The sequence below is a fragment of the Saccopteryx leptura genome, chromosome 8 (assembly GCF_036850995.1).
Source record: "Saccopteryx leptura isolate mSacLep1 chromosome 8, mSacLep1_pri_phased_curated, whole genome shotgun sequence".
Classification (NCBI taxonomy): Eukaryota; Metazoa; Chordata; class Mammalia; order Chiroptera; family Emballonuridae; genus Saccopteryx; species Saccopteryx leptura.
In genome coordinates, this window is record NC_089510.1 from 97,133,455 (window position 1) to 97,710,170 (window position 576,716).

The window sequence follows — 576,716 nt, forward strand, 5'->3', positions numbered from 1 at the left end:
AAAAAAAAAAAGTGTTAGCCTGTTTTTAAACTTAGGGAACCTACACTCAAAGTAGCTTAGAATCAGGATTTGCATTTGACAAATAGCCACGGAGAACATACAATGTGCCATGTATTACTAGGTGCAGGGTGTAAAGAGAACAAAACAAATACGGTCCTTGACTCCAGAGAGCTTATTGTCTAGAGAGGAAGACAGACCTTAGATATTAAACAAATAACTGAAATCACACATTGTTGTTATTTCCTGTTTGTATTGCTATTGTATCTTCCTAAGTGAATAACTGTGATCATACCCTTCTACATATTAGGAGTATTCTGCACAGACCCTCCAGTTGTTGTTTAATCATTAGAGACAGTTGTAGCTGGGAGACATGAAAACGTATAATGGTAGATAATTTCATAACCTTTATCATGAGTTATCACAGAATTTATTCCAAAAAGTACGAAATATTTGTCTATACACACATTAACAAGATAACTTCTATTGATAGGTCAAGGCACATATGGAGTTGATGCTTCTTGTTACTCCCATCTTTTCTCTCTCCCTCTCTTTTCTATAAAATGAGTAAACAAAGCCTTTAAAAAAATAATGCTCCAGTATGCAATGCTACTTCAATTAAATGATTCTTTGGGTTATTAAGATCTATAACGAACATTTAAATTTTAAAAATCGGCACTGAATTTACACTCAAGTTAATTTTCAATGTGAGTTATTTCCAGGAACATGTTTGCCTAGGCAGCTCCAAGTATACAAAATATTGAGGACTTTCGAGGCATTACTCTCGTTTTCAACGTTTTATCTCTGTACGTTGTTCTACTTAAAAAAACAAAAAAAACAAAAACAAGTCCTGGGAGGAACGGGGACAAGGAGTAAAATTTCCCAAAGGAGACTGAATCAAGATCGTTTTCTCCTCCCTACCTCGCCAAATTTAAACACATCCAAAGACTCTGCCCCCGCAACACAGGCCTTCCAAACTCAGTTGCTATTGTCTTCATGTTATCCTACACATTTGAAGTGCAATTAGCGGGTATTTAAAGATATATTTTAAGCCATTTCTCCCCCCCCCCCCCCGCCCTTTCTAAAATATCTCAGTAGGTTCTTGTGTAGTTTGTTATTTCTGTTTCTGGCAATAATATTCCTGGTAAACATGTATATCATTGGAATATACTTGCTTTACCAAAAGTTAAAAATATTTCATTACTGTGTCAGCTGCCACCGTCCTGCCTTATAGAACTTAGTATTCGGTGGCCAAATAGCTACTTTAACTTCCTAAGGCGAAATACGGTCCTAGGCGGTGGTTTCACCAGCGCTTCCCAAGTACCTGTTGCGGGGACTTCGTCACAGGTGATGAATCAAATTCGCCTAATGCGTCCTTTTCCACCCACCATTCCTCCACCATACCGCTGCGCCTCTGGAACGCGTCTCCCCTGCCGGTGCAAGGCCCGGCCCTCGGACGGCAGGGACTCCCTGCCTGGGAACCCGGACAAGGGGGTGTTCCCACCCGGCCTGAAGCGGAGGCGCAGCTCCCCTTCCTGCAAAGCCGGCGGAGCGCATAAGAAACACCCTGGAAGAAAGAGCGCAACGCAGAAAAAAAACGTGTTTTAACTCGGCTTCTCTCTTACAACTGGAGCAAAGCAAGTCGTCCCCCCCCCCCCCCCCTCAGTCTAATTCTCTCCGCCTCCTCCCCCAGCTCCCGAAGCACGTGGTCCCGCCCCGCCGCGCCATTCCCCGCCCCTCCCCTCCCCTCCCCTCCCCTCCCCTCCGGGCCGCAAGCCCCTTCCTCCCACCGCCGACGCTCGCTTCCCCTTTTCGTTCATTCTTCCGCCCCCGCGCCCCATCGTCCTTTCTGACTGGCTGAGCGCACCGAAGCCTCGTTGGCCAATCGGCGAGCTGGGCTGGCGGCGATGGGCGTGGCCGCGGCGACGGGGCCTTCTGATCGCGGCTGTCTCCCTTTCTCAGCCGGTAGCACATTCCGCCGCGGTCGCTGCCGCCGGGCCCCCGGTGGTCTCTGCTGGAGCTGCCGCGGCGCCGGGCTAGGGCGGGGTGGGCCGGGCAGGTAGAGGGGTAGAGAGCGGGGCGAGCAGGAAGGAGCGGCGGCGCTGGCGCACGGCGGCGCAGGCGGCGGCCCGGTTCCTGGGAGTGGCGGCGCGGCTTGGTGGTTGGGGCGGATCCCGCGGGGCTCGGGCGGGGGAAGCAGTCACCGGCCCGGCCATGGCGGACGAGAAACTGGACAACCAACGGCTGAAGAATTTCAAAAACAAAGGCCGCGACTTGGAGGTAAACCCGGGCGCCGGCAGGTGGGGGCCGAGGACCTGGGACCGGTCTCCTCCGGGACGTGGAGTTTGGGAAGCGGGGCGGGAGCGCCGCCCGGCCGCGGAGGAATGGCGCTGGGGGCTGGCCCGGCCGTGACGCCTCTGCTGGCGCGCCGGGAAGTTTGTGTCGGGCCTGGGCCGCCCGCGCCGGGAGCGAGGTGCCGGGTCCGGGCGGCGCGGCCTAGGCCTGCCGGGCGGAGCCGGGCCGGCGCGGGTTCGAGCGCCCGGACCGCGCCGTGGGGACGCTGTGCCGGCCGAGCGCGGAGGCGGCGTGCGGGAGCCGGGCTGTTGCGGCCCCGGGGCGGCCCCCACGCCGGCGGCGGCGGCGGAGCCCGGCTCTCGCTCCGGCACCTGTGCTTGTCGCCGCGGGGAGGGGCGAGCGTGTTCCAACCGAGTGGGGCTTGGGACTTCCTCAGCGAGGCCCCTGGCGTCTCCACTTAAAGGCATTTTTTTCTGGACTTCCCGACTCCCACTTTACCCCTGCCTTCCCCCCAAATCCAAACTACAGGAATCAACTTCTCCGTTGAAAAAAGCACCCCCGGCGTGAGAGGCCATCCCGGTAATGCTAACAGAGCCTTCCTGCGGCCTCTGTTTTACTGTGGTTGTAGCTGATTGAAAATGTGCTTACGGTGTGCCCTCTTCCAGGCAAAGGATGCCCCTTATTTCAGCATATTCACAAATCTGTTTCCCCTCCAGAGAGACCACGAGCTGCATTCTTACATATAAAGTCCAAAGGATTACACAAAGCTTTCATCCTCTGCAATATCCTTTCCTTCACCTGCTGGTGGTGTTAGTGGGGGATGGGGTGGGCTATGGAATGGCACCATCGCGTTTTATTATTTGAAAGGGTGGAAAAGACCTTCATTACCTTATACACAGGTGCTTCCCGAGGTCCGTTAGCTGCTCCATAAGGTGCCTGGGTTAACCACACAGACAACACACAGATTTTTGACAGGACTTCTTCCCTTCAGTTTTAAAAGTTAAGATAAATAGGATTTGTTTGTTTTAAAATCCATTCTGCATTTGGCTTTTAAGAGAAAGTGCTAAAGTAGTTTTTTTTTTATTTTTTATGTTATCTCTACTTTTTCACGCTGAGATTTTCAAATTCCTGTCACCTGTTTCTGAACTTTGAGCAGTTGCTTGTCTGAGATAGTGACTATTTTTTTGGGCTTTCGTCAGAGCCATTTGATCTCTAAGGTAGTTTGTGCCATCTTAAGGGTTTCATGGCTTGAGGACTATTAAGTGGTTTGGGCTGGGCTATTCTCTGATTATTTTAGGTTAAAATGAGAAAATCACAAATGACAAAACTTAAAAACAAATACACTTCATAAAATCCAGAAAAATAGAAATTAGGTGCTTAAATCCTTCCAATCCTTTTTCTTCCTCCATTTTGGGCTACTTTTTTTTTAACAGATTCTTTGAGACAATTCTCATACCTTACACTTCATCCATTTAAAGTGGCTTTTAATGTTTTCACATAGTTGTAGAGTCATCAGTTCATTCACTCTTAAAAATTTTTCATCACCCCCAAAAAAGAAACTCAAATTCATTTTTCATTTTCCAGTCACTCTTGTCTTTTAAGATTTGTCTATTCTGGACATTTTATATAAATGGAATTATACAATATGTGGTCTTTTGTGGCTGGCTTCTTTCAGGTAGCATCATGTTTTTTAAGATTCTCACATGTAAGAAGAATGTATCAGTGCTTCTTTCCTTTTTGTGGCTGGATAATAGTCCACTGTATTGGATATATATACCACATATTGTTTATCCATCGTTAGTTGGGAGACATTTGCATTGTTAACACTTTTTACCTGTTAGCTATAATGCTGCTATAAACGTTCATGTACACATTTTTGTGTGGACCTGTGTTTTAATTTCTTTTTGGTCATGTATCTAGGAATGGAATTACTGGGTCACATGGTAACTTTATGTGTAACATTTTGTGGGATTATCAAACTGTTCTTCTAAGTGATTCTTAGATTTTAAATTAATGTTCCCCTTTTCTGCGCATTTCTTATTACTGTAGTTAAAATAAGTGCTGACTCTGTAATAGAACAAAATAACTATAATGCATACTAGGTAGATTTTTTTTTTTAGATCTATAATGCCTATGGGCATCTCTGATGACTTTGATGAATGACCCTGTGTGTACAATGAAATAGGGATATTTTCACTTTTCCACCTAAGGAAATGACAAATGACTAATGGAAAGTCATACGTTCTCCTCACTTGTGACTTATTCAAAGTCTTCACATGTCATTACTGAGATAGAAATATTTTTTATTATCTTTAGAGCGCACTAGAATGGTCTATTTTATGTATTTATTACATATGTGTTTGTGTCTCTTAAAACACTTATTAAGCACATTTACTCCCCTCCCCCCAAATATGGTTCTGTGTTGCACTTCAAGAAATTTGAAGACAGTACAGCTTTTTGATTTGGTTGTAATGACAGGTTTCATTGAGAGGTCTTCAGAAAGAAGTATGGATATGTGCTGTCCGATGAATTTTAGTTACCATAATCCAGTATTTCCAAAATACCATTGCTATGTGTAAAAAAATTAATGAAATATTTTATGTCCTTTTTATACTACAGTTTCAACATTAGTTTGTATTTCACATATACAGTTATCTCAGTTTGGACTAGCTACATATCAGGTGCTTAATAACTGCATGTGGCTAGTGCCTACTTTTTTTTTTCTCCCAGAGACAGAGAGTAAGAGAGAGGGATAGATAGGATAGACAGACAGGAACAGAGAGATGAGAAGCATCAATCATCAGTTTTTTTTTCATTGTGACACCTTAGTTGTTCATTGATTGCTTTTTTTCATATGTGCCTTGACTGTGGGCCTTCAGCAGACCAAGTAACCCCTTCCTCAAGCCAGCAACCTTGGGTCCAAGCTGATGAGCTTTTGCTCAAACCAGATGAACCAGTGCTCAAGCTGGCGACCTCGGGGTCTTGAACCTGGGTCTTCTGCATCCCAGTCCAACACTCTACTGCACCACTGCCCAGTTAGGCTAGTGCCTACCTTATAGAACAGCATACATATAGAGCAGGGGTCGGGAATTTTTTTGGCTGAGAGAGCCATGAACGCCACATATTTTAAAATATATTTCCATGAAAGCTATACAACGACCCGTGTACGTTACACATTAATCAATAAAAATTTGGTGTTGTCCCAGAGGACAGCTGTGATTGGCTCCAGCTACCCGCAACCATGAACGTGAGCGGTAGGAAATGAATGGAATGTAATACATGAGAATGTTTTATATTTTTAACGTTATTATTTTTTTTATTAAAGATTTGTCGCAAGCCAGATGCAGCCATCAGAAGAGCCACATCTGGCTCGCAAGCCATAGGTTCCAGACCCTTAGGATAGCAGATAGAGTGAGGCAGTTGTAGCATTTTTTGGTTTGATCTAACATTTAATTTTTTAAAAGTTAATTTTAGAGAGGGGTGGTGAGAGAAAGAGACAGACAGTTCTGTTATTCCATTTATCCATGCATTCATCGTCTGGCTCCTGTATGTTCCCTGACTGGGGACCAAACCCATAACCCTGGCATGATGGGATGACAACCCTGGCATGATGGGACAACACTCAAACCAACTGAACCACCCAACTTGGGTGGATCTAACATTCTTTTGAAAGTATGAAGAATACAGAGTCCTAGAGTTTATTTTATAATCTGATCTAACTTTTTGACTGGGAGAATCAGCCTTACACTTCTTTTTTCTCTAAAACTAGAGACACTTTACATGTTTCGTGGATGTTGTATAGTTTAATAGCTCAGTGTTAGAAAGATGCCAGCAATTCTGAGTATTTTATCACCTTCAGCTTTTCTGTTTCTGAGAAGGAAGGGGATTTAATAGGATTCAGTGTAATTTTTTCTTTTACTCCTTCATTTACAATTGGCTCTTTATCTTCTTTTTGTGTTCATATATAATTTAAATTGAACTTACAGTTAATGGCAAAGTTTTTAATGTAGAAATATGTTATTGTTCATTATAGGGCAATTTGGGCACAGAGAATCAGTGACTTTTGTGAAGTCATGATTGCTAAGTGTTAGTTAAAACTGGTTTATAGTCTCCAGTCTGATATTTGTTCCTATCTTTCATTCAACCATTCTGGCTCCTCCAAAATGTAGTCATGCTAACTTCTTGAAAGACAAAAGCACCAAAGAAGGCATATGTCAGTATCCATTTAAAATAATTGACAGGAACTGTGAGATGGTATCCAGTGCTTGACTTTTTTCTTTCAGTAGTGTGGTAGAGGACCATCATTACTGGTTTGAGAATAAGTAACTGTAGGGAGGATATTCATAGTGCAACACAGGAAATGGGTAGTAACCAAACTTCAAATAAAAATTTTGTCAGAATAAAGCAAATAAAGCTCATCTAGTTTATATTTTAAAAGAAGAGGGGGAATTTTCTAGTTGACTTTCTAATAAACCTACATAAGTTTTATAGAAGTTCCAAGAATGTCCATATTTGAATAGAACATACGTTATATTAGAAGAATAATGAGATCTTATAAACACAATTTTAAGAAGAAGAAAAAAAACTTAACCTAAAAACAAAAGAATATTAAATTACGACATAAGTGGGAACATGATTGTCCAGACAACATAAAATATGAAGTCAGCTTGAACTTTAAAAAAAGAGTTTTTTGGTTGGCAGGAGTTTGATAAATGGATCAGCTATTTAGTTGTTTAGACATGGCCTTGGTGATTTGTTAAATGGTACAGAGTGAAAAAGCATTGTTAAGTTATTAAGTCTTGTTAACTTTTAGAGATTGACTTCTCAAATCTTGGAACATATTTACTATACTTAAAATAACTACTGTCTAATTTTTCATATAATAGTCCAAGCATGTGACAATATGAAATACCTGATAGAAATATAATTGGGAATTACATAATTGTTTTTTGTACTTGCTACCAGCTTTCCTGATTTACAAGACAAAAATTTCAGAATTTTTTATTGATAATTTTCTTAGAGATACCAAGATGTTTTTGTTTTTCATAGTCACTAGTATGTCAAGTGAACATACAAAATTAGAAGAGTTGTAGGAGTGAATTAGCTTTAAAAGAATGAAACTAGGCCTGACCAGGTGGTTGTGCAGTGGATAGAGTGTCAGACTGGGACACAGAGGACCCAGGTAGGAAACCCCAAGGTCACTGGCTTGAGCGCCAGCTCCCTGGCTTGAGCACAGGGTCTCTGGCTTGAGTATGGGATCGTAGAGATGACCCCATGGTGGATGGCTTGAGCCCAAAGGTCACTGGCTTGAAGCCCAAGGTCGCTGGTTTGAGCAAGGGATCATTCACTTTGCTTGAGCCCAGAGGTCGCTGGCTTGAAGCCCAAGGTCGCTGGTTTGAGCAAGGGATCATTCACTCTGCTGTATAGCCCTGCCCACACCCCACCCTGTCAAAGCACAGAAGAGAAAGCAATCAATGAACAGCTAAGGAGACTAAGAAGCCACAACAAAGAATTGATGCTTCTCATCTATCTCCCTTCCTTTCTTCCTGTCTGTCTGTCCCTTTCTCTTGTCTCGGTCACAAAAAAATAAAAGTGAAACTACATACTTTAGAAAAAAATGTGTTAAGTAGTTTTTAAATATTGATCCTTACTAATACCTGATGGTGATTGCAGATCCTTAAAATATTTTTAATTGTTTACTGAAGCAGCATTCGTCTACTTTAGGCCTATAATAACACAATGAGAGCTTGTCAGATCTAACCTTGTATGATGATTTTGATACTCACTGGTTTTGTTTTGGGGCAGTAGAGAAGTAGGATTGAAGGGAACTAATTTTAATTCCTTTTTAATTGTATTTCTCTCAATCTTATAAGTAGAAATGATTACTTAGAGAAAAAAAACTATAGGTTAAGAGACTTAATAGCATAGCATTCAAAGGAATGATTTTGACTCACGTGTCAAAAGTAGAGTCTGTACTGTTTATACTGTGCCACATTACCTCTCTCTACTTCCTCAGCTTTAATACAGCTCTCAAAGTTGATTAAAATATTATAGGTAAAAGCATCTAGCATATAGCCCATGGGATGTAATAGGTATTCAGTGGATTGTTTTCCCTCAGAGAGATTTTTAGAAATTGTGTATCATGTGCACACTTTAAACCAGGGGTCCCCAAACTACAGCCCGCGGGCCACATGCGGCCCCCTGAGGCCATTTATCCGGCCCCCGCTGCACTTCCGGAAGGGGCACCTCTTTCATTGGTGGTCAATGAAAGGAGCACATTGACCATCTCATTAGCCAAAAGCAGGCCCATAGTTCCCATTGAAATACTGGTCAGTTTCTTGATTTAAATTTACTTGTTTTTTATTTTAAATATTGTATTTGTTCCCGTTTTGTTTTTTTACTTTAAAATAAGATATGTGCAGTGTGCATAGGGATTTGTTCATAGTTTTTTTTATAGTCCGGCCCTCCAGCGGTCTGAGGGACAGTGAACTGGCCCCCTGTGTAAAAAGTTTGAGGACCCCTGCTTTAAACGCTAGAGAACACCATCCATGTTGTTATGCGTTCCATTTAAGTTTCCTAAAAGACAGGGCTGAGGAAGACTCCCTTCTTGTACAGTTAATGTGAAACAACATTTATATTAATTAGCACATACTAAGTAAGGACAACATATACTAGCTTAAAATGGTCTTACTCAGAAGTTTTCAAAGCTTTGGGGCTCAAGACCAGTTCATGCTGTTAAAAATTAAGGATCCTCAAAGCGTTTTGCGGGTTCTGCCAATGTTTACCATTTTCAAAATTAAAACTTTAGAATTTAATGAATAAACTTGTATAAACAAAGTAATAAAGCTATTTTATATAAACATAAGTTTTTAATGAAAAATGACTTATTTTCCAAAACCCAAAATATTTGGTGGGAAGAATGGCCATGTTTACCATTTCTTTTTAGGTTTCATCAATATTTGACGCAAAAATAGCTAGCTAGCTGATTTCCCTACCTATGTCGGAAATAATTCTTTTGTGGAATGCTGTTTTGGTTGAAGTTTATGAAGAGTATCCAAGTTGAAAACGGAGGCAGCCCTGGCCGGTTGGCTCAGCGGTAGAGCGTCGGCCTAGCGTGCGGAGGACCCGGGTTCGATTCCCGGCCAGGGCACACAGGAGAAGCACCCATTTGCTTCTCCACCCCTCCGCCGCGCTTTCCTCTCTGTCTCTCTCTTCCCCTCCCGCAGCCAGGGCTCCATTGGAGCAAAGATGGCCCGGGCGCTGGGGATGGCTCTGTGGCCTCTGCCTCAGGCGCTAGAGTGGCTCTGGTCGCAACATGGCGATGCCCAGGATGGGCAGAGCATCGCCCCCTGGTGGGCAGAGCGTCGCCCCATGGTGGGCGTGCCGGGTGGATCCCGGCCGGGCGCATGCGGGAGTCTGTCTGACTGTCTCTCCCCGTTTCCAGCTTCAGAAAAATGAAAAAAAAAAAACAAAAAAAAAAAAAGAAAACGGAGGCAGTTGAACAATCAATGTTTTAATAACCCTTTTATTTATTTTTATTTTTTTTTTATTTTTTTTACTGTTAATTTTCTTTTTTTTTTTTTTAATTTTTTTTTTTTTATTCATTTTAGAGAGGAGAGGGAGAGACAGAGAGGAGAGACAGAGAGAGAGAAGGGGGGGAGGAGCTGGAAGCATCAACTCCCATATGTGCCTTGACCAGGCAAGCCCAGGGTTTTGAACCGGCGACCTCAGCATTTCCAGGTCGACGCTTTATCCACTGCGCCACCACAGGTCAGGCTAATAACCCTTTTAGATAACTGTGGGAATTATTGTTTGATACCCAGTGGTGGGATTCAAATACTTTAATAAATGGTTCTCTGCCTTAATGACAGTTTTAAGTATAAAAAAAAGATATATGACCCTGGCCGGTTGGCTCAGTGGTAGAGCGTCGGCCTGGCGTGCAGAAGTCCTGGGTTTGATTCCCGGCCAGGGCACACAGGAGAAGCACCCATCTGCTTCTCCACCCCTCCCCCTCTCCTTCCTCTCTGTCTCTCTCTTCCCCTCCCGCAGCCGCAGCCGAGGCTTCACTGGAGCAAAGATGACCCGGGCGCTGGGGATGGCTCCTCGGCCTCTGCCCCAGGCGCTAGAGTGGCTCTGGTCGCAACAGAGCTACGCCCTGGAGAAGCAGAGCATCACCCCCTGGTGGGCAGAGCGTTGCCCCCTGGTGGGCGTGCCAGGTGGATCCGGGTCGGGCGCATGCGGGAGTCAGTCTGTCTCTCCCCGTTTCCGGCTTCAGAAAAATACAGAAAAAAAGAAAAAAAAAAGATATATATGTAGTTTATTATTTCATGCATTTAATACTTAAATAAGAACAATAAAAGAGATGTACAAAACTAGATTGTTATAAGGAAGGTTTAAAATAGTAATGAAAAAATATTAATACCTGACAAAAAAACAATAAAACTGTTATTTAAGATATTTCCATATTGCTTCTTGATTGGCATCCTCGCTTGCAATTATTTTCGCCTATGGACAGAATGAACATTACTATGGGTGCTTAGAATACGCTGTTGCTCAGATGAACGTTAAAAAAGAGTAAGGAATGTAAATTTGTGATTTCCACATTGGGCAGCTGCCAGATGCTCCCCTTAGAGGGAACCCTGATTACAAGTGCCATTTTAACAACCAGTTCACCGAACTCAACCATTAGGTATTGGTTCTACAGAACTGGTGCAAACCCCACCACTGTTGATACTCTACCATGATTTTACAAGTAGTAGTTTCTTAAAAGTTAGTTGCAATTTGGAATCTGAAGCCACATCAGAGAACTTTTCTTATTCTGTTACATTGAAATCCATCGGTCTGTCTTGCATTTGGTTTGTATCTTCTGCCCATGACTAATTTCATAACATCATGTATTGGTCATTTGGAAAATATTAGTTCACTGAATTATGCTGATCTTCCAAATGCTGACACATTTCTTAATACAGTGAAAATCCACAATTATTAATGTCAACACATAGTTCATCAGAAAAATGTTACATATTGGGACTCTGTCAAGCTCACAGTGGTGGTAGATACAAGTTTTCTAAAAGTCTTATTTTTACTTGAAAGCTCAAATTTTATCATTAACAATAAATACACTAAGTTGTTTTTCTTGAAGCCATAAAAGCTCACTGCTTATTTTTGTGAAAGCATCTGCCAGATACTGTCTGAATAACTGTAATTTGTTAATCTTTCAAATAAAAATGATGTTCCATGAAAAAATAGCCAGTTCAATTCACAACTCAGAATTGCACAAATACTTTTTCCTTGAGATAGTCATTCTACATTTTTTTTATCACAAAATTTTAGAAAGAAAAGGTTGTGCTTAACTGGTAGTGGCGCAGTGGAGAGAGCTTTGACCTGACCTTGGTCACTGAGGTCCCAGGTTTGAAACCTAGAGGTCGCTGGTTTGAATGTAGGCTCGCCAGCTTGAGTGGGATTATCGACATGATCTCAAGGTTGCTTGTTTGAGCAAGGGGTTGCTGGCTCAACTAGAGCCCCTTGGTCAAGGCACATATGAGAAGCAGTGAATGAACAACTAGAAGTGATGGTAACTATGTACGAGTTGATACTTACCATCTTGATACTTGTCATCTCTCCTTTCCTCCACACCACCACCCTCTAAAAAAAAGAAAGAAAAGAATAGAAAGAAAAGGTTGGTTTCATTAAGGACATTCTTAAGTGAACTCATTTTGCTTTTTTTAAAACCTGAAATACAATGACTACTAATACAACTTGGTGACATTGCCTTATAATACGTGCTAAAGGACCAGACGTTTTACCCACTGCATTTCATTGCAATGCAAATGTTAACACTGTAAGAAAGGATTAGTAGTGATATTATGAAATAGCTTTGACCTTATTGATCCTCTAAAAAGGTCTTAGTTCCCATAGGGGCCTATTGATCATTGTCTTTTTTTAAATTATTATTTTTGCTTCTGTTACCTAGTAACTAGGTTAATTAATGATGGCTCTTATAAAGGCTTTATATTATTACAGTTAAAGTATATGGATTATATCTGAATTATATATAATAATACTTATATCTGGATCTGAACCCTGGTTCTTTCATTTAATAGTTATGGAAGTTACTCTGATCTCCAAGTTATCTAAATGCTTAACAGTTTCTGGCACATAGTACATACAAAGTGAAAGGAGGCTCTTTTTATTTCTGCCAACTTGCTTCATCATATAGTACATCCAAATACTTCTACCCCCATATTCCCTGTTAGAATAACATTTTGTTTACAGTTCATTTTGTACTGGTGTGCAGCATAATTCAGATCACATCACATGCATTGGGGAAGGCTTTCTTTTCCCTTTATTAGCCCTCAAGTGGAAGCCTACTTTCTCCTCTGTGCTTTAATGAAATTGTTTCAAATTACTAGTTTCTGGTTTCATTTTCCTAATCCTGCGATATTTAGAAATACTTTATGTATTATAGATTTTGTAGCTTTTCCTACAATATTATAGGTTTAACCAGAATGTAGCTCTAATTCACGCTATTTTAGTACCCATAGTGAACAGTGATCTAAGGTTGTAGACATGTGCTGGTAATACAGTTTGCTCAATTATTTAAAATGCTAAATGTTTGGGGTTTTTTTTAATTTACTTGATTCTATTATTTCAGGAATTAAGCATCTTCCTAAATTAGGCATTTAAAATAGGCTTTCTGTTTCTTAACAAAGACTCTAGATTTATTCTTTTGATATGCTTCTACTAATCTTTTTTCTATTACTGTTTATTGACAGAACAAATTTGATTAGCTTTCACTTTTACCTTTAATTCACATTCAACTTAAAAATTACATTTTCAGTAATGGTTGTATTTTGGCAAATCTGAAATTGCATTAAATTTTTATTAACAAAAGTCATAATCCTAAAATAATGTGTTATTTCATAATTTAGTGATAGACTATGATTTTCTTTCTGATACTTAAAAAATGTCTATTTCCTGTTCTTCAGTGTAATGTTTAGTTTCCCAATATCTACTCTTAATACTTTTATTTTGTTTTTATGGCATTTCTTTTCGGTTTCTGAAAGTAGGTATTGCCCTGGCCAGTTAGCTCAGTCAGTTTAGAGCACTGTCCCGCCTAACCAGGCAGTGGTGCAGTGGATAGAGCGTCAACCTAGGACGCACAGGACCCAGGTTCGGAACCCCAAGATTGCTGGCTTGAGTATGAGCTCATAGACATGACCCCATGGTTGCTGGCTTAAAGGTCAAGGTCGCTGGCTCGGCTGTAGCCCCCTGGTCAAGGCACATATGAGAAAACAATCAGTGAACAACTAAAGTGCTGCAACAAAGAATTGGTTCTTCTCATCTCTCCCTTCCTTTCTGTCCCTATCTGTCCCTCCCTTTGCCTTCTCTCTATCTTGCTAAAAAAAAAAGAGAGACTCGTCTCTAAACAACAAGGTTGCTGGTTCGATTCCCTGGTCAGGGGACATAAAGGAGCAACTCATGTTTCTGGCTCTCTTTCTTTCTGCCTCTCTCAAAAATAAAGTAAAATAAAGAAAGTAGGTGTTTCTTAAATTTAGTTATAATACTTATATCCTGAAAGACCTATAGGTAGTCTCTACTGGGTTTTATTAAATAAATCTGTCCTGTTTGCCACCCATCCTATTTACCCTGTGCCTGTTTATCCACTTTCCACAGCAGTCCCAGCTCCAGAAAACAAGGAAATATTTTTTAAGATTTTCAAATAATTGTTACTTTATTTTTGTTTCTTTAAAGTATGAAAGCCAGTGTTTTTGTCTGGGTTTAGAATAGTTGCTTTTTTTTTTTTTTAATATATATATTTTTTCTTTTCTTTATTTATTTATTCATTTTAGAGAGGAGAGAGAGAGAGAGAAAGGGAAGGGGGGAGGAGCAGGAAGCATCAACTCCCATATGTGCCTTGACCAGGCAGGTCCAGGGTTTCGAACCGGCAACCTCAGTGTTTCCAGGTCGATGCTTTATCCACTGCGCCACCACAGGTCAGGCTAGAATAGTTGCTTTAAAGATACAAAAAACTTTTTTCCATAATGTTGATATTGAAAGTTAGGTCTGATGGTTTTAGGCTGAAAGAGCTGACTTTTTAATATTATATAGTTATATTTTAGGGAACAGAATCCTATCTCATTAAGTTTAAGCATAATGAGGGAGTCTGGTTTTCATAACCTGGTGAGTACAGGGCCACAGCTGGCATTAAGTATAATTGGCCCAGAAAAATTAGGGGATATTTTATAGATTCGTGATCATTTTTAAATATCCCCTAATTTTTGTGAGCAGTGTAGTGCTAGTCTTAAGTCTAGGGTTGACTCTGATTGAACAAGATTTGATTGCATACTTCAACCTGAATTAATTACTGGGGGCAGAAGAATATGGTTCTGAGATTGGCTAGCGTACGGTCATATGCCGTGTGTCTGAGATAGTGTACGGTCAGATGCTGTGTGTCCAGCTGTGCACGCACATGTGTGTTAATACCTCTACCTAAATCAGGTTTCCCAGAAGAATGGGGAGGCTTAGAGTAAGAAGAAAGGGGAGATAAAAGCGTATTGAAGGCAAAGTTATAAAGCACTACCATTGAGTACAGATGTAAAATGATTCCTTGTTTTGCTTTTGAATATTATGTGAAGATGTTTACTGTATTACAAGAATATCTGTAGAAATGAGTTCATTGTTAACTTTTCCCTTAAAGATTTTTTTTTTTTTTAGAGACATAGAGTCAGAGAGAGGGTTAGACAGGGACAGACAGACAGGAACTGAGAGATGAGAAGCATCAATCATTAGTTTTTCGTTGCCTATTGCAACACCTTAATTGTTCATTGATTGCCTTCTCATACATGCTTGACCACAGGCCTTCAGCAGACCGAGTAACTCCTTGCTCAAGCCAGTGACCTTGGGCTCAAGCTGGTGAGCTTTTGCTCAAACCAGATGAGCCCTCGCTCAAGCTGGCTACCTCGGGGTCTCAAACCTGGGTCTTCCACATCCCAGTACGATGCTATATCCACTGCACCATCGCCTGGTCAGTCCTTAAACATTTTTTTTTTTTAATATACCATATTCTACTTCTTCCTACTCTTTTGACACTTGTCCCATGTGGCCTTACATTGTAAGATTTTTGTTTTTCTCAAAGAAAACATGTTCAGGTTATCTGTCAATCAATTATGTTGCATACCCATCACCCAAAGTCAGATTGTCCTCCATCACCTTCTATCTAGTTTTCTTTGTGCCCCTCCCCCTCCCCATTTTTCTCCCCCCCCCCCCTAACCACCACACTCTTATCAATGTCTCTTAGTCTCGCTTTTATATCCCACCTATGTATGGAATAATGCAGTTCTTGGTTTTTTCTGATTTACTTATTTCACTTCGTATAATGTTATCAAGATCCCACCATTTTGTTGTAAATGATCCGATGTCATCATTTCTTATGGCTGAGTAGTATTCCATAGTGTATATCTGCCACATCTTCTTTATCCAGTCTTCTATTGAAGGGCTTTTTGGTTGTTTCCATCTCTTAGCTACTGTGAACAATGCTGCAATGAACATGGGGCTGCATGTGTCTTTACGTATCAGTGTTTCTGAGTTTTTGGGGTATATACCCAGTAGAGGGATTGCTGGGTTATAAGGTAGTTCTGTTTTCAGTTTTTTGAGGAACCACCATACTTTCTTCCGTAATGGTTGTACTACTTTACATTCCCACCAACAGTGTATGAGGGTTCCTTTTTCTCCACAGCCTCTCCAACATTTGCTATTACCTGTCTTGTTAATAATAGCTAATCTAACAGGTGTGAGGTATCTCATTGCAGTTTTGATTTGCATTTCTCTAATAGCTAATGAAGATGAGCATCTTTTCATATATCTGTTGGCCATTTGTATTTCTTCCTGGGAGAAGTGTCTGTTCATGTCCTCTTCCCATTTTTTTATTGGATCGTTTGTTTGTTTGTTGTTGAGTTTTATGAGTTCTTTGTATATTTTGGATATAAGGCCCTTATCTGAGCTGTTTGAAAATATCATTTCCCATTTAGTTGGCTGTTTATTTTGTTGTTGTTTTCTCTTGCTGAGCAAAAACTTCTTAGTCTGATGTAGTCCCATTCATTTATTTTTGCCTTCACTTCTCTTGCCTTGGGAGTCAAATTCATAAAATGCTCTTTAAAACCAAGGTCCATGAGTTTAGAACCTATGTCTTCTTCTATGTACTTTATTGTTTCAGGTCTTATATTTAGGTCTTTGATCCATTTTGAATTAATTTTAGTACAAGGGGACAAGCTGTAGTCCATCCAGTTTCATTCTTTTACATGTGGCTTTCAAGTTTTCCCAGCACCATTGGTTGAAGAGGATTTCTTTTCTCCATTGTGTGTTGTTGGCCCCTTTAGCAAAAATTATTTGACCATATATATGTGGTTTTATTTCTGGACTTTCTATTCTGGTCCATTGGTCTGAATGTCTGTCTATTTTTCTGCCAATACCATACTGTTTTGATTGTCGTGGCTCTATAATATAGTTTGAAGTCAGGTATTGTAATGCCCCCAGCTTTGTTCTTTTTCTTTAGGATTGCTTTGGCTATTCGGGGTTTTTTATAGTTCCATATAAATCTGATGGTTTTTTGTTCCATTTCTTTAAAAAATGTCATTGGAATTTTGATGGGAATTGCATTAAATTTGTATAGTGCTTTGGGTAATATGGCCATCTTGATTATATTTATTCTCCTATCCAAGAGCAAGGAATATTCTTCCATCTCATTGTATGTTTTTCGATTTCCCTTAACAATGGTTTGTAGTTTTCATTATATAAATCCTTTACATTCTTTGTTATGTTTATTCCTAGGTATTTTATTTTATTTTTTTTGCAGTCGTGAAGGGGATTATGTTTTTGAATTCGTTCTCAAATGTTTCGTTGTTGGCATATAGAAACGCTATGGACTTTTGTATGTTATTTTTGTATCCTGCGACCTTATTGTATTGGCTTATTGTTTCTAGTAGTCTTTTTGTAGATTTTTTGGGGTTGTCGATGTATAGGATCATATCATCTGCAAAAAGTGATACCTTTACTTCTTCTTTTCCGAAATGGATACCTTTTATTTCTTTGTCTTGTCTCATTGCTCTGGCTAGAACCTCTAGCACCACATTAAATAAGAGTGGAGAGAGTGGACAACCCTGTCTTGTTCCTGATTTAAGGGGGAAAGCCTTCAGTTTTATGCCATTTAATATGATGTTGGGTGATGGTTTATCATATATGGCCTTTATCATGTTGAGATATTTTCCTTCTATACCTATTTTGTTGAGAGTCTTAAACATAAAATTGTGTTGTATTTTTTCGAATGCCTTTTCTGCATCTATTGATAAGATCATGTGGTTTTTGTTCTTTGTTTTGTGGATATGGTGTATTACGTTAACCGTTTTACGTATGTTGAACTATCCTTGAGATTCTGGGATGAATCCCACTTGATCATGATGTATTATTTTTTAATATGTTGTTGTATTCGATTTGCTAGTATTTTGTTTAGTATTTTGGCATCTCTATTCATTAGAGATATTGGTCTGTAGTTTTCTTTTTTTGTGCTGTCCTTGCCCAGTTTTGGTATGAGGGTTATATTGGCCTCATAAAATGTGTTTGGAAGTATTGCTTCTTCAATTTTTTGGAAGACTTTGAGTAGAATAGGAACCAAGTCTTCTTTGAATGTTTGATAGAATTCGCTAGTATAACCGTCTGAGCCTGGACTTTTATTTTGGGGGAGGTTTTTAATAGTTTTTTCTATTTCTTCCCTACTAATTGGTCTGTTTAGGCTTTCTGCTTCTTCTTGACTCAGTCTAGGAAGGTTGTATTGTTCTAGGAATTTATCCATTTCTTCTAGATTGTTTAATTTGGTGGCATATAGTTTTTCATAGTATTCTACAATAATTCTTTGTATATCTATGATGTCTGTGGTGATTTCTCCTCTTTCATTTTGGATTTTGTTTATATGAGTTCTTTCTCTTTTTTCCTTGGTAAATCTTGCCAGGAGTTTGTCAATTTTGTTGATCTTTTCAAAGAACCAGCTCCTTGTTCTATTAATTTTTTCTATAGTTTTTCTGTTATCTATTTCATTTATTTCTGCTATGATTTGTATTATCTCCTTTCTTCGGCTGCTTTTGGGTTGTCTTTGTTCTTCTTTTTCCAGTTCCTCAAGGTGGGAAGTTAAGTGGTTCACTTGGGCTCTCTCTTGTTTGTTCATAGGACCTTCACTCTTATCACAGCTTTTGCTGCATCCCATAGATTCTGATATGTCGTATTGTCATTTTCATTTGTCTGTATATATCTTTTGATCTCTGCGCTTATTTCTTCTTTGACCCATTCATTTTTTAAAAGAATGTTGTTTAGTTTCCCCTTTTTGGTGCGTTTTTTTTCTCTTTTTTTGCAGTTGAATTCTTGTTTCAAGGCTTTATGATCAGAAAATATGCTTGGTACAACTTCAGTTTTTCTGAATTTGCTGATGTTGTTTTTGTGGCCCAACATATGGTCAATTCTTGAGAATGATCCATGTACACTGGAGAAAAATGTATACTCTGTCACTATGGGATGAAATGTCCTGTAGATGTCTATCATATCCAGCTGCTCTAGTGTTATATTATCTTTGTTGATTCTCTGTTTGGATGACCGATCTAGAGCCGTCAGCGGTGTATTGAGGTCTCCAAGTATGATTGTATTTTTGTCAGTTTTTGTTTTAAGGTCAATAAGTAGCTGTCTTATATATTTTGGTGCTCCTTGGTTTGGTGCATATATATTAAGAAGTGTTATGTCTTCTTGATTCAGCGTCCCCTTAATCATTATGAAATTACCGTTTTTTTCTTTGAGTAGTTTTGCTGTCTTGTAGTCAGCATTATCAGATATGAGTATTGCTATGCCTGCTTTTTTTTGGATGTTATATGCTTGGAGTATTGTTTTCCAGCCTTTCACTTTGAATTTGTTTTTATCCTTGTTGCTTAGATAAATTTCTTGTAGGCAGCATACAGTTGGATTTTCTTTTTTAATCCATTCTGCTACTCTACGCCTTTTTATTGGTGAGTTTAATCCGTTTACATTTAGTGTAATTATTGACACCTGTGAGTTCCCTGTTGCCATTTTATAGATTTCTTTCTGTTAGTTTTGTGTCTTGTTTGATTCTTCTCTTTCGTTTTTCTGTCTTTTGTTTTTGTTTGGTTGTATTCCATACATCTTTCCTCTGGTGCTATCGTTTTTAAGTCATGTGCTTCTGTGGTGGTTTTTCCATGGTGGTTACCATTAAGTAATGAAAAGGGTTCCTACCCTGTTCATTGTAGTGCACTATCTTATGAGTATTTTTGCACTCCATCGTCCTTTGCTACTGTTAATCTCCGTCCTCTCCCCCTTTTTTTTTGTTTTTCTTGTCACAGTTTAAATTTGGTTTTATTGTGTTCTTTTTGGAGCTTTTACTTGTGGTTTTGTTTTGTTTTGTTCTATTTATCTTGTTGGAAAACCCCCTTTAGTAATTCTTGGAGTGGGGGTTGTCTGATAATAAGTTCCCTCATCTTTTCTGTATCTGTGAATGTTTTTATTTCTCCTTCGTATTTGAAGGATAGCTTTGATGGGTATAGTATTTGTGGCTGAAAGTTCCTCTCTTTCAGGACTTTAAATATTGGGGCCCACTCTCCTCTAGCTTGTAGAGTTTCTGTTGAGAAATCTGATGATAATCTAATGGGCCTTCCTTTTTATGTTGTATTCTTTTCCCTGGCTGCCTTGAGAATTTTTCTTTGTGATTGGTTTGTGCCAATTGCATTATGATGTGCCTTTGAGTAGGTTTGTTGGGGTTAAGAAAACTCGGAGTTCTGTTTGCTTCTTGAATTTGAGGCTTTAGTTCTTTCCACAAGCTTGGGAAGTTCTCATCTATTATTTGTTTGAATATGTTCTCCATTCCATTTTCTCTCTCTTCTCCCTCTGATATACCTATTATTCTTATGTTATTCTTTTTGATGGAGTCAGACAATTCCTATAGGGCTTCTCATTTTTTTTAAATTTTTGAGTCTCTTTCTTCTTCTCTCTGCTGTGCCTCAAGTTGCTTGTCTTCTATTTCACTAATCTTACCTTCTATCTGGCCTGTTTTATTAGCTAAGTTTGTTACCTTGTTTTTCAGCTCGTGAATTGAGTTTTTCATCTCTGTTTGTTTTTATAGTTTCAATTTCCTTAGTAATATATTCTTTTTGTTCATTGAGTTGTTTTCTGAGCTCCCTAAATTGACTTTCTGTGTTTTCTTGTATATCTCTTGAGTATTTTTAGGATTTCTATTTTAAATTCTCTGTCATTTAGCTCCAAGGTTTTCAATATATTAAATTTTTTCTCCATAGATTTTTCCTCATGTATCTATGCTACCTCTGTCTTTTGTATCCATGATACTCGATTTCCTTTTCCTTAATGGCATCTGAGGGTGGTTTTTTTTTATAGTATTAATGATAATTAATAAACAATAAAAAGTTTAAAAAATAAAAAAGAATAAAATAAAAAAATGTATTCCCCCCTTTTTTTCCCTCTCCTCTCCTCCTCCCTCCTTCCTGAGAAAAATCTTGTGAACTGTGAATTATATTGTGCTAAATAGATCAAAAACTATGTATAATGGAGGGCCTGAGTTGGGGAAAAGTGATAAAGGGGCAGAAAAGGGGGTATGGACCCACAAAATGCAAAACAGTAAAAAATTTTGGTCAAGAATAAAATGATTTGCTTTAGATGATGGTTGACTGAGAGATGTGATGAGAGGAATAAGAGGGAAACAGGAAAAGGGGGGGGGAATTAAAAAATTACTATTGTATTTAGTGGAGCAAGAACTAAATAAAATGGAGAAGCAGGGTTGGAAGCACTGCTAGTGAGTTAAAAAAGCAAAATTAAAAACCCCCAAAGCATCACAAAGAAAAATTTGAGTCCCAGAGATCAAATAATTTGTTCGTGATTGAAGATTGAATGAGAGGAAAAGTAAAGGAGAAAAGAAGAAACTAATATAGAGGGAGAAAAAAAAAGAGGAAAACTCAAAAAGAAGAAAAAATAATAAAAGGAAAGAGAGAGTTAAAGGTTTTGAAGTAAAACCCTCATAGAGAGAAAGGAAGAAGAAATAAAAGATAATGGGAGTTGTAACACTTATGGGTAGTGTAGTTCAAGGAGAGGAGAGAGTAAGACCGGCAGAGAATTAAACGACCAAATTGGAAGAGGAAGAAAATAATCAGGACAAGAAGATAAGAGAAACAAACGAACAAATATAATAAAATGGGATAGGTTATAAAGTCTGTGGATTATTCTTGATTTTGAGAGGTTATCTTCTTGCTTTTTCTTTTCTCTCCCTCTTCCTGGTCGGTGACTCTGTACCCTGTCCGTGTTCTGCCCCTGTGGCACGCTTAGGTAGAGGTTTGCAGTTGATAAGTCTCTATGGTGATGTCATATATTCGGCTTCAGTCTTGTTGGCAGTTGAGGCTCATTAGCGCAGGCTCCGCTAATGAGAGAGTCCGTGTTCCTGGAGCCTCTCTCCTAGTCTCCCCTTCCTGAATTAGCAGCCTGATGATCCAGCTATGGGGTTGCTGCTGCCTCTGCCTGGAGAGTTAGAGGCTCAAAGAGCTGGCAAATCCCCACTCTATTCCCACTCAGCACAGGGCTCTAGGTAAGGCTTAATCAGTCAGAGCCGCTAGTATAATCAGGCGGGGCTTTGGCCCACACAAAGACCTCTGACTCTGCCCCTCTGTCCGGTAATACACGCGCCCACCCCCGGGGCTCTAGGAGGAATCTCTCGCCCAATATCTGCGCGTGCTGACCAGGAGATCGGGACAAATGGCTGTCCCAAGTGCCTTTCTTTGTCTGGATTTGTTGCGAGCATTAGTTTGTGTTGACTGGGTTGCCACAAGCACAGTTTTTCCTCGGCTTGGATGTCCGTGCCACAGCCTGGTTTGGACATTTGTGCCGCAGTCTGGTTCTATTCACACCCTATGCCCGCCTTAGTTCCTATACTCTCAGTTCCCAGTGAAAGCAGCCCTTATTTAGGTTAGTGAGGAAGGCAGAGTGTTTCTTTCTCCTTATTTCCTTCGGGGTTGATTATATATTTAGTCAATTTTTCACTCGATCATACCTTCGCGTTTAGTGTGGAAGTTCTGGAAGCTCCAAGGATAGGTTTTTCTGTCTCTGGTTGAAGATCTTGTTGAATTTTTGAGGAGGTTTATCAGTATCACTCCTTACGGCGCCATTTCTCTGACGTCATCCCCTTAAACATCTTAATAAAAGTATTCACATTTTTTCCTCTTAATGTCTTGAATAGTTTCTTCCCATTTCCTTTTGTTCTCAAGCTTTTAAAACAATAATAATATCTTGAAATGATAGAAAAACAGTATCATTGAACAAATAAAAAATATCAATATCACTTAGTCATTAGAGAAATGTAGGTTAAATCCATAATGAAATAGTACTTCACACCTACTAGGATAGTTGTAAACAGAAAAATAAACGGTAACAAGTGTTTGTGAGGATGTGGAATTGGTCCACATGGCTAATGGGTATGTAAAATGGTGGAGCCACTTTGGAATTCAGTTTGACATAAACTCACAAAGTTTAACTCTTAGCAGTTCCACTCCTGAGTATGAACCCAAGAGAACTGAAAACAAGTATCTGCACAGAAACCTGTATATGAATGTTCATAGTAACCTTATGCATTGTAACTAAAATATGGGAACAACCCAAGTGTCTATCAACTGATGAATGAATAAACAAAATGGTACATCTATACAATGGCATGTTATTCTGCCATAAAAAGGAGACACTGCTACATACAACAACCTGGATGGATCTTGAAAACATTTTCCTTCCTTAAAGAAGCCAATCATCTCAAAATACCACATACCGTATAATTTCATTTATATGAAATATCCAGGGTGGGCAAATCCATACAGAAAGTTGATTCGTGGTTGTCCATTCCTAGGACAAGGGAGATGGGGAATGACTGCTAAAGGCATAGGGCTTTTTATGTTGAAGATTGATATACATTTTTTTGAATGTACTGAAAACCACAGGTGAACTGTATGGTTGTAAAGTTGTATGTTTAAAAAAACCCCATGAAACTTAAGAGAGAATAAAGTAGAGACTGAGACAACTTTGTACCTAGGGGTGTAAGGTGAACTCTTTGCAGCTCTTTTTTACTGACTTGTCCATCTGCTCCTTCCTGTGTTGACTTTATTTGTTCAGCTTCTATGTTCGAGGTTCTGTTGTAGGCCATCAGAATAGAGCAATGAATAACATGGGCTAAATTGCTGTTCACATGGAATTCACATTCTCGCAGGTTAAGGTTTCTCAGGCTCCTACTGTCCCTTGTAGCCACTGTGAGCTAGTGTTACAGTAGATCTCTTATCTTTTCCTTAATTTAGATTTACAATCAATACGCACCTCAAATTTGAAAAGAAGGACATCCTAAATGTTTGGTGTTCGATAACTCTTCCTTTGAGATTTGTGGAAAAGCCTGATTTTTAGAATGGGAAGAAGACCTAGAATTGCATCTCATTAGCTATATGTCATTAGGAAAGCTTAATAATAATTTTTTTTAACTTCAGTTTTTGTAAAACTAAAATTCCACCATAGTTGGTACTTGTTTTGATGAAGCTTTTGAGAATGCCAGAAACACCCTTATTCAGACTAGGTCAAATAAGGATGGGGTTTTAGGAAAATAAAGGAACCAATTTTCACATTATTTAAGTTGTGTACTGCTCACAAAAATTAGGGGCTATTTTATAGCTTTATATTCATTTTTAAATGTCCCTTAATTTTTGTGAGCAGTATACTACAGATAGGAGTGTCTTGGTGATAGGAATTCACATACCTTCACTGTACTGCTCTGTCAGCCACTAACTTAGATACTGTTTTATTTTCCCAAATACTATCTTAGTCTTTATATTTGTGTTGTTACTAAGACAATCTGATTGAGCTAACAAGCTCAGACCAAGCTGAAGCCGGTTTTTGTGTTTTTTTGTTTGTTTGTTTGTTTTTTACAGGGACAGAGAGTCAGAGAGAGGGATAGATAGGGACAAATAGGAACGGAGAGAGATGAGAAGCATCAATCATCAGTTTTTCGTTGTGACACCGTAGTTGTTCATTGATTGCTTTCTCATATGTGCCATGACCATGGGCCGTCAGCAGACTGAGTCGTCGTCCGTCCCCCCCCCCCCCCCCCCCCCCCCCCGCTCAAGCCAGTGACCTTGGGTCCATGCTAGTAAGCTTTTTGCTCAAGCTGGCAACCTCGGGGTCTCGAACCTAGGTCCTTCTGCATCCCAGTCTGACGCTCTATCCACTGTGCCGCTGCCTGGTCAGGCTGAAGCCGGTATTTTTTACTTCTGGCTTTCCCCCTTCATGGTCATTACCAGTCAGATGTGGATTGGGGCAGGGTTGGGGGCATGGCTGTTATGACAAGGCATATTGTAGCCTGCTTCTACAGCAGCTTCCCTGGAAAGAGGTTTCTCTTACACAAGGTTGTAAATATTATATTATTTAATGTCACCCATTCTTTTCTGTTAACTTTTTATTCACTGTTAAAATCTGGGGCAAATCGTTATTGCTTCAATATAATCTCTTTTCCACCGTGGTTGCCTTGTTTCTGCTATTGCCTTTTCTAATTCATAAAATAACCAGCATGATTCTTTTAAAAACAAATCACATCCCTCCTCTGCTTCATTAGCTTCCCACCACATTTAGCTTTCACACTTTTTACTGAGACCTTCAAGGCCTTGCAAATGTGGTTCTTGCCTACTTACACCTCTTTCTCTAAATGTATTACGTTCCTTAATTACTATACTCTCATTCATCTTCTCTTAAATTCTCTTATTCTAACACATCAGTAGCCCTCTTCACTTCTGGCCCTTCACTATGTCAGAATGCCCACCAACCTCTTTATCTTTACCCTTTCTTTCACATGTCTGTTTATTTCTCATCCTTTGAAACTTCAATTTCATTTACTTCAGTCATCCTGGAACAAGCTAGTTGAAAATGCCCTGGTGTTTACTTAAAAACACTGATCATAATTTGTTAGTGTATTTATTCAATGTTATTTCCTCCCATCAGACTATTAAGTTCCCAGAGAGAGTGGATCTTGTCTATTTTATATACCATTCTACTCTTAATTCTTACCAGAATCTGGCATATAAGTGGAACTTAAGAACTTGAAAGTATTAAATGATACTTTTTTTTAGAGAGAGAGAGAAAGAAAGGGAGTAAATGAAACTTTTTTATAAAATGACCTCTACTAAGACTTAGTGACTAAATAAAAAAAAGTAAAGATTTTATTGATTTTACAGTTTGGGAGAGTGGCAAGTATCAACTTATAGTTGCTTCACTTTAGTTGTTCATTGGTTGGTTGTTGTATGTGCCTTGACCAGGCAAGCCCAGGTTTCGAACCAATGACTTCAGCATTCCAGATTGACACTTTATCCGCTGTACCACCACAGGTCAGGCAATCAAATTTTCTTTTTTGTGTATGACAGAGAGAGAGAGAGAGAGATAGGGACAGACAGGCAGGAAGGGAGAGAGATGAGAACCATCAATTCTTTATTGAGGCTCCTTAGACCCCTTAGTTCATTGATTGCTTTCTCATATGTATCTTGGGGGGGGGGTTAGCCTCCAGCAGAGTGAGTGACCCTTTGCTCAAGCCAGTGACCTTGGGCCCAAGCCAGCAACCTCAGGGCTTCGAACCTGGGTCCTCTGCGTCCCAGTCCAATGCTCTATCCACTGCGCCACCGCCTGGTCAGGCGCAATCAAATTTTCTAAGTCTAATTTTCTTTACTCTTGAACTGGTAATGGCATGGTAATTGTAAAAGTTTTTTGTTTTTGTTTTTTTTAGAGACAGAGCGAGAGTCAGAGAGAGAGAGAGATAGGGACAGACAGGAACGGAGAGAGATGAGAAGCATCAATCATCAGTTTTTCGTTGCGACACCTTAGTTGTTCATTGATTGCTTTCTTATATGTGCCTTGACCATGGGCCTTCAGCAGACCAAGTAACCCCTTGCTTGAGCCAGCGACGTTGGGCTCAAGCTGGTGAGCTTTTGCTCAAACCAAATGAGCCCTCGCTCAAGCTGGCTACCTCGGGGTCTCGAACCTGGGTCTTCCGCATCCCAGTCCGACGCTCTATCCACTGCGCCACCGCCTGGTCAGGCGTAAAAGTTTTTTTGAAAAATGGAAAAATAAAATAATCCTTCATAGTCTTATTACTATTAATTTTTGAAATGTCTGTGTATTTTTTTCTAATATGTTTGAACTTAATTTGGGTTCTTGTGAGAATAGCTCATAGTTGAATATAGCTGAGTTTCTCAACCTTGGCATTCTTGACATTTTGAGTCAGATGATTCTTTGGGGACTTGGCTATACATTGTAGAATATTTAACAGCACCACCTGCCTCTGCTTACTAGATACAAGTAGCACTGTTTCCCCCAGTTGTAATAACCAAAGTTATCTTGAAATTGTCAAATGTCCTCTGGGTGACAAAATCACCCCAGGTGACACACACTGGGATTCAGTATTTCAGTAAACTTCCCAGAACACCATTGCTGTTACTACTTTTAAATTCATAAATCTTTAATGGATTTCTATAATCTATAAGAGTCAGTTAAATTTTCATAATCTAGCTATTTCAGGCTCAGTTCAGTTTAGCAGCTGTTTGAGGTTTTGCTGCATAAATGCTAGTGAAAGAGCATACATTAAAGTATAGGCATACCCCAGAGATACTTCACTTTTGTTTCAGACCAGCACAGTAAAGTGAATATCACAGTAAAGTAAGTCACATGATTTTGGTTTCTCAGTGATTTACACTATACTGTCTATGTAGTATATTAAATATGCAGTGACATTATGTCTTTAAAAAAAAACCCAGTATGCCTGACCAGTGGTGATGCAGTGGATAAAGCGTCAACCTGGAAACACTGAGGTTGCCGGTTCAAAATCCTGGGCTTGCCTGGTCAAGGCACATATGGGAGTTGATGCTTCCTGCTTCTCCCTCCTTCTCTCTCTCTCTCTCTCTCCCCTCTCTATAATGAATAAATACAATCTTTAAAAAAAATTTTTTTTTTAAATTAAAACTCAGTGTACATGTTTAATTAAAGAAATACTTTATATTAAGAAATACTAGCCATCATCTGAGCCTTCAGCTATACTCATTTTGCTGGTGGAGGGTCTTGCCTTGGTGATGAGAAGGGGGTACCTACAGCATCTGCAAAGTGCAGTAAAATGAGGTATGCCTTATGCGACCAGATTAATTCTTACCTTTTTAATTTATAATTCCCTCATCTATATAACTTCAATTCAGACTGCTCCTACTTCAGACAGGTGAACACACCTCACCATTAATGTTAAGTTCTGCTTTCCTTTCCTTGCTTTTATTGGGCCCTTACCGGAAACACCTAGTTTTTCCCTTTATTTTACTATCTTATTTATATTTTCAGTTGAACTTAAGTGTCTAGAATTCAGTTAAGTTTTCCTCATCACACCAATTCATATTGATTATTCCTTTTGTTGAGTTCTTAGTTATTTTTGTACTTATATTTTGGTGTTTCCTCCTGTAAGATATTTTTACTTGTGTGTTTTATAGAGAAAAAAGTATTGCATAAAGATATATATGACTTATACACCAACAGATCAAATAACCTGGATGAAATGGATGAATTTCTAGAAACACATCACCTACCAAGACTGAATCATGAGGAAATAGAAAATCTGAACAGGCCTATAACTAGTAAGGAGATTAAATCAGTAATCAAAAATCTCGCAAAGAAAAAGCCCAGGAGTAGATGCCCCTACTGGTCAATGCTACCAAACGTTTAAGGAGAATTAACACTTATCCCCTTCAAACTTTTCCAAAAAAACTGAAGACAAGGGAACACTGCCAAACTCATTCTATGAGGCCAGCATTACCCTGGTACTAAAGTCAAGCAAAGACACTAGATGAGAAAACTGCAGACCAATTTTTTTTTTTTTTTTCGTTTTTAGACAGGAGATAGAGAAGGGGAGGGGGAGCACTAAGCATCAACTCTCATATGTGCCTTGACCAGGCAAGTCTGGGGTTTCGAACCAGCGACCTCAGTGTTCCAGGTTGACACTTTATCCATTGTAACACCACAGGTCAGGCTATGTCTGATGAATACTGTTGCAGAAATTCTCAACAAAACACTAGCAAGTAATTCAACAGCATATTGATAGAATTAAACACCACGACCAAGTGGGGTTTATTCCTTCAATGCATGGACAGTTTTAATATATGAAATCAATCAATGTAATATGCCATAAATGAACAGAATGAAACACAAAAGCCACATGATCTCAATTGAGACAAAATTCTTTTCATGATAAAAAACACTCAGCAAACTCAAAAGAAAACTACCTCAACCTAATATAGACCAAATAGGAAAACTCCAGCAGACATCACACTCAGTAGTGAAACACTGAAAGCTATTAATGTAAGATCAGGAACAAGACAAGGATGCTAGCTTTCACCTGGTCTATTGAACATAGTTTTGAAAGCCCTAGCCCAGTGGTCAGCAAACTCATTAGTCAGCAGAGCCAAATATCAACAGTACAATTGAAATTTCTTTTGAGAGCCAAAATTTTAAAACTTAAACTATATAGGTAGGTACATTTCTTATCGAGGTAGCACCCACATGTGGTGTTTTGTGGAAGAGCCACACTCAAGGGGCCAAAGAGCCGCATGTGGCTTGCGAGCCTCAATTTGTTGACCTAGACCCTAGCCAGAACAGTTAGGCAAGAAAAAGAAATAAATAAAAGGCATTTAAATTAGAATGAAACAAGGAAAAGTACCTCTTTGCAGGTGCCATGATCTTACATGTAGAAAACCCTAAAGAGCCCCACAAAAAAAGTTAGACATAAGTGATTGAGTCAAGTTACAGAACATAAAACCAGCATAAACTAATAAGGTACAGCCTGAAGAAAAAAATTGAGAAACAAGTCCATTTACAATAATATCAAAAGAAATAAAATACTTAGGAATAAACCTAACCAAGGAGGTGAAAGACTTTTACGCAGAAAACTAAAATATTGCTGAAAGAACCAGTGAATGAAAAGACATCCTGTGTTAATGAATTGGAAGACGTGTAAGTGTCCATACTACCCAAGGTGATCTACAGATTTAATGCAATCCTTGTCAAATACCCAAAGATATTATTTGCAGAAATAAAAAGTTTTATCCTAAAGCTAATATGGAATATCAAGGGATCCTGAGTAGTCAAAATAATCTTAAAGAAGAGACAATTAGAGATCTCACACATCTCAATTTTAAAACTTACTATAGCACAACTAAGTGGAAAAACAAATGAATACTTTTGTCACTACCTCTTTCCCCTCCCCCTCTCCCTTTACCTTCCTCTGTCTCTCTAAAAGCAATCAAATGAAAAAAAACACCTTAATTACAAAGCTGTGGTATTCAAAACTGTACTATTGGCATAAAGTCAGACTTATAGACTGATGGAATAGAGTAGGGAGCCCAGAATTAAACCGTAGCACCTAATGGTTGCTTTCCTTTATGTGCCCTGACTGGGGATCGAACTTGCAATCTTGTTGCCTTGTGACGATGCTCTAACCCAGTGGTAGTCAACCTGGTCCCTACCGCCCACTAGTGGGTGTTCCAGCTTTCATGGTGGGCGGTAGCAGATCAACCAAAGTATAAATAAAATGGTAGATTTAACTATAGTAAGTTGTTTTTAAAGATTTATTCTGCCAAACTTAGTGAAAATCCGATATAAAGTACTTGGTAAGTAATTATTATTATATGCTTTAACTTGCTGTAACTGCTTTATAAATTTTATAAAGTAAAGTTACTTCCCTACTTTATAAATCACCATTACTGTGGAACTGGTGGGCGGTTAGAAAATTTTACTACTAACGGAGATAACAAAAGTGGGCGGTAGGGATAAAAGGGTTGACTTACCCTGCTCTAACCTGTTGAGCTAACCAGCCAGGGCCTATCATTAATTAAATGATTTTTGACAAGGTCGTTGCTATCATTCATTCAATGGGAAAAGGACAGTCTTTTCAACAGATGGTGCTGGGAAAATTTGATATTCACAATCAGTGGAAATAAAGCTGGACCTGTACCTAACACCATATACAATAATTAATTTGAAATGGATTAAGGATCTAAATGTAAGACCTAAAACAAACTCTTAGAAGAAAAGATAGGACAGAAACATCACAGCATTGGATTTGGCAGTGATTTCTTAGATATGACACCAAAGGAATAGGTAACAAAAAATATCCCTAGCTGGTTTGTTCAGTTGATTAGAGCATTATCCTGAAACACCAAGATTGTGGGTTAGATAACAAGTCGGTTACATAGGGAAAGTGACCAATGAATGTACAACTAAGTAGAGCAACAAGTGAGTGCTCCCCCCTTCTTCCCTCTTTCTCTTTTCTCCCTCCCTCTATCCTTCCCTTTCTCTTTCCCCCCTTCCTCTCTCTGTCTCTAAAAATCAGTCAGTTAAAAAAGTAAATATATGCATCAAGCTTTGAAACTTCTGTGCACATCTAGGACCCAGTCAACAAGGTGAGAAAGACACCCAATGAAATGGAAAAAAATTTTTGCAAATCTGATTTTTATTTGATTTGGGGGGGGGGGGTAAAATTTTCTTTTATTGGAAAACAAATACACAACTTGGAATGGATTTGAGACAAATTGTGCCATAAGAAGATTTTCTTTCAGTAGCTAAACAAAGTTTAAAAAGCAAATAACAATGAAAGAAATGTTTCTGGTACAGTACCAGCAGTACAAAAAAATAGTGTACGAGTACCTGGATAATACACCTGTTTTGCAGTAGTGCAACTTTTAAGTACATATTGTTGACTGTCCATAGTCCATGCAGAGTTTCAACTCCACACTTCGACAACAACATGCTGACAGTTCCTAAAGAAAACTACTTAAAAAAAGGCATAACCCAGATGTTCCCTCATTTGACCAAGTCCATCTAAGTTTGGATGTGCAGAAGGGCTTAGATGTATCCAGAGTAAGCCACATGCAACATGTTACTTGATCAGTTTTCTAAAATAAGGTTTTAGGACAATGACAATAAGATAAGGGAAGAAAACATGGAGGAATGAAGTCCTAATTACTATACATGCATATTTTTTTTGACAGTAGCAGAAACCTTTTACAGATAAGTTACAAACAAAGAAAAGGCAAATAAACTATTTTGTACAAGAAATTTAACACATTCTGTACAAAGTCTTCACTTTGCTGTCATCATTTGTACAAACTCTTCATAGTTTACTTGACCATCACCATCAATATCTGCTTCCCTGATCATTTCATCAACCTCTTCATCTGTTAACTTCTCTCCAAGGTTTGTCATCACATGGCGAAGCTCTGCTGCACTAATATAGCCATTGCCATCCTTGTCAAACACACGGAATGCTTCTCTAATTTCTTCTTCACTGTCTGTATCTTTCATTTTCCTTGCCATCGTCAGAAATTCTGGGAAGTCAATTGTGCCATTACCATCAGCGTCCGCTTCATTAATCATGTCCTGTAACTCTGCTTCTGTGAGATTCTGTCCAAGAGACCTCATTACAGTTCCCAATTCCTTTGTTATAGTTCCATCACCATCCTTGTCAAATAGTGAAAAAGCTTCTTTGAATTCTGCAATCTGCTCTTCAGTCAGTTGGTCGGCCATGCTGCAAGCGCTACCGGTTTCCGAGACACCACCGCACACTCAGCTCGCTCGCTCCACTCGGACTAATTCTCGCAAATCTGATATTTGGTTAATAATCCAGAATATATAAAGAACTCCTACAATTCAATAGCAAATAAACAACCCTATTTAAAAATGGGCAAAGGATTTGAATAAACATTTCTCCAAAGAAAATATACAAATAGCCAACAAGCATATGAAAAGATCACAAATAATTAAGGAAATGCGGGTCAAACCCACTTTGGATTAAAAAAAAAGGTAAAATAACAAGGGTTGGTGAACATGTGGAAAAATTGGTGCACTGTACTTATTGTTGGTGAACATGTAGTATAGACATAAAATGGAATATTCTGATTTAAAAAGAAGAGGGTTCTGGCACATACTACAATGTGGGTGAACCTTAAGACATTATGCTAAGCCACAAAACGCAAATACTGTATGATTCTACTTATGTTAGATACCTAGAATAGTGAAATTCATAGAAACAAAGTAATTTAATGATTGCTGAGGGAAGAGGAGCGTAGGGAGTTGGATATAGGTATAGATTTCAGTTTTTCCAAGATGAAGAGTTTTGAAGATTGGATACACAGCAGTATGAATGTACTTGGCACTAAAGTGTACACTTCAAAATGGTTAAAATGGTAAATTTTACAGTTTTTTTCTACCTAAAGGTTTTTTCATTTTTAGAAATGATTTTGTTATTCATATTTTACCACAGTTTAAAAGAAAGGAAAAAAACTGACAATACCATATGCTGGTGAGAATTTGTAGCAATAAGAACTCTACTTTATGGTGGGTTGGAATACAAAGTCATATAGCCACTGTGGAAGACAGTTTGGCAGTTTCTTATAAAACAACACATTCTTACCATATAATCCATTAATCACACTCTTTGGTTTTTGTGCAAATGAATTAAAAGCTTATGCCCACACAGAGCAGCTTTATTCGTAATAGCCAAAACTTGGAAGCATCCAAGATGCTCTTCAGGAAACTGGTAAACTATGATACAGTCAGACCATGGAATATTATTCAGGCCAAGAAGAAATGAGCTATCAAGCCATAAAATGACATGAGAGAATCCTAAATATATTTTTAAGTGAAAGAAGCTAATCAAAAAGGCTACTTCATGCCTGACCAGGTGGTGGCTCAATGGATAAAGTGTCAACCTGGGACGCTGAAGACTCAGGTTGGAAACCCTGAGGTCACCAGTTTGAGCTCAGGCTCATCCAGCTGGAGTGTGGAATCGTAGACATAATCCGTGGTCACTGGTTTGAGCCCAAAGGTATCTAGCTTGAAGCCCAAGGTTGCTGACCATGAGCAAGGGGTCACCTCATCAAGGTACTTATGAGAAAGCAACCACTGAACAATTAAAGTGCTACAACTATGAGATGCTGCTTCTCATCTTTCTCCCTTCCTGTCTGTCTTGCTAAAAGGAAAAAAGAAAAAAAAAAATCTACTTTATGAATCTGACTAACATTCTGGAAAAGGCAATACTATATTAATAGTAAAAGATCAGTGGTTCCTGTAGGTTATAGGCAGAGTACAGAGGATTTTTAGGACAGTGAAACTAATCTGTATGATACTAATGGTGGGTACATTTGTCAAAACCCATAAAAGGTACCCTAATGGATAATGAAATGTCAACATAAGTTCATCAGTTATAACAAATGTATCACCCCTGGTGTGGGATTTGATGGTTCTCTAGAGGAGAACTCAATTTTCTGTTCAGTTCAGCTGTAAACTTAAAACTGCTTTTAAAAAGTTCATCTTAAAAAAGGATATGTATGACATGCTATTCATGTAAAAATCTTAAATATATAAAACTATTATAAGTGTTGATATACAGTGAAAACACCCATAAGAATTAAACAAATTTTTAAAAAGTTACTTCTAGGGAGGATATAGAGGGAAAGAGGGGGAGAGAGTTAAGATTGGAGTGAAATTTTAGCAGTATCTGTAACACTTTGAATTTTTAATTTCTTTAAAAAGTAAAGCAAAGCCCTAGCCAGTTAGTTGACTTAGTGGTAGAGCATCCGCCCCACATGTGGAAGTTCTGGGTTTGATTCCCAGTCAGGGCACACAGGAGAAGCATCCATCTGCTTCTCTATCCCTCCCTCTGTTGCTTCTCTCTCCCCCCCCCCCCCCTTCTGCAGCCATGGCTCGGTAGGGATGAATTGGCCCCAGGCGCTGAGGATGGCTCTCTGGCCTCTGCCTCAGGCACTAAGAAGAGCTCAGTTGGAGGAACTGAGCAGTGCCTGGTAGATCCCTGTCAGGGCACATGTGGGAGTCTGTCTCTCCCTCCCTTCTTCTCACTGAATGATAAAGTAAATATGTCAAAATAGTGACAGTAATACGCGCATGGGGATCTATTCTTATATTCCTTGCTTTTTCATGTATTTAAGATACGTATTTTGTGATTGAAAGATTTTTTTAATTTAAATTCAGTCTTGTAACCTGACCAGGCAGTGTCACAGTAGATAGACCGTCAGCCTGAGATTCTGAGGACTCACGTTTGAAATCCCAAGATCGCTGGCTTGAGCCCAAAGGTTTCTGGCTTCAGCAAGGGCTCACTGGCTTTTCTGGAGCCCTACCCCCATCCCCACTCCTGCATGTATGAGAAAGCAATCAATAAACAACTGAAGTGCTGCAACTACCTTCCTCATCTACCTTCCTGTCCCTGTCTCTTATCTCCCTTGCTAAAAAAATTGAAAAAAATAATTTTTAAATAAATTCATTCTTGTAAAAGTGGTTAATTTGGGAATATACATGTTAAAATGCAATCTACTTCATTAACTGCATTACTAGAGGGAATCCTTTGTAGCCAGTTCACGCAAATTTAGAATGTTGTCCCAGTAATGATATGACCTAGGCAGAAATGGGACTCTGGTTAAGAAAACAAGGAAGGACTAGAGGGTGGGTTTTGTTTTTGTTTTTTTTTTAATTTTAGCCATTCTTTTTTTTTTAGATTTTACTTATTTATTTTAGAGAGAATAGAGAGGGAGAGAGTGGAGTGGGGAGGAGCAGAAAGCATCAACTCCCATATGTGCCTTGACCAGGCAAGCCCAAGGTTTCGAACTGACGACCTCAGTGTTTAGGTCAACAGTTTATCCACTGCGCCACCACAAGTCAGGCAGGTTTTGTTTTTATTTGGAGAAATCTTACACATTTTACAAATAACCAGAGTTCACTTTTAGGTTTGTAATTTATTCAGGTACAGTACTAAGCACAGTAAATGAGATGTGGGCTAGAAGCTTTTAAGTAGTATTTTTCAGGGATGTGAATAAATGGTAATGGAAACAGACAAGAATTTATAGTAGCTAAGGAAGAAATATTGGAACCTTTATTTCTATGATAATGATTAGCCATATTAAAATACTTTATAAAGTAAATGTATATTCAGTAATTTAATGGTTCTCAGTCCTAATCTCATTTAACCTATGAGCACCACTTGACATAATTATGCTTCCCTAGAAAATAAATTTTTACTTGGTCCCAAATTTGCATAGATTTCTATAGCCTTCTATCTCGCTGATTGTTTCTTCTTAGTTTTCTTTCTGCCTTTTAATTTTGGAGTGCCTAAATTTATGCTCAGTCCATAGGTAATCTCATTAATCACCTGGTTTTCAATATTATATATAAATTGCCAGCTTTCTAAGTTAGCATTTTTAGTCCTTACCTCTTCCTTGAACTCCAAACTTAGTTGACTACTTGACATCTCATTTTAATTCATTATAAGCATATAAGATTTAGCAGGTTCAGAAATGATGTCATCCCCCAAATCTGCATCATTCAATTTGCCCCATCTCAGTAAATGGTAGTTGTGTCTTCCTGTTGCTTGGGCCAAATCCTGCAAGTCATTGTCTCCTCTCTTTCACGGTCCAGTCCATTCATAAATTTTGTAGATTCAGTCTTCAAAATACATCCAGAATCCACATCTCTTGCTCTCTATTGCCACCACTCTGGTCCAATCTATTATCTCAACCTGAATTACTACAGTTACCGTAATCTGTATTCCCAACACAGCATCTGGAATGATACTATCTTAAATCAGAGTGTGTATCCTTTCCTCAAAACCCTCCAGTGGCTTTCTATCTCACTAAGAGTAAATACTAGAATCTTTATAGTGGTCAGCTATTTTCTTCTCATGGTTCACTGTATGTCAGCCACCCTGGACTCCTTGCCTTTCCCTTTTCCTCCCATGTCTGGGCTTTTTTTTTTTTTTTTTTTTTCCTGCTTGCTAATCCCTCTACCTTGAATAGTTTCTGTCTGCCAAATTTCCACATGGCTTCTTTGCTCATCTTCTTAGAGGTAATCTTGAAAATATTCCCCTTCTGGACTTCATATTTTTTTCCTGGTATTTGTCGCTGTCAGGCATACTATATATTTTAGTTTTATTTATTGTCTCTCCGCACACTAAAATGTAGGTGCCATGAAGGCAGGAATTTTAGTCCTTTTGTTCTCTGATGTATCCTTAGCACTGAGAACAGTTTATGGCACATACATAGTAGGTGGTCAGTAAATATTTGTTGAGTGAAAAAATGTCTTTCTATGTATGAAGATGTATACATACCTGTTCAGTATATAAAAAAACTATAGAGTTATGCTTTTTATTTTTTAATTTTATTTAGAAAATTAAATTTAACCAGATGACACTGATCAATAAGAGTACATAGGTTTCAGGTAAACATTTCTATAGCATTTGAACTGTTGTTTATGTTGTATTCCCATCACCCAAAGTCAAATCATTTTCTGCCACCATATATTTGTCCCCTTTTACTCCCTTTCCCCCATCTTTCCCCACATCCCCCTTCTTCTGGTAACCATTTTTATCTGTGTCCATGAGTCTCAGTTTCATATCCCACCTATGTGTGATGCATAGTTCTTATTAGTTTTTTCTGATTTACTTTTCACTCAGTATAATGTTCTGAGTTATATTTTTTAAATGGTGCTTTAGTAAGAGTAATTCAGTAATTTCTCTTTCAATGAAGATTTTTCTATTACCAATGATGAAGTCTTTGAATATATATTCACAAAGAAAAGTTAAAGAATATTTTTAAAAAGAAGAAAAAGTAGCTTATTTGAGGAGATAGGTAACAGCATGAAAAGGTTAGGTATAGTGTAGTTTATAAAGATCATTGAACTGGGGTCAGCATAATCTGAACCTTGCTAATTGGGAAGTCACTGGACCTCAGTTTCTCTATAAAATGAGATAATTTAAAACGATTCCTATTCTTTCCAGTCAAAAATCTTATAACACTATTTGTGTAGATTTTTCTGTAACAAAACCATGAATTTGAATTATGTTCATATAACATAGAAGAAAAACATTCCTTAAACTGTCTTTTCATATTTCATTGTAATCTATTATTGTTTTACAAATGAAACAAAATAATTGTTTTCTTATCTGAGAATACACCAAATAAGCAAGGAAATCTTCAGCAGTGGTATACAAAGCTTGAGTTCATCAACTTCCCTAATTGGTTGAATCTCATTTTGTTTCTTATTCTCTATAATTTTTCCAGTCTTTCCCATATGTTGAATTTTTTCAACATGCCATTCAATCAGTTCATGAAAAATTTTATTTAACAGATTTCTTTTTGTGTGGTCCTTCATGCTTTCTGTAAGTGATTCTGAAAGTTGGGAGCCTTTCCCATCTCTATGCTGTCTCACCAAACCTATGTATGGTCATTTCTTAACCACTTGGTTTTCCTGCCGGTCACCTCCTGGCCAATAACACATGCAACACACACACACACACACACACACACACACAGCTCATTTGTTACAATTTAAAGCAAAAAAAACCCAAAACAATGTATAATGTGAAAACACTTAGCAACTGTCCCAGCCCACAAAATTTTGAGCTTACAATTTTGAGCTATGGCTTCCTCAAGATTCATAGCATAGAAATTATTGCTATGCATAGTAACTTGTACAAATGTCAGTGAACTATTTTTGACATTGTTTTTGGAGTTGATAAAATTGATACATTTTTTGAGACATAAAAGATCTTAGAGATCTGTTGAATTCCCTTACTTTACAGATTAGGGAATTAATGTTTATCATAAACCTGGTAATTTGCCTAAGAGTGTGCTAAGATAAAGGTAGAACTGGGACTAGAAGCCATATAGTAATAAAGCAGTGTAGTCACATAGTAGTAACTCATCTTGGGAGGAAGCAATTATGTATGCAAATACTTTCTCTTGATCTATTCCTCCCCCCAAGATACACACCACTCCTCTTGTATAAGATAGGTGAATAGAAAATGCTAGAAATTCTTTTTCTTGTTCTTTCATACCTTTATTTTCTAACTTTTCCAAATAGATATGTATAACTTTCTAATTTAACACCTGTTGTTTGAAACTGGTATAATCCCAGTCCTTGAAATTAACAACTGTTAACAGCTGCTTATATTTTTTGTGATTTTTAAATTATATTCATGTAATTAAGTTTCAGCACATATAATTTAGATTTGAATCATTTGAAAGCATGATGACTCTAAACTAGAATTATTGATTAAAACTGCTCCAGCCCTGGCCGGTTGGCTCCATGGTAGAGCGTCGACTGCTGTGTGAATGTCCTGGGTTGATTCCTGGCCAGGACACACAGGAGAAGCGCCGTTCTGCTTCTCCACCTTTTCCCTTCTCCACCCTTCCCCTTCTCCTTTCTCTCTATCTCTTCCTATCCCGCAGCCAAGGCTCCATTGGAGCAAAGTTGGCCGGGGCGCTGAGGATGGCTTCATGGCCTCTGCCTCTGGCTCTAGGATGGTTCCAGTTGCAATGTAGCAACATCCCAGATGGGCAGAGCATCTCCCCCTGGTGGGCTTACCAGGTGGATCCTGGTCTGGCCGCATCCAGGAGTCTGTCTCTGCCTCACCTCCTCTCATTAAAAACAAAAACAAAACAAAACCCAAAAAACTGCTCCAATAGCCTTGCCAAGGTTAAATCTGACCTCGTACTCTGAATTTACTTTCAGACTCCTCTTATACTCAGTTATCATTAGTCTTTTACTTGTTAGAGATAAGAACTTGATTCTGTCAATGAAGACTTGCCTGTCAGTAGCAGTGCTTATTAGAACTTTTCTCTCTTACTACTATTAACAAATATTATATCTGAGAAATAAATCCACAGTTTGAGTAAGCATATAAAATTTTTGTTTTATTGTCATATTGTGAAGTTGGGATTTATTTGGTTAGTCATATGCAATTTAACAACATATATACTATTTGGTGAAGGCATGAATAAGCACTGTGATAGATGCTGCTGGACAGATCAAGTAGAGATGAAGGAATGGAAAAATAGGAAAGGAATAGAAAAACAGACTGTGTGGTTATATTTTTAGCATTTGGTTTACCATATCAGTTCAACAACTGTTTTACTTATCAAGTATGTTTAGGATGTGGTGACCATTTGGGTTGAAAACATCAGTAACTGACTTTTCTCTGAAAATGTTTAGTTTAGCTTTTTATGACATTGATTTGGCTCCTTGCCTTTCCATTTCTGGCTTCTGACACTCTTTAACAGATTCTGCATGTGCCATCTTTTGTAATTTTTTCTTTTTGTATGTGCTATATTTTCTACCTGGAATGCTGGTCTCTAAATAAATTTCCATTTTTATTAGTGAGAGGAGGGGATGCAGAGAGACAGACTCCCACATGCCCCCAGACCCAGATCCACCCAGCAAGTCCCCTGTGGGGTGATGCTCTGCCCAGCCCATCTTGGGTCATTGCTCAGCAACTGAGCTATTTTAGCACCTGAGGTGAGGCCAGGGAGCCATCCTCAGCACCAGGGCCAACTCCAGTCGCGCCATGACTGCCAAAGGAGAGGAGAAAAAAGAGAAGGAGGAAGGGAGGGGTGGAGGAGCAGGTGGTCGCTTCTACTGTGTGCCCTGACCAGGAATTGAACCCAGGACATCTATATGCCAGGGGGACTCTATCCACTGAGCCTCTGGCCAGGGCTGAATAATCTTTTAACTAGTATATTTTCTATATTTTCTGTGTGAAACATGGTTTTTTGTAATTGTTAACTAGAGTTGTTTATTGTTTTTAGATTGTAATACAATGCAAATCCCTTTGTCTGAATATAGTACTTTTACTTTAGTATGAACCTTAGGCTCTAAAATTGCTTGGACTCCATTTACTTTAAGACTTGTGGGAAACAATATGGCTTAGTAGTTAATTGGCATGTATGAAATCATGTGAATTCTAGTCCTGGCTGTCCTACTTCTAATCTATGTGACCTTGGCCAAGTAATTTAACTTATCTAAAGTTTCCTTATTTGTAAAAAGATATATTTTTACCTCTTAAGATTATAATGATTAAGCTATAATGAATATTGAAACTCTTATTGTAATACTTGTTTAATTATTTTTATTCATTTTGCAGCCTACCTTATTAGTATTTTTATGTAAATTTATTTTTTTTAAAGATTTATTCATTTTAGAAAGGAGAGAGAGAGAGAGAGAAAGAGAGAGCGAGAAAGGAGGAGGAGCAGGAACAATCAACTCCCATGTGTGCCTTGACCAGGGAACCCTGGGGTTTTGAACCGGTAACCTCAGCATTTTGGGTTGACGCTTTGCCCACTGTGCCACCACAGGTCAGGCTTAGTATATTTTTAATTGAGTCTTGGAATTTTAAAAATCTTTGTACCAAAGCTCAAATGATCACCAAAGTGTCACTTAATGATAGAATAAATTGGTTGGTCAAAAATTGAGGTGAAGATTTCTGTACATTAAAAATTAACCAATACATTTTGAGAAGGAATAGTAAGTATTTCTTATGTTATTCCTTATATAGAGAACTTATATTCTAATGGGGGAGAGACCAATAACCTAGGTGCACAGAAACAGTTTTTGCTCAAGGCAAAGGTAAACCTTTTAATAAAAAAGTTACATGCGGCCCTGGCCGGTTGGCTCAGTGGTAGAGTGTCGGCCTGGTGTGCGGGGGACCCGGGTTCTATTCCCGGCCAGGGCACACAGGAGAAGCCCTCATTTGCTTCTCCACCCCCACCCCCTCCTTCCTCTCTGTCTCTCTCTTCCCCTCCTGCAGCCAAGGCTCCATTGGAGCGAGGATGGCCCGGGCGCTGGGGATGGCTCCTTGGCCTATGCCCCAGGCGCTAGAGTGGCTCTGGTCGCAGCAGAGCGTCGCCCCTGGTGGGTGTGCCGGGTGGATCCCGGTCGGGCACATGCGGGAGTCTGTCTGACTGTCTCTTCCCGTTTCCAGCTTAAGAAAAATACAAACAAACAAACAAACAAACAAAAAAAAAGTTACATGCCTCGGATGTGACAACCCACCATAACCTGCCTAGTTAGGAATTTATGATGAGCTCATCTTTTGAGATTACTTTTTGTAGAACGCCTTTTTTGTCCACACATCAGTTAATAATGTGACCAATTAATGTCAAAAGTAAGTAAAGTTACCTGTAACTTTTTCCACCACAAATAAAAGTCACATTATTAGTGTTGCAAGATATTCTGAAATACCACTTATGGTCATCATTACTTTGGAATTATAGTAGTTATTAGACCCACTGCTGCATTTATTTAATATGATAATGAAGCACATATAATTTTTTCATATTTATATATTTCTAACAATTATATACCCATATAATTTGTTTTCTTTTTAAAATTAATACATTTTTTTTCTGTATTTAAGAACACTGTCTGAGAAAGGTTTTCATTAATTTCACTAGGCTCCCAAAAGAATCTGTAGCACACAAAAACTAAGATTCCCTGTGATGATTTTTTTGGTTGCTATAAGAATGTACTAGGGGAGAGGATAGAAAAAAAGGATGTATATAAGTTAGAAAATTTCTGCAATAATCTAGAGGAGGAAGAATGGTGAGTTGGACCAGAGTCTTGGCAGAGGAGATACTGATGTCTAGTTGAATTTCAGATAACTTTTGAAAGTAACCAATAGCATTTGTTAAAAGATTTAATGTGTGAAAGAAAAAGAAGAATAGACAATGGCTCCAGGAATTTTGGTCTGTGTATCTATCTGGCAGAATGGAGTTGCCATTTACTGAAATTTTCTTTGAAATTATCAGTAGAACTGTAACACTGAATATATAATAAGTTTTTTAAACAGTAACAAGCCCTGACCAGGCAGTGGCAGTGGATAGAGTGTCAGACTAGGATGCAGAGGACCCAGGTTTAAAATCCCGAGGTCGCCAGCTTCAGCGTTAGCTCATCTGGCTTGAGTGTGGGATCATAGACATGACCCCATGGTTGCTGGCTTGAGCGCAGAGTCACTGGCTTGAACAAGGGATCACTCGCTCTGCTTAGCTCCAACCCCAAATCCCCACCTCGCGTCAAAGCACATATGAGAAAGCAATCAATGAACAACTAAGGTGCTTCAACAAAGAATTGATGCTTCTCATCTCCCTCCTTTCCTGCCTGTCTGTCCCTATATCTTTCCCTCTCTCTGTCTCTCAGTCTCTATCACAATAAAAAACAAAAAAAAAACCAGTGACTTAAGACTTTTAAAAATACAAAAAATAAAAGAACCCATAATCTTATTTCACATATAAACTATATGTGATGGAATAGAGTATATATTTTTGTTAAAGATTAGTTCACTTTTGGACATACGTTGGAGATACTTATTGGATACCTAAGTGTTACTTTGTGACTTGCTCTTTCCACTTAATATGTCTTGGCATATGCAGTCATTATAAAGAATGAGGTGAGCCCTGGACGGTTGGCTCAGTGCAGACTGAGCGTGCAGCCTGGCGAGCATCAGCCTGGCGTGCAGAAGTCCTGGGTTCGATTCCCGGCCAGGGCACACAGGAGAAGCGCCCATCTGCTTCTCTACCCCTCCCCCTCTCCTTCCTCTCTGTCTCTCTCTTCCCTTCCCTCAGCGAGGCTCCATTGGAGCAAAGATGGCACGGACACTGGGGATGGCTCCTTGGCCTCTGCCCCAGGCGCTAGAGTGGCTCTGGTCGCAACAGAGCGACGCCCCGGAGGGGCAGAGCATCACTCCCTAGTGGGCAGAGCGTTGCCCCTGGTGGGCGTGCCAGGTGGATCCCAGTCGGGCGCATGCGGGAGTCTGTCTGACTGTCTCTCCCCGTTTCCAGCTTCAGAAAAAAAAAGAAAAAGAAAAAATCAAGAATGAGGTGAACCTATACATAGAAAAAGCTTGAGCTTGTATTGTTTCTGAACATGTGAATGTTTTATAGTGAGCATATATCCATGTGGTAGGTGACTTTAAAATGAGAAAAACATGTTAAAAAATATGAGAATGATTATAGTGCATGATAGAATAATTGTATGGTCATTAGGAAGAATGAAATTGATCTCTATTTATATACTACCATGGAAGATCTTTAAAATCTACAAATGAAGTAAAAATGAGGTGAAGAACAGAATAAATAGATAAGTGTGTCAGAATTACAGTAATTTTGTTTACATTTAGAGAGAGAGACTAGATGGGCAGGAAGGCTCCCAACCTTTTTTCTAAGGCAGTTGAATTTACTAACTTTGTACATGTATTTTAACTTGTCATGATTCATAAGGGACAATGAGATCATGGGTTCTTTGATTCTTTGTATCTTTGTATTTTTGTAATTTTATAGTTTTTAAATTTTATGCTAATATAGATCTATTAATTTCAAAGAGATCATCAATATTTGAGAATATTATGAGTGTGAAATGAAGATAGAAAATTTTTTATGTAATATGATCTTTATTATGAGTAAAATATTACAAATACATATATGACTAGGAGAACAAAATGAGAATATGTACATCAAATGTTAATAGTGGTTTTCTCTGGGTGGTGGAAATTGAGGTGATTTTTTAAAAATATTTTTCTTTAATTTTTTGTAGACTATGAGAAGACAACGAAATGAAGTTGTAGTTGAATTAAGGAAGGTAAGTCTGATTAATACTGGGTACTTCTAAGCTTCATTCTAATAACATTGCAGCATATATACAAGATATGAAATGTATATAAATCTCAAGTGCTTAACATCTCTTTTTCTTTTTTTTTAATGAATGTTTTTATTTGTTTATTTTTTTATTTTTTTATTTACAGGGACAGAGAGAGAGAGTCAGAGAGAGGGATAGATAGGGACAGACAGACAGGAACGGAGAGAGATGAGAAGCATCAATCATCAGTTTTTTGTTGCGACACCTTAGTTGTTCATTGATTGCTTTCTTATATGTGCCATGACTGTGGGCCTTCAGCAGACCAAGTAACCCCTTGCTTGAGCCAGCGACCTTAGGTCTAAGCTGGTGAGCATTTTTTTATTTTATTTTGCTCAAACCAGATGAGCCTGCGCTCAAGCTGGCAAGCTCAGGGTCTCGAACCTGGGTTCTTGGCATCCCAGCCCAACGCTCTATCCACTGCGCCACCGCCTGGTCAGGCACATCTCTTTTTCTTTTGAAAACTGAAAGATTTTTACTAAATTTGACAACCTTTTGAACTTGGCAAAATACAACTTGAACCCTATAAAAAACAAAGCAAAACAGAGTAATGGCTCTGGCCTGTTGGCTCAATGGTAGAGCATTGGCCGGGCATGTGAAAGTCCTGGGTTCAATTCCCGGTCAGGACACACAGGAGAAGTGACCATCTGCTCCCACTTCCTCTCCCCCTCCTATCCCCAGCCATGGCTCAAATGACTGAGTCCTGGGCACTGAGGTTGGCTCCGCGGAGCTTCTGCCTCAGGTGCTAAACATAACTAGATTGCGAGTATGGACCCCAGATGGGCAAAGTATAAGCCCCAGACAGGGGTCGCTGGGTGAATCCCAGTTGGGGCTCATGCAGAAGTCTAGCTCCCCCTCCTCTCACTTAAATAAAAAAAAGAAAGAAAAAAATAAGCAGTTTATCAGATGGATTTTTCTTCTGTAATTTTTAATGATTTATATAAATTGTAAGTCATAAATATAGTTATACTAAATAGTTCTAACTACATTAGTAGTTACACCATGAAAGGATCTTATTATAAATTTCATCAATTTTTCAAGTATTAAAGTAGTTGAGAATATATTTTTAAATTTGTCCCATTTTAAATGAAATTCAAATGGCCCTTGAATTTTGTAAGGCAATGTTGATTTTTGTCTATTTTCTGAACTAACTTTTGCTTTGACTTTTTTCTTAAGTGATAAAGAGAAGCTTTTAGATAATGAATAAAATGTTTTATTGTTTTAAATAAATATGTATGTTTGACTCAGGCTTAAACTACACTCTGTTTTCTGTTTTTTTAAGAATAAAAGAGATGAACATCTCTTAAAGAGAAGGAATGTACCGCATGAAGATATCTGTGAGGACTCGGATATAGATGGTGATTATAGGGTGGTAAGTTATTGTTATTCTAGTGACTGAAAACTAACAGTGAAAGATTTTACATAAATATAGAATTTTAATGTCACTTTTTAACTTAGTTTTCTCTTTCACTTTTTTTTCCAGCAAAATACTTCTCTAGAAGCTATTGTTCAAGTAAGTTATTTTTTTCTCTCTTTGTTATATTTTTTGGACTTGACTAATTATTGTGTATTTACATCAAAAGTTTTATTTTTTATAGAATGCTTCAAGTGATAACCAAGGAATTCAACTAAGTGCAGTTCAAGCTGCTAGGTAAGTAAAGTTTTAAGGATATATTTAAATTTTATAACTTACACAGGAGTTCTCTTTTGGGGTTCACTATATAGTAGCCTTCACACTCATTTAAGTATAGAACAGTCATAAACCAGATGAGTTTATTTTTAAAATTAGTCTTGGGTTTAGAGTATTAAAATTGGTATCAGTGTTCTAAACTCACAAGTAAACTGAAACCTTAGTGTACTTAATACATATAGATGCTATCAAAAAGTTGATTTGGCAGGCTATTGCTATAGACTAATAGGAAAACATTATTTAAAAGTTTTACCTTTTACATATTAATAGGTTTAATTTAATAAAAACTTAGATTGTTTAGATCAGGGGTCCCCAAACTACGGCCCCCTGGGGCCATTTATTCAGTCCTGCCGCACTTCCGGAAGGGGCACCTCTTTCATTGGTGGTCAGTGAGAGGAGCACATTGACCATCTCATTAGCCAAAAGCAGGCCCATAGTTCCATTGAAATCTGGTCAGTTTGTTGATGTAAATTTACTTGTTCTTTATTTTAAATATTATATTTGTTCCCATTTTATTTTTTTACTTTAAAATAAGATACGTGCAGTGTACATAAAGATTTGTTCAGTTTTTTTTATAGTCAGCCCACCAACAGTTGAGGAACAGTGAACTGGCCCCTTGTGTAAAAAGTTTGGGGACCCCTGGTTTAGATCCTGCCCAGGTAGCTAATTTTTCTCACAATCCTTGTATTGATCAAATAATCAAGTCAAGTTACAAGCTTAAAAATAGGCAAAACCCCTCTAAGGACCATAGCTTTCTGTTTTTGAGATTTTATTCAATTTAGAGAGAGAGAGAGAGAAGGGGGGAGGAGCAGGAAGCATCAACTCCCATATGTACCTTGACCAGGCAAGCCCGGGATTTTGAACTGGTGACCTCAGCGTTCCAGGTCAATGCTTTATCCACTGAGCCACCACAGGTCAGGCAGGACAGTAGCATTTTTAAAAATAAATTTTAAATAAGGTCTTGGGGTGGGGGGCAGAGAATGATTTAGGACAACAAAGACTCCCAGTCTTTTTCTAAGTAGAAACACTAAGTTATTTTGTCTATTTCTGTTGTAAAATCTATATTCTCACATTTTAAGAGAAGAACCATAAAAACTTACTACTGAAACCTTTGTGTTAATAAATAGTGTGGAGAAGATATGGCTGTATCATAGTACAATGTAGTGGATGCTTTGTATATTTATAAATATCTATAAGAGTAACACCCGCCTGACCAGGCGGTGGCGCAGTGGATAGAGCGTCGAACTGAGATGCAGAGGATCCAGGTTCAAGACCCCAAGTTCACCAGTTTGAGCGCGGGCTCATCTGGCTTGAGCAAAAGCTCACTAGTTTGGACCCAAGGTCGCTGGCTTGAGCGAGGGGTTCCTCGGTCTGCTGAAGGCCCATAGTCAAGGCACATATGAGAAAGCAATCAATGAACAACTAACGTGTCGCAACAAAAAACTGATGATTGATGCTTCTGATCTCTCCCCGTTCCTGTCTGTGTGTCCCTATCTATCCCTCTCTCTGACTCTGTTAAATAAATTAATTAAATAAATAAATAAATAAAGTAATGCCATTGTGAATAACGGTAGGAAAGATGCAAGACATTGATCCTACTTAGAGAATTTCAAAGTGGAACAAGTTTTTACAGGTCCATGCAATATCTTATTCTGTGCATAAATTCCTTTGTGTTTATCGACTTTTCCTACTTTTGTATATTCCTTTTAAATCAGGGTTTTTCGACCACCAGTCCGTGGACTGCTGCTGGTCTGCCAGAAATTTCATGCCAGTCTATGAAAGAGATAACCACCTGGATGTTGTATTGAAGATTATAGTCTGTCATCACTGGGTCTGTAACCTTCATTCAACATCCATGTGATTTAACTCTTTTCCAGCGGTTGAAAAACATTGCTTTAGATAACCTAGACTAGATAGGGAAATTATAGAATTACACTGTTTAGCCCACTACAGGTAACAGAACTTCTTAGAAAGGATTTTGTTTTGTAGGAAAAAAATCATAAAAGTTTTCACATCTCAAAATGGCAAATTAATGTTTATAGGAATAATTATTAAGAAATTGACATATTATGCTCATCACCTGTGTTAGTCAGTATTCATTTTATAGTTTTGGAGCAAATTTTCTCAGTATGGGTTCTGCAAGATAATTAAATCCTTAAGGCCAGGGTTCTCAGTCTTCCTAGGAGATCTGGAGACAGCTTCAGGGGTTACACAAGATCAAACTTAATTTCACAATAATTCTAAGACTTCATTTGCCCCCTTTTTACTGTGTTAAGATTTACATTGAGGCTGACCTGTGGTGGTGCAGTGGATAAAGCATTGACCTGGAACGCTGAGGTCCGGTTTGAAACCCTGGGCTTGCCTGGTCAAGGCACATGTGGGAGTTGATGCTTCCTGCTCCTCTCCTTCTTTTCTCCCTCTTTCTCCTTCTCTTTCTCTCTCTCTCTCTCTCTCTCTCTCCCCTCTTTAAAATGAATAAATAAAAATCTAAATAAAATAAGGATTTACATTGATGTTGAAGAGACAACTTAGTTGTTCATTGATTGCTTTCTCATATGTGCCTTGCCAGTGGTTAAAACTGCTGACACCTTAGCATAAAGACTGTGGCACACACCTAATTTTATATGTATTTTGTGGACATTGTTTTTACTATTTTGCACTCAAAGAAAAAAAGGGAGTTTACCTTTAAGAATGTCTTCAATGAAGTAGTAAAAAATTAAATATATTAAATCTGGTACTTCAATTATTAATTAAATATATTATTATTAATTAAATCTGGTACTTTCCTATGTTTTGCTTAAAATTGTGTTGGGTGTCATGAAAAATACTGTGAAAAAGCATGTGGTTTAATTCTTGCCCTGTGAGAAGTTTAGAGCCTAATTAGGAAGGCAAAATTATATAAAAATAGTGATACTCAGCAACAAATTAAAGTGTATGTTCTGTAAATATTCTTTTAGGAATTCAGAGAATTTAGAATTCAGAGAGGGTACTGTGAAAACATTGAATTTAAAATGGACTTTGAATATGTAGAGTCTAAATAGACAGAAAAGAGGCATTCCAAGTGCAGAGAATAGGATGTGAATGAAGGGCCTGAAAATGCAATTGAAATGGTGGGACAGGGAATGGACCTTAGGGGTTTACATTGATATGGTAGTAAATAAGCAGCCATCACTTGGTTTATATAGGGCAGGGGTTGGGAACCTATGGCTTGCAAGCCAGATGTGGCTCTTTTGATGGCTGCATCTGGCTCGAAGACAAATCTTTAATAAAAATAATGTTAAAAATATAAAACATTCTCATGTATTATAATCCCTTCATTTCCTACCGCTCATGTTCATGGTCGCGGGTGGCTGGAGCCAGTCACAGCTGTCCTCTGGGACAACACCAAATTTTTATTGGATAATGAGTAACGTACACAGTATGTTGTATGGCTCTCACAGAATTACATTTTAAAATATGTGGCGTTCATGGCTCTCTCAGCCAAAAAGGTTCCCGACCCCTGATATAGGGGAATGATCTTATTAAGCTTTTCTAAACATTGCATTTATATAGTCGTGCACAGGATCCCAGTGGGCGAAGATTTGGGTTAGGCCACATTGAGGGCTTTTCAGCTAAACTTACAGTCTTACAACATGTGTAAATAGACATCAAGTTTGGTTTTATCCTCTAAGCTCCATGATGAAAGGATGAATGTGTCTGTCTTTGTTTACCTTAATAGTTCCAATATCTCATTGAATATTTTTCTATGTATTGCTGTGCTTATTTCATTTTGCTTTAGTTACTTTGATAAGAACGTTATTGAGCTTATACGACCTTTTATTCAGTGTGTACAGTAGGATGAAATATTGGACACTAGTATCAGCTGTAAATTTTTACCAGCAGCCTACGGTTTTTGTCCTTCATCTTTCTCTGTGATGACCTGGTATGAATAATTTTGGATATTTTGGTGACCAGTTAATTTCTTTCTTAGCAAGGTAGATAACATGTTGAAGGAGTCTGCCCACTTTTTTTCTCTGACCTCAAAATTAAGTCCAGAGGTAACACATATGAAACATTTAGTTGTCTTTTTATGTTATATGGGACTTCACTGAAGGAGTAATATTTCTGTACTAACAAAAAAGCAGTAAAGTGGTCATGCGTACCATTTTTCCTAATTATTAATAATCTATAAATTTACAAATTAATTTTTAATGGAAAAAAGGTTGCATTATATAAGTTTAGAGAGTAACTTTCAGAGATAGTATTTGTGCCAAATATTCAGATTTACTGCAATCTCTCTATATATATGAGCTTGAATTTAATTAAATGTGATTAAGTTTCACAAGGGGTATGTATATCTCTTACAGGAAGCTTTTGTCCAGTGATCGAAATCCACCAATTGATGACTTAATAAAATCTGGAATATTGCCTATTTTAGTTCATTGTCTTGAAAGAGATGATAAGTAAGTACATTATTTTAAGAAATAATTAAGGATGTATGCTTTACATAGTAAAAATACTGTATTTCCCCATGTATAATAAGCCGCACCTTTTTTTTTTTTTTAATTTTAAGGGAGTGACATTAATAAATCAGTGTACATATGTTCAGAGAAAATATCTCCAGGTTATTTTGACATTTGATTATGCTTCATTCCCATCACCCAAAGTAAGGCGCACTTTACAAAAAAATTGGGGTCTAAAAACTGGGTTTGTCTTATACAGTGGCTGTAGATTTTTTTACTTTAATTTTTCGCTTTTTTGCACTTGTTTTTGCACTCATTGTTGAAGACAGTGATTCGTCATCAGACGCAGATGATGACAAGCTAATGGATGGGAATTTTGACAGTGATGAGGAGTTGTATGAGTTTTATAAGGAATAAAACTTGAGTTCAGTAACTTTATGTAATACTTTTTTTCCCCCCAAATTTCGGACCCCAAAATTAAGGCGTGTCTTATACATAGGGAAATACGGTAGTTTGATCTTTAAATAAAAAAGAAAAGGACTAGGAGATGGAGTTGAAAAGCCAAAGTGAAAAATAAAAGCTTGTATTTATATCAAGAGATGAAGGTAAAGGCAAAGAGGAACTTGAGAATAATACATGTAACTTTTTTTTTTTTTTTTTTTTGGTATTTTTCTGAAGCTGGAAACCGGGAGAGACAGTCAGACTCCCGCATGCGCCCCGACCGGGATCCACCCGGCACGCCCACCAGGGGGCAACGCTCTGCCCCTCCGGGCGTCGCTCTGTTGCGACCAGAGCCACTCCAGCGCCTGGGGCAGAGGCCAAGGAGCCATCCCCAGAGCCCGGGCCATCTTTGCTCCAATGGAGCCTCGCTGCGGGAGGGAAGAGAGAGATAGAGAGTAAGGAGGGGGAGGGGTGGAGAAGCAGATGGATGCTTCTCCTGTGTGCCCTGGCCGGGAATCGAACCCGGGACTTATGCACGCCAGGCCGACGCTCTACCACTAAGCCAACCGGCCAGGGCAATACATGTAACTTTTAAGATTTGAAAATTAGCAAGAAATAGTTTGGCCAGACAGGTGCTTGGGAAAACTGTTTGGGTAATAAAGTGCAGGTATCTTAATAAAGAGTTCTTTAAAAGTAAGGAAACCTGAGTAAATTTTATGCCTTTATACTGAGAAAAAATTTAAATAATCATTGAAAGTTTAAGGAAGTTCTGAATGTATATAGATACCTTTTGAAATAAAATAGTAATGCTTTTATAATGCTATGGAGGGGAAGAATAGTTGTTAGATATTTAGGCCAATGTAAAAATCCCTACTGTTTAAAATTATGTTTTTTGTAGTCCCTCTTTACAGTTTGAAGCTGCATGGGCTTTGACAAACATTGCATCTGGAACCTCTGAACAAACTCAAGCAGTAGTTCAGTCCAGTAAGTTGGTTATTAATAGACGAAATTGTGATTTTTTAAAAAAGTTTAGTAAAAATAAAGTGATTCAACTAAAAAGAATAGAGCTACATTTATACTATAATAGGCCTTCGGTAACACCTTAGATAGTTAAAATAGGCCATCTTAAGTTTATTACTTTAATCATCTTATACAGTGACTGACATTGTCTATTTCCAAAAATTCATTTGATTCAAAATCTGACATTTCTTATTCAGATTATATTACTGTGATTATATATACTTTATTTATTGGCCATCATAGAAATAAAGATGTTTTTCCCATTGCCATACTGCCTCTGGGCCACTTTTAATGAGATTTCTATCATGTTTTATAGAAATCTTTTTTTGTAAGGTGGTCCTATCAAAAGAATGGCTTGACATTTTTTTCATTGTTTTATAATAAGATTGTTTTTCTTTTATGTTCCAAGAGATATAATGGGAAATTATTATTGGAAGTAATAACTGAGCATGTTTTTTTCATAAATAGTATTTGATACTTCTACCAAAGAAATTCTTTTTACACAACTGCCAGAAATTTATTTTAAAGAAGGAACTTTTAAAATCCTTTTCAAGTTATAAGCTTGTACACTTGTCTGAACTTGTTAAAATGTTAGACACTAACATGATTTTGAAGGGGAACAAAAATATTATCAGAGTAAAGCATTTTATTATGTAGACACTTGTGTTATAATATTTGTCAGAATTTGTTCTGACACTCAGAGGCAGATTTAATGACGGGCGCACTGGGCACGCACCCTGGGCCCCGACTTCTGAAGGGCCCCGCAAAACCCCAACTTTATACTTTTTTCTAATGACACCAAGTTTAGTTTCATATGTGCAATTTTAACATTAATAGTACATAATACTTTATTTAACAAAATGGTTAACATGTATTTTTACTTTTCCTGTCTCTTTTTTAAGGGGCCCAATATTTTCTTCTGCACCCGGGTTCTCAACTGACCTTAATCTCTGCCTCTGCTGACACTGCTAGTCTGTCTTAATATACAAAAAAATGGACAAATTAATTAGTTTTTATTATAAGTAAGGATGATTGAAATACATGCACTTAAGTAGCGTTCTTAGAAGGAAGAAAGGAAATAGAGGAATCATTTGTTGAGCGCAGTATTCTTTTTCAGATACAAACCATTCTGTTTCTCATCCTTGCTGTGAAGCAACAAAATCATTTTTTGACTCAGTAAGTCTTACATGGCACAGGAATCACTGGCCTTCCAAAGACTCGTGTGATATTCATGTGATAGAACTCAAAAGTTACTTTAACAATTGGACTTTATTTTTTAAAATTTGAAGATAGTGCTTCATCTATAAGTAATTAATCTTAAAGTTGGCATTAAATCCTAGTCGGTAAATGAAATCTTACCAGCTTAATTTGACATTTTTCTGTATGTTAAAACTGTAATTTTGATGCCAAGTGTTCTACTAGTCAGAAATTTCCACTGCTGTTATTCTAATAAATCATATAATGACAATATATTTCAAATGTATTTTTTATAGGTTTTTCTCTTAAGATTTCAGCAAAAATCAAGATTGATTTTGATTTAGATGGTAGTATGTATCTTCATCCTTATTTTCAATTTTACTGAGACATAATTGACATAATAACTGTTAAATGATCTGCTTTTCTCCCTCAGATGCTGTGCCACTTTTCCTAAGGCTTCTCCACTCACCCCATCAAAATGTCTGTGAGCAGGCAGTGTGGGCATTGGGAAATATCATAGGTTTGTCTTAAACTTGTGATAGTAGTTTAGCAATTGTTGTTACCATATAATATGTAATAAAAATGTCTTCTATTAGTTGAAAATGAAAAATAATTTGTTTCTCCTCCTTTATTATATATATGATATATATATCATAGAAAGTATGTTAAAAAAAAAAAAGGAGTGGTGCCAGATTTAAACAAAATTTGTTTTCCATAATAGCAGTTTTGGGAAGAGTCTGAATTAAAATGTTGATATCTCTTGTTGATTTTAGTACATTAAAATATGTTCTCTACTATCGTCATGAAGTCATCATCATACAGGAGGTATCTGTAGCTTGTGGACAGTCTCATTAATAAATGTTGAACATCATGATTACCGTATTTGATAAACTTCAGGTTTATTCTGCTAAATAATTGTAGGAAAAATAAAGACAATTCTATATTTCAAGGATTGTATTTTAACTTGAGCCTACACTTCACTCAAACTCAAAAATTAAAGTATTCTCTAGGGGAGAATGGAAAAAATTGGGAGTTCCTTCATAACTTCCTTAAAGTTTATTTTTTGCCACAGGGTTGTTATTGTTTTTGAATGGAAATAATCAGTATTGCTTTGATATACCTGCTTTTTATTACTCTTTGGGGGGCCGATTTGGAAGGCAAAGGGATTGTTAGTGTCCATGATTATGAATTTGAAGAAGGTAGGATTTCTCTGTAAAGTTTGCTTGGCTAACAATATACAGGGTGGGGCAAAAATAGGCTTGTATAATGAGTACATGAAACAGAGTTTATTCTTGTATTATTTATTATTGAATCGTTTTCTATCAGAACAACTGTATCCTACTTTTGCCGCACTCTGTATTGCTGTTAGAAATGCTCTCATTTGTGAATACAGGGTTCCTCTTGCTTTTAATACCAAATTTTAGATTTACAACTATTAATGTAGCATCTTGGTCTTTGGATATTAGTTCCAGTAACATTATAAAGTTAATTATACACTGTATGGATGCAAAATGGACAAGCTTTTTATTTACAAATATTGTAGTGCAAGGAAAAGTTTTTTTACTTGTGATATGTAATACTTCAACATGGTTTTCATACCAGAAATTACAGTGACATTCTAGATCAGGTGTCGAGAGCCTATGGCTTGCGAGCCAGATGTGGCTCTTTTGATGGCTGCATCTGGCTCGCAGACAAATCTTTAATAAAAAAAATGATAACGTTAAAAATATAAAACATTCTCATGTATTACAATCCCTTCATTTCCTACCGTTCATGTTCATGGTTGCGGGTGGCTAGAGCCAATCACAGCTGTCCTCTGGGACAACACCCAATTTTTATTGGGTAATGCATAACATACACGAGTCGTTGTATGGCTCTCACAGAATTACATTTTAGAATATGTGGCGTTCATGGCTCTCTCAGCAAAAAAGGTTCCCGACCCCTGCTCTAGATCAGGGCTCCCAAACTTTTTACACAGGGGTCCTGTTCATTGTCCCTCAGTCCGTTGGAGGGCCAGACTATAAAAAAAAAAAACTATGAACAAATCCCTATGTACACTGCACATATCTTATTTTAAAGTAATAAAACAAAATAGAAGTAGTACTGTACATGAGAAATGCCGCACTTTGTGTCGACACCACATACTGTGCTCCTCTCACTGACCACCAATGAAAGAGGTGCCCCTTCCTGAAGTGCGGTGGGGGCTGGATAAATGGCCTCAGGGGGCCGCATGTGGCCCGTGGGCCATAGTTTGGGGAGCCCTGCTCTAGATAGATCAAACATTAGCTTTTTTTTTTTTTTTTTTTTTTACAGAGACAGAATCAGAAAGCGGGATAGATAGGAACAGAGAGAAATGAGACGCATCAATCATCAGTTTCTCCTTGCGACACCTTAGTTGTTCATTGATTGCTTTCTTATATGTGCCTTGACTGTGGGCCTTCAGCAGACTGAATAACCCCTTGCTCGAGCCAGCAACCTTGAGTCCAAGCTGGTGAGCTTTGCTCAAACCAGATGAGCTCGTGCTAAAGCTGGCAACCTCAGGGTCTCGAACCTGGGTCCTCCACATCCCAATCCGACACTCTTATCCACTGCACCACCGTCTGGTCAGGCCAAACATTAGCCTTTTATCAGAATCGTATTTATTAAAAAAATAGAATAAAAAACACAGTTTGGCTTGTTAAAACATAGTTCTTGACCTGCACATTTTTTTTAATAGATCTGAGATAGAGCTCAATAGGGTATTGGTTCTCCCCACTCCCACCCCCTTTTTTTTACTTAGTTTTGTACATATATAGAATAACTTATAGTTAGTACTTTTTTGTGTGTGTGTGTGTATTTTTCTGAAGCTGGAAACGGGGAGAGACAGTCAGACAGACTCCCGCATGCACCCGACCGGGATCCACCCGGCACGCCCACCAGGGGGCGAAGCTCTGCCCACCAGGGGGTGATGCTCTGCCCCTCCGGGGCGTCGCTCTGTTGCGACCAGAGCCACTCTAGCGCCTGGGGCAGAGGCCAAGGAGCCATCCCCAGCGCCCGGGCCATCTTTGCTCCAGTGGAGCCTTGGCTGCAGGAGGGGAAGAGAGACAGAGAGGAAGGAGAAGGGGAGGGGTGGGGAAGCAGATGGACGCTTCTCCTGTGTGCCCTGGCCAGGAATCGAACCCGGGACTTCTGCACACCAGGCCAACGCTCTACCACTGAGCCAAACGGCCAGGGCCTATAGTTAGTACTCTTAATGCTCTAATATTGTATCATCGATATAAATTTCACAAAAATTTTCTCTCATAGTATTTTGATGCATCTTTTTGTTACATGAAAGTTTGTTAAACTGAAATTGCTATTGAAAGAGAAGATTAAAGCAACAATTCTCTGTTTGCAGAGTGTTTTAAAGAACTTAGTTTTTTATTGTTTAGATGGCTTAAAAACATTTTATAAGTGGAATAGGCTATAACCCTGAATATGTGAATAATGTTCAAAAAGACCCTTAATTAGTACCTTACGTTGCTTCTTTTGGCTCCAGCCTAAAATGTGAATTTGGTTATCATCTAAAACTTTTATATAGCCTGACCAGGCGGTGGCGCAGTGGATAGAGCGTTGAACTGGGATGCGGAAGGCCCAGGTTCAAGACCCCGAGGTCGCCAGCTTTCGCGCGGGCTCATCTGGTTTGAGCAAAGCTCACCAGCTTGGACCCAAGGTCACTGGTTCGAGGAACGGGTTCCTCGGTCTGCTGAAGGCCCGCAGTCAAGGCACATATGAGAAAGCAATCAATTAACTACTAAGGTGTCACAACGAAAAACTGATGATTGATGCTTCTCATCTCTCTGCGTTCCTGTTTGTCCCTATCTATCCCTCTCTGTCTCTAAATAAATAAATAAATAAAATCTTTAAAAAAACAACTAAGTTTTAAAACTTTTATATAAAACTAAATTGAATAACTGGTTAAAATACAGAAAGCAGCATGTTGAACCCAGTGCTTTGTTTTTTTAATTGCTTATTGTCAACATACTTTATTGAATGAATATATTTTTCTTCCTATAGGTGATGGGCCACAGTGTAGAGATTATGTCATAAGTCTTGGAGTTGTGAAACCTTTACTTTCCTTCATAAGTCCATCTATTCCTATAACATTCTTAAGAAATGTTACTTGGGTTATGGTCAACTTATGTCGGCATAAAGACCCACCACCCCCAATGGAAACCATTCAGGAGGTAAACAAGTGGGATTTTTTGTATGTGTTTTTTTATTTTTAAACTAAAGTAGATATCATTATGTGTACGTTTTTATCTATGTGTATATTTCTCTCTTTAGATTCTTCCAGCTCTTTGTGTTTTAATTCATCACACAGATGTAAACGTGAGTAAACGCTTCATATGTTTTTATGTGTGTTTAGGGCTCCCTGTGACATAGGGGAGAAAATGTTATATTGGACATTATGTTAGCATACTCTAAACAGACACATAATTTGGCATTTTTATATTTACTCTGTGTTTACTTACATCACTAAATGTAATTTGAGTAAAGAAATCAAGCCGAGGCCCTGGCCAGATAGCTTGGTTGGTTAGCACATGGTCCTGATACACCAAGGTTGTAGGCTCGATTCCTGGTCAAGCACATACAAGAATCAACCAATGAATGTTCTCTCTTTCTCTCCCTCTCTTTCTCTCTTTAAAATCAATAAATAAAAATTTTAAAAGAAATTTTTTAAAGAAGAAATCAAGCCTGTTTAAACAATAAAGTATGTACACACACACACACACAGACATATATATTTGTGTTGTAAAACTTAAATTGGAAGTTCTTTGATCATGAGCTTTTTATGGAAGCTCATTTTGATAGCCTGGCCAATTAGAGAACACAAACACCAGGTATTTTTGTTTTTTGAAAGATAAAAAAGAGAAATATTTGTGCCATTATGCTTAACTTTACATTAATATACATACACCAAACCATGGACATTATTTGCTCTTTAATTTTATTTTTACCTTACTTGCCATTTATAGTGACCTTGGTAGTCACTTCACTTAGTATAGAGATAACTCTTGAAATCCAGACAATAAGGGGAAAAAATCGGTGCAGACTAAAGTTTAAACATAACAAATATATTTTACTTACCTTCATTCTTACTAACACAGATGGCAAAGGAAAAAGCAACTCAGGAAGCGCGAAGGAGGGTGGAAGACTGTCCTGACTGCTTATAAAGCCAGTACAGCTATAACTGTTAGAAAAAGCTAGGAATATGTGTAATTGGTAAAGGAAATCACATGAATGAAATTCATAGTAATAATCAAGAACTTGTAGTTCTTTAAAAACGCAGTATGGTATGATGACCAGTGTTTGATAAGCTGCTCCATTCCTTTAAAATTTCTAGAATAATACCATTTTACTAGGATCTCTCTAAAGCGTATGGAACAAATTAAAGTTAAAATTATACTGTATCAGGAGTGACATAATATACAGAGTTCATTAGACAAATATGATCTTTTTCTAAAAATATTTTTTAAGCTCCAGATTATTTAGGATCTTAGAAGAACATGTAGCAAATTTTGGTTTTGGCTCCTTATAGCCAATGTCTTGGATAAAATTATAAATGTTAATATTTTACTTTTCCAAGGATTTTAATAAAGATCCATTAATCTCACAGTTTAACCTTTATTAGAAAACCAGACATTTGGTTGACCTTATTTCGAGATTTAGTATGTTCTTTCTACCTGTTTACACCAATCGTGTTAAGATTGTAATTTTTTTCTGCTTTTGATATATCTTTAATTTCTCAAGCCAGTTGATACTGTTCTTTATTTGTAGCATGTTTACTAAGTAGTATTTACTAAAAATAGTCTTCTCAGATAAACACTTAGCAGCAAGTTCTTAAATCAGACCATCAAAGAAGTGAAAACTAGGCCCTGGCTAATTGGCTCAGTGGTAGTGGTCGGACTGGCGTTTGGATGTCTTGGGTTTGATTCCCCATCAGAGCACACAGGAGAAGAGACCATCTGCTTCTCCACCTCTCTCCTTCCCCTTCCCCCCCCCCCCTCTCTGTTCTTTCCCTCCCACAGCCATGGCTCGGTTAGAGCAGATTGCCCCCGGGTGCTGAGGATGGCTCCATGGCCTTGCCTCAGATGCTAAAATAGCTCTGTTGCCAAAAAGTGCCCCCAGGTGGGCAGAGCATCATCCAGTAGGGGGCTTCCCAGGTAGATCCCAGTCAAGGCACATGAGGGAATTTGTCTCTGCCTCCCTGCCTCTCACTTTGTAAAAGAAGAAGTAAAAAAATAAAAACAAAACTGCTTTCACAAACCACAAGTGACATTGAAGTTGTATGTAGTTTGTAAACGTATTATGGAATATTAAATTTATTTTAAAAAGTGTATATGGGATTGTGTCTGATTTAAATTGTGATTTTGATATGAGCATATTAATGACTTCATTTTTGGTCCTTTAAAAAAATACCTATCTGGGCCTGACCTGTGGTGGCGCAGTGGATAAAGCGTCGACCTGGAAATGCTGAAGTCACCGGTTCAAAACCCTGGGCTTGCCTGGTCAGGCACATATGGGAGTTGATGCTTCCAGCTCCTCCCCCCTCTCTCTCTCCTCTCTAAAATGAATAAATAAAGAAAAAAAAAATACCTATCTGTGTTTAAGGTCTACCGGGAAGTTCTGTCCATTTTTGGAATAAAACAAAATACAAATTTTTCTTACCATCAGTAAACTTTATTAAGTAATATAATTGCCATTATTATTAGTGATTGCTTGCCAGTGTGAGGGCAATTTGTATATCCCATTTTTGAAAAATGTTTTATCTTTTGATGCGAAAAATTGAACCAGTGCTTGTTTGGTATCTTCTTCATTTTTGAATTTTTTGCCCTTCAAAAAATTTTGTAAGGACAAAAACAAGTGATAGTTAGAGGGTGCTAAGTCTGGGGAATATGGTGGATGCGACAGACATGCTTCTGTAGCATTTCTTCCTTGTTGAAATTCGTAAAAAGTACAGTGCCATAAATGAACTTGATCAGTAGCCATGGGTACACTATGGCTTCACACATAAGACTAACATGAATCAACTTTGTTTTAGTTAATTTGCTACGTCGGTATGTATACGTTAAGTGATAAAATAGAGAGGCACACATGCGCCAAATAAACGTGCTTACGTGTCGAAACTTGTGATAGAAACGGACAGAACTTTCCGGTAGACCTGCACAGGTAACTTGAAATTTTTGCTCGTAATCAATAGATTTTGGCATATGTTTTGGTTCTCCAGGAAAAAAATAGTTATCGTTTTTAAGAAATTTTGTTACTTCACATATTTTGTTAACTACATTGTGTGTGTGTTTTCTCATTTGGTGTCTTCTTTTAACATTAAAAATATCCATAGAGCTTTCTTAAATTTCTGAAAGGAGAAATGGCAAAGTGATGTTTCCTTTTCTCCTAGGAGCTTCTTGAATGTTTTAAGCATAACATTGGTTTAGAGTTTTAAGTTTCAAACTTCTCTGGCTTGTCTTTTGACACAGAGTCCATATTTCAGAAAGGCTGTGAAAGTACAGTTCCAGGCAGTTTTTATTCCTGTGTCTTAGTTCAATAATTGTATTATTTATGTAGTAGTTGAACAGTTGTTTGTCATACTTCCTTCTTGCCATAACTTCTGATCTGGTCTTAAATACAAAGAAAGATGAAATAATGTACAGGTGTAATTAAAAATACAATTTAAAATTACAGGTAATTATTTAATGTAAGTTAGAGGGGCTATCTTTTGTATGTTTTTTTAATGCCTTGATCTGCAGCTGTGAGAGACTTCCACTATTTGAGAAGTTGCCTCCGTTTTTATAAGGCAAAGCAAACAGGTTGGAAAAGATGAAATTGCTAATCCTAATACTGGAGCATTAGCTTCAGACATACCTACCCATATGGTAGTAATGCTACTAGACCACACCTTGAATGTATCCATCTAGCCCAGATGTTTGGAACCACTCCTATTCTGGATACATATACTCTTTTCAACTTTGTACATTTACTAGAATGTCCTTGGACCTATATCCCTCAGTCTAAATATTTGGGAAAGACAGTGTCTTCTTCCTTCTACTTCATGTGCTATGTAGCATGTTTGTATCTTAATGAATTAAGATCAATTACTAATCTGTTACAGGGTCATAATTACTCAAAACATTCTTAATATGGCTTAAAGCTGTATATACTTGATACAAACATTCATAGGTGATGATATTTAGTATTAAAAAGATTAAGATTCCAGTGAATTGAGGTGAGAGAAAAAGACAGAACAATTATAGATTAATTTGTATAGTTAAGTATTATTAAAATGAGAAGATATTTAAAAGCTATTTGAATTTTCATTTTATTCATTAGATATTGGTAGATACGGTCTGGGCCCTCTCTTACCTTACTGATGCTGGCAATGAACAGATACAGATGGTAATAGACTCTGGAATAGTCCCTCATTTGGTTCCTCTGCTCAGCCACCAGGAAGTTAAAGTTCAGGTGAGTTTGTTGTTGATAAAAATTTTCTTACTAATTGCTTTAAGTATGACTTTAAAAAATAGATGGCCTGACCAGGTGGTGGCGCAGTGGATAGAGCATTGGACTGGGATGCTGAGGACCCAGGTGTGAGACCTCAAGGTCGCCAGCTTGAGCGTGGGTTCATCTGGCTTGAGCAAAATGCTCACCAGCTTGGACCCAAGGTTGCTGGCTTGAGCAAGGGGTTACTTGGTTTGCTGAAGGCCCACAGTCAAAGCACACATGAGAAAGCAATCAATGAACAACTAAGGTGTCGCAACGAAAAACTGATGATTGATGCTTCTCATCTTTCTCTGTTTCTGTCTGTCCCTATCTATCCCTTTCTCTGACTCTCTGTCCCTGTAAAAAAAAAAAAAAAAAAAGACAATGAAATAGAATCAGGAATCCAAAAACAAGCCCATACATTTACAGTCAATTGATTTTCAACAAAGGGTACCAAGAAAATTTAATGAGCAAAAAAAAGGTCAGTTTAACAAATGATGCTGAGACTGCTGGAAATCCACACGTAAAAAAAGGAAGTTGAGTCTGACCAGGCAATGGTGCAGTGGATAGTGTGTTATTGGGATGCAGAAGATCAAGTTTCAAAACTTCGAGGTCGCTGGTTTGAGCGTGGGATCATGTCTGTGGTCACTGACTTGAAACCCAAGGTTGCTGGCTTGAGCTAGGGGTCACTCAATCTGCTGTAGCTCCCCAATCAAGGCATATATGAGAAAGCAATCAATGAATAACTAAGGTGCTGCAACAAAGAATTGATGCTTCTCATCTCACTCTCTTCCTGTCTGTCCCTGTCAATCTCTCTGTCTTTGTCAAAAAAAAAAAAAAAAAAAAAGCTGAACCCCTATTTCACACCATATTAGAAAACAAAGAGCCTGACCAGTGGTGGCACAGAGGATTGAGGGTCAGCTCAGGACACTGAAACCACAAAGTCACTAGCTTGAGCAGGAATTCACTGGCTCAGCTTGAGGCCCCCCCCCCCAATCAAGGCACATATGAGAAGGTGATGCAACTACAAGTTGATGCTTCTTATGTCTCTTTACCCTTCTCTTTCTCTTTTTGCCTTTCTCAAAAAGAAAAAAATAACTTAAATGGATCAAATGCCTAAATATAAGATCTGGGAGTATAGGTTTCTTAGAAGAAAAACATAGCTGTAAATCTTTTTGACCTTGGATTAGGCAACCAAGGAGAAAATTAGATAATTGGACTTTACCAAAATTTAAGACTTGTGCTTCTAAGGACACCATAAAGAAAGTGAAAAGAGACCCTGGCCGGTTGGCTCAGCGGTAGAGCGTCTGCCTGGCGTGCAGGATTCCCGGGTTCGATTTCCGGCCAGGGCACACAGGAGAAGCGCCCATCTGCTTCTCCACCCCTCCCCCTCTCCTTCCTCTCTGTCTCTTTATTCCCCTCCCGCAGCCAAGGCTCCATTGGAGCAAAGATGGCCCGGGTGCTGGGGATGGCTCTGTGGCCTCTGCCTCAGGCGCTAGAATGGCTCTGGATGCAACAGAGCGACGCCCCAGAGGGGCAGAACATCGCCCCCTGGTGGGTATGCCGGGTGGATCCTGGTCGGGCGCATGCGGGAGTCTGTCTGACTGCCTCCCCGTTTCCAGCTTCGGAAAAATGGAAAAAAAAAAAAAAAAAGAAAGTGAAAAGAGGCCCTGGCTAGTAGCTCAATTGTTTCAAGTGTGGTCCCAATACATGAAGGTTGCAGGTTCAATTCCCAGTCAGGGAACATACAAAAATCAACCAGTGAAGGCATAAATAAATGGTAACAACAAAATGATGATTTGCTCTCTCTCTCTCTCAAACTAGTAAATAAAAAAATTTTGAAAGGAAAGAGAAGGCATCCTACAGAATAGAATTTTGCAAATCATATCTGAAAAGGGACTTGTATCAAAAATAAATAACTTCAGAGATTCCAAGATGGCAGCAGAGTAGGCAGATGCACAGACTGCCACCTCCCATGACCAAACTGGATTACAAATTAAGAACATTCATTGTGAAAAACCAACTTTGGACTAAAAGAACAAGACTTGAAAACCAAGGAGCACAGAATAATCCACACTGATCTTGTAAGGAATGCGGGGGCATGATAGGGGCTCCCCCATTCCCAGGAGCAAGGAGAGGCTTGAGGCTGAGGGTACAAAAGGGCTCCCATTGCAAGGAGAGAAACCCTGAGAGGCAGGGGTCCTCATACCTAGGACTGGAGCTTTAGCCTAGAAACCCAGGGACTGGGGGAGACAGCCTGAAAGCATTGAGTAGGGATAAGAGCGAGAGTTCTGTTTGTGGTAAGCAGCTGCCAAAAGAAAGTGAAACCTTAAAGGGCCAGCGCAGAAAATATCGCTCACAGCCCTTTGCTTGGGGCTCTGGAGACGTGGAGGGCAGAGAGGACTGGTCTTGCATGAGGAGAGTGGAAAGATCAAGACATGGAGACACAAATGGTGACAGGGAGAAGAGAGCATGAGTTGACCAAAATCATTCTCCAGTGCCGAGGCGGCCATAGCTGGGGGAGGGGTTGCTCCCTCCAGCCAGCACAAGACAAGTGTGGAACCAGTTGACCCACCTCCATAAAGCCCTCCAGCTGCAATCAGCGCAAAAGGTCTTTCAGAAAGGAGGAAGTAAAAGGGAGGGGCAGTGACTCAGGTTTCCAGGGAGACCCGAGCTACACCTCCTCCTTCATACTGAGAACACACCCTGCCCCCGCAGTGGCACTGGGAAGAACACACTTTCAGAATCTCAGGTCACACCCACTGCATTCCTAGACACAGTTTAAACAACCACCAAAAAAAATACGTGGACTTCCCCCCTCCTAAAGACAGAAGCCCTCTGCTAGGATCAGCAAACATAGAAGCTCCTTTCTGGGATCAGCAAACACAGACACTTCCTGCTGGACTCAGCAAAAAAAAAAAACAGCAGAGAAATTAAGACTTTTAAGTGGCTCTACTAGTTAAGGAGAATTAAAATCCAAGCAACTGAGGAATAAAGTCCTGGAGGAGAAGCCACATTCCATAAACCAACCTCAGACCCACAACTCTAACAAGCTTGTAAACCACACACAAAGAATGGGAAGACAGGAACATAAACCATATGAATCAATAATAAAAATGAACAGAAAAAGAACTGAAAGAGATGGAAGTACAGTGGTACCTTGAGATATGAACAGACCAACATACGAATTTTTTCAGATACGAGCTGCGACTCAGTCCGTATTTTTGTTCGAGATCCGAGTAAAATTCTAAGATAAAAGTCGTGATTTGGGAAGCTGCCACTAGTTGACTTGTTGACGCACGGTTCCAGTATAGGCAGTTTGATATATGAGTTGACTGAATGACGAGCTCAGTTATAGAACGAATTAAATCTATATCTCAAGATACCACTATAGCCTGACCTGTGGTGGCACAGTAGATAAAGCGTCGACCTGGAAATGCTGAGGTTGCCGGTTCGAAACCCTGGGCTTGCCTGGTCAAGGCACATATGGGAGTTGATGCTTCCAGCTCCTCCCCCCTGTCTCTCTCTCTCTCTGACTCCCTCTCTCTCCTCTCTAAAATGAATAAATAATAAAAAAAAAAAAAAAAATTAAAAGATACCACTATAATCAAATTACCAGATGCAGAGTTTAAAATAATGATTGTTTTGATGCTTAAGGATCTCAAAGCTACAATGGATGGACTTAATGAGCACCTAAATAAAGAAATTGCAAGCGTCAGAAAGGACACTGAAATCATAAAAAAGAATCAGAAATGGCAATTATCAGAAATGAAGACTACACTAGAAGGAATCAACAACAGGCTGGAAGAAGCAGAAGACTGTGACAATATGAAGAGAAGTAACATCTTCATCATAGGCGTTCCTGAAGGAGAAGAGAAAGAACCTGGGATAGAGAACCTGTTTGAAGAAATCATAGCTGAAACTTTCCTAAATTGATTAAAGAAAAAGTCACTCAAGTTCTAGAAGCATAAAGAATTCCAATAAAAAGAAACACAATGAGGCCTACATCAAGACACATCATAATTAAAATACCAAAGTTAAGAGGTAAAAAAAAAAATACTGAAAACAACAAGGGAAAAGAAGTCAATTACCTGTAGAGGAGCCCCCATAAGGATGACATCCATTTTTCAACAGAAACACTTGAGGCCAGAAGGGAATGGCAAGAAATATTTAAAGTAATGCAAAAGAAGAGCTTATGACCAAGTCTTTTTTATCCAACAGGATTATCGTTTAAAATGGAAGGAGAAATAAAAATCTTCCAAGACAAAAAAACAAATAAAACCCAAGGAATTCATTACAACCAAACCAGAACTGCAGGAAATGTTAAGGGGTTTGCTGTATGTAGAAAGAGCAGAGGTTAAAGACCTGTACTTAGAAAATTATAAGACGTTGATAAAAGAAATCAAGGAAGATAGAAACAAGTGGAAGAATATACCATGGATAGGAAGAATAAACATCATTAAAATGTCTGTACTTACCAAAGCAATCTGTAAATTCAATGCAGTTCCTATTAAAACACAAATGTCACACTTCAAAGATACGGAACGCATATTTCAAAAATTTATATGGAACCAAAAAAAAACATAAATAGCCTCAGCAATCTTGAAAAATAAATAAAGCGGGGGTATCACACTTGCTGATATCAGGTTATACAACAAGGCCATTGTACTCAAAACAGCTTGGTTCTGGCATAAGAGCAGGTGTACAGATCAATGGAACAGAATAGAGAACCCAGAAATAAACTCACCTTTATGGTCAACTGATATTCGACAAAGGAGTAAAGAGCATACAATGGACTAAAGACAGTCTCTTTAACAAATGGTGCTGGGAAAATTGTAAAAAAATGAAACTAGACCACCAACTTACACCATTTACAAAAATAAACTCAAAATGAATAAAAGACTTGAATGTAAGTTGTGAAACAATGATCATCTTGGAAGAAAACATAGGCAGTAAGCTCTCCGACATCTCTCGCAACAATATATTTGCCGATTTTACTCCTCAGGTAAGTGAAATAAAGGACAGGATAAACAAGTGGGACCATATCAAACTAAAAAGCTTTTGCACAGCAAAAGACAACATGAACAAAATGAAAAGACAACTCACACAATGGGAGAACATATTCACCAACACGTCCAATAACCAAAATCTACAAAGAACTTGTAAAACTCAACACTAGGAAAGTAATCCAATCAAAAATGGGCAAAAGAAATGAATAGACACGTCTCTAAAGAGGACATACAGGTGGCCAATGGACATTTGAAAAAATGTTCAACATCACTAATTATTATAGAAATGCAAATTAAAACCACAATTAACAAAACAGCACATAAGAAGTGCTGCCGAGGGTCCGGAGAAAAGGTACCCCTCCTGCACTGCTGGTGGGAATGCAAACTGGAGCCGCCACTGGAAAACAGTATGGAGATTCCTCAAAAAATTTAAAAAATAGAACTGCCTTTTGACCCAGCTGTCTTACTTCAGGAATATATCCTAAGAATAACAGATCACCAAATTGAAAGAAGAAATACACCCCTGTGTTTATGGCAGCACTCTTTACAATAGCCAAGATCTGGAAACAACCCAAATGTCCATCAGTGGATGAGTGGATTAAAAAGCCATGGTACAGCCTGACCTGTGGTGGTGCAGTGGATAAAGCGTCGACTTGGAAATGCTGAGGTCGCCAGTTTGAAACCCTGGGCTTGCCTGGTCAAGGCACATATGGGAGTTGATGCTTCCAGCTCCTCCCCCCCTTCTCTCTGTCTCTCCTCTCTCTCTCTCTCTCTCTCTGTCTCTCTCTGTCTCTCCCTCTCCTCTCTAAAATGAATAAATAAAAAATTTTTTTAAAAAAAGCCATGGTACATATACACGATGGAATACTACATGGCTATGAAAAAGACTAAATCTTACCCTTTTGCACGAACATGGATGAACCTGGAGTCTATTATGCTAAGCGAAATAAGCTAGATAAAGAAAGAAAAATATCATATGACTTCACTCAGATGTGGAATCCAATGAACAATGAGAACTGATGAACAGAAGAGAGGCAGAGAAAGGGTCAGAGTCCAGAGGGAAAGAGGAAGAGAGCAGGGGATCAAGTAAGTGAAAGACATTGGTCAAAGTATATAAACATGATACAGAGCTAGAGGGTGGGATAGTAAATTATGGATGAAAGGAGGGAGTGTGATAGGGGGAAGGGCCAAGGGGGGTATCAAGGAGAACAAGGGGAGGGAGTGAGATATATTCAGGGGTACACTTGTAACTATGTAAACACAACAAAATTTTTTAAAAAAATAAACAACTTCAACTCAACACTAAAAAGACAACCGAACTTAAAAACAGACAAAGATTTAAGTACACTCTTCCCAAGAAGACATAGAAATAAATGGTCAATAAGCACATGAGAAGATATTTAACATTATTAGTCATTAAAGAAATACAAATTAAATCCACAAGGAAATACCACTTCATATCCACCAGGATGACTATAATAAAAAAGACAGTAAGAGGTGTTGGCAAGGATGTAAAGAAAGTGGAATCCTTATACACTTCTGGTGGGATTGTAAAATGGCACAGCCTCTTTGGAATATAATTTAACAGAACTTCAAGTTAGATTTTATATGACCCAATGATTTCATTCTCAGGTATATGCTCAATAAGTGAACACATTATCTTCACATAAAAATTTGACAACAGGCCCTGGCCGGTTGGTTCAGTGGTAGAGCGTCAGCCTGGCATGCAGAAGTCCTGGGTTCGATTCCCGGCCAGGGCACACAGGAGAAGCGTCCATCTGCTTCTCCACCCCTCCCCCTCTCCTTCCTCTCTGTCTCTCTTCCCCTCCCGCAGCGAGGCTCCATTGGAGCAAAGATGGCCCGGGCGCTGGGGATGGCTCCTTGGCCTCTGCCCCAGGCGCTAGAGTGGCTCTGGTTGCGACAGAGCGACACCCCGGAGGGGCAGAGCATCGCCCCCTGGTGGGCGGAGCGTTGCCCCCTGGTGGGCATGCCCTGTGGATCCCAGTCGGGCACATACGGGAGTCTGTCTGTCTGTCTCTTCCCATTTCTAGCTTCAGAAAAATGCAAAAAGAAAAGAAAAAATTTTTTTGACAACAAATGTTCATAGTAGTACATTTTCTAATTGTTAAAACAAAAGAATGTGAGTAGTGAACAAAAGATTTCATCTCAAAGTGGAGAAGTATATGGCTAGTTTGGGGAGTTGAAAGGACCTAGGTTTTGAAGGACCTAAGCCTTACCACTTCATTGTCTGACTTTGAGCCAAACATCTGACCTATTTGAATCTCACATTTGTGGTATATATTAAATAGAAAAGACTCGGTAAGCTAAAAAGCACTGTATATATGTTTACCCATGTTTAGTCTTTGTGAAAACATAGTCTGAACCTTGTTCATCTATCTCATTCTTGACATTTAACATACTTTAGGCATTTATGAATAGTTGTTGAATTAAACCAAATTCATTTTGTCCTGAAAAAAGAAAAGAACACTCCCACAGTTATTTCTTCCTCCAAAATCAAATATCTAGCTAAAAATGTTAAAATTATTTTGCATATATTTATAAAGTAAAACTTGAAAGTTAAATCCTTCGGTATATGTTAGTTAAAACATTTAGAAATGTGAGTGTAATAGAGAACCAAATGACCTCTTTCTAAAAGGTTAAAGCGCTCATGTTTGCAGCTCTTCCCTTGAGTTTGTGGCCACAAATCTTATGATGGTCTGCAATGACACTTCATTTGAAATTGGAAATCTATTTTTAAAAGGCATAAAGTCACATTCAGTAATGGAATCTATGTTGAAAAGTTATTAATCAACTTCTAATAGTAAGAGCTTAATTACCTATTGTAGAAAGGTCAATTAACCTGAAATGCATTTGTTGCACTCTGTAGTTGGGAAAGTTGGGCAAGTTACAGAAAAAGGTGGTAATGATAATGACTTAACAGCAAAAGCAACTTCTGGAGGAAAATTTTTCTTTAAAAAAAAAATAGGGCCCTGGCCGGTTGGCTCAGTGGTAGAACGTCGGCCTGGCGTGCGGGGGACCCGGGTTCGATTCCCGGCCAGGACACATAGGAGAAGCGCCCATTTGCTTCTCCACCCCCCCCTCCTTCCTCTCTGTCTCTTTCTTCCCCTCCCACAGCCAAGGCTCCATTGGAGCAAATATGGCCCGGGCACTGGGGATGGCTCCTTGGCCTCTGCCCCAGGCGCTAGAGTGGCTCTGGTCGCGGCAGAGCAACACCCCGGAGGGGCAGAGCATCGCCCCCTGGTGGGCGGAGCGTTGCCCCCTGGTGGGCATGCCCTGTGGATCCCAGTCGGGAGCATGCGGGAGTCTGTCTGTCTGTCTCTTCCCGTTTCTAGCTTCAGAAAAATGCAAAAAGAAAAGGAAAAAATTTTTTGACAACAAATGTTTATAGTAGTATTATTCCTAATAGCCAAAAAGGGGAAACAATACAAATATCCATCAACTAATGAATGGTTAAATAAAATGAGCTATGTCCATACAGTGCAATATTATTAGGCCTCAAAAAGGAATGAAATACTGATACATGGTACAACATGGATAGATCTTAAAAGCATTATGTTAAGTAAAAGCAGCTGAGTGCAAAAGGCCATCTGCTGTTTTATTCCAGTTATATGAGATGTCCAGAATAGGCAGATCCAATACAGTGTATCTCAATTTTTTAAAATAACCTGCGTTACTTGTCTTGTGGGAGGAAAAACTAGCCCCCCCCCCCCCAAAAAAAAAAAAAACAAATCTAATCTTTAACAGAAAATAACCTGCCTGACCTGTGGGAGCACAGTGGATAAAGCATTGACCTGGAATGCTGAGGTCACAAGTTCAAAATCCTGGGCTTGCCCTGACAAAGCACATACAGAAAGCAAAAAATTTTGGGGGGGAGAGAGGGAGGGGAGAAAGCATAGCAGTTTTTTTTATGTATATGCAGAAAATAACCTAATACAGTGGTACCATGAGATATGAACAGACCAACATACGAATTTTTTAAGATATGAGCTGCTACTTGGTCTGTATTTTTGTTCGAGATTCGAGCGAAAATCCGAGATACCAGTCGTGATTTGGGAAGCTGCCGCTAGTTGGCGCATTGACGCACAGGTCCAGTATCTGCAGTTTGATATATGAGTTGACTGACCTACGAGCTAAGTTACAGAACGAATTAAATTCTTATCTCAAGGTACCACTGTACAACTAAAGAAAAATAATTGATAATTAGAATTCATATGACTAGTGCAATCTCATTTATTAAGCAGATTTCCACTTTTATTCTGAAAGGCAGTGTGTTTTATTAACTTACTGAAACACTAAACCTACCATATTTTCTTTTTTATTTTTTACAGAGACAGAGAGTCAGAGAGAAGGATAGATAGGGACAGACAGATATGGACGGAGAGAGATGAGAAGCATCAATCATCAATTTTTCGTTGCGACACCTTAGTTGTTTATTGATTGCTTTCTCATGTGTGCCTTGACCGTGGGGCTATAGCAGACCGAGTAACCCCTTGCTCAGGCCAGCGACCTTGAGTCCAAGCTGGTGAGCTTTTGCTCAAACCAGATGAGCCCATGCTCAAGCTGACGACCTTGGGGTCTCAAACCTGGGTCCTTCACATCCCAGTTCGATGCTCTATCCACTGTGCCACCGCCTGGTCAGGCACATTTTCTTTATGGCCCTAATTACTATCTAAAATTATCTTATTTGTTTATTGACTGACTTCTACAATAATGTAAGCATCCTAAAAGATGGAATTTGTGTCCTACTCATCATTCTTCAAAGTCAGTGTCTGACACTTGTTCAAAAGGATAGTTTGGCATGAATGAATGAATGACTCTTTCATAATTTGCCTAATATAACCTCTATGGTAACAAGCAATATTTCACATACAACACAGCATCTCATTAAATCTTGTTATATTTCAGACTGCTGCACTTCGAGCTGTGGGCAACATTGTTACTGGAACTGATGAGCAAACACAAGTAGTTTTGAACTGTGATGCTCTGTCACATTTCCCGGCACTTCTGACACATCCCAAAGAGAAAATTAATAAAGTAAGCATTTAAAAATACTGTTTAATAAATAACATAAAATAGTAGTTTTCATTTGTAAAGTTAGGGGCTCAGATCTGTTTATAATGTTATTAATATACACTCATTTAGACATCAAGAGAAGAGATTTTACTCTGTAACGTGGATTAGTATATGATTTTTCATAAATAAACCAAATATAAACAGTGCAAATTTGGCTCTCTTGGAAATGATGAAATAAAGATAATTGGGTGTTGAATGTTGTATGATTGAAAATTTTTAATATATAAGTTAAGTAATCTAGGTGTAATATTTTAGAAAGATTGTGTGTGTGTGTGTGTGTGTGTGTGTGTGTGTGTGTGTGTGCACTTGAGGCTATGGAAGGGGGCACTGACTGGTGATGCTGATATTGGAGTGCATCTGAGGCTGTTGTAGAAATATATGGGTTGTTGATTACAACATTGCCAATGATTATAACCCAAGAACAGCTCGCCTAAGTAGCCTAGCACCCTAAAATCTTTAACAGGTTCATTAAATGGTCCTGTGATCTGATCCAAAAGAGCCTCCTGCACACTAGCTAATACTAATAGTTTTGGAGTAAAACTGTCAGGGATAATTGAGATTTATTTTCTTTGGCTAGGATTCTTTTTTTTCTTTTTAATCATTTTTTATTTTTCAGTTAGAGTTGACAGGACTTTTGATCAGAATAGAACAGAGAGTAAAGCACATTATATGAGGGTGGTTCTGAACTGTGTTTACAATAGTTTTAGGATTTTTATTAGTGTTAAAGCCCATAGATTCCTTAGTATTTGTCCAGCCAAGCTTCTTTTGAGTCTTAGTGTTTGGGAAATTGCTTTCTAGAAATCTCCAGAGGGTTAGTTCATTATGACTTGGATATAGAACTATTAGCAATTTCTCCAAAGAAAATATGAAAAGAGAGAAGTTGAGATTCCTAAAATCTTTATTATGGAATTCATTCCATAGTAAAATTATATGGACTTTGCAGTGAACATGTTTTTTCTTAGTTCAGATTCAGATTTTATTTTTTAATGAGAAATATTAAAGAGGTCTTGTTCTACAGGAAGCAGTGTGGTTCCTCTCTAACATCACTGCAGGAAATCAGCAGCAGGTTCAGGCAGTAATTGATGCCAATCTTGTCCCCATGATAATACACCTTTTGGATAAGGTAAGAAAAGCACCTTGTATGTATCTGAGTAAGAGTAAAGGGACTTAAATTTAACAAATTATATGAATATATACTTTTCTGTTCATTTAATTAGAACCTAGATAATTGGCATGAATACTACTAAAAGTGCTATTAATATTAAAACCTTCAAACCCAGCGGTTTTTATATATAAGAAACATTTCTTTTCAGGAACCTTCCTTCTGTATCATTCTTTTACTAAAATTACTATTATCTTGGGATTTAGTAAACATTCATATTATTACTACTGACTGTACATATTTATGTATTGTGCTAAGCACTTTAAATGTATTACCTCATTTAATACTGTAGCTCTGTGAGGTTAAGAATTATCTCCATTGACAGATGAAGAAACTATGGTACAAATAAATTTCCCAAGATCATACTGCAAGTAAGTGTTCTATTCATTTATATCAGGGGTAGTCAACCTTTTTATACCTACTGCCCACTTTTGTGTCTCTGTTAGTAGTAAAATTTTCTAACCGCCCACCGGTTCCACAGTAATGGTGATTTATAAAGTAGGGAAGTAACTTACTTTATAAAATTTATAAAGCAAAGTTACAGCAAGTTAAAGCATATAATAATAATTACTTGCCAAGTACTTTATGTCGGATTTTTGCTGCGTTTGGCAGAATAAATCTTTTTTTTTTTTTTTTAAAGATTTTATTTATTCATTATAGAGAGGGAAGAGAGAAAGAGAGAGAGAGAAGGGGGGAGGAGCAGGAAGCATCAACTCCCATATGTGCCTTGACCAGGCAAACCCAGGGTTTTGAACCAGCAACCTCAGCATTTCCAGGTTGATGCTTTATCCACTGTGCCACCACAGGTCAGGCTTTTTTTTTTTTTTTTTTTTTTTTTTTAGAATAAATCTTTATAAAACAACTTAATATAGTTAAATCTACCATTTTATTTATACTTTGGTTGCTCCACTGCCACCCACCATGAGAGCTGGAACGCCCACTAGTGGGCGGTAGGGACCAGGTTGACTACCACTGGTTTATATGCTATATCATATCTCATGATTATAGTAATGTTTGAGAAAGAGACAGTTAAAATGTCACAATCACAGCCTGAGAGTTTTTCTGAACATGGATCTAAAATAAAAGAGACTACGTCTATTGTATTTTTCTCCATGTTTTGTTTAACCTGGTAGTAGAAGCTACTTTCCTATAAACTTGTAGATTAAGCTTAGCTTGTTAGGTACTTCTGCACTGCTTTGTACTTCCTAATGATTCACATCAGGAGACACATTCTATCTGTCTTACTTCTAGTGATACTAAGATTGATGAGTGAGCTCAGATGTTCTCAGCATACACCAGGTGATTATTATAAAGTTAGACATCAATCCTTCAAGTAATAGTTTTTAGGCATTCATCGATGGTCATTGCATTGACCCCTTATTTTACTAGCAGTTGCAAAATGCTGACTTAATAATTTTGTCATTCTTTATAACCATTGTTCTTTAATAAAGAGCTTTTCCTTGTCAACTATTGGTTTACACAGGAACGTATTTTTATAGGAAAGGCAAGATAAATGCCTGATTCTTGCTTGTTACCACTCAAGTTTTAGAATGACCTAGTTTCTTAATCTCAAAGGGAGACTGAGGTGGAATTTTTAGTGTTATTAGAAAATATCAGCCCTGGCTGGTTAGCTCAGTAGTAGAACGTTGCCCGGCATGTGGAAGTACCAGGTTCAATTCCTGGTCATGGCACACAGGAGAAGCGACCATCTGCTTCTCTCCCTATCTATCTACCCTCCTCTCTCTCTCTCTTTTTTTCTCTCTCTCTCTTCCTCTTCTCTTCTCTTAGCCATGGCTCAAATGGTTCAAGCAAAGTTGGCCCCAAGTGCTGAGGCTGGCTTCATGGCCTCCACCTTAGGTGCTAAAATAGCACAGTTGCTGAGCAGTGGAGCAGTGGCCCAGAAAGGCAGAGCATTAACTGGTATGGGACTTGCGGGATGGATCCTTTTGGGAAACGTGCAGAAGTCTCTCTGCCTCCCCATCTCTCACTTAATAAAGTAAAAAGAAAATTATGGATATATATATATTCATATAGTAAGTTTTAGTCCATTATTTTTTCTGACACTCAGGTTGTTGCCTGACCAATGGGAGCCCCTTAAATTGTGGGGTTTTTTTACATCACCTTGTAGCTTTTTAGAGCTTACTTCCTTTTGGGTATGACATGATTCCCAGGTTTATCTTACATATTTTCTGACCTAGACCTTGAAAGAACTATTAATATTTCTCCAGGGTGTCCTGATTCCTTTTTGTACATAATGGTATTTAAGGATCATAGTTTAGGTACGAAGTATGATCTTTGCACATAGTTGTCGTTTCTAGGTCTGACTGAATAAAATAGGTGATAATGCACTTTTTTAGAAAGTAAAAAATATATTGTAATGTTGTAAACATGAGACTTTATAAAAAACAAATCATGAATGAAAGGAATGAATTGGATGTTATTGGCTATTTAAGATAAGTGTTTTTATTTTCACTTCTTTGATTTTATTTCTTATGTCTCTTCTCTTATTCTGGACATCTTCCTGAAATTATTGAGATATATAATATAAAATCTATCTAAATAACAAGACCACATTGCCAGTAAAAACAAATTTTGGTTTTGGTTATATAAAGAATTTATGTGATTTCCAAATAAACATATACCTTGTTTCAGTTATATACACAAAGGATTTACATTTCTGTACATTTCTCCTTATTCTCTCCCTTTCCTTATGGATAATAATTTTTATGATGCCTAGATTTATTCCTCCATTGTTTCTTCCTTAAATATAAACAAATGCCTATGTATATGCGCATTTCCACCCCTATCATATAGTCATCTTGCATTGCTTTTCCTTTATTAAAATATTTTAAAATTTTAATTATATTTTTGTTTACTTAAAAAGTAGGTGGGTTTTTTTATTATTGATTTTAATTTATTGTGTTTATATAGATTCTAGTGTCTCCCCAAATGCATCCCCCCATCTCTGTATTTTCCTCAACATCTCCCTTATCCTCCTCCCTGCAACACCCTCCCCCCTTCCCTTCACGATTATCTCATCCTATCATCCCCTTTCCCTCTGTCCTCATTTCCTCTGGACCCTCTGATCTCTCCTCTGTCTCAATTCTGTTCCTCAGTTCACATTGTTCATTGTATTCTTCAAATGAGTGAGATCATATGATAATTTTCTTACTTTGCCTGGCTTATTTCACTCAACATAATACTTTCCAGATCCATCCATATTGTTGCAAAAGGTAAGATTTCCTTCTTTTTCATGGCCCCATAGTATTTCATTTTATATATATACCATCGCTTTTTAATCCACTTGTCCACTGACAGACACTTGGGCTGTTTCCAGATCTTGGCTGTTGTAAACAATGCTGCCATAAACATGGGGGTGCATTTCTTCTTTTGAACCATTGAAATGGTGTTCTTGGGATATAGTCTTAAAAGTAGGATGGCTGAGTCAAAAGGCAGTTCCATTTTTAATTTTTTGAGAAATCTCCATACTGTTTTTTTCCACAGTGGCTGCACCAGTCTGCATTCCCACCAGCTGTGCAGGAGGGTTCCCTTTTCTCCACATCCTCACCAGCACTTATGATAGGTGGTTTTGTTGATGAGCGCCATTCTGACTGGTGTGAGGTGGTATCTCATTATGATTTTAATTTGCATTTCTCTAATGATTAGTGACGTTGAGCACTTTTTCATCTGCCTGTTGGCAGATGTCCTCTTTGGAGAAGTATCCATTCTTTTTTTTTTTTTTTTTTCCCCCAGTTTTTGATTGGATTGTTTATCTTCCTGGTATTGAGTTTTACCAGTTCTTTATAAATTTTGGTTATTAATCCCTTATCAGATGTATTGTCGATTATTTTCTCCCATTGTGTGGTTTGTCTTTTTATTCTATTCATATTGTCTGTAGTTGTGCAAAAGCTTTTTAGTTTCATATAATCCCATTTGTTTATCCTGTCTTTTATTTCACTTGCTTGTAGAAATAAATCAGTAAACATATTACTGTGAGAGATATTGGAGAGCTTACTGCCTATGTTTTCTTTAAGATGCTATGGTTTCACAACTTACATTTAAGTCTTTTATCCATTCTGAGTTTATTTTTGTGAATGGTATAAGTTGGTGATCTAGTTTTATTTTTTTATAGATAGCTTTCCAATTTTGTCAACATGATTTGTTAAAGAGGCTGTCTTTGCTCCATTGTATGCTCTTACCTTCTTTGTCAAATATCAATTGTCCATAAAGGTGTGGGTTTATTTCTGGATTCTCTGTTCTATTCCATTGATCTATATGCTTGTTCTTATGCCAGTACCAAGCTGTTTTGAGTACAGTGGCCTTGTAGTATAACTTGATATCAGCAAGTGTGATACCCCCCACTTTATTCTTTTTCTTTTTTTTTTTTTTTTTTTAAACTTTATTTTTATTTTATTATTATTATTTTTTTACAGAGACAGAGTCAGAGTGAGGGATAGACAGACAGGAACGGAGAGATAAGAAGCATCAATCATTAGTTTTTCGTTGTGCATTGCGACACCTTAGTTGTTCATTGATTGCTTTCTCACATGTGCCTTGACCGTGGGCCTTCAGCAGACCGAAGAACCCCTCGCTCAAGCCAGCGACCTTGCGTTCAAGCTGGTGAGCTTTTTGCTGAAGCCAGATGAGCCCGCGCTCAAACTGTCAACCTCGGGGTCTCGAACCTGGGTCCTCCGCATCCCAGTCCGACGCTCTATCCACTGCGCCATCGCCTGGTCAGGCTATTCTTCTTTTTCAAGATTGTTGAGGCTATTTGTGTTCTCTTTCGGTTTCATATAAATTTTTGGAATATGTTTGCTATATCTTTGAAGTATGTCATTGGTATTTTAATAAGAATTTCATTAAATTTATAAATTGCTTTGGGTAGTATAGACGTTTTGATGATGTTTATTCTTTCTAACCATGAGCACGGTATATGCTTCCACTTGTTTGTATCTTCCTTGATTTCTTTTATCAGTGTTTTGTAATTTTCTGTATACAAGTCCTTAACCTCCTTGGTTAAATTTACTCCTAGGCATTTTATTTATTTTTGTTGTTGTTGTTATTGCAATAGTGAAGGGGATTGTTTTCTTAATTTCTCTTTCTGACAGTTCATTTTTGGTGTATAAAAATGACTTCTGGTTTCTGTGTATTAATTTTATATCCTGCCACCTTGCTGAATTTATTTATTAGGTTTAATCATTTTTTGACTGTGACTTATAGTGTTTTCTATATACAGTATCATATCATCAGCAAATAATGATAGTTTTACTTCTTTTCCAATTTGGATGCCTTTTCTTCTTCTTCTTTTTTTTTTTTTTTTTTTTTTTTTTTACACACCCTGGCCTTTGTACTGGGTCCTGGCTTCCGCAGCCCCACCCTGCTGCCTCCCACCTGCCTGCCCCCAGCGAGCACTCAGCAGTGGGGGTGATGATGTAGCTTAGACCTCTGCACTCCCTATTTGTGTCCTTAACAGGCTTCTTGCCTCTAAGTGCCTTTTTGTTCTAACTGGGGCAAGTGAGCCTCCAGTGGACGGGGTAATTTCTTCCCTTTGCTGGTGATGCTGTTCCCAGGAAAAATGTTCACTTTAGATTTGGGGAGTGACTCAACCCAGGGGTTAGGGTGTCCATCCCTCAAAGTGTATCCCCCTGTGCCTCTGAGACCACTCTCTCCCCTGGCAACGCCAGTCCTCCCAGTGCTCTCTGCTCTTGGAGCTCGGGGAAAATGGCTGTGAGCGAGGCTCTTCATGCAGTCTCTTTAATACGGAGCCTGGGTCCAAGAGTTCTGCCTCCTGTCAAACAGTATCTAGGCTCTTTTCTCAGCCAAATATAGTTTGTAAGCTCCATTCAGGCTCTAGGGCTCTAGGCTGGGATTCCGGTTTTGGGGCTGAGGACCCACATCTCGCTGGGCAACCCTCCCCATCGCAAGAGTCCCTCCCAGCTGGTGCTCGCTGCCAGGAATGGGGCATTCGTGTCTCTGCCTTTCCTACAAGTCTCAGTGTGGGTTCTTTGGTGGTCCTTGGCTGTAGAATCCTCTGATTTTAGTCCAAAGTTGGTCTTTCAAGATAACTTCTCAAAATTAAGTTGTAATCCACCTTGCTTCTGGGAAGTGGGAGTTGGAGCATCTGCCTACTCTGTGGCCATCTTGTCTCCCCTTGCATTGCTTTTTTAAAAAAAGTTTTTTAAATATATCCTGGTGCTCACTCCCATAACACTATATAGAGAGCTTCTTTCTTTCTTTCTTTCTTTCTTTCTTTCTTTCTTTCTTTATTTATTTATTTATTTATTTATTTTAATTCAGTGAGAGGAAGGGAGGCAGAGACAAGATTCCTGCATGTACTCCAACTGGGATCCATGCTGCAAGCTCACCAGTGGGCAACGCTCTTCCCATCTGGGGTGTTGCACCATTGCTCAGGAGCTACCAAGCCCTTCCTAGCACCTGAGGTGGGAGGCCATGGAACCATCCTCAGTGCCTGGGGCCAGCTCCAATTGAGCCATGGCTGCAGGAGGGGAAAGAGAGAGAGAGAGAGAGAGAGAGAGAGAGAGAAGCAAGAGGAGGAGGGGTGGAGAATCAGATGGGCACTTCTCCTGTGTGCCCTGACCGGAAATTAAACCTGGGACATCCACATGCCAGGCCTACACTTTACCATTGAGTCAACTGGCCAGGGCCTCTTATTCTTATTGTAGTAACATAGTTCTCCACTATATAGATATGCTGTAATGTATTCAGTTTGTTATTCTATGATCTTGGAGATATTTCTAGTGTTTTGCTGTTAAAATAGTACTTTAAGTTTTTTGTGTATGTGTGTTTTACCAGTTTATATTTAGTATTACTAGATCTACAGATAGTTTTTTTGTCTCTCTCTTTTCCCAAGTGAGAGGAGGGAAGATAGGCAGACAGACTCCCACATGCTCCCGACTGGGATCCACCCAGCAACCCCCATCTTGGGCCATGCTTGCAACCCAGCCATTTTTACCTGAGGCGAAGGCTCCAGGAAGCCGTCCTCAGCACCCGGGGTCAGTGCACTAGAACAAATTGAACCATGGTTTTGGGAAGAGGAAAGAGAGAGAGAGAGAGAGAAGGGTGGATGGGGTAGAAAAGTAAATGGTCGCTGCTTCTTTGTGCCCTGACAGGGAATTGAACCTAACACATCCACACGCCGGGCCTCGTTCTACCACTGAGCCAGCCGGCCAGGGGCGACAGATAGTTCTATATGTAAATTTTGCTGTGTTGTACCCCCCTCAATATGGGCTGTACAATATGCACTTCTGTTGTGACATATGTTTGGAATTGATCAACCTGATAAGAGTAGATAGCACACCACAGTTTTAATTTTATTCCTCTTATTTATATACATTTTTTTCTTAGTATATTATAAGCATTATTCCAGGTTGCTAGCCTTCTTGAAATTTAATAACTAATTTTTATTTCATTCAGTAGATTTACTGTAATTAGTCAATTATTCCCCTTTTGAAAATTTGAGTTGCTTTTACTTTTTAACTATTATGTACTGCTGAAACAGTATACAGATACATATATCATATTATCTTGTCTTAAACTATTTTCTTGGTAAATTCTTAAAAGTGAAATTACTGGATCATATTATGACTTTTCAAATACTTAACTACATTTTTCAGTTTGTATTATAAATGTAGATGGGTACTGTTTTCATCATAGTCTTATTAATGATGGACATTACCATTTTTAAAACTCTATTATATGTTTAAAAGGATATTTTATTTTAATTGGATATTTGTTTGATTTTTACATTTTTCTATTTTTTGACTTATTTTATCCTTGATTTTATTTAATTTGATATTATTGAACAATAATACATATTAAAGCATTTTGTTGCCGCAGAGTTTACAAAAAGCAGTGTCTTATATATTTAGGGTAATTGGGTTCAGGCCAATTTTAAGTAACAATGTGTACCTATAGAAAGTCTAGCAACAAACTTGAGGAAATATTAATAGTTAACAGTTGAAAAATCATTTCAGCTTGAGGGGGTGGGGATGATGTAGAGGAATTGAGCAAAAAAGAAAAATTCATGGACACAAAATAATGTGGTGATTGCTGGGAGAAAGGGGTGGGGGTATGGAGGAGGAGGGAGGGTATAGGTAGGATGGTGATAGATGAAGACTTGACTTGGGGTGGTGAACACACAATACAGTATACAGTTGATGAGTTATAGAATTGTGCACCTGAAACCTATATAATTTTATTAACTATGCCACCTCAATAAATTCAATAAATAGGGGAAAAAAAGAAAAATTATTTCAGAAAACATGTTTTCAGTTTTACTTTATATGCAGTTTATATCTTTTGCTTTGCTTTTGCAGGGGGATTTTGGCACCCAGAAAGAAGCTGCTTGGGCCATAAGTAACTTAACAATTAGTGGAAGGAAAGATCAGGTAAACTCAACTCTAATTTATTTCTCAAAACTACTTATATAACCACAGATAATTTAAGTTTTGATTCCAGTAAACCATAATTTATAATAATAGATAATAGTCATTCTCTGATTTTTTTTTACATGTAAAAGTGTCACCTTGACTTTCTTCAGTTATCATAGATGAGAAGTGTTCTCTTTTCAACTTCTTGGCCTACAAGAATTTTCTGATTCATGGTAAAATCAAAGTATTTATAGTCACCAGTGGGTTTTTTTGCTTTTTAACAGTATTAAGAAAAAAGAGGATATTTTAGGTGATTTGGACAAAATGAAACTGCTTCACATATTCTCCTAACAAATGAATAACAATTTATGAGCCACTTAGTAGGAACAAAACTCAACCAAAAGGCTAGGATTAGGAACTAGAGTGAGGAATGTGAGGTGCCTAGGGCATATAATTCAGGAAGGCACTCACTCTCAGAGTATACAGGTGACATTGTGCCAACTGGAAAAAGAAAATGGGTTTTAAAGGTCCCAAATATGTTTCACAGATAGTTAAAAGGATGATTTGGAGCTGATAAGTAATAAACTGATAATTATCACAAATAAGCTATAGACTGGTGGTGAGCAGTGAGTCCACTTAGGTAAGAATACAGAGCAGAATATAAATATACTTAGAAATAATAACTCTTACAATATAAAAAAGATAGAGGAATATTATGAAAATATTACAGAACCAATAGAATAGTGAACCAAAGGTGGCCAGGTACATGAGGATGCTAAATGTAACAGTAAAGAGCCAGTGGAGCCTGACCAGGCGGTGGCGCAGTGGATAGAGCATCCGACTGGGATGCCAAGGACCTAGGTTTGAGACCCTGAGGTCACCAGCTGGAGCATAGGCTCATCTGGTTTGAGCAAAAGCTCACCAGCTTGGACCCAAGGTTGCTGGCTTGAGCAAGGGGTCACTCGGTGTGCTGAAGGCCCGCGGTCAAGGCACATATGAGAAAGCAATCATTGAACAACTAAGGCAGGGGTCCCAAAACTTTTTACTCAGGGGGTCAGTTCACTGTCCCTCAGACCGTTGGAGGGCTGGACTATAAAAAAAACTGAACAAATTCCTATGCACACTGCACATATTTTAAAGTAAAAAAACAAAACAGGAACAAATACAATATTTAAAATAAAGAACAAGTAAATTTAAATCAACAAACTGACCAGTATTTCAGTGGGAACTATGCTCCTTTCACTGACCACCAATGAAAGAGGTGCCCCTTCCGGAAGTGCGGCAGGGGCTGAATAAATGGCCTCAGGGGGCCGCAGTTTGGGGACCCCTGAACTAAGGTGTCAAAACAAAAAATAATTGATGCTTCTCATCTCTCTGTTCCTTTCTGTCTGTCCCTGTCTATCCCTCTCTCTGAGCCTCTCTCTGTCTCTGTAAAAAAAAAAAAAAAAAAAAAAAAGCCAGTGGATGCTCTCACGTTGAATAGTTGTTTTTTTTTTAAATATTCAACCTGTTATCTGATGTTCTAATTTCTTAATCTAAAAGGGGAAAGGATCTTTGAAAGAAGTATTCCTTATAGCAAAGAAATGTATCATATGAAGTTGAGTGACTCATTTACTTTCATTTAATTTTTTTTCTAAGTTCAAAAAAGATAAACTTACTATATGAAAAATAAATTCTTGTAGTCAAGCTTAACATGTGAGAGATGATATGTTTTTATACTCAGAATTTAAAGTCAAAATTATTCCAATGAGATAATGTACATAAACACAGTTCACTTAGGTTTATTTATATCATGGTTTTTATTTTTCAGGTGGCCTGCCTAATTCAACAAAATGTTATTCCACCTTTTTGCAACTTGCTCACTGTAAAAGATGCACAAGTTGTACAAGTAGTACTCGATGGACTAAGTAATATATTAAAAATGGCTGAAGATGAGGCAGAAACCATAGCCAATCTTATAGAAGAATGTGGAGGTTAGCTTCTTAAAAGCTGTTTATATTACATATTTTAATGGGATTTTTTTTTGTAACTACGTTTATTTTCTAACTATCTTAGATAATGGAGTAAAAAAATAAATACTGTGATATATATATATATATACACACACACACACACACACAGTCCTCAGCGTTTTGCATATTCTTAGATAACTGAATTGTTGCTATATATTGAATAGGTACTTATTAAGGTATTTGGAAGACAGTGGTAAACAGGACACAGTTCTTGCTCTCAAGGCATGTAGTCTAGTGATGGAAATAAATATGAATTGATTTAATGTGCTAATTACCTTAGTAGAAATGTACAGCGAAATGAAATATCTAATCCATTCTGGAAGACACAGGAAGCCATACCTGAGCTGGATTTTGAGAAATGAATAAGGATTAATAAAGTAAAAAGGGATGAAAGGTGTTCCAGGCAGAAATAACACCATGAGCAAAGTATGTGGTGAGAAATAGCATTCAGCAAATTATAAGTAGTTCAGTGTTGCTGAATCACAAAGTAGAAACTGCCAAAAGATGAGGCTGAGACATGTCTCGTAAGCAGTCCCTGTGGTCTTACAAGCTGTGCACCACAGATACTTAATTCTAACTCCACAGGGCAGTAGTTCGCAAGTCTGAGTATCAGAGCCACCAGATGTAAACAGCATGTCATAGCTTTCAACTCAGAATTAACAAGTACGTAGAACGTTGACGTCTCAAATGTGGTTGTGGACCAAATTGTAAATTTTAACCCGAGTCATCATAAAAGTAAAAGGTATTTCTGGCAGAGCTTAAGTAAATAAAGGGAAAGGTAATGATAAGAGTTAAGAGTATCATACCTTCAACTTTGTAGTGCAGAGGCTCGAAAATTTAAGTTACTAAAATGACAAATAGAATAACAAAAGAAATAATGGATAACTATCAAGTTAGGAAGAGAAGACGAGGACTAGTGTTAGGGAACTAACTGGGAACCAGAAAAATTAAAAACGGGCATAGTTAGCCCTGGCCAGATAGCTCAGTTGGTTGGAGCATCGACCCGGAGTGCAAAGGTTACTGGTTTGATCCCTGGTCAGGGTACATACTGGAACAGATGTTCCTGTCTCTCTTTCCTGATCTCTCCCTTCCTTTCTCTTAAAAAAAAATTTTTTAATAAAATTAAAACAGGCATAGTTAAAAATATTTTACTACTTTTCCCCACATGTAAATATTTTAATTATTAAACATTTATTTTTATGTATTAAAATTAAAATATAAATCTTGAGCATTGCCTACATCACTGGAGGTGAGGTCCAAGAATCTGTATCTTATGAGCTCCCCAAAGAATTCTGCCGTAGCATATGACAAGCCATTAGAAGGTTTTATTTGGAAAGCCATTAGTATATTTAGATGGATAATAGTTATCAGGGAAGGAGAACCATTGGAGACAGGAAACTAGTTAGGAAAGTATATAGTAGTTGGGCCACAATAAATAAATACAATGATAACAGAGACAAAGGGGAGATCATAGGGTTCAAGAAATGGATAAACTTTGAGGCTTATAAGATTTGATTGTAGAGTATTGAGGTAATGGGAACATAGCTTTTTGTCTTAGATTTTAAACTGTTATCACCAAGTAAGAATATAGTATAACAGAGTTTAAGTGAGGAAAGTCAAATAACAAATTGTGTTGGACAGTTTAGGTTTCAAATTGCTGTGAAATGTACTGGTGGGATTATGCAGGCATGTGATTTTTAAGCATCTGAAGCTCAGAAAAGAAATGAAGCTGTAGATTTACAGGCCTTCAGCTTATATTCCTAGTGAAAATTTTTAACGAAAGGGCCCCATAAAGGAAAGTGTGTAGACTGAGAAATGAGCATAAACAACTCTCACCATTTAAAGAATCGAGAAAGAACACTTGTAAAAAGAACAATTTCATTAGTTTTCAGAAACCTGAAAATTACTAAAAAGCTAAACAAATTCTAATTTGCATGTCAACAAGTTAAGTTTTTTGCTTATGATTTAACAAACATTAATATTTACAGATAAAATTCCATTTTCTCCTGAAATACTATGGTTGATCTTGATTATAATTAATAGATGTCTTAGTATTTATGTTTATAATCACTGATATATTAAATTTTTAACAAAAGCAATTTTACATGTTATTACTTCTTATAAACAATGTTTATATGATATTCTTCTGAATAAGTAGATGTCCCATTTCTTATTTAATCATTTATATGCATTTAAACACTTAGGTTGTTAATTTTTAAAGACAAACATGCTGTATCTTTCTGCATAAAATCCTTTTATTTTTATAAGATTTACCTTTAGAATAGAGTCCCAATATGATTGTAACGTTTTTGTCATTACTTTTTAGATATTACTCTGTTTCACTTTATAAAAAATATCTTTCAGGACTGGAGAAAATTGAACAACTGCAAAATCATGAAAATGAAGACATCTACAAATTGGCCTATGAGATCATTGATCAGTTCTTCTCTACAGATGATGTATTTAATAGCTTTACATATATCTTTTTTTTTTTTTTGACAGGTACAGACAGGAAGGGAGAGAGGTGAAAAGCATCAGTTCTTTGTTGCAGCACCTTAGTTGTTCATTGATTGCTTTCTCATATGTTCCTTGGGGAAGGGGGTTGGCTCTAACAGAGCGAGTGACCTCTTGCTCAAGCCAGCAAACTTGGACTCAAGCCAGTGACCATGGGGTCGTGTCTATGATGCCACATTCAAGCCAGCAACCTCGGGGTTTCAAACCTGGGTCCTCAGCATCCCAGGCTGATGCTCTATCCACTGCACCACCACCTAGTCAAGCTATAGTTTTCTTAATAAATATAAGTCTGGAATGAGATAATATAATAAGGTAGGACAAACATGTATGTTTTTTTGGAGACTGGATTGAAAATAGATATATGACAGTAATGTCACTTATTTCAGAAACATAATTACAGTATTTTTTGCTCCATAAGACGCACCTGACCATAAGACACACCTAGAGTTCTAAGGAGGAAAATAAGAAAAAATACTCTGAACCAAATGGTGTGTTAAAATATTTAATAAAATACCGTATTTCAGTTCTTTAGGGCATTAAAAATAGTACTAGCTTAGCTCTAATGACAAAAAAGTTAAAGTTTTTTTTGTTTTGTTTTTGACACTGGACAAGTCAAGCTTTATTTTTCACTTGATGTTTTTATAGTTTTCATCTTAAATTGTTATAGCATAATGAGTTTATAAACAAAACAGTGATACTAGTATATCCTATAATAAATTCTTTATGGCAATAATTAGTTAATTCACTTTTGACTGTATTCTCCCTGTTATTTTTAGTTGGTGACCAAAAACAAATAGGAAAGATAGCCTGACCAGTTGGTAGCACAGTGGATAGAGCATCAGCCTGGGATGTTGAGGACCCAGGTTTGAAACCCTGAGGTCGCAGGCTTGAGCGTGGGCTCACCAGCTAAAGTGTGGGTCGCTAGCCTTGAGCTCAAGGTCACTGGCTTAAGCAAGGGGATACTGGCTTGGCTAGAGCCCCCAGTCTTGACACATAGGAGAAAGCAATTAATGAACAACTAAGGTGCCACAATGAATTGATGCTTCTCATCTCTCTTCCTGTCTCACTAAAATAAAATAAAATAAAATAAAATAAATTGAAAATAATAAATCATAAAAAAGATAAGTTTCTATATAATGTAAGGTGTAGTATATGAAAGTATCTTCAGACTGTCAGTATGTGGTAATGGAAATTAAAATATTAACGTATTTTTCTTTGGAAAAGTCAGTCTAAAATTAAAGTAGATTCTTAGAAAATTGTAATGGTTAGATATAGCCACCAGTGAATTTTTTAAATGAGTTTTCTCAATGTTTTAATTAACAAATCTAACACAGCAAACTCTTCTACGTTATCAAAAAGGAGTAATATGCATTGTTTGAACAGTGACCTGACAAAAACAACAATACCAATCATGGGCTCCATAATTGCATTTTGGTCAACAATGGACTGCATAAATGACAGTTGTCCCATACAGTTATAATGATGGAGCTGAAAACTTCCTATTGCATAGTGATGTCATAGATAACATAATGGCAATACCCCAAAGCATTACTCACGTGAAGCTGGTGTAAAAGAAAAGCCTGCTGAACTGCCAGTCTTATAACAGTTTAGCACAATCAGTTAAGTAGTATGCTGTACCATCCAGGTTTGTATAAGTGCACTCTATGATATTCTCACAATGCCAAAATCACCTAATAACGCATTTTCCAGAATGTATCCCCATTGTTAACACAGTGCATGACTATACTAGAAAAGAAAATTGTGCTCTATTTATAGATATTAAACTATTTAGATACCAAGTCTTTTAGATGATCAAGTCCTATTTAGAATATAATGTCAGTTAAATAAATCAGAAATAAAATTCAGAAAAAGCATACTCTTAAGGGTAGTTTTTATCATGTATCTGTAAAGTTGGATTTTTGGAAGCCCTAATTTGCAATTAGATATACACAAAGCCTTATGATTTCTAATACTTCAACATGCAGTTCTTTGTTATTGTCTTACATTATGAAAATAACTGAGGTGATGTGCACAATTATATGAACTTCACTATAGTCTCATAATTTTGTGGTGTTTTAAAAAAGAACCTTTAAGTAAAAAGCATATAGAATATTATTTATGTATTATTAGCTATTATTTTACTATTTTAAGCCCAAATATTATTTGTCTACAAATGCTATTAAAAATTAACCAGAGATTACACTTATTCCAAAAGTGATGTCATAAATTTTTTAATGTCATCAATTTCTATTTGCCCAGGTACAAGGGAAAGTATAATGAATATCCTCTCAATTTGAGGTTTGAAGTTATATAAATCTCCAATTTATTATTTATATTTTATTCCCTTGGAAGAGACTGGTCTTGCATATTCTCAAGTTTCTTCTCATTTTGGCATTCTTAAAATGTCTTTACAAAATGTTTCATCTTTCTAAAGGGATGGTAGGACAGTGTTGACACTCATCATCTCATACTTTTTTAGGGGAAATGGGAATATAACCATGATTTTTTTTTTATTTTTCCCTTAGATTGATGAAGATGCTAGCCTTGTTCCAGAGGCAATACAAGGTGGAACATTTGGTTTCAATTCATCTGCCAATGTACCAACAGAAGGGTTTCAGTTTTAGAAAGATGTTGTGGAATTTAGATACAATGCAGCACTGATACATATATATATATATGTGTGTGTGTGTGTATATGTATCATACATATATATATCTGTGTGTGTGTATATTTGTGTGTGTATGTATATATACATACACATATATATATATAAAAAGGTTGGATCCATCAAGCTTGGCTCATGGGATCTGCTGCTGCATTAAATCGGGAAAGAAAATGTGAAGATTTCATTTGGAATCACAGAAAATCCCCAAATGAGGTCAAGATGGCGAGTGGGTGTGAGTGAGAATGAGTGGCAAAATGTAATGAAAACTTTACATGAATGCTTATTTAGGTTGATCAAAGTGAAAAGGGCTACAGGTCACAAATCTTCAGTGCCTGAGAAGGAACATTGACTTACTCTGTATCAACTAAGAAGGAAGTGCAGTATTGTCATCTTTAAGCCTAGTAAGCATAAGTGAGAATAGATGCCCATATAAGTCAAAGGAAAATGAGCCCAGGCCTTGCTACAAAGCAGTGTATGAATGGACAATGTTAAATGAATATCTGGCTCAGTGACAGAGAGCCAGGTTCATCTTTCAAATCTAGGGCTCTTCACTCATGAAGCAGACACCTAGGCCTGGAGTGACTGTGTATGAGAGTATGGTTGTGGTGCTGTCCATGAACACATGCAAGCGTGATTTGCCTTCAGGGGGCTGATAACAAACCTAGTAAATCATCAAAATGAGACCATAAGTGTTAATGTACACTGGATATGAAAACAAAGACCGGTTTAGCAGCAGACATTGGTTTACTCTGCAGCCTGTATTTTCTATTCCCCTCCTTCCTTCTCTTACCCCCATATATATATATATATATATATATATATATATATATATATATATATATATATATATATATATATATATATATATTTACTTTACATAGTATGGCTTTTTATTTGCTTCTCAAGTCAGAAAACTTTTTTGGAAAGTTTCCCTGTGCATTTGCACCAGATGAATGTTTGATGCTATGAAAAGCTTTCCATATCATCAAAACTAATTTGTGTAGATTTTTGCATGGAAAAAAATCATAAAGTTCCCACAAAATAGACTGTTGCAGTACACAAGTTGTCATAATAGTATAAAATAGTAAAATGTGCTTTAAAAAGCCATCCTTTTCATTTTCAGAGATAACATAAAGATCTTTGCATGAGGTAAATCTACAACATAGTTCATTTTTAGATTTTGTTGAGTCCTGTAAAAAAGAAAAAAGTTTAAGTTGTGGTAGAATACCGTGCTGTCTTTAAATGTTATTTGTTTTCAAACTTTGTTTTCTATGAAAATGATATGGAAACTTCTAAAATGGAATTTGGTGCATTTGTACTGCTGAATAAAGACTGATGAAGAGGTTTGAATAGATGTATAAATCAAGTAATGGTTTGAACCTTTAATAATATGCCTAATCTGTTCAATTGTTTTAGAATCTTTTTACCTTAGATGTAGGCAGCCATGAACAATCTATTTTGAGCCACTTTAGGGAGAAAACTTTGTATTTTTAAAACTTGCATAAAAGTTATGCAAGTGGTTTTTATAAATTGGAATAATACCTCAGTTTTGAGGTTATGCACACTAAATTAAATGTGACATAAATTAATTTGTACAAAAAGAACTCTTTATAAGGTGGCTCATTGTAGGAAATCCTGTGCCTTCCCCTTTGAGCACAAGTGTTGCATGAACAACAGTTTGCTATAAGAAACATACCAGATTAGCCACCATTAGCATCTATATCTACTTTGTGTTTAAAAATCAACTGGTAAATCTGAAACACTGTAGAATGGATAAAAATTATTTTGTGATCATAACTCTTTGTTGAACTAGAGTATTTTTGCAGCATTCCTTGTCATCAGAAACATGGTTAAAGTTTAAAACTAGAAGCAGCAGAAAACTAGCTTGTAAAATTTATCCAAGTAGAATGCAGGCTAGGCTGTCTTGGGGAAATAAACATTAAACTTAAGCAATGTTTTACATGGGGTGCGTGTGTGCTGTGTGAATTTTTTATATATATTAATGTTAAGTGAGAGTATATATAACTCAATGGATTATATTAGCTTGTCTTTCTAAGCTTTTGACCCAGAATCAACATGAATTTCTTCAGTTCTATAACTTCAATATAAACATCTATTATTCTAGCCCACTGAATTTGGTAGGTGACACCATCAATGCTCTGCTTTCTCCCTGTTCAAACCAAAGTTTTGACCTTTCTTCATTCTTCCAGAAAAATGTACCAAGAGACAACTTGAGCTATATTTTAAGTATTATTATAACTTGAACAAACAGTTCCAAAAGATAGACTGCATAGAAAGCATAGGTTTTTATAGAAGATTTAAGTTACCACAATTGAACATAACAATATTTTACATGATTTATGTTTCTTAGTAAACAAAATTTGGTTCACAGTAAGTGGTGAGGGTATAGTAGGCCTGTAATTTTATAGACTGCTTATTATATACATATTATAGATGACAATAATATCTGAGTACAAGGGCTACCTGATGGTCTACACATTTCATTTCTACCCATGGTCTCATACAGGACATTGATATTCTAATAGAATGCTGGGAAAGACTTTCATGTCTTAAATTTGTTTCAGCCCAGCTAACAGTTCACCACAGCTAGTGATCTAGGAAACTGATTCATTTTTAACAGCATTATTTGTGATGAGGGGGAAAATGAGATAATAAGCATCTAGTAAGTTTAATGTTCTTGGCTTCTCATGTCTTAACTGCCCTTTTGGAGTATTTTTTTAATTGATTTTAATTTATTGTGTTTACACCTCCCCACCCCGTTCTCAACATTCCCCTGCCCCTCTTCCCTGCAGAATTTGCTTTCCTGCTCTCTATCATGCTGTGTTATGTATATGTAATTTCACCAATCTCTTTTCCTTCTCTGATCCCATCCTCTCATCCCCTTTCCCTTTGGTCCCTTTGATCCCACCTCTGCCTCTATTCTCCTCAGTTCACATTGTCCACTGGGTTCCTCAAATGACTGAGGTCTTATATATTTTTCTTTCTCTGCCTGGCTTATTTCCAGGTCCATCCATGTTGTCGCAAAAGGTAAGATTTCCTTTTTTGCGGCCACGTAGTATTCCATTATGTATATGTACACTCATCCACTGATGGACACTTGGGCTGTTTCCAGATCTTGGCTATTGTAAACAATACTGCAATAAGCATGGGGGTTCATTTCCTCTTTTGAGTCAGTGATTTTAGCATTAGGATATATTCCTAAAAGTGGGATGGCTGGATCAAAAGGCAGTTCGATTTTTAATTTTTTGAGGAATCTCCATACTGTTTTCCACAGCGGCTGCACCAGTCTGCATTCCACCAGCAGTGCAAGAGGGTTCCCTTTTCTCCACATCCTCGCCAGTACTTATGTGTTATTTTGTTAATGAGCGCCATTCTGACAGATGTGAGGTGGTATCTCATTGTGGTTTTAATTTGCATTTCTCTAATAATTAGTGATGTTGAACATTTCCTCATCTGCCTATTGGCAATCTGTGTGTCCTCTTTGGAAAGGTGTCTTACTTCTTTTGCCCACCCTATTTGGATTCTCCATTGCCTTGGTTCTCACAAGAAATCAAGCTAAGCTTTGACTTTAAAGAGTGACGTGTTACTGTTGTATAACAAATTAGCACAACTTTTATTTTAAGACAACATACTGTATTCCCTCATGTATAAGACATCTTAATTTGGGGGCCTGAAATTTGAAAAAAATATATATTACATAAAGTTATGGAACTCATTTTATTCATCATAAAATTCATACAACTTATCACTCAAAACTCCCATCCATGATCTTGTCCTCATCTGTGTCTGATGACAAATCACTGTCTTCATATATTGCCTCATCCTCAGTTCCATCTATGGCATTTGAAATGCCACACTTAAATGACGACAATCTCAAACTTGATATTATCCGAGGATCTTTTCACCCAAGTACAAACTTCTATAGTTGGTTTCTTCACTCTTCCTGCTGGTGTCAAATTGTCCCTGAAAGACATCATCCACTGGTCCTATTTGTCTCTCATGGCAGCTTTGAAAGGTATTTTATTTATTTATTTTACTTTTCTGAAGCTGGAAACAGGGAGGCAGTCAGACTCCCACATGCGCCCTACCAGGACCCACCCGGCACGCCCACCAAGGGGCAATGCTCTGCCCCAATCTGGGGCGTTGCTCTGTCTCGACCAGAGCCACTCTAGCACCTGGGGCAGAGGCCAAGGAGCCATCCCCAGCGCCCGGCCATCTTTGCTCCAATGGAGCCTTGGCTGCGGGAGGGGAAGAGAGACAGAGAGGAAGGAGAGGGGGAGGGGTGGAGAAGCAGATGGGCGCCTCTCCCGTGTGCCCTGGCTGGGAATCGAACCCGGGACTTTGCACGCCAGGCTGACGCTCTACCACTGAGCCAACCGGCCAGGGGCTTGAAAGGTATTTTAATGCTGTTATCAAGTGGTTAGAGCTGGGATGTCAAGCCTCCAGGTATGAGAGCAGGTTTTGTTTTTTGCTCTGCAGCAATCTTTGTGTGTTTTTTTTGTTCCTGTGTCAGCTGAACTAATCAAGCACTAATAGAGCAGATTTGCGTAAGAGCCCACCTGGCCCCCAAACTCTCAAACCAGATCTTCATCCCATCCTGATCCATGCAACCCTTGTCATGAACATGGACAATCACTCCTCGAGGAATGTCTTTTGGCATTGTTATGCATTTGAAAATTAGCGTAAGAGGCAGCTTGGTTCTGTTGGCACAACAAGCTAGAACAACTATATAATGGCTCTTGTCCATTTGTCTTCACAGTTTTCACCCTCTTATCAACAGTTCTGTTACCTGGGACATCAAATTGAAGGGGGAACCTTGTTCATATTTGCAATCTGTCCCAATTCAAACTACTGTATCTTCCAACATTAAATAACAGAACGATGAAATTCAAGCACCTGCTCATAGCTTTCAGGCATCATTTGGGCAAGTCGGGTGCGTGTACGCATGCTTAGTCCATTTCATTTCATGAACCTGAAGCATCAGTTGTGTCCTTTGAAATCTTAACTTTTTCATCAGCAATTCTTGCCTCATGCTGAACTATCTCTGTGGACACAGGAATTCTAACTGCCCCTTGCTTTTTAATCAATATCTTCAATTCCCTCTCCAAATCAGGCCAGTTTGTGACTTGCCTGTTATGGCTTTCTGTTGTGGCGTTTTCAGTAGGGTTTCTTCCCATAACCAGTCTCTGATTTCTCAGTTGGAGGAGAACCAAACATTCAGAAGCACAATTTTCATTCACTTTTGCAAACTGGATCACTTTTAACTTGAATTCAGCACTATGAAAATCTTTTCTGAGCCATTTCTGGGCAGAGTGGCAAAACGTAACATACCGTAATATACCAATAACGTGTGGAACGGTGAGCGCAAAGACAAGCAGGAAATACAAAAAAAAAAACTTTAACCGCAAAAATAAGCACGAGAAAGCGGGAAATGCAAGTTAAAAAACCCTACAGCCGCGGCATAAGACACACCCAGTTTTTAGACACCACATTTTTCAAAAACGGCTATGTCTTATATACATGGGCAAATATGTTATTTGTGCAGCTTTGCTAGATCCTGTGCTCAAACCTCACAAGGCTGCAGTCAAGGTTAGAGCCAGAGCCAGAACCTCATCTGCAGCCGGGGTCCTCTTCCAGGTGCACAGGGTGGAATGTTTTCCTGGCAGCATGCTTCAAAGCCTCCAGGAGCAGGTGTGATTTGGAGAAGGCCCCAAACCTGCTTTTTAGGGACTCGTGTGATTAAATCAGGCCCACTAGGGGTGATCTTCCTTTTGATTAATTCAAAGCCAAACTAATATTTTTTGTTTGTATTTTTTTGTTTTGTTTTGGGTTTTTTTTTTGTATTTTTCTGAAGCTGGAAACAGGGAGAGACAGACTCCCACATGCGCCCGACCGGGATCCATCCGGCACGCCCATCGGGGGGCGACGCTCTGCCCACCAGGGGGCGATGCTCTGTTGCAACCAGAGCCACTCTAGCGCCTGGGGCAGAGACCAAGGAGCCATCCCCAGCACCCGGACCATCTTTGCTCCAATGGAGCCTTGGCTGCGGGAGGGGAAGAGAGAGACAGAGAGGAAGGAGAAGGGGAGGGATGGAGAAGCAGATGGGCGCTTCTGTGTGCCCTGGCCGGCAATCGAACCTGGGACTTCTGCACGCCAGGCCGACGCTCTACCACTGAGCCAACTGGCCAGGGCCAAACTGACTAATATTTTGATGGCACCTACAAAATTTGTTCCCCTTTACGTTGCATTGTATCCTAATCACAGGGCAATGCTCATTATATTCACAGATCCTTCCCACACTTGAGGGAAGGGGATAAAAACGTTATAAACACCAGGGAATCTTGGGGGTCATCTTAAGAGTTCTGCCTAATACAAGGAAATAGAGTATTTAGATCTGGAGCAATTTACAAAGTGATCAGCTAATTACAAGTTTATATTTAGATCAAGATCACCTGTAAAAATCTAATGAGCACTGGACCAGCTCCACCCCCCCATGCATATACAGTTTAAGGCAGGGGTCCCCAAACTACGGCCCGCGGGCTGCATGCGGTCCCCCGAGGCCATTTATCCGGCCCCCGCCGCACTTCTGGAAGGGGCACCTCTTTCATTGGTGGTCAGTGAGAGGAGCATAGTTCCCATTGAAATACTGGTCAGTTTGTTGTTTTAAATTTACTTGTTTTTTATTTTAAATATTGTATTTGTTCCTGTTTTGTTTTTTTACTTTAAAATAAGATATGTGCAGTGTACGTAGGGATTTGTTCATAGTTTTTTTTATAGTCCGGCCCTCCAACGGTCTGAGGGACAGTGAACTGGCCCCCTGTGTAAAAAGTTTGGGGATCCCTGGTTTAAGGGGATCTAGAGGAGTCCGTGAATTTCAGAGCATGAATAATCTGTACCAACCTTCCCAATCATGATAGAGTGGTTAAGTGATGACAACTACCAAGGCCACATAACTACTAGCCATCGGATAAGACTATCTCTACTCCCATATCATTGGAAGCTGTGCTGGTCTAAATGAAATTACTGGTCTAAAATGAAATTCACTTAAATTTTTGAACCAATGCAAAATACTGTTTACACAGCTTTTCCTGTCTGTATTTTGAGGAATGGTTAACATTAATTTTTACAGAAACATATAGAAGTTTTGCTGATACAGGCATACCTTGTAGATAATGCAGGGTTTGGCTCTAGACTACTGCAATAAAGTGAGTCACTTTTTAGGGGGGGGGGATTACCAATGGATATAAAAGTTATGTTTCACACTACACTATAGTTTGTTAAGTGTACAATAGCATCGTCTAAACAATCTACATATTTAATTTTTAAAATATTTGTTAATTTCTCAGGTTTGGTGGATTACTTATCTTGTAAATATAAAAATCCAATTAGAATCCATTGAATATTTTGAAAGTCAAGGTATCTGATATGTTTTTGTCATCTTGATTATCTTACTCATTGGCTAAATTCATTAAATATTAGCCAGTAAGTTATGACTAGGAGAGAAAATTTTGCCCAGATGTTTGTTCCAATATTTCCAAACACTGTACTAGCAAACTCATGTCTAACAACTTGATATTTTGAACATTTAAAACAAAAATGATTTTAATAAGCACATTAATAAAGTATATCTTTTAAGTGCCATGAAAATACAATAAAAAAGTTATGCATAGATGCCTTTAAATGAAGTCAAGATGCTTATTGGTATTCTTGTAACCTGAATTCCTAAATTAAAGAAAGATGAAAATTTGTAAAGCCAGTGTGATTAGAAGCAACTGTGAACTGAAGTGTCATATTGTATGTTAGCTAGCACGTCAGTAATGTACAGGAGTCTTAGAGTAAATATTTTCCCCTAAGATTTAACCTAGAAGTTCCATTAATTTTGAATACTCTTAAATTTAGGCCCTTCAAGTGGCAAATTTGGTTCAGGATGTCCATTTTGAGCTCTACTGTTTATAAAATCGACAGCTGCTACTCTGTGTACAGAGCTGGGTGTGAAGAAAAATACTGCACTACTTTATCACTTATTATTTTTCCCCTATTTCTCCTTTTCTTCACAAATTTTGTATCTTTTGTAGCTCTAAATATTCTTTACTCCAGGTTACTTAGCTTTTCCAGATGGTCAATTTTTCCATTTTCATTTTTTCTGAAAAAATTTTATAACCTTTTCCACTTAACAGTTATGTTTTCATTCAAGCATGAATTCTGCTTCCCCTGACCATATTCTACCTCTGATTTGTATAGCTGACGTGTTCCATGTTACTCCCTAACTTTACCCAAGATTTCTTCATCTATTTTTATTCTTACTTAAAACAACAATTTAAAATGTCTGATAATCTGCTTAAATCTACTTGTATTTTTGTGGTGCTGTCAATCCCCAGTTACCTGACTTTCATTCAATGCCCTGTTCCCTCCATTCCCTATCCTTTGTATATACTTTTTTTTTTTAAGGTACTATCAGTGCTAGTATCCAATTTTTTAACTTGGTTTAGGAGGTTATTTATCTTTTTAAAAATCTCCATCTTTTGGCTAATTGTGGAGTTAGGCAGGAATCAACCTAGCCTTATTTTCTCCTCTCTTATTACCATACTTTTCATTTCGTATGGATTGTCCCCCTGCTCAATGCACTAACATAAAATGTGTATTTCCTATTTGGGGTTTCTACCTCCAACCATTGCCCTTTGTATGGGCTACTGTGCTCCCTCCATAAAGTTACTTTTCTGTCTCAAGTCGAGTAGCTCCCAGTGTAGTCTTTAAGGTGCCTCACCTATGTGACTATATATTTAGTGCGGAGAAACTGGGTTATATCTCTTTCTTTGAACCTGTCTAGGGTGGTTATAGGACAGTTGTTCAGATACCTAAGTAGTAACTTTGTTCCAGTCTGGTGGTCAGAAGTGCTAGAGTTCTGAAAAGTATTTCCCTGTTACCTCTATCCCCATATTCCCTGTTCTGCAGTTCTCACCAGCTGCAGAATAAGGGAAGAGGCAGCAGGTATGAAGTCTTGTTTGCATCCTGATTTTCTCAGCTCCACTCTGTCCCTTGCATATTTCAGGTATCTGTCTCCTTCAGGAAGTTGGATATATCCAGTGCTGTCTACTACCCTTACCATCCCCATTAACTCTCATTTTGCAGTTAATGGGTATGGCATTATGTGTTTTACAGTGATTTTGCAGTATGTTTTTTGCATTTATGGTAATTTTTCAATTTGTGAAGTCGGTTCAAGTCATTGCTCTGTCACATCTCTGTGTTTCTTCATCTTTCCACTAGATTGTAAGCTCGTTAAGGGCAAGGTCAGCATATAAGCAAAACTCTGTAAACCTCATGCAGGTGCCGTGAGTTCTATGGGCACTCAATAAAATTGGCAATAATAATGATGCAAATTCTCAGGTGAACTGATTGTAGTGACTTTCTAAAAAATATTTCTTTGATTTAGAATTTTATATTTCCCTCATTGATTTAGAATGATTCCTATAGCAAGGGAAGAGGTTTCCTCCCTTGACAGATGAATGCTTGTCATTTCCTTTACTTCAGTTTTGCTATTCTGACACCCCATTAGATATGGAAATGGGTCCTCATTTGTTTTTTCAACATCAGCAGAGGTAACCTAATAATTGATGTAATTTTTGAAATGTCACTTACTGAAATAATTGTATCCTATTAGTAGGTATATTTACAAAGTTTCCAAATCTTAAAGGTAAGTGATTGCTGTTTTAGTCAGTCTATAGTATGAAATTATTAGAATTTTTATTATTGATGTGACAGTCAATGTTCATTATTTTTCATTATTAAATAAGTTTTCTTCTGCATAAGTAGCAATTTATACAAATTTTTAGTGCTAAAAATGATTAGGAGCAGGCACAGGACCTCTCAGTTTTAACTAGTCCCAGTCTAAACAGTTCTGTTGGTGTTTACTCATTCTTTTGCTGTTGTTACAGAGGCAATAGGTACAAATTCTTTCTATATTGGACACTAACATTATCAGGCTTCAATGCCATGTTCTGCCAGTTCACTCCTGTGGGATCTTAAAAAGTTTCTTGTGCTTCTGTTTGCTTCATCTGGAAAATTATCTACCCCGGTGGCTTATTTTATGGCTTAAATGAGTTCATTTATATAGCAAATTTAGACCAATCTTAGTCTAATCCTGAATTAATAAGCACAGCAGCTAAGGAAAATTCCTTTTTATTTTTGCTACAAATCAAGGCAAAAGCTTTATTTGTTTTACAATTGACAAATGTCAGAACTCAGATTGAGTGAAGCATTAAATCTGGAGCAAGGGATAGAAAGCCAGGTGAAATGTAACAGTTGCTCTCCACTTAGTTTACAGGAAAAGACACAGTCAGAAATGGATAAATAAAGAGCAAGAAGTACAACCACAGATACGGGTGATACCTTTGGAGACCCCACTGTTTGGAACTACAGCACACTTTGGAGCACACGAAAACTCGAAAACTCGAGTCGTCTCCAACATCAGGCTTTATTATTCAGACGAGTATTTTTCAGGCTGCCAGTTCTGGACTGCCTTCTCATTCTTAGTAGATTCTGATTTTAATGGGGGGAAGTGATAAAGAGAAACTAGTTTAGTTTAGGAGTCCACTTAGGTATTACCTTGTAAGGCAGTCCTATTATCTTTAGTACATACTGTCTACTCTTGTTTTCTCACCTTTATAGTCAGCTATTCCCCTTCAATATGATTCTTCCAATTAACTTTTAAAGATGCTCAAATATTTTCTATCTTAAAAATGAAAGTGCAGCCCTCCCTCCCCTTCCACTGCCCCAACTTCCCCTTAGCCACCACAGCCAAAGTTCTTATAAGAAGTACGTTTCCACCTGACCAGGCAGTGGTACAGATAGAGCATCGGACTGGGATGTAGAGGACCCAGGTTTGAGCTCCGAGGTTGCTGGCTTGAATGCAGGGTCACTGACTTGAGCATGGAATCATAGACATGACCCTATGGTTGCTGGCTTGAATTCCAAGGTTGCTGGCTTGAGCAAGGAGTCACTCACTTTGCTGGAGCCCCCAAGTCAAGGCACGTATGAGAAAACAATGAATAACTAAGGTGACACAACAAAGAATTGATGCTTCTCATCTCTGTTCTTTCCTGTCTCTCTATCCCTATCTCCCTCTCTCTGTCTCTCTTTCTCTATCTCTATCTCACTAAAAAATAACAAATGTGTTTCCTTCAGTTGGTCACATCTCATTCAGTTGTCAATCCATTACAATCTCATTGCCCCTATTACACCATAAAAGTCCTTATCACTAATGCCTATATGTTACTACATGGTGATTTTTGCCTTTATATTGACTGTCAAATATTAGACACTTGACCACTACCTTAGATTTTCATAACATTACATTGTTTTTTTCACCTTTCTGACCATTGCTACCTTCTTCCCATCCTCCACCTCCTCTTCTCCCTACACACACACTCACTCACACTCACCTATCCAACTAATTGTCTCTTCTAACACATCCTTCACCCTGATCATTAAATGTTTAAGGGGTTACTCAATCCAAGGTTCTCTTCTCACACTAAACTTTTTATCTGTACAAAGATTACAATGATCATACTTCCATGATCACCTATGACATGCCATTGATCCCCAATTTAGTATCAGCTTTTTCTAAAATCGCCATACTGCTTCTTTGAAATTTCCACTTAGGTGTCTGAATGGCCACCATAGCTTGTCCAAGACAGCCTATGATCTTCCTCTTCTACCCCCAAACATGTCTTCTTGCATTGTTCCCTAACTGTGAATGTCAGCTCTGCTCCTTTTAAAGTTCCCCAAAACTGTTCTTGCATCCTTCCACTTATTTCCATATCTATTCCTTAGTCAAACCACCATCTCCTTTTATGAATCATTGCAAAAGTATGGAAATGGTTTCCCTCAGCCTCTCTGTCCCCCTTCCAATCTGGTCTCTGCATTGAAGCCAGAATGAGGTTTCTTTCTTTCTTCTTTCTTTCTTTCTTTCTTTCTTTCTTTCTTTCTTTCTTTCTTTCTTTCTTTCTTTCTTTCTTTCTTTCTTTTTTTGTATTTTTCTGAAGTTGGAAACGGGGAAGCAGTCAGACAGACTCCTGCATGCGCCCAACAGTGATCCACCCGGCACGCCAACCAGGGGGCGATGCTCTGCCCATCTGGGGCGTTGCTCTGTTGCAACCAGAGCCATTCTAGTACCTGAGGCAAGGCCATGGAGCCATCCCCAGCGCCCGGGCCATCTTTTCCTCCAATGGAGCCTCAGCTGCAGGAGGGGAAGAGAGACAGAGAGGAAGGAGGGGGGGTGGAGAAGCAGATGGGCGCTTCTCCTGGGTGCCCGGCCAGGAATCGAACCCAGGACTCCTGCACGCCAAGCCAATGCTCTACCACTGAGCCAACCGGCCAGGGCCCCTGAAGCCAGAATGAGGTTTCTAAAAGGCAAATCTGTGTACCATTGTTATTACTTAGAACAGTGGTCCCCAACCCCCAGGCTGCAGACCAGTACCGGTCCGTGGGTCATTTGGTACCAATCCGCAGAGAAAAAATAAATATTCTTTTCGTTTTATTTATATTTAAGTCTGAATGATGTTTTTTTGTTTGTTTTGTTTTTGTATTTTTCTGAAGTTGGAAATGGGGAGGCAGTCAAACAGACTCCCGCATGTGCCCGACCGGGATCCACCCGGCATGCCCACTAGGGGGCGATGCTCTGCCCATCTGGGGGGTCACTCTGTTGCAACCAGAGACACTCTAGTCTAGTGCCTGAGGCAGAGGCTACAGAGCCATCCTCAGCACCTGGGCCAACTTTGCTCCAATGGAGCCTTGGCTGCGGGAGGGGAATAGAGAGACAGAGAGGAAGGAGGGGGGGAGGGGTGGAGAAGCAGATGGGCGCTTCTCCTGTGTGCCCTGGCCGGGAATCGAACCCGAGACTCCTGCACGCCAGGCCGACACTCTACCACTGAGCAATCCGGCCAGGGCCGATGTTTTATTTTTTTTAAAATGACCAGATTCCCTCTGTTACATCTGTCTAAGACTCTCTCTTGATGCTTGTCTCGGTCACGTGATACATTTATCTGTCCTATCCTAAAGGCCAGTCTGTGAAAATATTTTTGGGCATTAAACCAGTCCGTGGCCCAAAAAAGGTTGGGGACCACTAACTTAGAACACATCATATCTTCTCACTACTCTTAGAATAAAAACCAACATCCTTTTTTCTTTTAAATTATCAGGAATTTCAAGCACATGCAAAATTAGAATAAAATAATGAATTCTCATGTCCTAATCACCCATTTTCAACCATCATCAACACATGGTCAGTATTGCTTCATCTCTGGCTCACCCACATTTCCTATTTCCCTGGGATTATTTAGAAGCAAATCCTAGAGATTTTATTATGTAGCTCTAAAATTTACTTGAAATTTTTTTAATTAATTGATTTTAATGAGAGAAAAGGAGACAGAGAGAGGGAGAAAGACAGGAACATTGAGCTGTTTCTGTATGTGCCCTGATCAGGAAATGAACCAGCAACCTCTGTGCTTTGGGACAATGCTCTAACCAACTGAACTATCTGGCCAGGACTATAGTTTTTTTTTTTTTAGCATAACCGCAGTTCTATTATCACCATGTCACCATACACACACACACACACACACACACAGTATATATATACACACTACACATATATATATATATATATGCAGTTTAAAAAAATAATTTTATTGATTTGAGAGAGGAAGCTTCAGTTTGTTCCCTTGGTTATTTCATCTAGCTATGCACTCACGAATTGCTTCTCATGCCTGGACTTGGGATAGAACCTGTGACCTTGGCGCACTGGGAGGATGCTTCATCCACTGAGCCATGTGGTCAAGGCAATTATCACCTCTTTTAAAAAATTATCAATTATTTTATATAAGTATCTAGTTTGTGTTTAAATGTCCTTAATTTTAAGTCAAAATCATTAGCAGGGCAATGACTTTTTATTTTCTGGCTCATGCTACTTCTCTAGCTATTTTTCACATACACTCTTCTCTGTGGTATGACTTCACTGACTTTTTAACTTCTTCTCTCAAGAGGCCTTTGACTTTGTTCTTTCTGCTACAATCTCCTCTTCCCTCTTTATTCCTCAGTTTATGCATAACTTTTTAAAGGAAGCCTGCACTATCTGCCCAAATTAAATCAAATTCCTTTATTAAAAGCTCTCATAGCCTGACCAGGTGGTGGCGCAGTGGATAGAGCGTCGGACTAGGATGCGGAAGGACCCAGGTTCGAGACCCCGAGGTCGCCAGCTTGAGCACAGGCTCACCTGGCTTGATGAAAGAGCTCACCAGCTGGGACCCAAGGTTGCTGGCTCCAGCAGGGGGTTACTCGGTCTGCTGAAGGCCCACGGTCAAGGCACATGTGAGAAAGCAATCAATGAACAACTAAGAAGTCGCAACCGCAACGAGAAACTGATGATTGATGCTTCTCATCTCTCTCCATTCCTGTCTGTCTGTCCCTGTCTATCTCTGCCTCTGTAAAAAAAAAAAAAAAAAAAGCTCTCATAAATCTCCATTCCTTTAGAGCAGTGATTTTCAACCTTTTTCATCTCATGGCACAAATAAACTAAAATTCTGTGGTACACCAAAAAATATATATTTTGCTGATCTGATCAAAAAATACCACTACACACCTATATTAGAATGGCTAAAAACAGTTTTTAACCTGACAGTACCAAATGCTGATAAGGATGCAAAGCAACTGAAACTCAGACACTCCTGGAAACAACCTGGCAGTTTCTCATCAAGTTCAACATATACTTTGTCCTGTAGCCAGAAATCTCACTCCTAGGTAATTACTCTCAAGTAAAATAAAAACTTCATTCACAGAAAAATCTGTATGTAAATGTTTATAGCTGCATTATTCATAATTGCCAAATATTGGAAACAACCTCAAAGTTCCTTCAACTGGTGAATGAAATAAACTAGAACATTCATATAAATGGATCATTAGTGGTTAATAAAAAGAAACTGATAAACAAAGACAATATGAACTTCAAATGCACTATGCCTAGTGAAAGCTAGAATCAAATGCTTTATACTATCTTCATAGTTTTTTTAAAATTTATTTTAGAGAGGGAGACAGAAACATCGATCTGTTCCTACATGTGCCCTGACCAAGGATCGAACCAGCAATGTTTGTGTATCAGGACAATGCTCTAACCAACCGAGCTATCTGGCCAGGGCTTTGCTTTATACTCTGATTCCTATTATATGACAATCTAGAATAGACAAAACTATAAGGATGAGTCCCAGATCAAAATGGTCAGCAGGCCTGCTGTTGCAGAAGCAAACTGATAGCTGGAGTCTGTTCAAAAAATGGTAGAATAGCCCTGGCAGGTTGCCTCAGTGGATAAAGCGTTGGCCTAGGGTGCGGATGTCCCAGGTTCAATTCCCAGTCAGCATACACATGAGAAGTGGCCATCTGCTTCTCTTCCTCTCCCTCTCCCCCTTTTCTCTCCCTCTTCTCTCTCTCCTCCTTTTATAGCGAGTGGCTTGATTGGTTTGAGCATAGGCTGGAAAGTTGAGGATAGCTCAGTTGGCCCGGCCTGAGCATGGACCCCATATGGGGTTGCCAGGTGGATCCCTATAGGAATGTATGCAGGAGTCTGTCTATTTCCCCTCCTCTCACTTAAAAAAAAAAAGTTTAGGCCAGAGTGTGGCCTACCAGAACAGTCCTCCCAGAGTACTGAGGTCACCGGTTCCACCCCATGATTGCTGGCTAGATACTGAGGTTGCCAGTTCAAGCCCAGGCATGTATAAGAAGCAGTCAGTGGGCGCACAACTAAGTGAAACGAGTTGATGCTTTTTTCCTCCCTCTCTCTTCTCCCCTCCTTTTCTTTTTCTTTCTCCTCCACCCCTTCCTCTCTCAAATCAATGGAAGAGAAAATGGTATTATAGTGCTATAGTATTCAATCAACTGGGGTTAATATGAGACATAGCCCCCAAAATGTGAGAAGCGGCCTACATATATATTTATTCATTTGAAAAATCAAAAGACTGGAATTAACTATCAATAAGAGGCTAGTTAAATAAATCAACATTCACCTAATGGAGTATTTTACATCTAATAAGATTAAGGAAGACACTTTGTGTATTGATATAGAAAAACATGCAAAATCTTAAAAGATTGAGAGAGTAAAATTATACTTGTGTGTAATATTTGTGTAAAATATATATACATGTTCACATTTGCTTGAATATGCTTAAAATACTTTTGGGAGAATATACACAAGAAACTATTAACATTGGGTTCTCCACAGAGAGGAACAGAGTTTCTGAACTATAGGGTTGGAGAGGCACTTTTTAATTACATGATATTTTAAAAAAATTTTAATTTTTTAACCATGTTAATTATATAAATAAGTACAGTGTGTCTGTAAAGTTATGGTGCACTTTTGACTGGTCACAGGAAAGCAACAAAAGATGATAGAAATGTGAAATCTGCACCAAATAAAAGGAAAACCCTCCCAGTTTCTGTAGGATGATGTGGCAGCATGTGCGCATGCGCAGATGATGTAACACCGTGTATACAGTGGAGCAGCCCACGGCTATGCCAGTCGAGATGTAGGATGGTACAGAGGAAAGTTCAGTGTGTTCTGTGGCTCGCTAAATTCGAATCCGTGACCAAAGTGCAATGTGAATATTGGCACGTTTCTAACGAAGCGCCACCACATAGGAATAACATTACTCGGTGGGATAAGCAGTTGAAGGAAACTGGCAGTTTGGTGGAGAAACCCCGTTCTGGTAGGCCATCAGTCAGTGACAAGTCTGTAGAGGCTATATGGGATAGTTTCCTAAGGAGCCCTAAATAATCTGTGCATGAGCCCACATCGAACTGCACTGAATAGATATGAAACTGGGAGAGTTTTCCTTTTATTTGATGCAGATTTCACATTTCTATCATCTTTTGTTGCTTTCCTGTGACCGGTCAAAAATGCACCATGACTTTATGAACACACTGTATTTTTATTGTTTCAAGTCACCAAATTTATGGTAATTTGTTACTGCAACCCTAAGAAACTAATACAGAAGGTGAAGAAGAAAATGAGAACACACAGCCCACCAGTAAAGAGCACCTGCTTTGGAATTGAAGAACCACATTGGGTAGCCTGAGGGAGTTACTGAACCTTGCTAGGGTTTAGTTTCCTTCTTTTGAAATAAGGATAAAAATACATTGTTTTTCATAGTTCATTTAAAAGTTTGAAAGGGAAACTATTTTATAGGGTGGTTGTGTAACTGAAATAATGAGTGTCAGCACAGTGCCTGGTTCATAGTAAGTGCTCAATAAATGTTAGCCATTGTATTTAAGGTTATTATATAGGTAAAATGGTAATATCTTCCTTTTCTGAATGCTGTCTCTAAAACTGATTTGCTTTTTACTCATATATTGCTAGGATAATCTCAAAAACGAGGCAGAAGACAGAACAAATCACACCAAATGCTCTGTCTCAAAATCTGCCTAAACTTAAAATGAAAAAGGTAAATTCTGGTTATTATGAGCATTAAAGGCATCTCAAAAGGAAAGAAAAGGAACCATATGTTATCATCCACATGAACTATTCCAAAGCCTTATTAGCACACGTTTGGCATTTGTCACTCAGAATATGCAGGCTGACATGTGTATACTGCCATGTGCTTGAATAACAGAGCTTTGTAACTAGAAAAGTCCTAATCCTTTTCCTTTAAAAGAAAATGGGACAGTGTCTTAACTAAGGATTTAGACAACAAAAGTGTTTCAGTTCCATGTCTCCAAATTTAAAAGATGAATGTTTCTTGATTTTTTCAGTTGTGATGTCAGCCAGAGTTGGGAGTTAGCCAGTCTTGCTTGCTGCAAATCCAAACATTATGAGTAAAAGAGACAGTCACCAGCAATCTGGGGATCTCCATGACTTCATATCTGGGCTACTTGTCTTAGTTTGCTGTACAAACATTCTAGTAAACTACAGTTGATCTGATATCACCATTTAACTATACTATATCTCTGTGTTAGCTCACTTAGATAGGAACTTGAGCACAGAGACTGTATTCTTTGTATTTTTCATGCTGTGCAAATAATATTGGCTTGATGAAATGAATTAGAGAATCATGTAAGACTGTATCAAAGTTAAAATTCTATGACAGATTTATAAGAAAAAAATTCTTGAAGTTCAAAATGTTTGGGTAATTAAAATAAATGTGATGATGACATAACAATTACAAAAGAATGTCCTAAAAAATTGGTTGTGTCTAAATTAAGAGATACCCAAATTTATTTAAGGTACAGCCACCCATAAAACTGAGTATTAAGAAAAATCTAATGGCATATGATACAGCAATTCTACTTTTGGGGTTTTACCCAAAGGAAATAAAAACACTAGCTTGAAAAGATATCTGCACTCCCATGTTCGTTGCAGCATTATTTACAATGTCTAAGACATGGAAGCAACCTACGTGGCCACTGATAGATAAATGGAAAAGGAAGTCATGGCATATGTATATATGAAATATTATTCAGCCAAAAAGATGCCGGAAATCTTGCCATTTGTGACGTCATGGATGGACCTTAAAGGCATTATGCTACATGCGATAAGTCAGATAGAGAAAGACAAATACTGTATGATCCCATTTATGTGTGGAATCTAAATAAAAAATACACTGAACTCATAGATACAGAAAATAGAGCCTGACCAGGCGGTGACGCAGTGGATAAAGCGTCAGACTGAGATGCGGAAGACCCAGGTTCAAGACCCGGAGGTCGCCAGCTTGAGCGCGGGCTCATCTGCTTTGAGCAAAAAACGCTCACCGGCTTGATTGAGCCCAAGGTCGCTGGCTCCAGCAAGGGGTTACTCGGTCTGCTGAAGGCCTGCGGTCAAGGCACATAGGAGAAAGCAATCAATGAACAACTAAGGTGTTGCAACACGCAATGAAAACTAATGATTGATGCTTCTCATCTCTCCATTCCTGTCTATCTGTCCTCGTCTATCCCTCTCTCTCTGACTCTCTCTCTCTCTGTCTCTAAAAAAAAAAAAAAAAAAAATAGATTGGTGGTTGCCAGAGGAGGGGGGAGGGGAGGGGTAAAATGGGTGAAGGTGATCAAAGGTATAAACTTCTAGTTATAAAATATAAATCAGCCCTGGCCGGTTGGCTCAGCGGTAGAGCGTCGGCCTAGCGTGCGGAGGACCCGGGTTCGATTCCCGGCCAGGGCACATAGGAGAAGTGCCCATTTGCTTCTCCACCCCTCCGCCGCGCTTTCCTCTCTGTCTCTCTCTTCCCCTCCCGCAGCCAAGGCTCCATTGGAGCAAAGATGGCCCGGGCGCTGGGCATGGCTCTGTGGCCTCTGCCTCAGGCGCTAGAGTGGCTCTGGTCGCAATATGGCGACGCCCAGGATGGGCAGAGCATCGCCCCCTGGGGGGCAGAGCACCGCCCCTGGTGGGCGTGCCGGGTGGATCCCGGTCGGGCGCATGTGGGAGTCTGTCTGACTGTCTCTCCCTGTTTCCAGCTTCAGAAAAATGAAAAAAATAAAATAAAATAAAATAAAATAAAATAAAATAAAATATAAATCACAGGGATGTAATATACAGCATAATGATAATACTATATTGTATATTTGGAAGTTGCTGAGAGATCTTAAAATTTCTCATAAGAAAAAATTTGTATGTGTGGTGATGGATATTAACTAAACTTATTGTGGTGGTCATATTGCGATATATACAAATATCAAATTATTATGTTGTATACCTGCAACTAATATAATGTTATATATCAATTACATTTCAATTAAAAAATAAAGCTAGTGGCCAAAAAGAAAAGTCTGTGGCATTTGGAATAAAATGATTTTAATGATGGACAACAAATGAAAGGGAAACTAATTAACTAGTTAGGAGGTAAACTACTATTGGACAGAGGTTATCCTTTTAGTGTTCCAAGTCATATTCTGAGAAACAGCTGAAAAGCACTGTGGGAAAATAAATTTTATATAATATTTTATAGTGCTTAAAGTTGTGTAGTTTATATATTTTTAGGTAGTAATATCAAATTTGGGTTCAAACTCAGTTTAAGGCAACAACAATATAGTTAGGAGATTTTCCTCTAAAAATGAGGTTTTTCTCTAAGACCTCTTGTAGTTAGTTCTAAGTCTTTGAATCTGTGAACTCGACTGCATCATATAGCTAGGTGCTTTTTTTTCCCCCTCCCCAGATTAAAGGACCTTCTATAAATTGCGGGGCAAATTTTCTTAGCTCACTGTCCTTGATTCTCTACCACTGTAATTATGACTCCACTTGTGGCTGTGTTTTCTTTGAAGTCCTAGAAAAGAACCACAGACACCTTCAAACTTTGGAAAATCACATTTTCTCTTTATTATAATTCTGTTGAGGCTACTGTGATGGAAGATAACAGAGGGTTTTAAACTCTTGTAGCTAGTACAACTCCAGATCAGTGTGTTAGTCTGTCTACAGGGCACTTCTCTGTCACTGAGGCCTCTTGTTTTGGTACTTGAGACAGAGAATGAAAGTCTAAGCAGAAAGTCTGACCTGAGCACCAGTTTGTCATAAAGTTTATGTTTTTTATTGCCTCTTCACATTAACCAGTTATGAACTGCAAAAAATTATAATCTTTTATCTTTTTCCTATAATCTATTGAAAGATTAGTGCAAGTATATTGGAGACCCACTTTTTTGGGTAGCTGAGCACCTTAGCACCTCATATTTTTAAGCTTAAGGATTTTGAGCATGTACTTCTGCATCTGAATGTTGTTTCTTCTGTTTAATCTTTCCAGGCCAGTATTATGTTTGGTAGAATGCATGAATCACAGTTCACAAACCTAAGTATGTCAAGGTGACTGTCACTGTTGAGGCTCTTTGTGTAGGCTCCTGTAGCTAGCTCTCTGGCACTTCAGGATCATGCTGGGTTACAGAAATCTTTGGCAAATTTTGGAACCCATGGGCCTCTAAAACCAGTATCCCTGTAGGAATAGATGTAGCCTTTTCTTTTGTTGTTATTGCTTCCTCCATTAGGATCTGAATAATCTCCATTTTGGAGCTATCAGACTTCTTTCTGCTTTGCCTGAACATTCAGCCTCTTCTTCCCTTAAACATTATTTTCCTCAATGGGCTGAGGCTTTTTGGAAAACAAAAGTCAGCTAAGTCCAATGAAAGCTATTTCTGTTTTCTTGCTACACACAGACTGTTATAGTAATATAATGTTATAGTAATTAAATATATAGAAACATAAAAAATATGAAAATATATAAAAGTAATTAAGATATAATATTAAAATTAATTAAGGAAATTAAATAAAGTTATGCCATTTGGATAGTAATTAATATAATGTGTGCAGATGTGATAAACAGACTCTGACTTTCGAGCAGGGCCCAGTTAGTGTGTGTGAAGTTATACATACATAAGAAGTGGTTTGATGTCGTAACTCTGTAAATTAACATAAACAAGAAGCTTTCCAAGGAACATCTTAAAAGTAGCTTGATGTGACATTTCAGTAGATTAACATAAAAAGAGCTCCCTTCCAGGAACTCCCAAAAAGGTGGTTTGAGGTGATAAACCTGTAGATTGACACCTGTTAGAAGGCATTGGCCAGAAAAGGTACTAAAGCTGAGGGCCCCCTGCTGAGGAAGTTGCTCAGACTCCAACGTGAATGTGGACTATCTCCGTGCTGCTATGAGCTCTGACCAAAGACAGGCAAGAGAAGCTCACCGACGCCCCCTCCCCCCCCATAAGCTGTACCCAGGCACGCCAGAAGGAATTGTGAGTAATAAACTGCCTGTGTGATTCTTGCAACTAACTTTGTGTCAGTTGTGTTTTTCCTCTGGTGGCAGTTAGTATCAGCACTGATTAGTAACATCCTCATAGCGGCCTCAAGAGTAGTTTTGAAGAGGCTGCCAGCCCTGCTGATAAGCAGGAGTGTCCCACTGCACTGGGAAGTCAAATTAGGGACCCCTGATTGACTTAGAGCTAGGGCTCTACTGGGACACAGACTTTTTTTTTTTTTTAGGCAAGAAAGCACAGGGGAAAATGGGTAGGAAAAAGTTAGTTCAAAGCATTATTCAGCCATCTTAATTCATTCTAGAGTCAATTACACTTAAAAATTAAGTACAATTACATTTAATTTTTTTAATTTTTTAATTCATTTTAGAGAGGAGAGGGAGAGACAGAGAGAGAGAGAGAGAGAGGAGAGACAGAGAGAGAGAAGGGGGGAGGAGCTGGAAGCATCAACTCCCATATGTGCCTTGACCAGGCAAGCCCAGGGTTTTGAACCGGCAACCTCAGCATTTCCAGGTTGATGCTTTATCCACTGGACCACCACAGGTCAGGCCAAAAAAATTTTTAAACATTTTAATTAAGAACTTATACTTCTGCCTGACCTGTGGTGGCGCAGTGGATGAAGCGTCGACTTGGAAATGCTGAGGTTGCCGGTTCAAAACCCTGGGCTTGCCTGGTCAAGGCACATATGGGAGTTGATGCTTCCAGCTCCTCCCCCCTTCTCTCTCTCTGTCTCTCCCTCTCCTCTCTAAAATGAATAAATTAAAAAAATTAAAAAAAAAAAAAAAAAAAAGAACTTATACTTCTTTTTTTATAGCAGTTTAAGGTTCACAGCAAAGTTGAATGAAATGTACAGAGATTTCTCATATATTTCCTGCTTCCCCCAAATGCATAGCCTCTCCCACTATCAATATTCTCCACCAGAGTGCTACATTTGTTACATGTGATGAAGCTACAGTGACACCATAATCTCCCAAAGTCCAGTTACCATCACAGTTATGTTTAAAAAAAAAAGTTTACAGAAGCATACTACTAATTGGTATGGAAAGATATTCACAACACATTGACAAGTTAAAAAACTATTGGGGGCCTGACCTGTGGTGGTGTTGTAAAGTACTCAATCCACAATTCCAAAAGTTTTCATAGAGACACCAAGTCCAGATGAGTTTTGAAGAGTTTTATTAAAGGAAGAAATTTATTAAATATGCTGGCCACAAATAGTTTACATGAGGCAGCAGTCCCAAATTGTGTGTCTGATTAATATTCTAGGGGCTGGTTATATACCCTTAATTATACATGGGTGGGGAAAAAAGCCTGATATCATGGCATAAGCTTATAACCTTTGTTCAGAGATATATATATATACATTAACTACACACTTTCAGGAGGGGAGGGGTAGTTTCCATGGGGACAAATGCCTGTAAATGGCCTATCAGTATAAGAAAAGGTTTAATTTAATCTTTTCTCTTCCTGCACCTGGCTAGCTATTCACTCGCTTCCTCACAGGTGTGAGGGGAGGCAGAGAATCCAAATCTCCTTCCCCTCTGCATTTACAATACAATGCTATTGGCCATCCTGGTTTGATGCTAATCACACAAGTAAAAAGATCATTTTCTTTTTTTAAATTTAATTTAATTTATTTATTTATTTTTATTTTTTATTTTTAGAGGGGAGGAGAGATAGAGAGAGAGAGAAAGGGGAGGAGCAGGAAGCATCAACTCCCATATGTGTCTTGACCAGGCAAGCCCAGGTTTTCGAACCGGCAACCTCAGCTTTCTAGGTCGACACTTTATCCCACTGCACCATCACAGGTCAGGCTAAAAAAGATCATTTTCAAAATCTCTCTGCATGTTTAGCCATTATTAATAAAATGTTCTTTAAGCTTTCTAAAATATTATTAATATTAATTCTTTAACTTTTGACACCTTACAACAATCCCAACTGTTTTTATTTCCTAAGTCAAATCCTTGACTTAATTTACTGAAGAGTATGAGACTGTTGTGTAGGGATATTAACTTATAACATGTAACAGATATTTAACAGACAGCATTAATAGCAATACAGTTCACTAAAAAAACAAATATTACTGATTAATTTTCTATAAACTTTTTGGAACTTACATAAAACTAATTGGATTTTATATCAATTTACTTTTAGTCAGAACTCTTCATTTTAAAACTTTTAACCTTTAGTGACAATTAAGTTGGCTTTCTTTTTACTCTAGTTTTCCCCTTCCTCAAAGTCAGATTAAAAGGGAGTCCTTAGTAAGTTTCTTCATATATTTGCTGTACGTAGACCAACCAGCTTCTGGTTTGTGGTTGGAGTAAGGCACGCCATTTTTCTACCTTCTCAGCAGTGGGAGTTGTCAGGATCATGGTGTGTGGACCCATCCATGTGAGAGTTAGTCCTTGGGTGATGTACTTGATCTTCTGGTAATGCTGGAAGTGCCTCTCAGACAGTCTTTGAACAGTTTGCTGAGTAACCTGTAAATCCTGCAAGTACTTAGGGAAGGGGTGGTTACATTTCTTTTACTATTTTATTCATGCATTTTACTTGCCCTGAACCTTTGGGGTCTGTGGGCACAATGTAACTTTAAATTAGTTTTTAATTAATGTTGGGTTCCTTTCCTACTAGCTTGGAGACTGTGGACACAAATGCACATCTAATACTAGAATGGGCAAGCTAAACCTGGAAAGAACCTTATATAGCAATTTCCTAACAATTATCAATTATTTTATTAAAGTCTCCTTAAATGTTTACTTGGGAAAATTCTTTTTCTGTTGGTAAAATATTTTTCTAATTGGTTTTGAATAAACCTTTGGCAATAAGGATCCTTAAACCCCACTGTTTTGGGATGGCATTTTTCGTTCTATTTGAATTCCTATGTCCTGATTTTGAGGGAGACTGGAAAAATATAAAATAAACAATAAAGTTCAAATAGCTAATGTTAACAAATACTACAACAAGCATCTTAATACAATAAAATGACTAAAGCTTACTCAATTATGAAACAAAAATAAAATTCTAACTAATATAACAGGATCCAAAATAAAATTCTTACAGTTACAAATGTTTTTAATGTTAACGTAATTTCACCAAGTCTATGTTGACACTATTACTGATTTATATCATTTGCAAATGTAATTCAATCTTACTTTAGCCTGAGAAATGTCCTAAAGAGTAGGAGTCACATATATTCAGGAAAAGTCTATAAGGCACTGAAGTTGTAGTTACATTCCACATTCTGTAGCTAGAGTCTAAGTCTTAATGACCACTGCTTCTAACTGGAATTAGGAGCAGGTCCCAGCCTAAAATAGGCATGGGGCATTAAGACAAAAAGAATAAAGGAGACACTATACATTAAATAAAGCAACAAAAATCAGACTGTCATTACCCCCAGTAGAGATCTTTGAGAGATTAAAAAAACTCAAATATTAAGCAAGACATAGTAAGTGGCCCTCGTGTTTACAAGAAATGAGATCAGTTTTACCTTCTACTTGGAAGAAATACCTTAGGCTCGTAAATAGTGTCATGAGATGGGGCCAACGGCCTTGGGCACCTTTTAGCCTTCAGTGGCAAGTCCCAGCAGGCTGGGCAAGGTCTGGTCACAGGTAGCTGGATTAGGGTTGGAAGAGACTGAACCCTCCCTCTGTGGAGCAAGGGGGCAGCTTTCCTTCTCATGTCCCTTTTTCTCACAGCAAAGGCATGTCACCTGGTGGGGCTGAGAAGCCTGGCAGGCCTCAGCTCAATGACCTTTCTTTCCACTCTTGAAGCCAGGCACTGAAGGATTCTTATGAAGCCCCTTCAGGGTGCTGGAGCCTTTAAGGGTATATGCCAAAAGCTGGTAGTTTTCTGATCTCTTTTGGGCTCCATTTGCCTTTTCTGCCTCCTTTCTTGGTCATTATAGACCTTAAAAGCCATGCTCAGAAGATCTCGCTGAGGGGCTTGAGAGTCCTTTTCTCCCTATAAAAACTTTTGTACAAAGACAAAAGCATTGTTATTAGCTGGATCAAATCAAGAAAAACAGGTTTTGATGTCTCCTTTAGGATTCTAGAGTCTCTTGCTGCTGAGTGACTCAGTACATTAGCATTCAAAAGAAATTTAAACAAAGAGCATGAAAAAATAGATTTTCAGGAGTTCCAGGATATGGCTCCTTTTCTTATATTACCTAGCATTGAACAATATTGTTGCAAAATTATAATAAACTAAACATTACATAAAAAGATATTATTAATAATTCCTAATATTTAAACTAAGATTTCCATACCACAAGGCTATAATACAGTTAATAAAAGAATTAACAAAAGGCCTTTGAAATAACGTATACATTTTAACATGGAAAATACTTTTTACACAATAGTGGGGGGGGACAATAAGTCACCATTCCTAATCCAGTGGTTAGAAAACCTATTAATTAATAGAACCAATTATTAACAGTACAGTAACTGAAATTTCTTATAAGAGCCAAATTTTAAATTTGAACTATATATATAGGCACCTTCCCTATTGAGGCAGTACCCACACTTGGCACTCCAATGAACAGCCATACCTAAGAGGGAAAAAAGGCCTATGTGGCCTGTGAGCTGTTTGCTCTGGTAGTTTGCTGACCAGAGTTCTTAGGAGAGGGGAAAAGGAAGAGGTATCCGATGTGCCTGTCCCTCTTTGCACACCCCAAGGGCTGACTGAACCCTAGCCTGGCCAAGCGCGGGATGGCAGCAAGCAGCGAGGCTCCGGGCTCAGTCCCAAAGCAGCGCCCATCTTTTCAGGGATCCCATTTCCTTCTCCTTCGCTGCTGGATTAGGGACACGGTTGCCATGAGAGAGGTGGCGCAGACGGGCAGGAGTTCGGAGCCAGCATTTCCAAAAACTAAGCTGACTTTTATTCCCTCCCCCCAGCAGCTGTTTAGCTTTATTTTTTACAATAAAAGCAGCAAATAAAAACACAATTTCTATAAATTTACCTTCCTAACAGTAGGCTGCTATAGCCTATATGAGGTTTCCAATTTTTCCCACAATTCCTTGAAAATTACTTTTTACAATTTTTACTACTATGGCTAATGCAGTAGGTCTCCCTTATGAACTCCATGCCTTCTACATAACTGAGAGGGTTATAGGGGACCCTCTCAGCCTGTGGGAGAGTGTTGGAACCTTTTTCTTTAATTTTTATACTAGTGGAGGTCAATAAGCCTCTATTCCCAACCCACAGAGGACTTATTTCTAATAATTCTATTCCCTATAATCCTATTACTCATGATTCCATTACACCTTCTGGAGCTGCAATTTAATTTAAGAAACTGTCAATTAACTAACTAGGTCCACACCTATGGTTTGTTCATTTCTAAATTCTTTTTCTTTCCTTTAAGATTTTTCTAAAGCAAGGTTCTAATTTTTAATACTACTCCTACCCTGTATTTTCTAAATGGGCAAAACTTCTTTGGTCAATAGGTCGATATTTTAAACTAGTTTCTATTCTATATTTTTAGTAACCTCACCGTTACTTTATCGTGTTTCCCCTGTCACTCTGCACACAGCAGGCTGAATCCTATCCTAGCTGTGCACAGGGAGGTGGTGGGGCTTGTCTTTTGGTTCTTGGTTTGCTGTTTATTGTTTACCTTTTGCTGGGGTGTAGCACAATGGTGGAGACTGGAGGAATGGTGGGGGGGAGGAACCATGCCTACGTTTGCCTCTCCTTGGTCGCGGCCCCACTCCCTCGGTCCGGTCCACACACCACACGTCCAGGTTCAGTTTTTCTCTTTTCTTTCATTTAAATCTCTTGCTTGTCAGCCCTTTTTGTATTGAGCAAGCTTTTGGCCATTGTGGCAGATCTAATGTTAAATTTAGCCATTGATCAATGTATGGAAACTGATTGGGACAGCCTGGATTCCCAGTTACTATATTTCAGACTGCCCTTACTAGCTGGAGATTAAAAGTCCCAGTTGCTGTTACCTATTACAAAACTAAAACTTGTTCCAGGAGAATCTAAGAATTAGTGCACTAACAAGAAAGGTAAGACAGATAATTAACTAGCACCCAGAATAAAAGGGTGTTTGACTATAGAGATATTAATTATTACACTAAACCAGAGGAAGAAGCCAACAGAAGAGAATAATTTCCTTCAGAGGAGAAACCAAACAGGGTGCCCGAAGCTAGAATTTGAGAACAAAGAGAATAATAGTTCACCACTTAAGATTGCTTTTACGTTGACCTGGAACGCTGAGGTCACCGGTTCAAAACCCTGGGCTTGCCTGGTCAAGGCACATATGGTAATTGATGCTTCCTGCTCCTCCCCCCTTCTCTCTCTCTCTCTCTTCTCTAAAATGAATAAATAAAAATAATTAAAAAAAAAAAAAAGATTGCTTTTAGTCAGAAGCTTCCAATTTTGACAGAAAAGATTCAAGCTAGGCCTTAAAAGACACATTTAGACATTAAACAAAGACTTATACACACAAATCAAGAAGTTTAAATGAGTGTGCTTTACTTATCCTAATTTTTCTGGCAAACAAAGACAAAGTTCAGTAGACAAGGGAGGAGTTTCCCCCAGTGGAGAGCACTGCACTCCAGATGCTGAAAAGTGCTGTGCCTCACTGACGAGAAAAGGGCTCCCCTTCATGGCCTTTCAGGTGCACACAGGGGGCACTAGAGATTCCTTTCCTAATTTTTCTAAGCAAACACTTAAAAACAAAGACTGAGATCTTGACAATACAAAGAAGTTTCTGGAAGTCCGAGGTGAGAATAATCAATCCAAGTTAGCTCGGTCTCCACTAATCCTGGACCGATCCAATCCCCATTAATGTCCTCCCACATTAGAAAACAATTGTCCCCACTAAATGGCATTTTACTGAGAGCCCAACTGGATACCTCCAGAAGTCCTGGGCAGGATGAAGTTCGTACTAATACCTCTCTTAGAGAAACTGACATCTCTGAAGGCCTGTGGCAGAACTGGCGGACCTGTCCACTCAGTTCCCACTAATGTCCTTCTAAAGTATGAGCAGATATTCCCGAGAGCCTGAAGCAGGACCCAAACCCTACCAATCATCCCTCCAGAGCATACCAGACGTTCCCCAGCAAAACCCAAGGCAGGACCACTAAAACTCCCCACTGACATCTCGGCCTTGGAGAGTGTACTGCGAACATATGACCACATCTGATCTATTTTGCAATACCCACTGCAGAACAGAAAAGCAAGCATACAGAGGAAAGCTAGCATTCAGTAAAGCAAAGAGTTCCTTTACCTACCTCCTCGAGTTCTCTGCCGAATAGCACAAATTGTCGAATTTGGGAACCAGGGGTGTCTACCGGAGAACTGCCCGGACCCCACAGGAAGATGGGGAGCTCTGAAAACATGTCAGGTGGCGCGCCTCTCCTGGACATTCAAGCGGGGCCAGGTAGCTCAGCAGAGATTCCATCCAATTTGGGGTGCCTCTACCCGGTGACGTGAAACACCATAGGCCCTGCATTGGGCACCAAATGTTGTAAAGTACCCAATCCATAATTCCACGGATTTTCGTAGAGACACTGTAAAGCCAGTATCCATGGCCACCATCACAGCCGCCTGGCCCATGCAGGTTCACAGTGGATTCGGACAGTCAGTAAAGAAACAACAGAGCCAAAAACTGGTGGGCCCCCCTGGCCGGTTGGCCCAGTAGTAGAGCATCAGCCTGGTGTGCAGGAGTCCCAGGTTCGATTCCTGGCCAGGGCACACAGGAGAAGCACCCATCTGCTTCTCCACCCCTCCCCCTCTCCTTCCTCTCTGTCTCTCTCTTCCCCTCCCGCAGCCAAGGCTCCATTGGAGCAAAGTTGGCCCGGGCACTGAGGATGGCTCCGTGGCCTCTGCCTCAGACGCTAGAATGGCTCTGGTCGCAACAGAGCGACGCCCCAGATGGGCAGAGCATCGCCCCCTGGTGGGCATGCCGGGTGGATCCCGGTCGGGCGCATGCAGGAGTCTGTCTGACTGCCTCCCCATTTTCAACTTCAGAAAAATACAAAAACAAAACAACAACAAAAAAACACACACAAAAACAGGTGGGCCATCATCTTTAATCCTAGCTTGCACCCGGTGGGCAAGTAAAAATACACACTGGGCTCCAAAACCTGTTAATCCTAATCTGGAGGGACCTGAAACATTAAAGACACAAAGAAAGTTCATCGATTACACATCAAAGCTTTATTGTCTAGCTTGGCCAAGCGGCGGCAACTCCGACAAATGTCTAAGGGAGCGCGTGCCGGCCCTTTGTTCTACTTAGTTTTTATAGTTTTGTAAGTGGGAAGTACAGAAGCAAAAATTGTAATTAGGAGCCTCCTACCACTATTGGTTATAGTCATATGTCCTTTAACATGTTAGGACCACGTTCAATTTGCAAGCCATACATTATTTTGGAGAAAACAAAATTTACAAGTCAACACAATGGCAGAAAGATATCTTTTACATATTAAAAAGCATTCCTATATTATCTAGTGTTTATCTGCTATCTCTCTGTCCAGAGTCACACATGTTAACTACACGCATTTACATAGGAGAGGTAGTTTCAGTGGGGACAAATACCCGCAAATGGTTTATTGCTATAAGAAAAGATTTATTTATTTATTTTTAAGATTTTATTTATTCATTATAGAGAGGGGAGAGAGAGAGAGAGGGAAGGGGGGAGGAGCAGGAAGCATCAACTCCTATATGTGCCTTGACCAGGTAAGCCCAGGGTTTTGAACTGGCAACCTCAGCGTTTCCAGGTTGATGCTTTATCCACTGCGCCACCACAGGTCAGGGAGAAAAGGTTTATTTTGGCTTTTCTCTCCCTGCACCTGGCTAGCCATTCACCCCTTTCTCCACAGGTGTGGTGGAATGTCTGGGGATCCATGTTTTCCTCCCCTTTGCATTTACAATACAATGCCAAGGGCCATCCTGGTTATGCCAATCACACAGTACAGAGACTATTCTCACAATTTCTCTGCACACCTTAACCCAAATTAATAAAATGTTCTCCAAGCCCCTTAAAATATTAATATTAATTCTGTAGGGTTTTTTTATTAAAAAAATTTTTTTATTCATTCATTTTAGAGAGGAGAGGGAGAGACAGAGAGAGAGAGAGAGAGAGGAGAGACAGAGAGAGAGAAGGGGGGGAGGAGCTGGAAGCATCAACTCCCATATGTGCCTTGACCAGGCAAGCCCAGGGTTTTGAACCGGCGACCTCAGCATTTCCATGTCGACGCTTTATCCACTGCGCCACCACAGGTCAGGCAATTCTGTACTTTTTGGTACCTTACAACACCTGTGGGTGAAGTGGCTCAATGGCTCCTCAAACCCACTCACATTCAGTGCTCACAAAGCTCCTGACTTATCCGACTTTCCTAGAATCAAAGGTTTCTAGCTCACCAGACTTATTCACCTCTGTTTCCCATCTCCTTCCTTCTCCCTGCACAAACTCTGCACTAACTGGCTTCTCACTCAACATTCCGCCATCTTGGCTGCTTCTCCTGGCCTCCTCCACATGTCCTCTTTCTGCTCTCCTCTCTGCTCTCTCCTCTCTAATGCTAATCTCAGGAACTAAGAGCGCAAGCTCCCATTCTGCCCCCATTTTATAGTGTAGAAGTCAAAACCTTTAATCCAATATACAAAATAGGGAAGTCTCTAATACAAAGTCACTTATCTGGGGCACGAGGGGATTGCACCACCCCACATTAAAACAGGGTGGGAAAGGCTTAGTCCTAAAACCAAGCCCCAGGCTACAAGGATCCTGCTTGCCCACAGCCCGCCCCAACACACATTAGTATCACCTGGGTGACAGGCTTCCATGTGGGCAGTGCCATCTTTAACAAAGTGAGCATAATATATTTTATCTGCCCCAACAGACACCAAGTCCAAATGAGTTTTGAAGAATGTTATTAAAGGAGGAAATTTAAATATGCCAGCCACATATGACTGACACGGGGCATCTGCAGGCCCAAATCATGCAGTCCCCAAAATAGTTCAGGGGCTGTTTATATATTCTTATACATGAGTGGGGGAAAAGCCTGACATCACAGCATAAGCTTATAACCTTTGTTCAGAAATATATATACACGCTTTCAGGAGGGGAGGGGTAGTTTCCATGGGGACAAATGCCTATAAATGGCCCATCAATATAAGAAAAATGTTTAATTTAATCTTTTCTCTTCTTGCACCTGGCTAGCTATTCACTCTCTTCTTTTTAGGTGTAGTGGGAGGTCAGAGAATCCAAATCTCCTTCCCCTCTGCATTTACAATACAATGCCATTGGCCATCCTGGTTTGATGCTAATCACACAAGTACAAAGATCATTTTCAAAATCTCTCTGCATGCCTAGCCCAAATTAATAAAATGTTCTTTAAGCTTCCTAAAATAGTAATTCTGTAACTTTTGATACCTTACAACAGTGGCATAGTGGATAAAGCATCCACCTGGAATGCTGAGTTCGCTGTTTGAAACCCTGGGTTTACCTGGTCAAAATACAAATGGGAGTTGATACTTCCTGCTCCCTCCCCCCACAATATGAATAATAATAAAAGCAAGCTATTGGGGAAAACTCTAACATTTAAATGATAAATATATGTGCATAATGAAGTCAAAATGTGTATATACCACCATGTAATAACAGGTATTGTAAGGTATTTTCCCCCACCGAGAAAAAAGGAAGGAGGCCGGAGTCACAAAGTGTGGATAAGTAAAAGCTTTATTGAGTACTGAGCTGCCCAGATGATGTTCTCTGGTCTCGGTGGGCAGGGGTCAGAGAAGTCTCATGGGATGACCCACGTGGGAGGTATTTAAAGGGTCTGTAGGATGAGCGAGCTAATATGATGCAGAGAAATCTCACTGGCTGATGGAGAGTCGCTCTTTCCCAAGGACTCCTGGGAAGTTTCTTTTTTGTGTGCATGGTTGTGGGCGGCCCTAGCCAAAGTTTCTGGGTCTTAGTTTCTCATGTGGCCTTCCCCATTATCCACTGATTTTACATTATGATCTTTTTGTGTTAATTAGGGGCGCTGCTTATTCTTCTGGCTACTTCCTGCTGATTAGGGGCATTGTGGGGAGGGTGAGATCAACAGGTGGTGGCTTTGAGGGGTGTCAGGAGGAACATCTGTTTGACCATGAATCGAGAAACCTCGCGGATGCAGTTCTGTAAGAATTAAAAAAAAAGAGGAGTAATAGGAGGATTTGCAGAGTCCAGCCTTTTGATGAGTGTAAAGCCAGTTTCCAAGGCCACCATCATCACAGCAGCCTGGCCCATGCAGGTTCGCATTGGATTCGGACAGTCGATAAAGAAACAAAAACTGGTGGGCCATCATCTTTAATCCTAGCTTGCACCCAGCAGGCAAGTAAAAACACACACTGGGCTCCAAAACCCACTCATTCAGTGCTCACAAAGCTATTGATTTATCCGAGTTTCCTAGAATCAAAGGTTTCTAGCTCACCAGACTTATTCACCTATGTTCCCCATCTCCTTCCTTTCTCCCTGCACAAACTCTGCACAAACTGGCCTCTCACTCAACACTCCGCCATCTTGGGTGCTTTTCCTGGCCTCCTCCATGTGGCCTTTCTCTGCTCTCCTCTGCTCTCTCCTCTAATATTAATCTCAGGAACCAAGAGAGCAAGCTTCCGTTCTGCCTCCATTTTATAGTGTAGAAATCAAAACCTTTAATCCAATATACAAAATAAAGAAGTCTCTGATACAAAGTCACTTATCTGAGGCATAATTGGATTGTACCACCCCACATCAAAAAGGGTGGGGTGGTACAAAAAGGTCTTAAAACCAAGCCCCAGGCTACAAGGATCCTGCCTGCCCACAGCCCGCCCCCAACACACATTAATATCACCTGGGCGACAGGCTTCCATGTGGGCAGTGCCATCTTTAACAAAGTGATCATAATATATTTTATCTGCCCAACAGTGTGTTGGAGATGGGTAGGGCCCAGTGGTTCCAAACTGCCAGCGATCCTTCATGGGAGCAAGCTTGAGGCAAGAGACATGGTTATAAATGAGGGTAGTATTGATTATTGGGGAGCCCTTGGTATTGAGGAATGGTAGGAGTAAGTGGGAAGATGCTGTCAGCTGGATAATGACTCTGAGACTGTGTAGAATGTCTTCACCCAGAAGGGGTACAGGGCACGATGGCAATGACTAAGAAGGAGTGAAAAAAAAAAGGATTCCGTCCAAACTGCATGTCAGGGGAGGTGTGCGAAGGGGAGAAGAAGAGGTCCCATCCATTCCCATAATCGAGACCCGTGAGGGAATTAAGAGGTCTAGAGTGTGTGGCAAAACAGAGAAGGTAGCTCCCTTGTCCACAAGAAATGAGATGGACTTACCTGTTTTTGCAGTATTACCCAGGGGTTTGGTGAGGCTGATGGGGGTCTCTGAGTCCAGGGCATCAGTCCTAGGAGTTTGAGTGATGGACCCACCTGTCTGGATTGGCCTCCCATTTGGGCAGCTTGTCCTCCATGTAGAGATGCTGAGGAAAAGCCTGTTGCCCAAAGAGGCAATTGCTCTGCCAGTGACCAGGCTGCTTGCAGTCAGGGCAGGGCTCAGTGGGCAGCCGTGGGCAGGGTCACGTCGGGCACAGTGGTCCTGCTTGCCACACTTAAAGCAAGCTCCTGGTAGGGATTCTCTTTGCGGTCCGGACTTGGATCGGGCACTTCCTGTGCCTTGCCCCTGTTGCTCTGCTGGCCTCAGGGTTGCCACAAGAGCCTGGGTTTGGATTGTTACCTTCTGCTGCCTGCAGGCCTGCTGAACAGTCTTGGCCTGTTTCTACTTGTTGGGACCATTAAAAACTTCAAATGCCATCCATGTTCACAGGTCTCGGATAAGGGTTTGGGGGCTGAGAATAAGAGGAGGGGGGCTCGTGGGGAGCCCAACACACAGGTCCTGCCAGAAACGCTGGAGCTAGAGGCAGGACAGGGACAGAACTTCCTGCAAGAAAATTGGGGTTTGGCGTCCTGCAAACCGGTGTAAGGGCCAATGCCAGGCTGAGAATGGCCTGATGGAGAAGGGGCTTAAGAACACAGTGGAGAAGGGAAGGGCTCCTGGCCGGCAAGGGTGGAGAAACAGAATTTGCAGGTGAATAAGAAACAGGATTCTGCGAAGGGAGGGGGCTCTTGGAGGGAAGAGACCCGAGTGAAAGAGGTCCGCAGAGGGACCAGAGAGGGGTCCCAAGAGAGGGGTGCCCCTGGGAGTCAGGCGGGAGGGGGAGAGAGTTGGGGGTCGGTGGGGAAGGAAAGATTAGGAGTGAAGGTTTTAGGTGAGGTTTCTCTAGCCATAAAAGGGCCCGCATATAGAACAGGTAGCACAGAGATCAGGATGGGAGTGTGAATAACTAGAAGCCCTGGATATAAGGGATCTCCAACCAGTTCTTAGCTTTTTTGGTGATAGTTAAATTGGTGAGGGTTTTAAAACCGAAAGTCCCTTCAGAAGGCTACCTGGTCTGATTATCCAGGGGGTTCTATGGCCTGGCCATAGCAGAGAAGAACAGTCTCTTCTTCTTTAGGGAGGGAGAGATTTCGGATAAGACTACTCCAAGAGTGTTTTTGGATTAGGTTTAGATTCCTGTGCTCCCATGCTGCCCTCAGTCCTCGGAGTCGTCAGAGTTGAGAACTGGCATCCCAAAACTCAAGCTCTGGCCACGGATGGATAGGGAAAGTGGATGTGCTTGGGACGTCTCCACGGGCACACACACACTTGGAATGGAAAGAGGTCCCTGATGTAGCTATGGTTTCAGACAGGGAGTCTCGGAGGAAAGAAGTGAGGGGAGTTTGGAGGCAGGGGACTTACTGCACCGTGCGCCGAAGTGGGTGGAAGGTCAGAGATTCTGGTTCTTTTTTTTCCTGAAGCTGGAAACGGGGAGAGACAGTCAGACAGACTCCCGCATGCGCCCGACCGGGATCCACCCGGCGTGCCCACCAGGGGGCGATGCTCTGCCCACCAGGGGGCGTTGCTCTGCCGCGACCAGAGCCACTCTAGTGCCTGGGGCAGAGGCCAAGGAGCCATCCCCAGCGCCCGGGCCATCTTTGCTCCAATGAAGCCTCGCTGCGGGAGGGGAAGAGAGAGACAGAGAGGAAGGAGAGGGGGAGGGGTGGAGAAGCAGATGGGCGCTTCTCCTGTGTGCCCTGGCCGGGAATCGAACCCAGGACTTCTGCACGCCAGGCTGACGCTCTACCACTGAGCCAACCAGCCAGGGCGAGATTCTGGTTCTTTCTCCGAGGGGACGGGGAGAGGAGCAGCCCCAGCGGGCTTCTAACTCCTTCTGGGTTTTCTGCACCAAATGTTCCCCCGCCGAGAAAGAAGGAAGGGGGCTGGAGTCACAAAGTGTGGATAAGCAAAAGCTTTATTGAGTACCACGCTGCCAGGACGATGTTCTCTGGTCCCGGTGGGCAGGGGTCAGAGAAGTCTCATGGGATGATCCACGTGGGAGATATTTAAAGGGTCTGTAGGATGAGCGAGCTAATATGATGCAGAGAAATCTCACTGGCTGATGGAGAGTTGCTCTTTCCCAAGGACTCCTGGGAAGCTTCTTTTTTGTGTGCTTGGTTGTGGGCGGCCCTAGCCAAAGTTCCCTGGTCTGAGTTCCTCACCTGGCCTTCCCCCATTATCCACCGATCTTATGGGTATCTTTGGATATCACCTCAATCCACACATCATGGTTTTTTCAATAACTGAATTCGGGAAGAAACTGAAATCGACTCAAAACTGAGATATTACTATCTATGCTTTATACTGTGTTTGTTTTCATGTAATTTTGTGTAAAAGCTTAAGACATCAATGTACTGGCAATACAGAGTATATAGCAATACTCAATATTAGTTAGCATTATGACTTTTTTAGTTGAGAGGGAAGCTATAAGTGTATCTTGGATAAACTGTCTCAACAAAAAAGGGCAAAGGATGCCGGACGCATATGTTTTCTGGTTCTAGGGGTTTCATAAGATGAAATTGGAGGTTGGTGGAGAAACTGAATTGGAAGTCAAGAATTCTGTGCAACCGTCATCACCTCTAAGCAATAATTTCATCAAGTGCAGAAACGCAGGGGTGGTGGTGTTACGGGTTGGGAGTGAGGCAGGGACCTCGTCTAAAGAGTCCCAGGGCGCCATCAGCTCTCACAGGGCTAGTTCTCTTGAAGGACAAAAGAACTCGAACCAAGGAGAGGCCCCTGTTCCCACGCTCAGCCGAGTCCTCGGGCAGGGCCAGGTATCCGCATTCCGCAAACAAAAGTAACCGAGCGCAGGCCCGGACTTGCCCGCTGGGGCGCGTGTAACATCAAGGCGGGTGGAGACTTCTCCAAACAGAGAAATCCATGGCTCCACCTAAAAAAACAGTTCTACGAGTCGCTTTGGTATGAATCCTTGCCCTACCCTTGGCCACTGGGGCCAACCAGTTTCCCAACCACGGACCGCGCCCCACCTCCGCCGTCACCAGAGACCCCAAGGCCAGAAGCATCCAGCACAGCGCGGCTGAGATTCCAAGAGGCGGTACGCAGCGAGTGCTCAGGCGCAGAGAGGATCCAGCCCGGGCAGCCCGGCGGCCACGCCCCCGCCTGGGCACGCCGGCGGCCACGCCCCCGCCTGGGCACGCCGGCGGCCACGCCCCCGCCTGGGCACGCCGCCGGCCGTTTACTTTCAAACGCGGCCCCGCGCTCTTCCCCATTGGCGGGTGTCGCGCGGTGGAGTGTTGCCGGGGGAGCGCACCTGCGTCACAGCGCTGCGCGCCACCCCGCCCCGCCGGGGCACGGGCACGCCCTCCGGGCGGAGGAGAGCAGGACGCTGTGCGGCTCTCGGCGTCGGGCCGGGGCTGGTGGTCGCGGTGAGTTAGAGCCCCCGTCAGGATGGAGGGGCGGCAGCTCCGGGCCGCTGTGCTTGCAGCAGGCGCTGGCGTGCGGGGGCGTTCGCAGGGCAGAGGACGTGGGCTGTCTCAGCTTGCTCTCTTCCCACGTGGGAGTTCGGGGAGCCTCGTTTTCTTCTCTGTGAGGGAGGGGCACCCGTGGAGTGGGGCTGAGGGCAAAGGCAGTGGGCTTGCGCGCCGGCGCCTCGTGGGTCGGGTCTCGGTTCGGGTTCGGCGGAGGGCCCGGCGTGCGGGCGTCCAGGAGCGAGGCCGGGGAGCGCTTCCTGCGGACCTGGGAGAAAGGTGGAGGGGGGGGGGGCACTGCTGCTTTGTGAGAAGTTCTTTCGGGACCTAGCCGGGGTGGGCTGGGGTCGCTGTATTTGTGCCCATTTTGCAGATGTGAGGCCGCGGTTTTCAGATATATTAGGAAACACCAACCCAGGTCTCAGTATTTTACGAGCAGAGCTGGAAGATCAACAGACGTGTTGGTGGGAATAACCTCAATCAATAAAGTTTTCAGCTGGCAATCTTTCAGTGCCTTGGATGCTTCTTGTCTTGTGCTTAATTGAAACAATCCAAAATGACCGCGAATGTTTGCCGTGTAAACACCGTGTTGGCTAATTTTTTTTTTTTTTTTTTTTGCATTTTTCTGAAGCTGGAAACAGGGAGAGACAGTCAGACAGACTCCCGCTTGTGCCCGACCGGGATCCACCCGGCACGCCCACCAGGGGCGACGCTCTGCCCACCAGGGGGCGATGCTCTGCCCATCCTGGGCGTCGCAATGTTGCGACCAGAGCCACTCTAGCGCCTGAGGCAGAGGCCACAGAGCCATCCCCAGCGCCCGGGCCATCTTTGCTCCACTGGAGCCTTGGCTGCCGGGAGGGGAAGAGAGAGACAGAGAGGAGGGCACGGCGGAGGGGTGGAGAAGCAAATGGGCGCTTCTCCTATGTGCCCTGGCCGGGAATCGAACCCGGGTCCTCCGCACGCTAGGCCGACGCTCTACCGCTGAGCCAACCAGCCAGGGCCCGTGTTGGCTAATGTTTTTAAGAGCTGGTATGATACTTGATGGCATAAAAGAGGTCCTTTGTGTATTTGGTTGCAGAATTGTTGGGACTTTCAAAGTACAAGTGATACAAATGACACTCCTGCTGCTGCAACGCCTGTTGATATTTGTCACTACTTTTTTAAAAACACAGGTATAGGGAAGGTAAACATCAAGGATACTGAAATAACCATCTCTGTGGTATCCAATCATTAGGGTTTGTTTTTTTTTTTTGAAAATGTAAGTTCTTAAACATTAAAATAAAATTATTTTAATTTTAGAATAAGAAAAAAAGAATCTGGAAATATTGGAGAAGATAAAGTATATTCAGTCTACAAACCAGAAGCTCAACAAAACAAGTAAGCTCTAGGAGATCAAGCAAGTGAATACAAAATAAAATTTCAGAAAATTTTTACTCCCTGGTTAAATTGCACTAATAGTTTTTAGTTTGTTTTTAGTTTGAGGAAACAGGTTGATGTCAAAATGCAGGAAAACAGTACAAATAGATAGAATTAAAATTATATCTGACCATAGGATTTTTTTTTAATTTGAAAGAGTTATTATGGTGATCCTTCATTATTTTATACAATTTGTACATAAAAAAGTGTTTTTAAAACTTACTGTGTATGTATAGAATGCACAGTTGTAATGTTTCCATAGTAAGTTTATAATAGCATGAAATGTGCTTTTTATCAGAACCTCAATGATGTGAGCCCCAATCTGGGTGGCGTTACGTCTTGAGTTTTTCCAGACATGTAGTTGACTCACTGTTAAATCCTACAGCAAGTCATCTAACACTATACTAGTGGTAGTCAACCTGGTCCCTACCGCCCACTAGTGGGTGTGCCAGCTTTCCTGGTGGGCGGTAGCGGAGCAACCAAAGTATAAATAAAAAGATAGATTTAACTATAGTAAGTTGTTTCATAAAGATTTATTCTGCTAAACTTAGTGAAAATCCAACATAAAGTACTTGGTAAGTAATTATTATTATATGCTTTAACTCTGCTTTATAAATTTTATAAAGTAAAGTTACTTCCCTACTTTATAAATCACCATTACTGTGGAACTCGTGGGCGGTTAGAAAATTTTACTACCAACAGAGATACAAAAGTGGGCGGTAGGTATAAAAAGGTTGACTACTCCTGCTCTATACCATGGCAAATATAATTTCTTGTTAGTGGTTGTAAAATGTAATGAATGTTTTATAACCATTTATGTTTAGAGATGAAAGGCAAGAACACATTAGTGAATTAAAACTTTAAAAATTGTTCCCACAGTAGAATGGGCAGTGATATTTTTGGTACTGCTTAATTTTTCATCATTCGTTATATGTGCTGACCCATCCATAATAGGCTGGTAAAATATTTTGGAGACTCCATAGGAAATCAGCCCTCTGGAAAAGACTGCATAAAAGGTTTAGAAGTTCAGAAATATATTTTTGATACTTAAACACAAGAAATTTTTGAAATAATTTGTAAGTAGATAATTTAGCCTCGGGTTTCTTTCCGAAAATATATTTTTTTTATATTCATATTTCTTCGTGACTTAAGAGAGAGGCAGGAAACCTTGAACTCAGGCTTTTCGTATTCATTGGAGGAAAATAACATTTTGTACTGGTTAATGAAAGTACATGCATGGCTTCAGCTCTGCTCTACATGTTTTTTATACCTATAGATTTCCCTTAGAGTTATTTTTATTGTTTCATATCAATAAATTACGTCTTGGCAGGGTACAGAATTCTTAGGTCATGTCCTGTTCCAGACCCTGTGGATGTTGCTGCATTGTCTTTTAGCAGTCCTTGTTGGAGATGTTTTTGTTATCTACTGCCATGTAACCAACATCTAAAGGCTTGACTGGCTGCAAGTTCAAGATGGCTTTTCACTTACATGTCTGGCACCTCATTGCTTCTTTACTTGGCCTCTCAGCACAGTAGCCTTGACATTTTACTTATCAGTTTGTGACACTTAAGAGGTGGCAACTTGCCATACCCACAACTATCAGTTCACATGTATCACATGTGACAGTATCACATGTTCTGTTGGTCAGAGCAGTCACATGTCCTGTCCAGATTTTTTGGGGGGACGGGGTATGGCGAATAGATTTTATTTCTTGATGGGGGAGTACCAGCAAAGTCACATTGCAGGAATGTATGTGGGTGATCATTGTGACCATCTTTGGAAGTTAGTCTCTCAAGAGAAATTGGAGACCATTATGTTTTTGTTTTTCTCTTTAGGTATCTTACTTTTCTGCCAGGATGTTTGTAGGCTTGTCTTTATTTCTTTCTTTAAAATTTTATTGCCTGACCTGTGGTGGTGCAGTGGGTAGGGTGTCGGCCTAGAATGCTAAGGTCGCCAGTTTGAGACCCTGGCCTTGCTTGGTCAAGGCACATATGAGATTCAATTGCTGTCAGTTGATGCTACCTGCTTCACCCCCCCCCCCCTTATTCTCTCTCTTTTTCCTCTAAAATTAGAAAAAAAATTACTATCTTTTAAAAAATAGCATTTAAGTTTATAATGAAAAAAAAGCAGCTTTCTCTTTTTGCTCTTCCTACACCTGACATCAGCACTACAGAAGTAATCACTTTCATTTCTTTTAATGATTTCCTTTGATATTTGCTTCTGTACTTCTTTCCTTATTTCTTATTTTTATTTTATTTCTTTAGCAAGAGAGAGGCAAAGACAGGAAGGGAGATGAGAAGCATCAACTCACAGTTGCGGCACTATAGGTCATTGATTGCTTTCTCATGTGTGCCTTGACTGGGGGCTCCAGCCAAGCTAGTGACCCCTTGCTCAAGCCAGCTACCTTAGGCTCAGGTCAGCAACGTTTGGGCTCAAGCCAGCAACCATGGGATCCTGTCTGTGATCCCACACTCAAGCCACCGACACTGTGCTCAAGCTGATGAGGCTGCACTCAAGCCAGCAACCTCGGGGTTTCGAACCTGGGTCCACTGTGCCACTGCCTGGTCAGGCTCTGTATTTCTAAATAATATGCTTTTTATGTGATTTTTTATTTATTTTTTATTTTTTGGTATATATTGACTTATTATAAGGGAAGATTTAGGTTTTTAAAAAAAATATGGATTTTAGGGAGAGGAGGGCGGAGAGAGAGGGAGAGAGACATCAATTTGTCGTTCCACTTATTTATGCATTCTTGTATGTGGTTGATTCAAGCTGTGACTGGGGATTGAACCCTACCTAACCTTGGTGTTTCGGGACGATGCTTTAACCAACTGAGCTACTTGGCCAGGGAAGATTTAGTTCTTAAGCAGTTTCCTTCCCATACCCCTTCCCCCCATTATAATTATGGTATACTATTTTCTTAGTTTGGGCTGTTATAATAAAATATCATAGACTGGTGCCTTAAACAATGAACATTTATTTCTTACAGTTCTGGAGGCTAGAAAGTCTAAGACTAAAATGTCAGCATAGTTCGGTTCTGGTGAGGGTGCTTTTCTGGTTTGCAGATGGGCATTTTCTTGCTTGGTCCTCATATGGGGAGAGAGAGGAGCAAGCCCTGGTGTTTCTTCACATAAGGACACTAATCCCATTCATGAGACCTCCTAAAGGCTACACTTGTAATATCACATAGAGTCAGGATTTCAACATATGAATTTTAGGGGGACACAAACACGATAGTCTATTAACAGTCACGCTTTTTGTTAAGATCAGTGTTTACCTTATTTTCCCATGTATAAATTGCAGCTTTTTTTGAAAAATTTGGGGTCTAAAACTGGGTGCATCTTATACAGTGGTTGTAGATTTTTTTACTTGCATTTCCTGCTTTATAGTGCTTGTTGTCTTTGTGCTCATTGTTTTGCACTTGTTACCAGTATATTACGTAGGTTATGTTTTGCCACATTCTGCCCAGAAATGGCTCAGAAAAGATTTTCGTACAGTGCTGAATTCAAGTTAAAAGTGATCCAGTTTGCAAAAGTGAATGGAAATCGTGCTGCTGAATGTAAGTTTGGTCCTCCAGCTGAGAAGTCAATCCGAGACTGGTTACAGGCAGAAGAAACTCTACTGAAAACAGCATGACAGAAGAAAGTCACAACAGGCAAGTCAGCAAAATGGCCTCCTTTAGAGAGGGAACTGAAGATATGGATTGAAGAGCAAAGGGCAATTGGAATTCCTGTATCCACAAAGATGGTTTGGCATGAGGCAAGACGAATTGCTGATGGAAAAGAAGTTACTGATTTCAAAGGAGGACACAATTGGTGCTTCAGGTTCATGAAACGGAATGGACTAAGCATGCACTAGACTTGCCCAAAAGATGCCTGAAAGCTATGAGCAGAAGGTCCTTGAATTTCATCATTTTGTCATTCAGTGTTGGAAGACACATCAGTTTGAGTTGGGACAGATTGCAAATATGGAAGAAGTCCCCCCTTCAATTTGATGTCCCAAGTAACAAAACTGTTGATGACAAGGGGGTGAAAACTGTAATTGTAAAGACAAGTGGACATGAAATGAGCCATTATACAGTTGTTCTAGCTTGTTGTGCTAACAGAACCAAGCTGCCTCTTATGCTGATTATCAAATGCAAAACAATGCCAAAAGAAGACATTCCTCGAAGAGTAATTGTCCACGTTCATGACAAGGGTTGGATAGATCAGGATGGGATGAAGATCTGTTTTGAGAAAATTTGTAGAAAGAGACCAGGTGGGCTCTTATCAAACCTGCCCTATTGGTGCTTGATCAATTCAGGGCACACAGAACAAAAAACACAAAGAAGATTGCTGAAGAGCAAAATACAAAACCTGCCGCCATACCTGGAGGCTTGACATCCCAGCTCCAACCATTTGATATCAGCATTAAACTTTCAAAGCTGCCATGAGAGACAAATGGAACCAATGGATTAAGTCTTCTGGGGACAATTTGACACCAGCAGGAAGAGTGAAGAAACTAACTATAGAAGTTTGTACTTGGATGAAAAGATCCTGGGATAATATCAAGATTGAGATTGTTGTCATTTAAGAAGCGTGGCATTTCAAACGCCATAGATGGAACTGAGAATGAGGCAATATATGAAGACACTGATTCATCATCAGACACAGATGAGGACAAGCTAATGGATGGGAGTTTTGACAGTGATGAGTCGTATGACTTTTATGATGAATAAAATGAGTTCAATAACTTTATATAATAATTTTTTTTTTTCAAATTTTGGGCCCTAAAATTAAGGTGTGTCTTTTACATGGGTAAACATGGTAATATTTATAATATTGTGATTAATATGACAGTTGAGCCATAAAGTTTACTATGTGTTTCTTCTCTTTTATGATTCTGTCACTTTTCTTTAAATTTAGTTTTCTCATCACTTCTCAGTATGTTCAGACACATGAACTATTCTGTTGGTTCCATTTATTTACTTAAAGATAGGCCTTCTGGATCTCTGTCTTCTTCTTAGATTACTTGTTCTCTAGCCTTGCTGCAATGTTTTCTTGGATTTCATTTCACCATTATCCTGGTGAGAATTTTTGCTTTTCTTTTCATACTGCAGTATTCTTTAGAAAATGGAGAGGGGGGCGTTTTTATTGAGAACTCTTGTGTTGTCAAAATATCTTTAGTCTACCCTGAAAAGTTATTTATTTTTGTTTTAGAATTTTAGGTTGGAAGCCATTTTTTTCCTGAGAATACAGATTGGGGCAAAAGTAGGTTTACAGTTATGATTACACAAGAATTTATTCTTGTAATACTTATTCATTAATTATTGAATTATTTATTATTAACTTACTTTTGCCCACCCCTGTATTGAACACATTGCTTCATTGTCTTACAGGGTCCAGTGTTTATATACATATAGCATCGCTAAATCTAACATACTCATCCTAGAAAATATACATAGCTAATGTTTTTTGTTCTTTTTTCTCCTCATCAAGAGTTTAGGCTGGTGTCCTAGATGGGTAGCTTATTTAGTTAGTGTTGTTCTGATATGCAAATCTTGCAGGTTCAAAACCTCATCAGGTCACATATAAGAATCAACCAGTGAGTACATAAATAAGTGGAACAACAAATTGATGTATCTCTTCTTCTCTAAAAAAAAAAAAAAAATCTAAAAGAACAGTTTAGGCCTGACCAAGTGGTGACACAGTGGATATAGCATTGGACTGGGAATGGAGGACCCACGTTTGTTGGCTTGAGCACGGGGTTATTGGATGAGTGTGGGATCATAGACATGACCCCATGGTCACTGGCTTGAGTAAGGTGTCACTGGCTCTGCTGGACCCCCCTCCCCAGGCAAGGCACATATGAAAAAGCAATCAGTGAACAACTAAGGTGCCACAATGAAGATGTGATGCTTCTCATCTCTCTCCTTTCTGTCTGTCCCTATCTCTGACTTTCTGGCAAAAAAAAAAAAAAAAGTAGGCTGTTTTTGACCCATGGGCAATCTTCTGTTTCAGCCCCAAATCAATCTTACTGCAAAAGCCTAAGCTTCTCAAAACAAAACAACAACAACAAAAAAACTAAGAAATTTATAAGTTACTAGAGAAATTTTATAACTTGAGCCAACGGGGAGCATGAATTCTTTTGAATTAAAGAATTTAGTTTTGCTAAGCCTAACTTATTTTAGCATTTTTTTTAATTCAGTGAGAGGAGGAGAGACAGAGACCTACTCCCACATGTGCCCGGTCTGGAATCCACCTGGCAAGCCCACTAGGGGTCTATGCCCTGCTCATTTGGGGCATTGCTCCGTTGCTCAGCAACAACTGAGCTCTTCTTAGCACCTGAGGTGGAGGCCATGGAGCCATCCTCAGTGCCTGGAGCCAACTTGCTCCAGTTGAGCCACGGCTGCAGTAGGGGAAGAGAGAGAGAGAGAGAGAAGTGAAGAGAGGGGTAGGGGTGGAGAAGCAGATGGGTGCTTGTGTGTCCTGGCTGGGAATTGAACCTGGGACATCTACATTTCGGACCAATGCTCTAACACTGAGCCAACCGGCCAGGGCAGTATTTTAGAATATAAAAAGTTGCACAAAATAGTTAAGTTCATTAAGTAGACTTCAGCAGAACACTTTGAATTTAAATCTGCATTATGTAGGAACTTAATACTTTCTATTTGAAGCAATACAAATTAGAATTGTTTTGTTTAGCACAGCTTTCATCCCAAGTAAGCTTTTTTAAAAATAAATTCTATTAAGCTACCACTTTTTCACTAACAGATTTTTTTTTTTCAGAGAGAGTGTGTCAGAGAGAGGGATAGACAGGAACGGAGAGAGATGAGAAGCATCAATCATCAGTTTTTCGTTGGGACACCTTAGTTGTTCATTGATTGCTTTCTCATATGTGCCTTGACCGTGGGCCTTCAGCAGACTGAGTAACCCCTTGCTTGTGCCAGAGACCTTGGGTCCAAGCTCAAACCAGATGAGCCCGCACTCAAGCTGGCAACCTCGGGGTCTCGAACCTGGGTCTTCTGCATCCCAGTCCGACGCTCTATCCACTGCGCCACCTCCTGGTCAGGCCCAAGTAAGCTCTTAAAGATGATCACTTATTCAGTATTTATATCATATAATAAGAATTGCATTACTAAGAATGCTACATTTAAGAAATCTTAGTTACAGTCTTTCAAATAAGCACAGTATATTAATTTAGAGCAGTGGTTCTCAACCTTTCTAATGCTGTGACCCTGCAATACAGTTCCTCATGTTGCGGTGACCCCAAACCAAAAAATAATTTTGGTGGCTACTTCATAACTGTAATTTTGCTAGTTATGATTCGGAATGTAAATACCTTATATGCATTATGTATTTTCCGATGGCTTTAGGCGACCCCGCCGAGGTTGCGACCCACAGGTTGAAAACCGCTGATTTAGAGGTTAGCATCTAAAACTTTACATATGTAGTTATCTTTGATATATGTAAGCTTAAAATGCTTTCTTCTCTTGACAGGGTATGTACAATTTTGAGGACGTGTTAACATGTCCCATTTGTTACAGTATTTTTGAAGATCCTCGTGTACTGCCATGCTCTCATACATTCTGTAGAAATTGCTTGGAAAACATTCTTCAGGCATCTAGTGACTTTTATATATGGAGACCTTTACGAATTCCACTCAAGTGCCCTAACTGCAGAAGTATTACTGAAATGGCTCCAACTGGTATTGAATCTTTACCTGTTAATTTTGCATTAAGGGCTATAATTGAAAAGTACCAACAAGAAGATCATCCAGATATTGTCACTTGTCCTGAACATTACAGGCAACCGTTAAATGTTTACTGTCTACTAGATAAAAAATTAGTTTGTGGTCATTGCCTTACAATAGGCCAACATCATGGTCATCCTATAGATGATCTTCAAAGTGCCTATGTAAAAGAAAAGGACGCACCTCAAAAATTGCTTGAACAATTAACTGACACACACTGGACAGGTCTTACTTGTCATATTGAAAAGCTGGAGGAACAAAAATCTCATTCAGAGAAAGTGGTCCAAGGTGAGAAAGAAGTTGTCCTCCAGTATTTTAAGGAGCTTAGTGATACATTAGAAGAGAAAAAAAATTTTTTTCTAACTGCTCTCTGTGATGTTGACAATCTGATTAATCAAGAATATACTCCACAAATTGAAAGAATAAAAGAAATGAGAGAGCAGCAGCTTGAATTAATGACATTGACAACATCTTTACGAGAAGAGTCTCCACTTAAATTTCTTGAAAAAGTTGATGATGTTCGCCAGCGTGTGCAGATCTTGAAACAAAGAGCACTTCCTGAGGTCCAGTGTGTTGAAATTTATCCTCGAGTAAGCCAAGTATTGAAAGAAGATTGGAGCAGAACAGAAATTGGACAAATTAAGAAACTTCCCATTCCTGAAATGAAAATTTCTTTAAAAAGTATGTCATGTTCCTGTTCCGATGATGAAAAGGTTGAAATTTTTAAGATTCTAAACATTGTTATAGTTACTCTAATTTCAGTGATACTGATGTTGATCTTTTTTAACCAACATGTAATAACCTTTCTAAATGAAATCACTTCAGTATGTTTTTTTGAAGTCTCTCTATCTGTTTATCAAAATTTATCTAACAGTCTGCATGATTTAAAGACTATACTGTGTCACAGTTTATATTTACTGAAGGAATTCACGGGGAAAGTTTTTTGGTGATCATTCAAATATAAATTGTTTAAATAGACTTACTCTGTACTAGGACTAACAACCATTTCTAAATAGATAGTGGCAGACTAAACTTTATTAGGGTTGCAACATACGTATTTTAAGCATTCCATATTTGTTGGATAGAAATGTCAGAAATGTTTCGTTTTTAGTCTGACACTAGAATAAAATGTAATTATTTGATTTCTTTTTTTTTTTTATTGGTTTGAGGTTGACTTAATATTGCTGTGGCATTTAAACATTCTTGTACCAATATTGTCTTTTAGCATTATTATAATGTAGTGATTGGCTTTGCAGTTCTTCATATGTAGTGGCTTTTTGATTAAAAGGGGCAAAATCCTGAAAGTGCCTATGCCTTTACTTTTGATGTGGCTTGAAGCTTTTGAATAGGAAAATAAGGATCATGAAGAGGTTTTCAAATCAAGCAGAGAAGTAAAAAATAAGGGGTTGCTTAAAGATGTTTTTGTGATCCATTGTGTTTTAGATAGATTTAATAGCCCTAAAATGTTTATTGACATTTACTTCTAATAAAGCTATTACTTTTGTTAGGGAACACACAGCAACATTTTCTAATATCTAACATATTCTATGGTTTCTGTTAATTTATCTTAGTATTTAACTTTTGTATAGTGCTTTAGTTAAATAGGTTCCTGGATAAAAACTCAGGTTACTAGAATGTATATTCCATCCTCCTCAGACTTAAGATAGCAGTGTTAACTGTATGTGTCTTAGTTTTTTTTGCTAAACATTCCTTTATGCCATTGCCCAAGTACCAATAGTTTTATTTTCTTTTTTTAAAGTGAGAGGAATGAAGATGATAGTGAGACAGACTCCTACATGTGCCACGACCAGGGTGATGCTTGGACAATTTGAGCCACTGGCTGTTAGAGGAGAGAGAAGGGGAAGAGGGAGGGGGGAAAGCAGCAGATGGTTGTTTCTCCTGTGTGCACTGACTGGGAAACTAATCTGAGATGTTCATGTTAGGTTGGTGCTATATCCACTGAACCAGCTGGCCAGGGCCTACTTTAACTGTTTAAAACTTAGTAGTACTAAGTTCTACTCCATTGGTTATTTATTTATTTATTTGTATTTTTCTGAAGTTGGAAATGGGGAGGCAGTCAGACAGACTCCCGCAGGCGCCCCACCAGGGGGCAATGCTCCGCCCATCTGGGGTGTTGCTGTTGCAACCAGGGCCATTCTCTAGTCTGAGGCAGAGGCCACAGAGCCATCCTCAGCGCCCGGGCCTACTTTGCTCCAATGGAGCCTTGGCTGCGGGAGGGGAAGAGAGAGACAGAGAGGAAGGAGAGGGGGAGGGGTGGAGAAGCAGATGGGCGCTTCTCCAGTGTGCCCTGGCCAGGAATCGAACCCAGACTCCTGCACGCCAGGCCGATGCTCTACCACTGAGCCAACTGGCCAGGGTCTTCTCCATTGGTTATTAAAATGTAATAAAATATTCAATTCCATTTATTTCTACTCTCACCAATGAAAAAGCACTTGATTTTAATTATAGCCTCTTCTATTTACTCTTCCCTTATATACTTTCTTTTTTTTTGACAAGAGTCAGAGAGGACAGATAGGAAGGGAGATGAGAAGCATTAATTCTTCATTGCAGCATATGTGCTTTGACTGGGGGGCTCCAGCAGAGTGAGTGGCCCCTTGCTCAAGCCAGTAACCTTTAGGCTTGAGCCAGCAACCATGCAATCATGTCCCTGATTCCATGCTCAAGCCCTCAGGGTTTCAAACCTGTGTCTTCCATGTCCCAGTCTGGTGCTAGTCAGGCTTCCCTTTCATGTTCTTGATTGAAAAAAAATGACCAGGATGTCTATGTGGGTATCCCTTTCCTCCCTGAGCACTCCATGTGTGTCTCTCCTGAAGCTGAAGCTGCATATGTGCTTGGTCAAAGAGGATGGTTTTTCAGTCAAGGATATACAAGTAGCTGTACTCCCATGCTAGAACCTCCAAACAAGCTCTCAAGGTCCATTTGTAGGAGACTGTAGGGTAGTCAAAGCTTCTAAGACTAGACACATCCAAATGAGCTCCTGCATGGGGCAGTCTGCCTTTCTTTTCACAATGCAATTATAATTAAAAAAAACCAAACAAATGAGCATACTTGAGTTTCAGATGTTTAAATCCACACTAATATATTTACATTTTAAGTCTCTGGGTCAATTATCTAATGACTGATATAAAAAATGTTCCCAGCATTTGGGTAATAAATACTGATTGTTTAGTAAATTAGGTGGCATACACTTTAGGAATTTATAAACTAGTAGTTGGCAGGTTTTTCCACTGCAGATGGAAAATGAAAGTATGTAGATATCCATGAAAGTATGCTGCATTTTAACATGGACTATATAGTTTAGAACAGTGGTAGTCAGCCTGGTCCGTACCACCCACTAATGGGCATTCCAGCTTTCATGGTGGGCAGCAGCGGAGCAACCAAAGTATGTATAAAACGATAGATTTAGCTACAGTAAGTTGTTTTATAAAGATTTATTCTGCCAAACAGCAAAAATCCAACATAAAGGACTTGGTAAGTAGTATTATATGCTTTAACTTGCTGTAACTCTGCTTTATAAGTTTTATAAAATGTAAAGTTACTTCCTACTTTATAAATCACCCATTACTGTAGAACCAGTGGGCGGTAAGAAAATTTTACTACTAACAGATACAAAAGTGGGCTGTAGGTAGAAAAAATGACCACTAGTAGCAATTTGGGACAAAGGGCAGTAACTTCACCCTCCAGGCATCTTAATTTCTTCATAGTCTGTTGCTCACAAAATTATCAGATTCTTACAATCTCCTATAAAGTAGGTAGAATATTTTATTAGACTTGAAACATCATAAACTAGGAGCCAGTTTACACGTTTAGGTTTAGGAATATGAAGTTTTAAGACAAATAGAAAAATTAGTAGTAATTCGATGCACTGAATTTATGCTGATTTAATTGGATGAATCTTCAGTATAAACAAATTTAACCAAGTCATTTAGATGCAATTTCTTTTGGATTTATGGCAACGCTTTTTGTTATATTGTATGTCTTGTAAATTCCAATAAGTCTATCTGAAATTTCAAACATATTATTTCGAAGAGAAATAATTATGAACTGGGCGTTTTTTGTTTGTTCCTAAAGAGAAAGAAAGAATAACTTAGAAACACTCGAATATTGACAAGTACATCATGTAATAAACATTTAAACTTGACTCTTTCCCACAATCTATTTTAGGCAATAAATTTAACATTACACTGATAAAAATGATGGGATGGATAGTTTGTGAAACTATTTATTTGGGTTTGAGAGGAACGAGTAATTCTGGAAGCATGATTGCTTAGTGAAAAAAAGATCAAGGCAGGAGACAAGATTTTAGCTGTGTATCTGCTACTAATTTACACGATCAGTTTATGTTTTACTCGCCCAAATGGAAATATTTGGTTCAAGTAAAGCAGTGGTCCTAAACTTTTTTTGGGCCACGGACCAGTTTAATGTCAGAAAATATTTTCATGGACCAGCCTTTAGGGTGGGATGGATATATGTATCATGTGACCGAGACAAGCGTCAAGAGTAAGTCTTAGACGGATGTAACAGAGGGAATCTGGTCATTTAAAAAAAATAAAACATCATTCAGACTTAAATATAAATAAAACGGAAATAATGTAAGTTATTTATTCTTTCTCTGCGGACCGGTACCGGTCCGGGGGTTGGGGACCACTGAAGTAAAGGACTTTGTCTCCTTTGACACCACAGGATATGGAGTTAGTGAACAGTTTGGAAAAAGCTTAAAAGAAATTAAGTCAAAGCATTCATGTGCAATGTTTGGGGAACCCAGAAAATTTTTTGGGTAAAAACTTCTAAAAGATTACTCACATATATATAAAATGCAACAATGGACACATTTTTAAAATCAAGGGCTGCATCAATCTCATCCATGAAGTACAGGGGAGTAGGTTTGTAGTGATGAAGAGCAAACACTAAAGCCAATGAACTAAGTGTTTTCTCTCCTCCTGAAAGGTTGAAGATCTTCTTCCAACTTTTCTTAGGTGGTCGAACACTGAAATAAGAAAATCTCATTAGTCAAATTACTTGTAAAGCTTAAATTAAGGTTTTGTGGTTTGTTTTCCTAACCACCTTCCTCCGGGATTTCTAACTTGCTTTTCACAATTCTAAGCTTTTGGGGTTTATTTTGTAAAAACATTATTGAAGGATGTACACATAAGGACAGCTACTAAAATTTTAAGACTTAAACATCAGGCTAGCCAGTACTTCTTGCTATTCTTCCCCCATTTCCAATGCAATTTTTACTCTGCAAGTTTTAAATCCAGATGTTAAGTTAAAATGACTTGAAGATTTAAGAAAAAGATGAACTAGCCTGTCCTGTGCTGGAGCAGTGGATAAAGCATCGACCTGGAATACTGAGGTCCCCAGTTTGAAACCCTGGGCTTGCCTTGTCAAGGCACATAGGAGGAGCAACTACAAGTAGTTACTTTCCCTGCTTTTCTCTTCTCTCTAAAATCCATAAACAAAATCTTAAAAAAAAACCAAAACAAAACACCAAAAAACCCTAGAGAAATGTTATGTAAAATTACCTGGAATTTATGCTCTAAACTGGCAATATGTAAATAATTTAGTATTTGTAATTAAAACAAATCATGTATCTTCTAACCTTCACATCCCACCCCTAAAAGTTTTTGAGAGTTTGGAGAAAATACAGATATGAAACAGGAGGATCCGAAACTCAGTATTTAATTACAAACCTGAACATGATTCCTTCAGAGAAAGGATCCAAGCTGTCTACAAGCTCCAGTTCAGCATCTCCTCCCAAAGTAAGCATCTGGTAATTTTCCTTTAATTTATTTGTTATTATATAAAAACCTGCCATGAATTCATTAAGCCTTTGTTTCCGAAGATCTTCATATGCCTGTCGAAAGTTATCTCTTTCATGAGTAATTCTGTCCAATTCTGATACTCGTTGTAAATATAATTCTTCCTATAAAAAGAATGAGAACAAACACCTATTCAGTTATAAATTTGGTATGAGAATTTCTAATTGTATAAAATTAAGGCCACAATTTAGGCTGAGGACTATAAGGAATTTGATTTGGACACATTAATAATAGTTTTTTCATACCTTCTTCTTATACTCTACAATGGCACCAAGATTTGGTTTCATTTCATGACACTGGGCTTCCAGAAGTGCAATTTGGTTTGTTATAGAATCTGGATTCTTGATTGCTTCAAGATCCTCTGGGCTCAGAACTGAAATCTCTTCAACAGGATTATCTTCTATGGCATGAAGTGATATTTTTGAAATCTGAAAGTTCAGTTAAATGAAGAGTTAGGGAAGGGCATGGTACTTCCATTTATTGTTTAGAAGAAGAATGCAATCAATATGACAACTTATCTATCTACTAAAACAACATACCAAGGTTTTGTGACTGATCTGTGTGCCAACTATTTTTTTTTTTCCTTTTTCTGAAGCTGGAAATGGGGAGAGACAGTCAGACAGACTCCTGCATGCGCCCGACCGGGATCCACCCGGCACACCCACCAGGGGCGATGCTCTGCCGTGACCAGAGCCACTCTAGCGCCTGGGGCAGAGGCCAAGGAGCCATCCCCAGCGCCCGGGCCATCTTTGCTCCAATGGAGCCTTGGCTGCGGGAGGGGAAGAGAGAGACAGAGAGGAAGGAGTGGGGGCGGTGGAGAAGCAAATGGGCGCTTCTCCTATGTGCCCTGGCCGGGAATCGAACCCCCGCACGCCAGGCCGACGCTCTACCGCTGAGCCAACCGGCCAGGGCCCAACTATTTTTAATTTAAAGAAAAATAGTGTAGTGGTCCAATATGTTCATGTAGCCTGTAAAAATCTCCAAATCGGCCCTTGGATGAATATGTTGACTACTTCTAACGAAAACGTACCCATATTTTTCTATACAGAATCTTACTACACTTGGTTCCTTATGTTCCCTATAAACCTGAGAAGTGATTACATGGAATTAAGAATCATTACATACCTCAAACACACCCACATAAAAACCCAAAATACCCAACCATTTTCATAAAGGATATTTTAAAGTTACTCTCACCTCTTTTTGCCAGTATCTTATTTTAGAATTATGTTCTGCAATGTGACCATCTATTTGTTCAAGTTTCAATTTAATACTAAGTGCATCTTTTTGAAGAGCATGTTCATTTTCTTGAATTACTTTCAGTTCTTGAAGTAGATTACGATGTTCTTTCTGGATCTCTGGTAACGTCTCCTAAAAACCAAGAAGAACTACAGATACGACCGACCTGGTGTTTTGGCATCACAAAACTGAAGATGGCAATCTCTTCCCACGTTCCTTCTATTTTAAATTAAAACTTATTTACTCAAAAGTTATAATACAGTACTCATTTTTATAGTGTAAGTTAATACAGTTACAAGCTTTAACCTGACTGTTTATTATACAAGGCACTGATGTTATATATCCAACTCCTTAAACTACTTCAAATACCACTGTCACCCTTTTCTGAGTCTTACCTCTGCAGCATTTGTATTTTTTATCACCTCTGTTGCTTTTTCCTCAAGATTTTTCAGCTCTGCTGTTAAGTCACCTACTTCTTTTGCAGTATCTTTTATTTCTTTTTCTGTGCGAGAGACAGAGTCTTGTGCTTTTTTAAGATTTCTAAACAAGCAAAATAATATATTAAAAATGTGATATGTGACTTGTTAATCTGCTTCTGAAACCTAATAAAGAATTCTTCATGACATCTTAATGTAGCATTTTTCCTATAATTTTAAAATTTATGATTTACAAAGCCATCCCTAAATTGGTATTTATGTTTATATATACATACACACACTACTTGTGAGATGTATATTTTATTAAACTCAGTACAAATTAATAAAAATGCCCTTTATAAACTTCTGGTATCATCCAATCTTACATTATGAAGCAAAGTTAGATTATATTGTTCTGTCACTGTCAGATTGAAGATTCTTAAGTCTCTATATCCATGAAACTATACATTAAAATAAAAATTATCTTTCTGTTCAAGTTAGGGAAACAAGTGCTTCCAAAGGGATACAGGGGTGGGGGTGGAGGGTACACCTGGAGGAACAGCTGTTTTCTCCCTTAATAAAGTTAATTCCACATTGCCAGATACATTTAGGCAAACTTCTAATAAACGGCTTATTAGTACCTTTGAGCAAAAGGCTCTAGAATAAACTTAATAACCAGATAATCAACATGCAATTAATTTCTTTTAATTTTAAGGTAAGAGAGAACTGTTTATGGTTCAACACTTTTATATACATAATTTTAATGACTTTAGAAACACTTCAATAAGTAATCTAAAATTAATTTTAAAACAAGATTATGGGCTAAAAAACTTTTTGTGATTTGGGACAATGGAATAATATAGTAAACTAAGAATAAGTTACTAAGACAGTTCTCATTCCCGTATCTTTTTCTTCTAAGACCTAGGTCTATTTAATTACCAACTCTAAGTCAGAGAAACAAAACCAATTTCTATGTCCTCAGGACATCTGGGGAGTTACAGAACTATACTTTGCCAGTTTGCCTGTTTGTCAGTTAAAAAAAACAAAAACTGGTCCTATAATATGTCAGATAGGCTTAATAAGTAAATAATAACAATTAATGGATACTAAGTATTAACCCCCTTTCCAATGTTGATAGGGAAAAGGAAGACAGGTTAGGGTAGTACGTGTACTCTACCTGTCCGCAGTCTTGATTGCTACTTGGGCTTTAGTAACAGCAGAAGCGCATTCATCTAACTGCTTATTTATTTTATCAAGTTTGTCTTGTTGGGCCTTGAGTTTATGGTTATTAATTTCTACAATGATATTGTGTAACCTTTTAACCTCAGCTTCTATTTTGCCAGCTTTCTCAGCCACATCGTCATATTCTGTAATAAAAAAATCAGAAAAAAATGCATGTTTCTAGGTTAACAAGCGCCAAGTTGTTAGGTGTGAATTCTTCAGTCACCGACACTGAATGTCAACACAGATGGTATTATAACAATGCATGGTATATTCTCTGGCTCAGCTCGGAACATAAATCCATTTCTTTTTGTGTGTGTGTGACAGAGAGGGACATACAGGAAGGGATGAGAAGCATCAATTCTTTGTTGCGGCTCTTAGTTGTTCATTGATTACTTACTCATATGCCTTGACTGGGGGGCTACAGCAGAGCGAGTGACCCCTTGCTAAACCCAGCGACCTTGGGTTTCAAGCCAGTGACCATGATCCCACACTGAAGCCAGCAACCCCGTACTCAAGCTGGATGAGCCCACTCTCAAGCTGGTGACTTTGGAGGTTTTGAACCTGAGTCCTGAGTCCCAGTATAATGCTCTGTCCACTGCGCCTCTGCCTGGTCAAGCTATCCATTTATCCATTATTTATATCCATGATGGCTTCATGCCATTAACCTCTTTTTTTTTTTTCCTGAAGCTGGAAACGGGGAGACAGTCAGACTCCCGCATGCGCCCGACAGGGATCCACCCGGCTCGCCCACCAGGGGGTGATGCTCTGCCCCTCCGGGGCGTCGCTATGCCGCGACCAGAGCCACTCTAGCAGAGTGGGGCAGAGGCCAAGGAGCCATCCCCAGCGCCCAGGCCATCTTTGCTCCAATGGAGCCTTGGCTGCGGGAGGGGAAGAGAGAGACAGGGAGGAAGGAGGGGGTGGGGTGGAGAAGCAAATGGGCACTTCTCCTATTTGCCCTGGCCGGGAATCGAACCCGGGTCCCCCACACGCCAGGCTGACGCTCTACCGCTGAGCAACCGGCCAGGGCCACATCAAAACTCTTTTCAAACAACTTTTCAATGTTTTCTTGGGGTACTTTCTTGACTATTGGTCTCATGATTTTTACCCTTAAAATAGGTGTTCATTAACTTGCCAGTAGTGAAGAACTTGTAGTTATTTTATTTTGTTAGCCTAACTTATCTAGTTCTCTACATATTATAACAAGAAAGTGGGGGAGACAGGGTACAACTGGCACTCTTTTGTGTGGCACAGAAAGCTAAGTTACATGTTTTTAGATTTTATTTATTAATATTTAGAGGGGGGAGAGAGAAGGAAGGTGGGGGATGGAGAAATGGGAGGGAAGCATCGACTCATAGTAGTTGCTTCTCATGTGCCTTGACCGGGCAAGCCCAGGGTTTTGAATGAATGACCTCAGCATTCCAGGCTGGTAACCTATCCACTGTACCATCACAAGTCAGGCAAGCTAAGTTAAATTATTTAGATTCTCTTGTTCAGACATCACTCAAAAGAAATTGCATAATTTGGGAGGCAAAAGTGATGAATCAAACAAGCAAGCAAGCAGTCACAGAGAAGTTCTTGGTAGAGTTAGAGGTTCTGGTATCTAGTCAAAAGCTTTATGAATACAGGCAGTGGCATTAGCTTTGATGGTAGATCATCGTAAATGTAATATGCTTTTGTTCATAACTGTAGTATTAACTTCCCAATTTCAGATTTGACTTTCCAACCATATAAGAGGCAGTATAGTTCCTTTGATCATTCTGCAGAGTAGCTCTGGAAATCATTGATGAATGTTCAGTCTAGAATTGTTCTTTAGCCATTCTAACGATTCTGTAAATAATCTATTACTCTGTTAAGAATGCATGGACACATACACCCTCTACACAAATCCTATTTATACTAGCCAGAGTTTCCTACTTGAATCTTAATCACTATACAGTATCAGAAGGATAAAAGGTGACAAAAAGGTGAGGAGTTCAAGCAATCAAGAATACCTATGTCTAGAAAGCTAAACAAAAAACTAAGTTAACTTATGTAAAGAGATTCCCATAAAGTTCCTATAGGAGCTGTCTGGGCATTTGGTACAGATGGAGGCAGGTAGGATTTGCTGAGTGAAAAAGACTGAATAAGGAATTATGATCGCTTCCTTTCTGTCTGTTAGGGTAGAGTATCAACCTTCCCTAAATCTTGCAAATAACCATTTCTCTCTTTTTGTTTTACATTATCAGAGAGTTGTTTAGTCCAATCTTTCAGCCCATCTACTGAGTTAATTTGAACTGTTTTTTACATTTCTAAGATCACCACCCAGCTCTTAAAACCAACCTCTTTTTGGTCTTCCGGATTCCCCCTTTCCCCTAAGAATATTAAAACTAGTTAATGTATGTATGTATATGTATGTATGAGAGGAGGGGAGATAAGACTCTTACATGGACCCTGACTGGGATTCACCGGGCAACCTGTCTGGGGCTGATGCTCAAACCAATCTAGCCACTCATGCCGCAGGAGGAAGAGGGATAGAAGAGGGAGAGAAAAAGAAGAAGAAAAGAGGGAGAGAAGAAGGAGTGGGAGGGAAGCAGGTGGTCATTTCTCTTGTGCGCCCTGACCAGGAATTGAACCCAGGGCATCCATATACCAGGCCAATGCTCTATCCACTGAGACAACTAGCGAGAGCCTAAGTATACACATTTAAAAGCTCTACATTGCAGCCTGACCTGTGGTGGCGCAGAGGATAAAGTGTCAACCTGGAAATGCTGCGGCTGCCGGTTCGAAACCCTGGGCTTGCCTGGTCAAGGCACATATGGGAGTTGATGCTCCCAGCTCCTCCCCACCTTCTCACTCTCTGTCTCTCTCTCCTCTCCCTGTCTCTCTCTCTCCCTTTCTCTCTCCTCTCTAAAATGAATAAATAAAAAAAAAAATGCAAAAATCTACATTAAAATAAAATAAAAGCTCTACATTGCCAATACCAGCTGCAGTGGGGGCACCACAACTTACACTGGGGTAGGGGCCAGGGATACACCTAGAAAAGGTTCCAAACCTTTAGATCATCTTCCTTAACTTTGAAGTATATACAATGTATTTCTCTTTTTAAAACACCTATAGTCTATTGTAGGAGAAGACTGGCACACAAAGTCTGTAATTTTGAAGTCACTATTCTATACCACTTTGCTCCCCACCATTCTATTCTTTGCACCTTAGCCAGGGAGAAATTTTTAAGACCTAAACTAATATAAAACAATATATCAGGTCTACCGTAAAGTTCTGTCCGTTTCTATCACAAGTTTCGACACGTATGCACGTTTATTTGGTGCATGTGTGCCTCTCTATTTTTATCACTTAACGTATACATACTGACGTAGCAAATTAACTAAAAGTTGATTCATGTTAGTCTTATGTGTGAAGCCATAGTGTACCCACGGCTACTGATAAAAGTTCATTTACGCCACTGTAATTTTTACGAATTTCAACAAGGAAGAAATGCACAGAAGCATGTCTATCGCATCCACCATATTCCCTGGACTTAGCACCCTCTGATTATCACTTGTTTTTGTCCTTACAAAATTTCTTGAATGGCAAAAAATTCAAAAATGAAGAAGATATCAAACAAGCACTGGTTCAATTTTTCGCATCAAAAGATAAAAACATTTTTCAGAAATGGGATATACAAATTGCCCTCACTCTGCCAAGAAATCATTAATAATAATGGCAATTATATTATTTAATAAAGTTTATTGACAGTAAGAAAAATTTGTATTTTGGCCTGACCTGTGGTGGCACAGTGGGTAAAGCGTCAACCTGGAAACACTGAGGTTGCCGGTTCAAAGCCCTGGGCTTGCCTGGTCAAGGCACATATGGGAGTTGATGCTTCCAGCTCCTCCCCTCTTTTCTCTCTCTCTCCTCTCTAAAAATGAATAAAAAAAAAAAATTTGTATTTTGTTTTATTCCAAAAATGGACAGAACTTTTCCAGTAGACCTTATATTTAATCTTAAAGATATGCTGGCAGACGGGCTCTGAGGATGGCTCTGTGGCCTCTGCCTCAGGTGCTAGAATGGCTCTGATTGCGGCAGAGCAATGCCCCAAGATGGGCAGAGCATCGCCCCTGGTGGGCATGCCGGGTGGATCCCAGTTGGGCACATGCGGGAGTCTGTCTGACTGCCTCCCCGTTTCCAACTCCGGAAAAATACAAAAAAAAAAAAAAATATGGTGGCAGAAACGGGTCCTTCATACATATTAGGAATTAACAGTCTACTGATAATAGCCAGCTTTTCCATGAGAGGAGAGATGGAGTTCCTAATAAAGTCAAGGCTTTCTTTTCAAACAAAAATAAAAGATTCCTGCAGTCTCCCTGTAAAAGTGTTGGTATAAATGACAAATATAACATTTTTGGCCTTTCAATCGACTACTAGGTACCATCAAAACAGTCACAACAACAACAAAAACAACAACAAAAAAACCCAGTCACAACAAATATTGTGAGAATGTGTGAGGAAAAAGTGAGTGTACGTGAAGTCATTGTGTCTGAAAGAACAAAATATAGATCCAAAATTAAACGCAGGGGGGAAAAAAAGCCTGTCAATTCACACCACTTCCCTGTACACCACCCTCCAGTGGCTTCTCATCTCACTTGAAAATACGGCCTATAAGACCCTACATTATCTGGACTCTTCATCCTTTAACTTGGTCTCCTTATCTGTCAGATATAATTCTCAATTTAATAATACTTATTTAACCTTAATTGTACTTACCTTTGGGGAATGAAATAATAGAAATCATAAAACAGAGCAGTGACTTGCTATTTTAGCCTACAAATAGCTATCTGAAACATTTCAAATATTAAAAACCTACTTTTAACAATCTCAAAAAATAGGGCCTGCATCCATAAACATACCTTTTCTGAAAGCACTAACATTTTCTTCTAGCAATTTCTGCTTTTTTTTGTCAGGAGCAGTAGCAAGTACATTAGCTTCAAGTTCCTTAACTTGGACATTCAAATATTCTTCTTGCTCTGATAAACGCTACAGAAAAGTTTTAACAATCAAGGTCAATATTTTAACTCAGTAACATTTCCTTTAAACATTTTGAATAAAAAAAATATACTTAAAATCTTTAAGGACAAATATAAACAGGAAAACAGAAAACATGAACAATGTATATAAATAAATGAAACGGCCAACAAACACACAGAATGATGGGTAAACTCATGACAAAGAAAGTTAAAAATAGCATTTTTAGTATATTACAGTAGCAAATATACAATACTAAAGACTACCAAGCATATTAAGACTTGGAAAAATTACTTGTATATCCTGTTAATAGCACACAAAATTTTCATTGGCTTAGAAAGAAAACCATAATTTGTTAAGTGAAGAAAAATTAGTATGACTCATTAAAATTCCATATTTGTACTTAATACATATTTGCCATATACATAAACATGAATGCAAACTAGCTATGTGTATTAAAAAGCTAAAGAATATACATAAAAATTGAGGGTGATTATCTCGAGTATTTTCTGAATACTTTCTTTTTAAGACAGCATGCATTTCTTTTTCATAATTAAAAAAACATTCCACTTTAATGCTTGACCAGGCAGTGATGCAATGGATAGAGCGTCGGACTGGGACGCAGAGGACCCAGGTTTGAAACCCTGAGGTCGCCAGCTTGAACAAAGGGGTCACTCGTTCTGCTGTAGCCCCTTGGAAAAGGCACATATGAGAAAGCAACTGTTGAACAACTAATATAACACAATGAAGAATTGATGCTTCTCATCTCTCTCCCTGTCTGTCCCTATCTGTCCTCTCTCTCAAAAAAACCAAACCATCCCCCAAAACCCCAAAAAACATTCCATTTTGAAAAGAGAATGAAAATCAAGTCTCAAAATTGTTAAGGAAGACATATTTCTATGGAGAACAAATGGAAACAAGGACCAGCTGTGGCCAGAGCAACACTATGACAGGACTTTTACCCATTAGTACTCAGGGAAACAAAATCATGAAGAGACAGACCTTCCTACCTTGTATTTTAAAATTGCAAGCAAACTGCAAAATGCTTCTGTCAAGTTACTACTGAATTCCAACACTTTCAGCTAACATTGATAAAAGAGTACCTGGATGCTTGCAGTAAACTTTTCTAGTGTATTCCTCATTTCTCGTTGACTAAGCTTTAACTTAACTACTGCTTCTTCCAGTAGTACTTTCTGTTCCTGGATTTGTACTGCTTTTTGAGAGTCTCTCTGCAACTGCAATTCCATTTTATTTACCTACAAAGAGTAGAAGTGAAATAAGTTTTCTATAGGAGTCATTTCAGATTAACAGCAAAGTCAACTGTAGGTACCCTATACAAACAGCTAAGTGAAAGAACAGAAACTATTTCAAAATATGGGGGTGAGGGAAATGAAGGCATAACTCTTTACAAAATGTCATGTATCCAGGACATCCAAGTATGTTTTTAAGGAAGAAAAAATAAATATAGTGTTGTGAGGGTGATAGTAGAACACAGAAGTCTCTACTATACTAACAACTTAGAATTATTTTGAAATAGAAAAACTAATTACATAGTTAAGGTGTATGTAGTACTAATTACGTGAAAATAAGGTGCCAAACACTAAATGAATGGTTAAATTATGGAACAGCCATATGATCCAAATGTAATAGGAAAAATATTTATGCTCAGTATATATTTTCTAAATAATGTTTAGAACTTTAAAGTTTTACATAAAATCCCACATTTTATCGATTAGTCATTTATAGAAAACTCAGTATTTAAATTATATTAAAAACAGTATATTTAAAATAGCTGAATTTTATAGTATGTATATTATAAATCAATAGCTATTTAAAAAAAAAGTATGACTACAATTTCAAATGTGCCAACCTCTTCTTCAGAGATTTCTACAACTGATGAACCCATTCTTCCTTTCATTACTTTGCTTCCACCACCAGTCATTGTACCTGGAGACAGAGAAGTAACACTCAAATGTCTTCTCCAACAAGATGAAATAAAACACACCCAGTAACAGAAATAAAACCATTATTACCTGATTGTTCTATAATTTGTCCCTGTAATGTTACCACTCTCCATCTTCTATCTTTTTGATATGCTACTCTTGTGGCTTGATCTAAGTTGTCAGCTACTAAGGTATCCCGTAAAGCAAAGTAAAAAGCTTGGCGAATTTCCTCATCTTTTACTTTTACTAAATCAAATAACCGAGGAGTATGTTCAGGAGTTTGAATTTTGTTCATTTTTTTGGCCCATACTGCCATCTAAAAGTAAAATAGTAATTATATATTAAAATAAAGAATATATAATTTTAAGATAAGTAACATACATGTATAAAATGTGAGGGTATGTATACAAGGTTCTCAGTATCTGCAAAATTGAGTACAGTAGTCCTCTATCTGCTGGGGACGTGGTCTAAGACCCCACAGTAGATACCTGAAACTGCGGATAGTACTGAAACCTATACATAAAAGTTTTCCCCCATACACGCATACCTCTAATGAAGATGAATTTATAAATTAGGCATAGTAAGAGATGAACAACTGATCACATAGAACGATTATAATTACACTAAAATAAAAGTTATGTGAATGTGGTCTCTCTGCTAACAGATCTGGCTACTAAGTGACTAACAGGTGAACAGCATGGATCCTCTGCACACAGGGATGATCTATGTCTGGAACGACAGTGCAAGATTTCATTACACTATTCAAAATACTGTAAAATTTAAAACATCAGTTTGTTTACTTCTAGAATTTTCCATTTAATATTTTCAGAATGTGGTCTACAGCAGGTAGCTGAAATCACAAAGTGAAACTGCAGATAAAGGGGACTATTGTATTACTTCATTGATATTTTAAAAAAGTTATTTATTATAAAACTATCTCTATTCAAAAACATGATCTTATATACATAAAATCCTAAAGAATCCCTGACAAAACTATTAAAACTGATTATGAATTCAGCCAAGTTGTAGGATATAAGATCAACACACAAAAATTAATTGTACTTCTATACACTAGTATTAAAAATGAAATTAAGAAAACTGTTTATAAAACATCAACATCGCCTGACCAGGTGGTGGCGCAGTGGATAGAGCGTCGGACTGGGATACTGAGGACCCAGGTTCGAGACCCTGAGGTCGCCAGCTTGAGCACGAGGTCATCTGATTTGAGCAAAAAGCTCACCAGCTTGGACCCAAGGTTGCTGGCTCAAGCAAGGGGTTACTCGGTCTGCTGAAGGCCCGTGGTCAAGGCACGTAAGAGAAAGCAATCAATGAACAACTAAGGTGTCGCAATGCGCAATGAAAAACTAATGATTGATGCTTCTCATCTCTCCGTTCCTGTCTGTCCCTGTTTATCCCTCACTCTGACTCTCTGTCTCTGTAAAAAAAAAAAAAACACCAAAAAACTAAAAAACATCAACATCCCCAAAATCTACAAATAAGTTTAATAAAAGAAACACAAGACCTAATTACTGAAAGCAATGAAACATTACTGTATGAATTTAGACCTAAATAAATGGAAGACATTATAGGTTCATGAACTATAAGATTTAACATTATTAAGATGGCAATATTATCCAAATTGATCTAAAGATTCAATGCAACCTGTATCAAAATTCCAGCTGCCTATCAAAGTGAGTTATATAAATCCAATCATGTTGTACACCTGAAATTAATATATTGTATGTCAACTGTAATTGAAAAATAAAAAATATTCCAATTGTCTGGGTTTTGGGGCCAGAAACTGACCAGCTAGTTTTAAAACTGGTATGAGAATTACAGAGACTCAGAAAAGCTAAAACAATCTTGGTATAAAAGAACAAAATTAGAGGGCTCTTGATTTCAAAACATACTACACAAAGCTATAGTAATCAAGACAGTGTAGTACCAGTGCAAGGACAGACATATAAGTAAATGTTGGGTCCAGAAACAAACCTTACATTTAGGGTCAGTTGATTTTGACAAGGATGCTAGGAAAATTCAATGGGGAAAAAATAATCTTTCCAAGAAATGGTGGTGAAACAACTGAACATCCACATGCAAAGCAGAATTGGACCCCTACTTTATACTACCTTATAAAATTAACTCCACATGGATTAAAAATCTGAATGTAAGACTATGCTAAAGCTATGAGACTCTTGGTAGAAAACAGAGGAAGTAAATTATTGTGAACCTGGATTACGAAGTAGTTTCTCACTCAGACACATACAAACAAATTAAAAATTGGGCCTGACTGGACAGAGTGTTGACCTGGGACACTGAGGACCCAGGTCTAAGCCCCGAGGTTGCCAGCTTGAGATCATAGGCATGATCTCATGCTTGCTGGCTTTAAGACCAAGGCTGCTGGCGGAGGCCCAAGTTCACTGGCTTGGCTGGAGTCCCCCAGGTCAAGGCACATATGAGAAAGAAATCAATGAACTGAAGCAACACAAATACGAGTTGATGCTTCTCATCTCTCTTCCTTCCTGTCTTTGTCTCTGCCTCTCTCTCAAAAAAGAAAAAATAAATTGGACTTCAAAATTTAAAAACTTTTGTGCTTCATAGGACACCACCAAGAAAGGGAAAAGACAACTCACAGATTAGAAAATATATCTGACAAGAGATTTGTATCCAGACTATATAAAGAACTCTTACAACTCATAAAGACAAATCAATTAACAAATGGGCAAAGGTTTGAATAGACATTTCTCCAAAGAAGGTAACAAATGGCCAATAAGCACAGGAAACGATGTAGATACATCACTAGTCATCAGGAAATGAAAAGCCAAAGCACAATGAGATACCACTTCATACTATCTAAAATGAGTATGGTGCATACTACAACATGGATGAATTGTGAAAATGTGCTCAAAGCCATACACAAAAGGCTCCATATTATATGATTTCATTTATATGAAATGTCCAGAATAGGTAAATCTATAGAGAGACAAAAAAAACAAAACAAAACAAAACAAAAAACAGATAAGAGGTTGTTTGGGGGAGAGGGAGGAGAATATGGATAATGACCCCTAATAGGCATGAGGTTTCTTTTCGAGGTGATGAAAATAATCTGGAATTACAGAGGTCACAGTTAAACAACCTTGTCAATACACAAAAACTCAATGAACTCTATTATGTTAAAATGGTAAATTTTATGGTATGTGAATTATATCTCAATAAAGGTTTTATTTTTTTTAAGTAGTTATTGATGATGGAGGTTCAGAAATGCAAACTACCAGTCACTCCAACAATGGAATGTATAATCCTTTGGGGAGGCAGGCATTATAAGATGCTTTTTTCACAACCATGTGACCCCAAAGCCTAAAATAATCCTCAAAACCTATGGAGTATTCAATGAATAACCATGAAGAAAAAGCTAGAATTCAAAACAAAAGAAAGTAAAAACACAAAACACTTGGCACTTAATTATATGTATCTTTTTATGAGTACCTACCTTATCCAAACCTATAAAGGTTGCAACTCCAATATTTTGTCTTTTAAGGAAGTTTACACATTCTTGGGCTGTATCAATAGAATCAACAACAATGTAGTCTAATGCACGACAACAGGATGAGATAGCAATGTCATATTTTTCATCAATTGCTCCTAAATCCCCCTAATATAAAAGGATTGGAGAAAAATGAAGGTACTGTCAGCAAGAAATTAGGAACAGGATTATCCAATAACTATTCATATAGATTTTGCAAATTCCTCTTAATTGAGAAAGTATATTTATACATGGTTTTAAAAAATACAAAAAGGGCCCTGGCTGGCTGGTTCAGTGGCAGTGTCAGCCCAGGGTATGGATGTCCCAAGTATGATTCCCAATCAGGGCACAGAGAAGTGACCAACTGATTCTTCACCCCTTGCCCTCCTTTCCCTCTCTTCTTCTGCAGCCATGGGTCAATTGGAGGGAGGTGGTCCCACGGGCTGAAAATGGCTGGCTGGCCTTGCCTCAGGTGCTAAGAATAGCTTGGTTGCTGAGCAATGGAGCAATGCCCCAGATGAATAGAGCATCAGACTGTGAGGGGCTTGCCAGGTGGATCCAGGTTGGGGCGTATGCGAGAGTCTGTCTCTGCCTCCCCTCCTCTCATGACAAAAAAAAAATGAACAACAACAACAAAAAAAAGTACAAAAAGTATGCAATGAAAATATAAGCATTCCTGTCATTCAACCAAAGTTTTTAATATACCTTTTAGAAGTTCTGAGTATTCAGTTTAAATTTTTAATGAAAGCTCAAGTTGAAAAAACTGTTCACTGAATTAAAATATGAAAATTTGAAACCTAAAGGTATTATGACCATTAATTATTAACTATTAACTCATTAATCTCTGAATTATTAAAAGTTATCTAAGATTATCTAAGTCTTAAAATACATTTGCCTGCTTATCAACCTGTTAATAAATTAGCTATCAAGTAGTATTTATTCACTGACGAGCTTGATTATTCCTTGAGAGCAAATGAATAGGACCAAATTGTTTATCTTTGAGAAAATAAGATGGAAGTCACTTAAAATTTAGACAGGAAGCAACTATGCTGTGTAATTTTCATTTGCCCTTGTGAATCACTCTCTTCTGCATCCTTCTCTGGAATGCAGATTCAGGAACTGCATCAATTGGCTTTTTGGCTCTCTAGCTTTAGCTAATGTTAGGCTAGGCACCAGCAAGAGTAATGGGTACGGTAGGAGATGAATGGGATCAAAATATGTATTTTCCCCATTTCCTCCAAGCTACCTTCTAGGCATGGCCACAGCTTCCTTCCCTTTTCAGTCTCAGGAGAGGGAATGGTCCCCACTATTGCTAGCCTTGGGTCTCTAAACATCCCTTATTGATACACCTAAACTCCAGTCATATCTGTTGGTATAATGGTATAAAACCCAAAATAAAATTTATCAAACTCTTTTTGAGTAGTTTTGTCAAGTTTATCACTACTCAAAATTTTCCCTCTTGGAATTAATGAATATAATTTTATTACAGTGACATTTAATATACAGTTCTTTAAATCAAGGTAAGAAAATTATTTACAGTGGTTTTATTGAAAAAAATTATATACTTTCCAAATAAATCTACATTACCAATCTTCCATATATTCCTGGAATCCTGCCCGATTTTTTTTCTCTAATTATTGCATCAAGGACTTTCCCCCTACTTTGATTCATTGCTAAGGAACTTTTTGCCTCTTCAACTTTTTGGAAAAGATCATGAACCAAACTTCTGCAATTTATTTCTTCTTGTGTAAGTTTTTGAAGTTCTTTTTCTTTCTAAAAGTGAAAAGTAATAAATAAATAAATCAAATAAGTCTACACTCAATCACTGCATAGAATTAGTTTACTGCTTCAAAAAAGGAAAAGACCAACAATAAACATTTGAACCAGAACTAAGTGACCATACTCCAACTGCTGTTTTGGTTTTGAAAAATGCGGATGGATTTTCTATTATTAAAAAGGCACAAATTATTTGGGTCAATAATAAAGAACATAAATGCAGTATGGTTCTAAGAGCAGTACATTAATTGATAGAACAAGTAGAGCTGGGGCTGTGGAAATTCCAGTTTGCAACCACACAGTTAGGCGTAAGCGTGTCCTAATTCTTAAATACTGCACTAATAGTAAAATAAATTCTGATACAGGATCCTAGATATGGGTGGCCAGATAGAACTATGGTTATACTGTGCTTTGCTTTCTAACTGATACAGAAAATGTATTATATATTTAATTCAAGAAAAAAACCCATATAAGCACAGCTCTGAATGAAGGGGCACACAATGAGTGACTAGAACTACTGCTATACAAAAATGCTAGCTGCGAAAAGGAGAGGAACCACATGCATATACACAAACATTCAAGTTTTCAGTTGCTTAATCTTCAACCTAAAGCAGCCATTTTTTCTGAGATTTTTCCTCAACTCCTGGCTTTAAATTACCACCTCTATTACTAGTTACACTGGTATAAAGTAAAAGCTCAAGTTATACTGTAGTTACAATTTATCTAAAACTAAACTGAATTACTAGGAAGATAGAAGTGGTCACTGGATATAACAAATTTACATTTAAATTCTACACAGTCAAATTCCCTGGTGACCAAATAATGTACATTTACTAAAATGGAGAAACAAACAAACAAAAGTACTACTTCCAAAATTACAATTCCTCTTCAGATAGCATTTTCTACTGCCATCATGCCTAATAAGCTTTGGAGATTAAAGTTACAAAATTCCTTAGATATATAATCTACTGAAGGATAGGGGAGGGGCACCAATGGGCTAACCCAGTGGTCAGCAAACTCATTAGTCAACAGAGCCAAATATCAACAGTACAATGATTGAAATTTCTTTTGAGAGCCAAAATTTTTAAACTTAAACTATATAGGTAGGTATACTATTATTAACTTAATTAGGGTACTCCTAAACTGGCCAAAGAGCCGCACTCATGGGGCCAAAGAGCCTCATGTGGCTAGTGAGCTGCGGTTAGCCAACCAAGGAGCTAAGCTAAACTAAATATCTTAATTAGTTTAAAAGTTTGCAGCCCTAATAAAAAAACTACATCAATATATTCAAAAACAGAATACATTAAGACAGCTAAGTTTGCATATTCATCCATAAATATTATTTATGGTTTTCATTTGTTTTTGCATAAATTATCTATACTTAGATTTAAGGAAACACAATCTTTCTTTTGTTTAAATTATTTCTATGGGAAACAATGGTGGTGGTAGTAGTGTTTTTTTGTTGTTCGATGCTCTTGGGGAGAATACAGCTAGTTTCCAGATAGTCTCAGTTCAGATCAGTTGGAATACTGAAATACTAACCCTGTTGTTTTGGGGAAAATTAATGCTAAATGAAAAAAAAGTCTATACAGATGCTCCTTGATTTAGGATGGGGTTACATACCAACAACCCATTGTAAGTTGAAATTATCATTAAGTCAAAAATGCTTTTAATACACCTAACCTACTGAACATTATAGCGTAACCTACTTAAAAGTGTTCAGAAATTTACATCATCCTATAGTTCAGCAAATTATCAAATACAAAGCCTACTTTATTATAAAGTGTTGAATAGCTCATGTAAACTATTATATATACTGCTCACAAAAATTAGGGGATATTTCTTAAAATGAATGCAAAGCTACAAAATACTACTTCACTGTCATACATAAGTTTAAAAAACCGTAAATTGGGGACCACCTGTATACACCAGTCACTTCAGATGTTGAGATTTAAAAAATAATAATAAAAAGAAATATATATAAAAACTTAGCTGATAAACAGTGTTCAGATGAAATACAAAAGCAAAGATTTACCTCCTTTAATTCATGTTCAGTTTGAGGGAGATTTGCTTCTATAGTTCCGATTGCAGCTTTCCTTTCTTTGAGAGTCTCAGAAGCTGCAGAGAGAGCTTCTTTGGTCTTACTTAACTGAGACACGGCAGTATTATACCGACTAAGATAGATATCGAGTTCTGACTGGGCCACATCCATCTTTGAACGCGCTTCATTTACCAATTTGCTGAAACTCATAAGTTCTTTCTCTTGATTCTGTTAAAATGATAGACTTCATTAACTTTTCAAGCCTAAACTAAAAGAGAAACCATGTATTTTGAATTCAACTTAAGAAGATTCTACAAGTATATATAGAAGTAAATAATTCTTACAAATGGACTAATAGTTTTTGCTTATTCACTGTATATAGTCTCCTCAACTGACTTCACAAGAGCCTTAACGAGATATATATTAGTATGCCCTTTTTAGAAAAATAGTGGTTAAGAGAACAAAAATTTGGGTCTGGATTCCATTGGTCTTTCTACACTACCTTAATTGAAATGGTAAGGTCTATTCAGCAGAAAGTTCCCTTAAGTATATTTGTGTTAAGTTTTAGAGCAGGGGTTGGGAACCTTTTTGGCTGAGAGACCCATGAACGCTACATATTTTAAAATGTAATTCCGTGAGAGCCATACAATGACCCGTGTACATTACACATTATCCAACAAAAATCTGGTGGTGTCCACAACCATGAACATGAGCGGTAGGAAATGAATGGATTGTAATCTTTTTTTTTTCTTCATTTTTCCGAAGCTGGAAACGGGGAGGCAGTCAGACAGACTCCCGCATGCGCCCGACCGGGATCCACCTGGCATGCCCTTCTGGGGCATCACTCTGTTGCATCCAGAGCCACTCTAGTGCCTGGGGCAGAGGCCATGGAGCCATCCTCAGCGCCCGGGCAATCTTTGCTCCAATGGAGCCTCGGCTGTGGGAGGGGAAGAGAGAGACAGAGAGAAAGGAGAGGGGGAGGGGTGGAGAAGCAGATGGGCACTTCTCCTGTGTGCCCTGGCCGGGAATCAAACCCAGGACTCCTGCACGCCAGGCCGACGCTCTACCACTGAGCCAACTGGCCAGGGCCGGAAATGAATGGATTGTAATACATGAGAATGTTTTATATTTTTAATGTTATCATTTTCTTTATTAAAGATTTGTCTGCGAGCCAGATGCAGCCATCAAAAGAGCCACACCTGGCTCGCGAGCCATAGGTTCCTGACCCGTTTTAGAGATAAGGCCAGGTAATCCCCAACACTAGTCATTTATTTGATGAGTAAGTAGAAATTTGGGGCTACTATAATAAACTTTGTAGAAAAGATCTATTTAATAGAATGGCATAAGATAGGCCCTTACAAAAGCCTAACTCCTATATTTCACACAAAAAGGAAAAGGACCAGAAACATGAGCTTCTGTCCAAGTTCATTAACACTAACACATACACATTACTCACTCACTATATTCTAGACACTGTTATGGATGTTTTGTATGTGTTAATTCCTTAACATAAAAATTATTACATCCACTTTGAGGAAACTGAGATCAGAGATTAACATTCACTCCTAAGTAGAGAGACCCCCCCATTTTAGCTACTAGTTTATGCTGAGGAATGAGACACCTGGATGTGAGCCCTGGCCTTTTCACCAATAAAAGGCACAAAAAGGCACAGAGGCATATTCAGTATATGGTACATTACATGAACAAATGTGAAACTACATATCCATAATGAAAGCTACTGCATTAACCAATGACACTTTACCACACTGGCATCCTACTTATAAAGTTTTGTAGTGTGACATTAGAACATGTTCATATTGCAAAACAATGTATTATTGTCTGTAATTGAAAAATATAAAAACAAATAAAAAAAACCCGTACCACTTTACTGAGGCATAATTTACAAAGGCTGTATACAGTCTATAACTTATGTACATAAGTCAGTTTAACTCAATTACTATTATCTATTAAAATATCTATTTAATATGCTCAGTAATGTCAAAAAGGCTGTGATGGATATAAACAAAGCCAAGTTTTGAATTTATAATACTCATAGATAAGTCATAGCAATGTGACAACTGCATACTCTGTCACATTAATCAAGTGCTAAAAGAATGTAGCAGCTAACATTAATTTCTTAATTTCAAGGCATTTATATGAATAAATGTGTGTATGTGTACACACATACATTCTATTTCCACAAAGATTCATAAGATTGGTATTTTCTCGCTATTTTGAGGAATATGACCTGGAGACATAACCTGCACGAGATCAGAGATAATAAATTATTGACTTAGGACCTAGGATTTGAACCAGGAACTGACACAAGGGCTGTAGTTTTAAACTATTATATAAGAGCTATAGAAGCCAAGGAAGTGCCTGACTTGTGGTGGCGCAGTGGTTAAAGTGTCAACCTGGAAATGCTGGGGTTCCCGGTTCAAAACCCTGGGCTTGCTTGGTCGGGGCACATGTGGGAGTTGATGCTTTCTGCTCCTCCCCCCTTCTCTCTCTCTCTCCCCTCTCTATAATGAATGAATAAATAAATAAATAAATAAAAATCTTTAAAAAAAAAAAAAAAAAAAAAAAGAAGCCAAGGAAGGAGATGTCAACCAGGGGTTAGTGTGGTCCTAGGTTTTTATAGGCAATAATAAATTAAGCTATGAAGAAAATAAGTTGAGAAGATGAAAAAGAAAAATTTGATGAAATCAACAGGCTCAATAAAGAATGGCACATATAACAGTATTTGACATGTTAATTTCTGTGACCACTACAAATCCTCAGTTAATTTTTAAAATGGGAAAGAAGAGACAGAGTGTAGGCTATTTTTTGGAATGTTAGATTAGATATTACAAGTCCAAACCTTTTCTTTTAACAGGTCAGTTTTTGCCATTACTACAAAAACAAGAGTTAAAGCCACCAAAAAGAAACACTGAGTGATGAAGAAATCTTACCTCTTTTTCTTTCTGAAGCCCATGTGTTTCCTGTTTAAGACTATCCATAACTTCCTTTAGTTTTTTTTCTTCTTTCTCTTTTTCCTTCTCAAGGGCATTCTTTCTAGTTATTGTCTCAGTTATGATCTTCTCACTCTTGGCAGGTATACTTTCAAATTCTTCTACCTAAGATTATAAAACAAGTTTAAGTTGTAGTAGCACGTGCCTTTAGGCTGTCCAACACTGTCAACATTTGACTTTCTTAAACAACATTTCTCAGAGTCTTCCACATCTTTGTGGTTTTCTTTGTAATCAGATTTGAATTAGATGGTTTTAGCAAGTACTTTTTCTTTTTTATGTCTCTTGATAGAATTTATTTGCAAAGGGGTATGAGCAAGTACATGGTTAACCATGCACTGAAATTTCTGTATATTCTCAGTCTAATCCTATGAATTCGATTCCTTATAAAAAAAAGTCCTCCCTTCTGAGCATTAGGTCTTTCTTCCTTCTGTTCTAATTTCAGGCGAGTATTATACTTTCCCTGTTAAAATGCTCTGGCTACATAAGATTTCTTAAACTGTATGTCATGGTATATTAGAACTGACCACAAATTACCTTTACACGACCCCCCCCCCCCCCCCGCATCCCTCAAATCCTAAGTTCTTTTTTTACAACTTTACTCCTCCAGAGTCATCAGGCAGGACTAATACTTAATTCCATTACTATTTTCTGGTAATAACCACTTGCCTACACTTGATGCCCTTTGTAATAGTTACATAAGGCTATCTGTCCAATTTAGGCATTACTCTAAAATCCATATGGTATTTTAATTTGGTTATCCAGTATTGGAGAAGTTCAGTATTTCCCTAAATGGTGCTCCTCAAACACTGATTCATGTTAGATTATACCAAGCAGAAAGTACATTATTTTGTGAACAAATGCATTTAGAGAAGATTTATAAGGTAAAAGCAAAGCCTAAAATTATTGTATTAATTACATGGTCCAAAGCTTTTCTTGGGGAAGTGGGTGTAGATATCATATCTGTTAGTAACTGAAAAAGCTAAGAATGTAGTTTGAAAGACCTCAAATTAATTGATTAGTCTGGCTCCTAATGATGTAGTTTCAAAGTTTATCTTTTTCTTAAACCTTCTAAATTACCAGGTTCCCCTTCCTTCCTTTTTCAGGGGAAATTCACTTTAATTTTTGTAGGAGTCAGGTAATACTTTTAAGTCTTTAACATATAACCAAAAATATCTTCTTAAACCACTATGTGAGGAAAAAGAAAATGATTTTATCACCAAAATAGATTTGATAAGTATTTTACAAACAATGTACATCATAGAAAAATCAGAAGATTTTTCTTTGTGGATAAAATAATCAGGTCCAGAGATAAATCTTAAACACTTAATCAGAATCCCAACACACTGTCTTAGGTAATAAGGGGCAAGCAGATCTATGAAAAAAATAGTAAAAACTAGATCTGTTATGTAGACATTTTATTTTACATAATTTTTTTCTAAAACCTACCTTTTCTGCCCTGGCCGGTTGGCTCAGTGGTAGAGTGCCGGCCTGGCGTGCAGGAGTCCCAGGTTTGATTTCCGGCCAGAGAGGCGCCCATCTGCTTCTCCACCCCTCCCCCTCTCCTTCCTCTCTGTCTCTCTTTTCCCCTCCCACAGCCAAGGCTCCATTGGAGCAAAGTTGGCCCAGGTGCTGAGGATGGCTCTGTGGCCTCTGCCTCAGGTGCTAGAATGGCTCCATTGCAACAGAGCGACGCCCCAGATGGGCAGAGCATCATCCCCTGGTGGGCATGCCGGGTGGATCCTGGTCGGGCACATGCAGGAGTGTGTCTGACTGCCTCCCCTTTTCCAACTTCAGAAAAATACAAAAAAAACAAAAACAAAAAAACCCCCTACCTTTTCTTTATCTTTTTGAAGTTGTTTCTCCAGTTTTTTTGCCTTACTTGAAGCATGTTTTAATTTCTCCCTAACCTGAACATCTTCCAAATCTAGTTGTGTAAATTTCTCTTTGTTCTCCTCAATATATTTTGTAATTTTATTCAGTTTCCTAGCAAAGCAAAAAAATTATTAGTCATTACTTTTAATATTCAGATACTGAAAGCCATATTATACACTCTGCCTGGGACATTTCCTCTGCACATATGTCTAAGCTCTTATAATGTAGGATCCTAAAATGACCTATTTTCAAGTTAATCATACCTTCCCTCCATATTTGATGAAGCCATTAAGTGATTATGGGGGTATTTTGACCTTCTAAGCTAGATGGGAAATACTACATTTTCTAGGGACTATGATGTCTAGGCATAGAAAAATTTTGATAAAAGTAAAATTTTAAAGAATAAAAATTGCCCTGGCTGGCTCAGTGTCCAGTTGGTGTGTGTGGAAGTCCCAGGTTTGATTCCCGGTCAGGGCATGCAGGAGAAGCGACCATCTGCTTCTCTACCCCTCCACCCCACTTTCTCTTCCTCTCCCACGGCCATGGCTCAGTTTGAGCAAGTTGGTCCTGGGTGCTGAGGATGGCTCCGTGGCCTCACCTCAGGAGCTAAAATAGCTCAGTTGCTGCAAGTAACAGAGCATCACACTTGCCAGGTGGATCCCAGTGGGGATGCATGCGGGAGTCTGTCTCTGCCTCCTCGCCTTTCACTTAATAATAAAAAGAAAAAAAAAATCACATAGGTAAGAGATATTGGTTTCATTAAATATTGGCACAGAGGCCCTGGCCGGTTGGCTCAGTGGTAGAGCTTTGGCCTGGCGTGCGGGAGTCCCAGGTTCGATTCCCGGCCAGGGCACACAGGAGAAGCGCCCATCTGCTTCTCCACCCCTCCCCCTCTCCTTCCTTTTTGTCTCTCTCTTCCCCTCCCGCAGCCAAGGCTCCATTGGAGCAAAGTTGGCCTGGGCACTGAGGATGGCTGTATGGCCTCTGCCTCAGGCACTAGAATGGCTCTGGTCGCAACAGAGCAACGCCCCCTGGTGGGCATGCCGGGTGGATCCTGGTCGGGCGCATGTGGGAGTCTAACTGCCTCCCCATTTCCAACTTCAGAGGAAATACAGGGAAAAAAAAATATTGGCACAGATAGAGTCACGAACAAAACTTTAAAAACTCTATCTAACATAACCCCATTCTACCTCAATTAGATTTGTGGACTCATATTAACAATCTGTCAGGCTGCTTATTTTGCTGTTTTGTGTTATGGAGTTCTGCCACAAGGGGTAGCATCCTCCATTATTTTAAGACCAGCACTGAGCACTCAAAAATCTGTAATGATGTACCAGATGTAGGGCAATTATTTCGTTTTTGTCTGCAAAAGGAGACCACTTTATATGATAGCAAATGTATTATACTCATGTGCTGCCAAGTTTATACATAGACACACATACACATACAGGTAATAAAATTGAATTTAAATACTTATAGTACTTTAAAAAAATCATTACTTTTCTACATCTTTTACAGCTTTATTCTTAGCTTTCATTTCATTTGACAGTATACTGCTCTTCTCATTAATTTCTTTGGTATCTTCATTAATTTTTTCCTTTTGAGTTTCCATTTCAGCAACTCGTTTCTGCAGATCATGACTAGAGGGGAAAAAAAGGAAAAATCAAAGATCCTAACATGTCACTTCTAAAATTATGTAACTATTTTAGTAAAACCAGCTGTTTCTAAAATACAGTACTTTTAATTATAGTAATTTTACAATTACGTGGGGCTATTGGAGGATGCGTGTGGAGAAGAAAGGGCAGGAACACAACCAACCCAGGGTCAAGACTAGAATTAGGAACAAAATAGCTTCCATACAAACAAAATTAGATCAGTTACATGAATTAAAAAATATATGTAAAACTATTATGTATAGTAACACATAATGTGAACCCACTTCCCAATGTAAAGTAGGATATTTACAAGTCAACTTCAACACTCTGGTAAAGAATTTAATGAATTCATTACACAAAACAGTTTTTAGAATTTTTTTTTTACTTCAGTCTTCACATCTCTATAATATAGGAAAAGAGAAGGGAATTTGACTAAAGTTTAGAAACTAATATAAAAATTGATAAATTAAAGTACTTACATATAATATTGACAAACATGATTTTTTTTTTTAAATATTTCATTTTCCAAGGTAAGGAATTCAATTGCTATGTTTTTCTCTCCTTCTAAGGCATCTTTTTCCTTTTCCACCATCTTCACTCTGTTTAACTATAAAAATTAATAGTGTATAGATTAAAATATACTTCAAATGTATACTGAATTTAAAATATGCCAATATTAGATAAAATATAAACTATATTAATAAAAATATAAAACTATATAAAATAGTAAACATTTTCCAATTGTATGTACTATAACTTGAATATTTGATTCAGTAAACTTTGTTAATAAACAGAACATTCCGGTTTACAACAAAAGTCTACAAAAGATTCACCTTCTCTCCTCTGTGTTCATTTAATAGCTCAACTCTCCGACACAAGACTTTAATAGGTTCATTTAGCCGTCCACAACCAATGATATCTTCTAAATATTCAAGCATACCCTCGTCATGTTCAGTCTGGCCTTTCGGTTTCATCATAGCAATTTGTTCAACTTCACCCTTTAAAAAAAGTCACATTTCACACTCACTATGTATGTTTAGCTATTATACATCAATCTTAAACTGAGAATAAGGAACAATTAAGAAATCCAATAGTAATAAACAAATAAATGTTGCAAAACAGTAGGTTCAGAGTTAATAAGATACAAATAGGCCCTGGCTGGTTGGCTCAGCGATAGAGCGTCGGCCTGGTGTGAGGGGGACCTGGGTTCGATTGCCGGCCAGGGCACATAGGAGAGGCGCCCATTTGCTTCTCCACCCCCCCCTCCTTCCTCTCTGTCTCTCTCTTCCCCTCCCGCAGCCAAGGCTCCACTGGAGCAAAGATGGCCCGGGCGCTGGGGATTGCTCCTTGGCCTCTGCCCCAGGCGCTAGAGTGGCTCTGGTCGCGGCAGAGAGACGCCCGGGAGGGGCCCCCCCACAATCAGTAACCTTCAAGGCTGATAGTTTGATAGTGGAGAAAATTTTATCTAAACATGCTCAGGCAAAATACTTTACAGAAGAACTCTGCTTGTTTTCTATACTATTGCAAGAGAATAAAAAGAACAGGCAAGTAAGAAAAAAAATAAAAGCAAATCAAACCAAAACAAAAACCCCTTTATTTCTGAAAAAAAAAGAGCAAAGACTAAATAAAGAAAAAAACCCCACACATTAAAAAGAACATATTACTCTTTCCCAATTTAAAGCATTTATTTATGAATGAACACCCAAATCTGTGGGTAAAACTAAAACTGTCATGTCAAAGTGTCATGTTTACTAAAGCTTCAACATAATTATGAAAAGTAAAAATTTTTAAAAGATAAAATATCTCATTTATAATCTCATTGGAAGACATCAGTTTTAATATTTACACATCATCACTTTTCCCACTTAGACAATACAGCAGCACATTACCAAATACAAAGTGAAATGTTATACAAAAATCCCGTTTAGATTTTCTAAAATCTTCAGTATGAGTGAATTAGTTTTAAATAAAATATATAGATATTTATTTTATATATCTTATTCTGCTTTCAATGATCAGTTCTTTACAAATATTTGCAGGAACAGAGTAAGTCTTAGATAAGATTTAATTCTGTGAAAATGTCCAAAGCTTCGGCTTATAACAGGGTGAGTGAATTCCAACACTGAAGAAGCCAAGTCTTACTCAAAAAATTTTTTTGTTTGTTTGTTTTTGTTTTTTTTGAGAGGAGAGAGAGAGACAGAGGGAGAGAGAGAGAGGAGAGACGGAGAGAGAGAAGGGGGAGGAGCTGGAAGCATCAACTCCCATATGTGCCTTGACCAGGCAAGCCCAGGGTTTCGAACCGGCGACCTCAGCATTTCCAGGTCGATGCTTTATCCACTGCACCACCACAGGTCAGGCATACTCAAAATTTTTAACTAGGCAGGGCTTATGAATAGCTACACACTGACATTTTGTGCTAGTTACTTTTTGTTGTGGGGAGCTATGCTGGGCATCTTTGGATTATTTAATAGCACCTCTGACTTCTAGCCACTCCAGCTGTAATAACCTACCAGGGGTCCCCAAACTTTTTACACAGGCAGCCAGTTCACTGTCCCTGACTGTTGGAGGGCCGCCACATACAGTGCTCCTCTCACTGACCACCAATGAAAGAGGTGCCCCTTCTGAAAGTGCCGTGGGGCTGGATAAATGGCCTCAGGGGGCCGCATGAAGCCCGCGGGCTGTAGTTTGGGACGCCTGAAACTGTCTTCATGCAAAACTACCCTCAACCAAGAACCATGGATCGAGTTGTTTAAATCCTTCAGGTTAGTATTTATAATCCAAGTAACAATATTAGGAGACTGCCTAGGTTTAGGCATAGTGGTTACTTTTTGTTGTTGTTCCTCCGCCTTCCAACCCCAATTGAAACGAAGGATATACAGCTGTAATTTCTTCTCATTCTAACAAGGCTGCCCAGTGGAAAATAAATATTCAAGTGAAAGGCAGACATTTATGAATCAAAAGTTTCATCTCAAGTCCCATATAACATCCAGTTTTATTTTATTATATGACATCAAAAAAAATTTTTTAAACAATTACCAGACTAGCACTACTGAATCAATAAGCTATTAGAATATTTAGGTTTCTACTTGTCACTTGTTGTTAGGACTACTGTGGTATTCCAGTGACAACCTGAGACCTTTCTTGTAGTTGTTTCTTTTTTTGTGTGTGTGACAGAGAGTCAGAGAGAGGGACAGATAGGGATAGACAGAAAGGGAGAGAGATGAAAAGCTTCAATTCTTTGTTGCAGGCAGCTCCTTAGTTCTTCATTGATTGCTTTCTCATATGTGCCTTGCCGGGTATGGGCTGCAGCAGAGCAAGTGACCCCTTGCTCAAGCCAGCGACCTTGGGCTCAAGCTGGTGACCTTGGGGTTTCGAACCTGGGTCCTCTACATCCCAGTCTGACGCTCTATCCACTGTGCCACCGCCTGGTCAGGCTTGTGGTGGTTTCTTGCTACCCTTTGCCTGCCTCTATCACCTGCTACTGTTGGTGTTTTTGCTTCTTTTTTCATTTTGTGACATTTTACATATTATCTGTGAGTTGACAATTTGTGCCAAGAGAGATCTTTATTTTCCAGAAATCTTACCTATCCTATGGTAAGTTTTAAAAAGTAGTTTCAATTTAGGACAATACGTTTAATACATTTCAGGGAATTTGAAAGCATCAACCTGAATTTAAAGTCACTCTTCCAGATCAAGGCTCACAAATAGTGGTAACATGATGACAAAAAATGTTTCAAGATGCTATTAATTTTAGCATCTGAAGCTGGCAAAATTTTATAGGCCTCTATACTGTTATCCCTAGTTTCTACAGCACATATATATATATATATATATAAACCTTTTTTCACTTTTACTTACTACAGACTATGTTTAAAATTATGTTTGAACTATATCAGACATTAAGTAACTGTGGAAAATATCAATTATGGTTTTTGAGAGTAACACAGAAACAGCAAAAACACTTCAAAAGAATAAATTTATAATACAAAGGCTTAAATCTTAACTTATTAGGGTGGGTGGCAAACCAAGATATTGTGATACAGCTATAGCATTCTTTGGTAATATAATTTACAGGAATACAACTTAAAAATTTAAGATGAATGTATAGATATGATGCTCTGCATACTTCCTCAGTGAAATACAAATTTTAGCAAAAACAAGAACCACGGGAACTCAAGTATATATTTATAATAAAACTTCCCCCCCCTTTTAATAAGGCCTATCTTAAGACTCTTTGTCTTAAGATAAATATGGGTGTTTGTATCAAAATTAAATGGCCCACAATTACCAAAGTTTGAGTTTTTATTGTCTTAATTTAAAAATTTTCCCCATTCACACTGTAAATTATTGTGCTTTATCTTATTCTAATAAATTTTAGTCTAATTTCCTTTTTGTGAGCTATCAGAGGCCAAAAAAACAAAATCACCGTTGTTAGTATTTGTCTAAAATAAGTACACAAGCCTGACCTGTGGTGGCGCAGTGGATAAAGAGCCAACCTGAGCCCTGGCCAGTTGGCTCAGCGGTAGAGCGTCAGCCTGGCGTGCGGGGGACCCGGGTTCGATTCCCGGTCAGGGCACATAGGAGAGGCGCCCATTTGCTTCTCCACCCCCCCCCCCCTTCCTCTCTGTCTCTCTCTTCCCCTCCCGCAGCCAAGGCTCCATTGGAGCAAAGATGGCCCGGGCGCTGGTGATGGCTCTGTGGCCTCTGCCTCAGGCGCTAGAGTGGCTCTGGTCGCAACATGGCGACGCCCAGGATGGGCAGAGCATCGCCCCCTGGTGGGCAGAGCGTCGCCCCATGGTGGGCGTGCCGGGTGGATCCCGGTCGGGCGCATGCGGGAGTCTGCCTGACTGTCTCTCCCTGTTTCCAGCTTCAGAAAAACGTAAAAAAAAAAAACAAAAAACAAAAACAAAAAAAAAAAACCCTGGGCTTGCCTGGTCAAGGCACATATGGGAGTTGATCCTTCCTGATCCTCCCCCCCCCCTCTCTCCCCCCTCTCTATAATGAATAAATAAAATCTGAAAAAAAAAAGTTCTTGAAATAAGTACATAAATAGAAGGAATAATGCTTTAGTGGATGGGTTGCTTGGTATCTCTTCTGTTTGCTTATTGGTAGCCTACTATATTCTTTCCTAGTTGAGGCTGCTGAACAAGATACTTTTGGATTACTAAGGTATTACTGATAAAGTTAAAAAAATTTCTTTGACCCAGCACAGACTTATTTTTACAGGTTAAATGACTAGAACCTGTATACAAGACTGGTTTGCATGTCATGCCAGGCTTAGAACTACATTGGAAAAAAAGAGATGGATAGGCAATAACTCAGACCTAATTTAATCTAATCTTCAAATTATTAAACAGCAAGGAAAAAAGTATATATTGATTCTTGTTTTAAATTTAAACTTTAGCTTTACAGGAATTTAAAAAATCATTCCTGAGACAGCAGTGCAGCTCTGAACTATAATAAAAGCATTAAGGGTTATCAGACTTCTAACCCTGAATGGAGCAAATGCATTTAAACCAATTAAACGTAATTTATAAGTCATTTTCACAATGAAATGCTTTCCAGAGCTAATAAAACCTTACTTGTTTGCATCAATAGTTATTACAATGAGACAAAGACTCCCAAATCAGGCATAGATAAATGAATAAATGTATAAACATGAAAAGTACAATGATGAATTATGATCTAACACTTTTTGAAGGCATGTATAACTGCCTCTAAGGACAAGAACAGGATTTAACCATCTTTGTCTCATTAACAGTATTTTAGTATATAGTACCTTATTAGGTACTCATTTGAGTGGTCAACTAATAAAATTTAAAATGCATCCAAAAACTAGAAATGTCTACTTGAAGAACCTACTAAAACAACATAAACACTTAAAAGAATTTACAGTTATAAACTTCTGCTGTTGATCACAACCACTGGCCAATCTACATATTTTATTCAAAGTAATTGCTTATGTCTTGGATGGTGATGATATAATGTCTCCATGTTTCCAGCTTCCCAAACCACAGCTAGTCTTTCAGACATTATTCCGTGCGATGGGAAGCAATGAAAACCACATTCTTCTTCTTCTTTTTTTTTTTGGTATTTTTTCTGAAGCTGGAAACGGGGAGAGACAGTCAGACAGACTCCCGCATGCGCCCGACCTGGATCCACCCGGCACGCCCACCAGGGGCGATGCTCTGCCCACCAGGGGGCGATGCTCTGCCCATCCTGGGTGTCGCCATATTGCCACCAGAGCCACTCTAGCGCCTGAGGCAGAGGCCACAGAGCCATCCCCAGCGCCCGGGCCATCTTTGCTCCAATGGAGCCTTGGCTGCGGGAGGGGAAGAGAGAGACAGAGAGGAAGGAGGGGGGGGGGGGTGGAGAAGCAAATGGGCGCTTCTCCTATGTGCCCTGGCCGGGAATCGAACCCGGGTCCCCCGCACGCCAGGCCGACGCTCTACCGCTGAGCCAACCGGCCAGGGCCGAAAACCACATTCTTAACTGCAAATGCTTTAAATCTCTATCGTAGGAATCTAAGATTTTGATAAGGAACTAAATAAAAATCCACAGTAACCACTGCAGCTTTCCCTCAAACTTTTAAATGGGACATTTGTTCTACCCTAGTCAAACCCTCCTTCTTCTTCTTAACAGGTGAGCTCCTAAGGTTCTTAACTGTGAATTTAATCAAATGGAATTTAATCTGTTAACTTGGAAAGTTTACCTAGATATTAAAAATGTTTAAAATAATTTGTTAAGACAACATAAAAAGACTGAGATTATCACAAGGACAAATGGCTTTAAGTATCTTGGGCACTTCAAAAGGACATATTTAAAAGAAAGTTGACAATTTAAAAATTATTCTTATTTACTTTTTTGGGAAGCTGTTACTTTTTAAAGTTTCCTTTATTCTTGAATTGGGAAGAGAAGCTGCACCAAGGAAAAAAATTGCCCTTAAAATGGTTAAAATGCAGCTCATTTTATTTTGATGTCTTTACACATGTGTAAAACTTTGATTATCCCAGGATAATAAATTATAAACAAAAGATAAGCACAAGTACAGGTTCCTACAAAATGGTATCATTATCAAATTTAGTATTATAAAGGAACATAACTTTTTATCCAGAATTAACCTAACTAAATCCCAGAACATAAAAGCCCACAAAAGTTAAAAAAAAAAAAAAAAAAAAAAGCCCACAAAGCTTTAGTTTCATATTTGAATTCATTAAAATCCTGTTTAAAAATATATCTAGAGCTGATTTCCCAATGTTCTTTTTAAAAAATAAGTTAGGGTGATAGAAGTACTACAAACATACCATGCCTGGTAACAAAAGGTATTATTAATATAAGTCATTTCAGAATGATACTGATTTACCTCATACATACACTATTGCATGTCTGAAAGTAATGTTTTCTTTCAAAGACAAAAATAAAAAGGGGTTAACTAAAAAATATCAGTGACTATTTCTACATTACAATATAGTTTTGCTTTTATTACTCTTGGAAAGTCTGAACAGGGCACAGGAAAAGATAGCTTCAAATAAAAGTAATTTTAATGTCTGACAAAGCCATGTTTTACACTAAATTTTTTAAAAAAGGTAACACATAAAGAAAAGGGGTCTTTCTTACCAAGCAATGCTGGTAGACCATGTCCTTACTCAAATAAAGAATATAGGGTTTCTAATAATAATCTGCTTAATCCTAAGTACTTAATTTTATATTTGGTGAAGAAAAACCCCCCAAAACAAAAAAAAACTTTAGGAGTTGTGATATTTTAGAATGAAGTATCAGTTATTCTCTGATCTTCCAACAGTGGTCAAGTAGGCGATTCTAACCAAAACAAAAACCAATTTGAGTAATCTTTTAGTTAACCATTCTAACTGTAAAAAAAGAGACATTAAGTTAGCTAGGTGCTTAGGTAAATTTGGCAAACACCACGTATACAGTTTCTTTCTCTCTCTCCCTTTCTTTCTTTCTTTTTCTTTCTCTCTTTCTATATATTAGAGAAGAATAAGAATGAAAGGAAAAGAACTATTAGGAGATAATGAATCTCATTTAAAATGTTATCTTAAAGGGAAATACAAACAAAAATGATAAAATAGTTGTTATATCCCTGTCACACTGAAGCAGCACAATAATATTGGTGTTTAATATTTATTTCACTACGCCAATATTTACGTGCTGCTACAGCGGAACAAGTATGTTAGTTCATCCAAACATGAGCTTCTGATGATGAAAATACAGTTTTGAATGCATTTCCTTAAATTTCTAGAGCAGCAAATAATGATTCGCATCTTGACTGTAGTATGTAAACCATGATGTGCTGCTACAGTACTTTAAGGCTTCAAAAATACAGGATTCATCCAACAGGGGAAACCTCCCTAAATTTTATTGGGGGAAAAAAAGTAACAGGAATAAGAAAACTTCTGAAATCTTTAATAAACTTACCTGCAAAATTAAAAATCTATTATGGTCCAAGTCAATTCCATGACTTCGAAGAAGATTTCCAACATCCTTAAATGTCTTCTTCTTCCCACTAATGTGATAGACAGAAGTATTATCTCTGTAGGCCGTTCTGGATACATAGAAGTTACTGTTAGGAATGACTTCATACTCATTCCCTTCCTGTTTTGAGGAAAAACAAAACCAGAAAATAACTGGTATTAAGTTACAGGTCTATTCCAAATTTTACTCACTTTATACTGAAACTAATTCTATAGATTAAAAATTTCAAAGAACATGCACAAAACCTGGCAATAGTTTTCAGAAACAATAGATACTTTTCAAAATTGTTTGATTCCTTCCTCATAGATCACAAAAACCAAAAAGCCAAACCAAATAAACAAAAACAAGAGAACTCCCTCACCTCCAAACAAGCCTAAAAACATTTGACTGAGAAAAGAGTTGATGGAAGGGGAGAAGAATCTGACCATATCCAAAACAAACTCAAATTATTAAATCATGTTGACAGATTAAATTACTAGTCCATTAAAAAAAGAAAAAAACAACAACAAGCAAAACACTGCAGAGGATGATTCAAGGAAAAAAGAGGGCAGTAATGAGGTGATACGGGTTAGTTTTTTTGGGGGGTAAGGGATATTTAATTGAAGGTAAAAACAATTGTAAAAAGTTGACAAATACATTCCCCACATTAAAAAAATCAGATTAAATAAGTACAAAGTCTACTTTATTAAAACTCACTTCCCCTTAAAAGCTACATCATTTTGAAATATGACTTAAAATTTACACGAATCAAATGTAAATAGGCAATGGAATCAAATCTGATTTACTAGCAATCTACTTTCCAATTCAAATTGTACAGCAGGACTTAATGAACAAAAAATATATGCCATCATATAGGTTTAAAGTCTTTTATATTAAAAAAAAATTGTAACAAAACAAAGCCTACAAGCCAAGTCACATCCCCTTTTCATTATGTAATTAGCTTTCTGTATTTTTAGGTTCCATTTTTTTATTTGGTTGAAGCCATTTTTGAACCATGAATTTCCAGTTAATTATTAATCAGAAGAGGAAAAAACCCTTTACCAACAAAACAGAAAATAATCTAAATAGACATTTTAAACAAACCAAAAATTTACAGTAAAAGAATGCATTCAGAAATCTAAAACTGCTTAGTATTTTATTCCAAAAAGGTAAGCACCTAACTACTATTAAGTACTTAAAATTAATTTCCCTGGCTAAAAATTTTAATATTTTAAGTTTAACATCCACCACCACTACTCCTCAAAAAGAAAATATGGACATGGAGGTAAATAAATCAATAATTTTTTCTCCTTTAACCTTACACTAATTTTTAAAAGCCAAATTCAAGCCAAAAATAATAAAATGTGAAAAGTATCAAAACTCTCTGAATTCTTTACATGAAGTTGCAAAGAAATAGTCCGAGTCCCTTACCTTATCAATTATCTTTTGAAAATGAACTTCTACAGTACAACTCTGAATATCCTTGTGTTCATCAGAATTGTGTATTAGTACCGAGAGTTTTTTAGATCTTATTTTTTGTGCTCGATAGCCAAACACAAAAAGCATAGAATCAATAACATTGGATTTGCCACTGCCATTTGGCCCAATAATACAGGAAAAGCGCTGCATAAAAAGAACAGGAAAAGAAAATTAAAATGAAGTTTAAAAGGTCATACTACTGATTTTAAACGGCTTGTCTTTTTAACTTGCAGCAAATCTATAAGTATTCTAAAGTTTTCATTGCTACAAGTTAACACAACTTAAGTTTTCTTACCCATCACAAACTCCAACACCTTAAAAAAGACCACTAACTTTTTTCAAAATCCATTCTAATAGTCAAGACAAAATTCTCCCTTCAAACAAATAATTCACCAATTCTATTCAGTGAGAAAAACCTTTTAATAGGTACAGAGGTGCCAAAGATAATAAGATAAAACAAAAGCTAAATTTATTATCAAAAGCCATACGATACATGTGTATCCTATCAATCGGAATAAATATAGGAGTTACAAAACTGAAACACCTTGTAATAAAGACTCGTTATCTTTCAATAGTTCTTTAAAACGGTCAAATACCTTATGAAAAGGTCCCAGAATTTTTTCCCCAGCATAGGATTTGAAGTTCTGGTTTACAATATGAGTTATCATAAGTCGAGGAGCTCCAGCTTCGTTGGTCATTGCTGGAGGCGGGGGAGGCGGGATGCTATTCAAAATCTCTTCTAAACTTCTATCATCAATTTCCTCACTTGGAGTCTCTAAGTCAGTCAAGGGAAAGGAAAGGAAAGGCAAGAGGGGAAAAAGTCTGCTTTAGTGTAATTCGTTCTGAGGACTAGTGCCTGCTAATGTCTGGAGAGATGTTATACTTTGGACACCTCCTAGCTCCACTGAAACTGTCACTGGGGTTTCATAATGTCATCCAATTACTGGACTCAGAAAAGCTAAGGTGGTTTCAAGTAGGGTTTCATCTTTTTCAAGTCAATTACCATCTTCTCCTTAACCGCACTTTAAGACCACGGAAGTGTAGTTAGGGTGACGCGACTTTTCATCATATTAACCTACAGCCATGAAGATAAGGCCTGAAAAAGAGTCCACTGGCTACTGGCTGACCGTGCCAATTTCCGCGGAAATAACAAGGCCACAGAACTTCACAAGGAATCTAACTCGCCCCCATCCCCTCCAGCACCGTTATACTGAAATTGCACGTAGTCTCTAACCTCTGAAAATTGCCAAATCGCTTTCTTGAGCTGACCTAACTGGACCCACCCACGATCTTCAGATGTCAATCCTGCAGGTCTCTTCGCCCACGCCAAATAAAAAGAGCCAGTTGCCGACCCACTAGGGTCCTCCAGCGTGCTTTCCTGCTGCGTCTCGGCGGACTACTCACCTGCCGTAGCAGAGGCACGGCCTCCGGTGCGGCTGGGCGGCGGCTCGGACTCCGCGTTGCTGCTGGTGCCGTCCGGGGACCGCGGAGGCCCTCCGTCTCCGCGCCGGGCGGTGGAGGACTGGGCGCCTTTACGGGGCATGGTCGCTGGGCCGCGGAAGAACCGAGAGCGCGCTCGCCAGCCGCGGGCTCTGCGGGAACAGACGGCTCAGCGCCCGCCCCGCCCCGCCCGGCAGAAACTTCCAACTACTTGTTTCCAGGAGCGGTCTCTAGAACCCCGCTCAGCGCCAGGAGTCTTCAGGAGAGAGGGCACAAAAAATCCAAGTCCTAAGGAGGCGGGATTCATACTCTTAAACAAGTCCTAAGCAAATGGGGACACCTACACTCGAATCAAGCAACGACGGGAACTGCTAGGGTTCCTGTATTCTTAGTGCCGCACCGCCATCGGCCATAGTATGCGCGTATAAGCGCATCTGAATGTAATTTCTAAACGAGGTAATTCCTACACTCGGGCACTTTCTAACACGCCCACGCTCACGGGCTAGGGGTGCACGTGCACACAGACTGGGAGGGAGTCGGATCACTCCAGGTCTGAGGGACTATTAACCTCCTAGAGCAGAAGACGGGACGCGCCTCGCCTCACTGCCCGCTCCCGCCATTCAGCTCCCGGCGCCGCGGACGGCCGGAGCCTGGGGTCCACCGCTCGCACTTCCAGACTGGACGCCGTGGCGCCGGCTCCGATTCAACCATCTTGGGGTAACCGGGGTTTGTCCCTCCAGGACCCGCGGCGGAGGCTCGGTCACCCGGCCGGGCTAAGACCCGGTGACGAGTTCCGTGGGGGAAGGGAAGCGGGCAGGGGGGACGCCCTCCCCCGACAGCAGAGCACCCGCGGTCCTCCGGGCTCGGAAGCACGACCCCCGCCCCAGCGACGCTGAAGTAGTTCCGAGAAGGGCGCCGGGGGAGCGCGGGAGCCCGGGGCCGGGAGCGGCCAGGGGGGAGGGGTGACACGAGAGCGTCAGCGCCGGGCCTCCACTCGTCGCGCGCGGCCGGGCCGGAGCTGAGAGCGCGACAACCCGAGCAGGAACAGACGCACGTTACCTGCGGGACGGTCCACTCAGACCACGGCTGGGAGCGGCTGGACAAACCCCGCTCCTACTGCTCTTTCGGCTCCGGGCCCTTCACTCGAAAATGGCGCCTAAAATACAAACTCGAACGGAAATTCGTTACACATCTGCGCAATGCTTTCTGGGAACCACTAATTTGAAAAAAAGTGCGGCGATTGTCACCGCCATCTCCTGCTCGCTTCCACACATGCGCCGACTACTGGAGGGGAAACCCTGGTGACGTGCAGCCTTTTTATTTAGTGGAAAGGAAGAGCGAAACGTTTTTTCTAGAACCTACGGAAACAGCACTTTTATAAGAATATTGCAAAATACAAAACAAAACCAACCTAGCGAGTTTTGAAAGAGAAAACCAGAAAAGAGGGCACCGCCCACAGCTGGAAGCGGGGCTCAGTAATCCAATAACGCCACTTAAAAGGAGGCGGGCTCTGAGGGGCGGGTTGTGAGGCCCGCGTGGGTAACGCGCGACGGAAGAGTATCGCGGGAAGACGGACTGCGCGTAGCTTTTCAGAAGTCACTATGGTGACAGGGAGGTCGGGAAGCTTCGTGGTAACTGGTCTCAGCTCTGTTACATCAGCCACCACTTTCCTGGAATTTAAGGTAAATCTCCACTTTAGGACGTGGTGAAGAAAGGGTTTGTTAGCTGTGGCTATCACTGGATCCCACCTTTTCTGCTTTGAGGGTGTCTGCGACGTGGAGCATCAGTTGTTTTCCATTTCCCTGGGGACAGTGGGTTTCTGCAGAGACTTAGCTTTTGGGATGCGACGGCGGAAACCTTGAATTTGGGGGCAATTGAGGGACAACAAAGAGAAGAAAAGACCTGGCTTGGTGAATGATCGTGTAGTTCTCATGTGAATAGCGAAATAATGATTTCAAATTACTGATGTCAGGTCGTTAGTGTTACCAGTGAAGGGCGGAGTGGTGGGCTTTTGAAATCATTTGGAAAATTTAGATGAAACGACTTGCCGATGTCATCTGGTTATCTTTATGAGAAAATGATGGATCAGCAAATATTTCTAATGTAGCTTTTATGCAAGGCTTAATAAGGGTTTAGAAAGTATTTATTTCTGTTCCCAAAGAATTTCCCTATGTTCGTGAGTTCCTTTTATTAAATTTCATCTAGACAATTAATTTTAATGGGGTGACATTGATCAATTAGAGTACATACATTCAGAGAAAATGTCTCCAGATAATTTGAACATTTGATTATGTTGTATACTCATCACCCAAAGTCAAATTGTCCTCCCTCACTTTTTATTTGGTTTTCTTTATGTCCCTCCCCTACCTCCACACTCTCCCTCTCTACCCTTCCCCTCCCCCTGGTAACAACTGCACCTTCTCCATGTCCATGAGTCTCAATTTTGTGTCCCACCTATGTATGGAACCATACAGTTTTTAGTTTTTTCTGATTTACTTATTTCACTCAGTATAATGTTATCAAGGTCCATCCAGGTTGTTGTAAATGATACTATATCATCATTTCTTATGGCTGAGTAGTATTCCGTGGTATATATGTGCCACTTCTTCTTTATCCAGTCATCTATTGAAGGGCTTTTTGGTTGTTTCCATGTCTTGGCTACTGTGAGCAATACTATGTTGAACATGTCTTATGCACCAATGTTTTTGAGTTATGGGGGTATATTCCCAGTAGAGCAGGGGTCTCAAACTCGCGGCCCGCCCACCAATTTTGTGCGGCCCGCAGACTGGCCCGCAGACTAATCCACGAAGTTTGATTAGTCTGTGGGCCACACAAAATTGGTGGGCGGGCCGCACGGCCGCGAGTTTGAGACCCCTGCAGTAGAGGGATTGCTGGGTCATATGGTAGTTCTATTCTTTTTTTTTTTCCCCTGAAGTTGGAAACGGGGCGGCAGTCAGACTCCCGCATGCGCCCAACCGGGAACTACCTGGCATGCCCACCAAGGGGCGATGCTCTGCCCATCTGGGCCGCTGTTCTGTTGAACCGGAGCCATTCTAGCGCCTGAGGCAGAGGCCATGGAGCCATCCTCAGCACCCGGCCAACTTTGCTCCAATGGAGCCTTGGCTGTGGGAGAGGAAGAGAGAGACAGAGAGGAAGGAGAGGGGGTGGGGTGGAGAAGCAGATGGGCGCTTCTCCTATGTGCCCTGGTTGGAAATTGAACCCGGGACTCCTGCACGCCATGCCGATGCTCTACCACTGAGTCAACCGGCCAGGGCCTGGTAGTTCTATTCTTAATTTTTTGAGGACCACCATACTTTCTTCCATAATGGTTTTACTACTTTACATTCCCACCAACAGTGGATGAGGGTTCCTTTTTCTCCACAGCCTCTCCAACACTTGTTATTACTTGTCTTGTTGATAATATAGCTAGTCTAACAGGTATGAGGTGGTAACTCATTGTAGTTTTGATTTGCATTTCTCTAATAGCTAGTGAAAATGAGCATCTTTTCATGTATCTATTGGCTATTTGTATTTCTTCCTGGGAGAAGTGTCTGTTCATGTCATCTTCCAGATTTTTTTATTGCATTGTTTGCTTGTTGAGTTTTGTGAGTTCTTTGTATATTTTGGATATTAGGCCCTTATCTGAGCTGTTGTTTGAAAATATCATCTCCCATTTAGTTGGCTGTTTTGTTGTCAGTATCTTTTGCTGACAACAAAACAGCCTACTAAGAAGCATCAACAAACTAAGAAGCATCAAAAAGCTTCTTAGTTTGATGTAGTCCCATTTATTTACCTTTGCCTTTACTTGCCTTTGGAGTCAAATGCATAAAATGTTCTTTATGGCCAAGGTCCATGAGTTTAGTACCTATGTTTTCTTCTATGTAATTTATTGTTTCATATCTTATATTTAGTTCTTTGATCCATTTTGAATTAATTTTGGTACAAGGCAACAAACTGTAGTTGAGTTTCATTCTTTTGCACATGGCTTTACAGTTTTCCCAGCACCGTTTATTGAAGAGGCTTTCTTTTCTCCATTGTGTATTTTTGGCTCCTTTATCAAAGATGATTTGACCATATATTTGTGGTTTTATTTATGGGCTTTCTGTTCCATTGGTCTGAGTGTCTTTTTCTACCAATACCATGCTGTTTTGATTATCGTGGCTCTCTAATATAATAAGAAGTCAGGTATTGTAATGGCCCCAGCTTCGTTCTTTTTCCTTAGGATTACTTTGGCTATTCGGAGTTTTTTATATTTTCATATAAACCTGATGAGTTTTTGTTCCATTTCTTTAAAAAATGATATTGGAATTTTGATGAGAATTGCATTAAATATGTATATTACTTTGGGTAATTGGTCATTTTAACTATATTCTTCCTATCCAAGAACAAGGAATATTTTTCCATTTCATTGTATCTTTTTTGATTTCCCTTAACCATGCTTTGTGGTTTTCATTATATAGGTCCTTTACATTCTTTTTTATAGTTATTCCTAGGTATTTTATTTTTTTTGTTGCAACCATAAAAGGGATTATTTTTTTGAGTTCATTTTCTGAAGTTTCATTGTTGGCATATAAGAAGGCAGTAGACTTCTGTATATTAATTTTGTATCCTGCGGACTTACTGTATTGGTTTATTGTTTCTAATAGTCTTTTTGTGGAGTCTTTGGGGTTTCGATGTACAGGATCGTATCATCTGCAAAAAGTGAAACCTTTACTTCTTCTTTCTCAATATGAATGCCTTTTATTTCTTTCCCTTGTCTGATTGTTCTGGCTAGAACTTCCAGCACTAGGTTAAATAAAAGTGGAGAGAGTGGGCAGCCGTGTCTTGTTCCTGATTTTAAACGAAAAGTTTTCAGGTTTTTGCCATTTAATATGATGTTAGTTAATGGTTTGTTATAAATAGTCTTTATTATGTCATTTTCCTTCTATACCCATTTCATTGAATGTTTTAAACATAAAATGATGTTGTATTTTATCGAATGCCTTTTCTGCGTCTACTGATAGGATCATACTGGTTTTCTTTGTTTTGTTGATATGGTGTATTACGTTAACTGTTTTACGAATGTTGAACCATCCTTGTGATTGTGGGATGAATTCCACTTGATCATGGTGAATTATTTTTTTAATGTGTCATTGTATTTACTTTGCTAGTATTTTGTGTAGTATTTTAGCATCTGTATTTATTAGAGATGTTGGTATGTAGTTTTCTTTTTTTGTGTTGTCCTTGCCAGGTTTTGGTATGAGAGTTAATGTTGATGTCATAAAATGTGTTTGGAAGTATTGCTTCTTCTTCAATTTTTGGGAAGACTTTGAGTAGGATAGAAACCAAATCTTCTTTGATTGATGGATAGAATTCACTAGGATAGCCGTCTGGCCCTGAACTTTTATTTTTTGGGAGGTTTTTGATAGTTGTTTCTATTTCCTCCTGCTTATGGGTCTGTTTAGGCTATCTACTTCTTCATGACTCAGTCTAGGAAGATTGTATTGTTCTAGGAATTTATCCATTTCTTCTAGATTGTTAAATTTGGTGGCATATAGTTTTTTATAGTATTCTATGATAATTCTTTGTATATCTATGATGTCTGTGGTGATTTCTCCTCTTTCATTTTGGATTTTGTTTATGAGTCCTTTCTCTTTTTTCCTTAGTGAGTCTTTTCAAAGGTTTGTCAATTTTGTTGATCTTTTCAAAGAACCAGCTCCTTGTTTTATTGATTGTTTTTTATAGTTTTTCTGTTCTCTATTTTCTGCTCTGATATTTATTATTTCCCTTCTTCTGCTGGTTTTGGGTTACCTTTGTTCTTCTTTTTTAGTTACTTAAAATGTGATGTTTAGGCCCTGGCCGGTTGGCTCAGTGGTAGAGCGTCGGCCTGGCGTACAGGAGTCCTGGGTTGATTCCCGGCCAGGGCACACAGAAGCGCCCATCTGCTTCTCCACCCCTCCCCCTCTCCTTCCTCTCTGTCTCTCTCTTCCCCTCCCGCAGCCAAGGCTCCATTGGAGCAAAGTTGGCCCCGGGTGCTGGTGACGGCTCCATGGCCTCTGCCTTAGGCGCTAGAATGGCTCTGGTTGCAACAGAGCAATGCCCCAGATGGGCAGAGCATCGCCCCCTGGTGGGCATGCCGGTTGGATCCCGGTCGGGCGCATGTGGGGGTCTGTCTGACTGCCTCCCCGTTTCCAACTTCAGAAAAATACAAAAAAAAAAAAAAAAAAAGAAAATGTGATGTTTAGTTGTTTATTCGGGCTCTCCCTTGTTTGTTCATATAAGCCTGTAGTGATATGAACTTCCCTCTTATTACTGATTTTGTTCATCCCAGAGATTCTGATATGTTGTATTGTCATTTTCGTTTGTCTTTATGTATCTTTTGATCTCTGCTTTTATTTCTTTCTTGACCCACTCATGTTTTAGAAGTATGTTGTTTAATTACCAAAGTTTGTGTGTTTGTTTACTTCTTTTTTGCAATTGAATTCTAGTTTCAAAGCTTTGTTGTTTACTTCTTTTTTGCAGTTGAATTCTAGTTTCAAAGCTTTGTTGTCACAGAATATGTTTGGTGTATTATCAGTCTTTCTGAATTTGTTGATGTTAGTTTTGTGGCCCAACATGTGGTCAATTACTGAGAATGTTCCATGTACACTGGATAAAAATGTATACTTTGGCATTTTGGGATGAAATAAATGTCCTGTAGATGTCTATCATATCCAATTGTTCTAGTGTTTTATTTAAGGCCAGTATTTCTGTTTGGACAAACGATCTAGAGCGGTCAGCGGTGTATTGAGGTCTGTAAGTATGATTGTATTTTTGTCAGTTTTTATTTTTACATCAGTAGTAGATATCTTATATACTTTGGTGCTCCTTGGTTTGGTGCATATATATTAAGAAGTATTTTGTTTTCTTGATTCAATGTCCCCGTTATCATTATGAAATGACCATCGTTATCTGATTACCTTTGTTGTCTTGTAGTGAGCATTGTTAGATATGAGAATGGCTACACCTGCTTTTATTTGGATGTTATTTGCATGGAGAATTGTTTTCTAACCTTGCACTTTGAATTTGTTTTTATCCTTGTAGCTTAGATGTGTTTCTTGAAGGCAGCATACAGTTGGATTTTCTTATTTGATCGACTCTGCTACTCTGTGTCTTTTTATTGGTGAGTTCAATCTACTTACATTTAATGTAATTATGGACACTTGAGGGTTTCCTACTGCCATTTTATATATTGCTTTCTGATAGGTCTGTATCCTGTTTGGTTCTTCTCTTTTCTTTTTCTGTCATTTGTATTTGGTTGTATTCCATACTTCTTTTTTAAAAATTATTTATTTATTTTAAAATGAGACAGAGAGTGAGTCAGAGAGAGGGATAGACAGGGACAGACAGACAGGAACGGAGAGAGATGAGAAGCATCAATCATTAGTTTTTCATTATGCGTTGCAACACCTTAGTTGTTTATTGATGCTTTCTCATATGTGCCTTGACCGTGGGTCTTCAGCAGACCAAGAAACCCCTTGCTGGAGCCAGCGACCTTGTGACCTTGGGTTCAAGCTGGTGGGATTTTGCTCAAACCAGATGAGCCCACGCTCAAGCTGGCGACCTCGGGGTCTTGAACCTGGGTGCTCTGCATCCCAGTCCGAGGCTCTATCTACTGCACCACTGCCTGGTCAGGCTGTTTCTTCTTTTTTTAAGTCATGTGTTTCTGTATTGGTTTTTTTAGGGGTGGTTACCGTTAGGTAATAAAAAGGATATATATCATATTCAGTGTAGTACATTATCTTATGAGTGCTCCTGGACTCCATCCTCCTTTGCTACTGTTAACCTTTGTCCTCTCCCCTTTTTTGTTTCTGTTGTCACAGATTAATCTTGTTTTTATTGTGATCTTGTTGGAGCTTTTACTTGTGATTTTGTTGTGTTTTGTTCTTTGTATCTGGTGGGATAACCCCCTATAGTATTTCCTGAAGTGTGGGTTCTCTGGTGATAAATGCCCTAATCTTTTATATATCTGTGAATGTTTTTATTTCCCCTTTGTATTGAAGGATAGATTTGATGGATATAGTATTCTTGGCTGGAAGTTCCTCTCTTTCAGTACTTTAAATATTGGGATCCACTCTCTTCTTGCTTGTAGCATTTCTGCTGAGAAATCTGATGATAATCTAATGGGTCTTCCTTTATATATTGTATTCTTCTTTTCCCTGGCTGACTTCAGGATTTTTTCTTTGTCATTGGTTTGTGATAATTTTATTATGATATGCCTTGGACTATGTCTGTTTGGGTTAAGGTAACTCAGTATTCTGTTTTTTTCTTGGATTCAAGGCTTTAGTTTTTTCCACAGGCTTGGCAAGTTCTCATCGATTATTTGTTTGAATATGTTCCCCATTCCATTTTCTCTCCCTTCTCTTTCTGATATACCCATTATTCTTATGTTGCTTTTTCTGATGGAGTCAGAAAATTCCTGTAGGACTTTCTCATTTTTTTAAAATTCGTCTCCTCTTCTCTCTGTAGTGTCTCTAGTTGCCTGTCTTCTATGTCTCTAATTTTCTCCTCTATCTGTCCTGTTGTATTAGCTAAGCTTGTTACCTCGTTTTTCATTTCATGTATTGAGTTTTTCATCTCTGTTTTGTTCCTTTTTATCGTTTCAATTTCCTTGGTGAAGTACTCTTTTTGTTCATTGAATTGTTTTTTGAGCTCTCTAAATTGCCTTTCTGTGCTTTCTGTTATTTCCATGAGTATTTTTAGGACTGCAGTTTTTAATTCTCTGTCATTTAACTCCAAGGTTTCTAAGCTATTGAAATATTTTTCTAGAGGATTTTTATAGTCTGTCTGAGCTACATCTCTGTCTTTTGAATCCATGGTATTTGATGTCTTTTTCCTTAATGGCATTTGAGAGTGGTATTGTTAATAACACTAATAAGAGATAATTAAAAAAATAAAAATTGAAAATGTGAAAAAATTAAAATTCTATAATGATAAGTGGTACAAAAACTACAGAGAACAAGGAGCAGGAACTGAGGAAAGATGACAAAAGAGATAAAAAATGAAGTAAAAAACACAGAATGCCACAAAAAAAAATATGAATCAAAAATTTAATAATTTGTTGATAAATGACGATTGAATGAGAGAAAAAGGAAAAGAAAAAAAAAGGAAAGGTTTTTGAAATGAAACCCTCATATAAAACAAGAATTAACACTGTAACAACTATAGGTAATGAAGTTCAAAAGGAAAAAGAAAGAATAAAAAGGAAAGAAGATAAAATGACCAAAATAGAAAAAGAAAGTTATAAAAATGTAATTTTTTCCTGGTTTTGAGAGGTAGCTTCTTCCCTTTTTTTCGACAGGTGGCGCTGTACTACAGGTTTTTCCCCTGTGGGGCTCTTGTGCAGTGGTTTTCTGTTGTGCCACTGTGGTGGTGACGTAGGTGGGGCCTCAGTCCCGTTGATAGGCGGGGCTTGTTAGGGCTTGGAGGCTCTGACAATGGGAGTCTCAGTTTTCCAGGTGCCTCTCCCCACGTCTCTCCCACCTGAGCTAGCAACCTGGTGACATAGCTGTGAGGTTCGCCCTAGCCACTGCTTGTAGAGCAAGAGGCTCTAAGAGCAGCAAGGTCCTTCCTCCAGTACCGTTTTGCTCAAAGCACAGTTCTGGGTAAGGCTGTGCCAACCAGAGCCACCAGCGAGAGCAGGCAAGGTTGGGAGCCCATTGCAGATCTAGTGCCTTTCTAAGGGCTGGCGGACAGGTCTAGCACATCTCAGCGTGCCACGGGCTGGGAACCGATAGCAGATCAAGCACCTTTCTAAGGGCCCCCGGGCATGTCTAGTACGCCTCAGTGCTCCACAGGCTTCTCCCTTGTGCACTATTTGGTAGCCCGCAGCAAGCCATGTGCGTGCCCAGCCCCCGTGACTTCAGCAGTGCACACTAGCCTGCACCCGCCCATTTGAGTGCACAGTGCCTGTGATCTCAGTGGAGCCGGGAATGCAGGAATACGCTTTGAAGCTTGTATGGGCCCCGCGGAGTCTCCGCCCAGGCTGTCGCAGGCCCAGGGATTCTGCCTTTGCGCACGTTTTGTGCTGGTGGTCGTGGAACTGGGAATACACAAAGATGCTGGCAACAGCCCACGCAGATGTCCACCGCTGATAATCTGGGGCTAAGCTCTCCAGCCTGTGTGCGTGCCCACACCAGTGGTGTCAAGTGGAGCCACTCGCACACTGCCTGCGATCGGAAGCTGGGAGCGCACGAAGCTGTGGCGCTGGTGCCGGCTCCTGTGGGCACCCCGCCCTGGTAAGCTTTGTCAGAGTCTGCCGTCTGTGCATCCCCGCGTCCGCGATGTCAAGCAGAGCTGGCATGTTCTTTCTTCTGCTTGATCATCCACCCAGCCCTGCTCCTTCCGTCTGCCTCCGACTCTAGTCTTGCTCGGCTTCAGACGAAAGCACGCCTTCCTCAAATCAGCGAGGAAAGCAAAATACCCTGTTTTGTTCTCCGTTTTATTACCTTCAGAGTGGATTATATGTATATATTCAGCCACCTTTCACCCAATTGTACCTTTGTCTGGTGTGTGTATATTTCAGGTGCTGCTGAGATTTTTTCTCTCTCTTTAGTTGTTGAAATTGTTGAAATTTCAAGGGAAGATATTGGGTTTACCCACACGGCGCCATTTCTCTGACCATGTGAGTGAGTTTTTAACCTAAAGTATGTAGGTCTGGTAGTTAGTATTTTGGCATAAGTGGAATTCATAGCCCCCCACCCCCAAAATTGTATACTGAATTCTGTCTTTGTGTATTTTTCTGGAGAATTGTTTTTTCCAGAACTCTGATCAGATTCTCAAATGTGGTCTTAATCTCCCAGAAAGTACTTGTTCAGCAACTCTTACATACTTGACATTGAGAACTAGGAGCCTCATTTTTTTCCTTTAAATTTTGCACACATATGGTCTTGCATACTTGAATATCAATAAATCTGCTTTATGAATGAATTTATATTGTCATTCTAAGTAAGTATTATGATTATTATCATGAGGAGTATTAAATCAGGTCCAATAAGTCTCAAAATAGGGTGTGGGCACTCACCACAAGTGTGTGAATCTAGTGAGATTGGGAGACTGGTATAGTTTGAATAAGGATTGATTTGATATTATAACTTTATATTTATTGTTTCTGTAGTGCACACTACAGACAAAGCTGAAGGGAAAATTTTTGGCTGCTAGGCATACGAGAAGAGATAGGGATTCTTTTTCAGAGCTACTGAAATCTTTTGGAGTTTTGAACTTTGTAAAACACTGCTGAACCTGAGTTGGAGAGATATCAACCAGGAAAAAGCAACAACTTGAACAAATTGAGTGGTGTATATGAGAGATGGCACAATGGGAGAAAGATGTAACATTTAACAGAATCCCATCATTATTTTTTTGCTATATGCTTGGAGAATTTACTTACCAGTGTCTCTGGGAGTATTTATTTATAAAACCAGCATATAATATCTATCTTATAGGATTATTTATGATTTTTCATCTAGCATACATACTATAGGCATTTGATATTGTGATAAGGATGTATAATGGGATGTCAAGTTAGATGAAGGTTAGCTTTTGAAGGGTCTTGAAAGCCAGATCAAGAACTCTAGATATGATATACAGGAAGCGTCTCTTAGAAAAATTTTGGGCTAAGTAATGACTTGGTTAAAAAAAACAGAAAACAGTAATCATGTGGGATGTGTTAAGGTAAAAGAGGCTGAGATCAGGCATGACTTAGATTATTGTACAGTTTTCTATGTGAGAATTGAGAAATCCCTACATAGTGGAATGGAAAATATCCTGACACATTTTGAAAGAAATAAAAATCTATAGCTTTTATAGATTTTAATTTACAAAGTTAAGAGTAAAACTCTTAAAGTCAGATACCATTCTTTGTTTGAATCTGTGAATTCATGATGAAGGGATAGGAAGAATGGTAAATCACAAACAAATCCTAGTTTACCTGTCTTTGATGAGTGTTGTAAATAATGGTAGCTTTTAGTGACTGATAATAAAGGAATGTAATTTCAATAAATCAATAGAGTAACTGATTTAGTTGAAACTAACTATGCCCACTCAGAACAAATATTTTCAAAACAGGCTTAAACCAAGTTGTATAATGAACAAAAGAAATTCATAATGAACAGCTACAGAGTAGATTTAAATCTAGAATGGAAATAGGATACTTAGAATTCTAAGTGATTTGAGAAGAGATTACAGTCACAAGAAATAAAGACTTGATTGATACTGACAATACTTCAGATATTTCTCATGACATTAACACTATCTAATTATAAAAAAAAAGACTGGTCCAAAAAAAAAAAAAAAAAAAGACTGGTCCAATTGAAATGGACTATGTTATAATCATTTCGGAAAGTATAACTGTCTCATCTTTCTGGTCTAAAATAATCTATTAACAACCATTATCTGTAATTTCAGGCAGACCGGGAAGAGAATCCTTACTTTTCACATTTTAAATGTAAAAAAAAAGTTGGAATTAGAATTAAAACCCACATTTGCAATTTTTTTATTTTTTTTTATTTTTCTGAAGTTGGAAACGGGGAGGCAGAGTGCCTGACTGGGATCCACCTGGCATGCCCACCAGGGGGCGATGCTCTGCCCATCTGGGGTGTTGCTCTGTTGCAATGAGAGCTATTCTAGTGCCTGAGGCAGAGACCACAGAGCCATCCTCAGTGCCCAGGCCAACTTTGCTCCAATGGAGCCTTGGCCGCGGGAGGGGAAGAGAGAGACAGAGAGGAAGGAGCGGGGGTGGGGTGGAGAAGCAGATGGGCGCTTCTCCTGTGTGTCCTGGCCGGGAATCGAACCCGGGACTCCTGCACACCAGGCCGATGCTCTACCACTGAGCCAACCGGCCAGGGCCTTGCAATTTTTTTTTAAAGCACGCACAAGAGAGATGGTGGTGGTGGGGACAGACAGGGATAGACAGACAGGGAGAGAGATGAGAAGCATCAACTCAGAGTTGTGGCACCTTAGTTGGTCATTGATTACTTTCTCGTATGTGCCTTGATGGGGGGCAGGAAACACAACTCCAGCAGAGCCAGTGACCATGGGGTCATGTCTTTGATCACATGCTTAAACTGGTGACCCCTTGCTCACTCATGCTGGGGAGCCTGCAGTCAAGTTGGCGACCTTGGGGCTTTGAACCTGTATCCTCAGCATCCCAGACTGATGCTCTATTCACTGTGCCACCGCCTGGTCAGGCAACATTTGCAATTCTTTAAGAGCATGATTTTGTCATTAATATAATATAAGTTTGTCTGCCTTCTAATATGGTCACAAGATTTTATAAAGTGAAATTAGATTTGTGGGAAAATGTTTAAAAATATTGTTTGTAATTGTAAATATTTGAGTTAATTAGATATTAACTAATAAACCAAAATGAATAAATAAACATGAACTCATGTAAGTGATGTATAAGTACCTAGAAAATATTGTTTAGGATTAATAAATTGGATATAGAAGGACAGATAGTAATGGATATACCTCTTGATAATGTAAACACCCAAGTAAGTTAACCTTGTTGAAACTCTCACTTAATGCAGAGAAAATAGGAAGTGAGAAAGTGGAACAGTTTTTTTGGGAAGGACCCTTTTGAAAGATGATTTTATTGTTATTCATATTTATTGAGATTATGGGAAGATACATCCGATGTGCAGTAGGTAGAGAATATAGCTCAAGAGAGAAAATAGGAAGAGTTCGTGTTATAAGAATAGTTGGAACACTAAAAATAGATTAGGTTTTTAAGGTTGTAAGAATACAGAAAATGTTCATTCTTAGAATCTAGGGCAAAGAAATAATTATAGTAATTATTGTCTCTGGTAGGACTCTAGATTACATGTGACAAAAAGCTCAATTCAGTTTGTCTTAAGAAAAAAATATTGGCTCCTATAACCAAAAAATTAGGTGAGTATAACTGGATTCAGTGTTCAAACAGAGAGAGCAGGATTTGGTTTCTTTGTTTGCTCTGCTTTGCATATCGCTGTCTTGGCATTATTCTTAGGTTCCAGTAGTGGCTTTTGGCAACTTCAGCCTGTCTCCCTGCTGTGGTAAAATAGCTACAGTAACTCCAGCCTCAAGTCTTCTAAAATTAAAGACTGGGGGTAAAGAGAGTTTTTCTTCCCCTTCATTTGCTTCAATAAAAGTTCTGGGCCATCTGTGAAACAGTCTCTGTGCGAAGGGAATGGAATGCTCTAATTGGCTTAAGTCTGGATCTCATCCTGGCCCCATTCAAGACACATGAGCCAAGAGTGAGGAAGTCTGTTCCAAGGAGAAATTTTTTGTACCTAGGACAAGAGTGAATATATGCGGAGTGATGAAGACACCAACTTGCACTACAAATAGGTAACAATTATTAAATTCCTACTTTGTTTCACCACTCTACTGGACATTTACATACTTAATCTCATTTAACCATCATAATCAACTTGTGAAATAGATATTGTTGGCCCCATTTTAAAAGATTTTATTTATTGATCTTTTTTTTGAGAGAGGAGGGTGGGGGAAGAGTGGGAAGCACCAACCCTTAGTAGTTGCTTCTCTAAATGTGCCTTGACTAGGCAAGCCCAGGGTTTCAAACCAGGAACTTCAGTATTCCGGGTCGATGTTTTATCCTCGGCACCACTACAGGTCAGGCAAGCCCCATTTTAAGTAAGGAAGAAAACAATGTACAGTATGTCTGAAGATCACTAGGAAGGGGTCACTATAAGAAGCAGGTCAAGTGTAATAGAGACTGCAAAGAGAATGAGAATGATGATCTTATGATGCAGAAATACATAAAGAAGAAAATACAACAGGCCCTAATCTAATCACTCAGTTAATTCTATAATATATACATAGATAAATAAAATACTATGAACATGGTAAAAAACTTAAAATAGTACAAAAACATTTAAAATGAGAATGAAAAGCTTTGCTTCTCATCCCAGTGCTCCTATCCTCACAGAGGTCTCCGTTAAGTGCCCTGTATATCTTCCTAGAAAAAAATGTTAGTATCCCATAGCTTGAATATATATCCCTTTTTATTTAAACAAAAGGGACTGAGTTATATAATATTTCTGTATACCAGTTGTTATTTAATGTATTGTAAACATCATTCTATATCAACACATACAGATTCATCTCATTTTTTAAATAGTTGCACAGTACTCTAGTATATCAGTTGAGTGTGATTCTTTTGTGCCAGTTGATGAATTAAAAGGATGAATTAAAGATGACTAGTTATTTATTTTTTTATATTTTTCTGAAGTGAGAAGTGGGGAGGCAGAGAGACAGACTCCCGCATGCATCCTACCAGGGTCCACCTAGGTTGCCCACTGGGAGGCAATGCTCGGCCTATCTGAGGTGTTGCTCTGTTGCAACTGGAGCCATTCTAGTGCCTGAGGTGGAAGCCATGGAGTCATCCTCAGTGCCCAGGCCAACATTGCTCCAGTGGAGCCTTGGCTGTGGGAGGGGAAGAGAGAGACAAAGAGAGGAGAGGGGGAAGGGTGGAGAAGCAGATGGGTGCCTCCTCTCCTGTGTGCCCGGCTGAGAATCGAGCCTGGGACTTCCACACGCTGGGCTGACACTCTACCACTTAGCCAACCGACTAGGGCAAAGATGACTTCTTATTTTTAAATTTGTGAATCACATGGTTTATTGGCTAGAATAGTAATAAACACCCTGCATTTATTAGGACACCCTGTAAAAAGATTATAAATATAGGTAATAAAAATAACATTAAAGTATGGTTGGCAGGATCTAGCTATAATGATAACTAGAGTTGCAAGGAAATGTATATCCCAGCATATATCCACGCTTTAGCAAATGCACATGGTTAATTCGAGTGGGGTGGGGCTGGGGGTCTTTTGTAGTTGAAGTATACTACGTTTGAAAACCAGTGTGCTTGTTGTGTCTTTGAATCTGTTCCTGGAAATGGTGAACCTACCTCTCTCTCCCCTGTCATACAAGAGAGCTCTTGTGTAGTTCTATGATGGGACCAATTTGAATAAAAGATTTGCCTCTTTCCTTCTTCTGGGAACCAGTCACAGGAATCTGACGAGAGCTATCAGTTTAGAAGAGTTGATAAAAATTGAACTTTTTAAAATAAGACCTTTAGTAGTCATAAAGCAAACCATTAATTTCAACTATTAATATTAACACCCAGCTGTTAGCCAATATGTAAATGACCTAAAAAGAACTTGGTATTAATGTACTGATGATCTAGCTCTTGCATTTCTTATCTATTCTTCACATTTTTGTTCACTACTGATGCTTTTCAACCTCTTATCTGTAGGTACATTCCTGTAGACAAATCATGCCTTCTCTCTTTCCTGGCTGAAATTTTTCTGCTTTTGGTATTGGTTTTGTCTGTTTTATTTCCTAAATGTAATTCTTTTATTTTTGTAAACCATTTTTAAATGTACAGTTCAGTGGCATTAAGTATGTACTTAATCATGTTGTGTTACTATCATCTCCATATCTCCATAGAACTCATCTCGTCTTGCAGAGCTGAAACTCTAAACCCCTTGAACAATAACTCCCTAATCCCCCCCGCTCCCCCCCCCCCACTCCAGCTCTGGCAACCATCACTTTACTTTCTGTCTGTATGACTACTGTAGATACTTCATACAAATGGAATCATATAGTATTTGTGCTTTGTGACTGGCTTATTTCACTTAGTATAATGTTGTTTAATTCTTTTTTTTTTATATAAATAAATTTTTATTTTAATGGGGTGACATCAATAAATCAGGGTACATATACTCAAAGAAAACATTTCCAGCCCTGGCCGGTTGGCTCAGCGGTAGAGCGTCGGCCTAGCGTGCGGAGGACCCGGGTTCGATTCCCGGCCAGGGCACATAGGAGAAGCGCCCATTTGCTTCTCCACCCCTCCGCCGCGCCTTCCTCTCTGTCTCTCTCTTCCCCTCCCGCAGCCAAGGCTCCATTGGAGCAAAGATGGCCAGGGCGCTGGGGATGGCTCTGTGGTCTCTGCCTCAGGCGCTAGAGTGGCTCTGGTCGCAATATGGCGACACCCAGGATGGGCAGAGCATCGCCCCCTGGTGGGCGTGCCGGGTGGATCCAGGTCGGGCGCATGCGGGAGTCTGTCTGACTGTCTCTCCCCGTTTCCAGCTCCAGAAAAAAGAAAAAAAAAAAGAAAAAAAAAAAAAAAGAAAACATTTCCAGGTTATCTAGTCATTCAGTTCTGCTGCATACCCATCACCAAAAGAGAGATCGTCCTCCGTCACCCTCTATCCAGTTTTTTTTTGTACCCCTCCCCCTCCCCTTCCCCCTCTCCCACCTTCCCTCCCCCCATCCCCCGTAACCACCACACTCCTGTCCATGTCTCTTAGTCTCGCTTTTATGTCCCACCACTGTATGGAATCCTGCAGTTCTTATTTTTTTCTGATTTGCTTATTTCACTCTGCATAATGTTATCAGGTTTCCACCATTCTGCTGTAAGTGATCTGATGTCATCATTTCTTCTAGCTGAATAGTATACCATGGTGTATATGTGCCCCATCTTCTTTATCCAGTCTTCTATTTTTTTTTACAGTGATTAAAAGCCTTTAAGCAAACTCTTGGCCAATACAGCAAGAATCCATAAAAGAGTAGTGTCCTTAACATGTTCACCAAGTCCAAGTTGGCCCCATCACCATGCCAAATCCCCGAAAAATGCAACCCAACCACAGTTCAGTCTGTTAGGAGCTGTCACAGGGAGCCCGAGTCCAGGAAAAGTCCACACAGGAAAAGTCCGCATGGCGCTGGAACTGTTGTCACAATTCTATACTTTGCAGCTCATGTCCAAGTCCCCATGACAGCTGCTTCTAGCTGGTAATGATTCAGGTAGACTAGAAAAGCCATTTGCAGCATGCGTGGATATGGAGCTTCTGTTCTCCTCTGCCTGGAGAGTTGAGACCAGGTTGCTTTTCCCTGGAGCTCTGCGACTTTGGCATGGTAAAGAGAACCTTGGGATACCCTAAGCTGGGTGGCAAAGGTAAATTCATAATACAAGTTGGCAAAAGGGGGAAGGAGAGCTCTACATTAGGAGTATGTCCCAGCCTGAAATATGAGTGGGGCATTGAGGTAGGAGGGATAAAGGAAACACTATATACTAAGCAAAGCAGCAGAAAATAGGACTATCAACACCCACAACAGAGATCTTTGAGAGAAGAATAAAAAACCTGACTATTCAGGCAAAACATAGTTAAGTGGCCCTTGTGCAAATGAGATCAGTTTACCTGCTTCTTGGAAGAAATACCCTAGGCTCGTCCACAGTGTTGTAGATGGGGCCGATGGCCCTGGGCACCTTCAGCCTTTAGTGGCAAACCACAGCTTTCTGGGCAAGGTTAGGTCATAGGTGGCTGGAGCAGGGCTGGAAGAGACTGAACCCTCCCTTAGAGGAGTGAGGGGAAAGCCCACCTTCCAGTGTCCCTGTTTCCTCACAGCAGAGGCGTGTAAGCCTGGGAGACTTTAGCTCAATGACCTTCCTTTCCACTATTGAAGCAGGACCCAGATGGCATCCTATGAGACCCCTTTGGGGCGTTGGAGCCTTTAAGGGTGTATCCTAAAAGCTGGTAGTTCCCCTGATCTCTGTTGGGCTTTTTCTGCCTCTAGGTATCTTAAAAGCCATGCTCAGAAGATCTCGCTGAGGGATTTGAGGATCCCCAACCGCCTATATAAATATTTTCCATATATCTGGAGCTATTTGGAAAAAGACAAAACAGTGTTATTAGCTGGATCTAATGAAGAAGGTAGTAGTTTGCAGGCAAAAAAGATTTGGTGTCTCCTGTTCATCAGCCTTCAAAACAAATGTAAATTTTTTTTTTTTTAAGTAAAAAGCATGATATGGTAGACCCGTAGGAGTCATTGGCCTGGTGTGCAGGATTCCCGGGTTTGATTCCTGGCCAGATCACACAGGAGAAGCGCCCATCCGCCCCTCCCCCTCTCCATCCCCTCTCTCCTCTCCGTCTCTCACTTCCCCTCCTGCAGCCAAGGCTCCACCGGAGCAAAGCCACCCCGGGCACTAAGGATGGCCCCATGGCCTCTGCCCCAGTCGCTAGAATGGCTCTGGTTGTAACAGAGCTACACCCCAGATGGGCATAGCATCCCCCCCGGTAGGCATGCCAGGTGGATCCCGGTCAGGCGCATGCGGGAGTCTGCCTGACTGCCTCCCCATTTCCATCCTCAGAAAAATATAAAAAATAAATAAAGAAAAAATACAAAAAAAAAAAAAAAAGGGGGGCATTCCCTTGTGTTAAAGCTCCAGGGAGCTTGGAGTGAGCTTGAGTATGTCCTATGAAACATGGAGCTCTATGTTGACATATAGGTCTTTGAAGAAGGAGGAACTGCTGAAATAGTTCATCAGCATTTGTCCCTAAGACAGCAGTCTTTATAGTGGAAACACCATAAGTAAATATTTGCTGTCTGTCTATAGATTAAAGGGGGAATATGGCAAATGCTGAAAAGCCATGATCTTTGTGCCCCTCTCCTCCCCCCACCCTGTACCCCCAACACTGTTGTCCATGTCTCTGAGTCTCATCTTTATGTCCCACCTATGTATGGAATCATATAGTTCTTAGTTTTTTCTGATTTACTTTTTCGCTCAGTATAATGTTATCAAGGCCCATCCATGTTGTTGTAAAAGATCCTATGTCATCATTTCTTATGGCTGAGTAGTATTCCATAGTATATATATACCAAAGCTTTTTAATCCACTCGTCCTCTGATGGACACTTGGGCTGTTTCCAGATCTTTGCTATTGGGAACAATGCTGCCAGAAACATGGGGGTGCATTTCTTCTTTTCAAACAGTGCTATGGTGTTCTTGGGGTATATTGCTAGCAGTGGTATAGCTGGGTCAAAAGGCAGTTCGATTTTTATTTTCTTGAGGAATCTCCATACTGTTTTCCACAGTGGCTGCACCAGTCTGCATTCCCACCAGCAGTGCAGGAGGGTTCCCTTTTCTCCACATCCTCGCCAGCACTTATTCTGTGTTGTTTTATTGATAAGCGCCATTCTGACCGGTGTGAGGTGATATCTCATTGTGGTTTTAACTTGCTTTTCTCTAATCATTAGTGAAGTTGAACATTTTTTCATATGCCTATTGGCCATCTGTGTGTCCTCTTTGGAGAAGTGTCTATTCATTTCTTTTGCCCATTTTTGGATTGGATTGTTTGCCTTCCTGGTATTAAGTTTTACAAGTTCTTTATAAATTTTGGTTATTAACCCCTTATCAGACGCAACGTCAAATATATTCTCCCATTGTGTAGTTTGTCTTTTTATTCTGTTCTTATTGTCTTTAGCTGTGCAGAAGCTTTTTAATTTGATAAAGTCCCATTTGTTTATCCTGCCTTTTATTTCACTTGCCTGTGGAGACAAATCAGCAAATATATTGCTGCGAGAGATGTCAGAGAGCTTACTGCCTATGTTTTCTTCTAAGATGCTTATGGTTTCACGGCTTACATTTAAGTCTTTTAACCATTTTGAGTTTATTTTTGTGAGTGGTGTAAGTTGGTGGTCTAGTTTCATTTTTTTGCAGGTAGCTGTCCAATTTTCCCAACACCATTTGTTGAAGAGGCTGTCTTTACTCCATTGTATTTCTTTACCTCCTTTGTCAAATATTAGTTGTCCATAGAGCTGTGGGTTTATTTCTGGGTTCTCTGTTCTGTTCCATTGATCTATGTGCCTGTTCTTATGCCAGTACCATGCTGTTTTGAGTACAATGGCCTCATAATATAACTTGATATCCGGAAGTGTGATATCCCGCTTTATTCTTCCTTTTCAAGATTGCTGAGGCTATTCATGTTCTCTTTTAGTTCCATATAAATTTTTGGAATATGTGTTCTAAATCTTTGAAGTAAGTCATCGGTATTGCATTGAATTTATAAATTGCTTTGTGTAATATAGACATTTTAATGATGTTTATTCTTCCTAACCATGAGCACGGTATATGCCTCCACTTATTTGAATCTTCCCTGATTTATTTTATCAATGTTTTATAATTTTCCGAGTACAAGTCTTTAATCTCCTTGGTTAGATTTATTCCTAGGTACTTTATTTTTTTTGTTGCAATGGTAAAGGGGATTGAGTCCTTGATTTCTCTTTCTGACAGTTCATTATTAGTGTATAAAAATGCCTCTGATTTCTGAGTATTAATTTTATATCCTGCCACCTTGCCGAATTCATTTATCAGGTCTAGTAGTTTTTTGACTGAGACTTTAGGGTTTTCTACATACAATATCATATCATCTGCAACTAATGATAATTTTACTTCTTCTTTTCCAATTCAGATGGCTTTTATTTCTTTTTGTTGTCTGATTGCTGTGGCTAGGACTTCCAGAACTATGTTAAATAAGAGTGGTGACAGGGGGCACCCCTGCCTTGTTCCTGATCTTAAGGGGATTGCTTTTAATTTTTGCCCATTGAGTATGATGTTGGCTGTGGGTTTGTGATAGATGGCCTTTATCATGTTGAGGTATGTTCCCTGTATTCCCACTTTGATGAGAGTTTTGATCATGAATGGGTGCTGGACTTTATCAAATGCTTTTTCTGCATCTATTGAAATTATCATGTGGTTTTTCTCCTTCCTTTTGTTTATGTGATGAATCACATTGATTGATTTGCGAATATTGTACCAGCCTTGCCTCCCAAGAATAAATCCCACTTGATCATGGTGTATGATTTTTTTCATATATTGCTGGATCTGGTTTGCTAATATTTTGTTGAGGATTTTTGCATCTAAGTTCATCAGGGATATTGGCCTATAATTTTCTTTTTTTGTGTTGTCTTTGCCTGGTTTTGGAATCAGAATTATGCTCACCTCATAAAAGGAGTTTGGAAGTCTTCCTTCCTCTTGAATTTTTTGAAATAGCTTGAGAAGGATAGGAGTTAGTTCTTCTTTGAATATTTGGTAGAATTCACTTGTGAAGCCATCAGGCCCAGGACTTTTCTTTTTTGGGAGTTTTTTGATAGCTGTTTCAATCTCATTTGTTGTAATTGGTCTGTTTAGGTTTTCTGATTCTTCCAGATTGATTTTTGGAAGATTATATGATTCAAGGAATTTGTCCATTTCATCTAGGTCAGGGGTCTCAAACTCAACTCAGCATGTGGGCCGCAGAGCAAGATCCCAGCCGTTTGGCGGGCCGCACTAGGTCTACAAAAGGTAACTGTTATGCAACACTTTTCAGTGTCACAAAACGACCAGAAACTGTAGTTCGTGGATTAGTCTGCTGGCCGCACAAAATTGTTCGGCGGGCCGCATGCGGCCAGCGGCCCGCGAGTTTGAGACCTCTGAGATTGTCTAGTTTTTTGGTGTACAGTTCTTCATAGTATTTTCTTACAATATTTTGTATTTCTGTTGTGTCAATTGTTATTTCTCCACTCTCGTTTCTAATTTTATTTATTTGAGTCCTCTCTCTTTTTTTCTTGGTGAGTCTGGTTAAAGGTTCATCGATCTTGTTTACCTTTTCAAAGAACCAGCTCCTGGTTTCATTGATCCTCTGTATTGTTTCTTTAGCCTCTGTGTCTTTTATTTCTGCTCTGATCTTTATTATTTCCTTCCTTCTATTAGCTCTGGGCTTGCTGTTGTTTTTCTAGTTCTTTTAGATGCAGGGTTAAGTTGTTTATTTGAGCTTTTTCTAGCTTCTTGAGGTATGTCTGTAATGCTATAAACTTCCCTCTCAGGACTGCTTTTGCTGTCTCCCATAAATTTTGAGTTGTTGTATGCTCATTATCGTTTGTTTCTAGGAATTTTTTAATTTCTTCTTTGATCTCAATGTTAACCCATTCGTTATTTAATAATGTGCTATTTAGTTTCTAACTGTTTGAATGTTTTTCAATTTTTCTATTGTGGTTGATTTCTAGTTTAATGCCATTGTGATCAGAGAAAGTGCTCGATATGATTTCAATCTTCTTAAATTTGTTGAGACCACTTTTGTGCCCTAACATGTGGTCTATTCTAGAGAATGTACCATGAGCGCTTGAAAAGAATGTATATTCTGCTGTTTTATGGTGAAAGGTTCTGAAGATATCTATTAAATCGAGTTGATCTTATATGTCCTTTAAGTCTGCTGTTTCTTTGTTGATTTTCTTTCTTGAGGATCTATCTAATGATGTTAATGGGGTATTGAAATTCCCTACTATTACAGTATTGCTGTTGATCTCGCCCTTTAAGTCCATCAAAGTATGCTTTATATATTTAGGTGCTCCTATATTAAGTGCATAGATATTTATAATGGTTATATCTTCCTTTTGGATTGCTGCCTTTATCATTATGTAGTGACCTTCTTTTTCTCTAACTATGGTCTTTGTTTTAAAGTCCATTTTGTCTGATATAATTATTGCTACTCCAGCTTTTTTTTCATTTCCATTTGTGTGAAATATTTTTTTCCATCCTTTTATCTTCAGTCTGTGTGCATCTTTTGATTTAAGGTGTGTCTCTTGTAGACAGCATATGTATGGGTCCTGTTTTCTTATCCACGCAGCTACCCTATGTCTCTTGATGGGATCATTTAATCCATTAACATTTAAGGTTATTACTGATATGTAATTGTTTATTTCCATTTTTTTTCTTTGAAACTGTATTCCTCTTTTGCTATATTCTTTTTTTCCTTTGATCTGTTTACAACAGGTCCCTTAGCATTTCTTGCAGCCTTGGTTTGGTTGCAGTGAATTCCTTGAGTTTTTTTTGTTAGTAAAGCTTGTTATTTCTCCTTCAATTTTAAATGATAGCCTTGCTGGATAAAGTAGTCTTGGTTGTAGGTTCTTGTTCTGCATTACTTTGAATATTTCTTGCCATTCCCTTCTGGCCTCAAGTGTTTCTTTTGAGAAGTCATAAGTCATCCTTATGGGGGCTCCTTTGTAGGTGATAGTCTTTTTTTCTCTAGTAGCTTTTAATATTTTCTCTTTATCATTTAGCTTTGGTATTTTAATTATGATGTGTCTTGGTGTTGGTTTCTTTGGGTTTCTCCTTAATGGAGTTCTCTGTGCTTCCTGAACATGTGTAATGTTTTTCTGCCTTAATTGGGGGAAATTTTCCGCTATAATATGTTTGAACAAAGTCTCTATCCCTTGTTCTTTCTCTTCTTCTTCAGGAACCCCTATGATGCGGATGTTATTTCTCTTCATGTTGTCACAGAGCTCGCAGTTTCCTCAGACTTTTTGAGTCTCTTTTCTTTTTTCTGCTTTGCTTCCGTGCCTTTATTTATTGTGTCCTCTAACTCACTGATTCAATTCTCTGCTTCATCTATCCTGCTTTTAATTCCTTCCATTGTATTTTTTATTTCAGATATTGTATTTGTCATTTCTGACTGATTCCTTTTTATTATTTCAATGTCCTTTTTTATATTTGTTATCTCTTTATTTAGGTTTTCGTAATGGCCATCTATGGTTGTTCTGATATCTTTGAGCATCCTAACAATCGTTATTTTAAACTCTGCATCTGGTAATTTGGTTATATCTGATTCACTTAGGTCCTTTTCTGGGGATTTCTCTTGGTTTATTTGTGTTGTATTTCTCTGCCTTTGCATTTTCTCTTCATGGGAGTGGCTGTGATCACGTGCTTGGGTGCACAAGCATTGGTGGCCTTGGCCTTTGCCCCGCCCCTGTGTGTGACGTTATGCTTGGTCCTGAGGGCACTGGCGAGCACCTTTGCTCAGCTGCGGGTCTCCGCCTGTTTCCGGGCTTTCACCCTGCCCTTGCAGGAGGAGCCCACTCAAGGAACGGCTGCTAGCCTTAGCTCTACCGCCGTGCACGACTGCGTTCCCAAGCTCAGCTCAGTAGCGGAACTCCGCCTCTATTGGGCTTTTGGCTCCACCCCCGCGGGAGGAGCCGGCTACCAAGTGAGACCGCAAGCCTGGGTTGCACGGGCGGGGCAAGGCTGTGCTCCTCTGCCCTTGCTCAGGGGCTGGTCTCCACCTTTTCCAGCGCCAGGGCCCTTCTACTACCTCAGTAACTTTCTAAATAAACTTTCCATTATAATTTGGAACAAAAAAGAACATGCCCTGGCTTCCCGCCCTTTTCCCCCACAGGCTGGATTACAGGCTGCCGTCACCTAAGCTTGACCGCTTTTGCACGCCCTCTTCTCCCCAGCCGGGGAAGATTGAGCTCACACCTGAGCCCAGTGGTGGCCAGCTGGCTTCCACCCCTGCCAGCAGAACCGCGCTTTTGTCTCCCGCTGCTGCCCACCTTCCGGGGCTCCGCGTGGGTGGGGGCGTTGCAGCTCGGACCCTAAGACTCACTACTGTAGACCCAAAAGCTCCCTCCTTCTATGCAACTCTGTTCTGCGTGCCGCGGAGGAGCTTGTTTGGCTGCTCTCCTGCTTCCCTTTGCTGGTATTGCTGTTTCCGGGGGAAATATTCACTTCAGCTTTGGGGGGGTGACTCATCCCAGGGGTTAGGGTGGCTATTTCCCAAAATGCTTCTCCCTTTGCCTCCTAGATTACACTCTCTTCCTCTTACTCTAGTCCTCTCCTCTCTCCCCCCCGTCCCCAGGAGTCCCGGGTGGGTGGTTATGAGAGATGTTCTGCGCGGTCCCTTTAAGAAGGATCCTGGGTCTGAGAAGTCAGACTCTTTCTCAAAAACAGTATCCTGACTTGTTTCCAGCTAAATACTATCCTTACGCCTCTTCTGGGCTCTCGGGCTACAGGCTGGGGCTTTGTTCCTGGGGCTCAGGACCCTCCCCCCTCTGCTAAACTCACTTCCCGCCACGCGAGTCTCTCCCTGCTGCCGTTCGCTCCGGGGAGCTGGGCAGCCCTCTCCACGTTTCCCCGTTTCCGCTTTTCCTACCAGTCTCTGTGTGGCTACCTCAGTGTTCCTTGGTTGAAGAGTCCTCTTAGTTTCTGTAGTCTGCCTTTTAAATACAGAAGATTCTTTGCCAAGGTCTTACCCTCTCTCTGTGCCAGTTTCTCCAGAAGATCCTATTTGATAGCAACGTGGTTGCTGATGGGTTAAACTCGGGAGCTCTCCTTTCTTAAACAAACTTTCCTCTGGCGTTAGCACTGCTGTCACACCTGTTGTTTAATTCTTAACATTAATGCTTTATTCTATTTTCCTCTATTTTCTTAGTTCTAACTGTTCCACATTATAAATACATATCCACAACATGAGCCCTAATAAGGCTCTCCAGAAAAAATTTGATGTTGTAGTCTTGAATTTAATGACTGAAAACTCAGGCAAAATTTCTGTGTTTTATTCCAGAAGAAGAATTCCTCTTTTTTGGGAAACCTTGGTCTTTGCTCTACGTCAACACTACATACTACCGAAGAGACCAGTTCCAGGAAGAAGGCTACAATATATATTGATAATCCACCTTCCCTTAAGAGACCACTGGGACTATTCCATCATCTCTTTCATCCCTGTTTTCCTCAGTTTCCACATTCAGGACCCTTAATTCCTTGCATTAGTTCATTAGTAGGTTTAACTATTGATGACAGTAACTTAAACATGATAAAACTGTATTATCTATCACTTAAAATTCTGAATAGGAGGTACAGGACCGATATGACTCTCCACAAGGCCAGGAGCCTTTTGGAATTGTTAATGCTCTCTGTGATCACACCTACTTTCCAGGGCAGATGGGGAAATATGTAGTCTTTGTTTTAAGTGGCCAGGTATGTAGCAAAAATTCACATTCTTCTACATAAGTAGGGATGATGAATGAATATTGGAGGACAGTCAGCTGTTGAGACCATTTCCTACTATCTGTCCAAACTCTTAGCTCTTTCTAGTGTAAATTCTATCCCTCTACCTTTTGGAACTCAAGAGTGTGTCAGTGGCCCAATCTGTGTCCTCAACCCTTACTTCTGAATGATTTATTTATTTACCTTTGTAGTCCAACTTAAATCTGGTTGTTTCTGCCTGACCAGGCAGTGGTGCAGTGGATAGAGCATTAGCCTGGGATGCTGAGGACCCAGGTTTGAAACCCCAAGGTCGCCTGTTTGAGCTTGGGTTCACCAGCTTGAGTGTGGGGTTGCTGGCATGAGCGTGGGTTCATAGACATGATCTAGTGGTTGCTGGCTTGAAGCCCAAGGTCATTGGCTTGAGCCCAAGCTCACTGGTTTGAGCAAGGGGTCACTGGGTCAGTTGGATCCCCCCACCCCCATCAAGGCACATATGAGAAAGCAACCATTGAACAACTAAAGTGATGCAACAGTGAGTTGATGCTTCTCGTCTTGCTCCCTTCCTGTCCCGTGGAAACTGCTTTCTTGAAGTCCCTGTCAAGTGGAAGCTTTTAGCTTCCCAGACTCCTATGTGTCAGACGGCCTTGTTTCTCATTAAAGTATCTGGACAATCGATCTCATCCCTCTTTCTCTCTCTAAAATTTCCTACTGTCTTGGAAATAAATCCTACCAGATTAAACCATTCTCTACCCTGCCTTTTTGAAGCTATCAGCAGATCTCTGATATTTTTCCTTATTCAGTGAATATACTAGCACTGGCTGTTTCTATCTCCACCATGACTGTTCTCATTAGTCTCAGTGATTTAATATCTACCAATCAATCCATCCCATTCCCTGGCCTCTCAGTTCTTGACCCTGGCCACCCACTTTCCTACTTCATCATTACCAATGTCTACGTTCTCTTCCAAAATCTGTTTTAAGCATCTGTTTGTTTGTATAGTTCCACTTGTTTTTCTCTAGTTTATTTCCTATAGAATACTTCTTAAACTGAATTTATTGGGGTACAGTTTTTAGTTGTGCAACTCAAGAAAACATCATCTGTACAATGTAGTGTGTGCCCATCACTCCAAGAAAAATCTCTTTAGTCCCCATTTCCTCATCTTTGCCCACCTTCACCTACCCCTCACCCCCCTTTTCCTTTAGCTATCACCACACCGTTGTCTGTGTGTGTTATTTATATGTATGTGTGTGTATGTGTGTTTTGCTTAATCCTTTATCTTTTGCCATCCATCCCCGAACCCCCTCCTCTCTGACAGCTATCCTGTCAGTCTGTTCCATGTATCCATGTCTCTATTTTTTTCATCAGTTTAATTTGTTCATTAGATTCCGCATATAAGTAAGATCGTATGGTATTTGTCTTTCTTTGACTGGCTTATTTCGCTTAGCATAAGAATCTCCAAGTCCATTCATGCTGTTGAAAAGGTAAATTTCCTTTTCTTATGGCCACATAGTATTCCATTGTATAAATGTAACACAGCTTTTTAATCCACTCATCTACTGAGGGCACATGGGCTACTTCCAAATCTTGGCTATTGTAAATAATGCTTCAATGAACATAGGGGTGCATATATTCTTCCAACTTAGTGTTTCAATATTCTTAGGATATAGTTTCAGAAGTGGGATTTCTGGGTCAAAAGATAGTTTCATTTTTAAGATTTTGAGAAAACTATTTTCCATAGTGGCTGCACTAGTTTGCATTTCCACTAACAGTGTATGGGTGTTATCTTTTCTCCACATTCTTGCCAGCACTTGTTTTTTTGCTTTACTGTATTGATGAGCGCCATTCTGACAGACGTGAGATGATATCTCATTGTGGTTTTAATTTGCATTTCTCAGATGATTAGTGGGACATTTTTTCATAGGTCTATTGGCCATCTATATGTCCTCTTTGGAGGAGTGTCTATTCAGGTCTTTTGCCCATTTTTTTAAATTTTATTTTATTCCCCCATTCAATCTTAGCTGCCACAGTCAGATAGACAGCGCGAGGACCCTTTTTCTTGCATCTATACTGGAACCCTAGCAGCAGACAATAACTGCTCCAGGTCTGTCAACTAGATGCATCTTTTGCCCATTTTTTAATTGGATTGTTTGTCTTTCTGGTGTTGAGTTATATAAGTTCTAAATATATTTTAGAAATTAACCCCTTATCAGGTGTATCACTGGCAAATATGTTATCCCATTCAGTGGGTTTCCTCTTTATTTTGTTGGTGGTTTCTTTTGCTGTGCAAAAGCTTTTTAGTTTGATGTCCCATTTGTTTATTTTTTTCCTGTTTCCTTTGCCTGATGAGATATACTGGTAAAAATATTGCTGCGAGAGATGTCCAAGATTTTACTGCCTATGTTTTCTTCTAGGGTTTTTATGGTTTCACGACTTACATTTAAGTCTTTTATTCATTTTCAATTTATTCTTGTGTATGGTGTAAGTTGGTGGTCTAGTTTCATTTTTTTTGCATATACCTACCTAACTTTCCCAGCACCGTTAATTGAAGAGACTGCCTTAACTCCATTGTATGGTCTCGCCTCCTTTGTCAAATATTAATTGATCATAAAGATGTAAGTTTATTTCTGGGTACTCTGTTCTGTTCCATTGATCTATATCCCTGTACCTGTGCCAGTACAGTAAGTCCTTGAGTTAATAAACATCCTACTTCAGTACAACTCATACTATGAATGGAGCACCATGAAGGCTATTGGTAATCAATTGCAGTTGGACATCAGTGAAAATATCATAGAGTTACTCAACTCTCATGGCAAAGAACTAACCAATGAAGACCTTATTGAACTAGGGCAGCAGATGATAGATAGCATTTAGGAAAGAAAACAGGGACCTAAAAACTCCAGAACTGAAAAAGCTTTCTATAGGAGAGTTAGCTGATGCTTTTCATGTCATTGAAGCAGGAATGGCAAAGTTAGAGGAACAAGATCCTGATACAGAGAGAACTCACCAAAGTTTACTGTATAGTTACCAAAGGCTCGAGATGCGAAAGGGCCATTTATGATGAGAAAAACGAAAGCTCTGTTGATGCAAGAGATGCAGGATTGGCAAAAAACCAACCTCTTTTGATGCCTACTTCAAAACAACTGACTCCACCAGCAGAATTAAACCCTCTCTAACACCAGTCCCATACTCTCCAACAAGTCCATAATCTTCTGCATCATCCAAGATTGTTTAATGTTATATTTGAAAATGTCTGAGTATTTATATTCACAGAAAGTAAAAATAAATACTATGTTAAGACAAACAGCTGTCTAAGTTGCATTTAATAGGTAAATGTACCTGTTCCAACTTACATACAAACTCACCTTAAGAACAAACACTCAGAACTTCTCTTGTTTGTAACCTGGGGACTGTCTTACCAAGCTGTTTTGATTACAATGGCCTTGTAATATCAATATATAATAGTTTGATATCAAGTCTTGTGACAACTTTGTTCTTCTTTCTCAAGATTGCTGAAGCTATATGGTTTTTTGTTTTTGTTGTTCCATATAAATTTTTGGAATATTTTTTCTAGATCTATGAAATCTGTTATTGATATTTTAATAGGCATTGCATTGAATGTGTAGATTGGTTTGGGTGGTATGGCCATTTTAATGATGCTAATTATTCCAGTCCATGAACATGGTATATACTTCCACTTATTTGTTGTATCTTTCTCGATTTGTTTCTTCAATGTCCTATAATTTTCTGAGTACAGGTCTTTTATCTTCTTGGCTAAATTTATTTCTAGGTACCTTATCTTTTTGTTGCAGTAGTAAATGGGGGTTGTTTTCTTAATTTCTCTTTCTGATAGTTCATTATTGGTGTATTAAAATGCTACTGATTTCTGAATATTAATTTTATATGCTGCTACTTTGCCTAATTTATTTATGTCACCTGTGAATAATGACAATTTTACTTCCTCCTTTCCAATTTGTGTGCCTTTTATTTTTTTCACCTTATCTTATTGTTGTGGCTAGAACTTTCAGTACTATGTTGAATAAGAGTGGTGAGAGTGGATATCCTTGTCTTGTTCTTCATTTTAGGGAAAATGCTTTTAGTTTTTTTCCCATTGAGTATGATATTGGCTGTATGTTTGTCATACGTGGCCATTGTTATATTGAGGAATGATCCCTCTGGTCCCATTTTTTGAGAGTTTTGATCATAAATAGGTCAAATGCTTTTTTGAATCTATTGGTATGATCATGTGATCATACCACAGATTATCAAATGCTTTTTTGAATCTATTGGTATGATCATGTGATTTTTATCCTTTATTTTATGTGATGTGTCATATTTATTGGTCTGTGAATATTATTTCAACCTTGTATCTCCAGAATAAATCCCACTTGATCATGGTATGTGATCTTTTTAATGTATTTCTGGATTTGGTTTGCTAATATTTTGTTGAGGATTTTTGCATCATACTCATCCATATTATTGGCCTGTAGTTTTCTTCTTTTGTATTGTTTTTGTCTGGTTTGGGGATTAGGATCATGCTTCATACAAAGAGTTTGGTGATCTCCCCTTTTGAGTATTTTGGAATAGTTTGAGAAGGATAGATGTTAGTTCTTCTTTGAATGTTTTGTAAAATTCACCTGTGAATCCATTTGGTCCTGGACTTCTGTTTGCTGGGAGTTTTTTGATTACTGCTTCACCTTTATTAGTTGTAATTGGTCTATTCAGGTTTTCTGATTCTTCCTGATTCAGTTTTGGAAGATTTGCATGTTTTTAGGAATGTATCCATTTTTCCCAGGTTGTCCAATTTTTGGGCATATATTTGTGGTTGTTCATAGTATTCTCTTGCAATCCTGTGTATTTCTTTAATTTTTTTTTTATTTCTTGATTGATTTTAGAGAGAGAGGAAGGGACAGAGAGAGACAGAAACATTGATCTGTTCCTATATGTGCCCTGACCTGGGATTGAATCCACAACCCTGGTGTATTGAGATGATGTTCTAACCAAGCAAGCTATCCAGTCAGGGCATAATCCTTTGTATTTCTTTTGTGTCCTATAGAATCTTAATGCAGACAATACTTCAGACTTCAGCAGGACTTCTAGGCCATTAAAGCTACCCCCTTTTCTTCAAGCTGGGTAGTTTTCTCATATCTATGGCTTGGAACATGATCTTTGTGTTGACAACCCTTAAACTGGTCTCATTGATATCTCCTGCTCCGTCTTTCTCCTTGACTCCAGACTTGAATATCTCTTGAATTCTTTGTTTGAATGTCTATAGGCACCTTAACCTTAACCTATTTAAAACAGAATTTTTGATATCATCTCTTCCAGCATGTTCCTCCCTCAATTTTCCTTATCTTAGTAAATGGCAACCCTGTTCTACCTTTTGAAGCTTCAAAGTCATTTCCTCTTTCTGTTTAACCCAATTCATCAACAAATGTTTTAGGATCTTATTTCAAAATATATTCAGAATATGACCACTTCAAATCAGTTATACCACTATTGCCTTTCTCATCCAAGCTACTTTCATCTATTTTCCAGACTTCTAGATTATTGATATTCTAACTGGCCTCCCTGTTTTCAGTCTTGTTCATCTTTGCTCTCTTTAAAAAAATATATTATCCAGCCTGACCAGGCAGTGGCACAGTGGATAGAGCATCAGACTGGGACGCGAAGGACCCAGGTTTGAGGCCCCAAGGTAGCTGGCTTGAGCGCAGGCTCATCCAGCTTGATTGCAGCCTCATCAGCTTGAGCATGGGGTCGCTGGCTTTAGGGTGGGATCATAGACATGACGCCATGGTTGCTGGCTTGAACCTAAAGGTCACTGGCTTGAGCAAGGGGTCATTCGCTCTGCTGTGTTCTCCTGCTCAAGGCACATATGAGAAAGCAGTCAATGAACTGCTAAGGTGCCCAGTGAAGAATTGAAGAATGAAGAATATATATTATCCATACTGATACTTTAAAAATGTAAGTCAGATCATATCACTCCATTGCTCATAACCCTCCACTGGCTTCTCTGTTCATTCAGAAGAAAATCTGAAGCTTTTATTGTGGTTTTTCAAGCCCTCCTACATGATCTGTATCCCTTCTCTTCTCCCCCAATTTCTTGCCACTCCCTTCACTCAGTCTGTGTTAGCCATACTGGCCTTCACGATCTGACTTAGTCTTAAAAGCATTACTGGCTGCTGTATTTAGAAGAGTTTGAAGTAGGTAAGTGTAGGAGTAGGAACATCAGTTCTGGGCTTATTGCAATAATCAAGGCAAGGGATGATGGATTGGCTTTGGACTATGATGGACATGCTGAGAAGTAGTCAGATTTGGAGTATAATTTGGTAGTTGAACTGTCAAGGTTTGCTAAACACATTTTTACGTAAGCCCCATGAATGTTGATCCATACCAGACCAGAGACAACTTATAAATGTACATGATTTTGGTAGCAAAGGCATAGTTGTTCCCATGTGCTTCCTATACAAAGTTGTGAAATAGGTCAAGTTATCTATACTCAAGAAATTTCCTTTTTATTATCTCTTCCCCCTGTTACCCAGTACCACTGACTAGTCAGATCCTTGGTAACCAATGCCTTTGGACAGGTAAAAAAATGCTTCAATGCAGCCCTCAAGCAGCGCTGCACTTCCCTGAATTAGCCATGTTCTAATACGACTTTTTTGTTATTCCTCTATTTAGTCTCAGATCAGAGTGCACAGATCCTTCATGCAAATGATCTCAACTAAATTTGATGTTTGGGGAAGATCTTTCTAAGCAAGGGAGAATCTTCCCAGTGTTAGAATACAACATCCTCTTTTTGTAATCCTTTGGTACTTTGTTTTTGAATGGTTGCAGATTCCTTTTTCATAAAAAAACATAAACGCTTTTACTATTTAGAGATTATGAGTGCTTTTGGTGAAAAATTATTCCTAATTGTTACAGATTTCATGTTTGAGGTATTTGATCTAGATTATATCATGCCTTTGTCAAAGACCTTTTAAGTGCCCTGACCAGGTAGCTCAGTTGGTTAAGAGCATTGTCCTGATATGCCAAGATTGTGGGTTCAGTCCCCCGTCAGGGCACATGTAAGAATCAACCAATGAGTGCATACAAAAGTGGAACAACAGGCTGATGTTTTTCTTTCTCTCACTCTCAAAAAAAAAGAAAGAGAAGAAAAGAAAAAGTATAGTTATTATGACCTGAAATTTGAAAACAAAAGGATATTTTAAATTTCTGGTTATAATTGTCTATTCAGATTTTATAAATATTTTCTTCTGTGTTGTCATTTCCAGAAGCAACAATTATATGCTTTATTCTTTTCAAATTCTTATAAGCTAGGTGGATTTGGATTATTGTGAAAATGCAGAATTTTATAAATATTCTTCTTTTCCCTTCTCTTATTGGAAGAGGTCTGATAGAAGGGAGAAAGTAGTTTTCAGAAAAATGTTGAACTCCTAGGGACTAAAAGTGTGCCTGTGAAATGTGCTGGTGAGAGATACATTCTTTTCCAGGCTGCTATACGTAGTCTCATGTTTTTGAAGTTGAACAGAAATCTTTCTGAGTGACCTGGAAGAGAGAGAAGGCTTCTTACCCTAGTTGCATTGTTGTAAAGTATTGTACTTTAATCCATGGGTTACATAGAAACACAAGGGCAGGATACAGAAGAAATTTTTGAGGAGTTTATTAATTAGCCAGCTAGCTACACGGGGCACAATCCCAAATCATGTAGGGCCTCATACAGTTCTGAACCTGCTTTTCTACAAAATAAAGTACTGGTTGGGGAGGGTAAGGAGGAGCTTGTGATCCCTTTGTCCAGAGATATAAGTCACTCTTTTTTTTTTTTTTTTTTGCATTTTTCTGAAGCTGGAAACAGGGAGAGACAGTCAGACAGACTCCCGCATGCGCCCGACCGGGATCCACCCGGCACGCCCACCAGGGGACAATGCTCTGCCCATCCTGGGCGTCGCCATGTTGCGACCAGAGCCACTCTAGCGCCTGAGGTAGAGGCCACAGAGCCATCCCCAGCGCCCGGGCCATCTTTGCTCCAATGGAGCCTTGGCTGCGGGAGGGGAAGAGAGAGACAGAGAGGAAGGCGTGGCGGAGGGGTGGAGAAGCAAATGTGCGCTTCTCCTGTGTGCCCTGGCCGGGAATCGAACCCGGGTCCTCCGCACGCTAGGCCGACGCTCTACCGCTGAGCCATAAGTCACTCTTATGACTTTAGGATGGGAGGGTGAGTCCCAGTATAGGAATTCTTGATTAAGATACATAAACATTGTTTTCTAAGGTTTTCAGATAAGTTCTATCCTCTTTGCTCTCTGTGTCAAGTGGCCCCAGGCACCCTTTCAGAGAATTCTAGGAATTAGCTGAACTATGACTAGATGACCCAGTTGTCCTTGTAAGCCAGGAAGCTCCTGCATTCGTCCATTCTCTACAGAAATGAGGGGTAAGGGGGCCTGACTTTTCCTTTTTAAAATACTAATTTTAACAATTTTTGCAATTCCTTGGCACCTTATCACAGCATAGTGGCTGACCATAAAACTTCAGATTTGTTTCTGTAGTTTTAACAACTTTTTGCTCTCAGTCTAACAAATGTATAAGAAGAGTAAGTAGAAAAGGTACCAGCTGTAAATCTCCCTGCATTAGGGGGAATGAGCAGCTGTCTAAGGGTGGACTGCTGAATTCTTATGCACACTTAGCGCATCCTTTGATATACAGTAGTTAGCAGCAGTTGTCTTCTTGTTGAAGAGCATTTTGTTTCATGAATTACACTTTTATTTATTTTCTTTTTAGGTTAATGATAATACTCAGAACTATAAATTGGACTCACACAATTGAGCATTTTCTTGATTTGTATTTTCTGATGACCTGTTTATTTGGGAGAGAGTTACCCTTCTTTTTCCAAATTTTATTTGTCAATTATATTGTGATTTTTATATAACTTTTACAAGGGATTTATTACCTATGCCTTAAATAACTCATATATTTTTACATTCCCATAATGGCAACTTTAACTGTTGGGACAGTTTATCTTCCTCCAATAGAATGTAAATCCCAGATTGGACCACTAGCTTGGTGATGTCATAATATTCCTATGTGGGTTCCAGAATTAAGGCCCTTAATATCTTGGCTGTCAAGTAGACCTTGGGAATTTATTCTAATGTATACAACAGAATCAACATTGCTTTGCCATTGAACGGCTCCTAATTTACAGAATCTTTTGATTTCACCTCAGGAAAGCTTTTAGAAATTATTTCTTTGACCAGATTTGGTGGTGTTCTGCCCTGGTAGGACTGTTTCAGACAGGGTATAGAGGACCTATGAAGTCTAGCCCAAAGGCTGCCTGCCTATCACCACTTTGAAAGATTAGCACACTGACTAGTTTTCTTCCTTTTTCCATGTCTTTGATACCAGCAAGATTGAAGGTGTCTTTCAGTGTCCTTGGGGTGCTAAGATGTTTTGCTTGTTTTTAATTTTTATTTTTTGTGTACATTTATTTAGTTTTAATTTAGATTTTATATTTTCCTCTAACTTTTATTTTTACAGTGAATACAATCAAGTAGCCTTTAAAAACTGTGCTGGAAAGTGGAAACATGAGACTGAAGATATCTCTTTTAAAAGAACCAAAGCATATCCTTTTAACACTTACAGATCTTATTATGATCATCTTACTAGAGCATTGTTAAAAGTTTTGTTCTATTTTGTATTCTACTTAAATAATGTTTTTTTTTTTTTTAATTCCTTTAATGGTAGTTAGCGAAATTGTTTTTGAAATATTTGAGATCATATATTGGCGGTAATTCTCCAAAGCAAACTACAGTATTTGCTCTAAATCTTACTTTCAAATTCTTATTGACATTTTTCTTACTTAAGTACTATACTTAAGTACATTAAAAAAAGTTTTGTTTGGTCTAATAAGATCTTAAAGAGAACCTTTTTTTTAACCAAATAATTTCTTTGCTAGTATGATCTAGTATGTTTTGAAATGAGTTCTGCTCTATTTCTTCATATTTATGATAAAGTGGAGAACAAACTGGGGAGAACTGAGCACTCAGACCTTTATTATTTCATGTAGGACGATGGCAATTACAAATATTTGCTTAAATGCATGAACCCTATATTTTTTCATCAAGAATTCCTAATTATGTGTCAGGAAGAAATGATAGGCCTTCTACCTTCGTTCTTATTTATGCCAGTGTTTCTAAAACTATTATCTACAGACTTTTTTTTTTTTTTTTTTCTGAAGCTGGAAACGGGGAGAGACAGACAGACTCCCGCATGCGCCTGACCGGGATCCACCCGGCACGCCCACCAGGGGCAAAGCTCTGCCCACCAGGGGGCGATGCTCTTCCCCTCCGGGGCGTCGCTCTGCCGCGACCAGAGCCATTCTAGCGCCTGGGGCAGAGGCCAAGGAGCCATCCCCAGCGCCCGGGCCATCTTTGCTCCAATGGAGCCTTGGCTGAGGGAGGGGAAGAGAGAGACAGAGAGGAAGGAGGGGGGGGTGGAGAAGCAAATGGGCGCTTCTCCTATGTGCCCTGGCCGGGAATCAAACCCGGGTCCCCCGCATGCCAGGCCGACGCTCTACCACTGAGCCAACCAGCCAGGGCCATACAGACTTTATTAAAGGTGAGGAGCCCTGGCCGGTTGGCTCAGTGGTAGAGCATCTGCCAGTGTGTGGATGTCCCAGGTTCAATTTCCCGGTCAGAGCACATAGGAGAAGTGCTTATCTGCTTCTCCACTCTTCCCCCTCTCACTTCTCTCTCTCTCTCTCTTTCTCTTTTCTCCCCTCCTGAAGCCATGGCTCAATTGGAGTGAGTTGGCCCTGAGCAATGAGGATGGCTCCATGGCCTCTGCCTCAGGTGCTAAAAAATGGCTCCAGTTACAATGAAGCAACAGAGGAATGCTCCAGGTGGGCAGAGCATCGCCCCCTTGGTGGTCTTGCTGGGTGGATTCCAGTTCAGACGCATGTGGGAGTCTGTCGCTGTTTCCACTCCTCTCACTAAAAAACAAACAAACAAACAAATTGATGTGGAAAGGGATAAGTTCAGAAATTGAAAGTAAGAGGTAAAAAAAATTTTGTAGCAATTGGACATGACACCATCCAAATATATTCATTTTTATAGTAATTTTATTTTATTTTACGAAATGTTCATCCATGACAGATTTGAAATCAAGAAAAATATGCTCCTTCATCAAAGATAGAAAAGCACTGATTTAGACATTTGATAAAATCTTTTGAGTTTATATTATTTTATTTTAACATTTGAAGATATAATTCCTCTTTTTTCTACTTAAATAATTTTTACTTTTTTTCAAAGTGTTCCCTAGATGTTCATGCTATATACAATAATACCATATTTAAGATTCATGCCATTTATAAGATTTTGACTATGTGCATTGTCTGCTTTGATCTTTCTTTTCAGGCTTGAAGAATAATCGTCTAATAGGAGTCTTTTTGACTTTCTTAATCTGACAGTCTTCTCATTTCTCTCATAATTTTAGACCTATTAGTTTGAAGTCACATCACGTACATCTGATGTGTATTTACAACAATTTATATAACGATAATCTTAATTGTTTTATGTTTTGGGGTATGATTTTGAATTTTCTCCCTTCCTATGTTTTACCTAACATTCTGCCTTTCTATTTATTTTATTTTTTTATATTAAAGAATGAGCCCATTGTTCTTTATTTATTCAGAAACCTTTTTTTTTTTTTTGTATTTTTCTGAAGTTGGAAACGGGGAGGCAGTCAGACAGACTCCCGCATGCGCCCTACTGGGATCCACCCGGCACTCCCACCAGGGGGCGATGCTCTGCCCATCTGGGGCCTCGCTCTGTTGCAACCAGAGCCATTCTAGCACCTGAGGCAGAGGCCACAGAGCCATCCTCAGTGCCCGGGCCAACTTTGCTCTAATGGAGCCTTGACTGCAGGAGGGGAAGAGAAAGAGAGGAAGGAGAGGGGGAGGGGTGGAGAAGCAGATGGGCGCTTCTCCTGTGTGCCCTGGCTGGGAATCAAACCTGGGACTCCGGTACGCCAGGCCGATGCTCTACCACTGAGCCAACCGACCAGGGCGCATTCTCTCTTTCTAAAGGTTTTACTTACCATTCTTTAGTCTGCAGAAATTACATTGGAATAATATTTTAGGAATGGTCTAGTGATATCCTTTTGTTTAGATTATATTTTGAGTTCCGGGTATTCCAGTGCCATTTTATTACCCATTTATCTTAAAACTCTTGAATAATTTTTTTTGCCTTTTTGGTTATTTGTTTAATCTGTCATATTTTGAAGTAATAGAAAATCTTAAAGCATCCTAGAATAATTATGGCACATAAAGTTCTTTGAAGTGTATTGAATGCTCAGATAAGCCAATAGAAGGCACTGATGAGAACAAGAGGAAGTAAAAGGATTATACAGTATCAACAACAGAACAAACAGCCCACCTAGGGATGATCTGGTATCATAGAAATCCCTATGTCAGCAGAAAAAAGCATCCCTTGTAAACGACAAACTGAAATGCCTTCTCTAGATTGACAGCTCTCCTAGCAAGCAGCTTGTTCTGATGGAGGAAGTGAAGGCTATTTGAGGACCTCAGTTTGTAGAAGTCCTCCTGATAAACCAGAGACCAAAAAAATGCGTTAAATAAACTAAGAATTTTAGGGTTCATCTCTCATCCAGCGCTATGCACTTTGTAGGCACGTAAATTATAATTGAATTCTTTCCTGTATTTAATGTCAATAAGTTTGGTAAAATTTTAGTTTCAGCTGTTAAGCTGTAAGTTTTTACCTAGGCAAATTGTTATTAATAATGTGTAATTTAAGCAGATATTTTACTGTTAGATTTCAATCTTCTTTTGAGACTTGATTTTTAAAAACTTATTAAAATAATACAGGCTTATTCTAGTAACTTAAATTATACTGAAATATGTAAACAAAACAAAAAAAAGGATAGTTTCCTTTACTCTCCACTTATCCCCTAGTGTATATCCTTTCATACCTTTTGATTTATTAGATGTCTTTGAGTATTTTTTGGCCTTGTTTATGGAGTATTTTATGACACAATTTAAAAGTTTTCATATAGTCAGAGCTTTCATTTTTCTCTTTTGGCATCTGGTTTGCTTATCTTGCTTTTTATTCTTACAACTGTTTTGATTAGTTGCTTATTTTTCTTTAAATAAAATAAATATATGAACATCATAAAATTAAAACTACATTTAGAGGCTTTAAATGTTCAATCCTATTTTATACTCATTTTATAATTTGCATCTGAAAATTTATTTATTATTTAAAGTTTAAGACTTTTGTGTGTTTTATGTCTCCTTAACATGGTGACACATCAAGAATTAGTCAGCTGTGTGGGCTGGACTAGTGCTGAAGAACTGTATTCCTGCAGTGATGACCACCAGATAGTGAAGTGGAACTTGTTAACCAGCGAAACAAGTCAAATAGTCAAGCTTCCTGATGATATTTACCCAATAGATCTTCACTGGTTTCCAAAAAGTTTAGGCACAAAGAAACAAACTCAAGCAGAAAGCTTTGTCCTCACAAGTTCTGATGGTAAGTTTTTAATGCTGTATGTTCATCTTTTTACTAAAAGACGTAATATATTAATTAATATGACTTATGCTTTGAAGTGTTTTTACATAACTGGTATTTGTGGATCTGCATACCTTCAGCCACACATTCTGTTAGTTGGTTTATTTATCAACTATAAAACTATTGTTATGGAAGAAAGTAAATTAAACTGGTGTGTCGTAGGATTGAATCTGAACCTTTGGCTTTACTTTTTCTGTGCTCTTACTAGTTGTTAAACTGTCAACATTTTTGGTTTCTAATTTCTTCAAATGTAACTTTATGACATAACTACACTAAAAACATGGACTCAACACTTACTCATTTAGTAAGCTACCTTTATTTTCTAGTACATGTTAATTTCTACTTACAGAGTTGGAGATTTATTTAATTTGACCATAACTTTATTATTGGTGAGTAAAAAGCATGATTTTCAACTTTTTAAGGGAATGTTTTAATTTTCTTAGAAATAATTTGAATTGTTTTCATCTGTATGACACTTTACAATGTCAATTAAGTGCATTCATCAGAAGTAAAAGAAACTTACTCAGCTAACACTAGGCATAGATGGAGTGTTTTGGCTCACTTAGCACCTGGGTAGATCTTTAAGCAGAGGTGCATCAGGGCCCATCCCATGTCTTGGATAGGCTCTCCCTATAAGGTATGCATGATGGCAGCCCACAGCCCAAGTCTCAGCCTACTAGGAAAGAAATATTAGTACAGAGAGTGCTTCTTTTTAAATATCTCTTGCAGACAAGTAGCAGAGAGTTCTAGGAAATTGTGGGTCACTTGCCTATCACTGAATAAATCACTTTGTCAAGAGGATGGGAGACTGAGCACAGCAGGCCACTGTGGAAGGGAAACCAAAGGAAGAGGGCCTTTGTAACCAGAATGGGGAAGGAATGTGTGCTGAGCAAGCACATCAACATTCCACCACTTTCACAGGAAGAACTTACAGTCATTTTTTAAATCTTACATTTCTTGACTAAAGGAGATATTGTGTGAAAGTACTTGTTATAGTGCCTGGTGCTTAGAAGATTGACTTTGGACCACAGCTAGAATTTAGGTTACCTCAGATAATAAAATGAAGCACTGACTTAAAAAAAAAAAGGCTTTTAATTTTGATTTAATTTCACATTTATAGAAACATTGTAGGAGTAGTGCAGGGAACTCTTACCTATTTATCTAAATTCACTAATTGTTAACGTTTTGTTTGATATTCTTTATCATTGGCTCCCCCCCCATTTTTTTCTGAAACGTTTGATAGTAGTTTACAGTTTACTTTAACCGTTAATATTTCAATGTATTTCTTAAGAATAAGGATTTTCTGTTAAACAACCACGATACATTGATTAAAATCAGGAAATTTAACATTGATGTAATACTATTATCTAATCTACAGTTCATGTTAAAATTTTAACAATTGTCCTAATAATGTCTTTTAAAAAAATTTGTTTTTTTTCTGGTACTGAATAACACTGCTCTTATTATATCTCTCCATCTTCCTTTAATCTGGAGCAACTCCTCAGTCTTTCTTTTCTAATCCTGACAGTTTTGAAGACCACAAGCCTGTTATTATTATGAGGTCTTTTAATTTCTGTCTGTTGACTGTTTTCCTCTTGATTAGATTTAGTTTATACTTTTTTAGCACCACTACTTAGGGTATCAGATTGAGAGATTTATAATGCTGGTTTGACCCATTATTAGTAATGTTAACTTTGATTACTTCAAAAGGCGTGTTCATTAAATAAATCTACTGTAAAGTTCTTCTTTTCTCTTTTAATAAATAATTTGTGAAAGAATACTTTCAGACTATGTAAAATTATTCTCTTCCTCCTCAGATTTCCTCCCCCTATCTTAGCATTTATTTAGGAGTCTTGGCTGAATCATTTATTACTAAGATGGTTGCCAAATTAAATTTTTAAAAATCCCATAATTCCTTCCATATTGATTAGTTGGTATTCTACTGAAAGGGAGAAAGAGTTTCCTGTCTTCTGCCTATTTATTTATTTGTTTGCTTATGTCAGTTTGATTCATAGATTCTTATTTTATTTCTTCCTTTTTTTTTTTTTTCCGTATTTTTCCAAAGCTGGAGACGGGGAGGCAGTCAGACAGACTCCCGCATGCGCCCGACCGGGATCCACCCGGCATGCCCACCAGGGGGTGATGCTCTGTCCATCTTGGGGCGTCGCTCTGCCGCAATCAGAGCCATTCTAGCGTCTGAGGCAGAGGCCACAGAGCCATCCTGAGCGCCCGGGCAAACTTTGCTCCAGTGGAGCCTTGGCTGCGGGAGGGGAAGAGAGAGACAGAGAGGAAGGAGAGAGGGAGGGGTGGAGAAGCAGATGGGCGCTTCTCCTGTGTGCCTGGCCAGGAATTGAACCCTGTACTCCTGCACGCCAAGCCGACACTCTACCACTGAGCCAACCGGCCAGGGCCTTATTTTATTTCTTTTTTTTTTTTTTTAATTTTTTATTTATTCATTTTAGAGAGGAGAGGGAGAGACAGAGAGAGAGGAGAGACAGAAGGGGGGGGGGAGGAGCTGGAAGCATCAACTCCCATATGTGCCTTGACCAGGCAAGCCCAGGGCTTCGAACCGGCGACCTCAGCATTTCGAAGTTGATGCTTTATCCACTGCGCCACCACAGGCCAGGCTATTTCTTGAATATCCTGTTAACATTTATTTTTAAATTTTGATGTTAAAATTTTCCCAGATTTGGCCAGGTTAAAAGTTCCCCATTAAGACAGCTCAAATGATATTTGTGTTTTGTTTGTTTGTTTGTTTTTTTGCAGGGGGGTGTCTTCATCATTTTTTGAGCACTTCTTTGCTGGTATAAGATGTGGGCTCATCTTGTACTTTCCCAGTCCCAGCCCCCCAATCAGCCATTTCTCCTGTTCTTATTTTGGTGCTTAATGGTATTTAGTAACTAAGATAAGGGTGCTAGATGTGCTCATTTCAAAGGGGTGTGTTTACTTCAAGGACCTTTTAGAGGATTGAGCTAACAATTATGAATATAAATGTATATTTTAAAGTATGTGTATTAGCCATGGCTGGTTTTCTCAGCAGTAGTGTGTCAGCCCAGTGTGTGGAAGTCCCAGTTTTGATTCAAGGCACACAGGAGAAGCGACCATCTGCTTCTTCCCCCCTCCCCTGCCCTCTTTTCACCTCCTGCAGCTATGGCTTGAATGAGCAAGTTGGCCCTGGGCTCTTGAGGATGGCCCCATGGCCTTAGCTGAAGTGCTAAAATAGCTTGGTTGCTGAGCAACAAAGCAGCAGCACCAGATGAGGGTTGCTGGGTGGATCCCAGTCAAGGCCTATGTAGGAGTCCGTCTCTCTCCCTCCCTGCCTCTCACTTTTTAAACAAAACAAACAAACAAACAAATCATAAACATCTACAGCTATTTCTCTCTCTTCCTTTCTCCCTCTCTTTCTCTGTTCTTTTTCTTTTTTTCTTTTCATACTTATAAGTTAATTCTGATATCACCAGTTCCAATTCAAGACCATAAGGTTAATTTTAATCTTTTTCTCCATACTTGAAAATAGTGAGAAAGCCTGGCTCTTATTATTCTCAATATATTTACTCATTGGCTCAATTCTACAATGCATAGTAGGTTGTTTCAGAGTTGCTCACTGATAGTACTACTAAAAAATGAATTTTCCCCCCTAGGTAACAATCTCTTTAGTTCTGGTTTATCCTTTTGTGCTTCTTTGGGCAAAAACAAACAGATACATCTATATTTTCTCATTTCAACCTTTTTTTATTACACAGAAGGTGGCATATCATATATATTCATTTATCTTTTTTTTTACAGAGACAGAGAGAGTCAGAGAGAGGGACAGATAGGGACAGACAGACAGGAAGGGAGAGAGATGAGAAGCATCAGTTTTTCGTTGAGGCACCTTAGTTGTTCATTGATTGCTTTCTCATATGTGCCTTGACCAGGGGGGCCAGCAGAGCAAGTGACCCTTGCTTAAGCCAGCGACTTTGGCTCAAGCCAGCAACCTTGAGATCATGTCTATGATCCCACACTCAAGCCAGTGACCCCGAGCTCAAGCCAGATGAGCCAGAGCTCAAGCCAACGACCTTGGTCTTTTGAACCTGGGTCTTCCATGTCCCAATTCTACACTCTATCCACTGCGCCACCATCTGGTCAGGATCATTTTTTTAAAAACTCAACAATATATGAGGACTGACTTTTATCTGGTGAATATGAATAATAAGTAATCAGTCTTGATATTTTCTGCTGTTTCCCTGAATTATTAACATGAGTTAATTGCACTTAACTAAAGAATAATTGCTTGGGTCTAGATTTCACATTGACATTATGATAGGGAAAAAATCTACAGTAAAACAAATGTAATTTAAAAGAAAAACTTGCAAGATTAAATAAGGGAAAGCATATTTTGACTCTCAAGAAACATGAATGTTTTATTTTATTTTGGGATGTACTATAGAAGAAAACAAGTAAGATAACATGCCATAGCTAGAGTTGGGCGGAAGAGAGAACCACAGCAGAGTAGCTGAGTATTTTCTCCTACATTAGGGTGAGGAGCATCTGAGATCTTGTGGAAGAGAGGAAAAAGATATGGACTAAAGAACAGAAGTGGAAGGAAGGGTAAGACAGAAATCAGCATCCAGAAATGATAAAGAAATGTTCAGAAGAAGAAGAGAGTGGATGCCATCCAGAGGTGGTCAAGGCGTTGCCTGCCAGTTAAAGGTCTGAGGTCATTTTATATATCAGTACTGTATTCTTTGTTAACCCAATACTTAAAAAAAAAAAGAACAATTATTCTGTTTAAACAGTCCCAAATAACATGAGATCTGTCTTCTTAACAAATTTTTAATTGTGCAGTGCAATACCATTAACCATAAATACAGTGTGGTATATAGCAGGTCTCTAGGGCTTTTTCATTTTGTGTGATGTTAACCCCGAACTTAAAAAAAATTTCCTTCAAGATTTAATTTATTGTTCTCAAGGTTTTCTAGTTGCCATCAATGCTCTCCTCTTAATTTTTCTCCCTCAACCCTGGCAGAAAAGGTGACTGTTTTTGAGTTCGTTCATCACTCATCCAAGTCTTTAGTTTGTCCAACCTCCTCCCTCTTCTGTGGTGTTATTGGTAATATTCAGAAAACATCCCTGGGTTCAGGGCAGATCCTGACCATAAAGCTGACTTTTACCAAGTATTTTGTCTTAGCAGTAATTCTCTCTTTATATTATTACCTCCCTTAAAAAAAAGAATTATTTTTTAAAATTTCCCTTGCATTCTTTGTAAGGGAGCCTAGTTTTCAGAAGCACTGACTAACTAAATTGAGAGAACAAACTACTGCAAGCTCAATATACAGCAGTCAACAATCCTAATTCAGTTGCATTTAGGTCAGTTTTTTTTTAAAGATTTTATTCATTGATTTTAGAGAGAGGAGAGAGAGAGAGAGAGAGAAAGGCAGGTGGCAGGAAGGAATGGGAAGCATCATCTTGTAGTTGCCTCTGGTATGTGCTTTGACCAGGCAAGCCTAGGATCTTGAACCAGTGACCTCAGCGTTCCAGGTTGATGCCTTATGTGCTGCACCAGCACAGGTCTTATTACCTCTTTTTGAACACTCATGCAGTTGTGTCCCACTTTTCTTTTTAAAGGAGATATTTCTTAAACAATGTGTTAAAATATTTACATTTTAAAAATAATTGAATTATTTAAAATGCATTAGGGGAGCTGCTCTGTATGGGAATTCTGGTATAAAATCTTTTGTAAAGCCAATAAAGACTCCTTAAATTATACTTATGAAAGCTGATACTTTTATATATTATGTTAGATATCCTAAAATAACCTCAATATTCTCTTTTTAGTTAATATATTCATTTTGTAATCCTACTTTAAAAAGAATTTGTGTGATCATTTCTTTTTATCAGAAGTTAGCAGTTACTGATCTTTTGTGGCTTTTTGCAACCATCTGCCAAAAACATTTCTGCTATTAAGAAGTCTGCAAAAGAGCTCATGTGCCCTTTTCTCCTAACATCCTATTGCAAGCCTTATCATGTTTCCATGGACATTTCCAAGACATTTCTAACTTGAAAAAATGTGTTTCATATAACTTTAATCTAGTTCCTGTTCTTTTTATACATTTTCCTCTTTTTAGTTTATCTTTAATAACAAAAGATTAATTAAAATATTTATGTATTTTATAATCCAAATTATAATCCAAATTAATAAATTAACACATGAATCATATTGATTATATTCTCTTCCAAGCCCCACCCCTAGCAAATAATTAGAAATAAGTTAATTGATCTCTGGTTTTGATCTTGGACTTTAAAACAGTTAAAAAAAACTTGGAGAGAAGATGAACCAAAAGTTAAATGAATAATTATTGGTTTTTAGATATTTGATGTATGTTATTTTATATTTGTGCTTTACTCTGGATGTGCTATTCAAGCAATTTATAATAATCAGCCAATATGCAAAGGCCAAAGCTATTTAGGCCAAATTTATTAAATGCCAAATCTATGTAAAGAGCTGACCTTAGTTGTCCTAGTGTATGTCTTCTGTGAGGTCATAGGAAACAAGAATAATTTTAGCACTTGTTAAAAAGTTAGTATTTGGAGTTTTATGATAAGAAATATCACTGACCAAAATACATAAAATATCTGAAATAGGGAATAGGTTGAAAGACAATTTCTGGATGCTTCCTTTCTAATTCAAAAGTTATTTGGTTTAATAATGAATTTATTCATTATATCCAACAATTGTTTACCATGTGGCTACTCTGTGCTATATAATATGCTAACCTTTAGTGAAACAGATCTGAATAAAGTAAGTAACGGCCACAATATAAGCTTTCCACTTACTTACTATATGTCATCTTTACAGTTTCCTTGCTTGAGATTTTTTTCCCCTCTTGTATTTTCTCTGTAATGTTAAGCTAGTCTCGTATAGAGGATAATAGTGCGGTTGAATCCAAAGTAATTATTACATTGAAAAATGATCCAGAGGTAATTATACAGTTAAAAGGAAGGTATGGGAAAAAGTAGATGGTGCTAATGATTCTAGTGGTGGTAGTGGGTGGTTGGATGAAGGAACAGGGTCGATTATTTTTGAAGTGTTAGAAAGTGAATGAGAAAGAAAAGAGTATCAAAGTAGACCATCTTATTTATTTATTTTTAGTTACTGAGTATGGTTACTGAATTGGTTAAATGTAACAAATACTGATTATATAAAAACATATCGCAAATAACAATATGATTAAGACATGGCCCCTGTGCTGGAACAAATCATAGCTCAATAAAAAATGCTGCCACAGAGCTAAAATAATATACACTGTGTGTAAGAAAGAGGGAAGGAATTTGTTGGTGGGAGTGGGTAGGTGCTCAGTGAAAGAACACAGGGTGCTAGATGTTAAATGTTTAAATGTGAAAGCCATGTGTATTAGAGTTCTCCAGAGAAATATTTTAAAGCCATCTTAAGCTTCTGATTTAAATATATTTGTAATGAATTGTTAATATTAGGCCAGATCTTGAAAGCCTTAGTTAAAAGTGAATTGAAACAAAATAAATCCTCGGAGGCAAAATTTGGTTAAGCAGCCACATTATTCTTTTTCTGAAAAAAAGAAAGCAAGAATGATATATACAGGGGGACCTTGGGTTATGACATATTTACATTTCTATGATAGTGATGTAACCTGAATTTTGGTGTAAGTTGAAACACACCCTAGCTAAGTCACTTACCCGTCCCAACACAGTTTGAGAACCATGACAAAGGCCAAAAGTTGCCAAACAAAGCAACACAAATGGACCACTTGTGCTTTTTTAAAAATTATTTTTATTTATTTATTCAATTTTTAGAGGAGAGAGAGAGAGAGAGAGAGAGAGAGAGAGAGAAGAGAGAGAGAAGGGGGGAGGAGCAGGAAGCATTAACTCCCATATGTGCCTTGACCAGGCAAACCCAGGGTTTTGAACCGGCGACCTCAGCATTCTAGGTCGACGCTTGATATCCACTGCGCCACCACACCACAGGTCAGGCACCACTTTCGCTTTTAACAGTCCACTGTGGTGTAGGTGAGCTTGCTGGAGGACGCCAACTCCCTCCCTCATAGGCCATGTTACTGCATATTCTTCTGCTGCATACAACCAAACTAGTTTGCCCACGTAGTCCGTAAGTATGACATTAACGGCATAAGCTGAAACACCCATATCTCAATTTTTTTTAAAGTTTTTGTGGGAGTGAGCATCGTAAACTCAAAATGTCATATGTTGAGACTGTCGTAATCCGAGGACCCCATATACACACATATTTATATACATATATATATATTCATTTGGGGTAAGTTTCTGATTTCACTGTACTTAATTTATTACAATCTATATATTAGTAGACTTCATGATCTTTTTTTTAAGTGAGAGGAGGGGAGATAGCGAGATAGACTTGCTCATGCCCCCTGACCAGGATCTACTGCAGGGGTCCCCAAACTTTTTACACAGGGGGCCAGTTCACTGTCCCTCAGACCGTTGGAGGGCCGGACTATAAAAAAAAACTATGAACAAATCCCTATGCACACTGCACATATCTTATTTTAAAGTAAAAAAAAACACAACAGGAACAAATACAATATTTAAAATAAAGAACAAGTAAATTTAAATCAACAAACTGACCAGTATTTCAGTGGGAACTATGCTCCTCTCACTGACCACCAATGAAAGAGGTGCTCCTTCTGGAAGTGCAGCGGGGGCCGGATAAATGGCCTCAGGGGGCCGCATGCGGCCCGCGGGCCGTAGTTTGGGGACCCCTGATCTACTGTATTTCCCCATGTATAAGACACACCCTTTTACGAAAACTTTGGGGTCTAAAAAATGGGTGCATCTTATACAGTGATTATAGTTTTTTTAATTTGCATTTCCCGCTTTTTCATGCTTGTTTTTGTGATCAGTGTTGAAGACAGTGATTCGTCATCAGACACAGATGAGGACAAGCTAATGGATAGGAGTTTTGACAGTGATGAGGAGTTATGTGAATTTTATATGAATAAAGCTTGAGTTCAATAACTTTATATAATACTTTTTTTTTCTTTCAAGTTTCGGGCCCCAAAGTTAAGGTGTGTCTTACACATGGGAGCATCTAATACAGGGGGAAATATGGTACTTGGCAACCCCCATCTGGGGCTGATGCTCGAATTAACTGTGCTATCCTCAGTGCCTGGGGCTGATGCTCAAACCAGTCGAGCCACTGGTGCAGGAGGGGAAGAGGGAGAGAAGAACAAGAAGGAGGCGAAGAGATGCAGATGGTCATGTCTCCTTTGTGCCCTGACCAGGAATTGAATCCTGGATGTTTGTATACTGGGCTGACACACTGTACCCTGAGCCATGAACCAGGGTTCATTTCATGATTATTTAAAACTATACTGATCTTTTCTCAGATTCTACAGTTGGTTTGTCCCCTTGACATCTCTTACATACTTTGTTTATGTACTTTATGAGTCCGACACACTGCCTACTGCACTAAGGAACTACTTGTTTATGTGCTTTAAAGTTGTTACTTTAAAACTTTTTCCTATATACATATGTGTGAACTTTAAAAAAAAAAAATTATTTATTTATTTTAGAGAGGAGAGAGAGAGAGAAGGGGGGAGGAGCAGGAAACAACTCCCATATGTGCCTTAACCAGGCAGCTCCACGGTTTCGAACTGGCGACCTCAGTGTTTCCAGGTCGACACTTGATCCACTACGCCACCACAGGTCAGGCCATATGTGTGAACTTTTTAAGGTCAGCAAGCAAGTAGCCTGCGTTTTTTTTTGTGTATGAACCTAGTACCTGGTATAGTATAAAATCATATAAGGCAAGCATTTTAAAATTTGGGATTATCAATTGTTAAATTAACTAAACAAAGAGGCCATTAGACTGAGGTGACTCTAAATGTCCTTGGCCCATGTATACAGTATAAAACCTAAGCCTGCAAATGCCTCAAATTTATGTAATTGAAAATTAAGAACAAATCACCAACTAAGCTGTAGTCAGTAATTTCCTTAGTTTGCTCCTTCCTTTGTGTGTGTGTGTGCGTGTGTGCGTGTGTGCGTGACAGAGAGAGACAGGGACAGACAGACAGGAAGGGAGAGAGACAGACAGGAAGGGAGAGAGATGAGAAGCATCAATTCTTCGTTGTGGCACCTTAGTTGTTCGATGATTGATTTCTCATGTGCCTTGATTGGGGGGGGGGGCTATAGCAGAGTGAGTGACCCCTTGCTCGAGCAGCGACCTTTGGGCTCAAGCCAGCGACCATGGGATCATGTCTATGGCCACATGCTCAAGCCAGCGACCCCCTACTCAACCCGGCGACCTCAGGGTTTCAAACCCTAGATCCTTTGCATCCCAGACCAACACTACCTCCTGCACCACTGCCTGGTCAGGCTGCTCCTTCCTTTATTCTATAAAAATCTCTGAGCTCCTGTTGGTCAAGTGCTCCTAATGCTTCTGATTTGGTGCTGACTAGAATTTGTTTTTGCTCAAATAAACTCTTAAGTTTTAAAATAACATTTTATCTGTTAAAACTATTTCACTATCTTGGTTCCTCTCCTCTACACCTTTTTTCAGCTTTTCTAAAGCCTGTGGGAAAAAAAATGAATGACTCCAAAACTGCTTAAATAGAAGACTTTCTTGACATTTTTTTTTATAAATAAATTTTTATTTTAATGGGGTGACATCAATAAATCAGGGTACATATATTCAAAGAAAACATGCCCAGGTTATCTTGTCATTCAATTCTGTTGCATACCCATCACCCAAAGTCAGATTGTCCTCTGTCACCTTCTATCTAGTTTTCTTTGTGCCCCTCCCCCACCCCACCCCCTTTCTCTCCTTCCCTCCCCCCGCCCCCCGTAACCACCACACTCTTGTCCATGTCTCTTAGTCTCGTTTTTATGTCCCACCAATATATAGAATCCTGCAGTTCTTTTTTTTTTTTTTTCTGATTATTTCACTCCATATAATGTTAACAAGATCCCACCATTTTGTTGTAAGTGATCCGATGTCATCATTTCTTATGGCTGAATAGTATACCATGGTGTATATGTGCCCCATCTTCTTTATCCAGTCTTCTATTTTTATTTTTTTTACAGTGATTAAAGTCTTTAAGCAAACTCTTGGCCAATACAGCAAGAATCCATAAAAGAGTAGTGTCCTTAACATGTTCACCAAGTCCAAATTGGCCCAAACACCATGCCAAATCCCTGAAAAATGCAACCCAACCCCAAGTCAGTCTGTTAGGAGCTGTCACAAGGAGCAGGAGTCCAGGAAAAGTCCACATCCAGGAAAAGTCCGCCTAGCACTGGAATTGTTGTCACAATTCTATACTTTGCAGCTCACGTCCAAGTCCCAATGACAGCTGCTTCTAGCTGGTAATGATTCAGGTAGACTGGAAAAGCCATCTGCAGCATGTGTGGAGATGGAGCTTCTGTTCTCCTCTGCCTGGAGAGATGAGACCAGGTTGCTTTTCCCTGGAGCTCTGTGACGGTGGCTTGGTAAAGAGAACCTTGGAATACACTAAGCTGGGTGGCAAAGGTAGATTCATAATAGAAGTTGGCGAAAGGGGGAAAGAGAGCTCTAAATTAGGAGTAGGTCCCAGCCTGAAATATGAGTGGAGCATTGAGGTAGGAGGAATAAAGGAAACACTATATATTAAAGCAGCAGAAAATAGGACTATCAACACCCACAACAGAGATCTTTGAGAGAAGAATAAAAAACCTGACTATTCAGGCAAAACATAGTTAAGTGGCCCTTATGCAAGTGAGATCAATTTACCTGCTTCTTGGAAGAAATACCCTAGGCTCGTCCACAGTGTTGTAGATGGGGCCGATGGCCCTGGGCACCTTCAGCCTTTAGTGGCAAACCACAGCTTTCTGGGCAAGGTTAGGTCATAGGTGGCTGGAGCAGGGCTAGAAGAGACTGAACCCTCCCTTAGAGGAGCGAGGGGGAAGCCCACCTTCCAGTGTCCCTGTTTCCTCACAGCAGAGGCATGTAAGCCTGACAGGCTTTAGCTCAATGACCTTTCCACTATTGAAGCAGGACCCAGATGGCATCCTATGAGACCCCTTTGGGGCGTTGGAGCCTTTAAGGGTGTATCCTAAAAGCTGGTAGTTCCCCTGATCTCTGTTGGGCTTTTTCTGCCTCTAGGTATCTTAAAAGCCATACTCAGAAGATCTCGCTGAGGGGTTTGAGGATCCCCATCCGCCTATATAAATATTTTCCATATATCTGGAGCTATTTGGAAAAAGACAAAACAGTGTTATTAGCTGGATCAAATAAAGAAGGTAGTAGTTTGCAGGAGAAAAAGATTTGGCGTCACCTGTTCATCAGCACTCAAAAGAAATTTAAAACTTTTTAAGTAAAAAGCATGATATGGTAGACCTGTAGGAGTTCCAGGATATGACTCCCCCTTTTAAATTTTTTTTTAAATTGACCTTAAAATATTTGCTGGGTACACTTTAATAATACCTTGACTTTAAAGATTGTAAGCATGACAAAAAACAGTAAGTGCTTTTGCTCCATATGCAGGAGCATTGTCAGTTTAACCAGTTTAGGAAATCTAATAATAGAACAGTGCATACAGACAATGAGCTATAACATGCTTAGCAGCCTCTCCTTTTCTGATAGAGGTTACTAGGTATATAAATCCAGAATATGTATCCACTGTAATGTGTACAAAGGACTGTTTGCCAAATGAAGGTATATGAGAAACATCCAGTTGCCAAAGTTGTCCTGGTATGGGTCCTCGAGGGTTAACTCCAAATGAAGGGGCAGATTGTAGTATAGGACCCCTTGGACAGGATTTCCCAATCTGCCGTGCTGCTTCCCGAGAAAGTTGAAACTGTTTACACAGGGCTGCAGCGTTCTGGTGATGAATAGTATGAGACTGAATTGTTCGATCTGTCATGGTTGCTCCAAATAATTTTCTTTTGGCTAGCTTGATCAACAAGGGCATTCCTAGGCCCTGGCCGGTTGGCTCAGTGGTAGAGCATCGGCCTGGTGTGCAGGAGTCCCGGGTTTGATTCCCAGCCAGGGCACACAGGAGAAGCACCCATCTGCTTCTCCACCCCTCTTCCTCTCCTTCCTCTCTGTGTCTCACCTCCCCTCCCACAGCCAAGGCTCCATTGGAGCAAAGTTTGCCCAGGCACTGAGGATGGCTCTGTGGCCTCTGCCCCAGGCGCTAGAATGGCTCTGGTTGCAACGGAGCAACACCCCAGATGGACAGAGCATCCCTCTCTGGTAGGCGTGCCGGGTGGATCCCCGTCGGGCGCATGCAGGGAGTCTGTCTGACTGCCTCCCCGTTTCCAACTTCAGAAAAATACAAAATAATAATAATAATAAATTTTTTAAAAAAAGGGCATTCCCTTGTGCTAAAGCTCCAGGGAGCATGGAGTGAGCTCGAGTATGTCCTATAAAACATGGAGCTCTATGTTGATATACAAGTCTTTGAAGAAGGAGGAACTGCTGAAATAGTTCATCAGCATTTGTTCCTAAGACAGCAGTCTTTATAGTGGAAACACCATAAGTAAATATTTGCTGTCTGTCTATAGATTAAAGGGGGAATATGGCAAATGCTGAAAAGCCATGATCATGGCATATAATTCTAGACTTTGAGCTAATTTTAAGTTGACAGTTTCAGTATAAAGTTGTCCATTGATTTGCAAGAGTGATTTGCCATTTAGTGGAAGTTTCCCAGAGCCATTGTTGTTGATCCTTTGAAAAAAGGAACCACAATAGTTTTGAGACTCAAAACCTATAAGCTGTAAGGGTCGCCTATGCCCCTTGATAATCCAGGAGGCAACAAGATCAAAATATGGAAGTGTATTCCATGGGCTATTAGATGGTTCAATGTGCCCAAGCTGTAGGTGCTCTTGTACCAATTGAGCAGCTGCCCTACGTTTCTCCTGAGAAAGGGGCCTTTGGACTACCCATACAGGATTATCTGATTTCTAAGTAATTGGGTCTGCACAATGCATTATTGGGGTAGCAGGAGCTACCAAGGCCCCTATGCTAAATTTTGATATCCTAATCCACACCTTCTGGTATTGGGTGCCATTTCTATGGGGGTGAGAATTCCTCATTGTTCTTTCCCTAGTCCCTTGGTGGGCAAAAATCCCCAATCAAGCATCTGAGTACTGACTAAACCATTAGGACTGACAAGCAACGCTCCCATAATTTTCAAAACATCTCTACCCCACAAATTAACTGGCCATCCAGGGAGTGCATTAGGCTTAAAAAATCCAGAATGACCTTCTTAATCTTCCCGATGTAGAAAACTAGAACTTTGTTGAGCAGATTTACTCTGCCCTATACCTTGTAATTCTGTGGCTGCTGCATGAGTGGGCCAGGAAGGAGGCCAATGTAGCTTAGCAATAACAGATACATCAGCTCCAGTATCTAAAGTCCTTTAAATTTATGCTCATGTATTGTTAGTTCCATTTCAGGACGTTCCTGACCTATTTTTTTAAAATCCAGTTGGCAAAATCAGAGGAGCCAAATCACCAATTTGCTTGGGGCCCCTTTGCAGGATGTGGCCTGAGAAGCAGAATTAGCATCCTTATACCATTATTCTAACTCGGAATTAGCCGTGAGACACATTTTTTTTTGATTAATTTTGATGGGATGACATTGATAAAATTGTCTTCCGTCACCTTCTAACTGGTTTTCTTTGTGCCCCTCCCCTTCCCAACCCCCTCTCTCTCCTCCCCCCACCCTGTAACCCCAACACTGTTGTACATGTCTCTGAGTCTCATTTTTATGTCCCACCTATGTATGGAATCATATAGTTCTTAGTTTTTTCTGATTTACTTATTTCACTCAGTATAATGTTATCAAGGTCCATCCATGTTGTTGTAAAGGATCCGATGTCATCATTTCTTATGGCTGAGTAGTATTCCATAGTATATATATACCAAAGCTTTTTAATCCACTCGTCCTCTGATGGACACTTGGGCTGTTTCCAGATCTTTGCTATTGGGAACAATGCTGCCAGAAACATGGGGGTGCATTTCTTCTTTTCAAACAGTGCTATGGTGTTCTTGGGGTATATTGCTAGCAGTGGTATAGCTGGGTCAAAAGGCAGTTCGAATTTTAATTTTTTGAGGAATCTCCATACTGTTTTCCACAGTGACTGCACCAGTCTGCATTCCCACCAGCAGTGCAGGAGGGTTCCCTTTTCTCCACATCCTCGCCAGCACTTATTCTGTGTTGTTTTATTGATGAGTGCCATTTTGACTGGTGTGAAGTGATATCTCATTGTGGTTTTAATTTGCATTTCTCTAATCATTAGTGATGTGGAGCATTTTTTCATATGCCTATTGGCCATCTGTGTGTCCTCTTTGGAGAAGTATCTATTCATTTCTTTTGCCCATTTTTGGATTGGATTGTTTGTCTTCCTGGTATTAAGTTTTACAAGTTCTTTATAAATTATGGTTATTAACCCCTTATCAGACGTATTGTCAAATATATTTTCCCATTGTGTAGTTTGTCTCTTTATTCTGTTTTTATTGTCTTTAGCTGTGCAGAAGCTTTTTAGTTTGATAAAGTCCCATTTGTTTATCCTGTCTTTTATTTCACTTGCCTGTGGAGACAAATCAGCAAATATATTGCTGTGAGAGATGTCAGAGAGCTTACTGCCTATGTTTTCTTCTAAGATGCTTATGGTTTTATGGCTTACATTTAAGTCTTTTATCCATTTTGAGTTTATTTTTGTGAGTGGTGTAAGTTGGTGGTCTAGTTTCATTTTTTTGCAGGTAGCTGTCCAATTTTCCCAACACCATTTGTTGAAGAGGCTGTCTTTACTCCATTGTATTTCCTTACCTCCTTTGTCAAATATCAGTTGTCCATAGAACTGTGGGTTTATTTCTGGGTTCTCAGTTCTGTTCCATTGATCTGTATGCGTGTTCTTATGCCAGTACCAGGCTGTTTTGAGTACAATGGCTTTATAATATAACTTGATATCCAGAAGTGTGATACCTCCCGCTTTTCAAGATTCCTTTTCAAGATTGCTGAGGCTCTTCGTGTTCTCTTTTGGTTCCATATAAATTTTTGGAATATGTGTTCTATATCTTTGAAGTAAGTCATTGGTATTTTAATCGGTATTGCATTGAATTCATAAATTGCTTTGGGTGATATAGACATTTTAATGATGTTTATTCTTCCTAACCATGAGCACGGTATATGACTCCACTTGTTTGTATCTTCCGTGATTTCTTTTATCAATGTTTTATAATTTTCTGAGTACAAGTCTTTAATCTCCCTGGTTAATTTATTCCTAGGTACTTTATTTTTTTTGTTGCAATGGTAAAGGGGATTGATTCCTTAATTTCTCTTCTGAGAGTTCATTGTTAGTATATAAAAATGCCTCTGATTTCTGAGTATTGATTTTATATCCTGCCACCTTGCTGAGTTCATTTATCAGGTCTAGTAGTTTTTTGACTGCGACTTTACGGTTTTCTACATACAATATTATATCATCTGCAAATAATAATAGTTTTACTTCTTCTTTTCCAACTTGAATGCCTTTTATTTCTTCTTGTCTGATTGCTGTGGCGAGGACTTCCAGGACTATGTTAAATAAGAGTGGTGAAAGGGGGCACCCCTGCCTTGTTCCTGATCTTAAGGGGATCGCTTTTAATTTTTGCCCATTGAGTATGATATTGGCTGTGGGTTTGTGATAGATGGCCTTTATCATGTTGAGGTATGTTCCCTGTATTCCCACTTTGCTGAGAGTTTTGATCATGAATGGGTGTTGGATTTTATCAAATGCTTTTTCTGCATCTATTGACATTATCATGTGGTTTTTCTCCTTCCTTTTGTTTATGTGATGAATCACATTGATTGATTTGCGAATATTGTACCAGCCTTGCCTCCCAAGAATAAATCCCACTTGATCATGGTGTATGTTTTTTTCATATATTGCTGGATCTGGTTTGCTAATATTTTGTTGAGGATTTTTGCATCTAAATTCATCAGGGAAGGCCCTGGCCGGTTGGCTCAGTGGTAGAGCATCGGCCTGGCTTGCAGGAGTCTCGAGTTTGATTCCCGGCCAGGGCACACAGGAGAAGTGCCCATCTGCTTCTCCACCGCCCCTCCTTCTTCTTTGTCTCTCTCTTCCCCTCCTGCAGCTGAGGCTCCATTGGAGCAAAGATGGCCCGGGCGCTGAGGATGGCTCTGTGGCCTCTGCCTCAGGCGCTAGAATGGCTCTGGATACAACAGAGCAATGCCCCAGATGGGCAGTGCATCGCCCCCTGGTGGGCGTGCCGGGTGGATCCCGGTCGGGCGCATGCGGGAGTCTGTCTGACTGCCTCCCTGTTTCCAGCTTCGGAAAAATGCAAAAACGAAAAAGAAAAAAAAAGAAAGATAAATTCATCAGGGATATTGGCCTATAATTTTCTTTTTTTGTGTGTCTTTGCCTGGTTTTGGAATCCGAATTATGCTAGCCTCATAAAAGGAGTTTGGAAGCCTGCCTTCCTCTTGAATTTTTTGAAATAGCTTGGATAGGAGTTAGTTTTTCTTTGAATATTTGGTAGAATTCAGTTGTGAAGCCATCAGGCCCAGGACTTTTCTTTTTTGGGAGTTTTTTGATAGCTGTTTCAATCTCATTTGTTGTAATTGGTCTGTTTAGGTTTTCTGATTCTTCTAGATTAATTTTTGGAAGATTATATGTTTCAATGAATTTGTCCATTTCATCTAGGTTGTCTAGTGTTTTAGCATACAGTTCTTCATAGTATTTTCTTACAATATTTTGTATTTCTGTTGTGTCAGTTGTTATTTCTCCTCTCTCATTTCTAATTTTATTTATATGAGTCCTCTTTTTTTCTTGGTGAGTCTGGTTAAAGGTTCATCGATCTTGTTTACCTTTTCAAAGAACCAGCTCCTGGTTTCATTGATCCTCTGTATTGTTTCTTTAGCCTCTATGTTATTTATTTCTTCTCTGATCTTTATTATTTCCTTCCTTATACTACCTCTGGGCTTTACTTGCTGTTCTTTTTCTAGTTCTTTTAGATGTAGGGTCAAGTTGTTTATTTGAGCTTTTTCTAGCTTCTTGAGGTGTGCTTGTAATGCTATAAACTTCTTTCTCAGGACTGCTTTTGCTGTGTCCCATAAATTTTGAGTTGATGTATGTTCATTATCGTTTGTTTCTAGGAATATTTGAATTTCTTCTTTGATCTCATTGTTTACCCATTCGTTATTTAATAACATGCTATTTAGTTTCCAAGTGTATGAGTGTTTTTCAGTTTTTCTGTTGTGGTTGATTTCTAGTTTAATGCCATTGTGATCAGAGAAAGTGCTCGATATGATTTCAATCTTCTTAAATTTGTTGAGACCGCTTTTGTGCCCTATAATGTAGTCTATTCTATAGAATGTACCATTAGCACTTGAAAAGAATGTATATTCCGCTGTTTTAGGGTGAAAGGTTCTGAAGATATCTATTAAATCGAGTTGATCTAATATGTCCTTTAAGTCTGCTGTTTCCTTGTTAATTTTCTTTCTTGAGGATCTATCTAATGATGTTAATGGGGTATTGAAATCCCCTACTATTAGAGTATTGCTGTTGATTTCGCCCTTTAAATCCATCAAAGTCTGCTTTATATATTTCAGTGCTCCTTTATTAGGTGCGTAGATATTTATAATGGTTATATCTTCCTTTTGGATTGCTGCCTTTATCATTATGTAGTGACCTTCTTTATCTCTAACTATGGTCTTTGTTTTAAAGTCCATTTTGTCTGATATAATTATTGCTACCCCAGCATTTTTTTCATTTCCATTTGCGTAAAATATTTTTTTCCATCCTTTTATCTTCAGACTATGTGCGTCTTTTGATTTAAGTTGTGTCTCTTGTAGACGGCATATGTATGGGTCCTGTTTTCTTATCCAAGCAGTTACCCTATGTCTTTTGATCAGATCATTTAATCCATTTACATTTAAGGTTGTTATTGATATCTAATTGTTTATTGCCATTTTATTCTTTAAAACTGTATTCTTCTTGTGCTATAATCTTTTTCTCCTTTGATCTGTTTACAACAGGTCCCTTAGCATTTCTTTCAGTCTTGGTTTGGTTGTAGTGAATTCCTTGAGTTTTTTTTTGTTTGTAAAGCTTTTTATTTCTTCTTCAATTTTAAATGATAGCCTTGCTGGATAAAGTAGTCTTGGTTGTAGGCTCTTGTTCTGCATTACTTTGAATATTTCTTGCCGTTCCCTTCTGGCCTCAAGTGTTTCTGTTGAGGAGTCAGAAGTCATCCTTATGCGGGCTCCTTTGTAGGTGATAGTCTTTTTTTCTCTAGCAGCTTTTATATTTTCTTTTTATCACTTAGCTTTGGTATTTTAATTATGATGTGTCTTGGTGTTGATTTCTTTGGGTTTCTCCTTAATGGAGTTCTCTGTGCTTCCTGTACGTGTGAGATGTTTTCCTGCCTTAATTGAGGGAAGTTTTCAGCTATGATATGCATGAACAAAGTCTCTATCCCTTGTTCTTTTCTTCTTCAGGTACCCCTATGATGCGGATGTTATTTCTCTTCATGTTGTCACAGAGCTCGCAGTTTCCTCAGACTTTTTGAGTCTCTTTTCTTTTTTCTGCTCTGCTTCTGTGCCTTTATTTATCGTGTCATGTAACTTGCTGATTCGATTCTCCGCTTCATCCATCCTGCTTTTTATTCCTTCATTTGTATTCTTTATTTCAGATATTGTATTTGTCATTTCTGATTCTTTTTTATTATTTCAGTGTCCTTTTTTTATATTTGCTATCTCTTTATTTAGGTTTTTGTAATGACCATCTATTGTTCTAATATCTTCGAGCATCCTAACAATTGTTATTTTAAACTCTGCGTCTGGTAATTTGGTTTTATCTGATTCATTTAGGTTCTTTTCTGGGGATTTCTTTTTGTTCATTTGTGTTGCATTTTTCTGCCTCCGCATTTTCTTTGTGTAAAGGAAGGTATTGGCCCCTGGAGTACACTGGGTATGGCATCCATTCCCTAGGTATGGTCTGTGTGGTAGCCCGCCACCCCCTCTTCTGTTGCTGCTTAGGCTTTTGGGTTTGTGCATTGCCGGTGCCTTGATAGTGGGGCTGTTGCTGTGGTTTCTGTCTCTCCTTCACAGGAATGGCTGTGATCACGTGCTCGGGTGCACAAGCCTTGGTGGCCTTCGCCTTTGCTCCGCCCCCATGGGTGGCGTTATGCTCGGTCCTGAGGGCTTTGGCAGCACCTTTGCTCAGCTGTGGGTCTCCGCCTGTTTCCGTGCTTACTCCCTGCCCTTGCAGGAGGAGCCCGCTCAGGGAATGGCTGCTAGCCTTGGCTCTACAGGCCGGGCAGGACTGCATGCCCATGTTCAGCTCAGTAGCAGAACTCTGCCTGCTCTAGGCTTTTGGCTCCACCCTCGCGGGAGGAGCCAGCTCCCAAGTCAGGCCACAAGCCTTGGTTCCACGGGCAGTGCAAGGCTGTGCTCCTGCGCCCTTGCTCAGGGGCTGGTCTCCTCCCCTTCCTGGGTTCCCGCCCTTCTCCCGCAGGCTGGATTATAGGCTGCCGGCAGCTGGGCTTGACTGCTTTTGCACGCCTACTCCTCCCCAGCCGGGCAAGACTGAGCTCACACGTGAGCCCAGTGGTGGCCAGCAGGCTTCCGCCCCTGCCAACAGCACCACCCCTCTGCGTCCCGCTGCCGCCTGCCCTCCAGCGAGCCCTCAGCCGTGTGGGGTGAGTACGCTGCTGCTCAGAACCTAACACTCATTACTGTAGACCCGAAAGCTCCCTCCTTCTAACCAACTCTGCTCTCAGTGCTGTGGGGGAGCTTGTTTGTCTGCTCTCCTGCTTCCCTTTGCTGGTATTGCTATTTCTGGGAGAAATATTCACTTCAGATTTGGGGAGTGACTCGTCCCAGGGGTTAGGGTGGCTGTTTCCCAAAATGTTTCTCCCTGTGACTCCTAGATTACACTCTCTTCCTGCTACTCCGGTCCTCTCTTCCTGTCCCCCAGAGCCCCGGGTGAGTGGTTGTGAGATTGGTGTTCTGTGTGGTCCCTTTAAGAAGAATCCTGGGTCTGAGAAGTCAGTCTCTTTCTCACAAACAATATCCTGTCTTGTTTCCAGCTAAAAACTGTCCTTACGCCTCTTCTGGGCTCCGGGGCTGCAGGCTGGGGATTTGTTCCTGGGACTCAGGACCCTCCCCTCTTTGCTAAACTCACTTCCCGGCATGCGAGTCTCTCCCGGCTGCTGTTTGCTCTGGGGAGCTGGGCAGCCCTCTCCGCCTTTCCGCTTTTCCTACCAGTCTCAGTGTGGCTTCTTCAGTGTTCCTTGGTTGAAGAGTCTGCTTAGTTTAGTCCAAAGTTGGTTTTTCAGATGATAGTTCTTAAAATTAGTTTATAATCCACTTTGGTTCTGAGTGGTGGATGTTGGTACGTCTGCCTACTCCAGCGCCATCTTGTCTTCTCTTTCTTACATTTCTTTTGTCCTCTTTGGCCATATTCCAGAAGTTTTATTGTCCCTCTGAATTACCATAGCATCATATACATATTTTCTCTTACACCACTTGTTTCAAGGTTTTGTAATTTTATTATTGTGCCTGTTTTCCAACAGATTTGTAGACTTCTTGAGAGTATGAATAATTATATTATTTGCTCTTTTTTCTTTAGTGCCTAGCACCATGCTAACTAGTCTAATAGTAGGTAGTCAACAGATGTTTGATTGAATAACTTATTTCAATAAAATAGATTTCTGAAATATAATTTCTTTTAGGTAAATTTCATCTGATTTCTAAATTAGGAAGAGTGGATAAAAGTGTAGAAGCTCACAATGGAGCAGTACTTGCAGGAAGATGGAATTATGAAGGAACAGCATTGGTTACAGGTAAGTTGTCTGGAAAAATGAATTTTTTTATTTTAAGTGAATGTCTTAAAAAATTAAAACAAATTTATTTATTGATTTTTAGAGAGAAAGAGAAGAGAAACATCAATTTGATGTTAAACTTATTTATGCATTCGTTGGTTAATTTTTGTATGTGCCCTGACTGGGAATCGAACTACAACCTTGGCATATTGGGATAATATTCTTACCAACTGAGCCAGGGCTTAACTGAAATTTTAAAAAAAGTTTCCAAAGGAACATAATATTTTCTTAGCCATAGTATTTCATTGTCTAATAGTGAATAATTGGCACAGTATTAATCTACACTGCTATATAATATTATAATTTAGAATATCACATTAATTACTAGTTTTCTCACCCTGGCCGGTTGGCTCAGCGGTAGAGTGTCGGCCTGGTGTGCAGGAGTCCCGGGTTTGATTCCCGGCCAGGGCACACAGGAGGGGCGCCCATTTGCTTCTCCACCCCTCCCCCTCTCCTTCTTCTCTGTCTCTCTCTTCCCCTCTTGCAGCGACGCTCCATTGGAGCAAAGATGGCCCGGGCGCTGGGGATGGCTCTGTGGCCTCTGCCTCAGGCGCTAGAATGGCTCTGGACGCAACAGAGCGATGCCCCAAAGGGGCAAAGCATCGCCCCCTGGTGGGCATGCCGGGTGGATCCTGGTCAGGCGCATGTGGGAGTCTGTCTGACTGCCTCCCCGTTTCCAGCTTCGGAAAAATGAAAAAAAAAAAATTACTAGTTTTCTCATATGATTTGTGGAGAATATTCTATCAAAAAATGCTTTTGCCTTGCTCAAGTAGAGAGTAAATAAAAGGTCTAATTTGAAAATATTTACATTTATTTAACTGACCTCTTTCCTCTCACTTCCATCTTCTGTCCTACTGCAGGGATTCTCCTCTTCACCTATTATATTACCTATTGTTTTCTAACAAATTACCCCAAAAGTTAGATTATAAAAGGTAAGATAATAAATGTGTATTTTCACACAGTTTCTGTGAACTGTGGGGACAGGGAACATTATTACTAGGTGGTTCTGTCCCAGACTCAAGAAGTTGGATGCAGCTGTATCATATGAAAGCTTGATTAAGGCTGAAGGATTTGCCTCCAAGATAGCTTACTCACTTGGCGGTTGGCACAAGGTCTTCGTTCCTCTCTGACTGTTGGCAGAGGCCTTAGTTCCTCACCATTGGGCCTCTTCATAGGGCTGCTTGCTTGTTCCAACACATGACAGCTGGCTTCTCACCAAGTGAGTGATCCATGAGAGAACAAGATGGAAGCCACAACATGTCATATGACCCACTCTCAGAAGTTATACTCCATCGTTTCCACCACATATTAGGAGCAAGTCACTAAGTATAGTCCACACTGAAGTGAGAGAAATTAAGCACCCTTCTTATTATAAGGAGGATTAACAAAGAATTTGTGAATGTTTTAAAATCACCACACCTATCCCATTGGTCTCTGTAGGACTTTTCTCTATGAATGGCTCCTTCTCTTGCATGTTTCTTCAACTTCTCCTTTTCCAGTGGTTTCTTTTTTATAGCATAAGAGTGTTCATATGCCAGTCATCTGGGAAGCCATTGGGAAGAAGTAAAAATCTCTCTGTTTACCAGTAACTCTAATGACAACTTTCTCTTTTTTTTTACCCCTTTCAGGCAAACTGTTTATAAAAGTAGTCACTGCCTCATCCATTCAGTCCTCAATTCATTGAAATTTGGCTGCAACTCTTCTTATTACAGTGAAAACACTTTTCTTTCAATTCTAGGATGAAGATTTCAGTGAAAATGAAAGCATTATTTGAATAATATACTCATAAGTCTTCTAATATTGAACAAATATTTTTTGTCATGGAAGTTAGGCTACTTCTATAAAATTATTTTAAAGTAATTTCAATTAAATCTTACATTTACAAAGCACTTTCATTTAATAATTAGAGTAAATTTTGTCTGAATTTAAAATATGTATTAATATAGATACTGCTGATTTTTATATGTAAATTTAATGTTTAAATTTATTTCTTATAGCTAAAAGTATCATTATTTTCTCTTTACAGTTGGAGAAGATGGACAAATAAAAATCTGGTCAAAGACTGGAATGCTAAGATCAACTTTAGCTCAGCAAGGTATATATTATAATCAATAAAAATGTCTTAACATTTTCCTTTAAAAACAGTTTAACACTGTTTCTAAGACTCATTTTGGTCTGGTTCAATACCGGAAATCTCTAATTTCTATTTACACTTTTTCCTCTTACTTTCCACGTTGCCTGGTCGTGGTACTTTTGTTATTTAGACCAACAAATGCAGTTAGTTATAGGCTAATGATTCTTTTAAAAATAATTCTGAAGCATTATGAACTAGATATTCTGTCTAGAATAGGATTTGGTATCTAAAGTAAAGAATAGTAATAGAAAATACTGAGAATCTCCTGTCATAAAACGTCCTAATAACTTTATAATATTAGCAAGCTTTCTAAATTATGTTGCACATTTGATTTCTATACTAATGGAGGGGAGCAGCTACCCTGATGATCCAAAACCTGGTGAGCTACCAAGTAGCTCTAAGTAGCTACAACTATGTACTTAGAGCAAATCTCAGTGTTCCATGTTGATTGGGAAGGACCCATAAAGTCAGTCTATAAAGTGGCCATTTCTGTTGGGATTTAGATTACATATGATTTTTTTTCTGTGTAGTAGATTTATTTTCCTGATTATATTTACCTAGGAACAATCAAGTAGTTTTAATGAGGACCTGAGAATTTATCAGCTGATATTCAGAAACAGGTTGCCAAAAAGCTGCTTGCAGACTACTGTTCAGATTATATGTTAAATTCATGTTGTGAAGCATCTCCAATAATTGACTTCCACATATTTCTAGCTTTCATTTTTTAAGTTGCTTACTCTTAAGATAATTTTAAAAGTTATATTTCTTTAGCTACACATTAACCAAATGTTAACAAAGGGACCAGAAGTACTTATTAGTACTTATCTCCTGAGGTTCAGTCTTTGCTACAGATAATCTCCAAGAAGAATATTTATCCATGAGTAGAAAATTTAGTTTTATAGAAGCCTTCATGGGTGAATTTTAGTTAGAAAAGACAGCTAATTTATTGTTACTTTAGTAATAAAGCGTACCTTTAGAAAATAAATTTTATTTTAGTTTCTAGTGGGCTTGGAGATTTGCTTTTGGTTTTATAATTTCTGTTAGGGCTATTTGCATTCTCACTTTATGATGTCTGACTTATGAGCAACTGACAGAATTTTTCTAGAGATCATTGTTCTTCAGAGAAATTCTGAAAGCTTCTATCACTACCCTCTATATTTGAATTCTTGCTTAAGATCGTTCATCAGTGTCCCCTAAGTCTTCTTGTATTTCCTGAAATTCTTCCTAAACATCACCATTGGACCCACCATTTTGGAATTTCCAAAGTCTAAAGCTGAAACCTAGAATAAGTTGTTTAATATAAACATTGTTAATCATAGAAGGTAGGTGACAGTACTATACTTGACCTGTGTAATGGGTCTGGAAACCAATTGCTACCTTTTTTATTTTCACTGAGAAAATGAATGTAGAGTTTTCAAATTTGCGAGGGCAGTTTGTTCATAAATTAAAGACTTAGTAAATCAGAGGTCACAAATGTAGCCTTTGGGCTGAATCTGGCCCACTAGCATGGTTTAGAACTTATATTAAAAGTTAGGATAGGCCCTGTCCGGTTGGCTCAGTGGTAGAGCGTCGGCCTGGCGTGCAGGAGTCCCGGGTTCGATTGCCGGCCAGGGCACACAGGAGAGGCGCCCATCTGCTTCTCCACCCCTCCCCCTCTCCTTACTCTCTGTCTCTCTCTTCCCCTCCTGCAGCCAAGGCTCCATTGGAGCAAAGTTGGCCTGGGCGCTGAGGATGGCTCTGGGGCCTCTGCCTCAGGCGCTAGAATGGCCCTAGTTGCAACAGAGCAATGCCCCAGATGGGCAGAGCATCGCCCCCTGGTGGGCATGCCGGGTGGATCCCGGTCAGGTGCATGCGGGAGTCTGACTGCCTCCCTGTTTCCAGCTTTGGAAAAATAAAAAAAAAAAAAAAAAAGTTATGATATTCTAGCCTGACCAGGCGGTGGCACAGTGGATAGAGCATCAGACTGGGACGCGGAGGACCCGGGTTCGAGACCCCAAGGTCACCAGCTTGAGCGCAGGCTCATCTGGTTTGAGCAAAGCTCACCTGCTTGAGCCCAAGGTTGCTGGCTCGAGCAAGGCGTTACTCAGTCTGCTGAAGGCCCACGGTCAAGGAACATATGAGAAAGCAATCAATGAACAACTAAGGTGTTGCAATGAAAACTGATGGTTCTCATCTCTCTCCCTTCCTGTCTGTCTGTCCCTCTCTTTGACTCTCTCTGTCTCTGTCACAAAAAAAAAGGATATTCCACACATAAATTTGGATTTTTGGTGTCTTGAAAATTGGAAGGTGGAGCAACATTAGGCCTTTTTTTCAGAATGAATATAATCAGTTGGAGTTCAGTAGTGGCTGCTCCATTTCTAGTTGGATTTTAAACTTCTCTTCTTATTTTTCTTACACTCTATTCACTTCACTAATTTATGTTAAATCAGAGAACACAACATAAATCTGAAGGTATTTGAATTTGCAACGCCTGCTTTCACTAATAGTGATCATAAAATCTTGATTGTTAGTATGTACTTTGCAGGAAGCACTTAAATCTGTTATTTTTAAGTATTAATTTTTAATAGATAATATTCACATGATTCAGAATTTAAAGCATATAAAAAGCTATAGTTTTGTTTTAAATACTATTTCTGTCATTCATATTACCCCTATTGTCCAGCTACCCACATTCCCAGCAACTGGCATAACTTTTTCTTGTGTAGCAAATATGTTTTTCTCTTTTCCTATTTGCTTTTATAAACAAGTGATTGAATACTATATCTACTACAATATGCTCTTTGCTTTTTTTTACTTGAGTCCTGAATTATCTTGGAGATAATGCTACATAGTTCTCTATCAGTAAATAAAAACCTTCAAGTTGTTTTCCAAAATGAATGTATCATTTCATATTCCTGCTAGAAACACATGAAAGTTCCAATTTTTCCACACTTGTTATTGGTTGTCTTTTTTTAAAAATTTATTTATTAAATTTAATGCAGTGACATTGATAAATCAGGGTACATATGTTGAAAGAAAACATCTCTAGATTATTTTGACATTTGATTGTGCTGTGTACCCCTCCCCCAAAGTTAAATTGTCTTCTGTCACCTTCTATCTGATTTTCTTGTGCCCCAACCCTCCCCCAACCCCTCTCTCCTTCCACCCTCCCCCCACCCCCCACCCCTATTGCCATCACATTCTTGTTCATGTCTCTGAGTCTCTTTTTATGTCCCTTCTATGTATGGATTCATATAGTTCTTAGTTTTTTTCTGATTTACTTATTTCACTCCGTATAATGTTATCAAGGTCCATCCATGTTATTGTAAATGATCCGATGTCACCATTTCATATGGCTGAGTAGTATTCCATAGTATATATGTACCAATGCTTTTTAATCCATTCGTCCTCTGACAGACACTTGGGCTGTTTCCAGATCTTTGCTATTGTGAACAATGCTGCCACAAACATGGGGGTGCATTTCTCCTTTTGGAGCCGTTCTATGGTGTTCTTGGGGTATATTGCTAGCAGTGGTATAGCTGGGTCAAAAGGCAGTTCAATTTTCAGTTTTTTGAGGAATCTCCATAATGTTTTCCACAGCGGCTGCACCAGTCTGCATTCCCACCAGCAGTGTAGGAGGGTTCCCTTTTCTCCACATCCTCTCCAGCACTTATTCTGTGTTGTTTTGTTGATGAGCGCCATTCTGGCTGGTGTGAGGTGATATCTCATTGTGGTTTTAATTTGCATTTCTCTAATGATTAGTGATGTTGAGCATTTTTTCATATGCCTATTGGCCATCTGTATGTCCTCTTTGGAGAAGTGTCTATTCATCTCTTTTGCCCATTTTTGGATTGGATTGTTTGTCTTCCTGGTGTTGAGATGTACAAGTTCTTTATAAATTTTGGTTATTAACTCCTTATCAGACGTATTGTCAAATATGTTCTCCCATTGTGTAGTTTGTCTTTTTATTCTGTTCTTGTTGGCTTTAGCTGTGCAAAAGCTTTTTTAGTTTGATATAGTCCCATTTGTTTATCCTGTCTTTTATTTCACTTCCCTGTGGAGATAAATCAGCAAATATATTGCTCCGAGAGATGTCGGAGAGCTTACTGCCTATGTTTTCTTCTAAGATGCTTATGGTTTCATGGCCTACATTTAAGTCTTTTATCCATTTTGAGTTTATTTTTGTGAGTGGTGTAAGCTGGTGATCTAGTTTTATTTTTTTGCAGGTAGCTGTCCAATTTTCCCAACACCATTTGTTAAAGAGGCTGTCTTTACTCCATTGTATTTCCTTGCCTCCTTTGTCAAAAATCAGTTGTCCATAGAACTGTGGGTTTATTTTGGGTTCTCTGTTCTGTTCCATTGATCTATATGCCTGTTCTTATGCCAGTACCAGGCTGTTTTGAGTACAATGGCCTTGAGGTATAAGTTGATATCAGGAGGTGTGATACCTCCCACTTTATTCTTCTTTTTTAAGATTGCTGAGGCTATTCGTGTGCTCTTTTGGTTCCATATAAATTTTTGGAATATGTGGTCTATATCTTTGAAGTATGTCATTGGTATTTTAATTGGTATTGCATTGAATTTATACAATAGATTGCTTTGGGTAAAATAGACATTTTAATGATGTTTATTCTTCCTAACCATGAGCACGGTATATGCTTCCACTTGTTTGTATCTTCCTTGATTTCTTTTATCAATGCTTTGTAATTTTCTGAGTACAAGTCTTCAGTCTCCTTGGTTAAGTTTACTCCTAGGTACGTTATTTTTTTGGTTGTAATTGTGAAGGGGATTGTTTCCTTAATTTCTCTTTCTGACTGTTCATTGTTGGTGTATAAATATGCCTCTGATTTCTGAGTATTAATTTTATATCCTGCCACTTTGCTGAATTCATTGATCAGGTCCAGTAACTTTTTGACTGAGACTTTAGGGTTTTCTATATACAATATCATATTATCTGCAAATAATGATAGTTTTACTTCTTCTTTTCCAACTTGAATGCCTTTTATTTCTTCTTCTTGTCTGATTGCTGTGGCTAGGACTTCCAGGACTATGTTAAATAAGAGTGGTGACGGGGGGCACACCTGCCTTGTTCCTGATATTAAGGGGATTGCTTTTAATTTTTGCCCATTGAGTATGATGTTGGCTGTGGGTTTCTCATAGATGGCTTTTATCATGTTGAGGTATGTTTCCTGTATTCCCACTTTGCCGAGAGTTTTGATCATGAATGGGTGCTGGATTTTATCAAATGCTTTTTCTGCATCTATTGAAATTATCATGTGGTTTTTCTCCTTTCTTTTGTTTATGTGATGAATCACATTGATTGATTTACGAATATTGTACCATCCTTGCCTCCCCAGAATAAATCCCACTTGATCATGGTGTATGATTTTTTCCATATATTGTTGGATCCGGTTTGCTAATATTTTGTTGAGGATTTTAGCATCTATATTCATCAGAGATATTGGCCTATAATTTTCTTTCTTTGTGTTGTCTTTGCCTGGTTTTGGAATCAGAATTATGCTTGCCTCATAAAAGGAGCTTGGAAGTCTTCCTTCCTCTTGAATTTTTTGAAATAGTTTGAGAAGGATAGGAGTTAGTTCTTCTTTGAATATTTGATAGAATTCCGTTGTGAATCCATCGGGCCCCGGACTTTTCTTTGTTGAGAGTTTTTTGAGAACTGTTTCGATCTCATTTGGTGTAATCGGTCTGTTTAGGTTTTCTGATTCTTCCAGGTTGATTTTTGGAAGATTGTATGTTTCAAGGAATTTTTTCCATTTCATCTAGTTTGTCTAGTTTTTTGGCATACAGTTCTTCATAGTATTTTCTTACAATATTTTGTATTTCTGTTGTGTCAGTTGTTATTTCTCCTCTCTCATTTCTAATTTTATTTATTTGAGTCCTCTCTCTCTTTTTCTTGGTGAGTCTAGTTAAAGGTTCATCAATCTTGTATACCTTTTCAAAGAACCAGCTCCAGGTTTCATTGATCCTCTGTATTGTTTCTTTAGCCTCTATGTCATTTATTTCTTCTCTGATCTTTATTATTTCCTTCCTTCTACTACATTTGGGCTTTACTTGCTGTTTTTTTTCTAATTCTTTTAGATGCAGGGTTAAGTTGTTTATCTGAGCTTTTTCTAGCTTCTGAAAGTATGCCTGTAGTGCTATGAACTTCCCTCTCAGTACTGCTTTTGCTGTGTCCCATAAATTTTGAGTTGTTGTATGCTCATTGTCATTCGTTTCTAGGAATTTTTAAATTTCTTCTTTGATCTCGTTCTTAATCCATTCATTATTTAACAACCTGCTATTTAGTTTCCATGTGTTTGAGTATTTTTGAGCTTTTCTGTTGTGGTTCATTTCTAGTTTCATGCCGTTGTGATCGGAGAAAGTGCTTGATATGATTTCAGTCTTCTTAAATTTGTTGAGAGCACTTTTGTGACCTAACGTGTGGTGTATCCTAGAGAATGTACCATGAGCGCTTGAAAAGAATGTATATTCTGATGCTTTAGGGTGAAAGGTTCTGAAGATATCTATTAAATCGAGTTGATCTAGTATTTCCAATAAGTCTGCTGTTTCTTTGTTAATTTTCTTTCTTGAGGATCTATCTAGTGATGTTAGTGGGGTATTGAAATCCCCTACTATTATAGTATTGCTGTTGATCTCGCCCTTTAAATCCATCAAAGTCTGCTTTATATATTTGGGTGCTCCTATATTAGGTGCATAGATATTTATAATAGTTATATCTTCCTGTTGGATTACTCCGTTTATCATTATGTAGTGGCCTTCTTTATCTCTTACTATATCCTTTGTTTTAAAGTCCAATTTGTCTGATATAAGTATTGTTCCCCCAGCTTTTTTTTCATTTCCATTTGCATGAAATGTTTTTTTCCATCCTTTTACCTTCAATCTATGTGTATCTTTTATTCTAAGGTGTGTCTCTTGTAGACAGCATATGTATGGGTCCTGTTTTCTTATCACGCAGCTACCCTATGTCTTTTGTTTGGATCATTTAATCCATTTACGTTTAAGGTTATTATTGATATGAAGTTGTTTATTGCCATTTTCTTCTTTAAAGGTGTATTCCTTTTTTACTATATTCTTTTCCCACTTTGATCTGTTTACAACAGGCCCCTTAACATTTCCTGCAGCATTGGTTTGGTTGTAATGAATTCCTTGAGTTGTTTTTTGTCTGGGAAGCTTTATATTTCTCCTTCGATTTTAAACGATAGCCTTGCTGGATAAAGTAGTCTTGGTTGTACGTTCTTGTTCTGCATTACTTTGAATATTTCTTGCCATTCCCTTCTGGCCTCAAGTGTTTCTGTTGATAAGTCGATGTCATCCTTATGGTGGCTCCTTTGTAGGTGATAACTTTTTTTTCTCTTGCAGCTTTTAATATTTTCTCTTTATCACTTAGCTTTGGTATTTTAATTATGATGTGTCTTGGTGTAGGTTTTTTTGGGTTTCTCTTTAATGGAGTCCTCTGTGCTTCTTGGACTTGTGAGAGTTTCTCTTGCATTAATTTAGGGGAGTTTTCAGCTATGATGTGATGGAACAAAGTCTCTATCCCTTGTTCTTTTTCTTCTTCTTCAGGAACCCCTATGATGCGGATATTATTTCTCTTCATGTTGTCACAGAGTTCTCTAAGGGTTTCCTCTGACTTTTTGAGTCTCTTTTCTTTTTTCTTCTCTGCTTTCATGCCTTCTTTCCAGTTGTCCTTCAACTCGCTGTTTTGATACTCAGCTCTATCTATCTTGTTTTTAATTCCTTCCATTGTGGTCTTTATTTCTGATATTGTATTTGACATCTCCGACTGATTCTTTTTAATACTTGATATTTCTTTATTTAGGTGTTCATAATGACCATCCATTGTTGTTCTAAGATCCCTAAGCATCCTTACAATCATTATTTTGAACTCTGCATGTGGAAGTTTGATTATTTCCATATCACTCAGTTCATCTTTTGATGATTTCTCTTGTGGTTTCATTTGGATTGCACTTCTTTGTCTTCTCATTGTCTGTTTTTGGGTGTTTTATTTGTAGAGTTGGTTGAGTCTAGGTTTGGTGTTGTCTGCCTCCAGTTTTCAGTTGTGTTATTTCTAGGTCTTCTTGGGTTGGTATCAGCTGTTATGTGTAATCCACTTTCGGATTTGGGCAGCTTTGAAGTCTTGATTTGTTTGTTTTCTTAACAGGTGATAGTCTTTTTACTGATTTCAGCATGGGGCTTTCTTGAAATTGTATCCAGGAATGCGATGGGTGTAACCTGAGACTCTGAAGGCCTCTTTAGCCAATTAATCTCTCTGTGGGCAGGGTGTTTTCTCAGCTTCAGTAGGGGGAGGTGTATCTCAGGTCTCCATTGAGACCTGAGTTACTGCCCCTCCTCCCCAGTTCTTGTTTTCAGCTGTGTCTTGTTGCACTGATTGGAGCTGGATAGATGTCCGGAGATCTCTGATCCGGAAGCAGTTCAGCTCTGTTTTGTGAAAGGTTCAGTCCCTCCCCCAGCTATGGCTGCCTCCAGCATGGATGAGTCAGCTTTTTTAGTTCGTCTCCTGCATTCCTAGCCCCTCACAGTCTGTCCCTCTCTTTTTCCTTTCCACTTGGGAGATAAGCTGGTCTTTTCAACACACCTTGCTCTCTGGTCACCAGGCAAGTGGCTGTGAGCAGTAGTTTCTGCCCTTTTCCCTTGTGTGAGATCCTGTCTGGGCTCTCAGCCTCACCCCCCACTCCATTCCTGTAAGCAGGGGAGATTCCGGAGCTCCCTACCAGGTTTTTTGTGGCTTCTTCTTTGCTCCTTGGTTTTTGAGAGCTGTTCTTGTAGTTCAGAGTTGTTTTTTCATGCTGATTTTTCCTAAATTGATTTGTATTCCAGTTTGGTGGTGAGAGCTGGGTGGCTGTGCATCTGCCTACTCCGCTGCCATCCCCCAGGTCCTGGTTGTCTCTTTTATTATAGTCATCCCAGTAAGTGTAAATTGGTATCTCATTTTAATGTTTAATTTGCATTTGCCTGATGGATATTGATATTGAGCGTCATTTTATGTCTTATTGGCCATTTGTATATCTTCTTTAAAGAAAAAGCTATTGAAATCTTTTGCATACTTTTGTTTTCTTTATTTCTTCTTTTTTTTTGGTAAATGAGAGGAGGGGAGACAGAGAGACAGACTCTCACATGTGCCCCGACTGGGATCCACCCAGCAACCCCCATCTGGGGCCAGTGCTCTGCGCATCTGGCACACTTTTTAATGCCGTTGTCTTTTTATTGTTGAGTTGTAATATTTCTTTATCCTAGTTAATAGATTTGTTAGATATGATTTGCAACTCTTTTTTTTTAATCCATTCTATATCCTTTTTCCTTTCTTGGTGTGTTTTAAAACACAAATTTTGAATAAGTTTGATTTATCTAATTTCTAAAAATATTTTATTTATTGGCCCTGGCCAGTTGGCTCAGTGGTAGAGCGTTGTCCTGGGTGTGAAAGTCCTGGGTTCAATTTCTGGTCAGGGCACACAGGAGAATCAACCATCTACTTCTCTACCCCTTCTCCTTCTCTCTCTTTTTTTTTGTCTCTCTTTCCCTCCTGCATCTATGGCTTGAATGGCCTGGGTGCTGAGGATGGCTTCATGGCCTTGCCTCAGGCGCTAAAATAGCTTGGTTGCTGAGCAATGGAGCAGTGGCTCAGAAGGGCTGAGCATCCCTTGGTAGGGGGCTTTCCAGGTAGATCCCTTTTGGGGCACATGAGGGAGTCTATCTCTGCCTCTCACTTAAAAAAAAATTTATTTATTGATTTAGAGAAAGAGAAAGGGGGGGAAGGAGCAGGAAGCATCAACTCATAGTAGTTGTTTCTTGTATAAGCCTTGATGGGGCAAGCCTGGGGTTTCAAACACAGCATTCCAGGTTGACACTTTACTGCACCACGACAGGCCAGGCCCAATTTTTTATTTAATTGCTTCTGCTTTTGGTGTCATACCTATGAAACCATTGCCTAAAAACAAACTAAATTAAGTATATAAAGATTTGTACTTATCTTTTTTCTAAAAGTTTTAGAGTTTTAGTGCTTGCATTTAGATCTAAAATCCTTTTGAGTTAGTGTTTGTATGTAGTGTTTATTTTGGAGCAGGATGAATGGTGCTGTTTTTTTCTTCTTCCTCTTAACTACACGGGCCAATAGGATTTTCTTAAAAGCTAAAATAGAGATTATGTCATATAATATAGGTAATTTTATTATATATTTATAGCACGTAATGATATTTTCCATGAACTTCCAAATAGCTATAATTTTTTTAACATCAAGAGACTGTAAAAGGGCCCATCCTTTTTATCCTATTTGAATTCTATGTATTCTTTTCAACTTTAAAGTTTATCTTAATTATAAGATTAATTGCAAAATTAAACTAGATAGATTTTTCTTATTTTAGTTAACCTACTGGTATTTCAACTGAGTAATCTGATATTTTTCCTAGATTAAGGATTACAAAGTTACCACAGGACTATGCATTTAATATTTGAGTTTTTGACTATTGATGCCACCCACACACTTTCCTAATAAGGCAGAGACTTTTCCTGCTTTATCTCTGGGAAAAATTATTAGAGACATTAAGTTATAATGATATTAACATCAAAGGAAGCATTCCTGGTTATTTATAAGGTCTGTTTGCTAAATTAGAAAATGCAAGTTTTGAGGGTGATTATAAATCTGAACTACTGCAAGCTGGATGCTGAAGTCTCAAGTAAGAAGGTCAAGTTAAGTGGGGGTGGGAAACTCCTGCCTCCTTTGAGGAGAAAAGATGTAAATCTTGGCAGAAAAATGAAATAAGCCTAAATTATTGTAAAACTTGAAATTCAGTAAACAATGATGAAAGCATCCTTGTGATTTTTGCTACTTTTCTGTTAATTATACTTATTCCTTGATGAATAGAAACTAATTCCTGAATTTCTTTCTTTTTTAATTTTAGTGGGGTTTATTTTGTTTGTTTTCTTTTGAGAGAGACAGACAGACAGGAAGGGCAAGAGAAAAGAAGCATCAACTCGTAGTTGTGTCACTTTAGTTGTTCAGTGATTGCCTCTTATATGTGCTTTACTAAGGGGCTCAGGCTGAGCCAGTGACCCCTTGCTCAAGCCAGTGACTTCGGGCTCAAGCCAGTGACCATGGGGTCATGTCTGTGATCCCATGCTCAAGCCAGTAAACCTGTACTCAAACTGGTAACCTTAGGGTTTCAAACCTCGGTCCTCAGTGTCCTAGGTTGATGCTCTATCCACCAGTCAGTCTAATTTTAGTGTTTTTTAAATGAATTTTTGGGGTGACATTGATTAATAAAATTATATAGGTTTCACTAGATTCATTTCTTAATGATTGGACTAGATATACAAAAAGAAAAAGTCAGAGTCATTACCTTCTCCTCTGATACAGAAGAAGGATTAATCCCAAGTTTTTTTGGGGAAACTTTGACTTAGGTTAAAAATGATTGGGGGGCTGGGTGAAAAGGTGAAGGTATTCCTGCTCCGTGGGCAATAAGCTCACCATGTTTCCCAAGTTCATGGGCTCCAGAGGAAGCTTGTTTTTATTTAAATCATGACTTACAAAGGACATTTTTTTTTCTTTTAAGATTTTATTTGTTGATTTTAGCAAGAGGAGAGAGAGAAATGGGGGCAAGAAGCATCAACTCATAGTTGTTGTTTCTGGGCAGCTACTTGACCAGACAAGCCCAAGGTTTTGAACCAGTAGCCTCAGTGTTCCAGGTTGATGTTTTATCCACTGTGCCACCACAGGTCAGGTCATTATTTTTTCAACTGAGAAAAAGAGCACAGCTCTGTTCATCAGGAGCACCTGCATCACCGTCCCTGTTTTCTTCTTTGCTGCTGCTAGTGGCAATATGATGACTTACTCTACTGTTTGAAACTATTTAATTAAGGTATGCGTTCTTGTTTATAAATGCCTGATTTAAAAAGAAAAAAAGGTAAGGAATTAAGTGAAGAAGAAAACTCCGATACAATAATATGGTGATTACAAGAGGAAAAGAGGGTGGAGGGAGGTAGAAGAGGGCAGAGGGGGACAAATGGTGATGGGAAGAGACTTGACTTGGAGTGGTGAACACACAATACCATATACAGATAATATATTATAAATAAAAATAACTCTTACTGTTACCTCTGAGATTTTTCCTTATTAGATAAAGAAGTGTGTAGCCTGGGGATAATTATGTTTAAACCCTATCTTGGGTTACATTATATATTTTAATTATAGATTAAAATTGGAATAGAGTATTGCAAACTTTTTCACATTATATTCATATGGAAGAATGGAATGACAAAACACGGAACCTTTTCAAAATAAGTTTAATAAAAGAAATAAACTGGAGATATAAATAACTATAATTAAGGCAGAAAGCTCATTGCTATAAGGCAGGGGTCCCCAAACTTTTTTCACAGGGGGCCAGTTCACTGTCCCTCAGACCGTTGGAGGGCCAGACTATAAAAAAAACTATGAACAAATCTCTATGCACACTGCACATATCTTATTTTAAAGTAAAAAAACAAAACGGGAACAAATACAATATTTAAAATAAAGAACAAGTAAATTTAAATCAACAAACTGACCAGTATTTCAATGGGAACTATGCTCCTCTCGCTGACCACCAATGAAAGAGGTGCTCCTTCCAGAAGTGCGGCGGGGGCCGAATAAATAACCTCAGGGGGCCGCAGTTTGGGGACCCCTGCTATAAGGTGCTGTTGGGGTCAAGGAAGGCAGAGGTTAATACTTGTGGGGGAGAAAGTATCAGCAAAGCTTCCCGGCAAATATTGCAGTATCTTTTGACTGAGCTTTGAAGCATGAAGAAATTAGGTAAGGAAGTAGGCTCATTGGCAATGGATTCTTGCTGCAGAGGAAGTTAGATGATCAGAAGTTTAAAGATGGACCAGCCTAAGATGTGGAAGTCAGGAGAGTGAGAGCACTCCCTCTGGGCCAAGGTGGAGGTTGTGAGAGGGACTGCCACGGTACCAAGACACTGATGGTTTCAGAGCTAAATGGAGGGGTTTGGAGTGTATTCCGTAAGTCTTTTATTCTAAAGCCTTCAAAAAAATTGAGCAGGAGAGTAAGAGATAAAGGATGTCTTTTAGGAAGATGACTTTAGCTGTAATCTGTAGGGTAAAAGTAGAGGAGATAGAGGTGAAATGGTTGTGGCCTGTAAGGAGGTTGCTGAACTCTTCCGTGTTAGTGTGGATTAAAGCTTGTGGACAAAGGCAGTGGTGATAGTAGTTGAAAAAAAACCAAATAGTTCTTCTGGCAGAGTGGAATGGCTAAGATAAAGAATTCAGAGAGAAGAATAAATGAGGGCATATGTGTGGAGCGATGATCGTGTGGAACACGTAGAGTTTAAAGTTCTGACGTGTCTTTAGGGCAAGTGGAAAAGTTAGGGCTTCAGGTAGAAGCTGAAATATTAATGTGAGAGTCATTTACAGAAAGGTGAAAGGTGAAGCAATGGAGGAAGTTGAGGTCCCCAAGGGAGAGGTGGCTGATGAAAAACTAAAGAAACAAATGCCTTCATTTAAACTTTTTCTCTGTCTGAGGACATACATAACCAAAGTTTTTTTTTAATGTAGTAAATCATACTTGATTACATTAGTACATGTCCCTACAAATAAAATGAAGGGAAATAATTCTTGCTTTTTGAATTTTTAATGATTTGGTAACAAAAAAAATTGAGTACTTACTACCATGAACAACACAACAAACAAATGTTTCTTATTGCATTACAAAGTAATTTCTAGTAGTAGTCACTGGATAGTGCCCCAAGCACTCTCCTTATATTCATTCAATGTAGACCTATATTGCATTCAGGGCAAAGAGAGCTAATGCTTCATTATAACAGTGAAGCGTTTATTTCAAAAGCATTCTTAAAAACATTCAAAAACAACATTTTTAGGGGATACCTTTTAGTATGAATGTGAAAAACATGGTATATTTGACCATGTACTTCCTTAAAACAATTGAAATACATTTTTGTCTCCTCTTCTGTGGTTTAAAATGCCTTCAACAGGTTGAAAGAATTTAGATAATTTGTTTTACAGAGAGATAAGGGTCTGACATTTAACACAACCCCAGGTGCATGTGGTTTCTTAAAAAATGTCAAAAAGGTCACATGATCTTATTGTACAAAGTTAGAAAAACAAGATCATTTTGAGTGTCTTAACTGCAACGGAACATAGATAAAAATCCCGATATAAAAGGCAAGAAATTACTTATAAAACTATTTCTGCCTATTTTTTTGTTAATGATGAAATTAAAAATATTTTACTACATAGTTGCTAAGCTTTTTTGTTTCAAAGTTATTTAATCTGAAAGGCTGAATTTGTTTCCATACTGACTTTGCAAAGTGAAGCATAGCAACTGGGAATAATTCAGTGCTTTAATAACTGTTTTTTAAAGCATTTGAAATATAGATTTGTTTCAAATGCTAATGGATGGATTTCATCATAATAGAAATCATTATTTTCTTTTTGAAGCTAATTCATCCACTTGCAATAATGACCTTTATTGGAACCACCCAAATTGTGAGTTTACAGTGATACATTCATATATACAGTAGTTTCACACTTAATATTTTATTGTAAATATAAAGGATGAATATAAAATTAAGACTTTTCTTAGTTGTTGATATTTTATCTATTTTAAATATTGATGGTTAGGAAGATTGAATTAATAAGATGTAGCTATTGGTCTTATTTAAGGTTTTGAACATAAATAGCTTCATATTTGTTTTTTGATTGAAGGAATATGGTTAAAAATCACGTGCTATAACAAAGGAATTACTTAAGTTTTTCTGCATTAGTTTATTTTGTTTTAAACCATAATTATTATACCTGTTTCTTAAACATAATTAATGTTTAAAATATTGTTTTCTAAACAGGGAATGAATAATCTTCATGTCCCAAAAGGGAAAATAAGTATTCTGAAGACCTATAAGTTTTATAAACAAGGAAATGGTGACACAACTGACTTAATGGGGCCACAAATTCTATATTAAAAGAGGATAAAAGCGTCCCTAGCTCCTCATCCTATATCCCAACCATGCCTTTCACCACAGCTGAAGGGACGAGTCACATCCTGTATAAAGCAATGGGAGTTGTGTTTACTGAATTATTTCTTTGGAGTTAGATGTTTGTCCTTGTTTAGTATACACTCCATGAAAGTATAATTTTACTGAGCGTAGTCATGAAGACTTGATAATCTATAATTAAAATATGTAAATTTAATTTTTTGCACAATAATTACAACTTTAAATGGGATAACTATAATTATAGCTCCTTATCAAATAAGCTTTCCTTTCTTATTCCCTTCCAGTCCTCATCCAAGAACCATATTTGAGATATGTGAAATTTTTATTTACATTTCTTGGGGAGTTTATGAGAATTGAATTCTGTTCATTTGGAGATTTACTTTTGAAACCCAGGTCAACTCCTGACAATTCCCAGAGAATATCAAGAAAAGTACAGAAAAAGGAGGACTATCTTCTCAGGTTGGCCATCTCACTGGCCATCCATTAGGTCCCTCTGATAACAGAACAATCCTAGATGTCATTAACTGGACAGGATATTTTGACCCAATATAACATGTTTAACTGAAACTGTAGAATGCATGTATCAGGATTTTTTTGGACTGTATCTCAATTAGACTTTCTAAGTTTTGCATACCACTGAGACTTGCTCCCAGTTGTGTTCTGGTTGGGAAGAAAATGGCACAAAAAGAGTAGGGTGCATTGAACACAAGTTTTTATCTTACTGAAATTTATTCCCTATTGATGACTGATTACCTCCTGTTGATTAGCATCAGTTGGATTTGCCATTTATTTTTATTTTTATTTTTTTTGGATTAATTTTGATGGGGTGACATTGATAAAATTGTCTTCTGTCACCTTCTAACTGGTTTTCTTTGTGCCCTTCCCCTCTCCCAACTGCCTCCCTCTCCTCCCCCCCACCCAGTAACCCCAACACTGTTGTCCGTGTCTCTGAGTCTCATTTTTATATCCCACCTATGTGTGGAATCATATAGTTCTTAGTTCTTTCTGATTTACTTATTTCGCTCAGTATAATGTTATCAAGGCGCATCCATGTTGTTGTAAAAGATCCGATGTCATCATTTCTTATGCCTGAGTAGTATTCCATAGTATATATATACAAAAGCTTTTTAATCCATTTATCCTCTGATGGACACTTGGGCTGTTTCCAGATCTTTGCTATTGTGAACAATTCTGCCAGAAACATGGGGGTGCATTTCTTCTTTTCAAACAGTGCTATGGTGTTCTTGGGGTATATTCCTAACAGTGGTATAGCTGGGTCAAAAGGCAGTTCGATTTTTAATTTCTTGAGGAATCTCCATACTGTTTTCCACAGTGGCTGCACCAGTCTGCATTCCCACCAGCAGTGCAGGAGGGTTCCCTTTTCTCCACATCCTCCCAGCACTTATTCTGTGTTGTTTTGTTGATGAGCGCCATTCTGACCGGTGTGAGGTGATATCTCATTGTGGTTTTAATTTGCATTTCTCTAATAATTAGTGATGTGGAGCATTTTTTCATATGCCTATTGGCCATCTGTGTGTCCTCTTTGGGAAAGTATCTATTCATTTCTTTTGCCCATTTTTGGATTGGATTGTTTGTCTTCCTGGTATTAAGTTTTACAAGTTCTTTATAAATTTTGGTTATTAACCCCTTATCAGACGTATTGTCAAATATATTCTCCCATTGTGTAGTTTGTCTCTTTATTCTGTTCTTATTGTCTTTAGCTGTGCAGAAGCTTTTTAGTTTGATAAAGTCCCATTTGTTTATCCTGTCTTTTATTTCACTTGCCTGTGGAGACAAATCAGCAAATATATTGCTGTGAGAGATGTCAGAGAGCTTACTGCCTATGTTTTCTTCTAAGATGCTTACGGTTTTACGGCTTACATTTAAGTCTTTTATCCATTTTGAGTTTACTTTTGTGAGTGGTGTAAGTTGGTGGTCTAGTTTCATTTTTTTGCAGGTAGCTGTCCAATTTTCCCAACACCATTTGTTGAAGAGGCTGTCTTTACTCCAATGTATGCTCTTATCTCCTTTGTCAAATATCAGTTGTTGATAAAAGTGTGGGTTTATTTCTGGGTTCTCAGTTCTGTTCCATTGATCTATATGCCTGTTCTTATGCCAGTACAAGGCTGTTTTGAATACAATGGCCTTATAATATAACTTGATATCTGGAAGTGTGATACCTCCCACTTTATTCTTCCTTTTCAAGATTGCTGAGGCTCTTCGTGTTCTCTTTTGGTTCCATATAAATTTTTGGAATATGTGTTCTATATCTGTGCAGTAAGTCATTGGTATTTTAATCGGTATTGCATTGAATTTATAAATTACTTTGGGTAATATAGACATTTTAATGATGTTTATTCTTCCTAACCATGAGCACGGTATATGACTCCACTTGTTTGTATCTTCCCTGATTTCTTTTATCAATGTTTTATAATTTTCTGAGTACAAGTCTTTAATCTCCCTTGTTAAATTTATTCCTAGGTAATTTTTTTTTTTGGTTGCAATGGTAAAGGGGATTGATTCCTTGATTTCTCTTTCTGACAGTTCATGTATAAAAATGCCTCTGATTTCTGAGTATTGATTTTATATCCTGCCACCTTGCCGAATTCATTTATCAGGTCTAGTAGTTTTTTGACTGAAACTTTAGGGTTTTCTATATACAATATCATATCATCTGCAACTAATGATAGTTTTACTCCTTCTTTTCCAATTTGGATGCCTTTTATTTCTTTTTTTTTTTGTCTGATTGCTGTGGCTAGATCTTCCAGAACTATGTTGAATAAGAGTTATGAAAGGGGGCACCCCTGCCTTGATCCTGATCTTAAAGGGATCGCTTTTAATTTTTGCCCATTGAGTATGATGTTGGCTGTGGGTTTGTGATACATGGCCTTTATCATGTTGAGGTATGCTCCCTGTATTCCCACTTTGCTGAGAGTTTTGATCATGAATGGGTGTTGGATTTTATCAAGTGCTTTTTCTGCATCTATTGAAATTATCATGTGGTTTTTCTCCTTCCTTTTGTTTATGTGATGAATCACATTGATTGATTTGCGAATATTGTACCAGCCTTGCCTTCCAAGAATAAATCCCACTTGATCATGGTGTATGATTTTTTTCATATATTGCTGGATCTGGTTTGCTAATATTTTGTTGAGGAATTTTGCATCTAAATTCATCAGAGATATTGGCCTATAATTTTCTTTTTTTGTGTTGTCTTTGCCTGGTTTTGGAATCCAAATTATGCTAGCCTCATGAAAGAAGTTTGGAAGTCTTCCTTTTTCTTAAATTTTTTGAAATAGTTTGAGAAGGATAGGAGTTAGTTCTTCTTTGAATATTTGGTCGAATTCAGTTGTGAAGCCATCAGGCCCAGGATTATTCTTTTTTGGGAGTTTTTTGATAGCTGTTTCAATCTCATTTGTTGTAATTGGTCTGTTTAGGTTTTCTGATTCTTCCAGATTGATTTTTTAAAATTTATTTATTAAATTTAATGCAGTGACATTGATAAATCAGGGTACTTATGTTGAGAGAAAACATCTCTAGATTATTTTGACATTTGATTGTGCTGTATACCCCTCCCCCAAAGTTAAATTGTCTTCTGTCACCTTCTATCTGGTTTTCTTTATGCCTCTCCCCTCTCCCAACCCCTCTCTCCTTCTTCGCCCCATCCTCCCTCCCCCCACCCCCCACCCCGGTTGCCATCACATTCTTGATCATGTCTCTGAGTCTCATTTTTATGTCCCTTCTATGTATGGTTTTATGTAGTTCTTAGGTTTTTTTTTTCTGATTTACTTATTTCACTCCGTATAATGTTATCAAGGTCCATCCATGTTATTGTAAATGATCCGATGTCATCATTTCTTATGGCTGAGTAGTATTCCATAGTATATATGTACCAAAGCTTTTTAATGCATTCATTCTCTGACGGACAATTGGGCTGTTTCCAGATCTTCGCTATTGTGAACAATGCTGCCACAAACATGGGGGTGCATTTCTCCTTTTGGAACCATTCTATGGTGTTCTTGGGGTATATTTCTAACAGTGGGATAGCTGGGTCAAAAGGCAGTTCGATTTTCAGTTTTTTGAGGAATCTCCATACTGTTTTCCACAGCGGCTGCACCAGTCTGCATTCCCACCAGCAGTGCAGGAGGATTCCCTTTTCTCCACATCCTCTCCAGCACTTATTCTGTGTTGTTTTGTTGATGAGCGCCATTCTGGCTGGTGTGAGGTGATATCTCATTGTGGTTTTAATTTGCATTTCTCTAATGATTAGTGATGTTGAGCATTTTTTCATATGCCTATTGGCCATCTGTGTGTCCTCTTTGGAGAAGTGTCTATTCATCTCTTTTGCCCATTTTTGGATTGGATTGTTTGTCTTCCTGGTGTGGAGATGTACAAGTTCTTTATAAATTTTGGTTATTAACCCCTTATCAGACATATTGTCAAATATGTTCTCCCATTGTGTAGTTTGTCTTTTTATTCTGTTCTTGTTGGCTTTAGCTGTGCAAAAGCTTTTTTAGTTTGATATAGTCCCATTTGTTTATCCTGTCTTTTTTTTTTTTAATAATTTTATTTTTTTAATGGGGTGACATCAATAAATCAGGATACATATATTCAAAGATAACAAGTCCAGGTTATCTTGTCGTTCAATTATGTTGCATACCCACCACCCAAAGTCAGATTGTCCTCTGTCACCTTCTATCTTGTTTTCTTTGTGCCCCTCCCCAACCCCTTTCCCTCTCCCATTCCCCCCTCCCCCCCATAACCACCACACTCTTATCAATGTCTCTTAGTTTCACTATTATGTCCCACCTACGTATGGAATAATACAGTTCCTGGTTTTTTCTGATTTACTTATTTCGCTTCGTATCATGTTATCAAGATCCCACCATTTTGCTGTAAATGTTCCGATGTCATCATTTCTTATGGCTGAGTAGTATTCCATAGTGTATATGTGCCACATCTTCTTTATCCAGTCATCTATTGATGGGATCCTGTCTTTTATTTCGCTTCTCCGTGGAGATAAATCAGCAAATATATCGCTGCGAGAGATGTCGGAGAGCTTACTGCCTATGTTTTCTTCTAAGATGCTTATGGTTTCACGGCCTACATTTAAGTCTTTTATCCATTTTGAGTTTATTTTTGTGAGTAGTGTAAGCTGGTGATGTAGTTTCATTTTATTGCAGGTAGCTGTCCAATTTTTTCCAACACCATTTGTTAAAGAGGCTGTCTTTACTCCATTGTATTTCCTTGCCTCCTTTGTCAAATATCAGTTGTCCATAGAACTGTGGGTTTATTTCTGGGTTCTCTGTTCTGTTCCATTGATCTATGTGCCTATTCTTATGCCAGTACCAGGCTGTTTTGAATACAATGGCCTTGTAGTATAAGTTGATATCAGGAAGTGTGATACCTCCCACTTTATTCTTCTTTTTTAAGATTGCTGAGGCTATTCGTGTGCTCTTTTGGTTCCATATAAATTTTTGGAATATGTGGTCTATATCTTTGAAGTATGTCATTGGTATTTTAATTGGTATTGCATTGAATTTATACAATAGATTGCTTTGGGTAAAATAGACATTTTAATGATGTTTATTCTTCCTAACCATGAGCATGGTATATGCTTCCACTTGTTTGTATCTTCCTTGATTTCTTTTATCAATGCTTTGTAATTTTCTGAGTACAAGTCTTTAGTCTCCTCGGTAAATGTACTCCTTGGTACTTTATTTTTTTGGTTGTAATTGTGAAGAGGATTGTTTCCTTAATTCTCTTTCTGACTGTTCATTGTTGGTGTATAAAAATGCCTCTGATTTCTGAGTATTGATTTTATACCCTGCCACTTTGCTGAATTCATTTATCTGGTCCAGTAGTTTTTTGACTGAGACTTTAGGATTTTCTATATACCATATCATATCATCTGCAAATAATGATAGTTTTACTTCTTCTTTTCCAACTTGAATGCCTTTTATTTCTTCTTCTTGTCTGATTGCTGTGGCTAGGACTTCCAGGACTATGTTAAATAAGAGTGGTGATAGGGGGCACCCCTGCCTTGTTCCTGATATTAAGGGGATTGCTTTTAATTTTTGCCCATTGAGTATGAAGTTGGCTGTGCGTTTGTCATAGATGGCTTTTATCATGTTGCGGTATGTTCCCTGTATTCCCACTTTGCTGAGAGTTTTGATCATGAATGGGTGCTGGATTTTATCAAATGCTTTTTCTGCATCTACTAAAATTATTGTATGTTTTTTTTCCTTCTTTTTGTTTATGTGATTAATCACATTGATTGATATATGAATATTGTACCAGCCTTGCCTCCCAAGAATAAATCCCACTTGATCATGGTGTATGATTTTTTTCATATATTTTTGGATCCGGTTTGCTAATATTTTGTTGAGGATTTTAGCATCTATATTCATCAGAGATATTGGCCTATAATTTTCTTTCTTTGAGTTGTCTTTGCCTGGTTTTTTAATCAGAATTATGCTAGCCTCATAAAAGGAGCTTGGAAGTCTTCCTTCCTCTTGAATTTTTTGAAATAGTTTGAGAAGGATAGGAGTTAGTTCTTCTTTGAATATTTGATAGAATTCCGTTGTGAATCCATCGGGCCCCGGACTTTTCTTTGTTGGGAGTTTTTTGAGAACTGTTTCGATCTCATTTGGTGTAATCGGTCTGTTTAGGTTTTCTGATTCTTCCAGGTTGATTTTTGGAAGATTGTACGTTTCAAGGAATTTTTTCCATTTCATCTAGGTTGTCTAGTTTTTTGGCATACAGTTCTTCATAGTATTTTCTTACAATATTTTGTATTTCTGTTGTGTCAGTTGTTATTTCTCCTCTCTCATTTATAATTTCATTTATTTGAGTCTTCTCTCTCTTTTTCTTGGTGAGTCTAGTTAAAGGTTCATCAATCTTGTTTACCTTTTCAAAGAACCAGCTCCTGGTTTCATTGATCCTCTGTATTGTTTCTTTAGCATCTATGTCATTTATTTCTGCTCTGATCTTTATTATTTCCTTCTTTCTACTACATTTGGGCTTTACTTGCTGTTCTTTTTCTAATTCTTTTAGATGCAGGGTTAAGTTGTTTATCTGAGATTTTTCTAGCTTCTTAAAGTGTGCCTGTACTGCTATGAACTTCCCTCTCAGTACTGCTTTTGCTGTGTCCCATAAATTTTGAGTTGTTGTATGCTCATTGTCATTCGTTTCTAGGAATTTTTAAATTTCTTCTTTGATCTCGTTCTTAATCCATTCATTATTTAACAACCTGCTATTTAGTTTCCATGTGTTTGAGTATTTTTGAGCTTTTCTGTTGTGGTTCATTTCTAGTTTCATGCCGTTGTGATCGGAGAAAGTGCTTGATATGATTTCAGTCTTCTTAAATTTGTTGAGAGCACTTTTGTGACCTAACGTGTGGTGTATCCTAGAGAATGTACCATGAGCGCTTGAAAAGAATGTATATTCTGATGCTTTATGGTGAAAGGTTCTGAAGATATCTATTAAATCGAGTTGATCTAGTATTTCCAATAAGTCTGCTGTTTCTTTGTTAATTTTCTTTCTTGAGGATCTATCTAGTGATGTTAGTGGGGTATTGAAATCCCCTACTATTATAGTATTGCTGTTGATCTCGCCCTTTAAATCCATCAAAGTCTGCTTTATATATTTGGGTGCTCCTATATTAGGTGCATAGATATTTATAATAGTTATATCTTCCTGTTGGATTACTCCGTTTATCATTATGTAGTGGCCTTCTTTATCTCTTACTATATCCTTTGTTTTAAAGTCCAATTTGTCTGATATAAGTATTGCTCCCCCAGCTTTTTATTTCATTTCCATTTGCATGAAATGTTTTTTTCCATTCTTTTACCTTCAATCTATGTGTATCTTCTAAGGTGTGTCTCTTGTAGACAGAATATGTATGGGTCCTGTTTTTTATCATGCAGCTACCCTATGTCTTTTGATTGGATCATTTAATCCATTTACATTTAAGGTTACTATTGATATGTAGTTGTTTATTGCCATTTTCTTCTCTAAGGTGTATTCCTTTTTTGTATATTCTTTTCCCACTTTGCTCTGTTTACACCATGCCCCTTAACATTTCCTGCAGCATTGGTTTGGTTGTAATGAATTCCTTGAGTTGTTTTTGTCTGGGAAGCTTTTTATTTCTCCTTCGATTTTAAATGATTGCCTTGCTGGATAAAGTAGTCTTGGTTGTACATTCTTGTTGTGCATTACTTTGAATATTTCTTGCCATTCCCTTCTGGCCTCAAGTGTTTCTGTTAAGTCAGATGTCATCTTTATTGGGGCTCCTTTGTAGGTGATACTTTTTTTTTTTTTAATTTTTATTTATTTCATTTTATTTATTTATTTTAGCTTTAATTTATTCATTTTAGAGATTGGGAGAAAGAGAGAAAGAGGGAGAAGGGGGGCAGGAGCAAATAGCATCAACTCCCATATGTGCCTTGACCAGGCAAGCCCAGCGTTTTGAACCAGCGACCTCAGCATTCCAGGGTGATGCTTTACCCACTGTGCCACCACAGGTCAGGCGGTGATAACTCTTTTTTCTCTTGCAGCTTTTAACATTTTCTCTTTATCGCTTAGCTTTGGTCTTTTAATTATGATGTTTTTTGGTGTAAGTTTCTTTGGGTTTCTCTTTAATGGAGTCCTCTGTGCTTCTTGGACTTGTGAGAGTTTCTCTTGCATTAATTTAGGGAAGTTTTCAGCTATGATATGATTGAACAAAGTCTCTATCCCTTGTTCTTTTTCTTCTTCTTCAGGAACCCCTATGGTGCGGATGTTATTTCTCTTCATGTTGTCACAGAGCTCTCTAAGAGTTTCCTTCGACTTTTTGAGTCCCTTTTCTCTTTTCTGTTTTCATGGCTTCATTCCAGTTGTCCTCCAACTCGCTGATTCGATCCTCAGTTCTATCTATCCTGTTTTTAATTCCTTCCATTGTGGTCTTTATTTCTGATATTGTATTTGCATTTGACTGATTCTTTTTTATACTTGCTATTTCTTTATTTAGGTGTTCATAATGATCATCCATTGTTGTTCTAAGATCCCTAAGCGTCCTTACAATCATTATTTTGAACTCTGCATGTGGAAGTTTGATTATTTCCATATCACTCAGTTCATCTTTTGAAGGTGTGTCTTGTGCTTTTATTTGGATTGCACTTCTTTGTCTTCTCATTGTCTGTTTTTGGGTGTTTTATTTGTAGAGTTGGTTGAGTCTAGGCTTGGTGTTGTCTGCCTCCAGTTTTTAGTTGTGTTATTTCTAGGTCGTCTTGAGTTGGTATTAGCTGTTATGTGTAATCCACTTTCGGATTTGGGCAGCTTTGGAGTCTTGATTTGTTTGTTTTCTTAACAGGTGATAGTCTTGTTTACTGATCTCAGCAGGGTGCTTCCTTGAAACTGTATCCAGGAATGCGATGGGTGTAACCTGAGACTCTGAAGGTCTCTTTAGCTAAATAATCTTTCTGGGGGCAGGTTGTTTTCTCAGCTTCAGTAGGGGGAGGTGTATCTCAGGTCTCCATTGAGACCTGAGTTACTGCCCCTCCTCCCCAGTTCTTGTTTTCAGCTGTGTCTTGTTGCGCTGATTGGAGCTGGATAGATGTCTGGAGATCTCTATTCCAGAAGCATTTCAGCTCTGTTTTGTGAAAGGTTCAGTCCCTCCCCCAGCTATGGCTGCCTCCAGCATGGATGAGTCAGCTTTTTTGGGTCGTCTCCTTCATTCCTTAGCCCCTCACGGTCTGTCCCTCTCTTTTTCCTTTCCACTTGGGAGATAAGCTGGTCTTTTCAACGCACCTCACTCCTTGGTCGCCAGCAGGTGGCTGTGAGAAGTAGTTCCTGCTCTTTTCCCTTGTGTGAGTTCACGTCTGGGCTCTCAGCCTCACCCCCGCCTCCGTTCCTGTAAGCAGGGGACATTCAGGCGCTCCTTACCAGGTTTGTTGTGGCTTCTTCTTCGCTTCTTGGTTTTTGAGAGCTGTTCTTGTAGTTCAGTTGTTTTTTCATGCTGATTTTTCCTAAATTGATTTGTATTCCAGTTTTGTGGAGAGAGCTGGGTGTGTCTGCGTTCGCCTATTCCGCTGCCATCTTTTTCTTTTCTGATTGATTTTTGGAAGATTATATGTTTCAATGAATTTGTCCATTTCATCTAGGTTGTCTAGTTTTTTTGGCATACAGTTCTTCATAGTATTTTCTTACAATATTTTGTATTGCTGTTGTGTCAGTTGTTATTTCTCCACTCTCGTTTCTAATTTTATTTATATGAGTCCTCTCTCTTTTTTTCTTGGTGAGTCTGGTTAAAGGTACATTGATCTTGTTTACCTTTTCAAAGAACCAGCTCCTGGTTTCATTGATCCTCTGTATTGTTTCTTTAGCCTCTATGTCATTTATTTCTTCTCCGATCTTTATTATTTCCTTTCTTCTACTAGCTCTGGGCTTTACTTGCTGTTCTTTTTCTAGTTCTTTTAGATGTAGGGTCAAGTTGTTTATTTGAGCTTTTTCTAGCTTCTTGAGGTGTGCCTGTAATGCTATAAAGTTCTTTCTCAGGACTGCTCTTGTGCTTTTACTGTGTCCCATAAATTTGAGTTGATGTATGCTCATTATCGTTTGTTTCTAGGAATTTTTAAATTTCTTCTTTGATATCATTGTTAACCCATTTGTTATTTAATAACATGCTATTTAGTTTCCAAGTGTTTGAGTATTTTTCAGTTTTTCTGTTGTGCTTGATTTCTAGTTTAATGCCATTGTGATCAGAGAAAGTGCTCGATATGATTTCAATCTTCTTAAATTAGTTGAGACCGCTTTTGTGCCCTAACATGTGGTCTATTCTAGAGAATGTACCATGAGCGCTTGAAAAGAATGTATATTCTGCTGTTTTATGGTGAAAGGTTCTGAAGATATCTATTAAATCGAGTTGATCTAATATGTCCTTTAAGTCTGCTGTTTCCTTGTTAATTTTCTTTCTTGAGGATCTGTCTAATGATGTTAATGGGGTATTGAAATCCCCTACTATTAGAGTATTGCTGTTGATCTCACCCTTTAAGTCCATCAAAGTCTGCTTTATATATTTAGGTGCTCCTATATTAGGTGCGTAGATATTTATAATGGTTATATCTTCCTTTTGGATTGCTCCCTTTATCATTATGTAGTGACCTTCTTTCTTTTCTTTTCTTTCTTTTTTTTTTTTTCTGAAGCTGGAAACGGGGAGAGACAGTCAGACAGACTCCCGCATGCGCCCGACCGGGATTCACCCGGCACGCCCATCAGGGGGCGATGCTCTGCCGCGACCAGAGCCACTCTAGCGCCTGGGGCAGAGGCCAAGGGGCCATCCCCAGCGCCCGGGCCATCTTTGCTCCAATGGAGCCTTGGCTGCGGGAGGGGAAGAGAGAGACAGAGAGGAAGGAGGGGGTGGGGGTGGAGAAGCAAATGAGCGCTTCTGCTATGTGCCCTAGCCGGGAATCGAACCCTGGTTCCCTGCATGCCAGGTCGACGCTCTACCGCTGAGCCAATCGGCCAGGGCCATGTAGTGACCTTCTTTATCTATAACTATGGTCTTTGTTGTAAAGTTCATTTTGTCTGATATGTTTTGCTACCTGAGCTTTATTTTCATTTCCATTTGCGTAAAATATTTTTTTCCATCCTTTTATCTTCAGTCTGTGTGCATCTTTTGATTTAAGGTGTGTCTCTTGCAGACAGCATATGTATGGGTCCTGTTTTCTTATCCACGCCGCTACCCTATATCTTTTCATCGGATCATTTAAACCATTTACATTTAAGGTTGTTATTGATATCTAATTGTTTATTGCCATTTTATTCTTTAATACTGTATTCCTCTTGTGCTATATTCTTTTTCTCCTTTGATCTGTTTACAACAGGTCCCTTAGCATTTCTTGCAGCCTTGGTTTGTTTGTAGTGAATTCCTTGAGTTTTTTTTTTGTCTGTAGAGCTTTTTTATTTCTCCTTCAATTTCAAATGATAGCCTTGCTGGATAAAGTAGTCTTGGTTGTAGGCTCTTGTACTGCATTACTTTGAATATTTCTTGCCATTCCCTTCTGGCCTCAAGTGTTTCTGTTGAGAAGTCAGAAGTCATCCTTATGGGGGCTCCTTTGTAGGTGATAGTCTTTTTTTCCTCTAGCAGCTTTTATATTTTCTCTTTATCACTTAGCTTTGGTATTTTAGTTATGATGTGTCTTGGTGTTGATTTTTTTGGATTTCTCCTTAATAGAATTCTCTGTGCTTCTTGAACATGTGAGATGTTTTCTTGCCCCAATTGAGGGAAGTTTTCAGCTACGATTATGTTTGAACAAAGTCTCTATCCCTGTTCTTTCTCTTCTTATTCTGGAACCCCTATGATGTGGATATTATTTCTCTTCATGTTGTCACAGAGTTCTCTAAGGGTTTCCTCAGACTTTTTGAGTCTCTTTTTTTTTTCTGCTCTGCTTCCGTTCCTTTATTTGTCGTGTTCTCTAACTCGCTGATTTCATTCTCTGCTTCATCCATCCTGCTTTTATTTCCTTCCATTGTATTCTTTATTTTTGATATTGTATTTGTCATTTCTGACTCATTCCTTTTTATTATTTCAATGTCTTTTTTTTGTATTTGCTATCTCTTTATTTAGGTTTTTGTAATGACCATCTATTGTAGTTCTAATATATTTGTGCATCCTAACAATCATTATTTTTGACTCTGCATCTGGTAAATTGGTTATATCTGATTCATTTAGGTCCTTTTCTGGGGATTTCTCTTGGTTCATTTGTGTTGCATTTCTCTGCCTCTGCATTTTCTCTTCACAGGAGTGGCTGTGATCACGCGCTCGGGTCCACAAGCCTTGGTGGCCTTCGCCTTTGCCCCGCCCCTGTGGATGACGTTATGCTCGGTCCTTAGGGCACTGGCAGCACCTTTGCTCAGCTGCGGGTCTCTGCCTGTTTCCGGGCTTTCGCCCCGCTCTTGCAGGACGAGCCCGCTCGTGGAATGGCTGCTAGCCTTGGCTCTACCGGCCGGGCAGGACTGCGTGCCCACGCTCAGCTCTGTAGCGAAACTCTGCCTGTTCTGGGCTTTTGGCTCCACTGCCACTGGAGTAGCCAGTTCCGAAGTGAGACCAGAAGCCTGGGTTGCCCGGGTAGGTCAAGGCCGTGCTCCTGCGCCGTTGCTCAGGGGCTGGTCTCCACCCTTTCTAGGGTTCCCGCCCTTTTCCCGCAGGCTGGATTACAGGCTGCCAGCAGCTGGGCTTGACTGCTTTTGCATGCCCCCTCCTCCCCAGCCAGGCAAGACTGAGCTCACACCTGAGCCTAGTGGTGGCCAGCCGGCCTCCACCCCTGCCAATAGAACCGCACTTCCGTCTCCTGCTGCCGCCTGCCCTCCGGCGAGCCCTCAGCCGCGTGGGTGTGGGCACTGCAGCTCAGTCCCTAACACTCACTACCGTAGCCCCGAAAGCTCCCACCCTCTAAGCGACTCTGCTCTGAGTGCCACGGGGGTTAGCTTGTTTGGCTGCTCTCCTGCTTCCCTTTGCTGGTATTGCTATTTCTGGGAGAAATATTCACTTCAGATTTGGGGAGTGACTTGTCCCAGGTGTTAGAGTGGCTGTCTCCCAAAATGTTTCTCCCTGTGCCTCCTAGATTACACTCTCTTCCTCCTACTTTGGTATTCTCCTCTCTCCTCATCCCCCGGAGCCCCGGGTGATTGGTTGTGAGATAGGTGTTCTGTGTGGTCCCTTTAAGAAGAATCCTGGGTCTGAGAAATCAGACTCTTTCTCACAAATAGTATCCTGACTTGTTTCCAGCTAAATAGTGTCCTTACGCCTCTTCTGTGCTCTGGGACTGCGGGCTGGGGCTTTGGTCCTGGGGCTCAGGACCCTCCCCTCTCTGCTAAACTCAATTCCTGCCACGCGAGTCTCTCCCAGCTGCGGTTCGCTCTGGGGAGCTGGGCAGCCCTCTCCGCGTTTCTGCTTTTTCTACCAGTCTTGGTGTGGCTTCTTCAATGTTCCTTGGTTGAAGAGTCGTCTTAGTTTAGTCCAAAGTTGGTTTTTCCAGATTATAGTTCTTAAAATTAGTTTGTAATCTACTTTGGTTCTGGGAGGTGGATGTTGGTATGTCCGCCTACTCTAGATCCATCTTGTTTTCCTGGATTTGCCATTTAAATAAATAATTAAATCATATTGGTTGACCATAAATCCTCAGATTCACATTTTATTTTTACTGAGAATATAAATTCCTCAAAGATTTATTCATTGACTCTCAGAAAGTCAACTGCTACAATAGTCTGACTTAGATGTCCTAGACAACTTTTTTTTTTTTTTACATGAACAGAGAGAGTGATAGATAGGGACAGACAGGGCTGGAGAGAGATGAGAAGCATCAATCATCAGTTTTTCGTTGTGACACCTTAGTTGTTCATTGATTGTTTTCTCATATGTGCCTTGACCGTGGGCCTTCAGCAGACCGAGTAAGCCCTTGCTCGAGCCAGTGACCTTGGGTCAAGCTGGTGAGCTTTTTGCTCAAACCAGATGAGCCTGCGCTCAAGCTGGCGACCTCTGAGTCTTGTACCTGGATCTTCTGCATCCCAGTCTGACGCTCTATCCACTGCGCCACCGCCTGGTCAGGCAGATGTCCTAGACAACTTTTAAAGCTTATTTTTATATATGTATTGCTGGGTTAATATTTCTTAGATTAATTTTATAAACTTGGTCAGACAGTATAGATATTTAATGCTTTCAGTAAATATCAAATATTTTTTTTAAAGCTAGGCTCACATAAAGTATAGCCTTTTGGAAGATATTAGGTCATCTAAAAAGTAATTGAGTTGAACAATACCATCCCTAAATTCCTATTCTAGGCCACTGAAAACAATATGAAATTCAATGTAGTTTATAGTATGATAGGTAACTCACACTTGTACCTTTTCCCTGGAAGTGGAGCCAGCTTTGTCCTGGTGATAGGATATTTGAGTCAGTCTTAACCTAGCTTTCAGACTAAAGCCACACTTGATTGATAACAACACTTTTCCTAATCTGATAGTTAACTTGTCATTTGTGAATCCATAGATGGTAGAGATAGGTAATTTTTGGGTTGGGTGATTTCTGTTAATTAGACTATTTCTTAAGTAGCACATGAGGTATTAATTACCTATAAGGTAAGTATACCATGTGTAATTTTGTGTGAAAATTTAAGTCAATATATGCACTGAGTCAGTTTAAAATGATGGGTTTGATGATGGGAAATGATACCTCTTTATATTTTAAAATAATATAGTATATTTATTTTATGTATTTCAATAGCACAATATCTTGAATTCCTAAACACACTATCTTTTCTCAGCAAGATCAAAATTAATTAAAAATATAGTTTGGCGGCCCTGGCTGGTTCCGCTCAGTGGTAGTGCATCAGCCCAGCATGTGGAAGTCCCGGGTTTGATTCCTGGCCAGGGCACACAGGAGAAGCGCCCCTCTGCTTCTTCCCCTTCCCCCCCTCTCCTTCTCCACTCTCCCCCCTCTTCTTCCTCTCTATCTCTCTCTTCTCCTCCCACAGCCAAGGCTCCATTGGAGCAGAGTTGGCCCCAGACACTGAGGATGGCTCCATGGCCTCCACCTCAGGTGCCAGAATGGCACCGGTTACAATGGAGCAATGCCCCAGATGGGCAGAGCATCACCCCCTAGTGGGCATGCCGGGTGGATCCTGGTCCGGCACATGTGGGAGTCTGTCTCTCTGCCTCCCTGCTTCTCCCTTAGAAAAATACATATATATATATATTCATCAAAGTATTTATTTATTTTTGTAACGGTGACAGAGAGAGGAACAGATAGGAAGGGAGAGAGATGAGAAGCATCAATTTTTTGTTGTGGCACCTTAGTTGTTCATTGATGGCTTCCTTATATGTACCTTGACCGGGGTGGAGAGGGAGCTCCAGCTGAGCCAGTGATCTCTTGCTCAAGCCAGTGACCTTGAGGTCAAGCTGGTGAGGCTTGCCCAAACCAGATGAGCCTGCTCTCAAGTTAGCCACTTCAGGGTTTCAAACCTGGGTCCTCTGTGTCTCAGTTTGATGCTCTATCCACTGCACCACTGCCTGGTCAGGCCAAAGTAGATTTTCAGTGGTCAGTATTAACCCAGTATGTTTTTCAATATGAGGCTATATTCCACTTTGAAGGGGCTTTTGAACTGGGAGGAAATGAAATGACACCCATATTACTTTTTTGATCCTTTAAAAAAATCTATCTTTTTGTAAGACATGATAATTAAAGTTTATCAGGTTTTTTTCCTCACTTTTTCTTTCTACAGGAACACCAGTGTATTCAGTAGCTTGGGGTCCTGATTCAGAAAAGGTGCTCTACACAGCAGGCAAGCAGCTGATCATTAAACCTCTTCAACCAAATGCTAAAGTTTTACAGGTACTTCTCAGGCCTTTATAAATTGTTACCAGGATTTGCCAGACTGTTAAGTGAGAGGTCACTTTCTTAGGAGTCCCTTTCTTCTGGATCAGCGGTTCTCAACCTGTGGGTCGTGACCCCGGCGGGGGTCGAATGACCAAAACACAGAGGTCGCCTAGCCTTCGAAAAATACATATTTTATTTAAAAATGTATTGTATAATAAATATGTATTTTCCGATGGCTTTAGGTGACACCTGTGTTTTGGTTGTTCGACCCCCGCCAGGGTCACGACCCACAGGTTGAGAACCGCTGTTCTGGATGGTCTTTTATAGTCTGAGGCTTTAAAGTGTGTGATTTTCATCAGCCTTTATTATAGAACAGGGAATATCTAGTTGTGTTTCCAATAAGGTTCACTTCCTCCTTATTCCAACTCACACTATATCCAGTAAATCATAAGTGTATTTTGAGTTATTTATTGTCACATTATTTGGCATAGTTGGCATCCTTAACTTGAGCAGAGGCAGCCTCAAATGTATAGATTTGAAATAAAGCAGGATGAAGTTATCTCTGTCTTTTAGTCCCTGACTAAATAAGTTAGAGCCAGGGAAAACAGAAAAAAGATGTATGCCTGACCAGGTGGTGGTGCAGTGGATAGAACGTTGGACTGGGACACGGAGGACCTGGGTTTGAGACCTCGAGGTCGCCAACTTGAGTGCAGGATCATCGGGTTTGAGCAAGGCTCACCAGCTTGAGCCTAGGGTCGCTGGCTTGAGCAAGGGGTCACTCAGTCTGCTGTAGCCCCCTGGTCAAGGCACATATGGGAAATCAATCAATGGACAACTAAGGAACCGCAACGAAGAATTGATGGTTCTCATCTCTCTTCCTTCCTGTCTGTCTGTCTCTATCTGTTCCTCTCTCTGACTCTCTCTATCTCTGCCAAAAAAATAAAAAAAAGAATGCCCTGGCCGGTTGGCTCAGTGGTAGAGCGTCGGCTTGGCGTGCGGGAGTCTCAGGTTCGATTCCCGGCCAGGGCACACAGGAGAAGCACCCATCTGCTTCTCCACCCCTCCCCCTCTCCTTCTTCTCTGTCTCTCTCTTCCCCTCCCACAGCCAAGGCTCCACTGGAGCAAAGTTGGCCCGGGCACTGAAGATGGCTCTGTGGCCTCTGCCTCAGGCACTAGAATGGCTCTGGTTGCACCAGAGCAACACCCTAGATGGGCAGAGCATCGCCCCCTTGGTGGGCATGCCGTGTGGATCCTGGTCAGGTGGATGCGGGAGTCTGTCTGACTGCCTCCTTGTTTCCAACTTCAGAAAAATACAAAAAACAACAACAACAACAACAACAACAAAAAAAGACAAAAGAAGATGTAGAATGACTAGGTCATGGTCATTCTATTAAGCAGGTATAAAGGTTTTTTAAGAAGAAGCATCATATTTAACACTTGAATAGGTATAGATTTGGGGGAGTAAGGAGATAGAAATAACCTGAGGTTTCTTACTAATTGTATATAGATTATGCTATATATATCATATAGTCAGCATGCATTTACATTTTTACTCATGGAGAACAGTCTGCCAAGAACTGTGAGACAAACAGGAAATAGAAAATACAAGTTCTTGCTCTTGGGCAATTTAAAAAAAAGAATTTCAGTAAAGGGAAGAAGCTGGAAAAGAGTACTAGTTCTGAATGCTTTTAGTCAAAGTTCTTCCTACCACTTATACTCAGAAAATGCTATGAAATTGTATAGCAAAACAGGTGAGATGAATTCTTTAGTTTATAATTATGTGATTTGTTTAGATATCTGTAATTAGGCTTATGTGAATGAAACTCAGGAAGATGCTTGTATCACTATTCCTAAATTATAATTTAGTGGTTCGGTAGAACCTTTGAGCTAGGAGGTAGTGGAGAGAAGTAAAAGTATCTAGTGCCAAAGTACAGCTAGAGTAGAAGAAGAGTTAAAGTATGATTAATAACTTAGTGCAAATTTTCTGTGCCTTTGGAAAACTAAGGCTGCAACATTTATCCTTAGGCATAAATATATACTCAAAATATATGATCAAATTTAGATTGTCTACAAAAAAGAATGCTTAATTCTTGGTTGTAGAATACAATTTGAAAGTAGATATCTCATTTCCCTTAGAGCTCTAGGGATTCTTCTAGAGACCCAGAATTTGGTTTTATAGTGAGGAGACATTTTTTTTTTTTCTGTGAGAAGCTGGGAGGCAGACAGACAGACTCCTGCATGCGCCTGACCGGGATCCACCTAGCATGCCCACTAGGGGGCAATGCTCTGCCCATCTGGGGCATTGCTCCATTGCAACCAGAGCCATTCTGGCACCTGAGGCAGAAGCCATGCAGTCATCCTCAGCGCCCAGTCAAACTTTGTTCCAGCAGAGCCTTGGCTGTGGGAGGGGAAAAGAGAGAGAGAAAGGAGAGGAGGCAAGGGTAGAGAAGCAGATGGCGCCTCTCCTATGTGCCCTGGACGAGAATCAAACCTGGGACTTCCACACGCCAGGCTGATGCTCTACCGCTGAGCCAACAGGCCAGGGCCAGTGAGGAGACATTTTAAAATTTATTGTATATAATAGTAAATATACATAGTATACAGTGTGTCCGTAAAGTCATGGTGCAATTTTGACCGGTCACAGGAAAGCAACAAAAGATGATAGAAATGTGAAATCAGCACCAAATTAAAGGAAAACCCTCCCAGTTTCTGTAGGATGATGTGGCAGCATGTGCGCATGCACAGATGATGACGTAACACCGTGTATACAGCGGAGCAGCCCTGACCATGCCAGTCAAGATGTGGACGGTGCAGAGGAAAGTCCAGTGTGTTCTGTGGCTCACTAAATTAGAATTCGTGGCCAAAGTGCAACGTGAATATCAGCACGTTTATAACGAAGGGCCACCACATAGGAATAACATTACTCGGTGGGATAAGCAGTTGAAGGAAACTGGCAGTTTGGTGGAGATACCCCGTTCTGGTAGGCCATCAGTCAAAGACAAGTCTGTAGAGGCTATATGGGATAGCTACCTGAGGAGCCCTAAAAAATTTGTGCGTGAGCCCACATCAAACTGCACTGAATAGGTATGAAACTGGGAGAGTTTTCCTTTTATTTGGTGCAGATTTCACATTTCTGTCGTCTTTTGTTGCTTTCCTGTGACTGGCCAAAAGTGCACCATGACTTTACAGACACACTGTATAAATTGGTATCCTAAAACATAGCACAGTTGATCTTGAACAACAGGGGTTAGGGGAACTGACCTTTACATAGTTGACAATTGAACTATAACTTTAGATGTCCCAAAACTTAACTACTAATAGCCTACTGTTGATCTGTTGACTAGAAGCCTTACCAATAATATAAACAGTCCATTAACACATATTTTGTATATGTATTATATACTATATTCTTACAATAGAGAAAATGTTAATAAAATTATAGGAAGAGAAAATGCATTTACAGTATTTATTAAAAAACAATTTACATTTGAGTGGACCCATGCAGTTCAACCTCATTGGTCAGCTCTATAAGGGAACTTTAAGTCATATTTTGTTCCTAACTTTTGAATGTGCAAAATTAATTTTTGTAGCTTTAAAATGAAACTCTCAAGAACTTCTTTGTGTATATCTAGCTATATATACACACACACATATATGTCTACATATTGTTATTTTCATCCTTGTAGTTTATTTTGGGAGATTGGGTTCATTTGGCAGTAAATTGTGAGAATTACTGCTTTTTAACAGTTATTATCAAAACATTTGTTTTTGAGAGTATATAATTTTATATATCTTGATAAAACAAGTTATGACCCTAATATAATATTTTATTCTGTATATATTAAAAATAATAGATTGGGAAGGGTCTATAGAGAGAGCCCTTAAAAGTGGTCACTCTTTAATATACAGTTAATTGGTTCAGCCATTAATATGTACCTTATAGGCTTCAAGGAAAATTAATTCTTTTTCAGTTTTATTATTATGCCTAAACATGGTAAAAGATGGCCTTTAATTACATGAGTGGTAATAGCTAAATGGGCAAATGAATTATATTTAAGAATAAAAAGACATTTATGCTTACTTTCTGGATAGCCAATTTCTGGGTCACTTATGTATACCCATATACAGGTGGTCCTTGGATTACAACACAGTTTTGTTCCTACAAAGGTGACGTAACCTGAATTTTGGTATAAGTTGAAACACACTCTAGCCTAAGTCACTTACCTATACTAACACAGTTGTAAAATCATAATCTAGAACATAAAAACATTAAGCCACAGAAAAAGGAAAAGGACATAAATGTACTGTACACTGTACTGCATATTCTTCCACAGCGCAACCAAACTAGTTCGTCCACTTAGTCCGTAAGTATGACGCTAACGGCATAAGCTGAAGCACTCACATCTCATATTTTTAAAGTTTTTATGGGAGTGAGCATTGTAAACTCGAAGCATCATAACCCAAAGACCCCCTGTATGTGTATAGAATATATAACTATCTGTGGAATATATCCTTTTGTTATATGGTAAATGCAGCAGAAGATTCTCACAGTTGTTTAATGACTACATGAAGATAAAGAGAATGAAACTTAGGAGATCGCAGAAGGAAATGAAGAAAGCACTAAAGAAGGTTCATATAGTAAAAGTTTTTGAAAAAGAAAAAGAATTAGTAAACAAGAATGAAGGCAGTGTCAGTAATGGGATCAGGATATATAGATGTACAAAGGAGAGCAAGATTTTGGTTTAACTAAGTGTTGGAGTATATAACATTTATTCCAGGGTTATCACATAAATGTCAAGCTTGCAATGTTCAGCTGCAAGTGATTTTCCATCAGGCAGCTGAGGAAATTTATACAAATGGAAGCTATATAGATGTCATAGTACTTGGTGCTTTCATTAGTGTAAATTAGAAATGAAACAAGCAAATGAAATTATGCATAATGGCTATGAAAAGAGATGGGAATCTCCAAAGAGAGCACAAGAGAATGATTAGAAAGAAGCAAAGTATCTTTTCCTATAAATCAACTCTTCAGTACTCTTGAAGCTATAATTAATATCTTTTTTTTCATAGTGGAAAGCTCATGATGGTATTATTTTAAAAGTAGATTGGAACTCAGTCAATGACTTAATTTTATCTGCTGCTGAAGACTGTAAATATAAGGTATGTATGTTTGAACTTATCACCTGGTTGAAAAAATCAAATTTAGGTGAAAAATTTGTATTTAGTATCTAAGAATATTTTTTTAATCCTATACTTTAGTTATGTCATTGAACTCTAATAACTTATCAAATTATTATTTTATCATTCTTAGTGGTATTTTAAATTGCTGACTATCTCACTGACCTATTTCATTGACCTGTAGCATTTGATTTATTAGTAGCAATATAAATACTATTTCTAGCTAGACCTATGGTGGCACAGTGGAGACGGTCAACCCAGAATGCTGAGGTCACCAGTTTGAAATTAAGACTCGCAGGTCGAGGCACATACAAGAAGCAATCAATGAACAAATAAAGTGAAGCAACTATGAGTTGAGATTCTTCACTCTTTCCTCACTCTCTCTTCTCCCCCCATAAAAATCAATAAGTAAACATTAAAAAAAAGAATTCTTCTAGTTTTAGTGACTCAATTTAAATCAACTCAATTTAAGTTTTTAAAAAAAATTTAATGTATTGCACTTTATTTCCTAGAAGCACTCTTCGACACTTTTTAATCTGTTTTTTTACTCATCCTTTTAAAAATTTTTTTACTTATTTTTTAATTTTATTTAGATAATTAATTTTAACAGGTGACATTGATCGATTAGAGTACATAAATTCAGAGAAAACATCTCCAGATCATTTTGACATGTGATTATATTGTATACCCATCACCCAAAGTCAAATTGTCCTCTCTCACCTTTTATTTGGCCCCTCCCCTCCCCCACCTCCTCCCTCTCCTACCTTCCATTCCTCCTGGTAATCAACACACTCTTATCCATGTCCATGAGTCTCAATTTTGTGTTCCACCTATGTATGGAACCATAAAGTTCTTAGCTTTTTCTGATTTACTTATTTCACTTAGTATAAAGTTATCAATGTCCATCCATGTTGTTGTAAATGATCCTATGTCATCATTTCTTATGGCTGAGTAGTATTCCATAGTATATATGTACCACATCCTCTTTATCCAATCATCTATTGAAGGGCTTTTTGGTTGTTTCCATGTCTTGGCCACTGTGAACAATGCTGCAATGAACATGGGGCTGCATATGTCTTTACGTACCAATGTTTTTGAGCTTTGAAGGTATATACCTAGTAGAGGGATTGCTGGGTCATATGATAGTTCTATTCTTAATTTTTTGAGGAACCACCATACTTTCTTCCATAATGATTGTACTACTTTACATTCCACCAACAGTAAATGAGGGTTCCTTTTCTCCACAGCCTCTCCAACACTTGTTATTACCTGTCTTGTTGATAATAGCTCATCTAACAGGCATGAGGTGGTATCTCATTGTAGTTTTGATTTGCATTTCTCTAATAGTTAGTGAAGATGAGCATCTTTTCATGTATCTATTGGCCATTTGTATTTCTTCCTGCGAGAAGTGTCTGTTCATGTCCTCTTTCCATTTTTTTTTTTTTTTCCCTGAAGCTGGAAACATGGAGAGACAGTCAGACAGACTCCCGCATGCGCCCGACCGGGATCCACCAGGCACGCCCACCAGGGGCGACGCTCTGCCCACCAGGGGCGACGCTCTGCCCACCAGGGGGCGATGCTCTGCCCCTCCGGGGTGTCGCTCTGCCGGGACCAGAGCCACTCTAGCGCCTGGGGCAGAGGCCAAGAAGCCATCCCCAGCGCCCGGGCCATCTTTGCTCCAATGGAGCCTTGGCTGCGGGAGGGGAAGAGAGAGACAGAGAGGAAGGAAGGGGTGGGGGTGGAGAAGCAAATGGGCGCTTCTCCTATGTGCCCTGGCCGGGAATCGAACCCGGGTCCCCCGCATGCCAGGCCGACGCTCTACCACTGAGCCAACCGGCCAGGGCCCTCTTTCCATTTTTTTATTGGATTGTTTGCTTTTCTGTTGTTGAGTTTTGTGAATTCTTTGTATATTTTGGATATTAGGCCCTTAGCTGTTGTTTGAAAATATCATCTCCTATTTACTTGGCTGTCTGTTTTGTTGTCAGTTTATATTTTTAAAATTAATTAATTAATTTATTTTTACAGAGACAGAGAGAGGGACAGATAGGGACAGACAGACAGGAAGGGAGAGAGATGAGAAGCATCAACCATCGTTTTTCATTGCGACACCTTAGTTTTTCATTGATTGCTTTCTCATATGTGCCGTGACCGCGGGCCTTTAGCAGACTGAGGAACCCCTTGCTCGAGCCAGTGACCTTAGGTCCAAGCTGGTGAACTTTTTGCTCAAGCCAGATGAGCCCACGCTCAAGCTGGAAACCTTGGGGTCTCGAACCTGGGTCATTTCGCATCCCAGTCTGACGCTCTTATCTACTGCGCCACTGCCTGGTCAGGCTCGTTGATTGCTTTCTGATATGTGCCTTGACCAGGGGGCTACAGCAGAGCAAGTGACCCCTTACTCAAGCCAGTGACCTCAGGCTCAAGCCAGCCATATTGGGCTTTAAGCCAGCTACCTCAGGGTTTCAAACCTGGGTCCTCTGCGTCCCAGTCCAATGCTCTCTCCTTGGTCAGGCTGTTGTCAGTTTCTCTTGCTGTGCAAAAAGCTTCTTAGTCTGATGTAGTCCCATTTATTTATCTTTGCCTTCACTTCCCTTGCCTTTGGAGTTAAATTCATAAAATCATCTTTATGGCCAAGGTCCATGAGTTTAGTACCTATGTTTTCTTTTATCAGATTTATTGATCCAGATCTTATATTTAGGTCTTTGATCTATTTTGAATTCATTTTGGTACAAGGAGACAAACTATAGTCTCCTAAAACTCCAAAAGAGTTTTTGCACATGGCTCTCCAGTTTTCCCAGCACCGTTTATTGAAGAGGGTTTCTTTTCTCCATTGTGTGTTTTTGGCTCTTTTATCAAAGACTATTTGACGATATATATGTGGATTTATTTCTGAGTTTTCTATTCCGTTCCATTGGTCTGAGTGTCTGTTTTTCTGCCAACACCATACTGTTTTGATTATCGTGGCTCTGTAATATAATTTGAAGTCAGGTATTGTAATGCCCCCAGCTTTATTCCTTTACATTAGGATTACGTTGGCTATTCGGGCTTTTTCATAGTTTCATATAAACCTGATGTTTTTTGTTCCATTTCTTTAAAAAATGACATTGGAATTTTGATGGGAATTACATTAAATTTGTATATTGCTTTGGGTAATATGGTCATTTTAACTATATTCTTCCTATCCAAGAACAGGGAATATTTTTCCATTTCATTGTATCTTTTTTTATTCCTCTTAACCATGCGTGTGGTTTTCATTATATAGATTCTTTACATTCTTTGTTATGGTTATTCCTAGGTATTTTATTTTTTTGTTGCAACCATAAAAGGGATTATTTTTTTGAGTTCATTTTCTGAAGTTTCATTGTTGTCATATAAAGACAATAGACTTCTGTATATTAATTTTGTATCCTGTGACCTTACTGTATTGGTTTATTGTTTCTAATAGTCTTACTTTGGAGTCTTTGTGAGTTTTTTTTTTTTTTTTTTTTTGTATTTTTCTTAAGTTGGAAACGGGGAGGCAGTCAGACAGACTCCCGCATCCACCCGACCGGGATCCACCCAGCACCCTCACCAGGGGGCAATGCTCTGCCCATCTGGGGCGTCGCTCTGTTGCAACCAGAGCCATTCTAGTACCTGAGGCAGAGACCACAGAGCCATCCTCAGTGGCCGGGCCAACTTTGCTCCAATTGAGCCTTGGCTGCAGGAGGGAAAGAGAGAGACACAGAGGAAGGAGAGAGGGAGGGGTGGAGAAGCAGATGGGCGCTAATCCTGTGTATCCTGGCCAGGAATCGAACCTGGGACTCCTGCACCCCAGGCCAATGCTCTACCACTGAACCAGCTGGCCAGGGCCTATGGCTTTCGATGTACAGGATCATGTCATCCGCAAAAGTGAAACCTTTACCTCTTCTTTCTTTATATGATTGCCTTTTATTTCTTTCTCTTGTCTGATTGCTCTGGCTAGAACTTTTAGCAGTATGTTGAATAAGAGTGGAGAGAGTGGACAACCTTGTCTTGTTCATGATTTTAGAGGAAAAGTTTTCAGTTTTTTGCCATTTAATATGATGTTAGCTGATGGTTTGTCATAAATGGCCTTTATTATGTTATTTTCCTGCTATACTCATTATGTTGAGTGTTTTGAACATAAAATGATGTGGTATTTTATCGAATGTCTTTTCTGCATCTATTGATAGGATCATATGGTTTTTGTTCTTTGTTTTGTTGATATGGTGTATTATGTTAACTGTTTTATTTTTTATTTTTATTTTTATTTTTTTCATTTTATCGAAGCTGGAAACAGGGAGGCAGTCAGACAGACTCCCGCATGCGCCCGACCGGGATTCACCCGGCATGCCCACCAGGGGGCAATGTTCAGCCCCTCTGAGGCATCGCTCTGCCTCAATCAGAGCCATTGTAGCGCCTGAGGCAGAGGCCACAGAGCCATCCCCAGCGCCCGGGCCATCTTTGCTCCAATGGAGCCTCGGCTGCGGGAAGGGAAGAGAGAGACAGAGAAGAAGGAGAGGGGGAGGGGTGGAGATGCAGATGGGCGCTTCTCCTGTGTGCCCTGGCCGGGAATCGAACCCAGGACTCCTGCACACCAGGCCGACGCTCTACCGCTGAGCCAACCGGCCAGGGCTATTATGTTAACTGTTTTAAATATGTTGAACCATCCTTGTGATTCTGGGATGAATCCCACTTGATCATGGTGAATTATTTTTTTAATGTGTTGTTGTATTCGATTTGCTAGTATTTTGTTTAGGATTTTAGCATCTGTGTTCCTTGGAGATGTTGGTCTGTAGTTTTCTTATTTTATTTGTCCTTGCCAGGTTTTGGTATGAGGGTTATGCTTGTCTCATAAAATGTGTTTGGAAGTATTGCTTCTTCTTCAATTTTTTGGAAGACTTTGAGTAGGATAGGAATCAAATCTTCTTTGATTGATTGATAGAATTCACTAGTCTGACTCTGGACTTTTATTTTTTGGGAGGTTTTTGATAGTTGTTTCTATTTTCTTCCTGCTTATGGGACTGTTTAGGCTATCTACTTCTTCATGACTCAGTCTAGGAAGATTGTATTGTTCTAGGAATTTATCCATTTCTTCTAGATTGTTAAATTTGGTGGCATATAGTTTTTCATAGTATTCTATGATAATTCTTTGTATATCTATGATATCTGTGGTGATTCTCCTCTTTCATTTTTGATTTTGTTTATATGAGTCTTTTCTCTTTTTTCCTTAGTGAGTCTTGCCAAAGGTTTGTCAATTTTCTTTATCTTTTCAAAGAACCAGTTTCTGGTTTTATTGATTGTTTTTTTATAGTTTTTCTGTTCTCTATTTTATTCATTTCTGCTCTGATTTTTATTATTTTTTTCTTCTGATTTTGGGTTGCCTTTGTTCTTTTTTTTTCTAGTTTCTTATGATGTGATGTTAAGTTGTTTACTCAGACTCTCTCTTGTTTGTTCATATAAACCTGTAGTGATATGAACTTCCCTCTTATTACTGCTTTTGCTGCATCCCTGAGATTCTGATATGTTGTATTGTCATTTTCGGTTGTCTGTATTTATCATTTGATCTCTGCTCTCATTTCTTCCTTGACCCACTCAAGTTTTAGAAGTATGTTGTTTAATTTCCAAATTTTTGTGTTTGTTTACTTCTTTTTTGCAGTTAAATTCTAGTTTCAAAGCTTTGTGGTCAGAAAATATGTTTGGTGTAGTATCAATCTTTCTGAATTTGTTGAAGTTAGTTTTGTGGCCCAACATATGGTCAATTATTGAGAATGTTCCATGTACACTGGAGAAAAATGTATACTCTGGTGTTTTGGGATGAAATGTTATGTAAATGTCTATCATATCCAATTGTTCTAGTGTTTTATTTAAGGCCAGTATTTCTTTATTGATTTTCTGTTTGGATGAATGACCTAGAGCCGTCAGTGGTGTTGAGGTCTGGAAGTATTAATGTATTTTTGTCGGTTTTTATTTTTAGATCAGTTAGTAGATGTCTTATATATATACTTCGGTGCTCCTTGGTTTGGTGCATATATATTAAGAATTGTTTTGTCTTGATTCAATGTCCCCTTTATCATTACAAAATGACAATCTTTGTCTCTGATTACCTTTGCTGTCTTGTAGTGAGCATTGTTAGATATGAGTATGGCTACACCTGCTTTTCTTTGGATGTTATTTACATGGAAAATTTTTTCCCAACCTTTCACTTTGAATTTGTTTTTATCCTTGTAGCTTAGATGTGTTTCTTGAAGGTAGCATAGTTGGATTTTCTTATTTGATCTCTGCTACTCTGTGTCTTTTTATTGGTGAGTTCAGTCCACTTACATTTAATGTAATTATTGACACTTGAGGGTTTCCTATTGCCATTTTATATATTGCTTTCTGATAGGTCTGTATCCTGTTTGGTTCTTCTCTTTTCTTTTTCTGTCATTTGTATTTGGTTGTATTCTATACTTCTTTCCCTTGTTTCTTCTTTTTTTATGCCATGTGTTTCTGTCGTGGTTCTTTCAGCGGTGGTTACCGTTAAGTAATAAAAAGGATATATATCATATTCAGTGTAGTACATTATCTTATGAGTGCTTCTGCATTCCATCCTCCTTTGCTACTGTTAACCTTTGTCCTCTCCCCGTTTTTGTTTCTGTTGTCACAGATTAATCTTGTTTTTATTGTGATCTTGTTGGAGCTTTTACTTGTGATTTTGTTGTGTTTTGTTCTTTGTATCTGTTTGGAAAACCCCCTTTAGTATTTCCTGAAGTGTGGGGTTTCTGATGATAAATTTCCTCATCTTTTCTATAACTGTGAATGTTTTTATTTCTCCTTCATATTTGAAGGATAGCTTTGGTGGGTATAGTATTCTTGGCTTGCAGGTCCTCTCTTTAAATATTGGGATCCACTCTTTTTTTTTTTTTTGCTTTCTTTTTTTTTATTTTTTTATTTTTATTTTTTTAATCTTATTTTTATTAATTTTAATGCAGTGACATTGATAAATCAGGGTACATATGTTCCGAGAAAACATCTCCAGATTATTTTGACCTTTGATTATGCTGCATACCCCTCACTCAAAGTCAAATCGTCCTTCGTCACCTTCTATCTGGTTTTCTTTGTGCCAATACACTCCCCCCACTCCCTCCCTCTCCTTCCTCGCCCCTTCTCCACCCCTCCACCCCACTCCCTGTTACCATCACATTCTTGTCCATGTCTCTGAGTCTCATTTTTATGTCCTATCTATGCATTGGTTCATATAGTTCTTAGTTTTTTTCTGATTTACTTATTTCACTTCGTATAATGTTATCAAGGTCCATCCATTTTATTGTAAATGATCCGATGTCATCATTTCTTATGGCTGAGTAGTATTCCATAGTATATATGTACCCAAGCTTTTTAATCCACTCATCCTCTGATGGACACTTGGGCTGTTTCCAGATCTATGCTATTGTGAACAATGATGCTATAACCATGGGGGTGCATTTCTCCCTCTGGAACCGTTCTATGGTGTCCTTGGGGTATATTCCTAAAAGTGGGATGGCTGGGTCAAAAGGCAGTTCAATTTTCAATTTTTTGAGGAATCTCCATACTGTTTTCCACAGAGGCTGCACCAGTCTGCATTCCCACCAGCAGTGCAGGAGGGTTCCCTTTTCTGTACATCCTCGCCAGCACTTATTCTGTGTTGTTTTCTTGATGAGCGCCATTCTGGCTGGTGTGAGGTGATATCTCATTGTGGTTTTAATTTGCATTTCTCTAATGATTAATGATGTTGAGCATTTTTTCATATGCCTACTGGCCATCTGTATATCCTCTTTGGAGAAGTGTCTATTCTTTTCTTTTGCCCATTTTTGGATTGGATTGTTTGTCTTTCTGGTGTTGAGATTTACAAGTTCTTTATAAATTTTGGTTATTAACCCCTTATCAGACGTACTGTCAAATATGTTCTCCCATTGTGTAGTTTGTCTTTTTATTCTGTTCTTATTGTCTTTGGCCGTGTAAAAGCTTTTTACTTTGATATAGTCCCATTTGTTTATCCTGTCTTTTATTTCCCTTGCCCATGGAGATAAATCAGCAAATATATCGTTGCGAGAGATGTCAGAGAGCTAAGCCTATGTTTTCGTCTAAGATGCTTATGGTTTCACGCCTTAAATTTAAGTCTTTTATCCATTTTAAGTTTATTTTTGTGAGTGGTGTAAGCTGGTGATCTAGTTTCATTTTTTTGCAGATTGCTGTCCAATTTTTCCAACACCATTTGCTGAAGAGGCTGTCTTTACTCCATTGTATTTCCTTACCTCCTTTGTCAAATATCAGTTGTCCATAGAGCTATGGGTTTATTTCTGGGTTCTCTGTTCTGTTCCGTTGATCTATGTGCCTGTTCTTATGACAGTACCATGCTGTTTTGAGTACAATGGCCTTGTAGGATAGCTTGATATGACGAAGTGTGATACCTCCCCCTTTATTCTTCTTTTTTAAGATTGCTGAGGCTATTCATGTTCTCTTTTGATTCCATATAAATTTTTGGAATATGTGATCTATATCTTTAAAGTATGTCACTGGTATTTTAATTGGTATTGCATTGAATTTATAAATTACTTTGGGTGATATAGACATTTTAATGATGTTTATTCTTCCTAACCATGAGCATGGTATATGCTTCCACTTGTTTGTATCTTCCTTGATTTCTTTTATCAATGTTTTATAATTTTCCGAGTACAAGTCTTTAGTCTCCTTGGTTAAATGTACTCCTAGGTACTTTATTTTTTTGGTTGTAATAGTGAAGGGGATTGTTTCCTTAATTTCTCTTTCTGATTGTTCATTGTTGGTGTATAAAAATGCCTCTGATTTCTGAGTATTAATTTTATATCCTGCCACCTTGCTGAATTCATTTATTAGGTCTAGTAGTTTTTTGACTACGACTTTAGGATTTTCTATATACAATATCATATCATCTGCAAATAATGATAGTTTTACTTCTTCTTTTCCAACTTGAATGCCTTTTATTTCTTCTTCTTGTCTGATTGCTGTGGCTAGGACTTCCAGGACTATGTTGAATAAGAGTGGTGAAAGGGGGCGCCCCTGCTTTGTTCCTGATATTAAGGGGATTGCTTTTAATTTTTGCCCATTGAGTATGATGTTGGCTGTGGGTTTGTCATAGATAGCTTTTATCATGTTGAGGTATGTTCCCTGTATTCCCACTTTGCTGAGAGTTTTGATCATGAATGGGTGTTGGATTTTATCAAATGCTTTTTCTGCATCTTTTGAAATTATCATGTGATTTTTCTCTTTCCTTTCATTTATTTGATGAATAACATTGATAGATTTGCTAATATTGCCTCCCCACAATAAATCCCACTTGATCATGATGTTTGATTTTTTCCATATATTGTTGGATCCGGTTTCCTAATATTTTGTTGAGGATTTTAGCATCTATATTCATCAGGGATATTGGCCTGTAATTTTTTTCTTTGTGTTTTCTTTGCCTGGTTTTGGAATCAGAATTATGCTCGCCTCATAAAAGGAGCTTGGAAGTCTTCCTTCCTCTTGAATTTTTGAAATAGCTTGAGAAGGATAGGAGTTAGTTCTTCTTTGAATATTTGGTAGAATTCACTTGTGAAGCCTGATGGCCCAGGACTTTTCTTTGTTGGGAGTTTTTTTGATAGCTGTTTCAATCTCATTTGGTGTAATCGGTCTGTTTAGGTTTTCTGATTCTTCCAGACTGATTTTTGGAAGATTGTATGTTTCAAGGAATTTGTCCATTTCATGTAGGCTGTCTAGTTTTTTGGCATACAGTTCTTCATAGTATTTTCTTACAATCCTTTGTATTTCTCTTCTGTCAGTTGTTATTTCTCCCCTCTCATTTCTAATTTTATTTATTTGAGTCCTCTCTTTTTCTTGTTGAGTCTAGTTAAAGGTTCATCAATCTTGTTTACCTTTTCAAAAAACCAGCTCCTAGTTTTATTGATCCTCTGTATTGTTTCTGTAGTGTCTATGTCATTTATTTCTGCTCTGATCTTTATTATTTCCTTCCTTCTACTACATTTAGGCTTTATTTGATGTTCTTTTTCTAGTTCTTTTAGATGCAGTGTTGTTTATCTGAGGTTTTTCTAGCTTTTTAAAATATGCCTGTAGTGCTATGAACTTCCCTCTCAGTACTGCTTTTGCTGTGTCCCATAAATTTGGAGTTGTTGTATGCTCATTGTCATTAGTTTCTAGGAATTTTTTTATTTCTTCTTTGATCTCATTCTTAATCCATTCATTATTTAACAACCTGCTATTTAGTTTCCATGTGTTTGAGAATTTTTGAGCTTTTCTGTTGTGGTTGATTTCTATTTTCATGCCATTGTGATCAGAGACTGTGTTTGATATGATTTCAATCTTCTTAAATTTGTTGAGACCACTTTTGTGCCCTAACATGTGGTCTATCCTAGAGAATGTACCATGACCACTTGAAAATAATGTATATTCTGCTGCTTTAGGGTGAAAGGTTCTGTAGATATCTATTAAATGGCGTTGATTTAGTGCGTCCTTTAAGTCTGCTGTTTCTTTGTTAATTTTCTTTCTTGAGGATCTATCTAGTGATGTTAGTAGGGTATTAAAATCCCCTACTATTATAGTGTTGCTGTTGATCTCGCTCTTTATATCCATCAAAGTCTACTTTATATATTTAGGTGCTCCTATATTAGGTGCGTAGATATTTATAATAGTTATATCTTCCTGTTGGATTATTCCCTTTATCATTATGTAGTGGCCTTCTTTATCTCTTACTATATTCTTTGTTTTAAAGTCCATTTTGTCTGATATAAGTATTGCTACGCCAGCTTTTTTTTTCATTTCCATTTGCATGAAATGTTTTTTTTAATCCTTTTACCTTGAACCTATGTGCATCTTTTGTTTTAAGGTATGTCTCTTGTAGACAGCATATGTATGGGTCCTGTTTTCTTATCCATGCAGCTACTCTATCTTTTGATTGGATCATTTAATCCATTTACATTTAGGGTTATTATTGACATATAGTTGTTGATTGCCATTTTATTCTTTAAAGCTGTAGTCCTCTTTTGCTATATTCTTTTCCCACTTTGATCTGTTTACACCATGCCCCTTAACATTTCCTGCAGCATAGGTTTGGTTGTAATGAATTTCTTGAGTGTTTTTTTGTCTGGGAAACTTTTTATTTCTCCTTCAATTTTAAATGATAGCCTTTCTGGATAAAGTATTCTTGGTCGTAGGTTCTTGTTGTGAATTACTTTGAATATCTCTTGCCATTCCCTTCTGGCTTCAAGTTTTTCTGTTGAGAAGTCTGATGTCATCGTTATGGGACTCCTTTGTAGGTGATAGCCGTTTTTTCTCTCACAGCTTTTAATATTTTCTCTTTATCACTTATCTTTGTTATTTCAATTACGATGTGTCTTGGTGTAGGTTTCTTTGGGTTTCTTTTTAGTGGAGTTCTCTGTGCTTCTTGAATTTGTGAGAGTTTCTCCTGCATTAATTTAGGGAAATTTTCAGCTATGATATGATTGAACAAAGCCTCTATCCCTTGTTCTTTCTCTTCTTCTTCAAGAACCCCTATGATGCGGATGTTATTTCTCTTTATGTTGTCACAGAGCTCTCTAAGAGTTTCTCAGATTTTTTGAGTCTTTTTTTCTTTTTTCTTCTCTGCTTTCATGCCTTGTTGTCCTCCAACTCACTGATTCGATCCTCAGCTGTATCCATTCTGTTTTTAATTCCTTTCATTGTGGTCTTCATTTTTGATATTGTATTTGTCATCTCCGACTGATTCTTTTGTATTTTTCTGAAGCTGGTAACGGGGAGAGACAGTCAGACAGACTCCCCCTTGCGCCCGACCGGGATTCATCCGGCACGCCCACCAGGGGGTGACAGTCTGTCCACAAGGGGCGATGCTCTGCCCCTCCGGGGCGTCGCTCTGTTGCGACCAGAGCCACTCTAGTGCCTGGGGCAGAGGCCAAGGAGCCATTCCCAGCGCCCGGGCCATCTTTGCTCCAGTGGAGCCTCGCTGTGGGAGGGGAAGAAAGAGACAGAGAGGAAGGAGAGGGGGAGGGGTGGAGAAGCAGATGGGTTCTCCTCCTGTGTGCCCTGGCCAGGAATCGAACCCGGGACTTCTGCACGCCAGGCCGACGCTCTACCACTGAGCCAGCTGGCCAGGGCCCCGACTGATTCTATTTTAATATTTTAATATCTTTTTTTATACTTGCTATTTCTTTATTTAGGTGTTCATGATGACCATCCATTGTTCTCAGATCCCTTCGCATCCTTACAATCATTATTTAAACTCCGCATCCAGAAGTTTGATTATTTCCATATCACTCTGTTCATCTCCTGAAGGTCTCTCTTGTGGTTTCATTTGGATTGCACTTCTTTGTCTTCTCATTGTGCCTACCCAGGGTGTTTTCTTTGTAGAGCTGGTTGAGTCCAGGCTTGGTGTTGTCTGCGTCTAGTTTTTACTTGTGTTGTTTCTAAGTCTTCTTGGGTTGGCATCAGCTATTATTTGTAATCCACTTTAGGATTTGGGCCGCTTTGAAGTCTTGATTTGTTTTTTTTCTTTTTTTTTTTTTTTTTGTTGTTGTTTTTTTTTTTTCATTTTTCCGAAGCTGGAAATGGGGAGGCAATCAGACAGAGTCCCGCATGCGCCCGACCGGGACCCACCCGGCATGCCCACCAGGTGGCGATGATTTGCCCCTCTGGGGCGTCACTCTGCTGCATCCAGAGCCATTCTAGCGCCTGAGGCAGAGGCCACAGAGCCATCCCCAGCGCCCGGGCCATCTTTGTTCCAATGGAGCCTCGGCTGAGAGAGACAGAGAGGAAGGAGAGGGGGAGGGGTGGAGATGCAGATGGTCACTTCTCCTGTGTGCCCTGGCTGGGAATCGAACCCGGGATTCCTGCACACCAGGCCGACGCTCTACCACTGAGCCAACCGGCCAGGACCAATTTGTTTATTTTCTTAACAGATGATTGTCTTGTTTGCTGATCTCAGCAGGGGGCTTATTTGAAACTGTATCCAGGAATGCTGTGGGTGTGACCTGAGGCTCTGAAGTCCTGTTCTGCCAGTTAATCTCTCTGTGGGCGGGTGCTTTCTCAGCTTCAGTAGGGGTAGGTGTATCTCAGTCAGATCTCCAAGGAGACCTGAATTACTGCCTCTCCTCCCCACTTCTTGTTTTCAGCTGTGTCTTGTTGCACTGATTGGAGCTGGAGAGATGTCTGTATCTCTGTGACCTGGAAGTACTTTTGTATTTTGCTTTGTGGAAGGATCAGCCCCTCCCCCAGTTATGGCCGCCTCCAGCACTGAATGAGTCAGCTTTTTATGTCGTCACCTATATTCCTCTCCCACTCACCATCCGTCTCTCTCTTTCTCCTTTGTTTTTGGAAGACAAGCAGGCCCTTTCAACACTCTTCGTTCCCTGGTCACCAGGTAAGTGGCTGTCAGCAGTATTTACTGCTCTTTTCCTTGTAATTGAGAGCTCAGCCTCACCCCCCCTCTCGTTCCTGTAAGCAGGGGAGATTTAGGCGCTCACTACCAGGTTTGTTGTGGCTTCTTCTTTTCTCCTTGATTTTTGAAAGCTGTTCTTGTAGTCCAGATTTGGTTTTTCACGCTGATTGTTCATAAATTAGTTTATAATCCAGTTCGGTGGTGTGAGCTGGGAGTCTGTGCGTCTGCCTACCAATGCTATGCTTTCTGATGGTTTTATTAGAGACTATGACTGCAGGTTCAACCAAAACTAACAGAAACTAAAAAGTTTAAAAAAGTTATAGCATTTTAAGCCCTTGAAGTAACAGATGAGAAGAACTTCTAGACTGGGAGGCCCTGACCTGTCAATTATAATTTAATGCTTTTTTTGGGAGTCACTCCACACACCGACTCTTCTAAAGAAGTTCTAGTATCCCTGAAGCCCTAACAACCAGGGATATGGACATTTTATTTTTTTTAAGTGAGAGGAGGGGAGATAGTGAGGCAGACTCCCACATGTGCCCCAACCAGGATCTACCCAGAAACCCCCTCTGGGGCCAGTGTTCTGGTACTTAGCTATTTTTAGCAACTGAGGCTGATGTACTCCTACAGAGCTATCATCAGTATCTGGGGCCATGCTTGAACCAGTTGAGCCACTGGCTGTGGGAGGGAATGAGAGCCACTCTTTTCTTGCTTGTAGTGTTTCTGCTGAGAAATCTGAAGATAGTCTAATGGATCTTCCTTTATATGTTGTATTCTTCTTTTTTCTGGCTGCCATCAGGATTTTTTCTTTGTCATTGGTTTGTGTTAATTTTATTATGATGTGCCTTGGACTAGATCTGTTTGGGTTAAGGTAACTCAGTGTTCTGTTTTTTCTTGGATTCAAGGCTTTAGTTCTTTCCATAGGCTTGGGAAGTTCTCGATTATTTGTTTGAATATGTTCTCCATTCCATTTTCTCTCTCTTCTCCTTCTGCGATACCCATTATTTTTATGTTGCTCTTTTTGATGGAGTCAGACAATTCCTCTAGGACTTTCTCATTTTTTAAAATTTGTGAGTTTTTCTCCTCTTCTCTCTGTAGTGTCTCTAGTTGCCTGTCTTCTATGTCTCTAATTTTCTCCTCTATCTGTCCTGTTGTATTAGCTAAGCTTGTTACCTCCTTTTTCAGTTCATGTATTGAGTTTTTCATCTCTGTTTTGTTCCTTTTTATCGTTTCAATTTCCTTGGTGAAGTACTCTTTTTGTTCATTGAATTGTTTTTTGAGCTCTCTAAATGGCCTTTCTGTGCTTTCTTTTATTTCCATGAGTATTTTTAGGACTGCAGTTTTTAATTCTCTGTCATTTAACTCCAAGGTTTCCAAGCTATTGAAATATTTTTCTAGAGGTTTTTTATAGTCTGTCTGAGCTACATCTCTGTCTTTTGAATCCATGGTATTTGAAGTCTTTTTCCTTAATGGCATTTGAGAGTGGTATTGTTAATAACACTAATAAGAGATACTTTAAAAAAATAAAAATTGAAAAGATACAGTAAAAAAATTAAAATTCTATAATGATAAGTGGTACAAAAACTACAGAGAACAAGGAGCAGGAACTGAGGAAAGATGACAAAAGAGATAAAAAATGAAGTAAAAAACACACAAAATGCCACAAAGTAAAATATGAATCGAAAATATAATAATTTGTTGATAAATGACGATTGAATGAGAGAAAAAGGAAAAGAAAAAAAAAGGAAAAGTTTTTGAAATGAAACCCTCATATAAAACAAGAATTAACACTGTAACAACTATAGGTAATGAAGTTCAAAAGGAAAAAGAAAGAATAAAAAGGAAAGAAGATAAAATGACCAAAATAGAAAAAGAAAGTTATAAAAATGTAATTTTTTCCTGGTTTTGAGAGGTAGCTTCTTCCCTTTTTTTCGACAGGTGGCGCTGTACTACAGGTTTTCCCCCTGGGGGCTCTTGTGCAGTGGTTTTCTGTTGTGCCACTGTGGTGGTGACGTAGGTGGGGCCTCAGTCCCGTTGATAGGCGGGGCTTGTTAGGGCTTGGAGGCTCTGACAATGGGAGTCTCAGTTTTCCAGGTGCCTCTCCCCACGTCTCTCCCACCTGAGCTAGCAACCTGGTGACATAGCTGTGAGGTTCGCCCTAGCCACTGCTTGTAGAGCAAGAGGCTCTAAGAGCAGCAAGGTCCTTCCTCCAGTACCGCTTTGCTCAAAGCACAGTTCTGGGTAAGGTTGTGCCAACCAGAGCCACCAGCGAGAGCAGGCAAGGTTGGGAGCCCATTGCAGATCTAGTGCCTTTCTAAGGGCTGGCGGACAGGTCTAGCACGTCTCAGCGTGCCACGGGCTGGGAACCTATAGCAGATCAAGCACCTTTCTAAGGGCCCCCGGGCATGTCTAGTACGCCTCAGTGCTCCACAGGCTTCTCCCTTGTGCACTATTTGGTAGCCCGCAGCAAGCCATGTGCGTGCCCAGCCCCCGTGACTTCAGCAGTGCACACTAGCCTGCACCCGCCCATTTGAGTGCACAGTGCCTGTGATCTCAGTGGAGCCGGGAATGCAGGAATACGCTTTGAAGCTTGTATGGGCCCCGCGGAGTCTCCGCCCAGGCTGTCGCAGGCCCAGGGATTCTGCCTTTGCGCACGTTTTGTGCTGGTGGTCGTGGAACTGGGAATACACAAAGATGCTGGCAACAGCCCACGCAGATGTCCACCGCTGATAATCTGGGGCTAAGCTCTCCAGCCTGTGTGCGTGCCCACACCAGTGGTGTCAAGTGGAGCCACTCGCACACTGCCTGCGATCGGAAGCTGGGAGCGCACGAAGCTGTGGCGCTGGTGCCGGCTCCTGTGGGCACCCCGCCCTGGTAAGCTTTGTCAGAGTCTGCCGTCTGTGCATCCCCGCGTCCGCGATGTCAAGCAGAGCTGGCATGTTCTTTCTTCTGCTTGATCATCCACCCAGCCCTGCTCCTTCCGTCTGCCTCCGACTCTAGTCTTGCTCGGCTTCAGACGAAAGCGCGCCTTCCTCAAATCAGCGAGGAAAGCAAAATACCCTGTTTTGTTCTCCGTCTTATTACCTTCAGAGTGGATTATATGTATATATTCAGCCACCTTTCACCCAGTCGTACCTTTGTCTGGTGTGTGTATATTTCAAGTGCTGCTGAGATTTTTTTTCTCTCTTTAGTTGTTGAAATTGTTGAAATTTCAAGGGAAGATACTGGGTTTACCCTCACGGCGCCATTTCTTTGACGTCACCTTAAATTAAGTTAAAAAAGATCGTATGTATTGTTTATTAAACATTTGGGGGAAGAATAAGATTTTTAAATTTTATTTTGTGTTAACATGGGTTCAAGTATTTACTCAATATAACTCCCTCACCCCCACTCCGTGTCCCCCATTATATACCTTCTTTGCTCTCTTCCCCCTAATTCCCCCTCCCTGTTCCCTCTGGTGTTTTCTTTCCTGTTATCTGTACCTATGTGTTATGTATATATAATTTCACTAATCCCTTCACCTTCTCTGATCCCATCTCTCATTCCCCTTCCCTTATGACATCTGTTTCTCTGCTCCTGTGACCCTGCCTCTGCCTCTAAGAATAAGATTTAATGTAACTATAATAAGAGGAAATTTATTTTTTAAAAAACTTTTATTTATTTATTTTAGAGAAAGAAAAACAACAATTTGTTCCACTTATTTATGCATTCACTGGTTGATTCTTGTCTGTGCCCTGAATGGGGATTGAACCTGCAACCTTGGCATGTGAACCTTGGAGACACTATTGAACTGAGCTACTCAGCCAGGATGATATACAGTTGAAATAAATGCTTTTAGACAGAGTTGATAGATCACTTGTTGGACAAAAAGAATTTAAGCAAAAGATTTAACATCTTAACGCTTTATTTATTAAACTTAAAAGGACTTAAAATGAATAGGTTTTTTAACTAATCAGAGATTTAGTAACTTCTGAAAATTATCACATTATCATAATATATTTTTTGAGATATTTAGCTTTCAAGAAATACAGTTTTTCCCTTTGTATAATAGTATAGACATCCAATTGTTAACATTGTAAAGTGATAAAAAATATATATTGTAAAGCAATGATTTCTAAATCTGTACTTGATACCTCACTGGAGGATAAACATGTTTGTAATAATATGGTGGTAACTGCTATAAAAATTTTTTTTTGAATTTGCTTTTGTAGGTATGGGATAGTTATGGCTGCCTCCTGTACAGTTCACAACCTCATGAGCATCCGATCACCTCAGTTGCCTGGGCTCCCAATGGAGAATTATTTGCAGTTGGATCATTTCATACTTTACGCTTGTGTGATAAAACTGGGGTAAGTTATAGTGGTGGAGCAATCATAGATGTGCTGTCATAAATATGGAAAGGCACAACACACCTGGTTCTCAATCTTGAAGAAACATTTTCAATGAATGCATTTGACTGAATCTTTCTGATTTATCTTCTTAATATACTGGTTCAAACAATTGCACACTTATGGGACCAAACTCTAAGTTTCAAGAGTAGGTATGTTTCTACTATTTGTCTTTCTGGAAATATTTTTATCATGTTTGTAAAAGATGGTAAAGTAGTTAAAGTATTAAAATTTATGCCTTATCAATATAGGAGTTCAGTTTTAAACTTTTTGTAATTTTCAAATATGTTTTATACAAAAACTTTGGTACATATTTTGGGTAAGAAATTGATAGTAAATTTAAAAAATGATCATTTTAAAACCAAACAACTTTGGGTTTTTTTGTTAAAAATTATATGTTTAAATATGGGTGAGACTTTTTCTTCACAAGATAATATGCCTTCCATTCCACAAATTCTGATTAGAACTTTAAACAAACAACCAAGCTCAAGAGCATTTATTGATTATACTTAAAGAATAAGTCGTTTCATCAAAGTGCTCCAGAAGCAGCAGTATTATATGAGTGGGGCTAATCCATACTATTTCTAACTATGAGGAAATCACGTACAGTAATTGTTCTGTGGCTTATTTTCCTTAGTTGAAAAATAAGACAGTTAACTTAGAATTTTGAGCACTTTATAAATGATTTGGTTTCTGGTTACTTGTTTTCTATTACATACAGCAGGGGTAGTCAACTGTTTTATACCTACCGCCCACTTCTGTATCTCTGTTAGTAGTAAAATTTTCTAACCACCCACCGGTTCCACAGTAATGGTGATTTATAAAGTAGGAAGTAACTTTACTTTATAAAATTTATAAAGCAGAGTTACAGCATATAATAATAATTACTTACGAAGTACTTTATGTTGGATTTTCACTAAGTTTGGCCGAATAAATCTTTATAAAACAACTTACTGTAGTTAAATCTATCTTTTTATTTATACTTTGGTTGCTCCGCTACCACCCACCATAAAAGCTGGAACGCCCACTAGTGGGTGGTAGGGACCAGGTTGACTACCACTGACATACAGTATAAAATCCTCTACCTGGTTTACAAGTTTTCTGAAACTTTGTGCCATAAAACCCATTTGGCCTTTTCCTCCCACAAGCCCTTATTTCTATCTAGGCTCAAGTCAGGTGGAATACTGACTTGTGTGACTTGTGAACCTCCTCAGGCCTCAGTAACGTCCTCGGTCACCTTTTTTCACAGAATGTTCTCACCTCTGTCCTACATGTACTGAGTTCTTTAAGGCCCATCTTATGTCTACTTCCTTTCATGGTACCTTCCATAGATGATCTAAGTTTTTATATTTTTCTAACTTCTCTCACGTAGGTCTCTTTTCTCTTAGTTATAACATCAGGATAATAATAGAGGAGGTGATCTCATTTGCATCTGATTTTCTATCAATGATTCTAAGTCTATAGAATATGTACTCTCATTTTCATAATGTAATGTTTTCTTATATCAGGGGTTGGGAACCTATGGCTCGCGAGTCAGATGTGGCTCTTTTGATGGCTGCATCTGGCTTGCAGACAGATCTTTAATAAAAATAATAATAACGTTAAAAATATAAAACATTCTCATGTATTACAATCCATTCATTTCCTACTGCTCATGTTCATGGTTGCGGGTGGCTGGAGCCAATCACAGCTGTCCTCCGGGACAACACCAAATTTTTATTGGATAATGCGTAATGTACACAGGTCATTGTATGGCTCTCACGGAATTACATTTTAAAATATGTAGCGTTCATGGCTCTCTCAGCCAAAAAAGTTCCCGACCCCTGTCTTATATTGTCCATTTTAGCTTTATGTATATTATTTTTGACTCCCTAGATAGTTTATAAGATTCCATAGCTTAAGGATTTTGTATTATCTATATGATACAGTAGATACTCAATAATTTACTAAATCAGTTTAATCAAAATACTTCTAATTTGTCATTTCGATGAAAATAGTTAAAAATTTTTAAAAGCTTGGGACATTGAATGGATCTGAATATATGAATTAAGGATTTACTTTATTAAACATCAAATCTATTTTTAGAATGTTAATAATCTAGGAAACTGAACTTTCTGAAAGGATTTTTCTTTATTCAATAAACATTAAATATATACTACTGAACAGTGTGGTGATTGCTGGGGAAGAGGGCCTGTGGGAGAAGGTGGAGAAGGATATAGGAAGACTTGATTTGGAATGGTGAACACACAATCCAGTGTACAGATGATGTTTTGTAGAATTATGCACCTGAAGCCTGAGTATTTTGTTAATCAGTGTCACCCCAATAAATTCAATAAAATAAAAATAAAACAAATATATACTAGTCATCAGAGTATTTTAGAAAGTGGAGATGGAAAGCTTTTAAGATTTTCAGTCAAGTTGTTGACTGTCTAGCGGAGAGTCAGATTATAGGACTTAAAGTGCAGTGTGAGAAGTGCTACGCAGTAGGTTTGTTTTGTGTAAGCACTGTGAAGGTATGGCAGAGCCTAACTTCTCTTGTGGGACATTGATGGGAAAGCTGAGGCTTAAAGAGTTAGTAGGTCTCCAAGCAGTTGCTGACAGAAAGAACCTCTTGTGCATCAAAGTATAAAAGAATATGGTGCTTTTTGTGTTATCTCAGTAAGATTTTGTATGGGGTTGTACCAGGACATAACACAGGAAAAACATTCTTAAACCAGATTTTGTTTGTCATGTAAAAGAGTTTAGATTTTTATAATTTTAAATCTATTTTCTGTGGAATCCCCTAAAGAGTGGAGTGGAAAACAGATGAGGGCGTTGAGTCCTGGTCTTCCTCTCCGTCTTCAACCAGAGAAGCTAAACATTAATCGGCTTTACTATTAGCATCCAGTACTGTATAAGATTTCCTTTGAACAGCTAAAACAATGAAGTTGGAAAACTGGTATGTCTGTCAGTAGAGAACTATGGATGGTGGGCAGTAATATGATAATAGTCACACATTGGAAATACTATTTTGGTATCAAAGAAACAGTGGTACAGGTACCAAGTAGGGCCTGCTCTCAGGTAAAAGGTTGTAAGAAAAAAAAAGGAAATTCACTCAATACTGTTGTTTTTTTATTTTTACAGGGACAGAGAGTGAGTCAGAGAGAGGGATAGATAGGGATAGACAGGCAGGAATGGAGAGAGATGAGAAGCATCAATCATCAGTTTTTCGTTGCGACACCTTAGTTGTTCATTGATTGCTTTCTCATATGTGCCTTGACCGCGGGCCTTTAGCAGACTGAGTAACCCCCCGCTCGAGCCAGCGACCTTGGGTCCAAGCTGGTGAGCTTTTTGCTCATCAGCCCACGCTCAAGCTGGCGACCTCGGGGTCTAGAACCTGAGTCCTTCCACATCCCAGTTCGACGCTCTCCAGAGGTCCCCAAACTTTTTACACAGGGGGCCAGTTCCCTGTCCCTCAGACCGTTGGAGGGCCACTACATCCTGTGCTCCTCTCACTGACCACCAATGAAAGAGGTACCCCTTCTGTAAGTGTGATGGGGGCCAGATAAATGGCCTAAGGGGGCCGCATGTGGCCCACAGGCTGTAGTTTGGGGATGCCTGCATCCACTGCGCCACTGCCTGGTCAGGCTACTGTTGCTTTTTTAAACCATTGACTCCCCTCAAGTTTCTGCCTGCTTTTTAAAAAATGTTTCTTTCTTTTTTTTAAACATTTTATTTATTGATTTTTAAAGAGAGAGGGGAGTGGGCGAGTGGGAAGCATCAACTCATAGTTTGCTTCACCTTAGTTGTTCATTGATTGCTTCTCTCACATGCTCTTGAGTGGCATGCTTGGGGTTTCGAACCCGTGACCTCAGCATTCCAGGTTACGATGCTCTATCCACTGCACCACCACAGGTCAGGCCTCTGCTTTCTTTTTAAAAAAATCATCTTTATTGAGATATAGTTCACATATTATACATTTATTCATTTAAAGTGTACAGCTTACTGTTTTTTAAGTATAGACATAGGATTGTGCAACCATTACCACACTATATTTTAGAACGTTTCCTCCCCTCGAAAAGGAATCACATTCTCATTGTTAGTCTCTATTTCTTGCTATTTCACCCCCAATCACTGGCAACTACTAACCTACTTTCTCTTATATGAATTTGTCTATTCTGGCCATTTTATATAAATAGAATAATATATTAATTATGTAGTCTTTTGTGGCTGGCTTTCACTTAGCATAATATTTTTAGGGTTCATCCATGTTGTAGCATATATCAATACATTATTCCTTTTTATGGACAAATAATATTCCACTATATGGATATGGTACATTTTATTTATTTATCAGTTGATAGACATTTGGATTGTTTTAATTTTTTATTATGAATAATGCTGCTATGGATGTGTATAAGTTTTTGTGTGGACTTATGTTTTCATTTTTTTTTTGAGTATATACTTAAGAGTATAATTACTGGGTTAAATAGTAACTCTATGTTTAACTTTTTGAGTAATGGTCAGACTTTTCCAGAGTGGCTGTCTGCTTTTGGTTGCTCTCCAGTCTTCAAGTAGTTGCTTTTGTATTTTGTCCTGAGTGTGTAAGTGTTATCTGTGAGAAGGCTGGTCTGGTAACCACAGCTGTTCTGCTATTATCATTCTTTACATATCAAAATTGTATTTAAAATAATTGATTCTGACTTTTTAAAAATCAGCTCTGCACATTTGAGAGCTATGCTAATTACTATAGTATTCTCAAGGTGAAATAGAGAGGGAGAACTACCTGTTTGAGATCCACTGTTCAAGGACTTGTCCAGGAGAATAGCCAGATGACATGTCTAATTGTTTTGTCAATTCACAAAAACAAATGTAAATGGCCAATATAAACATGAAAGGCTATTCAATTTAATAAGTAAATATAAAGTAAATAATAATTATTTTACCTAATAGATTGAAAAGATTAACAATGACTTGAAAACCTTGGGTTTACTCAAGGAGGAGGAAGTGAGCTATCTCATTAACACACTGTTGATGGCAATGTGAATTGATTGAATCTTTTAAATTAGAGTAGTTTGATAGTACATATCCAAGTGTCAGATGTACATGTACATTTGACCTAGAAATCTCACTTCTGGGAATTTTCTCTAAAGAGATCATTGCACAAAGATTGTATGCACAACAATTCCATCATATTATTGTTTTAATAGTGAAAATTAAAAATAAATTAAGTGTCCCATGTAGATTATTATTCTATATACTTAAAATTCACTATCCTCAACTCTTTTTTTTTTTCTTTTCCAAGTAAGAATAGGGGTGATAGACAGACAGACTCCCGCATGTGCCCCAACCAGGACCCACCTGGCAACCCCCGTCTGGGGTTTATGCTTTGCCCATCTGAGGCCATGTTTGCAACTGAGCTATTTTTAGCACCTGAGGTAGAGGCTCTATGGAGCCATCCTTAGCACATAGGGCTGATGTGCTTGAGCCAGTCGAGCCATGGCTATGGGAGGAGAAGAGAAAGAAAGAAGGGGAGGGGGAGGGGTAGAGAAGCAGGTGGTTGTTTCTCCTGTGTGCCCTGACCAGAAATTGAACCCAGGACATCTACATGCCAGGCCAATGCTCTACCACTGAGCCAACTAACCAGGGCCTGACTATCCTGAACTCTTGAAAATTTGGACAAAGGGTTATGTTTAAAAACCTGGAAAGCTATCCATGGTAAGTTATTTAGTAAAAGGACAGATTTAGGAGAGCATTTTATTCTCTGATCCCATTGAAATAAAATAGTATAGGCATATCTCTAACTACATGTCTAAAGTTATACCCATAGTTGCTGTATACTATGTTTTCCTTCTTTTATGATTTTATATAGCACAAACCTTTCTAAATGAAAGGTACCAATTGTACAGATGCAGTAAAGATCTTTAAAAAATTCTTCAATAAAACTGAGCAAAAATGAAGTGATGTTATAGAAAGTGGTGAGTTCAGAAATTGGTCTCTCTTCTCAAGCAACCATTAAACTGACAAAATGTCAGATTCAACTTTTTCATAGGTCTGGAGTCTAATCTAAAACTTATAGCAACCAGGGGGAATGTTTAGTGAAGAAAAAAACTGTTAAATTTTGGTAAGAAAGCATTGTGCCATGTTTCACCTACCTGCCTACCATCCCTTAGTCCTAGCTTGGCATGGCCATGGGGTTGATAGACTGAGTTCTGATATCGCTTTCTGGTGCCAGAAGGAACAACATAAACCATATTCTCAGAAAATTATGACTGTATTTTTTAACCTGTATGGTGGTTTTCAGAAGGATGGCACAGAGGCTTGTCTTTGTTTTGCCTCCTTTGGGTATCTTCCAGAGCTGGAGTGGCTTCCCAGGTGGCATCTGGATGGGACAAACAGCAGACAGACCAAACAGCCTAGGAAGGAGGAGGCTGAAAAGGAAGATACATGGCAGAATAAAAGCTCTGGAGGCTCTCACATGTATGAGGAATCCAGAGTGCAGTGCACATGCCCAGGGCCAGACAGAGACTCAGAAGAGACTAGAGAGGGCTCTAGGCTTATATCACTAGCAGAGCTTGGGAAGCACTTTGTATCACAAGCAGTAGATAAAGGCTAAGGCAGTATTATCGGTAGTCTGGCTAAATGTTGACGGAGTGCCTGAGCTCATAGCCAATTGGCAAAGAGTGGGAGAATATTCTTTTTCTTTTTTCTTTTTGGCTTGTCAGGTCACAAACTGGTGTGAGATAACGGAATGGAGACTTCAGTGACGGCACATGAAAGAAATAGCTTGGCAAATACAGTTTGGAAAAGTCATTAAATAAACAAGGGAATGCAGCCCTCAAAAAGCAACAGTGGCAAACCTGGGGAGGGGGCGGAATCTGATTTCCAGAGTCACCACAGTATAATATCCCAAATGTCCATTTTCAACAAAAAATTATAAAGCATACAAAGAGGCAGGAAAGTGTGGCCCATTTACAGGAAAACAAAAATATTGTATAGAAACCATCCCTAAGGAGGCCCAGCATTGGACTTGAAACCTTTACAGACAAAGACTTTAAGTCAGTGGTCTTAAATATGCCCAAATTGCTAAAGGGCACCAAGAGAACAAGAGCTGAACAAATAGAAAAGATCATTAAAGAGATAGAAATTATAAAAGGAACCCAATAGAAAATCTGGGACTGAAGAAAACGAGCAAAGGATAAAGGAAGTGTATTGTTAATATCCCCAGAACCCCAAAATATGTCCAGTCTCTTTTTTTTTTTCCTCTGGCAGAGACAGAGAGTCAGAGATAGGGACAGACAGACAGGAAGGGAGAGAGATGAGAAGCATCAAGTCTTCGTTGCGCTTCCTTAGTTGTTCATTGATTGATTTCTCATTTGTGCATATGTCTCATTGATTGACAGGGGGTGGGGGTGTGCTACAGCAGACTGAATGACTCTTTGCTCGAGCCAGTGACCTTGGGCTCAAGCTGGTGAGCCTTGCTGAAACCAGATAAGCCCGCTCTCAAGCTGGCGACCTCGGGGTCTTGAACCTGGGTCCTCCACATCCTAGTCCGATGCTCTATCCACTGCGCCACCGCCTGGTCAGGCTCCAGTCTCTTTAATAATGAGTTTTATGCAAATAAAAATCACAGTGTAATGTCATTTCCCACTTACCAGAAAATGGAAAAATGGGCCTCTTTTTTTTTTTTTAAGAGATTTTATTTATTTTAGAAAGAAGAGAGAGATAGAAAGGGGGGAGACAAGGAAAGGGGAGAAGAGGAGCGGGGAGCATCAATTTATGATTGCTTCTCATATGTGTCTTGACCAGGCAAGTCTGGGGTTTTGAACCTGCGACCTCAGTATTCCAGGTTGATGTTTTATCCTCTGTGCTACTACAGGTCAGGCAAATGGGCCTCCGTATAAAGCACTGAAGGGAGCATCTATTGGTACAGCTTTTCTGGAGTATAATTTGGCAAAATCTATCAAGATCCTTGAAACTTTTGACATTGCTGTTATGCTTTCAAGGAAGTTTAAAAAGGTACTGGATGTTCATAGCTCATTTTCATATTCACTAATTCCTTCACAAATATCTGAGTCTGTTATTTGTCAGGCACTTGTTGTAGGTGTTAAACAGCAGTAAATAAAATACATTTCCTGCTCTGAGTTTTTATTCCAGCAGATGAAAGACTAGACACAAACGTACAAAATGAATATGAAATATGTTAAATGGTAATAAATGCTATAAAAAATAAGGCTGGATATGGGAGATGGCATTGTTTTAGGTGAGGTGGTCAGAGAATATCAAACACAAACTAAATGTACATTATTGAGTGGTTAGTAAAGTAAATAATAGTGTAAGTGAATTACTTATGGAAGAAACATTAAAAGCCATAGTACCATAGATTTTTTCTAGATTTCATAATAAATTTTATTTTTTTATCTTTGAGTTTTAAGAAAGACAGGATTCAAATATGCAAGGTAAAATTTTCAAATTAACATAGTTATGCAAAATATATTAATGAATTGCATTGTATTACATGTAATAGAGGTCAAGGGAAAAGATTTGAATATGTAAGGTAACTTTTAGCACAATTTAAATTAAATGACATTATTGCTTTTATTTATCAGCAGGGGGTGCTATTGGTTGTGCAAGAGAGAACTTATTGCCATTCTTAGCAGTAACGGTAGGAATTGCTGCTCAGGGCCAGGTCCTGAAAAATGGATGAGGGAGGCAGCCAGCACAGTAGGTTACCATTTGTGTTCTGAAGCCACCTTAGCCTAATTTGCCAAAAATTTTCAGTTTAATTCTCTGAGAGCTTTTCTTTTCACATGAATACATTTCTGCCTTTATACTGAAAATTAGAATTGTATTTTCACATATAGCATAAAAGCAACTTTGCTAGAAGCCAGAAGCCATAAAATATATATAAACTGTAAATTAAGGGAACTGTGCTTTGTAACAATGAGACCCTGCTGTCTAGACTAGGCTGTGGGAAAGTAGGAAAGCATACAAAATCAGAGTTCTATTACAGAATTTACTTTCAATCTTTGAAAAATTATCTAGCACATAGTAGGTGTTCTATAAATGTTGTATTTTAATGGATTATTGTACAGACAAAGATTTTGTTTTGGTTTTTAACTGAATTAATGTAACTCGATGACTTACAGTGCAACATTTTGACTAGTTCCTTAGTTTATTACTAAAAATGATCCATTAGTTTGATTGATGTTTTTGAGAAGACTAGTTTAAAATTTCTAAATGTTTGCTTTTAATTTGTTACTTGGATTTTTAATTTTAAAAGTGTAGTTTAAAGTCTTGGTTGAGCTCTGGGAATAAAAACATGCCTGAAGACGTAGGCACATTTATTCATTCAACAAATATTCATGTGTGCTAAGTTCTGTGTGATGCTCTGGCTATTCAAAGAATAGCACCATGCCTGTCCTCTAGGAGTAGCTTCCTCTTTGTTGTGAGTACTGATATGTGAAATGATAATTAAGTAACACAGTTATGTAATGGCAGAGGTTATAATTGTTGTGGTAGGATATAAAAAGAATAGAAAAATGGTAAAGTTTTAGATATATCTGTACTTATTTTAACTCTATTTTTTTTTAAGGTGAGAGGAGGGGAGATAGTGAGACCGACTCTTGCATGTGCCCAGATCAGCAGGATCCATCCAGCAACCCCGTCTGGGGCTGATGCTCTAGTACCAAGCTGTTTTTAAAATCTGAGGCAATGTACTCCAATGGAGCAATTCTCAGTGACTGGGGCCATGCTTGAACCAATTGAGCCACTGGCTATTGGACAGGAAGAGGGAGAGAAGGGGGTGTGTGAAGCAGATGGTTGCTTCTCCTGTGTGCCCTGATCCACGATTGAACCTGGGACATCTGCCCACTGGGCTGATGCTCTATCCAATGTACTAGCCAGCCAAGGCCATAAAACCATTTTTTTAAATGACCAGAGAGATCATGGTGGTTTTGTTTGTTTTTAACAAGAAGCATATATTTGAATTTGATTATTTTTTCTGATTTTGGTACTGAATAAATCTAAATTTAATTCTCTGTGTGTAGAAGCAAAGGATTTTTACCTCTGTCTGAGAAATGTTCTTTAGATGTACATATGCTAAAATTATGCAAAAGCTTCTGTTTCACTTCGGCAATCTAGCTATGTCTCCTTATATAGTGTGTCATTGTTCCCCTGTCCTCCTTTTGGGAGTGAAGTGATAGCTTCCTCTTCCAAAAGCTCTCTCTTATTTTCTTTAACTTGTAAATATCTTGTAAATCAAACTTGCAACATTCACATATTTTGATTAGTCATTGCCAGAGATACTAATCATGTAAATAATTTTAAATCCTTTAGTTTAAGAAAATATATTCTTTCATGTCACTGTCTTTAGTTAAATTACTTTTTCCTTCCTCACAATCAAGCTTTTAAAGAATTCTATAGATTTTTTAGACCATTACTCCTATAACCCCTGGCCTGACCAGGCAGTGGTGCAGTGGATAGAGCATCAAACTGGGACGCGGAAGACCCAGGTTCGAAACCCCGAAGTCGCTGGCTTGAGCAAAGAGTCACTCAATCTGCTGTATCCCCCAGGTCAAGGGATGTATGAGAAAGCAGTCAATCAACAACTAAGGTGCCGCAATGAGGAATTGATGCTCTCATCTCTCTCCCTGTCTGTCCTATCTGTCTCTCTCTCTGTCACTAAATAAATAAATAAAATTGCTCAGTATTCCAAGATGTCCATATTTTCTCTGAGGAAGGTTTTTATCTCAGTCTAGTTTTTCATACTATCAAGAAGTAGTGATAAAAAATGATAGCTTTCTTTTTCTTAATATAATCTTGATGCTTTTTGTACAATTCACGTAATAGAATAATAAATGCATATTTTGCTGATGTCATGAACCTATTTTGGTTTTTTCTTGCTAAAAGAAAAAGTTTGTTCATTGAGTTTTAAATGTTTTACATATTCTTGATTATTTAAGTACCACATGAAAAAGCTAAGATCCTAATACTACTTGTACCACATGAAAAAGCTAAGATCCTAATGCTACTTGCTGACAACATCATCAAATTATAGTTTAGTTTCTTTTTTTTTAAATTGATGGAATATTATTTATTCTGTTAGCTCCCTGTGCCCCACCAAACTTTTCCTACCTTATCTCCTGCCACTCTCCATTTATTTGAATCACAAATGATTTGTATAGGCTTATCCAAATGTTTCTACTCATCCTATTTTTTTTGTCTCTTCACTTTCTTATTCCTTATTTTTAAAGATTTATTGCCTTCATTAAGTGCTATAGCAAATTCTAGCTCTTCCACTAAAACAATATCTCTTATCACACATGCTTAAGGTAGTGGTGCTTCCATTTAGCGAATGTAACAGGTCTGTACTTTTTTTTTTAAATTTTAATGGAGTAACATTGGTCAATCAGGGTACATAGGTTTAGAGAAAACATCTCCAGGTTATTTTGACATTTGATTATGTTGCATGCCCCTCACCCAAAGTCATATAGTCTTTCGTTACCCCTTCTATCTGGTTTTCTTTGTGCCTCTCCCCTCCCCTACCCCCCACTCCTCCCTCTCCTTCCTTCCTCCACCCCAGTAGTTTCTTTTTAATTGTGAAAATAAGCTTTTTGAAAGCCAAAACCACAAGTCCCAAACTATTTTAAAAGATTGTTTTATGTATTTATGGTTATAACTGAATCTAAATCTTTTTAAAATATGAATTTCCTTTTTAAAAATCCCCAAATTGCTGTAATTTACTGGTATGCCAAATAATGGGCTCCCAAGGATGCCTGTGACCTAATCCCCAGAACCTGAATATATAACCTTAAATGGCAAAAAGGACTTTGCAGATGTGGCTTTAGGAATGAACGTTAGATGGTGAGACTATCCTGGATCATCCAGGCTGCCCCAATCTAATCATATGAGTCCTTAAGAGAAGAGAATTTTTCCCAGATGGGTTACAGTGAAGGAGGAAGAGAGATTCAAAGTAAGAACAACTCAACGTTCAGTTGCTGCCTTTAAAAATGGAGGAAGGAGACCACAGGCAAGGAATGCAGTGGCCTTTAGAAGTCATGAATGACCAAAAAGGAAATGGGGACCTCAGTCTATACCTCTGAAAAACTGAATTCTGCTAACACCCAAAATGATCAAGGAAATGGATGCTCCCCCAGAGCCTCCAGACAGCCTGCTGGCACCTTGCTTTTAGCTTAATGACATCTGTGTTGTATTTATGATCTATAGAACTATAAATTTGTGTTGTTTTAAGCCTCTAAGTTTGTGGTAATTTCTTACAGCAGTATGTAATAGAAAACTGTGTCTCTGTTACTGTAGGTGAGGGCCAATCTTAGCAATGAGTTATGTTGGTGCAATATCCTGGGGAAGGCTTTCACTACCTTCTTATTGATAACAAAATTTCTTCTATTAGCTTTATTGCTTTGATTTCAGGAATTATTTCTTAGACTAATAGTATCATGGGGGTAACACATTAAACTGTTCTTATCAGACCCTTTCTCGATAATTTGGCTCGCCAAGAGCAGGTATTGGATGAGAAAGTGAAGAAAGAAGCACAGATAACTATTACCCAGGGACATGGCCCTTTTTGGGGACCATCAAGGTCCTAGGTATTTGGAGAGATACCAGTGATATTTACTCAGAGCCAAAACCAAAGTGACAAGCCTCACAATTATTTGAGACTGCCTTTAGACCAAAATATTGATATATTGCTAAGCCACTCAAAAGCATAAGAGCAATTTGCTGTGTTCCTGTTCAGTGGTACAGTGCTCCTTCCTGGGCAGCTCAGAATAACTTGGCTATCTATCATATTATGAATACAGATATATTTGTGTTCTATAAACTTCTTTTATAATTACTGATTTTTCTCTTGTTTTTCTTCTATTTCTTGCTTATTCATCCTGGGTTCTTAGAAATTAATTGCACTCCACCAAGCCAAAAGCAATTTTTGTTCACTTTTTTATACTCTGTATCCTAAGAAAACTTTTACCTACAATTTATTTTTTGGAATTAGGGAAAAAAATAGAAAACCTCATCAGTATTGTGTAAGCACAAATTGTGATTAATATGAAATAGTTTAATTAGATATAAGGTTTATATTTTGAAGAAATTTATGCCAAAATAAGTAAAAGAAAAATAATGAAAGCAAAAAAATAGGAAAAAAGTAGCCATATCATACCAAAAATGTAGGTATTTTTATTTTTTATGTACCTTACAAGTCCTTGAGCAGGTTTTTACATGGTTATGATTAGTATAAACATAATTTTATATATTCATTTAGTATTGATAATTAATGCTTATTTTATCTCAATATTAAATTACAGTCTAAAAATGCTCTTCAACTATGAAAGCAAAGCATGAGTATAATTTTAATAAAAATAGGATGCAGGGCCTGACCTGTGGTGGCGCAGTGGATAAAGCGTCAACCTGGAAATGCTGAGGTTGCCGGTTCGAAACCCTGGGCTTGCCTGGTCAAGGCACATATGGGAGTTGATGCTTCCAGCTCCTCCCCCCTTCTGTCTGTCTCTCTCTCCTCTCTCTCTGTCTCTCTCACTCTCCTCTCTAAAAAATGAAAAAAAAAAAAAGACTAGATCTACAAATTAAAAAAAAAATAGGATGCAGGGAAAAGATAGTGATAGAGGTAGCATTATTTCTTTAAAAGTTGAGATATATATAGTATCTTATGTGTAGAACTTAATAAATTTTTATGTATGTAAATACTTGAGAAACCACCACTGATACTGATATAGAACATTATTTACATCACAGAAAGTTATGTTAAGTGAAATAAGCTGTCAGAGAAAGACAAGTATCATATGATTTCACTCATTTGTGGAATCTAATGAACAAAATAAACTAATGAACAAAATATAAACAGACTCATAGAAGAGACTAACAGCTGTCAGAGGGGAGGGGTCTTGCATGACTGAGTTGAAAAGATAAAGAGATTAATCTAAAAATAATACAGACTCATAGACATATGTGATTACCAGAGGGAAAGTGAGGTGGGAGGTAGAATAGAGTAAAGGGGGATAAATGGTGATGGAAGGAGACTTGATTTGGGGTTGTGAACACATAATACAATATACTGATGATGTGTTATAGAATTATATACCTGAAACCCATATATATATATATATATATATATATATATATATATATAATATGATTTTATTAACCAATGTCACCCCAATAAAGTCAATAAAAAATAAAAAGAAATAAATAGGGAAGATGCAATTAAACAAAACAAAACAAACTGAAGGATATTAAGAATATGACAGCCTGACCAGGCAGTGGTACAATGACCTGGGACACTGAGGACCCAGGTTCAAAACCCCAGGATCATGTGCTTGAGCCACAGGCTCATCAGGCTTGAGCACAGGCTCACCAGCTTGAGCACAGGGTTGCCGGCTTGAGTGTGGGATTATAGACATGACCCCATGGTTGTGGCTTGAAGCCCAAAGTTTAAGCAGGGGGGCATTGGTTCAGCTAGAGCTCCTTGGTCAAGGCACATATGATAAAGCAATCAATGAACAACTCACGTGCCAAAACAAGTTAATACTTCTCATCTCTCTCCTTTCCTGTCTGTCTGTCTCATTTAAAAAAATGTGACTAAAGCTATGAACTGAACATATAAATCAGAACTAAGAAAATTAAGAACCCAGGTGACTAGAGAGAAAATATATGTATTTTTTAATTTAGACAATTAATTTTAATGGAGTGAAATTGATTAATTAGTGTACATAGATTCAGAGAAAACATTTCCAGGTCATTTTGACATTTGATTAAGTTGCATACCCATCACCCAAAGTCATATAGTCTTTCATTACCTTCTATTTCATTTTTTTTGTGCCTCTCCCCTCCCCCCCTCCCTCTCTTTCCTTCTTCCTCTCCCTCTGGTAACCGCCACACTCTTGTCCATGTCCATGAGTCTCAATTTTGTGTCCCATCGATGTATGGAACTATACAGTTCTTAGTTTCTTTCTGATTTACTTATTTCACTCAATATAATGTTATCAAGATCCATCCATGTTGTCATAAATGATCTGATGTCATCATTTCTTATGGCAGAGTAGTATTCCATAGTATATATGTACTACATCCTCTTTATCCAATCTTCTATTCAAGGGTTTTTTGGTTGTTCCCATGTCTTGGCCACTCTGAACAATGCTGCAATGAACATGTGTCTTTACGTACCAGTGTTTTTGAGCTTAGGGGGTATATTCCCAGTAGAGGGATTGCTGAGTCATATGGTAGTTCTATTTTTAGTTTTTTGAGGAACCACCATACTTTCTTCCATAATGGTTGTACTAATTTACATTCCCACCAATAGTGAATGAGGATTCCTTTTTCTCCACAGCCTCTCCAACACTTGTTATTACCTGTCTTGTTGATAATAGCTAATCTAACAGGCGTCAGGTGGTATCTCATTGTAGTTTTGATTTGCATTTCTCTAGTAACTAATGAAAATGAGCATCTTTTCATGTATCTATTGGCCATTTGTATTTCTTCCTGGGAGAAGTGTCTGTTCATGTCCTCTTCCAATTTTTTTATTGGATTGTTTGCTTGTTGTTGAGTTTTGTGAGTTCTTTGTATATTTTGGATATTAGGCCCTTATCTGAGCTGTTGTTTGAAAATATCATCTTCCATTTAGTTGGCTGTTTTGTTGTCAGTCTCTCTTGCTGAGCAAAAGTTTCTTAGTCTGATGTGGTCCCATTAATTTATCTTTGCCTTCATTTCCCCTTGCCTTTGGAGTCAAATTCATAAAATGCTCTTTATAGCCAAGGTCCATGAGTTTAGTACCTATGTTTTCTTCTAGGTAATTTGTTTCAGATCTTATATTTAGGTCTTTCATCCATTTTGAATTAATTTTAGTACAAGGGGACAAACTGTAGTCGAGTTTCATTCTTTTCTCCATTGTTGGCCCCTTTATCAAAGATGATTTGACCATATATATGTGGTTTTATTTATGGGCTCTCTATTCTGTTCCATAGGTCTGAGTGTCAATTTTCTGCCAATACCATGCTGATTTGATTATTGTGGTTCTATAGTATAATGTGAAGTCAGGTATTGTAATGCTCCAGCTTTGTTCTTTTTCCTTAGGCTTACTTTGGCTATTTGGAGTTTTTTATACTTTCATATAAACCTGATGATTTTTTGTTCTATTTCTTTAAAAAATGACATTGGAATTTTAATGGGAATTGCATTAAACTTGTATATCACTTTGGGTAATATGGTCATTTCGACTATATATATATAGTGAAATGAATATATATATTCATTTTGACTATATTTATTCTTCCTATCCAAGAACAAGGAATATTTTTCTACTTCATTGTATCTTTTTCAATTTCCCTTAACAATGCTTTCTAGTTTTCATTATATAGTTCCTTTATATTCTTTATGTTTATTCCTAGGTATTTTATTTTTTTTGTTGCAACCATAAAAGGGATTATTTTTTTGAGTTCGTTTTCTAATATTTCATTGTTGGCATATAGGAAGGCAATAGACTTCTGTATATTAGTTTTGTATCCTGTGACCTTACTGTATTGCTTTATTGTTTCTAATAGTTTTTTTGTGGAGTCTTTGAGGTTTTTGATGTATAGGGTCATATCATCTGCAAAAAGTGAAACTTTTACTTCTTTTTTTTCAATATGAATGCCTTTTATTTCTTTCTCTTGTCTGATTGCTCTGGCTAGAACTTCCAGCACTATATTGAATAAGAGTGGAGAGAGTAGACAACCTTGTATTGTTCCTGATTTTAGAGGAAAAGTCCTCAGTTTTATGCCATTTAATATGATATCAGCTGATGGTTTGTCATAAATGGCTTTTATTATGTTGAAGATATTTTCCTTCTTTACCCATTTTGTTGAATGTTTTAAATATAAGATGATGTTGTATTTTATCGAATGCCTTTTCTGCATCTATTGATAGGATCATATGGTTTTTGTTCTTTGTTTGGTTGATATGGTGTATTCTGTTTACTGTTTCATGAATGTTGAACCATCCTTGTGATTCTGGGATGAATCCCACTTGATCATGGTGAATTATTTTTTTAATGTGTTGTTGTATTCGATTTGCTAGTATTTTGTTTAGGATTTTAGCATCTATATTCATTAAAGATGTTGGTCTGGAGTTTTCTTTTTTTGTGTGTTGTCCTTGCCTGGTTTTGGTATGCGAGTTTGGCTTCATAAAATGTGTTTGGAAGTATTGCTTCTTCTTCAATTTTTGGGAAGACTTTGAGTAGAATAGGAACCAAGTCTTCTTTGAATGTTTGATAGAATTCACTAGTATAGCTGTCTGGCCCTAGACTTTTATTTTTTGGGAGGTTTTTGATAGTTGTTTCTATTTCCTCCTGCTTATGGGTCTGTTTAAGCTATCTACTTCCTATGACTCAGTCTAGGAAGATTGTATTGTTCTAGGAATTTATCCATTTCTCCTAGATTATTAAATTTGGTGGCATATAGTTTTTCATAGTATTCTACAATAATTCTTTGTATATCTATGATATCTGTGGTGATTTCTTCTCTTTCATTTTTGATTTTGTTTATATGAGTCCTTTCTCTTTTTTCTTCAGTGAGTCTTTCCAAGGGTTTGTCAATTTTGTTGATCTTTTCAAAGAACCAGCTCCTTTTTTTATTGATTGTTTTTTATAGTTTTTCTGTTCTCTATTTCATTTATTTCTTCTCTGTTTTTTATCATTTCCCTTTTTTCTGCTGGTTTTGGATTGCCTTTGTTCTTCTTTTTCTAGTTCCTTAAGATGTGAAGTTAAGTTGTTTACTTTGGCTCTCTCTTGTTTGTTCATATTGGCCTGTAGTGATATGCACTTTCCTTCTATTACTGCTTTTGCTTCATTTCAAAGATTTTGATATGTCGTATTCTCTTTTTCGTTCGTCTGTATGTATCTTTTGATCTCTCCTTTTATTTCTTCTTTGACCCACTCATGTTTTAGAAGTATGTTGTTTAATATTCACATTTTTGTGTGTTTGTTTACTTCTTTTTTGCAGTTGAATTCTAGTTTCAAAGCTTTATGTTCAGAAAATATGCTTGGTATAATTTCAGTCTTTCTGAATTTGTTGATGTTAGTTTTGTGGCCCAACATATGGTCAATTCTTAAGAATATTCCATGTGCACTGGAGAAAAATGTATACTCTGGTGCTTTTGGATGAAGTATCCTGTAGATGTCTATCATATTCAGTTGTTCTAGTGTTTCATTTAAGGCCGATATTTCTTTATTGATTTTCTATTTGGATGAACGATCTAGAGCCGTCAGTGGTGTATTGAGGTCTCCAAGTATGACTCTTTTTGTCGGTTTTTATTTTTAGGTCAGTTAATAAGTGTCATATATTTTGGTGCTTCTTGGTTTGGTGCATATATATTAAGAAGTGTTATATCTTCTTGATTTAATATCTCCTTTATCATTATGAAATGATCATCTTTGTCTCTGATTACCTTTGCTGTCGTGTAGTGAGCACTGTTAGCTATGAGTATGGCTACACATGCTTTTCTTTGGATGTTATTTGCATGGAGAATCATTTTCCAACCTTTCAAGTTGAATTTGTTTTTATCCTTGTAGCTTAGATGTGTTTCTTGAAGGCAGCATACAGTTGAATTTTCTTTTTTAATCCATTCTGTGTCTTTTTATTGGTGAGTTCAATCCATTTACATTTAATGTAATTATTGACTCTTGAGGGTTTCCTACTGCCATTTCATATATTGTTTTCTGATAGCTCTGTATCTTGTTTGGTTCTTCTCTCTTTTTTTTTTTTATCATTTTTTGTTGTTGTTGTTGTATTCCATACTTTCCTCTATTTTTTCTTTTTATAAGCCATGTGTTTCTCTGGTGATTTTTTTCAGGGGTGGTTACCATTGAGTAATAGAAAGGATACATATTATATTCATTTTAGCACATTATCTCATGAGTGCTTCTGCACTCCATACTTCTTTGCTACTGTTAATCTTTGTCCTCTCCCTTTTTCTGTTTTTGTTGTCACAGGTTAGTCTTGTTTTTATTTTGATCTTGATTGAGCTTTTACTTGTAGTTTTGTTTTGTTTTGTTCTTTGTATCTGGTCAGATAACAACACACTTTAGTATTTTCTGAAGTGGTGGTTTTCTGGTGATAAATTCCTTCATCTTTTCTATATCTGTGAATGTTTTTATTTCTCCTTCTTATTTGAAGGATAGCTTTGATGGATATAGTATTTTTTGCTGGAAGTTTCTCTCTTTCAGAACTTTAAATATTGGAGCCTACTCTCTTCTGGCTTGTAGAGTTTCTGCTGAGAAATCTGATGATAACCTAATGGACCTTTATATGTTGTATTCTTCTTTTCCCTGGCTGCCTGGAGGATTTTTTTTCTCATTGTTTTGTGATAATTTCATTATGATATGCCTTTGAATAGGTTTGTTTGGATTAAGATAACTCAGTGTTCTGTTTGTTTCTTTTTCTTTCTTTATTTTTTTTTTTGTATTTTTCTGAAGCTGGAAATGGGGAGAGACAGACTCCCGCATGCGCCCGACCGGGATCCACCCGGCATGCCCACCAAGGGGCGACGCTCTGCCCACCAGGGGGCGATACTCTGCCCCTCCAGGGCGTCGCTCTGTTGTGACCAGAGCCACTCTAGTGCCTGGGGCAGAGGCCAAGGAGCCATCCCCAGCGCCCGGGCCATCTTTGCTCCAATAGAGCCTCGCTGCGGGAGGGGAAGAGAAAGACAGAGAGGAAGGAGAGGGGGAGGGGTGGAGAAGCAGATGGACGCCTCTCCTGTGTGCCCTGGCCGGGAATCGAACCTGGGACTTCTGCACGCCAGGCCGACACTCTACCACTGAGCCAACCGGCCAGGGCCTCTGTTTGTTTCTTGAATTCGAGGCTCTAGTTCTTTCCACAGGCTTGGGAAGTTTTCGTCTATTATTAGTTTGAATATTTTCTCCATTCCATTTTCTCTCTCTTCTCCTTCTTATATACCCATTATTCTTATGTTGCTCTTTCTGATGGAGTCAGACTATTACTGTATGGCTTTCTCATTTTTTTCAATTCATGAGTCTCTCTCTCTTTTCTCTGTAGTGTCTCTAGTTGCCTGTTCTCTATGTCACTAATTTTTTCCTCTATCTGGCCTGTTCTATTAGCTAAGCTTGTTACCTCATTTTTCAGTCATGAATTGAGTTTTCATCTCTGTTTGATTCATTTTCATAGTTCAGTTTTCTTGGTGATGTAATCCTTTTGTTCATTGAATTGTTTTTTGAGCTCCCTAAATTGCCTTTCCGTGCTTTCTTTTTTTCCCTGAGTATTTTTAGGACTTCAATTTTTAATTCTCTGTCATTTAACTCCAAGTTTTTCAAGCAATTGAAATTGTTTTCTATAGATTTTATCTCATCTATCTGAGCTACATCTCTGTCTTTTGTATCCATGATATTTGATTCCTTTTTTCTCAATGGCATTTGAGAGTGGTTCTGTTAATAACACTAAGAAGAGATGATTTAAAAAAAATGAAAAAATACTGTGAAAAAATGAAAATTCTATTGTGCTAAGTGGAACAAAAACTACATAGAGCAGAGAGCCAGAGTTGGGGGAAATGAGAAAGAGACAAAAAACAAAGTAAAAAGCATACAAAATGCCACAAAGAAAAAAAATTGAATCCAGAATAAAATAATTTGTTTGTAAATGATGTAGAATGAGAGAAAATGAAAGAGAAAAGAAGAAAAAAGGAAAAACAATGAGTTAATGTTTTTGAAATTTAACCTTCATAAAAAAAAGAATGGAAAATGTAACACCTTTGGGTAATGAAGTTCAAAATGAAAAGGGAAGAACAAGACAGACAGAGGATGAAACCAAAGTTGAAAAAAAAAAGATGAAAAATACAAGATAAAAATGGTAAAAAGTTATAAAAAAGGTAATTTTTCCCCAGTTTTATGAGGTGTCTTTTTTTTTTTTCTTTTTGTCAGGAGGTGCTCTATCACAGGTTTTGCCCCTGTGGCACTCTTGAGTAGAGATTTGCAGTTGATGTGTTGTTATGGCAATGACATAAGCTAGGCCTCAGTCCCTTTGGTAGGCAGGTCTTGTTAGGGTTTGTAGGTTCCGACAATGGGAGAGTCAGTTTTCCCAGTGCTTCTCCCTCCGTCTCTTTTTCCTGGGCTAGCAGCCTGAGGTCCCAGCTGTGAAGTTGCCTCAGCCACTGCTTGCAGAGCAAGAGGCTCTAAGACAGGTGTCCCCAAACTATGGCCTACGGGCCGCATGTGGCCCCGAGGCCATTTATCCAGCCCCCGCCACACTTCCGGGAGGGGCACCTTTTTCATTGGTGGTCAGTGAGAGGAGTACTATATGTGGCATCCCTCCAACAGTCTGAGGGACAGTGAACTGGCCCCCTGTGTAAAAAGTTTGGGGACCCCTGTAATGCCAAGTCCCCCCTCCTGCCCTGCTTAAAGCACAGTTCTGGGTAAGGCTTTGCCAACCAGAGCTGCCATTGTAAGCAGGCAGGGCAGGAAGCTGATTGCTTTTCAGGTGCTTTTCTAAGGGCCCCCAGGCGTGTCTAGTATGCCTCAGCACTCCGTGGGTTTTTTTCTCTTGTGCCCTGTTTGGAAGCCCGCAGCCCAGCCCCTACAACTTCCGCAGTGCTCTCTGAGGTCTGCTCTGCAGGAATACACTTTTTAACCTGTATCGGCCGGTGGGAACTTGCCTCAGCCACTGCTTGCAGAGCAAGAGGCCCTAAAAGCTGCAAGTCCCTCCTCCAGGTCCACTCAAAGCACAGTTCTGGGTAAGGCTTTGTCAACCAGAGCCACCAGCATAAGCAGGCAGGTCAGGGAGCCGATTGCTGGTCAGGTTCTTTTCTAAGGGCCCCCAGGAATGTCTAGTACACCTCAGTGCTCCACGGATCTGATCTCCATAGGCTTTTTCCTTGTGCCCTGTTTGGAAGCCCGCAGCCTACCCCACACCATTTCTGCAGTGCTCTTTGAGGTCTGCTCCATGGGAATGTGCTTTGTAACTTGTATCAGCTGGCGGAGGTGCTTTGCCCTGACATGTTCAGGCCTAGGGATCCTGGCCCTTGTGCACTTCCCGTGCTGTTGGTCCGGGAGCCAGGATCACACAGAAAGTCTCGTTACAGCCCATGCAGAAGTCCACTGCTGACAGTCTCTGGCCCAACCCCTCTGTCTGCAAACGTGCGCGCCCATGCCAGATGCGCCAGGTGGAGCCACTCACACACCTCCGGTGATTGAAGACCAGGAGTGATCAAAACCCAAAGCTGCTCTGGTGCCGGCCTCCACAGGCAACCCACTCGCCCGCCTCTGCCGGAGTCTGCTGCTGGCGCTAGCTCTGCGTCCAGGATCTCAGGCTGAGCCGCGGGCATGCATTCTCCTCGGCTTGGTCGTCTGCCCTAGCCCAGCTTCTTCCCTTGTCCCCAGCCCTTTTCCCTCTCAGTTCCAAAGGAAAGCAGCCCTTCCTCAGATCAGTAAGGAAAGAGGAACACTCCATTATCTGTCTTATTTTCTTCAGAGTGGATTATATATTCAGCCACCTTTTTGCCCAATCGTACCTTTGTTTGGTATATGTGTATTTCAGATGTTTCTGTGATTGTTTTTCTGTCTCTCATTGTTAAATTTGTTGAAATTTCAGTGGGAGATATTGGGAGCACCCATCTCGGTGCCATTTCTCACCACCATCACTCCTGGAAAAAGAGATTTTTAAGGAGAGTTGACAGAACTCAGGAGAGAATTATGAAAAGGAAAGAAAACCCAACCAGAAAGACTATAAGAGCAAATAAACGTAATGGATAATGCCTTAAGATGAATAGACTATGAAGTGGGAAGGAAGTAAATGGCAGAAGACATCTAAGGTTTTGATAGAATGTTGCATGTAGAGAAGATCCAAAGTATGTATAATAAGAGTCTTTGAAGGAAAAGCGGAAAGCAACAAACAACAGATACTAAAAGCTACTGTTCAAGAAAGATTTCCTCAAACATAAGAGATTTGAAATTGTTATTGAAAAGGCATACCACTTACCTAGGAAACTGACCCAGATAGCCAACACCCAGAAATATGCTAATAAAACAAAGAGTTTGCCTGACCAGGCGGTGGTGCAGTGGATAGAGCATCTGACTGGGATGCGGAGGACCCAGGTTCGAGACCCAGAGGTCACCAGCTTGAGCACGGGCTTATCTGGCTTGAGAAAAAAATCTCACCAGCTTAAACCCAAGGTCGCTGGCTCGAGCAAGGGGTTACTGGTCTGCAGAAGGACCGTGGTCAAGGCACATATGAGAAAGCAATCAATGAACAACTAAGCTGTTGCAACGAAAAACTGATGATTGATGCTTCTCATCTCTCTCCATTCCTGTCTGTCTGTCCCTATCTATTCCTCTCTCTGACTCTCTCTCTGTCCCTGTAAAAAACAAACAAACAAAAAAACTAAAGGAGTTTAAAGAGAAAAATTGTTCAGTTGGCAGTAAGGAAAAGACCAAGTCATTCATAAAGGGAAGCAAATTAGAATATCATCAGACTCCAATAGCAACAGTTTATATGAAAAGACGATAGGTGTAGCATAAGGTACTCAAAAAATAGGTGGCCTGACTGGCCTGTGGCACAGTGGATAAAGCCTTGACCTGGAGCACTGAGATTGTCAGTTCAAAATCTCAGGCTTGCCTAGTCAAGGCACATATGCGAAGCAATTACATTGAGTTGATGCTTCCTGCTACTCCCCCTCTTCTTTCTTTCTCTCTCTATCTCCTCTCTCTAAAAATCAATAAATAAAATTCTAAAAAAATAAAAAAGAATAGGTGAGCCAAAGATTTTACATCCAGCCACTCTGATCGTTAAATATAAAGGTCATAAGTGAACTGGAATAAGCTGTTATGTAGGAACTCTAGGAACGTTGTCCCCAAGAGTGTTTAAGGGAATCTACCGGAGAATTAGCTTCAGATTAACAATTGACTAGGGATATAGTAAAATAAGGACTGATCGTGAGGACTAGATACATACTGACTTGTAGAACTAAGGCAAAATAATGTCTATGAAGAATACAACTTAGTATGCATTGGCTATCGGCACCAACTTTGCAAAAATGGGAGAATGAGGAAGTATGTGAAAAGTATAATAAATTTACTGATTATCTTATAAGTATTAATTTGGGGAATAAAAGGATATTACTTGCAGTAAGATATGAGGGAAAGGAGAGGGGGAGGATATCTCCTAATTTTCATATTGTATATAGTGGACAGACAAAAAAATGTCCCAAAAGATTGGCATGGAGGTAAGGGTATTTTTATAAAAATAATTAGTATAAAGTTAATCATTAGACTAAAGAAAGAGGAAGAGCAAATAAAATAGACCAAATATAAAAGGCTCATGAAAACCACACATATATGCACAGGCATATAAAAATGTATTGGTCATACTGTTGATGGCTATAAAAGAATGTATGTATTTATATACTACAACACATACTATCTGGTATATTGCTACACATATTTGTAGCACTACTCTTGCCCCTTTCTTAGGTTAATGCTGGTGCCTACACACACAACACACACACACTTTTATATATTTAAGAAAGATATAAGGATAAAACAAAATAAAAGATAGTTTATAGGGAAAGAGAATGGGGGGGGAAAGGATAGAAGTCTTTTTTGATTGTACCTTTTCTATATATAGTTTCTTGTAAATTTAACTTTGGAAATGTAAATATTTACATGATTATAAAAAAAATTACATTTTTGGAAAGCAATTCCTAAAACTCAAAAGTAAATGAAGTAAATGAGCCTAATTTTATTTAGTTTTGTATGACTACCCAGAGAGGAGATATTCCAGATGACTAAATGATTTGATTGTTTGCTCCTTGTGCTCACAGTAGAGACTCAATATAAAATCACATTGCCACTTTTGCAGGGTAGTTCAGTATTTCCTCAAAATGTCAAACGTAGAGTTACCATAGACCCAGCAATTCCACTCCTAGCCATTTACCCAGAGAAATGAAAACATAAGTGGTATAGCATTATTCATTATAACCAAAAAGCTGAAAAATCCAAATACTGAGGAATGTAGAAACAAAAATATGTTATATTTATACAATACAATATTATTTGGTTATCAAAAGGGATGAAGTACTGACACATGCTACAACATGGATGAACCTTGAAAACTATGTGAAGTGAAAAGAGACAGTCACAAAAGCCACATAATGTATTATTGCATTTATATTAAATGGCCAGAATAGAGAAGGAAAATAGATTAGTGGTTGCCACGAGCTGGAGGACAGGAGGAATGGGAGTGATTGCTAATAGGTGTGGGCTTCATTTTGTGGTGATAAAAGTGTTCTGAAATTACATAATGGTGATAGTTGTACAACTCTGACTATACCAAAAACCACTGAATTCTGTGCTTTAAAAGGGTTAATTTTATAATATGTGAGATGTATCTCCATTTTTTTTTTTTTTTAAAAAAGGAAACAGGCATAGGGGCAAAGAATAAAAAATAAAATTTAAAACTTGTAATCGTTTGATGTTGATGTTGCTATTTTGAGTATTTATATTGGTCTCTAAAGAACTGGGATTTTTGGCTAGGTGAAAGGAGTTCCTGAGGTAAATAAAAATTCTGTAGTTCCCGGGCAAGAATTGGAATTGTCAGTTTGAGTTTGTGAAAAAAATGTCCTAGGCTCTGGCCAGCTGGCTCAGTGGTAGAGCATCAACCTGGCATGCAGATGTCTCGGGTTCGATACCCGGTCAGGGCACACATAAGAAGTGACCTGCTTCTTTTCCGCTCCCTCTTTCCCCATCCCTCTCTTTTCGTCTCTTGCAGCCAGTGGCTTGGTTGGTCCAAGCATCAGCCCCAGATGGGGGTTGCCAGGTGGATCCTGGTAGGTGTGCATGGAGGAGTCTGTCTATCTCCCCTCCTCTCACTTAAAATGAAAGAGTCTTAGTTCTGTTCATTAAAAAGTCCTAGAAAAGCAATGATTAACTCAGTAATAGTAAGTACCTCTAGCACTTGTGGGTGTTCTCTTGAAACCAGTTTCTACATTTCCATAAAATGAAATAGGCTCATTGAAGAAAGCTGGTTTCAAATGTGGGTCAGGAAATATAAAATATGAACCTGGAACATTTGTAACACTAGAAAATAAGGGAAGTGATCAAAGACTGCAAGATTCTGTCAAAAAGACTAAATATTAACTTGAAGGGATTCCACTGCTTAAAACTGGGTTAATTGGAACATTATATTTAAATATGTTAAAATTAATGAGTTCATGGTACTGAACAATAACATGTATTGGTTACATTTGGAAGTTACAAGGGAATCGACTGGTGTAATGAATTCCTATTTACCAATTACCCAGCTTCCAACAATTGTCAACTAATTCTTACCTCATCTGTACCACCACTTACTTCTCTATGGCCCAGATTATTCTGGGCAAATTCCTGACATTGTATCATTTGATCACTAAATATTTCTACACATACTAAAACAGAGATTGATAGAAATCTAACCTCTATACCATTTTTTTGTTTTGTATTTTTCTGAAGCTGGAAACGGGGAGAGACAGTCAGACAGACTCCTGCATGCGCCCGACCAGGATCCACCCAGCACGCCCACCAGGGGCGATGCTCTGCCCACCAGGGGGCGATGCTCTGCCCCTCCGGGGCGTCGCTCTGCCAAGACCAGAGCCACTCTAGCGCCTGAGGCAGAGGCCAAGGAGCCATCCCCAGCGCCCGGGCCATCTTTGCTCCAATGAAGCCTTGGCTGCGGGAGGGGAAGAGAGAGACAGAGAGGAAGGGGGGGGGGGTGGAGAAGCAAATGGGCGCCTCTCCTATGTGCCCTGTCCGGGAATCGAACCCGGGTCCCCCACACGCCAGGCCAACGCTCGACCGCTGAGCCAACCGGCCAGGGCCTCCATTATTAAGTCTATAAACAATTAACAATAATTCCTTAATTATTCAATCACTGTTCAGATTTTTCCAATTGTCTTTTGTTTTTCAGTTTGTCAGAATTGAGGTGCAAATAAGGTACAAACATCGTGATTTTTTAACAAATCTCTTAGATATCTTTTGATCTATAAGTTCCCCTTACACATCCTTTTTCCCCTTGCATTTGTGTGTGTGTGTGTGTGTGTGTGTGAGAGAGAGAGAGAGAGAGACAGTGACAGAGAGAGACAGGGACAGACAGGAAGGGAGAGAGATGAGAAGCATCAATTCTTTGTTGGGGCTCCTTAGTTGTTCAGTGATTGCTTTCTCATATGTGCCTTGACCAGGGAGCCACGGCAAACCGAGTGACCCTTTGCTCAAGCCAGCGACCTTGGGCTCAAGCTGGTGAGCCTTGCTTAAACCAGATGAGCCCACGCTCAAGCTGGAGACTTTGGGGTTTCAAACCTGAGTCCTCTGTGTCCCAGTCCAACACTATCCACTGCACCACCACCTGATCAGGCTCCCCTTAGCATTTTTCTGTAGTTGAAGAAACTGGATCATGTTCTGTAGTTTCCCACAGTCTGGATTTTGGTTGTTTGAAACAAACAAAAATTAGCTTGATGAATGTAAGAAACCAAGTTTACACATAGCTTTGAGGAGCTGGTTTAGAGGCTAAGAAGGGGTCATGGAGTTTTCTTTAGCATTAGCAGATGAATTGGTAAGGTGTTAAAAGTGAGCCAGCTGCTCATGAGAGTCTTAAACCAAATCACAGATTTCGCTTTTCTTTTAAACAGTGACCCCTTGCTTTTAAAAACTTATTTTAGACTCTCCTGTAAGAGATTCTGGATTTAATTGGTCAGATTCGTGGGCTTAGGTATTTTTTTAAACCTTCCCAAATGATTCTAGTGTGCAGCCAGAGTTGAGAATCATTATCCTAACCTTATACACCAGCAGTTCTCAACCTGTGGGTCGCGACCCCAGCGGGGGTCCAACGACCAAAACACAAGGATTGCCTAAAGCCATCGGAAAATACATATTTATTATACAATACACTTAAGTATCTCCTGCAGAGCTCATGCCCAGAGGATCAGATACAATAGAATTGATTGAGACTAGTTAATTTGCAGTTCTAACAAGATCCTAGAGAGAAAGATACTGCTGGCCAAGCACTCTATGAGTAACATTATTGTAAAGTACTGTATTTCTCCAGGTATAAGATGCTCTTAATTTTGGGGCCCGAAATTTGGAAAAAAAGAAATTACATAAAGTTATTGAACTCAAGTTTTATTCATCATAAAATTTATATATCTCCTCATCACTGTCAAAACTCCCATCCATTAGCTTGTCCTCATCTGTGTCTGATGACAAATCACTGTCTTCATATATTGCCTCATTCTCAGTTCCATCTATGGCGTTTGAAATGAACACTTTTTAAAAAATCTAAAACCACCTGTTGGGCAGATAAAATATATTATGCTCACTTTGTTAAAGACGGCGCTGCCCACGAGGAGGCCGTCGCCCAGGTGATATTAATGTGTGTCTCTGTGGGCAGGTAGAATCCTTGTAGCCTGGGGCTTGGTTTTGGGATTAGGCCTTTCCCACCCGTTTTGAAGTAGGGTGGTACAATCCAATCATGCCTCAGAGAAGTGTCTTTGTATTAGAGACTTCCCTGTTTTGTATATTGGATTAAAGGTTTGGATTTCTACACTGTAAAATGAGGGCAGACGAGGGCTTTCCCTCTTGGTTCCTGGGATGATTAGCATGAGAGAGCAGAGGGAGCAGAGCAGAGAGCAGAAAGAGGTCATGTGGCCAGGAGAAGCAGCCAAGATGGCGGAGTGCTGAGTGAGATGCCAGTTTGTGTAGAGAGAAGGAAGGAGATGGGGAACTGAGGAGAATAAGGCTGGTGAGCTAGAAACCTTTGATTCTAGGAAACTCGGATAAGTCAGTGGCTTTGTGAGCACTGAATGTGAGTGGGTTTTGGAGCCCAGTGTGTGTTTTTACTTGCCCGCCGAGTGCAAGCTAGAATTAAAGACTATGGCCTACCAGTTTGTGGCTCCGTTGTTTCTTTACCGACTGTCCGAATCCAATGTGAACCTGCATAGGCCAGGCAGCTCTGATGTTGGCCCTGGCCCTGGCTGCTGGCTTTACACCACCTTATAAGACATACCCAGTTTTTAGAAAAACGTGCATCTTATGCATAGGGAAATACGGTAACATCTTAAAGTAAAGGATACTTTGGTTAGAGAAAGTAACTTTAATTCTAAGTAATCAATATGCCATTGTGGGGTATTTTGAGGTGGGTTGTTCTGGGTCCTGACATAGCTAATACATTATATATTTGTATTTTTCTGAAGCTGGAAACAGGGAGAGACAGTCAGGCAGACTCCCGCATGCGCCCGACCGGGATCCACCCGGCACGCCCACCAAGGGGGCGACGCTGCAGGAGGGGAAGAGAGAGAGAGGAAGGAGAGGAGGAGGGGTGGAGAAGCAAATGGGCGCTATTCCTGTGTGCCCTGGCCGGCAATCGAACCCGAACCCGGGACTTCTGCATGCCAGGCCGACGCTCTACCACTGAGCCAACCGGCCAGGGCCTGTTTTGTTTCAATTTTTAATGACATTCATGAAATATCAAAATTTTAGATATAGGGACTATAGATATCCTTGAGAATTAATAATGTCTTTTTTTTCTACAGAATCTTTGTATATACCCATTCAGTATTATTAGTTCAAACTAATAATGTGATTTGAAATGATATGATGAGTGTTTTACAGTTCTTGAGTGAGTTCATACATGTTACATGTTTCATATACTATATTCTATTATGCACTTTAAAAATTACATCTTCTGGGTTAGGAGAATGTGGAGAAAGGTAGAGAGGGAATGACTGGTGATGGAGAGAGAATTGACTTGGGTTGGCGAACACATAATGCAGATGATGTGTTACAGAATTGTGTACCTGAAATCTATAATTTTATTAACCAATGTCACCCCAATAAATTCAATAAAAGTATTTAAAAATTATATCTGTTGTTTAGTGCACTATAATTTAAGAAAAATATTTCTAAATTCTAGAATGAAAACATGTTTTAAATTTTTTTATCTTAATATACTAACATGCTCAATTTAAAATGAATTTAAATATATTTTTTGAACAAAGAGATTTTTCCTTGTGTTTCCTTCCCCAGTGGTCATATGCTTTAGAAAAGCCCAACACTGGCAGCATATTTAATATCGCATGGTCGATTGATGGCACTCAGATTGCTGGGGCCTGCGGAAATGGGCATGTTGTTTTTGCACATGTGGTGGAGCAACGTTGGGAATGGAAACATTTTCAAGTGACATTAACCAAAAGAAGGACTATGCAGGTATGGTTTTGGACTCTGGTCGATTAAACCTAATTCTTTTAAGTTTATACTTTGGGTGATAGGTATGCAACATAATTGAATGACAAGATAACCTGGAGATGTTTTCTTTGAACATATGTACCCTGATTTATTGATGTCGCCCGATTAAAATTAATAAAAAAATTATAAAAAAAATTCAGTCACATTAGCTATATTTTAATAATACACCATTGGTAATTTTCTTTTTTCATGACGGAAGGTAAGAACCTTTCACTAATATAGAGCCTGAGTGCCCATAGCTACTGTGGTTATGGGGCTGAGTCAGGGACAGTGAAACTTGAAGCATTTAGGAAATGTATGAATTCAGCTAAGAATGGAGGAAGAAAGCTATGACAAGCTAGATTTAATTTCTGGACCTGACCCCAACGTGGGTCTAACCATCTCGTCATAGTCAGGGTTACATTATTTTATTTATACTTGTATGAGTTTATTTAACCTCATTAAAATATTTTTTCCTATTAAGGACTACCTAAGGCAAGCCAAAGTGGGAAGATAATAGGAAGTTCTTACTGGGAATTAGGAAGAAAAACATAATTCTGGAGTGAAATGCTTTGTAGATTAAGACAGAAATGTTGGGACATGGAAATGGGAGGCAAAGGGACCTGTTTTGCAGGTAGAGAACATCAGAGGGAGGGGCTCTCTATTCACTCGTACCCTTTTAAACAATATTGTATTTCACTTGTCTTAACCTCCCCTGTAGGGCCCAGAGCAGTGCCTTGCATATAATAAGCACTTTACAAATATTTTAAAAGTTAATTGATGAAAGGTTCCAGGAAGAGACTGAAGACAATGTGTCAATGGCAAACCCTCGGCCAAAGAAAGGGGGACTCTCCCTTCTTCCTGCTTTTTCTCCTGACTGTATCAGTTACCTCTACCTTCAGTATTCAGAATTCAGATTGTGATAAACACTGTACAAATTTGGAAGCATGTATTTTGTGATTTCTTGGACAGATCTATTCAAATATTATTTATCCTAAGTATCTAGATTTTTATTTATTTTTATATTTATCTTTTTTCACCTTTAAATATATATAATTTTTATTTGTAAATTACACCTCTATAAAGCTGGGAGAAAAGTTATTTATTTATTTATTTACTTAAATTTATTGTGTTAACATGGATTCAAGTGTCCTACTGAACATAACACCCTCACCCCCAACCCGTGTCCCTATTTACACCCCTTTTGGCCCCTCCCCCTAACTCCCTCTTCCTTTCCCTCTGGCATTAGCTGTCCTGTTATCTGTATCTATGTGTTATGTATATATAATTTCACTAATCCCTTCACCTTCTCTGATCCCATCCCCTCATCCCCCTTCCCTCTGACAGCTGTCCCTCTGCTCCCTGTGATTCATCTCAGCCTCTATTCCATTCCTCACTTCATTTTGTTCATTCGATTCCACATATAAATGAGATCATATGATATTTGTCTTTGTCTGGCTGGCTTATTTAATTTAGCATAATAATCTCCAGGTCCATTCATGCTGTTGCAAAAGGTAAGATTTTCTTCTTTTTCATGACTCCATAGTATTCCATTGTGTATATGTACCACAGGTTTTTAATCCACTTATCCACTGATGGGCATTTGGGCTGTTTCCAGATCTTGGCTATTGTAAACACTGCTACAGTAAACATGGGGGTGCATATCTTTTCTTGAATCAGTAATTTGGTATTTTTATGATATATTCCTAAAAGTGGGATAGCTAGGTCAAAAGGCTGTTTTATTTTTATTTTTATGAGGAAACTCGATACTGTTTTTACAGTGGCTGCACCAGTCTACATTCCCACCAGCAGTTCAGAAGGGTTTTCATTTCTCCACAACCTTGCCAGCACTTACTGTGTGTTGTTTTGTTAATGAGTGCCATTCTGACAGGTGTGAGGTGCTATCTCATTGTGGTTTTCATTTGCATTTCTCTAACGATTAGTGATGTTGAACAGTTTTTTCATATGTCTATTGGCCATCTGTATGTCCTCTTTGGAGAAGTGTCCATTCAGTTCTTTTGCCCGTTTTTAAGTTGGATTGTTTACCTTCCTGGTATTGAATTTTAGAAGTTCCTTGTAAATTTTGGTTATTAACCCCTTATTGACAAATATATTGATGAATATATTCTCCCACTGTGTGCATTCTGTTTTTAATTTTGCTAATGGTGTCTTTTGCTGTGCAAAAGCTTTTGTGCAAATATCATAGCCCATTTGTTTATTTTGTCCTTTATTTCACCGGCCCATGAAGATAAATTGGCAACAATATTGCTATAAGAGATGTTGGAGAGTTTACTGCCTATGTTTTCTTCCAAGATGTTTATGGTTTCATAACTTAAATTTAAGTCTTTATCTATTTCAAGTTTAATTTTGTGAATGGTGTAAGTTGGTGGTCTAGTTTCATTTTTTTTCATGTACCTGTCCAATTTTTCCAACACCATTTATAAAAGAGACTGTCTTTGCTCCATTGCATGCTTTTACATTCTTTGTCAAATACCAATTGATCATAAAGGTGTGGGTTTATTTGTGGGTTCTCTGTTCTGTTCCCTTGATCTGTATGCCTGTTCTTATGCCAGTACCATACTGTTTTGATTACAATGGCTTTGTAGTATAACTTAATATCAGGAAGTGTGATACCTCCCACTTTATTCTTCATTTTCAAGATTGGTGAGGCTATTTGTGTTCTTTTTTGGTTTCATATAAATTTTTGAAATATTTGTTTTATATCTTTGAAGTATGCCGTTGGTATTTTAATAGGAACTGCATTAAATTTAAGATTGCTTTGGGTAATATAGACATTTTAATGATGTTTATTTTTCCTAACCATGAGCACAGTATATGCTTCCACTTGTTTGTATCTTCCTTGATTTCTTCTATCAATGTTTTATAATTTTTCGAGTACAAGTCTTTTACCTCCTTAGTTAAATTTACTCCTAGGTACTTTATTTTTATTTGTTGCAATAGTGAAGGGGATTGTTTCTTAATTTATCTTTATTATTGGTGTATAAAAATGCCACTGATTTCTGAATATTAATTTTATATCCTGCCACCTTGCTGAATTTATTTAGTAGCTTTTTGACTGAGACTTTAGGGTTTTCTATGTACAGTATCATATCAGCAGCAAATAATGATAGTTTTACTTCTTCTTTTCCAATTTGGATGCCTTTTATTTCTTCTTCTCTAACTACTGTGGCCAGGACTTCCAGAACTATGTTGAATAAGAGTGGTGACAGGGGGCACCCCTGCCTTGTTCCTGATCTTAAGGGGATTTCTTTTCATTTTTGCCCATTGATTATGATGTTGGCTTTGGGTTTGTCATAGATGGCCTTTGTCATGTTGTTATGATCTCTGTATCTCCACTTTGCTGAGAGTTTTGATCATAAAAGGGTTCTTTAGACACCACAGTCCAGGTGCTAGTTGTGCTATTTGTTACTGGTTTAATTACTACTTCTAAGATAAAATGTATTTGTTTTTGACAGATAAAAATGTGTCATGAGTATATGCTAAGGTTTTAAATTCAAATTCAAGATTACAGAGTTTTAGTCTTGATTTTTTATTTGAAGTTCTTCTTTTATAAGACTATATGAGTTCCTGAAGATATTAATGGTGATTTTATATATATATATTCTAAAATATAATCTCAAATAATAAATTAATATTATTCTAATAATATATTACTGAACATTGTTTAGATTTCTTTGTTTCTTTTGTAAAAGTATCACCATACTATATATACTGTTTTGCATCTTGCATTTTTTACTTTATAATATATCCTGGAGATCTTCCCTATTCCTTTTTACAGCTATATAGTATTCCACTTTGTGAGTGTACCATGATTTGTTCAACCTATCCTGTATTGATAGACAGTCGGGCTGTTTCTAGTCTTTTGCTGTTATCATTAGTGATGTGTGTAGTAATAGCCTTGTGTGTATGTTATTTCATAGTTTTGCTTGTTTATCTTTGGGATAGAATTTTAGAGGTAAGATTTCTGAGTCAAAGAATATACATGTATATAATTTTGCTATGTCTTGTCATGGTGATAGTTGTTTCGTGGGTGTAGGAGTTGAGAAACAGAAAACTAAAATGTAATAATACACATCATAGGTAGAAGTACTTCAAAGAAATATTTATTTGACTTTATGTTTATTTTTTTCCTTCCCCTCATTCCCTATTATTCTTTTTTTTTTTTTTTGACAGAGACAGAGTGAGTCAGAGAGAGGGACAGATAGGGACATACATACAGGAAGGGAGAGAGTTGAGAAGCATCAATTCTTTGTTGCAGCTCCTTAGTTGTTCAGTGATTGTTTTCTCATATGTGCCTTGACCAGAGTGGGGGGGATTATAACAGAGCGAGTGACCTCTTGATCAAGCTAGCAACCTTGTGCTTCAAGCCAGCGACCTTTGGGCTCAAGCCAGTGACCATGGGATCATAATTATGATCCCATGCTCAAGCCAGTGACCCCTCAATCAAGCTGGTGAGCCCATGTTCAAGCCGGGTGAGCCTGCGCTCAAGCCAGCGACCTTGGAGTTCTGAACCTGGGTCCTTTGCATCCCAGTCCGACACTCTATCCACTGTACCACCACCTGGTCAGGCCCTTTTATTCTTCATTAATACTGTAATTGTCACATTATACTGTATTTAGAAAGATGGGTGCACAATGCAGTGTGCAGATGATATTTTGTTGAGTTGTATACTTGAAGCCTGTATGGTTTTGCAAACCAGTGTCACCCCCAATAAATTCAATAAAAATAAAAAATTTTAAAAAGTCAGACAAAAAAGAAGATGATAGCATTTTGAGGGGAATTTAAAGAAATAGTAGTTACAATTAATCTCTTTTTCTCTATTTTTCAGCTCTTACTCTATCTTACCCAGTCTGATACTGACAAGAGATTAGATAAATTTAACTTGGCCAACATTTTTCCTAATTTTTTGCAGATTGTCTGTCAATATTGGGATTTTGGCTGATACTACCAACTGTTAAAATCCTTTCAAACTTCATTCTGTAACAGACAGTTACAACAATTTTGGCTGTCAGAGGGAAATCTCCTTTTGTTAGTTGATTCTTAACTTTCTTACATATTATCTCTGTGTTTTTACATACAGAAATATTGTACATCTGTGCAGCCTGGTGCTTTTACTCTGAAATTGGTTTCTTTACTAATACCTCCTACAGTACTTTTGATTTTTGAAGTTATTATACATTTTCTTTTAAAATTTAAAATTTAAAGTAAACCTTAACCCTAAAAAGATACATTTTAAGCCCTGCCGGTTGGCTCAGCGGTAGAGCGTCAGCCTAGCTTGCGGAGGACCCGGGTTCAATTCCCGGCCAGGGCACACAGGAGAAGCACCCATTTGCTTCTCCACCCCTCCGCCGCGCTTTCCTCTCTATCTCTCTCTTCCCCTCCCGCAGCCAAGGCTCCATTGGAGCAAAGATGGCCCGGGCGCTGGGGATGGCTCTGTGGCCTCTGCCTCAGGCGCTAGAGTGGCTCTGGTCGCAACATGGCGATGCCCAGGATGGGCAGAGCATCGCCCCCTGGTGGGCAGAGCGTGGCCCCCTGGTGGGCGTGCCAGGTGGATCCCGGTTGGGTGCATGCGGGAGTCTGTCTGACTGTCTCTCCCTGTTTCCAGCTTCAGAAAAATGAAAAAAAAAAAAAAAAAGATACATTTTACTGTTTGGGGCAGAAATTATAATTGAGTAGTCTCTTTCCAGCTCTTCTCTGCCGTATCCTTTGACTATATATCTCAATGTTGTAGCATCTTTCACCTTACTGCTCATTGCTACGTCATTCAGATTGGTTTGCAGGTTAGAGATCTCTATATGTTTTTCTCTGTTTATTGCTAAGAAGTTTTCTGTGTTTCTACGTTTGTTGGTTGATTTTTATGCCCAAATACGTCATCTTATGTCAAGTTCTGTTTGAATTTTTTTTTATATGATTGAGGAATCAGGAGAGCATTGAATTTTTTTGTTTTTTAAAATCTTGCTAACTTACTTAATAAAAGTTTGATGTGCCTTAATGTTGTTTGTTGGTATTTCATTTTTCCTTGTTTAGGTTCGTAATGTTCTTAGTGATGCAGTGGATTTACTGGAATTCCGTGATAGAGTCATTAAAGCATCTTTGAACTATGCACACTTGGTTGTTTCAACGTCTCTTCAATGTTATGTGTTCTCGTAAGCATCTTGCATTTCTTAAAAATCCAGAGTTTTATCTATGATAAGGAATTTATTTTTAGTCTTTCACATCAACATGGTTTGAACTTATCTTTCTCAAAATTTCACCTATACTGAACTTAATTCCAAACAAGAGTGAGAAAAAGTGAGCTGTGAGCAGTGAAAATAGATCGACTAGAGTTGTGAATCAAAGGTTAATAATCACTTTTCAAATACTTCTCTGAAACAGTGTTTGCTCTTGCTTTAATCACAGTTATAAGAAATTTAGTATAATATGATTTCAAAGCCCAGAGATTAGGAGCAGCCGATAAATGAAGCAAAAAAGGAACTTTCTAAGCATTGGAATAGGGGACACCTAGCAGCCTGACAGTAGGCTGAAATATATTCAGTAAGGACACAAGGAGGTATTTAGGCTTAACATCATAGCTCAGGGTAATCATGGTTGTTTGTACTGATGATCCAGAGTTTCCCAGAAATAATGAAAGAAAATATATTTAGTATGCTTTGTATTAGAAAGCAGAGAATGACTTAACACATCTAAAACTTGCATCTAAAACATTAATAACACATTTGGTATATTTTAAATGGTATAACACAGTATGTGTTAATAAGTGTTGAACAACTGACTTTCTGGAAACAGATTTGATTGCATTGTTTGCTGATTTCTATAATGTAAATACTTCTGCTATGGTTGATTTCAAACTACCAATGTGGTGTCTGAAAGCAGAGTTGAGGAGAGGTGCACAGCAGCAAACCATTATATACTATTGCCACTGTATAGAAACATAGATGTAAGTAATCTCAAGTGCATAGATAATAGTAAACTGTTGCCTGACCAGTGGTAGCACATTGGATACAGTGTCACCCTGGGACGCTGAGGTCCCCAGTTTGAAACCCCTGGCACGAGAGCTTGTCAGCTTGACCACGGGGGGTTCCTGGCTTCAGTGTCGGATCATTGACATGAGCTCAAGGCTACTGGCTTGAAGCCCAAGGTCACTGACATGAACTCAAAGGTCACTGGCTTTAGTAAGGAGTTGAGCCTCTCCCCCCGCCCCCCCATCAAGGCACATGTGAGAAGCAATCAATGAACAACTAAAGTGAAGCAACTACAGGTTGATGCTTCTCACTCTCCTCTCTCCCTCTCTCTAAAAAAACAACAACAACATAAAATAATCTGGAAGTGATGTTTTAAGATGATCTTTAAGTATAATTTATTTAATTATAAGTTTAAATAATTTTAAGTGATAGGTTTTTTAACATGTGGCTTACAAAATATCTAAAAATAAAAACAGTTGGAAAAAGTGGCTCTAGCATACCACCAGTTGACTTTTTTTTTTTTTTTTTTTTTTTTTACAGAGACAGAGAGAGAGTCAGAAAGAGGGATAGATAGGGACAGACAGACAGGAACGAAGAGATGAGAAGCATCAATCATCAGTTTCTCCTTGCGATACCTTAGTTCATTGATTGCTTTTTCATATGTGCCTTGACCGTGGGGCTACAGCAGACTGAGTAACCCCTTGCTCAAGCCAGTGACCTTGAGTCCAAGCTGGTGAGCTTTGCTCAAACCAGATGAGCCCGCACTCAAGCTGGCGTCCTCGGGGTCTCAAACCTGGGTCCTAGCATCTCAGTTCGACACTCTATCTACTGCGCCACCGCCTGGTCAGGCAGTTGACTTCTTAACTGTCTAGAAGACTCAACTAACCACTATGACACTTTGAAGAGTTGTGAATAGTTAAGGAGAAATACAAACATACACATTTTGTGCTTGCATTTATAACATGGTAATAGTTTAATCATTTAATATAAAATCAAGGATAGAGACTATATGTGTCTTATTTACCACTTATATCTTGTTACCTAGTACAGTGCCCAACCTGTAGTAGGTACTTAATAAATAAAGTGTTTTTGGATGAATAAATTAATTGAAAAACATAAAAAATAGTGTTTTCTTGGTATCCTAATGCCCAGCAATACAGCACATATTTAATTAACAATTAATTCCATTTAATTAACAATTGTTACAACTATGTGTAAATTTGCTACTAATCAGAATCTGCAACTTGGTATACTAGCTGAGGCTGGAATAATGAAATGACAGAAGTAAAGGAAAGAGAATTAAGAAACAAGCAGCTCAGTTTTACATGAAAATTTTTTCTTACATGGAGGAGAAGGAAGAAGACAAAGGGAAGAATTTGAGAAAAGACAAGAAAGATATTAAGTTAAACAGTTGAGATCTGGGGGAGGAATCTGAGAAATTCTTATAATCACTTAGTGCTCATGGGTATTTGAATAATTAGTGTTCATGTGGCTGAGGGAATACAGAATATATCTTCAGCTGAGGGTCTGTTTGAAAAAGGTAAGACTTTTAATGGCTCTAAATGAGGGATTTATTCTACTCTTTATAGTGGCAAGGATATAATGTTTGAATCTGTAGGATTAGTATTATTAGGTGTTACTCATAGTAGAAAGGTTGCTTTTAAAAATAATTACCAAAAGTTTAGCATGATTTTCTTGTCACTCTACTTTTTACATTAAGAACTTTTGCCAGTGGCTCTGGCTGGTTGGCTCAAGTAGAGCATCGGCCCAGCATGTGGATATCCCAGGTTCGATTCCTGGTCAGGATATACAGGAGAAGCACCCATCTGCTTCTTTACCCCTCCCCTTCTTGTTTCTCTCTCTCTCTCTCTCTCTCTTTTCCTCTTTTTCTCTCCTGCAGCCATGGCTTAATTGGAGTGAATTGGCCCTGGGCACTGAGGATGGCTCCATGGCCTCTGTGTCAGGTGCTAAGAAGAACTCAGTTGCTGAGCAATGGAGCAACACCCCAGATGGACAGAGCATCGCCCCTTAATGGGCTTTCCAGGTGGATCCTGGTGGAGTGCATGTAGGAATCTGTCTCTCTGCCTCCCTTGCTCTCCCTGAATTAAAAAAGCAAACAAGAAAACCTTTTTACCAGTTAATATTTAGCAAAATATAACTTTTCTTCTCTTTTCTGATTTAACCATGACTCTCCTCTCTTGTTGTCAAGACATTTATTAAGGGACAAAATACTTATTGAAGTGGAATACCAGGGAACAGTAGTGGGAATGAGTAGTACTGGCACCTATCATTATTAATATTTCATTAAATTTTAGGCTCTGGTTGGTTGGCTCAGTGGTAGAGCATTGGCCTAACTTGTGGAAGTCCCAGGTTTGATTCTCAACCAGGGCACATAGGAGAAGTGCCCATCTGCTTCTCCACCTCCTCCCTCTCCTTTCTCTTTATCTCTCCTTCCCTTCCCGCAGCCAAGGCTCCACTGGAGCAAAGTTGGCCTGAGTGCTGAGGAGGGCTCCATGGCCTCTGCCTCAGGCGCTAGAATGGCTCCGGTTGCAACAGAGCAACACCTCAGATGGGCAGAGCATCGCCCCCTAGTGGACTTGCTGGGTATATCCTGGTCCATTGCAGGCGAGAGTCTGTCTCTCTGCCTCCCTGCTTCTCACTTCAGAAGAATACAAAAAAAAAATTTTTTTTAAACCCTGCTAGTGTTCTATATATAACTATTATTTCTTGATCACTGTTATACTGTTTTTTATGTTCATGACCTAAGTTACCCTGTGTATTGGATACTATTATTTATTTCTTTTTATGAGATGAAGAAACTAAAGGTCACAGAGAGTAATTAAATGACTGGCCCTAGGTCCAATTACTTAACTTCTTTACTAAAGGAAGAGCTGGGGTTTGAATGCAAGTTTTTAATAACTGTTGCCTCTTTTTTAGTAATAAAATATAATTTTTAAGATGAACTTGAAAACAATATACTAGTTTTCTTTTTCTTTTCTTTTTTGTTTTGTTTTTCTTTACAGAAAGAGACAGGAACAGAAACGGAGAGAGATGAGAAGCATCAATCATCAGTTTTTTGTTGCGACACCTTAGTTGTTCATTGATTGCTTTCTTATATGTGCCTTGACTGTGGGGCTACAGCAGACCGAGTAACCCTTTGCTCGAGCCAGCGACCTTGGGTCCAAGCTAGTGAGCTTTGCTCAAACCAGATGAGCCCGCGCTCAAGCTGGTGACCTCGGGGTCTAGAACCTGGGTCCTTCATATCCCAGTCCATCTCTCTATCCACTGCGCCACCTCCTGGTCAGGCAGCAATATACTAGTTTATATGAGAAGTTTTGTAAAAGAAAAATTTTATGAAAAGAAATTAATATATAGGCAACTCTAGTGTTAAATTTTCATCTGATTTCACCAATAATTATATAGAAAATACTCTTGATTATTCAACATCATGGTTTTGGAAGTTTATATTTCCATGGTGTGTATATTTCAGTTGTCAGAAATCTCAGATGTCTGTGAGGGGACATTAAAATACTTCACATAATGATTATTCTTACCAGCTCTCTTGACAAAGAATGAAGGTTAATTCTAATAACTTCATAAATGAAGCATGCCATATTTTTTTCTAAAATACAGAAGCACATTTTTTCAATTTTGTTTTTTATTGATTTTAGAGAGTGAGGAAGGGAGAGAGAGACAGAGATAGGAACATCCATCTGTTCCTGTATGTGTCCTGATTAGGGATCGAATCAGCAACCTGTGCTTAGGGACAATGCTCTAACCAACTGAGCTATCCAGTCAGAGCCAAAAACACATCTTTACCATACTAATTTATCTTTGTCATACCAGGTTCACTAATTATTAGTAGCAATTTATTTGTTATTTTACTTTATACATGCATTTACTTATTGAAATGGTTATCAAACTGCATTAGCCAAGATTAATTTCCCACCAGTGTGTCTACTTACTGCACCCTTCCCTATCCCCCACCTTCTGGATCTGAATATGAAATTTAAAGCATTGCTTCTTTGAAAGTAATTGAGATAGATTCAAAATATATAGGAATAATAAAACATTGAAGACTGTGAAACAACTGATCATGGAAATATGTTTTCAGGTTGTAAATGTTCTCTCCACCCATCCCTATATTTAAATCGTATTGCACTATAAAAACCAAAGGAGTTATTTGTTCATTTATTCATCCACTTATTTAATAAGTAGTATGTAATGTTTTAGTTTACACAATGCTTCACAAACATCTGCTTGGGAGAACTGAAGGAAAAATAACCATGTTTATCATGTTATTATATTTTCTGTTTGTTCAGTATCTGCTATACAATAGGCAGTTAGTTAAATACTTAGATAAGTTGGCATCATTTTCATATTAATGCTTAGGGAATTAAGCTTATTAAGACCAAATAGCCAACAGGTGGAGAAACTAGATTTCCAATCCTCTTCTGTTTAGCCAAAAACCCATCCTTTTTTCACTGCACCACTCTGCTATTACTTTTCTCATGAGAAATTTTAGATAGGTTGCCCAGATCACAGAGCCAATAAATGACAGAACTCAGACTTACACTTAGGATTTCTCAATTCATTTATTGTGATTTCTACAATTAATTTTTATTAAATGCTTCCTGTGTGCTAGGTGCTAGGGACACAGAGTCTCTTCATTCTGGGGAGGGATCAGAAATTAAGTGAATAATTTCAGAGCAATCTGCCAAGTGCTATAATAGAAATAGATAAACAGTTATTATGATACTGAAAACACTTAAAATGAGTACCTATCTCCTTATTAAAAAGTATTATTATTTTAAATGTTAATAAATATCCATTTTATCTTTTAGTACGAAGAACTGGAATACGCCACTTATATTTGATCTCAAAGAAGGAACTATTAGTTTAATCCTGCAGGCGGAAAGGTAATTTATTTATCATGTTTGACTATTGAATTTGAGGTTAAAATAGTTCAAATCACAGTAAAGCACTTTTTAAAGCATACCATTTACAGAATGACACATTAGTTTTTAAGTATTAATCTGTTTCTACTATTTATTCTAAAAGAAAAAAAAGTAAGAGAACAAGCTCTCAGATCAATGGTTCTAAAACTTTTTGGTCTCAGAATTTGTTTATACTCATAAAAAAATATTGAGGCTTATATGTGGGGTACAGATATGACCATTTATTATATTAGAAATTACAATTGAGATTTAAAAGTTATTTAGCATGATGAGAAAAAAATTCATTAGAAGTAAACATCAGAATAATGATGTGAGAAAATAAGAATGAAACAGGCAAATTGCTAGGAAATAGTTTTGACCTCATGGTCCCTTTATATTCCATCCTGTTTTTTGTTTTTGTGATTAGAGAGACAGAGAGGGACAGATAGAGACAGACAGACAGGAAGGGAGAGAGATGAAAAGCATCAAGTTTTTGTTGTGACACCTTAGTTGTTCATTGATTGCTTTCTCATATGCGCCCTGATGGGAGGGGGAGTCTGCAGCAGAATGAGTGTCCCCCTTGCTCAAGCCAGTGACATTGGGCTCAAGCCAGTGACCTTTGGGCTCAATCCAGCGACTATGGGGTCATGTCTATGATGCCATGCTCAAGCCAGCGACCCCACACTCAAGCTGGTGAGCCTGTGCTCAAGCCAGATGAGCCCACGCTCAAGCCGGCGACCTTGGGGTTTTGAACCTGGGTCCTCTGCATCCCAGTCCAGTGCTCTATCCACTAAGCCTGGTCAGGCCCATTCTGTTTGTTTTTAAATATTAGATGAAATTTGTTGATTTTAGGAGCCACTACTTGGCTATGACCTGAAGTTCGAAACATAATATTATTTGCATATTCAGAGTATACAGGACTAAGAAACTCCAGACCAATTAATTGGAGAAAGGATAGAGTAACTATTGCTTAGGAAGCTACACTTTTCTATGAAAACTATCAGTCTTTCAAGTATAGAGATGCTCTACTGAATCACAGGTCAAACTTAGAAAGTTACAACCCAATAAAACCTGGAATAAAGTATGAAAATATAATTAACAATTACCTAAAATAGCTACCTAAAAAGGTATTTGCACTAAACCATGTATTTTCTCCCTTATTCCTTTACTTACCATCTAGGGCAGCTCTTTAAAAAATTTTTTTTAATTTAGTGAGAGGAGGGGAGACCAACAGACTCCTGCATGTGCCCCCACCAGGATTCACCCAGCAAGCCCCCTAGGGGTAATGCTCTGCCCATCTGAGGCCTTTGCTCCGTTGCAGTAGGGTCATTTTTTAGTGCCTGAGTCGGAGGCCATGAAGTCATCTTCAGTGCCTTGGGCCAACTTGCTCCAATTGAGCCATGGCTACAGGAGGAAAGGAGAAGAGAGAGAGAGAGAAGCAAGAGGGGGAGGGTTGGAGAATCAGATAGATTCTTCTCCTGTGTGCCCTGACCAGGAATTGAACCTGGAACATCCATACGCCCAGCTGACACTCTACTACTGAGCTACTGGCCAAGGCCTAGGGCAGCTCTTAACAGTGTTTATTATCGGGTTTTCTAGCCCACAACGTTGTATAAGTAGCAAACCAGGAGAGGAATGATGCTGGGGCTGTTAGAGGCTGGTACAATGACAGGAAGAAAAGTGACTACCTGGCAAGGGAGCACAGAGAAAACTTAAATTTCAGAACTGTGTAGCTAAGTGGCTTATTTTGATTCTCATGAGTCAAAGCTATCAGTTAACTAATTACTGAAGTATGATAATTGATGACTTCAATTGATCAAGACAATTGTGTCAAATTTTGTATCATCTGTTTAATGAAATTGAATATATGATTTTATTTAGTTATATCATAATTTTATTTTATTTTTTAATAATTTTTTATTAATGTTAATGGGGTGACATCAATAAATCAGGGTACATATATTCAAAGAAAATGTCCAGATTATCTTGTCATTCACTTATGTTGCATACCCATCACCCAAAGTCAGATTGTCCTCCATCACCTTTTATCTAGTTTTCTTTGTGCCCCTCCCCCTCCCCCTCCCCCTCTCCTCCTTCCCTCCCACGCCACCCATAATTTTTTAAAATAAAAGGCATGTTTGTCACTTAAAAGGTAAGATTGGTAGCTATCTAAAAAACCATATTTCTGAAATTCTTTTTACTCAAACAATTTGATTCCTGGCCAGGGCACATGGGAGAGGCGCCAATTTGCTTCTCCACCCCCCCCCCCCTCCTTCCTCTCTGTCTCTCTCTTCCCCTCCCGCAGCGAGGCTCCATTGGAGCAAAGATGGCCCGGGCGCTGGGGATGGCTCCTTGGCCTCTGCCCCAGGTGCTGGGGTGGCTCTGGTAGTGGCAGAGCCATGCCCCGGAGGGACAGAGCATCGCCCCCTGGTGGGCAGAGCCGGGTGGATCCCGGTCGGGCGCATGCGGGAGTCTGTCTGACTGTCTCTCCCCAGCTTCAGAAAAATACAGAAGAAGAAAAAAAAAAAAAGATTTAGATAAACTATTCTTTAATATAAAAATATAGTAAACTCCTATTTGAGAATTTCTTTTATTGTTTATTTTTTAGACATTTTCTTCTTGTAGATGGTGGTGGTATCTATTTATATTCTTATGAAGGACGCTTCATTTCTTCTCCAAAATTTCCTGGAATGAGAACAGATATTCTGAATGCACAGACTATGTCTCTGAGTAATGATACCATAGCAATAAAAGACAAAGCGGATGAAAAAAGTAAGTACATTTTTATTTTATTTTTATTATTTATTTATTCATTTTGACAGACACAGAGAGTGAGTCAGAGAGAGGGACAGATAGGGACAGACAGACAGGAAGGGAGAGAGATGAGAAGCATCAATTCTTCCTTGCGGCACCTTAGTTGTTCATTGATTGCTTTCTCATATGTGCCTTGACGAGGGTGATAGGGGATACAGCAGAGCGAGTGACCTTTTGCTCAAGCTGACAACCTTGGGCTTCAAGCCAGAGACCTTTGGGCTCAAGCCAGTGACCATGGGGTAATGTCTATGATCTCATGCTCAAGCCAGTGACCCTGCATGCAAGCTGGCGACCTCTGGGTTTCGAAACTGGTCCTCTGCATCCCAGTCCATTGGCTCTATCCATTGCGTCGCCACCTGGTCAGGCAGTAAGTACATTTTTATAATCTTTGTCAAATTTCCATGAAATTTGTTAACACTGTAAAATTTTCATAAATTAACTTTCGCTTTCTCATAATATGTTAACTTTATATGAAAGAATTATGAGCTTTCTAATTTGTCCTATAATTATGAATTAATGAGAGAACTGAAGTTGTCATACTATATATAAAGTTGTCATACTCGATTTAACAAATATTGTAACAACAATAATAAAGCTTAGTGGAAAGGAATATATCTTGACATATTTAGTAGCTATTGGTAGAGTTTGAATTCAAGATTATGAGTCTGAAAAAGGTTTGTTAATTTTTAAGTTTATTGATCTTTGTATTTTCTTTTTCATTTGGTAACATAGTAAATATGCTTCCTTATACTATTTACTTTGTTTATATATTTTTAAATTAATATTTTAAATTCATGAAATAGGAAACAGTTATGAATAACAAAATTTTTATATAAAAATCTAGACCACATTAGTATTTATAAACATGTCAGGTGTTTTGCAGTTGCATAGTACAGTAGTAAAACCATTTTATTAAGGCATTGCTGTATCACAATTTTATTTGTCTAACAAATATTATTGAGTGCTTACTGCCAAGTACTTTTCTACAAGTTGAGGATACAATAGTGAACAACACAGATAAATGAATATATACAACATAGCTAATGATACATGCTTTGAGGAAAGTAATGAAAGGTAAGGGAATAGAGAAATCTGCAAATGGGGAGGAGAATGACTAGATCAAGCAAGTGCAAGGTTATGAGATGGGAATGATTGGCATATTAAAGGAACTGTCAGTGGCCATGTGACTAGGTCTACATAGGCAGACAGTTGCAGGAGAGGACACAAATAGATAAGGAGGAGTTAGATCATGTAAAGACTTGGCCATGATAAGCATATGGGCATGAGGGAATACTAGGAGGCAAGCATATCATCATAGGTTTTATCTTAGATGAATGAGATGGAACAGGGAAGGAGAAAATTTAAAGGGTGTACACAAACCAAGAGTTCTATTTTGGTCATAGTAAATTTCAATGCTTCTTAAACATCTGAGCATGGATGGAGAGTAAACAATAGGATAAACAAGTCCAGGGCTAAGGAGAGAGGTGGTGACTAGAGGCCTAAATTTGGGAGTCACTGATGTACAGATAATAACATGGCACTGAATCAGTTAGGAAGTAAGTGTAGAGAGATATGTGGACCAAAGACTGAGCATATAAATAGGGATGGGTAAAAAGAGGAGGAGCCAGTGAGGGAAGAGTGAGAGTGAGTTATCCCTAAAGCCTAATAGAAAAATGTTAAATTTTTTTTCTGTTTTTTTATGCATACTGCTAAACATTGTTCACTACTGTGATATATTACGAAAAAAATCTGACCTGTTAATTTTATTAGTTCATATAATGGAGGATCTAATTCAGAAGTTAAAATTTTAGTACTTTGAGATAGGATCACTTCTCATACTGGAAGGGAATATAATTCTCTCAAATACAGTATTTTATTTCTTCATGCCTTAAGTCTTCTCTCAGAGCAGACATTTGGTAATTGTTTTGGTTTTAAGGAATTCCTTGCTACCTAAAAAAGAATAAAAGAGAATGAAAGAAAATTGTATCTAGGTAGCAGACAGATTTAAGATGGCTATGTGACTGTTTATAATTAAGAAGTCAAATTTTTGCCTTCAATACAATTAAATTTGAAAATCTGTCATCACTATGAGTTGTTTATATTTTTCTTATTGAACACATATTTTAGGTAGAAGCTTTAATAATTATGGATGTTTTCACTTAATATACCTTATTCTGAATTTTTCTATAGTTAATTTATATCTGAAACATTTTATTATTCTTTAATCCTTTGGTAATTCATAGAATTTTTTTTTTATTTAAAACTCAGGATTGGTTTTTTTTTTTTTTTGGTATTTTTCTGAAGCTGGAAATGGGAAGAGACAGCCAGACTCCCGCACGCGCACGACCGGGATCCACCCGGCACGCCTACCAGGGGGCGATGCTCTGCCCCTCCGGGGCGTCGCTCTGTTGCGACCAGAGCCACTCCAGCGCCTGGGGCAGAGGCCAAGGAGCCATCCCCAGCGCCCGGGCCATCTTTGCTCCAATGGAGCCTTGGCTGCGGGAGGGGAAGAGAGAGGCAGAGAGGAAGGAGGGGGTGGGGTGGAGAAGCAAATGGGTGCTTCTCCTATGTGCCCTGGCCGGGAATCGAACCCGGGTCCCCCGCACGCCAGGCCGATGCTCTACCGCTGACCCAACCGGCCAGGGCCTCAGAATTGTTTTGATGATGAAATAACTTAAAACACATAGGACAGTGCACTTGCAGTCCTTGTTCCTCAAAAATTTCAGCTATATTTAGTAATGTTTTTATTTCCACAGTGTTCCATCTATTTATTTATCTCTTTATTATGAAAGGTTTTGTCGCTGTTTTTTTTTTTATTAATTTTAATGGGGTGACATAGATCAATCAGGGTACATAGGTTCAGAGAAAACATCTCCAGGTTATTTTGACATTTGATTATGTTGCATACCCATCACCCAAAGTCAAATTGTCTTTTATCACCTTCTCTCTGGTTTTCTTTGTACAAACAAACAAACAAAAATAATTCATAGAATTTTAGTTAGAAAGAATCATGAACATTTTCAGAAATACAGATATATATGCCAAGAAATTTTGTTTTATTACATAAATTTTGATTGTTGAACAAGATAATCATATAATTTTGTTTTGCTATAAATAGATAATCAAAGACTAAAATAAAATTATTGTAGAACTGACATAAAATATTTACCTTATGTTTCTTTTTAAAGCAACTAGCATTTGTTAATGGCTAAATAGAGGTATATGCTAACAATAGAAAATATAGTTGAAGTACCTAAATCTTTACCATGGAATTTAAAGTTTTTCCTTTCAAGGGGACCATCCACAAGTAAAATCAGTGGTTCTTTCCTAATTTGGGAGCTCCTTCATAGGCAGGATTTTTGAACCAAGCATAGTACTTACTGTATATTATGGTAGGTGCTCAATAACTACATGGTAAATGGATTTGAATATACCCCTTAGGGTGATTAGTTAAGTAGTGGAGAGATGCTGCTTTTGACTTTCTTCTTCTCCCCATCTGCCTTGCACAGATACAATATGATATTAGTGTGGGATATTAGTCTGGGTATAAGGGGTGTGGAAGTTTAGGAGAGCAGTTACTTATATTTGGAAACAACTTTTTCAGCTCCCAGCCCCTTAAGTTGTTCTTCCTGCCAGTTTCTTTTACATGTTATCACTAAAACACAGGCCCACCTCCTAAAGATCAGGGCCACTTGAAGTTGTAGAAAGGTAGTTGAGTTCATCCTTATACCTTCAGCTCTTTATAATATGTACAGTCAGCATAAGGATGGAAGAACTTTTTTTTTTTTAAGTTATTAGTTTGTATAACTATAAAAATAACTGGGTTTAGTTAAGCCCAAACCATTTTTTAAAATGGAAGACAAGTTTTCTAATTTAATTTCTATATTTAATTAAAAAGTCTGTTATATATTTTTCTTTTTCATCTTTCTCAGCAAAATTGGAAATTTTAGAACATAACTTATTGTTATGACATGATTTCCTCTGTGAATATAATCAGTGACCTCAAACTTAATATCCTACCTATGGCTTACTAAAAGCTAATAAATTAGTATACCAAAAGTTTGATCCTCTGGGATTTAAATATATACATTATACATATTTTAGTGTTTTTATGATCTTTATAAGTTATCCAATCTTTTTTCTTTTTTGCTGACTACTCATACCACTTCTGTCTTTTCATGCCATATCTGTCTTTTCATTTCTGAATCTAATGTGTATGTTCAGTTATATAAAATCCCTCCATCTGGGATGAATCTTGGGCTGAAGTAACTCTGGAATTACTTCAAGAGAATCACGAAAACATTGTGACAATCCTTTTTTCCTACAGCAATCTTTTTTTATTTTTTTTTATTTTTTATTTTTCCGAAGCTGGAAATGGGGGGGCCAGTCAGACAGACTCCCGCATGCACCCGACCGGGATCCACCCGGCATACCCACCAGGGGGCGATGTTCTGCCCCTCTGGGGCGTCGCTCTGTTGCATCCAGAGCCATTCCAGCGCCTGAGGCAGAGGCCACAGAGCCATCCCCAGCGCCCGGGCCATCTTTGCTCCAATGGACCCTCAGCTGCGGGAGGGGAAGAGAGAGACAGAGAGGAAGGAGAGGGGGAGGGGTGGAGAAGCAAATGGGCGCTTCTCCTGTGTGCCCTGGCCGGGAATTGAACCCGGGACTCCTGCACGCCAGGCCGATGCTCTACTGCTGAGCCAACCGGCCAGGGCCTCCTACAGCAATCTTTAAAGGAAGAAAAAACAGCTCCCAATACCAATGTTTGAAACCTTTGGTGAAGGAGAGAAAGGGTCAGAGCATCTATTCCACCCAGAGTACCCCTATTAGCAAACAAAGACACTTCCTGAGGTTCAAGTTCTCTGCCAGGAACCCAGGACAAAACCCAGACAAATTATACCATAGTAGTATACTAACCACAGGAAACTAAACAGTCCATAACACATTGCCTGGTATTATAGTAGGCACTTGACACAATTTTCCTTTGTGAAATAGTGATTATCTGTGATGTTATACTGGTCTAAATCAGTTATCAAAATTAGAGATTACATCTAGATTTGGATTTGCCATTGTTGATCCTCTGCAATATTGAAGCCATACCATTAATATTAATTCTAATTAGGAAATGCATGTTTTCAGAAGTATCCAGTTCCATTGTTCTCATAAGAAATATGATGCCATTAATAAATAGGAATCTGATGCTGCTGCTCTTCTGTGCTGTAAGATACTCTGAGGGCCACCAAATTAAATAATTTCTCATGAGAATTATAATCATTCCATTGAAGTTTGCCAATTAAAATTCTAATGTAATATATTAAGTAATGTCCTATTTTTTCTTTTCAAGTAATCTTCCTCTTTGAGGCATCAACTGGAAAACCATTAGGTGATGGAAAGCTTCTTTCTCATAAGGTAATGGACATTAGCTATTTCTAATGTAAACAGCCACTCTTTATTTCCTTTTAAAATTAATGTTTTCATTTTAAGGAGGAAAACATGGCTATATATGGAAATCAATTGCATAAAAGGATCTGACTTATATGTCTACTGTCTAGGCTCTTTTCTACTTTTCAATAAGATGTTCTCTTTTTTTTTTTTTTTTTTTTTTTACAGGGACAGAGAGAGAATCAGAAAGAGGGATAGATAGGGACAGACAGGAACGGAGAGAGATGAGAAGCATCAATCATCAGTTTTTCGTTGCGACACCTTAGTTGTTCATTGATTGCTTTCTCATATGTGCCTTGACTGTGGGGCTACAGCAGACCAAGTAATCTTTTACTCGAGCCAGCGACCTTGGGTCCAAGCTGGTGAGCTTTGCTCAAACCAGATGAGCCTGCACTCAAGCTGGAGACCTCGGGGTCTAGAACCTGGGTTCTCCGCATCCCAGTTGGATGCTCTATCCACTGTGCCACTGCCTGGTCAAGCAAGATGTTCTCTCTTGATTAAACTATTCACATCTATCAGTAAATAAAAATGTCTTTATATTTCAAAATACTTAGCAGTTTCCCCATTGACCTGTCTTTAGCAAGCATTTTCTTTAGGTTTTCATACTGTAAACTGAAAAAAATTTCTACAGAAGTATAAAAAGACATTGAATTGTGAATTGTCTATTGGTTTCTGATTTTTAGCCATAAAACAAAGGAGCACATTTTATTGAGTTATCTTTCTAATATGTGATATATTAGAGTCTAAAGATGCTTTTAACTGTGTTGTTCAGTGCTGCTAGTGAAGTGTTACTTTCTTTTTGTAATTATCAGTTTTAAGTTTGAATAATAAATACATATGGTTCAGAAATCAAAAATCATAAAAAAGTATACATTGAAAACTTTTTCTTACTATGTCTGTTCTTCATTAATAGTTTCTTTCTACCACATAAATAACCACTTTATTAATATCCTGTATATCCTTCCAGAGATTTTTAGTGCATATACAAATAAAACTGATATGTTCTTTTTTCCCTCTTTTACAAAATTGTAAACTACAACTCTGCACTTTGCTTTTCTCATACTTTCTGGAGATCTTTCCATACCTTCATGTAAAGTGCTTTCCCAGTCCTTTCCCCAGTGCACCATATATATAACATTTTATGAGTGTATCAGAACAAGTGATGGACACTTGTTTCCAGTCTTTTGCTATTTAAATATTATCAAGATGACTTACATTACAAATACCTTCTTACACAAATGTTAGTGTATCTGTGGGATAAATTCTTGAAATGTTGGGGTGGGAGAGTCAAAGAATATGGCATTTGTAATTTAAATAAGTATTGTCAAATCATCTTGCAAAGCGATTGTATTTGTTTACATTCTCACAAGTGATACATGAGATGCCTGTTTCTCCACAACCTCTTCATTATAATAATTTAAAATCAAGACTGTGTAAGCAGAACTTTTCATTTTCAGTAGGATTAAGCATATAAAAAGGGAATAAATTTCTCAGCTTTTCAAGATACAATCTTTATTTTTGTTGTTCAGGTTGAAATGAGAGTCATTTAGAAATTTTTTATAAATATTTCTTTCAGTGTGATAATTCTTTTTCTAAAACACTTTTCTTCTTCTTCTTCTTATTATTATTAATTTTAATGGGGTGACCTTGATAAATCAGGTTACATATGTTCAGAGAAAACATCTCTGGGTTATTTTGACATTCGATTATGTTGCATACCCATCACCCAAAGTCAAATTGTCTTCCATCACCTTCTATCTGGTTTTCTTTGTGCCCCTCCCCTCCCCCCTTGCCTCCCACACTCTAGTTTATGTCTCTGAGTCTCATCTTTATTATAGTTCTTAGTTTTTTTCTGATTTATTTCACTCAGTATAATGTTATCAAGGTCTATCCATGTTGTTGTAAACGATCTGATGTCATCATTTCTTATGGCTGAGTAGTATTCCATAGTATATATGTACCAAAGCTTTTTAATCCACCTGTCCACTGATGGACACTTGGTGTTAGGAAGCTACAATTTCATTATTGTAAGAAAAGAGGTGACTTCCTCATCTGACACTTCACTCAATTGCACAGAGCATTGAACTTCTTTGTCTTATATATAATACAAAGGATTTTAAAACTTACATTCTATTGAAAAGTCACTCAATTTGTTTTATGTCATAGTATGTGAAGAAACTAAAAGCCAAGGTCTACCCAAATAAATATCAAAGCCAAAACTAGAACTCAAGTCTGTCTTTTATGAAATATTATTAGTGTAGGGCAAGGGAGAAGGTTCAAATGAACATGAAGCTGTTTCCATATCCTGCTTCAAAGAGTGACCCAGGAAGAACAGAACAAAAGTGGATATAACAGGACTGAACAAGAGAAAATGAGGAAGCCCTGCTGAAGAAAGAGAGAACAAGGAGGAAGAAACACCTTGCCCCACACTATGTACAAAGGCTTTATTATTGTCAATCTTTGATTTTGAATTTCTTACAGAAGAGAATTGTATCTGTTTAAAAATGTTTTAAAAATATTATACAAGGTACTTTTGATGTAGATAATAAGTAATGCTTTATCATAAAGATCAGTTTCTATGAAAGGTTTCCATTTTGTAAATACCTAGAATTATATTTCGTACATACCTTGACTCACATGGAACAAAATTCTTTTCTTCCTTAAAATACAATTGATGGTATTTCCAAAGAAGAGAAAAAATTTTAAAGAATGTACTCTGAACTATTATATACCTTACTCTGATCCATCAACTTGGATAAGGGTATATGTGTTTTGTTTTGTTTTATAAAGATGTTATAATAGTATACATAGATACAATTACTTGATGTGATCAGGATTCTTGTTGAAGCCACAGAACTAGAAAGTTTTCAGACATAGTAAGCAGTAAACAAATACCCCTTGAATTGAATTGAAATAAATCCACACTGAACCATTTTCAAATTATGAGGAATTTTTTTTCACTAGCTAGTATAATAATGTAATAGATTAATGCACTATACCAGAAATACTTTGCTTATGGAAAACGGATAACTAATTGTGCAGTCAGAAGTCTGGGTTGTAGGAGGATTCCAAGATGGCAGCAGAGTAGGCAGAAATACAAACTGCCATCTCTCAGGACCAAACTGGATTACAAAATAATTTAAGAACAATCAACATGAAAAACCAACTTTGGACTAAAAGACCAGGACTTGAAAACCAAGGAGCACAGAAGAAACCACACCAAGACTGGTAGGAAGTGCGGGGACATGGTGAGGGCTCTCCACTCCAAGGAACAGGGGTGGATGAGGCTCAAGGAGGACTCTAACTGTAGGGAGAGAGACCCTGAGAGGCGAGGTCCTCAGCCCCAGGACTGGAGCCCCAGCCTAAAGATCCAGAAACTAGAAGAGACAACCTGACAGGATTGAGTGAGGAAAAGAGCAGGATTTCTGTCTATGGGAAACAGTTTGCGAAGAAGTTAATGCAGCCTTAAAGTGCCAGTGTAGAAAATCTTGCTCACGGCCACTTGCCTGGGGATCCAAGGGTGAGGAGAGCAGAGTGGACTGGTCTTGTGTGAGAAGAGTGGGGGGATTTAGGCACAGGGACACAAACGGTGACAGGAAGAATATCTGCGCTGAGTCATTCTCCAATACTGAGGTGGCCATATGCAGGGGGAGGGGCACTCCCTCCATCCAGAATGAGCCTAGTGTAAGGCCAATTGACCCACCTCCAGAAATCTCTCCAGCTCCAATCAGCATGAAAGGCCGTTCAGATAGGAGAAAGTAAAGGGGAGCGACAGTGACTCAGCTTTCTGGGGAGATGTGAGCTACATCTCCCCTTTCTGATACAGAGAATGCACCCCACCCCTGGAGAGTGGCTGGGCAGAACACACCTCTGGTTCTCAGAGGTCACACCCACTGCATTCCTGTGGATTTACCATACAAAAAAAAAAAAAAAAAGGCCTGGATAGAGTTTAAACTGGGGCCAAAGAACAAGATACATCCACTACCCCCATTCTAATCACAGAAGTTCCCTGCTGGGCTCAGCAAACAAACAGCAGGGAAAATAAGACTTTTATGTGGCTCACCTTGTTAGGGAGAATTAAAATCAGAGCAACCAGCAGAGGCTGAGGGATTAAGCCCTGGAGGAGGGGCCACATTCCCTGTACCAATCCTAGCTGCCCCAACCCAACAAGCTTGCAACTGGCACACAGGAAATATGGAAAGACAGAGAAATGCAATTCAAATAAATCAACATGAGAAATCCCCAGAAAAAGAACTGAATGAGATGCCAAATTACCAGATGCAAAGTTTAAAATAATGATAGCTAGGATGCTTAGGAATCTTAGAGCTACAATGAATGGACATAATGAGCACTTAAATAAAGAAATAGCAAACATCAAAAAGGACATTGAAATCATAAAAAAATCAATCAGAAATGATAATTACTTATCAGAAATGAGGACTACAGTAAAAGGTATCCACAGCAGGTTTGATGAAACAGAGGATTGAATCCACATCTTAGAGGACAAGACAAATGAAAACACAGAAACGGCAGCAAAGAGAAAAGAGGCTCAATAAGTCTGAGGCAAGTATAAGAGAGCTCTGTGACAATATGAAGAGAAATAACATCTGCATCATAGGAGTCCTGAAGGAGAAGAGAAAGAACAAGGAATAGAGAACTTGCTTGAAGAAGTCAGTTGAAAACTTTTCTATATTGATGAAGGAAAAAGTCACACAAGTTCAAGAAGCACAGAGATTCCCAGTAAAGAGGAACCCAATGAGACCTACATCAAGACACATTATAATTAAAATACCAAAGTTAAGAGATAAAAAATACTAAAAGCTGCAAGAGAAGTCAATTACTTATAGAGAAGCCCCATAACGATGACATCCAACTTTCAACAGAAACACTTGAGACCAGAAGGGAATGGCAAGAAATAATCAAAGTAATACAAAACAGGAGCCTACAACCAAGACTTCTTTATCCAGCAAGATTATTGTTTAAAATTGAAGGAGAAATAAAAAGCTTCCCATACAAAAAATAAAAAATAAAACGAAAGGAATTCATTACAGGAAAGCAACAAAAGACGATAAAAATGTGAAATCTGCATCAAATAAAATGAAAACTCTTCCAGTTTCATACTTATTCAGTGCAGTTTGATGTGGGCTCACGCACAGATTTTTTAGGGCTCCTTATGTAGCTATCCCATATAGCCTCTACAGACTCATCACTGACTGATGGCCTACCAAAACGGGGTTTCTCCACCAAACTGCCGGTTTCCTTCAACTGCTTATCCCACCGAGTAATATTATTCCTATGTGGTGGCACTTCGTTATAAATGCGCCGATATTCACGTTGCACTTTGGTCACCGATTCGAATTTAGTGAGCCACAGAACACACCAAACTTTCCTCTGTACCGTCCTACATCTTGACTGGCATGACCGTGGGCTGCTCCGCTGTATACATGGTATTACATCATCATCTGTGCATGCGCACATGCTGCCACATCATCCTAGAGAAACTGGAAGGCTTTTCCTTTTATTTGGTGCAGATTTCACATTTCTATTGTCTTTTGTTGCTTTCCTGTGACCGGTCAAAAGTGCACCATGACTTGACGGACACACTATATTTGCTGATTTATCTCCATGGGCAAGTGAAATAAAGGACACGATGAACAAATGGAACTGTATTGAAGTAAAAAGTTCTTGCACAAGAAAAAACACCATGAACACAATAAAAATGCAACCCACACAATAGGAGAATATATTTGCCAATACATCCGATAAGGTGTTAATAACCAAAATGTATAAAGAACTTGTAAAACTCAACACCAGGAAAGTAAACAGTCCAATCAAAAAGTGGGCAGAATAACTGAATAGACACTTCTCCAAAGAGGATATACAGATGGCCAATAGCCATATGAAAAAGATGTTCAACATCACTAGTCATTGGAGAAATGCAAATTAAAACCACAATGAGATACCACCTCACACCTATCAGAATGGTTATTACTAACAAAACAACGAATCATAAGTGCTGATGAGGATGTGGAGAAAAGGGAACCCTCCTGCACTGCTGGTGGAAATGCAGACTGGTGCAGCCACAGTGGAAAACAGTATGGAATTTCATTAAAAAATTAAAAATGGAACTGCCTTATGATGTAGCTATCCCACTTTTAGGAATATATCCTAAGAATAAGAAATCACTGATTCTAAAGGAGAAATGCACCCCCATGTTTATGGCAGCATTGTTTACAATAGCCAGGATCTGGAAACAACTCAATTGTCCTTCAGTGGACGAGTGGATTAAAAAGCTGTGGTACATATACACAATGGAATACTATGTGGCCCTGAAAAAAAGGAACTCTTACCCTTCATGACAACATGGATGGACCTGGAGTCTAGTATGCTAAGCAAAATAAGCCAGACAGAGAAAGAAAAATATCATATGATCTCACTCATATGAGGAATCTAATGAACAGTGTGAATGAGGAACGGAATAGATGCAGAGAAGAGGTTAAAGAGTCCAGAGGGAAAGTGGTCAGAGGGAAAGGTGATGAGAGGAGGGGATCAAAGAAAGTAAAGACATTAGTGAAAGTATATATAGGTAACACAGAGAGATAGAGGGCAGGATAGTACATCATGGAGGGAAGGGCAGAAAGTGGTGCGAGGAGGGGGCAAAGGGGGTTTCAAGGAGAATACGGAGGGGAGCAGGGAGGGAGATATATTCAGTGGAACACTTGTAACTATGTAAACACAACAAATTAAAACCAATAAAAAAAGATGTCTGGGTTGTAAATTTTAGATATGCTTGTTATCAGCTTTTTCTGAGCAAAATCATATAATGGATCTCAGTCTTCTCATCAGCAAAGAAAGTATAATGTGAAAGAATGTGTAAAATTTTAAGGCTCTAAAAACATAAACCATTTTTAAAAATCAATTCTTACAAACCTTTAAAATATTGACAATCTTCTTACAGTACATTTTGGTATGAGGAGCTTTATCAAAGTAGACCTTTCATGTGATACCCAAACTTGCCTCACTCTTTGACCCTAATTGCTAAGATGGAAGTGTTTCTCAGTTTACAGTTTCAAAATATACATTATTTTAGTGCTAATAAGGGGCATCTTTCCGTGGAAAAAGTGAATCTTAGTATAGCTTTTGAATGACTAGTTTATTAGCAGTTTAAAATTATTTAACAGGGTCAGTTTATAACTATAAGTAGGGGACTGATATTTATTGATCTTTAAGTTAACAAATATTTTTAAAATAATTAAAGTGAACTTATGGTTAAACACTAAATCTAATTCAGTATTTTTATTTTTTTAAATTTTAGAATGAAATTTTGGAAATTGCTCTGGATCAAAAAGGACTTACTAATGATAGAAAAATTGCTTTCATTGATAAAAATAGAGATCTCTATGTCACCTCAGTAAAAAGATTTGGGAAGGAGGAGCAAATTATCAAGCTTGGTAAAATAATTGTAATACATTTATAATTTTAATTACTTAAAATTTTCTTAAATCTACTCTGTCATATATTATACTGGTTAATTTATTTTAATGAATCTATGAATGCTTTGATCTCAGAACATTTATTAACTACTTAATTCCATTTTAGTAGCAAGTCTTTAGCTGCCACAGCTAAATTGGCATTGAAGAAATACTTGACAATTAAAATATTATGGTTCTGGATAGGATATTCAAATATGTCCATCGATTCTTATGTGAATTTTTGTACCATTATATGGTCAGAAAATAGAGTCATACCTACTAGTAATGAGATGGGGTCTTGTTATATCAGCTGATTTTAAAGATATATTTTTAATGCTTATTATATAGTAGAATTAATAGTACATTAAAATTCTTTTTAAAACAAGGAACAATGGTGCATACTGTGGCGTGGAGTGATACATGCAATATCCTTTGTGGACTTCAAGATACTCGATTTACAGTGTGGTATTACCCTAATACAGTTTATGTGGACAGAGACATTTTGCCTAAAACATTATATGAAAGGGATGCAAGGTAACATTTTACTGCATAGAATTGTTTATGATAGTAAATAAAACTAATAAAGTGTCATGTCTTTGCCTCTAATTTTAATCCTGCAAGATATCTTTCACCTGACTCAGTCAACTAAATAATTTGTTCCGGTAAAGCTGGCTTAGTGAGACTTAAGTGATGGAACCTAGTTGAAAATATTGTATAATACTGTTATATTTAATTATTTGTTTCTTATGTGAATATAATTTTCCACCTTAATGTTGTTTAATAGTAACTTATACAGTTTTTTTCAATGTGTTTTAGTGATTTTAATATAGGCACAGTGATTTATCAGTGATACACAACCTGTGACAAGCTTTCCTCTGTCCCAGATTATCATTGACCTTAAGACTTTTCAGGAATGTATATATTCTGAAATGAATTAAATCTGGAATTAAATTTTAAAATTAATACTAAAGATAAAAAATACATAAAATTGTCCCTGGCCGGTTGGCTCAGTGGTAGAGCATCGGCCTGGCGTGCAGAAGTCCCGGGTTCGATTCCTGGCCAGGGCACACAGGAGAAGCACCTATCTGCTTCTCCACCCCTCCCCCTCTCCTTCCTCTCTGTCTCTCTCTTCCCCTCCCGCAGCCGAGGCTCCATTGGAGCAAAGATGGCCCGGGCTCTGGGGATGGCTCCTTGGCCTCTGCCCCAGGCGCTAGAGTGGCTCTGGTCACAACAGAGTGATGCCCTGGAGGGGCAGAGCATCGCCCCCTGGTGGGCGTGCTGGGTGGATCCCGGTCGGGCGCATGCGGGAGTCTGTCTGTCTCTTCCTGTTTCCAGCTTCAGAAATTAAAAAAAAAAAAAAAAAAAAAAAAAAAAAAAATATATATATATATATATATATATATATATATAAAATTACTGAAAAGTTTTAAAATTTTTCTATGCTTCAGAAAGTCAGATATTTATAATTCTAAATTCTCTAAGAGGTAGCAAGGGGATCTCTTTCTCTTGACAGAAAAGGAAACAGGCTTTTTAACTCTAAACCTTAGCTTAACTTGCAAATCTATTTTGAGTTCATTTGTTTTTTTTTTTAAATACTTTATTGATTGACGTTACAGAAAGAGGAAATGTGGGGGAGGGGGAGATAAGAATCAGCTAACTCTTACTTGCTTCACTCGAGTTGCCTTTACCGGGGCAAGCCCAGGGTTTCGAACTGGCGACCCTGTCAGAGTTCCAGGTTGACACTCTAACCACCACAGGTCAGGTAAAAAAATATTTACGTTCTCATGGGATCTCTGCACGCCAGCTGGAAAAGCATGCAAGGGAATTCCCTGGGGAGGACCCAGACTTGGGAAGAGTCTTCAGAGACTGGAACTGATTCCCTTGACTCCATGGAGCCTGACCAGGCATTTGAATGGTTGGAGTCTCTCACCTCCCAGGGGAAGTGGGAGTTGGCCCCACCACCGTGGGAAGACTGAGCACTTAGGAGGCTCTGCTTTGAGCCAGAGAGTTCAAAGGCCGATGACCTTGATTGAGTTCATTTTTAATACTCTTAATTCACAACTTTAGCAAAACTAGACAGGCATCATTTTAAAAGTTTTAAAATTAACAAGAAGTTAGTTTCTTTACTTAAAGTTTCCCTCTTTTTATGGTGAAAAAAATAATCTTGAAATGAGCTTAATTTTTAATGGTTTATTTACACTTTAATACTTTAAAAGCACAAGCTAAGAGATTTAGTCATTTGTGTGATTTACCTTATAGGTCTGAGAGGAAAAAAGTCCTTTGAAATGCTTTTAGAACTAGCTTTCATATTAATTAGTATATTTTGCTCCAAGTGTATATAAAAGGTTTGATTCAAATGTTTATTTGAATATATACATTCTCTATAAAGTTAACTTTTTTTGGATATGTGTTTGGAAGCTAGATACTGCATATGTATGTCAGGGATCAACTCCCCAAATTTAATATATAGAAAAAATTTACTCAGAATATAAATTACACTGCTTTTTTTTCCTACAGTGAATTTAGTAAAAATCCCCATATCGTGAGTTTTGTTGGAAATCAGGTAACTATAAGAAGAGCTGATGGCTCACTGGTTCACATCAGCATATCTCCATATCCTGCTATTCTCCATGAATACATAAGCAGTTCAAAATGGGAAGATGCTGTAAGACTTTGTCGCTTTGTGAAGGTACTTATACTTCAGATCCATAGTTGTTTTTTATATTGTGACATTTGTGCAAGAGAAGAAGTGATAACAGTTAAGGGCTGGAAAAATATGCATTGCGATCCTGTCTCTTTTTATGTGAAGATATAAGTGATACAAAGGGATACATGCTTTGTATTAATTCTCTGAAGAAGCTATAATTTAAATGGGTAGTTTCTTAATATTGATGCATATAAAAAAGCTTCTGTGAAACTTTTTTACAAGTCATGTTCCCAACTTCTACCCCCATAGAGACTCTAATTTCTTTTTTCTTTTTAGGGAGTAAAACATTTTAATGAAAGATAAGATCTGTAAGCATATCCTTTTGTTGTTGTTTTTTTAATTGAGAGGCCGGGAGGCAGAGAGACAGACTCTCACATGCACCCTGACTGGGATCCACTCTGCAAGTCCCCTACAGGGCAATACTCTGCCCATCTGGGGCCACCGCTCAGTTGCTCAGCAACAGAGCTATTTCAGCTCCTGAGGTAAAGCCATGGAGCCATCCTCAGCACCCAGGGCCAACTTGCCCAAACCATTTGAGCCATGGCTGCAGGAGGGGAAGATAGAGCAAGAGAGAAGCGAGAAAGGGAGGGATGGAGAAGCAGATGGTTGTTTCTCCTGTGTGTCCTGACTGGGAATTGAACCTGGGACTTCATATGCCGATTGGATGATCTACCACTGTGCTAATCAGCCAGGGTTGATAGAGTCTAAATTCCTAAATCTGAGGAGAGTCTTGGGCATAGTTTTTAAGTTCCTCAGATGACTCATACAGCTAAGGTTAGAATCTGCTTTAGATCAGCATTGTTTGAATCTAGGATTTTCCAAATATGTTTGACTACAGGATTATTTTGTTGAACATTGGTTTACATTTCCTAGAATATACTTTTGTGGAGTGACTTTTCAATGATTTTTCATACAGTGGGTTGTTGGTTGTAATCTGCTATAATTGTATGATGCAAGAGCCTTACTTTTCCTCAGGTTCCCTGTATACTGTATTCTTTGACATCTCAACAAAAAGACTAGAGGGTTTAAACCTTAAGTTATTCTAAAAATATATCATAAGTTCAAAAATCATTTTTGATACATAGAAAACTTAAAAATTTTTATTCAAAAATAGTTCTTTATGTGTTATTAATAGTTAACAAAGTAGCCACAGTGAAATTTCTGTCATTAATTTCCTGAATGATTAATTCTTTCAGTGCCATACTCAGTAATTTTTTATTTTTAAAACTGTTTATTCTATGGCCCTGGCCAGTTGGCTCAGTGGTAGAGCATCAGCACCACGTGTGGAAGTCATGGATTGATTCATAGTCAGGGCACACAGGAGAAGCACCCATCTGCTTCTCCTCTCCTTCCCCTTTCCTTTCTCTCTGTCTCTTTTCCCCTCCCGCAGCCAAGGCTCCATTGGAACAAAGTTGGCCCGGGTGCTGAGGATGGCTCCATGACCTCTGCCTCAGGCATTAGAATGGCTTGGTTTGCAACAGAGCAAGCCTCAGATGGGCAGAGCATTGCTCCCTAGTGGGCTTGCTGGCTGGATCCCAGTCGGGCACATGTGAGAATCTGTCTCTCTGTCTCCCTGCTTCTTAAGTCAGAAAAATACAAAAACAAAAAACAAAACAAAAGAAAACTTTATTTTAAAACTTCAGCCATATAGATGAGATAATTATTCTCCTATTTCATTACAGGAACAAACTCTGTGGGCTTGCCTAGCTGCTATGGCAATTGCTAATCGAGATATGACTACTGCAGAAATAGCCTATGCAGCAATTAGTGAAGTAAATAATGTTTACTTATATGTATATGTGTGTGCATTTTTTGCCATAATTTGTTATATTTCTGTTGTTATTCATTTCAAATATTTTTTCTTTTATTAGATTGATAAGGTTCGCTACATCAGTTCTATAAAAGATCTTCCATCTAAAGAATCAAAAATGGCCCACATACTAATGTTTAGTGGGAACATACAGGAGGCTGAAATAGTCCTTCTTCAGGCTGGCCTTGTTTATCAAGCGATCCAGATCAATATTAATCTCTACAATTGGGAAAGGTAATAAAAATAGTTTTTATCTATTCCCAAACCAGATTGATTTTGTTCTTTTACCTACCATTTTCCTCTTTACTTAATAGTTTCCTAATACTACATGCTTATAATTACACTTCAATACTTTAAATGCTCAAGCAGAAATTCCACCTGTCTAAGAAGTAGATTTCCCCCCCAACACCTGGGGAAGCAGAATGTCTGCACACAATGCTGAGCAATTCTTACCTGACTAAATAGGCTACAAGAATTCAAATCCAAGACCTTCTGACTTTAAAGCCTCCTGTAATACACTGAATTGTGGATGCCATAAAAATATGCTGCTCACAAAAATTAGGGAATATTTCAAAATGAATATGAAGCAATAAAAAAAAGAAGCATTTGATTTTTTTTTATTAAACAAGAACATCAGAAAAGCAAACAAGTCAGAGAAAGTTTGATTATGCAAATGAATGCAAAACCAGCTTTTATTTCATTGGTGAAAATGCACTGTACAAAAGGCTGAAAGTACTGGTATATCTACATGTTCCCTGATCCCCTAATTTTTGTGAGCAGTGTATTTGTGAGTAGTTTGCCATTGAAGATTTCTGCCTTCTTGAACTTGTGATTGATGAGAAATTGGGATATGAAGAAGAGAAGAGTATCTAAGATGTTTCCCAAATTTCTGATTTTATTAACTGAAATAAAAAAAAACTAATATTAGCAGATTTGGAAGGGGAAATAGTGAGTTCAGTTTAGGCATATTGAATTTGAAATATTTGTTGAGAAATATGTGGTAATAGTTGATTAAATGGACCAGGAGCTCAAGGGAAAGATTTGAACTGGAAATGTGGATTTTGGAGTCATCAGGAAATGGATGGTAGTTAAAATCTAAAGAACGGATGGAATAGAGTAGAGGGTGTATGGTGTGAGAAAACATTGACAGCATTTATGTGTTGAGTGAAAGAAGAGAGATGCACTGAAAGATTGAGATAAAGCAGTCAGGCAGGCACAGAGAAGAGCTAAGAGCGATTTATGATGCTGAGGAAGAAAGATGAAAGGGTTTTTAGTAAGGAGTAACCTTCTCCCCACCATCAGGCTTTGGGACAGCTTGATTTCTGAGACCAAATGCAGGTTGAGGTTTAGGCTCCTTTCTTAAAATGTATTAGCTTTCACCACTCACTCTCTCAGGTACATGTCTCTCAGTGAACAGGGTGCTCATATACATACACCTGAAGTTACTGTGTTATTAAATTGGCATGACTACTTTCCAGGTTAGAAATGTCTTTGATAATCTTTGTTTCTTTCTAGGCTCAAATATAATCTATAAATCTTTCAATTACACAACCCTTATTTCTAATTTCCTTAAATTAGAATTTTTACAGATAGTATCCTTTCTCTACCTTTCCCTTGAATAGAAGTAACAAGAATAGCAGTTAATTTTGTCAGTGACATATTGTACTTTAGTCCAGGGGTCCCCAAACTTTTTACACAGGGGGCCAGTTCACTGTCCCTCAGACCATTGGAGGGCCAGACTATAAAAAAACTATGAACAAATCCTTATGCACACTGCACATATCTTATTTTAAAGTAAGAAAACAAAATGGGAACAAATACAATATTTAAAATAAAGAACAAGTAAATTTAAATCAACAAGCTGACCAGTATTTCAATGGGAACTATGCTCCTGTCACTGACCACCAGTGAAAGAGGTGCCCCTTCTGGAAGTGCAGCGGGGGCCGGATAAATGGCCTCAGGGGGCCGCATGTGGCCCGCGGGCCGTAGTTTGGGGACCCATGCTTTAGTCTCTTTAATTTATGCACTATGATTTATGATCTATATACACTCTTTATACAGTACAGCCATTTAGTTTATGTCCTCTATTTAAACAAATTTGTTGTCATTGTTTAACTGTGCAAAGGATTATGAAAAAATGTTTTTGATTCAACAAAGATGAATAAATCATTGTCTTTGTCTTCAATTTATTCTTAATTCATAAATTTTAATTTTTTTTAATTTTTTTTTTTTTTTTTTGTATTTTTCTGAAGCTGGAAACGGGGAGAGACAGTCAGACAGACTCCCGCATGCGCCCGACCGGGATCCACCCAGCACGCCCACCAGAGGCGAGGCTCTGCCCACCAGGGGGCGATGCTCTGCCCCTCCGGGGCATTGCTCTGCCGCGACCAGAGCCACTCTAGCGCCTGGGGCAGAGGCCAAGGAGCCATCCCCAGCGCCCGGGCCATCTTTGCTCCAATGGAGCCTCGGCTGCGGGAGGGGAAGAGAGAGACAGAGAGGAAGGAGGGGGGGGGTGGAGAACCAAATGGGCGCTTCTCCTATATGCCCTGGCTGGGAATCGAACCCAGGTCCCCCGCACGCCAGGCTGACGCTCTACCGCTGAGCCAACTGGCCAGGGCTTAATTCATAAATTTTAAAGAAACTAGCTTGGAGACAGTATGAATAATAGTTTTAAAAATTGTATATACCATTACGAAGCTATGGATTCCATGAGAAGTAGGAAACAATAATGTTTGAAGCATTCTTTCAACCAATATATATATATTTTTTACAGAGACAGAAAGAGTCAGAGAGAGGGACAGATAGGGACAGACAGGCAGGAATGGAGTCAACCAATATTTTTAAGAAAACATTTATGTTTTAAGAATATTTATAGCCTGACCAGGTGGTGGTGCAGTGGATAGAGCATAGAACTGGGACATAGAGGACCCAGGTTCAAAACTCTGAGGTTGCAGGCTTTAGCGTTGGCTCCTCTGGCTTGAGCGTGGGCTCACCAGCTTGAGCATAGCGTCACTGGCTTGAGCGTGGGATCATAGACATGACCCCATGGTTGCTGGCTTGAGCCTAAAGGTTGCTGGCTTGAAGCCCAAGGTTGCTGGCTTGAGCAAGGGGTCACTTGCTCTGCTGTAGCCCCTCCACCCCCTGCCAAGGCACATATGAGAACGCAATGAACAACTAAGGTGCCTCAACGAAGAATTGATGCTTCTCATTTCTCTCCCTTCCTGTATGCCTGTCCCTAGGTATCCCTCTCTCTGATTCTCTCTGTCTCTGTCAACAAAACGAAAAATTAAGGAAAAGAAAAAAATATTTATACTATTTATGTTTTAAGAAAGTAAGTGTTAGACACTATTTGTACAGCACTCTGAACACTGCACAATATTTTAAAAACATTTTTTAAAGACCTTTAGTTTAAAAAGTTTACAACCTAGTTAGGCATTCTATTTTATTGTTATTAGTAATAGTAATTCAAATGAAACTAGACTACTATATCATACGATACACAAATATTAACTCAAAACGGATTATTAACTGGAATGTAAGACCTGAAACAATAAAATACATAGAAAAAGAAACAGGTACTAAGCTTATGGATATTGGTCTCTGAGGTGTTTTTGGAAACTTGACCCCCAAAGTTGGAGAAACCAAAGCAAAATTAAATGAAGGAGACTACATCAAACCAAAAAGCTCTGGTACAGCAAAAGAAACCATCAAAACAAAACCAAAAGGCAAACAACCAAATGGGAGAAGTTATTTGTAAATAATACCTCCAATACGAGGCTAATATTCAAAATATATAAAGAACTCAACAACAGAACAAACAATATGATTTAAAAAATGGGCAGAGGACATGAATAGACACTTTTCCAAGGAAGACATATAGATGGCCAACAGACATAGGAAAAGATGTTCAATCACTAATGAACATTACTAGTTATTAGCAAAATGCAAATCAAAATCACGAGGAATTTAATTAAAAAAATAAAATTGCAAGATAGTAAAAAGAAAATAGTCAAGCTTCAATTTATGGAGTGCTTTTAATATGTCAGGAATTGTGTTAAACACTTTTTACATATCATCTTATTTGGTTACCACACCATTTTAAAAATGGGAAAGTTGAGGCTAACTCATAACTTGGTGGCAGATCTAGAATTTGTACTTAGTTTTCTAATAGCAAAGAGGACCTGGATTTTCTTTATATTATCAAACAATTAGATATGTACTGTTGGTACCACTACTTATATTTTTTATTGTATTGCTATTTTTCTCTTTCATTATCTATCTTTGGAGATTTTTATATCATCTTTCCCCTTTCAAATTATAATTATACACTTATTGAAAGACAGAAACATTTTTTATTACATATACATAATAAGTCTTAATATTCACGCTCTTAATCTCTATGCAATACCTTAACCATTTTGCAGGGCTCCTCCGCAAACATTTAGTGTAGATACATCCAATGTGTCAGTGTCATGGCAGGAGGATGAAAATATTTATTGATAACCTATAATATATATAAGTAATATATAATATGTAATATATATCAGTGGTCCCCAACCCCCAGGTCCTCCGTGGTGGCCCCCCATGGTCCCCCGGGCCACAGACCAGTAGATGATATGTAGAAAGTGTTTAACACAATTTCTGGCATATTAAAAGCACTCAATAGGCCTTGGCCGGTTGGCTCAGTGGTAGAGCATTGGCCTGGCATGCAGAAATCCCGGGTTTGATTCCCGGCCAGGGCACACAGGAGAAGCGCACATTTGCTTCTCCACCCCTCCCCCTCTCCTTTCTCTCTGTCTCTCTCTCCCCCTCCCGCAGCCAAGGCTCCATTGGAGCAAAGATGGCCCGGGAGCTAGGGATGGCTCCTTGGCCTCTGCCCCAGGCGCTAGAGTGGCTCTGGTCACAACAGAGCGACGCCCTGGAGGGGCAGAGCATCGCCCCCTGGTGGGCAGAGCCTCGCCCCTGGTGGGCGTGCTGGGTGGATCCTGGTCGGGCGCATGCGGGAGTCTGTCTGACTGTCTCTTCCCGTTTCCAGCTTCAGAAAAACACACACACACAAAAATATATAAATAAATAAAATAAATAAATAAAAGCACTCAATAAATTGAAGCTTGATTATTATTTTTTTTACTATCTTGGGCCATTTGGTACCGGTCCACAGAGAAAGAATAAATACAAATTTAAATACAGCCTGAATAATGAGGACATGCTCATTCCTCCTTTAACTTAGCCCAATAAATATCGTAAGTTCGACAATTATATTTAAAAATACCACAGTTTTTACGTCGGTCGCATAATTTTATTTTACGCATTTATCCATGCCACCCTAAAGGCCGGTCCATGAAAATATTTTCTGACATTAAACCAGTCCACAGCCCAAAAAAGGTTGGGGACCACTGATATATATGATGCCATCTGAACATTTCTTATACCTCCTTGACCTAAGTGAAACTTAACTGTTCCCAGAGGACACTGCCCCTCTACCTGTCCTTTCCAATGGACTCAGTTCTTTCTTACTCCACACTTCTTAAGATCCAGATGTGAATGGAGTTGATGTCCTTTTTGCTTCCCTCATCTTTATTTTTCTATCTTATAAAATCTCTTTCTTTAAGAGTTATGTCATGTGATCATGCTTATTTTCTGCTGTAACTTCAAATCTTCCTTATTATTTCTATATCCTGTTTCCTGTATCTTCCTTCTCCCCCACCTCCAATTTTCAGCAAATGATCCTACCTTAAGATATTAGATCTCAGGGAGAAGGAAAACAATAGGTCTTAATAATCACACTCCTTGAAATAAGTAAATCAGAAAAAACCAAGAACTGCATGATTCCATACATTGGTGGAACATAAAAACGAGACTAAGAGACATGGACAAGAGTGGTGGTTATAGGGGGGGAGAGGGAAGAAGAGATAGTGGGAGGGGGAGGGGCACAAAGAAAACTAGATAGAAATCTGTTCTAGATTGTCCAGAGGAAATCTGACTTTGGGTGATGGGTATGCAACATAATTGAATGACAAGATAACCTGGACATGTTTTCTTTGAATATATATATCCTGATTTATTGATGTCACCCCATTAAAATTAATAAAAAATTATTTATAAAAAAAATAATCACTCTTAATCTCTATGCAATACCTTAATGAACACTGGCAGCTCCTCCATTCCTCCTGACTACCTGATATCTCCCTTTTGTATGTTTCTTCTTTTTTATCTTTACTATAAACCAGTGGGTTAGTCAAGTGCTGATAGTCCTTTGTGTCTACCTGATAAAGATCCAGGATCATTGTTCCAGGGTTCTGATCATTATTTATACACTTAACACTCTCAAATAGCCCTCTGACCGCCCCATATTTGCTTTGAGAGCCTGGCTATCCAACTGCCTACTCAACATTTTCATTGGATGTCTCAAATTTATGTTTATTCCCTCATAAATGTGATCTTCTTCCAATAACCTATATTATATTTTACAGGCAATGCAAAGCTGGAAATCTAGGAGTTACATTTGATATTTTCCTTATGGTCTTCCCTTTCAACCCCAATTACCAATTATTTTAACCTTCCAAATACCTCTGACTCTCATCCACATTACTACCAGTACCTTTGTCTAAGCTGATTTAAGTTTCTTTCAGTATAACAGTGATTTTCAACCTTTTTTTCTAATGGCACACATAAACTAATTACTAAAATTCCATGGCATATCAAAAATTATAATATTTTGCTGATCTGACAAAAAACAGGTACAATTTTGATTCATTCACACCAAATGGCTATTGTTGTATTGGCTGTTGCCATTTTTTTATTTGACAATCTAAGAGAAAAGGGGTCAGTACCTCTGACGAAAGAGTCAGGTATTACATATTTTAAAAATTCTTGTGGTTTACCAGTTGAAAATTGCTGGCATAACATCATTACCAATCTACATAGACTCTCTCCTACCCATTCTTCACACTGTAGTCCTAATGACCTTGTCACAATGTAAATCCAATCATTTCTCTCTTGACCTCTGACTCATTTAAATGAAACCCATAATTTCCTATCAAGGACTAAGTAACCAGTAGAAGTTATTATAGCTGCTAAGAAACTCTTTAAGAAACTTTTATGGTCTTGTCTTCATTTCCAAGTTCTATAGATATTTCTGAAACCACTTGGAATATTTTTTCCTATTGCATATTTATTCATTCAGCAGATAAATTTAAGTGCCTGCCATATCAGGCATATTTAAATATTACATGGAGATCTGCTTTTTTTTCTTAAACAGTCTTTTTGGTCAAGTATCTGGCAATTTTAAGCATACTTGTTCAAGAAGGCTGTTGGATAGGAAAAGGGCAAATGTAGTGGTTAAGAATGGGAGCCTTGGAATCTGATGTGAGTTTGACTTCTGGTTCTGCATTTATAGCTCTGTGATTGTAGACAGGTTACTGAGGCTTTGTAAATGTCAGTTTTCTTATGTTGTAAATGGTGATACTAATAAAACTTCAAATGTATTGTAAGGATTAAAATTATGAAAATTTCTTAGCATACTGCCTTCAATAAATGGTAACTATAATTATTTTTAAAATATTTATTGAGTGTATCTCATGTGCCAGGTTTTAAGCTCTGGGAATACAGCAATGAAAAGAATCGACCCAAGTTCTGTGATGTCAATTTTATTTTTATTCTTTAGAGAGACACAGAGAGAAAGAGAGTGAAAGGGAGGGAAAGACAGGAAAGGAGAGAGATAAGAAGCATAAACTCGTAGTTGCATCACTTTAGTTGTTCACTGATTGCTTCTCATACGTGTGCCTTGATGGAAACAGGGCGGCTCAAACCGAGCCAGTGATGTCTTGCTCAAGCCAGCGACTTTGGGCTCAAGCAAGCGACCATGGGATCATGTTGATGGTCCTGCTCTCAAGCTGGCGATCCCTGTACTTAAGCTGGTGAGCCTGCATTCAAGCTGCATGAGCCACGCTCATACTGGAGACCTCGGGTTTTGATCCTGGGTCATCAGCATCCCAGCCGATGCTCTATCCACTGTGCCATCACTGGTCAGTCTGTGATGACAATTTTTTATTCTAAGTGGTATAGCTAAGTTGAAAAGGTATAAATAAGAGGGATATGTTTGGATCCAATATAAGAATCAGTTTATAACAGTATAATCCAAAGAATGAATTGGATGATAAATATTAGATTGCTTTTAAGATCCCTGAATTTCTATATTTGTTTAAAGCCTTTAGAAGGGAACAGATCTTACTTAAATGTGTCTTATTCCATTTGAGGAGCACAGTCTTGCTGGTTTGTGCTTCTTTCCTTCCTACTTGAATGTGGAAATTGCCTGCAACCTAATAAAATACAGTCCTTGAAGAGTGGTAGGTCAGTCAGTAGGTTATCTACTTGACATTCACTGTGGACATTTGGTGGTGGTCTGTTCTGAAAAACTGATGTTAAGACAGGTAGAAACTAAAAACTCCAGGTATACATATTGATTCTTTATGTAAGTATTAATAAAAATAATTTCTCTACTTATATCAGTTATATAAAGTGATTTTGCTTCATTTAAGTTATACAAAAAAAGTCATATTTTGGAGTTATCTTTTTATATAACTTCCTTCTATTTAAAATCAGAGAAGATAAACGTGAATTTATTCTAGCCCCATAATCTAATGTCGCATTTGTTTGGTTGCCAAATAACCATTTGCTAGAGGCATACTGTTCCCATAACCCTTATGTAATTGTAATTTGGAGTGAATTCCCTCCTAAATGTGGCAAGGAAACATTTTTTACCCAGAGGGTACTTTCAGAGAACATTTAAAACAGCACATAATCATTTCAATGTTTATTTTAGCCATTGCTTTTTAATCAGATAATTAATACATATTTTATAATAACGAGTGTAATGATACATAATGCTTAGTATCTAGTATCTAAATGCAGGATTAGATGTCATATTTCTGTCCTTTCTACATAACTAAATGATTGATGATGTTCCATAACAAAGTATCTCTTTGTAATTTTTGAAAAGCCCCTGCCAGAATGGAAACTTATGCACCCCCCGCCTAGAACACCTCTAGTTGTGAGCAGTCAAGAACTTCCCTCATCCTGAATAAGCATAAAGAAAGAATGGAAAATGGAACTTCTAAAGTGCCAAAGGGTTGGTTCACCTGAGATTTCCACTCACACACACACACAGCACTGAATTTAGAGCAGCGGTTCTCAACCTGTGGCTTTAGGCGGCCCCTGTGTTTTGGTCGTTCTGACCACTGATTTAGAGCCTTAGATATAAGGGGGTGACATGGGAGAGGGTTAGAAAGATTAAGACAGATAATCTTTACTTCTCATCTTTTGATTCTCTATGAACTGTTTTTTTGCCTTCCCTTATCTTCTTCTTTTGTTCCTCTGTATCCCAATATCTCTATGTTCTTTTCTGTATATCCTCCTTTTCTCTGAAAGACTTAGTCACAGAGGAATAAGGGAACTCTGTGAGGAGTTTGTGATGGGTAGCAAATAAATTTAGCAATATGATTTATGCCAATATATTTTTATAAGAAATTGTTGCACCAAAATTTGACATCATTTGTATCAACATAACGTATTCATAATTGTTTCATATTAAGTATTTAATTTCTCAATTGTCTATCAATTGTCAATATACACAGCATATCTAAAATCTTAAAGTGATTATTTATTTTAGGTCAAACCAAAGCATGCTAAGAATGAAACATTTTTCTACTAAAGATTTGCACATTGCAAAAAAATATATAGTCAGTAGTCAGCCTTTCTAAAACAATAGATTTGTAATAGTTGGCTCTGATAAATCATGCCTGGCCTATTCAGAACTCATAAGTCATATGAGATAGCAAGAAAACTTGAGAAACAATGTACTTTGACCATTAAGGTGGTGTTTCCCATACTTGAAAACAAGATGACAGGGAACAGTGTTAGGAGAGCTATATTTTTCTGCAGTGATTTTCAACCTTTTTCATCTCATGGCTCACATAAACTAATCACTAAAATTATGTGGCACTCAATAGTCAGGTATTGCATATTTTAAACATTATTGTGGCACACTAATCGGCACACTAATCGGACTAGATTGTTCCTGATTCAGCTACATTCCTGAGTCATGCACAGATCCTGGGCAGAGGTGCTATCCAAAACTTGCATACAAAAATCAGCCTAGAACTGAGGATTAATCTATTCTTTCCCCACCATATTATAAATATATAGATTTTAAGTCTTTAGTATTGTACTGATTTCAGCAATTCATTTAATGCTTGTCTCCTATTTAAATATTTCTTAAAAATGACTTAGTTATAGAGATACTAGATTATATAATTGAAATGGCTGTTAACTTTTTCTAAGAATCAAATGGCGAAGGCATTTAGTCAAATTTATTCTCAAATTTTATTTTCATAATATTTTACATTTGTTATATTAATAACATAAAGATGTCAGTATTTAGTTGATTATTAAACCAAACAAATTCATTAGTGACTTAACAAAAATGGTCAAGATAGTTAAACCACTTCCATTGGGGGGAATCTCATTTAGTTGAACTTTATTATGATTTCAATGAATTTTTCAATGAACATTTACCATACATATATTCTGTAGTACTTACCAAAAAGAAATTAAAGCCAAATCTTCCTTTAATAAATATATAGGTTAGTGAAGGAAATAGACTTGCAATTATTATAGTACATTGTAAGTAGGGTTGTAACAACAGTATACATAAAATGTTTTGGAGCACAGATAAGATAATGGTCATTTATTTCTATGAGGGGAGCTGGTCAGGGAGAAGAGATCATGTTTGATCTGGACCTTGAAGTATAAATAGAAACTTGCAAGATGGATGAGGTAGGGAAAATGACACTTCATACTGAGGGATGAGTGGAGGGAACAACATAGACTCTTTGTCCTACCCTTTCACCTCAAAACTCGACTGACCATAGAGGCCAATACAAGCAATGCTGATGGTTTTTTATTCTCATTATAGGGCACTTGAATTGGCCGTAAAATACAAAACACATGTTGATACAGTTCTTGCCTACCGTCAAAAGTTTTTGGAGACATTTGGTAAACAGGAAAGTAATAAACGATACTTGCAGTATGCAGAAGGTGTAAGTATTTTACAGTATTTTATAATAATGTATGTTTTATAAGTGTATGTAATATTCATCTTAATGAGACAGCATTTGAATAATCCATTCCTTAATCAAAAAATTACATTTTGCCTTATGATGTTGTAATCTTATTTTGACTATAATTATAATATTAATTTTTAAAATTCTTACAGCCATGTATGATGAACTCAAATCTGTTTTTATAATATCCAATTTGTGATAAGGTTGGGTGCTAATTACTATTTTAGATAAACAATATAAATGGCTGGGATAAAGTCTTCTAACTTCTGATTTTGCCTTTCACCAGCTTCCCCTTCTGTTGCAGCGGAATCATATAAGCACAGAGGGCACTGGCCAGATAATGGATACTTTGTCACTCTACAGAATTCTAGGGAGCTAGGTTGCATTTCCAGAGGTGCCTAATCTAAGTGGACTATACCACATAAGACCAAAGAGGGGTAACTTTTGCCTCTGAAACTCCAGAACCTCAGATTTTATTATGCCATTTAGAAGAGAGTCATTCTAGTACATAATTAGCCCACAAGGAGAGCCAGAACAAGAGAGTTTGCCAAAGTGTCTAGAGTAGAGCTGGCCATATCTCTCTAGGCTTAGACTATAGAAATAGAGTTTACCTCTAGTCATACAGACAAGAGACTTGTAATCCCAAGTTAGGGCCAACCTTGTTCCCAACTCTGTGGCCAGTTGATTTTCTTAAACTTTTATTCATTTATTTAAAAAAATGTATAAGAGTAATCACTCTGGGCCAGGTACTATGCTAGATGTTGAATTAGATATGACTTCTATCTTGGTGTATCTTATAGACCAGAGGTCAGGAACCTATGGCTCGCAAGCCAGATGTGGCTCTTCTGATGGCTGCATCTGGCTCGCAGACAAATCTTTAATAAAAAAAAATAATGTTAAAAATATAAAACATTCTTATGTATTACAATCTGTTCATTTCCTACCGCTCATGTTCATGGTTGCAGGTGGCTGGAGCCAATCACAGCTGTCCTCCGGGACAACACCAAATTTTTATTGGATATTGCGTTAATGTACACGGGTCATTGTATGGCTCTCACGGAATTACATTTTAAAATGTGTGGCGTTCATGGCTATCTCAGCCAAAAAGGTTCCCGACCCCTATTATAGACTATGTAGGAATGTTCTTTCTTGGGGATAGAATAAAATGGAATGTTCTGATCCATTCTAGGGGGCAGAATATATTAAAGGAACCTTGGGAAAAGAAACAAAAGTAGAGAGAAGGCCCCTATAATTCCTACTAAAGCCAACACTACCTATGTACCATATTTAGAATAGTGAGTGTCATGATCTACATTTTTGGATTTCAGAACAGTTTTCAGGGTAGTGAAACCTTTGGGGTCATTCTTAGAGATCTATAAGAATCCCAGGATAGACACAAGTTGTGGGTTTCTTGGTGGAAAGGATGTATTTTATGGAAGGTTCACAAACTTATTTTGTTTTATTCAGAACTTGTCTGTTATTGAAATGAATCCTCTGGGAGTTTGGGCTGTAAGACCTTACTCTGAGAACAAACTCCATGCTAAGCAGACCAATCACCAAATTAGCTGATATATTTGTATAGTTTTAAAAATATGACAGTATGTTAAAATTGAGCACCCACCTCAAATTTATTTTATTGTACAATTTTAAAGCAGATTAATACTACTCTGTTTCTTCATCATCATCATCAATACTTTTTTTTTCAGTATTTTTGCTTCAGTTTTTTTTTTTTTTTTTTTTTTTTTTTTTTTTTTTTTTACAGAGACAGAGAGTCAGAGAGAAGGATAGATAGGGACAGACAGACAGGAATGGAGAACGGAGAGAGAGATAAGAAGCATCAATTATTACTTTTTCGTTGTGACACCTTATTTGTTCATTCATTGCTTTCTCATATGTGCCTTGACTGTGGGGCTACAGCAGACCGAGTAACCCCTTGCTTGAGCCAGTGACCTTGGGTCCAAGCTGGTGAGCTTTGCTCAAACCAGATGAGACTGCACTCAAGCTGGCGACCTCGAGGTCTCGAACCTGGGTCCTCTGCATCCCAGTCTGACACTCTATCCACTGTGCCACCACCTGGTCAGGCGATTCTGGTGTTTTTGAGGACATAAATATAGTTCTTCCCTTCAAGGAAATTTTATTTTAAATAGCAAAAACTTAACATTTTAATCTTTCTTATTCAACTATTATTATTCAGCTATTACCAAAATATAATATTTCAATCACAGTAGTAGCAAAAATGTTCAAAGTGGGATAATCAGAACAACACGGTCTTTTTCGGTAGCTTGTTTGCTTTTCATCCTAGAACTATATTGATTACTTTGACTCCCTATGGCAATATGTCCTAGTTTCCTACTTTTCTTCTTCATAATTGTAATTTGGAAGTTAACTAGAAATCATAAAGCAATATTTTAAAATGAAAATTAAATTTGACTCTAAAAATCAGCACTTCTTATTTATGGTAGTCAGAATCATTATTATATAAATTCCTTATTTCAAAACTAAGAATTGAATAGGAAAAGATCATTTAAATTTTTTTGAGAAATTTATTCTAGATTTTTTGAAATCTAGTGGGTTTGCAATGAGTAATGAAGAAGTTTATAAGAAGTGAAAAGTTTGATATACATTCATATTTATGAGCCTTTAAGTGTTATTTGGATATTTCTAGTTTAAAATGTGACAATTTGGTATAAGGTGTATACTGTCTTCTAAGAACCCCATTAGAGTCGTTGTACCTGGTTTACAATGGTGTTCAGTAGTTTTTGTAAAGTGATTTTTATTTTATTTTGTAATCTTTTTTTTTTTTTTTTTTTTTTTTTTTGTATTTTTCCGAAGCTGGAAACGGGGAGAGACAGTCAGACTCCCGCATGCGCCCGACCGGGATCCACCCGGCACGCCCACCAGGGGGCGATGCTCTGCCCACCAGGGGGCGATGCTCTGCCCCTCTGAGGCATCGCTCTGTTGCGACCAGAGCCACTCCAGCGCCTGGGGCAGAGGCCAAGGAGCCATCCCCAGTGCCCGGGGCATCTTTGCTCCTATGGAGCCTCGCTGCGGGAGGGGAAGAGAAAGACAGAGAGAAAGGAGAGGGGGAGGGGTGGAGAAGCAGATGGGCGCTTCTCCTGTGTGCCCTGGCCGGGAATCGAACCCGGGACTTCTGCACGCCAGGCTGACGCTCTACCACTGAGCCAACCGGCCAGGGCTGATTTTTAAGTCTGGTAAATAAAATCCACTTGAGGAATATTTTCCAATCTACTGAATACATACTCTGTGGAAAAAGAAAAATAGAAGAACCTGTAGATGTTTAAAACAGTATGCTAGGAGAAAGGAAAAAAGTGAGAAACCAACCAACTTAACAAACACTTCATGAGCAGCATTTAAGAAAGGATAGAATTTTTAAGACAAGCAGTGAATACTCTAGATTTCAGACAGACCACTTTAGGTCTTGCAGCTTTTTAGGGCCTTGTAATATTACAAGGTTCTGAGATACAAAATCCTGGAGAGAAAATAGTGAGAGATTGTTTAATGATATCTCATTTGCTGGGTAATTAGTTAAATTAGTTACTATTTATTCAATATTTATTGAGTGCCTCCTTCAGACATTGTACTCTCGTTAGTGCTTGGGATAGAATAGTAAATGTGGCAGACACTGACCCTGACCTCATGAAGCTTATGTTCAAATAGAGGTGATAATTATACAGTTAATTGTTCATTTCAATTGTGATCATTCTTGATGATGGTGTACATATGGATAGGGAAACTGACCCAGAGAGAGAGATTCGCCAAGACTTTTATAAGCAAAGTGTATGATCTATGCGCTGAGCTCCAAAGATGAAGAGTAGAGGCTGACCAGGGGAGAGTGGTGTTTGGGGGACAGGCAAGTTCCAGGCAGAGGGAAGGCTTCGAAGTAGAAAAGAGTCAAGAGCAAAAGGGAGATTGACTTGAGGGTTTCATAGGGCAAAATATTGGACTTTTCCCTACAATTAAAGTGAAGCTATTAAAAGGAAATACCATAATCACTTTTACCTTTTAAAATTTCAGTTCCTAAATATAAGTGGAAACTTTGAATTTTCCACAAAATTGTCTTGAGTAGGATTTCATTAGTCAGTTAAAGGATATGATAGTAAGAACCAACGTGTGGGGTCTTGAAAGAATGGTGAAGGTGTACAGGGTCACTGCCCTGGATCCTGGATCCTAGATGGTTGGAACGTTGGTTGGGACCAGACATTGAAGGGTCGTAGTAAGTACTGTTAATAGATTTCTTAGTGAAAGCAGTATGAAGACTTGGAGGTTTGTACTCAAGAGAATGATGTGAAAGGTGTTTAAGTGTGGTGATTACTGTTAGTGAGTAGGTTACTCTAATAGTACCCACCAGGAGATTGAAAGGGTAAGACTTGTGAAAGAAGTAATTCAGCAGAAAAATTAAGAGAGCATGTGGTTGCGGGTGGGAGGAGAGGAGGTGAAATAAGGCAAGGCATTGAGTGTGATTCAGCATTTCTAGTTGGGTTACTGGTAGATGAGGATGCCATTAATTTACATAAGGAACATGCAAATAAACAAATTTTGGATCTTTTGAATTTGAATACATGAAAATATATACTGCTCACAAAAATTAGAGGATATTTCAAAATGAATATGAAGTGATAAAATATCCCCTAATTTTTGTGAGCAGTATATATATATATCTTTTTTTTTTTTAGTTTGTGGGTTATCCAAGTGGAGATATCTAGTGGGCAATTAAAAATATATATGAACATTGAAGTATATTGACAAAGGAGGAATCAGGACTAGATAAATTTATGGTCATGACCAGCTAGGCATAGTTGAAGTTATATGAGTTGATGAGGTCTCCTAGGGAAAGTATTAAAGATGTGGTTGGAACTCTGGTGAATACTAATTGTTAAAAGATTGTCTATGGGAAGAACATAGGAGAAAAAGAAGGAGGGAAAAAAAAGACTAAGGAGAACACTTAGAAAGGAGAGCAGAAACCAGAGGGAAAAGTATTACATAGACTAAGATGAGAGAATTTTCAAGGAGCAGCCGTCAACAATGTTCAGGGAACATTCCTACTTCAGGGCCTTCCTCTTCCCTCTGTCAACATGCTCTTTCCCAGATATAAACATGGATTCACTCACTCCATTTCCTGCAGGTCTTCAGGTCAGCTTCTCAAAGAGGCCCTCTCTGAGCACTCTATTTGAAATACACACCACCACCCCCAACTCCACCTTAGCACTCACTATCTCCCTTCCCTGTTTCCAAAACTCTTACTACTTCTGACATCATTTTTTACTTTTATTGTTAGCAAGAGAGAGACAGAGAAAGAGAGACAGACAGATAGGAAAGGAGAGAGATGAGAAGCATCAACTCGTAGTTGCAGCACTTTAGTTCATTGATTGCTTTCTCAAATGTGCCTTGACTGGGGGGCTTCAGCCAAGCCAGTGACCCCTTGCTCAAGCCAGTGACTTTAGGCCAAGGCCAGCGACCTTGCCCTTCAAGCCAGCAACCTTTGGGCTCAAGCCAGCAACCATGAGGTCATGTGTATGATCCCACACTCAAGCTGGCGACCCCATGCTCAAGCCAGCAACCTTGGGGTTTCAAACCTGGAGTCCTCATTGTCCCAGGTCAGTGCTCTATCTACTGCAACACCACCTGGTCAGGCACTTCTGACATTATTTATATATCTATCTATATTATGTAGATATAGATATATAATGTATATATCCATATACATAAATTTGTCTCTTCCATTATTATTTGTCTTTCCTTGTTTATCTCTCTGTGAAGACAGTGATTTTTTTTGGTTGTTGTTCATTGCTGATTCCTTGAACCTTGAACAATTCTTGGCATATAGTCAGATAGTCAGCAGTAATATTTGTTGAATGAGTCATGGAATCAGACAGGGAAGGTGTTTAGTGTAAAGAATGAAAACACGTGAGGGTGACATTAGTGAAAAGTTTCTGAAGTGTAGCAAGAACATAGTCATTACAGTGGTCTGAAGAGAGAATGAGTCAGGAATGGGAAGAACCAAGGTGGTAGCTTGTAAGAAAACAGAATAGAGAGGGGAGGATGATGAGGAGTAGCCAGTGAAGAGAAGGAAACTGAATCTGTAAGTAATAATTAAAGGTGGATGTCCTAGAAGAATCTTAAGAAGATGGGATCAGAGACTTATGTGAAGAGGTTGGCCAGAGACAGAAGGGAGAAAGATAAGGATGGATACACATCTAGGTAAGTTTGTGAATGCAAGGAAGGAAACTAAGTGAATCCATTACCCGATGGCCACCACGTTCTCTGTAAAGTAGAAAGCTGATTTTCAGCTGAGAGTAAGAGAGATGAGGTAGAGGATATGGAGCCATTTGGTATGACTTTGAAATTAATTCTGTGTGAACAAGAATTTACTAGGAACTAGAATAAGAAGTGTCAAATAGTATTGAAACTCCCTTTAATAGGAAAGGATGTATTTTAGTATAGAAGTCATTTAACAGCTGTCACGAGTACATCCTTATATAAACCTCATTATTAAGAATATTTCATTCCAAGGACTAAATTATTGGGGAACACTGCTCTAAAGCTGGATAAATGCCAAAATGAAAGTAAAACATTTATTTTCAGTGGGGCACCTATCAACCAATACCCTCATTTGTATTATAACAAGTAACTGAAATAGATGTCATCAATTTACTTGATGGACTTCTGTTGTAACAGATCAACAGTTAGTCCAAGTACCATCAATATATGGTTTTATTGTGATTGATTTCAGAAACATATGCAAGTCAATTTAAGGCTGGAAGAAGGCCAAAGCATTCATCAAGTTTGTCTTTCTCTTTGCAAATGTTTTATTAGACATAGAACAAGTGTTTTGCCATTTAAAAAATACTATTGTGGCCTGATTGAAAAATGAGTCTTTCAAATAACCTAATGTTTGCTCTGCCTTTAAATGAGCTGTCCCTTGAATCTTAGTACAGATATTCGTCTTCTATTAGTAAGAAGGATTCTCTTAATTTATCTATGTGATATAGTATAATGCAGGTGGCCAAGGCCAGGCGGGTTCATGTTGGATTCAGGCACATGGTAGAGAAACTGCGGAGCCAGAAAGGGTTAGGCCATTTGGTTTAATAAAGTCTCACAACAGCGGACAATCACACAGGCAGGGGAAACCTCTTCTCAGGCAGACAAACAGCAAGTATGGCCCCTCACCCTGGGGGGCAGGCAGGCAATCTGCACTTCCCAGCCTCTCATAGCCTTACAAAGACCATGCATGTGTGTCGCAGCCACGCACCCGCACCCACGCACCAGTCAGGCAAAGTGCTTACTGCTGGTAACCCCGCGAGCAAGCCTGACACAGCTGCCCCACATAATTGTCACGAACCTGCACGACTAGTAATTTTGCAGGTCTTGATTGGGAATGGTAGAGGATTGGGAAAAAGAGAGAGAAAAAAGCATGAGATTGAGAGGTCTCTCTGCAGTCTTTTTCTACAAGAGCTGCTTATATTCCCAAAAAGCTTTATTTTTATAGTGCAAAGCAGAGTTATTTTACAAAACAAAAGAAAGCTTTGATAACAAATTTACATCTCCGAGCTACATCAGGAATTCTCCTGAGCTACATTATGAAATCTCCTGAGTGCAGAAAACCTCCACTGAGCATAACAATTTAACTACACAAAACAATGGATAAAAAGAAAACTACCTTTAGCAATTTAAGCAAGTGAGGTTGGGGGGGATGAGACTAGCACAAATACTCAGCCTCATAGCCAATGTGGAGTTGTGGGGAAGAGCTTACCCTTTGGCTAAGTCTTGAACTTTGAGGGTTTTGTCAGCTTGCATTCTCCCACATGTAGTATAAAGAAAGCGTATGGAATTATTATCTCTAAGAAAAGATGACCAAAAGTATACACAAATTAATTTACAGAAATTTGGAGAAAGGATATTGGAATAAAAAGAACCAAGTATTTAATTCCATCAACTTCTGGCACAAAATAAAGGAGGCATGAATTCCTGTTAATGTTAAATTAAATCTCTTTTTTTAAAAATTAAATTTAATGTAGTGACATTGATAAATCAGGGTACATATGTTGAGAGAAAACATCTCCAGATTATTTTGACATTTGATTATGCTGTATACCCTTCACCCAAAGTCAAATTGACTTCTGTCACCTTCTATCTGGTTTTCTTTGTGCCCTCCCCTCCCCATACCCTCTCTCTCCTTCCTTGCCCCATCCTCCCACCCCCTACCCCCCACCCCGTTACCATCACATTCTTGTCCATGTCTCTGAGTCTCATTTTTATTGTCCCATCTATGATGGATTCATATAGTTCTTAGTTTATTCTGATTTGCTTATTTCACTCTGTCTAATGCTATCAAGGTCCATCCATGTTGTTGTAAATGATCTGATGTCATCATTTCTTATGGCTGAGTAGTATTTCATAGTATATATGTACCAAAGCTTTTTAATCCACTCGTCCACTGACGGACACTTGGGCTGTTTCCAGATCTTTGCTATTGTGAACAATGCTGCCACAAACATGGGGGTACATTTCTCCTTTTGGAGCAGTTCTATGGTATTCTTGGGGTATATTCCTAAAAGTGGGATAGCTGGGTCAAAAGGCAGTTCGATTTTCAATTTTTTGAGGAATCTCCATACTGTTTTCCACAGTGGCTGCACCAGTCTGCATTCCCACCAGCAGTGCAGGAGGGTTCCCTTTTCTCCACATCCTCGCCAGCACTTATTCTGTGTTGTTTTGTTGATGAGCGCCATTCTGACTGGTGTAAGATGATATCTCATTGTGGTTTTAATTTGCATTTCTCTAATGATTAGTGATGTTGAGCATTTTTTCATATGCCTATTGGCCATCTGTATGTCCTCTTTGGAGAAGTGTCTATTCATTTCTTTTGCCCATTTTTGGATTGGATTGTCTGTCTTCCTGGTGTTGAGATTTACAAGTTCTTTATAAATTTTGGTTATTAACCCCTTATCAGACGTATTGTCAAATATGTTCTCCCATTGTGTAGTTTGTCTTTTTATTCTGTTCTTATTGTCTTTAGCTGTGCAGAAGCTTTATAGTTTGATATAGTCACATTTGTTTATCCTGTCTTTTATTTCACTTCCACGTGGAGATAAATCAGCAAATATATTGCTCCAAGAGATATTGGAGAGGGTACTGCCTATGTTTTCTTCTAAGATACTTATGGTTTCACGGATTACATTTAAGTCTTTTATCCATTTTGAGTTTATTTTTGTGAATTGTGTAAGCTGGTGGTCTAGTTTCATTTTTTTGCAGGTAGCTGTCCAATTTTCCCAACACCATTTGTTTTCCTTACCTCCTTTGTCAAATATCAATTGTCCATAGAGCTGTGGGTTTATTTCTGGGTTCTCAGTTCTGTTCCATTGATCTATATGCCTGTTCTTATGCCAGTACCAGGCTGTTTTGAGTACAATGGCTTTGTTGTATAAGTTGATATCAGGAAGTGTGATACCTCCCACTTTATTCTTCTTTTTTAAGATTGCAGAGGCTATTCATGTTCTTTTTTGGTTCCATATAAATTTTTGGAATATGTAATCTATATCTTTGAAGTATGTCATTGGTATTTTTTTTTTTCTATATTTCTGAAGTTGGAAACGGGGAGGCAGTCAGACAGACTCCCGCATGCGCCCGACCAGGATCCACACGGCATGCCCACCAGGGGACGATGCTCTGCCCATCTGAGGCGCTGCTCTGTTGCATCCAGAGCCATTCTAGTGCCTGAGGCAGAGGCCATAGAGCCATCCTCAGTGCCCGGGCCAACTTTGCCCCAATGGAGCCTTGGCTTCAGGAGGGGAAGAGAGAGAGAGAGGAAGGAGAGGGGGAGGGGTGGAGAAGCAGACAGGCGCTTTTCCTGTGTGCCCTGGCCGGGAATCAAACCTGGGACTACTGCATGCCAGGCCGACGCTCTACCACTGAGCCAACCGGCCAGGGCCTGTCATTGGTATTTTAATTGGTATTACATTGAGTTTATAGATTGCTATGGGTAATATAGACATTTTAATGATGTTTATTCTTCCTAACCATGAGCACAGTATATGCTTCCACTTGTTTGTATCTTTCTTGATTTCTTTTATCAATGTTTTATAATTTTCCGAGTACAATTCTTTAGTGTCCTTGGTTAAATTTACTCCTAGGTACTTTATTTTTTTGGTTGTAATGGTGGAGGGGATTGTTTCCTTAATTTCTCTTTCTGAGTGTTCATTGTTGGCGTATAAAAATGCCTCTGATTTCTGAGTATTAGTTTTATATCCTGCCACCTTGCTGAATTCATTTATTAGGTCCAGAAGTCTTTTGACTGAGACATTAAGGTTTTCTATATACAATATCATATCATCAGCAAATAATGACAGTTTTACTTCTTCTTTTCCAACTTGAATGCCTTTTATTTCTTCTTCTTGTCTGATTGCTGTGGCTAGGACTTCCAGGACTATGTTGAATAAGAGTGGTAAAAGGAGACACCCCTGCCTTGTTCCTGATCTTAAGGGGATTGCTTTTAATTTTTGCCCATTGAGTATGATGTTGGCTGTGGGTTTGTCATAGATGGCTTTTATCATGTTGAGGTATGTTCCCTGTATTCCCACTTTGCTGAGTTTTGATCATGAATGGGTGCTGGATTTTAACAAATGCTTTTTCTGCATCTATTGAAATTATCATGTGGTTTTTCTCCTTCCTTTTGTTTATGTGATGAATCACAGTGATTGATTAGCAAATACTGTACCAGCCTTGCCTCCCCAGAATAAATCCCACTTGATCATGGAGTATTATTTTTTCCATATATTGTTGGATCCAGTTTGATAATATTTTGTTGAGGATTTAAGCATCTATATTCATCAGGGATATTGGCCTATAATTTTCTTTCTTTGTGTTGTCTTTGCCTGGTTTTGGAATCAGAATTATGCTCGCCTCATAAAAGGGGTTTGGAAGTCTTCCTTCCTCTTGAATTTTTTGAAATAGCTTGAGAAGGATAGGAGTTAGTTCTTCTTTGAATATTTGGTAGAATTCAGTTGTGAAGCCATCAGGCCCCGGATTTTTCTTTGTTGGGAGTTTTTTGATAACTGTTTCGATCTCATTTGGTGTAATTGGTCTGATTAGGTTTTCTGATTCTTCCAGATTGATTTTTGGAAGATTGTATGTTTCAAGGAATTTGTCCATTTCATCTAGGTTGTCTAGTTTTTTGGCATACAGTTCTTCATTATATTTTCTTATAATATTTTGTATTTCTGTTGTGTCAGTTGTTATTCTCCACTCTCATTTCTAATTTTATTTATTTGAGTCCTCTCTCTCTTTTTCTTGTTGATTCTAGTTAAAGGTTCAATAATCTTGTTTACCTTTTCAAAGAACCAGCTCCTAGTTTTTTGATCCTCTGTATTATTTCTTTAGTCTCTATGTCATTTATTTCTGCTCTGGTCTTTATTATTTTCTTCCTTCTACTACATTTGGGCTTTACTTGCTGTTCTTTTTCTAGTTCTTTTAGATGCAGGTTTAAGTTGTTTATTTGAGCTTTTTCTAGTTTTTTAAGGTGTGCCTGTAGTGCTATGAACTTTCCTCTCAGTACTGCTTTTGCTGTGTCCCATAAATTTTGAGTTGATGTATGCTCATTGTCATTCTTTTTTTGGAATTTTTTTTATTTCTTCTTTCATCTCATTCTTAATCCATTCGTTATTTAACAACCTGCTCTTTAGTTTCCATGTTTTTGAGAATTTTTGAGCTTTTCTGTTGTGGTTCATTTCTAGTTTCATGCCATTGTGATCAGAGACTGTGTTTGATATGATTTCAATCTTCTTAAATTTGTTGAGAACACTTTTGTGCCCTAACATGTGGTCTATCCTAGAGAATGTACCATGAGCACTTGAAAAGAATGTATATTCTGCTGCTTTAGGGTGAAAGGTGAAAGGTTCGGAAGATATCTATTAAACCCAGTTGATCTAGTGTGTCCTTTAAGTCTGCTGTTTCTTTGTTAGTTTTCTTTCTTGAGGATCTATCTAGTGATGTTAATGGGGTATGGGGTATTGAAATCCCCTACTATTATAGTATTGCTGTTGATCTTGCCCTTTATATCCATCAAAATCTGCTTTATATATTTAGGTGCTCCTATATTAGGTACATAGATATTTTTAATAGTTATATCTTCCTTTTGGATTGTTCCCTTTATCATTATGTAATGGCCTTCTTTATCTCATACTATATCCTTTGTTTTAAAGTCCATTTTGTCTGATATAAGTATTGCTACCCCAGCTTTTTTTCATTTCCATTTGCATAAAATATTTTTTCCCCTCCTTTTACCTTCAGTCTGTGTGCATCTTTTGTTTTAAGGTATGTCTCTTGTAGACAGCATATGTACGGGTCCTGTTTTCTTATCCATGCAGCTACCTTATGTCTTTTTATTGGATAATTTAATCCATTTACATTTAAGGTTGTTATTGAGATGTAGTTGTTTATTGCCATTTTATTCTTTTTTTTTTTTTTTTTTTTGTATTTTTCTGAAGCTGGAAATGGGGAGAGACAGTCCGACAGACTCCCACATGTGCCCAACCGGGATCCACCCGGCACACCCACCAGGGGCGACGCTCTGCCCACCAGGGGGTGATGCTCTGCTCCTCCGGGGCGTCGCTCTGCCACGACCAGAGCCACTCTAGCGCCTGGGGCAGAGGCCAAGGAGCCATCCCCAGCGCCTGGGCCATCTTTGCTCCAATGGAGCCTTGGCTGCGGGAGGGGAAGAGAGAGACAGAGAGGAAGGAGGGGGTGGGGGTGGAGAAGCAAATGGGCGCTTCTCCTATGTGCCCTGGCCAGGAATCGAACCCGGGTCTCCCGCACGCCAGGCCGACGCTCTACTGCTGAGCCAACCAGCCAGGGCCCCATTTTATTCTTGAAAGCTGTATTCCTTTTTGCTATATTCTTTTCCCACTCTGATCTGTTTACAACAGGCCCCTTAACATTTCCTGCAGCATTGGTTTGGTTGTACTGAATTCCTTGAGTTGTTTTTTTGTCTGGGAAGCTTTTTATTTCTTCTTCAATTTTAAACGATAGCCTTGCTGGATAAAGTCTTGGTTGTATGTTCTTGTTTTGCATTGCTTTGAATATGTCTTGCCATTCCCTTCTGGCCTCAAGTGTTTCTGTTGAGAAGTCGGATGTCATCCTTATGGGGGCTCTTTTGTAGGTGATAGCTTTTTTTCTCTTGCAGCTTTTAATATTTTCTCTTTATCACTTAGCTTTGGTATTTTAATTATGATGTGTCATGGTGTAGGTTTCTTTGGGTTTCTCTTTAATGGAGTTCTCTGTGCTTCTTGAACTTGTGAGAGTTTCTCCTGCATTAATTTAGGGAAGTTTTCAGCTATGATATGATTGAACAAAGTCTCTATCCCTTTTTCTTTCTCTTCTTCAGGAACCCCTATGATGCGGATGTTATTTCTCTTCCTGTTTTCACAGAGCTTTCTAAGATTTTCCTCAGACTTTTTGAGTCTCTTTTCTTTTTTCTTCTCTGCTTTCTTGCCTTCATTCAAGTTGTCCTCCAACTCGCTATTTCGATCCTCAGCTGTATCCATCCTGTTTTTAATTCCTTCCATTGTGGTCTTCATTTCTGATACTATATTTGTCATCTCCGACTGATTCTTTTTTAATATATTTCAATATCCTTTTTTATACTTGCTATTTCTTTATTTAGGTGTCCGTATTGACCATCCATTGTTGTTCTAAGATCTCTAAGCATCCTTACAATCATTATTTTGAACTCCGCATCTAGAAGTTTATTTCCATATCACTCAGTTCATTTCCTCAAGGTTTCTCTTGCAGTTTCATTTGGATTGCACTTCTTTGTCTTCTTATTATCTGTGTTTGGGTGTTTTGTTTGTAGAGTTGGTTGAGTCTAGGCTTGGTGTTGTCTGCCTACAGTTTTCAACTGTGTTATTTTTAGGTCTTCTTGGGTGGACATTAGCTATTATTTGTAATCCACTTTCAGATTTGGCCCTCTTTGAAGTCTTGATTTGTTTGTTTTCTTAACAGTTGATAGTCTTGTTTATTGATCACAGCAGGGGGCTTCCTTGAAACTGTATCCAGGAATGTGGTAGGTGTAACCTGAAATTCTGAGGCCTCGTCTACCAGTTAATCTCTCTGGGGTCAGGGTGTTTTCTCAGCTTCAGTAGGGGGAGGTGTGTCTCAGATCTCCATGGAGACCTGAGTTACTGCCCCTCCTCCCCACTTCTTGTTTTCAGCTGTGTCTTGTTGCGCTGACTGGAACTGGAGAGATGTCTGGAGATCTGTGATCCGGAAGCACTTTAGACGTGTTTTGTGGAAGGATCCGTCCCTCCCCCAGCTATGGCCACCTATAGCATGGATGAGTCAGCTTTTAGGTCGTCTCCTGCATTCCTTTGCCCCTTACCGTCTGTCCCTCTCTTTTCCCTTCTGACTTGGAAGATAAGCCAGTCCTTTCAACACACCTCGCTCCCTGGTCACCAGACAAGTGGCTGTGAGCAGTATTTTCTGCTCTTTTTCCTGGAGTGAGATCCCTTCTGGGCTCTCAGCCTCACCCTCCCCCCTCCATTCCTGTAAACAGGGGAGATTCAGGCATTCCCTACCAGGTTTTTTGTGGCTTCTTCTTTGCTCCTTGTTTTTTGAGAGCTGTTCTTATAGTCCAGAGTTGGTTTTTCACGCTGATTTTTCCTAAATTCATTTGTATTCCAGTTTGGTGGTGAGAGCTGGGCGTCTGTGTGTCTGCCTACTCCGCTGCCATCTTTAGGTCTTCTCTAAATTAAATCTCTTATTTAAGATAAATCTGTTCAAGCAGCAAATAGTATTTCAGTGTGGTGTAATATTACTTATTTCTCCCAGCTGTCCAACCAGGAGGTGAGAACCTAGTCACTTTTGGCTTAGTCTTAGGAGCTTGGGTTTATTTCTTAGTAAATCAGAGTTAGATTAGCCTAGAATCTAGAATCTAATTTTTCCCATGTTTTGCCTAAGAGGACACATATTCCTAAATTATTGATCTCTAACTTTTTAAAACAGAAAAATGCTTTTTCTTAAAGAAATTGTTGCTAGAACTCAGAGCGTAGCCCATTTCTGATCCCAAATGTAATGAGGCAGTGCACAAGGTGCTGCCTCATGCGTCAGAGAGGTGGAAACAGATGAAAATATTATTTCTTTTCAATGATTCTTTTTGAGAAAGCTTAGGCTTTCCTTTCTTACTACTTCCTCTAATATCTTTACATTATTGTTTTAAACACTGCTGTAACTTTATATTACTTTAAGAGTTATTACGTGCTCGCTTAGGCAGCACATATACTAAAATTGGAATGATACAGAGAAGATTAGCATGGCCCCTGCGCAAGGATGACATGCAAATTTGTGAAGCGTTCCATATTTTTAATGAAACTAGACCACCAACTTACACCATTCACAAAAATTAACTCAAAATGGATAAAAGACTTAAATGTAAGCTGTAAAACCATAAGCATCTTAGAAGAAAACATAGGCAGTAAGCTCTCTGTCATCTCTCGCAGCAATATACTTGCTGATTTATCTCCACGGGGAAGTGAAATAAAAGACAGGATAAACAAATGGGAGTAAAAAGCTTCTGCACAGCTAAAGACAATAAGAACAGAATAAAAAAAACAAACTACACAATGGGAGAATATATTTGACAATACATCTGATAAGGGGTTAATAACCAAAATTTATAAAGAACTTGTAAAACTCAATACCAGGAAGACAAACAATCCAATCAAAAAATGGGCGAAAGAAATGAATAGACACTTCTCCAAAGATGACATACAGGTGGCCAATAGGCATATGAAAAAATGCTCAACATCACTAATCATTAGAGAAATGCAAATTAAAACCACAGTGAGATATCACCTTACACCAGTCAGAATGGCTCTCATTAATAAAACAACACAGAATAAGTGCTGGCAAGGATGTGGAGAAAAGGGAACCTCCCTGCACTGCTGGTGGGAATGCAGACTGGTGCAGCCACTGTGGAAAACAGTATGGAGATTCCTCAAAAAATTAAAAATCGAACTGCCTTTTGACCTAGCTATACCACTTTTAGGAATATACCCCAAGAACACCATAGCACTGTTTGAAAAGAAGATATGCACCCCCATATTTCTGGCAGCATTGTTCACAACAGCAAAGATCTGGAAACAGGGTAAGTGTCCGTCAGTGGACGAGTGGATTAAAAAGCTTTGGTACTATGGAATACTACTCAGCCATAAGAAATGATGACATCGGATCATTTACAACAACATGAATGGACCTTGATAATATTATAGTGAGTGAAATAAGTAAATCAGAAAAAACTAAGAACTATATGATTCCATACATAGGTGGGACATAAAAATGATACTCAGAGACATGGACAAGAGTGTGAGGGTTATGGGGGGGAGGAGAGGGAGGGGGTTGGGGGAGGTGAAGGGCACAAAGAAAACCAGTTAGAAGGTGACAGAAGACAATTGGACTTTGAGTGATGGGAACGCAGCATAATCTAATGTCAAAATAACCTAGAGATGTTTTCTCTGAACATATGTACCCTGATTTATCAATGTCACCCCATTAAAATTAATTAAAAACAAAAAAAAGAGTTATTATAAGGGAGCCCTTTTTGTACTGTATGCTTGGGGGAAACAAATGTTGCCATATCTTTGCTCATAGCTAGGCCTCTAATGGAAACCTCAGTATATAAGCAGTGAAGAGCTGACCCATTTGCAGTAAACTTGGTGGAGTGCAGTCCACATTCACCATCATGTCCCTGAGGCACCTGTGCAGAATCTTAAGGCTCCACGGCTAAAACAAGATTTTGGTCTTTTGAATTACAGTGGTTATTGTTCTGTTTGGTGTGATTCTTAAAGTTCTTTCTTTTCCTTTATTTATTTATTTATTTTTTTTGACAGAGACAGAACAAGATTCAGAGAGAGAGACAGATAGGGACAGACAGGAAGAGAGAGAGATGAGAAGCATCCATTCTTCATTGCAGCACCTTAGTTATTCATTGATTGCTTTCTCATATGTGCCTTGAATGAGGGGCTACAGCAGAGCAAGTGACCCCTTGCTCAAGCCAGCGACCTTGGGCACAAGCCAGCGACAATGAGATCATGTCTATGATCCCATGCTCAAGCCAGTGACCCTGTGCTCAATCAAGCTAGTGTGCATGTGTTCAAGCCAAATGAGCCTGTACTCAAGCCAGCGACCTTGAGGTTTTGAACCTGGGTCCTCCATGTCCCAGTCTGATGCACCACCACCTCTTTTTTGAGCATTATTTTTTCTTAACTTTTTTTATGCTCTTTTTCTCTAATGTTTCGGAAGTCATACATTCTATTTTTATTTATTCTTGGTGTTTTTTTTTTTAATTAAACAAGAATGTCCTTACTATATAAGCATGTCTCTTCCTTTCTTTTACTGCAGCTCCAGATAGATTGGGAGAAAATCAAAGCTAAAATCGAGTTGGAAATTACAAAAGAGCGAGAGCAATCATCGAACAACAAGTCCAGCAAGAATATAGGTCTAAAGCACTAAATCCCATGCTTATCTCTAAGGAGGTTTTCCTTTTGAAACTAATTCTGATTAAGGATAAGCATTTGTTCTTTGCTAAGGAGAAAGGCAGAATCTGTAAGTATAAGCACTTGCTATGTATTTAATACTAAAAGTATATCCAGAAAGATTGAGCAAAAAATAATTAATGTAATTTCATCTTTTATATTTTTTAGTCCAGTAATTTGTAAAACATTTCTATATATTTAAGGTATACATATGTAGTGCTGCTTACATGCCGTTTCTACCCGTTACTTTATCTGAATCTTCAGCATGAAAATATTAATACTGATAATAAAATATTGAACTCTTTAAAACATGTATCATCATTAATTTCAATTTTACCTCTAAATCATAAAGTGCTCTGAAAGCTTATTTATACAACAAAAATACATGAAGATGGATTTTTGAAAATGTACAACAAAACATATACTTGTCCACAATATTCATAGCAGCATTATTCACAATAACAAAAACGTGGACAAGAAAGATGAATGGATAACAGATGAATGTATATACATATAGTGTAATATTATTCAGCCTTAAAAGGGAATGAAATTCTAGCATATGCTACAACATGAATAAACCTTGAAAATCTTATGCTAAGTAAAATAAGCCAGACACAAAAAGTCAGATGTGTATGATACCTTTTATTAGAGGTGCCTAAAATAGTCATGTTCACTGAGACACAAATGAGAATAGTGGTTGCCAGGACTGGGGAAGGGGAAAGTGGGGCAATTATTATTTTTTTAACAAGTACAGAATTCCTGTTTGGGATGAACCAGCTCTGGAAATGGATAGTGGTAATAGTTGTACAACATTGTGAATGTACTAAATATGCCACTGAATTGTACACTTGAAAATAGATACACTTGAAATTGTACACTTGAAAATAAATACAATTTGAAATGGCAAATTGTATTATTACATTTTACCATGATTTTATTATTTTTTATTTTTAACTTTTATTTTTTAAATTGAATTTATTGGGGTAATACTGGTTAACAAAATTATACAGGTTTCAGGTACACAATTCTACAACACATCATCAGCACACTGCATTGTGTGTTCACCACCCCATCATTTCACTATGATTTTAGAAATACACCTATAATGGGAAGAAATAATTTTCTCATTCCTGCCCTGATTTGAGAATGTTTAGATAATAGACCCTGGAGCCTGAACTTATGAAAATTTTCTTAAATGACAAACCAGTTTGACTAGCCATAATTCAGTATGTTCAAAAATTATTACTGCAAAATTTTTTAACATTAACACAAGTACTACTTAGACGGCTTTCCATGAAGTCACTTTTAGAAATGGTGTATTATGTAGTAGGAATATACACATGTATGAATAAGTGATTACCTCCCACACCCCCATTTTAGTTAATATATGTAGGTTTCTTTTATGAAAATGTTTCTGTCTTTTCAACATTTCTTTTTTTTTCCTGGAATGTTGGACTATCCTGTTCTTCATTCAGATGCTAGGTACAAGGGTATATTTAGTTTGTGAAATATGATTGAGCAGTTTACTATAAATTTACATATGTTTTCTACATTGTTATATTTCAATAAAAAGTTTAAAAAGAAAAATGGTTAAAAGAGTAAATTTCTTAAATTTATTTTTTATTGTGGTTAACATAAAATATTAATGTCAGGTATACAACATAGTGATTCAAAATTTATATATCTTACAAAGTGATCACCGTATAAGTCTATCTGTCATTGTATATACTTATTACAATGTTATTGACTTTTTTCTCCGTACTGTACATGATATCCTAAAGTGTAAATTTTATATTGTTTTTTTATTACAGTTTAAGAAGTCAAAAATATTTAATGAATGTCTCTATTCTCACAATAGTTCTCTGATACCAGTTAGGTGTCCTACAATTCAATTTAGTTCTGACACTAACTACTTGGATGCAGTGTCCAGCCCCATGACATAAAGGATGAGACCCCAGCTGGACTGTCCTTATGTTAGTTCCCAGCTGCAAGAGGAGATCCAAGATACTCACACTCCTTTATAATATGGCTACAGATTTGGGGGTTTCTACCACAGCCCTTTTAGGATTAATAATTTAATAATGACTCACCTAACTCAGTGAAACACTACTTTCCATTAAAGTTTTACTATAAAGGATACAACTCAGAAACAGCCAAGTGCAAGAGCCGCATAGAACCAGGTCTATAGGAAGGGAGAGTCAGTGGGGGAGGAAGGGGGACACAGAGCTTCCATGCCCCCTCCTTGTGGAAACTAGGCACTCCAGGCATGTCATTCCCCAGCACATCAATATGCTCACCAACCAGGAAAATCTTTCTGACCTTGCTGTCCTGAATTTTTACGAAGGTTATGTTATGCAGGCATAATTGATTAAATCATTGGACATGTGACTGAACTCAATCTCCAGACCTTCTCCTTTCCCCAGAGGTCAGGTAGCTGAAAAACTTAGTGCTCTAACCAGGTGGCTTTTTCTGGTGATCAGTCCTCAATACTGAAGCTGTCTTCTAGTCCCCCACCCCAACATACACACACACATACACACGCACACACATACTCCCCCCCACACACATACACTCGTTGGCATAAGCAAGATTTTAACACTCAGGAAATTCCAAGGGTTTTGGAAGCTCTGTACCAGCCCCATCTACCCCCCAACCAGGAATATTCTTTATTATATTACAGTCTCTGACCACAGGATCTTTGACAGCAAAAAGATCATTCCTGACTGAGCATAGCAGATACAGCCACATTTGGAGGAGTAAGGACAGGTAACTATTAAACTATATTTCCAAATTCATTTGATTATCAGTATCAGTAGTATAATCTTTCCAACAATGCCAGTGTTATTACATATCACATTATGGTAGATATAGCCTGAAAAATAAATGAGTTAAAAGATTCTGGCACATTACTAGAGTCCCATCCAGTCTCTGATAAATAGTCCAATCCATCATCATTCCATATGCCCAGAATGTTTTTCAGGGAAAGGGCTTCATTTTGATTATGTCAGGTTCAAAAGCAGGAGTGGTCTCAGCTTCCCATATATTTCAGGCATCTGGTATAATTGAGCTAAGACACAATATAATTTTTGCTCTGACCTTCCTTCCAAGTATTAACATTGGAATTGTCTCATTGCATAACCCATTTATTCATTCCTTTATTCTTAACTGCTATTCCTCCTCTCCATTTATATTTAATCCTTTCCACCTTTGGGAGGGATATTGGGTTCGGCCACTGTGCTGGTCTAGTTTGCAGACAGCAATACAAGTCTAGCCAATACCTCCCTATCACTCCACTCCCATTTATATAGGATGGGTTTACACAGGTGTAGAACCAGTGTGCTATTTCTACCCATAAGAATCAGAACTAGATTTATTGTTAGCTCCAAGGTTGCCATACAGGATAAAAATACAATCCACCCCATCAGACCCTTAGGAATTCTGACATAATGATTTTAAAACAATTATAGTTTGTTTCTAAGTAGTCATCCTTGGTTCCAGCAATGTAGTTACAGGCTTGGTCCAGGGACCACTGCATCAGGTAGGGAGAAGGAAGTTACAGTAATGTGGGAAAGAAAGAAAAAAGTATAGTCGTCATACCAACATTCTCTCTGTGGGATGACTTGCATAGTCACACCAGCACCTTCACCAACCTCTCAGCCCCAGATTCAGAATAGCAGAGGTTTATCTAGGGGGTAGACTATAAGCTCCCTCATTTTGAGTGTGAGCACACATTCATGAAGGCCTAGCCATTATATCTTATTTTATTCATTTTTTGAAAGATGTTATTTATTGATTTGAGGGAGAGAGAAAGAGAGAGAGAGAGACAAAGAGAGAGACGTATATGCCTTGACTGGGCTAGCCCAGGATTTCAAACTGGCAGCCTTAACATCCAGGTCAATGCTCTATCCACTGTGCTACCACAGATCAGGCTAGTTTATTTTTTATTGATTTTAAAGAGAGAAGAAGGCTGAGAGAGAGAGAAACACTTATTTGTTGTTTCACTTATTTATGCATTCACTGGTTGACTCTTGTATGTGCCCTAACTGGGGATTGAACCTGCAACCTTGGTGTATCGGGGTAACACTCTAACCAGCTGCACTACCTAGCCAGGGCTCTTACTCCATTTTAAACACTGTTTCTACTACCTGTTCTAATTCTATACCAAAGATTTACTTTGTGGAGAATATCTCTCTGTCCATTGTTGGACATGATGGCCAGTAAAATGTGTTTCTTAGTTTGAAGAAATGTGATCCAAATTGGTACAGTATCTTCTGTTCCTTTTACAGCACTCTGAGCATTAGTATCTAGCACTGGGTAAGCAAAGCCTGGTCTAGAGCCAGTGTTTATTCCTGTACCCACATGGAGGTCCCTAGGGCTACTGGTATCAGTCTGACTTGCCACTCTGTGTGGGGCCTCCCCGCAGGGCATCTTCATCTTCCTCATAGCCATCTGTGGTCTCAATCTCTCTGGTTGGCAGAGAAAACAGTTCATGTTGGCATTTTTTTTTACTTTAAAATTTATTTTATTGATTTTTAGAGAGAGAGGAAGGGAGAGAGAGAGAGAGAGAGAGACAGGAACATCGTTCTGTTCCTGTATGTGCTCTGACCCGATATCAAACTGGCAACCTCTGGGCTTTGGAACAATGCTTTAACCAACTGAGCTCTCTGGCCAGGGCTCAAGTATTTTTAATATCAGAGACAAGCATTCTTACTTTAACTATCAATGGATGTTGATGCTCTCAGAGCTCTTCACATAAGAGTCATCCTCACCAGGTGCATTGGCCCAGCCTGCCTTAGGATAGAGAGTATCTAACCTGCTCTTAGAGTACCCTGAGCTTGTCTTCTGACATTAGCGTCCCATCTTCCCAACAGAAGATCTATAAACAGAACGAGGACTCATCTACTTCCTCCTTAAATATCCCTTTAGAATTGGTTAGATTCTAAGCCAATTTAAGGACTAAATTATCAGTTCTAATTTTCTCTAGAATCCATTTCTTCCTGGGATTATCTGATGGTAAGAATATCCCCTTTATTAACAAAAGCCTTGGCTACAAGGCTTTGGATTTGTTTTATAACCTCAGTAGGAAATTACATCAAAACACATTACTACTGCCATCAGAACATTTCACCAAATATGGATGATTTGGTTTTAATTGCCACACAAGCAAAACAGCACAGTCCGGGCTGATTTCCATCTGCCCAGTTTACTTCCCTTTTCATGTGAGATGAAGATTGGCCTTCATGTAGTTTTCACCAATCCAAAGTCTCAGTTCATGATCACTTATGAACAACTTCTCAAATAACAGAAGCAACAAAAACAAGACACACACACAGAAGAAACAGGAGCAAAGCACAAGCATAGTGAAGTTTAAATTCAAATAGAGAAATATGACACTTACTCTAGAAATGTTACCTTGCTTTCATTCCTCTCTTCTCTCTCCACTTATTATTACAGACTGTTATACATCTTGAGGAGCTTCCTTTCCAGTTTAAGGTATCTGCATAATATATATATGGATAGCCAAGTAATCTCTTCTGCAAGATTAGTCCCCAGTGTTTCCCAGATATTTCCTGGACAGCAGCCTCAGGATATATTCAGGTCCACTTCCTGCAAGGTGTCCACCAATGTGATTAAGGTTTTGAAAATATTTATTTATTTACTTATTTATTTTTTTAAGATGATGACAGTTTAATGTGTCCATCTCCTCTAAAAACTTATTTTCTCTTTTTTTATTTTTTTATTTGATTTTAATTTGTATTTAAGTAGATTCAAGTGTCCCTCTATATATATCTACCCCTACTCCCTTAATCCCCCTTGGCTGCCCCCTATTTCCCCTCCCCCTATGCCTACCCCCCTTCCCTCCAGGATTTGCTGTCCTATTCACTATAATGCTGTGTTATCTATATATAATTTCATTAATCTCTTCTTCTCTGATTCCATCTTCTCTTCTACTTTCCCTCTGACCCCATTCTCTCTGTTCCCTTTGATACCACCTCTGCCTCTGTTCCCTTCCTTAGTTCACATTGTTCATTGGATTCCTCAAATAAGTGAGGTTGTATGCTATTTTTCTTTCTCTGCCTGGCTTATTTTACTTAGCATGATAATCTCCAGGGTTATCCATGGCATTGCATAAGGTAGGATTTCCTTCTTTTCACAGCCGCATAGTATTCCATTGTGTATATGTACCACGGCTTTTTAATCCACTCGTCCACTGTGGACACTTGGGCTGTTTCCAGATCTTGGCTATTGTAAATAATGCTGCAATAAACATGGGGCTACATTTCTTCTTTTAAATCAGTGATTTGGTATTTATAGGATATATTCTTAAAAGTGAGATAGCTGGGTCAAAGGACAGTTCCATTTTTAATTTTTCAGGAATCTCCATACTCTTTTCCACAATAGCTGCACCTGTCTGCATTCCCACCAGCAGTGCAGGAGGGTTCCCTTTTCTCCACATCTTTGCCAGCACTTATTCTGTGTTGTTTTGTTAATAAGCGCCATTCTGACTGGTGTTAGGTGATATCTCATTGTGGTTTTAATTTCATTTCTCTAATGATTACAAATGCTGAACATTTTTTCATCTGCCTATTGGCCATCTGTATGTCCTCTTTGAAGAAGTGTCTATTCATTTCTTTTGTCCATTTTTGATTGGATTGTTTATCTTCCTGGTGTTGACTTTTACAAGTTCTTTATAAATTTTGGTTATTAGCCCCTTATCAGATATATGGATGAATATATTCTCCCATTGTGTGGGTTGTCTTTTTATTTTGTTAATGGTGTCTTTTGCTGTGCAAAAGCTTTTTAGTTTCATATAGTCCTATTTGTTCATCCTGTCCTTTATTTGACTTGCCCGTGGAGATAAATCAGCAAAAATATTGCTACAAGAGATATTGGAGAGTTTACTGCCTATGTTTACTCCCAAGATGTTCGTGGTTTCACAACTTAGTCTTTTATCCATTTTGAGTTTACTTTTGTGAATGATGTAAGTTGGTGATACAGTTTCATGTTTTTGCAGGTAGCTGTCCAGTTTTCCAAACACGGTTTGTTAAAGAGACTGTTTTGACTCCATTGTATGCTCTTACCTCCTTTCTCAAATATCAATTGTCCGTATAGGTGTGGTTTTATTTCTGGGTTCTCTGTTCTGTTACATTGATCTATATTTCTGTTCTTATGCCAGTACCAAGCTGTTTTGAGTGGCCTTGTAGTATAACTTGATATCAGGAACTGTGATACCACCCACTTTATTATTCTTTTTCAAGATTGCTGAGGCTATTTGTGTTCCTTTTTAATTCCACATAACTTTTTGGAATATTTGTTCTATATCTTTGAAGTATGCCATTGGTATTTTAATAGGAACTGCATTAAATTTAAGATTGCTTTGGGTAATATAGACATTTTAATGATGTTTATTCTTCCTATCCTTGAACCCAATATATGCTTCCACTTGTTTGTATCTTCCTTGATTTCCTTTATCAATGTTTTATAATTTTCCAAGTACAAGTCTTTAACCTCTTTGGTTAAATTTACTCCTAGGTACTTTATTTTTTTTTGTTGTTGCAATAGTGAAGGGGATTATTTTCTTATTTCTCTTTCAGACAGTTCATTGTTGGTATATAAAAATGCTACTGATTTCTGAATATTGATTTCATATCCTGCCACCTTGCTGAATTCATTTATGAGGTGCAGTAGTTTTTTGACTGAGACTTTAGGATTTTCTATGTACAGTATCATATCATCAGCAAATAATGATAGTTTTACTTCTTCTTTTCCAATTTGGATGCCTTTTATTTCTTCTTCCTCTGTGATTTCTGTTGCCAGGACTTCCAGAACTACGTTGAATAAGAGTGGTGGTGGTGGGGGGTACCCCTGCCTGGTTCCTGATCTTAAAGGGATTTCTTTTAATATTTGCTCATTGATTATGATGTTAATTTGAGTTTGTCATAGATGGCCATTATCATGTTGAGCTATGATCCCTGTATCCCCACTTTGCTGAGAGTTTTGATCATAAGTGGGTGCTAGATTTTATCAAATGCTTTTTCTGCATCTATTGAAATTATCATGTGATTTTTATCCTTTCTTTGTTTATGTGTTAAATCACATTGATTGATTTGCGGATATTGTACCAGCCTTGTCTCCCTAGAATAAATCCCACCTGATCATAATGTATGATTGTTTTTCATGTATTGCTGGATCTGGTTTGCTAATATTTTGTTAAGAATTTTAGCATCTAAGTTCATCTGGGATATTGGTCTATACTTTTCTTTCTTTAAAATGTCTTTGCCTGGTTTTGGAATCAGTATTACGCTTGCCTCATAAAAGGAGTTTGAAGTCTTCTGTCCTCTTGAATTTTTTGAAATAGCTTGAGAAGGATAGGAGTTAGTTCTTCTTTGAATATTTGGTAAAATTCACCTGTGAAACCATCTGACCCAGGACTTTTGTTTGTTGGCAGTTTTTTGATAACTGTTTCAATCTCATTTGATGAAATCGGTCTGTTTAGGTTTTCTGATTTTTCTGTATTGATTTTTGAAAGAGTATATGTTTTGAGGAATTTGTGCATTTCGCCTTAGTTGTCCAATTTTATGTCAACAGTTCTTTATAGTATTTTCTTACAACCCTTTATATTTCTGCTGTGTCAGTTGTTACTTCTATCTCATTTCTAATTTTATTTATTTGAGTCCTCTCTCTTTTTTTCTTGGTGAGTCTGGTTAAAGGTTCATCAATTTTGTTTACCTTTTCAAAGAACCAGCTCTTGTTTTCATTGATCCTCTGTATTTTTTTTTAAACCTCTATGTCATTTATTTTTTTCTCAGATCTTTATTATTTTTTTTCTGCTACTTCCTCTGGATTTTTCTTGCTGTTCTTTTTCTAGTTCTTTTAGATGCAAACATCTTTTAGATCTTTATTTGAGCTTTTTCAGCTTCTTAAGGTATGCCTGTAATGCTGTGAACTTTCCTCTCAGGACCTCTTTTGCTGTGTTCCATAAATCTTGAGTTGTATGTTCACTTTCATTTGTTTCAAGGAAATTTTTTATTTCTTCCTTGATCTCATTGTTAATCCATTTACTATTTAATAACATACTATTTTGTTTCCAAGTATTTGAGTGTTTTTCAGTTTTTCTATTGTAGTTGATTTGTAGTTTTATGCCATTGTGATCCGAGAAGATACTTGATATGATTTCAATCTTCTTAAATTTGTTGAGACTTGTTTTGTGTTGTAGCATATCTTAGAGAATGTGCCATGAGCACTTGAAAAGAATGTATATTCTGCCTCTTTAGGGTAAAAGGTTCAGAAGATATTTATTCAATCCAGTTGATCTAGAGTGTCCTTTAAGGCTGCTTTTCTTTGTTGATTTTCTTTCTTGAGAATCTATCCATTGATGTTATTGGGGTATTAAAATTCCCTACTATTATAGTATTGCTGTTGATCTCGTCCTTTATCTCCATCAAAATATGCTTTATATATTTAGGTGCTCCTATATTAGGTGCACAGATATTTATAATGGTTATATCTTCCTGTTGAATTGCTCCCTTTATCATTATGTAGTGACCTTCTTTATCCCTTACTATAGTCTTTGTTTTAAAGTCTATTTTGTCTAATATAAGTATTGCTACCCCAGCTTTTTTTCATTTCCATTTGCATGAAATATTGTTTTCCATCCTTTTACTTTCAGTTTATATGTATCTTTTGTTTTGAGGTATATTTCTTGTAGATAGTATATGTATGGGTCCTGTTTTCTTATCCACTCAGCTACCCTTTGTTTTTTGATAGGAGCATTTTATCTATTTATATTTAAGGTTATTATTTTTTTAATTTTTATTTATTCATTTTTAGAGAGGAGAGTTAGAATGAGAGAAAGAGAGAGGGAGAGAGAGAGAGAGAGAGAAAGGGGGGAGGAGCAGGAAGCATCAACTCCCATATATGCCTTGATTAGGCAAGCCCAGGGTTTTGAACTGGTGACCTCAGTGTTCCAGGTCAACGCTTTACCCACTGCGCCACCACAGGTCAGGCGTAAGGTTATTATTGATATGTAGTTGTTCATTGCCATTTTATTTTTTAAATCTACATTCCTCTTTTACTAGATTTTCTCCCCCTTTGTTCTGTTTACAGCAAGCCCCTTAACATTTCCTACAGCATTGGTTTGGTTGTAATGAATTCCTTGTTTATTTGTTTTTTTGTCTTGGAAGTTTTTTATTTTTCCTTCAGTTTTAAATGATATCCTTGCTGGATAGAGAATTCTTGGTTGTAGGCTCTTGTTTTGCATTACTTTGAATATTTCTTGCCATTTCCTTCTGGCCTCTAATGTTTCTGTTGAGAAGTCAGATGTCATCCTTATGGGGGCTCCTCTGTAGCTAATAGACTGCTTTTCTCTTACAGCTTTTAGTATTCTTTCTTTATCTCTTAATTTTTGTATTTTAATTATGATGTGTCTTGGTGTAGGCCTTTTTCGGTTCATCCTTAATGGAACACTCTTTGCTTCTTGAACTTGAGTGACTTTTTCTTTCATCAATTTAAAAGTTTTGGGGATATATTCCTAAAAGTGGGGTGACTGGGTCCAAGGCAGTTCGACTTTTTATTTTTTGAGGAATCTCCATACTGTTTTCCACAGAGGCTGCACCAGTCTGCATTCCCACCAGCAGTGCAGGAGGGTTCTCTTTTCCCTACATCCTCTCCAGCACTTATTCTGTGTTGTTTTGTTGATGAACGCCATTCTGACTAGTGTGAGGTGATATCTCATTGTGGTTTTAATTTGCATTTCTTTAATGATTAGTGATGTTAAGCATTTTTTCATCTGCCTATTGGCCATCTGTATATCCTCTTTGGAGAAGTGTCTATTCATTTCTTTTGCCATTTGTTGATTGGATTGTTTGTCTTCCTGGTATTGAGTTTTACAAGTTCTTTATAAATTTTGTTTATTAACCCCTTAACAGATGTATTGTTAAATATGTTATCCTAAGAACACCATAACACTGTTTCAAAAGGAGAAATGCACCCCAATGTTTATGAGAGCATTGTTCACAATAGCGAAGATCTGTAGACAGCCCAAGTGTCTGTCAGTTGATGAGTCGATTAAAAAGCTATGGTACATATATACAATGGAATACTATGGGCCATGAAAAAGAAGGAATTCTTACTGTTTGCAACAACATGGATGGACCTGGAAACTATTTTGTTAAGTGATACAAGCCAAGCAGAAATAGAAAAATATCATATGACCTCACTCATTTGCGGAATCCAATGAACAATGTGAACTGAGGAATACAATTGAGACAGAGGAGAAATCAGACCAGAGGAAAAGAGGACAGAGGGAAAGGGGATGATAGGATGTGATAAACTTGAAGGGAAGGGGGGAGGGCATTATGGGGAGGGGGACAAGAGAGCTGTTAAGAGGAATACGGGGGTGAGAGGGGATGCATTCGAGGTGACACTAGAATCTATGTAAGCAATAAATTAAAATAATAAAAAATTATGGAAATTTCCAGCTATGATTTCTTAAGTTGGATCTCTTATTCTTTCCTTGTTCTTTCTCTTCTTCAGGAACCCCTATACTGCAGTTATTTCTCTTCATGATGTCACAGAGCTCTCTTAGAGTTTCCTCAGAGTTTTTGAGTCTCTTTTCTTTTTGCTGCTCTGCTTCCATGCTTTAGTTTATCTTGTCCTCTAAGTCGCTGATTCAATCCTCTGCTTCATCCATTTTGCTTTTAATTCCTTCCATTGTGGTCTTCATTTCTGATATTGTATTTGTCATATCTGACTGATTCTTTTTTATTATTTCAGTATCCTTTTTTTATACTTGCTATCCCTTTATTTAGGTGCTCATTATGTCCATCCATTGTTGCTTTAAGATCTTTGAGCATCCTAACAATCATTATTTTAAACTCTGCATCCGGTAATTTGGTTATTTCCATCTCATTCAGATCTTCAGATCTTTTTCTGGGGATTTCTCTTGTTGATTCATTTGGGTTGCATTTCTCTGCATTCCCATTTTGTTTTTGTATAAGAAGGGTGTGGCTACAGGAGTCTGATGGGTGTAGCCTCTGTGTTCCCTAGGTGTGGTCTTACTGCAGTCCTGACACCCCCTCTGCCACTGCCTCAGGTGTTCGGGCATGGGCATTGCAGCCTCCGGCCCTCTGTAGTGATCACTGTGGTTTCTACCTCACTTCCGCGTGCAGGACTGTGTTTGTGTGCCCAGGCTAAAATCCCTGGCCTGCCCTCTTGCCTCCACCCTGCCCCTGCGGGTGGGGCTGTGTGCCTGCGCTCAGCCGCATGTCTCAGCCAGTTCCCCAGCTTTCGCCTTTTGCCCCTGCAGGCGGGACTACAGGTAGGACCGCTCTTGCTTGCCCGGCCCACAGCTGCAAGTCGGACCACTATCGTGCACCCCTTCTACTGCCATCACTGCCCTCAGCCTCTTCCCCCACTGGGCAGGACTGCACTTGTGCCAGGCCTCAGTCGTGGACAGCCCTCAGCTTCTGCCCCCACTGATGGGACCACGCTTCCTTGTCCTGCCGCCACTCACCCTCTGGCGAGCACTCAGCACTGTGGGGGAGGATGATGCAGCTCATACCTTAACACTCAATACTATATCCCTGATGACTCCCTGCTTCTAAGCAACTCTTTGCTCTGACTGCAGCAGATAAGCTTCTGTTTGGCTGGTGACCTGCTTCCCTTTGCTGGTATTGCTGATTTTAGGAAAAATATTTACTTTAGATTTGGGGAGTGACTCAGCCCAGTGGTTAGGGTGGCTGTTCTTCAAAGTGTTTCTCCATGTGCCTCCTAGATTACACTCTCTTCCTGCTACTCCGGTCCTCTCCTCTCTCCCTGTCCTCCGGAGCCCCGGGTGAGAGGTTGTGAAAGAGGTTTTCTGCACAGTCCCTTTAAGAATCCTGGGTCTGAGAAATCTGTCTCTCACAAACAGTATCCTGGCTTGTTTTGCAGCTAAATACTATCGGTACGCCTCTTCTAGCTTCTGGGGCTGCAGGCTAGAGCTGTGTTTCCGGAGTCCCAGACCCTCCCTTCACCACTAAACTCACTTCCCGCCACGTGAGTCCCTCCGGGCTGCCATTCGCTTCCTGGATCTGGGCAGCTCTCTCCACGTTTCATTTTTCCTACCAATCTCAGTGTGGCTTCTTCAGTGATCCTTGGTTAAAAAGTCCTCATAGTTAAGTCCAAAGTTGGGTTTCTTTAGATGATTGTTCTGAAAATTAAGGTGTAATCTACTTTGGTTCTGGGAGGTAGAAGTTGGTATGTCTGCCTATTCCATCGCCATCTTGCCGCCTCCAACATTTTTTTAAATTTTTTTTTTTCTGAAGCGAGAAGCAGGGAGGCAGAGAGACAGATCCCGCATGCGCCCAACTGGGATCCACCCGGCATGCCCACCCAGGAGTGGTGCTCTGCAGACCATCTGGAATGGTGCTCCATTGCAACCAGAGCCATTCTAGAGCCTGAGGCAGAGGCCATGGAGCCATCCTCAGTGCCCAGGCCAACTTTGCTTCAATGGAGCCTTGGCTGCAGGAGGGGAAGAGAAAGAGAAAAAGGAGAGGAGGAAGGGTGGAAAAGCAGGTGGGCGCTTCTGTGTGCTCTGGCCGGGAATCGAACCTGGGACTTCCACATGCCAAGTCGATGCTCTACCACTGAGCCAACCAGCCAGGACTGGCTTCTTTTTTTTTTTAATCCAGTGAGAAGAAGGGAGGCAGAGACAGACTCCTGCATGCACCCTGGCCAGGATCCACTGGGGAAGCCCACTAGGGGGCGATGCTCTGCCTGTCTAGGGCAGTGGTCAGCAAACTCATTAGTCAACAGAGCCAAATATCAACAGTACAATGATTGAAATTTCTTTTGAAAGCCAAAATTTTTAAACTTAAACTATATAGGTAGATACATTCCTTACTGAGGTAGGGCTTGCACATGGTATTTTGTGGAAGAGCCACACTCAAGGGGCCAAAGAGCCACATGTGGCTCGTGAGCTGTGGTTTGCTTACCACTGGTCTAGGGCATTGCTCTGTTGCTCAGCACCTGAGTTCTTAGCACCTGAGGCAGAGGCCATGGAGCCATCTTCAGCGCCCAGTGCCAACTCACTCCAATCGTGCCATGGCTTTAGGAGGGGGAAAGAGAGAAAGAGACAAAGGGGAGGGAGAGTGGTAGAGAAACGGATGGGCACTTCTTCTGTGTGCGCTAACTGGGAATCGAACCTGGGACATGCACATGCCAGGCAGAAGCTCTACCACTGAGCCAACCAGCCAAGGCCCTTTGTTTGCATTTTATGCCTCAGAGGATGCAAAAAGAACATATCTGTATTTAGCCCCTCTCTGCATTGTGAAGGTGCTCGTCAATTCTTATGACTGTCCGGTGCTGAGATGGTGTTTCTTCTGATGGGCATTGACATGGCCTACGCTATTGTGCCCTTCAAGTTCCCAAAGTGATTTCCATAGGGCTGTGCCCTGTGAGGGCATCCCTTTAAGAGGTCAGTTTTCCATTGATTTTTTGTCTGACTATATGGCCAGGCCATTAGCCACTGCCTGTTGAAAACCCAAACATAGAGGTAAATAGCATGTAGGGCTGCTCACTGAGCTGATTTGTTTTTACCCTTTTCCATGGAAGTGGTGGCCTTTCAGAGTATTGTCTGTTCATATTGGAACTGTCATCCATAAACCAAGCAACTATGTGATGGTCAATAGAGAGCTGTTTATAGGGCAACTATAAAGCCCGGCGGTCATACAAAATGACCGCTGTTCTAGATATTATAAATTGTAATTAAAATGATTTGTGCAAAGGTGTCTGCTAATTCAAAGTGGATTACCCAGGGCAGACGGTGAGGACGCCCCTTTGCTTACTGCCCCACGGGGTTTCCCCCTTCTACTCGCTGAATTGCTTAAAGTAGAGTGCAATGAAGGAAACCACTGGCGGTACATTTCTTAAGAGCCACCGCTAGCTCAATAAATAAAGGTGATTTAAATAATAAAATGTTAATTCACATGTCAAAGATCTCTTTGTACTCAACATTTCTTGTGTAGATCTTTCCATCATTTTTAAGCTCGCCTTGCAGAGGACCATCAATTATTTTTAATTTTACGTCCGTTCTTTCACGAACTCTTGAACAGGCAACATAAAGTTGACCGTGTCCAAATGCAGGCTCAGGTAAAAAAATGCCAACACACTTAAGCGTTTGGCCCTGAGACTTATTGATAGTCATAGCAAAAGCAAGTTTTATAGGAAATTGACTATGTCTCAATTGAAACGGCAATCCTGTTTGAAATGGAGCCAAATCAATTCTTGGAATGACATGTTTTTCACCTTTAGAGGAGCCAAAGACTTAGCTATTATGACATTATTTTTCAATTGGAGAACCTCTAGTCTTGTACCATTGCAAAGACCCCTTCTGGTGTTAAGATTTCTTAACAGCATAATAATTGCTCCAGTCTTAAACCTCAATTTGTGAGGTGGCATGCCAGAAGGCGGGACTATTTGAATGCCATGGCAACTTCACCCCATTGGCTAGTACAGTTACGCAAGCAACCAATAAGCTATCAGCGACAAACAGACACTTAAGCCCCATATAATAAAGATGTCCAAGTGGCAATTGAATCTGGCAATTCCTTGCAGTTCCAACATTGGGGAACAGAGTGTACCTGCTCGTGAATTTGCTACATTCCCCCCACACTGAATTCCAGTACAAACAACTTTTGTTTTATTGTGCAGCTTTTGTGGGCCCTGCCTTCATATTAGAACATCTCTCTGACATCACCCCAGACATCATGGGTATTTCAGGTTTCAAGATTATTTTAGGTCCTTCGGTCATAGGGGCAGTTTCAATTCATGTTCCACAGCAAAACCCCACAAGTTTTGGCCATAGCCACAGTTTATACTTAACACAGGGCTGTTGTTCAGAGGATCAGTCCATACCAGCACTCCAGCTGATGTTCTACAGGGAGTGGGCTTGTGTAAATCGTCTTATTCCCACTTAGCATGTCTAATGACTGGCTTGAAGGAAGGATTTCCATCCTTCTGCATTACAATACTAGGTAGGGAAAACGTTCCCTGACAGACCCAATATCCATCCCATAATATATTCAAGTAAGAGTTATAACCACTTCTCATAAACCTTGTTCAAATACACCAGTTTTTGTCCAGCCTGTCACCTTAATTCCATCAACTTCTGCATTTCTACATCTTCTTAATATATTTGTGGCTCCAATTAGAACTTTACCAACAGATTTTAATACAGTGTAAAGGGCTCCCAGGTCACAAGGTATCCCAGAAACTTCTCCACTTCTGACCCTTTTTCTCACTCTTGTGTATAAGGCTTTTGGTCCCCATTGAGGTGGGCCCTTTTGTCAATCTTTACCTTGATTAATCTCTTATTCTCGTGTCATGCATTTTCAGGGTTTCTTAAGTAGTAATCTTTGCCTTCCAGTCTTTAAAATTCCTCCAAATTGGAATAAATAAAGCAGACTTTTAGAAGGGACCTTTAATATTGGAAGTCCAACAGAAGATCCTCACAAATTTCCATAGTGCTATCTTAAGACTTTAGTTCAACCCCATCAATTTCTATTTCATTCACCCCATTTTATAATAACCATCTAAAAATTTCCACCTCACTGGGATGAGTCCCTTGATTCTTTTCATCTGTCCCAATTTTCTTTAATTTTAAAATAATTTTACTTAGAAAATTAAATTTAATAGGGGGATATTGACCAGTACAGTACATAGGTTTCAGCTAACATTTCTATAGCATTTGAGCTGTTGATTATGTTGTGTACTCATCACCCAAAGTCAAATCATTTTCTGTCACTGTATATGTACCTCTTTCTTTTTTAAAAATTTGTTATTAAATTTAATGGAGTTACATTGATCAGTAAGAGTACATAGGTTTTAGGCGAACATCTCTATACCATTTGACATGTTGACTGCATTGTGTGCACATCACCCAAGGTCACTGTATATTTGTCCCTCTTTGCTCCCGTCCCCTACACCCTTCCCCCAGGTAACCATTTCACTTTTATTCATGTCCATGAGTTTCAGTTGTATATTCTACCTATGTAGGATATATATTTGACCTTCTTTACTCTCCTACCCCTTGAACCCTTCCCCTGGTAACCACTTCATTTTTATCCATGTCCGTAAGTCTCATTTTTATATTCCACTTATGTGTGAAATCATATAGTTCTTAGCTTTTTATGGTTTACTTATTTCACTTAATATAATGTGAAATAAGGTCCATCCATATTGTCGTAAATGATGCTATGTCATTGGTTCTTATGGCTATTATTCCATTGTATGTATTATGTACCACATCTTTATCCAATCCCCTATCAAAGAACACTTTGGTTGTTTCCATGTCTTGGCCACTGTGAATAATGCTATGATGAACATGAGAGTGCATGTGTCTTTGCATATCTATGTTTTTGAGGTATTTTTTTTTGGTAGATAACCCAGTAGAGGGATTATTGGGTAATATGGTAGTTCTGTTCTTAATTTTTTGAGGAACCACCATACTTTCTTCCATAATGGCTGTATCAGTTTACATTTCCACCAACAGTGAATGAGGATTCCTTTTTCTCCACAGCCTTTCCAATACTTATTATTCCCTATATTGTTGATAACAGCCAATCTAACAGATGTGAGGTAGTATCTCATTGTAGCCCTGATTAGCATTTCTCAATAGCTAGTGGAATGAACATCTTTTTATATATCTGTTGGCCATTTATATGTCTTCTTGTGAGAAGTGTCTGTTCAAATCCTCTCTCCATTTTTTAATTGGGTTATTTGTTTGTTGCTGAGTTTTGTGAGTTCTTTATATATTTTTGGATATTAACCCCTTATCAGAGCTGTTGTTTGCAAATATCATTCCTCATTTAGTTGGCTATTTGTTTTGTTGTCAGTTTCTTTTGCTGTACAGAAGCTTTTTAGTTTGATGTAGTCTCATTTTATTTTTTGCTTTACTTCCCTTGCCTTTGGGATAACATTCACAAATGTTCTCTATGGCCAAGATCCATGAGTTTAGTACCTCTGTTTTCTTATTGTAATTTATTGTTTCAGATCTTGCATTTAGGTCTTGATCCATTCTGAATTAATTTTTGTGCAGTGGAACAAGATGTAGCCAAAGTTTCATTCTTCTGTGTGTGGCTTTTCAATTTTCCTAGCACCATTTATAGAAGAGGCTTTTCTCCATTGTGTGTTTTTGATTCCTTTGTCAAAGATTATTTGTCCATTTATGTGGTTTTATTTCTGGGCTCTCAATTCTGTTTCATTGGTTTGTACGTCTGTTTTCCTGCCGCTATCATGCTATTTTGATTATCTTGGCTCTGTAGTATAATTTGAAGTCAGGTAGTGTGATACCTTCAGCTTCATCTTTTTCTCAGGATTGCTTTGGTTATTCAGGTGTTTTGTTTTTTTTTAATAATTTTATTTTTAATGGGGCGACATAAATAAATCAGGATACATATATTCAAAGATAACAAGTCCAGGTTATCTTGTCGTTCACTTATGTTGCATACCCATCACCCAAAGTCAGATTGTTCTCTGTCACCTTCTATCTAGTTTTCTTTGTGCCCCTCCCCCTCCCTCTTTCCCTTTCCCTCTCTCCCCTCCCCCCATAACCACCACATTCTTATCAATGTCTCTTTAGTTTCACTTTTATGTCCCACCTACGTATGGAATAATGCAGTTCCTGGTTTTTTCTGATTTACTTATTTCACTTCGTATAATGTTATGAAGATCCCACCATTTTGCTGTAAATGATCTGATGTCATCATTTCTTATGGCTGAGTAGTATTCCATAGTGTATATGTGCCACATCTTCTTTATCCAGTCATCTATTGACAGGCTTTTTGGTTGTTTCCATGTCCTGGCTACTGTGAACAATGCTGCAATGAACATGGGGCTGCATGTGTCTTTACGTATCAATGTTTCTGAGTTTTTGGGGTATATACCCAGTAGAGGGATTGCTGGGACATAAGGTAATTCTATTTTCAGTTTTTTGAGGAACCACCATACTTTCTTCCATAATGGTTGTACTACTTTACATTCTCACCAACAGTGTATGAGGGTTCCTTTTTCTCCACAGCCTCTCCAACATTTGTTATTACCTGTCTTGTTAATAGCTAATCTAACAGGTGTGAGGTGGTATCTCATTGCAGTTTTGATTTGCATTTCTCTAATAACTAACGAAGATGAGCATCTTTTCATATATCTGTTGGCCATTTGTATTTCTTCCTGGGAGAAGTGTCTGTTCATGTCCTCTTCCCATTTTTTTATTGGATTGTTTGTTTGTTTGTTGTTGAGTTTTATGAGTTCGTTGTATATTTTGGATATTAGGCCCTTATCTGAGCTGTTGTTTGAAAATATCATTTCCCATTTAGTTGGCTTTCTGTTTATTTTGTTATCAGTTTCTCTTGCTGAGCAAAAACTTCTTAGTCTGATGTAGTCTCATTCATTAATTTTTGCCTTCACTTCTCTTGCCATTGGAGTCAAATTCATAAAATGCTCTTTAAAACCCAGGTCCATGAGTTTAGTACCTATGTCTTCTTCTATGCACTTAATTGTTTCAGGTCTTATGTTTAGATCTTTGATCCATTTTGAGTTAATTTTAGTACAGGGGGACAGACTGTAGTCCAGTTTCATTCTTTTGCATGTGGCTTTTCAGTTTTCTCAGCACCATTTATTGAAGAGGCTTTCTTTTCTCCATTGTGTGTTCTTGGCCCCTTTATCAAAAATTATTTGACTATATATATGTGGTTTTATTTCTGGGTTTTCTATTCTGTTCCATTGGTCTGAGTGTCTAATTTTCTGCCAATACCATGCTGTTTTGATTGTCGTGGCCCTATAATATAGTTTGAAGTCAGGTATTGTAATGCCCCCAGCTTCATTCTTTTTCTTTAGGATTGCTTTGGCTATTCGGGGGTTTTTATAGTTCCATATAAATCTGATGATTGTTTGCTCCATTTCTTTAAAAAATGTCATTGGAATTTTGATGGGAATTGCATTAAATTTGTATATTGCTTTGGGTAATATGGCCATCTTGATTATATTTATTCTTCCTAACCAAGAACAAGGTATTATACTTCCATCTCATTATATCTTTTCTGATTTCCCTTAACAATGGTTTATAGTTTTCATTATATAAGTCCTTTACATTCTTTGTTATGTTTATTCCTAAGTATTTTTTTTTTTTTTTTTGCAATTGTGAAGGGGATTGTTCTTTTGAGTTCGTTCTCAAATGTTTCATTGTTGGCATATAGAAAGGCTATTGACTTCTGTATGTTAATTTTGTATCCTGCGACCTTACTGTATTGGCTTATTGTTTCTAGTAGTCTTTTTGTGGATTCTTTGGGGTTTTCGATGTATAGGATCATATCATCTGCAAAAAGTGATACCTTTACTTCTTTTTTTCCGATATGGATGCCTTTTATTTCTTTGTCTTGTCTGATTGCTCTGGCTAGAACCTCTAGTATCACATTAAATAAGAGTGGAGAGAGTGGACAACCCTGTCTTGTTCATGATTTAAGGGGGAAAGCCTTCAGTTTTCTGCCATTTAATATGATGTTAGCTGATGGTTTATCATATATGGCCTTTTATCATGTTGAGATATTTTCCTTCTATACCCATTTTGTTGAGAGTCTTAAACATAAAATTGTGTTATATTTTATCGAAAGCCTTTTCTGCGTCTATTGGTAAGATCATGTGGTTTTTGTTCTTTGTTTTGTTGATATGGCGTATTACATTAACCGTTTTACATATGTTGAACCACCCTTGAGATTCTTGGATGAATCCCACTTGATCATGATGTATTATTTGTTGAATATGTTGTTGTGTTCGATTTGCTAGTATTTTGTTTTGTATTTTAGCATCTGTATTCATTAGAGGTATTGGTCTGTAGTTTTCTTTTTTTGTGCCATCCTTGCCTGGTTTTGGCCTCATAAAATGTGTTTGGAAGTATTGCTTCTTCTTCAATTTTTTGGAAGACTTTGAGTAGAATAGGAACCAAGTCTTCTTGGAAGGTTTGATAAAATTCGCTGGTATAGCTGTCTGGGCCTGGACTTTTATTTTGGGGGAGGTTTTTAATGGTTTTTTTTTTATTTATTCTCTGCTAATAGGTCTGTTTAGGCTTTCTGCTTCTACTTGACTCAGTCTAGGAAGGTTGTATTGTTCTAGGAATTTATCCATTCTTCTAGGTTGTTGAATTTAGTGGCATAAAGTTTTTCATAGTATTCTACAATAATTCTTTGTATATCTACGGTGTCTGTGGTGATTTCTCCTCTTTCATTTTGGATTTTGTTTATATGAGTTCTTTCTCTTTTTACCTTGGTAAGTCTTGCCAAAGGTTTTTCAATTTTGTTGATCTTTTCAACGAACCAGCTCCTTGTTCTATTAATTTTTTCTATAGTTTTTCTGTTCTCTATTTCATTTATTTCTGCTCTGATTTTTATTATCTCCTTTCTTCAGCTGGTTTTGGGTTGTCTTTGTTCTTCTTTTTCTAGTTCCTTAAGGTGTGAAGTTAAGTGGTTCACTTGGGCTCTCTCTTGTTTGTTCATATATGCCTGAAGTGATATGAACTTTCCTCTTATCACTGCTTTTGCTGCATCCCAGAGATTCTGATATGTCATATTGTCATTTTCATTTGTCTGTATATATCTTTTGATCGCTGCACTTATTTCTTCTTTGACCCCTTCATTTTTTAAAAGTATGTTGTTTAGTTTCCACATTTTTGTGGGATTTTTTTCCTCTTTTTTGCAGTTGAATTCTAGTTTCAAGGCTTTATGATCAGAAAATATGCTTGGTACAACTTCGATTTTTCTGAATTTGCTGATGTTGTTTTTGTGGCCCAACACATCGTCAGTTCTTGAGAATGATCCATGTACACTGGAGAAAAATGTATACTCAGTCACTTTGGGATGAAATGTCCTGTAAATGTCTTATCATATCCAGGTGCTCTAGTGTTTTGTTTAAGGCCACTATATCTTTGTTGATTCTCTGTTTGGATGACCGATCTAGAGCCGTCAGCGGTGTATTGAGGTCTCCAAGTATGATTGTGTTTTTGTCAGTTTTTGTTTTAACGTCAATAAGTAGCTGTCTTATATATTTTGGTGCTCCTTGGTGTGGTGCATATATATTAAGAATTGTTATGTCTTCTTGATTCAGTGTCCCCTTAGCCATTATGAAATGGCCATTTTTGTCTCTGAGTACTTTTCCTGTCTTGTAGTCAGCATTATCAGATATGAGTATTGCTACGCCTGCTTTTTTTTGGATGTTATTTGCTTGGAGTATTGTTTTTCAGCCTTTCACTTTGAATTTGTTTTTATCCTTGTTACTTAGATGAGTTTCTTGTAGGCAGCATACAGTTGGATTTTCTTTTTTAATCCATTCTGCTACTCTGTGCCTTTTTTTGGTGAGTTTAATCCGTTTACATTTATTGTAATTACTGACACTTGTGAGTTCCCTATTGCCAATTTATATATTGCTTTCTGTTAGTTTTGTGTCTTGTTTGATCCTTCTCTTTCGTTTTTCTATCTTTTGTTTTCATTTGGTTGTATTCCATACATCTTTCCTCTGTTGCTATCTTTTTTATCTCATGTGCTTCTGTGGTGGATTTTTCAATGGTGGTTACCTTTAAGTAGTGAAAAGGGTTCCTACCCTGTTCATTGTAGCGCACTATTTTGTGAGTACTTTCGCACTCCGTCGTCCTTTGCTACTGTTAATCTCCATTCTCTCCCCCCCTTTCTTTTTGTTGTTGTCACAGTTTAAATTTGGTTTTATTGTGTTCTTCTTGTAGCTTTAACTTGTGGCTTTGTTTTTTTTTTTTTGTTCTTTGTATCTGAGTGGAGAACCCCCTTTAGTATTTCCTGGAGTGGGGTTTTTTTGATGATAAATTTCCTCATCTTTACTGTATCTGTGAATGTTTTTATTTCTCCTTCATATTTAAAGGATAGCTTTGATGGGTATAGTCTTCGTGACTGGAAGTTCCTCTCTTTCAGGACTTTAAATATTGGGGTCCACTCTCTTCTAGCTTGTAGAGTTTCTGCTGAGAAATCTGATGATAATTTAATGGGCCTTACTTTATATGTTGTATTCTTCTTTTCCCTGGCTGCCTTGAGAATTTTTTCTTTGCTTTTGGTTTGTGCCAATTTCATTATGATGTGCCTTGGAGTAGGTTTGTTGGGGTTATGAAAACTCAGAGTTCTGTTTGCTTCTTGAATTTGAGGCTTTAGTTCTTTCCACAGGCTTGGGAAGTTCTCATCTATTATTTGTTTGAATATGTTCTCCATTCCATTTTCTCTCTCTTCTCCCTCTGATATACCTATTATTCTTATGTTATTCTTTTTGATGGAGTCAGATAATTCTTGTAGGGCTATCTCATTTTTTTTTTAATTTTTGAGTCTCTTTCTTCTTCTCTCTGTTGTGCCTCAAGTTGCTTGTCTTCTATTTCACTAATCCTCTCTTCTATCTGGCCTGTTCTATTAGCTAAGCTTGTTACCTCGTTTTTCAGCTCGTGAATTGAGTTTTTCATCTCTGTTTGATTTGTTTTTATATTTTCAATTTCCTTCGAAATATATTCTTTGTGTTCTTTGAGTTGTTTTCTGAGCTCCCTAAATTGCCTTCCTGTGTTTTCTTGTATATCTCGGAGGATTTTTAGGATTTCTATCTTAAATTCTCTTTCATTTAGCTCCAAGGTTTCCAATATATTAAATTTTTTCTCCATAGATTTTTCCTCATCTAGCTGTGTTATGTCTCTTGGAGTAAAAGCTCCAAGAAGAACACAATAAAACCAAATTTAAACTGTGACAACAACAAAAAGAAAGGGGGGGAGAGGATGGAGATTAACAGTAGCAAAGGACGACGGAGTGTGAAAGTACTCACAAAATAGTGCGCTACAATGAACAGGGTAGGAACCCTTTTCATTACTTAAAGGTAACCACCATTGAAAAAACCACCACAGAAGCACATGAGATAAAAAAGATAGCAACAGAGGAAAGATGTATGGAATACAACCAAATGAAAACAAAAGATAGATAAACGAAAGAGAAGAATCAAACAAGACACAAAACTAACAGAAAGCAATATATAAATTGGCAATAGGGAACTCACAAGTGTCAGCTTTTGTATCCATGATATTTGATTTTCTCTTCCTTAATGGCATCTGAGGGTGGTTTTGTTGATAGTATTAATGAGATTTAATAAAGAATAAAAAGTTAAAAATCGAAAAGTTGTTTTTTTAAAAATTAATAATGAAATAAAAATAAAATAAAAATTAAAAAAAAAAGGAAATTATTCCCCCCCCCCTCCTTTTTTTCTCTCCTCTCCTCTCCCCTCTTTCTTGAGAAAATCTTGCGGTGAACTGTGAATTATATTTTACTAAATAGAACAAACAATGCCTGTAATGGAGGGCTTGAATTGGGGAGAAGTAATAAAGGGGCAAAAAAAGAAGAAAAGAAAAAAAACGGTGTATGGACCCACAAAAAGCAAATAAGAAAAAAAATTGGGTCAAGAATAAAATGATTTGCTTTTAGGTGTTGGTTGACTAAGAGTTATGATGAGAGGAATAAGAGGGAAACAGGAAAATGGCGGAACAAATTAAAAAATTACTATTGTATTTAGTGGAACAAGAACTAGATAAAATGGAGAGCCAGGTGTGGGAGCACTGCTAGTGTGTTAAAAAGGTGAAGTAAAAACCCCCCAAAATGCGACAAACGTAAGTTTGAGTCCCAGATAAGATATTGTTCGTTATTGAGGTTTGAATGAGAGGAGACGTAAAGGAGAAAGGAAGAAACTAATATAGAGAGAGAAAAGAAAGAGAGAGAGAAAAAAGAGGGAACCACTAAAAGAAGAAAAAAGAAAAAAAAGGAGAGAGAGAGAGAGTTAAGGGTTTTGGAGTGCAACCCTCATAGAAAGGAAGAGGAAAGAAAAGAAATGGGAGATGTAACACTTATGGTTAGTGTAGTTCAAGGAGAGGAAAGAGTAAGACCGGCAGAGAGTTAAATGACCAAATTGGAGGAGGAATAAAAAATATCAAGAATGAAGATAAGAGAAACAAACAAACAAATATAATAAAATGGGATAGGCTATAAAGTCTGCATATTATTCTTGATTTTGAGAGGTTATCTTCTTGCTTTTTCTTTTCTCTCCCTCTTCCTGGTTGGTGACTCTTACCTCGGGTTCTGCCCCTTTGGCACGCTCAGGTAAAGGTTTGCAGTTGATAAGTCTCTATGGCGATGTCGTGTATTGTGCTTCAGTCTCGTTGGCAGTCGAGGCTCATTAGCATTTATAGGCTCTGACAGTGAGAGAGTCCGTGTTCCTGGAGCCTTTCTCCTAGTCTTTCCTTCCTCAATTAGTAGCCTGATAATCCAGCCATGGGGTTGCTGCTGCCTCTGCCTGGATAGTAAGAGGCTCAAAGAGCTGGCCACTCCCCACTCTATTCCCACTCAGCACAGGGCTCTGGGTAAGGCTCAGTCAGTCAGAGCTGCTAGCATAATCAGGCGGGGCTTCCGCCCACTCAAAGATCTCTGGCTCTGCCACTCTGTGGGATAACACAGGCACGCACTGCCGAGGCACTTGGAGGAATCTCTTGCCCACTATCTGCACACGCCGACCAGGAGATCGGGGAAAATGGCTACCCCGCTTGTCTTTCTTTGTCTGGGTTTGGCGCGAGTGTTAGCTTGTATTGCCTGGGTTGCCACACAAACAGTTTTTCCTCGGCTTGGATCTCTGTGCCACAGCCTGGTTCGGCCGTTTGTGCTGCGGCCTGGATCTATTCACCCCCTTTGCCCGCCTCAGTTTCTATATTCTCATTTCCCAGTGAAAGCCACCCTGTTTAGGTTAGTGAGGAAGGCAGAGCATTTCTTACTCCCTATTTCCTTCGGGGTTTGATTATATATTTAGCCAATTTTTCGCTCGACCATACCTTCGGGTGTATTGCGAAACATCTGGAGGCTCCAAGGATAGGTTTTTCTGTTTCTGGTTGAAGATCTTGTTGAGTTTTGGGGGAGATTTATCGGTATCGCTTCCTACCACGCCATTACTCTGCCATCATTTCTATTCAGGTTTTTTAACATTAACATACAAACCTGGTGATTTTTTGTTCTATTTCCTTTAAAAATGACATTGAGATTTTAATAGAAATTGTATTAAATTTCTATATTGCTTTAGGTAATAATACATCTTAACTATGTTGATTTTTCTAATCCATGAATATAGAATACTTTTCAATTTCATTGTGTCTTTCTCAATTTCTTTCAATAATGCTTTGTAGTTTTCAGTATACAGGTCCTTCACTTGTTCTGTTAAGTTTATTCTTAGGTTTTCTTTTTTTGTTGTTGTTGCAATAGTAAAAGGAATTTTTTAAATTTCATATTCTGAAGTTTCATTGTTGGTGTATAGGAAAGCTGTAGACTTTTGTATATAGATTTTGTATCCTGCTACTTTACTGTATTGGTTATTGTTTCTACTAGTTTTTCAGTGCATTCTTTCTATATACAGGATCATGTCATCTGTAAAAAGTGATACTTTTACTTCTCATTTCTTGATATGGATGACCTTTATTTCTTTTTCTTGCCTGATTGTTCTGGCTAAGGTTGCCAGTATTATGTTGAGTAAGAGTGGAGAGCATGGGCAGCCTTGTCTTGTTCCTGATTTTATGTCTTTTTTTTTTTTTTTTGTATTTTTCTGAAGCTGGAAACGAGGAAGCAGTCAGACAGACTCCCGCATGCGCCCGACCGGGATCCACCCGGCACGCCCACCAGGGGGCGATGCTCTGCCCATCCGGGGTGTCACTCTGTCGCAACCAGAGCCACTCTGGTGTCTGGGGCAGAGGCCAAGGAGCCATCCCCAGTGCCCGGGCCATCTCTTGCTCCAATGGAGCCTCGGCTGCGGGAGGGGAAGAGAGAGACAGAGAGAAAGGAGAGGGGGAGGGGTGGAGAAGCAGATGAGTGCCTCTCCTGTGTTCTCTGGCTGGGAATCGAACCCGGGACTTCCGCACGCCAGGCCGACGCTCTACCACTGAGCCAACCGGCCAGGGCCTGTTCCTGATTTTAGAGGAAAAGCCCTTCAGTTTTTCACCATTTAGTATGATATTGGCTGATAGTTTGTCATATATGGCCTTTATTACATTGAGGTACTTTCCATCTATACCCATTTTATTGAGTGTTTTAAACATAAATGGGTGTTGTATCTTATCAAATGCTTTTTTTGCATCTATTGAGAGAATCATGATTTTTGTCCTTTGTCTTGATCATGTGATGTATTACATTGATCAGTTTGTGTATGTTAAACCATTCTTGTGCTCCCACTTGATCATGAGGTATTATTTTTTAAATGTATTGTTGTATTCGATTTGATAGAATTTGTTTAGGATTTTTGTATCTGTATTCATTAGAGATATTAATCTGTAGTTTTCTTTTTTGTGTTGTTCTTGCCAGATTTTGGTATAGGGTTATGGTGGCCTCATAAAATGTGTTAGGGCATATTGCTTATTCTTTTGGTTTTTTGAAGACTTTAAGAAGGGTAGGTACCAAAACATCTTTGAACATTTGGTATAATTCACTAGTATAGCAATCTGGTCCTGGGCTTTTATTTTTGGGAGATTTTATGTAGTTGTTTCTATTCTCTCCCTGCTAACGGGTTTAGGATTTCCACTTCCTCGTGATTTAGTCTAGGAAGATTATGTGGTTCTAAAAGTGTATTCATTTTTCTAGATTATTAAATTTTGTGGCATATAATCCTTCATAGTTTTCTAGTGTGATCTTTTGTGTATCTGTGATGTCTGTGGTAATTTCTCCTTTCATTTTGGATTTTGTTTATATGAGTCATTTCTCTTTTCTCGTTAGTGAGTCTAGCAAGAGTTTTGCCAATGTTATTAATTTTTTCAAATAATCAGCTCTTTGTTGTATTAATTTTTTCTATAGTTTTTTTTTGTATGTTTTTTATTTCATTTAGTTCTGCTCTAATTTTCTCAATTTTCTTTTTTCTGTGACTTTGGGTTGCCTTTGTTCTTCCTTTTCTAGTTCTTTTAGATGTAATGTTAGGTTGTTAACCTGAGACCTTTCTTGTTTCTTGAAATAAGCCTGTAATGATATAAACTTCCCTTTTATTACTGTCTTTGGTGTATCCCAGAAGTTTTTATATAACATGCTGTCATTCTTGTTTGTATATATCTTTTGATCTCAGCTTCTATTCTTTGATTCAGTCACCTTTTAGAAGATGTTGTTTAATTTCCACATTTTTTTGGGTTTCTTCACTTCCTTTTTGCAGTTGAATCTAATTGCAAAGTCTTATGGTCAGAATAATTTTGGTATAATTTCAATCTTTTTGAATTTATCGAGGTTAGTGTTGTGGCCCAACAAATGGTCTATCCTTGAGAATGTTCCGTGCACACTGGAAGAAAAATGTATTATCTGATGTTCTGAGATGAAATGTTTTGTAAATATCTATTTTGTCCATTTGGTCTCTTTTGTCATTTAAGGCTGATATTTCTTTATTGATTTTCTGTTTAAATGCTCTATCTCAGGCGTGGCCAATAGTTTTTGCCCCCGGGCCAGATTATAAAAAAACTTTTTTCATGGGCCAAACAAAATATTAAAATTTAAAAATGTTAAATACAAAAATGATTCATTTAAGTAAACAAAATTTTATTATGTAATTTGTTTATGAATAAATGTAAGTAATTTAGTACAACAAATTAGCAAAAAAAACTAATGTGACGTGTTGAGGCGCTTTGCATCGCCTATTATTTTTTCAATATCTGGCTCTATACTTGTAGTAGCTATTCTTAACACACCATCCAAATGTAAATCATTCAATCTTGATCTTGTACTTTTATTTAGATTCATTAAAGAAAAAGTTTGTTCACAAATATAAGTTGAGCTGAAGGTTACTGAAGATATTGTATAATGATTTAAAAGTACCACTTATTTCATTTCCATAGTGCGTCATGCAGAGAATATTAAAAATTTAATTGCAGGCTGCATAAACTCATTACGTGGGCCGGGGCCCACAGGCCATATGTTGGCCATGGCTGCTCTATCTAAAGCCATCAATGGTTTGTTGAGATCCCCAAGTATGATTGTGTTTCTATCTGTTATTATTTTTAGATCAGTTAGTAGATATCTTATATATTTTGGTGCTACCTGGTTCGGTGCATATATTTTAAGAAGTGTTATGTCTTCTTGATATAATGTTCCCTTTTTCATTATGAAATGTCCGTCTTTGTCTCTTGTTACCTTTGTTGTTTTGAAGTAAGCATTGTCAAATATTACCTGCTTTTCTTTGGGTATTATTTGCTTGGAGAATCATTTTCCAACCTTTCACTTTGAGTCTACTTTTGTCCTTGCAGCTTAGATGTGTCTCTTGAAGGTAGCATATGGTTGGACTTTGCTTTTTCATTCAATATGCTACTCTCTGCCTCTTCATTGGTGAGTTCAGTCCATTTACCTTTAGGGTACTTATTGATACTTGAGGGTATCTTATATCCATTTTATGATTTGTTTTCTGGTAGCTTTGTGTCTCCTTTGGTTCTTCTCTTTTGTGTTTGTCAGTTGTTTTAGTTTGGTGGTATTCCATACTTATTTCCCAATTCTTTTTTAAGCTGTGTGTTTCAGTATTTGTGTGTGTGTGTGTGTGTGTGTGTGTGTGTGTGTGTGTGTGTGTGATTATCATTAGGTTATTAAGAGAAAAATGTTCATATGTACAAGAATCCTTTGTCTTATGAGTGCTTCTGCACTCCATCCTCCTTTGCTACTGCAGATCTTTATTCTCTCCCCTTTTATGTTATTGTCATAGATGATACTTGTTTTTTTAGGGGGCATTTTTGAGGACAATTTACATTTATTTGCTGATAACTGACTAAACATACTTCAAACACAAGTTAAAGAGTCTGTCAAGATTATACTTGTTTTTAGTGTAAAGTTGTTGAAGCTTTACTTGTAGTTTTGTTTTGTTTTATGTTTTGTCCCTGATAGAATAACCCCCTTGAGTATTTCCTGAAGTGGCATTTTTCTGGTGACAAATTCTCTCAGTTTCTGCATATCTGGAAAAGTTTTTATTTCTCCTTCATATTTGAAGGATAACTTTGATGAATATAGTATTCTTGGCTGGTAATTCCTTTCTTTCACTATTTGAATGTTAGGGTTCACTCTCTTCTGGCTTATAGAGTTTCTGCTGAAAAGTTGATGATAACCTAATGGTCTTTCCTTTATATGTTATGTTCTTCTTTTCCCTAGTTGTCTTGAGGGTTCTTTCTTTGTCATTGATTTTTTTTTTTTAAGAGTTGAGGCTTCTTTTTTTTTTTTAAGACTTTTATTCATTTTAGAGAGGAGAGGAGGAGGAGAGAAAGAGAGAGAGAGAGAGGGAGAGAGAGAAAGAGAGAGAAGAGGGGAGGAGCAGGAAGCATCAACTCCCATATGTGCCTTGACCAGGTAATCCCAGGGTTTTGAACTGGCGACCTCAGCATTCCAGGTTGACGCTTTATCCACTGCGCCACCACAGGTCAGGCTCTTTGTCATTGATTTTTGACAATTTTATTACATGTGCTTTGGAGAAGGTCTGTTTGGGTTGACATAACTCAGCATTCTGTTTGCTTCTTGAATTTCCATAGGCTTGGGAAGTTTTTTTTTTTTGTTTTTGTTTTTTTTTTTTTTTTACAGAGAGTAAGTCAGAGAGAGGGATAGACAGGGACAGACAGACAGGAACTCAGGAACTGAGAGAGATGAGAAGCATCAATCATTAGTTTTTCATTGCGTCTTGCAACACCTTAGTTGTTCGTTGATTGCTTTCTCATACATGCCTTGACTGTGCGCCTTCAGCAGACTGAGTAACCCCTTGCTGGAGCCAGCGACCTTGGCTTCAAGCTGCTGGGCTCTTGCTCAAACCAGATGAGCCTGCACTCAAGCTGGCGACCTCAGGGTCTCGAACCTGGGTCCTCTGCATCCCAGTCCAATGCTCTATCCACTGCACCATCGCCTGGTCAGGCCGTAGGCTTGGGAAGTTTCAATCCAATTATTGGAAGAGGTTCTTTATTCCCTTCTCTCTGTCTTCTTCTGATTTCCCCACTATTTTTTTTTTAGATTTTATTTATTCATTTTTAGAGAGAAAGAGAGAGCAAGAAAGAGAGGAAGAGAGAAAGGGGGGAGGCGCAGGAAGCATCAACTCTCATATGTACCTTGACCAGGCAAGTCCGTTCTTTCAAACTGGTGACCTCAGCATTCCAGGTCAACACTTGATCCACTGTACCACCACAGGTCAGGCCTACCCATTATTCTTATATTGCTCTTTCTGATGGAGTCAGACAATTCAAGTAGAGCTCTATCAATTCTCTTTAATTTGTGAGTCTCTCTCTATTCTCTCTGCAGCATCTTTAGTTGCCTGTCTTTGATGTCACTGAATCTCTCCTCTATACGGCCTATTCCATTAGCTACACTTTCTACCTCATTTTTCAATTCATATATTGAGTTCTTCATCTCTGGTTCTTTTTCAGTCTCCTTGGTGAAGTATTCACTTTGTTCATTAATTTGATTTTTTTATCGTTAAATTGCCTATCAATGTTTTCTTACATCTTATCATTTTCAGAACTTTAATTTTGAATTTTCTATTGTTTAACTTCAAGGTTTCCATATGATTGAGATTACTTTCTAGAGATTTTTCATTTTCTTTCTGAACTATACAGTGTGTCCATAAAGTCATGGTGCACTTTTGACTGGTCACAGGAAAGCAACAAAAGACAATAGAGGCCCTGGCCGGTTGGCTCAGCGGTAGAGCATCGGCCTAGCGTGCAGAAGTCCCGGGTTCAATTCCCAGCCAGGGCACACAGGAGAAGCGCCCATTTGCTTCTCCACCCCTCCGCCGCGCTTTCCTCTCTGTCTCTCTCTTCCCCTCCCACAGCCAAGGCTCCATTGGAGCAAAGATGGCCCGGGCGCTGGGGATGGCTCTGTGGCCTCTGCCTCAGGCGCTAGAGTGGCTCTGGTTGCAACATGGCGACGCCCAGGATGGGCAGAACATCGCCCCCTGGTGGGCAGAGCATCGCCCCATGGTGGGCTTGCTGGGTGGATCCCGGTCGGGCGCATGCGGGAGTCTGTCTGACTGTCTCTCCCTGTTTCCAGCTTCAGAAAAAAAAAAAAGACAATAGAAATGTGAAATCTGCACCAAATAAAATGAAAACTCTCTCAGTTTCATACCTATTCAGTGCAGTTTGATGTGGGCTCACGCACAGATTTTTAGGGCTCCTTAGGTAGCTATCCCGTATAGCCTCTATAGACTCGTCACTGACTGATGGCCTACCAGAACGGGTTTCTCCACCAAACTGCCAGTTTCCTTAAACTGCTTATCCCACTGAGTAATGTTATTCCTATGTAGTGGCGCTTCGTTATAAACGCGCCGATATTCACGTTGCATTTTTGTCATGGATTCGAATTTAGCAAGCCACAGAACATACTGAACTTCCCTCTGTACCGTCCACATCTCGACTGGCATGGCCATGGGCTGCTCTGCTGTATTCATGGTGTTACGTCATCATCTGTGCATGGGCAGCATGCTTCCACATCATCCTACAGAAACTGGGACGGTTTTCCTTTTATTTGGTGCAGATTTCACATTTCTATCGTCTTTTGTTGCTTTCCTGTGACTGGTCAAAATTGCACCATGTCTTTATGAACACACTGTATTTCTTCCTTGTGGTGCTATGGCATTCATTTTCTTCTTTGATGGCATTTGAGAGTGGTATTGCTAAGAAATCTAACAAAAAAGCAACTAAAATATTAAAAATAATAAATACAATAAAAACTAGAAAGAAATTAAAAATAATTCAAACTAAAAGAGAAAAACCACCAAAAAACAAAGAGCAAAAAATCAACAAGCAAAACACCCACAATTAAAATAAAAATATAAAGGAAATGAATTTCAAAAGAAAAAAAAATCAGTTTTGAGAGGTTTTTCTGTTTTCTTCCAATTAGAGCACTATATTAGAAGTTTTAGCTTTGTGAAACTCCTGGGTTGACCTCTGCTGAGATATTGCTGTCTCAATGATAAAGGTGGGGCTGCAGTCACAATGATAGGTAGGGCATGTTGTGAAGGCTTTATGCTTTAGCAATGGCAGTTGGCCTATGGATGCTCCTCCCCACATCTCAGCAGACCAGGGGACTAGACACAAAGTACCTCTGTTCTTCAGAGGAGAGAGTAGCTCTGGAAAACTAGCTGTGGGGGAAAACTAGCTCTGCCATTCTCTGTACCTGTGAGTTGAGGGAGGTGGGATCTTGTAGGCTGGGGAGGGCACTCTTTGGTTTTCCCTGTCTCTGTGCCTAGTGCAAACTTCAAGCAGACTGGCTGTGACCCCTTGTTCTTCCTCCACTTTGATTCTGTATCTCCCCCCGCTCCTCAGTCTCTCCACTCCTCCCAGCAGAAGACCCAATCATTCTGGGTTTCTTTCCTTTCTGGAACCACCATGAATGTGTCTTATCTTTTACCCTCTTTCTCAACCCTTTCCACCTTTAATTAATTCTAGGCTGGATCTTTTTTGGCAAGCCTGCAAGCCCAGCTGGAGTTCTTTCTCTATGTTATAGTTATTCAATTTGTTGAAATTTCAAGGGGAGAGATCAAGAGTCTCTCTCATGCTATTTATTCATTTTTAGAAAAATTAAAATGAATAAAAATTATTTATTCATTTCTAAAAAATTATATTTTTTAGAAAAAAATAGCATGAGAGAGACTCTTGATCTCTCCCCTTGAAATTTCTAAAACGAATAAATAAAATAAATAAATAAAATAAATAAATAAATAAATAAAATTTATTCTAAAAATGAATAAATAAAATCTAAACTCTGATGTCGATGTCATCCCTACCAATTTTCTTGTGACTTTAATGTTCTTGGCATTTTTAAGACCCATATGAAGAAGTTGAGAGAGCAAATCTGGTAAGTCTTCTCAGACTCTTTCACTTTTTAGCTGTCAGTTTACATGAGGTGTCTGTAGAAAAGGGACCCCCTTAATCACAGCATTTGCCATGACCTGGGTAGCAGACATATTCAATGGATAACTATCCCAATAGTCATAAAGCCACTTGGCATTTATAGGGGGTTGGGAAGTCCCCCTTTTTGGGGTGAGCTCACTTGACAGTGGTTTTTATTCAGTCTATCAAGTTTGTCATTACCTAGGGAATAACTTACTGTGTGTCTTAATCATGTATAGCCATCTAGAATTGTTCCATACTGAGTTGTGGGCCTTATATCAACCCAAAGATGCTCTGGAACATTCAAAACCAAAGATATTGCCCTTAAATTTGTCACTCTTACAATCTGTCTTATTAGTAAAGTTTCTTCTGAGGCTGGATAACTATTCATGAAATGAGACCACTCTACCCCCTACTTTCCAATTTCCATAGTTCCCTGGTTTTGCCCTCCCACCACATGAAGTACCTTCTTGGTGACTAGAGGTCTCTGAAAGTACTTTCTATTGTCCCAGTATAATTTTTCCCTTTAGGAACAGCTTTGAGACTCGTGGCCATAATCCTTAGCGTTTTTCAGTGTCAAGATCAAAGTCAAAATGAGGATTTTAGCATTTACAAATAACAACAGCCAAGAGATTAAGTGTTTAGTGTATTTCTTATTATTTTGAATTTCCTTATATATCCAATAAACCAACTCTTTGGGAAATGAGCCTACTACCTTTTCTAAATTTCATTGATAACTTTTACCTTTAATAACTGCGTGTAGTTGAAGTTTCACACTCTGAGTGACTGTGAAGTAAAAATATAGAAAGCAAAGGTTTCTCACCCCTTGCCTTTTCATTCATTCTCTTTCCAAAACATGCTCCCACAAGTCAGTGCCATTCTAGTGAATCCCACATTTCTTTACACCAAATACAGTCTAACAACAATTCTTTAGACCAACTGGGTGTCCTATACAATTCAATCCAATTAGAACACTAAGTACATGGAGTTAGCATCAGATCCTTCAATTTTAAAGGGCAAGGTTTCCAACATGACTGCCCTTACTTCAAATGCCAGCTGCAAAAGAGGTTCCCAGGCTTTCGGCACTTTTGTCTAACTTGACTACAAATTTGGGAGTTCCTATGATCCACCTTCAATTATTGAGGACTTGCTGAAACAACTTATAAAACTTGCTAAAATGCTACACTTAAAATGAACAGTTTTATTGTAAAGGATACCACTCAAGAAGATTCCAATGGAAGAAATGTATAGGGCATAGTCTGGGGATAAGAGGGGATTCAGAGCTTCTGTGCCCCTTCTCCTTGTGGAATCTGGGCGTGTCATTTTCCCCAGCCGCAATGTCTGAGTGGTTTGTTTGTTTGTTTGTTAAATCAGGGTTTTATTACATAGGCCTAATTATTGCCTAATAAAATAATTGGCCATGTGATTAAATTCAGTCTTCAGCTCCTGGTCCTCTCCCTGGATGCCAGTGGCTGAAAGTTCTAGCCCTCTAATCACATGGTTGGTTTTCTGATGATCACCCCCCATCCTGAAGCTTCTTAGAGTCTCCCTGAGACACTTCATTAGCACAACGAAGACATTCCCATCACTTAGGAAATTCCAACAGTTTTGCAAGTTCTGTGCCAGGAACCAGGGACAAAGACCAGACATATTCTTTATTTATTTTATTTTTTTATTTTTTTTCATTTTTCCGAAGCTGGAAACGGGGAGGCAGTCAGACAGACTCCTGCATGTGCCTGACCGGGATCCACCCAGCATGCCCACCAGGGGGCGATGTTCTGCCCCTCTGGGGTGTCGCTCTGTTGCATCCAGGGCCATTCTAGCGCCTGAGGCAAAGGCCACAGAGCCATCCCCAGCTCCCGGGCCATCTTTGCTCCAATGGAGCCTCAGCTGCGGGAGGGGAAGAGAGAGACAGAGAGGAAGGAGAGGGGGAGGGGTGGAGAAGCAGATGGGCGCTTCTCCTGTGTGCCCTGGCTGGAAATCGAACCCGGGACTCCTGCACGCCAGGCCGACACTCTACCGCTGAGCCAACCGGCCAGGGCCCAAGACATATTCTTTATAATATCACAGTATCACTTCCCAAATCATACTGAGTATGTTTGTTTTTATCTTACACTTTAAAAAATATTTATTATAGCCCTGGCTGGTTGTCTCAGTGGTAGAGCGTCGGCCTGGCATGCAGAAGTCCTGGGTTTGATTCCAGGCCAGGGCACACAGGAGAAGCGCCCATCTGCTTCTCCACCCCTCCCCCTCTCCTTCCTCTCTGTCTCTCTCTTCCCCTCCTGCAGCCGAGGCTCCATTGGAGCAAAGATGGCCTGGGCGCTGGGGATGGCTCCTTGGCCTCTGCCCCAGGCGCTAGAGTGGCTCTGGTCCTGACAAAGCGACACCCCGGAGGGGCAGAGCATCGCCCCCTGGTGGGCGTGCTGGTTGGATCCCGGTTGGGCGCATGCGGGAGTCTGACTGTCTCTCCCCATTTCCAGCTTCAGAAAAATACAAAAATATATATATATATTTATTATAGAAATTTCTCAGTTGGTTTAACATTGATAATTTTATACATTTTGAGGGAGTTTGATATAATTTAGTGCTTTGGTATGTGTGTATAACTTTTTGTGTATTTCATAAACATAACAAATAGAAAAGATTGTTTATGCCTGGGACCTGGTCCTGTTACAGATTAATAAGATTTCTCCAGCATGATCATCCCCACCCCACCCCCCACAACGTTTCAGCACAGTGGGTATGTTATGTAAGATGAAAAATAAGTTATGATAAGAAATAAACAAGTTGTAAAGCAAACATAATTTTAGAAAATGGTAAACAATTATTAGCATGAGTATCAACTGAATATCTTCAGATAGCTATCATTTTGTACATTTGAAGATATTCTTTATTGAAAATGAAGTATATTATGAAAATAGTTTAGATAAGAATCTCAAATGCATTTTCCTTATAAATTCTTACACTGAGAAAGTCAGAATTTACGATGTATACAGTATAAAAAGGTAATATGCAGTAATAAAAAGACATGGATTTTTATTTGTTCTGCAGATTTTATTTGTAGATTTGGTGATCTGCAGATAGGACTGTGGCAAAATCACTTTTTTAAGGATTTCTTTAAACACCATCTACAAAAACCTAAGAGAAGGTGATGAAACAACTCTTTGGAGAGACTCATCATTATTTTCCCCTTGCCCACAGCCCACATAACTTTAGTATCTCCTGCTCAGTGGTAAATGACCTTGGGAGCAGAGAATTTATGAGATTTTCATATATTTATGTAACCTCTAACAAAGTCAGTCTTTCCCTACAACATGACTTGAGCTGCTGGACATCACTGCCTGACCATTTGCAACTAAATAGAGCATATGCTCACCATGTACTCTGCCTATGTTTTAAACTGTAGTGATTTTTAAAATAGACCATTTCAAAACAATTTAGAGCAGTTCAACTTTCAGATGTTTCCAGATGTCCTAGATTACTGAATAACTACCTTCTAATACTCTTCTACTCTAAAGCAATGTTCATGTTAGATTTTTTTCAATTGGCAAAAACACTTGATAAATCTATGGAAGGAAGGCAAGTATAAAGTGGCTGTAAGCTTACCTCTATTTGGAGAATATGTCACCAAATAGAGAATTTAAAATAACTCACCCCAGAAGCAATAAAACCTCTACCTAAAGTATATTTTCTTGTTCTCAAGTCAACTAGGATTGTACCAGAGAGCTCATTCATTTAGCTAATGACAAATAATGTTTACTTCTACAAGAAAATAATAAACTAGAGTTTGCAAGTCAAGATACTCTACATATTTAGCATTAAATGCTAGAATGTAATCTCATAGAGATTAATATTTATACTTTACTGGAGTATTAAATTCTTGAAATGACAGTACAATGATGGAGAGCAGATTAGTGTTGCCGGCGGTTAAGGATTAGTGAGAGGGAGACAGATGTGGCCATAGCTCTGTAGGGTGGCACGAAGAAGCTGTGGTGATGGGGCAGCTCTGTGTTTTGATTGTGGTGGTAACTACATAAGGCTACACATATGATAAAATCACAAAGAAACAAAAGCCTCAGGTGCAAAACTGTACTGTATATATTTATTGTGGTTACATCTGTGTGAAGTAAAAATATAGTGAATATTCTAGGATACCACATAGTGGTCAACTCTCAAGTTGGAGATGTGGGCATGAATTGAGCGTTAGATGTTAGAGGGGACTTTTGTTGTAATGTTCCTTTTTTTTTTTTTTTTTTTTAAAGATGTATTTGTTATTACCTGAGTAATTGAAAATTTAAGCAAAAAGTTGGGAAGGATACATTTGCTGGAATATTTCAGGGTAGTGGCTGAGAAAAATAACATTTTAGAGTATAATTTCAAAGTTATTGAGTCACTCATGCCTCTAGCATATAACCTGCTTTGGGATTGGTCCAAAGCAGCAGGAGTTAAGAGTTCCTAGACTACATTTCTGAGACTTTATAAGAACTCACAGGAGAAGCTTCTCCAGGTCTCAGGACCAGGGAGATCTGTGCTTCTTTCAAACAGCTGTTCTGGTTTTTATTTACAAACACTGAATCTTTTAACCAATCTACTTCTTTCTTTGTGTTTCCTGCTAAAATGCTCAGAACTAACTTATGGTTTTATTTTTCCAATTCTTCTTTTCCCTCTTTACCTTGGTTTTTTATTCACTTTTTGGGAGTCTTTTATGTGTGTCCTTTCTGTAAACGGCCTTAGTGTAAGATAAGGAGTGGTGGAATGGTGGATAAGTGGATGGAAAGATGGGATAATTAATTGTTGTATTTTCAGTTTTTTAAGTTTTAAGTTTTATCTTCTGGAGCTCTATAAAATAAAATTAATTCTATTTCTATAAGTTCACCTTTCAGATATTTAATGACAGTTATTTTCCCTTGGCTGTTTCTTCTTTAGGTTAAAAAATCAGAAATGTTTATATAAAAGCCTTTCTATAAATGTTTATATAAAATCCTCAATTCCACCGTACCTGAAGTGGGTTTTGGTGTCCATTGGGCTTTCATTCCTCAACCCACTCTCTATCTCCTTAACCTTTAGTCCTCCCGCAAGCTGTACCTTCCTCTGCTCCTACAGTCCTGATGTTGATTCTCCAGAACCCACTTGTAAGGCCACTGCTTCACTTTTGTCCTCATTCACAGCCTCTCTACCTGTGATGTCTCAGGATCCAGTGTTCTGATCTCCTACTCCAGTGGCCGTTCTAGATCTTCTTACCTTTCTCCCACTACACTTGCCCCTCAAGACATCCACACTTCCATGTTATTTATCTGCCACCATATCCCAACTTCCCTTTTTCTACCAAGGCTCTTACCCACTGTGTGTCACCTCAGCTAAAACCAGGCATTAAGATCAGCCAACAGTTTTTTTGTTTTTATTTTTAGAGACACCGATAGAAGCATCAATTGTTCCACTTAGTTGTGCCATTGATCACTTCTCATATGTGCCCTGACCTCGGGGGTTGAGCTAGCACTCTCAAGATCCAACCAGTGACTCTGGGATCAAACCAGTGACCTGGGTGCTCTATTTATTATACCAGGGCCAGCTGACAAGGTTTTTTTTAAGTTAATTTTTGTTTTTCCTAAAAGTGTTCCTATTCTTAATTCAAATCATTAACACCCATGATGAAATTCCCACAAGTTTATTTGAATTTCACACCAGGAAATTCAACCATTATGTGTATACTGACATTTAAAACACCGTATGTTGTTATAGCCTGACCTGTGGTGGCACAATGGATAAAGTATTGACCTGGAATGCTGAGGTCACTGGTTCAAAACCCTGGGTTTGCCTGGTCAAGTTACATATGAGAAGCAACTATACTGCTCACAAAAATTAAAAGATATTTCAAAATGAATATGAAACCATAAATAAAGGAAGCATTTGATTTTTTTTATTAAACAAGATCATCAGAAAACAAACGACAAGTTAAAGAAAGTTTGATTATGCAAATGAGATGCAAAACCAACTTTTATTTCACTGGTGAAAATGCACTACATAAAAGGCTGAAAGTACTGGAGTATCTGCATGTTCCCTGATCCTCTAATTTTTATGAGCTGTGTACTATCAGTTTATGCTTCCCCTTGTTCTCCTCACCCACCCTTTCTCTCTCTCTCTTCTCTCTAAACAATAAATAAAATTTTTTAAAAAAAGAAATATATTATTATGTCTCAGGCATAGTATCAAATGGTTTCTATATATTGCTTTAATATTCATTTAAATGAATACTTCATTTGAGGTAGGTATTCTCATTTTACAAATGAAAATAGGTTTAGAGAAGCTAAGCAACTTGCTAATTGTCACATAACTAGTAAATCTAGAGTCCAGAGAATCACCTAGGCATCCCAGCTCTAAACTAATATGTCATACTATATGAAGTCTTAACAATCATATTCTACCACAAGAATACAAACAGAATCTTAATATAGGAAGCTACTTTTGTCCTTACCTCATTATTGGCTGGCACTGGTATTTAGTTAGACTCCATGATTCTTATTTTTATGTTGAGTATACAAAAGCAATTGTTTCTTTCATTTAGAAAAAAATATTAGACAAAATTCACCAGCTATTTTAAAGAAATGTTTATTTCTATTTTAAAATGAATCAAATCAGACCAGGAAGGAGGCACATTTGTTGTTTAAGGAATTGGCTGAGGGAGATTTCAATATGGCGACAGAGTAGGCAGATGTTCCAACTGCCACCTCTCAGGACCAAATTGGATTACAACTTAATTTAATAACAATCATCTTGAAAAACCAACTTTGGACAAAATGAAGAGGAGTCTGTAACCAAGTATCACAGAAGACACACTGAGACTGGTAAAAAGGGCAGAGATGAAGAAAGGGCAGCCCTGCTCCCAGAAGGAAGGGGCGGCTGAGGGTCCAGAGGGACTCTCACTGTGAGGAGGCAGCCCTAGGAGGTGTGGGTGCTGAGCCCCAGGCCTAGGGCCCCAGAGCCTAGAAGAGGTGCCCGCACAACATTTGGAGGTGAAAAGAGCCAGGTTACTCTCTGCGAGAAAGAGAAGGAGCTTTTGGAGATGTAAGCTCCATCTTAAAGAGCCCATGCAGAAAATTTTGTTCACTTACCCAGGGCTCCGGTGGAGGGAGAGCTGAGAGGAGTAGAGTTGTGTGAGGAGAGTGTAAAGTTGGAGGCCCAGGGAGAGACACTGTGGGGGATGACCACCTATGCTGAATCATTCTGAACACTGAAGTCACCATTTTCCTGGGTGGAGCAACCTGGGGAAAAGCAACTGCTCCACCCTCAGGAGTCTCTCCTGCCCCAGTCATGAAAATGAGGCAATTCTTTTAGTTTTTAATTAATTTTTGATTTATTGTGTTTACATGGATTCAAGTGTTCCACTGATTATAACACCCTCATGCCCTCACCCCTATATCCCTTTTTATACCCCCTTTACCCCTCCCAACTCCTTCCCCCTTCTCTCTAGGATTTGCTGTCCAGTTATCTATATCTCTGTTATGTATATATAGTTTCACTAATCCCTTTACCTTCTCTGATCCCATTCCCTCATCCCCCTTCCCTCAGACTGTTGGGAGATGGGGCAATTCTGAGAAGCCAGGCAGCAGGGGGCACACCAGTGATTCAGTTTTCTGTTGTTGAGGCCAGAGCTTTGCCCCACACACTCCTGAGTCTAAGACTGGTAATTCCGCTTCACAAGAAACTCAGTAGAAAGTGTCCTGAGTCTGAGCAGAGCACACCTCTGGGTCTGAGAGGCCACACCCTACTGAGGTCTGTGAAAAAAGACTGGAAAGACTAACACATGGAGCCAAGGGGCAGAGCCACACCCACAACCCTTCCTGAATTGCCACAGGCTCTAGACTCTACTAGAGGTATTTTCAGTGGCTAAGCCCAACAAGCAACCAGCAGGAAGAGGCTTCAGGAGGCAGGACACACGGAACCTTCACCTTTTAAGCAGACCTTCCCCCTGGCTTAGTGTGGGTAAAATCTAGCTTAGGTGTGCAGCTTGGGATTTCCATGAGCACCTGGGCCCAGCAGAGGCAGACACAAACTCTAGATTGCTTGTAGCTCCAAGAAGGTTGCTGAGGGACAGTCACAGGAAGTGTCTCCCACTGGTCTGCACTGAGTTCCTGCCAAGGGGCTAGGGCTGGCATATCCAATGGCCAGCTGTGGAGAGCATTGGTTCAGGACCTAACAACCCTTTCCAGAGTGGTATCCTAAAAAAGGGCTCCTCACACCTGGTCCAGCTGAGACAAGTTCCACTCTCTGTGGTCAGCACTGGCACAGCGGCTCATGTGCATTGGATAGGGTGGAGCTTCACAGTCAGCAAGCCTGGGGGAAGAGAGAGAGGCTTGGAGCATGGATATTTAATGTGTGGGTCCCTGTTAATCTATTGGTGGATCTGGTTGAGGGGCTTAGCCACTTTCTGGGGGGGCACACTAAACCCCAGGAGACAACTCTCAGTCATCCTCCCGGAGAGCAGCTATAAGGACTGCAGAGGGGACTGTCAGCCCCACTTGATCTGAACCTGCTGCTCACCTTGTTGAGGAGAAATAAAATTTGAGTATCCAGCAGTGGCTGAGTGATTAGGCTCTGGAGTAGGGGCCACATTCCCTATAGTGAGCTCCTAACCAAGAGACCTCTGAAGTAGGGGGTCCCACTAACATATTCCAAACCTCAGCTGCTTTAAAACAACAATCTTGCAACCTGTACAGGGGTTGGTTGGGTGAGGCCAGTCTGAGTCCACACTAGAGTCTTTCTACAAAAGACTCTTTGGGAAGACCAGACAGTTGCAAGAGGATGTGGAATAGCTGAAAAGGGAGGCAAATCTTAACGGAGCTTGGGGCTTTCACAGAGATGATGTTATCTCTAAGCAGGAGGAAGCTGATCCTTATATACAGGACGGCCCCTCCCACACTACACAGGCACAGAAAATTCAGACACAAACAGCGAAAAGAAGAGTAGCTGCAGACATGTAGCCATAGCGGGTTACAAACAACAGCTGACGCCAAGCCAAGAAGATCTAGAACCAACACAATTGGTAGTGGGTGGCAGACAACACCAACCCTAAACTCAGCTAGCTACACAAGCAGCACACCCAAAGGAGGAGTCTAGCAGGCACCAGACATAGTGGAGAATAAATATGTCCAACAGGACAGACATTGCACAGTCTGTAATACACATGATCAAGGTTGACTTTTAGAGCCAGCCAGCCTGAAGGAATAACCATACCTACAAAAGGACCAACTGCACTCAATACTCACATACAACAGGAGGGAAAACAGTACCCTCAAGAAGCATTCCTAGAAAAAGGAAAACAGGAGGTCTGGAGGGCAGTACCACCAATTCCATCTTCTTCATAAAGACCCACAAAAAATTTAAAGTCAGACAGTGCTATCTAATAGATACACAGACAAAATGAGCAGACAAAGAAATGTGAGCCATATGAAACAACAAAAGAAATCCCCAGAAAAAGAACTAAATGAAATGGAAGTAACCAAACCACCAGGTTCAGAGTTTAAAATATGACTTTTAGGATGCTTAATGATATTAGAACAACAATGGACATAATGAGTACCTAAATAAAGAGATAGCAATGTCAAAAAAGACATTAAATTCATAAAAATAACTAGTCAGAAATGACAAATATAATATCAGAAATGAAGACTGCCCTGGAAGCAATCCACAGCAGGCTAGATGAAACAGAGGATCGAATCAGTGATTTAGAAGACAAGATAAACATAAGCACAGAAGCAGAACAGCAAAAAGAAAAGAAGCGCAAAAAGACTGAGATTACTCTAAGAGACCTCTATGACAATGTGAAGAGAAACAATATCTGTATCATAGAGGTTTCTGAAGAAGAAGAGAATGAACAAGGGATAGAGAACCTGTTTGAAGAAATCATAGCTGAAAATTTCCCTAAACTGATGAAGGAAAAAGTCACACAATTTCAAGAAGCACCGAGAGTCCCATTAAAGAGGAATCCAAGGAGGCGTACACCAAAATACATCATAATTAAACTGCCAAAGTTAAGACACAAAGAAAGAATACTAAAAGCTGCAAGAAAAGCAGTTAATTACCTACAGAGGAGCCTCCATAAGGATGATATCCAACTTCTCTACAGAAACACTTGAGACCAGAAGGGATTGGCAAGTAATATTCAAAGTGATGCAAAACAAGAACATACAACCAAGACTACTTTATTCAGTATGGCTATCATTTAAAATTGAAGGAGAAATAAAAATCTTCCCAGACAAAAGATAAAAAACTCAAGAAGTTCATTACAACCAAACCAGTATTGCAAGAAATGTTAAGGGGCCTGCTATAAAAAGTGCAAAAGGAAAAAAAAATATATTGAGAAAAATAAGATTGTAGATTTAAAGAATAAAATGGCAACAAATTAGTACATATAAATAACCGTAATTGTAAATGGATTAAATGCTCCAATTAAAAGACATAGGGTAGCTGCATGGATAAGAAAACAGGACCTGTACACCTGATGTCTACAAGAGACCTACCTCAGAACAAAAGATTCACATAGACTGAAAGTGAAGGGATGTATAAAAGTATTTCATGCAAATAGAAACAAACAAAAAAGGCTGGGGTAGCAATACTTATATATGACAAAATAGCCTTTAAAACAAAGGCTATAGTAAGGGATAAGGAAGGTCACTACATAATGATAAAAGGAGCAATACAACAGGAGGATATAACCATTGTAAATATTTATTCACCTAATATAGGAGAACCTAAATACATACAGTAGATTTTGAGGGACATAAAGGGTGAGATCAACAATAATACCATAATAGTAGAGCATTTTAATAGTAGAGCATTTTCTGATAGATTCTCAAGACAGAAAATAAACAAAGAAACGACAGTCTTTTATTAATTTTTTTTATAGTTTTTCTGTTCTCTATTTCATTTATTTCTGTATCTTTTCAAAGAATCAGCTCCTTCTTTTATTAATTTTTTTATAGTTTTTCTGTTCTCTATTTCATTTATTTCTGTATCTTTGAGACCGAATACAATAAATGAAATAGAAACAGTTATCAAAAAAACTCCCAGCAAACAAAAGTCCTGGACTGGATGGCTTCACAGGTGAATTTTACCACTCAAAGAAAACTAACACCTGTTTTTTTCAAGCTGTTTCAAAAAATTCAAGAGGAGAAAAGACTTCCAAACTTCTTTTATGACGCAAGCATTATTCTCATACCAAAACCAGGTAAAGACACTCCAAGTAAAGAAAACTATGGACCAGTATCACTGATGAACATCGATGCTAAAATTCTCAACAAAATATTAGCAAAAACTGAGTCAGCAACACATTTAAAAAAAAATCATACATCATGATCAAGTGGGATTCATTCTGGGGAGGTAATGCTTGTACAACATTCCCAAATCAATAAATGTGCTTTATCACATAAACAAAAGGAAGGATAAAAATCACATTATTATAGCAATAGATGCAGAAAAAGCACTTGATAAAGTACAGTGCCCATTTACGATCAAAACTCTCAGCAAAATAATAATACAGAGAACATACCTCAACATAATAAAACCCATCTATGACAAACCCACAGCCAACATCATACTCAATGGGCAAAAATTAAGAGCAATCGCCTTAAGATCAGGAACAAGGCAAGAGTGCCCCCTTTCACCCCTCTTATTCAACATAGTTCTGGAAGTCCTAGCCACAGCAATCAGACAAGAAGAAATAAAAGGCATCGAAATTGGAAAAGAAGAAATAAAACTATCTTTATTTGCCGATATGATACTGTACATAGAAAGTCCTAAAGTCTCAGTTAAAAAACTACTAGATCTGATAAATGAATTCAGCAAAGTGGCAGGATATAAAATTAATATTTGGAAATCAGTAGCATTATTATACATCAAGAATAAACTGTCTGAAAGAGAAATTAAGGAAACAATCCCTTCACTATTGAACTAAAAATAAAAAGTATCTAGGAGTAAATTTAACCAAGGAGATAAAATACTTATATTCAGAAAATTATAAAACATTGATAAAAGAAATCAAGGAGCATACAAATAAGTGGAAGCATAAATGGTGTTCATGGATAGGAAAAATAAACATGCATTAAAATGTCTATATTACCCAAAGCAATCCATAAATTCATGCAATTTCTATCAAAATACCAATAGCATACTTCAAAGATATAGAACAAATATTTCAAAAACTTATATGCGCCCTGGCCGGTTGGCTCAGTGGTAGAGCGTCGGCTTGGCGTGCGGGGGACCCGGGTTCGATTTCCGGCCAGGGCACATAGGAGAAGCGCTCATTTGCTTCTCCACCCCCCACCCCCTCCTTCCTCTCTGTCTCTCTCTTCCCCTCCCGCAGCCAAGGCTCCATTGGAGCAAAGATGGCCCGGGCACTGGGGATGGCTCCTTGGCCTCTGCCCCAGGCACTGGAGTGGCTCTGGTCGCGGCAGAGCGATGCCCCGGAGGGGCAGAACATCGCCCCCTGGTGGGCAGAGCTTCACCCCTGGTGGGTGTGCCGGGTGGATCCCGGTCGGGCACATGCGGGAGTCTGTCTGACTGTCTCTCCCGTTTCCAGCTTCAGAAGAAAGAAAGAAAGAAAAATCTTGAAAATGAAGAATAAAGTAGGAGGTATCACACTTCGTGATATCAAGTTATATTACAAAACCATTATAATCAAAATAGCTTGTTACTGGCATACAGATCAATGGAACAGAACAGAGAACCCAGAAATAAACCTATGCCTTTATGGTCAATTGATATTTGACAAAGGAGGTAAGAGCATACAATGGAGTAAAGACAGTTTCTTTAATAAATAGTGTTGGGAAAATTGGACAGGTACATGCAAAACAATGAAACTAGACCACCATTCTTACATCATTCACAAAAAGAAGCTCAATGTGGGTAAAAAGCTTAAATATAAGTTGTGAAACCATAAACATTTTGGAAGAAAAGACAGTAAACTCCCTGATATCTCTCGTAGCAATATTTTTGAAGATTTATCTCCACAGGCAAGTGAAATAAAGGACAGGATGAACAAATGGAGCTATATCAAACTAAAAGGCTTTTTTTCTTTTTTGACAGAGACAGAAAGAGTCACAGAGAGGGAGAGACAGGAAGGAAGAGAGATGAGAAGCATCAATTCTTTGTTGCAGCATCTTAGTTGTTTGTTGATTTCTTGTTCATTGATTGCTTCCTCATATGTGCCTTGACTGGGGGGTTACAGCAGAGCAAGTGACCCCCTCCTCAAGCCAGCGACCACAGTCTCGAGCCAGAGACCTTGGCCCTCAATTCAGCCACCTTTGGGCTCAAGCCAGCGACCATGGGGTCATGTCCATGATCCCATGCTCAAGCCAGTGACCTTGCACTCAAGCTGGTGAGCCCACACTCACGCCAGATGAGCCAGCACTCAAGCTGGCGACCTAGGGGTTTTGAACGTGGGTCCTCCGCGTCCCAGTCTGACACTCTATCCACTGTGCCACTGCATTGACAGGCCTAAAAAACTTTTTCACAGCAAAGGACACCATTAACAAAAATAAAAAGACAACTTGTACAATAGGAAAAGATATTTGTCAATACATCTGATAAGGGGTTAATAACCAAAATTTATAAAAAAACTTCTAAAACTCAACACCAGGAAGGTAAAAAGTCCAATTAAGAAATAGGTAAAAGAACTGAATAGACACTTCTCCAAAGAGGACATACAGGTGGCCAATATTAAAGTATGTTCAATGTCACTAATCATCAGAGAAATGCAAATTAAAACCGCAATGAGATACCACTTCAGACCTGTCAGAATGGCACTCATTAATAAAACAACACATAAGTGCTGCCGAGGATGTGGGGAAAAGGGAACCCTCCTGCACTGCTGGTGGGAATGCAGACTGGTGCAGCCACTGTGGAAAACAGTATGGAGATTCCTCAAAAAATTAAAAATGGAACTGCCTTTTGACCCAGCTATCCCACATTTAAGAATATATCCTAAAAATACCAAAACACTGATTCAAAAGAAGATGCATTCCCATGTTTACGGCAGCATTGTTTACAATAGCCAAGATCTGGAAACAGCCCAAGTGTCCATCAGTGGACGAGTGGATTAAAAAGCTGTGGTACATATACACAATGGAATACTATGCGGCTGTGAAAAGAAGGAAATCCTACCTTATGCGATGCCATGGATAACCCTGGAGATTATCATGCTAAGAAAAATAAGCCAGGCAGAGAAAGAAAAATATCTTATGATCTTACTTGTATGTGGAATCTAATGAACAAAGTGAACTGAGGAATGGAATAGAGGCTGAGACGAGTCACAGGGAGCAGAGGGACAGCTGTCAGAGGGAAGGGGGATGAGGAGATGGGATCAGAGAAAGTGAAGGGATTACTGAAGTTATATATATATACACACAGACATACACACACATACATACACATAACACAGAGATACAGATAACAAGACAGCAAATCCCAGAGGGAAGTGGGGAGGGAGTTAGGTGAAGGGGGCAAAGGGGATGTCATGGGGGACATAGGGGTGGGGGTGAAGATGTTACATTAAGTGGAACACTTGAATCTATGTTAACACAATAAATTAAAATCAATAAAAATTAAAAACAAAAGAAATTAGCTTAAAGAAATGGAAATAAAATACAATATCCGAGTTGTTTCTGTTAACCATTTCAGGGTTTATCCTTGAAACATTTCTACATTCTCACATATAATTTTTTGAATTATTAAAGATTCCTGGCCTAAATTGTATAGTATTTTTAATAATATTTCCTTAAACAGCAAACAACAAATAATAGCGACTTTATTTCACCTGTGAAAAACTAGAAAGTGATGTTAATGTGATGCTATGTAGCTCCAGCCACGCCCTAATGATAAGATATTGTGCATGGTGAATTTGCATATTGAGAAGTTTAGTGCTTAAAAGTTCCAGCTTGGGAGTCAGATAGGCTGGATTGCCTGCTGGGTCTCCCACTTATTGGCCGTGTAACTTTGGGCACACTACTCAACCTCTCGACTTTTCTCATCTGCATATTGGGATTAACAGTCCCTAGCTCCTCCTGTTGTGAATTTTAAATGAGATAATATATATGAAACGCCTTACCCATGTATGTAAGCATTCAATGAAGCATAGATACTATTAGAATTATCACAATAGGTAACAAATGAAAGTGTCACTTCCATAGCAACTATCAAAAATGCATCTAAAGTTACGCACATACTTATATGTTTTTCTTTGGAAGAAAAGCAAAAATGTACATTGCTATCCAATTTAAAATAGAGCATGCTCGAAATAATGAAATAATAGTGAATTGCCAGAACTCAAACAGTATTATACATTTCAGGAATTAACTTATGACACTGTTAATAAAAAATTGATTTCAGATGTTTATTAAAATAAAATCAGGTGTCCACAAAGAGCTTAGGAGCAGCCCAAAATGGGAGCTCTGTGACTGCTCAGGAGACAGGAGTTGGCTGCAGCCCCACAGAGCCTGCAGGAGACCTGGCTAGCATCGGAGACTCCCCACAGATTCCCAAAGAAGCAGGATAAAGTAAAGGGCTGTAATTTCCCCAGAAAGCTTAGAAGCATGCAAACCATAAACCAGAGTGACAAAAATTCTTAAGAATCCGCACAGGAGTGCTGAGGACACCCTAAAACATCAGAGGCCATGGAAGTCCTGGCACCATCAGAGAACACCTATAAACATGGAAAGTAGCAGAGGAACAAACAAATGATGAGCATGTGCACGGAAAGCCTGGGGACCCTTGAAAGCAGAATCCAGAACCAGCAGAAAATCTAAGAATACTTAGGAAGGGACTGCTAGGGATAAGTGAGAAAAATGCAGCCTCTGTGGAAAGATCCAACAGGCAACAAAGAGATGATAAAACTGCCAAAGCGAGCAGTACAGCTGGAGAGCAAGAGCAACTGGAAGCCTTCTCGCCCAAGTGGAAGTGTAGAAAAGATGGAAACCTTACAGGTATTAAGAGGTTGTTTAGGGCCTGAGCTGTGGTGGCACAGTGGATAAATTGTCCACCTGGAACACTGAGGTCGCCTGTTCGAAAACCTGGGCTTACCTGGTCAGTCAAGGCACATATGGGAGATGCTGCTTCCTGCTCCCTCCCCCCCCCTTCTCTTTCTCTCTTTCCATTCTCTAAAATGAATAAATAAAAAAAAAAAGTTGTTTAGGACACAAGGAAAAGGAAAAGGCAGAACCAGGGTAAGATCCAACAGCAAATTGTGGACCCAGAAAATAAGACAATCAACAAGAAACTTAGGACAGCCCGCAGGGTGAACTATGAATCAGCTAAACTGACAGTTCATGACAATACTTCGGAGAACTCAGTCAGTGCAAAAGACTGACACTATAGTGGGCCTGACAGGCACCAATAGACAAAACACCTAAAGAAAAGGGAAATCAGCCCTACCTGTGGTGGCACAGTGGATAGAGCATTGACCTGGAATGCTGAGGTCACTGGGCTTGCCTGGTTGCTGGGGTCCAGCCCTGGGGGGGATCCAGGGGTCCCACAGGAGGAGACGGTGTCGGCGAAATAGAGTGAGAGAGCCGGATTCTTTTCTTTCTCTTTATTCTCTGGTTAGCATTTACTGCCAGGCATCTCTGCCAAATGCTAGTATAGCTCCCTTTTTATACACACACACTGAGTTACAATTACATGGTGTTAATCATTGCTTCTGTTTCACTATGTTTACATGTTTCCAGATAACAGTTAATTTATATCTATAAATTACAAACCAGGTAGCAAATCATTCAAAATACAAAATAACTTGAATAGCGATAACAACATCGGTAAAAGCTTTTAAAGTATTAGTACTAATAGTTAACTAACTTTACTGCTGTTGTGAGTTAAGGGGCAGAGAGAGATTAGCAGACGAAATCATTAAGGACTAACAATGGACCACCGCTTGCTTAGGTAAATGGCTTTGAGTTTATGCAGTGTCCTACTTTTTCTCACAAGATTCTAAAAGGCTTGCCTATAAAGAAATTGACATAACATTAAGAGTAGCTTTCACCCAAAGATATACAGAGTGTACTTGCAAGATAGCCTAGTAGCAACATAAGACATTAACTGTTATTACTTCTATGGATTCCCCTACATTTTTCTCATTATCAAAGAATCTTGGAAAGCATATAAATCTCATGAGAACATCTCATTGAGAAAGCCTAGCAATTGCCTTTAGTCAAAAGACAATTCTCTTAGTAAAACATTCTTTTCTTGCTGACTGTGCTCTCATTCTAGGCCACACGATGGGCCATTCTACTATACCTTACCTAAGATACTATTGTCTAGCCAAATATTACTTATTTATTATATTTAAACACTAGTTAAGTTCTGACTCTATTCTTCTCAGAGTGTACCACTATCTGCAGATCAAATAAGCAAGAAGAAAGGAATGTTTCTCTACTCTATCACATGAAAAGGCTAGAGAGGAAAAATGTTGAATTAAGTGAAGGCCGAAAGGTGCTCTGTGCATAGCCACTGCCTCCTACCCATTCACAAGTCACAATCTATTCTTTCTAACATGATTAAGAAGGAATTCTCCTACAGACTTAACCCTTTACGAGGGATATCATAGCCAGCCTCTTATGTCTATGAGCCCAGTTCAAGGGGCTTACAGGCTTTTCTGTGGAACTCACACCCTCTGTCTCATTTCCAAAGAAATCACTACGAATCTACAGGGAAAGCATGGTACTATTATCCCTGTGCCATAAATAATAGCACACACCCAGAAAAGGGGGGATATAAGGCCAGATTAATTCAAAAAGTCAAAGGGGGAAGTATTGTTGTGTCTCTCCTTTGGGTGACTTCGTCAACCCTCAGCCATTGGTCTTCTCTGCTATGACTTTGTCAATCAGCAGTTTTTGATCTTCTTCTGCTGTGACCTTGTCAGCCAGCAGTTGTTGATCGGCTCCCGACACCTGGTCAAGGCACATATGACAAGCAAGCAATGAACAACTTAAGTGAAGCAACTGTGAGTTGATACTACTTGTTCCTGCCATTTCCTTTCTTCTCTCTGTAAAATCAATGAAATAAAATCTAAAAAAAACAAAATGTGAAAATACTATTTAAGAAAACAAAGTAATATAAAAAATATTAGAACACACAGAGTGTCTACATTTTTCAATCAAAATATGTAGAAGGCTGTAGAAACCTTTTTTAAAACACCGAAAGAAAACCTGAAGCCAACAGTTATCAATACTTATTGAAACCATCAAGAAAAAAGAAAAACGCAATCAAAGATTTCTTGAAACTCAAACACTCATGGCAGAATGCAAACAAAAGACATGATGTTGGAAAGTTGACTGTAGTGGATGTGAAGAAATGTTTGATACAATGAACAAAATAAGGATGGACCAGGAGATCTCAGTCAAGAAAACCCCCATGTAATCCTTGTGAATATAAATCCAAAACAAATGCCTCTGGAACTGAAGACGTGTAGCCAAAGAACATGCAAGATACAGTTAGTCAAAAAAACAAGTAATACTGTAAAAAACAACAACAACAAAATCAAGAATCTAAAGATTTGCCAAGTCAAACAGATAACATTGCATATAGAAATGAATATAAAGAAATTTGAGCTTAATTTTCACAAAAAGCTGAGTCAGGGAACATCCCTACATGCAAAACACAGATACTGAACTGATAAAGAACTAGAGTCCCGCTTGTGTACATCAACAGAAAAGATTCATATAAAGAAAGATAAAAGGAATACTGTGAAGAGCTTCCAAGAAAAAAATTCTTGAAAGCTAGAGTTGCGAAACAAAAGACAGAAACTGTTACGTCACAGGTAGAAGAAGTAAAACTAGTATAAATCTATAGGAATCTGACAGCTTGATTGGTTCAACAGAGGCCATGCACATGAAGAATGGTGACAAACCAATGAAGTATTTGTAAGGAAAAAGTTAAATCTATAACTGAAGAAAAGGTACTTTTTTTTTTTTAGATTTTATTTATTCATTTTAGAGAGGAGAGAGAAAGAGAGAGAAGGGGAGGAGGAGCAGAAAGCATCAACTCCCATATGTGCCTTGACCAGGCAAACCCAGGGTTTTGAACCCAAGACCTCAGGGTTCCAGGTTGATGCTTTTATCCCTGGGCCACCACAGGTCAGGCAAGAGAAGATACTTTGAAGACCCAGGAAAATAATCAAAATTAATTTTGATCTGGTAAAATCTTTGGTCAATAGAAAAGAGGAAATTCACATAAACAATATAAAACAGGAGTAAACCCAGAACTTTCTAATTCTTTGTCTGGTAAAACAAATATAGCCAACAAAGAAGCAGAAGATAAAACTGTTGACAGTTCCTCACATAGGATCTCAAACAACACAGTGGGGATTCTTCCAGATCACCTAGAAGCAGGAATAAAAGAATTGTAAAGTTAGAGGTATCTTCCAGTCTACCCAGTTAAACAGATACCGCATATTGAGGGAGCTGAAGAGGAATGCAAGGAAACACCTTGGAACATTTGTTTTATCAAAAGAAGAAACTTTGTGCAAAAGGTCAAGCCAAAACCAGAGTGATATTAAATCACAGCAAAGAGTAACTTGGAGTTCTAAGAGATATGTTTCGGAAGAGCTGAAGAGGAAAAAAAAGAAGTTGAAGAGGAAAAAGTGATAATCTTTAGTTTGATGGCAAGCATACTCTAAGTTACCATAAAATTAAATGTGAATTTATAAGTAAAAGGAAATAAGTTAAAATTATATTCTATAGCTACTGAAAGTATAAAGTGTTTTTTAATTTGACATTTGATTATTTTAAAGGCAAAATAAAAAATAAGAATTAAAACATTTTTTTCCAGCACTATGGAAAAAGGGTGTCTCATTTTTATTATTTTTTTTCAATTATCTATTTGCTGATTCATTCTTTGATTGATATAATACCTTCCCTTAGCCTACCAGTTATTAGCCTTTTTTGCCAATGGATGAAAGAATAAAAAAGTAAGTTTTAAATCAGTAAGGCCAGATATAAACTTTCCAAATGTTCTATTACTGATTGGTTGTCTGCAACTTACACTGAGATAGTTAGTGCTGGGTTGTCAAAATAAAACAATTCATCACTACTCTCAATCTGGAAATCCAAATTAATTATGATTCAGGAGATTTTTACAAAGTCAGTGCAAAATACTGTAGAAATCTGAACAACACACTCATGTTTATAACATCAGTTTCAGCTCTGAATTTTGTTCATTTTATTAATTCCACTTGAGAGAAACTATATAGGAATTAAGGTACTTAGCATATTGCTTTTTAAACTGTTGGGCCATTTCCTTAACATTCCCTTTGGCCTTTAAAATTGAATCTTGTTTTCCTTATACAGTACACCTTATACCCTTTAGCATAATTGCCAATGAATGCCATTTTCCATGTTTGAACCACACTTACGGTACATTTGCAGAATGTGGCAATTAATGGCTTCTTAAAACTGTCATTCTATCTCAAGAAGACATTTTCCCCTTGGTTGATATTGAATGTCAATAACAAATTGCTTTTAAGCAACTGGTGAATATATGTATATATATTTAATATATATTTAAATATATATTTAATATATATATTAAAATTGATACATATGTAAAATCAATCATGTTTCTCACATTCCCAATGGATTCTTACCATATCCAGGACCATTATTTCCCTTCCCATGAGAAGTCAATGAAAATAAAATATGCTTGAAATGTTTTCGTCCATGAATTACTTTGGTTATTGAAAACCAGGAACAAAGGCTTAGTTAGTACTGGACAACCTGGCACTTAGGTGGGTATGGTTAAGATGTGTACATATGTAGCAACCTTGCAAAAATTCTCAGTCACACACTATCTATCCTCCACTGTGTATACATGCACACACACACATGAAAAAATAACTATTTCCTACATTAATAACTATTTCCTGCATTTCTACTTTCTACTAGTTCTGTGTAATAACTTCCAGGTGAAATCTGTAAAACTGAACACCCAGGTACTGGCCTTAGGGCTTTAAAATGTTTTTACCCAGGTGTTCTAGCACTGTGAACACACACATTCTGTGTGTTTTAACATGGCATGTTGTAAATGTGTGTATTACCTTGAGACGTATTGGTAATACACTAATAAATAGTTCCTGAGATTTTTTTCCTACAATATTATGCCTGAACAAATGGTGTCTGGTAAATCACTAAACTGCAAGACAAAAAACCAAAGTGGAGTCAAACTCATTTTTATTGAACTCAGGGATGTGAATAAAAGCTTGTGTGATGTATAGAGGGAAATATAAGTAAAATGTGTTGGAATTTTAAAAGTCAAGAGAACCTCATTGTGTGATTGGTATCACATTATAGAAATTCCAAATTTTTTAGGGAAAGAAATATTCCATAGCTCATACAGGGAAACATACTTGATCCATATTATAAGTGTATATTTACAAGGTTTTGTTGTAAAATTCAAGCTGCTAGTAGCAACATATAAGATATATTTTTATATACTGGTACTAGGATATTTATGTTGACATTTCAGATATGGGTGAATTTTAAGAAATGTTTAAAACAGGGTATGCTCAAAAGATAAATCATTTAAAAGAATATGGCAACTTTCCAGTTGGAAAAGTGGATAATATGATAGCCATATGTAACTAAAATTCAGTGTGTGAGAAACAAATATATGCAATTATTCAATACATGATTTCATAAAATCATATACCATTCTCAACTGATATCTCAACTCCTGATGCTTTTGCTAATTTACAGTTCAAAACTGCTTTTAAAAATGACAAAGATATACATTTCAAATTTTAATACAGTACCATATTGTCACACATCTGATACAATTTGCACAGAGAAAGATTTTAATGTTTTTTTCTTTTAATACACATCAAATGATATTAAGGACGGTCATTAGCTAGAGTGAACCATCCTCTCTGTTACAATTGAGGCATTTTAAGATTTCTCAGGATTGTCAGACTTTTCAACTCTAAGAACATTCATTTCTGGATACACATGTGAGGCCCATGTATGTAATCTTTCTTAATGCTAATTCTCATCCTCCCTCAAGCAGAGAAACCTCTGTTGTTTTCCTTCTCTGACTTTCATGATAATCCTAAACTGTAATAATTTTATGGTATACCAGGCATATATTGTACACAGACAATATGCATATGTACATTAACATAATGCCCTTTAATATTATATATTACCATTTGTTCAAAGAACATTTTATAGAATGGTAGAACTGACAGAATGACACTTTTTTTTTTCTTAAGACAGACTGAAACCTTCTATAGTGCACTCCTGCACAATTATGGCTTTAAACAAAAGTTACAAGTCACAAGTTCTTATATGTTGTATCATGAAGTGGAATGTATTCCAAATGAAAAATGGAAGGGAAAGTGTCTAGCATCATGCTTCACGGTATGGCATATATGTACTGATCATTTTTACATATAACTACGTGGTAAACAATACAATTAAGACAGACCACATAATATATAGTTATAAAAAAGTTATAGATTATGCCACAGTACTAAAAATAAAATTCTTCTCAAATAGTGAAAATAAGATATCCTTCATGTTTTTGTCACGTTTTCTCGTTCTGTCATGTCTATTTTTTCCCCATTGTAAATGAAATAATGTTCAACATTTTATGAAACAATAATTACAGTGTGGTCAATTTCTGGGCCATTAAGGCCTAAAGAGGGTAATAAAGACAATTATCTTGTCAGGCAGAAATACCCTCCTGACACGTTCAACACATGGTCAAAATACAAAAGTAAAAGGCAAATATAGGTATCTTCTCAGTTAACTAAAAAATCAAAGTGCAACTCTACCTTATCACGAATATGGTATTGAATATACGTGATTCCTGTATCTTGAATAGGTACAGCAACTAACGGGCTATCACGGGTATCCCTATCAAATTGTGAGCCATAAGCTGTGAATGTCCAGAAAGACACGGAAGGGTTGGGGGGTTCTTCTCCAGGGAGGCATTCGTTCGTTCGTACCTACGTGCAGACCTCAACGCAGCAGTCTACGGTCGCCGCTCGCCCCCTGGGGCTTCTTGCCCTCCACCCATTCTGGAAGACCACGACCTGTCCCGGAGAGAGAGAAGGGAGTGGGACTGCATCTCTTCCCCTCATCCCTAATGCATACTGCCCTTCTCCCGTCGCACTAAAGGGCTCACGTGTTCTTTTTGATTCGGTAAGTAGGCACTTACAAGTGAACACAATCTGAGGCCAGAACCATCCTTTGAAGTAGCGCCCTAGGCTGGTCTGCTGCTGTCGACCCGCCGCGCGTGCCTAACATTTCCTTGAACTGAATGAAACATAGGAAAACTTACGATCTTGGGGCAGAGCTTGACCCCAACCTAGCCACCGCGTGATTGATTGGGCGATGAGGTAGGGGTGGCAGGCGAGGTGTGAGGCGGTTGTTGACGGCCACGGCCATCTCAGTCCTTGCATCTCACCCGCAGTCCCCAGACCAATCTGTCGGCCTGGTCTTCGAGTGGTCCGCGCGCTCAGATGAGCGGGAAGCGGCCCTGGGCGCCGTCTGGCTCCCCGGCGCCGCCGCCTCGAGGGCGGCCGAGCAGCGACACGGGCAGCACGACCTCCCCTGGGCTAAGCTGCTGCAGCCGCATGGACTCCTCGTAGGTTGGCAGGTACTTGACCTCCTCGTAGCTGGGCAGCTGCAGGAAGGTCGGTGAGACTACCCGCAGCTCGTGTGCGGAGGCGCAGGAAGGGACCGAGAACCCGCAGCCTCCCTGCCCCCAACCACCGCTGCCACTGTCCAGTAGAGAGTCCTGAGAGCCAGCAGCTGCCTCGTCCCGCAGCAGCGAGGGCGAGTCGTAGTCGTCGGGCGGCCCCGCGGCTCCCGGAGGGCCCGTGCCACCAGGCGGCCCTGGCCGCGCTTGCCCGCGCGGGTATCTGCGGGGGCTGGGGCAGATAATTCGCTGCAGGAAGTAGCCGATGGCGAAGAGCACGAGCAGGATGAGCAGACCCGAGAGCTTGCGCACGAACCAGCCCACGTTGTCGAGAAAGGCATGCAGCGGCAGCTTGCAGCAGCGCACCGCGGTGGAGTTGGCCGCGTTGCAGCAGCGCTCCCGCTCGCCACACGCCAGCTCGGCGCAGCCCCCACCACCCCGCGAGGGCGCCACCAGCGCCAGCGCCAGCATCATTAACAGTGGCAGCAGTGGCGGCGGCGGCGCCACCGACAGGCCTACAGCCGTGACCCCAGTTCCCCACATGGCCGGCGCGGACCGTCGCTAATGTCCCGGGCGGGGGTTTGGGGGATCCGTCTGTCCGCGTATCTGTCGGCTCCTCCTCTGGCGCTCCGCTCGGGTCCTGCGCGCAGCTTTCTGCGCCACCGCTACCTGCGGCCCGGAGCAGTCCTCACTTGGCCACGCTTGGGCGGAAGGAGGAGCCAGAGTCGCGCGGAGGCTGCGGGAGGCGGCCGCTCCTAGCAGCTGGAGCCGCTGCCTGAGCTTCTGACCTTAACCCCGCGCGCCTAGCGGCCGGGGCCGGGCATAGGGCGTCCGGAGCCGCCCAAGATGGCAGAGGCGTCCTGCGTGGGGCTGCCGCGGGCATCTTGGCCCCAGCCTGCTGAGCTCTTCCAAGCCCCGTTGTCACTCTCCGGGGCTGTAAAGGTTAATGCTGCGCGGTGAGCCTAGGGGCACCCTGATCTTGATTAATTCAGCCGGCACTCTCTCCCCCTTCAGATAGGCGGGGGCCCTTGCTTGCGTGGCTGTCTCAGTTTTAAGTGATTGGATTTCCCCGGGGAATGTTATTTAAATTGACTCGCGACTGGGATTCGCTTACCCAACCTTTTTGTGATCTTTCTGATTAAAAATGGAGGATGGCCACTAATGACTAGCGCAGCCCTTCAGCCATCTAGAATTTGGGGCTGGGGGGAAGGGAAGACCTCTGGGTGGTTTTGCTTTCAGGCAGATCCCAGGGGCAGGGAAGTCGGCTCCACAGAAGTATCCCCAGAGGCGCAGGGGAGCCCTCTGCCAAAGTGACCCTAGTTGACCAAAGAGAGGAGAGAGGGCGCATATTTCCCTAGCCACCCCGACCCCACCCCCACCCCTCACTGTGCCCAAGGCACACAGCAGAGACTTGGGTTGGGGGGTAGAAGGAGGCCTCTCTGTCCATGTAAATAACACGTCTGGAAAGTGTCAAAGGGGAGTTGCAAGTGGTTGGCAACATTCTTGAGCATTGATTTACATCTAAAGGGTCTTTTTCAAGGTTATTCTTATTTGCAAAGTTTGCCTTTAAAGCAGCGGTTCTCAACCTGTGGGTCGCGACCCCGGTGGGGGTCGAACGACCAAAACACAGGGGTCACCTAAAGCCATCGGAAAATACCGCTGCTTTAAAGGGCGTCTGTGCTCCCACTGAGCACGCAGGGCAGAGTACCCTTCAAGTCTCCACTCCCCGGGGAAGCTTCTTAATGCCGAAGGGAAGGATGACAGTTACCTGTGGGTCCATGACCCACAAGCACATCTACTGGGTGGTGGTTTAAGCAGCTCCTTAGGGACACACCATGGAGAAGCCAGGAGCTTGCACTGTCATTAAGGTCGACAAACAGCCAATCGTCTTTTTAGAACTAGAATTTATTCATTCCCTTATTCCCCTTAAATACTTGGACCCCTATAGAGAAACCACAGTCACTGAGAGGAAAAAAGTTTAAAAAGCAAAGGAAAAATATAGACACAAGATTCAATTGTAGATCAGATAAAAGCAAAGATTTCTCTTAGAGTAAGTCACACTGTATCACTCGAATACTGAACAAGATTAGGGGTGGTGGTTTGATTTAGACAGATCATTGCTTCACCTAAATGAAAACATTTAAAATATTTCTGCTGCTGGGAACCTTACTTTTTCCTCACACTCCAAAACAATCTGTCCCCCTCGTGGAGAAGTTCTTAAGTGTCTCAGACAAGTTCCTTCCTGCGCAGCCAGCCAATGAGCACAGGTCCTTCTTTCTGAGCTCCCCAAAGCCACAGCTATCACCGTGCCATCATCTGTTTCACTGTAGCGAGGTTTAAAAGTTACTGTGTAAAGCCTGGTTAATAATGGGTTTCAAATTGTAGTAAGATAACAGGCTGAAACGATTTTTTTAAGAAAACAATAAAAATTGTGTTATTCTTTCATTCACCCATTCTTTTGCCAAATTCACACCAAACATTTTCCACTTAAGGAACTTGGCTAGGTGCTCACCATTCTAGAGAAAAATGACTTTTCTCTCCCCAACATGGAGTGTGCTCAGGTTGGCACTCAACAGCTGCTACTATTATAAATTGAGTCAAGAAGAGATTACACAGAGGGAAACAAATGGCACTTTCTTCTTGGATCTTAACTTGTTCTTACTTTCCCAAAAGAAAAATAAAATTAATGAGTTTCAAACAATCTCAAGGGTGAAGGCAGTTCATAGCCAGAGATGGGCTTTACATATAAAGTTGAAAATACATGAAGACTTCTTTGGGTTTTTTATTATCTGAGCCATTAGGATTTCTGCTACTAGTAGTAGGAACAATGGCAAAGTAAAGGGAAAGTTGTATGTATGCTTGATGATATAAGAGAAAGTGCCCCACTTATTGTTATTTTGAAATTATTGAATAGCATTTAAACTGTTTAATTTCTGTCTGCTTGTAAGGATTAGAATTTGTTTGTAGACTATTAGGATACAGAACACTGTAGATATTATATAAAATAAAATGTTGATGAATTATATGAAAACAGAGAAAAGGATGAGATCTTGAAAACAAGTGTGAAATAGATTTTTATTGGATTTTTTTTCTTTCCAAATTGATAGCTCCAAAACACATCCATTAAAGACCCACTGCAGAAACTGGCACCTCTTTTGTTCTTCTCTGTTCTCTCAGTCTCAATTCATTTTTATTTGCGATGTAATTTATTGTGTACAATCTTTTGAAGGGGGAAAAAAATTATAGCTCTAAAAGCTCCAGAAAAGACATGACCTTCATTTCTTAGCATTCTTATTCTTAATGTTTGTTTAAAACACAAATGGGGTACATTTAGCTCCCAGAAATTCATTCAGTCAGGGTTCTTAGTGAGGGAAGTGGAATTTAATTATATGTTCCATGGAATAATTGAAAAATTAGAAAGATCACAATGTAAAAGTAATAAAGAAATCTTATATATGTATTTTAAATTGGCACCAAATAGTGCTTAAATATATGTGTGCAAGAGAAAAAAAACGGAAGGAAGATGAGGACTGACTTTGTTATAAAGTACTGCACCCCAGATTCTGAAAGGCACTGTACCTCATTTCATCGAGTTCACGTAGAGATTCCCAGTCCAGATGAATTTGGAAAAGTTTTATTGAAGTAGGATATTTATTAAATATGCCAGCCACATATATCTTACATGGGGCAGCAGTCCCAAATCGTGCCTCTGATTAATATTCTAGAGGCTGGTTATATACCCTTAATTATACACAGGCGGGGAAAAAGCCTGACATCACAGCATAAGCTTATAACCTTTTGTTGGGCAGATAAAATATATTATGCTCACTTTGTTAAAGATGGCGCTGCCCACATGAAAGCCTGTTGCCCAGGTGATGATATTTGTTTATTTGTTGCCCTTCTTGCTTGGGATGGGCGTGATTATATTAATGTGTGTTGGGGGCAGGCTGTGGGCAGGCAAAATCCTTGTAGCCTGGGGCTTGGTTTTGGGACTAAGCCTTTCCCACCCACCCCCCCTTTTTTTTTGCACTTTTCTGAAGCTGGAAACGGGGAGAGACAGTCAGACAGACTCCCGCATGCGCCTGACCGGGATCCACCCGGCATGCCCACCAGGGGCGACGCTCTGCCCACCAGGAGGCGATGCTCTGCCCCTCCGGGGCGTCGTTCTGTTGTGACCAGAGCCACTCTAGCACCTGGGGCAGAGGCCAAGGAGCCATCCCCAGCGCCTGGGCCATCTTTTTGCTCCAATGGAGCCTCAGCTGCGGGAGGGGAAGAGAGAGAGAGAGGAAGGAGAGGGGGAGGGGTGGAGAAGCAGATGGGCACTTCTCCTGTGTGCCCTGGCCGGGAATCGAACCCGAGACTTCTGCACGCCAGGCCGATGCTCTACCACTGAGCCAACCGGCCAGGGCTCCCACCCTTTTTGATGTGGGGTGGTGCACTCTCATGAGGAATCCTATTATGCCTCAGATAAGTGACTTTGTATCAGAGACTTTCTTGTTTGTATATTGGATTAAAGGTTTTGGTTTCTACACTATAAAGTGGGGCAGACCAGGAGCTTGCTCTCTCTCAGTTCCCGAGATTAGAATTAGAGGAGAAAGCAGAGAAAGGCCACGTGGAGGAGAGAAGAGGCAGCCAAGAAGGCGGAGTGCTGAAGGAGAAGCCAGTTTGTGCAGAATTTGTGTAGAGAGAAGGAGATGGGGAACAGAGGTGACTAAGACTGGTGAGGTAGACACATTTGACTCTAGGAAACTTGGATAAGTCAGTGCTTTGTGAGCACTGAATGAGTGGGTTTTGGAGCCCAGTGTGTGTTTTACTTGCCCTCCAGGTGCAAGCTAGGATTAAAGCTAATGGCCCACCAGTTCTTGTTCACCTCTGTTCCCATCTCCTTCTCTCTACACAAACTCTGCACAAACTGGCTTCTCCTTCAGCACTCCACCTTCTTGGCTGCCTCTTCTCTCCTCCACGTGGCCTTTCTCTGCTCTCTCCTCTAATTCTAATCTCGGGAACTAAGAGAGAGCAAGCTCCCAGTCTGCCCCACTTTATAGTGTAGAAACCAAAACCTTTAATCCAATATACAAACAAGAAAGTCTCTGATACAAAGTCACTTATCTGAGGCATAATAGGATTCCTCATGAGAGTGCACCACCCCACATCAAAAAGGGTGGGAAAGGCTTAGTCCCAAAACCAAGCCCCAGGCTACAAGGATTTGCCTGCCCACAGCCTGCCCCCAACACACATTAATATAATCACGCCCATCCCAAGCAAGAAGGGCCACCAAAACCATCACCTGGGCAACGGGCTTCTATGTGGGCAGCGCCATCTTTAACAAAGTGAGCATAATATATTTTATCTGCCCAACAATCCACCCCTATGCTCACTTTACTACCCACAATCTACACCACCGGCATCCCTGTGCAAGGAAATTAGGCACATTACACAAATTACAACAACATGACAAATTATACAATTTCAACAATTACAAAGGTACACCTCACCAGTCTCTGAGCACTTTGCCAAAAGTGCAAAATGTCCTCGAACTTCTTTCTAGCCATGGGAAAAGCTTCCCGAGGCAGGGGAGTGCTTCCAGCAAAGCCTCCCCTCACCCCTATCAGGGTATTTCACATTGTCCAAAATCCGTAAGTCCATCCACAAAGGAGCCAGTGCTCACTTCGGTTGTAGTCCAGGAATTAGTCCAAGCACATGGGGCCTCAGTCACCCCCCTCATCCCTGCCATCCTGGCAGATCTCACACTGTCCCAAAGAGGAGCATGAGGCAATGGCAGTCAGCATTTCCATCTCTGCTCCGGAGAGCATGATGGCACCCACCCCAATGTCCCCAAATAGCAGACCTACCAGGGGCATAGTAAGAACTCCTTGCTGCTGGGCTCTTACCTTCTGCAGACTGTGGATCACAACTCCAGCCCAATTCTCCTCATACTCCAAAGAGGAACTGAAAACACCAGCTCCCGCTGCCGGGCTCAAGCCCCAGAGTAGCCGCCTTCTGCTCCGCAGACCTTGCAGCTCCGGACCTGGCTTCAGCCTCAGCCCCGGCCTCCTGCCGCTGCTGGCTCTCCACAACGTTCAGGGCAAGCTGCAACTCACGAACCTGTGATTCCTTCTCCAGCGTCTGCTCCATTTCCAAATGAATCTCGCGAACCTGGTTGGCCTCCTCCTCCAGTGCTTCCTCCAGCTCCAGGGTCAGCATCTGTTTCTCCCACGTTTGCTCTTGCTCCTTCCACTGCTCGGTTTGCAGGTCCTGGGAAGCCTCTTCCACAGAGCTCTCGGTTTCCTCATGCATGGCTCTAACAGTCAGCCAGCCTATGGTCCCCAAAAGGACAGCCATGGGGAACGATAAAAGCAGCCAGTCCTGTAATCCACAGCTCAAAGGTGGTGGTGGCTTCATACCGAATTCCGAATCCTGCCTTTGTTTTTACCTGTACAGGTTTGGAAAAAGGATGAAGGTTGGGATGGGACACAATTCATTAGCAAGTTCATAACATTTGTCTATAGGATTCATAAAAAACGTTTCTACACATTAAAACTTACAAGGTAACTCAATAGTAAAAATGTCACTCTACATATTAAAAGATATTCCTATATTTTCTAGTGTTTACCTGCCATTCCTTTATTCAGAGATATATACATTAACTACACACTTTCAGGAGGGGAGGGGTAGTTTCCATGGGGACAAATGCCTTTAAATGGCCCATCAATATAAGAAAAGGTTTAATTTAATCTTTTCTCTTCCTGCACCTGGCTAGCTATTCACTCACTTCCTCACAGGTGTGGGGGGAGGTCAGAGAATCCAACTTTCCTTCCCCTCTGCATTTACAACACAATGCTATCGGCCATCCTGGTTTTGATTCTAATCACACAAGTACAAAGATCATTTTCAAAATCTCTCTGCGCCTAGCACAAATTAATAAAATGTTCTTTTTTTTTTTTCCTTTTTGTACTTTTCTGAAGCTGGAAACGGGGAGAGACAGTCAGACAGACTCCCGCATGCGCCCGACCGGGATCCACCAGGCACGCCCACCAGGGGCGATGCTCTGCCCACCAGGGGGCGATGCTCTGCCCACCAGGGGGCGATGCTCTGCCGCGACCAGAACCACTCTAGCGCCTGGGGCTGAGGCCAAGGAGCCATCCCCAGCGCCCGGGCCATCTTTGCTCCAATGGAGCCTTGGCTGCGGGAGGGGAAGAGAGAGACAGAGAGGAAGGAGGGGGTGGGGGTGGAGAAGCAAATGGGCGCTTCTCCTATGTGCCCTGGCCGGGAATCGAACCTGGGTCCCCCGCATGCCAGGCCGACGCTCTACCGCTGAGCCAACCGGCCAGGGCATAAAATGTTCTTTAAGCTTCCTAAAATATTAAAATTAATTCTGTAGCTTTTTGGTACCTTACAACTTTTATCCAAAAAGCTTGTTGTCTTGGAGGAGAACTCGATAAAAATTAGGAACACTCACTGCTTTAGCTTGCTGAGTTATTATTATTACTATTATTTTTTACAGAGACAGAAAGAGAAAGAGGGATGGGTAGGTAGGGACAGACAGAAATGGAGACAGATGAGGAGCATCAATCATCAGTTTTTTGTTGTGGCACCTTAGTTGTTCATTGATTGCTTTCTCATATGTGCCTTGACCATGGGCTACAGCAGAGTGAGTAACCCCTTGCTCAAGCCAGCTACCTTGGGTCCAAGCTGGTGAGCTTTTTGCTCAAACTAGAGGAGTCCATGCTCAAGCTGGTGACCTCAGGGTCTCAAACCTGGGTTCTCCACATCCAGTCCAACGCTCTATCCACTGCGCCACAGCCTGGTCAGGCTATCTTGCTGAGTTCTTGAGTAATATTTTTTGAAAAATTTATCTTTCTCACTTATTTACATGCATGTGAATAAATGCCCAATTAGCCATACTTTTCAACTTTTTTAGAACAAAAGAAAATAAACAAAATGTAACAAAACTGGCTGCTATTTGACCTGTGCTTCTAGGAGCTGTCTGATAGCTTGGAAAAGACTGGGTGACCCAATCATGCAACTTCTGTACTGTCACATGTTACGGTCCAGACAAAATTTCTCTCTGAAGTCCCTAACAGTGAGCTTGTGCCTTCAAGCCTGGGAAGCCATAGCTTTGCCCCTTTCATGTTCTTTTTTTCCAAATGTCTAAACACAGACAGTTGGGACCTTGCAAACAAACCATCTAGTCCATAAGAACCCCATATTTGGGGTGTGCAGCATATTCTCTTACAACTAATTTTGTGTTAAAATTGATTTATTAACCTCATTTTATGGTTTTCTTTCCTTTGCAATATGCTATGGTAAATAGCATATATTTGCATAAATATGCTTACCTAGAAATTATTTGTGATCTGAAGTCACCTGTTTTAAAGTTCTTAGATCATATTTCTTTCTTCATTAATAAATATTTAACGAGCACTCATTCTGAGCATTCTGTTATCTTCTGGGAATGCTATGAAATTAAAGTATCCCCAGACCTCAAGGGGCTCATTGGAGGAGGAAAAAGGGAACAACAGACAGTAATCAGTCATATTAATGAATCACTAATTCCAAACAATGATCAATAATTAGGGAGACAAGTCCCTGAGGTGGGAAGGCCCTTCTCATGTTATTTCTCATGTCTGAGGCAAAACCTGTGCAATTTCTATTGCCACAGTTGAGACTCTTTCCTTGGTTTAGCTTTAGGTAGAGTCAAGCCACCCCCGCTATTGCTCAGTTTTAAAGCAAACCCATACGGTTCTCTGCATGGGTCTGTCACAGAGTGTATATTAGAGTTACCCCAGAGGTCTGGCCCAATTTCCCGTTGGAGACTGTTAGATTTGGGGAGGCATGCTGTGGCTGCCAGAGTGTAACATTTTGGAGCAGGAACAGGGAGGTGCTGATAGGCCCCCTGTGAGGCTGAGAACAAAGAAGTTTATGTTTGAAATTCACCACTAAGCTAAACCCGGCCCCTGTTGCTATGCTGGCCCCTGGTGCTATGCTACGTGCGACCTCCCTAGCGAATAGCTAACTGCCACATCTGCTTCTGTAAATGCTTGCTCACTTAGGATATATAAGGACCTAGCTGTAAGCGCCAGGCGTGACTCTCGTTTGCAGCTCCTTGTGAGTAGGGTGTCTCCGGACATCTTGGGAGTTCGCCCCTGTGCAGGTTAAACTGGCCAATAAAGTAACATCTAAACTCCTGAAAGTCTCCGACATTTGTTCTCGCACCTGGTGGATGCAACAGAGACTGGGAACATTTCAGAAAGTTTCCTGTTCTTTCCACCTCCACACCCCTGTCTTAGAGTGGAGTTTGGATTTCCTTTTGTTATAAAGTATTCAAACCACAATTCTGCGGGTTTTCATAGAGACACGTAGTCCAAATAAGTTTTTGAAAAGTTTTATTAAAGGAGGAAATTTATTAAATATGCCAGCCGCATATATCTTACACGGGGCAGTCCCAAATCGTGTGTTCCATTAATATTCTAGGGGCTGGTTATGTACCGTTAATTATACATGGGCAGGGAAATAACCTGACATCATGGTGTAAGCCTATACCTCTTGTTTTCTCCTATACAGGTTTGGGGAAAGGATAAAGGGAGGGGGATAGGACACAATTCATTAGCAAGTTTGTAATATTTGTCTATAGGATTCATAAAAAATACTTTTATATTAAAACTTACAAGGCAACATAATGGTAAAAATGTCACTTTATATACTAAAAGACATTCCTATAATTTCTAGTGTTCATTTGCTATTCCTTTGTCCAGAGATACACACATTAACCACATGCTTTCAGGAGGAGAGAGGTAGATAATCTCTGTACTTGTGTGATTAGCATAAAATCAAGATAGCCGATGGCATTGTGTTGTAAATGGAAAGGGGAAGGAGACTTGGATTCTCTGACCTTCCATCACACCTGTGGGGAAATGGGTGAATAGCTAGCCAGGTGCAGGCAGAGAAAGATTAAGTTAAACCTTTTCTTATATTGATGGGCCATTTACAGGCATTTGTCCCCATGGAAACTACAAAAATCTCTCTATATGCCTAGCCCAAATTAATAAAATGTTCTTTAAGCTTCCTAAAATATTAATATTAATTCTGTAGCCTAGTAGATATGTGGATTCCAAACTGCCTTCTTGATAGTCCACTTATCTGTCAGACCTCACCCTTACTGGACTATCGCCCCTGAGACAGAGGAATTCCAAAAAGCTGACAAGCTGCCCCAAGGAGAAGCATTCCCGACACACCAGGACTTTTACCTCAGTATCCCCTCAGGCTCTCCCAAACACTATATAACTCACCCCTAGTCTGTAACCAGTGCTCTTCTCCCCAAGAGAAATGCCCAGCAGGGTTCCTTTCTTCCTTTCAATAAAACCTGTTAGTCTGGTCTTTCAGACTCCCATGGATTCCAACATTTAGTGCTGAAACCCAGGACAGGGTACTAACTGCCTGGACTATCCCTCTTTGCTGTCCAAACTTACAACCAGGGAAGAAATGGGCAGTGGCAGCTCATCCTGGGCTTACTCCCTGATTCTGTTTGGACGTGTAATTGTGGGTTGATTGGCCGGCAGTCTAACCCTGTCCTGAACTCCTACTGGACCAGAAAGGTAAGGAGTTTCTCCCTTCTTCTTCCCCAATTGGCCTCCAAATTTCTCTCTAAAAACACCCCTTCCTGGTTGGATGGTTTTCTCTGACACGCCTCACATTTTGAGGGGTTTGACTTTCAGTCTCAGTGGACTGCACGACTAGGCGCCTAGCCAAACCTCTCCACTCTCTTGGACTTCTCGTTCTTGGAGCTCCCTGACAGGTGGTGACAACCTCTATCAGGGATGACTCCCCCACATGGAGATTCTCTACTCTTGGGACAGTGACAAAAGGCGGGGATGCCCCCTCTTGCTCACCTGTCTCCACTATGGGCTCTTCGGAGTCTAACCCTTCTGATCAGACCCCTCTAGGATGTCTCATAAAAAACCTCACCAAACTCGGTCTCTGTAAAGCCAGTAATCAGGGCCAGGGCCACTATCACAGCAGCCCGGCCCTTGCAGGTTCGCATTGGATTCGGACAGTCAGTAAAGAAACCATGGAGCCAAAAACTGGTGGGCCATAGCCTTTAATCTAGCTTGCACCCGGCGGGCAAGTAAAAAATACGCACTGGGCTCCAAAACCCAGTCACTCAGTGCTCACAAAGCTACTGACTTATCCGAGTTTCCTAGAATCAAAGGTTTCTAGCTCACCAGCCTTCCTCTCCTCAGTTCCCCATCTCACTCAGCACTCCGCCATCTTGGCTGCTTCTCCTGGCCTCCTCCACGTGGCCTCCTTTAGCTGCTGGCTCTACTCTCTCCGCTCTCTCATGCTAACCTCAGGAACCAAGCGGCAAGTTCCCGTTCTACCCCTATTTTATAGTGTAGCTTCACAACCTTTAATCCAATATACAAAATAGGGTAGTCTCTAATACAAAGTCACTTCTCTGAGGCATGATTGGATTGTACCACCTTACACCAAAAAGGGTAGGAAAGGCTTAATCCCAAAACCAAGCCCCAGGCTACAAGGATTCTGCCTGCCTTTAGCCCACCCCAACACACATTAATATCACCTGGGCAACGGCCTCTTTAACAAAGTGAGCATAATACATTTTATCTGCCCAACAGTCTCTCAGACCTCAAACTGAAGAAATTAATCTTCTTCTGTAACACAGCATGGCCTCAGTACAGACTAGACAATGACTCCCATTGGCCTGAAAACGGGACATTTGATTACAATATCCTAAGAGATCTTGATGATTTCTGCCACTGGACAGGGAGGGCATCAGAGATTCCTTATGTGTGGGCTTTTCTTCTCCCTTCTCTCCTGTCCTTAATTTCTGTGCCTTCTGTTCTACACGCAGGCTGTTTTGGCCAAAGAAACCTCACCTAAAACCTCTGCTCCTAAACTTTCCTTCTCCGTGAACTCCCAACTCTCTCCCTCTTGCCTGACCTCTGGGGGCACCCCTCTCTTGGGACCCTGTTGGTCAAATAAGTTTGTAAATGTGATATATATGTTTGCTCGCTTGTGACTTATATTGGGTGTGGGGGACAGGCTATAAGCAGGCCAGGTTGTTGTAGCCTGGGGTTTGGTTTTGGGACTAAGCTTTTCCCCACACCCTTGAATGATTGTATTATCTGGGTGGTGCAGTCTCATGAGGAATCCAATTATGCCTTGGATGGGTGACTTTGTATCGGAGACTTCCTTGTTTGTATATTGGATTAATGGATTTTGGTTTTCTACACTATAAAGTGGGACAGACCAGGAGCTTGGACACACAGTTCCTGCTATCACAATTGCAGGGGCTTCCCTGATCCCTTGCCCTTCATGGGAAGAGCTGGTTTTCTGCTTTTCCCTTGTCTTCTTTTGTGGTTTGCCTGTCTTGGTGAGACACCAATAAATAGGATGGCCCCCCGTCCTCTGACTCCACCATTTCTTTATCGTCTGCCCGAATCCAATGGGAACCTGCATGTGAATGGCCACGATGGCGGCTCCTGGCCTTACAACTGGCGTAGTTTCCGGCAGGATTCAGAGATTGGTATGGAGCCACCACCCTTGATGGGTGGGATAGAGTACTGGTTGCTGCTCTGGCTCCCCATGGCTGTCCTTTTAGGGGCCATGGGTTACATGTTTTTTACTCAAGAGGAAACTGCCCGAGGTCAAAAGCTTCAGTATGAATTGAAAATAGAACGGCAGAAAAGGCTGGAATTGGAGCGAGCACTGGAGAAGGAATTACGGGTTCGCGAGTTGCAGTTTACCCTGGAAGTTGAACGTGTTCACCGGCAGTTGTTGGAGAAACAACTGCGGATTCAAGAGCTCGAGTCTCAGCTTCTGGCCAAAAGCCAGCAGCCACAGGAGCCTAAACGGTCACCAAAGGAGCAGCAGCATCCGTGCCGGTGGATTGGCTTTGAGTCAGCGGGAGCAGGCGCTTGCGACTCCTCTTCTGAGGATGAGAAGGCTCAGGCTGAAGCTGCCATACGCACACTGAGAGCCCGACCAGTTGTCGCCAAGAAGGTAAAAACCCAGCAACAAAGAGTCCCTCAGGGGCAGCCACAGCCTCCAGCCCAGGTAATGGAACACTCTGTGGTCCGGCCCTATACCCAGGCAGAGCTGATGGAGTTGGGGGCACAATTTAGGCAGAAACCTACTGAATCCCTGGTAGCCTGGTTACTACGATTATGGGATATAGGGGTGGATGGCATCATGCTCTCCGGAACAGAGATGGAGAAATTAGCCGCCATTACCACACACTCTTCCTTGAGGCAGCGTCTTCAGAACTGCCATGGCAACCCAGGAGACCATACCCTATTAGAATGGGTGATGGCTGCCATTCGTATGGTCTGGCAGAATGCTGGAGAACTGCCGGGGGCAATGAGTCGGTGGCAGTGCTACAGTGAGTTAGTAAAGGTCCTTCGAGAACTAGGTATGAAGAATGCTGTTTTCAACCCTGGGTCTCGTGGGCCAGACGAGGAAGTGTTTACGGCCAAAATGAGGGAATTTGTCCTTGCTAGCGCCCCGTCAGCCCTTTTTGGGTCACTTGTGGCTATCTTGGGCCCCTATGTGGGGCAGCCCATCAATGCAGTTACACAGATGGTAGCAGATTTGGGAGAGCTGGAGGCCGCTCGGGATCATAAAGCAGTGAGGGCTGCTGCCTATGTTTCCCCCCCAACTAACAAGGGAAACGGGTCTGTAAAGGCTACCCGAACACAGATGTGGGTAGACTTGATTGCGGCTGGAGCAGATAAGGGGAAATTGGATGGCCAGTCTAATAAAATTCTTTTGGAGCTTTGGCGGCAGCTTAAACCAGAACAGAAGTTCCAGCCACTGAGACGAAAGGCCCCAGCAGCTACCAATAAAACGTTTGGTGCGCGCACAGCTCGGTTACAAGATTATATGATAGAGACGGCCGAGGGAGAGGGGAACTCCCAAGACCCACTGTACCAGTTTGAATAGGAAAAAGGCCGAGGGACCCGTCTAACGGGGATGGGCGGGGACCGGAGGCCACATGTGGAACTGGCTATCCACTGGTCCCCTTCCAATGTACAACAGGTGTTGGCCTTGGTGGATACAGGTGCAGAATGTTCCCTTCTCTATGGAAACCCAGAGTGGTTTGCTGGGACCCCAGTGGCCATTGACGGTTATGGGGGCCAAACTGTTCAAGTGAAGCCAATAACTATTCCATTGGGGATAGGGAGACTGCCTCCTAAGCCATATAAGGTGTATGTATCTCCTATTCCTGAATATATTTTGGGGGTAGATGTCTTGCAAGGACTGTGGTTGGAAACTACAGCTGGGGAGTTCCGGCTGCGGATCAGGGTTGTGAAGGCAGTATTGCGGGAACATGCATCACATTCCCCTTTGCAATTACCCGTCCCTTGGCGTGTGACTAACACCAAGCAGTACCGCCTGCCAGGTGGTTATGAAGAAGTCATAGGGACAATCCTTGAACTAGAAAAGGTGGGGATCATCCGGCCAGCACACAGTCCTTACAACTCCCCAGTATGGCCTGTGCGCAAAGCAGATGGAACCTGGAGAATGACAGTAGATTACAGGGAACTTAATAAAGTTGTTCCCCCTTTGCACGCTGCTGTTCCTTCGATAGCTAACATGATGGATCGGCTAAGCCATGAGTTGGGGACATACCACTTTGTGGCAGACTTGGCCAATAAGGTTTGGTATGCCCGCTCAGGGCGGCCTCTGGTGCCAGCTACGGTGCTGTCTGCAGACAAAACTCTGGCCTGTATTCTGCCAGAGGGAAAAGATTTGCCTCTCTTGGTGCCACTAACAGCTCTCTCATTTCGCCCATAGTTTTTGATCTGTTAATCCTATTGCTGTAGTTGGTACTATTTCTGTTTATGCAATGTATCCTACTCCTTGCACAGTGACCATCATGGAAGATGCCTGTGGTTTAGATTGTAAAGCGAGCAAAAGGGGTGGAATGTTGGTCAAATAAGTTTGTAAATGTGATATATATGTTTGCTCGCTTGTGACTTATATTGGGTGTGGGGGACAGGCTATAAGCAGGCCAGGTCGTTGTAGCCTGGGGTTTGGTTTTGGGACTAAGCTTTTCCCCACACCCTTGAATGATTGTATTATCTGGGTGGTGCAGTCTCATGAGGAATCCAATTATGCCTTGGATGGGTGACTTTGTATCGGAGACTTCCTTGTTTGTATATTGGATTAAGGGATTTTGGTTTTCTACACTATAAAGTGGGACAGACCAGGAGCTTGGACACACAGTTCCTGCTATCACAATTGCAGGGGCTTCCCTGATCCCTTGCCCTTCATGGGAAGAGCTGGTTTTCTGCTTTTCCCTTGTCTTCTTTTGTGGTTTGCCTGTCTTGGTGAGACACCAATAAATAGGATGCCCCCCCGTCCTCTGACTCCGCCATTTCTTTATCGTCTGCCCGAATCCAATGGGAACCTGCATGTGAATGGCCACGATGGCGGCTCCTGGCCTTACAGACCCCTCTCTCAGGACCCCTCTCTAGTCCCTCAGCAACTCTTTTTTGCTGGAGTCTCTTCCCTCCAGAAAGCCCCCTCCCTTCACTAAATCCTGTTTTCTCATTCACCAGTCTCTCTTTCTCCTCCCCTGCTGGCCAGGGGCCTCTCCCTTCTCCACTGTGTTCTTCATCCCCTCCCCCCTCCTTAGAAGCTGTGGCTCTGGCTGCAGTGCCTGTCTCATCTCTGACCTCTCTTCCCTCCTTGCAAACTGCAGTTCTGTCTGTCTCCTCTCTGACCCCTCCTCCTTCCTTACAAACTGTGACTGTGCCTCTTTCCTCCTCACCTCCTCCTCTCTCCTCAAAGCTCTAAATCTTTTTTGACTCCTCTGACCATGTGGCACCACACCAATACTTTATCATCATCCTCCTCCTGCAGATTCTGACCCTCCTTCTTTTTCATTCAGCTGCTCACACTGTCCATTCGTCTGCTTTCTCTCTTCCTCCCCTCTATGCTGGCAACTCCCTGCCATCTCAAAAAGCTTAAAAAAAACCAAAATCATCTATTGAACTGTGTGAGTGAATAATTCTTCTTGTCTCGTTGTTTGTCAAAAAATATCTCTAGTATAATTTGAATTGAAACAAGTAAAGCATGCTCATTTAAATTTCTTAATTTATAATATGTGAAGTCTCTGTTTAATGTGTAACTGTGTCTGTTTCTAAGGCCTTAAACCAATAATTACCCACCTCTTAAACCAGGCTTACTCATCCCCACAAACTCTCCCTGCATCCTTCCTGTTCAAAAACCTTCAGGGGTGTTGGTCAAATAAGTTTGTAAATGTGATATATATGTTTGCTTGCTTGTGACTTATATTGGGTGTGGGGGACAGGCTAGGTCGTTGTAGCCTAAGGTTTGGTTTTGGGACTAAGCTTTTCCCCACACCCTTGACTGATTGTATGATCTGGGTGGTGCACTCTCATGAGGAATCCAATTATGCCTTGGATAAGTGACTTTGTATCAGAGACTTCCTTGTTTGTATATTGGATTAAGGGATTTTGGTTTTCTACACTATAAAGTGGGACAGACCAGGAGCTTGGACACACAGTTCCTGCTATCACAATTGCAGGGGCTTCCCTGATCCCTTGCCCTTCATGGGAAGAGCTGGTTTTCTGCTTTTCCCTTGTCTTCTTTTGTGGTTTGCCTGTCTTGGTGAGACACCAATAAATAGGATGGCCCCCCGTCCTCTGACTCCGCCATTTCTTTATCGTCTGCCCGAATCCAATGGGAACCTGCATGTGAATGGCCACGATGGCGGCTCCTGGCCTTACAAGGGGTTTATCACCTCCTACAAAATTTACTCCTAATCAATGAGGCAATAATTCCCCTCCACCTAGTAGTTCCTAATCTCTACAAGTTACTGTCACACATTTTCTCAAACACCACTCTCACTTCAGGGTTCTAGACCTCAAGAATGCCTTCTTTACCATTCCTCTACACCCTGACAGTTACTTTCTGTTTACCTTTATTTAAACTGACCCGGACACTAATGCAGCCCAGCAACTTACATGGACTATTTTACCCCAGGGGATCAGAAACAGCCCACACCTGTTTGGGCAGGCACTAGCTCAGGATTTGGCAGCATGCAATCTCAAAACTAGTATTCTCTTACAATATGTAAATAACCTACTCCTCTGCAGCCCCTCCCTGCCTGCCTCAAGGAGACACACCACCACCCTTCTTAACTTCCTCACTTTGAAGTGATATCCTGTCTTCTCTGCTATGGCTCAACTTTATTCTCAGTCCCTAGTCTATCTAGGCATCATCTTAACCCCCACCACCTGAAGTCTCACCCTAGATCAAACTCAGACCTTCCACAGTCTCCAACCACCTACCACCACAGATCAAATCTTTTCTTTCAACTTTGTGAGTTGGCAACCTGCTGACCAAAGGCTTTTTTGGACTAGAGAAAAGTCAAAGTCAGATGGTTTGTGTCTTTTGTTCAAATTAGGTACAAAAGAGAAAAAAACTCTCTCCCATGCTTGAAATTAGAAACAAAACGCTGAGTACTTTCAACCCTTTTTTCAGCCTCTTATGAAAATAGTATCTACATTTGTATGTGGACTTTCAGCTTCTTAAAACACTTCCACTTGCACTGTTCCATTTTCTTCTCACTGCATTCTCGAATAGAGTTGAAGTTACTGTTGTCCCTTTCTCCTGCTGAAAGGTGGTTAGAGCCCCGAAATCATAGAGCAAATTGGTGGCAGCACTAAAATTTGTACCTGACCAGGTGGTGGCGCAGTGGATAAGAGTGTCAGACTGGGATGCGGAATACCCAGGTTTGAGACCCCGAGGTCACCAGCTTGAGCGAGGGCTTATCTGGTTTGAGCGAGGGCTTATCTGGTTTGAGCGAAAGCTCACCAGCTTGAGCCCAAGGTCGCTGGCTCAAGCAAGGGGTTACTCTGTCTGCTGAAGGCCTGTGGTCAAGGCACGTATGAGAAAGCAATCAATGAACAATTAGGGTGTTGCAATGTGCAACGAAAAACTAATGATTGATGCTTCTCATCTCTCCGTTCCTGTCTGTCTGTCCCTGTCTATCCCTCTCTCTGACTCTCTCTGTGTCTCTGAAAAAAAAAAGGCCTATTATAAGTAAAATGGCTGAGAGTCAAGCTGGATTCTATTGTAGATCATGAATATGAGATTGTCCAAGGAGATAAAGCTCGTATTTTTGTCATTTTGTGGCCACTTTCAGTAACCCATTAATAATGGTGTAGGCAATATTGTGACAGGCCAACTATTTCTGTATGCATTTCTGCAAACAGAAAATTTCCCTCCTTCCTTACATTATGTTTTATACACATGAACTAAGCTACCTAATCCAATGCTCATTGATATACTAATAGTATATGCTTGGGAAAAGAAGGATATATTGGGTTCTAAAACACAAAATGAATCTACTATACTATTTATCAGTGACTTAACCATCTATATTTGTGTTGCTTTGTAACATATACCAGTTAATTTCTCATGAAAAACTTTCTATTTCTATAGATATAAAAACCAAACAATATACATTGAGACATATTTAGTGAGGCCAAGAAAATCTGAAATTAGAATTCTAGTTATATCAGTTAAATAAATTTTTTTCTCACTCATGGTTTTTAAATAGATTGTTGAAGTTAGAATGTATTTGTCAGTAGGCTGACATGCTCACATTGACAGGAAAATCATATAGCATGAAGTTATTACATAAGATGAAATAATTATTAAAATGAAACATTTTTACACTCCATTATTTAGACTTGAAACTAAATCTGGCCTGTGGTGGTGTGGTGGATAGAGTGTCAACCCGCAATGCTGAGGTTGCCTGTTCAAAACCCTGGGTTTGCCTGGTCAAGGCACACACAGCAAGCAACAACTAAAGTGAAGCAATGATGAGTTGATGCTTTTTGTTCCCCGCTCTGTAGAATCAATAAATAAAATATTTAAAATGTAAAACGAACTTGAAACTAGTAATGTTCTCTTTCCCTCTGTTTCATTACAAAGAAAAATTGATTGTTAATACCATCTTCCAGATATTCTCTGTGAACCTAGATGGAGTGTGAGATGCCTGTTCTTGGTCAGCACCTTTCCAATGACTTTATAGTGACAGAACAGCAGTGACTCTGAGTGACCCTCAGTGCCTGGGCAGGGTGGTATTCCATCTATCCAGAATTCTACTTTTAACATTAAATGACATAAAATAACTGTCTTCAAAGACACTTGTCTTAAAAGATTGTGAATATAGCCCAAATAGCCAAAATTTCCCTTAACAAATTTCTTTCTTTCTTTTTTTAAGGGGGTGGGACACAGACAGACAGAAACAGTTAGGAAGGGAGAGAGATGAGAGGCATCAACTCTTTGTTGCCGCACCTCAGTTGTTCATTTATAGCTTTCTCATATGTGCCTTGACTGGAGGTCTCTAGCTAAGCCAGTGACCCCTTGCTCAAGCCAGCAACCTTGGGCTCAAGCCAGAGACCTTAGGCTTGAAGTTAGTGACCTTTGAGCTCAAGGCAGTGACCATGGGGTCATATCTATGTTCCCATGCTCAAGCTGGTGAGCCTGTGCACAAGCAGACAACCTTGGAGTTTCAAACCTGGGTCCTCTGCATCCCAGGTCAATGCTCAATTCACTGTGCCACCACTTGGTCAGACTCCCTTAAAAATTTCCATTGTAGATTTATCCAACTATTAATTTTAAAAGGCCTTTAGGGTATAATTTTAGTTGTCATTTTCATCTTTATTTTCCACTTCTTTCCTTCCTGTACCCTTCGTTTCAATAAAGGACTACCTGCTACAGCTATCAACCTCCCTGCTCTAGAGACATTGTCCCTTCCCTTTCCCTCTCTATAGTTAAACACCATATAAGATGCAACTCCAATGTCACCTTCTTTCCAAAATCTTACACCATACATCTCCAAGCCTTTTCCAGATAGAAGCCACCTCTTTTTCTCTTAGAATGTTCTTAACATGGTCTCCTGTTTGTAGCAATTCTTCTTTTCTATGTGTATGTCTTAATCTTAGGGTTTCTAGAAATCAGCTTATACCAGTTAGCTTTGTGTCTATGTTTCTGTACAACAGTGGTCCTTCTTCATTCTGTCTACTGGCCCCGTTTTGACTACTTTGGGAGGCTCACCTGAAGGGTTCCCCTAGACCAGGCATGGCCAACAGCTTTTGCCCCTGGAGCCAGATTAAAAAGAAAACTTTTTTCATGGGCCGGATGAAATATTAAAATTAAGAAATGTTAAATACAAAAACGATTCATTTAAGTAAACAAAATTTTATTATGTAATTTGTTTATGAATAAATGTGAGTGAAAAAATTTAATATACAATATTATTTTCATAAAAATATAATTACCGTCTAAATGTCCAAACTGTATCTTAATCAATTGAAACAATATTTAATTAATAGAATGAGCTTGAAGGGGTTATATCGCAAATAAAACAGTTATTTTGTTTTACAAACAACTTGGACACGTTTTCAGTTATCAACTGTAGCTATTGTCTATGCTACAATGCCACTTGATTCAGCACACTTGACCACAAAAATAATGAATTGTTTGACCTTGGGTGCGCACTGGCAAACTCCACCGAAAAGAATGTGGGTTTCACATCGCTGCTAAATGTCAAACAGTTCATATCAAGTACAGATGAGTACAAAAGTTGTAAATCTTTATAATGATTTTTTTTAAAAAAAATAAAGAAGTATCGTGAATCCATTTGACCAATTATTGGAAGTTAACCCTAGATTAGTCACATGTGGCTTTTCTGCGTATCACTATCTTCTTAAATATCTCGATTTCTAATAATCAAAGATGCTTCCGCTTTGAGTAGCTGAGATTTTAAAGTAGCGGAGAATATTAAAAATGTAATCGTGGGCTGCATAAACTTATTACACAGGCCAGATCTGGCCCACGGTCTGTATGTTGGCCATGCCTGGCCTAGACCCATGACACATCCCCACCCACTGCTGTGTCATTATTTCAGCGTAGCTAACTCTTCCTTACCTGCCGGTGCTCCATTAGAAATTCACAAGGCAAAGTTCTCCAGTGTTCCTGTCGGTGCGCCATCTTTCTATAGTCTTGATTTGCTGTTGGTCACTCTACTTATCTCCTGCAGCAAAGTTTATCCTGCTGCACATGAGTCACGGGACCCACTCTGTTTATCGTACCAGGTGACAGACCTCATCACATGTGTGTGGGCTCAGCTGGTACAAAATGAGCTTACCAGAATTGGGAGCACATGTGATAAGCTTGCAGGACTCCAGAATGCCATGGCCACACTGTGCATGAACCTCCACCTCGGCAGCTTGTATAAGGGAGTGCTATATGCATTTTTATGAGATTAACTTACCTAAATTTGTGAATCTGTTTATATTTTCAACATGTTCTCTTCTCTTGAGTAAAACATCCATGATTTTGTTAATAAGCACCATTCTGACAGATGTGAGGTAGTATCTCATTGTGGTTTTAATTTGCATTTCTCTGATGATTAGTGATGTTGAACTTTTTTCATATGCCTATTGGCCATCTGTATGTCCTCTTTGGAGAAGTGTCTATTCAGTTCTTTTGCCCATTTTTTAATTGGATTGTTTACCTTCCTGGTGTTGAGTTTTACAAGTTCTTTATAAATTTTGGTTATTAACCCCTTATTAGACGTATTGGTGAATATGTTCACCCATTGTGTGGGTTGTCTTTTTATTTTGTTAATGGTGTCTTTTGCAATGCAAAAGCTTTTTAGTTTCATATAATCCCCTTTGTTCATCCTGTGCTTTATTTCACTAGCCTTGGAGATAAATCAGCAAAAATATTGCTATGAGAGATATCAGAGAGTTTACTGCCTATGATTTATTCCAAGATGTTTATGGTTTCACGACTTACCTTTAAGTCTTTTATCCATTTTGAGTCTATTTTTGTGAATGCTGTTTAGTTGGTGGTCTAGTTCCATTTTTTTGCATGTACCTGTCCAAATTTCCCAACACCATTTGTTAAAGAGACTGTATTTACTCCATTGTATGCTCTTACTTCCATGTCAAATATCAATTGATCATAAAGGCGTGGGCTTATTTCTGGATTCTCTGTTCTGTTCCATTGATCTATATGCCTGTTCTTATACCAGTACCAAGCTCTTTTGAATACAATGACTTGTAGTATAACTTGTTATCAGGAAGTGTGATACCTCCCACTTTATTCTTCATTTTCAAGATTGCTGAGGCTATTTGTCTTCTTTTTTGGTTCCGTATAAATTTTTGGAGTATTTGTTCTATATCTTTGAAGTACACCATTGGTATTTTAATAAAAATTGATTGAATTTATAGATTGCTTTGAGTAATATAGACATTTTAATGATGTTTATTCTTTCTATCCATGAGCACGGTATATGCTTCCACTTGTTTGTATCTTCCTTGATTTCTTTTATCAATGTTTTATAATTTTCTGAGTACAAGTCTTTTACCACCTTTGTTAAATTTACTCCTAGATACTTTATTTTTTTTGTTGCAATAGTGAAGGAGATTGTTTCCTTAATTTCTCTTTCAGACAGTTTATTATTGGTGTATAAAAATGCCATTGATTTCTGAATATTAATTTTATGTTCTGCCATATTGCTGAATTCATTTATCAGGTCTAGTAGTTTTCTGACTGAGACATTAGGGTTTTCTATGTACAGTGTCATGTCATCAGCAAATAATGATAGTTTTACTTCTTATTTTCCAATTTGGATGCTTTTTATTTCTTCTTCCTCTCTGATTGCTGTGGACAGAACTTCCAGAACTATGTTGAATAACAGTGGCAAAAGGGGGCACCCCTGCCTTGTTCCTGATCATAAGGGAATTGCTTTAAATTTTTGCCCATTGAGTATGATATGGGCAAAATGTGTTTTTGTCAAAGATGGCCTTTATCATATTGAGGTATGTTCACTGTATTCCCACTTTGCTGAGAGTTTTGATCATGAATGGGTACTGGATTTTATTTAATGCTTTTTCTGCATCTGTTGATATAATCATGTGATTTTTATTCTTTCTTTTGTTTATGTGATGAATCACATTGATTGATTTGCAAATATTGTACCAGCCTTGCCTCCCCAGAATAAATCCCCAGAATAAATTGATCATGATGTATGATTTTTTTCATATATTACTGGATCCGGTTTGCTAATATTTTGTTGAGCCACAATAAGTGCTGGCAAGGGTGTGGGCATAAGGGAATCCTCCTGCACTGCTGGTGGGAATGCAGACTGGTGCAACCACTGTGGAAAACAGTATGGAATTTCCTCAAAAAATTAAAAATGAAACTTCCTTTTGACCCAGCTATGCCACTTTTAGGAATATATTCTAAGAATAACAAATCAATGATTCAAAAGAAGAAATACATCCCCATGTTTATTGCAGCATTGTTCACAATAGCCAGGATCTGGAAACAGCCCAAGTGTCCATCAGTAAACAAGTGGATTATAAAGCTGTGGCACTAATACACAATGGAATACTATGCCGCCATGAAAAAGAAGGAAATCTTACTTTTTGTGACAGTTTGGATGGACCTGGAGATTATTATGCTAAGTGAAATAAGCCAGGTAGAAAAAGCCAAATATCATGTGATCTCACTTATATTTGGAATCTAATGAACAAAGTGAGCTGAGGAACAGAACACTTAAATCCATGTAAACACAATAAGTTAAAATTAATAAAACAAACAAGCAAACAACGTCCATGGTTTTGCTACCTGCAGAATGTGGCATTTTATCTATGTATTCTTTTTTTTCAAGCAAAAGAATTATTGGTCAAATAAGTTTTTAAATATGATATATATGTTTGCTCGCTTATAGTTTATATTGGGTGTGGGAGACAGGCTGTAAGCAGGCCAGGTCATTATAACCTAAAGCTCTGTTTTAAAAGTAAGCTTTTCCCCACACTCTTGACTGATTGCATGATGTGGGTTGGTGCACTCTCATGAGGAATCCCATCATGCCTCAGATAAGTGACTTTGTATCAGAGACTTCCTTATTTGTATATTGGATTAAAGGTTTTGATTTCTGCACTATAAAATGGGGGCAGAACGGGAGCTTGCTCTCTCTCAGTTCCTGAGATTAGCATTAGAGAGGAGAGCAGGGAAAGGCCATGTGGAGGAGAGGAGAAGCAGCCAAGATGGTGGAGTGCTGAGTGAGAAGCCAGTTTGTGCAGAGTTTATGCAGGGAGAAAGAAGGAGATGGGAAATAGAGGTGAATAAGTTTGGTAAGCTAGAAACCTTTGATTCTAAGGAACTCGGATAAGTCAGTAGCTTTGTGAGCACTGAATGAGTGGGTTTTGGAGCCTAGTGTGTGTTTTTACTTGCCTGCTGGGTGCAAGCTAAGATTAAAGATGATGGCCCTCCAGTTCTTGGCTCTGTTGTTTCACTACCATCTGTCCGAATCTAATGAGAACCTGCATGGGCCAGGCGGCTGTGATGGTGGCCGTGCTACTGGCTTTACAAGAATGACTTCCCCCTTGTTATAGCAACCAGGTATTTAGAAAATGAGCCTTCAATTAGCCGGTCATCTGCTTCCTGAGGCTTATCTGCTCCAGCTACTGAAAGACAGAATTTTCCGCTTTATACTTTTAGCATTTGGGCCAGTCTTGGGTGTTTTGTTTTTAGACCCATTATTCATCCTTGACATCTCTGCCCTATCTCCCAGGATAGCTGGTCCCCAAGGGGCGCATTTGTCTGTTCTCAGGATCCTTGTCAGGGTTCAGAGGTGGGAGACTGGAGGCTCGCAGTGGGCAATCCCAGCCTAGGCTCCAGTAAGAACACTTCCCCCTTCACACTGTTGCTTATCTCCAGGCTGCTTCCCCCTCTCCTGGGAGTTCTTACCTCTTCCTGTGTACTTGATTTCTTGTATTTGATTTAATTCCTTTTGTTTTAAGTACTCAGAATGGTTTGTTCTTCTGGTTGGACCTTGACTGATACATTTTCTCTGAACCACTTTCTCCAGCTCTAGGGATATGAAAAGAACAAATTATGTGATTCCTTAAATTCTATAGATTGAAAGATGTGGTCTCCTTCAACCCCCATTGTCTAAGACTAGTCCCATTTCTCCCGCCTAATCACATAGAAAAGTTAGCTTCAATTGCTAGTGACAGTAAACATTGTTACTACTGCTGTGTGACCATAGATACATCTCTGGGTCTGTATTTCTTCACCTGTAAAATAAAGGATGTAGGCCTGACCTGTGGTGGCGCAGTGGATAAAGCGTCAACCTGGAAACGCTGAGGTTGCCGGTTCAAAACCCTGGGCTTGCCTGGTCAAGGCACATATGGGAGTTGATGCTTCCTGCTCCTCCCCCTTCTCTCTCTCTCTCTCTCTCTCTCTCATTCTCTCTCCCCTCTCTATAATGAATAAATAAAAAATAAAGGATATAATGATACCTACCTCCTAGAATTGTTATGAGCATTAAATAAAAGAATACATATAAAGTGCTGAAACACTGCTAGGCATATAGTGAGTTCTATATAAGTATTAGCTAGTATTATTCAACCAAAGAGAATGCATTATCTTTTCTTCCCTGTTAGTTTGATTCTGAAAATGGTGACAGACAAAGCTAATTTGTCTTGGGGTTATCATGACATTATTAGATTTGTAACCTGTCTTCCTGAATCAGCCAAAGACAAATGGAACCCATTAACTTTCTGAACCTAATATTTGGCCCTGAGCTTTATCATTGGCAATGCTATAAAAGTTTGCTACTGCATTTGGAAAATAATCATAAGCATTATATCCCCTATGAAATGCTCCCTTTTGAATGATTTCTTTTAGAATTCAGTGTGTGTGTGTGTGTGTGTGGGGGGGGGCTTGTTTTCCTTATGAACCCATTCGAGCTTTCTTCTTTTTCATCATGGTAACTATATAAATGACCATGAATCTCTTTTTGCTTTGGTTGTTGGGGAGCTCAACTAAATTTAAAGTTAATTATAATATTTGTGTTGGTCTCTCCCACCCCCAACCCCACATTTATCTTTCTTCTTTAATATGGCCTTGATTTTCTAACTCAATTTATTTTTGTTTAACTTTACATTCATATTTTGTCATTTATATTCATAAGTTATAGCTTATTCTTTGTGGAATAAGATATGACATACATAAATAATACTAAAGTTGTAAGGTTTTTAGAGTATGTTGTGAGTTGTTCATCAATATGTTATTCTGTGTCACTAAATATTTTTAGAAATTAATCTCATGGTAAAATATAGTCTTAGGTAGCATTAGCTGTCTTGGGAAGTTGAAGAACTTTGGTTATATGCCTCAGTCATTTTTATTTCAGGATCAATTATAATAACCTTTACCAAAGGCTTTTAAAGCATTACATTAATTCTATGGGATGTAATGTTATTTGAAAAAAGGTTTTGTGGTCAAGCATTTGGGAAATGCTCAGTTACAGAAAATTTCCACTGCCATTTTTTTCTTAACTGAAACTCTAGTTAATATTTTAGGGAACTAAGGTTCTCCAGTGAATTTTCTATAAACTGAGTTTTGACCATATAATGTAGGCTAGTGCCACTTTTCCCACAAGAAAATCTGAAAGGGCTATCTACCATCATTTAAAAGCATTCTTTAGAATCAAGAAGCTTAAAGATTTATTTCTTTTTAATTGATTTTTGTGGGGGAGGGGAGCAAATAGTATTGACTCATAATTGCTTCACTTTAGTAGTTCATTGCTTGCTTGTTGCTTGTCATATGTGCCTAAACTAGGCAAGCCCAGGGTTTCAAACCAGCAACCTCAGTGTTCCAGGTTGATGCTTTATCCACTTCGCCACCACTGGCCAGACAAAGATTTCTTAATTAAAAAAAAATGCATCTTTTGTAGTAATAAAAGCAGATTCTTTGAGAGTGCATGCACATTTTTAGTGCTGGGGCCCTCACTGTTTTTGCTTAAAGTCTACCAGTCTGAACAGAAACATAAAATCAATGTCCAGGGCACTAACGTGGCATTTAAGGTGTTCAGTATCATGGAGGCACAAGTTAGTTTTAGACATCCTCAGATTAAAAGTGAATCTAAGAATAGAGTTAAAGGGATCAAGTTGTGAATATAAGAATTTTTTAAATGACATGCTAAGGAAACAAAAGTAATTACTTTTGAGTGCTTTATCATATATAAACCTCAAGCATGAGGCACAATTTTGTTAAGATTGACAAGCCTAATCTATAATTAAAGCAGTTTAGAAAGACAGTTAACAGTGATATACTTTTTATTAAAGCTGAACAAAATGGCTACTGCTACAGAGAATCATCTAATAATAGTGTTCTGGCTGCTTGATTTTGTTTGGTTCCAGAGAATGAAGCATGCCAGCCACAGAATTCTAAAATTCACTTGCTTTTGCGGACATTTATTCACATCCCTCTTCCAGTATACTTTTCTTATGATACCCAGAACCATAACCGCTAGCTTTTTAAAATTCTTAATATTTTTAAGATGCTTGAATATATATTCTCTTCTTTGTTATAATAACAAGACAGAGCAGGAAAATATTAGAAAGGGCAGTTATGCTGAGTGGTTAGGAATTCAAGCCATGGAGTCAGATAGACCAGGTTTAAATCATATTCTACCACTAGTTTTGTAACCATGGGCAGGTCACCTAAAAACTGCAGGCCTGTCTAAATGGTGGTGGTACAGGGGATAGAGTATAACCTGAAACAGTGAGGACCCAGGTCTGAAACCCCAAGGTTGCCTGCTTGAGTGCAGACTCACCAGCTTGAGCACAGAGTCGCTAGTTTGAGCACATTGAGATCATCAGTGTGATCCCGAGGTTGTTGGCTTGAGCCCAAGGTCACTGGATTGAGCAAGGAATCCCTGGATTGACTTGAGCCCCCCAGTCAAGGCACATATGAGAAACAATCAATGAACAAATAAAGTGACTCAACTACGAGTTGATGCTTATCACTTTCCCTTTCTGTCAGTGTCTCTCTGTCTCTCTCTGTCTCATTCTCTCACAAAAAAGATAAAAAGTTCCAGGCTTGTTTCTTCCTCTATAAAATGGAAGTAATGATAGAATATAATGTGTAAAGTTATGTGAAGATTAAATAAAATAATCCAAAGTGCTTAATGCATAGTATATGTTCAATAAATACATTATTTTAGAGACTATAGAAGAAAATGAAACTCTAGAAGAGTTACTTGTTCAAGGTTGCAGAAAAAGTAAGAGCTAGAATTTTGATCTTTTTTTTTTAACAAGCAAAAGTTTAGTTAGAAAGTCACAGAACTTTGATCTTTTATTTCCAATAGGGAAACCATAAGAGCCCCATATTGGTGGTGGGGGGGGGGGTCACTGTCTGCCTGGTATTGCCCTGTTGACCTAGCTGAACAAAGCTCCAGCACGTGACCTACCGTAACATAAGTAGAGTGGGTATGTGTGGTGGTCAAAACTGTATGAATTTTAGAATTAGGCAGATATGAGTTCAAATTTAAGTGTTGCCACTTATTAGCTCTGCAGAATTGGGATAATGATATTTCTCTTCAGAATCATTATGAGAATTCAGTGAAACACTATATGTGAAGTGGCCCACATGTGATAAACTCTCAGTAAATGTTGGTCATTGTGGAGATGCCACTTGGGATTAGAGGGCTCTGTATCAGTCTGGACAGAACAGGGTTTTGAATGGTCCCAGCTCTCACCCAATGGGGTGGAGACTTAGACTCACTGAATTTTATTTTCTCTACCCAGATACAAAGAAAGAGATAGATAGGCTTTATCATCTTCATTATTTTTTAACAGCTTTGTTTATAAACTTGATCTGCATAATCCAAAATAAAATATTAAAACTCCTTAATAGGCTCTTAGAAGTAATATTTTGGGACTAGAGGGAGATGACAGAGTAATGGCGCGGTAGGAAGTGATACCGATAAATCTCCCCCAAAACTCAACAAAATCTTCAACCAGAAACAGAAAAACCTATCCTTGGAGCCTCCAGATGTTTTGCAACACACCCGAAGGTATGATCGAGCGAAAAATTGGCTAAATATATAATCAAACCCCGGGGGAAATAGGGAGTAAGAAATTCTCCGCCTTCCTCACTAACCTAAATAAGGTTGCTTTCACTAGGAACTTACAATATAGAAACTAAGGCGGGCAAAGGGGGTGAATAGATCCAGGCCACGGCACAAATGGCCGAACCAGGCTGTGGCACGGAGATCCAAGCCGAGGAAAAACTGTGACTGTGGCAACCCGGGCAATACAAGGTAACACTCACGCCAAACCCAGACAAAGAAAGACAAGTGGGGCAGCCTTTTTCCCCGATCTCCTGGTCGGCGCGCGCAGATAGTGGGCGAGAGATTCCTCCAACACCTCGGGGTGGGCGCCGCCCATGTTAACCCACAGAGAGGCAGAGTCAGAGGCCTGTAAGTGGGCCAGGAGTGGAATCTCCGAACCACCCCAGCACCCTGAGGGGGTCGCACACGGGGAGGGAGCTAGAGCCAATTCCAACGCTGGAACTTTTCCATGTGGGCAAGGGTTTCACTCAAAGTGTGATGTGGCTGGTCTGATATCCTGGTCGGCGCACACGGAGAGTGGGCAAGAGATTCCTCCAAACACCTCAGGAGTGGGCGCCTGTGTTATCCCACAGAGGGGCAGAGTTAGAGGTCTTTGAGTGGGTGGAAGCCCCACCTGATTATGCTAGCAGCTCTGACTGACTGAACCTTACCCAGAGCCCTGTGCTGAGTGGGAATAGAGTGGGGAGTTGCCAACTCTTTGAGCCTCTTACTGTCCAGGCAGAGGCAGCAGCAACCCCATAGCTGGATTATCAGGCTTCTAATTGTGGAAGGAAAGACTAGGAGAGAGGCTCCAGGAACACGGACTCTTTCACTGTCAGAGCCTATAAACGCTAATGAGCCTCGACTGCCAACGAGACTAAAGCCCAATACATGACATCGCCATAGAGAATTATCAACTGCAAACCTCTACCAGAGCATGCCACAGGGGCAGAACCCGGGGTACAAAGTTACCGACCAGGAAGAGGGACAGAAAAGAAAAAGCAAGACGATAACTTCTCAAAATCAAGAATAATCCACAGACTTTATAACCTATCCCATTTTATATTTATTTGTCTGTGTCTCTTATCTTCATTCTTGATTTTTTTTTCTTTTTTTTCCTCCTCCAATTTGGTCATTTAATTCTCTGCCGGTCTTACTCTCTCCTCTCTTTGAACTACACTACCCATAAGTGTTACATCTCCCATTATCTTTTCTTTCCTCTTCCTTTCTCTCTATGAGAGTTGCACTCCAAAACCCTTAACTCTTTCTCTCCTCCTTTTTCTTTTTTCTTCTTTTAGTGGTTCCATCTTTTTTCTCTCTCTCTCGCTCTTTTCTCCCTCTATATTAGTCTCTTCCTTTCACCTTTACATCTCTTCTCATTCAAACCTCAATAACAAACAAATTATCTTATCTGGGACTCAAACTTATGTTTGTGGCATATTGGGGGGTTTTTACTTCACCTTTTAAACTCACTAGCAGTGCTCCCATCCCTGGCTCTCCATTTTATCTAGTTCTTGTTTCACTAAACACAATAGTAATTTTTTAATCCCCCCCCCCCTTTTTCCTGTTTCCCTCTTATTCCTCTCATCATAACTCTTAGCCAACACCTAAAAGCAAATCATTTTATTCTTGACCCAAATTTTTTCCTTATTTGCTTTTTGTGGGTCTATACCACCCCCCCTTTTTTTCTTTTTCCTTTACCCCTTTATTACTTCTCCCCAATTCAGGCCTTTCATTACAGGTATTGTTTGTTCTATTTAGGACAATATAATTCACAGTTCACCACAAGATTTTTTTCAAGAAAGAGAGGAGAGGAGAGAAGAGGAAAAAAGGAGGGGAAGGAATAATTCCCTTTTTTTTAAAAATTTTATTTTATTTTATTTTTCTTTATTTAATGATTAATTTTTTAAAAAAACTCTTCGATTTTTTATTTTTACTTTTTTTAACTTTTTATTCTTTATTAAATATCATTAATACTATCAACAAAACCACCCTCAGATGCCATTGAAGAAGAGAAAATTGAATATCCTGGATACAAAAGAAAGAGAGGTAAAACAGATAGATGAGAAAAAATCTATGGAGAAAAAATTTAAGATATTGGAAACCTTGAAGTTAAACGACAGAGAATTTAAAATAGAAATCCTAAAAATACTCAGAGATATACAAGAAAACACAGAAAGGCAATTTAGGGAGTTCGGAAAACAACTCAATAAACACAAAGAGTATATCTCCAAGGAAATTGAAACTATAAAAACAAATCAAACAGAGATGAAAAACTCAATTCACGAGCTGAAAAATGAGGTAACAAGCTTAGCTAATAGAACAGGCCAGATAGAAGAGAGGATTAGTGAAATAGAAGACAAGCAACATGAGGCACAACAGAGAGAAGAAGAAAGAGACTCAAAAATTAAAAAAAATGAGATAGCCCTACAGGAATTATCTGACTCCATCAAAAAGAATAACATAAGAATAATAGGTATATCAGAGGGAGAAGAGAGAGAAAATGGAATGGAGAACATACTCAAACAAATAATAGATGAGAACTTCCCAAGCCTGTGGAAAGAACTAAAGCCTCAAATTCTAGAAGCAAACAGAACTCCAAGTTTTCTTAACCCCAACAAACCTTCTTCAAGGCACATCATAATGAAATTAGCACAAACCAACAGCAAAGAAAAAATTCTTAAGGCAACCAGGGAAAAGAAGAATACGACCTTTAAAGGAAGGCCCATCAGATTATTATCAGATTTCTCAACAGAAACTCTACAAGCTAGAAGAGAGTGTACCCCAATATTTAAAGTCCTAAAAGAGAGGAACTTTCAGCCACGAATACTATACCCATCAAAGCTATCCTTCAAATATGAAGGAGAAATAAAAACATTCACAGATACAGAAAAGATGAGGGAATTTATCATCAGAAAACCCCCACTCCAGGAAATACTAAAGGGGGTTCTTCAATCAGATTCAAAGAACAACAACAACAACAAAAAAACAAAGCCACAAGTAAAAGCTACAAGAAGAACACAATAAAACCAAATTTAAACTGTGACAACAAAAAGAAAGGGGGGAAGATGATGGAGATTAACAGTAGCAAAGGACGATGGAGTGCAAAAGTACTCACAAAATAGTACACTACAATGAACAGGGTATGAACCCTTTTCATTACTTAATGGTAACCACCATGGAAAAACCACCACAGAAGCACATGATTTAAAAAAGATAGCAACAGAGGAAAGATGTATGGAACACAACCAAATAAAAACAAAAGATAGAAAAACAAAAGAGAAGGATCAAACAAGATACAAAACTAACAGAAAGCAATCTATAAAATGGCAATAGGGAACTCACAAGTGTCAATAATTACACTAAATGTAAACGGATTAAACTCACCAATAAAAAGGCACAGAGTAGCAGAATGGATCAAAAAACAAACAAACAAAAAAAAAAACCTCCAACTGTATGCTGCCTACAAGAAACTCATCTAAGTAACAAGGATAAAAACAAATTCAAAGTGAAAGGCTGGAAAACAATACTCCAAGCAAATAAAATCCAAAAAAAAGCAGGCATAGCAATACTCATATCTGATAATGCTGACTACAAGACAACAAAAGTACTCTGAGACAAAAATGGCCATTTCATAATGGCTAAGGGGACACTGAATCAAGAAGACATAACAATTCTCAATATAGATGCACCAAACCAAGGAGCACCAAAATATATAAGACAGCTACTTATTGACGTTAAAACAAAAACTGTCAAAAATACAATCATACTTGGAGACCTAAATACACCGCTGACGGCTCTAGATCGGTCATCCAAACAGAGAATCAACAAAGATATAGTGGCCTTAAACAAAACACTAGAGCACCTGGATATGATAGACATCTACAGGACATTTTATCCCAAAGTGACTGAGTATACATTTTTCTCCAATATACATGGATCATTCTCAAGAATTGACCATGTGTTGGGCCACAAAAGCAACATCAGCAAATTCAGAAAAATCGAAGTTGTACCAAGCATATTTTCTGATGATAAAGCCTTGAAACTAGAATTCAACTGCAAAAAAGAGGAAAAAAATCCCACAAAAATGTGGAAACTAAACAACATAGTTTTAAAAAATGAAGGGGTCAAGGAAGAAATAAGTGCAGAGATCAAAGGATATATACAGACAAATGAAAATGACAATATGACATATCAGAATCTCTGGGATGCAGCAAAAGCAGTGATAAGAGGGAAGTTCATGTCACTTCAGGCATATATGAACAAACAAGAGAGAGCTCAAGTGAACCACTTAACTTCACACCTTAAGGAACTAAAAAAAGAACAAAGACAACCTAAAACCAGCCGAAGAAAGGAGATAATAAAAATCAGAGAAGAAATAAATGAAATAGAGAACAGAAAAACTATAGAAAAAATTAATAGAACAAGGAGCTGGTTCTTTTGAAAAGATCAACAAAATTGACAAACCCTTGGCAAGACTTACCTAGGAAAAAAGAGAAAGAACTAATATAAACAAAATCCAAAATGAAAGAGGAGAAATCACCACGGACATCGTAGATATACAAAGAATTATTGTAGAATACTATGAAAAACTTTATGCCACTAAATTCAACAACCTAGAAGAACGGATAAATTCCTAGAACAATACAACCTTCCTAGACTGAGTCAAGAAGAAGCAGAAAGCCTAAACAGACCTATTAGCAGAGAAGAAATAGAAAAAACCATTAAAAACCTCCCCCAAAATAAAAGTCCAGGCCCAGACAGCTATACCAGCGAATTTTATCAAACCTTCAAAGAAGACTTAGTTCCTATTCTACTCAAAGTCTTCCAAAAAATTGAAGAAGAAGCAATACTTCCAAACACATTTTATGAGGCCAACATAACCCTCATACCAAAACCAGGCAAGGATGGCACAAAAAAAGAAAACTACAGACCAATACCTCTAATGAATACAGATGCTAAAATACTAAACAAAATACTAGCAAATCGAATACAACAACATATTAAAAAAATAATACATCATGATCAAGTGGGATTCTTCCCAGAATCTCAAGGATGGTTCAACATACATAAAACGGTTAACGTAATACACCATATCAACAAAACAAAGAACAAGAACCACATGATCTTATCAATAGATGCAGAAAAGGCTTTTGATAAAATATAACACAATTTTATGTTTAAGACTCTCAACAAAATGGGTATAGAAGGAAAATATCTCAACATGATAAAGGCCATATATGATAAACCATCAGCTAACGTCATATTAAATGGCACAAAACTGAAGGCTTTCCCCCTTAAATCATGAACAAGACAGGGTTGTCCACTCTCTCCACTCTTATTTAATGTGGTACTAGAGGTTCTAGCCAGAGCAATCAGACAAGACAAAGAAATAAAAGGCATCCATATCGGAAAAGAAGAAATAAAAGTATCACTTTTTGCAGATGATATGATCCTATACATGGAAAACCCCAAAGAATCTACAAAAAGACTACTAGAAACAATAAGCCAATACAGTAAGGTCGCAGGATACAAAATTAACATACAGAAGTCAATAGCCTTTCTTTTTTTTTTTTTTCTGAAGCTGGAAACGGGGAGAGACAGTCAGACAGACTCCCGCATGCGCCTGACTGGGATCCACCCAGCACTCCCACCAGGGGCGACACTCTGCCCACCAGGGGGCGATGCTCTGCCCCTCTGGGACGTCGCTCTGCCGTGACCAGAGCCACTGTAGCGCCTGGGGCAGAAGCCAAGGAGCCATCCCCAGCGCCCGGGCCATCTTTGCTTCAATGGAGCCTTGGCTGCGGGAGGGGAAGAGAGAGACAGAGAGGAAGGAGGGGGGGTGGAGAAGCAAATGGGTGCTTCTCCTATGTGCCCTGGCTGGGAATCGAACCTGGGTCCCCCGCATGCCAGGCCGACGCTCTACCGCTGAGCCAACTGGCCAGGGCCAATAGCCTTTCTATATGCCAACAATGAAACATTTGAGAATAAACTCAAAAGCATAATCCCCTTCACGATTGCAACAAAAAAAGTAAAATACCTAGGAATAAACATAACAAAGAATGTAAAGGACTTATACAATGAAAACTATAAACCATTGTTAAGGGAAATCGAAAAAGGTATTATGAGATGGAAGAATATTCCTTGTTCTTGGTTAGGTAGAATAAATATAGTCAAGATGGCCATATTTCCCAAGGCAATATACAAATTTAATGCAATTCCCATCAAAATTGCAATGACATTTTTTAAAGATATGGAGCAAAACATCATCAGAATTATATGGAACTATAAAAAACCCCGAATAGCCAAAGCAATCCTAAAGAAAAAGAATGAAGCTGGGGGCATTACAATACCTGACTTCAAACTATATTATGGGGCCACAACAATCAAAACAGCATGGTATTGGCAGAAAAATAGACACTCAGACCAATGGAACAGAATAGAAAGCCCAGAAATAAAACCACATGTATATAGTTAAATAATTTTTGATAAAGGGGCCAACAACACACAATGGAGAAAAGAAAGCCTCTTCAACAAATGGTGCTGGGAAAACTGGAAAGCTGCATGCAAAAGAATGAAACTGGACTACAGTTTGTCCCCTTGTACTAAAGTTAACTCAAAATGGATCAAAGATCTAAACATAAGACATGAAACAATAAAGTATATAGAAGACCTAGGTACTAAAGTCATGGACCTGGGCTTTAAAGAGCATTTTATGAATTTGACTCCAAAGGTAAGAGAAGTGAAGGCAAAAATTAATGAATGAGACTACATCAGACTAAGAAGTTTTTGCTCAGCAAGAGAAACTGATAACAACATAAACAGACAACCAACTAAATTGGAAATGATATTTTTAAACACCTGCTCAGATAAGGGCCTAATATCCAAAATATACAAAGAACTCATAAAACTCAACAACAAACAAACAAACAATCCAATAAAAAAATGGGAAGAGGATATGAACAGACACTTCTCCCAGGAAGAAATACAAATGGCCAACAGATATATGAAAAGATGCTCATCTTCTTTAGTTATTAGAGAAATGCAAATCAAAACTTCAATGAGATACCACCTCACACCTGTTAGATTAGCTATTATTAACAAGACAGGTAATGCAAATGTTGGAGAGGTTGTGGAGAAAAAGGAACCCTCATCCACTGTTGGTGGGAATGTAAAGTAATACAACCATTATGGAAGAAAGTATGGTGGTTCCTCAAAAAACTGAAAATAGAACTACCTTATGACCCAGCAATCCCTCTACTGGGTATATACCCTAAAAACTCAGAAACATTGATACGTAAAGACACATGCAGCCCCATGTTCATTGCAGCATTGTTCACGGTGGCCAGGACATGGAAACAACCAAAAAGCCTGTCAATAGATGACTGGATAAAGAAGATGTGGCACATATACACTATGGAATACTACTCAGCCATAAAAATGATGACATCGGATCATTTACAGCAAAATGGTGGGATCTTGATAACATTATACGGAGTGAAATAAGTAAATCAGAAAAAACCAGGAGCTGCATTATTCCATACGTCGATGGGACATAAAAGTGAGACCAAGAGACATTGATAAGAGTGTGGTGGTTACGGGGGAGGGGGGAGAGGGAGAGGGAAGGGGGAGGGGGCGGGGCACAAAGAGAACTAGATAGAAGGTGACAGAGGACAATCTGACTTTGGGTGATGGGTATGCTACATAATTGAATGACAAGATAACCTGGACATGTTATCTTTGAATATATGTATCCTGATTTACTGATGTCACCCCATTAAAAATAAATAAATAAAATTTAATTAAAAAAAAAAGAAGTAATATTTTGCAAGCTCTTCTGAGCATGTTTACTGCATCTTGCGTTTGTAGTTACAGTAAGTCTATATATAATTTTAGATATTATTGGAATTTGCATTTAGATATTAAATGCTCAAAAGAACTTCAGAGAATGGAATGCAGTAGCTCACTTTTATCTATGGGGATATGTTTTAAGACCCCCAGTGGATGCCTGAAACTACAGATAGTACTGAATCCTATATATATGATTTTGCTTGTACATACATACTCATGATAAATTTTATATAAATTAGGTACTATAAAATAGTGGTCCCCAACCTTTTTTTGGGCCATGGACCGGTTTAATGTCAGAAAATATTTTCATAGACCGGCCTTTAGTGTGGGATGGATAAATGCACAAAATAAAATTATGCAACCGGCATAATTTTAAAACTGGTATTTTTAAATATAATTGTCAAACTTTTGAGATAAGCATCAAGAGTGAGTCTTAGACAAATGTAACAGAGGGAATCTGGTCATTTTTAAAAAATAAAACATTGTTCAGACTTAAATATAAATAAAATGAAAATAATGTAAGTTATTTATTCTTTCTCTGTGGACCAGTACCAAATGGCCCACGGACTGGTACCAGTCTGTGGCCTGGGGGTTGGGGACCACTGCTATAAAAGGTTAACAATGCCTGACCAGGCAGTGGCGCAGTGGATAGAGCATCGGACTAGGAAGCAGAGGACCCAGGTTCGGGACACTGAGGTCGCCAGCTTGAGTGTGGGCTCATCTGGTTTGAGCAAAGCTCACCAGCTTGGACCCAAGGTCGCTGGCTTGAGCAAGGGGTTACTTGGTCTGCTGAAGGCCCACAGTCGAGGCACATATGAGAAAGCAATGAACAACTAAGAAGTCGCAATGAAAAACTGATGATTAATGCTTCTCATCTCTCTCCATTCCTGTCTGTCCCTATCTATCCCTCCCTCTGACTCTTGCTGTGTCTGTAAAAAAAAAAAAAGTTAACAATAATAACTACTAATAAAAATAGAACAACTATAACAAGATACTATAAAAAAAGTTATATGAATGTGGTCTCTCTGTTTCAGCAAACTAGCATAGACTTCTCATTTCATGCATAAAAGATTTGATCCTAGCAACCTCAGTGCACAATTTTTTTCTTTCCTTGTTGAGAACATTTATTTTTTCACTTAACGGAAGCACTTCACAGCTTTTCTTTGGCATAACAGGATTGCCAACATCATCACACTTGCACTTTAGGGTCATTATTGAGTAAAATAAGGGTGACTTGGACATGGCACTTCAGTACTACGACAGTTGATCTGATAACTGAGATGGCTACTAAGCGACTAACAGGAGGGTGGCATGTACAACACAGACATGCTGGACAAAGGGTGAGTCATGTCCTGCGCAGTGCCATGTGGAGGTACCCAGACCTCAGAGGGTGTGCTAACAGTGATACCAAATTAGGGACAATGGCAGCTTTCCTGAGAGAGTACGAGGTGCTAGGAAGTCTGAGCACCTTGCTTCTCAACCCTCCCTCTGCCCCCACTAACTAAGACCCTCTTGGTTCCTGTTTCTATGAAATGAGAAAGCTGGGTTTGGTCTGTGGATCTTCACTTCTCTGAAGCCATGGTCCCCTTGGGACTCTCTGGATGCTAGGACTCCTCTCCCCAGAAAAACTAACATGCACATGTGCACCCCCAAGTCCACAAGAAGCTCTTGGAGTTATTCTAGCACTGGCATCTCTGAACATTCTGATGCTTCTGTGAAATATGTGGAAAGGAAAAGTAAAGTTCAATTCTGGAGAGGGAATTTAATAATTTTTCCATCATTCACGACTCTGTGGCTGCTTATGTTGTGTGCTTTAAGAGAACCTTAATTAAATTAAATTAAATTATTTTAGCTAATTAAATAACCTTGATTTAGTAAATGGTTGGTTTCAGGGTGTAGAAATGATCAATTTGTTGTCAGCCTGTAGATGGGAAAAAAGGCCAAGAGTTCATACTTCATTTATGAAGAAAAATAAAAGTTTTAGATTTTCTTTCAGTTTTAAGTTTTTATTTTTTATTTTTGATAATGTTAGACAGGAAGCAGACAATTAGAACTCTGGAACTATTTGGTAGTAATTATCCTTCATCTGCTAATTTCTAAGCAGGAAAAATATGATTAAAATGAGTTTCCACATAGCTGTTTGATTAGGCATAATGGCAAAGTAATCATTATTAAGTTAATAATCAGAGCAAAACTAACATTTGGAAAGTTATTGTTTATTGTTTAATAACTGGAAGGCTCTAAACACCAAAAACAACATTCAACTAACTAGAAAATCACACCCTCAACACATACTTTTTTTGTCTTGGATTCAACATCAATTAAACAGAGAGAACTAAAAGCAGTTAATTACATATATTTTGAGGTCAACTTGCAACAGCTCAACCCCCCATGATAAACAAACCACAATATTAAAAGCTTTAAAAAAATCAATAAATAAACAACCTCCATCCTAGGAAAATCTGCAACACATTTAACAACACATCAATAAATCCTAACTAAGCCTTGTACTTGGATTAGCTCACACTCCCTGTGCCCCCCCACCCGCCCCCAAGTATGCAATCCCATTTCATTTGGCAAGTGTGCCTGTGGCCCGGTGGTGCTGCGTTAGGACAGCTGTTATGGACCTCTGTTGAGTAGTTTTTCTAATTGTAGCTCCCGTTGGAGAAAAGAGATTAATGAGCTCACAAACAGGACAGCCCATAATTTCAGATCTTGGTGAAGATAACAAGCTATTTAGGATGCTTGATTACAGAATCACTTTCTTTTTCTTTTACATTTTATTATCCAGACATCTAACATCAGTGGCATGAATGGAAAGTTGGACTAACTTGGAGGTACTCCAAACATAGGAAGAGAGAATGGGGTTCTTGATGTGTCTTTCACTGTGATCCTAGTTGAAGACCATGGGACAAGGTTGGTTAGGATTCTAACCACAACCTGATGCAAATCATGGGTGGTGGTGGGGGGTAAAAGGTGAAAAAAGATGAATGTATACTAGGGTGGGGCAGTTAGATGCCCAGTGGTAGAGAAGCTGTGACCCAAGGGCATATATATTTGAGGTCTCAGCATCCTTTATTGTTTTCTTTTTACTTTGGCCTTCTCTTATTTTCTTTTTCTTTTTATACATTTAATTTCCTTAGAATTTTCTCCTACTACTCTGAGCAAAAGAACTGAATTTCCTCTACCAAACAAGCTAGCATATTTCCCATGATGTCAGGTCCCTCTAGGCAAAATTTCTCAACATAACACCCTTCTTTTTATTTTTTCTTTAAAAATAAATGTGTACTTTAAAAAGCCATTGAGCCTCATACTCTGGGAAGCCACTGCTTTGAGACCATCCAAATGCTCTGACATATGATTTCATACTTAATAGGAGAAAGCTGAATATGGATTGCAAAATTATCTATCCCTTTTCCCATCATAAAAACATGAAAGCTCATTAATCTTAATTTCTTAGTGAATAGCAGTCTTCTCATGTGGGTAAAATTCTGTAATGTTAAAGTCAGCACTTTGCAAAGACATTCACCTCAAGACTCTATTTCTGAGGAACTCCAAGTTTCCAGTGCTATGAGTGCTGATCACTTTGACAGAAGAAGAGACATGGTCAAATAATGGAAACTTGTCTTGTAAATTAGAAGCTATTTGGATTTTTCTCCTGGGATCACTTTGAAGAAAAAGAGTAAGCTATAGAAGCTCTGACTGTGAGGATAAATGAAGGTGAAAAGCTGATGAAAACAGTGGTGGGCACCAGATTAGCATGGGATGGGTATGGTGCTCTCCTGAACAGTATTGGTCAATATTTTTCCTCAGTTCTGTACGCGAGTTGTGAGCCTCTTAGTCTTCTCTATGGGTTATAGTTGAAGCCAAGAATCATGGTCCCCTAGGACCAGGTGGTATTCAGGCTTCTCCCTATTTTTGGTTCTAAGAAGATGGTGCATAATTCCTACTTAGCCTCTCTTTGGAGGTGGTTCTGCTTCCCTGCTGGATGTGAGATTACAGTAGTGTGCCAGGAGGTATTTCTGAAGAATTTTATGGGATCTAAACAAGGGAAAATGTTCATACCCCATTCCCTCATAGATTCTTTCTAACCTCCTACATTTCTACCCCCATATTTTAGGATATTTCTATTGATGTCATTGTGTTGAATGGACTGAGTTTTACTTAGCCAGCTTTGGTGGGGCTGGTAGAGGTCAGGATGATAGTTAAGTATTAGTACAGTTTTCCAAAAGCCATAACCTTAACCAAGTAGCTAGGCTCCAGATGGTTGTATCAAAGCATAGGTCCTTTGGAGGGCCTCTTATAGCAATAAAAGCATGGCTTCTCCTGGTTTAAGACTAAAAGTGTTTTAGGTTTAATGGCCATTTTTAAACATTTTGTATTGATTGATTTTAGAGAGAGAGGAAGTGGTGGTGGGGGAGAAAAAGAGAGAAATCAGTTTGTTGTTCCATTTGTTTATGAATTCACTGGTTGATTCTTGTATGTGCCCTGACCAAAGATCAAACTCATAACTTTGGTGTATAGGGATAATGCTCTAACCAACTGAGCAATCCAGCCAGGGCTATAATGGCCATATTTAAACTAGAAACATTATCTATCACTCTTGGTCTCTGCCATAAGACTGAAGAGACCTTGAAATGGTAAAGAACTTCTTATTAATACCTTTCATATTCTGTATCATGTAAGGATAGTATATAAGAGGAAATGTGACTGGCAGCAGATAAAATAAGGGAATTATTTGTTTCATGTATCAAAAAGTTCTAGGATAGGCAGCAGGAAGAAAAAAAAAGAAAGCAAAGGGCAAGCGGCTGGAAGGCATGCTACTCATTAGGCCCCTTTGAAAAAATTTCTTGGAATCTCTACCTACATCTTATTGGTCAGAACTGGGTCTCATGGGCCTCTTAGCTGCAAGAGAGGTTGTGGAGAAAAGTGTTTTAGTCTTCTAGGCTTTTTGTGAGAAGACAAGAGAAAATTGGGTTGTGAATGACTTTTGTGTAGCTAACAGTGTGCCTCACTCCCCATATAATTTTCTCCCTGAAGCAGGCGTTCTTAGCCTAAGATGTGCGTTAGCATTCTTTGGGAGCTTTTACTATTAAAGCCCAGAATACCCTCAGACCAATTAAATTAGGATGTCCTGGTGGGTCCCAACATTGTTAAAGTTTCACAGGTGATTCCAGTGTACATCCAAGGTCTGCAACCACTACTAGATTTACCTTTACTATTTTGAGGGCTCTCTCCTAAGTGTTAATTTTGACCTGATTTTCATTAGAAACAAATAATAGATTATAAAATATTAGAGTGGGCAGGACTTGAGCAATGAGTATTTGCTTAAGGTCAAATATATAGTCAGTGAAGAGTTTGGGCTCCCATCTACCACCTCTACAACTAGAAGTATCCCCCACTCAAGTTTCCCATTAGTACTTCCAGTCAAATGCACTGTGAACTGTGTGGCTATTTGGGAGAGTTTAACCTTGATCCAATTGGTACTGAATGTTGAAGAGATCAGGTAACTATGGCTGCAGCTGTCTTTCCTCTACTCCAGTAATGAGGCTCAGCATGAAATCCAATTTGGGATGGAGTGTGTAATTTCAATGTTTCATCCAGAGCCACTCCTCAGCTAAGAGGATGCTTCAGGGCTTGAATTACTAAGACTCTCTCTCCTTGCAACGCTTCCTTACTAATCTGCTCCCAGCACTATTCACTGGGTGTGCAAGTGCCAAACAGCCCAATAATAAATGCCCTTCCCTCATTCATCTGGAGCAGGGGTCGAGAACCTATGGCTCATGAGCCAGATGTGGCTCTTCTGATGGCTGCATCTGGCTCGCAGACAAATCTTTAATAAAAAAAAAATAACGTTAAAAATATAAAACATTCTCATGTATTACAATCCATTCATTTCCTACAGCTCATGTTCAGGGTTGCGGGTAGCTGGAGCCAATCACAGCTGTCCTCCGGGACAACACCAAATTTTTATTGGATAATGCATAACATACATGGATCATTGGATGGCTCTCATGGAATTACATTTTAAAATATGTGGCGTTCATGGCTCTCTCAGCCAAAAAGGTTCCTGACCCCTGATCTGGAGGTTTTGATTTCTGAAGCCACAAAAACTGGTCTGTCTGAATGCCAAGTGGTATTGAATAACACAGGGCTTTCCAGACTATTAGCACCAGCGACAGCCTAACTGAGCATTCACGCAAGCTGGAGTGACTTGCCCAAAGTCATCTCATCTATTCATTGCAACATAAGGACAATAACATTAGTCTTGAAGTTAAATTGATTGGATGCTGTAATTTAGCAGAAACATAACAAATGTGACCAAAGATACACTGGTGCCTAATGATTACCTTCCAATTATTCAGCACAAATCTTTAAATTATTTAGAACCCAAAACAAACCCATCTTGCAGGAATATATTAGTTTCAGGAATACAACATAGTGGTGAGACAAACTAATACTTTACAAAGTGATTCCCCAATATTTCCAATGCCTGCCTGGGACCATACATAGTTATTACACTATTATTGACTACATTCCCTGTGCTGCACTTTACATCCTTGTGACTACTCTATAACTACCAACCTGTGCTTCTTAATCCTGTCACCTTTTCCACTGCCCTCCTCCTGACCCCTAACTGCCCTCCCCCTGGCAATCATTAACCTGCTCTGCATCTATGAGTCTGTTTCTGTTTTGTTTGTTCATTTATTTTGTTCTTTAGATTTTACACATAAGTGAAACCATATGGTATTTGTCTTTCTGTCTGACTTATGAAATTCCACCATTAATCTTAATTGCTTTATCCCTCTCACAGTTCCCCAATCTATGCAGAAAAGACTCCAGTACTCCTAGGAGTGGGGGAGGGCTGCCAAGACCAAAGTGATTGTAGCTGTAACTGAGGATTTGAGGACAGAACGTACAGTGCTTGCAGAAAGCAGCATGTCACTAGCTGTCTAAATGTAGCTTGGAGCGAAAGCTGGAGCTGCAAGGGAGGGGCAGGTCTCTGGTTCTATTGCATTCCCCCAGTGGCCTGTGACTGACAGCCACACTAATTGTGAATTACATTGCTGATAAATTATCCATGCGATTGAATTGATAATATTTTGGCAACTAAGTGTTTTGTGAACTAAAGACTCCCAAGGTGAAGGCAACCAATTAGGAATGATGACCGAGGACCCTATGGAAGCATACTTTATTCCTCTTTGTGGGCAGAGCTGTGGGGGTCACAGTCTGTCCTTGGCCCTGGCTCTCAGCACTGGCATGAATCTCCTTCCAGCTCCCATCTCCCTCAGCACTGACCTGCCTCTCCCTGTGGCTCTTTCATTGGACTTTCTCTACTTTCCTGCCCCTCAAAGCCTCATGCTCTTCCCTGAAACCATTGCCAGGTATGTGTAAAAGGTTTTCTTTGCAATAAACTCTTTTAAATCCCAAATGTACACATTCCTTTTTTTTCATTTTTAATTATATGAAGTTTATTTTCTAACTTACTAATCTTGTTTTCTAGCAGTGTCTGTTCTCTTTGAATTTTTAATTTTAGTCATATGCTTTTATTTTTTGAGAGCAGCTTATTCTTGCAACATCCCATGGAATCTCACTCAATATGAGAACAGAGTTTTTAAAGGTCTTACACCTTTTTTCATCATCGAAAAGGTAGTCTCCTGCCTGACCAGATGGTGGCGCAGTGGATACAGCATTGGACTGGGATGCGGCAGACCCAGGTTCGAGACCTGAGGTCGCTGGCTTGAACGCGGGCTCATTTGGTTTGAGCAAGGCTCACTTCAAGGAAGGGGTTACTCGGTCTGCTGAAGGCCTACGGTCAAGGCACATATGAGAGAGCAATCAATGAACAACTAAGGTGTCGCAACAAAAAACTGATGATTGATGCTTCTCATCTCTCTCTGTTCCTGTCTGTCTGTCCCTATCTGTCTCTCTCTCTGTCACTGTAAAAATAAATAAATAAATAAATAAATAAATAAATAAATAAATAAATAAAAGAAAAGAAAAGGTAGTCTCCTATCTGCCTCTTTACCATCCCATTGGGTTATACTACAGTTCTCAACTTACTGATTCCTTCAGTTAACAGAACTGTTTTCAGAATTGTGCTTTGCATAGAATAATTCATGGTCCCTTCCCTATTTTGATCTGACTTTCTTTTCATATCTGCATTCTGACTCTTCTTTTTATAATCCTTTTCTGACATTTGCACAAATTTTTCTAGTTCCTACCTCTATAGGTCTGGGTTTCAACTCATGCTCTCAGGGGATTCTCCCCTGTGATATCTGGGTAGTACGTTACCTACCCTAGGCACATGCTGGGGACCTAATCCTGGCCCATGAAAATGCATAAATGATATCTGATACATAGCAGAGTTAAGAGTAATCTTAACCAATCTAGTTAAGATTAAGACTAACTAATAAAAACACATTGCTTGGAATAATTATGCATAGATCTAGAATCAACAGAAGTCTCTTTTTCTTTTCTAATCTTAAATACATATTTGGCAGGATGAGAAACAACTTGAAATGAATCACCTTCTCATTAATCCTTCTTTTCATATACTTCAAATTTGTACTTAATTCCTTTCTCCTCTTGGACATGAGAAGGAACCCCCGGGTATTCTGGGAGAAGTTTTATTTCTTCAAATCAATTTCTGGAAAAAAGTGTCACTTTCAAATTCCTGCATGATCCTTGTCACAAATAATCTGTGGTGACCTGGCTTGTTCATGGCTTCCTTGTAAACTGCCTTCCACTATCCAAACCATGTCCACTTTATTTGTTAATCTGGTTCCTCAAGTTTTAGAGCATTGTCCACACTTCTGGCAAGAAAATGAACTTCTTTTGGAAATTCCTTGAGTTCTCTACTGAGAACTAAATTAATCCTGTCCTTTAGAGGTCGAGTCTTCTCAGGAATGGAGAACCAGTTCTTCCAACCCATAATCACCAAATTCTGTTTACCTTCTGCTGAAGAGGTTGTGGTTATTCTTTGGAAATACTTGAATTCATTCCTGAGCCCAGGGCCAAAGCAGGTCTCCATTCTTGCTGATGCTCATGTTCTGGGACACAGTGATGATAGAGTTTAGCAAACACCATTATGGCAGCACTAAACACCTTGGAGCTTGCTCACCACCCCAAGTATATATATATATATATTCTTATGTTGGTGTCTGAAAGCTAACTGTAAAACTAAAGTGTCATTCATTCATTCATTTATTCAAACAAATAACATTCATTAAATGCCCACTGTATCTACTAAAGCTAAGCATACACCTATCCCATTACCTATCAGTTTCATTCATGGGTATTTACTTAAGAGAGTTGAGGTATATATTTACAAAAGCACATTATGTGAATGTGTATAGCAGCTTTATTCATAATTGCCAGAACTTGGAAGCAAACTCAAATAACCATCAAAGTGAACAGATAAACAAATTGGAGTATACTTATACAATGGACATTCATCATTTAAAAGGAAGAAACTACTGATAAATACAATAACATGGATGAATCTCAGAAACATTAATGTGGTGCCATCTTTGGAAAATACACCCTGCTATTGAAGCCCATGCCCCTTGCCCAGCCTTTGGTATCTGACACTGCAGCAATGGCAGGTGAGAGAACTCTGCATCCCCAGACAAAGGCATCGAGGATGCAATCACTACACCATGGAAATAGTGCTTCATTCTGAGTGACCAGTTATTTGAGGTGCTTTGGAGTGTCAAGAATAAGACCCGTTGTTCAGTCTTGTTTTTCAGTGCTGGCAGAGGGGAAGACTATTCCTGGACTACCTGTTGCAATGCCTCTAAACTTTACCTCAAGAAAAAAGCCACCCCAGCCAGGACTCAGGGCAAACTCCTAATTTTGTGACTCCCCAAACAAAAGGGGAAAGAGCCCTCAGGACATTATTTTGAATGTCTCCAGTGGGATGGCAAATGTCTTAACCTCCTAGTCCTCTTGTGTGGTGATCAGGAAGGGGCATCTGGGAGAGTTCATGGCCTTGGCGCCAGAGCACAGAGCATTTCCTTCTGAATCATGGTGTTGCCAAAACTAGAAGTGAAGTTGAGCCAGAGAAGAGAGGAGGTCAAAGCAACATGGTAGTTCAAGAGAATAAGGGAAAACTATGCATCAAGGTTGCAGTTTCTGGGAGAAAAGAGGGAGTGAGTTTGGGAGGAAATGGAGGAAGGGTCTAGAACTGTGCAGCCCAATCTGGTAGCCACTAGCCAGGTGTAGCTATTCAAATTTAAATTAGTTAAAATAAAATAAAACATTCAGTTCTTTAGTTACACTAGCCACATTGCAAGTTCTAGACAGCCACATGTGGCTGACGACTACTGTATTGGGGGGCACAGATTACAGGACATTCAAATCATCACAAGAAGTTCTGTTGGACAGCACTGAGTCTAGAACAACAGCCTACAACAGACATTATTTCATGAAACATCTGTATTGTGGTGGGAGGTGGAGAGTGGAGGGACTCAGTGTAAAGGGCCAAGAGTGGATTTGATTTTCCAAAATAACCCAGAGTCATTCAGAATCACATCATACAGAGGACGTGGTATATTCATGTTTGACACATTTTTGTTGAATTAATGAGTAAGTGAGCTGGGAAGGACTGCTTGATGGGGACAGAGGATGGGGAAGAAGACAGAAGGCACCTGTAAAATAGAAGAGCTAAATTTTCTTGTGTAGACAGCTCATTAACTAAATAAAAGAAATTCTACAAGAGGATTTTCAGAGTTGTTTTGAGTAGTGTTAGCAAACATGTTTTTGTTTGTTTCAAAATGATTCCTGGTGTCTGGTATAAACTCCAGTAAATACACACTGTTGTAATCCACTCTTGAGAAGTCTAGCCCTTTCTTCATGCTGAGGCAATCATTTTGTTAACAAGGAATAACTGAAGGCAAACTTGGATTGTTGGCATGAGACAATCTTGGATCAGCCACAGGGCTCTGTCTCAGGACTGCTGTCCTGATATATCTGTTTGTTTTGCTCTACTCTTTGCCTGCTTGACACTTGTCATGTAAGCTATCCTACAACTTGGATTTGGGACCTTCCCAAATTTTGAATCTCTGCATGCTGGGTTTGTCCTGTTCCCTCCCTTTCCTACCCCAACTCCTTCTCTAGTTCTTTTCCTATCTGATACCCTTTCTTTTTTCTTAGTGCTTAGCATTTCTCAATGTGAAATCTGCAGGGTGAGCCCTGCTCCAAGGGCAGGACCTAGTGACAGTTAGAAACAGTGGTATTGCCCATTATAGAGGCCAACATGTGTGTCTGTAAGCAATCCTGCTGCCTCCCCTTGTATTCCATATTAAGAGCTCCAGTTCCCTCCTTGTTAATGAGCAAGGACCAGGGTGCTAGTAATGTCATCTTACTCCCTACCCAAGTTCTCAGGGGTGGCCAGCCACATATAATCTGATATATTAAGTAGCTGCCTTATCAACAGGCAGCAGCCAAAAAAAAAAGTATTTTCTAAATGTGCTTCAAGTGGATCTTGAAATTCAAGTTTTATTAGATATATAAATGATCCCAGCAATATGATGACCTTTGTATAGTAACCTCCTCAGACTCATGAAAGTCAAGCTCTTCGGCACCTTGTTTCCACATCTCAGGTGTGGTGTATACTGCTTATCTCCTGACTTTTTTTTTTGTTGTTGTATTTTTCTGAAGCTGGAAACGGGGAGAGACAGTCAGACAGACTCCCGCATGCGCCTGACCGGGATCCACCCGGCATGCCCACCAGGGGCGACGCTCTGCCCACCAGGGGGCGATGCTCTGCCCCTCCGGGGCGTCGCTCTGCCATGACCAGAGCCACTCCAGCACCTGGGGCAGAGGCCAAGGAGCCATCCCCAGCGCCCGGGCCATCTTTGCTCCAATGGAGCCTTGGCTGCAGGAGGGGAAAAGAGAGACAGAGAGGAAGTGGGGGTGGGGGGTGGAGAAGCAAATGGGCGCTTCTCCTGTGTGCCCTGGCCGGGAATCGAACCCGGGTTCCCCGCACGCCAGGCTGACACTCTACCGCTGAGCCAACCGGCCAGGGCCTCTCCTGACTTTTAAACACCTATCAGCCCTAGCTGGATAGCTTAGTTGGTTAGAGTGTCGTCCTGAAGGGCAGGGATTGCTGATATGATCCCTGGTCAGGGCACATATAGGAACAAATCTATGTTCCTGTCCTTCTCTCTGTCTCTCCCCCCTCCTTTCTCTATAAAATACAAACACCTGCCTATAAAAACCCACCTATTAGCTGTCCCTGCCATGTTTTCATTTGCCCCTTTGCTACTAGCCAAGAAGAAGAACTGAGTGTAAGAAATCATAGACCAGCTGTTGGGCAGATAAAATATATTATGATCACTTTGTTAAAGACAGCGCTGCCCACGAGGAGGCCGTCGCCCAGGTGATATTAATGTGTGTCTCTGTGGGCAGGTAGAATCCTTGTAGCCTGGGGCTTGGTTTTGGGATTAGGCCTTTCCCACATGTTTTGATGTGGGGCGGTACAATCCAATCATGCCTCAGAGAAGTGTCTTTGTAATAGAGACTTCCCTGTTTTGTATATTGGATTAAAGGTTGTGAAGCTACACTATAAAATAGGGGCAGAATGGGAGCTTGGGCTCTCTTGGTTCCTGGGATGATTAGCATGAGAGAGAAGAAGGAGCAGAGCAGAGAGCAGAAAGAGGCCATGTGGCCAGGAGAAGCAGCCAAGATGGCGGAGTGCTGAGTGAGATGCCAGTTTATGCAGAGTTTGTATCTGGGATAAGGAAGGAGATGGGGAACTGAGGAGAATAAGGCTGGTGAGCTAGAAACCTTTGATTCTAGGAAACTCGAATAAGTCAGTGGCTTTGTGAGCACTGAATGTGAGTGGGTTTTGGAGCCCAGTGTGTGTTTTTACTTGCCCACCGGTGCAAGCTAGAATTAAAGATGACAGCCCATCAGTTTTTGGCTCCATTGTTTCTTTACCGCCTGTCTGAATCCAATGCGAACCTGCATGGTCCAGGAGGCTGTGATGGTGGCCCTGGCCATGGCTGCTGGCTTTACACCAGCCATAATATATAACAGTTTATCCTGTTAAAAAAACTCATTTAGGTTATCACAATCCTACATGATAGTCAAAGAGTCACAGACTTGGAGTGAGAGATTTCACGTCTTTCTGGGGAGTATCCGAGGAGACCCAGCCTCAGCACTGAATTTGTAGTCCCTGATCTAGTCCTTGGCTGGTACGTACCTTCCCCAGCTTTCAGAACTTTAGTGCCTGACTTCCCTTTAAACAGCAGATAAACTACCTAGATTTCTGATCTGTGTTACCTGACCTTTGATAACAGCATGCTCTTTTATGCTTGTGTCCTTTGATTTCTGTTCCCTTGCATGGTGTGGCTCTGGTAATTTATATTTTCATACTATTATACTATTGCCCCCCCCTTTCAGTACTAACATTTCCCTGAAGTAGTCTTGCTAATTATAGCCCTGGCCAGGTAGCTCAGTTGGTCAGAGTGTCTTGATATGCCAAGGTTGCAGGTTCGATCCTTGGTCAGGGCACACATACAAGAATCAACCAATGAATGCATAATAAATTGAACAACAAGTTGATGTTTCTCTCTCTCTCTCTTTAAAATCAGTCCAAAAAACTTTTATGTATATATAATTATAAACATTACATATATGTAAATATTTAATAACAGTCTATTAAACATTCATCTCAGAGGTTGGTTTGTTGCAGGAAGCAATACCCGAGGGGGGAGACACTCAGACAACTTAATTAATAGAGGAAGGAGAATTTATTACTAGCTGGAAGAGCATGTGAGGTTAGTAGCACTAAAGCATGAGTTCCCCAAATTAGATTTTCTTACAGGTTATATACCTTTACAGCAATGGGTGCATGATTCCTTTGTTTAAGGTTTCCCAGGACTCAAGGAGAGGGGAGGAGGAATTTTGGTGGGGTCAGCAAGAGGGCAGAGGTTTCCACATCATGGTAGTAGCTATATACAGACCTTGCTTTTCTTGCTTTGTGTTGTAAGTGGCTCTAAGCAGCCAGTTAGAGAACTATGAGATATAGTTAATTTATAACTGGCTGACTCAGTTATCCCTGATGGTTCCTTTTCCTTGTATTCTTCTGGTTTCTCCCCTCTCAAGGGAGAAGGGAGGCTTGCTCCCTCCTCAGGTTAATATTGCAGAATACAATGTGAACTCTCCCATGAACTCAACCACAAGGTAATTAACTTTACTTAGATTAGCTAAATCAATCTTGAATACTAGAAAACAGAACCAGAGTCCACTTCCATTTCAGTGGATCCCCTTTCCTGCAGCAGTCTCAGAATGTGTGTATGGAAGAAGTGGAGTACGATTATTAGAATAACTCTTGGAGTCTTAAAATGGATGCTAAGTCATGCTAAATATGTCCATTGGAAACTTAACAATTTTTAGAATGCAGTTACACTATTGGCCCTGGAGTTTTGATTCTAAACAAACACATATATTAGAAAACAACGGGAGTTTCTTTCTGACTTGGAAACCTCCTATCTATGGCTCTGAAACCATTTTAGAAGCAAGATGATTCTGCAAGTTGGAATCAAATAAAAGGCATGTGAAACATTTTTCTGTGAGCAAGTATTTCTTTTCAAGTTATGAAGAAAGGGTGGTTTCAGCACTCCACACAGAAGGTGATGCTTTCCCTTTCCACAGGAGGCAACTTCCTCTGCTGACAAGTTAGTGTCCAAAAGCAAACCAAATTAGTTAACTTCATTAAATATTGAAAAATACTGCTACAAAATCACATAGATTCAGAATTCCAGAATCTGGTCTTGAGTATACTATTTAATGTCTTTATTAATGTTGTGTGTAATGATACTAATGATGATAATTTGAACCAAATAATATTCTTTGTCATACAATAACTGGTTAGTGTTTAAAATAATAAACACGTCTGTGCCCCTTGCAGCAAAAAATCATGAAAGTCCACATCCATCCAGAGCAACACATCCAATGCTAGCCTGAGATGCTTTTCCTAATACATGGTACATACCCTGTTTCCCTGAAAATAAGACCTAGTGCAATTTTTTTCAAGGTTAGAAATATAAGGCCTCCCCTGAAAATAATACTTAGTGTGTCTTTAGGAGCAAAAATTAATATAAGACATTGTCTTATTTTGGGGGGAACAGGGTAGATTGTTGTACATGGAAACAAAGTCAGAAAAAATTCTTGATAGAATTCAGAGTTTGGCTGGTTATGCTGATGTTTGTGATGATATGACTTCAGTATATTTATAAATGTTGGTTTTTTTGTTCAACAATAAATGTGAATTCCTTTTCATGGAAAAATAAGACATCCCCTAAAAATAAGACCTAGCGCATCTTAGGAGCAAAAATTAATATAAGACACTGTCTTATTTTTGGGGAAATGCAGTATTAAAAACCATGCATTTTGAATCACTGAACAGATCAATTATTTTATTTGTAAGTTTGAAAAGTCCAGATAAATGACTTGATGTAATAATAACAATAAAAAAAGCACTCATTTTGCAATGAGCAGGTTTTCCAAACCAAAGCATTAAGCAGTCACATTTCTTAGCCAGCAGTAATGCTATTGTCATGGAATATTTCACAGCATGGTTATTTATAGCTTAGCTCAGCCTCAATTATTTATATTTAAATAAAGAAAGAAATCTTCTCCCATTACACTTTCTTTGCATTTTCATCTTCAACACCCACACAAATCCATGAGTTATAAAGAGACTGTGAAAATGAATGGTCGTCACTGCAAAGGAACACTCTTTGGCTATCCAGGTGAATTTAGACATTATAATTGTCAAGATTCATTCAAACTGCAAATGCAACAATCTCTATGTGAAGTCCATTCAGAAAAAATAACAGAAATTATGAAGTTGAAATACTGTCTTTATGTTCTAATACAACAAAACAGATTTTATATACAAACACACCCTTTTCTGAACTCTCACTTCCATTCTGTAAAGTATGCATAACTCATAGTGAGAACCCACTTCTAAGCTCAGCTCTCTGCTTCCTGATTAGGTGATTTAACTATTATGACCACCTGTGAAGCAGACATAATGTCTGTCTTGCCTTCCTCCCAGGGTTGTTAAGAGGATTGAATATGATAAAACATGTAGAAATATTTTGAGAACTCTAATGTGTCATCATAATTTTAAAAACTTGTTTATTAGTGTTTCTTCAACTAAATTAATTGTATAGGTAGAAAAATGATAGGCAGTAGAATGAACTTACAGGCAGATTATTAATTTGTCTGTTGCTACAATCATATTTAATGCTAACTTAGTCCCCAAGGCTATAATAATGAATTTGATCCTGCAATACAAAGAGACAATTGATCACCGTAGGTCAAGTCCAGTCCAACCTGAATGACCCAATGGCAAGTAAGCAAAAAATGTGCAGCACAGACAGATCTATTGCTTTTGCGACTGAACTCAGTTTACTTCTGTCTTGCAGAAACTTATAAATGTTATTCCATCAAATCTTTACAATAGTATCTTTGTTTTAGAGATGCAGAAATTGAAGTCTTTAGATAACTTCCTTATTAAACTATGTATTAAACTTTGGTCAGAGTTCTTATTACATATTGTTAGTATTATATTTGGGCAAAACCTGTTAAAATATTTGAATTGCAATTTAAAAAAAACTTATTAACTGAGGTATGGTTTATGAAATGGAGGTGTAGAGGGGTATATCTTAAAAAATGTTCAGTGGAATAGATGACAACACACATTTCAACAATTTTAAAGAATATATATTGAAAAATTAGCGTTTTTACTATGGCAAACCTCCAAATACCCAATAATTCTCTTTCCCATAAGAACATACTCTTACCAATATGTGATATCTATGCTTAGATGCTTAAGTATATTCAGCATTTATGTATATATTCTTTTAAAGAGAAAATGCAAAGATAGCATAATAAGAACATTGTTTCACATAATTTTTCACTTAACAATGTATCTTGGTGGTAGATCCACATCAATTACTATAAATTTTGTTCCATGTTTTAATAGATGCATAGCAATTTATTTTATGTTTGGACATAAAATAATTTATTTAGTTCTCCATCTATGAACAATATTTTGTGGTTTCCAACAAGGCTGACATACTTGTATGTACATGCATCTCCATGATATTTTAAAAGGAGAGAATGAATTGATACTTTCAGATTTAATGACATACAAACAAGTAAATAGAAAAAAAGAGAATTATCTGTAAGTTTATGAGACCAGAGGAAAAAACCTCTGAGTTGCCTTTTGTCCAAATGAGAAAAACAGGATTGAAAATCATTGTTTAAATAAATTTGACTTTATGCTGATTAATATTTGGATATGACATCTGACCACCAACTTATTCAGCAAATCTTTAGATAACCCTCTACCCCTTCAAGTGAAACTCCAGTGTTTAGGGAATAGTAAAGTCCCCATAAAAAGTAAACAAACCAAAGTCACTTTCAGCAAGCAAAGGGGAAGTATGTAAGAAGATGATTGTCATCTTTGCTAACTGAAAAAATAAATTGGGGATCTTGATATTTGGACTTACTTTGGGGGATTTTATGTAGCTATTCTCAGGACATAGTATAAGTTTATAAAAATGATGTCGAGTGACGTCAGGGAAATGGCTCCATGAGGAGCGCTCCCGATACCTCTTCCCAAAATTTCAACAAGTTCTACAACCAAAGACAGAAAAATCTATCCCTGCAGCATCTGGAAGTCCCACACACTGAACAAGAAGGTATGATTAGGCAAAAAGTTGGCTAAATATATAGTCAACCCTGAAGGAAATAAGATGGAGAACAGAACATTACACCTTCCTCACTAACATGAGCAAGGGCTGCTTTCACTTGGAACTGAGAGAGAGAGTGAGGGCTGGGGGCGTGGAGGGAGCCGGGCATAGACGTTCAAACCAAGGAAAGGGTGTGTCCACGGCGACTCAGCCCATGAGAGCTAATGCTGGCGCCAGACCCCAGCAAAGGCGGGCAAGCGGCGGCTGCCATTACCCCCAATATCCTGGTTGGCAAGCACGGACAGTGTGCAAGAGGTTCCTGATAAAGCCTCGGGCATGGGTGCCCATGTTCCTGGACAGAGGGGCAGGGTCATAGGCTTCTGCGTGGGCTGTGACCAGTCTTGGTGTGATCCCTGCTACCCCAACAACAGCACATGGGGAGTGCACAAAAGCAAATTTCCCTACACCCAAACTTCTTGGGGGGGGGGCGGGGAGCCTCACCCAGCCATTCAGGCTAACATCCTGGGGAAGAAAAAATACAGACTCGCTAGGGAGAGTGCATGCAGGTAGCTTGCAGACTGTCTCTAGAGCAGATCTGTGGATCCAATCACTGAAATTAGCTTAACCCACAGTCTGCTCACTGCCCAACTGGCTTATGTGGCTCTAGTTGACAAGGTCTCTCTCAGATCAGTGATCTAAGACAAGAGACATGATATTTTTTAGTGCCTCTTCCTCTGCACGTAGGGGTGGGTTAACTTCCTGTTAGCCCATACAGGGTGAAAAACACATTTCCACAGAACAAACCTCAGAGAACACTGCAGAACTTAGACAGGCTAGGCTGTAGGCTTTTTAACAAGGAAGAAGCCTGCAGAGAGCAATCCCATGGAATGCTAAGGCAAATTTAACTAGATATACCTGGGGAACTGAACAGAAGTCAACACGCTCCCCTATCTGCTTAAGCTGGAGGCTCTGATTGGCAGAGCTTTCATACTCAGGGCTGTGCACTAAAAAGAGGGACTTGGCAGCTTTTAAGACCTCCTTTCCAGCAGATAGCGACTAAGGCATCTTCTTCCCAGACAATACAGATTACAAAGTGCAAAAAACCTGGGGAGAGTGTCCCACAGAGTGCTAAGGCATATTGAACACACCTGGAGGCTCATAGAAAGACATCTTGAGAGCAATTGGCTCCCAGCCATGCCTGATTATGCTGGCGGCTCTGACTGCCAGAGCCTAACCCAGAGCCCTGCACTGAGTGGAGATAGAGTGGGGATCTGCCAGCTCTTTGAGCCTCTTAATCTCTAGGCCAGGGGTCCCCAAACTACAGCCCGCGGGCTGCATGCGGCCCCCTGAGACCATTTATCCGGCCCCCGCCTCACTTCCAGAAGGAGCACTTCTTCCATTGGTGGTCAGTGAGAGGAGCATAGTTCCCATTGAAATACTGGTCAGTTTGTTGATTTAAATTTACTTGTTCTTTATTTTAAATATTGTATTTGTTCCCGTTTTGTTTTTTTACTTTAAAATAAGATATGTACAGTGTGCATAGGGATTTGTTCATAGTTTTTTTTATAGTCTGGCCCTCCAACAGTCTGAGGGACAGTGAACTGGCCCCCTGTGTAAAAAGTTTGGAGACCCCTGCTCTAGGCAGTGGCAGCGGCAACCTCATAGCTGGATCATAAGGCTGCTAATTCAGGAAGGAGAGACTAGGAGAGAGGCTCCAGGAAAATGGACTCTCCCATTGTTGGAGCCTGCAAATGTTAACAAGCCCCGAATACCAATGAGACTGAGGCCTAGTATATGACATCACCATAGAGACTTATCAACTGTAAATCTCTACCTAAGCGTGCCACAGGAGCAGAGCCTGGGGTACAGAGCCGCCGACAAGGAAGAAAGAGAGGAAAGTAAAAGGAAGAAGAGAACCTCTCAAAATCAAGAAAAATCTTTAACAGTCTTTATAACATTTTTCCACTTTTTTTTTGTTTCTTTTATCTTTATTTTTTTTCTTCTTCCACTTTGGTCCTTTTATTCTCTGCTCATCTTATTATTTTCTTTTCATCTTGAACTATACTACCCATAAGTGCTACATTTCCCATTTTTTTCTTTTCTTTTTTCTTTCTCTCTATGAGGGTTACACTCCAAAACTCTTAACTCTCTCCTTTTTTTCCCTTTTTCTTCCTCTCTCTTAGTTTCATCTTTTCCCCTTTACTTTTCCTCTCATTCAATTCTCACAAACAAATTATTTTATTTTGGATTCAAATTTTTTCTTTGTGGCATTTTGTGTGCTTTTTACTTTGCTTTTTAACTCATTAGCATTCCCCCCAAACCTGGTTCTCCAGTCTCTGTATGTTTTTGTTCCACTTAATACAATAGTATTTTTTTCTTTTTCTTGTTTCCCTCTTATCCCTTTCACTATATCTCTCAGTCGACCATCATTTATAAGCAAATTATTTTATTCTTTTTTTTTTGTATTTTCCTGAAGCTGGAAATGGGGAGAGACAGTCAGACAGACTTCCGAATGCGCCTGACCAGGATCCACCTGGCATGCCCACCAGGGGGCAATGCTCTGCCCCTCCGGGGCATCGCTCCGCCGTGACCAGAGCCACTCCAGTGCCTGGGGAAGAGGCCAAGGAGCCATCCCCAGTGCCCGGGCCATCCTTGCTCTAATGGAGCCTCGGCTGCAGGAGAGGAAGAGAGAGACAGAGAGGAAGGAGAGGGGGAGGGGTGGAGAAGCAGATGGGCGCTTCTCCTGTGTGCCCTGGCCAAGAATCAAACCCGGGACTCCTGCACGCCAGGCTGATGCTCCACCACTGAGCCAACCGGCCAGGGCTATTTTATTCTTAATCCAAATTTTTTCCTTTTTTGCATTTTGTGGGTCCCTACCTCCTTTTTTCCCTTTTATCACTTCTCCCCAACTCAGGACCTCCATTATAGGTAGTTTTTGTTCCATTTAGTACAATATAATTTTCAGTTTTTCACGGTATTTTCTCAAAGAAGGAAAGAAAAAGAGAAAAACAGAAATAATAATTTTTAAAATTATTTTTTATTGTTGTATTTTTTCTTTTTATTCTTTATTAATTCTCATTACTGGTATTAACAAACCCACCCTCAGATGCCATTAAGGAAAAGAAAATTGAATATCATGGATATAAAAGACAGAGATGTAGCACAGATAGATGAGGAAAAATCTATAGAAAAAAAATTTAATAGATTGAAAACCTTGGAGTTAAATGACAGAGAATTTAAAATAGAAATCCTAAAAATACTCAGAGATATACAAAAAAACACAGAAAGACAATTTAGGGAGCTCAAAAAACAACTCAGCGAACACAAAAAATATATTACCAAGGAAATTGAAACTATGAACACAAACAAACAGAGATGAAAAACTCAACTCAAGAACTGAAAATGAGGTAACAAGCTTAGCTAATAGAACAGGCCAGATAGAAGAGAGGATTAGTGACATAAATGACAGGCAACTTGAGGCACAACAGAGAGAAGAAGAGAGAGACTCAAGAATTTAAAAAAATGAGAAAGCCCTACAGGAATTGTCTGAGTCCATCAAAAAAAGTAACATAAGAATAACAGGTATATCAGAAGGAGAAGAGAGAGAAAATGGAATGAAGAACATATTCAAACAAATAAGAGACAAGAACTTCCCAAGCTTGTGGAAAGAACTAAAGCCTCGAATTCAAGAAGCAAACAGACACTGAGTTATCTTAACCCCAATAAACCTACTCCAAGGCACATCATAATGAAATTGGCACAAACCAACGACAAAGAAAAAATTCTCAAGGCAGCCAGGGAAAAGAAGAATACAACATATAAAGGAGGGCCTATTAGATTATCATCAGATTTCTCAACAGAAACTCTACAAGCTAGAAGAGAGTGGACTCAAATATTTAAAGTTCTGAAAGAGAGGAACTTCCAGCCAAGAACACTATACCCATCAAAGCTATCATTCATATACAAAGGAGAAATAAAAACATTCACAGATACAGAAAAGATGAGGGAATTTATCATCAGAAAACCCCCACTTCAGGAAATATTAAGGGGGTTTTCCAACCAGATACAAAGAACAAAACAAACAAAACCACAAGTAAAAGCTCCACCAAGAACACAATAAAACCAAATTTAACTGTGACAACAAAAACAAAAAAAGGGGAGAGGACAAAGATTAACAGTAGCAAAGGACAATGGAGTACAGAAGTACTCATAAGATAGTGTACCACAATGAACATGGTAGGTACCCTTTTCATTACTTAATGGTAACCACTCCTGAAAACACCACCACAGAAGCGCATGACTTAATAAAGGTAGTAACAGGAAAAAAGTATGGATTACAACCAAACAAAAACATATGATAGAAAAACTAAAGAGAAGAATCAAACAAGATACAAAACAGAAAGCAATATATAAAATGGCAATAGGGAACCCTCAAGTGTCAATAATTACACTAAATGTAAATGGATTAAACTCACCAATAAAAAGAGTTGCCTGACCTGTGGTGGCGCAGTGGATAAAGCATCAAACTGGAAATGCTGAGGTTGCCAGTTCGAAACCCTGGGCTTTCCTGGCCAAGGCATATATGGGAGTTGATGCTTCCAGCTCCTCCCCACCTTCTCTCTCTCTCTCTCTCCCTCTCTGTCTCTCTTTCCCCCTTTCTCTCTCCTCTCTAAAATGAATAAATAAAATTAAAAAAAAGACAGAGTAGCAGAATGGATTAAAAAAAATCCAACTGTATGCTGCCTACAAGAAACACATCTAAGCAACAAGGATAAAATTAATTTAAAGTAAAAGGCTGGAAACAATACTCCAAGCAAATAACATCCAAAAAAAGCAGGTGTAGCAATACTCATATCTAACAATGCTGACTACAAGACAGCAAAAGTAATCAGAGACAAAAAAGATCATTTTATAATAATTAAGGGGACATTGAATCAAGAAGACATAACACTTTTTAATATATATGCACCAGACCAAGGAGCAAAAAAATACAGTGTCTGTAAAGTCTTGGTGCACTTTTGACCAGTCACAGGAAAGCAACAAAAGACTATAGAAATGTGAAATCTGCACCAAATAAAGGGAAAACCCTCCCAGTTTCTGTAGGATGATGTAGCAGTATGTGCGCATGTGCAGATGATGATGTAACACCCTGTATACAGCGGAGCAGCCCACGGTCATGCCAGTAGAGATGTGAACGGTACAGAGGAAAGTTCAGTGTGTTCTGTGGCTTGTTAAATTTGAATCCGTGACCAAAGTGCAACGTGAATATCAGCGCATTTTTTTTTTTAATTTTTTTTTAATTTTTTCATTTTTCTGAAGCTGGAAACAGGGAGAGACAGTCAGACAGACTCCCGCATGCGCCCGACCGGGATCCACCCGGCACGCCCACCATGGGGCGACGCTCTGCCCACCAGGGGGCGATGCTCTGCCCCTCCGGGGCGTCGCCATATTGCGACCAGAGCCACTCTAGCGCCTGGGGCAGAGGCCACAGAGCCATCCCCAGCGCCCAGGCCATCTTTGCTCCAATGGAGCCTTGGCTGCGGGAGGGGAAGAGAGAGACAGAGAGGAAAGTGCGGCGGAGGGGTGGAGAAGCAAATGGGCGCTTCTCCTGTGTGCCCTGGCCGGGAATCAAACCCGGGTCCTCCACACGCTAGGCCGACGCTCTACTGCTGAGCCAACCGGCCAGGGCTCGGCGCATTTTTAATGAAGCGCCACCACATAGTAATAACATTACTCGGTGGGATAAGCAGTTGAAGGAAACTGGCAGTTTGGTGAAGAAACCCGTTCTGATAGGCCATCAGTCAGTGACGAGTCTGTAGAGGCTATACGGAATAGCTACCTAAGGAGCGCTAAAAAATCTGTGCGTGAGCCCACATCGAACTGCACTGAATAGGTATGAAACTGGGAGAGTTTCCCTTTTATTTGGTGCAGATTTCACGTTTCTATCATTTATTGCTTTCCTGTGACCGGTCAAAAGTGCACCATGACTTTATGAACACACTGTATATAAGATAGCTACTGACTGACCTAAAAACAAAAACTGACAAAATACAACCATACTTGGAGACCTCAATATGCCGCTGACGGCTCTACATTGTTTATCCAAACAGAAAATCAATAAAGAAATATTGACCTTTAACGAAAAACTAGAGCAACTGGATATGATAGACATTTACACGACATTTCATCCTAAAGTGACAGAGTACACATTTTTCTCTAGTGTACATGGAACATTCTCAAGAATTGACCATATGTTGGGCCATGAAAATAACATCAGCAAATTCAGAAAAATTGAAATTGTACCAAGCCTATTTTCTGATCATAAAGCCTTGAAACTAGAATTCAACTGCAAAAAAGAGGTAAAAAACCCACAAAAATGTGGAAACTAAACAACATACTTATAAAAAATGACTTTGGGTCACAGAAGAAATAAGTGCAGAGATCAAAAGATATATAGAGACAAATGAAAATGACAATACAACATATCAGAATCTCTGGGATGCAGCAAAGGCAGTAATAAGAAGGAAGTTCATATCACTTCAGACCTATATGAACAAACAAGAGAGAGCTTAAGTGACCATTTAACATCACACCTTAAGGAACTAGAAAAAGAAGAGCAAAACAACCCAAAAATAGCCGAAGAAAAAAAATAATAAAAATCAGAGCAGAAATAAATGAAATAGAGAACAGAAAAACTATAGAAAAAATTAATAGAACAAGGACCTGATTCTTTGCAAGGATCAACAAAATTGACAAACCCTTGGCAAGACTCACCAAGGGAAAAAAAAAGGACTCATAAACAAAATACAAAATGAAAGAGGAGAAATCAACACAGATATCAAATATATACAAAGAATTACTGTCAAATACTATAAAAAACTATATGCTACCAAATTCAACAATCAAGAAGAAATGGATCAATTTCTAGAACAATAAAACCTTCCTAGACTGAGTCATGAAGAAGCTGAAAGCCTAAACAGACCAATAAGCAGGGAGGAAATAAAAAAAAAAAACGATTAAAAACTAATAAAAAAAAGGTTCAGTGAAATAAAAAAATATTTCTTGTTCTTGGATAGAAAGAATAAATATAATCAATATGACCATATTACCCAAAGCAATTTATAAATTTAATGAAATTCCATCAAAATTCCAATGACATTTTTTAAAGAAATGGAACAAAAAAATCACCAGATTTATATGGAACTATAGAAAACCCCGAATAGCCAAAGCAATCCTAAGGAAAAAGAATGAAGCTAGGGGCATTACAATACCTGACTTCAAATTATATTATAGAGACACAACAATCAAAACAGCATGGTATTGGCAGAAAAATAGACACTCAGACCAATGGAACAGAATAGAAAGTCCAGGAATAAAACCACATATATCATATATAGTCAAATAATTTTCAATAAAGGGACCAACAACACACAATGGAGAAAAGAAAGTCTCTTCAACAAATGGTGCTGGGAAAACTGGAAAGCCACATGCAAAAGAATGAAACTTGACTACAGTTTGTCCCCTTGTATTAAAATTAATTCAAAATGGATCAAAGACCTAAATATAAGTCTTGAAACAATAAATTACATAGAAAAAAAACATAGGTACTAAAATCATGGACCTTAGTTATAAAGAGCATTTTATGAATTTGAGTCCAAAGGCAAGAGAAGTGAAGGCAATGATAAATAAATGGGACCACATCAGACTAAGAAGTCTTTGCACAGCAAGGGAAACTGACAATAAAATAAACAGACAGCCAACTAAATGGGAGATGATATTTTCAAACAAAAGCTCAGATAAGGGCCTAATATCCAAAATATCAAAGAACTCATAAAACTCAACAACAAACAAATAAACAAACAATCTAATAAAAAAAATGGAAAGAGGACATGAAAAGACACTTCTCCCAGGAAAAAATACAAATGGCCAACAGATATATAAAAAGATGCTCATCTTCACTAGTTATTAGAGAAATGCAAATCAACACTACAATGAGATATCACCTCACACCTGTTAGATTAGCTATTATTAACAAGACAGGTAATAGCCAGTGTTGAAGAGGCTGTGGAGAAAAAGGAACCCTCATCCACTGTTGGTGGGAATGTAAAGTAGTACAACCACTATGGAAGAAAATATGGTTGTTTTTCAAAAACTAAAAATAGAACTACCATATGACCCAGCAATCCCTCTACTGGGTATATATCCCCAAAACTCAAAAACATTGGTACATAAAGACACATGCAGTCCCATATTCATTGCAGCTTTGTTCACAGTGGCCAGGACATGGAAACAACCAAAAAGCCCTTCAATAGATGACTGGATAAAGAAGAAGTGGTACATATGTACAATGGAATACTACTCAGCCATAAGAAATGATCACATTGGATCATTTACAACAAATGGATGGATCTTGATAATAGTTATACAGAGTGAAATAAATAAATCAGAAAAAACTTAAGAACTGCATGATTCCATACATAGGTGGGACATAAAAACGAGACTAAGAGACATGAACAAGAGTGTGGTGGTTACGGGGATGGAGGAGGTGAGGGAGGGACAGGGGGGAGAGGAGTGGCACAAAGAAAACCAGATAGAAAGTGACAGAGGACAATTTGACTTTGGGTGATGCGTATGCAACATAATTGAATGACAAGATAACCTGGAGATGTTTTCTTTGAACATATGTACCCTTATTTATTAATGTCACCCCATTAAAATTAATAAAAATTTATAAAAAAATGATGTCCATGGCTCCAACATTAGCAGGAATATTAAGTTAAATCTGGCAAACTGAGACTTGCAGGGGACTCTTGCATTATTTATTGAAATATAATTTACTTACAGTTTCACCTATTTTAAATGCATATATATATTTAATAGTTTTATTTATACAATTAATTTTAATGAAGTGACATTTGTCAACTAGAGCACATAGATTTAGAGAAAACATTTCCAGATCATTTTGACATTTGATAATGTATCACCCAAAGTCAAATCATCCTCCATCACCCTTTATTTGGTTTTTTTATGCCCCTTTCATTCCACTATCCCCTCCTTCTTCTTCCTTCCCCTCCCCCTGGTAACCACTGCGGTCTTATCTATGTCCATGAGTTGCAATTTTGTGTGCCACTTATGTATGGAATCATACAGTTCTTAGTTTTTTCTGATTTACTTATTTCACTCATTATAATGTTATCAAGGTCCATCCATGTTGTCGTAAATTATCCTATGTCATCATTTCTTATGGCTGAGTAGTATTGCATAGTATATATGTACCACAACTTTTTTTATCCAATCTTCTATTGAAGGGCTTTTTGGTTGTTTCCATGTCTTGGTCAAGATGTGATGAACATGGGGCTGCATGTGTCTTTATATACCAATGATTTTGAGTTTTGGGGTTATATACCCAGGAGAGGGATTGCTGGGTCATATGATAATTCTATTCTTAATTTTTTGAGGAACCACCATATTTTCTTCCATAGTGGTTGTACTACTTTACATTCTCACCAACAGTGAATGAGGGTTTCTTTTTCTCCACAGCCTCTTCAACACTTGTTATTACCTGTCTTGTTGATAATAGCTAATCTAACAGGCGTGAGGTGGTATCTCATTGTAGTTTTGATTTGCATTTTTCTAATAGCTAATGAAGATGAGCATCTTTTCATGTGTCTATTGGTCGTTTGTATTTTTTCCTGGGAGAAGTGTTTGTTCATGTCCTCTTCTCATTTTTTTTAATGGATTGTTTGCTTGTTTGCTATTGAGTTTTGCGAGTTCTTTATATAATTTGGATAATAGCCCCTTATCTAAGCTGTTGTTTGAAAATATCAGCTCCCATTTAGTTGGCTGTCTGTTTGTTTTGTTGTCAGTTTCTCTTGCTGTACAAGAGCTTCTTAGTCTGATAATCCCATTCATTTATCTTTGCCTTTAGTTCTCTTGCCTTTGGAGTCAAATTCTTAATGTTCTCTATGGCCAAGGTCCTTGACTTTAGTAGCTATGTTTTCTTCTATGTAATTTATTGTTTCAGGTTTTATATTTAGGTGTCTGATCCATTTAGAATTAAATTTGGTACAAAAAGAGTTGAGTTTTATTCTTTTGCATATGGCTTTCCAATTTTCTCAGCACCATTTATTGAAGAGGCTTTCTTTTCTCCATTGTGTGTTTTTGACTCCTTTATCAAAGATGATTTGACCATATATATGTGGTTTTATTTCTGGGCTCTCTATTCTGTTTTATTGGTCTGTCTATTTTTCTGCCAATACCATGCTGTTTTGATTATCGTGGCTCTGTACTATAATTTGAAGTCAGGTATTGTAATGCCACCAGCTTTATTTTTTTTTCCTTAGTATTATTTTGAGTATTTGGGGTTTTTGTTTTTTTTTTCATTTTTCTGAAGCTGGAAACAGGGAGAGACAGTCAGACAGACTCCCGCATGCGCCCGACCGGGATCCACCCGGCACGCCCACCATGGGGCGATGCTCTGCCCACCAGGGGGCGATGCTCTGCCCATCCTGGGCGTCGCCATGTTGCGACCAGAGCCACTCTAGCGCCTGAGGCAGAGGCCACAGAGCCATCCCCAGCGCCTGGGCCATCTTTGCTCCAATGGAGCCTTGGCTGCGGGAGGGGAAGAGAGAGACAGAGAGGAAAGCGGGGCGGAGGGGTGGAGAAGCAAATGGGCACTTCTCCTATGTGCCCTGGCCGGGAATCGAACCCGGGTCCTCCGCACGCTAGGCCGACGCTCTACCGCTGAGCCAACCGGCCAGGGCGTATTTGGGGTTTTTTATACTTCCATATAAACCTGATGATGGTTTGTTCCATTTCTTTTAAAAAAGACTTTGGAATTTTCATTGGAATTGCACTAAATTTGTATATTGCTTTAGGTAATATGGTCATTTTAACTATATTTATTCTTCCTATCCAAGAACAAGGAATACTTTTTAATTTCATTGGTCTTTTTTGATTTTCTTAACAATGCTTTGTAGTTTTCATTATATAGATCCTTTACATTCTTTGTTTTGTTTATTCCTAGATATTTTATTATTTTTTGTTGCAACCGTAAAATGGATTATTTTTTTGAGTTTATTTTCTGAAGGCTCATTGTTGGCACATAAGAAAGCAACTGACTTCTGTATGTTAATTTTGTATTTTACAACCTTACTGTATTGGTTTATTGTTTCTAATAGTCTTTCTTTGGAGTCTTTGAGGTTTTCTATATAGAGGATCATATCATCTACAAAAAGTAAAACCTTTACTTTTTTCTTCTCAATATGAATGCCTTTTATCTCTTTCTCTTGTCTGATTGCTCTAGCCAGAATTTCCAGCACTATATTGAATAAGAGTGGAGAGAGTGGGCAACCTTTTCTTGTTCCTGATTTTAGACAAAAAGTTTTAATTTTTTTGCTATTTAATATGATGTTAGCTGATGGTTTGTCATAAATGGCCTTTATTATGTTATTTTCCTTCTAGACCCATTTTGTTAAGTGTTTTAAACATAAAATGATGTCGTATTTTATCAAATGCCTTTTCTCCATCTATTGATAGGATCATATGGGTTTGTTCTTTGTTTGTTGATATGGTGTATTACGTTAACTGTTTTATGTATGTTGAACCATCCTTTTGATTCTGGGATGAATCCCACTTGATCATGGTAAATTATTTTTTAATGCGTTCTTGTATTTGGTTTGCTAGTATTTTGTTTAGTATTTCAGCATCTGTATTCATTAGAGATATTGGTGTGCAGTTTTCTTTTTTTGTGTTGTCTTTACCAGGTCTTGGTATAAGGGTTATGTTGGCCTCATAAAATGTGTTTGGAAGTATTGCATCTTCTTTAATTCTTTTGGAAGACTTTGAGTAGGATAGGGACTAAATCTTCTTTGATTGTTTGATAGAATTCACTAGTTTAGCCATCTGGCCCTGGACTTATTTTTGGGGATATTTTTGACAGTTGTTTCTGTTTCCTCCCTGCTTATTGGTCTGTTTAGGCTTTCTACTTCTTCATGATTCAGTCTAAGAAGATTATATTGTTCTAGGTATTTATCCATTTCTTCAAGAATGTTAAATTTGGTAGTATATAGTTTGTCATAATATTCTACAATAATCTTTTTTATATTTATGATATCTGTGGTAATTTATCCTCTTTTCTTTTGGGTTTTGTTTATATGAGTCTTTTCTCTTCTTTCCTTAGTGAGTCTTGCCAAGAGTTTGTCAATTTTGTTGATCTTTTCAAAGAACCAGTTTCTTATTTTATTGATTTTTTCTATAGTTTTTTTGTTCTCTATTTTATTTATTTATGCTCTAATTTTTATTATTTCATTTCTTTTGCTGATTTTAGGTTGCCTTTGTTCTTTTTTTTTTAGTTCCTTGAGATGTGATGTTAAATGTTTACTTGGGTTCTCTCTTGTTTGTTCATATAAGCCTGTAATGATATAAACTTCCCTCTCATTACTGCTTTTGCTGCATCCCAGAGATTCTGATATGTCATGTCATCTTCGTTTGTCTGTATATATGTTTTGATTTCTGCTTTTATTTCTTCTTTGACCCAGTTGTTTTTTAGATGTATGTTAATTTCCACATTTTTGTTGGTTTATTTACTTCTTCTTTGCAGGTGAATTCTAGTTTCAAAGCTTTATGGTCAGAGAATATACTTGGTACTATTTCAGTCTTTCTGAGTTTGTTGATATTAGTTTTGTGTCCCAACATATAGTCAATTTTTGAGAATGTACCATGTACACTAGAAAAATGTATACTCTGACGTTTTGAGAGGAAATATCTTGTAGATGTCTGTAATATCCAATTGTTCTAGTGTTTTGTTTAAAGCCAATATTTTTTCTATTAGTTTTCTGTTTGGATGAACAATCTAGAGCCATCTGTGGTGTATTGAGGACTCCAAGTATGATTGTGTTTCTGTCGGTTTTTATTTTTAGATCAGTTAGTAGATGTCTTATATACTTTGGTGCTCCTTTGTTTGGTGCACATATATTAAGAAGTGTTATATCTTCTTGATTCAATGTCTCCTTTATTATTATGAAATGACCATCTTTGATTACCTTTGCTGTCTTGTAGTCAGCATTGTTAGATACGAGTATGATTACACCTGCTTTTCTTTGGATATTATTTGCTTGAAGAATCATTTCCAGCCTTCCACTTTGAGTCTATTTTTATCCTTGTAGCTTAGATATATTTTTTTTTTCTTTTTTTTTTTTTTTTTATATTTTTTATTTTATTTATTTTTAATGGGGTGACATCAGTAAATCAAGAAACATATATTCAAAGACAACATGTCCAGGTTATCTTAAAGTTCAATTAGGTTGCATACCCATCACCCAAAGTCAGATTGACCTGTCACCCTCTATCTAGTTCTCTCTGTGCCCCTCCCCCTCCCCCTTCCCTCTCCCTCTCCTCCCTCCCCCCCGTAACCACCACACTCTTATCAATGTCTCTTGGTTTCACTTTTATGTCCCATCTATGTATGGAAAAATGCAGTTCCTGGTTTTTTCTGATTTACTTATTTCACTCCGTATAATGTTGTCAAGGTCCCACCATTTTGCTATAAATGATCCGATGTCATCATTTCTTATGGCTGAGTAGTATTCTATGGTGTATATGTGCCACATCTTCTTTATCCAGTCATCTATTGATGGGCTTTTTGGTTGTTTCCATGTCCTGGCCACTGTGAACAATGCTGCAATGAACATGGGGCTGCATGTGTCTTTACAAGTCAATGTTTCTGAGTTTTTGGGGTATATACCCAGTAGAGGGATTGCTGGGTCATAAGGTAGTTCTATTTTCAGTTTTTTGAGGAACCACCATACTTTCTTCCATAATGGTTGTACTACTTTACATTCCCACCAACAGTGGATGAGGGTTCCTTTTTCTCCACAGCCTCTCCAACATTTGCTATTACCTGTCTTGTTAATAATAGCTAATCTAACAGGTGTGAGGTGGTATCTCATTGCAGTTTTGATTTGCATTTCTCTAATAACTAAAGAAGATGAGCATCTTTTCATATATCTGTTGGCCATCTGTATTTCTTCCTGGGAGAAGTGTCTGTTCATATCCTCTTCCCATTTTTTTATTGGATTATTTGTTTGTTTGTCATTGAGCTTTATGAGTTCTTTGTATATTTTGGATATTAGGCCCTTATCTGAGCAGGTGTTTAAAAATATCATTTCCCAATTAGTTGGCTGTCTGTTTATCTTGTTATCAATTTCTCTTGCTGAACAAAAACTTCTTAGTCTGATGTAGTCCCATTCATTAATTTTTGCTTTCACTTCTCTTGCCTGTGGAGTCAAATTCATAAAATGCTCTTTAAAGCCCAGGTCCATGAGTTTGGTACCTATGTCTTCTTCTATGTACTTTATTGTTTCAGGTCTTATGTTTAGATCTTTGATCCATTTTGAGTTAATTTTAGTACAGGGGGACAAACTGTAGTCCAGCTTCATTCTTTTGCATGTGGCTTTCCAGTTTTCCCAGCACCATTTGTTGAAGAGGCTTTCTTTTCTCCATTGTGTGTTGTTGGCCCCTTTGTCAAAAATTATTTGACTATATATATGTGATTTTATTTCTGGGCTTTCTATTCTGTTCCATTGGTCCGAGTGTCTATTTTTATGCCAATACCATGCTGTTTTGATTGTCGTGGCCCTATAATAGAGTTTGAAGTCAGGTATTGTAATGCCCCCAGCTTCGTTCTTTTTCTTTAGGATTGCTTTGGCTATTCGGGGCTTTTTATAGTTCCATATAAATCTGATGATTTTTTGCTCCATTTCTTTAAAAAATGTCATTGGAATTTTGATGGGAATTGCATTAAATTTGTATATCGCTTTGGGTAATATGGCCATCTTAATTATATTTATTCTACCTAACCAAGAACAAGGAATATTCTTCCATCTCATAATGTCTTTTTCGATTTCCCTTAACAATGGTTTATAGTTTTCATTGTATAAGTCTTTTACATTCTTTGTTATGTTTATTCCTAGGTATTTTATTTTTTTTGTTGCAATCGTGAAGGGGATTATTCTTTTGAGTTCATTCTCAAATGTTTCATTGTTGGCATATAGAAAGGCTGTTGACTTCTGTATGTTGATTTTGTATCCTGCGACCTTACTGTATTGGCTTATTTTTTCTAGAAGTATTTTTGTGGATTCTTTGGGGTTTTCGATGTATAGGATCATATCATCTGCAAAAAGTGATAACTTTACTTCTTCTTTTCCGATATGGATGCCTTTTATTTCTTTGTCTTGTCTGATTGCTGTGGCAAGAACCTCTAGTACCACATTAAATAAGAGTGGAGAGAGTGGACAACCCTGTCTTGTTCCTGATTTAAGGGGGAAAGCCTTCAGTTTTGTGCCATTTAGTATGATGTTAGCTGATGGTTTATCATATATGGCCTTTATCATGTTGAGATATTTTCCTTCTATACCCATTTTGTTAAGAGTCTTAAACATAAAATTGTGTTGTATTTTATCAAAAGCCTTTTCTGCATCTATTGATAATATCATGTGATTCTTGTTCTTTGTTTTGTTGATATGGTGTATTATGTTGACCGTTTTACGTATGTTGAACCATCCTTGAGATTCTGGGATGAATCCCACTTGATCATGATGTATTATTTTTTTAATATGTTGTTGTATTCGATTTGCTAGTATTTTGTTTAGTATTTTAGCATCTGTATTCATTAGAGATATTGGTCTGTAGTTTTCTTTTTTTGTGCCATCCTTGCCTGGTTTTGGTATAAGGGTTATGTTTGCCTCATAAAATGTGTTTGGAAGTATTGCTTCTTCTTCAATTTTTTGGAAGACTTTCTGTAGAATAGGAACCAAGTCTTCTTTGAAGGTTTGATAAAATTCGCTGGTATAGCCGTCTGGGCCTGGACTTTTATTTTTGGGGAGGTTTTTAATGGTTTTTTCTATTTCTTCTCTACTAATAGGTCTGTTTAGGCTTTCTGCTTCTTCATGACTCAGTCTAGGAAGGTTGTATTGTTCTAGGAATTTATCCATTTCTTCTAGGTTGTTGAATTTAGTGGCATAAAGTTTTTCATAGTATTCTACAATAATTCTTTGTATATCTACGATGTCTGTGGTGATTTCTCCTCTTTCATTTTGGATTTTGTTTATATGAGTTCTTTCTCTTTTTTCCTTAGTAAGTCTTGCCAAGGGTTTGTCAATTTTGTTGATTTTTTCAAAGAACCAGCTCCTTGTTCTATTAATTTTTTCAATAGTTTTCCTGTTCTCTATTTCATTTATTTCTGCTCTGATTTTTATTATCTCTTTTCTTCGGCTGGTTTTGGGTTGTCTTTGTTCTTCATTTTCTAGTTCCTTAAGGTGTGAAGTTAAGTGGTTTACTTCGGCTCTCTCTTGTTTGTTCATGTATGCCTGAAGTGATATGAACTTCCCTCTTATCACAGCTTTTGCTGCGTCCCATAGATTCTGATATGTCGTATTATCATTTTCATTTGTCTGTATATATCTTTTGATCTCTGCACTTATTTCTTCTTTGACCCATTCATTCTTTAAAAGTATGTTGTTTAGTTTCCACATTTTTGTGGGATTTTTTCCCTCTTTTTTGCTGTTGAATTCTAGTTTCAAGGCTTTATGATCAGAAAATATGCTTGGTACAACTTCAATTTTTCTGAATTTGCTGATGTTGTTTTTGTGGCCCAACATATGGTCAATTCTTGAGAATGATCCATGTACACTGGAGAAAAATGTATACTCAGTCACTTTGGGATGAAATGTCCTGTAGATGTCTATCATATCCAGGTGCTCTAGTGTTTTGTTTAAGGCCACTATGTCTTTGTTGATTCTCTGTTTGGATGACCGATCTAGAGCCGTCAGCGGTGTATTGAGGTCTCCAAGTATGATTGTATTTTTGTCAGTTTTTGTTTTAAGGTCAATAAGTAGCTGTCTTATATATTTTGGTGCTCCTTGGTTTGGTGCATATATATTAAGAATTGTTATGTCTTCTTGATTCAGTGTCCCCTTAGCCATTATGAAATGGCCATTTTTGTCTCTGAGTACTTTTGCTGTCTTGTAGTCAGCTTTATCAGATATGAGTATTGCTACGCCTGCTTTTTTGTGGATGTTATTTGCTTGGAGTATTGTTTTCCAGCCTTTCACTTTGAATTTGTTTTTATCCTTGTTACTTAGATGAGTTTCTTGTAGGCAGCATACAGTTGGATTTTCTTTTTTGATCCATTCGGCTACTCTGTGCCTTTTTATTGGTGAGTTTAATCCGTTTACATTTAGTGTAATTATTGACACTTGTGAGTTCCTCATTGCCATTTTATAGATTGCTTTCTGTTAGTTTTGTGCCTTGTTTGATTCTTCTCTTTCATTTTTTTATCTTTTGTTTTTATTTGGTTGTGTTCCATACATCTTTCCTCTGTTGCTATCTTTTTTAAATCATGTGCTTCTGTAGTGGTTTTTTCAATGATGGTTACCCTTAAGTACTGAAAAGGGTTCCTACCCTGTTCATTGTAGTGCACTATTTTGTGAGTACTTTTGCGCTCCATCGCCCTTGCTACTGTTAATCTTCATCCTCTCCCCCCTTTCTTATTGTTGTCACAGTTTAAAGTTGGTTTTGTTATGTTCTTCTTGGAGCTTTTACTTGTGGCTTTGTTGTTGTTGTTTTTTTATTCTTTGTATCTGATTGGAGAACCCCCTTTAGTATTTCCTGGAGTGGGGGTTTTCTGGTGATAAATTCTCTCATCTTTTCTATATCTGTGAATGTTTTTATTTCTCCTTCATATTTGAAGGATAACTTTGATGGGTATAGTATTCGTGGCTGAAAGTTCCTCTCTTTCAAGACTTTAAATATTGGGGTCCACTCTCTTCTAGCTTGTAGAGTTTCTGTTGAGAAATCTGATGATAATCTAATGGGCCTTCCTTTATATGTTGTATTCTTCTTTTCCCTGGCTGCCTTGAGAATTTTTTCTTTGCAGTTGGTTTGTGCCAATTTTATTATGATGTGCCTTGAAGTAGGTTTGTTGGGGTTAAGAAAACTTGGAGTTCTGTTTGCTTCTAGAATTTGAGGTTTTAGTTCTTTCCACAGGCTTGGGAAGTTCTCATCTATTATTTGTTTGAGTATGTTCTCCATTCCATTTTCTCTCTCTTCTCCCTCTGATATACCTATTATTCTTATGTTATTCTTTTTGATGGAGTCAGATAATTCCTGTAGGGCTATCTCATTTTTTTTAATTTTTAAATCTCTTTCTTCTTCTCTTTGTTGAGCTTCAAGTTGCTTGTCTTCTATTTCGCTAATCCTCTCTTCTATCTGGCCTGTTCTATTAGCTAAGCTTGTTACCTCATTTTTCAGCTCATGAATTGAGTTTTTCATCTCTGATTGATTTGTTTTTATAGTTTCAATTTCCTTGGATATATACTCTTTGTGTTCATCGAGTTGTTTTCTGAGCTCCCTAAATTGCCTTTCTGTGTTTTCTTGTATATCTCTGAGTATTTTTAGGATTTCTATTTTAAATTCTCTGTCGTTTAACTCCAAGGTTTCCAATATCTTAAATTTTTTCTCCATAGATTTTTCTTCATCTCTCTGTGTTACCTCTCTTTCTTTTGTATCCATGATAATCGATTTTCTCTTCTTTAATGGCATCTGAGGGTGGTTTTCTTGATAGTATTAATGAGATTTTAAAAGGAATAAAAGGATAAAAAAATAAAAATAAAAATAAAAATAAAAAATTGCGTGTTTTTTTTTTTAAATTAATCTTTAAATAAAGAAAAATAAAATAAGATAAAAATTTGAGGAAAAAAGAAAAAAAAAAAAAAAAGGAATAATTCCTTCCCCTCCTTTTTTTCCTCTCCTCTCCTCTCCCCTCTTTTTTGAGAAAATCTTGTGATGAACTGTGAATTATATTGTACTAGATAGAACAAACAATACCTATGGCGGAGGGCCTGAATTGGGGAGAAGTAATATAGGGGTAAAGGAAAAAGACAAAAAAGAAAAAAAAATAAAATAAAAGAAAAAAATATTTATATATAAAAAAGGGGGGGAGCAGTATAGACCCACAAAAAGCAAATTGGGAAAAAATTTGGGTCAAGAATAAAATGCTTTGCTTTTAGGTGTTGGCTGACTCAGAGTTATGATGAGAGGAATAAGAGTGAAACAGGAAAAAGGGGTGGAAAATTAAAAAATTACTATTGTATTTAGTGGAACAAGAACTAGATAAAATGGAGAGCCAGGGATGGTAGCACTTCTAATGTGTTAAAAAGGTGAAGTAAAAACCATCCAAAATGTCACAAACTTAAGTTTGAGTCCCAGATAAGATAATTTGTTCGTTATTGAGGTTTGAATGAGAGAAGATGTAAAGGAGAGAGGAAGAGGCTATTATAGAGGGAGAAAAGAGAGAGAGAGAGAGAGAAAAGATGGAACCACTTAAAGAAGAAAAAAGAAAAAGGAGGAGAGAGAAAGAGAGAGAGTTAGGGGTTTTGGATTGCAACCCTCATAGAGAGGAAGGAGAAGGAAAGAAAAGATAATGGGAGATGTAACACTTATGGGTAGTGTAGTTCAAAGAGAGGCGAGAGTAAGACTGAAAGAGAATTAAATGACCAAATTGGAATAAAAAAAAAAGAAATCAAGTATAAAGAAAAGAGACACAGACGAACAAATATAATAAACTGGGATAGGTTATAAAGTCTGCAGATTATTCTTGATTTTGAGAGGTTGTCGTCTTGCTTTTTCTTTTCTGTCTTTCTGGTCGGTGACTTTGTACCCCGGGTTCTGCCCCTGTGGCACGCTCTGGAAGAGGTTTGCAGTTGGTAATTCTCTATGGTGATGTCATGTATTGGGCTTCAGTCTCGTTGGCAGTCGAGGCTTATTAGTGTTTATAGGCTCCAACAGTGAGAGGATCTCTCACTGTGAGAGAGTTCCTGGAGCCTCTCTTCTAGACTTTTCCTTCCACAATTAGAAGCCTGGTACTCCAGCTATGGGGTTGCTGCTGCCTCTGCCTGGATAGTAAGAGTCTCAAAGAGCGGGCAACTCCCCACTCTATTCCCACTCAGCACAGGGCTCTGAGTAAGGCTCAGTCAGTCAGAGCTGCTAGCATAATCAGGCGTGGCTTCCTCCCACTCAAAGACCTCTGGTTCTGCCCCTCTGTGGGATAACTCGAGTGCCCACTCCTGAGGCGTTCGGTGGAATCTCTTGCCCACTCTCCGTGCGCACCCACCAGGATGTCAGACCAGACAGGTCATACTTCGAGTGAAATCCCTACCCACAGGGAGAAGATCGAGCTTTGGAATTGGCTTTCGCTCTATCCCCGTGCGGCTTTCCCAGGGGGCTAGGGCTGCCTGAGATTCCGTTCCTGGCCCGCTCACAGACCTCTGACTCTGCTCCTCTGAGGGAAAACACGGGCGCCCACCCCTGAGGAGTTCGGAGGAATCTCCTGCACACTCTCCGTGCGTGGGCGCTGACCCTGATTCTGAGTCTCAGATGGGACGTCTTTCACTCTGAGAAAGCCCTCCTCCCACACAGAAAAGTTACTGGTTTGGAATTGGCTTTCGCTCTGTCCCCGTGCGGCTTTCCCAAGGCGCTGGGGCTTCCGCTCCTGGCCCGCTCGCAGACCTCTGATTCTGCTCCTCCGAGGGAAAACACGGGCGCCCACCCCTGAGGAGTTTGGAGGAATCTCCTGCACACTCTCCGTGCGTGGGCACTGACCCGATTCTGAGTCTCAGACGGGACGTCTTTCACTCCGAGAAAGCCCTCCTCCCACACAGAAAAGTTACTGGGTTGGAATTGGTTTTCGCTCTGTCCCCGTGCGGCTTTCCCAAGGCGCTGGGGCTTCCGCTCCTGGCCCGCTTTCTGGCCTCTGACTGCTCCTCTGAGGGAAAACACGGGCGCCCACCCCTGAGGAGTTCGGAGGAATCTCCTGCACACTCTCCGTGCGTGGGCGCTGACCCGATTCTGAGTCTCAGGCGGGACGGAGAAATCCCTCCTCCCACACAGAAATGTTTCGCCTTTGGAGTTGGCTCCAGCTCTCTCCCCGTGCCCGGTCCCCTCAGGGCGCTGGGGCTCCTAGGAGATGCTGCTTTTTTTTCTCACAGAGGTCTCTGACTCTGCTTCTCTGTGGGTTAGCACGGGCTGCGCCCACCCCCGAAGTGTTCGCGGGAATCTCTTGCCCACCAACCCCGCGCGCGCCAGCCAGGAGATGTGGAAAATGGCTGTCCCACTTGTCTTTCTTTGTCTGGGTTTGGCGCGCGTGTTAGCTTGAATTGCCCAGGTTTTTCCACGGCTTGGATCTCCGTGCCACAGCCTGGTTTGGCTGTCTGTACTGCAGTCTGGACCTATTTACTCCCTATGCCCGCCTCAGCTTCTATATTCTCAGTTCTCAGTGAAAGCCATCCTGTTTGGATTAGAGAGGAAGGCGGAGCATTTCTTACTCCTTATTTCCCCCGGGGTTTGACCATATATTTAGCCAATCCTTCGCTCGATCCTACCTTCAGGTGTGTTGCGAAGCATCTGAAGACTCCAAGGATAGGTTTTTCTGTTTCTGGTTGAAGAACTTGTTGAGTTTCTGGGGAGATTTTCGGTATCGCTTCCTACCGCGCCATCACTGTGACGTCATCCCCCTCTAGATATATTTTTTGAAGGCAGCAAACAGTTGGATTTTTTTTTAGATCCATTCTACTACTCTGTGTCTTTTTATTGGTGAGTTCAATCCATTTACATTTAATGTAATTATTGACACTTTGGGTTTTCTATTGCCATTTTATATAATGCTTTCTAATAGTTGTATTTCTTGTTTAGTTCTTCTCTTTTGTTTTTCTGTCATTTGTTCTTATTTGGTTTTATTCCAGACTTTTTCCCTCTGTTTCTTCTTTTTTTTTTAAGAATTATTTTCTTTTATTTTTTTTTAAATTTATTTATTCATTTTTTTTTAGAGAGAAGAGAGAGAGACAGAGAGAGAGAAGGGGGGAGGAGCTGGAAGCATCAACTCACATATGTGCCTTGACCAGGCAAGCCCAGGGTTTCAAACCAGCGACCTCAGCATTTCCAGGTCGACGCTTTATCCACTGCACCACCACAGGTCAGGCCTGTTTCTTCTTTTTTTAAGACATGTGTTTCAGTAGTGGTATTTTCAGGGGTGGTTATCATTAGGTAATTAAAAGAATATATATCATATTCATTGTAGTCTATTATCTCATGAATGTTTCTGCACTTCATTCTCCTTTGCTACTGTTAACCTTTGTCTCCTCTTTTTTGTTTTTGTTATCATAGATTATTCTTGTTTTTATTGTGCTCTTGTTGGAGTTTTTACTTGTGATTTTGTTTTGTTTTGTTCTTTGTATCTAGTCGGATAGTATTTCTTGAAGTGGGAGTTCTCTGTTGATAAATTTTCTCATCTCTTCTATATCTGTGAATGTTTTTATTTCCCCTTTATATTTGAATGAGAGCTTTTATGGATATAGTATTCTTGGCTGGAAGTTCCTCTCTTTCAGTACTTTAAATATTGGGGTCCACTTTCTTCTGTCTTGCAGCATTTCTGCTGAGAAAACTGATGATAATCTAATGGGCCTTTTCTTATATGTTGTAGTTTTTTATTCCCTGGCTGTCTTTAGGATTTTTGCTTTGTCATTGATTTGTGATAATTTCATTATGATGTGCCTTGGAATAGGTCTGTTTGCATTAAGGTAACTCAGTGTTCTGTTTGTTTCTTGGATTCGAGGTTCTAATTTTTTCCACAGGCTTGGGAAATTCTCATTGATTATTTGTTTGAATATGTTCTTCATTTCTTTTTCTCTCTTTTCTCCTTCTGATATAGCCATTATTCTTATATTGCTCTTTCTGATGGAGTCAGAAAATTTTTGTAAGGTTTTCTCAGTTTTTTAAATTTGTGAGTCTCTGTCTTCATTTCTCTAACTATATCTCTAGTTGTCTGCCTTCTATTTCACTAATTTTCTCTTCTATCTAGCCTGTTCTATTAGCTAAGCTTGTCACTTCATTTTTCAATTCATTTACTGAGTTTTTTATTTGTGTTTGGTTCCTTTTTAGAGTTTTGATTTCCTTGATGAAGTATTCTTTTTGTGCATTAAATTGTTTTTTGAGGTCACTATATTGCCTTTTAGGGCTTTCTTGTATTTCACTGAGTATTTTTAGGACTTCAATTTTGAATTCTCTGTCATTTAACTCCAGGATTTCCATGTAATTGAAATTTTTTTCTAGATATTTTTTGTCATCTATCTGAGCTATGGCTCTGTCTTTTGTATCCATGATATTTGATTTCTTTTTCTTTAATGGCATTTGATAGTGGTATTGTTAATAACACTAATAAGAGATAATTAACAAAGTAAAATAAATGTTGAAAAAATACATTGAAAAAATGAAAATTCTATAATGATAAGTGGAACAAAAACTACAAGGAACAAGAAGTAGGAACTGAGATGAGATGACAAAATAGAAAAAAATATGAAGTAAAAACAAGAAAATGTCACAAAGAAAAATATGAGTCTAAAATATATGATGATAAATGACAATTGGATGAGTGCAAAAAAAAAAGAAGAAGAGAAAAAGATAAAGGTAAAGAAATAAGAAGGGTAAATAAAGAGAAAGAAAGGACAATAAATAAAATACCAAACAAAGAGAAGGAAAAAGAAAAAAGAAAGAAAGAAAACAGAAGTAAAGGTTTCTGAAATGAAACCCTCACAAAAAACAAGAATGAAAAATGTTACAAATATGGATAATGTAGTTAAAAAGGAAAATAATAAAAAGAAAGAAAAATGAAAAAGGAAAGAAGTAAAAATGCAAAAACCGTTAAAAAAAAGTATAATTTTTTCGAGGAAGCTTCTTCCCTTTTTTTGAGCAGGTGGCGGTATACTATAAGTTTTGCCTCTGCACAACTCTTGGGCAGAGGTCTGCTGGTGTGTCGCTGTGGCAATGATGTAGGCTGGGCCTCAGTCCCATTGGTGGGTGGGGTTTGTTAGGGCTCTGCAATTATGTGGCTCTAGTAATGAGAGTCTCAGTTTTCCAGGCACCTCTCCGCATGTCCCTTCCACTGGAGCTAGCAGCCTGGAGACTTAGCTGCCAGGTTCATCTTGGCTACTGTCCTCACAGCAAGGGAATCTATGCACAGCCAGGTCCCCCCTCCAGCATTGCTCAAAGCACAGTTCTAAAGAAGGCAGTGGGAAACAGAGCTGCCAGTACGAGCAGGCAGGGCAGGGCACAGACCAAGGGCCAAGTTTCTTTTTGTTACACACAGACAAAATTCTATGGGCTGGCAGGCTTATCTGGCATGCCTCAGCTCACTGCAGTTTTAATCTCTATGGGCTTTTCCCACTTGTGCTGCTTGGTAGCCCACGACAGGCCATGTGTGTATCCAACTCCCATGACTGCATCAGACAGTTGCAGCCACCGTTCAGGCACCCAGTCTGGGCATTCTCAGGCCAAGGATCTTGGCCCGTGTGTGCGCCTGTCACTGGAGATTGTGGAACCAGTAATGACCACAAATACTGGTGCCCCTGCAGGTGCCCAGTGCTGGGGATTGTGGAGCTGGGAGTGCCCAAAAATGCTGGTGCTCATGCAGGTGTCCAGTGTTGTTAATCTTGGGCAAAGCACCTTGGCCTGTGTGTGCCCGCTCGCTCTCATGCTGGTGACGCTAGGTGGAGCCACTATTGCTGCTGGGAATACACAAAGATGCTGGCACTGGCCCACATGGGCACCCTGTACTGGTAATTTTAGTTGGATCCCGCCACCTATGTGAGCACCCAGTGTCCATGATCTCAGGCAGAGCCAGTGTGTTCTTTTCTTTGTTTGGGCTCTCACCCTAACTCATCTCTATCCCCACTAGTTTAGTCTCTCCTCCTAGCTTGGCTCCAAACAAAAGTGCCCCTACCTCAGATTAGTGCTGAAAGTAAAATACCCCATCCTTTGTCTTATATATATTTTCAGCCATTTTTTCATCCAATCATGTTGTGCCACCATCTCCACAATCCGGTTTCAGACCATTTTAATCACCTCAGTGAGATCTCTCATGTTTGCTTTGAGTTCATTGCCATCCCACCTCGGCCCCAGGCAACTATTAACCCATCTCCTGTCTCTGGGGATTTATCTATTCTAGACATTTAATAAGGTGACCAAATTTTTTACAATGAAAAAGAGGACAAAAATAAATTGAAAAAAACAATATCGTAAATAAAAGAAATATTTTATTCGTTGCAACAATAAAACACTATAATATGATAAATGCATAATAAAACATTTGTAATATTTTATATTATAATTATGCTTATATGCCTATTAATTTTTAATAATAATTGTAAGAAAAAAGTACTTATTTAGATACAAATATGTCACATCACATGCAATGGATCGGCTCTGCATTGATTGAATACGGACATTTACAGATTAGTCTTCCAATATCAAAAAAGAGGACATGTAAAAGGGTACTTTTTGAGGGAGGACAGAACTTACAAAAGGACTGTCCTCCCTAAAGGAAGACAATTGGTTACCTCACATTTAATATAAATGGAATCACGTGAGGTGTGGTCTTTTTGTGACTGGCTTCTTTCACTTAGTGTTTTTGAAATTCATTCATGTTGTAGTAGTATCCATATTTTGTTTTGGTTTCTTTTGTTGACCTTAAAAAACAAAAAAGCCAGCAAAATGAGTTTGTTTGGGACTAGCAGACAAATTGCAGTTTGGGACAAGCAAACTATGGCAGATCATAGGCAAATCCGAAGAACAGAGAGGCTTGATTTAACAGCAGAAAAAGAAGAATTTGGGAGAGGCTAATCTAAAGAGAGATAATAGCTTCTCATTGGCTGAGCGTGGCAGTTTCTCACTGGCTGGGCTGTAATCAGAAGTTCAAATCTGAAGGCAACCAGCTAAAAGGTTTGGGGGTAATGTTTTGTAAGGCAAGGAGAAAATCTTCCTACTGTGGTAAGTCTGCCTGTTTCAGGGTCTGGGGGACATACATGAGAGCTCCCTTTTTGGGGTTTCCTCACTCCATTTTAAATGAGATTTCCTTTATTTATTTTTAACACTTTCTGTGCTGAATAGTATTCTGTTGTGTAAATATACACATGCATTTTGTTGATCCACAGTTTTTGCACTATTAAGAGAATAATAATAGATTTTGCTGATAGAGCAATCTGGTCCTCACTCATTAGACAATATATCTCAGCATCTCTGTTATTAGGCTGTCCTACTTGCCGATGGAAGGAAAGCATGAAGAACACCTGGGTTCCACAGAGGTGAGACATAAAAGTGAGCATTTTGGACAAAGATAAAAGGGAAGGGGTTACTAGAGAGAGGGGTTCTGGGGAAGGGAAGTAAAGAGGGACAAATATATAGTGATGGAAAATGTCTTGACTCGGGGTGATGGGCACACATCACAATCAACAGTTCAAATGCTATAGAAGTGTTTACATCAAACTTATGTACTCTTACTGATCAATGTCACCCCCATTAAATTTAATGTCTAAATAAATTTAAAAAAAACTTGGATTCTCTTTAGTGAAGTAGATTCAAGACAGTTTTTATTCTTGTTTCCAAACTGCCTATAGATTCATTGGACCCTTAATTGGTGTGGTTGGCAAGGGAGAGGCTTTCCTCTATAAAGGACCCACCAAAGGCTGAGAAAGAAAAAATATCTTTCTTATTTTTAAAAACTGAAGTTTTACTATCTATAATAAGGCATCAAAATTATTGGAACACTGTCTTAAAATATAATACCGAGCTATTTTAGAAACCATTTAAATAACCTTTTTCTCTATTTTACTTCATCAATCAGTTTCTTCCCTCTTCCTTCTTTGGCTTTAATAGGGTAATGATCATGACTCAGTGTGAGAGCAAAAAGGGAGAAGGGTGGTGACGTAGAAAAGAAACAGTGGTCAAGTTAGTGCTTGCATGTAAAATGAGTTGTTCACTGGTCTAGGGTCCTTATTCATCTTACACTGATGCTGGAGTTGAGAAGAGGTGGGTTTTATTGTTTTTTGCATTCAATCAGTTTGAGGAATTTACATAATGATTTTGTATTTTAAGTTTTGCCTTTGTAAAACAAACATTAGCCATGGCAGAGGCCATGGTGTTGGCTTTTTCACTTCCAGGGGAGGAGGATACAGCTCCCCATATAAGATTGGTGGGGTAAGGGCTGCTTCCCATTTTCCCCATTCTCTCCCTGTGTGTCAGGTCCACTTTGGTGGTGCCATGGCTGACACAGAGACAGAATGGAAAGGGGACTATACCATGTGCACATAGGACTGAGACCCTTTTGAATGTTGTCACCACAGCCAAGCTTACTCTGAACTACTCTCTCAGCTTTGGGGAAGTCAGCCTGACTAATGTTCCCCCTCATCTATGGCATTTATTTGTGGCCTCAGTTTTCCTTGCCTTTTCTGCAATGTTTACCTGCTATCTATTTTTTTCTTTGACAGATACATCATCTATCTAGCTTTCAGGAAAAGGTATATTTGCCTAAATGTGAATTGTATTTATTATTATTATTTTTTGGGGGGGAGGAAGGGAGATAGTGAGACAGACTCCTGCATGTGCATCAACTTGGATCCATCTGGCAACCCCTGTCTTGGGCTGATGCTTGAATTAACTGAGCTATTTGTAGTGCCTGAGGCTGATGTGTTCAGACCAACCAAGCTATCCTCAGTGCCTAGGGCCTACATACAAACCAAATGAGCCACTGGCTTTAGGAGGAAAAGAGGGAGAGAAGGGGGAGAAGGAAGGTGAGAGAAGCAGATGGTTGCTTTTCTTGTGTGCCCTGACTAGGAATTGAACCCAGGACATCCATATGCTGGGCCAATGCTCTATCTACTGAGCAAACTGGCCAGGGCCAGTATTTATTATTATTCTAGTTAATTCCAGGGTGACACTGGGCATGAGACAGTCTAAGTGCTAGTCCTACTTATCAGTAATGGCCTCCTTTTCTCCAAAATCTGCTTCCCTGAGTTTTTGCAGTAGACAGATAGGCAATATAGTATAAAATGGATGTGAAAGACTCTGACATTTGTGGATCACCGTAAAAATGTCAGCTCTGCTAGTGATTATCTTAACCTCTGTTGCCTATGTGGCTCTGTAGGTTCTGAGGTCTGATGGACAGGAATGAAGTTCTCTAAAGATAAATTGTCTTTAACATCTCTTTTTTTCCCCCACAACCAAACCACTGTGATTTCATAATGATACTAACTCCTTTTGTTGGCTCAATGGCCAAATTTCCTATCATTGATGGAGACTCAAGGGATAGGTGTTTTTTAATGGAGTTTTCCCTTTGGTCATATTTCTACATTGTAATGCCTCTTATGCTATTGTTAGAGTTCTCTCAAGAAAGGTTTCTATGTCCTGGCTTGCTAATGTCCTGTTGACAGGAGGAAGTGTTGATAGCCAGTCATAAAACTCTATTGCCCAGAAATAAAGCAGCAGTCAATAGACTGGGTCCCTCTTGATGGGCTTTGCGTCTTCTGCCTACTTACACAATATGTTGTTTGCATCTGATATTGAGAATGAATAGGTGCCTGTAAATAATCAAGTAATCCAGAAATGTATAATTTAGGAAATTAAGAGTCCTCTGTTATTTGATTTTCTTCCTCAAAACTACATTACAGGCCTATTGATTATTTCTCTAGGTTTTTTTCTATGTGTATACTGATATTTGCATTAGTTTTCAAAGGTAGAATCAGTTTAGACACACAGTTCTGCATCTTGCTTTTCACATGAATTACATGAGAATTTTTCTTATCTTTAAATCTATCTCATTCTTTTTAGAAACTATACAAGTATTTAATGGACTCTGACTAAGGCTAATTGGGTTATTTCTAATATTTTGGTATAATAAGGACTACAAAAATATTTTTGTTCTTATTTCTTTGTAGACCTGTGCAAATGCTTTGGTTGAATAAGTTCCTAGACATTGCTGCCTACTCTGGAATAGTGATACATTTTAAACTGCAAAATAAGACAAGTTGTATTTTATTATTTGAATAATAACTGGTGAGTGAAGGAAATTTGGGTCAAACTAAAGCATGTCAATAAAACACATGGGCCATTGTTCATACCTTTTGCCCCTGGTTGTGGAGAACATAATTCTTAACTTCACTGGTTTACTTCCTGGATTCCTTATTAGTGAGAACAATGGATCTGAGATAACAGATAGCTTGGTCCTGGACTGGTAAATTTCCATTTTCTATGAGGGAATTGGTGCAGCACAGTGGATAAGAGGTGGGTTCTGTCCAGCCTGCCTCATCTTACATCCTAGCTCTGTGGCTTGCCTACCTTAGCATTCTCATTGGTGAAAGCAAAGGCTAACGATAATGCCTACTTTATAAGAGGAGGCGGGGATTCAGTGAGTTATTTCTGTTAGGTACATCATAAGTATTCATTACATGATAACTATTAATATTATTAGTACAAAAAATAGCTAACTTTTTATTGAAAACATATTCTGTTCTATACAAGGAGTCAGCATTTCACAGGTATGGTCTACTTTAATCTTCATGAAACTCTGCAAGCTAGGTATTACTATTCCTACTTTACAGAGGAGGACATTGAGACTTTGAAAAATTTAAATAGTCTGCTAGGTCTCTCCAACAGTCAGTGAAGGAGCCATCCTTCTCTGGCAGATGAAAGCATTCCCTGTATGTCTTGTGGTCTGAAAATCTGGGGCTTCTGAATGGGAAAAGCAAGAAGAGGATTCCATACTACATTCCCAGGCCAGACAACGACATATTCAGAGATAGGAACAGAAACCATGAACTTCTCCCAGTATTTGTTAATTAAGAGTGCTATTGATGCCTGACCAGGTGGTAGCACAGTGGATAGAGCATCGACCTGGGATGCAGAGGACCCAGGTCCAAAACCCTGAGGTTGCTGGCTTGAATGCAGACTCACCTGGCTTGAGCTTGGGCTCATCAGCTTGACTTCAGGGTTGCTGGCTTGAGTTTGGGATCACAGACATAACCCCAAGATTTCTGGCTTGAACAAGGGATCACTGACTCAGCTGGAGCCCCCCCAAATCAAGGCACATATAAGAAAGCAATCAATAAACAATTAAGGTGCCGCAAGTAAGAATTGATGCTTCTCATCTCTCTCTTCCTGTCTATTTGTTCCTCCCTCTCTCTTTCTCTCTGTCTCCCATATATATGTATAAAATAGTGCTATCTATAAACTTTAGCCCCAGCCCTGGTCAGTTGCTTAGTAGATAGAGCATTGGTCCTGTGTGCAAACATCCAGGGTTTGATCTCCTGAACACTTGAGAAGAAGCAACCATTTGCTTTTCTCCCCCTTCTCTTCCTCTCCCTCTCCTCTTCCTCTACTCTCCTTCTCCTCTCCCTCTTTCTCTCCAGCAGCCAGTGACTTGATTGATCTGAGCATTGGCCTCAGGTGCTTAGGATAGCTCTGTTGATTTGAGCATTGATCCCAGACAGGGGTTGCTGGGTGGATCCTGGTTGGGGTGCATGTAAAAGTCTGTCTCTTTATCTCTCCTCCTCTTACTTAAAAAAAGAACTTTAGCCCCAAATATTTATAAGACTCTCTTTCTTACGATGTTGGCTATAGTAAAAATAATTGTTGTATGAGGTGATAGTGCAGATTTATCACTCCCTGTTTTTGTTCATGTCATTTCCTTGGGCTTTCTTTCAGAATGGTTCACCTCCCTTGCTCATCATTGAAGGTCCAGCAGATGCCACCTGCTCTAGAAAGTGCTCCTCCCCCACATTGAGAATGTGCTGCCTTTTCCTCAAAGTTCTTGCACTTTTTTGAAGCAACAGTTCATAGGCATTGTTTGTGCTCTGGTGGTGCATAACTCATCTGTCTCCCATCTTTGGACTTGAGCATCTTGAGGAAAGGGTCCATTACACACCATTTTTTCCCCCATTCAACATATTTTTAGTAAGCTTCAACTAAATGCTACCGCATTAGACCCTATCTCCTCCTACATGCTACATCCTTTTGCAATTGTCTTTTTTCTTTTCCACACCACTGATCTACCCTCAATGAGCAGGAGCAGTACCCTCATGCAGTACCCAAGCATGCTGTAGGAACTTTTGTGTTAAAAAAAAAAAAGGTTTTCTGTGCATCAAGTTTGCATCTAGCTATAATATAGTTCTATTTCACTGCTCTGACTTGTCAAAATGCCCCTTAGGAGAGATGTTTGTACTGATGTCAGACTTCCTCATTACCTTCTCCTTCTTTAATCCTCTCTCATGTAATTTAGTCATTAATTCTCATTACCATCTGAAACCACTCTGGTCAAATTTACCAATGACACCATCTTGGTCAGTTCTTCTCTTTCATCTTCCTTGACCCCTCAGCCACATTGGGCAAAGGTGACTACTTCCTCCTTCATGAAAGATATCTCTGAATTTTCAGAAGACCATCTGTTTTTACAGAAAGTTTTTATTTCATCCATATTGAATTAATTTTAGTACAAGGGGACAAACTGTAGTCAAGTTTCATTCTTTTGCATGTGGCTTTCCAGTTTTCCTAGAACCATTTGCTGAAGAGCATTTCTTTTCTCCATTGTGTGTTGTTGGCCCTTTTATCAAATATATTATTTGACTATATATATATGGTTTTATTTCTGGGCTCCCTAGTCTGTTCCATTGGTCTGAGTGTTTATTTTTCTGCCAAAACCATACTGTTTTGATTTTTGTGGCTCTATAATATAATTTAAAGTCAAGTATTGTAGTGCCCCCAGCTTTGTTCTTTTTCCTCAGGATTACTTTGGCTATTTGGGATTTTTTATAGTTCCATATAAACCTGATGATTTTTTATTCCATTTCTTTAAAAAAATGACATTGGAATTTTGATGGAACTCGCATTAAATTTGTATATTGCTTTGGGTAATATAGTCATCTTGACTATATTTATTCTTTCTATTCAAGAACAAGAAATATTTTTTCATTACATTGTATCTTTTTCGATTTCTTTTAACAATGCTTTGTAGTTTTCATTATATAGGTCCTTTATATTCTTTGTTATGTTTATTTTACTTTTGTTGCAACCATGAAGGGGATTATTTTTTTGAGTTTGTTTTCTGATGTTTTATTGTTGGCATATAGGAAGAAAATAGACTTTTGTATATTAATTTTGTATCCTATGACCTTACTGTATTGATTTATTGTTTCTAGTAGTCTTTTTGTGGAGTCTTTGGGGTTTTTGATGTATGGCATTATATCATCTGCAAAAAGTGAAACTTTTACTTCTTCTTCCCCAATATGAATGCCTTTTATTCCTTTCTCTTGTCTGATTGCTCTGGCTAGAACTTCCAGCACTTTGTTGAATAAGAGTGAAGGGAGTGGACAATTTTGTCTTGTTCCTGATTTTAGAAAAAAAGGTCTCAGTTTTATGCCATTAAATATGATGTTAGCTGATGGTTTATCATAAATGGCCTTTATTACGTTGAGATATTTTCCTTCTATACCTATTTTGTTGAGTGTTTTAAACATAAAATGATGTTGCATATTATTAAATGACTTTTCTGCATCTATTGATAGGATCATATGGTTTTTGTTCTTTGTTTTGCTGATATGGTGTATTATGTTAACCGTTTTATGTATATTGAACCATTCTTGTGATTCTGGGATGAGTCTCACTTGATCATGATGTATTATTTTTTTAATGTGTTGTTGTATTTTGTTTGCTAGTATTTTGTTTAGGATTTTGGCATCTGTGTTTATTAGAGATGTTAGTCTGTAGGTTTCATTTTTTGTGTTGTCCTTGCCAGGTTTTGATATGAGGGTTATGTTAGCCTCATAAAATGTGTTTGGAAGTATTGCTTCTTCTTCAATTTTTTGGAAGACTTTGAGTAGAATAGGAACCAAGTCTTCTTTAAATGTATGATAAAATTCACTAGTATAACTGTCTGGCCCTAAACTTCTATTTTTGGGGGGAGGTTTTTGATAGTTGTTTCTATTTCCTCCTTGCTATGGGTCTGTTTAGCCTTTCTGTTTCTTCATGACTCAGTCTAGGAAGATTATATTGTTCTAGAAATTTATCCATTTCTTCTAGATTGTTAAACTTGGTAGCATATAGTTTTTCATAGTATTCTACAATAATTCTTTGTATATTTATGATTTTTGTGGTGATTTCTCCTCTTTCATTTTGGATTTTGTTTATATGAATCCTTTCTCCTTTTTCCTTAGTGAGTGTTGTCAAGGGTTTGTCAATTTTGTTGATCTTTTCAAAGAACCAGCTTCTTGTTTTATTGATTTTTTTTCTGTTCTCTATTTCATTTATTTCTGCTCTGAGTTTTACAATTTTTTTTCTTCTGGTGGTTTTGGGTTGCCTTTGTTCTTATTTTTCTAGTTCCTTAAGATATGAAGTTAAGTGGTTTACTTGGGCTCTCTCTTGTTTGTTCATATACATCTGTGGTAATATGAACTTCAATCCTATTACTGCTTTTGCTGCATCACAGATTCTGATATGCTGTATTGTTATTTTCATTTGTCTGTATGTATCTTTTGATCTCTGCTTTTATTTCTTCTTTGACACACTCATTTTTTAAAAAGTATGTTTAGTTTCCACATTTTTGTGGGTTTGTTTACCTTTTAGCCTCCAGCATTAGTTGGCAGGGCAGTAAGCAGACTGTGGGCTAGGCTCCTTTCTAAGGGTTCCGGGGTATGTCTAGTTTGCCTTTGCATTCTGCAGGTCTGCTCTCCAGAGGCTACCTGCTCCAGTAAGCTGCCTGTGTGCCCTGCCTCCTACCACTTCCTCAGGTCTGTTCCACAGGAATGTGCTTTGTTAGCCTGTATCTGGCTGGCAGAGGCGCCCTGCCCAGATAGGTCCAGGCATAGGGAACTCAGCCCCCATGCACTTCCCATGCACTGTTGGCTGGGGAGCCGGGATTACACAGAAAATCTGGCTACAGCCCATGCAAAAGGCCACTACTGACAATCTCTAGCCAAGCCCTTCTGTCTGTGAACATGGGTGCCCACTCCAGAAGCACCAAGTGTAACTACTCGCACACTGCCCGTGATTGCAGACTGGGAGACCAGGAGTGAACAAAACCCAAAGCTGCTCTGGTATCACTCTCTGCAAGCAACCTGCTCGTTCACCTCTGCCAGGGTCTGCCGCTGGTGCTAGCTCTACGTCTGCAATCTCAGGCAGAGCTGCTGGTGCACTTGCTTCTTCCCTCTTCTCTATCCCTCCCTTCCTCTCAATTCTAAGTGAAAGCAGCCCTTCCTCAGGTCAGTGAGGAAAGCGGAATACTCTGTTCTCCATCTTATTTCCTTCAGAGTGGGTTATATATTTAGCCATCTTTTTTCCCAATTGTATCTTTGTTTGATCTATGTGTATTTCAGATGCTCCTGGGATTGTATTTCTGTCTCTAGTTGTTGAATTTGTTGAAATTTCAGGGGGAGGTATCAGGAGCACCTCTCATGGTGCCATTTCTCTGATGTCACTCAACTTTAAAAAATTTTTTTTTGATTGGAGAAGAAAGAGAGGAAGAAAGAGAGGAGGTTAGAGGGAGAGAAAGAGAAGCATCAACTCATTGTTCCACTTAGTTATTCCATTTAGTTGTGCATTCATTGATTGCTTTTCATATGTGCCCTGACCTAGGATTGAACCTGCAACTTGGGTGTGCTGAAGTGATGCTCTATACCCGGCCAGGGCTCACACCTTACTTTTTTATGATTTCTTTTTCTTCCATGTTTCTGTAACACTTAGTTTAAGTTTCTAATATAGCTGTGATCACAACATCCTATCATTGATGTGTCTGGATTCTTCTCTACTGCACACTGAACACCATAGACAGCAGGAACTGTCCTCACTATATTCCCAGCTCCAACCACAGCCCCTAACATAGAGTAGGTGCTGAGGTTTTTGAATGAATGAATATTTCTGTTATTTCAAATCTTCATTTGTTGATTACATTTGCTCTGATGTTTATTTTCACTTTATTTTATCTGTATCTAAGGCTTTTTTAAAAATAACTTTTCATTTGGAAGTACTTGCAGACTTTCAAAAAATTATAGAAATAGTACAAAAATTTCTATGCACTCATAATATTAGGCTACTATATCTCCTTAGTCTGCTTTATTCTAGGACAGTTTCTCAATCTTTTTTTGTTTGTTTTTTTATGAGCTTGATATTTTAGAAAGGCACAGGACAGTTATTTAGTAGAATGTTCTCCAAATTAGGTTTGTATAACATTTCTTCACACTAGTGTTCTGCTCTTACACTTTCACCCTCTGAGTGCATCCTATTACATGGTGTCTATGTTGTGTTGCTACTGATGATGCTAGAGCTAATTTCTGGGCTGATGCTGTTCTGGAAAGTTTCTCCACTCTAAGGTCTGTTTTTCTCCTTTGTAATTAATACATGTTTGTAAGGATATGTAAATACATTGCTTCTTCTAAGTGATGTCAGAGAAATGGTGCCATGAGTGGTGCTGCCGATATCTCCCCTTGAAATTTCAACAAATTCAACAATTAAAGGTGGAGAAAAAAATCTCAGGAGCACATGAAATATACACACACCAGACAAATGTATGATTGGGTGAAAAAGTGGTTGAATATATAATCCACACTGAAGGAAATAAGATGGAGTATTTCACTTTCCTCATTGATCTGAAGAAGGGCCACTTTCATCTGGAACTGAGAGAAGTGGAGGATCAGGGGCAGAGGGAAGAAGCTGGGTTAGGGTGGATGATCAAGCAGAGAAGAGAGCATGCAGGCTTGGCCTGAGATAGTGGATGCAGGGCATGCGCAGGTGGCAGGCTACAACAAATTTTGTCAGTGTGGGGTCCCTACAGAAGCTGGCACCAATGCCAGTGGCTTTGTGTGCTCCTGGGCCCTCGATCGCAGGCAGTGTGTGAGTGGCTCCACCTGACACCTCTGGCAAGGCCTGTGCGCTCACGGGCTGGTGGGCTAGACAGCTTAGCCCGAGATTATCAGCAGTGGACATCTGTATGGGCTGTAGCCAGTGTTTTTGTGTAGTCCTGGCTCCCTGACCAACAGCATGGGAAGTGCGTAAGGGCCAAGATCCCTAGGCCCGGACCTGCCTGGATAGGGTGCCACCATGAGCTGATATAGGTTTCAAAGTGCATTCTTGCATTTCTGGTTCTGAATGAGATCACAGGCGCTGTGTGCTTAAGTGGTTGGAAGCAGAACTCCATGTGCACTGTGGAAGTCATGGGTGCTAGATGTGCATGTGGCTTGCTGCAGGCTACTAAACAAGGCACAATGGAGAAGTCTGTGGAGATTAGAATCATGGAGTGCTGAGGCATAACTAGACAACCCCAGGAGCCCTTAAAAAGGTACCCGATCTGCAATCAACTCCCAGCCCGTGCCACACTGAGACATGCCAGACCTGTCTGCCAGCTTTTAGAAAGGGAACAGATCTGCAACCAGCTCGCAGCCCTGCCTGCTCTCACTGGTGGCTCTGGTTGGCACACTGTTACCCAAAACTGTGTTTTGAATGATACTGGAGGAAGAGCCTCTTGCTCTGAAAACAGTGGCTGGGACAAAACTTACAGCTAAGTCCCCAGGCTGCTGGCTCAGGTGGGACAGACATAGGGAGAGGCACCTGGAAAACTAACTGAGACTCCCATTGTCAGAACCTCCAAGCCCTAACACACTCCACCTACCAACAGGACTGAGGCCCAGCCTATGTCATAAACATAGCGATACAACAGCAAACCTTTGCTCAAAAGTCCCACGGGGCTAAAACCTGTAGTACAATGCCACCTGCCGAAAAAAAGAAACTACCTATCAAAACCAGGAAAAAATTACATTTATATCCTTTTCTTTCCACTTTGGTAATTTTATCTTTTTTCTTTTTATTCTTTCCTTTTCTTTTTGAACTTCATTATCCATAGTTGTTACATTTTTCATTTTTGTTTTATTTATGAGGGTTACATTCCAAAAACCTTAACATTTTTTCCTCTTTTTTTCTTTTTCTTTTTCTCTCACTCAATCATCATTTATCAGAGAAGGCTAAGAGAGAGAAAATGAAATGAAGAACATATTCAAACAAATAATCAATGAGAACTTCCCAAGCCTGTGGAAAGAATTAAAGCCTGGAATCCAAGAAGCAAACAGAACACCAAGTTACCTTAAACCAAACAAACCTACTCCAAGACACATCATAATAAAATTATCACAAACCAATGACAAAGAAAAAAATTTCAAGGCAGCCAAGGAAAATAAGAATACAACATATAAAGGAAGGCCCATTAGGTTATCATCAGATTTCTCAGCAGAAACTCTACAAGCCAGAGAGAGTGCACCCCAATATTTAAAGTACTGAAAGAGAGGAACTTCCAGCCAAAAATATTATATTCATCAAAGCTATCCTTCAAATATTAAGTGGAAATAAAAACATTCACAGATATAAAAAAGATGAGGAAATTAATTATCAGAAAACACCCACCTCAGGAAATGTTAAAGGGGGTTATCTGACCAGATACAAAGAATAAAACAAAACAAAATCACAAGTAAAAGCTTCAACAAGATCACAATAAAAACAAGATTAATCTGTGACAACAAAAACAAAAAAGAAGAGAGGACAAAGATTAACAGTAGCAAAGGAGGATGGAGTGCAGAAGCACCCATGAGATAATGTACTACAATGAATATGATATATATCCCTTTTATTACCTAATGGTAACCACTCCAAAAAAAACCTTTTATAGAAACACACGGCGTAAAAAAAGAAGAAACTGAGGAAAAAATTCTGGAATGCAACCAAACAGAATACAACCATGACAGAAAGAGAAGAACCGAACAATATACAGAGCTATCAGAAAGCAATATATAAAATGGCAATAGGAAACCCTCAAGTGTCAATAATTACATTAAATGTAAATGGATTGAAGTCACCAATAAAAAGACACAGAGTAGTAGAATCGGTTAAAAAAGAAAATCCAACTATATGCTGCCTTCAAGAAACACATCCAAGCTACAAGGATAAAAACAAATTCAAAGTGAAAGGTTGGAAAATGATTCTCCAAGCAAATATCATCCAAAAAGAGCAGTTGTAGTCACACTCATATCTAACAATGCTGACTACAAGACAGCAAAGGTAATCAGAGACAAAGATGGTAATTTCATAATAATTAAGGGGACACTGAATCAAGAAGACAAAACACTTCTTAATATATATGCTCCAAACCAAGGAGCACCAAAGTATTTAAGACAGCTACTGACTGACCTAAAAGTGAAAAACCGACAAAAATACAATCATACTTCCAGACCTCAATACACCACTGATGGCTCTAGATTATTCACCCCAACAGAAAATCAATAAAGAAATACTGGCCTTAAATGAAACAATAGAACAATTGGATATGATAGATATCTACAGGACATTTCATTACAAAACATCAGAGTATACATTTTTCTCCAGTGTACATGGAACATTTTCAAGACTGACCATATATTGGGCTGCAAAACTAACATCAACAAATTCAGAAAGATTGAATTTATACCAAACATATTCTCTGACCATAAAACTTTGAATCTAGAATTCAACTTCAGAAAAGAAGTACACAAACCCCCCAAAATGTGGAAATTTATCAACATACTTCTAAAAAATGAGTGGGTCCGAAAAAGAAATAAAAGCAGAGGCCCTGGCCAGTTGGCTCAGTGGTAGAGTGTCGGCCTGGTGTGCAGGAGTCTCGGGTTTTATTCCTGGCCAGGGCACACAGAAGAAGTGCCCATCTGCTTCTCCACCCCTCCCCTCTCCTTCCTCTCTGTCTCTCTCTTCCTCTCTCACAGCCGAAGCTCCATTGGAGCAAAGATGGCTCGGGCGCTGAGGATGGCTCTGTGGCCTCTGCCTCAGGTGCTAGAATGGCTCTAGATGCAACAGAGCGATGCCCCAGAGGGGCAGAGCATCGCCTCCTGTGGGCATTCCGGGTGGATCCCGGCCGGGCGCATGCAGGAGTCTGTCTGACTGCCTCCCCATTTGCAGCTTCAGAAAAATGCAAAAATAAATAAATAAATAAATAAATAAATAAATAAATAAATAAAAGCAGAGATCAAAAGATACACACAAACAAAAATGACAAAATGACATATCAGAATCTCTGGGATGCAGCAAAAGCAGTAATAAGAGGGAAGTTCCTATCACTACAAGGTTATATTAACAAACAAGAGAGAGCCCAAGTAAACAACTTAACATCACATCTTAAGGAACTTGAAAAAAAAAGAACAAATGGAATCCCAAACCAGCAGAAGATAGGAAATAATAATAATCAGAGCAGAAATAAATAAAATAGAGAACAGAAAAATGATTAAAAAAATCAATAAAACCAGGAGCTGGTTCTTTGAAAAGATCAACAATATTGACCAACCCTTGGCAAGACTCACTAAGGAAAAAAGAGAAATGACTCATATGAAAGGAAAAAGGAGAAATTACCACAGATATCATAGATATACAAATTACCATAGAATATTATGAAGAACTATATGCCACCAAATTTAACAATCTAGAGGAAATGAATAAATTCCTAGAACAACACCATCTTCCTAGAGTGAGCCACAAAGAAGTAGATAGCCTAAACAGACCCATAAGCAGGGAGAAAATAGAAACAACTATCAAAAACCTCCCCCCAATAAGTCCAGGGCCAGATGGCTATACTAGTGAATTCTATCAAACAATCAAAGAAGATTTGGTTCCTATCCTACTCAAAGTCTTTCAAAAAATTGAAGAAGAAGCAATACTTCCAAACACATTTTATTTATTTATTTTTTTATTTATTTATTTTTATTTATTTTTAATGGGGTGACATCAGTAAATCAAGATACATATATTCAAAGACAACATGTCCAGGTTATCTTAAAGTTCAATTATGTTGCATACCCATCACCCAAAGTCAGATTGACCTGTCACCCTCTATCTAGTTCTCTCTGTGCCCCTCCCCCTCCCCCTTCCCTCTCCCTCTCCTCCCTCCCCCCCGTAACCACCACACTCTTATCAATGTCTCTTGGTTTCACTTTTATGTCCCATCTATGTATGGAAAAATGCAGTTCCTGGTTTTTTCTGATTTACTTATTTCACTCCGTATAATGTTGTCAAGGTCCCACCATTTTGCTATAAATGATCCGATGTCATCATTTCTTATGGCTGAGTAGTATTCCATGGTGTATATGTGCCACATCTTCTTTATCCAGTCATCAATTGATGGGCTTTTTGGTTGTTTCCATGTCCTGGCCACTGTGAACAATGCTGCAATGAACATGGGGCTGCATGTGTCTTTACAAGTCAATGTTTCTGAGTTTTTGGGGTATATACCCAGTAGAGGGATTGCTGGGTCATAAGGTAGTTCTATCTTCAGTTTTTTGAGGAACCACCATACTTTCTTCCATAATGGTTGTACTACTTTACATTCCCACCAACAGTGGATGAGGGTTCCTTTTTCTCCACAACCTCTCCAACATTTGCTATTACCTGTCTTGTTAATAATAGCTAATCTAACAGGTGTGAGGTGGTATCTCATTGCAGTTTTGATTTGCATTTCTCTAATAACTAAAGAAGATGAGCATCTTTTCATATATCTGTTGGCCATCTGTATTTCTTCCTGGGAGAAGTGTCTGTTCATATCCTCTTCCCATTTTTTTATTGGATTGTTTGTTTGTTTGTCGTTGAGTTTTATGAGTTCTTTGTATATTTTGGATATTAGGCCCTTATCTGAGCAGGTGCTTAAAAATATCATTTCCCAATTAGTTGGCTGTCTGTTTATCTTGTTATCAATTTCTCTTGCTGAACAAAAACTTCTTAGTCTGATGTAGTCCCATTCATTAATTTTTGCTTTCACTTCTCTTGCCTGTGGAGTCAAATTCATAAAATGCTCTTTAAAGCCCAGGTCCATGAGTTTGGTACCTATGTCTTCTTCTATGTACTTTATTGTTTCAGGTCTTATGTTTAGATCTTTGATCCATTTTGAGTTAATTTTAGTACAGGGGGACAAACTGTAGTCCAGCTTCATTCTTTTGCATGTGGCTTTCCAGTTTTCCCAGCACCATTTGTTGAAGAGGCTTTCTTTTCTCCATTGTGTGTTGTTGGCCCCTTTGTCAAAAATTATTTGACTATATATATGTGATTTTATTTCTGGGCTTTCTATTCTGTTCCATTGGTCCGAGTGTCTATTTTTATGCCAATACCATGCTGTTTTGATTGTCGTGGCCCTATAATAGAGTTTGAAGTCAGGTATTGTAATGCCCCCAGCTTCGTTCTTTTTCTTTAGGATTGCTTTGGCTATTCGGGGCTTTTTATAGTTCCATATAAATCTGATAATTTTTTGCTCCATTTCTTTAAAAAATGTCATTGGAATTTTGATGGGAATTGCATTAAATTTGTATATAGCTTTGGGTAATATGGCCATCTTAATTATATTTATTCTACCTAACCAAGAACAAGGAATATTCTTCCATCTCATAATGTCTTTTTCGATTTCCCTTAACAATGGTTTATAGTTTTCATTGTATAAGTCTTTTACATTCTTTGTTATGTTTATTCCTAGGTATTTTATTTTTTTTGTTGCAATCGTGAATGGGATTATTCTTTTGAGTTCATTCTCAAATGTTTCATTGTTGGCATATAGAAAGGCTGTTGACTTCTGTATGTTGATTTTGTATCCTGCGACCTTACTGTATTGGCTTATTTTTTCTAGAAGTATTTTTGTGGATTCTTTGGGGTTTTCGATGTATAGGATCATATCATCTGCAAAAAGTGATAACTTTACTTCTTCTTTTCCGATATGGATGCCTTTTATTTCTTTGTCTTGTCTGATTGCTGTGGCAAGAACCTCTAGTACCACATTAAATAAGAGTGGAGAGAGTGGACAACCCTGTCTTGTTCCTGATTTAAGGGGGAAAGCCTTCAGTTTTGTGCCATTTAGTATGATGTTAGCTGATGGTTTATCATATATGGCCTTTATCATGTTGAGATATTTTCCTTCTATACCCATTTTGTTGAGAGTCTTAAACATAAAATTGTGTTGTATTTTATCAAAAGCCTTTTCTGCATCTATTGATAATATCATGTGATTCTTGTTCTTTGTTTTGTTGATATGGTGTATTATGTTGACCGTTTTACGTATGTTGAACCATCCTTGAGATTCTGGGATGAATCCCACTTGATCATGATGTATTATTTTTTTAATATGTTGTATTCGATTTGCTAGTATTTTGTTTAGTATTTTAGCATCTGTATTCATTAGAGATATTGGTCTGTAGTTTTCTTTTTTTGTGCCATCCTTGCCTGGTTTTGGTATAAGGGTTATGTTTGCCTCATAAAATGTGTTTGGAAGTATTGCTTCTTCTTCAATTTTTTGGAAGACTTTCTGTAGAATAGGAACCAAGTCTTCTTTGAAGGTTTGATAAAATTCGCTGGTATAGCCGTCTGGGCCTGGACTTTTATTTTTGGGGAGGTTTTTAATGGTTTTTTCTATTTCTTCTCTACTAATAGGTCTGTTTAGGCTTTCTGCTTCTTCATGACTCAGTCTAGGAAGGTTGTATTGTTCTAGGAATTTATCCATTTCTTCTAGGTTGTTGAATTTGGTGGCATAAAGTTTTTCATAGTATTCTACAATAATTCTTTGTATATCTACGATGTCTGTGGTGATTTCTCCTCTTTCATTTTGGATTTTGTTTATATGAGTTCTTTCTCTTTTTTCCTTGGTAAGTCTTGCCAAGGGTTTGTCAATTTTGTTGATTTTTTCAAAGAACCAGCTCCTTGTTCTATTAATTTTTTCAATAGTTTTCCTGTTCTCTATTTCATTTATTTCTGCTCTGATTTTTATTATCTCTTTTCTTCGGCTGGTTTTGGGTTGTCTTTGTTCTTCATTTTCTAGTTCCTTAAGGTGTGAAGTTAAGTGGTTTACTTCGGCTCTCTCTTGTTTGTTCATGTATGCCTGAAGTGATATGAACTTCCCTCTTATCACAGCTTTTGCTGCGTCCCATAGATTCTGATATGTCGTATTATCATTTTCATTTGTCTGTATATATCTTTTGATCTCTGCACTAATTTCTTCTTTGACCCATTCATTCTTTAAAAGTATGTTGTTTAGTTTCCACATTTTTGTGGGATTTTTTCCCTCTTTTTTGCTGTTGAATTCTAGTTTCAAGGCTTTATGATCAGAAAATATGCTTGGTACAACTTCAATTTTTCTGAATTTGCTGATGTTGTTTTTGTGGCCCAACATATGGTCAATTCTTGAGAATGATCCATGTACACTGGAGAAAAATGTATACTCAGTCACTTTGGGATGAAATGTCCTATAGATGTCTATCATATCCAGGTGCTCTAGTTTTGTTTAAGGCCACTATGTCTTTGTTGATTCTCTGTTTGGATGACTGATCTAGAGCCGTCAGCGATGTATTGAGGTCTCCAAGTATGATTGTATTTTTGTCAGTTTTTGTTTTAAGGTCAATAAGTAGCTGTCTTATATATTTTGGTGCTCCTTGGTTTGGTGCATATATATTAAGAATTGTTATGTCTTCTTGATTCAGTGTCCCCTTAGCCATTATGAAATGGCCATTTTTGTCTCTGAGTACTTTTGCTGTCTTGTAGTCAGCTTTATCAGATATGAGTATTGCTACGCCTGCTTTTTTGTGGATGTTATTTGCTTGGAGTATTGTTTTCCAGCCTTTCACTTTGAATTTGTTTTTATCCTTGTTACTTAGATGAGTTTCTTGTAGGCAGCATACAGTTGGATTTTCTTTTTTGATCCATTCGGCTACTCTGTGCCTTTTTATTGGTGAGTTTAATCCGTTTACATTTAGTGTAATTATTGACACTTGTGAGTTCCTCATTGCCATTTTATAGATTGCTTTCTGTTAGTTTTGTGCCTTGTTTGATTCTTCTCTTTCGTTTTTTTATCTTTTGTTTTTATTTGGTTGTGTTCCATACATCTTTCCTCTGTTGCTATCTTTTTTAAATCATGTGCTTCTGTGGTGGTTTTTTCAATGATGGTTACCATTAAGTACTGAAAAGGGTTCCTACCCTGTTCATTGTAGTGCACTATTTTGTGAGTACTTTTGCGCTCCATCGCCCTTTGCTACTGTTAATCTTCATCCTCTCCCCCCTTTCTTATTGTTGTCACAGTTTAAAGTTGGTTTTGTTATGTTCTTCTTGGAGCTTTTACTTGTGGCTTTGTTGTTGTTGTTTTTTTATTCTTTGTATCTGATTGGAGAACCCCCTTTAGTATTTCCTGGAGTGGGGGTTTTCTGGTGATAAATTCTCTCATCTTTTCTATATCTGTGAATGTTTTTATTTCTCCTTCATATTTGAAGGATAACTTTGATGGGTATAGTATTCGTGGCTGAAAGTTCCTCTCTTTCAAGACTTTAAATATTGGGGTCCACTCTCTTCTAGCTTGTAGAGTTTCTGTTGAGAAATCTGATGATAATCTAATGGGCCTTCCTTTATATGTTGTATTCTTCTTTTCCCTGGCTGCCTTGAGAATTTTTTCTTTGCAGTTGGTTTGTGCCAATTTTATTATGATGTGCCTTGAAGTAGGTTTGTTGGGGTTAAGAAAACTTGGAGTTCTGTTTGCTTCTAGAATTTGAGGTTTTAGTTCTTTCCACAGGCTTGGGAAGTTCTCATCTATTATTTGTTTGAGTATGTTCTCCATTCCATTTTCTCTCTCTTCTCCCTCTGATATACCTATTATTCTTATGTTATTCTTTTTGATGGAGTCAGATAATTCCTGTAGGGCTATCTCATTTTTTTTAATTTTTAAATCTCTTTCTTCTTCTCTTTGTTGAGCCTCAAGTTGCTTGTCTTCTATTTCGCTAATCCTCTCTTCTATCTGGCCTGTTCTATTAGCTAAGCTTGTTACCTCATTTTTCAGCTCATGAATTGAGTTTTTCATCTCTGATTGATTTGTTTTTATAGTTTCAATTTCCTTGGAGATATACTCTTTGTGTTCATCGAGTTGTTTTCTGAGCTCCCTAAATTGCCTTTCTGTGTTTTCTTGTATATCTCTGAGTATTTTTAGGATTTCTATTTTAAATTCTCTGTCGTTTAACTCCAAGGTTTCCAATATCTTAAATTTTTTCTCCATAGATTTTTCCTCATCTCTCTGTGTTACCTCTCTTTCTTTTGTATCCATGATAATCGATTTTCTCTTCTTTAATGGCATCTGAGGGTGGTTTTCTTGATAGTATTAATGAGATTTTAAAAGGAATAAAAGGATAAAAAAATAAAAATAAAAATAAAAAATTGCGTGTTTTTTTTTTTAAATTAATCATTAAATAAAGAAAAATAAAATAAGATAAAAATTTGAGGAAAAAAAAGGAATAATTCCTTCCCCTCATTTTTTTCCTCTCCTCTCCTCTCCCCTCTTTTTGAGAAAATCTTGTGATGAACTGTGAATTATATTGTACTAGATAGAACAAACAATACCTGTGGCGGAGGGCCTGAATTGGGGAGAAGTAATATAGGGGTAAAGGAAAAAGACAAAAAAGAGAAAAAAAATAAAATAAAAGAAAAAAATATTTATATATAAAAAAAGGGGGGGAGCAGTATAGACCCACAAAAAGCAAATTAGGAAAAAATTTGGGTCAAGAATAAAATGCTTTGCTTTTAGGTGTTGGCTGACTCAGAGTTATGATGAGAGGAATAAGAGGGAAACAGGAAAAAGGGGTGGAAAATTAAAAAATTACTATTGTATTTAGTGGAACAAGAACTAGATAAAATGGAGAGCCAGGGATGGGAGCACTTCTAATGTGTTAAAAAGGTGAAGTAAAAACCATCCAAAATGTCACAAACTTAAGTTTGAGTCCCAGATAAGATAATTTGTTCGTTATTGAGGTTTGAATGAGAGAAGATGTAAAGGAGAGAGGAAGAGGCTAATATAGAGGGAGAAAAGAGAGAGAGAGAGAGAGAGAGAGAGAGAGAGAGAAAAGATGGAACCACTTAAAGAAGAAAAAAGAAAAAGGAGGAGAGAGAAAGAGAGAGAGTTAGGGGTTTTGGATTGCAACCCTCATAGAGAGGAAGGAGACGGAAAGAAAAGATAATGGGAGATGTAACACTTATGGGTAGTGTAGTTCAAAGAGAGGCGAGAGTAAGACTGAAAGAGAATTAAATGACCAAATTGGAATAAAAAAAAGAAATCAAGTATAAAGAAAAGAGACACAGACGAACAAATATAATAAACTGGGATAGGTTATAAAGTCTGCAGATTATTCTTGATTTTGAGAGGTTGTCGTCTTGCTTTTTCTTTTCTGTCTTTCTGGTCGGTGACTTTGTACCCCGGGTTCTGCCCCTGTGGCACGCTCTGGAAGAGGTTTGCAGTTGGTAATTCTCTATGGTGATGTCATGTATTGGGCTTCAGTCTCGTTGGCAGTCGAGGCTTATTAGTGTTTATAGGCTCCAACAGTGAGAGGATCTCTCACTGTGAGAGTGTTCCTGGAGCCTCTCTTCTAGTCTTTTCCTTCCACAATTAGAAGCCTGGTAATCCAGCTATGGGGTTGCTGCTGCCTCTGCCTGGATAGTAAGAGTCTCAAAGAGCGGGCAACTCCCCACTCTATTCCCACTCAGCACAGGGCTCTGAGTAAGGCTCAGTCAGTCAGAGCTGCTAGCATAATCAGGCATGGCTTCCTCCCACTCAAAGACCTCTGGTTCTGCCCCTCTGTGGGATAACTCGAGTGCCCACTCCTGAGGCGTTCGGTGGAATCTCTTGCCCACTCTCCGTGCGCACCCACCAGGATGTCAGACCAGACAGGTCACACTTCAAGTGAAATCCCTACCCACACGGAGAAGATCGAGCTTTGGAATTGGCTTTCGCTCTATCCCCGTGCGGCTTTCCCAGGGGGCTAGGGCTGCCTGAGATTCCGTTCCTGGCCCGCTCACAGACCTCTGACTCTGCTCCTCTGAGGGAAAACACGGGCGCCCACCCCTGAGGAGTTCGGAGGAATCTCCTGCACACTCTCCGTGCGTGGGCGCTGACCCTGATTCTGAGTCTCAGACGGGACGTCTTTCACTCCGAGAAAGCCCTCCTCCCACACAGAAAAGTTACTGGGTTGGAATTGGCTTTCGCTCTGTCCCCGTGCGGCTTTCCCAAGGCGCTGGGGCTTCCGCTCCTGGTCCGCTTACTGGCCTCTGACTCTGCTCCTCTGAGGGAAAACACGGGCGCCCACCCCTGAGGAGTTCGGAGGAATCTCCTGCACACTCTCCGTGCGTGGGCGCTGACCCTGATTCTGAGTCTCAGACGGGACGTCTTTCACTCCGAGAAAGCCCTCCTCCCACACAGAAAAGTTACTGGGTTGGAATTGGCTTTCGCTCTGTCCCCGTGCGGCTTTCCCAAGGCGCTGGGGCTTCCGCTCCTGGCCCGCTTACTGGCCTCTGACTCTGCTCCTCTGAGGGAAAACACGGGCGCCCACCCCTGAGGAGTTCGGAGGAATCTCCTGCACACTCTCCGTGCATGGGCGCTGACCCGATTCTGAGTCTCAGGCGGGACGGAGAAATCCCTCCTCCCTCACAGAAAAGTTTCGCCTTTGGAGTTGGCTCCAGCTCCCTCCCCGTGCCCGGTCCCCTCAGGGCGCTGGGGCTCCTAGGAGATGCTGCTTCTTGCCCTCACAGAGGCCTCTGACTCTGCTTCTCTGTGGGTTAGCACGGGCTGCGCCCACCCCTGAAGTGTTCGTGGGAATCTCTTGCCCACTAACCCCGTGCGCGCCAGCCAGGAGATGTGGAAAATGGCTGTCCCACTTGTCTTTCTTTGTCTGGGTTTGGCGCGCGTGTTAGCTTGAATTGCCCAGGTTTTTCCACGGCTTGGATCTCCGTGCCACAGCCTGGTTTGGCTGTTTGTACTGCAGTCTGGACCTATTTACTCCCTATGCCCGCCTTAGTTTCTATATTCTCAGTTCTCAGTGAAAGCCATCCTGTTTGGATTAGAGAGGAAGGCGGAGCATTTCTTACTCCTTATTTCCCCCGGGGTTTGACCATATATTTAGCCAATCTTTCGCCCGATCCTACCTTCGGGTGTGTTGTGAAGCATCTGAAGACTCCAAGGATAGGTTTTTCTGTTTCTGGTTGAAGAACTTGTTGAGTTTATGGGGAGATTTTCGGTATCGCTTCCTACCGCGCCATCACTGTGACGTCATCTCCCAAAACACATTTTATGAGACCAACATAACCCTCATACCAAGACCTGGTAAGGACAACACAAAAAAAGAAAACTACAGACCAATATCTCTAATGAATACAGATGCTAAAATCCTAAACAAAATACTAGCAAATTGAATACAACAACACATTAAAAAAATAATTCATCATGATCAAGTGGGATTCATCCCAGAATCACAAGGATGGTTTAACATACTTAAAATGGTTAATGTAATACACCATACCAAAAAAACAAAGAACAAAAACCATATGATCCTATCAATAGATGCAAAATGCATTTGATAAAATACAACATCATTTTATGTTTAAAACAATCAACAAAATGTGTATATTCTCAAAATGGAAATATTCTCAACATAATAAAGGCCATTTATAACAAATCATCAGCTAATATAATATTAAATGGCATAAAACTGAAGACTTTTTCTCTAAAATCAGGAACAAGATAAGGTTGCCCACTCTCTCCACTCTTATTCAACATAGTTCTGGAAGTTCTAGCCAGAGCAATTAAACAAGAGAAAGAAATAAAAATCATTCATACTGGAAGACATAAACGTTTTACTTTTTGCAGATAATATGATCCTGTACATGGAAAACCCCAAAGACTCCAAAGAAAGACTATTGGAAAAAATAAACCAATACAGTAAGGTTGCAGGATAAAAAAATTAATATACAGAAGTCTATTGCCTTCCTATATCCCAACAATGAAACATGAAAATGAACTAAAAAAATGAATCCCTTTTATGGTTGCAACAACAACAAAAAATACCTAGGAAAAACATAACCAAGAATGTAAATTACCTATATAATGAAAACTAGAAAGCATTATTAAGGAAAATTGAAAAAGATAGAATGAAATGGAAAAGTATTCCTTTTTCTTGGATAGAAAGAATAAATATAGTCAAAATGACCATATTATCCAAAGCAATATACAAATTTAATGCAATTCTCATTAGTTTTTAAAGAAATAGAACAAAAAAATTATCAGGTTTATTTAGAAGTATAAAAATCCCGAACAGCCAACATAATCCTAAGGGAAAAAAATGAAGCTGAGGGCATTACAATACTAGACTTCACATTATATAACAGAACCATGATAATCAAAATAGCATGGTATTGTCAGAAAAATAGACACTGAGACCAATGGAACAGAATAGAGAGTCCAGAAATAAAACCACATATATATGGTCAAATCATCTTTGATAAAGGAGCCAAAAACACACAATGGAGAAAAGAAAGTCTCTTCAATAAATGGTGCTGGGAAAACTGGAAAACCACATGGAAAAAAATAAAACTTGGCTACAGTTTGTTCCCTTGTACCAAAATTAATTCAATATGGATCAAAGACCTAAATATAAGATTTGAAACAATAATTACATAGAAGAAAACATAGGTACTAAACTGATGGACCTTAGTTATGAAGAGCATTTTATGAATTTGACTCCAAAGGCAAGGAAAGTGAAGGCAAAGATAAATGAATGGGACCACATCAGACTAAGAAGCTTTTGCACAGCAAGAGAAACTGACAACAAAAAAAACAGACAGCCAACTAAAAGGGAAGTGATATTTTCAAACAACAGCTCAGATAAGGGCTAATATCCAAAATATACAAAGAACTCACAAAACTCAACAACAAACAAGCAAATAATCTATTAAAAAAAATGGGAAGAGGACATGAACAGAGACTTCTCCCAGGAAGAAATACAAATAGCCAATAGATATATGAAAAGGTGCTCATCTTTATTAGCTGTTAGAGAAATGCAAATCAAAACTACAATGAGATACCACCTCACACCTGTTAGACTAGCTATTATCAACAAGACAGGTAATAACAAGTATTAGAAAGGCTGTGGAGAAAAAGGAACCCTCATCTACTGTTGGTAGGAATGTAAAGTAATACAACCACTATGGAAGAAAGTATGGTGGTTCCTCAAAAAATTAAGAATAGAACTTTCATTTGACCCAGCACTCCCTCTCCTGGTTATATACCCCCAAAACTCAAAAACACTGGTACGTAAAGACATATGCGGCCCCCATATTCATTGCAACATATTCACAGTGGCTAAGACATGGAAACAATAAAAAAGCCATTCAGTAGAAGGTTGGATAAAGAGGATGTGGTGCCTATATACTATGGAATACTACTCAGCCATAAGAAATGATGACATAGGACCATTTATGACAACATGGATGAACCTTGATAATATTATACTGAGTGAAATAAGTAAATCAGAAAGAACTAAGAACTGTATGATTCCATACATAGGTGGGACACAAAATGAGTCTCATGGACATGGATAAGAATGCAGTGATTACCAAGGGGATGGGAAGGTGGGAGAGGGAGGGGGTGGTTGGAGGGGAGGGGCATAAAGAAAACCAAATAAAAGGTGACAGGAAGATTTGATTTTGGGTGATGGGTATACAACATAATCAAATGTCAAAATGATCTGGAGATGTTTTCTCTGAATCTATGTACTCTAATTGATCAATGTCACCCCCTTAAAATTAATTGTCTAAATAAAATAAAAATATGTTGCTTCTTTTCATACTTTGTCCACTAATTTGGATATCTTTCAATGATTCTGGATTACCATGATTATTATGGTGGTGTTTTCCAAAAGGAGGTTTTTGTGTTTCCAAGGGTTTAAATGGGGTTGGGAACATGGTTTGCCCATGGTGAATTGTCTAGGACCCAAACTCAGGAATGACTCTAACGCATTCTCAGTGAGGCCTGAGCACTTAATATAGCACTCTGGGTCATAGCTCTCTCTACACAGCTTTACTCTCTGGATTGCTCTTTTCTCTTCTTTCCCTCTAGCCCCCAAATCTCCTATTTCTGCTTACAAATGGCCCTCCTGATGGGTGGTGGTGTTCCTGATGAGGTGCCAAGAAGGGCTATCACAAGTAAATTGATCACAACTTAATGATTAATTCATGCCCCTAAAGTACAGACTGTGGAGATTAATGTTCTCACTGAGAGGTTCTTGGCTCACATTTTTAGAACCACTCTCTTAAAGGACAGTTGCATAGGCTGAGATCAAGGTAGCATATCAAGACCTACTGTCTTTGGGGGAAAACATTTTTTAACTCATTCTGAGCTATATGTCATGGAATTGATTACCTTGGGCATCTTTTCTAAAGCAGTCATGTAGAGTTTGGGAGAGGGGATGGAGATTGAATGAAATTAAGAAGTGCTAAACTGTGGATCCTTCACAGAATGCCTGTTAGGTTCCACTAGGCCATGTATTGGTTATTTAGAAAAATTTTCCAATGCATATATAGTGTGTCTGAGAAAAGAAAATCTTTCTTTTGCCTCATTTGCAATAATTAGTTTCAGGGTGATCACAATTAGATTATGGTCAGAATGGTCAGAATGCATGCTTTTAAGGGACTGAAAAGCAGGCCAACTAAATTTTTACCTGTACAAGGACTTCTTGGGATAAACAGGTTAACGGGTTTCAGGATTTAAAGGCAGAATTGAGATAAAGAAAAAAAATAATAGTTGCCTTGGATCCTGGGGTCATCAGGCTGAAGAAAGTGGATAACTCTATTGAAACAAGAGACAATCAAAGGATATAGTTCTGTTTCTAGACTTAGTTTCAGTATTGCATAAAGAGTTTCCTGATGAAATACCCGCTTGTCCCCTGAAACAGGGGAGTTACAAAAAGAGAACAAACAAGACCAACAGGCCAGTGTTTGCTAAAAGATATGTGACACTTGGGGGGCTGATCATTCCTCTGGCCTCCTCCTGTAAAAAGTGCTGCTGGCAGCTGCTGAAGAGGGTGTGTGTCATTTGGAACCCATGGCCTATGGCGCAGGGCTGGCAGCAGCTTTTGGTGACAGTTACGGAAGCAGAAAGAGTTAGAGTCCCAGTAACGGATGGAGTAGGGTCTGGAACACATACACACACGCGTGCATACACACACACACACACACCCCTTCTCTGATCAGAACCCAGTCTGTGATCTTCCTCCAGAGCTGGAGAAGGCCAGGAAACAAAGGTTACAGTCATGAATAACTTGAACATTGAAATTCTTTAATACTGATCACACCTTTTGAAATCTATAAGGAAAAATCTATAAGAAAATTGGAGGTGGGAACATGGAATCTTTATGGTAAAGTGACAATCCCAAGAGAATTTTTCAGAATCCTCTAGGAAGGAACTGGCTCAATGCTCTCTGCATCCATACAAAAGCTATTTGTCATGAGAATCATATTCTAAACAGAGGCCTACTTCAGAGCCATAGGACTGAGTTTAGTCTTCGGTAACTCATACATTCTTCTGGTCAGCAGTTGAAGGTGCCCTTTCTCAGAGTAGTTCTGTCCACAGAGTTGGCACTGTCTTGGAATGCAGACTCATTTCTCCTCAATAAAATCACTAGGACAAAGATCTCATTTCAGAATTCTGAATTTCAAGTTGACAGGGACCCTTGAAAGCTTGGTTTTATCCAGCTGGATTCTCTAAAAGAAGTGTCACAAGGGACAGTTGAACCCACATATCACCACTGGTCACAGTGAACTTGAAATAACTGGGACATAGATGGGCACATGTTATGGGGGAGAAGGACAAAGAAGTAGTGTTCTTGTCCATCACCAAGCACTGTAAACCCAGGGGCATAGTGCTACACCAAGGCCATGCCCTGGAACATTGATTGGTGGGGATCCTCACAGTGCTGCAGGGACTATACGTAGAATCTGTGTGGATTCTATCAGTCAGGTCTGCCTATGAACCCGACCTCACATTGGGACTACTTGATTTGAAAAAGCACTTGAAGAGGCCCGAGAAAAGTGAGCTGGAGATAGGGGTTGTGACTGTGCCCCTGTCAGGGTTGTCTTTAGTAGTCATATCAATATTCTCATTTCTTGTGTGGTAACCATTAGTTAAATAGTTTCAAAGGATCTGTCCTCTTCTGAGATGCCTTGAGAACACACCAGGAAGAGAAGTTGGGGCAAAATGCCTTTCACTGAATCTTATGCATGCCTACATTTAGTTAATTATGCTGTTTGAATATTTATCAATTGCCTAGTATGTGGCAGGCACTGTGCTGAGTGCCAGAAATGACACCAGAACAAGACAAATGAAGTTACACCCTTGGGGAACTTTTTAGTAATGTACCTTCCAGATATTAAGTTATAAGGGAAATAAGATAGGTTAATACAATAGAGAGTGTATGGTGTGTGGGGAAGGCTGCCTTAGCTAGGTAAGGTCTCCCTGGTTGAAGAGGCAGGATGGAGCTTATCATGTGAAGACCCGAGCAAGGAGAATTCCAGGTAGTGGGGCAAAGCTCCTGTGGTGGAATTGTGTTTGAAGTAGAGAGAAGGCCGGTAGGGCAGAGCTCAGAGAGCAGGCATGGGCGATCTGGAGCAGTGAATGTAGACAAGTGAGAGAACCAGGCAGAGGCTGGGCCTTGGGGGGCCTTAAGGGCCATGGCAAAAAGTTTGGGGTTTATTCTTTTTTTTTTTTAAATTTAAGTTATTTATATATATATATTTTTATTAATTTTCCTAGGGTGACATCAATAAATCAGGGTAAATATGTTCAAAGAAAACATGTCCAGGTTATCTTGTCAATCAATTATGTTGCTTACCCATCACCCAAAGTCAGATTGTCCTCTGTAACCTTCTATCTAGTTTTCTTTGTGCCCCTCCTCCTCCCCCTTTCCCTCTCTTTCTCCCCCCACCCCCATAACCACCACACTCTTATCAATGTCTATTAGTCTCACTTTTATATCCCACCTACGTATGGAATAATGCAGTTCCTGGTTTTTTCTGATTTACATATTTCACTTCGTATAATGTTATCAAGATCCCACCATTTTGTTGTAAATGATCCGATGTCATCAGTTCTTATGGCTGAGTAGTATTCCATAGTGTATATGTGCCACATCTTCTTTATCCAGTCATCTATTGATGGGCTTTTTGGTTGTTTCCATGTCCTGGCCACTGTGAACAATGCTGCAATGAACATGGGGTTGCATGTGTCTTTACGTATCAATGTGTCTGAGTTTTTGGGGTATATACCCAGTAGAGGGATTGCTGGGTCATAAGGTAGTTCTATTTTCAGTTTTTTGAGGAACCACCATACTTTCTTCCATAATGGTTGTACTACTTTACATTCCCACCAACAGTGAATGAGGGTTCCTTTTTCTCCACAGCCTCTCCAACATTTGCTATTATCTGTCTTGTTAATAATAGCTAATCTAACAGGTGTGAGGTGGTATCTCATTGCAGTTTTGATTTGCATTTCTCTAATAACTAAAGAAGATGAGCATCTTTTCATATATCTGTTGGCCATTTGTATTTCTTCCTGGGAGAAGTGTCTGCTCATGTCCTCTCCCATTTTTTTATTGTATTGTTTGTTTGTTGTTGAGTTTTAGGAGTTCTTTGTATATTTTGGATTTTAGGCCCTTATCTGAGCTGTTGTTTGAAAATATCATTTCCCATTTAGTTGGCTGTCTGTTTATTTTGTTATCAGTTTCTCTTGCTGAGCAAAAACTTCTTAGTCTGATGTAGTCCCATTCATTAATTTTTGCCTTCACTTCTCTTGCCTTCATGGCGTCAAATTCATAAAATGCTCTTTAAAACCAAGGTCCATGAGTTTAGAACCTATGTCTTCTTCTATGTACTTTATTGTTTCAGGTCTTATATTTAGATCTTTGATCCATTTTGAATTAATTTTAGTACAAAGGGACAAACTGTAGTCCAGTTTCATTCTTTTGCATGTGGCTTTCCAGTTTTCCCAGCACCATTTGTTGAAGAGGCTTTCTTTTCTCCATTGTTTGTTCTTGGCCCCTTTATCAAAAATTATTTGACCATATATATGTGGGTTTATTTCTGGGTTTTCTATTCTGTTCCATTGGTCTGAGTGTCTATTTTTCTGCCAATACCATGCTGTTTTGATTGTCATGACCCTATAATATAGTTTGGAGTCAGGTATTATAATGCCCCCAGCTTCATTCTTTTTCTTTAGAATTGCTTTGGCTATTTGGGGATTTTTATAGTTCCATATAAATCTGATGATTTTTTGTTCCATTTCTTTAAAAAATGTCATTGGAATTTTGATGGGAATTGCATTAAATTTGTATATTGCTTTGGGTAATATGGTCATATTGATTATATTTATTCTTCCTAACCAAGAACAAGGAATATTCTTTCATCTCATTATATCTTTTTCGATTTCCCTTAACAATGGTTTGTAGTTTTCCTTATATAAGTCCTTTACATTCCTTGTTATGTTTATTCCTAGGTATTTTATTTTTTTTGTTGCAATTGTGAAGGGGATTGTTTTTTTGAGTTCGTTCTCAAATATTTCATTGTTGGCACATAGAAAGGCTATGGACTTTTGTATGTTAATTTTGTATCCTGCGACCTTACTGTATTGGCTTATTGTTTCTAGTAGTCTTTTTGTGGATTCTTTGGGGTTTCGATGTATAGGATTATATCATCTGCAAAAAGTGATACCTTTACTTCTTCTTTTCTGATATGGATGCCTTTTATTTCTTTGTCTTGTCTGATTGCTCTGGCTAGAACCTCTAGTACCACATTAAACAAGAGTGGAGAGAGTGAACAACCCTGTCTTGTTCATGATTTAAGGGGGAAAGCCTTCAGTTTTGTGCCATTTAATATGATGTTAGCTGATGGTTTATCATATATGGCCTTTATCATGTTGAGATATTTTCCTTCTATACCCATTTTGTTGAGAGTCTTAAACATAAAATTGTGTTGTATTTTGTCGAATGCGTTTTCTGCATGTATTGATAAGATCATGTGGTTTTTGTTCTTTGTTTTGTTGATATGGTGTACTACATTAACCGTTTTACGTATTTTGAACCACCCTTGAGATTCTGGGATGAACCCCACTTGATCATGATGTGTTATATTTTAATATGTTGTTGTATTCGATTTGCTAGTATTTTGTTTAGTATTTTAGCATCTGTATTCATTAGAGATATTGGTCTGTAGTTTTCTTTTTTTGTGCCATCCTTGCCTGGTTTCGGTATGAGGGTTATGTTAGCCTCATTAAATGTGCTTGGAAGTATTGCTTCTTCTTCATTTTTTTGGAAGACTTTCAGTAGAATAGGAACCAAGTCTTCTTTGAATGTTTGATAAAATTTGCTAGTATAGCCATCTTGGCCTGAACTTTTATTTTTGGGGAGGTTTTTAATGGGTTTTTTATTTCTTCTCTACAATAAGTCTGTTTAGGCTTTCTGCTTCTTCTTGACTCAGTCTAGGAAGGTTGTATTGTTCTAGGAATTTATCCATTTCTTCTAGGTTGTTGAATTTAGTGGCATAAAGTTTTTCATATTTGTTCTTTCTCTTTTTTCTTTGGTAAGTCTTGCCAAGGGTTTTTCAATTTTGTTGATCTTTTCAAAGAACCAGCTCCTTGTTCTATTATTTTTTTCTATAGTTTTTCTGTTCTCTAATTCATTTATTTCTTCTCTGATTTTTATTATCTCCTTTCTTTGGCTGGTTTTGGGTTGTCTTTGTTCTTCTTTTCCAGTTCCTTAAGGTGTGAAGTTAAGTGGTTCACTTGGGCTCTCTCTTGTTTGTTCATATAGGCCTGAAGTGATATGAACTTCCCTCTTATCACTGCTTTTGCTGCATCCCATAGATTCTGTTATGTCATATTGTCATTTTCATTTTCCTGTATATATCTTTTGATCTCTGCGCTTATTTCTTCTTTTACCCATTTATTTTTTAAAAATATGTTATTTAGTTTCCACATTTTTTGTGGAATATTTTTTCTCTTTTTTGTAGTTGAATTCTAGTTTCAAGGCTTTATGATCAGAAAATATGCTTGGTACAACTTCGATTTTTCTGAATTTGCTGATGTTGTTTTTGTGGCCCAACATATGGTCAATTCTTGTGAATGATCTATGTACACTGGAGAAAAATGTATACTCTGTCACTTTGGGATGAAATGTCCTGTAGATTTCTATCATATCCAGGTGCTCTAGTGTTTTGTTTAAGGCCAATATATCTTATTGATTCTCTGTTTGGATGACCGATCTAGAGCCGTCAGCAGTGTACTGAGGTCTCCAAGTATGATTATATTTTTGTCAGTTTTTGTTTTAAGGTCAATAAGTAGCTATCTGTTTATATATTTTGGTGCTCCTTGGTTTGGTGCATCTGTATTGAGAATTGTTATGTCTTCTTGATTCAGTGTCCCCTTAACCATTATGAAATGGCCATTTTTGTCTCTGAGTACTTTTGCTGTCTTGTAGTCAGCATTATCAGATATAAATATTGCTACGCCTGCTTTTTATTGCATGTTATTTGCTTGGAGCATTGTTTTCCAGCCTTTCATTTTGAATTTGTTTTTATCCTTGTGTTTAGAAGAGTTTCTTGTAGGCAGCATACAGTTGGATGCTTTCTTAATCCATTCTGCTACTCTGTGCCTTTTTATTGGTGAGTTTAATCTGTTTACATTTAGTGTAATTATTGACACTTGTGAGTTCCCTGTTGCCATTTTATAGATTGCTTTCTGTTAATTTTGTGTCTTATTTGATCCTTCTCTTTTGTTTGTCTATCTTTTGTTTTTATTTGGTTGTATTCCATACATCTTTCCTCTGTTGTTATCTTTTTTAAGTCATGTGTTTCTGTGGTGGTTTTTTCAATGGTGGTTACCATTAAGTAATGAAAAGGGTTTTGAACCAGTTCATTTTAGTGCACTATCTTGTGAGTACTTTTGCACTCCATTGTCCTTTGCTACTGTTAATCTCCATCCTCTTCCCCCCCCCCCCTTTTTTGTTGTTGTCACAGTATAAATTTGGTTTTATTGTGTTCTTCTTGGAACTTTACTTGCGGCTTGGTTTTTTTTTTTGTTCTTTGTATCTGATTGGAGAACCCCCTTTAGTAATTCCTGGAGTGGGGGTTTTCTGATGATAAATTTCCTCATCTTTTCTGTATCTGTGGATGTTTTTATTTCTCCTTCATATTTGAAGGATAGCTTTGATGGGTATAGTATTTGTGGCTGAAAGTTCCTCTCTTTCAGGACTTTAAATATTGGGGTCCACTCTCTTCTAGCTTGTAGAGTTTCTGTTGAGAAATCTGATGATAATATAATGGGCCTTTCTTTATATGTTGTATTCTTCTTTTCCATGGCTGCCTTGAGAATTTTTTCTTTGTCATTGGTTTGTGCCCATTTCATTATGATGTGCCTTGGAGTAGGTTTATTGCGGTTATGAAAACTCGGAGTTCTGTTTGCTTCTTGAATTTGAGGCTTTAATTCTTTCCACAGGCTTGGGAAGTTCTCATCTATTATTTGTTTGAATATGTTATTCATTTCATTTTCTCTCTTTTCTCCCTCTGATATACCTATTATTCTTATGTTATTTTTTTTGATGGAGTCAGATAATTCCTGTAGGGCTCTCTCTCTCTCTCTTTTTTTTAATTTTTGAGTCTCTTTTTTCTTCTCTCTGTTTTGCCTCAAGTTACTTGTCTTCTATGTCACTAATCCTACCTTCTATCTGGTCTGTTCTATTAGCTAAGCTTGTTACCTCATTTTTCAGCTTGTGAAATGAGTTTTTTATCTATGTTTGATTTTATTTTATAGTTTCATTTTCCTTGGTAATATATTCTTTGTGTTCATTGAGTTGTGTTCTGAGCTCTCTAAATTTCCTTTCTGTGTTTTCTTGTATATCTCTGAGTATTTTTAGGATTTCTATTTAAAATTCTCTGTCATTTAGCTCCAACGTTTCCAATATATTAAATTTTTTCTCCATAGATTTTTCCTCATCTATCTGTTACCTCTCTTTCTTTTGTATCCATGATATTCGATTTTCTCTTCTTTAATGGCATCTAAGGGTGGTTTTGTTATAGTATTAATGAGATTTAATAAAGAAAAAAAGTTAAAAAATAAAAAAATAAAAAAGAATTTAAAAATAAAATTAAAAAAAATTATTTCCCCCCTCCTTTTTTTTCTCTCCTGACCTCTCCTCTCATTGTTTAGAAAATCTTTTGGTAAACTGTGAATTATATTGTGCTAAATAGAACAAACAATGCTTATAATGGAGGGCTTCAGTTGGGGAGAAGTAATAAAGGTGCAAAAGAAGGGGGGTATGGACCCACAAAATGCAAATAAGAAAAAAATTTGGGTCAAGAATAAAATGATTTACTTTTAGGTATTGGTTGACTAAGAGATATAATGAGAAGAATAAGAGGGAAACAGAAAAATGGGGGGAAAATTAAAAAAATTACTATTGTATTTAGTGGAACAAGAACTAGATAAAATGGAGAGCCAGGGTTGGGAGCTCTGCTAGTGAGTTAAAAAAGTGAAGTACACCCCCCCCCCCCAAATGCCACAAACATAAGTTTGAGTTTCAGATAATTTGCTCGTTATTGAGTGTTGAATGAGAGGAGACGTAAAGGAGAAAGAAAGAAACTAATATAGAGGGAGAAAAGAAAGAGAGAGAAGAAAAACAAAAGAGGGAACCACTAAAAGAATAAAAAAGAAAAAAAGGAGAGAGACAGAGAGTTAAGGGTTTTGGAGTGCAACCCTCATAGAGAGAAAGGATGAAGAAAGAGAAGATAATGGGAGATGTAACACTTATGGGTAGTGTAGTTCAAAGAGAGGAGAGTGTAAGACCAGCAGAGAATTAAACGACCAAATTGGAAGAGGAAAAAAATAATCAAGACATGAAGATAAGAGAAACAAATGAACAAATATAATAAAATGGGATAGGTTATAAAGTCTGTGGATTATTCTTGATTTTGAGAGGTTATCTTTTTGCTTTTTCTTTTCTCTCCCTCTTCCTGGTCAGTGACTCTGTACCCCAGGTTCTGCCCCTGTGGCATGCTCAGGTAGAAGTTTGCAGTTGATAAGTCTCTATGGCGATGTCATATATTGTGCTTCAGTCTCGTTGGCAGTCGAGGCTCATTAGCATTTGTAGGTTCCGACAGTGAGAGAGTCCGTGTTCCCAGAGCTTCTCTCCTAGTCTTTCTTTCCTGAATTAGTAGCCTGATAATCCAGCTATGGGGTTGCTGCTGCCTCTGCCTGGATAGTAAGAGGCTCAAAGAGCTGGCAAATCCCCACTCTATTCCCACTCAGCACAGGGCTCTGGGTAAGGCTCAATCAGTCAGAGCTGCTAGTATAATCAGGCAGGACTTCTGCCCAAACAAAGACCTCTGACTCTGCCCCTCTGTCCAGTAACACAGGCAGGTGCCCACTTTCGGGGCGCTCGGAGGAATCTCTCGCTCACTATCTGCACACGCAGACCGGGGTATGGAACAGGCCGTCTCTTACTCCGAATGAGACCCCTGCCCGCACGGAAAAGTTCCAGCATTGGAATTGACTCTTGCTCCCTCCCCATGCACGGCTTTTTCAGGGCACTGGGGTGGCCCGAGTTTCCTCTTTTGGCCTACACTAAGGCCTCTGACTCAGCCTCTCTGTTGGGTAACACTGGCGCCCACTCCCGAGGCGCTCAAAGGGATCTCTTGCCCACCCTCCGTGCACGCCGACCAGGATATCAGGCTGGCAGCCTAACACTCCGAGAGAGATCCCCACTCACACGGAAAAGTTTCAGCATTGGAATTAGCTCTCGCTCCCTCCCAGTATGCGGCTTTTTCAGGGCACTGGGGCGGCCCGGAGATTCTGCTTTCTGCCCACACAAATGCCTCTGACTCTGCCATGGGGTAACATGGGTGCCCACTCCCGGGGCTCTAGCAGGAATCTCTCGCCCACTATCTGTGCGCACCGACCAGGAGATTGGGGTGAATGCCTGCCCCACTTGTCTTTCTTTGTGTGGGTTTGGCGCAAGTGCTAGCTTGTATTGACTGGGTTGCTACAAGCACAGTTTTTCCTTGGCTTGGATCTCCGTGCCACAGCCTGGTTCAGCCATTTGTGCCACGGCCTGGATCTATTCACCCCCTTTGCCCGCCTTAGTTCCTATACTTTCAGTTCCCAGTGAAAGCAGCACTATTCAGGTTAGTGAGGAAGGCGGAGTGTTTCTTACTTCCTATTTCCTTCGGGGTTTGATTATATATTTAGCCAATTTTTTGCTCGACCATACCTTTGGGTGTATTGCGGAACATCTGGAGGCTCCAAGGATAGATTTTTCTGTTTCTGGTTGAAGATCTTGTGGAGTTTTTGGGGAGATTTATCGGTATCGCTTCCTACTGCGCCATTACTCTGACATCATCTGGGGTTTATTCTTTTGATGTTAGCAGGTCAGTCTTTAAAACTTATCTCCCCTGGAGGCCTTGGTTTCATGCAAAGTCCAAGAGAGCAGCAGGGTGGGCAAGGCTCTGCATCCTTACCCCACATCCCCATTTCAATCCATGTGCCTACCTCTCTTGATCAGTTTTGCACATTAACATTCTGTGTATGATATAGCCTCTCTGAAGTTTCAATCTTATGATAGATGAAAGATAGCCAGAAGTTTTTTCACTTCCCCTTCAAGAGATGGAGTTTATTTACCCTGCTCTTGAATCTGGGCTGGTCTTGTGACTGCTTTAACAAAAGAATTGGCAGGAGTAATGCTACACCAGCTTTTAAGAAGACTGGCAGCTTCCTCTTCCCCCTTGACAACGAGGCTCTTGGAGTCTCAGCGGCTGTCTGAGAAGGCCCTCTACTCTGTTGAAGAGACCAAGTTGCAGAGAGCCAAAAAGCCAGCCCACAAGGAGACCTGAGGCACTGACAGAGGCCCCCAGCAGGGCTGTGCCAGTCAGCACCCCCCTCCCCGCCGCCATCAGAGTCATTTTAGTGGACATTAGAGCATCGTCTTGGATATTCTGTTTCTAGCAGACATCACAGGGAGCAGAGAGACAGACCCTGTTTACCTTGTCTTAGACCTCAGAATTGTGTTCAAAATAGTGTTTTATTCCACTATGTTTTCTAGCAGTTTATTGCACAACAATAGAAAACTGAAGCAAATGTTTAAACAAAGAGTTGAAAACCACTCCTTGAGCAAAATCAATAGCTTCACAAAGAACTCAGAGGATTTATACCTGACACCTAGGCAGGCATTGGAGTATAGTGGACAGGACAAGGACTTTGGAGTTAGACAGTTGTGGTTTCAATTCTTAGCTTTTTCATTTCTAACCTGCATTGGAGGGTTAATGTGAGACATAAAATCAGACACAATATGTTAGGACTTTGGCACATAGCAAGAACTCAATAAATTATTGCATCAGGTCTCTTCTAGTGGGGGGCTCCCAGCAGGCTACCTGGGTGGGAAGCCCAGCTGGTGGGGCCAATACCCTGTCACTGCCCAAGCCCATGTGAAATCACAGTGCTGGTAGCAGTGGAGCAGGAGAGGTGCCCAAACTTACTGTCAATTTCCTGACATGTTGACTTGTGTTAACTTGGTGAACACAGTATTTCATAACATTAAATTAGAATTGAGAATATTTTCCCCTTTTCAATTCTCTTTCAATCCTTCTGATAAAATTGAAGCATAGTCTGACCAAGAGGTGGTGCAGTGGGTGAAGCTTTGGTCTGGGATGCTGAGGACCCAAGTTTGAAACCCCAAGGTTGCTGGCTTGAGTGCGGGCTCACCAGATTGGGCACAGGGTCGCTGGCTTGAGTGTGGGATCATAGACATGACCCCATGGTCACTGGCTTGAGCCCAAAAGTTGCTGCCTTGATCAAGGGGTCACTTGCTCTGCTGGAGCCCCTGGTCAAGGCACATATGAGAAAGCAATCAACGAACAATCATTCAATGAACAACTAACGTGTCACAATGAAGAATTGGTGTTTCTCATCTTCTTCCCTTCCTGTGTATCTGTTCCTGTCTGTAACCCCCGTCGCATTCTCTCTCTCTCACTAAAAAAAAAAAAAAAAAAAAAAAAAAAAAGAAGCATAAGTGCTATTACAGTCTTAATATTTAATACTTATTAATATACCTACCTATCTTTTCTTTTCTTTTCTTTTTTAGTGGAAGGCAATTTTTAAAAAGTTTTTTATTGATTGATTTCAGAAAATGAAAGGAAAGGAGAGAGAGAGGAACATCTATCTGTTCCTGTATGTGCCCTGACTGGGGATTGAACCAGCAGCCTTTGCGTATAAGGACAGTGCTCTAACCAACCAAGTTTTTTGGCCAGGTTCCTATCTTTCTTCCTTTTTTCCCACTTTAGCAGGAAGAGTTTAGTGCAACACATAGCCTTAGGTTTAAAGTATTGAGCAGGCAACCATATCCAGCCTAATATTACTTGATAACATTATTCAGTTTTCATTATTTTTTTCTTGCCCATTATTAGTTTCCTATTTTTGACCTTGACTTTGTAGAAGTGGTGTATGGTGTAGGAAAGATTGTGATAAAGGTGGGCAGAAAACTAGTGCAAATGCTGCTTCATTGGCTATCCCCCAAACTTTGTCTGTGGGTCCTACTTTGGATTGTCACTGTCCAGAAAAACTGATAAACCCAGGGGGTGGTGACTTCCTCTGCCACCTCTGAGGCCCATGCACATCACTGGACCAGTCCAGGATAGCTAGAGAGGACGACGGCTTCATGGTTAACACTCTAACACAGTTCTTGGCATTCAGGCAATGGATTTGTGTTTTCTGAGCCTTTTTCAGAGCCACTGTGGACCATTAACCACTGCACCCACCTCAGGACTCCTGTCCAGGTGGTTCTGTCAGTTCAGCTCTCTCTGGCCTTCACTGTCTGCAGCTCTGGCCTCCCTAATGCGCTCAGCACTTTTAGCTGTTCTGTGATAGTCTCAGAGGGCACAGAGATGCGAGCTTTGCTGAAAATATGCATGTTGTGCAGAAAAGGGCCACAGAGCACTCAGAGAGAAAAAGGATGGAAAGATCAAAGTGGTTTTGGAACAGGAAAGAGAAGAAGGGACTATAAAATTTGAATGAAGTGTCTGAAAAAAAAAGAATCAGGAGAAGGGAGATAACTTTGTTCAGTAGTGAGAACTAAGAGGAGAGAAACAACAAGAACAGAAATAGGTGCCCTTTTAGATAAAGGGGCTGCTTAAAAACTAAGAACATTAGTGTCAGTCTGATCAAAGCATCAAAACCTACTACAGTGCCATTCTCAAGCATCAGATGTGACTAGCAGTTTTGTCAGTGACACAGTGTCTTGATGGCTGCTATGTTCTCCCAAGTATTTGCTCTGTGTCACCTCCTTAGTGAGGCCTTCCGGCATCACATTAAAAGAGTGCTCTCTCTTCCCTCTTGCTTTGATTTGCTGCATTTTCCCTCAGCACACTTGCCATTACATGCAATTTTATTGGATCATTTATTTACTGCCATACTCTCCCTGTGAGTTTGTAACTGCATAAGGCGGGGACTTAGCCTCCCACTTTGTATCCCCAGCTCCCCTGGCACAGAGGAGGCACCCAGCAAATAAATGTTGAAAGAATGAATTCGACTAAACAAGGTCTATGGAGTTGTTAATATGTGTGAGACAATACTAGGAATAAAGGACAAGTCAGATATAAATTTTTCCCTCCAGAAATTTTGTAATAACAATCACTATCAGTTTTAGAGGACTTACTATGTGTTAAGTACCTTATGAATATTATGTTATTATTTCATCTTTGATGTTAATGTATACATTTTTAGCAGCGGGTATTGCAGACACTAAATTGGCAGCATGAAATGGACTTAGAGATATTAAATAATGTTGCCAAATTCTGAGAACCAGGAAATGGGCAGAGCAAAATTTGAATGAAGGTGTGGCTAACTCTATGCACATTCTTCTAATTCTGCTACAGGAGTACCTATTGCCCTACTTGTAAATAAAAGTACTGAGCATCTCCTGTGTGCAGAGAAGTAAAATAATTTTCACCATCAGAGAACTGTAGGACTTGTGGGGAGAGTGGAGGACTTGGTATCCAGAGAGTCCCTGGTGTAGCCAGCCAGCCTCTACTTCCTCCTCTGTTTTGGCTCAAACAGGTGTTTAGGTCCTAAGTCCATATAAACTGAAACAACAGAGAAGGGGAAAAGGGAAGATGGCAGGGAGAGCTGGGCAAACAGTCAGCTGTGAGGACATCTACAGAAGCCGAGAGAACAAGCAGAGAATGCCTGGGTCCTTGGACAGCTTGCTGCTTTCCATAGGACCATCTCCGTTCTTATTCCCTCTAAGGGACCTCGATCCTGAGACAGTCTGGCCTTGGCTTGGCAGCAGACTGAGTTCTCTAGCAGAGAATTTTACTGGCCCAGCAGCAGCACAATTTGAATTTCCATTTCAGGTGATGGCTGATACAGACAATATTGCCACAGTCAGAGCAAAATTGGGAGCTGACTTTTTTGCCACCTGTGGCGCTGTGCCTGGGGAAGTGCCAGCTAGTTCACCCCAAATGTGCATGTGTTCCATAGTCTCCTAGCCTTCTACATGGTTCAGAGTCAGCAGGAGAGATGTGCCACCTCCCATCTTAACTCCGGCTGGCCACTGCTATGGTTTTAGCATCACGTTTTCCAGGTTCACAGTTACATGGTCTTCCTAATGCACTCTGCACTTCTTGCTGACTCTGTAACAGTTACTGCTAAAAATAATATCTGTCACATCCTTTCAACATGCACAGTGTTTGACTTAAATTGACATGGGCTTGGCTGTGGCGTAATTTTATCATGGAGTTGCTTTGGAGTAATTAATGATGGCAGTTAAGGCTGTGCGTCTATCCCCTTAGTGATGTGACAAAAAAGTGTTCGGTAGCTTCTTAACACATAACCTTTAGATTCTAAATACCATCTGGGTAAGTAGATGTTTTTGTATTTACCCTGATAGGTGGATGTTTTTTCCTCCCTGTTACAAGAGGAGAATGAGATTCAGGAAGGTTGATTAGCTCACCTTATGGTTTCTTAGTAGTGGAGCTGGGATTCTAATCCAGGAAACTCTGATTCCAAAGCCCATGCCAGAGTGACTTGAGCCTTGAATAACAAGTCGCCTCCATGTGATTCCGTGTGAGAGATCCTCCATGAAAGAGAACTCAGTAATTAACCTCAACAGGAGGAGGGGCCAGCTGATCACTAGATGAACCAAAGCAAGATAGTTTAAAAAGACAATTTTTAAAAGCACTGGTGTGCTTTTTAATGCAACAGATGTAAAATACTGCAGGCACCCAGACAAGGTGTGATACAGAGGCAGAGCTGCTATGAGCACAAAGCTCCCAAAGCTTAGAGAACTGGGGGAGGCCAACAAAAATGGAGGTCTGGGGCAAGAGGAGGAAAGAAAGTGCTCTGCCCAAGGGAGAACTCTTGCACGGCCTGGGTGGGAACCATCCTGGGGAGTTCAGGGGACAGAGGGAAGCCACTCTGACCAAATGTAAGCTGTGTGGAGATGAGTGGGTGGAGGCCGTGGGAGGCCTGGCTGATGAGTCTGCACTTCATACTGAGGCAGGGAGGAGCCATAGGCATAAAAAGGGAGATATTAGTTGTTTGAGGAAGGTTTCAGACTTGTTGAGTTTTCTTTCAAAATGAAATTGATCTGCAGTTAAAGGGACAGTGATCTGGCTCAGGAAAAGTGGAGATCTAGAATGGTGGTTCCAAAGCCCTCCTGTGGTTGCAGTCAATGTGACTTCCTGAGTGGTGGGCCACGCCTTCAGTAACTTTCCCTTTCCTTACTCTGGATGAGAAATGTGTTCATGCTCTATTTAGGTTCTGTGGACAGCTGTTCTAGGGCCCTTTATCCCAAGTCACTTTATCTCTCTGGCCTCAGTTATTTTACCTGCAAATTAACAGTGTTGGACCAAACAGTCTCTAGTAGTCAGCCATAGTGACCATGAGCTCTTAATTTATGTCTACCCTGTCCTACTTTTCATAAAGCCATTCTGTTCCTTTTTATTTTTTTCCTCTGAGGATGTCTTGGAATATGTGATCTGAATTACCTTTTGGGGTCTATGGATAGGAGGGAATATAAGCCTTGTGACCTACACAATGGGGCCTGACTGCCTGTTTTTGTGTTTTGGCCACAGCCTTATGTCTCAGGTGATGCAGTTCTTATCATAAATGTTCAAAAGTCCCCTCTTTGAATACACACTGAAATTATTATTATTTTTTAAATAATTTTATATTTTTTAATGGGGCGACATCAATAAATCAGGACACATATATTCAAAGATAACAAGTCCAGGTTATCTTGTCGTTCAATTATGTTGCATACCCATCACCCAAAGTCAGATTGTCTTCTGTCACCTTCTATCTAGTTTTCTTTGTGCCCCTCCCTCTCCCCCTTTCCCTCTCCCTTTCCTCCCTCCCCCCGTAACCACCACGCTCTTATCAATGTCTCTTAGTTTCACTTTTATGTCCCACCTACGTATGGAATAAAAACCAGGAGGTTTTTTCTGATTTACTTATTTCACTTTGTATCATGTTATCAAGATCCCACCATTTTGCTGTAAATGATCTGATGTCATCATTTCTTATGGCTGGGTACTATTCCATAGTGTATATGTGCCACAACTTCTTTATCCAGTCATCTATTGACGGGCTTTTTGGTTGTTTCCATGTCTTGGCCACTGTGAACAATGCTGCAATGAACATGGGGCTGCATGTGTCTTTACGTATCAATGTTTCTGAGTTTTTGGGGTATATACCCAGTAGAGGGATTGCTGGGTCATAAGGTAGTTCTATTTTCAGTTTTTTGAGGAACCACCATACTTTCTTCCATAATGGTTTTACTACTTTACATTCCCACCAACAGTGTATGAGGGTTCCTTTTTCTCCACAGCCTCTCCAACATTTGCTATTACCTGTCTTTTTAATAATAGCTAATCTAATAGGTGTGAGCACACTGAAATTATTTATGGATGAAATGGTAGACTATCTGGGAAGTGGGTAAGGTATAGGTGAAGCCAGATTGGCTACAACCTGATTATTGTTGAAACTAAGTGATAGGATGTAGGTTTCATTAAACTATCTGACAACTTTTGCGTATGTTTAAAATTTTTCCATCATAAAAAGTTAAAAAGAAATTTACACATTTCTTTGTTTCATGTTGCAGCATCCAGAAAGCTAAACTGTTGAGCAGTTTCCCAAAGCAACCTTGAGACGGGAAAACAGTCAAGTTGACATAATAACAAAAATAGTTTACTGTACATGGTAGAGATTTTCTGAGGGCACTGGCCTTGCATGACTTGTTGACAAGAGCATCTCCCTTTATTGTGAGCTGTTATTTCCCTGCCTGATTGAAGACTCTGCCTTCTACTTTATTTTTCCTTTCCATTTGTTTGAAAGCTAATTTTCTCCCTTGGGCAGAGAGCTGCTCTTTCAAGAACCATAGAGGAAGGATGACAGAACCCTCCCAAACCCTGGTTTCCACCATTCCACCTCCCACTTTTTAAAAATCACTACTCAAAGTAAGACATATACTTTTTATCACTGCATACAAACACAACTGACACATAAGTTTCATAAAATAACACCTTTTACTCTGTGGGATACATTCTAATATTTTTCTGTTCTGTTCTAGACTATTCTTTTTTTTTTTTTTCCTTTTATTTTTTATTTATTTATTTATTTTTTTAAATAAATTTTTATTAATGGTAATGGGATGACATTAATAAATCAGGGTACATATATTCAAAGAAAACATGTCTAGGTTACCTTGTCATTAAATTATGTTGCATACCCCTCGCCCAAAGTCAGATTGTCCTTCGCCACCCTCTATCTAGTTCTCTGTGCCCCTCCCCCTCCCCCTAACTCTCCCCCTGTCCTCCCTCCCCCCACCCCTGGTAACCACCACACACTTATCCATGTCTCTTAGTCTCATTTTTATGTTCCACCAATGTATGGAATCATGTAGTTCTTGTTTTTTTCTGATTTACTTATTTCACTCCGTATAATGTTATCAAGATCCCACCATTTTGCTGTAAATGATCTGATGTCATCATTTCTTATGGCTGAGTAGTATTCCATAGTGTATATGTGCCACATCTTCTTTATCCAGTCTTCTATTGAAGGGCTTTTTGGTTGTTTCCATGTCTTGGCCACTGTGAACAGTGCTGCAATGAACATGGGGCTACATGTGTCTTCACGTATCAATGTTTCTGAGGTTTTAGGGTATATACCCAGTAGAGGGATTGCTGGGTCATAAGGTAGTTCTATTTGCAGTTTTTTGAGGAACCACCATACTTTCCTCCATAATGGTTGTACTACTTTACAGTCCCACCAACAGTGAATGAGGGTTCCTTTTTCTCCACAGCTTCTCCAACATTTGCTATTACCCGTCTTGTTGATAATAGCTAATCTAACAGGGGTGAGGTGGTATCTCATTGTAGTTTTGATTTGCATTTCCCTAATAACTAATGAAGCTGAGCATCTTTTCATATATCTGTTGGCCATTTGTATCTCTTCCTGGGAGAAGTGTCTATTCATGTCCTCTTCCCATTTTTTTTATTGGATTGTTTGTTTGTTTGTTGTTGAGTTTTATGAGTTCTTTGTAAATTTTGGATATTAGGCCCTTATCTGAGCTGTTGTTTGAAAATATCATTTCTCATTTAGTTGGCTGTCTGTTTATTTTTATATCAGTTTCTCTTGCTGAGCAAAAACTTTTTATTCTGATGTAGTCCCATTCATTTATCTTTGCCTTCACTTCTCTTGCCATTGGAGTCAAGTTCATAAAATGTTCTTTAAAACCCAGGTCCATGAGTTTAGTACCTATGTCTTCTTCTATGTACTTTATTGTTTCAGGTCTTATATTTAGGTCTTTGATCCATTTTGAATTAATTTTAGTACACGGGGACAGGCTGTAGTCGAGTTTCATTCTTTTGCATGTGGCTTTCCAGTTTTCCCAACACCATTTGTTGAAGAGGCTTTCTTTTCTCCATTGTGTGTTGTTGGCCCCTTTATCAAAGATTATTTGACCATATATATGTGGTTTTATTTCTGGGCTTTCTATTCTGTTCCATTGGTCTGAGTGTCTATTTTTCTGCCAATACCATGCTGTTTTGATTATTGTGGCCCTATAATATAGTTTAAAGTCAGGTATTGTAATGCCCCCAGCTTCATTCTTTTTCCTTAGGATTGTTTTGGCTATTCGGGGTTTTTTATAGTTCCATATAAATCTGATGATTTTTTGTTCCATTTCTTTAAAAAATCTCATAGGGATTTTGATGGGAATTGCATTAAATTTGTATATTGCTTTGGGTAATATGGCCATTTTGATTATATTTATTCTTCCTATCCAAGAACAAGGAATATTTTTCCATCTCATTGTATCTTTTTCGATTTCCCTTAACAATGCTTTATAATTTTCATTATATAGGTCCTTTACATTCTTTGTTATGTTTATTCCTAGGTATTTTATTTTTTTTGTTGCAATCGTGAAGGGGATTATTTTTTTGAGTTCATTTTCTAATATTTCATTGTTGGCATAGAGAAAGGCTATGGACTTCTGTATGTTAATTTTGTATCCTGCGACCTTACTGTATTGGTTTATTGTTTCTAATAATCTTTTTGTGGAGTCCTTCGGGTTTTCGATGTATAGGATCATATCATCAGCAAAAAGTGATACCTTTACTTCTTCTTTTCCAATATGGATGCCTTTTATTTCTTTGTCTTGTCTGATTGCTCTGGCCAGAACTTCTAGCACCACGTTAAATAAGAGTGGAGAGAGTGGACAACCCTGTCTTGTTCCTGATTTAAGGTAGAAAGTCCTCAGTTTTATGCCGTTTAAAATGATGTTGGCTGATGGTTTATCATATATGGCCTTTATCATGTTGAGATATTTTCCTTCTATACCCATTTTGTTGAGAGTCTTAAACATAAAATTGTGTTGTATTTTATCAAAAGCCTTTTCTGCATCTATTGATAAGATCATGTGGTTTTTGTTCTTTGTTTTGTTGATATGGTGTATTACGTTAACCGTTTTGCGTATGTTGAACCATCCTTGAGATTCTGGGATGAATCCCACTTGATCATGATGTATTATTTTTTTAATATGTTGTTGTATTCGGTTTGCCAGTATTTTGTTTAGAATTTTAGCATCTGTATTCATTAGAGATATTGGTCTGTAGTTTTCTTTCTTTGTGCCATCCTTGCCAGGTTTTGGTATGAGGGTTATGTTGGCCTCATAAAATGTGTTTGGAAGTATTGCTTCTTCTTCAATTTTTTGGAAGACTTTGAGTAGAATAGGAACCAAGTCTTCTTTGAATGTTTGATAGAATTCACTAGTATAACCGTCTGGGCCTGGACTTTTATTTTTGGGGAGGTTTTTAATAGTTTTTTCTATTTCCTCCCTGCTGATTGGTCTGTTTAGGCTTTCTGCTTCTTCATGACTCAGTCTTGTTCTAGACTATTCTATTCCTATATTTTAAAAGGCTGTTGTGGAAGGGCACTTAGAATAATGCTTTCTACAGGGAAAAATTATAATTAAAATTTGTTCTATGTGCTAATTCATAAAAAAAAAAAAAAAGGCCGTTGTGATCCATTAAACTGATTTTAAGACCACTAATGGGTTACAGCCTGCAGTTAAAAAAAAGAAAGTTTGCTGAAAAGATACACTGGGTAAGAAACTTAACATTGAAAGCATCTGGCCTAGGGTTGGAGTCACAGGCAGCTGGATCTTATTTGTATCTGAGAGTAAAAAGGCTTCCATACTTTCTTTAAGTGGGTGGAAGGTTAGCTCTGCAGTGATAGCCAGAGGAGTAATCATAAGTGTTAGGTTTAAGATCAGACTCTGGTTGAACTGGGCTCAGCCACTCTCCATCTTGTTGTTATGTGAAGATGAAAAAGGAAGCAGCCCTGTTATTCACACCCCATTGTGGCTGCTGTTCAGTGGAGGAACCAGGCAATGACATGAGGCTGTTTATGTCTTTGGAAACAGATAGACTGAACTCAGAACCAGGTAGATCCATAAACTCCTAACCATGTGACTTGAGACAGATCACTTGACCTCTCTGAATCTGAGTTTATCTCATCAGGATGGGGATCATAATCCTGTAGTAAATGAGATAAAATATAGCATCTAACCAGAATCTGATATGAAGGCAGACTCAACAAATACTATTCATCTCTTCTACTATTGTAGAGGCCTTGGAAAGGTGCCTTCAAATGCTCCTCAACCTAGGGCTCTGTATGCAGGTCTGCCACCTCTGCTTTGCCAGGGGTTTGCAGGAGGGGAAAGACAGGCAGAACACACAAACAGAAATAAGTATAGAGTGCCAACTAACCAACTAACATTTTCACATAATGAAAAATTTCATTATGTGGGGGAAATTTTTATTTAAGCCATTATAAATTGGGTTTTCTGTTACCTGCTTAACTAAATCCTGAGTTGCCCAGTCTGACCTGTAACTGCCAACTCAGCATAAAAATTTCATTATGTGAAATTTTTCATTATGTGTAAAGTATAGAGAGAAGCCACATAGGTGACATAGGGAGCAGTGTTCACCAGCTTTAGGTCTCTAGTTTATCAATCATGAAGTGAAGATAGGGGAAATGCCATGTTTTCCCAAAACTCTTGGCTCATGTTTCTTAAAGACATTGAGCTTCCTGGACACCAGCTCAGATCCACTGAATTGAAATTGTCCCAAACCAATGTCTAGTAATTCACCAACTCCTTTCAGATCTGCTTTCAAAATATCTCTCCAAACCCTCTCATCATCCCCTCCTTGCTGTCTCACCTCTGTGTCTGTCACTGGACTCCTGGCTACCAGTCTTGCTGTTCTCCATTCAGTTTCCACTCTGTAGCTAGAGAGATGGCTTTACAAACTGATATAAACACTGCTGGGCCAAACTTTCAGTGATTTTTCTATGCCCCAAAGTCCAACCTCTGTTGTGTCTATCCCCAAGATTCATCCTGGCTTGTTAAGTGCCAGCCTTTGCACCTTCTTTTTCAATCCCCTGCCCCAGCCTGGCCTGCCAGTGTAGGGGCAGCAAGGACAGTGTCTCACCTGCTGTTGATGTCGGCCAATGCCTGGCACATGTCCTGCTGCTAACCAGGCACTGAAGGAGAGAGCAGTTACTGAGCACCAACTAAATCTTTTTCATAAAATTATGTCAAGTGGCCTATCTCCTGGATGAAATAACTATGGCAAATTGTCCTTTAAAGTCCCTATTGTATTTTCTGCTGGATGATTAGTGAATAAATTAATTATAATATAATTTCTATAATTTTTATGTTTTGGTTAAAGATAATTTTAAGAATTTATTTTATTTTATTTTGGACAACAAATATAGTTTGGGTGCTTTCCTCATACTCCCCAAAATACTCTTAAGTAAATGCTAGTAGTTGCTCATTAGTTCTAACACCTGGTCTTGCACAGACATAAAGGCTGAAGTTCTCCCTTAGCAGGAAGAATGTCATGAATTCTGGTTTTTGCTTCCATTTAACCAAAGTAAGTATTTGTTTAAGCACTTTGTGCTCTGATTAGAGGTTTCTGTATATGAAGTGCTCCTTGAACACAAGTTATGGGTAGTCAAATATAATTTAATTGGCTAATGTTTCCTAATTAAGACAAAACCACTTTACTTCAATAATTAGCTTGAAGTGGTTACAGTAGCAGAGTTAATAGGTTTGCTTTTATTTCATCTGTGTTACGGGTATTAGGTAACAAATGAACTCTGGTGATACGCTGTTCTGCAGAACCTCAGGGTCAGTGGTTCCAGGCCAGGCGAAGCAGCTCAGCTGCCTTCCTAGGAAGACGTCAAAGAGCAGTAACCACTGGATTGAGTTTTTCCCTATGCTTCATTCAAAAGACTGAATAAACACTCAAACAGAGTGTTCTGGAAAGATTCTGGGCAGTTTCCCCAAGCTAAGTGGTGCATACTGGAAGAGATCTCATTCACAGATTTTTCTAGGATAGCAATTCCCAAATTATTGCTGATTTAGGATGCTGGGTTGGCAGTTACAGGTCAGACTGGGCAACTCAGGATTTAGTTAAGCAGGTAACAGAAAACCCAATTTATAATGGCTTAAATAAAAATTTCCCCCACATAATGAAATATCCAGAATTAGGGGTCTCTGTGTTGGTTCAGCAGATCACTGACATCCTCTGTGCTCTCAGGGGCTTTCTCTTTCCAGTCTGCTGCCTTAGAAGGCTGGTTTCCTCATCACCTCATAGTACAAGCTGCAGTTCCTGCCATGCATCAAGCATTCCAGGTGACAGAGAGGAGGCAGATAGGTTACTACATCCCTCTTTATGAAGAGAATACAAGGCTGTCCAAGGGTGTTTTTTTAGGTCCTCAGGACTAAATGTCTATCTTGACTCATGTTAGGTCTTTAAGACAGAAGATGGGTTTTTTTGTGGTACTTCCCCAGTTCTTTGTCGTAACAGAAAGAGTTATTTTAGACTCTGCATTTAGCAATAAGGCTCAGCTCACTTGAAAAAATATCACTGTCACTCTGGCTGGTTGGCTCAGTGGTAGAGCATCAGCCTAGCATGCAGAAGTCCCAGGTTTGATTCCCAGTCAGGGCACACAGGAGAAGCACCCATCTGCTTCTACACCACTCTCACTCACCCTTCTCTCTCTCTCTCTCTCTCTCTCTCTCTCTCCTCCCTCCCTCCCAGAGTCAAAGCTTATTTGAGCAAGTTGACTCCAGGAGCTGAGGGTGTGGCACCATGGCCTCACCTCAGGCACTAAAATAGCTTGGTTGCCCAGCAATGAAGCAACAGCCCCTGATGGGCAGAGGATCACCCCATAGGGGGCTTGCTGGGTAGATCCCAGTCAGGGCGCAAGCAGGAGTCTGTCTCTCTGCCTCCCTGCCTCTCACTTAATAAAAAAAGAAAAAATATGCCTCCGTATACTTCATTAACCAACACAGTGTCACATTAAGAGGTTGCAACCATTTATAAGGAATAGTTGAGAAGAGAAAAAAGAAAGCTCAGAAGATATTCTATATGAGAGGTACAGAAATATGAAGAAGCAGTGGTTCAAGTGTGCACTAGAATAAATTAGTAAGTATAATTAGTAACAAACTAGATGTGTGTGTCTGAATATAATAAAAGAAAGGGAGAAAAACTTTAATTGCTTTCATAAGCAATGGAATAGATGTTCTAAGGGGGAAAATCATAATTAAATAGGCTGTAGAGAAGATATTTACTGCAATTTTGGCAAAAGAATCAAAATAAGTTTGAAAATAATAGGCAGCCCTGGCCGGTTGGCTCAGTGGTAGAGCTTCAGCCAAGCATGTGGATGCCCTGGGTTCAATTCCCAGTCAGGGCACACAGGAAAAGCACCCATCTGCTTATCCACTCCTCCTCCCCTTGCTTTTCTCTTTCTCTCTCTTTCTCTCTGTTCCTCTCCTGCAGCCATGACTCAGTTGGAGGGAGTTAGCCCCAGGTGCTGAGGATGGCTCCATGGCCTCTACTTCAGGTGCTAAGAAGAGCTCAGTTGCTGAGCAACAGCTGGACAGAGCATCATCCCCTAGTGCACTTGCCTGGTGGATCCCGGTCAAAGTGCTTGCAGGAGTCTGTCTCTTTGCCTCCACTCTTCTCACTGAATTTTAAAACAAAGCAAAACAAAATAAAAAAAACAGAAGACAAGCCCCAAATTGTGTCATTATCCTCACAACATAGATTTCTTATCATTATGGTAAACAAATTAAAAAAAACTGGGATGACAAATGTGAAATTATATTGAAAACAACTTCTAATAATGAATTTAACTCATTCCTGTGTCTCAGGCATCTTCTCTTACTTAATAATATTTTATTCTAAGTCTGTTAACAGAGACTCAAATCCCCTCAGTCACATAAAATTACATGTGACAGCTACTGTGCCGGGGCATGGCACTGTCAACCCAAACCCAAGAGTGGCACCCAGGGGGGGACATAGTTTTCTGTAACAGCAAACAGCTCTTGGTAGTTTCAAAACATAGCACAAACATAACAAAACAGCACACAGTCTTTCCTAAATTCATGCAATAGTTGCACTTGCAGAAAATTTTGGTGTTTGTTAAAGCTACTTGCATTTATATGCAAAACAGAGCTAGATGGTTAGGTGTGGATAATGCAAACCATTTTTTCATTGACACAAATTTCCAGTGAGCATGAGAAGGATATGCAGGGCTGATCTTGGTGTCACAGAAGTTTCCCACACATTGCAGTGCATTCAGCCCCCTCCCCTACTCTCTGGTGCCCCTCAATCATTGCGACATTTACTATTGCCCCCTCCCCACAAGTTTCCAAAATACTCCCTTGAGTGGTTAACAACCTTTCTCGAGAACCAGTAGCTTAGGTGAGTTCTGGTCCACCTTGGGCTGCACACATTGTCCTGGGGAACAAAATCAGTGTTCTATAGGCAAGGAGGACAGGGCACAGACACAGGGCAGACAGGTAATGTCATGTTTGCCACAGGGAGTGAGTGAATGGAAGCTCCAGCAAGTCCCCTCTAAAACTCCTTACTGTGGAGGAGGAGAAGCTGGAGTGACAAGTGTGCCCCCTCTCCAGGGGGGATAGAAAGAGTTGAGGGAAGGCCTGAGGAGAAGTGTGAAACCTCAGCCCTTTAACCTCCCATGCCCAAGCTTATCTTTGGCACTTACTCCCAGCAGGAGCAGATGGCATCTCCAAATAGAGAGCAGCTTCCTAGTGAAGGAGGTGGTGGCTGAAGAAGGAGAAAGTGCCCCCTTGAACCTGGGGGTCCACAAAAAACACAGACACACTCAGAAAAGGAACTTCTGCACAGGACAGAACTGCCAAAAACTTGGCTCCAGCTTTCAGGCCCCACCGACACCCCACTTGAAACCAGACCTCTATTCTGGAAAAGCTGAAGTACAGAAAATCTAAAATTGTTTTTCTTATTTGGCCTGTGGATTTGACCAGGGATCCACATGATTGCTGCAAGACGCTATCTAACCTTCTGATACTGACACAAACGGAAGGCCCCTCTACAGGAAAAAAACCAGGGGGCATAGTAAAACATTTTCTTTTAAAGACAAAAGAAGGACCTAACTTGGAAAATCAAAACAAATAAATGTTCCTTTCAAAAGTATTACTTCAAGCCTATTTATTAGAAAGCCTTAAATCATCTCTAATTTGTATCCTTAGAGAGTCAAAGGCACGTTACCCCCAAGACACAGGAGCAGACAGATAGAAACAGGGGAGCACAGGGGGTCAGTGTGGGGTTTTCAGATAAGACACAATTGCCACATTTGAAAATGCCATGAAGACTGGTGGACTTGGCCGATATGAAATTAGAGCAAGAAAACAAATGAGACGAAAATGATGCAGAGAAGGTATTCATGAGTCCAGTTATTTAAACATATGAGATAGAGAATTCCAGAATGAGAAAACAGCAGGTATAATAATTAAATCTGAGTGAAAAGTTCCTGTTCTTTCTTCTTTATACTTCTTGCTTTGCTTACTTTTCCTTCTAATTTTCATGGAATGTTCTACCTATAAACTTAGAAACCCACAAACTATGAAAAGCACACAATTCAGATTAGAAAACCTGTTTAGCCTGACTAGGCAGTGGCATAGTTCGACAGAGCATCAGCCTGGGACACTGAGGACCCAGGTTCAAAACCCCAAGCTCACTGGCTTGAGCATGAGGTAGCTAGCTTGAGTGTGGGGTCAATGGTTTGAGTTTGGGATCATAGACATGACCCCATGGTTGCTGGCTTGAGCCCCAAAGTCACTGACAAAGTCCTGTGCAGATGCAGAAAGGCACACTCTGTGGCTAGGGGCTAATAATAAGTAATGAGTTCCGTACATCCAGGTCTGTTCTCATTTAAGGAAGAAAGATCACATTTGGTAACACAATCATAGAGAGTATCTGTGTTTCCAGGCATAGACAAAATTGGAAAGAATGGTGAAGATTAAAGGAAACTTTAGAATATTTTATACTATATACTGTGTTCTAGGAGGAAAAAAATAATATCAGGTTGAGGTACATTAGCTTAATTCTGTTATCTAGAGACTGTGTTCACTGGTAGACTCTTCCTTTCATTTCTTGACTAATTAAATATAAACCCCATTCAAGGGCATTGGTTTAATTTTCATTTGAATGAAAGGATCTCAATTTCCCACCAGAACTTGCCTGCTGAGAATACCTAGCACACCACTCAATGGGCTCATAATTTGCAATGGAAAACCCAGGCAGGGATGCCAAATCTCATGTGACAGATGTGTGCACGTGACACATACACACTCTCTCTTTCTCACATACAATGAGTTACATTTAATAATATTTACATTATGAAATAAGTTAATTGTTAGGCCCTTCCAGTTATCTTACTGTGAATAATAAACCCTCAGAACAGGAAAGTCTAATTTCAGAGCTTCCTTTTTCCCTCCTAACAAGTGGCTTAGGATATGCTAAGAAAATAAACAGTCTAAACAATGATTATTAGATTTCAAACACCTGCAGATTTTTGGCAGAAAAAAAGAGGAAATTAAAAAACATTTTGTAATAAAAGCTGAAAAGTTAGGATTTTCTTTGGAATTATATTGGAACAGGTAAAGTTTTCGTATAAACATTGGTAAATTTGCCTGACCTGTGGTGGTGCAGTGGAAAAAGCATTGACCTGGAATGCTGAGGTTGCCGGTTTGAAACCCTGCACATATGGGTGTTGATGCTTCCTGCTCCTCCCCCTTCTCTCTCTCTCTCTCTCTCTCTCTCCTCTCTAAAATAAATTTTAAAAAATAATAAAATCATTGGTAAATTTGAATTTTAATCTGAAGTCAAACCCTTACAGATTATACAATCACTTGCTACCCTATGTGATTTATTTTAATCTTTTATTTTTATGTAAGATTTATGTTATAGTAAAATAAAAAATAAATGTGGTTCATTTATTGTCCCATGAAAGTTAAATGTGTGTCATTTATTTATTTATTTATTTATTTATTTATTTTTTAATAATTTTATTTTTTTAATGGGGTGACATCAATAAATCAGAATACATATATTCAAAGATAACAAGTCCAGGTTATCTTATCATTCAATTATGTTGCATACCCACCACCCAAAGTCAGATTGTCCTCTGTCACCTTCTATCTTGTTTTCTTTGTGCCCCTCCCCACCCCCTTTCCCTCTCCCATTCCCCCCTCCCCCCCGTAACCACCACACTCTTATCAATGTCGCTTAGTTTCACTATTATGTCCCACCTACGTATGGAATAATACAGTTCCTGGTTTTTTCTGATTTACTTATTTCGCTTAGTATCATGTTATCAAGATCCCACCATTTTGCTGTAAATGTTCTGATGTCATCATTTCTTATGGCTGAGTAGTATTCCATAGTGTATATGTGCCACATCTTCTTTATCCAGTCATCTATTGACGGGCTTTTTGGTTGTTTCCATGTCCTGGCCACTGTGAACAATGCTGCAATAAACATGGGGCTGCATGTGTCTTTACGAATCAATGTTTCTGAGTTTTTGGGATATATATCCAGTAGAGGGATTGCTGGGTCATAAG

The 576,716-nt window shown here is 39.0% G+C and overlaps 6 protein-coding genes, 3 non-coding genes and 1 pseudogene across 18 annotated transcripts; 5 read left to right on the forward strand and 5 right to left on the reverse strand.

Moving 5' to 3' along the window:
* Window positions 1–1,975: 1,975 nt before the first annotated feature.
* On the forward strand, window positions 1,976–90,005 carry KPNA4 (karyopherin subunit alpha 4). The gene is made up of 17 exons (XM_066347948.1): window positions 1,976–2,277; window positions 43,807–43,851; window positions 45,188–45,277; window positions 45,389–45,418; window positions 45,504–45,556; window positions 49,942–50,037; window positions 51,377–51,462; window positions 53,129–53,215; window positions 56,731–56,900; window positions 57,001–57,045; window positions 61,045–61,176; window positions 71,130–71,258; window positions 72,316–72,420; window positions 80,796–80,867; window positions 82,660–82,822; window positions 85,226–85,320; window positions 87,901–90,005. The coding sequence occupies exons 1-17, from the start codon at window positions 2,212–2,214 to the stop codon at window positions 87,997–87,999; spliced, it is 1,563 nt and encodes a 520-aa protein (XP_066204045.1). The 5' UTR covers window positions 1,976–2,211; the 3' UTR covers window positions 88,000–90,005.
* LOC136379603 (calmodulin-1-like) lies at window positions 31,409–32,027 on the reverse strand. The gene has a single exon (XM_066346998.1). It carries the CDS (start codon window positions 31,960–31,962, stop codon window positions 31,519–31,521), a length of 444 nt encoding a protein of 147 aa, XP_066203095.1. The 5' UTR covers window positions 31,963–32,027; the 3' UTR covers window positions 31,409–31,518.
* Window positions 71,459–71,791, forward strand: LOC136380274 (small Cajal body-specific RNA 7). Its single transcript, XR_010746940.1, has one exon. It is a non-coding gene; the product is annotated as a small Cajal body-specific RNA 7 (non-coding RNA).
* A 35,463-nt stretch (window positions 90,006–125,468) lies between the features above and the next one.
* TRIM59 (tripartite motif containing 59) lies at window positions 125,469–142,133 on the forward strand. 5 transcript variants are annotated; one of them, XR_010746829.1, is made up of 4 exons: window positions 125,469–125,608; window positions 126,950–127,027; window positions 140,440–140,577; window positions 141,961–142,133. XR_010746829.1 is itself a non-coding variant. In XM_066347681.1 (4 exons), exon 4 carries the CDS (start codon window positions 134,548–134,550, stop codon window positions 135,745–135,747), a length of 1,200 nt encoding a protein of 399 aa, XP_066203778.1. In that variant the 5' UTR covers window positions 125,554–125,608; window positions 126,950–127,027; window positions 134,421–134,470; window positions 134,545–134,547; the 3' UTR covers window positions 135,748–136,883. The 5 variants fall into 5 exon arrangements, 4 of the variants coding, with proteins under 4 accessions (XP_066203777.1, XP_066203778.1, XP_066203776.1 ...); XM_066347681.1 differs by lacking the exons at window positions 140,440–140,577; window positions 141,961–142,133 and adding exons at window positions 134,421–134,470; window positions 134,545–136,883 and having other exon boundaries at window positions 125,554–125,608; XM_066347682.1 differs by lacking the exons at window positions 125,469–125,608; window positions 140,440–140,577; window positions 141,961–142,133 and adding exons at window positions 125,695–125,736; window positions 134,421–134,470; window positions 134,545–136,883.
* On the forward strand, window positions 125,684–386,815 carry IFT80 (intraflagellar transport 80). Of its 6 annotated transcripts, none has more exons than XM_066347674.1 (21): window positions 125,684–125,736; window positions 126,950–127,027; window positions 211,847–211,929; window positions 215,634–215,856; window positions 237,601–237,711; window positions 239,777–239,845; window positions 271,161–271,270; window positions 276,326–276,415; window positions 294,065–294,202; window positions 324,279–324,458; window positions 330,525–330,643; window positions 336,304–336,378; window positions 339,005–339,168; window positions 344,555–344,619; window positions 351,968–352,103; window positions 352,511–352,658; window positions 354,642–354,813; window positions 356,514–356,603; window positions 356,703–356,875; window positions 367,617–367,740; window positions 385,171–386,814. In XM_066347674.1, the coding sequence occupies exons 3-21, from the start codon at window positions 211,894–211,896 to the stop codon at window positions 385,279–385,281; spliced, it is 2,334 nt and encodes a 777-aa protein (XP_066203771.1). In that variant the 5' UTR covers window positions 125,684–125,736; window positions 126,950–127,027; window positions 211,847–211,893; the 3' UTR covers window positions 385,282–386,814. The 6 variants fall into 6 exon arrangements, with proteins under 6 accessions (XP_066203771.1, XP_066203774.1, XP_066203772.1 ...); XM_066347675.1 differs by lacking the exons at window positions 125,684–125,736; window positions 126,950–127,027 and adding exons at window positions 177,163–177,408; window positions 182,789–182,867; XM_066347673.1 differs by lacking the exons at window positions 125,684–125,736; window positions 126,950–127,027 and adding an exon at window positions 177,163–177,408.
* Window positions 138,572–177,092, reverse strand: SMC4 (structural maintenance of chromosomes 4). The gene is made up of 24 exons (XM_066347672.1): window positions 176,786–177,092; window positions 175,691–175,982; window positions 174,883–175,061; window positions 174,239–174,430; window positions 172,772–172,948; window positions 165,169–165,333; window positions 164,815–164,942; window positions 164,180–164,320; window positions 162,641–162,791; window positions 160,749–160,913; window positions 157,792–158,025; window positions 155,568–155,753; window positions 153,948–154,109; window positions 150,548–150,773; window positions 150,385–150,461; window positions 149,618–149,770; window positions 148,400–148,526; window positions 143,470–143,659; window positions 142,272–142,416; window positions 141,835–142,008; window positions 140,883–141,065; window positions 140,509–140,741; window positions 139,622–139,805; window positions 138,572–138,883 (listed from the first exon to the last, which is right to left on the reverse strand). The coding sequence occupies exons 2-24, from the start codon at window positions 175,827–175,829 to the stop codon at window positions 138,740–138,742; spliced, it is 3,855 nt and encodes a 1,284-aa protein (XP_066203769.1). The 5' UTR covers window positions 175,830–175,982; window positions 176,786–177,092; the 3' UTR covers window positions 138,572–138,739.
* Window positions 204,317–204,443, reverse strand: LOC136380235 (small nucleolar RNA SNORA31). The gene has a single exon (XR_010746909.1). It is a non-coding gene; the product is annotated as a small nucleolar RNA SNORA31 (small nucleolar RNA).
* On the forward strand, window positions 383,029–383,135 carry LOC136380195 (U6 spliceosomal RNA). Its single transcript, XR_010746871.1, has one exon. It is a non-coding gene; the product is annotated as a U6 spliceosomal RNA (small nuclear RNA).
* Window positions 386,816–440,992: 54,177 nt separating the features above from the next.
* Window positions 440,993–443,570, reverse strand: C8H3orf80 (chromosome 8 C3orf80 homolog). The gene is made up of 2 exons (XM_066347156.1): window positions 442,543–443,570; window positions 440,993–442,294 (listed from the first exon to the last, which is right to left on the reverse strand). Exon 1 carries the CDS (start codon window positions 443,443–443,445, stop codon window positions 442,720–442,722), a length of 726 nt encoding a protein of 241 aa, XP_066203253.1. The 5' UTR covers window positions 443,446–443,570; the 3' UTR covers window positions 440,993–442,294; window positions 442,543–442,719.
* A 44,702-nt stretch (window positions 443,571–488,272) lies between these two features.
* LOC136379903 (dihydrofolate reductase pseudogene) lies at window positions 488,273–488,669 on the reverse strand (annotated as a pseudogene).
* Between the last annotated feature and the right edge of the window lie 88,047 nt (window positions 488,670–576,716).

What these genes read in the sequence shown, in the direction of transcription:
- KPNA4 (XM_066347948.1), top strand. Translation starts at nt 2,212, where the DNA reads ATGGCGGACGAGAAACTGGACAACCAACGGCTGAAGAATTTCAAAAAC. An exon ending in AGTGCAGTTCAAGCTGCTAG is followed by an intron (nt 45,557 to 49,941) that starts GTAAGTAAAGTT and finishes TATCTCTTACAG; the next exon opens with GAAGCTTTTGTCCAGTGATC. An exon ending in TGTCTTGAAAGAGATGATAA is followed by an intron (nt 50,038 to 51,376) that starts GTAAGTACATTA and finishes TGTTTTTTGTAG; the next exon opens with TCCCTCTTTACAGTTTGAAG.
- LOC136379603 (XM_066346998.1), bottom strand. Translation starts at nt 31,962, where the DNA reads ATGGCCGACCAACTGACTGAAGAGCAGATTGCAGAATTCAAAGAAGCT.
- TRIM59 (XM_066347680.1), top strand. Translation starts at nt 134,548, where the DNA reads ATGTACAATTTTGAGGACGTGTTAACATGTCCCATTTGTTACAGTATT.
- SMC4 (XM_066347672.1), bottom strand. Translation starts at nt 175,829, where the DNA reads ATGCCCCGTAAAGGCGCCCAGTCCTCCACCGCCCGGCGCGGAGACGGA. An exon ending in CCTTTATAGGTTTGGATAAG is followed by an intron (nt 150,774 to 153,947) that starts GTAGGTACTCAT and finishes TTTTACTTTTAG; the next exon opens with ATGGCAGTATGGGCCAAAAA. An exon ending in TGTTAGTGCTTTCAGAAAAG is followed by an intron (nt 143,660 to 148,399) that starts GTATGTTTATGG and finishes TTTTTATTACAG; the next exon opens with AATATGACGATGTGGCTGAG.
- IFT80 (XM_066347674.1), top strand. Translation starts at nt 211,894, where the DNA reads ATGAGACTGAAGATATCTCTTTTAAAAGAACCAAAG. An exon ending in GCTTGTGTGATAAAACTGGG is followed by an intron (nt 294,203 to 324,278) that starts GTAAGTTATAGT and finishes TTCCTTCCCCAG; the next exon opens with TGGTCATATGCTTTAGAAAA. An exon ending in CTTCAATGTTATGTGTTCTC is followed by an intron (nt 330,644 to 336,303) that starts GTAAGCATCTTG and finishes TTTATCTTTTAG; the next exon opens with TACGAAGAACTGGAATACGC.
- C8H3orf80 (XM_066347156.1), bottom strand. Translation starts at nt 443,445, where the DNA reads ATGTGGGGAACTGGGGTCACGGCTGTAGGCCTGTCGGTGGCGCCGCCG.